Source organism: Columba livia, chromosome Z (genome assembly GCF_036013475.1).
Source record: "Columba livia isolate bColLiv1 breed racing homer chromosome Z, bColLiv1.pat.W.v2, whole genome shotgun sequence".
In the NCBI taxonomy this organism is placed as follows: Eukaryota; Metazoa; Chordata; class Aves; order Columbiformes; family Columbidae; genus Columba; species Columba livia.
Window position 1 is genome coordinate 33,702,064 of NC_088642.1, and position 517,318 is coordinate 34,219,381.

Here is a 517,318-nt window from a genome sequence, read left to right on the forward strand (position 1 = left end):
TATATACTATACTAATACTGCTGCTCTGTGAGATGGAGTCATCTAGGAAGTCACCCACAGGTCTCCTCTCTGTTCCTTCAACACCATCATGAAGGGGAGAGACATTGGCATTTTCAAGCTGTTTTCTTTGTTCGAATGTTTTTTCTCCCATGAAAAAGACACAGGCCTAATCTCAGGAGTTTCATAAGCTGAGTTCAACACATAGACTGCGAGGCCATGTTAGAACGGTTTAATCAAATGTCAGAGACATTCTTTATAAAGTCCAAACCTAACTGAAGAAAGGGGTTTCATAGAATTTTTTAAATTAAAGTATTATTAAATATTAAAACATAATTTGTCCAAATATTTCAATAAAAACATTAATGCTTTAGATACTTTCAGATTTTCTTTGTTGCTGAATAATGAAATGAAATGAAATGAAATGAAATGAAATGAAATGAAATGAAATGAAATGAAATGAAATGAAATGACAAAACATGTTTCTTGCATTGGTTATGAATGTCACAATAAATGAAATAGTTTGACAGATACTATTCAGGTTTCATTGAGTGTGAGATTATCAGTCATTTAATAAAAGACATAATTTTAAGTATTGTAGGTGGAAAAACTATAGTCTTAGTACAAATTAACAATAAAACTTGCATAAAAGCAATCAGCATTTGTCTTGAGGGAGACCTGAAAAAAACTGAAACAATGCTGCAAAGTAAATACATAGGTATCAGTAAGACTTGTATTAATACATTTTTGTAACAATATTTTCATTGCACACACATATATTTCATTTTTGTTTAGACCAATTATATTATCTTAAAATATGTCTGACAGTGCAGTCAGGAAATTGAAATCAATTCCAAATGTCAAACAAAACTGGGACAAATAAAACCAAAAAAAGACATAGTCTGATACAGAAAGATAAAGATTACTGAACGAATAGTACCTCAGAGTTCTGGTATGTAACTTTCACACATTAAATTAATATATATTTCAGAGACTATCAACATTTAGTATTAACAGCTGAAATAATAATGAAAATTCTCAACATACTACCAGTCTTAAGTATTTTTACCCCAAGAAAGAGAGATTACATCATTGATGTTACACTTCAGGTTCAGTTTCCAGTGCCCAGTCTTTAATTATTTTCCCAAATTAAAATCCATTTTATTGTGGAATGTATTTCCCATACCTAAGGTGCTGGGGCGGAGGGAAGTTACTTGTTTTAAAGACAAGCCAGTAATTTTAGTCACTGTACCACCACAGTGAAATAATATCATACTGCTTTCAGTGGGGGCTCTCCTATCTTTCCATTAAAACTGTTTCACCTTGTGTGGACAAAACATGTTTGAAATTCAAATACAAGGTAAGAACCCTAATCAACTTTCTTATTATTCTCCAAGTCCAACTTTCAAAGCAAAGCCATATTTCAAAATGCTAGGGGAAGGAAGGGGAAAAAGAAAAATAGGTAGACAGACAGATAGGTAGATAAGTGAAGGAACATCCACAATGGAATTTATTATTTTTCCCCAATACCTGTTGTACAGACCTATCCTGAGAGCTAGAAGAACAGAACTGTCCTCAGACTGAAAAGAAAATTTGACTCAGGTCTCCTTCATCTTCTGTGAGTACCTTAATTCAATGCTTAAAAAATCAACACCTTTTTCAGAGTTTTGTAATTCCAGGTTTACCCATATTTTAATGACAGTTATTTTTTATGACCAGTTTCTATTCAAATAAAGTACAGGAATCAAGACCGCAAGTTTGGAAATGTTAATGTTTTTTTGCAAATTCACTTGGTTGAATCAGAACCCAGAATCAGATTGCACAACACAAAAAAAAAAGAGTGCTCATTCTGATAAGACTTCATCATGCTAATTTGTAAATGCCATAGTGAAACTGTGTCCTGCAGGCAATAACAATGAGAAAACGGTTGGGTTTTTATTTGTTTGGGGTTTTGTTTGGTTGGTTGGTTTTCGGGTTTTTTGTTTGTTTTAAAGAACTATGAATGCTTTGAGGATGCCTGTAACAAGATAGCCCACATATAAAAATAGCTAGTAAAAAAACACAGGTGTCCAGCACAGCAAAAGTCCTTCAAACAAGGCAGAGCCAGACAGAACACATCTACAGATCTGGCAGAATCCTGCCCTCACTGTTATTATGCCAGTATATGTAATGTTGTGTTGTGTCATATTATTATAACCTTGTGTGCTGGTGCGACTGAAAATGGGTTAATTTTCTTCATGCAGTTAGAAACCTTCCTTTTTCACAGTTAGCATGGTCATTATTTGGACTTAGTCTAAGAAACAAGAGATAACACCCCAGCACAGAGTTAATGTTTTTAATTGCTCTGGTCTGAGAGCCAAGGACATTCTGAGTGCTCTGCCCACAGGTGTGGGGCATCAAGTAATAGGGGCATGGATGGGGCAGAGCTTGACTGACACCCAGACTAATCAATAAAAGTATTCCATCCCATTAGCGTAATGCTATTTAAGGAGACAGGGCCTCCCAGCCCCCTCTCTTGCTCACTTTCTTGGGTGCAGCCATAAGAGTTCTGTGCAGGACATTTAGTTTAGCTTTTTGCCTTTTTGCAGAGGCCTCTAAGGCTTTCTGCCTTTTTCCTCTCTTTTCCGTCTCTGGGATTGACTTAGAGACCAGATGCTGTTTTCCTGGGACTGCTCAGTGTGTCTGTGAGGAATTGTCTTGAGTATCTTTTTTTCTATTTTATATATATATTTACTAGTAGTGTACAAACAAGGCCTTAGAAGTTCTGGAACCCTACCAGGAGTCATCACTGTGGAGGCTGCCATTGCCTTCTGAAGATCAGCAGCAGACAGGTAACAATGCACAATTTCCGTGGTCAAAATTGTCCTGATGTAACTGTTGCTTTCCAACAGATGGGAGAACCACAACCCACCAGAATGCTCGAAGTGGCAACAAAAGCAGCAGCGTCCAGCGGGGTTACATAATGGGTCAGGCCACTGCCTCTGCAATGTCTTTTCTCCAGAAATAGCCCACATGCTTGTGCTGAGATGTGCTCCAAAGTTGCAGCAGTAGTGTATCCATGATGTACCAATTTCAGCAGCAGCATGCTTGATCTCCATTAGCATGCAGGTCTACCAAACCAACCCAGGTGGGCAGCCTAAAGGCCACTGTCATGGTGTGGCCTGTGGTATATCTTTGGGGCAGGGGACGGACATACTGGAAGTACGTGGCAAAAGGACTCAAGGATTTTGATCTTCAGATTGCTCCTGCGCACAGTACAACAGCAGCACAGCTACCTGAACAATAATGCACCTTAAAGCTGAATATACATACTTTGCATTCATCTTTGCCTGAAAAAGCAGCAATCTACATCAGACAGGACTTTGTAAATCTCTCTTTAAAACAACAGAATTATAACTCCAAATCTATGTTATGAATGTTTAAAATACTACAAAACTGTAGTAGAATTCATATACCATTTTTAAAGGAGGTTGAATAGACTAAAGAATTCATTTTTAAGAGTCTTACAAAACTTCACTAAAACATAAAATCTGCACTCATATAATCCACACAGTTTTTCAATATTCCTCTTTTCCCAGTGGCATTTTGCATGTATCATATTACAGAATGTTTTAGCACAAAAGAGAGGCAGGGGTCAGATACACATAAAGCATCAAATATTAACCATTATCTTATTATTTTCACTTGGTAACATTAATTTCAAGTCCACTAAATTCCACGTGGAAAATAAAAAACCTCATAGATCACTTAGATTGTTGATCCATGTTACTTTAGACACTTTTTACTGTTGCTACTCTGTAATGTGAAACCCCTCAGGAGCAGAAAAAACTGATAAACACAATGAAAAAGACTATTCAGTCAACCACATCATATTATTAAGTAGCAGGAAAATTTAGCATGTACAGTTTAATCTTTTCCAGTGTTTTAAAATTCAGACTCATTTCAAGACAAACTAAGCTAGAAAGCTGTACTCTGTACACCAAACTTCTTCACTGTGGTGGGAAGATGGAGAAAAGTGGACAGAAAAAAAAGCAATTGATACTCCAGACCTAATAAGTACATAAAAGCTCAGAAAGGAGTCTATTACATACTGACACGACAAGTGATTTTTTCAGTTACAAGTTCATCACTTCTAACTGCTGAATCTGGATTTCTGTGGAGGCATAAATAGAATTTAGTTGTAGAAACTTGCAAAGGGAAACATAATATTATTTCTGAAAGCAGAGACATCTGAGTTTCACTGATCTATGCTAATTTTGAAAATTTCCGCTCTGTATCCTTCTGTGCTTTTAAATCTACAGCTATTACCCAGAGAGAGCAAGCACTGGTAGAAGATAATGAAATACAGAGAGAAGAAAGAAAAAAAAATAGAGAAATACAATAGTGGTGCCATCAAACTTAGTAACTAAACCCTCATCAGAGCATCACAGCCAGCCCTTGCATTCATAAAGCCCCTTCTGCTATTGTACAAAATTCTATCTTACAGACACAGTGCTTGCTATTATTTACCATACATTAGGAGCTGATATACTGCAGTCAGTTCTTATTCAAAATAATATAAAAATAAAAGAACCTAGATACAAGTTTATGTGAATAACAAATACCAAGTCTCGGGGTGCTCCCACCATGCTTTTTAAGCATGTTTGTTTTCACATATGGTTGAATGATTATTTGCAGCATAAACTGTTCTTTCCCATTATCAAGGATTTTGTTCTCCCAAACTGCTTCTGGTCATTATCGGAATAAATTTTGTGGCCTATGAGAGCTAACACAGCAGCCTTCAGATCCACAATGAGAACAGCTTGTCTTCCTTTTTCTGTGTAGTGGCACTGCTCAAAAAGCAGGGCAACTATCAGCAGCCTGAGACATCCTTATATTGTTCTTCTTTTGAGTAACTATGAACTTGCTAACCCAATTTTACATGTGCAAAGCTTTACATCCTTTTTGATCCCTTCTGTCTGTGTTCCCCACTTCCCTGTCTACTCTTCTACAACAGTAATAGGCGATTACAGGATATGGACTACAGAGGTTTGCAGATGGTATTAGACTGTGTCAAGTGGAGATCTGAGGGAACCTCCAGCACACAAAAAGCCTCCTGGGACTAAGCCATGAAACTTTTTTACTGGAGAAGCTACATTACAAACCTTCAGAGATACAGGAAGATTAATAGTTTAATTACATTATTAGAATGGTACATTTTTTAATCTTGCTTACGTACATGGACTTACACAGAAATAAGTCAGGGAAGAAAAATAAGACACAATCATTAAAACCAGAGCGGTCTGGTGTATCAGCTCAAGCATAAAAACCTCTAAAGAACCTGAGAACAGGACACAATGAAGTCATTCCATTTGCAGCTGTTTAAGTTTAATGAAAAAAATATAATTAAATTCTTGAATTAATAACATGTTCCTCAAGATTTCTTTATTACATTCACAGTGTCTCAGAAGTGGTCCAGATTATTTCATGAATGTCAAATACGAATTGTACAGAAACATGCTCCACCTTAAACACAACAGCCAGTGGGGAAAGTGGCACAGGAAAAAAAAAAAAAAAAAAATTGCTACTTGTGATTTTTAGACATTAGATCTCCTAATAAAAAAAGAATTAACAAACCCACATATTCTGGGTAATTATCTTCTAAATATAAATACAGTGTACTGTTAGGGCATATTTCACAAAATTAATCCATGTACAGATCAGCAGTGATACCTTATGACAAAGAAAAAGTAATAAGTACTATAAACACCATATTTATATGGTCAGAATTAATTTGGATCAGAAATCCACATATATATAGAAAAAATTGCCAGCCTCAAAGACAACTAATTTTCTACTTTTTCTACTTGCCAAATATTACACAATTGTTCTTTAATATTAAAAAATATGTACTATTAACATTTAAAACTACTCTACAAAATAACTAACACTATTCGTTTGTGCTATGGTTTGTCATTTGACGGTGCCTACTTAACATAATATAGTCATGGAAATATTAAGAATATTAACTTCAATCTGTGTACGTGTGTGCGTGTTTCAAAACTCTGAAAAGTTTGCTCCTTAGCTACTGGTTTTCCGCATTAGGTATAAATGGTTTTGCTTTTGATGAACGGTTGATTTCTAAAACTGGATTTTTTCTAGGAAAGCATATTTACAAAGATAATAATCTCATTAATATCTGAATGAGTTCTATTTTCAGAAAGGTGACATACTCTCAGAAGGAATGATATGACAGATTATGCAAATAAAACAATAGTTCTATCTTCCAACATATTGACATTAGAGAATTAGTTCTATGTCATAGCAGTTTCACCTACAACAATACAGAAGACATTTAATACAATCACATCCATATGTGTGCTGTGATGTAATTCCAATTTTTCAGCTGGTGGTGCTATTTGTGCTTGTCAGATGTGGTCAGCAATTGCCTTACATTTTTTAAATGGTTGAAATGGCGATATATCTCTGGAGTGTGATTCGGATTTCAAATACAAATGCTAATAAACATTGGAACTAAAATCACCTGAGCATTGTGCCCTGGAGTTCACCTACAACAAATTAATTGAGATCAGAACTCCATCCAGGTCTGGAGATTGCAACCCATTGTTCTTAACCTTGGGAACAGGGAAACACTGAACAACTTGGCTTCACATTCTGCTTTATCTTTCTTTTAATACACATAAAATACCATAGATTCAAACTGACTTTTAAATTCTCGAGGTCAACTTAGTCCAAATTACTCACTGGCATTTCCCAATTGTCAGAGATAATTGCAGGTATAAATACATAGCGACAATCATTTTGGGTTTGATTTTTTTTTAAATCACTATCTCAGAACTGAACAGTTTCCAAGGGAGAACTCAAAGTATTTGCTGAACATGTTGTTTACAGAGACAAAAAAAATTGTCCACTGATATATCACGTGCTAGCATTAGTAACCAAATAAGAATAGTTGTAAAATTGTCAACATAACTCTGACAGCAGCTACTGATAATTTATCAAATGTTGTTGCTGTTAGATATTCAAAGCAAGGAAGCAGGTTCCACCAAACATGATAATACATGAATGTGAAAAACAGTAAAATTTAACAGGTATTGTGAAATACATAGTAAATCCCTGCAGGCCACAACTTGCAGTCAAATTAAGGTAAGAGCAATAGAGCCATTTCTGAAGTACAGCACATTTATGTATGTCAGTCTGAATAATGATAACAGATTCTTGGTCTGATATACTTACTAAGATTGTGTAATGGCTGATGAACATCATCAACAGACCCACCAGCTTGTCTACAGGCATATATGTGAGACGGCACTAGGAGCAGGCAGAGGTTACAACACTGCAGTGGTAATTACACTGTGACAGACAGCAAAGGTTCAAAATAAATTGAGGAGAAACTGACAGATACTTGACTGGAGTGGCTAGCCTTCACTATCGACATCCCTATCTTGGTGTCTACACCCAGATTTACAAAGTCTAATTCATTTCATGCATGAAAGCTGCTCAGAAGAGTTGGTAATCTACTGTATTTCTCATCTGCTCAACCTGATCTTTCAGGGTCTGCTGTTGTTATACTTCACTGCACACAGTTAATATGGCACCCTTGTGCCGCAACATAAATTTGAAGACCTCCTTGGCCTGCCCCATGATTCCTACATTTGGGGACATGCAAACAATATTTCTGGAGGTGCTAACCAACAGCAGTGTTATAAATACTGATTTAGTCTCTTGCTTTAATTTAAGGGCTAAAGAGTTAGCTTTGAAGAAATATCTCCTTTTTTCTCACTTTGTCAGCTTTGTAGCTGTCGCCTTCCCCAAGTGCAGATCTGATCCTTGAGGCTGTAGCTGCATGGCCACAGCAAAACAGAACAGTAAATCTCTAAACCCTTTACTTGTAGAGAAAGAATGAGGGAAGAAATTGCTTTGAATTATGTTACTGGCTTGAGTTCAGCTGCCAAGAACAAACTGGGAAGGTGTTCATTTTACAGAGAGTAAAAGAAATTAAAGCAGAAAACAGCAGACCTCTAAAGCTGGGAAGAAAATAATATATATGCTCTACTAATCTGAATTGAAGAGCTGTCCACAGGTGTATATAGGCACACCAGCTGAAAAGAAATCACATTAATATTTAGTCACTCAAATTGAAGCCCAAGTAGTAAACAGGGACAAAAGATGATACCTGAAGAGAGATATTAATGGCCCAGCCTGTCTCAGTCACTGTTTGACAAGTTTTTTTCTTTTACTTACAGCTTCCTGTAGAACTTTCCCCTTTAAACTCAGTGTTTAACAAGTAGACGTGTCAGAAAAATTGATTAACACTTCTGAAAATATTGAGTTAACCTGCTACTTTAAATCTACAGCAATATTGATGACAAACATGGAAATTTTCTCAGGTATACACATGATTGGCAAAATTTGACTTAGTGTAAACTAGTGAAACTCTACTGAAGCTGTTGAAACTAAACTGACTCAAGACCAGACAGAAAGCTGGTCTTCCATCCCTCCTGTGATGCTTGCAACCAGACCTGGACAACAGGTATACTGTGTTGCCTTCACAGGGTATAATCCTGTCTCCTGACAGAACTGGACAGAAAATGTAAGGTTTACAAATGGGTTTTCAGCATATTCTCAGGTTCTGAATGTCAGAAAACACTAATACACAGTCACAAAATCTGGCTATTAGTAGACAATATTTTCTCTCCCTCTGCAAAGTACCTTATGTATTCCAGCATTACAGAACACTATGTTGGTCCCCCACTATATAATTTTTTAAACGTAAGAAGTCCTGCTGCTAGTACAGATATACCACTAGTTTATTCCAGTAGCATGTTTGAGATGTCAGACTCTAGCGCGTCTGATTTGCAGGCAGTGATCTAGTTGTTTTTCTCCCTCTACCTTTTCTGATGACATACACAGATTGCAGTGAATAACTTACCTTATATACCTTGTTCTAGCAAGGGTTTCACATTTTCCAGTAACTAGAGGCTGCAAACATACAACTACTCTTTTAAACAAACAGCAATATTGCTTCTGACTAAAATTGAAAAGGTACATGTGCAAATGTGCACAGCTCTTACTTCAGGCAATACCAAAGCTAGGCTTATTTTTCTTTTCCCATGAAAAACAAAAATATAAATAATGCAGTACCACAGTTTTGATCAGAATAGCTTTAAATAATGTCAAATGACAAAGACGAATATATATCTCATTGCATATATTATCATGACAAGGTAAACCATGTATCACCTTGGCTAAAATCAGTGATTGGCTGTTTCATTTCAACCTTGGGGCAGAGGAGATTTTCCTGCTCATTTTTAAAGCTTTTGCTCCTGAAATTAAAAAATGGACATTTAACAATTGTTATCAATTGCATAGAAGAGCAATGTCTAAGCTCTCAGGCCATCAGAGGCAACCACATTTTCTGACTTAGAATATTGCCAAGGTCATCAAACAGTAGGACACCTATTGATAAAGCATTAATTTAAAATAAAGGTGAGAATACTTATTGTATTTAGTATCTAGAATTATTGGTATTTAGAGGCTGTATTTTCTTTGTATCTGTGTAAATACATACATACATAAGATATATGTATATATGCATATATATACATATAATACATAAATATATCTATGTATGTGTCACTAGACACCTGATTTTAAGAGAAAACTCATCTTTTTTCCAGCACAGATATAATTCAGTTCAACACTTGGCTATAAATTCTCTCTTATCTCAAAGTTATCAGAGGATGGTAATATTCTCCATCTCAAAATAAATCTGATGAATGAACTTCTGGTTTTGAATTTCACAACTTTCGTACTTCCAGAGCAGTTATTACAGCTTTGCACTAATAATGAATATTCCAGGCAAAAAAAGATGTAATTTCACTGAAGACTTCCGGTGACATAACAAAATGCAAGGCAGCCATTTCATCAGAGAACATCTCTGCAATTCCATCCACTCAAGGTGTCAATTAAAACCTTGTTTTACTGCATAACTGACACCAAATTCATAGCAAAAGAGCTGTCTGACTTCAGAGTCATAGAATCATAGAATACTAGGGATTGGAAGGGACCTCGAAAGATCATCTAATCCAATCCCCCTGTCATCGTATTAAAATACTGGGTGACACCTTAACAAAAGAAACATTCTAGTACATGGATATTATCATCTTCAGTATGAAATTACATAATACTGCCACAAAGATTCTGACAAGATCTTGATCACAATAATAAAAACCCAAGAGCTGCTGGCTGCTTAGTTTAGATGTGATTCTAGCGCTTGATAGACGTGATTCTAGTACTTGATAAACACTATGGTGTTTAAATATAACTTGAAAACCCACATTCAACATCTGACTTCCTCACAAGAAACAACCAAGCTGGGAAATTATTAGACAAATCCTGCCCTAAATTATACAAACCTCTTGTGTGACATCTCTCTGGATGAGGAATGCCTTGATAAGCAACAGCTTTGCTCTTGGTTTAACACTTGAGTTGAATGTGCAGTGAGCTGTTGCCAGTTTTGTGAGGTTAAAAATCTCTCCAGACACCTTGTCATGAATGTCAATTATTTTGTCCCTTCAGATTTGTCTTTCCAGACAATTTCAGAAGAGTGTTGACCAGGAATAAGGAATTAGTCAAGTGTATCTAATTTTTACCTGTTTTATCTTATACAAATACACAGCAAGTATTCTTTTCCTCCCCCAAAAAAAATCAGATATTAATTAAATTATTACAAAGTAAACCACAAAAACAAGTGTAGATTTTAAAACATCAGTTTAAACTTATCTCCCACATAACTTCATTTTTTTTTTTTTTTACATAAGAATTTGTATAATATTTAGAAAAAAATGTGGGACTTTGTCTCTTAAAAATTATTAAAGTAATCTTAGCTTAAAGTATAGGGTATTAATATATGGACGCTTTTCATTTTCTGGCCAATTTTTGTAATTAAATACCAAATTTTTCCAGATAGATCTAACCCTACATCACAGAAATAGACTGTAAAAGGTCATGTTGTAGAATGCAGTTATACAGTAGTGTTTTGGCCAAAAGAATAATTTACAGTCTATATATTACCAATACATCCAACTCTATTGAGTCACATATCCCAGAGTTGCAAAGGAAGCAAACTTATATGAGCATGTATTCCATTTTTAATCTGTCCACCTTAACATTTTTGAAAACTTATTGTCTTTGCAAAAACAACCAGCTTAGTACTTTCCTAAATAAGCTACCTTTCTTATTGAATAAAAGGAAACCAATAATGTTGCATATGTTTTCAAAAATGCACTTAAAAGTCTGAAAAATTACACATCCCAAAAAAATTATTTTCATTGAGACCCTAATTAAAGAGTCTTTAACAGGTTTTATGAAAGTTTGCTACATCTTATTATAGCTCGTTAGTAAGATTTTGTGCAAGTAACTTAAACTCATTAACGATCAGTGACGAAGACATAAATACACATGAAAAATCAGTGTTTTAGAGTGTGCATCTACACCAAACTGAGAGTATGCTGCAAAAATACACTTCCGAAAATTTACTCTTGAGGAAGTGGAGGAAATCTAAAATTAACCTAATACATGAAAATACAAAGGAGACAATTTGGCAAATTTGTCATTGTGCTAGTCTGGTGAAAGTGCTCTGGTAAAAGCCCAGTCAGAGAAAAATATTCACTAAAACAGTAAGATTTTCATCTAAATTACGACGAGGAACATCCGGATTCATTATTCATTTCAGCTCCTATGCTAAAGGTTTTACTTTAAAATATAAACACCATACAGTCACAGAAGGATGATAACTATGAAATTATCCTGAGGAAACAGAAAAATTACTTTCATTACAAGTCAATAAATTTATTATGCAAGATGGATTTTACATGTGCCTAATAGTAGAAATTATAACACTAAACTAAATACATATGAACAAGGAAGTCTTTCAGAATGCAAAGTCAGGAGAAAATCCAGTTGATCCAACCTCTATTTTAAAAAGGATAAAGCGTTTCTGGAACATAATCCAATGGTGTTTCCTAACAAGGAGCCCAAATCAGTGCAAAAGGCGCCTTTAAAATGTACGAACATCTGGACCTTGCTAATTGAAAACAATGTTACATAAACAAGAAATAAAGCTTTTCATTTTCTGTCTCATATGTCTTTACTGAAGAGAAATCAATTTTCTTGACACAAGTACATTGATGTAATTAATAAAAGGTTTAGCTGGCATATTTCTCCATATGTGTAACTTGGAACTGATACAGTTTCACAACAATTAAACAATGAAAACTACTTTCTGCCAGGATTGTAGTGTGTTGGCAAGCTCTACGGTACTCTGTAGAGTCCCTTTACTTAGTCTCTGTATAATTATGAGCCAAGAATTCACATTTCTTGGTATGTCTTCCAAGCTATGCCAGCAGAGCTCAGAATATCCAGCAAAGAACTAGGCAGTATCTTGATCTCACTATCTCACTTCTGAGGCATTAAAGCCTATGGGTAGGAACAGAAATCATCCTACAGTGATTTTCTCATATGATTTAGAAAAAAATTAAAGCTAGTTTATGAACTGCAACAAAACACTACAATTGCTGCAGGTAGATTCAAAGTCCACTACATACACACTATGGTTATATCAAGATAGCAGGCTGTCCTCTACAGAGAGACCAGTTCCTCACTCTCCCTACCCAATTGCAGAAATTCATGCCTTTTCAGCAATCAGTTCTCCATTTACCTTCTTGACAACAAGCAGTTACTACTTGACCATCCCCACCTGCAGCTTGTGCGGCCACTATGCCCTCATCATCCCATAAACTCAGTTAATTATGGAATGTTATTGTGATGATCATTACCAAAGGTAGGAAAACAAATATAAACTTGAACAGTAGAATAGATGAAACAGACACTGGGCAAGGCATTATCAGTGAGTATTCCATGACTGAATTCTGTACAGACTCTAACAAATACCAATCAGCCTACCACCTACTCATCATCAAAAGAGTTCTGAAAAAAAAAAAAAAATCCGGTACTCTTGACTTCCTTGAAAACACTGTCTCGTGCCCTTAGGTTGCTATGTAACTGTGAAAACTCCATACATTTTTCCATCATCTCCCTTTCTTTTTTCCTTCAGATTGACACATGACTCGGTATCTTGCTTCAAGTGTAGCTCCCCAGAGTTGGGCCCTACCATGTTCCAGGCATCTAGGCACAAGCCACAGGGAGACCTCAGTTTTGGGGATAGTGGATTTTGAGTAAATCCATAACATGAATAGTGAGAACCCACTTCTGAAACTTGCAACTCCACTAGTTCCTGTCAGTCATGAAATGAGCCAATAGCAAAAATGCTGCTGTATTATTAAAAACAATGATCAGCTCTTAGCTTTAGGAATCCTAACAAGGTGTTAACAGCACTGTAGTCATGGAAACAGTGTTGTTATTACTTGAAGACATTAATCTGCCTTAAAGAAGAGAACGAATATCTATTTCAAGGAATTTATATAACTTCTCAAGAACAACAAATAACTCAGGTCCAACAGAACATGTCAACAAGGCAGTCAGCTAAGCATCAGTCAAATATCTACTAGTCTCATTTGTATTGTGTGACATTCCTGACAACATATCAGCTGCCAAAAATGTATTGTAATTTGCACCATCCACATTTCCACATGTAGACAATCATGATGCAATCAGAAGCTAACATCATGCTGAAGACAAGGTCAAATGCAATAAATGTCTAGAGGTTTTCTCTGACAAGCAAATTAAGCAAACCTGCACCAGCTTTGTAAATTCTCAAATACTGAAAAGCACTCTCACAGTTAGGAAAAGTTTTCTCTAATATGAATCAAAAAACAGAATAACATCTAACAACAAAATTAAACCTGGTGCCTCAATGAAGTTGATAAAATTCTGTTTAAGCACACTCACATTGATTTTGATACTGTTATTTATGTGGAATTAATACAAATCATAGAGAAATATGTTTCAGAAAATAGGACTTTAAAGTAAAGGGTATCTTCTTCTGGATCATGATTCAGACAGAACTTGATAATAAACTTTTCTTAAGTAATGGAAGCTGAAACATATTTTAATTTCCTTTATATCCTAAGAATTTGAGTATCATTTTTACTGAGATACTTACACAAGGGCTACAGTGTGTAGGAAGATGCAGTTTCATAGTTGTCACTCAAAAGAAAATGCTGTGCAATTGGCATCTCAGCATGTATTCCGGATCATCTCTTGGCACCCAAAGGAGCACTTTGTAGCCTCAACAGCATCTCCCTACCCCTCCCTCCACTACAGCTTAACTCTGCTTCACTGTCAATGGCTGGAAGAGGGAGAGGACAGGAAAGAAGAGCTGCATTGTCCAATCTCAGCCCCTTTACTCCACGACATTGCCAAGGGTTGGCTCAGTAGCTGCAGGACCTTCCTAAATGCAAGTGCTGAGACTCTGGACAGACTGTCTTGCAGACTAGAGAGGTAAATAACCTCCTTCATCTGGAGAGGGGCAATGAAACAAATAATTCCACTGCACATTGTTTTTCTAGCGCCCAGGCTAACTTCCAGAGAAACAGAGAAAAAAAATTGCTAAAAAAGCATTAGAATGGTAGAAAATGGGGGGAAAATATATTTGCCTGAGACTTCATACTTTTCTTCTTTGGTTCTGTTTTGTTTGATCAAGCATATTCTAATTTTGTTTTCCTTATCTAATACTGTTACTGTAAAGGTGGGCCCACAGTAAAGTAAATTACCTCTAGTGCTTTCTTGTATTAGGTAAGAAAGTTAGAATAACAGTACTTCATCAGAACAAATACCAATGTGAACGGCTAAAGAAGATTACTAAAACAGAATAAGCTTATTTCTCCCAGGCTCTAGTCCTTTGAAGTTTACAGACTTCCCAAGCTGAAACTCATGTAGCAGCTCTCGATGGACTGATCTTCCAATCAATAAAAGGGTTTGCTTGTTTTGTAAATCAGCATAACAAAGCATCCCCAACTTGCAAAATACCTGGAAAACTTATATTCACACACCATCCTGATTATTTTTTTTAAAACTTACATTTCCTTTTTCTTCTTTTTTTTTTTCATAATTTCTGCTGAACAGTTTAATTTTACATCTGTATAAACAGTGAGCCACCAACAACAAATTACAAAAAAAGAAGAGCTGCAAGTTCAATGCCAGCCTATAACATTGTGGTAGGCTGGGCCCAGCTAGCAGCAATGCACCCACACAGCCACTTAGTCACTCTCCACAAGGAGAAAGTAGGAAGAACAGGAGCAAAAAAACCTCATGGGTTTTACCATCACAGGCAAAACAGACTCAACATTGGAAATTTAATTTAATTTAAAACATTTAATTACTGAATTGGGTATTCAGAAACAAAAACATAAGTGTTTAAAAACCTATGGAAGACACCCTTCCTCCACCTTTACCAGACTCAGCTACACTCGAGACACCTTCCTCCCCCATTCCCAGTCTCTACAACCCTGGTTGTGATCAGTCCCTTCAGCAGGGTGATGGACAGTGCTGCTCCTTGTTTCTCAGTCTTTTCTCATGCTACTCCTTCCTTCGTACTTGTTTCCTCTTCTCCAACATGAGTACTCCACAGGTTGCAGCCCCTTTGGGTGTGCCTGCTCCACCAAGGTGTGTCTTCCTCTCTTCTAGCCTTGCTGTTCCTTTCTCTCAGTATTTATCACCATTTTTTCAATGTGTTTTCACAGAGGCACCACATACCTGGCTGATAGGCTCAGCTGTGTCCTGTGGTGGTTCTGCTGAGGGGCCAGATAGAATCATCTGTGTCAGAAACACGATGTCCTTGAGGAAGGACAAAAATAAGCACCAAACTTTTTCAATTAGTAAATCAACTGGCCGCACAGGAATATAGGTGGCATTATAGTCACAATGAACTGTAAGTCTATTTGATTTATAAAAAAAGGAACTGTATTTTCAGTGATTTCTCTTCATATTCTATAGCAACTTTTAATGACATACTTGAAAACACAGAATGGTTGAAGTTGGAAAACACCTCGGGTGAACATGTAGTCCAACTCACCTGCTCAAGCAGGTTCACCTAAGCAGGTTGTCCAGGACTGTGTTCAGACAAGGATGGAGACTCCACAGTCTCTCTGGGCAATATGCAACAGGGCTCAATCTTCCAGACTATTCAGAGATATTGGGTTTTTTTGTTCTCCATGAAAACCCTAGAATTTTACTTCTTCCAAAAATTCTAGAATGTGTTAATTAAGCACTCATGATAGATTTCTACTTGTCATATCTGCAGTAGCAACAAATTCCAGCTCCACAGTTCAGAGCATGCAGTTCCACAAGCCAACAATAAGCCTGTATTTCTACTCACTTGTTTTTCCCCTCACTTCTCATTCCAGCAACTGATCTGAAAGGACGCACTTCTGTTTGGCACTTTATACAGCACATCTGTTCATCAAGTCTATTTGAAGTGCCCTGACCTCCACAAAGAATGCACTAGTCTTTCTAAGAACTGTATTTTGTGTTTTAACGTTCAACAGACCGTTACATAACAAAACAAAAACATGGATGAACAATAAATTTTCTAACATTTGTAAGATTGTGAAGAGGGTTAGGTGCAATGACACATCCTGTGTTCCTGCATGGCATATAACACTTTGACTGGCATCAGAACGATGAAATTTTTCTATGAATCTTTCATTTGTGTCAATATCTGCACATTATCAGCACTGATTCTTTTTGACCTTCACATTTGCCTCTTCATGGCTGGCTCCCTAGAAACTATGTATTTTTAATTTAAGTAGTCCAAGAGATTTTTCAGATACTCAGTTAACATGATACACTTTATTACCCTAAAGATTCTCAGTTATATTAGGAATGCCAGAGAAATACTTTCTTACTTTCTATATTATAAACTTTTCATTATCCAGAATATTGGATATTAAGAAAAAATTCTTCACAAAAAGGGTTACCAGGCATTGGAACATGCTTCCCAGGGAGGTGGTGGAGTCTCCATCTCTGGAGGGGTTTAAAAAGCATTTAGACAAGGTTCTTAGGAACATGGTTTAGTACTATGATTGGTTATGATTTAGGTTATGATTGGACTCGATGATCCTGAGGGTCTCTTCCAATCAAAATGATTATATTATTCTATTTATGTTGATTTAGCAATGTTAGCTAGTAAAATTAGACAGCAGGCAATGTAATTTACTGTTGCTGACATTAACAAAAAAAAGAAAGTCCTCTGAACAAAGCATATATTAATTTTATACAATAGGCAATGTTTATCTCATGTAGTCACTGAAAGAAACATATTGAAACACATTGGTGCCTTGATACTATTGCAAACAAATTTGAGTATCTTTCACAGTCTCTGAAATTAGTATAAAAATTAATATTTCCTAAAATCATGTCTTTGTTTAGGCAATTCCTTGAGAGAAAATCATACTCAGCTTACTCGACCCTGAACAAGAAATTTTTCCAGTATTTTTTCATTTTAGCTAATACTCTTTACATAAAAAATTCTGAGCCATGACAGTAACTTCGTCTTTCTGTGTCAGGCTTACAATTATAGATAATCCTCACTACAATTATGAAAACATTCTAATTAATACAATCATTTTCTTTTCCCTGTAGACATGTATTGTAAACTATGCAAATGAACAAAAATAAAACAGCAGTGGAAATAATGATATACCCATCACAACGATCATCCATATGATAGTTTAACTTTTTAGGCATGCAAAATGAGAACATACAAAAACCAGTGATGAAGGAAAATAAAACAAAATTACATAAACACATGCTTCATCAAAATATTTCAGCAAATGCTGGCTTTTTCTGATGCATATGTATAATGCCAGTTATATTGGATTGACTGTGAGAATCCCAACATACATAGATTTCACTCTGTATATATGAAGATGGGAAGCAAAAAAACACTTTTTACTACTTTATATTTCTTTAATCTTCCAAATTCATTTCATCAAACTAGCACTCACTTAAATCAATTCAGATTATTGAACAGATAACATTTCAGTATTTAATGCATCATTAACACCTGACCTGTTAATAGCTTATCTTAAATGGACGCAGTCTTCATCTCAGGACATATGAAACAAATTACTGAAGGACAATTTTGTAGACTGAAGTTGGAGAAGCATAGTTTGAAGCATAGTTTGATTCTCTTCGACAAGTTTAACTTGCTCCTCAGATGCTTTTGAAGGAACTGCATGGTTTTCACCGAAAGATTACTACAGTCCAGTGTTGGTTTACATCATGACATTGTTATTTGTCATGATAATCAGTAAGTAACTGGTATTTGCATGAATCAGTATGGAATCTGTAGATAATAACACACACTCCTTATCTCCTAAGGGAAATGCAGCTCGTTGTGTGCCTCCTCTTCTCAAAGACGACTCATCATTTAAAGTAAAGAGCAGAATAGAATGTTATCAACTTCTAGCACATATTCTAGAATATTTTTATACCCTGGAATATTTATTGGACTATTCAAATACTTTCTTACCTTGTGCAGCTCAAAGCTGAAGGCAAATTGACTACATTGTTATAGTATAAGGCAGCTTTGTCATAAGACAAAGAGTCCTTGTATCTTCTGAAGAATGCAATGTAATGTATTACCTGTTTTAAATGAAATAATTACTGTCCCAGAAATAAGTATTAATCCTAGTGTCATCAAAATTTTACACCAGCAGATAACATTATTGTAAGAAAATTACAAGTACATATGGTAAAGACAGGTTACTACTCATGTCTTTTACAATTTTTAAATTAAAATACTATGGTTAAATAGTCTATATGGCTTTTAATTGTATAGGGGCATTTGAATACTGGTATGAGAGGGTTTTTGCATATTTTAGCAGCACTAGAAATACCAAGCCAAAATGTATTTATGCCATGTAAGATGTCCAGAATCAAAAATAAATCAATCCAAAATAATTATTTAAAAATTACCTACTCATCATCAGCAAACTCCTTAACATTGACCAGTATGCAAAATCTCATATCTTGGAGCGACTGGTTTTGGAAATGATGGCAAATGCATGCATCCTGTTTAATCACTGCAGGCATTATTCAAGTAACAGAACATATGCAATTTTGAATCATGCAGTTGTCACCATAGTAACATGCCTATCTTTGTAACAAACAAAGTTCTTACAGTGTTTAGATTTATCAGAAGCTGAGCTCTATGAACCTGATCTTACATTGAAACATCTTCCATCTCCATCTTCCATATTTTGGATTCAATTTGTTTTTATAAGATTAAACCAAAGATTAATTTGGTTACATATATCTTTGCTTACAACAAGCCTTATTTGTTTTTTAGAATATAAAATTGATTAAAAATTATGCTAGATACTTGCAGACTATCAAGTTGTGTCATCATTTTCCACAGTTTAAAGATTGCTCTGAAGGAAAATAACTATTCTTCTCCCCTCCTACAACAAGTCATAACAGGAATGTCTTAAGCATGCACATAAATTTCAAACCAGGATTTTAATCTTCCATCTGGTATCTTCATGAGCCTTTTTTCATCATGTTCTGTTTTCAAACAAAGCCGGAGCTCTTTAAATAAAGCCTTGCTCAGTGAGCCCACCAAATATGTGCACACAAAACACCTAAATCCACATGCCTGAGGAAGTAATTGTAGAGTAAATCTAAGCAACTTGGGACAATCCATCGAAAATGAGCTTATTTAGTTTTTAAATCAAGATCTTTCCAACATACTATGTAGTTTTCACTTTTTAGTTGTTTTTTGAAGTATATAACTTGGTGTTCAGAAACTTAGTCTCTCAAAGCCAAAATTACCCTTCCATCTTCTGCTTCAGCCTCTCCCGTAAGTTAAAATATACTTCAGCCTTTCAGATTCTTTTTATTTGCATCACATTCCTTCAAAAGGCCATCCAGTGAAAGGGGACATGAAAGTTCAATCTCACACTGTGCATTTAAAGAACCAGTGTGTATTCTGGGTTGGGTTATTTTTGCTCTGGTTTAAACATTTTTGCTATTTTGATCAAATAAAATGTAAAATGTATATATATACACATATTCTTGCCAAGGTAAACATTATAATTTAGCTTGTAAAACAAAGCTGAAATGCAAAATGAAAAGCAAGGACAAGGGGAACAAAACAGAATATTTGGGAAAAAAAAAACATTTTGAAAGTACTAGAATTTTCTTTTTAAGGTAAAAAAACGATATAAAGATGTATAGATACAGATATTTCTATGTGTAATCTAAACAATGTAGTTACTCCCTGCTTTTTTAGTCAGTTCTTGTCATTTTATCGAAGATGTTAGCCGTCCTATCTTCATTGTCCTGTTTCCATTTCAACAACCATTTTAATTTTAAATGGGTGAAAATTCTTTCACAATGATGTCTTTTACATCAACTGCTTAAATATTTAATTAGAACACATAAAAAAGCAAGTCTTAAATAGGCTGAACAGTTACTTCCTTTTTTCTCTGTTACAAGGTCAGTCATGTCAAACTATCAAGGTCCTATAATCCAACATCAGCCAGATAACTCTCAAATACATTTCCAGTTATAACACATTTTGCATATTTCTGAAGATATGCTTACAGTTCATAACATCTTCTTGTAGGAAGTTGGTCAAGCTACCAAATACTATCAACAATAAGGTATCTGGGAATCTAAAATAAGCAAAACTTATCTATTTTCCTGTTCCTTTAAGTTATCTGCCCTGACATCCTAAAGTTTTACTAAAGTTTTAAGAAACCAAACTTAACACTTGAAATTCAGATTTTGCTGACATATCATAAGAAACAAAGTCATAAATGTGCACTAGTGGGTGAAATGACAAAGAGGAAACAAACCAAATAAATTCATAGCCCATTTCATCTTCTCACAGAAAACTGAATTGTTCTGAAAAACATGAAACATGTCAAGAAAACACATGAATTATTGCTTTAACACAGTTCATCAAGATCTGGCCTTTAGAGGACATTACAAGAAGTGCGATAGAAAGTGAAGATAATTTTCTAGAATTAAATCCTCTTTTGCAAAATATGAACAAATATGTATCAGTGATTTACATATGTTTAATTTCACAGGCTACAAATCTCAAATTAAATTGCTCTGCATAGCTCTTGACACAAGGACTGGGAAAATATACAACATTGAGTTTTATTGTTTGATTACTGATGACGAACTATCTTTAGACCATAAGCAACATTTCATTTGCAGCAGTTACATTAAAAGCTTAAATCCACATCAGAAATTGGATGCAAGAGGTGCTCTGATTTCATAAGTGTCATTAAATTACAAATACATGGTAGAAATTCATATAGAAGTTTTTAAATCATTACAGCACCCATACAAATAAGATGCTGTAACATACAGGTGGACCTAACATCTAAAGCATTAAGCTGATAGATGTTTGACTCACTGCAAACCAGAGCAGTCCAAACTTCCGGATGGTCAGTAACGAAGACAAGAGTGGCCCCGTGCAGAAGTGGATGGGGGAGGGGGAATGCCTCTCACAACTGGGACCCCTACCGGCTACTCCGGGTCATGACAGATCCATAAAATGGCCAAGAAAACTTCACAGCTATTCATGCTGTCTTCGTGTTGTACAAATTTGCTGAATGTAGCAGACGCTTACAAAGTAAGACCTCAGAAATCTGAGAGAAACCTTCCACAGTTATTCCACTGTCTCCTCAGTCCGTGCACTTTGCTTAAACAAATTATACTTTCAGGGAGTAAAACCATTTCTGATGACTACTAAGTCACACTTGCAAGATCTCTTTTTCTTTTATTATGTTTGCACAGAGAACCTCATGCATGTGTTTTCTGTTGGCTTTTCTGCCAATGCTTTAACATACATGCAAAGATTGTATTTTACCATGTTTTTGTTAATCTCTACAAGTCAACCTATTACAAGCCTTGCTTTGGTAGATGAACATTTTCAAAGCAATACTGACACATCCATTGGTTCTAGAAGTTCCACCAAAAAAAGTGACTTAAGATGCTGAGGTTCAATGAGAGGCAAGAAACAGAGGATCTTTAAAGGAAGAGAGATGTTGAACTCTACAGAAGGTGATTTCTCCATGTTTTTGCCTTAGAGCTCAATGTTAGACTGTAAGGCTCTGCTACACAGCAAAAGGTGAGAGCAAGACCCTAAAACTGAGATGAACAAATGTGTTGACAGGTTGCCTTTGGTGTTGAGTATGCTAGAAATGTCAAGAATCTTATGACTACTGTGTATTCACTGTTCCAAGCCTTTCCATGAAGATAGGCAAGGAATTGTATTGCAAGTGTCCTAAAGTGTTTTCAAAATTCCTTTTACTTGTCTTAATAGTTCATCATGTTTTTTCATCATGTTGCATTCAGACTACTTGGGAAATTTGACCTGAACTCCCACAATTTTTCAACACTTCTGAAACATCACTTTTCAAGGTGTAAGTGACCAACCAATAGTATTAATGCATTACAAACTCCATGTGGGGAAAAGTTAGCCACACAAGCCAGAACAGTAATAGATGCTTTTTTATTTCAGAACATGATTAGCCATAGAGGAGTGCTAAGTGAGTCTGAGGTGCTTCTTTCCGAGTGATGTGGTGAATGATAATACCGAGAACAGGGAGAAGAATCATTAGCAGTGTACATAAAACCTCCTTTTGTTTTGCACTGTGCTTCTTTCTGAGTGATGTAGTGAATGATACTACCGAGAACAGGGAGAAGAATCATTAGCAGTGTACATAAAACCTCCTTTTGTTTTGCACTGAAAGAAGTCTCTATCTCTTCCAACCCATGCCAGACTTAAAAGTCCTAAATCTATTCCCAAATGTTTGTCTTTGAACATACGTAACCCAAACACAAATAACCCTGAGTATGTACCACACAGTAGCCACAAAAAATTTATGTGATAGACAGATTATATCATATACATATATAATAAAATTTTTATTATTTGCTTTTATATCAGTCTATATGCCCATTAAGGAGCAATGACTTTCAGATGGAAAGAGGATGCTTTAATTAAAAAAAATATTGTATTATCCAAAGACTGAGATTTCAAGTAATCAAGACCAAAGAGTACATTTTTCAGATTTTTCACCAAATTTCGTATCCTATCTACATCTTATTTTTAGACACAGACTATGTTTGAGATTAGAGAATAAATTGAATATTAAGGGACTTGGAAGGTTTCCGAATAAGTGGAAAATATGCTTTGAAATTGTTCGTAGTGTGTCTAAGCAAAAAGAACTTGTGTGCACTGAGCAATACAACTTTGTAAATTTATATCATCTATAGGAACTTAACCTTTTAGGAAAATAAAATATTGTGCTCAATAGAACAAAGTTGGGAGTCAGATATTAAGAATAAAATAACAGAAAATATGTTTGCGTTCAATCTTTTAGGTCTTTTAGAAGAGAACAGACCTTGTAGTGGTCAGAGAAATTAATCTCTTTTGGAAAAGCTAAGCACCCATGTTGATTTCAATCCCATTTCCATTTACAGAAAGATGTCATTTCCAAATTCACATCAGTCAGATTTAATTAGCCTATCAAAACTACTCTGTATTAGATTATATAAGACTTACATATGCTAAAGAGCTTTGAAGTATCTATGTTTTACCAATCTAAGTATCCTAAAAATATAGAATGCTCCCCCAGACCATGAAGAAGAGCATAAATGGAAAATGTGACAGTTGTCAATCAAGACAAGAGTGTTTTTACCTTGGATTACTTGAACGCCAAGGACTTTTCTAGTATTAGTGCTTTAAAAGTGCATAAAAAGCAACACACATCTGTATGGGTATACAATACAGGGTAGCTCCATAGTAAAGATAAGTAGACATTAGACAAAATACTGAAAGCTTAACTGACTACTGCTGAATTTGAGTTATTGCCTATATTTACTTGTCTGTGACACATACTGAGTTTCAGCTTCCGTCAATATGCTACAGATGGTTCTTTGTTGCAGGTTTTCTTTTTTTGTTAACATCTCAGATATACACTAAATTATAATTCAAATTAACTTCTAGAAACTCCTTTAATATATTATATCCTATACACATAACTTGAGTCAATTTAATTTTTAGAAGATTTTGGTTACTGGACTGTTGAAAAATAATATGCTGAGAAATGTCTAAGCACATACTAGAGTCGATGCACACAAGGACCTTGATATTTTTCAAATATTTCTATATTTTGAGTATTCATTTATTGAGTTTATTTCACTGAATCCCACATTCACATAAGATCCTTTAGAATTTTAGCAAAAAATCTGTAAATAAAACTACCAAGGGCTCTATATTCTGCCTTATTACTAGTTAATACTATGCTATCATATACAAAATACTGAATTAAAATATCAGTTCTTCCAAAAACTGCATGCATTAAGCATGAATATGACGTGAGGATGTTTTTCAATAGGGCATACATGTGCTTTTCTATTTTTTTACTTGCACATCAAGTGCTATTTTTGACATTCTTTATCTTTCTATCTAGCATGGTCTATCGAGACAACTAAAATCCTGTCCAACACTTGCAACATTAAGGTTAGTAAATTATGATGTCTCACGCTGGTTCTAGATCATAGATTAGCCTGGGTTACAGGTAAACCTACATTATATGACAAAGATCTTCATTTAACTGAATTCTTTTATTGTCAAGTACTGTGACCATAGAAAGCAAAATAAAAAAGGCTGAAATCTGAACAGGAACCTACTTGTCCTGCATAAAAGAAATTATTGTTTTCTTTGACTTAGTGGAAAAATCCAAACAATTTTTTCTTAGGTTTCAAGTATATACAGCAAAATGAGAATATACTCCTGTGTGAGTTCCTGGTAAATCAGCCTATGTTCACAGAGAGCAATAGTATAAGTGAATAAATATTTTTCTTCTTAACAGCTGAATAAACTCAGTTTTCAACAATATAATACATTAATACATATATTGTATACTAGTATATTAATATACATTAATATATTATATATTAATTGTATATTATATGTTAGTTATGTAATGTATATTAACATTGATATAGTAATATATGTTATATTACTTAGTTATACTTATTATAGATTACTTATATGTATATATTATACAGAGCAGAGTAATCAGACTCCAAAAGGGGGACAAAACATCCCAGAGGGGGGACAAACCAAACTGACCCCAGAAGTGTGTCCAGAGTGGGGCAAATCAATAACAAATTCTCACTTCAAGGTGTTCTGTGCTGCCAAGTTTGAAGTCAGTCACGCATCCCTTAGAAAAGGTCCAAAATCTCATAGAAAGTCACACAGAAACTCAGCCTGTTTAGGAGAAGTAAAAGTATGTGCCATATGGGAAGTTCTCAGCAACAGAACCTCAATTTTGGATAAAAATGAAGTCATTTTTATATCATGGAGACATAAAAGGGTGTAAGATACCACCATTGAAAGCATTCAATAGATGTTGTTAATTTCACCTTGGGATAGCCAACAGATAATAATATTTTCTATCTTCTCAGACCAGTATTTAATTTTCCAGGCTGTTTTTGTGTTCTTGCAGTTAGAACAGCCAGTGACAGCTATGGATTCTTATTTTCTCAGGATATTTCTACTTTTTCAGGTGACAAGTAGCCATATGTTTCCTTAGTTTTGTGCTTATCAGTGGTGTCTCAGGATGTGTCCAGCCTCCAAGTGCCCAGATGCACCTCAAAACTGATAGCTGCACTTCTCATGGATACTTCACAAGTCTGGATCCCAAGCTAGTGGTACCCAAGCTAGCAGGCATTTTCTCTGTTAGTTTCTCTGTCAGTATTTTAGAAGACATTTTCTTCCATTCAGTGATTTTCCCTTCTCACCAGGTCTCCCTTGTGGCTGCTCATATCACCTACTTGCAGGACAGACTAAGTTCCCAGCCATACTATGAGTGTGTGCAGGCAATGACCTTGCTGACATATGAGCAACATCTTTGTCTTTAGAGCATAGGGATAACTGATGGAAACACTCAAACAGCACCAAATTGTTTGTGGTGTGCAAGATGGGCTGGAATCCAGCTTATTTTTCTCCTGTTTCTGCTCACTCTGCCTTGTTAGGTAATGTAGCATATCTTACTTTTATCTCTGAAGTCAGCAGATATGTCATTGAATACACGAAAGGACACATTTGTTGAATAATGAAGTCTCTCTTATAATCACTTTCCACAGTAGAGCCACACATTATGCACAGGCGCAGAACTTAAAGGGGTTTCTAGTGAAAGTCAGCCATGAAGGGCACTGAACTTGTGGTTACAAATTCAAAGTCAGGACATACAGGACTCAGGAAACAGTCTGGGGCTTTAGATCTGAACCCAAAGCAGAACCTGGCTTTTCATATTTCCCTTTCATCTATACCTCTTATTTGTGGTTTCTCATAAATGAGTGCCACTAACAGCATGTTAACCCTCAGTAGGGAAATCTTCTGGATAAGCCATGAAGTATAATTCTGTTTCTCCACGGTAAGTTCCCATTACAGAAATTCGACAGCAAAAACTGAAAAAAATGCCTTCTGGAAAAGGACTAATACATAAAGGAATGACCAGTATAACTAGAAAAGGTCAGCTGTGCTGAAAGAATGAGGTGGTATCAGTAAAATGACCAGCAATAAATCACTGGCAGGTGCTGTGAACGGATTAAAAATCCAGCTCTTTTTGCAATCTGTCAACAACCAGGCAGCCAAAGTTGACAGCTGTGACATGAGGGAATCTCATAAATGAGCCAGTTCCATACCAAGGTACCAAATCTTATATGTCAAACAAACTATAAGAGAAATGTTTCCTACTGTGAAGGTCCTGTTTAGTGTTTCCTCCTCTTAACTAGTACAATCTGCTGTCTGAATGTAGTTCTGGTTGTGAAGATTTCTAGATTTCATATTTTATTGTTCATAATAATGAAAAGATTCTGCTATTGTACAAGAAAAGTAATGAGCAAACCAGCTGTGTTCAGTTAGAGTCAGATAATCTCTTTTTGAAAACTACAGACAACAATATGTAGTGACTAGAAAATTCCACACAATACTGATCAGTTTGCTTTCTGCAATACAGGACACAGTGGCCAGCATGAAGGATAATTTAAAGACGATTATCTAATTCCTATTCACTGCTATCTTAATTACATTCTGTGGGAAACATAATCCTCCAGAGAGATTACAGTAAATGTGCAGGTACTCTCTGGAAGGGAGAAAATAAAAAAAAAAATTGAATAAGTAACACTCTACCTCTTCTGACCCCCAACATTTTAAACATGGCATTGGCTGCCAGAGCAGACCACTCTCACAGTATAAATAGAAAAGTGGGAAAGGAAGTCCACATGTAGTCCAAGATGTCACAGCTCCTCTGTCCTCATTTCTTCCATTTCATTTGCATCTCATGTAAGAAGGCAATAAGGTAAAAAAGACAATGAAGTGACCTTATGATTTACCAACTCTCATCTACCAAAGTCATAAGATTTAATTGGAGCTGCTTTAGACTATTTTTACAGTCTGAGGAGAACTGACTCCAAGATTCAGGAATTACTAAGATTCTTCTTCCAAATGAGAAAAACCACACTTGGTTTTAGTCCAAAAGAGGTACTCCAGGTGTAGTGGACAAACAAAAATAAATTACTGCATAAGATGGGAAAAGTTAATTATCATCCTCCATTTATATTGCGGAGAGAGAAGCAAAACATCTGTTATCAGATACCCTATCAGTAGCTTTTTCTTCTTGTAATATATTCCTCCCCCCCCCACAAAAAAAAAACAACAACAACAAAAACAACAACCACAACAGCCACAACCACCACAACCACAACAGTTAAGCATTTGAAACCATCAAAATGTCTGCAGCTGGTAGAAGCAGAGCTATCCAACTTGCTGATAAATGTCATTTGTTATTGTCATACAAAGGAGGAAGCATTATTAACTGCCTCTTGAACATCTCTGGAGTACCTTGCAGGGCTTCATGGCTGACAGCTAACCTCAGCAGCTGGTAGCAACATGTGGCAATCAGCAGCAATACATAAAAGCACCTCACAAAATGGCCAGTTGTCATGTCAAGAGGCACACAGGAGTGTGTGGTCAGTGCTTTGATCCTTTCAATGTCCCCAGCATCACCGACCAAAGGATTTCAGGTGAGCTTAGTGCAACATCATTCCCACCAAACACATGTCTACTGGCAAGGCAGTCTCCATTTTTAGCAGAAGCTGATGGCCAAGCCCCAAGAAGAATTTAAAAACAAAGGCGATCACTCAGTGTCTGGCCTTCAGGTTAGTGCAAATAATTTGAATATCATGCAAAAGTAGTGTATGCTCTTTCTTTAATCTTTTGTGATTTACCCAGTATTTAATTGAAAAAAAAAAAATAAAAAACACAAGAATCAACTGAGATTTAAATATATTCAGATTAATTCCCTTAATGGCAAAGTTCCTTTAACTGCTTCAGGGGAAGTAGAGTTTAAACAAGAAAAACAATACTTACCACAGATGAAATGGGGTTAGAATCTCTAAAAAAATTCTAACAAAATGCTGTAGAGAATGCTCTTCCTCTGCAAATCTGCCAGGCATAAAATCAATGGAGAAATACAATGACAGTGCAGCTCCCCTCCTGTAATTACATATCTTGAGAATATTTTCACTGTTATAAAATAGCTATTCCTATTTCTCCTAGCTGAATATTCTTAGGTCATAAGATCTGATCAATTTTTCTTGCAGTTTAAAAGAAAACTACTTCCATAACCTTAGTTTTTCCTGTAAGATGCTCTTTTACAATTCTTAGTATGTATCTGAGATATACAGCGTGCATATACATGTATCAAGAGCCATACTAAATGAACCTGACTATTACATCTATAATGTGAAATAAAAAACTTGTAAGTTCAAATTCAATGCTTATAATCCATAAGAATTGTGTTTTCAGGCTGTTTATGTAAGAAACATAATTTTATTACAAATGAAACGTCTTTCTTTCTCTGTGAAGACAGTCAAAACACTTGACATTGCATCTGATTTTCAACATTTGAATGAAAGTATTTAAACAATTTAAACTCAGTTCCTGTAGAGACTTTTTTTCTGCCAGCAGATTTAAAGACTTTTTCCATGTGCAACAAAGGATGAACTTTTTTTGCAGCTAAGCTTTGGTATTAAAATCCTAGCAAGAACCTGGGATTTTTTTGCATTCCTATGTTCTTGAGGATCCTTATTCAGGGAGAGGGGGCCAGAGGAGGAGAGACATGGGGGAAATTTATTTTTTGGTAGTAATTCAATTCAAATAGCAAAAGTCAAGGATTACAAAGTTCTTGAATTTATTACAACAAAATCCTCCACAAAATTTTATTTACCTATTTTACTACTTATTTGCATTCCTGCCGAATTTGAAACAAGGTGATGTCAGCCTTGTTACAATCGCAGCTGACTGGCAAAACATTGTCTAGTTGCTAATCTGCTATTAATATTTATTTTGAAAATTCATAAAGTTCTTACTTCCAAGAGCCTTCCATTTTAAAAAACAAACAAAACAAAATAAAACAAACCACCAATGAAACAAAAAAACTTTCCTATTTTTTGCTGCAATTTACCATTTTCCATTATGACAACTTGGGAAACTGTTGTCATTAACTTCCTTTTTCAATAAGCATACTAAATTAAATAACAACTACATTTTTATGTGTGAATGGCTATGGATAAAACTAGCAAACTAGAATTTAAACAGAGACTATGAGAATATTAGACAGTTGTTAAAGGAAACTGGCAGTCATTTAAGTAGAAATTCTATGTCTCTAAAATAGTTGATCTGTTTCTCACAGCAGCGAAGCAAAGCAATCCCTATCAGTAAGACTTTTTTAGCCTCTTGGGGAGGAAAAGAGAAAAAATTATTTTCCAACACAATAAACTTTACTCATGCTGCATATTCAGGGTCCACCCCTACAGACTTTGATTTTCCTTTTCCATTTAGTTACATACAAAACTGAAATAAAATTGTTTGACTTCTATATCTTTATCAAATTTGTATACCACACCAGAATTTCAGTGATGTCAGCTATAATTTAAAGGAAGTTCATCTTCCTATTGTTTAGTAAGGCTATAAACCCTTTAAATCACTGTCCAGCAACACACCTCAAATTAAATAAAATCAGCCATTGTCATAGAATGTCATTTTGGTGATTTTGGTCAAAACCATCACCTTTCACATGAGGGAAAAAAAAAATATATCAAAGAGATTATGTATGGAAAAATTGAAAGAAAAATTCAGAAAGCTAAAGATTAAAGAAACAAATTTGAAGAAAAGTATACTTTAATATAACAAAAACAAATACTAAAGAAATTGCACTGGTTAAAGGTTTTGGTTAAAGATTTTTGTCAGTATCAATAAGGAATATTATTATTGGATTTTTAATGATGAATTTTATTTAAAAGGATCAGCTAGTGAGGACACAGTGATTGCTTCTATAAGTTTTTAATATGTCATCAGCTACTATCCATAGTTTTCCAAGGAAGAAGTTACTGTGTCATGGATGCAGATGGATTAACAGCAACGTCAATGATTCCATGTCACCAACATACAGTCATTCTTATGACCAATAAGGTACTTTGTCCCCACACAGAAAAGTTTCTGACAGTGCGTGTAGATTCAGAGATTCACGCAATAGACCATCTTCAGATGTCATTGTGCTTCCAAATGGTGGACTGAAGATGACAGCATGACTGTGATTGTTTCTGTGTTGCTTTCAATATTCAGTGTGCAAGCAAACTATGTCAAAACCTGCAACAGAAACATGCAACTTCCAAAGACATAACTGAATTGCTGAAGCAAGGAACCTTCTGTAGACTTGACTACAATGAAGACATGTCTAGGTAAACAGGCAAAGCTTAAAAACATGGATATGCATAGCCACCACATATTAAGTATTTCAGAAACATGAGCAAGCAAACAAGTGTCTGAGTGCTGACGTATTTTCCTATTTCCTATTTCCTAAGGATTAAAATACTTCTGTTTGACACAGTTATCAAGTCAACACAGATCTCACAGTCAGAAAAAGCTGTTTGCTCTGTCTGCAGAAGCTTCAGAGGTCTAAAAGCATTTTGCTCTCTACCTGTCTCTGGGATATCACCTGGGATAACAGGAGCTTCTTTTACGCTTTTGTGCGTCTTTATGAGCACTGGCTGAGCCAGTTGCATTATATAAATCATCACCTGACAGTATCCTTCCACTCTTCATCCTGCACTAACAAAAATGTGCTTGAGCATTTTCCAGGATGTAGCAATTTTCTAATCCAACAGCAACAAAGACGTGGTTAGCTGCAGTCAGGTCCACACTGGGGAGAACTGCTGCAAACTACTTCCCAAATGAAAGTGGAAGAAACACACTTGACTGCTTTAAATAAGTTTCAGCAGACAAACCAAAGACAAGGAAAGGTTACTAAGGAGCACCCTTCGGGATGATGCAGAGATTTAAGTGTATTTGTTATAGAATCACAGCTAATTGAGGGTGCTTTTCCAAAGACAGTTTGGAATTAATGAAAGGTCTCAGAGACAGGGCAGCCAAAATGTCTGTCTGCCCTATGAAAAGCAGTATGTTCTCAGCTTAGCTTGAACTCCCTCAAAATTACAGAAACAAAGAATAAATATTAGAGCGTGACATGGCTTTTCCTGGAACTGGGAGAAAGAGAGAGAGGCAAAGAAATAAATAGACACATACTAATGTAAAAATAACAATACTAAGCTATAATGAGAGATTAACTTGTCTATAGTCCTCAAAAGCCAAAATGTTTTGTTTATTTGTTTGCTTCTGGGCTTGTTTGTTCTTTAGCAATGATAAAATTCAGATCTACAAAGAAACTGTCTTTTACAGAATTGTCAGATCAGGATGAACAAAAAGAAAATGTCAAATAAAATTCTAGAGTCCTCAGTGTTTTCTTTGCATGGAACAACTGTCTGATTTAAATTAAATTTCTACTGAAGGAAAAGGGGAAGAAGAGTACAAACATGCCATGAAGAGACTGAGTGGTCAGTACTGACTAATTTGCACAATTCAGATGTGAATTCTCTCTTAATATAATCATCGTGTTATCAAACCGCAGAACACCAGAGAATTCATTTACTTCAGAACGTTAACAGTACAGCAGCTGTAAACTAATGTAGGCTGCCTTGAGGACAGCAACAAAGCAACCCAGCTCAGCCTCTTGTGCAAAAGAAAGAGTAGAGTTTAATAGAGGGCTGATGCTCTGAGGGCACAAAGCAAGCTAATAAATGACCTGCAGAGAGTGTGGGCTGCATTACCCTGCAGTCTTACTGAGCTCAGAGTGGACATCCATTAGGGTCATATCCAGAGCTGCCATATGTTTTTCAGACACTGATGACAGCTAGGATTTTATCTCTTAGTTTATGCACATAATTTCTGTTTCCTGTCACAGTAATGGGGACTTTCTTAGTAAGCCTGCTTACTGCTTAGAGTATATGGATCATTTATAGAAGTTACAGTGCAAGATGTTGTTCTATTTAAATTGCCTATTTCCTCATAGTTTGCTTTCAAAATATAATACCTTAGTAGAATGGGGAAAAGATAGTACCATATACAAGTGATGAATGAAAAAGTGAACAGATTTAAATTTAAGAGCATGCTAAAAAAAGAAAAAAGAAAGAAAGAAAGAAAAAAAAAAAAAGGCAAAACCTGCATGGTATTCAAAGGCCAGACAGTGAGAAATTGGTAGCTCTACCTATCTATATCTACCCTTGACAACACTAGTAAAGAAGAGAAAATTATATGTCACAGTTATGAACTGGAAGGAGAGAGTTCTCAATACCTGTGATATCTTCTCTTTATGACAGGAGTGTGACTCAGATGCAATGACAATAGAACTAGATTGTGCCCTCTGTAGCCTTCACATATTTCACTGTGTTATAGAAAGCATATAATCTCCTCACCAGTTAGCCAAGGAAATAGTCCATCTGAGGAACACACAATCAATCAGTATTAAGAAACAAGAGAGAATCATTTGCCATTTTTGTGTCCTGGAAGGTGGTAAAGAGGGGGAAAAAAAATGTTGTTTTAATAGCAACTGTTTTATTTGACCCCAAACCAATCACAGTCTTACCATGTATCTGACTCGTTTGTTTTAATTTCTTTAAAAAAAAAAAAAATCTTATTTCAGATAATTTTCCCTCCTTTTTTCAGTTTCACCAGCAAGGAAAATCTTCACTTTTACACTTCACGGATAAGTCAAATCTTTAGGTTTCCCTTTAAGATCAATTTGATTGATGGATAGCATGCATTTGCAAAGTTGCTTCTGCCCTTCTTGGGTCCACTCTCTTGAAGTCTGTCATATGTTCACATTCTCAGACAGGTTAATGAAGAACCTACAATTATCACCTCATACAGAGATAACTCCTGCCACAGAAATTCAAAGTATATCTGTCATTCATTTTTAGAGACCATAAACTCAGTCATATAACTGTCAAACTATGCCTCTCTTAGGTTCACGCTTTTTGTGAATCTCTCATGTATTTTAAAAAGCAACAAAAGTTGCGGTTTTAATTACTATTATTCAAAAACACACGTTATATCTATTGCTAAAATTCACAATAATCTTAAAATCAGACTGGTAGTATCCAATACAGTGTTTTTCCAAAAAAATTACAAGCTTTATATTTATATATATATATGTATATATATATATACATACATATATACGTATGTATATGTATACATACGTATATATGTATGTATATATATATATATACATATAGATATGTATAAACCTTTTATATTCAGTGTAGCTTAAGAATGACAGGCAATGGAAGAAAATACCTAGCCTTACTTTCATCTTCCTAAAACCTAAATGCTTAAGAAATTGTCTGGTGCGGGTTTTATTCATTCTTTGTCAATATAAAATAAAAAAACATTGTGGAAGATATCAAAATAATTTCTTAACGCTAAAAATAAGAATGCCACAAGAATGACAGCAAGCAATTGTTAGAAATTAAAATTAACACAAGTATAAATGTGATTAACAGATTATTTGCTTAGACTGGTTCCTATTTTATGTTTTGATTGTGTGCCACTTTCTTTATATAGCAAGTTTTTCACTGATGTTTGTAACTCGAAGTAGCAAAATCTTAAGCAAAAGCTTCTCTTTGGAAAGAGGAAAAATTTGACAACTTTTTTGTTTGTTTGTTTCTAAATAGCTAGAGGGGGAAATTTGTGAAGAAACAGTGTGATAAAGACTTCTGCAAAGACACGACAAAGTCAAGAAAAGCTGTATGTCCATCCTTTTCATATAGTACATACAGGTAAATATCGCTAAGCTCTTGACATGAATAAAAGTTAATGAGCATGACAATTATTTTCTCAGGCTGTACAGGACAGAGTAAAGATCTGCTGCTGGTTTTAGATGTGATAAAGATGATCTGAATGGCCCAGAATATTCATACTCAAGTTGTCTTCTTGAATCCAGTCTTCTCTGCCAGAATAAATCCAATTTCAGCAGAAAAATGCTGTGTAATCACAGGTGAGAAATTCTAGACCACATCTCAGAGCATATCTATCACATTCTCATTTCAGCTGAGGAGTAGCAGAGTGAAATCAAACTACATATAGATTGCATAGCATGTTAAGTACCTTTGCCATAATAACAAAACTTTTAATTGCATGATAGTTTTATATTTGATCCTTGCTTACAAAACCATAAACTATTTCAGATCCAAGTAATGGATATTAAATCCTTAGATTCACATAAAGCCATTCTCAGCTGAGTTGCCATAAACTGAATCAGATGCCAGTGCCTGGATATTAATGTGTTCCTTGTTTTTCTGGGCTAGTTTTTAAACTCATAAATAGTAAATAAAAATGGTTTCTCGTAAGTACCATGTTAGCTAGACTCTTCAGTGCTTCAAAAATACATGCTAGCATGTTGCGGCACATTGATTTTTCAGCCTAGGCACTTCTGACACAAAATAATAGAATATAATTACTTAATTCTATCAATTAAGCATAAGTAGCTGTATCTATTAGCATAATAAGGTTATGAGGCTTTTTACAATGCAAATGAGTGAGCTCCTTTGAAACACAGCACTAAATTTTGATTGGAAGATGTGACAGTGACCCAACATAAGGTCTCTGGTTTCTGCAGATCCATACAAGGAAATGTTAGGACTAGATAACTGGGCATTGACAGGTTGGCTTCAACAGATTCTTTCACTAGGTTGAAACTTCTTACTGATACAAGGATGCACTTTCTCTGGGATCAAATATTTCTTCAAAAGGCATAGTAGCAGATGGGTATAGAAAACTTTAAATAGGTTTTGACTGAGTGGATAATCAAACAGGGTGACTCTAGTCAAACAAAAGTTTCTTTTCTTGATTTTTCTGGCTTTAGTGAATTACGAAGTTTTAGGCTATGCAGGTTCTGGATTGTGGGGTTTATCTTGTCTGGGCAGTGGTCAAAGGAATGAAAATGCTGTAAACAAAATCTGCAGATGACTACAACAACAACTACAACAACAGAGTAAATTTCCATTTCACTTTTCAGTCTGACAGAAAGTTTTTGTATGATGTGACTTTGTCAGGACAGCTCACATGCATAATTACCACTGAGTCACTACCAGGAATAAGATGTTGAAGAAAAAAACTTTATTCTTCTATTAACTAGTTCTATCTGATGTCCTGAAAAACAGGATGACAGACTGACATTTCTCCAAGACTTAGAGTCAGGATATTAACAAATTATTTTGCTTAACAGCTATTCTAAAATATATTTAGATCTTTGAAAAAGAACAGGACAGGAGCAGAGTACAGCTCCTTCAGCAGTGATCAACTCACGACATGTGAAACACTGTATCAGGTGAATTTCAAGTGGTTACTAACAGCATATCCAAAAGCATCTTGGTCAGAGAATGGGAACCTAATTATCGAAGCAAATAGACAGGAATTTAAGTGGTTTCAAAATACAATCTAGTTCCTTCAGCACATAGCTTCCTCAGTCTGGCAAGCATTGTAGCATTTCTGGTGCAAATATTGAATATAACCAATAAATATGAGTTCTAACAGCTAAGCAAAAATTTATATTAAAAAAAAATACAGCTCATTTGTTCTTTTCAACAATTTTCAATATGTGGCCTGCCCTTTCCTCTAGATGACCATATTACACACTTGAATTATCCATTACTGAATTCTTTTTGTCCTTCCACTAATGGTTCTTTTTTCCAAACCATCACCCTTTTTCAGACATCACAGATATTGTTAGCATGCTTCTGTCTGCCAACAGACTGTAGGAGTGTCACAAGCAAGTCTTATCCTGATTTTTCCATTATTTTTCACCCAGAATGTTAAAAAAAATGATAGTTTTCAAAGACATTCAGTGACCATGTAGAGCAGAAGATGAAATATAAGTAACACTACATGATTACATTTTCAATAGGCTGCAGTGTTAGGGGATAAGGAACAGACCTGTCTTAATCAACATTCTGCCTAACCCTGAAGAAGTGTGTGACAACATGCAAGAGTGCTCAGCACACCAGCTATGGTAGATGCTTTCAAGTATTAAATGAATGACAACACACAGTAATGATGTTGGTACAGATATTTAGCTCCTGCAAGTCATCGTAACAGCGAGAAAATAAAGTCGTCTCTGTCAGTGCTAAGGTGCCAGCTCTGCCTTTAAACTGTACCTTTTTGTTTCTCCTCCAGCCCTTCTATCTACTAGAAAAAACAATTGTAACTGGTCTTCTAAATAACCTAAAACTTGTTCGGAGATAATCTGGCTATAAATGAGAAATTTTCTAGTCCCAGAAATTTCCTGGTGCTTCATCTCAGGAAGCAAAATATTTTTGGTGACGACAATAACATAAGAGGAAAAGAAATTCCTCCATTAATCATTTTCCTTTCCAAATTTCATTTTTTATACCAGTCTATTGAGAGTTTTTCCCATATTCTGTGCATACAGCAGAAAATCTGTAATCTGCATCATAAAATTTGACTTATCTCCATTACTGACTACAAAAAAATAGGAATAAAATAGTAATAAAATAGATTTTTAAATGTTTTGGTTTTGATAAGCACCAAAGCAAATATAAAAGAAAATGAGGCACCAGATTAATGCAGCACATTATCTTGACTCCTTTAGTTCTTAGACAATAATGAAAATTAATGGCAGCTTGACATTTTAGTAATTTTTTTAAAGTAATTTCATTAGGGTTTTAAAGGACAGTAAAATGATTGCTTTAGTAGCATCCTTATTAGAATAAGAGAAGTTAAGAAATATTGCTAACAGTAAACACACTATTTACAAGGTTTTCAAAAATTATGACAGCCCCCCAAAACACTGTTCTTCATAACACACACCCATGTCTTTTAAAAATAAAGGAATTAGTGTTTGTGGGGTTATCCTGGTTGCATTTTTCTATTAATCAGGATAAAGTGTTGTGGCTAGTGTACAGTCTTTGCTAATCCTGCTTAAGCACAGCACAGTTTGTAATGGATGCATTATCCAAGGGCTGTACTAAGTAACTTACAGTTACCCAGTTTCTTTTCAGAAATATTTTCAGTATGCAATTAATTACTAAGACAAGCTCCTATCAAGAGAAAAGACGAGAGAAGTAATAAACTTTACATAAACTCTTCTAGGATGAAGTAAAAATTATTTCTCACATGTACTGTTATGACTGCTGTTTGAATGCTCAGTAAACAAATAAAATACTAGATGTTATTCAAAGAACCTGATTTAGGATACATAAGATTTCCAACATAATATGTAGAAGAAGCCTATCCTATAATTGTTGTGCAGAACTATCATGTAGCAGCAGTAATATTGAGTGCATATATGGAGTTACAGAAAATTTTTAGCAAGGACTGTGGTAGTTGAGCTCATCTGAGAGCTAAACTTCTTTTTGTAGTTTAAATTTCTTTTTACTTATGCAGAACATTCATTCTAATCCATCAAATTTTACTCTTGAATTAGCAGCAAAGGCTTCATTGTCTTCCAACTAAATAAAATATTTTTTCTCTTTGATTTACTGGTCTGAGGCTTGGGAAAGCAAAAAGGACTACAGAATTGCTTTCCCCAGTAATTCCTTTCTCATTTTTAAAACCCACATTTTTAAAAATTTTTAAAAAGCACATACATTTCCCTACTTCATTCTACCCATAACATCGGTATGATTAGGACTGACAGTTCAATTCTGAACCTTCAATTTTATGAAGTATTGAAAATAACAATGTTATAGCTTGGGAGAAATCAGACTGGAACTGGTACATAGAAACACCTTTTATCTGAAGGCCAAGGGAACAGTGAAATGTCCTTTGATTAGAGATGATGAAAAAATAAAAGCCATCACACAAACAGTGTGCCACAGTGGGAGCCCTTGAGGAATCTGAATTATCTGGGCTGATATTAAATGGCAAAGTGGGAGGACTGACTTGATTACAACTTTCACATCTGTACACATGTGCAGAGAAACTAAAAGAGACGTAGTAAGAAAATAATAAGACACAAGACATGTCAGAAAAGACAGGTGGAGTAACTCTGAGGAAACTGAGAAAACACTTCTGGTGCTGGGTACTAGTTGACTTACACATTGAACTACAAGAAAAATTGAACTATTAATTTACTGTTTCCTAACATTTGATCCCTATGTGTTTAGAAGCAATCAACTGTATTTATTTTTTCAAATTAATAGGATTGCATCTAATACCTGAGTAGATGAGCAATTCCTCTTGGGCAAGAAAGTATTTGAGCACATCTTCTAGGCTGTGAGAGATTTTTAAAAGCCTCCTCTCCTCATCACTTTTAAGATCCTCTCTGGAACAATGTGAAGGTCAAGTCACATAAAGCAACAGCTGCCAGGCATTTTCCTGACTCTTTGATGTCCATGAGCCAGAAGTAATGGTGTGAAAAACACAGAAGAAAGTGCCAACACAAAAAGGAGACCCTCTCCAGAGAGCAGAGTGCTGGTCTGCAAGAGATGACTGGAATTAACAAATTCAAAATCACAGGATGCGAGTTTTTTTCCCATTTGCACAAATCCAAAGTATGAAATTATCCCATTACAAAAACAGTGCAATGTAACCCAAGCAAAGCGATAATCAAACAAATCCATTTTGGGTATCAGAGGGAATGACACTGTAACTTTGAAATGTTACACAGAATCTTTTAGGAATTTGAAATACCATTTGGGATATCAAATCTTTGAACTAGAAACATATTGCAAGTTTTCAAGTGTCCACAACAATTCAAGATATAAGTCAGGTTTTTCTTACATAAGCACAATGCAGTACAAACCAGTACATCAGTGGATCACATTTTGCCATTAGGTATCTCCGAACTCTCTGAAAAGTGCATTCTGTTATGATGAAAGTAACTATTGACAAGTAAGTAAAGGGGTTCACATACTCAATCCTCATATTTTTTTTATTCTGCAAAGTCCATTATATTTTACTCTCTCAAAAAAAGGGAAAGGCTGTCTTGTGTACAGTCTCCTTCCTCACAGTGACTTTCTGTACCCAGCACTTTGAACAGGGAACAGAGCATGGGCATTAACAGGCTCCACAACTTGGTCTGAACTCTGTAAACTGCATGCAGGCATCACTTCAGTGTGCCCCAAAACACCTCCTTTACTTTTTGTTTTCCCTGCCTGTTTCTTTCCCCTATCAGGAACTCCTACACCCGGCTGCTAATTTCCAACAATCTCTCTCCCACAACACAGCATATACTTTTCCAGAAAATGACAGTGATATGATACAAATAGCTGTCTCCTGGTCAACGCTTCCTCTTCAAAAAAACCTGCTGAATAATCTTGTTGAAAAGTCCAAAGAAGCCTAAGCAGTTAGCTCTTAACTCGCGTAAAAAAAATATATATGTATATTCGTAGAAACATCAGCTTGATTTTCTACAAGCTGTGATGACCATGTTAAAGACTAATAGAAGCTGATCACTTATTATCATTTTGGCATATTTAACAAGGCCATTATTTCACAAAGGGCTTAAACCACTGACCTAAGTAGCCCAAATTAAGCACTCAATCAGTATGATCTCAATCTATCCAAATGTTCAAAACATTTTGAAAGAGTTTTGACAAAATGGTTGCTTAACAAGAACTTTCTTCCAGCATGTTTCCTATTCTCCCACAAGCATCATGGTGTTGCTTGCGTTTTTGCATAACTTACAGGACTTCAGTCATAGGCTTATGGCTGATATAAATCTAATTGTGCAGTCAAGTGACCCAGTGATGCACAGACCTGGTACTAATAAGCGTGGAATCATAGCCAATATTATCACCCTTACACCAAAATGCAATGGCAAATCATTGCACACTATTGTGCATTGCCACACAACCAACACCAAATTAAATTAGTGAAAGGAACTGTCTGTTTATGCCATTGAACTAAACTCAGAACAGTTTTACAATAAGTCAGTGTCACTGCTTTTCTAATTTACAGCTGGAAAGGAAAAGGCCTTAAAAACGGAACGAGAGAAAAAAATATTTGAAGGTCAATGTGGAAACACCAGTAAGAAGAAAGCCATAAATGTTTCTTGAAACTGTACGTTGTTTTTATTAGTGCATTTGCATAGAACACATATTTCTAACGTTTTCCCATGTCATCATACAATAAACATTATACAACAAACATCACACAATCATTAAAGTCTGCCAGAAACAAGATCCAACACAGAGAAATGCACAATGGCTAATGATGAGATTCAACTTCAGTTTTGCACACTATATATAACAAACAAATATTTCCTGAAAGAAGGTTAGAAAAATATGCTGATAGTAAAAGAATACCTGGAAAATGGAAACAGATTCAAGAATGAAACCAACAAATGACTGAAGGAATTCACAGTATAGTGCTAACAGGAAGCCAAAGGAACAAATTGTTCTACTAGTGAAACAAATGCAAATAGTATACCATTAGCTGCTAGCCCTATTATAAATATTACAGCTTTCTGTGCCCTTGGTACAAATTGATCCTAGTAGTCTGAGCATCCTTCACAGAGCTCAGATAAAATAGTGTGGAAAATGGAGGGCTGTAAAAATGATAATGTGATAATTCAAAGCATCTGTGACTGAAGATGCATAAACAACAGTAAAATGGCTAAGAATCATGGGAAGAAGAACTGGGAGTGAGGTTGAGCCCAGAAAGAAGGGAGGGGTGGGGGGAATGTGGTTTTTAGATTTGTTCTTATTTCTCACTATCCTACTCTTGATTTTCACTGGCAATAAATTCCATTAGTGTCACAGTTTAAAGCACAGTGCCAATAAATGGAGTGACAGATACTCTCTACTAATCCCAACCCTCCCCGCTAAGGAAAGGGAAAAGGAGAAGGGAGAGTTACAAGTTAGAAAATTAAAACAGCTTTACTAATGATACTAATAATAAGAAAAATCATGCAAAATATACAAACCAAATACTGAATCTCCCAGGCGATCACAGAATTTTATGTCAGGGGGCTGGCAGGGCAGACATCAGGAAGTCCTGGACTGGACTCTGCAGTAGATGGGAAACGAATTCAGGAATGCATGGTTTGGATTGCAGGCAGGACAGCAACAAGCATGATCCTCTTCAGATGCCAGCCATTAATGAAGAGAGCGAGACTCTTGAAATTTCCCAGCTTTGAACTGTGTGTGATGTGTGTGGCATGTAACACCTCACTGGTCAATCTGTGTCACCTGTTCTGTCTGCCCCTCCCTGCGAGTATGACACTTTTACAACCCCTCTCTTGTGGAACACAAGAGATCTATCAGTGACCTTGGCTGCTATAGCAATAAGCATAATCATCGGCCTTTCCTGCACACCATCCCTACCATAGGCTCAGCAAAATTTTAACCATTGGGTGTTACCAGTTCTGAATTGGACACTGTCTGAAAAACATACAGCCGATTTCTGAAAATTGTAGTTACTTAGGAGAACTTAGCTGAAAGGAAAATCCACTAAAAGAGAATTGGTCCTGCTTTAGCTGAAACTAGGACAATTAATTTCCCCAGATCAAGCCCATTTTGCCAATGATGGCAAATGGTGATTGATCTCCTTGTAGTTTTCTCTACCCATGAGCTTTTAGACATGTTTTTCTCCCCTGTGTTGTTGGCAGAGGGGGAGTAATAGAGTGGCTTGGTGGTCACCAGCCAAGGTCAACCCATCACAACGTAAGATCTGTGCAGTATAATTAGGCCTTCATACAACACCTGACATAACACCACAAAAATTCCAAATGAAGAAACTAGAAGGCTATAAAATACCGTGACAGAAATTACACAGATACAAAACTGAATAACAGCCCATGACATCACAAAGAAAAACATCGTCACACAGGAATACCTCATCTTGGATTGCATGGTATTATGGAGAGTTTGTCTGCTCCCACAGAGACACTAACACAGCCTGTGTTTTATGTTAGCTCAAACTGAAGTAATATGAGAACACAGCAAATGTCTACACAAGGGAGCATCACTGTGGGAAGCTACAACTCCAAATAGGACTTACGAATCATGGTAGGTAAAAAGCCAAACATCAGTTCCTAGGCCAAGAGAACAAGTGCTCTTCCCGATTGGATTAACAGAGAAATCCCAAGGACTTCAGTCGTCCCCTGCAAACAATCTAAAATTGCATTCAAATTTGATGTCAAGATGAAAGTTCATAAGTCAGAGACCTTTGAAAAGCCACCAAAAATTATAAAGTTGTAAAGCAAGCTTTACAAGAAACTGCAGAATTTCAGTTTCCATTGTTTCTCAAACAGAAGGATAAAAGGTGATATGTACTTGCAAAAACTTCCATCATTTCTGTAAAGCATAAGTGACATGGACATCATAACACAATCAAGTGGATGGAAGGTGAAGCTGTTTGAAGTCAGATCACACAGTACACAGCTATGTTACAAATCATAACAGAGTCTCCCTGACTGGCCATTTTAACTCAGATTCAGGTCTTTTCCCCTAATATTTAAAATCTAATTCAGAAAATTGCTTTAGTCTACACCAACAACTGTTCAGACTAAATTACTGAATTTAACAAGGTCTTACCGACTGTAAATCTACAAAATTAACCATGTGTCAGCATTGGCAGCTTTGCATTTTCAATATGCTGACATTTAAGATCCCATGAAAAGTGAAAGAATGTGCTAAGAAAATAGTTATTTATTTGAAGACATTTTCATTTAACCTTTTCTCAAGGATGTCACATACAAGTCTGACAAAATGTATCTTCCCCCTTGGCTTTCTTATAGGCAAACTTAACAACATAGGCTTTCACAATACTAGTGTTGTTTTGTTTCATTTCATTTGTGATCCTTGCTCATAATAAAGTATAAAAAACTCCAAATATTTTGTCTCTACAAAAAGGCTCACTAAAATTTCAGTGTGGAATATTGTACTATCTTTTTTTTTTTTGCTTTGCTTTGCTTTGTTTTTTCCCCCTCCTATAGTTATTGACCCTTGAAAAGAGAACGAATGGTCACAGTGAGCACTTCAAGCTAATGGCTTCTGTACTGGCAAGAGGTGTTGAGCAAGAATTTGGAAATGAGGAGGAACTGTGCCAGCTGCAAGTTTCTCTGTTAGGAAATAAGAAAGAGCAGAGAACAATGAAACTCCTTCTGGGACTGCTCAGATGCTGCCTGACACATCCTGCTGCTGCTCTGGATGGACAGAATCTGGCATCAGCAAATTTACTAGAATACTGTGAGCAGATAAAATGCATGCAGTCCAAATTAAAAGTTCAAATCAAATCAATTTAACAATATTAACCTGTAGATTCAGCCAAGGTATGAATGAGTCTTTTCTACAAGGAAAGTATCTTAGTTGTTCCTTAAAGAAAGCTTGACATACTAATGGTTACTTTAATCTGCTTTTAAATGTGCTTAAATTTACCTCATGAGCCTGGAATTTTCTTTTTAAAATTATAAAATGAAGAATAAAGCAGAAAACATCCCCATTTTAGTACAAGAGAATTATTATAGGAACCTGGTGTTGGTCAATCAGTTAAGTAAAAGCCAAGCTTATAATAGCTCTCCCACTGTGAAAGTTAGCATACCAAATAAACCAGGCTCTGTTTGGTCTCAGGAGTCGAAAAGAGAAATCTGACAGAGATAAAAGCAGCTGTAGGTCAGATCTGTTCTGTTCAACCTCAACCCCCTCCTAGGTTCTTGCAGTTTCTTAGGTAGATAAACCTCAAGGTTCTGCTAGGATTTTAGACGACAATATCTTGCTGGGTAGTACAGCTTAAACAGAGTTTTTCCTGCCTGGTTATACTGATGGGGTCTATCATCTGGTGGAAATACCATCCCATTAAAACTAATTAATCAGCTCTAATGAAGCTGTTTACATATTCAGAAGTACTACTTGCATGATGAGGCAAAGAATCAACAGATACAGAGAAGGCAGCTCAAGCTGGTCAAGGATGTAATTTTTATAGACAAGCTAGAAGATGGCAGAGATTGCAGAGAGAGAAGACTAATACCTACTGAACAGAAGGAGAAGGTGGAAGCTAAAGAAAACTTAAAGTCTTAGTAAGAAACTGATTGCAATAAATTTTTAAGTCCCTCAAGAGTCAATAAACACACACACACAAATATTTGGAAGCAGATAAGTTTCATGTATAAGTCAATGAAGCCAAAACAAAAAAAGGCAAAAGGATGAGGGCTTTAGACTCCTAAAATACTTCCCATCGTTCAGAAAGTTTATCCTTCCTGAAGCACGCTGCCACTGATCAAAAGCTATACACACATCCGCTGGTAAACTTGAGGAGTAAAGGATCATGAAGCTACAGTGGATAGATATTCTTCACTCTCTCCTGCAAAAATGCAGTCTCTTCAGAAAAATATGGCCAACATTTAGCATATACATATACTGTGGTACTTGCTGAGATTTTCAACAGCTATGAGTCAAATTTCTTTTCTTAACACCTGATTAGCAGAGCGAGGAAAAGCCGTATTCTGAAAATTTCTGGACACAACATATTTCAGGCCTCACCTGTCATGCAAAGGAAAACTGATTGCTGCAGCGTTCAAGTTCAGAGCTGCATCCTTCCCCCTTTGCACAGCAGTCTAGAAGGGCAGATGTTGAGAAGCAGTTCTCACCCTGCGACTTGACTGTCAAATCTAAGACTTGGAAAGGTGCCAGAGGAAGAGACTGCTTAGCTTCTCTTTAAGTTTTAGGAATTTCATCCTTTCTTTCATGTGGCTTTGGATAGCTTCCCTGACAGAGGCAGGCAGTAGAAAGGTCAAGTCTTTTGCTACAGCACTGACATTCAAAAAGTAATAGTAAGACACTTAGCTTCACTTTTCTTCAGCGTAAAGCTATTTTACGTAGCATAGGAAGTATTTTCAATCTATTTAAAGAAAGCTTTCACTAGGATCACTTGAACTTTGCAAATTGTTACACAGTTTTCTTGGACTGAGCCTCATGAGGCTAAAGCTGTTAAACTGTAAATCTGTGACGTCCAGAGCAGGAATACCAGTCAGCCTGAAACGGGCAAGGATGCAAAGTTGGCTTCCCTAAGTAGAGAAGGAAAAAAGAGAGAGGAAACAGTTGCATACTGTGGTCATTAATTTTAAGGCTTTGGTATCAGAAAGAGATACAGTTCATGTTATAGGATAACTAAATGCAATCACGCTTTTTCTCCAAACTGCTCCTCAGAACCTGATCGTGCACCACATCACTTTCCCCTCCTTTGTCCCATTGGTTTTTACTGTTCCTTTTAGAGATTTTTTGTCTCTGATGCCTTCAGTTTTGTTTCCTCTTTACTTATTTGAATTGTTTTATTTCATTTTATTTAAACAAAAGATTGTCATTGCACAACAGATCTAGAAATCGCCATTATAAAAGCACAAACAAAAACCAATCTACAATCTTCTGCTTTTAAATCTAATGAGATATTACGTTTAAGTTTCCCAGATAGTTATATAATAATGTCAGGCAGTAACACACCGTATAGAGGAACATCCTGCTGATTTGTAGCTCAAAGCTGATCAAGAGGTAATTAAAACCTAAAGACTGCTTACGTTCTACAACATCTTTTAAGTTCCACCAAATTTCTTGTCTTACAGATGTAACTTCACAACATAGCATGTTTATAGGGAATGCAAGGACAGAGACATCTTGTGGCAATAACAAGAAGCATGCAAACAAACGCACTTTTATGTACTGAAAATGCCCTTTACATAGATTAAATAAGATGGGTTTACTAAAACTTTTCCAAGTAATTTAAAAAAAAACCCAAAAGCTTTCAAATTAAAATATCAAAATGCTTCACTCATAAAAGCACTTATTATTTTAAAGTATTTTTTGGAGGTTTTATTGACCAAAGCAACATTATTGAAACTGTATGTATGATATAAAGAAAAGTGTTAAAAAAGATTCAGTTCTAACTGCAGTAAACACAAGCAAGTTCTATTTCAACTTACTTAGAAATTTAACAAAAAAAATATAAATGAAATCACTGTCCCTTACAGCAGAATACTTTATAAAATCTGTGGTAGAGGAGAAATGAAATGGTGCATCTAAATTACAGCAAGGAAAAGTCAGGACAGATGTTGTTTCTCCCCGTGGTGGTCTCTGAAAAATACTAGATGAACATTAAATGTGATGGTTAGAAGTGACAGAGATAAATCAAGCAAGTGTGGACTCCACTCATGTGGTTGGTCTCTGTGCTGGTTTTCTGTCATTCAGTTTCTTCATCCTAAAAAGAAAGGTGCTTCTTATCACCTTTGTGAAACATTTGGACTTCCTGCTGGCTGCTGGCTGCCTTATCCTCTATTTTCAACATAAATGGATCCAGAGCACTGTGAAAAATATCTTTTCACTGTTGAGAGGCTCCAGTGAGGCTTATCAGGTAAAAGTGGATAAATTAAGAATGGCATTATTCCTACCGATCCATGACAACATTAAATATCCTAGAAATGGGAATGATTACACCATTTGTAAATCTCCAGGAATGTAGATGAACCTACCTGGTTGGTAAGTAAATTATGTTAACCAATATTATTTTAAGTGAAAGGAAAAACCAAAAATATTTAATCTGGAGGATTACAGAAAAATATTTCAGTGTTAGAAAACATCGCTCAGTGCTGAATGAGGGATCATGATACTCAGAGAGGTTAAACATTTCAGCTGTGATCACAGATCAAGGTCAGGCATCAGATTTGGATAAACTTCTCATACTTCAAGCTGTAGCTTTTAACAGCAGCTGACATAGACTTATATAGATATCCCTTAGTTTACTGCCATAAAAACATCCATGCATGAAATGCTAATTGTTACATATTACCATAAAAGTAAAAAGAACTATCTCCAAAAGTATTTGAGACAGATGATGTGAGCAATGCAAGACATAGGACCATATTGCCCTCTGGGATGTGAGAAAAATATTCTACTCTTTTCAAATAGAGCACGAAATTCCTGTGAGTGGATTTTCCACACCTTATCAAAACACCTTATCTCTTGCATGATACCAGATTAAAGAACAATACTGGGTCTGAAATACTGAATGAGGTCGCAGAGTGACAGTGGAGGAGATTTCTATTAACTGTCTTGGAAGACATCAGAGGCTGTTTTGCCAGCTGTCTAGAAAGTCAGACATTTATGGAAGAGGAAAGAGGAAGTGTGCTGCTCCTATCGACATTTTTTATTATTTCCTCTCTTCTGAAGACCAAAAAGTCTTGGCCTAGTGCAGCTTTCCAAAAATTGCAGAAGAGGGAGAAAACAAATACAGTCAAGATCACTCATTTCTGCTCTCATGAAGTTTTACCACAGCTATTTATATTTTTTAAAATGCTGTTAAAGGAAATGTTTTGTTTCACCTCTAACCAGGAAACAATCATTTTTCATATCAACAGCTTGATAGCTCGGTATTTTTAACCCAGTTGCCAACTGTGAGTACAGCTTCAAGTCAGGAGACACATATTGATTTTTTAAAATCAAATATAACACCTTTTAAAAAGATAAAACCTTCTAAAGGGAAAGCAATCATCCTGTCACCTATGTCAGGCTGTGAACTATGATAACAAGAATGAAATATAACAAAAGTTCTGAGATCCACCATCAAAGAGATAATTAGTAGGGAAACAAAACCAAAATAAACACTGCGCTTGTGACACAAACAGTTTTTCATGCTCTCTTTCTCTCTCAAAATTGTTTTCAGCTAAAGCACAGCTTTTACTTTAATCATAAACGAGAAGAATACTGCCTAGGAAACATAATGGATACAGAATAAGGAGGAAAATAACTGGTTAATGAAGGGGTTAGGGAAGTCAAAAGTTCCTGAGGAGCTCTGACTGCCAGTGCTGTCCATGGCCAAGGAAGCTAGAAGGAGTCAAAGGTTTTGCCAGGAAGCACTGCAGGGATGGCTGGTGATAATGAGCTTCTCACCTGGCATGAGTTCAAATAAATGCAAAGTTTCAACTAAATGGGGTAAGAATAATGATGCTACTGTTAGGGATGGAAACGTTACATGCCTGTGAGTTTAAAAACTCAGAATACAGAATATATATGCCCTGCAAGGAAGTTAAGACAGTGACTAGTAACTCAGCCATGTTGAAGTGCTGTAAAAATCATGGAATTGGGATATTCTGGCTTTCTGCTGCAGAGATAATGAAGGAAAGGAAACTCACCACTCCCCCAAGGTGATAGAGCTGTTTGTGAAATGGAAAGACAGTACACAAAGCACGCATAGTGGAAGACAGCAGAACTCGTATCACCAATGTGATCCAGATGTGCACACCCGCACACAGAGGTACACACCCAGCCAGTCACCCTTCTGCCATCAGGTGGTGGTGACCTGTAAGCAGTACCCTGAGGGCATGCAATGTATGAAACAGTCTCTCTCATCCCAGCTCACTCATCAAAGTAACCCTGTTCTTTGCCATCAACAGACAAAACAGACCCAGGCCGTCCACAGTGTGCATGCATGTGGCTTCACCCAGAACAATGCCGGAGCCGTCCCTGAGTCCCGGAGGAATACACACTTGCCTAAACACTGTGCAGGGTTATTTTTAAAGAGATACACGCACTCATAGTGAGTACGGAAAGCGTACACTCACGATTGTGCGAGGGTAAATTTATAATACACCCGCAATCCTGCAAGAGTTAATTTACTTACACCTGCAAGTGTGCATGGAATCCTACACGTGCTTATGTGGAAGCACGGGAGGAAAATACACCCGCGATTGTGCGAGGGGCTCTCGGCGGCCACTCGCTATTGTGCGAAGAAATAATTTATACACGTGCTCGTATTGGTCACGGAAAGTTACGCGTGCAAGTGTGCACAGAAGGAAAATACACTCGCGATTGTGCGAGGAAATAAAGTACTCATGCAAATGTGCACGAAGAGTTACACGTGCATATGTGCACGGGAGGAAAATACACCCGCAATTCTGGGAGGATTAATTTTGCACGCACTCATATGGAGCATGGAAAGTTATACGTGCATATGTGCACAAAAAGTATAAATATACTTGCAATCCTGCGAGAAGTTTTACTCACACACGTGGCGGCGAGGCAAGCGGAGTCCCCATCCCGGGGAGGGGGGCTCTCGGTGGCAGCATCTTGCTCGTGCTCCGAGAGACCCGCGACAAAATGGGCGGAGTCTCGACGACAATCCAGTTTTTATCTGATCAGATCTGACTGTAGGCACTCTAGAAGCTTCTCTGCACCCCCACACTGAGTGTGGGTGCCCCTGAAGCCTCCAAACATCCCCCACGCTGGGAGCGGCTCAGTGTGCCTTGGCACTCCCTTCTCCTAATGGCCCTGGCCAGGGTGCTCTGGGGCCAAACAAAAGAAGCTGTTAGCCTCAACTAACAGAGAAAGAGGGAGATGTGCCCACTCCTTCCATACTGAAGGAGGGAGGGGGAGAGAGGGGGGTTGCATTCTGCCACAACAACAAATAACCAGGTGTGCTCAGAAAAAAATAAACCTGCTAGCATTTTAACAGATGTGTACGCAGATCAACATAGTAGCACTGTCAAGGCTGGAGGCAGTAAGAAAAAATTGAGGAAGAAATATAGTTCACACAAGAGAGCAAAGCAGAAGACATGAAAAGCAGAAGACATGAAGACAAATAAAATAGAGGTTGAAGGAAAAAAAAAAAAAAGAGAAAGAAAAAAGAAAAAAAATGAAAAAGATAATAAACTGTTAAGAAAAAGTACCTCCCCCCCTGAATGTACTCATTGATATTGGCCTTCAGGTAATGTGTCAATATTATAAGTAAATTCTACCAATAACTTTTTCTTCTCAAAGCTGTATTTTATCACTAGTGCACCTGCTGCAAATATTGTTTTATATATAATCACTTTTCTAAGATTTTGAATAAAATACAGTTAATTCTGGATGGAGTTTATTGTTAACAAATTTTACTTCACGGCTGTCACAGTGATTCAGTGATTCTACAACCAGCAAAACCCTACACATCACTGAGGCCTTACAAGGGTCGACGTAAAACAGCTGCATGTGCCTAACAGTCCTGCTTGCCCATCCCAGGCTGCTAGTCACCTTTCTACAGCAGCATCACCTCATTGGCCAATATTTGGTTAATGGTCTATTATATCTAACTCCTTTTCTGCCACATGGTTCTCTGATGCTGAGTTTAGAGACAAGCGAGGCAGAGGACCACTGGCTGTGTCTCTACACCAGGGATGGCGAAACAGGCCCTCTCACCTTAAGTTGCCTGGGTCATTTAGCAAAGGAGAGGGTGACTGGATGTTCCAATGCTCCCAAGTAACACAGGCATTTAAGATTACTGTATTTGCATATGAGATAAACCCTAAGCATCCACAAGTATTTTAGAGGGTTAGTAGTGAAAAGGCAGCAAAAGTAAGAATGGCTTTCAGCTGCAGCGGCTGTGCAACTGTAAACAGCAGTGAACGTAGCAGCTGGCCCAGTTACCATCCACTGCAGAATGACTTCTACAGCCTTTGTATCTGTGTAAGATTGCTCAGAGAAAGGTGTTTAACCACCAAATTTTGCAGAAGCTACATCTTCTGAACCTTGTAGGAGTCATTCCAAATATCAGAAATGGTAACATGATAGATCAGAAAGACATCTGGTACCCAGCTCTGCACCCAGAACCTTCCTCCAGGCTGAACATTCTGCTTCACTACTGGCTGGACAAAGTGAGCAAGATTTGGCACAGAACTGAACTAGCACCACCACCTCTCTGCTGTGAATAAAGTGAAATATGGACTACACAGGCTGTAGGTAGACTTTCTTCAACTAGTAAAGTACCTGCATGTTTCTCCTCTCACTAGACACTGAGTCACATTCTATGTAAATGATTGACTACTGAGGTACCACTCATTTAAAAAAAAAAAAAAAAGCCTGGATAAAAAATACAACCGTAAAAACTGCTAATCTCATTGTAAGAACCACATTTTTAAGACATTTAAAGAATCTCAACTGAATTATTTTCCCAAGCATTGAAGTTGTTGCTGAGCAATCCACATAAAGCACTTCAATACTAGTTTATCGTACATATCACACGAAATTCCTTTCTAAAGTGTTTTGAAACATTCAAGTGCTTAACATGTGCTTTTGTTTTGTTAACAATTACCACAGTCTGGGTAGTTCTTAAGTATGTTTGACAGGCAGAGCAGCTAAATGTCTGTAACAATCTATGTGCTTTTACAAGCCCTTTATAATAAATAACCTGTGTTTAACTGCTGTTTAAAACTTAGGTGTCAAAAAGCATGAGGTCATTGTGGTAGGCTTGGGGTAGATATATAATAAATTACAATCCCTGTATAAATGCACTGAATTTTAACTCAGTCAAATATCTTGGATAAGTGACTTGATTCCTCTCATTTCCTTTCTCAGAAACTATTTATATTATTCTACATATACCACAGACATAACTGCTACATAATGCTATAGTTAATTTCATTAGGTAAATAGTTGCACAGGACTACTCAAGTAATTCACAAGACTTGAATTTTCATTAATTATTCTAAACAATTTTTATGTTCATTTGATCTCAGGCACAAAGGTCGATGCTCTAATGTATACACAATTTCTGCCCTTCAATAAACAAAAAAGTGACATTTTTGGAGGAAATAGTTTTGGAGGAGAGAAAAAGAAAGCCAACAACTGTATCAAAAAATCCAATATGGAGCTGGAGATGTCATTAATTTCTTTCATTTTGGGTTATGTTGGGCTTCACACAATCAGTGGGCATGGGTAGCTGTTGCGATATGCAGGGATGTTCAGGCAGCTCTGTGCCACAAGCCTGAGACCAAAAGCAACAGGAGACACTCAGGAAAAACCTGAGACTATAACCACACCTCATATTTTGTTATGAGGTTCAGCAGGGCTAACCAAGAAGAAAGGTAGCAAACAAATCCAAGAAAGGCAAGTGAAGAGGAGCTGTCAGTCTTCAGTCTTAGGCAGCAGTCTGCCCATATTTGCTACTTAGACTGTAAGTTTGCTCTTTGGTTATCTGAGCAAGTACAGTGTAGCTCAGTTCACTGACAGTGCATACCGATTAACAACTGGAAAATACACTGTGTATTATTGCTGGTGCTGTATGAAATATTTCTAATTGTTTCTAAATGAAAAGACATTGTCTAGATTTGCAACAAAGCAACAGTAATACATGCTATTTGTTATTACTAAGTACCTCCAACCTACAATTACACTGAACTCAACATGCTATCATTTATTTAATTTAGAGGAAAAAAATTGCCAACATACTTTTCACTGAACTGCATTAATCTGAGTAATATTCAAGGTCCAACATTCACAATGTGAACAATACTGACCTAGTCATTTTGTCTGCTGGGCATGCCCCAAATGTTTTGACAATTATATCAATATCTCCCAGGGTACAATGCCATAGTTAACCACTTCTCTTCTTGACACTGCTCAAGGTTTGTACAACTTAACAGCAGAGCTGCTGGAACGTTTTAAACCTACTGCTCTTTAAGAACTGATATTTTTATCTCCATTGTTTAAAGACCAGAAGACAAAAAGAGAGCTTTATGTCCACCTGGTCAGCAGAATGCAGGCATGGAATTCAACACAGTAAAATGGTCCTACCAAAGGTTTTCTCCTTAATGGTTAATGTCAGGAAAATAATAACAAAATTTGAGAGTTAAAATTTTATAACAAATAATAAAATTAGTATCATGAAAAACAACCCGTTCTTGCCATTGTCAGGTCTCTGGACAAACCCCTGCCTGTCAGATGACACACTGACTGTTCTGTCCTCCAAGCAGCAAGCAGGAAGTTTAGCACAGTTGTTGGGTTAAAGCTCTGTGTTACTTCACAGATATAGAGGTAGTACCTCAGACACACATGCATTAATGCTGAAAGGATGAAACTGCAGTTTCCATAGCCAAGCAGAAGAACAGAGCCAAAGCACACAGCATGTGAATCTCATCATGTCTACACAGAAAAGCTTCTTTGTGTTTTCAGAACAAGCCTCCACTGAAGCCATTATAGTGATGGCAGTTTGGCAAAAAGACACCGGGCTAGCTTTAACTGAACTGCCACAGGTGCTTGCAGAAGTACAGAGGTCAGCATGAGCTTCATGGCCCATTTTGAGCTCTGCTTCCCACCAGCCTCCATGCACTGGGAAGTCCCTCTGCCAGGCAGATCTGTGGCTGCGGGAACGAGTGCAGAGCTTCATCCTCTGAAACTGAACCTGGTCTTCCTGCAAACCTATGAATTCAAACAGAAAATGCAGAAGAAAAGGTTGCTCTGAATGAAAGACACTATACCACAAGATGTAAGGAAGTCTGGAGCCACCAACACCAATCTTACTGAGGCCCCCTCACAGTATCAATTTACATTAAAATTTCAAGGAAGTTTTTCTACAAATGCTTAAGTCAAATTCCACAGTTTCCTCTTACCTAGTGAGCTAGGCAAGCCCAAATAATTAATCTTTGTCATCTGAGTAACCTCTGAGGTAAACATGAACAACCAAACCCTGGCAGTGTGGTACAACTGCAGAAATCAGCATCACAGAAAAATTAACTTTACAGGCAGAGTTGTGTCTTCAGATTTAGACTAAAGAACCAGAGTCATGGACACATAAAAGCTATGCTGTACACACAACACTAGTTATACATACCCAGCTACAATGTTGTGACTTGCTGAAAAGGCAGATTAGGAAGACAGCACCAGGTAAGCAGAAGAGGGTAGGCACAAATAAATCCTGTATGTACACAACTAAATTGAAGGAGAACCTCGAAACTCAAGAGGTTTGCACTAGATCCTGAAATGAGTGTCTTGGAAAGCAAGACCATCACAAATTGTTAGCAAATGCTATTGGATATCAGACCTCATTGCCATGTAGATGTCACTATGTACAAGTTCGGCACTGAGGGCATTTTTTGCCTCTCAGTCAACTTACAGAATTTCACTTCAATGTTGAGATCATATGGATGTGTGTAAGAAACATGTTTTAAAATCAGCTCTGAGCTGATTTAAATTACACTTTTTCCACATCCAGAAAATATAACAAGGAGGAAAGAAAGATTGTTGATGAGAGAAAGACTTTCTCTTTGTTGGCTTACATATTTGTGAACTTCTGACTTCCAATAGCATTTTTAAAAGTTAATTTCAACACAGTCAGTAAGAAGATTAATATGCCCATATGCTTGTATCAGAAATCCAGTGGCTAGCAGAACTAAGGACATGGCCATGCCCCTCTACTCAGCACTGGTGAGGCTGCACCTCGAATCCTGTGTTCAGTTTTGGGCCCCTCACAATAAGAAAGACATTGAGGTGCTGGAGTAAGCTTATAGGAGGTGATGAAGCTGGTGAAGGGTCTGGAGAGCAAGTCCGATGAGGAGCTGCTGAGGGAACTGGGGCTGTTTACCCTGGAGAAAAGGAGGCTGAGGGGAGACCTGATCACTGTCTACAACTACCTGAACGGAGGTTGTAGCATGGAGGGTGTTGGTCTCTTCTCCCAGGTAGCAACTGATAGGATGAGAGGAAATGGCCTCAAGTTGCACCAGGGAAGGTTTAGATTGGATACGAAGAACAATTTCTTCACGGAAAGGGTTATGAGGCATTGGAATGGGCTGCTCAGGGAAGTGGTGGCGTCACGATCCCTGGAGGTGTTTAAAAGACATGCAAATGAGGTCCTTAGGGACATGGTTCAGAGGTGGATTTGGCAGTGTTACATCTATGGTTGGACTCGATGATCTTAAAGGTCTTTTCCAAGATAAATGATTCTATGATTCTGATTCTGTTCCTATAAAGAATGCAAACAAATTCATAAAATGCTGAAAAATATTGACTATAAATTGATTGACAATCCAGATCAGAATATTAAAAAAACATTTCTAATGGCTTCCAAAATTGTCACCAAACTAGTGCAGAGATGCTGGAAATACCTGTTTGCATTTGAAAATGATAAATGATTCATTCATAAAGATCATCTTTTTATATGACCTAATGTTTTTTAAAAAATCCTGCACTGAATATTGAAGATCTATTACACAGAAGTTTGGGGAAAAATTGAGTAAAAAAGATGCATAATACTGAAATAAAAATATGTTTATCACCTAAAGACTCTAAGGTCTTCTTGATGGCTCCTTGGGTTTTTACAGCAGTGATGAACCGTACCCATCCTCTGTTAGGATCTTGGAAAGGTATATTTTAATCGTACCTGCTATAATACTACCAAGTCTGTGACACACAGTAGAACAAATCTTACCTTGTCCAGTAGAGAAATGTTTATTATGACCAGCCAGGGTGCAGGTTCAGTAATGCTTCTCATGAGGAATACAGTTCCTTAATGGAAGTATTTAAAATATGAAGTGGAAGGGCATTAAAACAGAGCATATAATTTTCGTGGTTTCTTACTCCTTCAGGTAAGCACCTTTTCTTTCAGGCAATGATGACTCAAGTAATTTAACAGTTAACATGAAAGCAATGTTCTATACATAATTCTGAATCAAATATGGCAAAATATAACCATTCCTCTATTTGATATGGTTAGCTGTAGGAACTGTAGTGCCTTTAGTAAATGTGATTATAGCTAAACAGAGGATGATAACAGCACAGATACTGTTATGCCAAAGCCACACAGCAGTTTTACTTTGATCGTTTCCTTTGCTCAGTACATATATAAACTAAATGGATGTTACCGGAGTAAGGGAATATTAGTACTTGTCATGTCAGAAGAATAGCTCTGTAGAGATAAAATCAATGTAACATGGCTCCATGCAGCAACTAAACACCATCTCACGACATATTGTTATACCCTTGTCTAGGTTATTTTTGGGCTTTCTTAATTTGATACAAATTGGGATTTCCCTCTGTTTCTCATTTTGAAGTGCTGTCTCATGACGGAACTTTGGAAGCCACGAACTTTCAATGACTTTAAAGTCATCAACATATTTCTTAATCCTTGGCTTTTATCATGGTGAGAGAAATCTCCTATCAAGATACATCAATGAGAAAAGTAATTATACAAAAGGTTACTTGCAGCTTCATAAGTCTGACAATTACCAACATAGAGTTTGCTCTGAAAACACCTCAGCAGGTCAAAAAAGTGCATCATTATCTCCCTTATCAGAAAGAACAAATATCACTTCAAAAGGGCAGTGTTAAATGTTGGCAAGATACCTTCAGGTCTTATTGGCACAGCATTCTCAGGACAGGCAAAGTACCAGATCGCATGATTTACAGTGTTTACTCTCGGAATAACAGGGGCACATCTCAGGTTCTCTCAGTCAGGAGATAAAAGGGAAGAGAAAACCTGATTGCTCTCAGGACATGAAGACACCGTGGGGTTTATTACAGTATGTCTTCAGGAAGACATTCACAATTCTGCAACAGAAAAGGAATGTTGTTATTAGTGGATAGTGTTTGGAAAAGCATAAGGTCGCATGTTTGTTTATTTTCATGGCAAGATTATTCATTCCCCAGGGCAGCTTCTACCTTGTTCAGTTTAGTGCAATAAAATTATAGGCTGGTTATCAGCAGATTTCTCTTGCACAGGCACTGAATCTTAAACAGACAAAATCGGATGCCTAAGAAAAGACAGAAAAGCCACAGACTCTATAAAAGATGCTATAAATGTGAAAATCTTCCCTCTGACTCACAAAGCATGTAAGCTGAAGCTGTCTAAATTTTACCAAGATCTAACAGGGAACTCTTTTGAGCTCAGCAACATGCCAGCTCCAGTTTGATCTGATCATCTAAATTTTATTTGCCTCATGTGAATGAAGATGGAAGTGCACTACTATTGTTCACCAAGTCTGGAGAAGAGTGAGAAATGTCTAATTTCCTGCTGATATGCAGGTGAGCATGACAAGACCCAGATATTACTTAATGTGCATATATCAGTGCACCATTTTAACACTCTGGGTTCGGTTGTTAAGTGGAAAAAGAAAATAATAATTAATTTCTCCTTCAGTGAGAAACTGACAAAATGGAACAAGTTGTCATTATGGCCTACCTATGGGCACCTATGATACTGGCTGAGAGAGGAGAATCCAACAATTATATATGCAGCACGAAGACTTCCTGGAGCACTCTAGCACCAAGAAAAACCAGTCGTCTTGACTAACACATGTAGATTTTTGCAAATTGATCTATCATTTAAATTACTCTTAAATTTTTAACAAATTAGTCTTTCCAACAATGTAGTTATCATCTTTGCCTTTGCTAAATAAACATTACATTTATGTCTAACAAGGGAATTTCCATTTTGGCTCTTAGAGGAGATTTAATATATTCACATTATTAATGATTTATGACACTTCCCTCAGATTTCACTCATTCTGCTGCTGAAGATTTTTTTAAATTAGTTCTTCTGTGACAGATGTCTGTGCATAACTTTAAAAAGACATCCATGCAGGGGACTGCCATCAGCATGTTGGGGAAATATTTTTAAATATTTAAGAGACTATTATTAATGCAACAACTAAGATCAGAGTAACACAAAAACACAGCATTGAAAAAAAAATCTGTTTTTTCATTCTTCGAAAGAAATTCTAGTCCAAGCATTCCTGATCTTTTCAGATATTCTAGACCCAGTTTTGTAGAACTATTAGATACCTTCAACCTTATAAAAGACTGGAATTCTCACATAGTTCCAGTTTGCATATCTTTAGACTACAGCTCTCCCAAGGAAATGAGAAACGAAAAGAGAGAATAACCTCTCAGTTATTTGCACATCAGAACTTTGGAGATTTAATTTAAGAAATGGCTCTACTCATCTATTATGTGGTCATGAGCAAGCCAGGTAGCATCTGTGTGCCAAATTCGTCCATTATGCTGATGAGTTTCAAAGTTATGAAAAACAAGAGGCTACATAAACAATACCATCAGGAAGATAAGTATGGAGCAAGTGTTGTCTAAGGAACATATCAGTACCAAATCAGAATCTCCATGAAAGAGCTTTTTAAAAAAACGCACCAAAAAAACCTAGACACCATTCATTTTAAGATTTTCTGGCACCAAATACTATAGAAAGCTTACAATGCAAAATAACTGCTCTAAGTTTAGCCTAGAAAAACAACTCTTCAAGTTAAGAGAGATGTATCTTCAACCTTTTTTTTCCTCTTGAACTTTTTCTTGCTGTCTTTGAATTAAAATGAAATTTAGCATAATCACTTTAAGAAGTACTGGAGAAAGACACTGATGTTTGAGCCTCTCAATGAAAGCATTCCATCTGACTGTATTGCCAGAGCTGAGTTAATATTCACCTACAAATCTGTAAGAAGTACTCTACAGCACTGTTGATGATTTCATTCTCCTTCCTGTCTGGCTGGGTTTTTAATTAAACAAAAATCTCAAGGAACTTACCATCAGAGTGTATTCTTCTGGTTTTCTGAAATGATTGATTACCATCACTCCACTTATTTTGTAACAGTTCTAGCAATCAATGAAAGCAATTACACTTATAATAGAGTACACAGAGAAACACAAGATTTTATGACCCTTTAAAACTTCAATTATCCTTGTAGCTAAATAATATTGTTAAAACACTCCATCTGTATTAATGATTTATACTGCCAAGCAGTCCTACTGTGCTTAACCACTTGCTGTGCTAATTAGGCTACCTGGAGTTTCTGGCTTTTCCTTCCTTTTGGATTACAGAGCACTGCCTCCACAGAACACGTTTTTTGGTGGGTAACAACAGGTAGTAAGGTGCCTGTAATTTTGGTTTTATCAGAACATCATTTTTCATTATCTGGCCAGAAAGAATATCAAGAAAACAATATTTATACTCAAATTGCACAAGATATTAATAATATTCCTCAACAAGCAACATGTTTTCCGTCTTCATTTCAATGTAAAGAAGTGGTTACACAGAAGGCAGCATTGAGATGTATATTCGTCTAAAAGATCTATGTCTTAGAATACCTTTGTGGTGGTTTTACCACATGGATCTTGAAAGTTTAAGCAATTTATTTGTTGCTTTCCACACATCATGAACTGGTAGCAGGACCATAGTAGAGGCACTGAATTTCCCATAGACAGCGAATCTGTGAATGAAACAACTGGAACTCTGGCCTCATTTGTTGGAAGAGCACAGCCTGCTTCTTGCGAGCTCCTTCCCTTGCCTCATCTGCCCAGAGCAGCTCCGAGATCACTGAACAGATGAACCAGAATGGGTTTTAACTGGCAGCCTAAATTGGAGATCACCATTTGAGATTATCAAAACTCTTTATATGTATTTGAATGCCACTTCTTCATATTATAAGCGTCAAAGGAGAAATCAGCTATTTCAAGATGCAGGGTGTGCAGAAAGTTAATGTAGTGTTTAATTAATTCCAGTTTACATAACAATGCTTGTTAATCAAATCAGAATTTCAAACTGTGTATATATTTGCATATTCATGACCACAAAAAAGCAAAACAATAGATTGTTTAAACGTGCATTGTTGCTTGGAGTTAAAGCATGATGATTCAGTATTTGTGATGAGCAAACTGAGCATGACTTATAGCACAGAATTTATTAATTACTGATAATATCCATGCCCATCTTTGTATCAGCAGAATTTCACTAAATATTAATTATCTTACAGAATTATTTGCCAACTGAGAAGTTTTAAATTGGTAAGCATTTCTCAAAGTGAAGTTTGTACTGTCATGGTGACTTCAGCTACTTGACACAATGTTTGTCTTGCTCCAAAAGAACCATAAAAACCAGATAAATGCTAAAAATCCAAACAAGAAGCATTAGAAGTTTCAAACTACTATTATGAATGAGAAGCTGAACAGACTCACTTCTATGTCTGGTAAAAATCACTGATTACAGGCAGGAATCAGTGGCAGAGCAAGGCTGCTCTCAGGAAGATGCAGGTACTGACAGTAACACCAAGGAGGCTGAAAACACAGTATGGGCTCCAAACACCAGTTCACAGCCAAGAACAGAAGGGATCAGTGAAACAACCACATTGATGCAGCGTACAGATAGCCGGATAGCTTTTTTTTCCTTTTTCTCCTCCATGAGAGCTTTTAATTTTTTAAAAGGCATGTGCTAAGTTCTGGTGCAAAATGTAATTAGAGCTGCTAAAATTCACAGATGAGTTTTCCCTAACAATAAGATTGTTATTTGTTGTACGTAACAGAGGACAAATAATCCTTGTGAAAAGGGACATCGATAAGCAGCATCGTGCAATAATTCCACAAATCCATCTATGTTGAAACAAATAAGCCTCAATAAATCAAAATAGGAAATTAACCATCAATTAACAGCTGAGGTTCGTAGAAACCCTGCATTAGCCAACCAGTATCTGTAGTAAAAGCCAGAAAAGCGTCCAAGCACATTTTGCTTCTTCATGTACGAACCAGGAGTCATTTTGAGCTAAACGCAGAACATGAATAATTATTCTGAATTAATGCAACCATGATAATTACAGTACCTGGAACACAATGGTGACGGGCACTACCAGAGCATAAAGAGATGCTAGTAACAAACATGGCAAGTCTTTACCACTGGTTAGAGGGAAAGACACAAGTAATTACTACCTGCAGATCACTGTGGAGTTGCTTGAGACATATTGTAAGGGAAATGGCAATGCATTACAAAACCACTGTCTTCATTAAACCTACCATTTCAGTATACTCTGTCCTGCTGGAGTCAGGTTCTCTGCTCCTGAGTGTGCCTGTGGGACGTGTGGCCAGCGCAGGGTCCTCTTGGGGGGCAGGACTGAGAGGCCAGAAACAGCACAGCTGGTTTCAAGAGAAATGTTTCTTCAAACCATTATCAGTTGTGTGCAAATTGACCAGAGTCATTATGATCTTTTGTGGTCTGCTTTTCTTTTTCTGTCATAAAACAACTCTACGGTGATCAAACCAGTGACTACACAGTTGAAGTACAGCCTAGCTCCTTCAGGAACTACTTAAAAATAAGAGAAAAAGCCATAATGTAGTATGTCTTTTAGCTGGCTCTGTCAATCACCTAGCAACAGAGTGAGAGAGTGCTCCATTAAATATACATGTTAAAACTCTTGGAGTACAGAGAACAGTCAAGATGTTTACAGACAGACTCTGTTTTCATGGTGGTTAAATTTATATGTAAAGAACAGACTCTGCATCTACCACCCGGCAGCATTTCCATCACCCAGACCCCACTGCCCCTTTCATTTGTGGCCTCTTCCAAGGTGGAATGGTTTGGTGAGAGCGAACTGTGTGGGAGTATTGCTCTCCACAGCTCAGTATGGGTTATAGTCTCCATTTTGGTCTACTTACAAACAGTATTTTGTCAGCCCAAGAAAAATATGGTCTACGTAAATTTTTCACCAAGCTACAAAATCTTGCTAACCATGAAAACTCCTTAAAGACTTATGACATGGAGAAGGCACTTAAAAAAACACTTTGGCTGTAGCAACACACTTACTTGTGGAGCTTTGCAAACAGCTCTGAAGAATTGAAACACACCTATATATATTTTATTTCAAACTATTGAGTCCAAAGCTACCTAATGGCTCTGTTTTAATATTTTAATGGCTCTAAGTATCAGAAACATTACAGCCTCTGGCATCTAAGCCACTGGAGACAAAAAAGTTAACTTTTCTTAGGTCTCCTTGACCTTCATTAGAAAGTTTCCTCAAATACCTCTGTGCTGCAGACTCTGAAAAGTCTAGTTTAGTAAGGCTGGGTACTATGCTTACAGGAACTGCAACAAATAACCATGAACATGCCTTTGCTAATCACAATCCTGATAGGATTCTGAAGAGTGACTTCACCAATCCTTTTGGAATAGTGAAAAGTTAAATAAACGCATGCCATTCTGACTGTAAATTGTTATTTCCTTTCAAAATAAGATACTTTGATAATAGACAACATTGGTCTCAGATTTCATGAAAACTACTGAAATTGCAGGCTCATTAAGTGGCTTGTAATTAATCACCGAGCTTGAAGCTGCAAAATGCACCGAGATAAACACATCTCTCTTGAAAACGAACAAAACCCTCAAAAACCTTATGCTTAGAATGACAGCAAGTGATCAGACATTTGGTTTTACTTCAGATGTGAGTAACATCATCTATCAGAAGAATTTCCTAAAGCCAAACTGGAGCTCAGTCAGTGTTGACTGTTACCAGCCTCACCTACGCATGTATTCTGGGCATTTGCTTAACCCAACTGAATTGGTGATGTGGGTTCACAGACCATAAAAAGAACATATTTCCTCATTTAAATTTTTTATTTTTTCCTCACAAAATGAAATATAAGAGACAAGTTTGTTGAGGTCTTTCATTTGGTTGGCTGGGTTTGCTTATTTTTTCTTCTTCTTCTCTTCTATGTTTATAGTTTTCCCTGCTGTGCTTGGTCGTGTATGTGAAAAACAGCACTGAAGAATCAAATAATGAAAAATTCATTTAAAATATGTTTTGAGCTAGGAAGGTTACATTTTCCCTGATATAGTACTCAAGTGGCCTCACTTTATCTTTATGAAAAAAGAAACACCTGAAAAACCACATGTATTACATTCCATCAGAAACTCTGCTAGCTTTTATCATCGTTTTCTAACAGGATTACAATGCTCTCAGCACCACAGCTATTACGAGCTCTGATAAGGTTACAGCAGATATCCAAAACTGCATTGCCCATTGTTCATGAAAATCAGGCTGAGCTCCACACATCAGAAGGCTGAACTGTGCAGAGCACAGACCAGTTTTGACGAGAAAAGAAACAGACATAGGGGAGCAGAGAACAGGAGCATCAGGGAGATTCATGGCAAGGTCAGGCAGCTTCATGAGTCTCCTGCACTTCCTCACAATGGAGAGACTAGCACAAGTAAAGAACAGTACACAAAAAAGCAACAGAAGAGATAAATACTTGTAAAGTGCTATGAGATTTAAGCTAGGCACATTGATTGATGCAAGCAGCAATTCAATCACTATTTTGTGTGGGAAGCTGCTGTCCTAATAACATTGGAAACACTAACCAAACTGCAGACTCTTAGACTCAAGTCTGAAATTAATGCATTATTTTCTTTTTTTTTTTTTTTCCTTTCTTTATCCTGCAGGAACAAGAAATTGCTTTGGTAAAGTAAAAAGATGCAACCAAACCTCAGCAATTCAATGTGATCATTTTTTTAACATTTATAGTAATATAGGCTTTTTTTTGAGTGGGCTGCAGATAGAAACATGAACCTGGATAGAAACATAAACTTATACCTACTCATTCAATTTTTTACTTAGTCAACAGAAGTCTTGGAATCCCAACTGCAAGAGTTTTCTGGCAGCTTCATTTCTGTCCTGACTCAAAGTTGAGTGAGACCCAGATGAAACGTAGGTGCCACAAGAACCTGTTCCTTCCCATTCCAAATCCAAGTCTTCATAAACTACTGACACCGCTACACTAACCTACGTTTGTGGTCCTTCTGACGTTCCTTCACAAGAGAACTGGCAAAACATAAGAGGGCATAGGCAGGGGAGGGGAAGAGGAAGTATTGGTTAAAAAAGATGACATTCAGAACAGCGAGTTGCAGAAACCTTTAAAAAATGTTTTAATATTGTATGAGATCATACACTTCTGTATTAGAAATTTTAAAAAGTTTAACCTTAACCTAAATATTTGTTTAAATTTGCATATTTATGATTGTTCTTTCAGCTTATATTATGCCAATTTTTTATTTAAATAGTATTAATCCTAATGAAAAAAAGGCACTTAACACCAACAAGGTAAAGGTAATATATGGGAAGGAGGAGGAATAACATTCTAAAACAGCTCTTAGCAAGACGCATACACCTGACACTATATAATTTGGACAACTTTACATATCATTGTACCTTGCTTCATTCTGTCTTTGAGACACAATGACCTTAGTACATGTGATTGAACTTAGAAGACTATGGGAACTTTGATAGTACTCAGAGAAAGATACAAAGAGATTCATCTCTTACAGACCTCAGCCTATGAACTGATCTAAGATCCTGTCATGCCAGTTTCGCACACTGATTTTTAGACACATGAAACATTTTAATTGTATCATGAGGGTGATCTAGAAGTCACAGATATGCAACTGCATCCATAGTTTACTATATTTTTCCTAATTGACTTCAGGTCTGCTGATGTCCGATGCTGTTGTAGTCAGCCTGCTGGAGATACAGCCGATGGCCTAAAGGACAGAATTTCTTATTGGAGATGGATGAGCATGGAGAACTCACTCTCACAGGAGCAGAAAAATATCTGCACCAACTGAAGTAGAATAAAAAAACATTGCAGGAAGGGGCAGATATTAGTATTGCCTTTCTCCCTTTATGCTTTCAAAGATTATGATCAGAAAGAAAACACTGCAGTGAGACATCCTTTCTTTACACATATCTTCATCCATGCTAGGAGGACACAATATTATGTAAAGACAAAGTCATCACCTTCCAAATGCTGCTCTGCCTCTAAGGCTTGTGGAGGGTAATGGAAGATACCATTTCAGTGACACTGACCTCTGTCAGGGTATATTGCATTATATTAAAGAGCCTTACCTAAAAACAAAACGAAGGGCAGTCCTCTTTACAAGAAGCACAGCCCATCAGAATACAAATAACCCTTAGGAGTGTGGTGCTTGTGGGAATAAGCCTGAGAGGAGATAGCATGTAAGTTTCTCTCTCTGAAGTTGTTCAAGTTTACCTCTTTCTCATGCCTGTTTCTCCCCCATTTTACTTGTTTTAATATTCCCTGATTATGAATGCACTTGATTTAAAGAGCTGTTATCTGTAATTACTGACAACAGCTTGAAGGTACATTGAACTCCTCTGACATAAACTAATGAAGAACAATGCCGGCGACCAGAAAGCACGAAATTCAGCACAGACTTCTCTGAAGCCACTACTAATAGTCAAAAAACTTTCCCTATCTGTTATTACTGCTCTCCTGCTTTAATTAGAGGACCCGTAAGTGACTGAAGAGGCCATATGTCAGTGGAGCTGCAATTTACTTTTTGGAGAACGGACATAATTGCAAGCCAGCAGGAAGACTGTAATGAATGTAAGGAGAAGGAAGAAGAGAAAAACAATACTGTGCCATGATTAAAAATCACACTAATTTACACTAGCAGGTTTAGCACTAACTCAATTATCCCAGAAAGACAAACAACTGAATTCTTACCTTCAACTGCTACAAAGTCTGACATCCAGACTTTACACTGATGTCCAGACAGCACCTTATTTGCACATATGCAGAATTAATCAAAACACTATAAAGCACACATTGCAATAAACAGCAGATAATCTTGCTCTCCTCTATATTAAATATAGTACATGCACCATTAAGAATTTTACTGCTAAGGTGCTTGTAAAAGCCTCCTTATCTGCTAGAGAATTTAGCAATATTGCTATAGAGTGATATCTGAGATGTGTGGCAAAAAAGTGAGACACTGGAATCCAAGGCAATGGCACCTGTCCCTACCAAAGGAAAAACATTCAAAGCAGCAGCTGCCCTGAAAATAAAGAGAAAATGTGGTGTGTTGGTGTTGCATGTCTCTAAGTCCTGTGTGGAAACGGATGCAATACCACTCCGGTACTGCTGCTACTGAGTGACACGAAATTGCCCAAAATGCTCCAGATATGGAAAGGATTGAAACATGAGCCTCAAAGACAATGATGATGTTCAGTTAATAGATGAAAGCAGCTGAGAATCATTCAGACTGAAACAACCACCTGCCAAACTGGCTAACATTCCCTCACATGCATTCTCTTAAAGATACTTGGTTTTACTACTTGTTTGTGAGAATACTACTCTTAGAAGCTAGCAACCATGAACAGAATGTTTCCACACAGTGGGAAAACAAAACCCAAAACCTCCAAATCACTTTGGGTATATATTCAACATCGCAAAGTGACCTCACCTTCAACAATAACAGGTTACATTATTAGTGTGAGCTCACTAGAACATTCTGAAGATAAATACTTAGGTGTAGAGATGAAACCTATGAGCCAAGATCATTCATAATGGCTAGTCAGGCCATAAAACAGATTAAAGAACTTAACACCTGAACTGTGCTTCAAGAAAACAAGAGTCTATCGCTTTAGACATGTGCTCTGTAGCCTCTGTAAGGAGAGCAAAAGGAAGAGCCTTTCACAGCAAAGTAGGGAGGACTTTCTGTTCCACCCAAGATTAACACCTATGAACAAGTCATGGTGCAAGAAAAAGCTGAAGTCAGGCTAAAGTCTAAGATGTATATGTCAAACACTAGTGTAAATTTGGGGTGTGTCTTCTCTAATTCTAATTAAGACCGGTATTAGGGATAGAACTGAAGCATGTTTATTTTGTGTCCAATTGAAACTATGCAGGATAGAAATCATCACAAGAGTACCTATAATTGATATGATTCCTGGGTTATCCTTTCATCCTCACCCAATACATTTAGCAGACAGATGTTCTTTAGTACATTGAACTCTAATATGCTAAATGGTAACAGGTTTCAATAGAACCAACTTCCCTTTCCTAAACATTTTTGCTTCCCAGTTCCAAGGGGGAGCAAGCTTATTAGCAGTCAGTTCCCAGCTTCTAGAGCAGTGCTTTAAGTCTTCAGACAATCTATGGGGCTGAGAAAAACAATCACGTGTTATGAATTTTCAAGACCATGTGACCTAAGTAAATATAATATGAATGTATTGATAATTGCTTTCCTAGACTCAAAGTTAGTTCCTCACAGTTTCTTTTTCTTAATACACATATTCTTATGTCATTATATATAGATTTACAGACGGGAAATATACATGTAGAAAATTGATTTTTTTGGGCCTACTATGTGCATGCATAAAGATATAAAGCTGCAATCAATTTGCCTTTCTGATACAAATTCTTAAGAGAAAGTAAGAGAAGGCACCTTTATGTATTTGTCACAAAGTTGCTCGGTAAATAGAAGCTGGGCAGCATAGGCAATGATTAGGTCCCACATATACAGAAATGACTGCTGTGAAAAAGGTAAATGCTAAGTGGCTAAATGACATTTCTTCAATCATTTCTGTTGGATGGCTTCTCTGAGGTGGTGAACATCACATTTTTTCTGTCTCACATCTATTCACAATGTAATTTATGTGAGATACTTGACATGCTTCAGATTCATATTTCTCTGCCTGAATGAAAGCATGGCTGACAGGACAGCTGTGAAGAAATAAATTTGTGGAGAATTTGACTCAGTATTACAGCATGTAGAATTTGTCCTCAAACCGTCAAATTTATCTGTAGCCCCAAAAGGCTCTTTAATGGCTACAGTCTACTTACACAGTCAGGGCAGTGATGTACCTTCCAGTTTTGCAATATTAAAAAAAAAACACCCTTAGATAAAGCAAATTATTTTGTCATTCTGAGGAAGGAGACAAGTCTTACATGGCCTGAATTCTTCAAAAGGTACCAACGTAGAACAAATATGAATGAGAAAAAAATTACTGAGCACATAAAATGTTGGTTACTTTGGTGAAATCAAACTTCCAGGTGTTCATATGACACTCAGAGATTAAGAGCATACTTTCTTTAGGAAAACATATGGCCACAGCTGCTACCTTAGTTTTGGCCATAGGTACAAAATTAGGAATTTACTCATTCTTCTCCTGTTGCCATGATGCTGGCCCTGACAAGAATGAATCTACATGAAGAACAATTTGGCTACAGTGACAGGTTTTGGCACAGTGCAATACCTTTCAGATTAAAACGTTTCCCCTAAAGAATAATGCTTACCATTTCCCACGTAATTTATAAGAGTAACTTACATAAAAAGGACTGTTTAAATAAGGCAGGCAGACCTAAAGTTCAAGAGACTCTTCCCGTACAGGAAAAAACACATAATTACAACATGTAAATAAACAGCACTGACTTCCACCTTCAGGTGTTTTAATGGGATCATGAGAGCTTAAGACAAAATATAGTGCTCATTTTAATAATAAACCAGCTACATTCATTGAAATTAGACAGTGTACCTAAGGCAATATAAATGAAGACTGACAGACACATAAAAGGAGATATCAAAGAAGTGTGTTGGTTTAATTTTCTTCAGAATTAATATAGATATATATTCATCTTTGTAAGAACTACATACATTTTATTTAGATAAAAGTGTGCAATGAGAGAAGTATGATTCTCCACCACTGCTGAGAAACACAAAAAGGGGCAATATTAATGTTCATTTCATAATTATCTGTCTACAGCAATTAAAACAGCTTGTATACTGGCAGCATAGTAAATCAGTACATTCATGTTAAGTAGCCTGTAAATGTTTCTATCATTGAAGCTGAACTAATAGAAGTTTCTATCTTCTGTTGTTCTTCATTGCTGTGGTACATGATCAAGCAGCTCAGAGTTTGGCATAATCTTTCAGGATCATTTCCAGTTTCTGGCTCAGCATGATGTTCCCCTTCACTTTTAGCTTACCAGCAAAGAATGCCTACAAAAAGCAGATGGGAGAAGAATATATTCAACTGTTCAACCACTATCAAAAGAGCTGCTAGAACCAAACAAGACGCCAAAGATAAATGTGGTTGTTTAGTGCTCAGGAGAAAACCTTCAGTGCACAATACCCATTGGTCATCAACAAAAAAACACACAAGTTCAATTTTAATATCATCCCGAATCACAGTTTTCTATCTAGAGTGCAGGCAAGGCCAAGTCTATCACTTAGCGGGGGGGTGGAAATAAATACAAAACAACTTCAGTGGTCTCCATTTCTTTTCTACACGTAGGGTATGACACTAACTTCTTCACAGAAGCTAACAGTGAAACTTTGCCAGGGCACAAAATTAAAGCTCCCCGTCCTCCCCCTCTACATTATAGATACCTATAGATCCTTATATGAATTAAGGAAATGGGATAAAAAGGCCATTTAATGAAAATCCAAGGCCTAATATAAAGGTCAGCTACTCACTCAAATTCATAAGAAATCCAAATAGGAACTTGCATAATGTTCATACACACATATTCAAAAGAAATGCACTGGCTGTATACTCAGCATATTAAAACAAACAGGAATGAAACATGATTTCATTGCATTTCACAGATCAATCAGTATTTTCACTGAAATGCTGGTATATTACATTTTTATTGTCCCTACTTCAAAGAACTGTATACCCTCTTTCAACCTAATTCAATATTTTTTTAGTAGTTTTGCCTCACTGTGGCTTTGCAATTTGAAAGCCCTTTGCAAGTTCTGAAACAATGTGCTTTTGCACAGTTCCATTAACTTGAAATACATTCAAATAAGGAACAGAGAAAGCCAGCAAAAAAGAATTTTAATAGATGCTTTGAGCTCCTTTAGATTAAAAACTTCAGAGAAACTCAAAGAAAATACTAATACCTAAGAAAAGATAATGTTCTGGAATTGCAATCACTGTTCTTTAGCACTCTGAAGATTATACATCAACATCTTGTTTGTTTATGCTTTATGCCTGCACTATATAGAGGGTCATGTGGTATGCAAGACTTAGAACAAATATTTGGCATCATCGTCTCCAATTTTACAATCAAAGTCTCCAACAACTTCTGCTTGGGATCAAAGAAAATGAACTGTTTGATATATGATGAGCTTAATTAAAGTTTTCATTTGCTCAAGCTTTAATCTGTAAGCTTACATATTAAATTTGTGACAGTTTAATTTCCATTTATACAAGGCATTTTTGTTAGTACCATTACTAGTTTTAAGCAGTTGACTACTCTAAGAAGCTAAAAGTGCAGATCCAGGTTACACATCTTTCTTAAATATTGTTTTCCCTTAAAAATCTACCTAGTTTGGGCAAATTTTGACCAGTTTCAATGGATCTACATGCATGTACTGTTCCCAGATTTCTCTTTGCTGCAGTAGTAGCAGTAAATGAGGATATTGCAACAAATACCAACTTCCTGCAATGTGGCCAATCAAAACAGCCTGAGCAATCAAACTGACAAACCCTAACATTGCAAATCATGGATGGAACAAATTCCATATCTTCTGATTAATTCAGTATAGGGCAATGATGTGCTTATACCTCATCTGAATCTGGTTTGCACTATCAAAATATCCAGTGTTGCAATTTCAGAATGCAGTCATCAACCAGAGCTTGATTTAAGGCAAGTAATATTTCCTCATGCAAGTATGTCTGTGACACCCAGGTTTTACCTGCTGGGGGTTGGTCTTCCGCTGTACCACATCCATGAAATCCTCATCAGAGAGAGTGAAGGTGGTATCAGCAGAACTTCTTGCAGGTCCTTGATACACTGCTCCAGAGCCATTCTTCAAGTCAATTGCTGAGAAGAAGCAGCAAGGATAATTTTATTTCAAAATTAAAATAAAACCTTCAGTCTGAAGAACACAACTTTCCTTACCTATTACTATGAACAACCATATCAATGACTCTGAAGCAACCAATATAAACATAAATCTTGAACTAACAGCCACTTAGAAAATGAAAACCTTTCAATTCTTCATCTTTAATGAAATAAAATAATTGAGATTACAATAAAATAAAAAAATATTCCTGTACTAAGGAGAAGGGGATTTACAGCGAGGACTGTCATTTGGTTGTTCTTGTATAGATGGCAAAAATCATTTTTAAACAACACTTAAGATTCAGAAGATACTGATCTATGCAATTGCTGCAAAATGCTTAAGTCAGTAATAAGTCTCTAATGTTTTAAAACAGTATCTCATATTCAGAGAAGGCAAATATGGTGGTGTTCAAACATGCAGCATTTTCCCTGTTCTGCCCCACAGGCAATATAGCCTGCTGTTCTTCTTCATGCAAAGAATATTTAAAACCTTGCCAATTATCTGTCTTTTCCTTCTGGAAAGCCAAAAATTCCTCAAAGTGTCTGGAGCTTCAGAGTGTTCTTTTCCCACACCAAATGACTTGCCAAAATAATCTATTAAAAGGCTAACACTATCAGGTATTGTGTCATTTGTTTAGAAGAATATTAGAAGATTATTTTGACAGGATGTGCCCTGCTGAATAATTCTCAGGGTCTGCAAATTCCCAGTCTTTCCATTTACACCTTTTCCTCTCGGTGACCCTGTTTTAACCATAAAACAAAATTATTCGAGTGGACATTCCCGTAAGGACATGACATCTCTAATCACAGAAGTATGGCTGCCTAGCCAATACTAAAACTGTCAGTTTCTCTTAGTTGCCAAGTTTTAAGACACTGGCCTAACTATGGAGACTTATTTCTGCATAAGTTATCTGAAGGATTTTTTTCCAAATAATTTTTCTGAAAGGGTAACGTAAACTAAACTCAAAGAGACAAAAACTATTCCTGGTCTGTACAGCCTTTCATTTTCTGAAATCTGTTCTAAGTAATATCTCTCCAGTTAGAACTAGAAGGGGAATTAAGTGTACAATGACATGCTGGATCATTATTATTATCCACTTGATTTTCAGGTAATTTAGATCTTCAGGAACAGGTTTAATGAACGTCACTAACTTAATGCAATAAGAGGAAAAGAAAAAAAAAAATTAGTGAGCACCAGCTGTAACAATCTACGCCTTCCGTGTTTGTGGGTAGAAGCTGTGTAACACTCTATTGATCCAAAACAGTTACTATTATCTGTAATCTAACATTGTATGTGAGCCTTTAGACATTGCTACTGCAAGTTACACAGGCACAGTCTAATACTTAAAAAAAAACCCAACCAAACAAACAAGTCTCACAGTGGATACCAGCTCCTAAGATTAAGTTAACCAAGCTTAACTATCAATGTGCTTTTAAAATACACCTCTACTCAAATGTTAGCAATGTAACAAACCACACCAATGTAGCCAAACCGAGCTCTCTTTGAGCCAAACAGCATGGGTCAGCAAGCCCCAGGTATAAGTTTACAAAACACACATGTGGTTTTCCAGGATGCCTATAGTTCCTAATTATTTATTTTTAATTACTTCCGGACCTCACAAAACAAAAGAGCATGAGTTCCTTCTTGTGTTTCATTTTGCATGCATTTTATCTTTGGCTGTCCCTGCCCTTCTCAGACTGTTCCAGAAGGGAACCAGGATGCTGAAAACCTGACATAACATCTCCCAGGACCAAGCAGACCCTCTTCTTCTCTACTAAACACTGGCTGGTAAAACAGTTTTGATATATCTCATTGACAATACTCATCCATCAGTCTCAGCAGTGTAAAATTTAGATAACAAAAAGTTAGAATTACAAAGGTGTAATGACTCATGCAAGTTCTAGCAGCTCCTAGATTTTAATCTGAATATAGTAAACCCTAACATATTTACAATCCCTGTTCTTCTCCATTTCCTATCCAAGTCTCAAGAGCACCGCTTATCAATCCACATCTATAATTAATTGTAAACTCTCAAAGCACAAATATGCCTGTAAACATTGAATAATCATGGTACCACGGGTAAAACTGTCTTATGTTTAGTCACATCAAAGCCTTAACCCATTTCAAATTATAACTTATTAGAAATTCTAAAAAAAAGCTCACAAAGATAAATCTAATAGTATGTTATTACTGTAAAACTGCCTTTGTTTTCAATGGTTATAAAATATTTATCGTTTTTTTAGAGTTAAGCTACTTCATTTCAACATCTCCTTCCGTAGAGAAAAGACATTGCCATTGAGGTTTGTTAGCTGATAGTTAACGGCTCTCTAGAGCAGTACTCAGAAGATTTTACCAATCTGTTGTTTTTCATCATTCTTTCAAAAGCACTGCTGAAGGCAGAAGATACTTCTTTTCCAGTTCTTGAAAGAATAAAACTTTGGTAGGACAACTGGAAAGAAATCATTATGTGTAGTTGACTGGGAACATCTGACAAATTATGACAAAACTGCTTAATAATTTATGATGCAGTATGACTTCAGGCAACGAACAGTGGGTGACACGTTGTTCCATTTGTTTTGAAGGAAGAATCTTGTACTGCAGTTACTTAGTCTCTGTAAAGCAGAATAAAAACCACAACCAACCAACCAATAATCTGACTGCTTAGTATTTCTCTCCTAGAAATGGTAAGGCACTCTTTGAAGGCAAAACAAAACTACTGCCCCAAATCTTAGGGTTTCGGGCTCACTGGCTACCTGCTATATAATTTAAATGTCTAGTGTTTTAGCCTAGATAAATAAATAGATAGATAGATAGATAGATAAACAAAAAAAATATATAAATATATATATACATATATATAAATTTTTTGACCTATTTATTATGTCTCTGACAATAGCATCTTATGAACAATAAAAATTCATAGATATTTAATTACTATAATGTAACATTTAATGTATACAAGTAAAAACAAAAAATTGAGGAATAACTACTGTTCCACTGAAACTTTTTGATTCTGTTTTTCTGCCAGGTGGGCAGAATGTGCATGGCCGGAAGAGCTGTATGTGCAGCAGCTATGGAGGGCTACATGTTTGCTGGAACAAAGAACACCAGAGACACCTTTAGGCTGCTCATCTGTTACTGCTAGCAGTGGATCTGCACTAGCTGTGCACAAGGTCGTTACCGGGAAGCTGCCCAGGTCACCAGCTACCTGAGCAGTGACACAGCTATGCCAGTACCAAGTTATTATCAAGCTGGCTGCTGCTGTCATAGTGCAGCATGCAAGCTGCAGTGACGAGATATGTAGAAGACACAGATGAGGGACTTGCATCAAGACTGCTCCCTGCTACAGCAGCCCACTGTTATACAGCTTTATCTCATAAAGTTATACTTTACAAGAAGGCACCCCCGCTGGTCATTTTGGAAAGCTAGAATTTTTCTGCTCTGATGGTTGGAATCTGTTCTGGTATTTAGCTCATTTCTTTCATTGCTAGTTTATAACCATTTGTTCCTGTACCACTGCCATAGTTTAGTCTCAGTTGTCATCTGAATACTCTGGGCTAGGTGTCTATCAGGAAGCAAGAAGAATTAGGAACATACATGATAATTATTTTTTTATTTTTCTCCTGGAGCAGGGGAAACAAAAAAGAGCAAGTTTTGGGGGTTGTTTTCCATCCGCTGTAAGGAGGAAACTTCATAGAATCATAGAATGGTTTGGGTTGGAAGGGACCTTAAAGATCACGTAGTTCCAAACCCCCTTCCATGTGCAGGGCCATGTTCTACTACACCATTTTGCTCAAAGCCCCAGCCAACCTGGCCTTCAACACTTGAAGGGATGGAGCATCCACAACTTATCTAGACAACCTGCTCCAGTGCCTCATTGCCCTCATGGCAAAGAATTTCTTCCTTATACCTAATCTAAATCTACCCTCTTCTGCTTTGAAGCTACCAAGTCTTGACCTATCACGACATGCCCTTACAAGTCCCTCTCTAGCTTTCTTTGAGGTCCCCTTTAGGTACTGAAAGGCTGCAATGAAGTCTCAGGAGAGAACAAAGCACACTTTAGGTAGTAAAGCCAACTGAAAGAGTCGAAGTTGGGGAATCTCAATTAAGAATTTTGTTAAAATGTAGGAAAAGATAGCTCCAGTACCACTTATCTTATTCCTTAGGTTTTGATACTGCCAAAATCGTATTGCTTTATCTTCTTAAGAGGATTTTCAGCATCCTGCTAAATTAGAACAGCTTGCTTCTATAAAGAAATACCACTAATTAAGACCAGTTGTCAGTGGCTACAGTTCAACATCGTTTAGATAGCAAATGAGCTAAATTTCACATCCTGTGTGCAACATCAATGGTTCTACACCTCCCCATGGCTTCACACCATCCACAGAGAACTGCATAAAAGTAGAAGTCATAGCTAATTAAACAAACTGATGTTACTAATATTAACAATACCATCAAGAAGTGTCTCTGTAACAACAAATACCACCAGAACAACTGTGCATGTGAGAACAAATTTCACAGCAGTCCTTCATATTGCTCCTTTCTCTTATTTGCTTCCCTCCCAGCCTCTTCTCAGATCTTAAGAGGCTCAAGGACATTAGCAGAAGATGCTGTAGCTACAATCATTGAGTAAGACAGTAATGAGCTGCGGGGCCCAGATTGTTTCTAGTGCTGTCAATTGCTGCAGTTTTCACAACAGCATAAAGCTGTGCAAAAGTGACAAGTAAAAAAATTAAAAGTCAAACCTGCACAACTATGAAAAAAAAAAATCAATAAAGAGGCCTAGCAGGTAGCCCAAAAGAACAACAAACACTGCCTGTAAAGGCCTGGGAGGCCCTTATAAGAGAGATCTAAAAAGAAGACAGATAATGAAACAATTAGCATCAACTCAAGGCCTAAAGCAATCTACCTCCTGACATTTCAGTTTCAATAAAAGCATCAAGAATTTTGACCATACACTGAAGGAATACACAATATTTATCCACTTGAACAAAATTCTAAAGTAATTTTCATATTTTCCTCTTTGCTTAATGGTAGCTAGGTACATTACGGCTCTCAAAACTGCAATTTGACTTTAAGAAAAGATAATTTAAAATCATTATAATCTAACTTAGCATAGCATTTAGAAAACAGATTTAAAATTAGTATACACAGAAGATGAACTAATAATCAGTTGGCCAAATTTAAATGTAGTGTAAAGAAGTGCAGTTCTAATGACTAACATTAAAATCTCAAGCAGGTTTGAAACTGGTCAAAATAGTGACACGATTAAATTCAAGCTAGAGGAAAGGTAACAGCTTACTATCATCTTCAATTTCAAAAGTAAAAAATTAATTTGTCAAAGGCTAAAATTTATAATTATGTACAGAAACTTCCATTCCATTAACAACAGAAAAAGTCAAGCATTCAAGCCACATAATGGCATTGTCAATGTTACATATTCTAAATTGGCTGTCATTTTTCATGTGCATTACAGAAGTCTTGGTGATGACCATACAAAGCTCTGTCAGAAATCTTCAGGGTTATCAAGAATATCTCAACTGCAAGAAAGCTGTCCTTCTTTGAATGCAAAGCCACATTCACCCAGCAAATTGAATTATGCTGGCATCTTGTAGAAGAGACAGTACATTATGATACTCTTGAAGGGTGAATAATAACATATGCAGACAAGCAAAAAGCATTAAGCTTAATAATCTTAAATGCTTGTCTCTGGAAGGTCTTTTTCTGCTTTGTGTTTGTTTGGGTTTTCTTAAATTACTAGAGTAGTGTTTAAAAACATACCCAATCATGTAGATATACCTTGCCATTAGAAATCTACTACTAAGCAGACAGCAATAGCAGTATGCTATTAATCCACTTAAGGACAAAATGCAAGAGTTGACACTACAGTTATCACAACTGCTAACACACTGCCAATGAGTTTACACAAGTATTTTAATATTTTGACATTAAAATTTAATATTTAAAATATTAATATTTAATTTTAACCAACTTTTGCTTTCTCATTCCTTTGTTGGGAAAGACTGGCTTTGTTTAACTACTTGAAATCTCAAAAGACATACAAAAGTATTCAGCAAACCATGGGATGACACAGAACATTATTTGAAAAAGTAATATACAAAGGCAGTACTTGCATGCCAATATTCCTGATGAGAAATATCACCTAAATTTGCTAAACACACCCTTCTTGTCATCTAGATATTTACATTCAGCCTTACATTTTTGCGACACCACAGAGGCTACAGTCATTCGTAAACACTAGTCACTGTTTTGACATCTAAGCTTGAAAGAATTGCCTCATGCTGCATTAAAATTTGCAGTAACTTTTCCGAGATTTTGGAAATGTTTGGTTTAAGTTCCTAACAGTTGTAAACTGCAGGAAATGTTTAAAATATTAGATTTCTTCGTCCACCCATCATCCCACAAGGAGCATTAAGTAGTTCCAAATTCATACGTAAGTACAGAAATTGTGTATTGCAACAGAAGCATAGGGAATGGGGCAAAGAAAAATTATGCCTATTTAATCCCTTTTAGCTAGGGAAACAAGCGTTGGAAGAAGACAGTACTTCCCTCCCACTGCTTCAGCAAGAAACAGAAGAGAGGACAAGCTTCATTTGAAAAACAGAAAAGGCTGACTCTTGAGTTACTCAAAGCAGGATTAAAATCTCTCTCAATACAATGGCAGAAACAGCCACCTGTTGCCCCACTAATAAAACCCTGTCTCATGAAGCAGGTCAGGCCTCTGCTCAGGCCCAAGTCTTCAAAAGTGTGCCTGTTCTGCATTCAGCTTAAGGTCTTCCTGAGTCAGAAATTTAATTCGTCTCTTGAACACTCATCATCAGATTTTTTCTTCCATTGATCTGCCCCTTCACTCTTCAAACATACATAACACTGAGTTTAGGTGACAAACATAAATGATCTTGAAGATAAAGTAGTTTCCTGGTTGTCACTATAAACATGACCATCACTTAAATTACATTTACTTACACATGTAACAACAGACAAGACTGATTGATCACAGAATCACTACAAACACAAGTATCCACTTCAAGAGTTTATGTGTTTCTAACATAACTTCTAAAAATATAAGCAAGAACACTAAAAAGACTTCAAAACCTTCTGTCCAGTTTCTACACAGGACTATCATTAAAATTACTGAGTATAAAAGTGAAAAACGGTAGAGACCATAAGAATAATTAAGAGCAATAATGAGTTTTAAGACAGACATTGTGAGTTGAATTATACAGTATTTACCACCCTCTCATATTGATGTATAGGTACTCAGCCTACACAGGTATATCCAATATATTGATTAACTGCTATCTGAGTGGAAATCACCCTTTATCTCTCAAAAAAAAAGTCTTAATAGGAAAGAGACATAGAACAAATCTATCATGATCAATCTATGTACGACATTTTTCCTGAACCTTTTAAAGCAGTCTTGCTGCTCAGAATCTCTGCTGGTTACTGTCTGGAAAAAAAAAAAAGAAAATGAAATCACAGGTTTCTACACCGCTTCGTAAAAGGAAGAGTTGTTTCTTAAACACAGTAACCATTTGTTCAGAACAGATATTGCAAAGATTTAACAGTAGTTTTAAAAAAGTGACAGTCCACGAGACAAAACACAATGCAGACCAAATCTGACTTACCAACATGCCACTCACTCCCCTCGGCCTGTCAATGGGCAGCCCACCTCGGCTCTATCTCCCCAAAACCACTGAGACCAACCAAAATGAAGCAGTCTAAGTGACAGACTTGACCCCATGACTTGCATTTCTCCACAAAAAAGCATATGCCTCCAAGTTACAACCTGACTATGGTTTATCCCTTTCGAAAATTTTGCATTCTATTAATACACCGTTTAGGACACCTCAAGACAAAAAGAAAAAAAAAAAACAACACACACAAACAAACAACAAACAAAAAACCCCCACAAACAACAACAACCAAATAATAATTCCAAAGATTATGAAACATATGCAATTACAAAAATTAGACTGTTAGAAACTGAGTGGAAGAGAATTTAAGTAAAGATAATTTAAGAAAAGTTTTTTGAGGTAGTAGTTTTGCCCCCATCAGAAAGTTTCACATACTTGTGGAATCCACCTTACCAGGAAACACCTCCCCTCTGACATACTGCTGTCACAAGCTTTAGCTTCTCTTCATCAACCCAGTCCCATGTTTCAAGGATGGCTAAGCATCATCACACCTTAATTAAACCTCAGTCTCAGAAAACTTAAATGGAAACAAATTGGGCTATATTTTCACTAAAGTAACAAGAACAATGCAATAGAAATAAATACTTCAGATTAGTTAGCTTGTACATCACAGACTAATTACTGTAGCACAGAACTCCTAGTTGGTTAATTTAACTTGCAGCTCTAAGTGCAGTCATGATCCATTTTAAAAATGTAAATGGAGTTGCACTCTTGTTCCAGAGGAAGGTTTGCATACAACTACATCTGAATGTGCAAGTTAGAGAAGTGTATTCCTAGAAAGGTTAGTAACTGCCATTACATAAGATTATCTGACCTTGTCACTTGTGCATTCAGTATGCATTTAAATTTTTAGGTCCCAGTGAATATGCATCTACTATCTTACACTTATTTTCAAGAAATCCATTTAATTAGAATGAGTATAATTAATCTCACTTAATTAAAAAAAATGCATCAAGGCATTATATAAAAGCCACAACTTACTCCACTGCATTGCTGTTTTTCCATCTTTAGTGATGTCCCATTGGAATACAGCATTTACTTTCTTTACCAATTCATTTCCCATCTCTTTTATGCGACAACCAATTTCTTCAAACACAAGGTCACTCTGCAGCCCTACAGTCTTAAAAAAAAAGAGAGTGAGTGTAAAGAATTTAAAATTGAAACTGTTTAAAAGTACTAAATACATCTATTAGTTCAAGCACTGTGTGCAGGAAAGTCTCTCTTGCAGAATTATTAAATGCAATTGAGATTTCTTCCACCACAAATAATCACCTCTAGCAATTGTCACAGCATTAAATAGTATATTCAAGCAGAAAATACTTCATGGACTCTTCCTTGAGAATTATTTCAAATCTTGCTTTTACAGTTTTTGTCATTTATCACTACAGTTTGAGATATGCTTTATAATTAGAGCTCTTTATGGGCTTCTAAATTGCCCTCTATTCGCTTTCGAGGATAACCATTGCCACTTTTTCCAGTGCAAATGACATGTTACTCTTTAGAATACGTAAATGCTTTAACCAATATATTACTTTAACTTGACACAGAAGACACTCAAAACATACTGCACTACGAACATTGTCAGAACTCCAGTGCAGCCACAAGGTGTCTACCACTTAAGTCAGGGGTGTCCAGCTCATTTCACTGTGGGCCACATCAGCCTCACGGTTACCTTCAAAAGGCTGAATGTAATTTTAGGACTGTATAAATGTAACTAGGATTAGTTACATTTACATTTTCAACTTTTCCAGTATTATTTTGCACACCTTTCTTTGTCTTTCTTCAACAAATATTTGTACTGGATAAAATGTTACTCTTCAAACAGCTGCTTCGGTGACATTTCTCACCTAGGTGGAACTGGAGCAAAGAAGTTCCCACGGCTTTTGCTGTTCTGCTGTACCTATCTGTACACCAGGCTGCAACACCCCTCATGCTGTCACCTTATCACCTCTTTCATTAAGAATAAAATCCTTCACTATATAACAGAGTTTCTGACAACATCTAAATTTGCCAATCTTCACTCACTCAGTCTAATTTCCCTGCTGAATGCCTGCCTCTGTCAGCAAACTTCTGTCAAAGCACCTTAATTTCTCAGAGTAAGCTTAAACAAAACAAAACACCCAGGAAAGCAAAGAAAATAAAATATAAAACAAAACCACACCACGTTCTGTAATTATTTCAATGAAAAGTTCAAATGTGTATATGTTTGAACTTCAAATGCAGATTTGGCAACAGTTCAGAATTTCAGAGTAATGAACACAATCAGCAAAAAGAAACAGATTCCAGGAATATCCCACAAGTTTTATGTGACTGATACTATCTCAGTATTTAATAAAATTCAATGCATTAAAATTTTATCCTTTGCAGCCTGGAATCTATAGGAAAAAAAAATGTAGTTTATTAAAGCAATGCATTGTTCACCTGTGTCTTTTAGACCACATTAAGAACCCAGGACATTCTCAGCACTGTATGTACAGTTCCAACTTTTGTGGCAAGTGACCACTACTTAAACCCAGGATTAATGCATGCACACATGAGATTTTTTTAAAATATAAAATGTATATCACATGTTAGTCCAAACCACAAGAAGCAGTCAGACCCTTCTTTCGAAATAATTCAATGCCAAAACTGCTCTTTTCTATGAGCACACTACGTCATTTTCAGTAATTCTTTTATTCTAACACTTACTTGCCACCCTCTCCATGTCTCTCTGAAAAAATTGAGATCACACACTTCTACAACTCACATTGAGTTGGATCTTCAACACACATGAAATTAAAAAAAAAAAAAGTTCATTTAACAGGTACAGCCCCAAGTTATACAGACTAATTTCAATCTGAAGTTATGCAAGTTCAAAACTTGTGGCCCTCAGTGGTGTTTTGTAACAGGTGAACTGGTATCAAGCTCTTCAAACTTCATCAGCCATCTTGCATATCCTAAAACACCTTTTTTTTCCCCTCAAACAGATCCACAAACTTCTGTATATTACATATTGTGTGTATTCACATCTCAGAACTCATCTAATTACTGCAAATAATACTGATGATATAAACATTTTGCCCACATTTTTTTTCACAAAAATAAAGCCTAACTATGCTGCTTTGAAAGTTAAACTTTCTATTGTTTCCTGCTACCTTCAGAGGCTCCTGAGCAGTTGGCTTATCCAAGGCTGGTATTATATCCACATAGCCCCCTGCAATAGCAATTTCTCCAGTCTCTTTGACCTGTAATGGTAGAAAAAAAATTACATTAAACGGTTCCCATATTCACAAACAGTCACAACAGAAGGGCAATCAAGAAGTCTTCCTTACATTTTAAAATCAGAGATGAAGAAAAGAGAAAAAAAAAAAAAAGTTCCAGATGGGAAAAAGAACGCCCCATGCATGCACTGTAGTCTTGAGGCAAGTTAGTATACTGTAGTTCGTAAACAGCTCCTCAAACTACATAATAATTTGCTTCTTGAGAAATTATATAAAAATATATTGTTGTTTTTTCTGTTCACAAAATTGTATATATACCTCATTTATCTGAAAATTAACCTCCAATCTTATAAGTCACTATTAATGTTAATTCATAAACAGTTCTGAGAAAAACATTGTTCTAAAATGTTCTTCCTGGAAGGGGAGACACAGCTACCAAGAGTTTGCCTAGAGGGTTCTGTTATCTCCAGGTGTCTTATACTGCAACTTGGACTGCAAACATTTTTTTAAACATTGTAAAATCAGAAATACTAGAAGAATAAAGGGGAAAAACACCTCAATTCCTTTCAGTTCTATTTCTTAAAAATAGTTAAGTTAGAAGAGCAGCTGGGTTTCATTTTGGCACTGTCTCTTTAAGGAGTCTGATAAACTGTTCTGACTTAGGACATCAAACAGAAGGTCGCAAAATTATTCACTAAAAATGCATATAGAGAATTACATTATCAATAGCCAAAGAGGAAGAATATCCAATATCACAGCCTAGCTTCTTGCACAGAAAGACTAGATATTAAAGATTACTCAAATCATGCCTAGTTGCTTGTCACCACTGCCACTGCACTTCAGACAATGCTGGGAATTTATTTAATCCATCATATCGCTGTTACATGTCTGCTTTCAGTATGATTTAACCTCATTTTATCAAAAGTACAAAGATGGCTTTCTTTCAGACAAAGCCACCAGGCCATTAAGAAATCTCCATAATTCCTAACTGCTGGAACAACATAGTTTTCTATAATCCTGTTAAACACTATAATTTCTCTCCAAAATAAGTTAATTCCACACTTGTGGAAAAACAAGAAGAAAACAAGTACAAATTATGCTGAGCTAAGGAGAACGACTACTTCTTGCTCGTCCAGAATAGACAAACACAGATAATGCAACATGATGAAATGAGTTCTGATTCTACTTACTATCAGGAGTGTATCGAATCTGATGAAAATAATGGTATTTTTACTGGAATCACACAGAAAATCACCATAATATAAGTATGACTATTTAATTCTATTCATTTATTTACAAAACCTTTTTCAATGCTGTTCTTGACGAGCTGCTTTTTTCACTTCCCCTCGTATCCCCAGTCTTTTAACCAACATATTCTTCTTTAAAGCCCACAATGGTGAGTGTGTTCTGACCTTGGTCTGAAAATGGATTCTGTTTCCTTCCTTCCACATTTCTGTTTGTAAAGTTTGACCCGGAAAGACTGGCTTCGCAAAGCGAACCTAAAAAGGTGGGGAAAAAAAAAAGGGTGGGGTTGTGAACAGATCTGTCATACATACATGCAAAGCTTAAAAGCATAGCCTCCACCAAAATGAGAAAAAACAACAAAGAGAAAAATCAGTCAACTAGCAATGCAGAAAGGCTAAATATTTAAGCAAACATGCTAGATAGAAGCAATAAGTAAAAGCAATTGTGGCAACTGACACAGTGCAAAAGCCTTTTCTCATCCCAAAGGATTTTTTTTTTTTTGCATTAAAACCAGAAAATCAAGAAAATTAACTGCAAAGAAGGAAGACACACACCTTGATTGCCTTGAATCTGTTCACATCATTATTTGCAAACTGCTTCAAAACATTTCTAGCAGCAAACCCAAAGGAGCATAGTCCATGAAGTATAGGCTTCTTAAATCCTGTTTCAAAAAGTAACATTTTAGCATTTGTAATATTAGGAGTACATATGTTGCTTCTACAAATATGTATATTTAATCATAGTATTTTCCTCCAATAATGCTCTTAAATTAGATTTTAAAAAAAGGAAAAGGATTATCTCACTGAAAAAATGTCTGCTACCATTCACTGCTTCCTCTACTTCAAGGCAAAGGAAAGTGCTCAATGAGAACTGGCACTCCAACACTACCTATGCTATTTAAGACTCACAAGTAGGTTTAGTTTCTGTTCGCAGAGGTGATAAAACTAAAAATAAGGAGATTGACTGTTTTCGTATACATGCATTGGCACATCAGAAACACAGTTACACAGAAGTAAGCATATTAAGGGTAACAGGTTTTGTACCGATTAAAAAGAGTTGATACCAATATTATTTGAGGTTTCCCACTTTTAATTCCTATTCATAATTGGCAAAAATCTTCACACGTACTACACACTTCAGGATTTACTTTACTTAGAAGTAGAAGAAGCCCTGAAAAGATTTCATGCATTTTGAACACACCTGACCAAAAAAGAAAAATAAAATCACAGTGTTTTGTTTATATTGACTTTTTTGCTCAGGTTGCTTCACACTTCTGTCCTTTGGAACAGGAACTGAACCTTGGCAGAGGATAATCTCTGTATTAAAGCTAAATATTTTTCCAGTTCCATCAAAGCCCAACTAAATAATCCTTTGAAAACTGGCTTGAGTCTTGCTAAAATGCAACAGTTAAGTTTTAAAGATGCTGCTTGTACTGACTATGTTCTAATCCCTTAGCAGGTTGCTCTGACCTGACAGGGAATGATAACAATAAATAATTGATCACGCTTGCAACAGCACATGAATTGCAGACCCCATGAATTGCAGATGTCCAGCTTTGGCTCTGAAACCAGTTGCTTTGCTTGGAACTCATCTGTCACTTTCAGCTGCCAGTCTGCTTTTCCTGAGCTCTAAGCAACTCCTTGTAGCATCTACACGGTACAAAAAGTTGGCACAACAAACAACAGCTGGGATAGAAAGGAAAAAGCAAAACCAAAGCCAAACAAAAAAAAAAAGGGGGGGGGGGCGGAATTAGGAAAAAAAGAAAAAGGAGGAGATAGGATAAAGTCTGGCCCAAAGAGAATTAGAAGACATAGAAGAAGAAACGACCTTTAAGACAAAGACAAATAAGCCACTAGAATTCGATGTTGGAAAAGATGGGAATTCTGAGACATGTTCCAAAGGGATGACAAGACTAGCAGAAGCCAGGACGAGAAACAGAAATTTTGACTTTTTCAGTTAGGAGAGGAGACATGACAGAAATATAGGCTAAAAGGAACAGGAGTCTATTTTGTCACTGTTAGTTCTTTCCTGTAAAGTATTTGAATATGCACACTTAAATAGCACTTTTTTTTTTTTTGTACACTATGCACGGAGTATTTCTGAAAGTACAAGATACTGTGCAGTCAATTTTAAAACAGATTACTGGCTTTACTGTAAAAATATCAGTATTCAACATCTCTCATACAGAATGTTACCATGACAGTTGGCTCTTTAAAACCGTAGCTCAATTCACTATGCAAGAACTGAAAACAACCACTATTTTCAGAACTCCGCAACAGACAAATATATTCAGTCCTATTCTCCCCATTATTTTCTTCAAAAAATGAATGCATAACCAAATAAAATCTATAAGGTAATCGAGTTACTTTTTTGTCTAGACTAAAATGAAAACAAAGTAAATGTTGCTTTTACTTTCCAATATCTTGGAAATACTCACAAGTTACAGGAACAAAAGCACAAGAATACACTACATGAAAACGCATGTTTATACCTCCCCTGAAACATTACCCACAGGAAAGCTTAACAATAACCTTGGAATGACGGGAGCACATTACACTGAATGCTTTCTTCCAGCACACACTGGTGAGAGCCAGCCAAAGAGAACATTTACAAGGACTGAAGTGAAAAAGGGGTGTGAATAAGTGCAAAGAAAAAATGTTTTGTAGAACTACAAAAAATACTTGTGAAAGAGCTCTACAGTCATTTTCTTCTTTGCTTAAACCTACATTTAGTATGGGTATATGAACAGGAGACTGCCACAGTTCCAGAACCCAGTGTGGCAGTTTTCAATTCAGACACAGAGATTGCCTTATCTATAGAGTTAATTTCATTTTCTACAGTGTTTAATGCCAGTGCTCTCTGTGTGAGCAGGTAGAAAACTTGTACTCGTCTTCATTAGTAAGGTTTTTAAAGCATTATCATCATTATACTAAACACTGGGGTTTCAATTATAAACCTGTATTTTTCTCCTCCAGCATCTTCAAGAGTAATTGAGTGATTCCATCTAAATATTTATCCTAAATTATCAGCTGAACAAACAAACACACTGATTTAATAACCATGGAAACCTCTTTATGGACTCTGGTATTTGGTTACTTATTACCATCAATTTACATAGAATCATACCAAACAGAGCTAACCAGGCAATTAGTATGTATTTATTGAAAGGAGATGATTTGTGGAAGTATTTTAAGCGTGATCTGAACAAAGAAGCATAGCTGTGCTTTATTTCTCTTGGTAAGAACACCATATTATGATACTTCCACATTAAAAGAATAACTGAAAAACTGCAGACCAATTATTACAGACCAGTGTCTTCATGACTGCATAAATATTTAGGAAAATTTCTAAAGCAAATCAAATTGCTGTCTGACTGGAGTAATCACACTATACTACTAGCAAAGCCTGAAAAGGACTACTAAAACACTTTTAAAACAGAAATTTAAGAAAACAGACCCTTCTTTAGTAACTACATCTCTGCAAGAATCAGTTCATTTATCCCAGGGTTTATCACTTCGGCATGTACTATTACATAAATGACCAAACTATTGTGCTATCAAGAAGTGCAGTTAAACAATCTAACTGGAAAGAAGTGCTATGAAACTTGCTGTCTCCTGCCCTCCTGAGATTTATTGGGATTGAGAAAACTACACGTAAGTACATAAAGTTCCACTGAGACAATACAATCTCAAAATTATTCAGATGGAAATAACTATATTTCAAAGAATTTACAGAATTTCTTCTGAAGCCTTTCATAGTCAATTACTTTTGCTTATGAAAAAGAGATTGTACATAGGGGATAGTGCCAACCAATAAGCTCTGAAATGACAACAGTGCAGTAGACAGGTTTCCATTGTAGGTAAAATCCAAGCATCATTCCACATTTCCAGCTACAAGAAGCAATGCTTTAAGGTGAAGTGTCACACAGAACTTTGAAAACATCTAATGGTGACTCTAAAAACAGCTATAAAAAAGCACCTTCGTCCAGGTTGTTGAACACTCATAGCCTAAGTGGAAAAAAAAAAAAACAAACCCAAAACATTTACATCATCCTTCATCTAAATGTTAATACAATGGTATCCTTCAGCTCACCTCCAAGAGCAGCAAAACTTGGATCAACATGTAAAGGATTCCAATCCCCACTCAGCCGATACAAGGCAGCCTGTAGAAACAGAAAAATAAAAGTGGGAGGCTAGCCGTGCCTGATAGAGATAAGCAGGAGCCGCTCAAAACATATGACAGATTAACAAACTGATCACAATCTATTTTACTAGTCCTCCGATACCATACTGTAAAATAAAGCAGTTAACATAGAATCAAAAGTTACTGTGCAGACAAACCGTCAAAGCTCCAGTGAAATGTGTCAAGAACTGTGTGTGGTTTTGGTAAATAAGAAAACAATACAACTGCTTAATGGGAGGAAAAAACAACCTGCTGTGTTGACATACAGAACCAGCTCCACTAAAATTTGGCAAAAGTGAAGTAATACATTTTCCAGAATTTGTCCATAGGTTCTTTTGCTTTAGGAGAGCCGTCTCCCATGACAGATTAATCCACAAATTAAAAATAATTACATACTATTTTTTTTTAAACACACACAGTACCATGCTTTTTCAAGATATGATTCATCTTACAGAGATCAGAAAAACCTTTATTCTTCCATTTTAAGAGTAAAATAATTGACTGATTGTGATACACTTCTCCCTTAGCAGCTTCATGGGTAGCTGGTCCCAATATTAAAAACGGTGGACTGCGAACTGGCTGAAGGAAAGAAGCCAGAGAATCGTGGTCAATGGGGCGGAGTCTAGTTGGAGGCCTGTATCTAGTGGAGTGCCACAAGCGCCAGTACTGGGGCCGGTATTATTCAATATATTCATCAATGACTTGGATGAGGGAATAGAGTGCACTGTCAGCAAGTTTGCTGATGACACTAAGCTGGGAGGAGTGGCTGACACGCCAGAAGGCTGTGCTGCCATCCAGCGAGACCTGGACAGGCTGGAGAGTTGGGTGGGGAAAAATTTAATGAAATATAAACAAGGGCAAGTGTAGAATCCTGCATCTGGGTAGGAACAACCCTAGCTTCCATTATAAAGTGGGGAAAGACCTACTAGAGAGCAGCATAGGGGACCATGAGCTAGCACTGTGTCCTTGTGGCCAGGAAGGCCAATGGCATCCTGGGGTGTATTATAAGGGGGGTGGTTACGTAGGTCCAGAGAGGTTCTCCTTCCCCTCTACTCTGCCCTGGTGAGACCACATCTGGAATATTGTGTCCGGTTCTGGGCCCCTCAGTTCAAGAAGGACAGGGAACTGCTGGAGAGAGTCCAGCGCAGGGCAACAAAGATGATTAAGGGAGTGGAGCATCTCCCTTATGAAGAAAGGCTGAGGGAGCTGGGTCTCTATAGCTTGGAGGAGACTGCGGGGTGATCTTATTAATGTTTACAGATATATAAAGGGTGAGTTGTCACGAGACTGGAGCCAGGCTCTTACCAGTGACAACCAACAGTAGGACAAGGGGTAATGGGTTCAAACTGGAACACAAGAGGTTCCACTTAATTTTGAGAAGAAACTTCTCAGTGAGGGTGACAGAACACCAGGACAAGGCTGCCCAGGGAGGTTGTGAAGTCTCCTACTCTGGAGACATTCAAAACCCGCCTGGACACATTCCTGTGTAACCTCATCTAGGTGTTCCTCCTCCAGCAGGGGGATTGGACTAGATGATCTTTTCAGGTCCCTTCCAATCCCTAACATTCTGTGATTCTGTGAAACAGCAAAACTCCAAAGTAATACAACAAGCTTTCTAGAAGACTTTTTCTTCATGTTAAATACTCTCTTTCACTAGTAAAAGGTAGAGAAATACAGATTTAGTGTATTGTATACACTATGAATATGTTGATAAATTATGAAGAATATGGCTACTGTACTTCAGTTTTCTGGGTGTGGCTGTAGCTTTTTCATTACTGAATCCTGTATGTGCTGTACATGTACAGTGGCCAGCAGTCCGTAACATGAGAGGCACAACAAGCCAACCTGTGCATCTTTCCGAACTTATTCCTTGGTCATTGCATTCAAGTGAAATCCAGTGACTAAATGATTGTGGAGTACCCCCTAGCATGACATTCACAAAGGTACAGAGAAAACCATTAACTAACACTAGTGAATAGTTCAAGAATTTAGTAGTTTTATATGATGGCATACAAAAATTGAACACAAATTTAATTCAAAACTGCTTTTAAACTGAAAACAGATTGTATTTCCATTGAACCCATTACTGGCCTTGGAAATCCCTTATGACTACACATCTTCTCCCAGAATTTTGGACTGGGATCATAAAAAAATGCTGTTTATCCAAATGAGGGTAAACTGCACTAAATCCTGTTTGGAGGAAAGAAGTTAACAGATCTCTCAGAGTGATAAACAAAGATTCCCCAAAGGAAGTATGTTTGGCTCTTCTCCGTGACAACCAACGGTAGGACAAGGGGTAATGGGTTCAAATTGGAACACAAGATGTTCCACTTAAATTTGAGAAGAAACTTCTCAGTGAGGAAGGATGACAGAGCACTGGAACAGGCTGCCCAGGGGGGTTGTGGAGTCTCCTACTCTGGAGACATTCAAAACCCACCTGGACAAATTCCTGTGTAGCCTCATCTAGGTGTTCCTCCTCCAGCAGGGGGATTGGACTGGATGATCTTTTCAGGTCCCTTCCAATCCCTAACATTCTGTGATTCTGTGATGTATGTCCAACATCACTTCTTCTATCAAATCTGAAGCAAATTACAGTGTAACTAAAGAAGTTCTGAATTCATATTATCATTTTAGTCCATAATCCATTTTTAATCTGTTAATATTCAGGTCTGTTTCTTCAAGTATGTACAGCTTTCAAAATAAACTCTAATGTTCTCTTATTTACCCTGGTAGCCCCCATCAATACAGCAAATGTTCTGAGTCTCGGTTACAGTGGAATGTAGAAGAGCTTGTTACTGCTTTTGTGTGTGGGAGCTGGATATGTGCAACCATGGCTACTTACATTGTTTACTATTTTTGAAACGTTTTTCCTTTTGAAAACAAAGACATACAAGTAAGATGGCATCACTGGATCTGAAGTTTCTAACTGTAATTCTACTTTTGCTCAAATCACACATTTATTTAAACCTTTTTTATTATCATCATTATCTTCTAATTTATCCCATAAATTCTTAGGGAAATAGTAAATACTAGAAATCCCATATTAATCTAAGACTAGTGCAGATGATTCCGAGTTTGACTTCCCAAAAGAGATAAAGAAGAGGTCAAGTACTTTGCTGAAGGAAACTTACAGCATCACCAAGAAATAGCAATAGCTAAGATATCTCACCTAGTGAGAAGAATAAAGTCAAGATCTGCTGAAGGCAGTATACTCTGGTGCCAGGATTCTTAGCTAGCAATCAGGCTACAAAGATGATTAGGGGCCTGAAGCATCTTTCTTATGTGGAGAGACTGAGAGAGCTGGGCCTGTTCAGCCTGGAGAAGAGAAGGCTGAGAGGGGATCTCATCAGTGTTTATAAGTATCTCAAGGGTGAGTGTCAAGAAGAAGGGACCAGACTCCTTTCAGTGGTGCCCAGTGATAGGATGGTGGGCAACGGGCACAGACTGAAGCACAGGAGGTTCCACCTAAACATGAGGAGAAACTTCTTCACTTTGAGCATGACAGAACACTGGAATGGGCTGCCCAGAGAGGTTGTGGAGTCTCCTTCTCTGGAGACATTCAAAACACACCTGGACACATCTCTGTGTGATCTGCTCTATGTGAACCTACTTTAGGAGATGGGTTGGACTAGATGATCTCCAGAGATCCCTTCCAACCCCAACCATTCTGTGATTCTGCGATTCTGTAATCTACAAGCCAAATCAAATCCAATAGAGCAAGCCAAATGGACAGCCAAGTGATGCTGTGCCACAGAGGCCATTCCACAGAGGACATCCAAGGAGTGTGTGGTGAAACACATGGTCCTGGTTGAGGGTGAAACAGGAAAGCAAACTGAGATAATGTGAATACTTACACTCTACTACAACATGTCTAAGGCAGCTGGAGTGAAGTGATGAGTGGGAAGAGACAGCTGGAAATGGGCTAACTATTATCATCCGCGGAGAGCACCTGCTCCCTTCACTTACTGTTCTCTCTTACCTCAGTTCTCAAACAAATGAAAGAAAAATGGGAAACTAAGAGTGGCATCACACTGCTACTCACACACATAAAAACCCACAGCAGCAAGGGTTCACAGAACATGCAGATGTTGCTCTTCAAACTTGCTATGTCTCTACTCGTCTCCATGCTTTCCCTGAGTACTTGTTCAAAGATAGAGATGAGCAGCTCTGATGTATCACTAGCTTCTTTGCTAAGAGCTAAGGCCTTAATGCCACTAATATCAAAGCTGTAACATTATGAAAGAGACTCTTAGAGAGGAATAGACCTTAGTTCCTTTTAAAAAAAATAAAAAAGACAACTTAAAGAAAGTTGCTTTTGACAGAATTCTACAAAGCAAGCAGAGTATTACTCTTCATTACTGAAGTTTTTTTCAATAAAGTCTGACATCTAACAGCAAACTGCTACTCTTGAGAACTACCATATACATATTGCCAGATGTTAAATAATTTAATTAAATAATTAAATAACTTTTAAACTACATTAAAATTCTAAGGTCTCACTTTCATTCTTCCATTAATTTTAATTTTTACAAATGCTTTCAGGAGGCTACTTTCATGAAGGAGCTTTTGTAATAAATTTTAATTCCAACTAAATAACATATAGCTGTGTTACTGGGAAATGTTATTTATGTATGACAAAAGACAACAAATTCCTGGTTTAAGCTCAAATCTCAGCTTTAATCTAGGTATGCAGCTGTTGATTACTAAAGTTGTAATAAGATTCAGATATTTTGGGGGATGATAATAAGCACTACCTGGGAGACAACACTTCTACCAAATGCCTTTTTTTTTTACTGTAGTAAAAAAATATGTGTGCTTCACTAACAAAATAAACATAGCATTTAGGAAATAATTAGGTTCAGAGAATTAAATGTGATCACTATATTTAACTGAAAGTCTGACACATTAATATAGGAGATGATATTAGTCTTTTTTTGTGCTTTCAACAACTGGAGTGGCACTGGTCACAGTTAGAAAACACATAAATTGAACTGAATAAAAGAGTTACACAGCAGGTTATTTCAGATTCAGCACAGCCAAGTCATGTCTGCCAATAAACTTTGTTTCATTTACCACAGTCTTTGGTATTGCTTCATTATATAAATTACATTCCACATGAGAAAAGAACTGGTTTAAAGCCTTGTTGGCTCTACTTTCTATATTCCTAGAATAATGACATTTCCTGAAGTCTTGAGTGATAGCATTCAAAAAAAAAAAAAGTGATGCATCCTTGGAGGATGACAGGAGTCAACTGATGTGGGACATTAGATTGAAGTCAGTCATAATATGGTTAGATTGTTCTCCAATTAATAACACAAGCTGTCAAGTCTCATTTCCTAACAATTTAGGAGTTCTGCCAGACCACAAAAGGAAAGGCGATATCCAACATGTCTGTGCCAATTTTTCAGTCTTGCCTGCAGACTGCAATGAAGGTCAGTGGTAAAGCTAACAGAAAAGGAAGCCAACTATCCATGTATTTTCCCTTCTAACTAGGAAGAAAAAGAGCTCTGCCCAAGAGTTCATCTTACCAAGTATATGTGTGTATACATACACACATACGTATGTGTATGTGCGTGTATGTAGGTATACTTTACCTAACAGCTTCTTTAAGTAAGAGCAAGCAGACAAGCAATCAGATGAAGGAAAAACAGCCACAAATCTCACCTACACATTCCAATGAGCTCTGACTTACATGAGGAACAACAAATGTTTCCAGTTAACTTGCAGTGCTGATACTTCAAGGGGTCAAATTCAGCATAGCACTTAAATAATTAATTGTACTTAAAATTAAGGAACTACCCTTTGACTATCTGAGATTCCCATTTGCCATATCTTCTTTTAAAATTAATCGTCTCTTCAAGGGTAAGGAAAGATCAATTGGTAGAAACCAACATACAGAAAGATAAAGGGGCTTATTTGTTCCTCCGGAGAACCATCTATTTTTCTCAAAGTAGGCGCATACAGAAAATAAACAAAACAGATAGTTTAAGTTGCTCATAATAGTTTCCAATGCCTAAATATATTTTGTGGAAACCTGGATCACAAAGGATTCTACTTTTTAACAAGATTGTTACTACAAATATAAGCGTATGGTTTCTGGACTACCTCAGGTCTGTAATTATGTGTTCTTAGTGGTCTGGACTTATCCAAACACTACCTTATTCCCTGCATACCTTTGACTCCCTCAAGAATAAGAATTACTAAAATGTTCAATTAAAACACCTTCACATGTACAGCTATAAACCAGGATAGGTAAAACACATAAAACGGCACTACATTTTTTCTCCTTCCTCACTCCATATTATTCATGTCTTTATTGTTTATCCCTGCCACAAGTTTCTCAAATTTAAAACCAATGTATATCTCCTGGCACAGGCTTCACAGAACATTAGCTGGTTTTCAGTAGCACGGCAAATGTACAAGACTTTCCTTTACCAGTGCGCCTCTTTTAAACCACAAGAACAAAGCACTTTAGGTTTGGGAACTTCAAACAGGAGAATAATTTTTATATCCTTTACTAAGAGAAGCATAGATAGGCTGAAGAAACAAACTCTTCATAAGGAAGCGCATCTTGTTTAAATTAAATGACTGCCAGCCCAGCACCTTTTCTTCTTTTATCATCTTACCACACAAAATTCTAGTATTATCCAAGTCCTTAACTATTTTTCAAAATTGTCATGATTAAAAACTACATTCTGATCCTCACAACAGGAATAAACATGGGAATGGTATGGTAAGTGTCGTGTACAAGTCTTGAAATTACCATCATAACATGTAAAATCTTTTAAAGTAACTACTTTAAAGTAACTACAAATACTCACTCACTATACCATTTCAAGGGTTCTAACAGTATCATCTCTGCATACTGAAATCTCCAGACAAATTAGGAAAACATTATCAAATTCTTGCAATGGCTTCACATCCCTTTGTTTTGCTTTTGTTGTTAAGCACTGTTTTTCTAGTGTGCTTTGCATATCTGTGAACCAACTGCAGCACTTCATTTTCTCTATCATGAAACAAATTATTTATGCTACAAACAGGGAAAAAAGAAAAAAAATCACCTGAGGCGCTCAGGAGGCTCTCTTGTGCTATTCTCTGAAGTTAATTTAAATTTATGTGTTTTCAGGCAATGTTGTACTACAATCTTTAGAGACGAGGACATCAAAAAAACATTTGTTCTGTAACAATATTTTCCCCATCCATCTCTCTTACATGACTTTATTGCACTCATTCAAAAAATGACCTTAACTCAAAACACTCCCCTTTCTATAATTTTTTTCTTCTAATCTGTTTAAAATAAGCATAACATCTCTCCAAGGAAACAAACATAAGCTGGAAATAAACAACTTTTTTCTCATAGAATAAGTAGTCATTGATATTGTATCTACACATGTGTTCTCTAAAAACACACACAAATATTTAAATATGCTTAAAATGAAAACACAAATCTGTGTAGAATAAAAGATGACTTTCCACATGTAAATATCCACATCTCAATTATGCAGAGGCTTCTATGGGTCTTAGCACACCACCCTCAAAATAAAGCATGACTCAGGAAGGGAAGGACACTGCTGCAGTCTTAGTCACAGGATGGTGATGACACTACTTGAAACATGGCAGGTGCCAATTATTTTCTGCATTATTTTCTGAAAATAACTGTATTTTAGGGACCAAAAATCAAACCCACAACTCTAAAACGCAGCATTTGCTTCTCAGCCCGTCAGTAAATGCTTGATCTATACCTGGAACAGAGGGGTTTACATAGCTTGTATATTTTAAATCTTATCAGATTAATTCAGGTGCGAATGTACTGACTCTCTCTAAAAATCTCTGAATAAGTAAAGAATCATTATATTCCCTAAATTAGCTTTTTCTTATGCTGCCCACTATATCGCATTCTCAAAAATCACCATCAGATGCTATTTGTAACTCTAAAAACTCTCCGAACAAATTTTAATTGTCTCAAATATTCTTAAATATCCTTTCTTTATAGACTGGAAACTATCAGACAGCAGAAAAGATCATAATTGCTAGCACCACAAACCAGTTATAGTTCTCCAAATTTCACATTTGAAGATGCAATTCTTCAGAGTGCATCACGTTCTTGAAGTATGCTGCACAGAGCTCCTATGAATTTCAGTTTCATTCAGTGATCGTGATTCAGTGATTCAGTTTCATTCAGTAGAGCACTTCCCTTATGAAGAAAGGCTGAGGGAGCTGGGTCTCTTTAGTTTGGAGAAGAGGAGACTGAGGGGTGACCTTATTAATGTTTATAAATATATAAAGGGTGAGTGCCATGAGGATGGAGCCAGGCTGTTCTCGGTGGCAAACAATGATAGGACAAGGGGTAATGGGTACAAACTGGAACACAAGAGGTTCCACTTAAATTTGAGAAAAAACTTCTTCTCAGTGAGGGTGCCAGAACACTGGAACAGGCTGCCCAGGGAGGTTGTGGAGTCTCCTTCTCTGGAGACATTCAAAACCCGCCTGGACATGTTCCTGTGCGACCTCACCTAGGCATTCCTGCACCAGCAGGGGGATTGGACTAGATGATCTTTTGAGGTCCCTTCCAATCCCAAACATACTGTGATACTGTGATTGCCCAGCTCCCAATTTCACATTCCAAATTCCATCATCTTATCCTCTCCTACCAGCCACTGACTAAGGAGCACCTGTGTCTGAGTACTTTGGGATATTTGGGTAGCAGCTGCCCTGCCCACAGGCCAAAAGAATTCTACAGAAAAAGCAAAGAAAATCCATTGTTGAAGAACTGCAGCTCCAACCAGTCACTAACCATGATATCATTTTCCTCTCATTAATCCTTCTTAGAACACAACTTGCAGCAAATACCATAGGAAAACTGACTTCCTGACCCTGGAAACCACAGAGCAGAAGCACTATGTGGTTGAGATACCCAAGTTGCACATAAGACTAGCTCTGGAAGAAAGTCACATGTGATAGCTCACATGACACTGCTTTGGAGAGATTAATAGAGAGCACACTTGCATGTACACAGCTGGTCCCAAAGCGTGGTAGACTGAGACACCATGTTTTTCCAGGTCTATCTAAAAGGGGTTTTTTATATTTTGTCATGTCTATTTCTCCCTATAAATGTGAGTAAAAAATATACAAGAGTCAGAACTCAAAATGAGAGCATGCTTTGGTAAAATATTTGATACTGTTGCAAGCAAAGAGAATTTTTCAACTTGCAACCATTTCTTAAAATTATTAGACATTTTACTGAAATGAGCTGACATTAACAAAAACTTGGAAGTCCTGCAAACTCCACATGATACAGCTTTAGTTTTTCCATACAGGCAAACAGAACAGGTAGCTTTCAGAAGAAAACAGGAGGACACAGAACAGTAAAACTGAAACAACTTCTCAAAAACTTCCATTTTATGGGCTACTGTTATACTGTTTATTTATTGTCACAAAATTGTGTACTGTAAATATTAATTCTGCTATTTGAAGACAGAATAGTTTATTTCCTGGGAGGCAAACTGCACAATATCACAATGCTGTGAGCTTTTCCACAAGCAAACAAAAAAACAAAACAACAAACACATAAAACCAACCAACCAAAAAACACAGAAAGCTCCCAACAAATTAAAGAGTCTACATTATTTTCCTTCCTCAAAAGTGACCTGCATCACTTTAACATTATTCACTTTAAATACCTACTGCAACTTATTTTGTGCACCATCAGAAAAGGAAATTCCAAGAAATCAACACATTTGGGAAAAAAGTGAAAAGAAAACTCTACAGACAAAACATTTTCCAGAGATACAGGTGATTCACTGCTTCAGATTCACTGCTTTTGACTAGGAACCATTCAGCAAAATCTGTTTGATTGATTAATTTATAGCCCTGGTTTGAAAACCAGCAGGACAACAGTAGCTAGATTATATTGAAGCTCTGTAACTACATTAAACATTCCCTACAGGGTTGAAATTGAATGATTCATTTCTTGCTAAACGGCTAATAGTCAAACACCGTCTAGACTTCTTGATCTTCTGTCAAAAGGTCTATTTTATTCAAAAGATTTACGGCAGTATATCTAGTAAAGCATAGCCCAGGTTACAGAGAGAGAACAAGCTAGAAAAATACCACAGCACACGCTCGTCTCTACAGGGCAACACAGACAAAATGTCAACTAGTTCTTTGCAGAAAAATTCATGGACACACAGAAGAAATATTTTATGTTCTTCAGCAAGATGCAAATTTTAAGCCTCAAAGCCTTTTAGAAGGTCAAATACTTCTGTTAAACTTACCTTAACCATTTTTCATCTTTAAGCAGCCTACACCACAGTACTGCAACTCATTCATAAGGACTAGTTGCTCTTTAAAGAAGTTCTCAGGAATGGGTCCAGATTTAAATGGGATAAACGTTTATTATACTACTTGCTATTAGTCTTTGATACCACTAAGCAAAAGGATTGGCTTGTTCTGTCAATGGTGACTGACATAACACAACCGTTTTTCAAGGAACTGTAGGTGGCTGTACCCTCCATTCTACTGAACACATGGTGAGAGGAAAAATGGCTATTAGCCCTTTGTTCCCAGTATCCTCTTCCCTAGGCAGCACTCACTCCTGTCTGAAAACATGAAAAAACACTCTTCCTCTTGAAAAAATCTTAACCCAGTATAGCTGAGTTAGAACCGAATATAACTTTCAAAATAACCACAGTCATTTACTTCAGTGAAAGATTGGAGTCATCACTGTAAAATACTTGTGATGATCTAATTATCAGCAAGTTTACTACGTGATCATGCTATGAAATATTAAGGGGGGAAAATGCTAATTATGAAGACTGGTTTAGCTATCTAATTGTGGTAATACAAAAACTTGAGTGGTGAACACCACAAATATCATCGGAAATTAATACAGCTCAAGTTAACTCAAACGTAATCTACAAAATGACTCTTTCAGTCTGTCTCATACTCAGTGCTAAATCAACAGCTGAATGGCAACAGACAGTTCTGCCAACACTTTTTCATTTAAACACTAAAAAAAGAAAATTCAGAAATTCTATGCAATTCATGTGCCAGTTTCCATTTTCAAAATGGATTTTAGGCAGTTACATGTCATTCCACAGACACATAAATGTAAAATCTTGATAACATTTCTGCAAGCTGTCCTTCACATTAAAGTCTATCTTCCTGCCCATAAAGTTCCCAAGTTCTATACACTTCCTCTCCTGTGCACAGGAATCATGACTTAAGCACAGATGCTACTGAATAATTTGGCAGATAAGCCTTCTTGCCATCTTCAAAGTCCACTGGCTCCTGCGAGATCTAATTGGAGAGATATTCTCTTTATGTACCTGTCAGAGTAGATCTTAAAATAAAACAAGTGTGGTGGCTATTCTGTGCCACTTTGTTTCCAAAAATCAATTTTGCAGTCGCAAGGTTTTCCAGCTTCTGATTATAAGGTCAATACTATCTTTTATCTCATTAACTTAGCATTTTATACACAGTAACAATTCTAGATATAAGAGCTTAAGGCTCAGAAACTAAGATTACCATATGAACAAGGTGATCATAAATGTAATTTGAAAATCGAGGGACCTGGAATCAATTCTGGTATAACCACTCAGAGGAGAATCTGAACTAAATACTTCTAGTTACCAAGCCAGTAGGGTTGCTGGATCTTACCCAATAAAGTGCCAGATGCTAGAGAGTACCTTCCACTGCATTTAACCACCTCCCAAGAACAATTTTCAATTAAGCCTATTCATAAAAATTAGACATCTGTACCTCCTAGACCAACGGTGTGTATTTGAGGATGCAGCCAGTACATTAGTGACAGAAAGAGAAATGTTGATTTAAGCTCTCTTTCTTCATCTAAGTGGGCAGGACTAACTTGGCCTTAAAGCACACAAATCAGCTGGAGGAGCAGTAAGTTTAATTATTCCATATAGCATTAGAGGCTAGCAGACATAACAGTTACCATACCTCATCTGATACCTACCATTTTAATTGCATTTCCAAAACCTACAGCCTCCTGCCATGACTATGTCTCTTTTGAAAATACTAGGCAGTATCTTAGTACAGGCAGCTCCAGACTGTCCTGTCTTATTTGTCTGACACCTGCCTATGTTCAGCTTCAGAGGAAGGTATATTTATTTATTCACATTTTTGCCTATGGGAAGTAGATGCCTATAAACCAGTGGGACTGCAGACAGACGGAAATACACCTGGACAGACATCTGTCAGAATTTCAGGTTTCCCTGACAACTACTACTACAGAAATTTAACTTTTACAAAATTGCGAACTTTAAGAGCTGGTGGTTGTTTTTTTTTTTTTTTCCAGTCACAATGTGTTTGCTTCCACCATTTTTTGTAAATGTCATAGATTTTGAACTTCTTTTTTTACACTACAACAGAATGCAAATGTTCATTTACTCCTATGTAGAATTTTGTAATAAATTATTTTAAAATTGCATTAGCCTTATGAAAAGAATGGTTTAGATAGCACACTGAACACACTGCCGTAACTCAACCTAGCTTAATATTATACCTAAATATATAAGCACACCCCTACATACATTCAAATATTAGTGGACATCATATAAGACTCCTTTCTTCAAACAAAACAAACATTCCCACACTGCGAGCATGCAAAACTTTACCTGATCAGCTGTTGTGACATCAGAAACTACAGCATCAGGGAATCTTCTGGGTGGATTCACTGTTACCTAAAGCAAAAGTAGTAGTATAAATATTTCACCGCAAAAATCTGTTATCCATGACCATGCCAGAATATGCCAGGAATGTATAAAAAGAAACAGCATTTACAAAGCTGCTAGGGCTCCCCCTACTCCTTCTACCTTTACAGACAAATAGAAAAAAAATATTTGGGCCAGAAAAAGCCTTTTATCAAGGTTTACTTGACAAAGACATCAATCCTAAGGCATCGGACCTGGCTAACAGTTACAATTTATAGCTCATCAGTTTGATTATAGTTCTTCCAAACTATCGGAAAAAGCTCAATCAAGAATCACTCACTCGGAAAAACATTGTCTGATAGAACATTAGTGTTTTGGAACACAAAAATGAAGCTTTAAAAATAATACTCTAAAAAGTGCAACAGATTACAAAATTATTTACTACCTCACTTGTGGACTACATCACTTTTTCCCTTGGAAGAGCTTTCAGCTCTTTTTATTTGTTTTCAACTTTTTTCTTTAGTTTTTGCAATTACATGGTGCATATTAAGCCCCACATTGTTGTAAAACAACCTGTTCCTTGTGCAATCTACAGCTTCACTGTTCAGTTTTGAAGACATAAGCTTTACCAACAGATGGAGAGAGAACATCCTAGATGATGATAAACAGAAAGAACACGATAACCAATTCAAAACTACTGAAGTAGCTGAAATATTTTTCCCCTCTCCTTGTTCAGTTTTCAAAACAAACAAATAAAAAATCCCCAAAGTAGTGCAAGCTCTAAAATGAAAGAAAGCAACTTGACTCTTTGCTGTAATAATTCTACTTAGTTTCTGTAAGATCTTTACCAAAAAAAAGAGAAATCAAAAGAAACTGAGTGTTATGTAGTTTCACATCTACTAACAGCAAAGGCTCTTTCCTGTTTATTAACAGCATAGCAAAGCCACTTCTTGGATGGAAGGCTTCATAACATCACTCCTGTTTTTGTCACTTTAGAGAACCACAATGGACCTAAAGATTAATCAGCTTGATAACAAGAACACATGCTCTCAAAACAAGAATGGCTTGTCAATCCATTTCCAGTTGGTTTAAAGAAACTCAACCTGACCTCGTGAGCCATTAAGATGTTAAAACTAAGCAATGTATGAATAAGTAAAAAAACCCCTTTTCCACTAGGGCAAGAAAACCCCAACTCAAGAGGAGAGATGTGACTTGCACAACCTATAGTTCATCATAGACCCCACCTTGGAAATTTGTTCTCCTTAGTTTGCAGATACCATAAATGTGTAAAATAACAAAAAGACACATTATAAAATATGTTTCATCAGCTTGGGTTTCTTTTTGGCACTCAGGGACATGAAAGCCTTTTTAATCAGGAAGGTTTGCAAAGACAAAACAAGAAAATATATCATTTGAAACTGGGCTACTGAATGCAGAGGCCTCTGTTAAATTTGCTATCACTGTGCTGTCATAACTAGACTACATTTTGTTTTCTTCTACCACAAGAAGGACTGCTGCCTGAAACAGCAAATTTTAAAAGAATAGTTTAACGTGTAAAGTCATTTATATAACATTCTCATATTTCACAAGAGAGAGTGAAGAAGTTGCAGTTGCCTGAAGTGCAACGTTTAACTAAAAAGCATCAAGGCACCACACTGGACTCACTGATGCCACCGCTATAGATAGGCAATATTTCCTTCGAACCACTATTTTCTTTACATGCACCATTATAAAATCTGATAAGAGAAGAATTAAGGGTTCCATTGAAGACTTTTACACACTACCTGCAATAATATTCTGTGAATTTGTTATACTACACAGAGGTTTTTCTCATTTCTCAATCAAGTAGCAGGCATTTCAATATTTGATTTATAAAGTTACATGTGGGAAAACTTGTATATAACTCATATTGATTTATGTAAAAAACCTTGTAACTTTATATCAAAAAATCCCAAAGAATATTACCTATAGTATTACAGATGTAAAAAAACTAGGTATTTCATTATAAATTTTTAAAAATACAGAGCTTAAAATGGCCTCTATTTAACTGACTTTTAATTACTGTAGTGCCTTAAGATTCTAGTTCACAGTAACAACATTTGGTTATAGCTGGCATTACCCTTAAACATCGTATTGAGGGAGAAAATAATTATGCATCAGGTACCTGAATAGCTGCCTCATGCACGTGACACTATCATTTGCTAACTCTCTCACAAAATGCAGGAGTTCCATGACAGCAGAAGTGAGAAACTAAATTGCTGCTTCTCTCCCTTCCTCTCCTCTTTATGCTTTCCAAACCTCTTTCATTTAAACACATAGATTTATGAAGAGCTACATCTAGAGATCTCTTCTAGAAACTGCAAGTTCAAACCTAACACCACACATTTGAGTACTTTTCAGCTTCTTAGTAAGCTAGTCTTTTTACTAGAGCAAGAACTTGCAATTTTAAGGTATCACCATACCTATTAGGACAAATCTAACACATGAAAACCAAGCTACTAAAACTAAACATGAATATTCTCTGTATACATAAACACAGAATTATCACTAGGTTTCAATTTATTTTTAAGTATAAATAGCAGTCCCCAACTCCTTTAAGGACAAGCAAAAAAAATATCTGAGGTAGAGCAGCAGAACACACTGTAATGCCACACTGATGACACACAGATCACATATTCCCAACTGGAGGTGTAAGCACTGAGGCAGAAATTGAAATGTTTTCACGACAGCAGAGCTGAGACAGGTTTAAACTGGGACTCTTGAGTCTAGCTGATACAATTAACAGTTCAGTAGCAGGGCCCTAGACCAAGTATTCAACATCTCAACTTCTTTGTCACCCTCCTTGCTGCCTATGCTAAAATAAGAGCAGCCAAAAAGTCTCCTCTTAAAGCTACCTATGAGAGAGGTAAAGCTCTCCAAATCTGCTTGAGAAAACAAACACTTAAAATTAAAAGCCACTTCTTGTTCTGATGTAAGAGGTATCTACAATTTTTCAGATCAAAAGTAGACTGAGAAAATAAAACCTGTCGCAAACTATGTTTTAACAAGAAATTAGTAACTTTCGTCATCTGTTCATTTATGGAGAGCATGACTGAGAGTAACTAGATACATAAAATCAAAACACACAAAGTTTTAACTGTTTGCAAAGCTTATATTTGGGTTTCATAAAACCAACAGTCAATAAGGCAGCTGAACTGATACAATCTTCCATCTGACCTATAGAAGTATGATTTAAATGAAATTAGCAAAGCCCAAACTACAACCATGTAGTAGATTTTATCACTTCTGTGGAATTAATTGGGTCAAATTTGGTGAGATTACAGCCTGCTACACTGTCGGTTTCAAAAAACATCCTTCTAAAAGATCTAATAGGAATCTTCTACAAGTGTGTTCTGTCCACACCATCATGCATTTTACATGAATTTCCATTTTTTTTAACTTTGGACATGATTTTATAATTCCAAATACACAGGATTTAGATTCTAAACATTTTCCAGAATCTCCTATTCTGTTTTCCACTAGGATTTCCATAACTGTAATTTCAAATATTTGAATGCAGGAATATCTCATCAGTTGCATGTTCAGCAATTCCCTTTTCTCCCTGATTGTCAGAACAAAACCATTGGTTTCCCAGACCCTGAACAGTACCTTTTCGGTCAGGCTCTTCAGTGAACAGAAGCATTTAAATTCTGCTTGTGTTTGTACCACCACACTGCTGAAGTGCTACTTGATACAGCAAATATTTTTCTTGCAGTGCTGACAGAAGTTTTTGTGTGGCTTTTTTTTAAAATATGAATATACATGAATTTACCTTGGCCTTTTCTGATGTTCGTTTTCCACCAAATCCTCCAGCTCCAACAAAAAACAAAGAGAACTGATTATAACACACTAGGTCCTTTCCACAATAGGTATTCACTGAAAGACAACAAAAAAGAAAGGTCATATATTGTCTTCTATCTCCTGTACATATATCTACTCTGTTACAAGAGAAAAGCGCAGCTTCAAACATGACAAAGCTCATTTTAACAACTGAAAGGACAATGGCCACACTTCCATGTTTCATTACTGCAAGTCACTTCCTGACCAGGGAGGACTAATGATCTGATTCAAATAATAGTAACATGAATTTTGTCTATATGAAAGCATTAAAATTTTAAAAAATGAGCCATCAAAATTCTGATTACATTCAAGGTGCTAAAAATGTTTGAAAAGAGTCCTGAGCTTAAGGTCACCTGTTCATTTTTTTGAAGAAATTAAACTTCTTACACTGAATCAAGATTCAGCTTCCTATTTCCAGTTCATGCTTATTCCACTCCCTTAAGCCCCAGCCTAAAATTTACAGTATTGTTAATGATGTTCATTTCCAGTTCAGGAAGAAATTTCAAAACCACTACAATTATGCTCTCTAAAATAACTTTTGCAAGTTACAGAAACAGACAAGCTTAATGTTAGCCCAGAATGGAAGCAAAACACAGCTAGGAGAAACAAAGGGACAGTAAAGATCTTTTCACAATTTTATCTGTACATTAGAAGAGTAAAAACTCAAGAGTGTTTAGAGACTGGCTGCCTATAACCTCCTCTTACAGCCTTATTTCCCAAGGGACCTTGGTATAACCACACCTAGAGATATCAAAACTGTGAAAATCACAATTTATTGACTTTAAAAGACATTCCCTGTAACTTGGATACAAGATGAAGGAAATGGTCTTTTGTTCTGTTTAGAAAAGAATAACATAAACATCAAAAAAAGAAAGCAGGACATGCTTTTAAAGATGGCTGCTTTGCAGATGAGTCTACACAACAGACACATGATTAATTTTTGCAAAAGCACCCCACAAAACACACAAGTGCACACACACCCTCTTGCTGAATGGTGGCCGAATCTAAAACAGCTTCCTTCAGATAGGACTAAGTATTATTATTAAAGAACCTTTTTCAGTTTGGATAGTGTACTATTCCTCCTACACAGGAAAAAAAACAAACCCCCTCTGAAATCTTTGCCCGAAGAGAGCGCTCTTATTTCAGTACATTAGCTGCCCAAGAACACTTACATGTATTACACACCTATTGCTACAGAGCTCATTTCTCAGCTCTCATTGAGATTTATTAAGCTAATAGTCTTTACTGTGGAAAGGCTGGCAGTTATTGGTACAGCCAGTTACAAACTGACCTGTCATTTCACTGCATCCCCTCCAAAATTATGAAACTTCTTACCATCTATAAGCAAGACTGCTCCTGATCCTTTGTCAAGAATATCAGCAATGGTTGAAACTGAAGTCAATTCCCCTGTGAAAAAAAGAAGAACATACACACATTGTAAGGTTTTGCTTCAGGAAAGAAGTCAATAGACCACTCTTCACATTTCCTTACTAACAATAATGATAATGGTCACAATAATCATAGTAACAGTCACAGTAATCACAATCATCACTATTATAATAGTGTCTAGGAATCCTTGCAAATCTGGATATGCAGATGTAAAGAATTTTTCTTTATTAATAGAATCTTAGTATACATAATTTAAATCTTACCCTCTTATAGGCACACAAACGCAACCAATGTTGAAGAATTTTCAGGTGAACATCCCAAAATTTCTATGATACAGCCTTACAGAATGAATTAATAGTTCTGCTTGGTAATATCATATTATACCAGTAAAATCCAGTTTGTAGTGTATTTGCTTATTATATCAAAGATTAGGCATGAATTTACCAAGGATACTACAGCAAGGCAACACTTGATACCAAGAACAGTGTTTCAGAAGCCATTCAATAATGCAACAAGTTGCCTCTCCTCTACCTCACCTCTTGTAAAAAGAATATGCAAAAAATCCAGTTGGAAACAGAGCTTCCCTATTTCCATTTATACTATGGCTACAGGAATTGTCATAGTGAAAAGCAAATCAGCATCACAAAAGAACTGACCTGAGGTTGGTAATGGTTTATACAGTTCCAGATATTGCTCACCATGCAGCATCTGTGTGAAGAAAGGCAGCACTATAACAACAATCAATACATGCTATTCCTTTCACAATCACAACTGCAAGGCAATATACAGTTATTTTAGAAACTGTTCAGAACAAACAAATTAATAAAAAGGATTTTTTTTCCTTTTCTAGAATAAATGGAATATTACAAATATACTAATTAAAGTCACCTTATAGTTATATAAAGCACAAATAAAATTAGATGCTTAAATCTTCCATACCTTTGCAAGATCAATATTTAGTCCTTGAATAGAAGGAACACCATCAAACATCGAAGTCTGAGCAGGAATTACCCCAAAGCTAGGCAAACAGCAGAAATCTTCACTTCCTTCAAAGAGGAATTTTAGGTGATCTGGATCCTTAGTTGACATTCCCACACCAAGAGCATAAAGAATAGGCTCCAAATGAGTATATTTATACACGCTGGTAGCCAATTTCCGGCCAACAACGCTTGTCTGGAAATTAAAAGTCAGTATAAAATAAAACTTCGTAATAGTCAATATTGCACTTGTATTTTTTCTATAATTCTCATATCAAACAGAAGTCACATTTGAGCATTTTCTTTACAGTCATATGTAAACATAAGGTATGAGTCATAAATATACCATATAATATTACTGAATTTGTTGCAGTATAAGCAACCCTAAAGTAATGCATTATACCTTGCTGCAAGCAATTTTTTTCAAAAATAAGTAATATAACTTCATACAGATCCACTCCCAGCAATGCATAATAACTTTTCTAACACAAAACATGAATGAAATAACTAGCACTGTAGTAATATTGAAATGAGGAAAAATGACCTACCTATACAGAAAGAGCCAGAGGAAAATCATATTGCCCAGCAAGACTCATTCTGTGCCCCTTTTCTGAACAATGCCCTAAATAAAGAGACTTGCAGAACTTACAAGCACTTGCATTCTGCATTATTCAGTCTATTTAGCCTCAAGTTTTCCCATCATCAATAAGAAAAATAAAGAGTGGAGTCCGGAGATGTTTCTTATTCTGCTTGCTCACTTTACAGTTTAAAATTCACCTTTCTTTTGACAGACAGCAAGCCAGAGTAGAAGGTGATCAGAAACACAAGTCTCTGCTCAAGGTTTTCACCTGAGTGCATGTGGTACACAGAGCTACTTACCGTGTCAACAGATGAAGAGGCCACTGATCCAGAGCTTGTTGAATTCATAGAAACATCCCCTTGAGACTCTATCTGACTTAGAGCATCATTCAATACACTTATGGACTCTAGAAAATGTTATTGAAAAAAATCACATATAAAAAGCCATAAATGAGACAATTCGGCTAGACACACAACAAATGTGCCAGCAAATGAGATATAGCCTGGTACTTCTCAATGTATTTTTAAACAAAATAAATACATACTTGAAAATTAAGCATAGTGCTGCATTTCACAGGCATCTACACAACAATTGATGATACCTGAGCTCTATGCCATCTCCACCAGTTCTGCATCCAGCAGTCAACCATGTCTCCTATATAATTCAAGTGCTTGAAACACAACTGGTGCTATACACCACCAGCTAAGCCAAGAGGAATATGTCAAGAAACACTTTGTTTATTCCCTGAACCACAGTGTTAAACATAAGATAATGGGCATTCTGTTTCAACTGTCTCAGAAGTAAACATCTGAAAATTAGTATCCCTTTTCTTGTCTTGAAAAATATTTGCAATATAAGTAACAGATCTTATCTCCTGACAGTTACCTTTTTTCCCCAAGTCACATATATACACACATACATATATACATAAATAGATAAATAAATCAGTCTGAGGCTTGAACAATGACAAGATTACAAGTGAGATGACGTACGGCTGAGATACAGAACTCAGCTATGGCAAAGGCAAGCCATCAAGAACAGCTTGCTCCTTGAAGCACAATAGGGATAAAAATCAGCATTAAACATTTGTGTATGTTAGAATCAAACAAAAAGTGGTGAGAATCATGCACAGAAAAATAAAAATTGTTTAAATCAGAGGATCACCAAATCTTTATGTAACTACATTTACCTTGGAGCTCCTCCCTTCCACTTCAAGACCCCTATGCCCATACTGATTGGCACTGCTGCTGCGACTCACACTGTGCTGCTCTACTGCACAGCACAAATTAGCTGAATACCCTCCTGCAGAATCTTGATTTCCTAAACTATTTCTTGCTTCCCAGTCTCGCTGGCAGAATCATCATAGTATTTTATTTGTGGTCTGAATCTCACCTCTTCTTTATCTTTGGGTACAAGCAATGTCGTAAGATGACATGGGGTTATGATATTTACATAATGTGAAAATGCATAAAACAAGTGAGCTGTAACTGATAAGAACCTTTTAAAAGGTAATCCATTTTATTATTTTTCATTCATGAAATGAATGAAGGAAAAGCAATACTGAGCTGCTGGTAGAAGTAACAGACAGTTTCTACCTTTCTTGCACAAACCATAGAAACACTTTCACGTTGCTTTAAAATCTTCAAGAGAAAATACAGCTTTGAACTACAGGTAAACCTGAATGTTTCCTCAACTTTTCATGTCCATAACTGATTTCTGTGCAGGAACGTAACTATCATTCTTAATGGTAAAATCTGAAAAGAAGATTACCAACATGTATTTTACATGCAATTACATCATTTAAAAAAATAGTATAATGGCAACATGTAATTTAATAATGGTGCAGAATACTACAATCTCCTTTTCAAGGAGTCTTTCTTCCAGAATGTATGATATGACCGGACTCTCAAATTGGTGAGCTGGCTACGGTCTGGCTGAACACTAAGATCACAGAATCACAGAATGGTTTGTGTTGGAAGGGACCTTCAAAGATCATCCAGTCCAACACCCCTGCAATGAGCAGGGACATCTCCAACTAGATCAGGTTGCTCAGAGCCCCATCCAGTCCGACCTTGACTGTCTCCAGGGATGGGGCATCTACCACCTCTCTGGGCAACCTGGGCCAGTGTTTCACCACCCTCATTGTAAAAAATTTCTTCATATAACTAGTCAACTACAACAAGCCCTGCTAAAAAGTCTGTCCCCATCTTTCTTACAAGCTCCCTTTAAGTACTGAAAGGCTGCAACAAGGTCTCCCCAGAGCTTTCTCCAGGCTGAACAACCCCAACTCTCTCAGCCTGTCCTCACAGGAGAGGTGTTCCAGCCCCCGATCATTTTTGTGGCCTCCTCTGGACCTGCTCCAATAGCTCCATGCTCTTCTTATGTTGGGGACCTCAGAGCTGGATGCAGTATTCCAGGTGGGCTCTCACCAGAGCAGAGTAGAGAGACAGAATCACCTCCCTCAACCTGCTGGCCATGCTACTTGTGATGTAGCCCAGGATGCAGCTGACTTCCTGGACTGCAAGCTCACATTGCTGGCTCATGTCCAACCTTTCATCCTACCAGTACTCCCACATCCTTCTTTGCAGAGCTGCTCTCAATCCCTTCATCCCACAGCCTGTATTGATACCAGGGACCTGCCCCGACTCAGGTGCAGGACCTTGCACTTGGCTTTGTTGAACCTCATGAGGTTCGCATGGACCCACTTCTCAAGCTGGTCCAGGTTCCTCTGGATGGCATCCTGTCCCTCAGGCATGTCGAATGCACCACTCAGCTTGGTGTCATCTGCAAACTTGCTGAGGCTGCACTCAATGCCACTATGTCATTGATGAAGATATTAAACAGTACTGGTCCCAGTGGACACCAGTTGTCACTTGTCTCCATCTGGACACTGAGCCACTGACCGCCACTCTCCAGATGTGACTACCCAGCCAGTTCCTCATTCACCAAACAGTCCACCCATCAAATCCACACCTCTCCAATTTAGAGAAAAGGATGTTGTGGGGGACCATGTCAAAGGCTTTACAGAAGTCCAGATGGATGACATCGGTAGTCCTTCCTATGTCCATTGATACAGTTACTCCATCATAGAAGGTCACTAGGTTGGTCAGGTAGGACTTGGCCTTGGTGGAGCCATACTGGGTGTCACAAATAACCTCCCTGTCCTCCATATGCCTTAGCACAGCTTCTAGAAGGATCTGTTCCACGATCTTATCAAGCACAAGGGTGACACTGACAGGTCAGTATTTCCCAGGGTCTTCCTTTCCCCACTTTTTCAAATGTGATGTGTTGCTCTTAAAACTTAATGTCAAAGGCCTCACCAAAATTGTTTTTTTAAACTTTGGCCTTCTGTTATACTTGTGATCAGCAACAGCACTTGACCTGGATCAAACCAGGATCATTTCATAACAGTTTTATTGATTTTCAAAGCATATGTATGCAGAAAAAGCTGTTTTTAAGGATGGAATGTTCTTTCAAGGACTCCTGAGTTTATTTCTTTACCTCTATGACAGACATCAACCACAAGAGATATTTTTGTGGTTCTGAGTCCTAATATTGAGAGGTATGTGCAGAAAGTGTGTGTAATACTCTACATTTCAAGGTGATTTGCATGCTTTTAATATCAAAGCTACTTTTACGATGCTACCCCTTTGGAGTGCCTGAAAAGCTTAAGCAAGCTATTAGAATATCATCACATATAGAGAGCAAAGCTTTTTTTTTTTTTTTTTGTTTTTGTTTTGTTTTGTGTTTTTTTTTTTGTTTTTTAATTTTTTGTTTGTTTGTTTGTTTTTAATGACAGAGAAAAACAAAATATTAAATTTCTTTTTTTCTGTTGAATTAGTATGTTAGAGAACTTCTTCCAGTTAAGAATCCCAGTGCTGACATATTCTTTTATTTTCCAGGGACTGCTACAGCAGCATGCAGCTGAAATGCCTGAATGTATTAATTTATTTCAGTCTTCACTGCTCTTCTGCTGCCTGGCACAAGAAAAGAGACTAGCTAGCTACCCAAAAAAGAAAGATGAAACATTACAAAGTCACTGGTAAGTGAGGTTTGGACACTGATAAGGATGCTTTCAACAGTCTTTATTTTGTACTCATTTTGAGTACTGAAAGTAAAAGAGATGGGGAGGGAAGCACAGAGTGGTACATGAGTTTTCAGTCATGTAAACCCACAAAGATGTCTGAAATTAATGTTTCAGCAGTAGATTTATCTATTAGAGCTTGTACTTTTTTAATATATTACTCTACAAGTTGCATAAGGTTCTTCTAAGATCCAAGAAATATTAATAGCTCAAAGAGTATCATTTTGGCAGAAACAAACTCAATAGGAAACCTTTCAACTAATACAATTATTTTTAATATTGGTTTGAGAGTATTTTTTAACTTGTTACGTTGTCAGTGAACTCTAAAACCTTACATGTCCACTACTCCAGTAGAGTCTGCTATTATAGAGCAAATGATTAGATGACAGCAGGGAAAGATTAACCTGAAGAGTAAGGTTGAAAACAGTCATGGCAAAGCTTGTCTCTTTCCGAAAGTATTCCTCTCACTTTCCAATTAGGGAACATATCATGTGAACCATGCTCCTTAACTACAGAGGAAACAGCAACAGTGTTTAAACCCTTTTTAAACATATATGAAGAAAGCTGAAATTGAAGCCTGAACAGTTTTCTTCTTATGCAATTTTTTTTTTTATAAACACACAAAGTATACATGCATACACACCTATGCACTTTGCATTAATTTGCTCTACAGCAGAAAGAAGCTTTTGAGATGTGCCAGAAATCATCTAGTGGGAATACAGGAGTTGGTTTCTGTACCTAGACAGCTTCTAAGCCAATTAAAAATGCATGTGACCATAACAGCACACTAGATTTAGGTGAAGCTGTCTAACATCGTCACAGCCAAGGAAATAGAGACAGACTGCCTCATATGGGTAACAGACGAAATTAATTCTGGGATTAATTCAGGGATGGTTGTTTTCCACCTATCTCTCAACTCAATTTGATTTCTTCCTTTGCATAACAGGAAGAATCAGGTTAGGACTCAAGAGCAGGCAGTGCACTGTGGAGGCAAAGGCTACTGAGAAGGAATGCAAGGAGGCAAGATGCCAACATGCAGTGAAACATGCAACTGTGACCTACTGCACACACACCACACATTTAGAAGCTTCTGTGTCACATTCAGTTTGGACTTTCTGCTTACGCACAGGAGCCCAGGACCTATCAGTATCTCAAAACACAGAATCACGTTACCATGACAAATATGTCAGCTCCTAGATCCAGCTGCAAATGAGAACCTGACCAATTCTTTCCTAGAACTAGTTAAACCAAATCACATTATTATGTAATTGGTACTGTCTAAGGGCATCCAGGGAGCCAGTTACAGTGACTCACTGATGTATGCTGTAAATTGATTCTGTGTCTTAAACCTTAAGTGTCTGATTATGCCCTGATTATCTTCTTGAAAGACTTCTAGCTTGTTCTGAAGTGGTATAAAGTAAGCTGAAACTATTATTTCAGTTTAATCATTAGTAAGAAAATAACATCATCATGTAAATTCACAAAAAACTTTAACACATAAATCACTGCAGATTCACTGCTGCCCCAGAAGCAGTGACATTTTCATGCTGCATTAAGTAGATGGTTACCTTTCATGTCTGATAAAGGGAATGTAGGAGAATATATGCCAGCAAAACTACATCTTCCACTTCTTCAACTTCCTACAGCCTAAATTCTCACACAGCTTCTTAAAAAAAAAAAAAAAAGTAATCTGTTCTCAGATTGTTCTTTTGTTTAAAAGATACTTTGTAGTGAATGCACAAGTAACCATACGTTTTGCTAATTAACAGGACTATACCTGAAACTGTGTGGTAGTACTTAGGAACTGCCAGAACCTCTCCAAGTACATCAAGGACTAAGCATGTAAAGATTAGGGAATAACTGCAGAGAACATTCAAAGACACCTGGGGCATTAAAAGGACAGTGAAAGGCAGACATAGTCAGTTACACCAACCATGTCAGATCACTTTTGGGGTAAGATGTTGCGCAAAATACTGTACTGCACAATCAGCAGCCGCTCGTCTAGAAAGATCCAGAGTAATGACCAAGAAAGATTGCTTTACTGAGCACATTACCGTAGTATCTGAGAAACTTCAGTGAGTTACTGAATTAACATCAACGTCCAAATCAAGTGACAATTAGTTATTTCCTATTAATTAAAATTACACAAACCCTATAAAATCATATTCTGGCACACACAAAAAAAAGATGGAAAGAAAAATTCATATCTTTTTACTTAAACTGGATTGAAGAAAAATAATTAAATGTTTTCATTTCTTAAAAGGCCACCACTAAAACATAAGACAATACTTCCATCTAGTCCTTAAGAGTTCAGCATCTCGAGTAGAATGACCTTGGCTAAAATACACAATTCTGAACCTGCTCTAGTTAAACACCAAATGAGTGCTCTACTAGGCAGGGCTCTAAATGCGTGATTATTCAGACATTAGATGTGGAGCACTGTATTTAGGAGAATTACTTTCTCCTATGCTTGCAAAAAAGTGAATTATAAAAAAAATGTAAAACATGAATCCAAGTATTAAGTTCCATATAAATGTTACACATGTAAGAAAAATTACCTTTAAAAAAACAAACAAACAAACAACAGATGATGCTTCTGCTTTTTTGTAACCTAAAATGAATAAAGTCAAACTTCTCTTCTCAGTATGTCCAAATTATGAAAAAAGATTAATATCTCTGTTTATGGGATTTTCTACTACATTACAAGCAAATACTTTATTTAATTGTTTTTTTTTTTTAATAACTATACATAATAGTTAATACATGACTGCTCTTCACACTATCAAATTACTTACATTAATGAAACCTTTTGCAAGAGGTTTAACTTGCAGGTATTAGGTACTGTAGCTTTTCATTTTTAATGCAAGTACTATGATTAGTTTCCTTTATTTAATAGTTGAATACCTTCAAGCAATAGAGACTCTGACAGTAGGAAAAAGCTTTTAATATAGAACAGAAAATTCTATTCAGCTAACTCCTTCAGAATTTTCCTCACCCCTGCTGCTAATTCTCACATACAAAAAATTAATTTGAGGATTTTCATTCAGCCTGGCAGTACCTATGGCATGATGTCACTGAAAGGACAGTGCTGTATTTTGGCTAAGTTCATAACAGAACAGAAGTTAAGGTATGCACACTGCATGGAAGACTCATGCTAATGTAGTATTTACAATTTCCCAACTGTAGCAACCTGATATGTCATATTGCAAGCTTACTACAAAAGTCAAAAATCTTTTCTCCTGATAGCATCAAGAGGCAGATGTGGAATACCACTTGTAATGCTGAAGCAACTTCCAAAAGAAATTCCCATCTGCAACTTTTTTTCTACATCTTTCTGCTAGCAAAGCATAAAAATAACATAATACACGTGACAGGTTGGAGAACAGATCAGAAACTATAAAGCCAGAACTATACTGGTACAACTATGGTTTCTTAGCGGGACAGAGAACATTTTTAGATGCACACACATGTGGAAATGGGACATCTGTAAGCCAACGATCAGTGAAAATTGTCAGTAAGGTGATACAAAGCTGCGGTATGGCACTTATATTCTTCTAACAATACCTGAGGGAAAGGACATACTGTGTCCTACTCTGGTTTTGGTTTAGGCATCTAAAAACACATCCCCGAGGTTTAAGAAAAATGCCCTAATGGATTCCAGGACCAAGAGCTTAAATATCTACTATGTATCTAAGTATATTGAAAATTCAACTGGCACTATACATAAGAATGCCTCTTTCTCTCCTGCCCCAGACACTTAAATGCTGGCTTTTCCTAACTTGACAAATGTCCAATCTTTAACCTAAATAAAGGCATGCATAATAAGAAAACCTCGAGTGATACTATGCACATATAACTCACATTAACAAACTAAAGGTAATGTATTGAGAAATCTTGGAAAGCAGTCATGAAAACCAGTTTGTATTGTGCATTTATGAACTATGACAACTATGGATCTAAATGAAGAGAGACATAAGCCTACAAAGAGAAAGCTTGGAAGGTGAAAGAGAAGCGAGTATGGCAGCAGGAAAGATCAGAGTCATTTTGGTTAAAAAAACAAACTGAAACAAAGTAAACAAAGCACTGAAAGAGACAGTCGTCTCAGTCACCAGTCAAGGGGCTTACATTACCGAGGAACACAAGGCATCAAGGAAGAACTTATTGTGTTGTACCGAACAACTTAACCAAAATGCTTTTTGATATGGAAATGTCTACCAGAAAACAAGATGCCAGGGCTGAGAAGAAATGCAATCTTTCTGTTACACTGCTACTACCTGTATGTAGGTGCAATCAAGTAAAACACTACCATTAGTCTGGCTGTAATACACAAAATGATGGTGATGTCACTTCCCTAGAAACTCTTAAGAAAACCTGTCTTAATTCCACAGGTAAGAACACAAAATTTTCCTTAAGAAGGTCTGACCATGCTGAAACACTAAATGACTGATGTTACCTGTTTGCACTGTGGACTTTTGAAGTACAGTTTCAGCAAATGTCTGACAAGAAAGGATCTTCTTGTAATCTTTGCTTATCCAAACTATCCACATTATCAAAATCACCTTTACCTTGGATACTTCCAGGTTTGCTGGCATTTTCGAAGTCACAGACCTTCTCCCACTTGTCTCTCACTGCTTCAGGAGTCATTGGCTGATTCTTTCCTCTGACAATAGCACCCAAGGATCGCTCCCAGCGCACTAAGGAGACACATCAGCAAGAGAGTACAAGTAACAAAGAAACATTTAGTTTCTTTAGATCGTTTTCGTTTAGGCCACTAAGTGCAAGAAAAGAAAGGTTCTAAGTACTCCAACTTAACTCAGCAGTATAACTTGGACTAAAAGGGCTCACTGTTTTTAACTAACATTTAGAGAAGGAACAGCAATGGTTTTAAATTTCAGTAAAGTCACAACAGACTGGTTGCTCTCTGAAAATATTAAACCAGTTTTAGGATTCTGTCTAGTGAAAAATTGTAGCTAGAATGTATCTACTGACATTCTCTTCTGATATGATTTTGGCTACTAATGGTTAGGAATCTTCTGAAAGCCTAGGAAAACTATAGGAAAAATGTGAAAATCACTATGAAAAATGTCAACACCAGTAGCCAGCATCTCCAAATGGTCCCTGAAGTTGTATTTCAATACTGTAACTTGAAAGAAATGGGTAATGCCAATGCAAAATCAGTTCTGGAAGGATAAGGACTTCCTAGATCACAACTAATCCTTAATCTCTCATGTTCAGTTTACTCTTAATCAGCCATAGACAATGAAAAAGGCCATACTGGTACCTCATTAACAACCTGTTTCATTTTGAGGACCTCAACAGTAGCCATTATCATGACAAAAAATGGTATTTTCTTCTGATGAGAGAAGAGAAGCCACAGGTCTTCAGATGTAGTAAAACTCAACTCCCTTTGGAGAGCAGCAAGAGGTTTTACACTGCTGCCCCAATTTGCTTAATCTCTGCAATATACTACCTGGGAAAAGCCATTCCAGTGCCACTAGAACACTTACAGTTAGTCTGAAATGCACAAAATCTTTATCAAGTGGGAAACAAACAAACAAACAAAAAACAACAACCAAACATTTTGGAAGAAGGAGGAACTACTTCTTGAATTAATGGCCCTACTTCCAACCCACTTGTGATACTCCTGTAGGCTGAAAAGTCCTTGAACAGTTCAGGGAAATAATGCTGATATTAGGTTCAACATATTTAGGAAAAAAGCTAAGACATTTCACACACTGAATTAAATTTTTCATCCCATAAACTCTCAGTATTGTCTGCAAATTTTCTTTACATTTATATTTAAGCCGGTCACTGGAGTTACTTGAAGAAAATACTTAGCAAGCATAGCTACTGGTTATTAAGGCAGCTGATGGCCCCAACATGTTAATGCATACCACTACTGTTTTTATAGAAGTATTTATAAAGGTGAAAAGCAATTAAAAAGTAGCTTGTTTACCAGTATGTGCTACTTTTATACCATGAAAAACTGAATTCTCAAGAAAAGGCAGCAATGTATACTCAGCACCAAAAATGAAGATTCCTCTAGAGTTCAATTATGCCCTTGGGATAAAAGGGTTAAGGTCACTTAGGCAGATTTTCAGTGACTGTTAATCAGGTCAAAGGCATAACAAAGCATGTACTTAATTTACAAGTTTCCCCCATGCACAGTGAAATCTGTGACTTTTACTTAAAATAAGCAGTCTCCTCAGAACCTTAGACTAATCTCTCCCTACATAAAAATGTCTTGAGCAGAAGTTAACTGCAAAGATGATTTGCATGTTTTTGTTGTCAACTAAAAAAAAAAACAACAACAATGCAACATAAAGTACTTACATTTTCCAATCCATCCAGCTCCCACCTGGCAAGAAAAAAAATTATCAGCTTACTCATGTAACAAAGCAAAGTTTTGGTAATCTAGGGAAACAAAACTGTATTTCAGAACAAACTCAATGTAATAAAAATTTCTGAACTACTGCTGACTGTATTTAACAGTTTAATGAAGCACTGGAACATAAGCAACATAAAACTCCAAGAACACGAGAACAGCTTCCATGCAATTTGTAAGATAGCAGTTTGATGACACTACCTATAATGTACTTCACAACTAAGTAATTCATCCTTCCTGCAAGCTGCTTTTGTCATTTGAATGACTTAGAAAACAAAAGCTTCTTCTGAAGTAGTTGCTTTGGTACCTATTAAAACTTACGAAGGGTACAACAATAAAAATGGTAACAATCAGATCAGTAGTATTTTGAGGACACACCAGAATACGACAAGGTTGTTACTGCCTGATGGATACAGCACAACAGGGTCAACATGTCTTCTGTTTGTGCTGAGTATGTAGTATCTCACATAACCTTTTTGCTGAAACTGAATGGTTAAAGCTGGGCAGGCTACAGCAAATGATTGATTTCAGGGAAAAGTAAAGGGAGGGAAGAAGGGGGAAGACAGAGAAAATAAAAAAGTTACCTCAAACAGACTGCCGTTCTCCGCACAGCTCTCATGGCAAAGCCAAACAACTAGGGGAGCAACATACTCTGGTTTGAAAGCATCAACCAGATCTAGAGTAAATTGGAGGGAGGTATCATGAAATAGAAATACTGTAAGATTTCACAAAGTCATTCTAATTCTAACACTTTCTGATGATCAGCAGAGCCCAGGAGAATATAACCAACAGTGTTCTGGCATGAAAAGAAAGGACAAATGAAATGAAACATTTGAAGGTTCATTAAATACAGACAACTCATGAGACACGTGTATGCCTCCAAACCCAGTGACATTGGTTCTCAGCCAGATAGATGAAAGACTGTCTAAATACTGGGAACAACATAACAGGTAGACTGCAAAGGCAGGTACCTTCCTAAATTTCCTCCTGACAGATAGCCTGAAACTAGGACGAGCCAGCTAGCCATAATCATTACATAGATGTACCTGAGCAATTTCCCTTTTAATTTGCTAGTCAGTTATAAAGAAAAGACAGTATGAAAAGAATTACAGCTGCTGAATATTTTAGAAACATCACATTTGGAGATGCTTATGTTTCCAAATGAGATATGGGGAATTACCAGCCCTGCTAAATTTATATATCAATTGTATTTTGGGATTTTCATTGTCATCTGGCAAAAAGATGTAAACTGCATTTAGAGTTCTAGCAAGAACAAAACCAAGTGAGACAAGCTGAACATAGACAACTGTGGCAATGCTAAAGCATAGTTGCTTGCAGACACCTAAAGACGAACAGGAAAGTAATGACTAGGACAAAAAAATTATTTGATAAGACATACAACAATGTTTTTAAAGTTCTGGTGTCCATAGCTTCTAAGAGTATATGAAAACCTGGACAAGAGGGAGTTGAGGTAAGAAATAAATGATCAGAACTTTTACTATCTCACGGGGAGACCAAAGGACCTCACCCATTTTAAAATTACTCAGAAAAAAATATCAGGGGGTGGTTTTATCACTCTGCGTAAATATCTTCAGGAAATTTCAGCTACTGAACACCACTTTACACTTCAGGAACTGACAGATGCAAGCTTAATGCATCTTACTCTCCTGTGAGCAATAAATCCCTGGAACCTAGAACATACAGAGGTGCTAGATTTCCTGATCACTTGGACTACTTAAGACCTAAGGCACAGTACTTTACACAGAACTTATTAATCAAACAAAATCATGCATTCAATCCATGCATAACTGTATAAAATATATTACTCTTCAATATCTTGTATATCAGTTTGAAAATGTAATGATTCCCCTGGCTTTGAATTCTGTTATCACTAGGGAAAAGAGGAGCAGGAGAGAAATTAAATAGGCTGATTCTATAAGGCTTTCCTTTCACAGACTTTTTTTTTCCCCCAATTCTTTTTGCTTTATCTGGTCATTTGCCAAAGTAATTAGTCACTCTGTTTATCCTAAATTTACACTTTACACACAGCTGTCTCCTACACTGCTCTTTATACTGACCTCCCAATACAGTGCTCTGTCAAAACCTGTTTAAGAATTTCAAGACTAATTACTGTGCAATAACGAAAAGCACAACGTATTAGGCAGTTCAGTTCATTATAATCTTCCACTGATCTTCCACTGATCTTCCACTGATCATGGGACGAAGTACAAATAGTGTGATGCGCAAAAAAAATGGTATTTTGCAATTAGATAGTATTATAACAAGTGTGAACACCTTGTGCACATACTTGACTCCACATCTGATGAAACAAACAAGCTTTTCCACTACCCTAGGAAGATCTTGGAAGAGACTACAATCAAAGAGCTTTGCCACATAAAATGGCTTCTGTGAATTACAAAAATTGCTTCTTATTCTTGCTGCAGAATTTCTTACAACAAAACAAGTTGACAGTTCAGAGACAAAAAGACAGTAGGAGTAATGAATGAGCAGTGTCTGAAGTGTAAAGGATACGCATTTTCTAAGAGATAAGAAAGTTCACTAGAAAATATCAGTACATGTGGACCTTAAAAGAGTCACCTTGTGGCATGACAGTCTGGGTCAGTCTGGATCCAGCAGTGGGTGCAATTGTGTTGCAGTGGATGTTATACTTCCGGCCTTCAATTGCAATTGTGTTTGAAAGACCCAAAAGGCCAAGTTTTGCAGCACTGTAGTTTGCCTGACCAAAGTTTCCATATATTCCAGCAGCTGAGGAAGTCATAATTATTCTTAGGGGAGAGAAAAAACAAACAAACAAACCCAACAAATTTTATTATTTCTTCAAGTTGTTTATTTCTACCCAACAGCATCTTCCAGCTTTGGCATTATTATTCTCCATATTGCACAAAACTCTAGTGTGCAAGTAAGAAAACATTATTTGTTGTTTTTGCTAAAAAGCAGATGCCTTTTTTGTGTTTGACTGATAGAAAACATCTGACAAATCATGAAGCATTGTCATAGTTGCAGAAGACTAACAAAAGTTGTAAGCCTTTTTGATTTTACTACAAAACTAGAACTGACATTTTGTAATAACAGTGTACAGTATAGAGAAAAGTGTGTGCATGTTCTAATGGCACTTTAAGTAGCGTTATTCTTATAACTAACGGCTTCAGTGGTCAGAAGAAAATTATTTTATTCAAAATTACTTTACCTTAATACCTATCTGGTAATACGTGAAAACGCACTCCTACAGAGTTCACTTTCAAAGAATCCTAATGCATGTTAGGCACATAAAGGAAGAAGATATCAAAGTCTTTCCCTTTGCTGTCCCTTAACATTACTGCTGTGAGATGACTGCTCACAAGAAAGTTCTAAAACCACTGCAGTTCATAGCTGGTTTGATGAAAGAAAACATTGTGCTGCGTGTCTTCTTATAAACTGGAATTCAAAAAGAAAGGGTCTACACCCTCACTTTTAGAAGATGACTTACCAGGATCTGTTCCAATCTACTGTAAACACATTGCATAGCTGGGATCAAAATCTATTTCATTTTTGTTATTATTTGCCTCACAGACAATAATCCACAGTTTTTAATCTAAATAAAGAGATGTGTTAAAAGTACTGACTCAACATGATCAAGATGAAAAAAGCTGCAAAACCTACGCAAAGCAGGTATTTTGCAGATGGCACAAACCTATACATAAACTGCAGAAGCACTCATTACCATTGTTACCTGAGCAATTACGGAAAAGGAGCCAAGGAAAGCATTTTCCTAAATGGATGTAACTCCTAGACTTTAGCCATGTATTCTGTTTGCTGATCTCTTCCCTTATCCTTACAGTTTAGTTACTTGGATGAGAATGAATGTCAGTTTAGTCACAGAAAGACAAAGCAGCTCACATAGATTTCAACATGTGGGTATGGTTGTAAGGAAAAAACAACAAAAGACAAGAAATGTAAAGGCTTGAATTCACTGCACTCTTTTAGTTAACAGTAACACATACCAAAATAGATTAGAACACTCCGATGGCTTCTGAGACAAGTACATTTGTCCAAAGTGGGAAATAAATAAATAAATATAGTAAAAATATATTAAAAAAAACCACACAAAACCAAACCAAACAAACAAAAAAAAAATGCAAAAAACCTCAAACAAAATCAACAACCAAAACAAAAAAAAACAAGACCCACAAGCAGAACTGCATGTACTTGTCCTTTCAATAAGAAAGAGCAGGAGAATAAGCCTTTGGACTTGCAGAAACATACATGTAGCAAACATTTCTGAATAGTCCTCATGAAAAGATATGGTATTTCTACAACTCTACAGCACCTGTCTCAGACACTTGCATTGACATGGAAAAGTCCTTTAAACATTTGGCTGGAGAGGCACAGAGTGGGACAGAACTGAAATAATAAGGGCTTACACATTTAGACTGTTTTGTTTTGTTTTTTTTGCTCATTGCAGGGATAGTTAAAGAAAAGGACACAAAACTCCTCCTTCACTGTCAGGGCATGCATCAGTCTGCTATACCCTACTAAAAAAAAGCACCAACAAAAAAAAAAAAATTAAAAAAAAAGATAAATTTTTACCTGCCAAATTTCTGATTTTTCATATGATTCCATGCAGCTCGAGTGACCAGGAATGACCCCCTCAAATGAATTTTATGAATTATATCTAGGAACAAATTAATGGCAGTTTAATAATTCCAGGATTTCATCTCCCAACTTGAAATACAACATCTTTTCTTCAAGACAAAAACTCCACTCCCTGCACACTCTCAAACTGTTACTAAAAATGTGGTGGGCATTTTATTTTCTTCTTTATTTTCATTTTTAAATGCCTGCCTGAACATACACTGATCATTTTTTCTGCCTTTTCGATAAGGCTCTCCTCTATAGAACTCACAAGCATTCAAACTTCCTGTGCTCAAGCACAGTCAAAGAAGGACTACAGAAGCCAGATTTTCTTTGCAGAAGTCTGCTCAACTGACCTATCACCACCTACCATCTCACTGAAGGCTTCCCCTGTTCTTCTGTCCCTTGGCACATCAGCTTTCTTCCCTCTGTTAGTTCTGGGTCTTTTTTTATCCTGTTTAGCATTCAGCCAGGCAGTACTGGCACTAGGAACATGTTCTGATGACAAAATCTATTGTGTGTGTTTCATACACCTCTTTTTTTGTATTCCACTCAGCAAGGAGGAGTTGCAGCTAGAGGCTTCCTTCTCCTCTGGAACTACATACACCTACCATGCATTAAAGCACAGATCTGGTTTGCAAGCTGAACCCAAGGCAGCTGAACACAAGCAGCTTACCACTAAGCTTTCAGGGCAAAAGGTAATTCTTTGATCTGGCATAGACAGCCTTCCTCACCTCTTCTTCTCTGTACCAATGGAAGGGATGTACCTTTCATCTTTCACACAGAAAGTACATTTTAAAGTTTATCTACTCACCCCAATCTTCATCACTTATCCGAACAAATGAACGGTCTCTTAGGATCCTAAAATGTGTCATCAGAACAAAACAAAAGAAACAAAAAAAAAGATGAACAGTTGTTTACACAAAGTGACAGCCCCCAATCAAACATGAAAAAACCTTCAGGTGTACTCACCCAGCATTGTTTATAACAATATCTGCAAAAAAACAGAAAATAAACTAAGTGAATACACTGACAAAATAAAAGTTTTTTCCTATTTTTCTCCCATTTCTAAAAGTATATATGGACAACCAGAACACTGCACACATACATCATGTTACTATATTATAGCACCTTGTCCTGAATAGTGGAACTCTATTATTGGACAATAATTAAGACAAGACAAAATACTTTGGTACAGGCAAGTCTCAGGCTGCCAATGAAAAGCAAAAAGCCTGGCAGAGACAGACAGCTGAGAAGCACTGGCTACCTGGGAACACAACACCTGCAGGACGCAGCCATCCTGCACAGTTTTGCAGTTTGCTTTGAATTCCAGAGTGCTCCCAATTATGCCACTAACTTTGTTGCAGTAAGACCAAATGAACCGCAGAGTCATAGAGGCATTGAAGCAACCTGAATCAACAATTTTGTTGTGAAATATTTTACTCCTGTGGGCTTTGATCATGTGTACTTTTAGCCATTTAACCCTGAGTTAAAATCACATAAACTTCACAACCAACAGCGGCAATCATATAGCGAAAAGGAACATTATTTGTTGGATAGAATACCTCAAGCTTTTTTATTTGATTTGTGTTAAAGCATTTTGATCTTCACATAGGCAAAAGAGCTTCCAAAACATGACAGAGCATCTCTGACTCCTCAGCAACATTACTTATCCTAATTTTATGCAGCTAGTTATAAACCTTTATGAACTCTGCACTTTGAGACAGAAATTGTCAACCATTACTGAAGTACCAAAATTCTGAAGGGCAGGAAAACAAGAATACTGAACTTTAAATTTATACTAAAAGGTACCAAGAAGGCAGAAAAGTTGCCCATTCAGACTTCTGGAAAGCCCATGATCTAGGTTTCACTGACTAAATGCATGACGGGTTGGTGAGTTCTACTGTTGCCACACTGTGCTTCATGTACTTGTTGACTGCTCTGTTTTTAACGGCTCTGCACTTGTAACAAAGGTACAACAATTAAGCAACTGTACCTATCCTCCCAAAAGCCTCAAGTGCTGTCTTCACAAGTTTTTCGCCATCTTCCACTGAATCTATAAGAAAAAAGTACAAAATTTGAATTAAAATTAACTGGATACACTGCACTTCCAGGATATTGAATGAAAATTTAATGGAGATAACAAAAATTAATTGCATACAATCCCAACACAGATTCAGCCACTAGTTGCATGTGGCCTAAAGCAAAACCCACACAGTAAGTCTAAATGGCATGTTTGCCAGTGCAAGAAAAACGAGAAGCAAAACAAGTAAGAATCATCCATTCCCATTTTGTCTCTGACAACTTGATAGATGGACAGTTTCTCTGTATTTCGATATTAGGAAAGCATATGAAAGAAAAGCACATTACTATATAAGTATTAATTAAAAATATTTTATGTACTTGTTTTCAGCATCTCTGCCTCCATATTCCACATTATATTCCACCTATTACATTTATATGGTAGTGGCAAGCTGGCAGTAGTCCTTTATTAAGCATTGTCAACTTCTCATTCCACAGGTCCACTATTCCTACAGATAAAGCATTAAACTAGTCTGGAAAAAGAACATACCATAATTGGGTACTGCTTTCCCTCCTTTTGCTCTGATTTCATTGACAACTTTGTCAGCAGCTGAGGAGCTCTTGCCATATCCCTTGAAATCACCTCCAAGATCATTCACTGTGCATCAAAAAGAAATGGATTTTTCATTGTTAACACTCAGACTTCATGGTCTCTCCTTTTCTCATTATCACACTGGAAGTTGTAAGGAGTATTAATAAAATCTGCTGCATCTGACTTCTGCTGAGTATCTCACATAATTAGAGAACAGTAGGTCACATTATTATTTTTTCAAAGAGTAGCATAACAAAGTATCAATTTTTAAAACAACATAGGAATCAACTTTTTTTTCTCTCTCCACTATGCATTCGATTTGCTTGCCCTTCCCAGGCTACCTCTCTAACCATGTTATTGTAGTTCAGAGATTAAGAACAAGATTACATAGCAGTCACAGGTGACTGATTCTAGTCTGTTGTCAAACTGCTATAGCTACTGCATGAACACTGAAGAAGACTGGGAATACTTTGTTCCTGTTTAACAGAGTAGCTAAAATCTTACTAGTAACCTTAACCATGGAACAGAGGAAGTGGTCTCAACAGTGGGAGAAGAGTTGCTCTGGAGCTTCAGATCCTGCTCCTGCAGGATAAGAGGCCCACCTGACAGAGCTGCTTTGTTTACAGGCTGCTTTCTGTACTGGGACATGCATCATTAATGGTAGCTCCAGTGTGTCATCACCACAGTTTGCCGCATTGCTGTATTTGCATGTCCCACAGTTTCATAAAATTCATCACAAGAACATCCCCCACCCCGCCCCGCCAAAAGAAAAAAAAAAAAAAAAGGCATACACACATTACATTTGGACAAAGAATTTTTAAAAACTGTAAGATGTTTAAATGGGTGCAAAATGAAATTGTAAGAAAATCCGAGTTTACTGTGGATTTACATGAAATATTGGTATTTGCTAAACAGTCTTCTGCTAAGTTGAACTCCAGCTTTGTGCCTTCTAACTTTCATAAAGTCCTCAAGAAGCCAGCCATAGAGAAATCCACAAAATACTCAAGATATTCTTGCTGGTCTTGATGCTAAACAGTATGCTGAACAGTATGCCATATCACCACATAAGGAAATAAACACATATTGTGCTCCCCCTCCCCCCCCCTTTTTTTTAACTCTCCATGTAAAGAGGAACATAGCTCCCCCTCTCCCCCCCCCCCCCTTTTTTTTTTAACTCTTCATGTAAAGAGGAACATAGCTTGCAGAACACATGACAACACCATTCTCTATTACTCAGATCAAGAAAATCTCATCTGGAATCCTCTATTCAACTTTGTGTGCAGCACTTCAAGAGAAATGTGGGAACACTGCAGAAAATTCAAATGAGTAAATGAAAATGCCAAAGCCTAGATAAAGTGAGCCATGTAAATAATAGGCAAAGAAAAGCCAATAACAAATCAAATCAGACCCAAAAACTGCCTAGCCTAAAGCAGGAAGGAATACAACAGAACATTATGATACGCTCAAGTACATTAACACACTGATGCAAAAAACAGAAGAAACAAAATCTCCAGGTTAAATAGATCAATATCTAAAAGTTCAAACATACAGCTAGAACAATTCAGGTGAGGCATCAGGGAAAATTGCCAAGTGCAGTGAAGCATTAGAACAAGTAACAAGGGCAGACTGCTCAGTCTGCAACATCAAAGGTCTTTAACAGGACATTAAAAGAAAACAAGTCAGGAACAGCACTAGGATTTCTAGTCTGTCCTGGAAAAGAAGAGTGGACTATTTTGTGGTAAACATTTTAACAAGATTAACTGAATGTTTTTGTATAGACATTACAACTCTTTGCCGAAGACATGCTTGTATATGTTTATCCTTCACTTCAACAGTAATTTGCTGACAAAAGCTTAATTAAGCATTTGGGAAAATTTCCAGAGGCAGCAAAGTACCTTAGGCTGAGAGCAGGCACTAACATGGTTGAAGCAAGAATGAGTACACAAGAACAGAGTTACCCTAGGCTTCGGAAATTATAAAATAACTCCAAAAGTGCGATAGTTAAACAAGCAAAAACTGATAAGCAATGTTATTTTAACCTCAAGCTTTACACCATATAATTTCCAGTTGAAAACGTTCAATGTGCTCAATAGAAAAGAGCCAGAAAAAATCTGTAGCAGTTGCAACAGAGTACAGTTACAGTCTGAACCATAGAGAAGAATTCCTCGAAGACTATGAACGCATTATAAGCAGAAGTGCAGAGCAGCAGAAGCAAATATGTAGAATGAAATGGTGCTGACAACATGACAACTACAGTAGGTTTTGTTTGTTTGTTTATATAAACGAGCTCATTTCTTGCTTTAGTTTGGTACCACAAATGAAACACTCATTTGGAACAACTTAGGTGCACTGGTAAATTGCATCTTCCAGTTTGGTTTTCAAAGGAATTCCACTCATGCACTTCAATACCATCCCACAATGCAAACAAAAATACAAACAGATACAAATCAGGAGAGATGCTTCAAAAGCATGACTCTAATCTAAACTGAAACAGCAACACAGAAGAGCCCCCCCTCAGGTAGGCTAAAAAGGAAGAAACAGTAAGGTCTGGACATAATACAGGCTGCAAGACAAAAACAATCCATTCCCTTCCTCCTGCTTTTAACTTTTCCTGATGTGAAGCACACAAGAGATGAAGGGCGACAAAAAGGTGGCAGCAGGCAGCCTTCGGGTGACAAGGGAGATTTCCACTTAGGTCAAACTGGTCAGGTCTAACCACACCGACAGCAACTCAACTCACTAGAAGGCTGTACATTGAGATGAGGGTGTGGACAGAAAAAGCTCCTATGCTGGGACTCACTGGTATTCCTCCAAGTAGAACATTGGATCACTGTTATTACACAATATGCCTTCATTTCCATAACTTAAAAAAAAAAAAAAAAAGGAAATTGTTTTAAGTAAACAAGATATGAGTCTCATATCTGCTTTAGTTTAAAAAATTCAAATCTTTACACCAGTAAGTTCTCAATTCTTTGAAGTCAGAATCATAAGAGAATAAGAGTAAGGAAAATAAATACAAGCATATAGAGGTAAATGCAAAGCACTACTATAGGAAGTGGTGAAGTGAGGTGCAGTTACCTAAAGAAAACAAGAAGTTTCCCTTATGGACAGGTAATTCTAAACTTATTGATTTAGCTATTGTGTAATACAGCCATGAGTTAAAGGAGTATTAGCTGTGATCAGGCAACGTAATATATTTTCTTTCAGATTGTTCTGGAAAGTCAGAACATCACTAGCTACACAGAATCAATACAATTTGGGCTGCTTTAGTAACACAACTTTTGCTAAATAAGAACTTGAGATGAAGTATTAATGTTCCTAGTAAATAAGGTAAATACCAAAGGTGGCAACTACCAGAAAAAAAAAAAACTAGTTTTTTTTTTTTTTAAGTTGTCTATACACAGACATCTCACATTTAGTCAATAAAGTAAAGCCAAACAATTTTAATTAAATTTTGCAGACTAAGATTGGGGTTTTTATAGGAAAAAAAGCTATTAAAAAATAAATCAGTGAGCAAGTTATGGTCCATCATCTGTTTAAACCTTTAACCTTGAACTCATCAGTTTGCAGAAATTAATTCAGAGGAGGACAAATGTGACAACAACTGCCAGAGAGTGCCCAAGAATATAACAACCTTCGGAATCAGCTTGTGATACAGCATTTTGCACAACTACATATTTCCTGAAGAAGGCTCAACCAAATGATTACAAAACTACCACAAATCCTTTACTAAGCGCTATTTGGCACTGTCATTGAGATCAGATGGCTCTTCTGTGTGATGTGCTGCAGAAAGCAGTAATGCACGTTCAGCACATTCTGTGTTTTCTGAGCACTACTTCTACCGTGTTATATTCCAATAATTAGTTTCCTGGTAGAATGTACTAGAAGATACATATTCACATTTTCAAACAGTCATATTAGAAGTTTCTGAACAGTATTCACCCGAGACAACAACCTCTCTGGCCACAATTCACAGTAAAGACTGGTGTGCATGGATCAAAGTCAAGTCCATGAAACAATCTGATTCAAACTGGCTTTTCAGCAAAGATAAGGCTTTGGACAAAGGTGGCAACTTGCTTCATAAGAAAATAAAGCTTAGAAGCAAAATTTAAATAGCAAAAGATAAGACAGAAAACCACTAAATAACAAAGGTTACTGTCAAAAAGGGCATGGACTGTTGAATAGGAGCCACATGAAAAGGCAAAGGTTATTTTCTAGATTAAGTTAGTTAGCATTAAACTTACCAACTACTGAAGCTCCTCTTTCCGCAAAAGCCAGAGCATATGCTCTGCCCAAACCTAGTTAAAAAAAATAAAAGTAAAAAAAAAAAAAGAGTCAATTTATCTCCTGGATCACAATTCAGAGAAAAAGCTACACAAAAATCAAATCAACAGAAACATCTCTAAGTTTCAAAGTAAAACTCTATTTCCCCCAGCAGTTAAAAACTTCATATAAGTTCAAAATGTAAAAGTAAACATAAATTGTAGACAAGCCTCCAGTCATGAGGGAAAAAATAATATCCACACACTTACTCTTTGGTATTGCACTCAACAGAACCATCATAGAAAGCTGTCTGCTGCTGAGTTTGTGCTTGTGATAGAAAAACACATTTGCAAGGCAAAAAGTTTAATGTCTTGATGTCTTTCAAGTTAATTAATTACATTCTAAGTGAATAAGATACTTCCCTGGTTAAAGTCAGTTTTCAAGCTTTAAAGAAGAAACTGAACAAGATTTAACTGTAACTGAAGATGTACTGACAAAATCCCTCCTATTATTTGCATATAAAAGAACCACTTAATATCACAGCTAACCAGATGCACTCATAGTTTACCTATCATAACAAGACTGTCACTTTTGCCTCACATAAAAATGCTAGAACTTCATAAAGGATTTGCCCAACCTGATAAAGAAAATGCTGTATTTTTAGATGCCTGTGTATGTGAGAACAGGTCTCAGTTTAAAACAAATTAGGGATCCAGATGTTTAAGATAAATTCTCAGCTCTGATCCAATTAAAAAAATCAAAGCTGACAAACAATGCTATTAGCAGTACAGTCTAACTACAGTGCTGTAAACTAAAAAAAATAAAAACAAGAATTACTCTGAAGTTAACAGGGCTTCCCTTTATTCGGGCTTAAATTTAATCAACCACTTATAAAAAAATCATGAAAGAACACACCCAATGACAGTTTTCATTGTTAACAAACCATTTTCAAGCAGCCTAATTCCAGAAGTACAAAGGACACTGTACTTTTGTCCATGCAGTGCTTTTTAGGAGTTTTGCTATTGCTAAAGTGTCTTTATTGTGTTCAGTGACATTTGTTATATAGAGAGAAGCACATAAATGTAGGTCTGGTAAAAGCTGAAAAGCACCATACAAAGATCTGGCCCCAGTTACTCTCAGGTTTGTTGCCTTCAGCTGATATGAGTGGACTGTTCAGTGCTTTCCACAAAATCCCATATACTTGGCCCCTCTCTGCAAGACATTACATAATCTAGGCCCCCAAAATGCCTCCTCTGACTACACGCAGCCCCACAAAAAAGAGCAAAACTTTACTGCAGAGAGGTAGCATCTTGGAAGATGGCAGAACAAGCTGCTTTATCAGCTCATCACAACAAACTTCGCCTCTCTCTTGTCCACACGCACAGCTCACATCTTCACTAGAAGTACGCAAGTAGGCAAAGGTCAACGCATGCATTCAGAGGAAAAAACAAACAAAAGAAGTAGGCCCACCACCCCGGCCAAAGGAAAAAAAGAAAGAAAAAAGCAAACACCAACACCCCACAACAAACAATCAATCCCACATCACAACAACAAATACAAAAACATTTCCTGGCACAACCAAGCATTCCACTGCAGAACCACTTCCCCTGGGGAGGCCAGGCCCGTGGCCCAGCAAGAGCACAGGCCAACCCTTTTGCTGAAGAATTTCTCCCCACCCGTCCACCTCCCTGCTGCCCTCTCCCCTGTGACTTCAGGCTGCCTCCCAGAAGGGGGTCAGGGAAGGCAGCAGCGGGTCAGAGGCTGCTTGCTGCAGCATCGCTAGCACACGTCAAGCCACGGATGGAGCAAGACTGTGCCAGACCACACAGGTTACAAGCGTCCGTTCCTAGGTCCAAGGCAAAACTGGAAGGAATTAGCACAACAAAACAGTACACGGTGCAGGACACGCATTACTGTCTGGTGTGAAGTGGTGTGACCCTTCCGCTGTATTTAAAGCGAAGAAAACAGGCATCTGGAGGCTGTACTAACGTGCTAACTTTCAGGGGCACCCGGGCTCAAATCAAACTGCAGTGGCTCCACGGCCCTGCAAGAAACACAGCAACAACCCCTGCGCAACCTCGGCGCTGTCGCGGTGGCCGTGACGGGCGGAGCCGGCACCTGACAGGGCCGCCCCGGGCCCGGCCTCCGCCGGCGTGCTGACCCCTCTACCCGCCGCAACACCTCTCTGTGCTGCGGGAGAAAAGGAAAAAAAAAAAAAAAAAGGGAAGAAAAGTTTTTAACGAAATAAGCCCTCACGGATGTCCTCGGCTGCCACCGGAGGGCACTGGGGCACCTGTCAGGGCCGCGGGCAGCGGCGGCTGCCAAGTGCCCGCCTCGCCCGGTCTCCCGCGGGAAGCCCCGCCACGGGCGCAGCCGCCTCCTGCGCAGAAGTAAATCCCCGCCACACCGTACCCGGGACGGGGCTGCTCACCTCCTCCGGCGCCGGTCACCAGCACTACCCGCCCGTCAAACCTCAGCTCCCCCGCCATAGCACTCCGCTGTCCTGCGCCCGACTGCGCGACCGCGACCGCCCCAGCTGGCAGGAAGGGGCAGGAAGGGGGGCACACCGCGCATGCGCGGCCGGAGCCCGCCGCCCTGTGGGAAATGTAGTCCCGCCCGCATTGCTGGAGCCCGCGGCGCTGAGCTGACGGGAGGAGGGCGCCGCGGGGCGGGGGGAGGCGGCTGTTTTGGGGCTTCAGCCCCGCCTCCCCATTGTGTTTCTGTACCTTTACAGGCACGGTGAGCTGCTTGTGAAATAACAGGGATTTGAACAGGCGAGCTTGTCGGTCCTGCTGTGCGGCAGGCACATCTTCACAGGTGCCAACAGAAGCCGCAGCAGGGCAGGGTGGACTTCAAGATCAGGTTGCCTGAATGTGGACATCGTGCCTCTATTTAAAGTTAATCATTATGTGGTGAGGGAGTGATTTAGGGTTCTGTTTACTGCAGAACAATGTTTAGATTTCTCAAAGAAAAGTGTGACTTAAAAGAGTTTGGTGTCAGGTTCACTCTGTTATTTCCTGCATGGGGGAAATCAGCCAAGCCGAATGCTGCTGACCTTTTCTCCAGGAGCCTCTACCTGTTCACAGAGCTAAGTTTCAGGAGTCTTCTCTCCTGACAACCATTCACTCCCAAGTCTGTATTCCAGAACTCTAGAAGCAAACTTTCAGGCGAGTCCTGATAACCAGAGAGCAAACTTACAGGCAACAGAATTCACAGAACTAAAAGAAAAAAGTAATTAATGGAGTAGAATAGCAGGAGGGCTGGCTCGAGCTGGGTAGCTGCACAGGGGTCCAGATAAGCAGAAAAAAACCATAGATTTCTATCTCTTACAGACCTTTAATACTGTGATTCAGTCCAAAAGCAATATTTTGGTTTGGGGTCTTCTTGCTTCTCATTGGATCTTTTCACTAATTGCATATGTGCCTTTGTTTTGTTTAGCTGTAGATATTGTTTATGGTCCACAGCCTTGCTGGTGCTGTTTTGTCTGAATAAATCTTTTTCTTCTCAGTGAAGTGCAAAACAGGCCCCATTTTGCAGATGTCTGTAATGTCTTCATGTTAGCACTGAAGTTGTTATTTATTCCCCAGTCAATTCTGTTCTTCCCAGCAAAGTGCAAACTGGACCTTATCTTGCAGGTGTTCAGTGTAGTTTGCAGATAAGCATAACTTTACAGCTTAAGATTTTGCGAAATCCAGCTTACTAAGTAACATGAAGCAGAGAATATATTAAAAATCACACTACTTTATACTTCTAGATGATTCATTATCTTTAGTATGCTTTTATGTAAGCTAAATGATTGACATAAAACTTAAACTGGGTTCATCCAGTGACCTGTGAGTAATAAAACCATTGCCATACAGTCAGCGTATTTAGCAGAGAGAGCTCAAAGTGGGCTCACCCAGGCTGTCATATTTATAGAATAAAGTGGTTGACTTGTAGTCAAATTGCATACAGTGGGAAAGGTCTGCACGAGGCTCCCTACGCCCACAACTTATTGGTGTTTGGTTGCCATTCTACTTCCTTGTGGGTTTCCAAAAAGGAGCTCTTGGTGTGGCCGCAGCTCAGGCCTTTACCTTCTCTGGAGCCTGGACCAAATTGCTGCTGTTTGGCTGAGGGGGGTCGAGTGCATCCACCACATTTTTATTTCTGTTGTGTTATTTTTTGCCTTGGTTACTATTTCCAAATCACTGCTTTCAGCTGTTCCTTCAGTGGTCATGGGAGTTCATTAGATCAAACAACTGATGCGAAATATACCACCTTTCCTTCCACTCCATATTTTATCTCTGCCTGTCTGTAAAGCTGTAGTGGGTGTCCATGTCCAGATGCTGGCAGGGGGCTGCAGGACACCCCTGTGAAGAGAGGCTGAGGCTGCCCCGTGTGAGACACAGCCATTCCAGTCAGCCCTTTCTGACCCACTGCAGGATGCAGCTGAGCCCAGCAGCTGAAATGGTGCCTCTGCATGAATGTATTTAAGAAAGTGTAAAAAACATGGTGTGTGTCCTGTATGCAAGAGTGAAAAAACTGTAACAAAACCAGCAGACACCCAGGTCAGTGAAGAAGAATGACCAGAGGATGCTCCAGGAACCAGAGCAGAGATACCCCTGCAGCCCATGATGCAGACTGTGGTGAGACCAGCTGTCCCTCTGCAGCCCATGGAGATCCACAGTGGAGCAGGTTTTCTGACAGGAGCTACAACCTCATGGGGGACCCACACTGGAGCAGTCTGTTCCTGGAGGTCAGTACCCCGTGGAGAGGACCCACACTGGAGCAGTTCATGAAGAATTGCAACCTGTGGGAGTGACTCCACAGTGAACCAGGGAACAGCGTGAGGAGGAAATAGTAGTAGAGATTATTATATTTTGTGGAACCAGCTGGTGGGTTATGTAGGAATGAACATGCCTGTTATTTCATTGCAGGGATGGTGTAGTATGAGATGGTGTCATTCAGAGTGCAATTGTATTGGAGTTTCATAGGGCCACTGCTCTAGATCTCAGCAGTAGATTAGGAGTTTCCAGTATTAACCGCTCGGTTCAAGTGATGGCAGACTTTATCTGAACTGTGCAAAAGGATCTCATGGAGCTATTCCTTCCTACTTGCTCACTCTCAGGACTGACTAAAAGCACCATAAGCCTGAGCCTCTGGGAGCTATGAACTCCCTGCTGCTTTGGATTAAATCTAGGAGGTGCTCAGGGAACAGAGGGTGGTATTAAGAGCACCCAGAATTCAGAACAGAATTCAGAATTCAGAACAGATGACTAGCTTGTTTTGTTGAGGAAGTCATCTACATACTTCTTCTGTACAGGTAGTAGAAAGAAAAATTCGGTTTGCTGCAAATTATGGCCTTGGCTGTTAGTGCTTTACCTTGTACAGTAAAGAGAGGTGATAGTTAACCAAGCTATAGCTATTTGAAGACTTCCAAACTCGAAGAAATTGGAATTTCTGACCTCAAGGAATCTGTAACATTCACTGCTTTAGTAGTATGAGGAACAGAAATGTATTGCCAGTAATTTTATTACATGTAGTTCAGTCTAAACAGAAATATTGCATTGAATACTATAATTGCAATTTACAGTTTGGACACTAGAGGGAGAATTGTGCTACCGTAAAACTGACTGAAATATCTACATTTACAGATACCACACCAAAAGTAATGTAATTATTATATGACGAACCTAAAAAAGGGCTATGCATAAATGTAGTCAAAGGGACACTGCTTTTAATATACACTGGTTTTAGTTAGCCAACAGATTCACTGGCATGGTGGCATTCTTCTGGCAGTATATCTGCATCGTTTTATCTGTATGCACTGGAAACTACAAAAAGTTGTTCTGGAGACAGGTAAAAGAACACTGGACAGATAAATAGTCTACAAAATATAACGAGTTTTAAGTATGGGAAATATTGTTGAATGTGTGCAGAAACAACCCCTCACACTGGATGTGTGTTATTCTGAAAGTGCACTAAGGAGCAGAAAATACCCTCACAACTAATTACACTTCCAAAGTTTCCATATTTCATTTGAACAGCTTAACACAATAGCCAGTTTCCCAGCAGTGAGAGGCCCGGTGCAGCTGAGTGTGTACTGCAAAGAGACCATCACTGATTACGACTTGTCTGCACCTGGGAGCAGGAGGAAGCCGCTTTCCAGGAGGGCAGAGATATGAGTCCATTTGCAATGTTACTGAGAAAGTTAACAGATTGAGCTCAGAACTGTCCATGGGCTTTCTTTCAGCCTCAACACTCAGTATTTTGTTTATTGTTGACACACTTTGGGACTGGGGTCCCAACAGGCAGAAGAGGGAAGTCTCCAGGACAAGAACAGTGCTGGCTGCTGCAAGACCCACCTGGCTTGGCTCTGTAAGATGACCATGACACATGGTGTGCCGATACAGTGCACAGAAGAGAGCCTTGTGCTGATGCAGTGTGTAGCCAGTGTGCTATCTGCTGAGCATTAAGTAACCTTATTTGCTCCCACGCATTTATTAGGGGGGTTAGAGGCTTGTTTCTACACTCTTCAGTAAGTTTGGTTTGTAATTTTTTTGGGTAGGGAAGTGCTAACAGTGCAAGTACCTAACTTAGTCAAGTGCACATACGCTTCTGGAAACATCCAGTTCAGAATGGAAATACTCATATGAGCTAATGTGGTCATCCTTACACCACCAAATTTATTTGCATAATGCCATATACAATCATATCTGTCTAAAGCAGTATAGTTCTGTGCGCATGGCTATAAATGAGTCCCAGGAGAACTTCTTTCATTTTCAGTGCTGGTTCTGGCCTCTTACATGATCTTGAACAGGCCATTTAAGCTCTAGCCTTTCAGGTTGCATAGTCTTTCATGTTCTGTTTTAGATAATGGACTATTCAAGGAAAGGACTCTACTTATTAATTTGCCTGGAAGCTAGTGGTTACATGCCCCAAGTAATATTAGAACCTAAGATACTTCTATAGCATAATTTGTTCTTTAGGTAGCTAACAAACAGGCCTTGTCAACAAGTCAGGATCTTCTATAGCTTACTCATTTTGGTGTGTAGACTGGGATTAGAATTGGCAAAGAACTCACACTAGAAAAGCAATACATAAATTTGAGTTTCCTCAAGAGATTATTTTTTTCTGGAAAACACAACAGAAAGTGCACTTGAGTGAAGGTAAGTCACTTTTACATTTTATGTTTTTAAAGTGAAAACTGTCTGTATTAAAAAGATCCTAAATACAAAGAACCACTCAGAATAGAAAGGGGGTTTGATGGGTTCCCTTAGCAGTCAGAAGTTATTTGTTCTGACAGTCATACAGCTATCAGAAAACATTGCATCAGTGTGACACAAGGTATGAGGGCAAAACACTACCACTGTTAACCAGAGTGGGGTGATGTTAGGTAGAAGCTTGAATGGAGTAGGTGTCAAGCCACAAATCAATAGCAGGTGTCAAACTGAGTTTTGAATGAGTGAGCCATAGAGGGAGATTAATAGCAGGATATCCAGATTCCAAACTCAGCCAGACAGAGTTTAAAGTGGTTGAAACTGGTAAGAAAATAAGTGAGTCAAAACGGAAGACCAAATCTACTTTGTCTCTTAGGGACCAGTATGAACAAGCATATACTTATCATTAACTCTTTTACTGACATAGCAGCCTTTTTATACCAGAAAAAAAATGCCCAGAACCCCACGCAGTACCCTTTAATACTGAGTATGATTTTGTTGTTGGTTTTTTTTTTTTTTCTGTTACACTTCAATGCCTAGAGCGGGTCAGTTCTTTTATAAACAGTGAATTTTCGTGTTGTGCACTGAAACAAATTCGGTGTGTGTTCTAAAGTCATTATTTCAAATAACATGTTAGATAATTGGGGGTTTTAGGCTTTTTGTCTTTTATAAACTTGGGGTTGATATGTGTTGTGGATACTGTAGAAGTTTTAATCCCATTGAAAATGTTTTCTACTGTTTGGTGCTGTAGATGGTGAGCAGTCCTGAACTTATTCTTGAACTTATTCAGGGGGAATAAAATAATTTATAGACTTGCTTTTTCTCCATATGTTTTAATATTGATGAAAGATCTGTTTGGATCACAAGGTTCAAGTGCTTCTTTTGCTTTCTAAATGGTTTTGTTCATGGAGATTGGTAGAGGGAGAACTATTCACTGAGAATAAAGATTTCTCCACAAACATGAGTGAAGGAGGCAACCAGATGTTTCTTGCCATGACCAGCAACTGGATATTGAATCCGTGTTCAAAGCTGTGGCACCCTTCACTGAGCACTACAAAAGCGTGGCCTACAACGAGTGTTATCTCCCCAGAGCCTTAGTGCTCCAGAATTCCCCTGAGTTTTGAAGATAAGCATTTTCTGCTGTGACCAAAGAGGCCTCACTTGCAGCCAGGTCATCATCTCCATTTCCTGTCACTCTGCAGCCACCCTCTGGCTGCCAGTCCAGAGGAGTCACGGAGAGGTCTCAGGCCTGTGCTGGTCACAAATGTTCATCTCATACAAACAACCTGTATAGCCCAGATCACCCTACTATTTACTCTCTCGGTAGAAGTTGTTAAAGAAAACTATTTATTTCGATCAGGTATACAATCTTACATGACAGAAACCCCCACTGAAGAATTCTTCATAGCTAGTATAAAGTGTTTCTATTCATTATTTTCTCCTGCAAGAACAGCAAACAGTTGTTTTTTCAATTCTGACTTGCATCCTTTTGTGTTCTTTCATTTTTCTGTGAGCCTACAGCAGTTAGTGAGTGGGTTTTTTCTTGCCATTAAATGCAGTTTGTCACCCTCAGACCTTGAAAAGCAGCTTTCCTGATGTGATGCTGAGGAGCAACCTACTGTGTAGTTAACAGTGGATATGTTCTTAGAAGCCAACTGCAAATGTAAATGAAAACATTTTTGTAGCTCTTGTCAACAGCCCACATCACAGGAGGTTCCATGTCCCTGTTTTGGCAAGAAACATTAATTTTGGCATTTGTTGCACATACCACTCAATTAAGTGGAAAATCCATGCTGGGGGCACATGCAGAGTGCTGTGGAAGCTCTCCCTTTGATTCCATCAGAGACTCACGGTTTAAGGGACACCGAAGCCCTGGCTCAGTCAGGGCTTGGTAGACTGCTGAGCTGGTATGTAACAACACGTTAGCAGAACTAATCAAGCATCAAGAAGAAACTAGGTGCACATGTACAGCTTTGAAAATACATCCTGTGGAGAGAAGTTAGGGAGGTGCCAGCAAAAGGTTGTGGCATTGCTCCCGTAACACAACCACTCCATTTCATCCTAAATGATTATTCGTGAAAAATCCATTAAGTTGGTCTCCTTGAAGGTAAAAAAAGGAGAATGAAAACCATGTGGACTACACTAACAGGTGAAAAGACTGGCAAATGACGATATGTCACATTCTGTGGAAATCAGATGCATATTGGCACTACTAACAAGTTATGCATACATAGATTCTACAGATGAGCTGAATCTTTACTGAATAGATGGAAGACTTAAAATACCTCCTGAGAAATCTGATTCAGTGCAGTTGCTTCCTGAGTTAATGGCCATATTGAGCTTTAGTTAATGGCCATATTTAGCCTCCTAAAATGGCCTCTTCTCTCAACCTGCCACCATTTACATTCTAGAGTTCTTACTCCCAGTTTTACAGGAGTGCACAACAGGACACAAATGTTCATTCTGACCATGACTTCCAGCTGTCTCTCAGAAATACCCACTCCAGCACCCTAAAAATGCAGATGAATGCCAAACACCACAGGCTCCGATTGACTATATTCTCTGGTGATGGTTCTTCTCCATTCTGCAGTAAAGAGCAATTTTACTCAAGAATACATGAAGTATGGAATAGACCACTAACTGAGAAGCAAGATGGATAGAGAACAGCCAGTCAACTAAGTAACATAAATCCTTTTTTCCTGTAGGAGCCTGTACTCTTCGTCAGCGTTTGCTTTGCTCATCAGGAATGAGGTGGGAAGTCTGAGTTCCCCAGTTCTAGCTTTGGGGTAAACTGTAGATTGCCATGTCATAGGATACTGGAACTGTAAGTTTAAATGTATTGTCTTACTTAGCCAAAGCCAAATGTCTGTGCTTATGGTAGGTAGCAGACCTTATCACAGGGAAGATGGCAAAGCAAACTTAATGAGATCTTTGTCTGATCATAGCCCTTTCTCCCAGAAAAGTGCTGAGCTTTCCTTTCCACTTTTCCATAATAGTTTCTCATATGATGGCACAGCAAATATATCTTTGGGAGTGCCCATACCATTGAAATCAAGTTAGGCGGCTGGTACCTGAGATAGCTTTGCAGTTCGGCACAGAGACTCACCTTAGCTCCAAGGATGAGATCATTTTTGTGTTGCTTAATTATCAAGATTCTTGAGATACAGAACCAGCTTTCTTGAAATTAACAGCTGATCTCATGTCATGTCCCAGGACCAAAGAACTTATTCTCCCTTTGGCTCAGCACACTACTTCAGTCTGGTTTATTTCTGAATGTCTTAGCAAGCCTAGTAGATGATACACAGTTGTAGGTCTTGGATCTTCACAAAATAAAACCAAAACCCAAACAAGCAAAGCAAAATCCACAGTATCTCAAGTCAAATCAGTGAAGTAAACTGAAAGTACCAGCTAAGTGCTTCTGGAATCAAGAAAGGCTGTCCCTTCATGTCACAGGAACCTTTAATTAACAGTAGTCTATCAACAGCCAGGGGGTTTCTCAGGACCCAAGTCAAGTCCAGCTACTGAAATAGATTCCTTACATGAAAGGAGACTAAATTCTGCTTAAGGAAGCAAAAAAAAAAATTCAACACTGTTCCATAATCGAGTAGAACTGGTGCATTGCCATTACCACACAAGAAAATAAGGGTTGTTGATATAATGTGGGAGCTGCTTGGGCTGATTTATTCCATCTACACTATCATACTCTCTGAATTAAAAAAAAAAAAAAAAATCTCACACAACTTAAATCCAGCTATTTTTCATCCACTATTAGCTGTGGCTTGGCGAGAACAACCAACAATAAGTGAGTTCTGAAAAACGTAACTCAAAATGTCCCACAAATATGTCACAAATGAAGTGCTTTAGGCTGCCATATTTACAGACCAGTGGGGTGATACTCTGATACTCTGAAAAAGTGCCAGCAGGAAGTGGAGAACAATTTTCTCTGGAACAACATGCATTTACCAAAACTTTCAGAATTATATTCACCAAGAAGTTTCTGTATAGCACACAAGACAAGGTATCTAGGAAGAATTATATGATGCACAAGGCTGACTCCTATTTTGTTTCAACTCATATTTATATGCATAATAAAAACACATTTAAACCCCAAATATTTAATACAAACTGAAATAGTAATTAACTTGTCATGAAGCCAATGCAAAGTACGATTTTAAAACCCAGTGTTAAAATTTTTAGAGTAGACAGTGGAAGGTCTTACATGCAGTGGTAACACTAATTTATATCTAAATCACAGTAACTATAGGAAGCTCCACCTTTGTCCTCCACCTACCACACCAAGACTTTCCCACAGGGGAGAACAACAAATAGCAAACAGGTTTTGGTTGCTTGGGAAAGCTGGGCAAGTAACATACTTCCTTAATTCCATTATTCGTAATAGTTATAGTCTGCTTCTTTGCTTGATACTGTGTAATTATGGGACAACCGAAAGCTATGAGCTGCCTCTTTTCAATTTGCTCCCTAATAGAACGAAATGCCGTAAGGGATGTTTCTCCAGAAACTGGTGGTGTGATTCCAAGTAGAAATTTATAGATTGTTAGAAGACACACATCAGTTCCTGTATTTCCCAAGCTCACACGAAAAAGTGGGTATTGATTCAGGAATGGCAGCTTTAGCAATGGAAAACAGAACTCTAAATATTAAAACTGAGTACTAAGAAAGGAGAGGTCACTTCACCCATTTGTGATTTAAATATTCAGAAATCTTGATGTGATAGAGACCAAGTATTATTTTAACAGAGAGAGCTCTGTAAGGAGGTATTACTCCTTTATTTTCATAGAGGGAAAATACATCACATGCCAACTTAAAATATTTAAGACTAGATATATGAATGCCCAAGTTGCAATGTAATTTCAGCTGCAGCATGCAAACATCAGCACAAATAGATTCGTAATTTAGCATGGATTAGTTTTTTAGACCTTATTTCTCTGTAAGAACAAATGGAAGGGTTTTTTTATTTGTTTTTTTTAACAAATTGAAAAGAACAATTACATTGCTTAATCTAAACTTTCTGAGTAGTATCCACAGTGTAGTTTTGGGTAGGTTTATGGTTTTGTTTTATACGATGGATAGGAAACCTTCCTCTCCTAAAGTAAGTTCAATTTATGTGCAAAATATAAAAATAAGATATTACAGAACTTTTCTGGACAACTGTAATATCTTTCGACAGTTGTTTTATCCAGAGCACAGATGTTTGCCACTTAAGCATGAATGTTGGCTGACCTGCCCAAATCTCAATGAAAACCAGTTGTAACAAGAAGGTTTCCCTACAAACGGTTATACAAACAGGAATCTGCATTTCATGTTCATGCTAAAGTATCCTCTGTGTAATGCACACAAACCACTACTTTTTTAAAGGCTCAGAAATCTCAAAGCACAGCTAAATGCTTACTATACTGATGAGGGTATAGATTATAACCAAAACAGTATTCACAACAAAGTGAAGATGTAGATTGTTCTTTCAGATTTCAAATTACATTGCAAAAAAACCCCAGGAAACTGGTACTGTGCTCTGCTTTTTTATTCCGTTTCCTCCTTAGAGGCATCCACAATGTAATATGACAGTGGAGAAGGAATAGACCTGTCTGAAGAGTCGGTCTGGTACTGGGAAGGGCAGGAAAAGCATGTAGGGCCAAAGGAAAGCTCTGGTAGCAGGTCACCAGATGAACACTCGTCGTATAAATGTATAGAGCTCACGTAAATGTGCAGCTTACCCATCGTCTTCATGACACTGTCATCTTTGACAATGATGGACTTAGAAGTAGCGTGGGTTCCTCTCTGCTAGACCAGGAAAATAAGCACATTTTGTTTCCTCAAAGAGTTACATGCAGAATTCCAGTTTATCTTTAAAAAGCCATATTATAGCTGTTACAGCTACAACAAAAAGCAACTGAAGCCAACTGCCATCAAAATCTGTTCGCCTCTTCCTTGGGACAATACAATCTTTTCAGGGAGAGATGTGAGAAAGCAATTGGCAATCTCCTCACTGATTTATTTTACAGGAATTTGCTTTATGGGTGGGGCTGAATCTTTTTTTAGAAGAGACATGATTTAGTATTTTCTTAAGGACAAAAAAAAAACCCAAACCACACCAGTTGCTGAAAACTTCCAGATTCCTGCTCATCTCTGTAGCTTCTAAATGGACATAAATCTCAAGAGGGCTTAAGGACAAGAATAAGGCTTGTAACTTACCCAACTGTTTCTTTTTGTTTGTCTATGCATATATGCAAATACATACAAACATAATTAAAGGGTAGCCAAAAGTTCTAGGGAGCCCCTTTTAAGGAGGCACACACAAAACGGCCATGATAACCTCCCTACATCTTGTTTTCTTTGTATGGCTGAGATCACAGTTGTTGGACGTGTCTTGGAAAAGGTATTCAAGGTCTGACTTACCACTTTTTCCAACACCTTTTGAAGGCTATAACATTAGTTTTAACTTTCACAGCTTCACCAACATATGTTTTGATGGCATTAAGTACTGCATATTAACTAAACACTGAAACAATGATACAAATAAGAAAAGCCTAAGGTACTGAGAATAAAAACCTAATGTGAAATTAATCCATGATGAATGGATTTCAATATATTAATAATTTTTACGCTGTTAAAACATAGTGTTGCATCAGTTTTACAGCACAGAGTAATGGCACTATCCTACCCATAATTAAACAGTAGTACTGTCACCTTTATTAAACTCTTGACTATGTCAAGTTTCTGCTAGAGGGCTGATATTATCAATTTATTTCTGGATTTTGATAATTGAAGCCACTATTTATGTATGCTGCAGGAAAAATAAATTGACTGCAAAAGTATAGAGCTTGAGTGCTATGTTGTGTTATTTATAAAGGTAGGTCTTTGGAAATCCAGCACAATTTTTTACTTTCATAATTACAGAATTCACTTCTTTGTAACTGAAAATGAATGTCAAATAATAACTATTGTTATGGCATCTCAGAAGAATGTAACTCTATTGTGAGCTAAATACAACTTCTCCTAGTAGACAGGTTTTTGTGCATATCTCCATGAGCATTTTTATCTTTTTCTAAAACCTAAATGGCCAGACAATTCAACTAAGAAGTTACTGTGTTACTGAAAAATATACAATATGAAAATGTTACAATATGACTCAAATACATGTAAGTAGGTGTTTGCTAACAATGTGCGAAGACCATGTTAAGCAATTTTTCTCCCAGAGGAAATTTGAATTCGAGCAGTCAATATACTCTGTGTCATGGCTGAAGAAAATCTTTCATGGTTCACACAGCATACACCTGGTTCTAGGCAAGGTACTGTCCCGTCCTCCTTTCAGTAACTGTTACCGTTCATTATAAACTATGCTACTTTGGAGAATCAGAACATTACTTAGAAACGGGGTTTGTTACGAAAACTGTTTCCAGTTACATAAGTCAAGCTCCTTTTTATTCTCACTTCAGAGAGAAAAACTGGGAAAGAAAACAAACAGCTTTCTCTTTCTAGGTGGGAAAAGGAAAGAAATAAGTGGAGCAAACACAACAGAAACTATGCCCTTTACCATTTCTGGGGGTTTCCTCATGATATTGGGTTCCTATGCATGATTTCTGATGGACGAAAGTACAATGTATTTACTGTTTCAGTAAAATGTGGGATCTTAAATGATATTCCTTCAGATGTCAACCTAATAACCTATTTCCTGGAAAATTCTGATGTACTATCCTTACATCAGTTCCTAGGTGTTCCAGCCTGGTACTACATTGATCTTTTCTCTCTGCTGGACACCAGTGAATTGTATACAATAAGTTCACATTTTGAAGACATTTCTCTGGCACCTTTCTGGGAATATTCAGAGCCTACTGACCAAAAAAAACATTAATAAAAGTTAATTTTCTCTATTAAAAAAATCACAAATAATACTGAAGCCATATGTCAGAGGCTGCAATGCTTTTGTTGCTGGTACAGGCCAAGTTTTTTCTTCATAATTTAAACTGCAACAAGAGAAAAAAAAAAGGCACGAAAAGTTCGGAGTGCAAATACTCTTTGGTTTACTCATTAAAACAAAAGGACACAGCAAACAGCAAAAACATTGGCAATTAAATAAACAGCAAAATCTTTATATGCTTCCTGACAAAAAATCTTCAGTTGTTTGAAATGTATTAACTTCATACTTTTAAGTACATTACAGTGTCTAGAAAGTCACGTTTTTTATCCCCAAAGGGCAAGGCAGGAAGAAGATGAAGGAGAAAGAGAAGGGTGAAAGACAGGAGGGGAGAAACGAAGAAAAAAAATATTTGAGATTCCATTTTTCCATTAGTTAAATAGTATATAACACAATTATAAAACCAATTTCTGTTTTCATTGCACACAAAGAAAACTGGCTTGGAATTTCTTTTCTGATATTTCTGAATTCACATCACCATCCAGATCAGCCTAGTGTATAAGATACACTGCCTTGCACCTTTCCAAAAAGAACTGTGACCTATTAGCAGGATTCTAAGTATCTACAGGAATTGCACAGATAAGTCACTGTGTTTTACCCTATCATAGACAAAGTTAAAAGTACATACCGCAGGTGGTTTCTAGGGAATACTTTCCCAGTTAGGCTATTTTACTGTAGCTTATTCCTCAAATAATCCCCATATAATCAAAGGAAGCAAACATCTGTGCAGGTCTATAATGACATATACTTGTTAGCCTTGCAAATAGGAAGTTTTCAGCACTGAACAAGCCTGTTAAGACTCTACGTGACAGCATCACTGACGTCATTTAAAACTGAATACTTCACGAGGGCAACACTAGGAAGCTGTGATCTGTGCAGAGAGCATAGAAGGCTATAAAGGAATCAAATATATATATATTACAAATAAATCAAAGAAATTATAGAGTGTACCATCACCATGATAATCTGTTACCAACATTACAGGACTCTGATTGTTTAGAAATAACTCTGTAAATCTATGAAAAATATGGATTGTCTGACAGCACATTGTTTTGGTTTGTGTATTTGTCTTGCAAGACTCTTACTGTACTTGGACTGTTCCATTTTATTGTCTTTATCCAGCTGTTTCTGTAGGCAAAGCACAGTAAAAGAAGTCATGTGGAGTCTTTCTTCTAGATGTACAGTGAAAAGCAACATGATAGCTCATAGTAAGAAATCAATTTAATAAAGATATTTTAGAAATATTTGTTATAATGTAAAAAAAAAAAAAAACAAACAAACAACAAACCCAAAACTTTTTGCATGCTCCCTTATTCCTTCATAAATCAACAGCGTTCCATCTACAATAATGCATAGGCAGTCAACTTTAATACAAGTATTTATATATTCCCCTCATCTAGCATTTTGTTGACACCCTCACAAAGTTTCTGCAAATGGAGTTTATAAGGTCCAAAGGGATTGTACAAGGCAGCCAAAAATTCACAATCAGAGAAGTGATCAAACACGTTGTTGACACGTCCATGTGACTTTGCAGTTAGGTGACGCTGAATAATTTCATGCAGTAGCTCTCTACAATCATTTAACAGTTTGGACAAAAAATTCCTGTCAAAGGTATAATCCACCTGATGGAAACTGACCACGGTCTTAGCCAGCTGATGAACCTTCTTCTTGAATTTCTCCATCAACGCTATTTCATCCTGATTGAATTGGTTGTTCCTGTAGAGAATTGCCAATTTAAGAACTATTTTAATGAGGTTTTTGATGATTTTCTCTGCTTCCTTTTTATTTTGTGTATACTCCTTTGTCACTCTGTAGAGCTCATCTAGAACATCACTGCTTGTATCATCAATCAAAGTAGTTGCTATTGATTTGGACACCATTTTTCCAAGGATCTTCTTCTGGGCCTGAATGGCCAGACTTTTGGAGTTGAAGACATCTGTGGCCACTGGGGAAAAAAGAAACAAATAAAAAGAATGCAGTCAATACTTCATAACAGACATACTAAGGGCAGTAAGCGAAGGAGTATTTCCACGTCTATCCATTCATACTAGTCCTACTAACTGCCACAAAAAATAATGCAAACTTATGTATGTAGTTAGAGAGAACCCCACCTTTTCAATCCCCAAAACTCTGCTGGTTTTAGGTTTACTTTCTATTAGACTGGTTTACTTTTGAAAAGGGACAAAATGAGACAGAACTTGCTCAAAAATGGTATAAAATACATACATACATATATATATATATATTTACAGATGAGATTTCAAATTGAGGCAATAAACCTGCCATATTTGATGAGTCATAAGTCTGATCAGCTTCTCATATTCATAATGAAATCTGAAACCACGACTATCGCAATGTCATGACAATTACCGCTACTACTCAGTTAGAGATAGTAATTCAGTGAATCAACTACTGTAAAACTTTTTCCTGCTTCGCATTTTACCTGATCAATTAATTCAGATCCCACACATCTATTTTTTGTATATATTTTTTTATATATAAGAAAATTTAACACAAACATAAAAATCCTTTGTCAACAAACAGTACTGAGACTCTATGCATACAATCTGAAGAAGCTAGTTTTCAAAAAGCAAGCAAGTACAGGTTAACACTGCTATGTCCTATACTTAATGCAGAAACAGCCAAAACTGAAGAGTGTAGGGATTGCCATAACACTTGCTAGCATAACCTTATAAAGGAAACCTTCTGTGACCAACAAAGTAGATCCTAGCACAGATTTCCACCGCTAAAAATATGATTGCTTGCACCAATATATCCAATGACTGGTTTGCAACTTCTTCAAATACTTAAAAGATCCCAAACAATCTTTCAGAAAGGTGTTTTGTGAAATGCTGCTGCTCATGTTCTGTTGCCAACAACAACTATTTACAGCACATTCCCTTTGCAGCACCTTCTACCCTAAGGCACGCATGAGTTCCTATGTCCAGTTTGAACAGTGTGGGAGACGGCTGCCTTTAACTGCCGCTTTCATGGAGTCCCAGGCTGAAGGAAAGCTTCATTGGTTTACTTCATGTATAAAAGGTTCGCTTTGCAAACCCAGGGCCTGGAAACGTGTTTGTTTTGGTTTTGTGTGGGGGGGTTTGTTTTGTTTTGTTTTTGTGGTTTTTTTTCTTTTAATGAAAACACAAAGTCTGCAGATGCTGAACAGTAAGTCTCTGATTTTGGAAAAGGTTTCCTCTTAACTGTTTGTATTTGGGCAGCTGGGTGTGTTCAGATGCAGGGTGCCTCTGGGGTTCCAGCAAATAGAAGAAACTTGTACTTCAGGACATGTGAGACATAAATCTGTATTTTTTTCTTCAACAATACCTTTGCAAAACTTAGTAACAAGTTCCTTTTTTGATATCTGGGAAACCTTTGAACATGTTTGTTTGTTTTTTTTTTATTATTATTATTTTTTATTAAGACTTTCAGTGCATACTTGTATTTTGTTTTGAAGAATGAAGTGTTTGAGTGCATTTTAAAAAATCGTTACAACATAAGGACACCCAAAAACCAAAGAATCCATTGTTAGCTTTCTTGGGCAAAGCACTAAAGATCACAAGACAGACATGTTTCTCAACCGCAAAGATACAGGAAGATGTTAAAGACGCTAAGAAGTCAATCTGAAACGAAAATATCTGACTCACTTCTTGTGGTTTTAAATATAAAACTGGAACTGTTACTCTTCAAATAAAACTAATCAAAGTATTTCAAAGGGTGGTCAAGTATTAGAACTCAACAGCCAATGCTTTACAAAGATCTAAAGATGAAAGATAGCTTTTTTTCCTCCTAAACAGGAATACTGATAGTTCTTTCATTACCCGTATTTCTTAAAGCCTTCCAATTTACTAATTGCTCATGGTGTCTTCTTCCTGACATTCCCCAAAGACATATAGATGTTCATACTGCAGCAGTCGCCATTTCAAAGTCTGTTTCACAAATTTGAGGATAATCCCCCCACAATAAAATATGTATGTATTCTAAAATGTTCTTTCCCAGGATGCTGTAAGTATTCCTATGAAATGCTATGATCACACAGAATGCTCCACGGTAATTGAACTGTAATCTGTACAACCTGCTTCCAGCAAGTCACTCAAACACTCAGATATGGTTCTAACAAGCTACACGTAACAACCTGTGAAGTATCAATTTCAAGAAACTGAAAACATGGCAGCTTTCTAAAATTTTTACAGTTTTTCAACACAGAAACTCCTTACATTATGTAATTTAACATCTGACAAAGTGAAGCTCAACATGTAATTACCACTAAGCAAAACAGGAATTGCTCACTTACAAGAGGTGTTAAACTCTTGATGTCATTTCTCAAAAACTGCCGAAGTCCTGGGCCTTCCCAGCACGGCCTGTTTTCTACTTGGCAATACACCAGAAGTCAGCTTCATTTGCCCTGTGCTATTACATGGGTTCTAATTTAATTATTCGATATGTAAAATTTCATACTTCAGTATTTCAATGAATCCAAAAAGGAACTTGCAAACTGTTAGCATTTTATAACCACAACTTTTCCTCATTACTGATGGCAGAAAGACTTACACAGTATTTCACAGTCAACTGCTTAACTAAAACTGTGTTTAAGCAGTAAGAATATAGAGCTCCTTCAGACTGAACATACCATAGTGCTTTAACAAAAACCAATAAAACTATTACTTACTTGTTCATCAAATGGAGTTGCAATTGTTAATGCTGACACCAGGAAAAGAGTCAAAATAGCCACAGTGAATCCTGGCCTAAGGCTTGTTTACTCCACTCAATCCAGCACACGCTTTATTACTCTCTGAAACGCAGTCAGAAGCTCTCACAGAGTGAAGGTGGGTTTCTCCCCCTCACCAAAACAGCAGCTCCTCCCAGTTACCTTCCTCTCCTGCCTACAGCTCTTCATTTTGCTTTGGCACCTCAGCATGCAAAAATACATCGCAGTGGTTTCACTTCCTCGAAAAGCGAGCGGAAAGGAAGTTGCGCTGCTGAGCCAGCACCACCGAGAGCCGTTACTGCCAACGGACAGCGGGGACCACGCGTGACCCTGGCGCGCAGGGGACACGTCAAGAAGAGGTTAAAATGCTAACCCAGTGTCTGCAAATGCCGACAACTTCGTGTGTGGGAGACGCCTGATGGACAGGCCACAGGGGGTGACGGGGAGCCACTGGCCGCACGCCCCAGCAGCCCCTGCTTCCCAAAGTGAGGACAGCCCAGCATCCCCTTCCAAGCCTCTGGTGAGCACCTAAAAATAGGCCTGTAAACCCACAGTCAGACAACTACTTACATCTGCATCAGTTTCTTAGGGTTGATTGTGTTTAGCCTCCTTTTAAGAGTGAGTACAGTAGCTGGCCAGGATGTATAAATCTCTGACCACACTTATGGCATTGACAGGTCCTACCATGGCACTTTGACCTGAGATAGTGCCATTTCTCTGGTGGCCTGCAGTAGACCCACAGCTTGGGCAGGTAATCCCACTGATTTTAAGCATCTCAGAGAGTTTTTCCTCCCAACTGCTCTTCATAGCTCCTACTGCTTTCCTGAACAGTTTTACATTTCACTTTGAAAAAGCACATAATAAAAAAATATGCCTTTGAAATCAATGGGATGTAATTTTCTGTACAATCTATACAAATAAACATTTATATCTTCAGTAGAGATGCCCCTTCATAGAGTGGAGCAGACCAAGGGGAAAGGCTCTCAGAGGAAATCCTGCCTCCATTACTTCAAAATTCACAGGATCTTAGGCATAACAGAGACATCTACAAGCTCTTCTAAATTTATGATTTAAAGGAGCAAACAAGTTGCTAGGAGCTTATTGATTATGAAACTTCTTAATTTTCGCAACCAACAGTAACTGTGTTTAACATTAGTATTTTTTGTGTTAAGAGTCAGAAAATACTGGATACGTAGCATTCTGGATGTGTTTTCCCAAAAATATTTTACCTTACACAGGTTTTCTTTAAAATTGTGGTGTAAGTATAAACTTCCAGTGAAAATTTAGAATTGTGGGTTAACGAGCTCTCAGGAGACTGGTATAGAAGCACAAGAAAGCTACTACTTATGGCTGTGATCCTGACATTTCCCTGACATGGATACCAGTACACCTCACTCTGTACTGTGGCAAATGCCTATTACCAAATACCCTGTTTCTCAATGCCATTTAAAGTAAAAAAAAAAAAGAAAAAAAAAAATCGGGGAAAAAAAAGTTCTATAGTTCTAATGGATGATATCAGTGCCTTAAATTGAGGCTGATATTTTTTTTCCCACAAGATAACATTTGATGGGTTGATGGTAGATGCAACATCATTTGCAGTTGAGTGTCTTCAATACTTGAGTCACTGAGTGTTTTTAAGCTTGTAATTAAGAAGGACCAAGAAACAAGCATCCAGCAAAAACTTCCAGTGAACCACATTAAATTTCATGGGCAAGTCAAGAGTTTAGCTTTCTCTTTTTTTTTCAGCATACTATTTGGTAAGTTGATGCAACAGTCTGTACGGAGGAGAAAATGTGACTGTGGAGCCATTAATAACAACGCTGCTGTGAGAAAGCCAGCTCTCATTTTAGTGATTGCCATACCATGTCCTGCACTAGTAACTGGTGAGCGCAACATCCAAAAGTGACCGGGGTCTTGGGCAAGGCACAAAGGACAATTACAAGGGATCAGGAGGACGGAGGCGGCACCAACCAAGCGCTTCAGGCAGCATTTAAAAGACGTTTATCACACAGCTCTGAGAAATGCAGCAGCCAGTTTCCTGCCAGGCGTCCTGTGTGGAGGAGCATGTCTGCCTCTCTGCAGACTGCAGGCAAGAGCTGCAGCTACAAGCCTGTGCACACCGTATGAACTGCATGTTCAGTCAGCATGTTCAGTGGGAGAGCATCATTCCCCTTGAGGGAGGCAACTTGAAATCAAGTGGGATTGGCGGTGCTACGCTGAGTGTCTGTGACCATGAGCCATGCACCTCCAAAATCATGAGATCGCCTAGGTATTAAGGGATTTAAAAATTACTAAATTTTTACTTTTTCTTGTGCCTTCTGCTTTCTGGATCTTTACAGGGCAACCATTGTTTTCAGGAATGATGAAGGCCAGAAACATTAAAAAAATACACAGTGGAATATAAATACATGACTTCATGTATAAACGAGTGTCCTCAGTAAAGCTGACAGACTGCAAGAGTAGCATCAGTGAATTAACAAGTCCTGAAGTACAGACCAGGCAGAAATAGAATCATAAACCTGTTAGAAGGGCTGCAACAATTTCTCAATGTATGTGATGGTAAGATTAAAAAAAAAAAAAAAACTAGTGGTAAGACCCAGTCTATGAATTCTTCAGATATGAATAAGGCAAGCTGATTTTCTACCTGCCAGCATGATTTACAGCTTCTTCTTAATAACCACCTGAGTGAGTCACAGCTTCAAAGAACATTTTTTGGTATTATATATATATATTTTTTAAACAGAACAGTCAGTTTTTTCATTCTTATCTAAGTGCTTCAAAGTTTCTTGGGTGAAAGGTGTGTTAAATTTAAACTTTTAAAAAGCACAGATAAAGTCTGTGCAATGTAAAAATAATTCAAAAAATGCAGCAGTCCCCAGATGGCCACTTCAGCATTTTGGCCAGTCTCTGCGTTCGCAAGAACGTGTTCACCTGCTGGCTTTTAAAAAGCTGATAAAAACAGAAGCTTGTACCAGACACGCAAGACCAGACAGTGCTCTGACCTCAGACACTGGGATTGCAATTTCTAAGGTGGCTGATGGCAGGGGTGAGAAAACAACAGCCACAGAGTTTATTGAGAAAAGGACTGCAACAGGGCACAGAGCTGGGGCAAGCACCATCAGGCAGTGGAAAACCCAGAAGGCAAGCAGGTAGGTGCAGAAGGAGAAAAAAAATCACAAGGGCTCTATACAGTTCTAATTTCTTCCACATACGTCTCTATTTTTTTGATTCAGGTACACAAGGTCCTTATTTGAAGAGAAAATATTTTATTTGGCACCTTGTTTTTAAAACCTGAGATTTATATATGAATATCAATTTTAGCTAGAAAACCGTTTAAACAAAAAATTTTCAATGCATACAAAGCATTGATTCAAAAAGGTAAGTAACCTTTGCCCACAGTTCTCTTAAAAGGTGCAGTAAATAGTACTAAATTCTCACTCCCCATAATCCTTGCCAACTGAGCATACTATGAGAATGTTAATTAGTCAAGCAATGTGTGCTAATTTTAACATTTACTCTGGAAGACCATCAAAAGAAAAAACAGTGAACTCGAAGCCTAGCCTAACGCTTTGCAAATATTGCATGAGCAGGCTTACTGGATTTGGAAGGCAGCTCAGAGGCTGCTAGTCACTCTGAAGCAACAGTTAATCAAGCAATTTTGGAAAAAAGCTGGCTAATCCTGCATTTTTTGAAATATACAGTATGTCTAATCTCCATACTTGCACTGAAAGGATGCATACATTCAGCAGCATGAACGTGGGAAAGATAAAAGCAAACACCACTGGAACACATTTTTTTACTCAATAAAGTGCCGCAGAAGTCATTGACAATGGGTTTGCAAAACTAACAGTATATTGTTATGTGCTTCCTGATTTTGCTACTTAATTCTAGCCTTAGTATATTAAAATATTCAAAATCTGACCAAGAGCAAAAGATGACCTACTCTATAGCTGCAAAAGGAAAAACAAATAATGAAAAAAATGAAAAAAAAAACCAACTTTTTTGATCAAGAAATGAGAAGAATTGCCAAAAAAAAGTACCTGGAGGTTAAAGCTGAGTAGTGTGGCAAGTAAAGATGCTATTTCCAACAAGAATGTATGTGCAGAGTTTTGCAGTCCCATGAGAGCAGTCTATGCCAACAAGTTATTCTGGTTTTACATGCCTGTGCTTCCCACAGCCACCCTGTGCATCACATGACACATACACTGTAGCTGATTTAGAAACTTAAAAACCCTTCTTAAAAACCCTTTTTCCTAGAGCCTCTGTATGTATTTTAATTAACACTGCAGCTTTAATAAGAAAAAAACCCACTTCAGACTAACTTCTGGTGACTGCTCTTGGAAAAGCGTATTTTGAAATATCTTGGATTTAAACAAAGAAAATGACAGACACACAGAGGAGGGTCGTGAACTTAATTTGGTATTTCACTCCTTTGCCACCATTTGTTATCCTTGCTGGAATGTAACAGGTGCCGTGCTATTAAATATGCAGCCTGTATATTTCAGCTGTTGGCCATTGCAGGGCTACACCAAGTTCGTCTGCATCTACCAGGTATCCATGCACACTCAACAGTAATACTGCATTAATCTTTTCACAGGAAATACAGAGTATCTTAGGCCATTCCTTCTGATCAAGTAAATGCAATGCAGATATTGGGTTTTTTTTTGTCCAGCCTTAGAAACACATAACAAACTGCAGAAAGGCAACAGTGCCAAGCTCCATAACCCATGGCACTTCCAATAACACTACCTGGCCATTACAACTGAATGTTTTACCAAAAGTTAAAGTTTACAAAGACATATCTAATTGCCTCAAAAAAAAAAAAAAAAGCTGCAGCACAGGACCTAGATAGAGTATAACAGAAGAGCTTCCAGCTTGAATGCAGAACAAAAAGCACTGAGACCAGCAGCCCTGGGGCACTTGGAATCCATCAGAGAGACTTAAATTTGAGATGGGGCTGGGGGAAGAAGTTAAGAGGAAGTTTAAGATATATGTGGCAAAAATACAATGAACTGAAAGATAGAGACAAGATGGCAATCTTGCATGAGAGGAAAAGGGAACTCAATTACAAAGACCAGGTGGCAACCTGGCTGTCAAAATGCGAAGGGCGTATATTTTGAATAGCATGTAAAGAAAGCCACAGCAGAGGCTTCAGAGAGTTCAGATGACAAAAAGGTTTGTAAGTGATCTTACAGTAGGCTTTGAAAATAGTTAATAACATTTTTTCCTGTATTTCTAGTTCTGGCTCTCTTCTCAATGTTGATCTGTACACTACCCTGTTCGTTTCCCTCAGATAGGACAGGAGTCCCTCGGTATCTTTCAGTGTGACGTTGAATAAAGGCCGAACTGCTAGCTTGCACTTTGTTCACATATATTTGTCTTGTATCTTCCACTGGTTGCCCTAAGAAAATAGATGATATCTGCCCCTTACACACATAATGTGATTTCAGTCTTCTTTCTAAAGAAAATTCTGAGGCCCCAAAGATGAACGCAACTGTAGGTCAGATACAGAAAAAAACCAGTAGTGATTCCCAGGGCACTCACTCCTCAGATGTCTGGTTAATATATTCTTTTTTTCAATATCAGCAGTGAAATGCAGATTATAAAACACAAGAAAATATACCATCTAAGTATTTTACTTATCAGATACTGGCTGCTCTCTAGGCCTGGGACACTAGTGACATCCTTCAACTATATTGCAGTTTTTAATTTTTCACTACCTCTTTTCATGTTTTATAGCATGAAGGATAAGTTTTCTGGCATTACATGCATAGCTGTACATAGAATATATGCTCTGTCTACTCTTCCTCACCAATCATTCGTGGTATCTGTGATCATGAAAGACTATGCTTGGTGGCCATAGTGGTATTTTCCATTGTCCCTGCTAACACGCAGTTGTCTTATTTTCCTCTTCCACAAGAAGCAAAATAAATCAACCCCAAGCTGTAAGTTTTTCTCCCAATATTTAGTAGCCACAGCCAGTTCCCTCTGTATCCATAGTACAACTACTAGGACTTGACTCCAAACTTCCAGCCATTAAATCAATGGTTGGGAGCATTTTATCTTCTTCATTCCCTTACCCCCATTACCAATTGAGAACACACTCCCCAAGACCCAAATGCACCATCTATCTTTTGGAGGCTTTTCTTTGACTCCTGTTTGTTTCCACTTGGTTAGCTTTATTCCTGGCATCTCTGATTCAAAACCAATGCTCAAAACAGCTGAAAAAGTATGCAAAGTATTTCTATATATAACACTTACTGGAAAAACAAAACAAACCCCCCACCTTAAAAATGTTTAACTTAACAGCATGTAAACTCTCCAGCATAAATGAAGTCTGTCAAAACAGGTCCACATCCCCATGTAACTTGAGAGTTTGATTTTACTTTCATTAATATCATTAAATCTGAGAACATAAAGCATAAGTAAAAAATTAGATCTTTAATACTGTCAGTAACTTGTTCCTCTGTAAAATTAAATCTTCCATTTAAATATCATGTGTGTGACACTGTCATCTTCTTTTATGTCAGGAAGCAGTATTATTCGGATACAGAACTTTGACACCTTGCAAAGCACTAGATGTTGCAAATAGATTTACTCACTAAAACCAGACAGCTTCCAGAGGTCCCTTTCAGCCTCAACTGTTCTGTGATTCTGTAAAACCTGCATCTGTTTTGCGTTACAGTCCACTCCTCAGGGCAAGGCGTAGGAGACTGGGGTTTTTTTACAGATGTTGACTACTGCAGAATTTAAATGTGCAGCTTCTTTACTTTGCACCGGTATCAGATGGCACAGCAGTGAACTATTAAGGGATAGCCACTACTAGGAAAGGCTGTTGTAGCTTGAGATTTTCAGGATTATTACCCCAAAGGAAGAAGGAGAGAATGCAAATTTGAACCCAGAGAAGGAGAGGCCTCAAGTGGTAAAAATGAACACCATCAATCTGCATTTAAAATTATTTAGATTACATTTTTGTACTGAAATAAAAATGTCCATAGTTTCTGTCCTCCTCACTATGACAGTGCTACCATCTCCATCATATTGCATGGCATTACGTGACAAACCACAATAATCTGATCAACATCTAAATCCACCACAATTTACATCTCTTTCAGTTGATTATAACACCAATTACTTGTTGAAAAGAAAGGTTAGTTTAAACATACATCCAGGACAGTGATGTCTTGCATCACAGACTTCTAAAGCTCTGATCTCCAGCATTGTGTACAAGGCTGTGAGCTTCATGAAGACATCACAAATGTAAACACCAGAGCCCCTTCCTGAAATATCTGATATTTCTGTTCACAGCTGCTCAAATACACAATTCCTTGTTTCAAGTTCTTTTCAGTTTCTGAAGTCTAAGTCACTATTTCTTAGTAAATATTTTTAATACATATGTTTTTAAGTGAACAGAAACGTTCATTCATTTTCTCTTTTGCAAGTAGGAAAAAATAGCTCTTGGAATCAGTGGCTGAAGTATTCACCAGTGTCATTTGCTTGCTTCTCCTAATATTAAACGAAAATTTTCTTCTTTCTTAAAGTAAAACTATCTTTGTAGAAGAGTTTGGTAAAGTGGACATAGTAAAAGCTAAAACAGATCTCATAAAAGATTTAAGTTTTAAAACAATGACATTTCTGCACTTTTCAAAGTCAAATTTCCTACACACTTCAATGAAGTTAATTAGGTGGAAGCTTGTCTGTGCATGCACTGATTCAGTGGTTTATTAATTCCTATATGAAGTGAAATGTAAACATTTTATGATTAAGACCTGAGGGCATCGCATTCTTAGAGGTCCACTGAAATCACAGGTCAACTACCAATGCCTCAGAGAAACCAGCAAGTACTGACCTTTTGAGATACATAAAATACATCTCAGAACATGTCCCTGGATTTCAAATTATAAACCTTTTAAGGAGAAACACTCTCAAACAAATGAACTGCTTACTCCCACTTTACTGCAATTTATTCTCATTACTGTTAACTGCCAGCAGGAGTAGGACTCTCTGCAGACACCCCAACATTTGCCTATTGTATGTCAAATTCAAATGTAATTTTCCCCTATTGCTATGCAAAACAGACTCTTTGATCTTTCATTACTAATCTATATAGTTACAAATATCTATACCGAATTCAGCAAAATGTAGGGGAAAATAAATACATTTATACAGCGTGTATTCAATCCTCTACATTGCTTCTGCTGAAACACATCTGTGGTGAAAACTTTGGATCCCAAGCACCCAGCATCCACCTTGCCATGCAAAGGCACAGGCTCTGTACTTCTCATTGCTAGCCAGTCAAGTACGAGAAGTCAGCCATGAAATAGAATTGTGACAGGGAATCCACTAATGAAACTGAATCAAACCACACCCCAGCCCAGGTGGGGAATCTCCAGAAGAAAAACAAAACTTATGAGAAAACGTCCCCAAAGGATCAATGTAGAACGAAGCTCTCAACAGACAGGTTTCCCAGATTCTCTTCTCCTCAGTCAAAACAAGACCGTGCCCAAGTGACAACAGGTTTAAGGCTTGTGCTTTTGCTGACTCTGTGGTTACAATTACGGAGTTGCTCGCAGTTGCATTTGCATCACTGATCCCACACTATATCCTGTTCAGTAATTGTGATGAAGATGTGTCCACAAAACTGTACACATACCACTAAAAACCACAAGTAAATCAGCAAATCTACTGATGCAAACAGAGAAAACATGAAAATCTGTAACTTCTCACAGTACTAAAAAGATATTCATGTCAATATGTATAAGACTAACTTTCAGGTTGGTGCTATTTATTAATACAGAAAGAGTCAGTTTAAGCACTCATATTTATTACATTTACAGCAACTGTTACTACTAACAGTACCACTGCTGGGTACTGCTGGATCTATGAAGTGTCTACCCAATAAGCAAACATGAAAAATTAATCCTAAAACATGAAAAAAAGTCATTTTCGGCTTTAAAGCCATTACGAAATACATGAAACTTTTTTTAGCCTACTACTTCTTCTATTGAATGTGATGTATGGAAAAAGAAAAACAGAAGTTGTTTCATGAAGTAGCATAAAAATTAGTAGCTCTTTCAAGCCTCCTTATGAAATGCTCTCCTCTTATGGCATTTTGTAACCTAATTGTAACAAAAAATCAGTCCAGAAAGTTGAAAAAAACACCGGCAATATAGTTTACATTGCTTTATTTATTATGCAAATGTGTTTATAGAGACTTTCAATGCATAAGGTGGGAAAGGCGGGAGGGGAAGCAATATGCTTCTCAAAAAGCGGTATTTAAGAATCCTTGTGAAACTGTTCAATTTAATAGAAGATTTGACCAAATAATGAATTGTTACTGGTGAAAGAAAGGATGTGTGCTTTTGAATAAAAATTACAAATTACAATTAATATTTGATATCCCTGGCACATGTATCACAAAATACCCATCACTGTTAGGAGCCATTAATTTAGCCTGTTGCTATATTTGGAAACAATACTGACAAAGAATACAGCCTTTCTGAATGTAGGTGCAAGGCCCTCCCCTTACCCAGATACTTCTTTTGATTCTCCAAAGACTGACTGACTTTTGTTCCCTGATCTCTAACCTCGGGCTCATTTATGACCGTGCACAGTTTGCAAATTCCTCAAATAAAGTAACCTGAGGGCCTAAGAAGTACTACAATATAGCAAATGCTGTCATCAACAGATAAATGGAAGGAAGACTGGGAAACTTAAGTCTCCAGTACAACAATTAATTCTGTGAAACCGAAAACACTGGTAGAATTGGGGGGGGAAAAAAAAAAATAAAAAACCCCCACACTACTATTTTCCAATATGTGGAGTACTGTGTCCAGTTTTGGGCTTCCCAGTATTTCCAACAAAGGAGCTGACAGACTGAAGCAAGACCAGCGGCCACCCACTGAGATGTCTGGGGGAGCAGTAGTGTGCGATACAGGGGACAGGCTGAGAGCGCTGGGTTTGCTGAAGACTAAGGGTGGATGTCACCCATACATCTAACTTGTTACTGAAGAGTTGCAGAGGAGACAGAACTACGCTCTTTTTGAGGATATACAGCAAAAGATCAAGGGGCTACAGACACCAGCAGCAGCAAGGGGAATTCTCATTGGGAATGACCACCTTAATAGCAAGTCAAATGTCAGACTATGATGCTAGAGAAGTTGTGGCACCACTACTCTTGAAGACACTATAAACTTGACTGGAAAAGGCCTAAACAACCTCATCTAACTTCAAATTTGGATCCAGCTTCAAAGCTAACTCTGCCTCAATTGCAAGCTTGTGCCCAATGACCTCCAGAAGTTACCCGAAGCCTCACTTAATCTGTGATTCTCTCTGTTGACCATATGGCTGAAGGGACTGTATCTTATTTGACACTAAACACGAGTCTTGCAGTTTGCTACAGATTAAAAGATTTGATTGCATAACTATAATTATATTAATGGAATTTTATCAAAGCAACATAATATTCAGTCCAACAATTGCAGATACATGATTAACCTGTTAAGAGTCTCAGTGATTCTCTAAAGTAACCTACCAGCTACAGCTACTGCTTGTCCCATGGCCTCTGCTCAAATTACCACCTAGCTTCCTCATCTGCTCCAACTGCACAAGGGACTGCTAAATACATGCGGTATGAGGTGTTCTGCAGTAGACAACTCCATATGGACTTCCAAACACGGTATACAAAAAACCTCACCAGTTCAACCCATTCAATTCTGAGCAGTAGAAGAAGCAATTAGAGTAGCCACCTAATCCATTTACAGGGGGGTTATCTTAAAGTTTATGCTGATTTCGCCTGGAAAATAAAACCACCCATTCTTTTGATTTTTAACAGGAGAGAGGCAGACTCCTTCCAGAGTCTTATTGTTTAAGAACCTTAAATCAGTGCTCTTACTGAGAGATTAAAGTGCCCACATCCAGATGGAGGTGCAGCAGCTGTACTACAAACCATGGCAGTCATATTCCTGTCCTCAAAGCTATTTATCTATTTGCTGTATCATACTTCATTGAACATAAAATCCTCCAAACTATCTTAAAAAAAATATCTAGCAGTTCTGACTAGCATGTGTACCATGGTCTTATGTCCTCTGAATTTCCCATTGCTACTTCTTCATTAAGGTGTTAGCTTCTTGTTTTTCCTTCCACCTCTACTATTTTGACCTCTGGCAATGCTTTCCACACGCATATGTGATACAGTATTAGAGCATCCTGTCAGTAATAATTCTAATTTCTCATGAACTTACTTATTTTTTCCTTCTTTCCTGTACTGAAGTGATACATTTTGCCTTTAGCTTGTCCTATTAATCCTGAATTCTAATAATCTGCAGAATGGATAACACAAAATGCCAAATTGTTAAGCATCGCTCTGATTTATAGAGCTGCATATATGATGCATATGACCCCAGTAATCTTTTAATTTTCTTTATCAGCAGTAGGCAAGTTATCTGGGAAATTAAAAAAAATCCTCAGTTTGACTAATCCACACATTCCACTGATCTGACACAACCACTGGGGCCAGATCATTCTTCCCGCTTCAGAACTGAACTTTTCAGACTACTCTCAACAAAAAGCCCCTGTTTCACCGGCCTTAATGTTTTATGGAGATGGTTGTTTTGACAAGGGAGTGCGGGCAAAGAGCCAGTGAAACAAAGGAAGCCCACATTTTGCAGACTTCAAGGTGAGAGAAGAAGGGGGGTCTGAATGTGGGGTACATACTCATTGTCTGTGCAGCTTCACTGTGGCTCCATATGGAAAAGTGAGCTCCACGAAAGAGAAGGGGACAATCTCTAACTTTGGCAGCTCTCAGGGCTGTCACACAAAACGATTCAGATTTGCATACAAAAGCGGACACTGAGATATCCTATTTCTTTTTAATCATATGGTTTTCATGCAGTTCATTCTAATTATGCCTGACAATAGTTTCTAACTTCAAAAGTTAACATGCAACGGGACTATCATCACCCAGTACATGTTGCATTTGTATTTGGATAACGGTTTACTTGCACAGTTTGGATCTTCCTGTTTACTGCCATAAAAGCATAAAAGGTTCTAACAAACGTTAGTTTTGGATACAGTCAGATGGAAAATCATACATTACAGATTCCCATTGATGTTCTGGATGGAATAAATGGCTGGTAGGAGCATAAAAGCAGACAATTAATTACCTAAATGAGCAGGGCTCTACCATGGAAATTTTTCACACAACAAGAGGTGACTGCAAAACGTGAAAGCAAGTCTATGACTACTTACAGGAGGGAGTACTGACTTCTCAAAACAGTGAGTGTTTTGTGATTTTATAACCCCTGTGTCTCTGTTCTGAGCTCTAAAAGGAACAAAACAGGTGAGCTCATTCCTCAGTAATTGCATTTGGATTAAAAAATGTTAATTGTGTCTAAAAAAGCTCTGAGAAGTTGTAGGAATGCAGAGATCTCTCCCACGCAATGCAGTACTTAAAACTACGATAAAAGTACAATGCGGGCTCTCACTGCTTCCAAGTTTGTAATACAATATCCATAGTTTCATAGGCTATGTGTTACATTAGTTCTGATACCTGTTATTATTTTACTTTTTCTTTGAGACCTTAGTGTTATCTCCTGATGTTTCCTAAATGCACAACATAGAACCTGTAGAATGAAGCTGAAGTTTTCTGAAGATTTACATAAATTACTATTTCCATCTTTTGAAGAAATACTACGTAAGGAATCCATTAACATCACAATAATTTTAACTGGTATTGGCATGTGTTTTAAAAGGTATGTTTGAAATATGTATTTTTTATATGACAGCAACAAGACCATTTCCTTCAGATCACGGAAAGGAGTTAAGTCAAACGAGCCTGAAACCATTTGTAACCTTTCTTGGTACAACATGCCACCATGCAACACCACATTGGAATTATGCTATGCAGTTAAATGCTATAGTATTTTCTTGAATTTACCATGCTCTTTGTTTCATCCAGTGCAAAAGTAACTACAAGAAAATGTGCCAGGGTTATTTATATCATGACAGTTGTCGGAATCTCTAAGTGCAATAAAGATTGATGCCATACACACGCTAACACACACACACACATACTTACCACAGCATTGTGGCATACAGATGAATACAAAGCTTGTTCTAGTGTTACCAAGCAGCATGATGGGAGAAAATAAACTGTTTCATGTTAACATTCTAACACAGAGCAAGAGATCAAAGGCAGAAGCTGAAAATCCCAGATGCACTGCTGCATATCCCACATCCAGCAATTAGTACAAAATACAGTGAAGTAATGATTGTCTTCTAGCAATGTCTTTTTACTCACAGTTCCTGCTAAAAAATGTGATTTGATTGAAGTCACAGACTTCACCTTTATTCAATTAATTATGAAAAAGAAATGCTTCAGGAATTCACCTTTCAAAATCAACCTGGATTTTGGGTTCCACTGTAACAATGGGTATAGTTCATTTTTACCATAGTTAAACATTGATTTTTTTAATGCAGATTTTAAAAACAATATACATTAACCCATTAAAGCCTCTCTTATAGACACCCCAGTGTTCTCCAAGTACCGCAATTACTTGCATAAAGTAACTGGAAGTTAAGTATTGCTCACTTCAGCATCAGGTAACTATCCGAACAGATATGATGTTTGATGCTGTTACTGCCCTCAACCCTCATTTTCTTCCAGGCTCATCTTCCAACAGGTGATCCGAGAGTCATGCTTAGAAGCTACAGCTGAATTTCGGAGGTCCTCACATATCCCTTCACTAGCTCCTGGCCAGTGATGCTCCCCTGGGCACCTGAGCATCTCTGCTTTGAGGAAAACAGAAAATTCTGCCTTTGCTTACAAACAACAATAAAAGAACCTTTTTCCTGTAGTTTTCTCCTTCTCTCACTTTATACTTTCATTGCTAGCTTTGGCCTTGAAATGTACAGAATTTGGTACAACAACTGTTTTATAATTGTCCAAATGTGCCCTCTGCCCCTTCGATAATTAGTCACAGACCTATTAGTTCCCTGTCTGGGCGTCATAATTTTTGGGTAAGTCAGAGAGTGACATTCAGTTTTGTGCCTAAAGGAAAAATCAACCACTTAAAAGGTTATATATCCCCAGCGTCAAAAGCCTGAGCCCCAAATTCAGTTTAAATTTGTGAAGCATCAATTTTCCTTATGCAAAAAGCACAGTTTCTTGATGAAACAGAGCCAGTAAGCTGAAAGACTATGAATGCCTGTTTTATGCCACATACATTGAACCACTACAAATACACAGGTATTTGCTTGTATTTTTCAGTATTTTGATCAGCGATCTTTCATACCATGTTCAATCAGACTAGGCAAAGTAGTATAAATGCTGCAGCTCTCTGTATTCACCTGTTAATCCCAGTCTTTATCCACATATACACTAAACTCCCTTTTCTCATGTATCTTCTAAATTATTCTTTTACGGATGAGAGTATATGACCAGGAATACATTTACAGACTGACTGAAAAACCTTCTCAGTGATATCTGTAAGTAGTAACAATGGCTACTGTTATTTATTTTCCAGTCTAACCTATCAAAATCATAGGATGGCAAAACTCAAATATTTTCGCAGCTAAAAATAACTAAGCCAAAAGCTACTCTTCCTTTTCTGTCTCAGCCACCTGCTCCAAATGCTTTCTTCAGCATGAAGATCCTGGCATCTCAAACTGTTTCAATAGAAATGCACAGAAAGGCAAAAATATTTCCAGAGGATTTTAAAAATCTGAGTCATCTAAGGAGGCAAGAGGTTTCTTTACACAAGGAAATTTACATTTCAAGTATAGCCAACTTGGTAAAACTGTCTAGAGCTTCCTGTATACAAACCAGAGGATCTTTCATGCTCTGGCATGCATGCTGATCAGTCCTGCTATAAAACTCAGGGAGCCTGCTCACATTGACATATTCTTATTCACATATTCTGTTTTTCAAACAGTTTCTGTACAGAATTTTTTTTCAGTTCTGTTTTTCAATAAATCTATCCTACAGAGTCTTTTCGGGAAAACAAACAAACAAACAAACAAACCAAAAGCTGTCTTTTCTTCATCTGTTCATTCAAGGAGAAGATGAAAAAGAAAACATAGAGTATCCTTGTAAATCTTCTCAAAACAATCCATCATGCTTCATTACTAACCAGGTTCTATCAGCATTATTGGCATGAAGTTTGATTCAGTCCAAGCTGACTTTTCTGCAAATCAGCAAAACACTTTTTATGCAAGTAAGCAGGCAGTGGTCCCTAGTAATGTTATTCTTCAAGTGAGTAAGTTGTACAGAGTATGAGTGAAAAAAAACATTAAAATCTTCTGAAAATTTCTTGTTTTCACCAAATATAAAATGCTTAGGCTGCCTTACTGCTTGCTTACCTGTTATGCTTGTTTTTTTCTTTTCAATTATTTTTTTCTGAGGCAGACTAGATCTCTGTAAGTTTGAATCTCCCTAAGGGCTATTTGTAAGCATGAAACATCAATTCTAAGAAATCCAGTGTATAACCCCACGACTGCCCTGTTCCCTCTTCTGTATAAATGCTCTTTTGTGTATAGGCACTTTCAGGAAATTGCCCTCCTCCTCCCCCACTTGCTCCCTACTGTCCTACTCTGGCTCGCACCCCCCCCCAATCAACACTAGGGAATGATTGTATTTTTGTTGGAGCACTTCCAGCTCCTCCACACGTTCCACTCCTGAAGCAGTAAATGAAACCCTGTAGCTTTGGCACACTCCTCTCAGCTTTAACACACACACACACACACACACACACGCCTGCACAATCGTTCAGAGAGGGAAGTGAGCGGCATCAGGCTTACTCCCAAAATAATGACCTTTCACTTCTCCCCATGCAACTTCCTCTTCTGCTGAAAAATACAGTGCTTCCAAACTAAACCAAAATTCTTCCTCTTTCAATATTCTTCCACCAGTGTTTTGAAACACTGTTTTTTCTTTCACTTATCAACATTCCAGGTGTGAGACAGACCAACATCCCCAGGTGCCAACACTTCAGTAATTTCATATCCCGAGAAATCAGCAAGGCTTTGGACGGCTTTGCCAAGGCAGTTTTCCCTCCCCTTTGAAGAGTCAAACACAAAAGCAAGCAGAAACTCTCCTCCAGGCTCACAAACGCGGTGCTGGAGACGCAAGCACGGACGTTTCCTGTGAAAACAGTTAAAAACCATACCTTCCTTGGGTTCATCAGCCTCCGAACTCATGGTGTCGGCACAAGGCACGGGGGACCCGATTACAGCTGACGCGCTTGCAGACAAGCGGCCACAAGTCAACTTCTCAGAAACCAAAAAAAAAAAAAGAGGGGGCTGGGATTTTAAGGGGAAAAGTCTATGAATTCAGCAAATCACAACTAAGCTACTTGAAAAGGATCCCGCCCCTTTCTAAGCTGCACACCAGAGACTGTCTGGAAAACCAGCACCTTCAGAGAAACTCTAATTTCACTTGCCAGCAGTCGCCGTTTATGAATTTTATTCTCCCCCGTCTGTCGGAAGGGTGGAGTTTCACTTGTTGCAGCTTGCCAACGTGGTATGAGAAAGCGAGCAGGGAGACCAAAAAAGCCCTGCGTGCAGAGCAGCGTCTGATTGTGGTAAATGACAATCAGATTGGGGCTCTCTCAACTTGCAGGAAAATCTTATTTAAATCAACTATTTTTTTAAGCCTAAATTGTAGATTTCAACACTGGTTACTATCTGGAATTAGTTCTGTAGCCTCCATAATTACACTGACTAATACAGGATGACTAAATACATGCTTAAATCATGAGAAGCAGCAGCTTTCTTTCAAGTAGCTTAAGCTAAATAATTATTTTTTTTTTTTTTCTTTCTCTTATGCTCAGTGCACGGTGCCATATACCCTGAAAGGAGCAATTCACTTTTCTGTCTTGGAAAAACTATTTGATTTCTTTTTGTTACAGACCCCCTTGTGTCCTAGGGAAAATAAACAAACAAAACAACAACAAAAACCCCAACAAACCAACATGATTTTTAACTATTACATGACGTTGTTTTACAGCACCATAAGAGAACAGGGATCTTTTTCAGCCACCCTCCAACTTCCATGTATCATACACACCATCACAGAAAAATCAGGGGGAATTATTTGCAAGCCTTTCTTCTGACTGGCACAGCCTCCAGTAAAATCACTGTCAAAAGGAATAATCTTTTCCAACTTATTCATTTAATATATTTTTAGCACAGCGGACAAAACCTCAGTGGAAACGTGAGTGTCAGAGAAAAGCAGAGGCGTGATCTCTCAGGAGAAGTCCTGATGGCACTGCCAGCTTGGACATACAACCAAATTCCTACCTGCCTCCCCCTCACGGGGTTAAATGCACGTGCCTCAAGGGCTGTCAGGGTCTTCATGGAACTAACACTATTAACAGCTATTAACAGTTATGAAGTCTATTACTGGAGTCAAGTAGAAATAAGTGTATTTCAAGATGAAGTCAGAAAGAGCCAAAGATGTCAGCTGCACAAAATTGGGTCACATAGGGGAAAAAAAATTAAGCATTTCAGATTTTAACATTCAGCCGTATTCATTAAAGCTTATGGGAACACCGTAAGCAGGTAGGCTGGTCTCATCAGTAAAAGGTACAAAGTCAGGAAGGGCGGTATGAATTCTTCAGCCATGGCAAAGTTGCACTGGGGACTGGGATAGATAATACTTCAGAATCTGAGCAACTTTTGTCCTATTTTGAGTGACTGTCCTTTGCCGTGTACTTCTCTCATACCTCTGACAGACAGATCTCATTTTAGCTAAAGGCTCTTGGTGACACTGGCAAATTTTTATCTTGCAATATGCACAACATCATGAGTCCCTTAAGGACATTCTTTGAGAAGCTGTCTGTCTTCTACAGGCCTCATCATCTCCTGTGGTGTGGCAAAGCACAGCAGCTACGTTTTTCAAAGCACAGAGGATAGAAGTGAGTATTACCCTAAGCAGTATCACAGAAGAAAAAGTAATTACAACACCAGACTAGCTAAAGAAGCCACATTTTCACTTTAAAAACAAAATGAACACTAAAACCCAACAAAACAAACAAACAAACAAATAACCCCCCCAAAACAAACAAACAAACAAACAAACCCACAACAACCAAAAAAAATACACACAAAAAAAGAACCCAACCAACCAACCAAAAATAAAAACCAAACTGGTTTGGGGGTAATTTGGGGTAATTACTGTTTAGTAGATTGAGACCTCTCAAAACCCACACACAAAATAGAGGAGGAACAGGAAGAAACATAGTGTTAGTCAGGATGAACTGCAATGGCCTTTGGGGTCCTTCAATCAAAGCGCATGTTGGTAGAGACAGAAAATAGCCAGAATATAAAACAGTATTAAGAGCCCTGCATGGACAGATTTACACAGTAGATGGATGCCTTTTGTTATTTTAAGACGACAGACACAGTGAGATAATGAGCCCTGTGGTTAAACATCAGCAAGTTCTGCAAATTAAGATTTCTCAAATCTCTCAGAAACTTGAGGCATCTCTGGACAGATACCAAAAACCTAATGATTTTGATATAATTGTTCCCTACAGGTTCAAGATCACATCTCCTCACTCAGCCCTGTTCCTCCTGCTTACAGTGTCTCAATGTACATTTGAGACATAATTTTTTAATGTTTCATTTTGGTTGTTATGCTTCTTAAAAACATATGCATTGGCTGTAGAGACCCTAACCAGGCCAAAGCATGTTTAGGTAGGTAATTTTCTGATCCTAGGTTAAGCAGCGACTTGTAATGGCTTTCAGTCATGAGGACATAATGACATTCTTCAGAGTCTGCACCCTATGAACTGCAATACTTTTATTTAGAAGGCCAGTAAAAGTAGCAGAATAAAGCACGTAAAAATTAAACAGAGTCCATGGACAACACATGAGCCCAGGTAAGGGATGATATTACCTCACCTGTGGGAAAGAGCCAGTTATTGAAGCATGCAGACTGACTTTTCATCCCCTGACAAGTAAACAGCCTGGAAGCTTAAGAAGACCCTCTTTCTTTGTAAACTGTGCATGCGATATGTAGCAGGAAGGACGAAACAAAGAATGACAAAAACTCTGAAAGTAAAATCAGTAGATACAGTTTAATTTCACAGGGTAGATTCTCTTAGGGAAAAGTAACTTCCTAAAACGAAGGGCTTAAAACCCACCACACATTTGGACAGATGCTGTCACAGAGGGAAGGCCAGAATTCCCAGATGAAAAATAAAGTCTTTTGTGTGGCACACACACAAAAACGGGTTTACATACTAAGTTTTAGTGGCTAAAAGTCTAAAAGCCATGGAGCTGGATAAGACATGGGGGTACAGTGAAGTAGCACCCTTTATACCCTTCTCTGCTGAGACAAAAATCTTCTGGTTTTACTGAACAAAAAACTTGGGTTTGTTTTGTTTGCTCATCATTTGTAAATGGTCCTCATTTCTGCTAACACTAAGGCAGGGTTGCCACAAAAAGAACAGGCTGTAGCCAGGCCTTGGCTTGCTACAGCAACACACGGGGCATTGTGAAAGGACAGGTAGCTGTGTCAGCACGTCCCCAGCCCAGCGCAAAACCTGGCCCATGTTTTGTGTCTCGGTGCACGCTAGGACAGCTCTGTTTACAGAAGCATTTTCTTACTAGATACAGAGGTGGCAAACCCTATTACATCTTTTATAAATATTTAAAATAAATAATAAAAATCATAGCAGCCCAAAAAAGGTGCTAAAATTACTGCCAAGAAGATTCTGAAGGTCAGTGGTAAAATGTCAAAAAAGGCTGTAATGTTTTGGTTCACAAAAAGGAGGAACCAGCATGACTACATTAAAAGTATGCTTCAAAGAGAAGGCAGCTGCCACAGACACAAGAATAAATCTCCTACGGAAAACAAGAACAACAAGAAAACAAAAAACCAAAACAACGAAAAAAAACCCAAAACCCAAACCAACCAACAAACAAGCAAAAACTACAACGACAGAAACCTGCGTAGCCCTAGAACAGTTCCAGAGAAGGAAGTGGTAATGTAACACTTCAGACATTACATATTCATGGGTTTTTTTTTAAAAAACACCTCCCCGTGTTTGGTTAACATAACTAAAGTCGTCTGGTAATAACTTCTGCTCTTCCAGAATGTCACATTGAATGGACTGCAAATCTTTAAACGATTAAAATAAGGTCCAACCTCAGCTTCAACTCCTCGCTGACTTTCACAGTACTGCTACAAACAGAGCTCTTCAATAAGCTGTTTTCATGGAATAAACTCAAACATACCATACTTAAATGTATAACCTAGGGATTATGTAAACTTTGTCATTCAGCAACAGTGCAGTAATATAAGGAAAGCTCATGCCATCTCTCTTCTGTAGCTCTAACAAGTTGTACCTATTTCTGATAAAAGGGGTTTTGGTTCACAAATTTTAAACTGATAATCTTCAATAGCTGAGAATTACAGGTATATAATGCAAGATTTCACACAGGACAAAGAGACTTTGCATATTGTCCTGAAGCACTGACAAGTGTTATTTCTTCATATGTACCATTTGCAAAATGTAATGAGAAATGATGTGATACAGCCGTCACTATAAATGGATTTCACCAATTCTCAAATACTTGAGTTTTTCTCAAGCTAATGTCCTGAAAGGGAACAAGACGTAAGATTGTTATATTTCAATCTAAGATCTCCTGAGCAGAAACAAGTACAACGTGTATTGTTTGCACGCACTTGCAGAATCTCCAAACATGCTGCCATATCAGAAGGGCAACAAGATGCTTTAAGAGTCCCTCAGAAAAAAGGTACAGGATAACAGTTCATGGAAAACACAGGACAAACTGTTAAATTCAAAAGCCTGGAAGCCACACTGCAATAGCATGAAGAAATTAACTGTACCTACCTCTTCTGCACGGGGTGCCTTGTTAGCTTGTAGGTTTTACCAGAAAGATCTTTTCTATGGAAGTTCCTGATTGAGTAAGCAGTCAAAGACAACATAGAAGCATGCCCTTGACTTGCTCCATTGTTCCTATTCTGCATCTCAGCCAGTACCACTACAACCTTTTTTTCAGGCAAGCAAATCATAACTGCTCTGAGTTTCAAGATGCACATGTTTATGAAACAAGAGATGTTGTTTTCTAGCCCTTCCCTATTAATTTAGACTAGTGGATGAGCTCTTTGGCATACCTACAGAGCACTGAGATCTTGCAGCACAAAGCAAGGAGCTCCTGCCTCCTCCAGCACTGTCCATCTCCTGGGATGCAGAAATCCACCTGCCAGGCATCCTCCCAGGTGCCAAACCTGCTGTTTGTGCTGCTGCCACATGCAGACATCACATGTGCATGATGGAGCACACAGAGAGGAGAGCTGTGCAGGGAGGGGCACAGAGTCACAGAAAAAGAAGAAATATTACAGGTTTTCTGGTGTTAAACAGTTACACACAGACATTCAAATTAGCAAATGAAGAGACTATTTTAATGTTATTTCCTAACTCAGAAGTAGAGCAACACCATCTGTAGTTGTGTTACTTCCATTATTGCAAAAGAGAGTGCAACAGGCGCTGTGTAGTGTGAGTGCAGCAAAACCAAATCCCAACTCTGAGGCAATTTTGTTAATTTGGGGTTTAATATTATTTTACAGTAAAAGAGGACTATTGATTAGCTGTGTGATTTTAATGGCAGTATTTATACAGTTCTGTAACTAAAAGGATTAGGTACAACAGTTTACCTGTTGTTGCTGTAGCCAGACTTTACTCAGGATTTCTGTTTGTTTTATTATCTTTATTACTGTATCACACACATGTATCAAGATAATCTAGACTGTGCTTAGCTTTTGACTGATGCCAGAAATACTGTTTTCAGACTTCAGTGTTTTCATTTACGAGCACAACCCTAACATCTCAGTTATCTACGGTGCAGAATTTTCAATTTATCTTTACATGCGTAAACCACGTACCAGGTACTGTTTTCATCTTAGGAAAATTCAGTCCATTGAAAGCTAGAGAGATAAAACAAGCCAAAACATGAGCAGGTTTATCTATAAGCCAGATCTGAAAAACATGGGTACTCCTGGTTTTGTCCTGATCATCGCTGCTTGCTGTTCCTTATTGTTAATTCATTTTGTCCCCTTTGTACAACAGACTTCAGACCAATTCAGATGGTTCTTGTGGTACTTGTTGAAGCACTCACAATGCTTCCACCTATTGGGCAGACCCACAAATGATACTCTGGAGTATGTTTCTACCATGCGACTAAGGAATTATAAAAGGTCCATCCCCGGAGGATCAAGTGATCCTTCAACAGCTTCTACACCATGCTTGGCATCCAGCACTTCATCCCATTCTCCCTCCTCCCCTGTGCTGTCCCTATCACCTGTTTCTATACACTCCTGTTCAGCATCCATTCTCCACCCTGCTAGTGATTTATTGTGACCTGTTCATTCTTTCATCTCTAAATGGCAAGAGCAATTTAGGGCAAACCTAGTATCATACAAACCCACACCACACTGCTGGTGCGGCCTTCAGACTCAGTAAGTAACACATAAGGCTTCACCACAGGGCAAGCTGTAATGTCTGAATACCTTCTTTCTGATCACAAACTGGCAGAATAAGCAGCAGAATAAGACAAACAGGTTCACAATGAGCCCACCAGGTTAGGGATAGGAAGAAGCAGCATGTATGGGACAGATCCTGGTTTCCATACAGATGCAGTAAAACGTGCCTTACTGAGGCTCCTCACCTCAGCTCTTCTCCCCGAGACAGAAAATAGAGAGAGGGTAGGAAGATACTTGCACAAAAGGCTTCATAAAGTTGAACCTGCTTAATACTGAAAATAATTTTGCTATGAAATTTTTAAGTCCCTTCAGTCTCATCTGTACGGTTCACAATGTTCATCCCTGCAACACCCACAATCACGTCTACGTATTTTCAGAGCTGACAGCTCGAGAAGACAACAAAACAGTAACCACCTTGCCAACCGTTAAGACTGCTGTGAAGTTTGCATCTTTCAAACCCATGTCTGTTACGAACATGCTGAGATTATTGGTTTCCAAATAGCAGCAAGAGTTGTTTCTAAGTTGTTGTTGCCTCCACTCAAATGCTGTGTGGTTAAGAGATGAGGAAACATCTTAATGTAGCCTCAAAACACAGTTTTCATTATAAGCTTTATCTGAATCTGCCACTAGTTGTCGGACGTTTCAGCCACAGCACAGGCTCAGCACAGGACTGGGATGCAGCCTTAGACTGATCCTGACCTTTGGCCTCAAGATGAACATATTTGTCACAAAACAGCACACTGCTTGGGCTGCTCGCAGCTCAGACTGGGTTTTACTGGCTCACCTTTTTTCTTTCAAAATGACTCTGCAAATTCACACACAGAGCAATACAATGAATTCTGATTTAATTCTGTTCCCTTGAGCATAGATGTCATATTGTACAAGACCACTAATAATAACTTCAACTTACAATAGCTTATTTATCCAGCAGTTACCAGTTACTGAGGACAAGTTTCAGTGCAGGAGCAAGTAAAAAACAATTTCTCAAGAGCAAACATGCCCAAATAACATTCCATGACTTAGCTGCTGTCCACAAATAGGCGATAATCAATGGTGGTTGCTGAACGTTCAGGAGTTCATAAAGGATATGACAGCAGTTAAAGACAGTCAAGGTCAGCTGTCTTTTGAGGGCTTTGCACCAAGGACTGCAACAGGTACTGATACAGGCTTATAGCACTGTTCATCCAGATACCAAAAATTTCACTAATTATTTTAGTTTTTCCTTTAAAAGGAGCACACACAGACTTCCACTGCCAACATAGCTATGCCAAGCAAAAGGCCACATTGAAGCGAAGGAGACTGTGACAAAGAGACTTGCATGAAGAGAGGTAGGAAGGTGTAATCCTCCAGTCTGGTAAAGAGTACGGCAGATCTGAGCTAGTGTTGTCACATAGAAAAATAAGTTCCCCAGCGATAGTTTATGATAGAACTCTTATGAAATGGTTGTGTTATTATATGACATTGCAGCCTTTACAAAAACAAAAGAAAGGTCTGAGAAGAAATCTGAAGGGCAGAATGCCAGAAACACGAAGGTGAAAAGAACATGCCTCAGAAACAGAAATTACACAAAAGCATCACAGATTCGCCAGATAAGTGTGAAGTCAACGTGCCACACAGAGACTGACAGTGTTACCACAGGCCATAAGAAGAGATACTTACACCAGATCCACTCACACCAACATGTAGGAAACAAGGTATTACCAGATGCTTATGCACCAAAATACAGTACTGAAACAATTTTAATTTAAAAGGGTATTTTAATTCAAACCATAAAATTTAATATCACATAGCTAAAAATCAAAAAGAACTTGAAAACAAAGTGCCTGAACCAGTGTTAAATACAGTATGTTTTAAACAGTGCTACTGGAGTGTATGGCTAATAAGGTACATTTTTCTTCTTTTTTAAGAAAGGGTACGGCAGTCATGCTGACAGAACAGAAAACAGAATATTACCTTAAAAAAGGAAGGTTTTTGTTCGTATAAAAGCAGTGTCCATATGGGAAAACACATGTGTCTTGGTTTGCGAGGGCTGTGTTCCAGTCCCAAGCAAACAATCCAAGTATTTTGCTAATGCGTAACAATCAAACTATGCTCGTTTTCTTTTAGATGCCAAAGCCATTCATCATGCAAACAGTCAAAACACCACTTGCATATCAAATGCAATCTTAGCTAGATAAAATTTCAAATCAAACGAAACTAAAAAATACCAAACTATGAGAATAATCTCCTTTTAGCTCAAGTTTAATTAAGAGATTAAAAGACAGATTTAAATGGATATTAAACCTAAGCAGACTTTGCTCTTTAAAAATTCAGTTTAGCTATAGTTTACATTCACAAGCCAGATGTACCTAATTATGTGGTGTTCATTCAAAGAACCATATTGATTTCTCCATGTTCCAAATTGGTTTAAAATCAGTTTATTATTTGCCTAAGGCTCAGAATGAAGCCACATTAAGAATCTGGAAAAGTACTTGCAAGAACAGGATGTGTTTTGGGAAAATATTAACTAAGACTGTACTGAACAAGTGCTGAGAAATCAGTTCTGAATATCCAAACAAACGTAAGAGCTCATCGTTTACGGCAGCCTTAGAGGGAAGGTTTTCAGCACTTGTTTCCCCCACCTATGGTGACATTTTCATAACTGAAGCACACGTGGGAGATCAGCACTTTAGGCTGCTCCAGATGAGACTGGCTGTCTTAACAGAGGAGCAACATCTTCCTCCTTTTCTTTTCCACCTAGCCTGACAGCATCAGCATGTGGTGTTCACTTCAGGAAGATCCCAGTTAGAGCTAACTTTTAATATTTAATATTTTATTTTTGGCTAGGAGAATTTAAACCTAAACCAGCTTTCTCATATTTATTTTTAAAATATAATTATCTTGTAAATTAATTGAAGCTAAAGGTATTTCTCTCACAAACCAAGGGCTTGGATTATTTTAATCTAGTTATGACAACAGAAAATACATACAAAATACATACCTTGCTTATTTTTCCCTAAATTAAGCAGGCTTAATTGTGAGCAATGTAGGCAAATTCCAAGTGTGAACTTCTTAGCATTTTAGCATTACATAAAAAACTCGGTGTTGGATTTTTATGGATTGCTCTGAGTTCCAATAAAAATAAACAAACAACCAACCCTCAGAATTTTAACTGGAGTCCAAAAGAGTTTGCTTAGTAGAACTATATCTAACCTTTCAAGCATTCTGTCTACGTTACAGGATATTCATACTTCAGCTTTTAGAATGCTTTAGCAACAATAATACCAGGTTTGCACTCTGGGGCTAGGACAAACTGAATACCACTTCACAGGGTTATTGCACTACTTTCATGAACTATTTCAAGTATTTAGTTTCGAGAAAAAAGAAACATGGATAACAAGATCTGAACAAGACTTCCTAGTCTTTTTGCTCAAAATCTTGTTTGTTGAAAGCTGCATTGTGGCACGTACTTAGGCTGATTTACTGTTTAGGTGGCTGGTCTGTCAGGGTTGTGCTACTGCAGATCTTCCTAAAGGCTGAGGACTTTACAGTGTGTTTTCAAAATCTGGGTCTCAGCATGGACAGCAGTTAGGATGTTCGCCCACTTTAGAAAATAAACACAGCAAGAAAGAGAACAAAGACTACCACCAACTCTGTCGTTGGTGGTGTGCGCACGGGATGGGGCGCTTTTATCAGAAATCCCACGTTAACAAACTTTCGAGTGTTGCATAGAGGTGAAGCATCGAACAAGACCCACGCACTCCCCCATGTGCATCCCACGTCCACCTCACTCGTGACATCTCCCAGCGGCTGAGGCAGGTCACACAGCATTTCTTGCTGGCTTTGGCCACTGCCACAAGGTGGCGACAGCGCCCTGAGGAAAAAAACAGCAAAACCGAAGCCCACAAACGACAAACAAAACCGTGTTCAGGATTGGTATTTTTGCTCCAGCCCGGGGAAGAGAAGGACGAGCAACAGAGGGCAGGTAAAAAAGACTTCATGTACAGCCTCGCATTAACATTTCATATTGCCACTCTCACAGAAGGGTTGAAATTGCATTTCATCTGTACATGCTGGAATGGAAGATCTGGAGAACTAAGCACTTCAGATGCAGTGGCCGTCACCTGAAATCGGTTGTCAACACACCAAACTGCAGCAGAAAATGTTGATCGTTTTTTCCAACCCAAACCCCAGGTATGTTTGAAAAATACTCAAATTTATCTAGAGGAGGCTTATGTTAAGACAGCAATAACAGATGATATAACAACTTGGTAACAACTTGGCTCTGTGAATTTAAAAACATACTAAAATTTCAAGTATCACTTCAAGGTGTGGATACAACTGTGCTACTCATGATACTCATCCCTTGCACCCAGTTTCTGCCTGCAACAACTCGGTTCAACCCTGCTCTGCCTGTCTGTTTTTCCCTTCCCTATCCTGCCATTGCCTTTCCAGAAATGGGATAATGCAACCTTATTTTTTTCCTCCCAGAGGGAAGGTCTTGAGACACCAGCAACTCAGCTTTCCAGATCGAAAGTCAGCGGTAGCCTTTGCTCTCACCAGACATGCAGGATGGTTTCATGTGTGGAGACAGTGGATAAATCAGGGGGATAATGGATAATTCAGGGGGACAGTGGATGAAAAAGGGGTCTGACCGGAGTAGGTTTCCCCTGTTTCAGAAATTCAAATAGGAGAAGGGGGACTTTTCATGATGTAGTCACCTCTGTGAAGAAGAGGTCACACCAAAACAGGTCCCAGGTCCCCAGCAACGTACAGACGGTGTGAAAGAGCTGCAGGCAAGCCTGTGCTGGAACGGAGAAGTGAGCCCCAGCCCTCATCTAATCATTGGGAATACTGACAGCCTCTCACCTGATGTGTGGCAGCGATACAAGGTCCAATTCCAAAAAGTCACAAATATTGCTACTATCTGAATTAAAATACCCATCATAGCTGAGGTATGCCATGGATAAAGATTGCACATACGACCTTCACTAAGCCTGCAAAATATCCTGAAGTGTTACATTTTTCTGTGTCACTTCCAGGAAAAGACAAAGACTCAGTAATTCTATGAAAATTCAAAAATTCAAAAGAACTCAAATAGTGGAGGCAGGATCGTTTACATAACATTATATACAAGTAGTCATTTCTGTGTACACTATAAAACTGCAATTATCTGGAGACCACTCACCTGTAATATTTTTTTCCAAGTATTTGTCACTTTTATTTTTTCTGCATGTCAATTAAAACTCTAGCAGACTTGTTTTCAAAAATACATTTAATTTATAGTAACAGAGATGCAGTAAGACAAATTAGGATATTCTAATTTAATCAGGGTTGAGTAGAGACACCTGCCTATCATGTTTTCAGAAGTCTAAGAAAATGAAACAAATAGTAAGTCTATGTTTTCTACTTCCTGGTTGACTTAAAGCATTTCATCCTAAATGTATGTACAAACACATTCACATTCCCCATGAAAAAAAGATGAAACAGGACTTGCCACCACTTGAATTATTCCCATTACTCTAAACAATGCTATCTAAGCAGGTAAGATTTTTCCCAACATCTTGATCCATATTTTAAACCAATGTAGATTTATCAAGTTTTTCACCTCTGTAAGTGAAATTAAAAAAATAAATCTCCGTTCTTTATTGGATACCAGACATGCTTGTCTTAACTCTGAAACTAAAAGAACAGTACTAAACAACACATTAATTGAAAGCAGTAAAACAACATCTATTCAGCAGAATGCTTATATGTTCATTTGGCTATACAGCTGTTCTATTCAAACTGGATTTTTAACAGCCTTACTTGATCTCAGCGCAGTTGACTGCGGGTGGAAAACAGTAGAAAGTCTAGTTGATGAACAGAAAGGCAGAGGTGAAATGTAACATTCTGAGGCCAGGCTGCAAATATATTTGACTCAAGGCTAATACAATGCTGTCCCAAAACAGATTATTCCAACACCTAATAACACAATGCATTTTTAGCATCAGGAAAAAGCCAGCACAAGCTTACCTGACAGTAAATAGTGAAGGTGTTTAGGCAACATGATAATAAGCCACCATGTTTCTACATTTCCTGAGAGTTTGGTTTCACAATCCTCTGTGGTTTTTACCCCACAGTTTATACTGTAAATGCAGACTGACCTTCAAGCTAGTGACAATTCAAGATAGCTGTTCAACATTTGCTGGACAAATAATCTAGTTTATTTTCAAAATTCTTCAGGAATTTAAACACAACAGTCTCCACGTGTAGGTACCCGAAGTCTTTTTATCAAATAAAATTAATCAGGGTTAAAGAACAGAAAATTTCACTGCAAAAATCACAGGCAAGACAAAAAACACATGGGTAGCCATCTCATCAATAGTTACAGGGTTTTGACCCTGCTGACTGCAAGGAAGTGACAGAAACTCCAATTTGTTATACTAGGTTTCTGACCTTTATTCCACTACTAATCAGAAACAGGTGAAATACAAACATTTAATAGTGAATGAACCTACTGCACTAAAATATGAAATATCTATCACCAATAAGAAATCTGTCTTAATATAATGACCTGGATAAAAACATTGTCAACAAGTTTTTAAATAACTGCTATTCAAAACTGCTATTTTTTGATGATTGGTTGCTGACAAACACTGCTGCTTTGTCTTACAGTTGTGAACAGTTGCATTTTCTTATTTATGTAGTTTTTAAGAAGCATGCAAGTAGACTCAGCGTGAAAAAGTTGCATTTTTAAATCATAAGGTATAGCAAATGCCTGTGTTCCCTGCATGAATCTGGGCAACACAAGTTTCTATGGAGCCTTCACTTATTAGGCACACGTACCCACAGAAACAGAGCACCTCTGGGGTACCTATTGTTTATCTGTTTTTCCACATAATTTGAAATTTGGTATCTACAAACACTTACTTTTCAAAAAGTGTTACACATCGATGCTACCTCCTTTCTTTAAATACAGCTTAAAAATTATTTGCAGAACTATTGATGTACCTATGCCAATATGTGTAACAAAAAACAAACCACTCTTATTCAATAGTGTTGGTGCAACAAAGATCTGAAAGAAAGTAACGTATTTGATGACCACAGAGATTTATGCTCATTTTATCTGATTGCTGGCTTGGAGCTACTTATGGCTTTTCACCAAATGGTTTCTAAAATAAATCAGAACTGAAGTGGGTTTGAGATGCTCAGTCTTGACTGAGACTTGAAATAAGAATTTATCATCTTAAAGCTGTTCCTAACCTCAGTATATAAAGAAGAAAAACAAACTCCACAACTGATATTCTGACTGAATTCATGTATTAGCAACTCCCATGCATTGAAGGGCCTTGTTTCAGAGGTGAAAGCTCTCGGATACTTTTTTGGTGACCAAACAGGCGCTGCCTTTCCTTTTGAATTAGAGTGTCTTTCTCTAGAAAGGTGACCTCACGCATTTCAGCTTCTCCTACTGATGCTGAGGCAAGCCCTTACCTAACCCACTGGTGGCTGTGAATCCCACATAAACTGGCAAGCTCTCTTCATGGATCCTGACACCTGACTGTGTGCTAAAATCCCACAGTAAATAAGACAGCAGCTCTTTCCTCCTCAAACCTCTTATGGCAAAACCTTCAAGTATATAGCAACAAATTTCTGATTTGACATAGTACTGGTTTCACAGGGTAAAAACACTGAAACTACGAATACCTACTCTAAAATTGGCTGTACAGGGAAGTTAATGATTCACAGGTGTTTTATACTGAAACTCAAACTAGGCATAAATGTTATTTTGACTAAATAAGACGAATGAAACTGTATCTTCTGTACCCCGGGAGAACTGCCAACCCCCAACAAATAAATAGTATCAGTTTCCGCACTGAACCAGAGACTAGATATTGATCAAAGTGTCTGATATGCCTCCATCAAACACAAGGTTAGCAGCATTATGAAAGATAAAGTCTAGGTAGTGACAAAAAACATCAACAGCATCTTTGAAGGCACTTCCAAGGCTCTTGTTTAACTGTGTTTGTGATGCATTATATTCATTCAAAATTAAATATCTATTTCTATTTTCACATGCATGTTAGTGATTACAAAGTTTTGGGGACCACCTTCATTACAAAAATTAAAGAATTTACTGTTAGGTCAAATGCTGTTTTGACTGTTAACACTCCGTGAACTTATTCAGCATCCTACCCCAAATGTGTGCTGTCATTCTGGTCTGTAAAAATCTTCATGTATTATAAAATGAGACAGTAATATTAAACAACTGGCTACCTGGTATACAGTCCAGAAACACTCCTAAAACATGCACACTTCACCCACACACCATGCTGCTTTCCAAATCCAGCTGCTGTATTCCTAAACGTGTGTGTTACCAGTCACCAACACCTTTAGAGATGCTGTCCAGCCACATCATGACTAAGCATGACTGGAGCTGCTGGGACAGGAGGTGTGTTCACATCGCCTCCTTCCAGGAGGACACATTCTCAGTTGCTTTATAATCTTCGAATCTCAAAATCAGTTGACAACACTTGAGGCAATAAGACAGAGGACAATGAATGTGAATACACAATATATCTGGAATAACCTCTAGCGATTAATAAACAACCTTCACTTCTCCTTCAGGTGAATGCTCCTTCATGTTCACCTTCTGCTTCCTGCAGAAGAAAGAGCTTAAAATGTACAATCTGTGTCCAAATGCAGAAGAGAGGAAGAAGAAAAACGCACCACTTATGGCAGGCATTCTAAGATGTGGTGGTGAGATACAGTTGGAGGCAAAGCAGAAAGACAGTCTCTGTCAGTAACAGCACTGCTTCCTTTTCTGAATGTATGGATAGGCATGAGTGGTCGTAATGTTAAATAACAGAGTTCGCAGAGTTTGCAGTCCTAAAGAAGGTTAAATTCTGTTTAAACTTCTTTAAGAGACACTTAAGAAAGATTAACTCCTCAATGACAGAGCTCTGTTTGCTGTTGTAACACCAGCATCTCTTGCAGAGAAAATTCAAAGCAAGATGATCTTCTGGAAGAGTAATAAAGTCAGATTACTTCTTAGAGAAAAGGAAATTATTTTAAGTGTTTAAATCTAGTGAATATGGACTGTTAATGCTGACAGAAATAATTTCAATTTACTGTACTAATCTGTAGAGTAGCCTGGAAATGCAAGTTCTATCACAAGCACCAGGACTTACATGGATTTTTGCCAAAAAAAACAAAACAAAACAAAATAAAGCTGTCAGTCAATTTTCATAGTGAACGGCAATGAGGAGAATCAGTTCAAGATGTATAAAGAAGAAGCCCTCAAATTAAGCAGTAAAACCGTGTGAAATTTGTGTTATCCAAGAATTTCATATAAGTAGAACATGGTGAATATTTATTGCTTCTGACACCTGGCAGCAGCCTACCCCAGTCTCCACAGCAATCAGCTACCAGGAGAAAGACGTCATCAGATCCAACAGACTTGTCACCATATATTTCACCAACTTTGGGAAAGGCCGTGAGATCTTTCATGGTAGCAGCAGGTACTGGAGGAATATGCCAGCCTTGACTGAGACAGCAGGGAGGACACTCTGCTGAAAGTGCACTCTGTCCCAACATCCAGGTCATTAATGAAGATGCTAAACAGTATTGGCCCTGGTATCAACCTTTATGGTAGGCCACTAGTGTCTTGCCTTCAACTGGACGTTGTGCCACTGACCACAAATCTATAGGCCTGGCTGTTCAACCAGTTTTCACACCTCCTCATTATGCATCATCTAAGCAGTACTTCATCATTTTTACTTAGAGAATGCTATGGGAGACTGAGACAGTGTCAAAAGCCTTACTAAAGTTGAGGTAAATGACATCCACTGCTTTCCCCTCATCTACCAAGTCACTTCACTGCAGAAGGCCATCTAGTTCAGCAAGCTTGACTTCCCCTCTGTAAATCCATGCTGACTGCTCCCAGTTCCCTTGATGTCCTTCATGTGCTTAGAAGTGCTTTCCTGGAGGATTTTCCCCATCATCTTCCTAGGAACTAAGGTGATGCTGACCTGTCTCTGTTTCTACAGATCTTCCTTCTTGCACACAGCAGTAACATTTGCTTTCTTCCAGTTTTCAGGAACCTCTTTCAGTTACCATGAAAGATGTTAGTTGAGATTGGCCTCACAGCAGCATCAGCTATCTCCCTTGCCACACATGTGTGCAACTTGCCAGACCTTACGGACTTCTGTACATTCCAGTTTAAGTGCTCCCCAACTCTTGTACAAGCCTTTCTTGTTACCCTTCCCATCCTTTGACAGACTAAACTTCAGGTCAGCCTCGGCTTTCTTAATGCTACCCCTGCATGCTCTGGCAGCAGTTCTGTATTCCTCCTGGGTCACCCGTCCCTGCTTCTGTCTCTTGTCCACTTCTTTGTTCATGTCTGAGTTCAGTCAGGAGCTCATGCCTCATCCATGCAGGCCTCCTGCTGTCTCTTCTAATTTTCTGTTTGTTGGGACAGACCTTTCTTGAGCTTAGAGGAGGTGATTCTTGATTACTGGCCAGCCCTCCTGGACCCTTTGTCTCTCTGCAGGCACATGCCATGGGATTCTTCCAAGCAGATCCCTGAAGAGTCGAAGTCTGCTCTCCAGAAATACAGGGCAATGGTCCTACTTTTTGCTCTGCTCTGCTCTCTCTTCTTGGTATCCTGAACTTCACCACCCTAAGGTCACTGCAGCCAAAGCTTTTCCTGACTGTGAAGGGGGAATGCCAAATACACTGACCTCAGAGACCTTTGGCTGCACACATTTTTTCTATTTCTTAGGTAGTTCTTTTTTACCACCACCATCTGTGGGACTGCCAGGATTTGTAAGGAGATACTATAACACAGTCTGTGAGATGGGACAAGATAGGGTACTCTTCTATCTGAGTTAATCTTACCTGCTCTTGAAGGAGTTGGAGTATCTTGTCATAAGGCACCTTTTTTGTCTTTTCCTCCTCATTATAGTTAAAGATCCAGTGGTATGTGTCAGTCAGTATCTGTCTGACACTGGAGAAAAAACCTGCCAGGACGCAGGCTTTGCACTCTTTCCTTACCCTGCCTTTAAACCTCAGAACACATTAGGCTCTTCGTCAGAAAAAAAACACACATTGCTTATAGCACCAGAAACCTCCCAGTTCATGCGTTGTGTCAAACTTGAAGATCTGGCTGGGTGATTGAAAAGACTACCAGTGAGGCATATGGATTTGTGGCTTTTGCCAATGTGAATTTACACTTTAAAACGTAGCTAGAAGTTTTCCTTGCTTTAAGTAATCACCTTTGAACATAAAGACAAGCTGCACCAGACCAGACCAGTTATCTGTTTGTCTCAGAACTCTACCTCCAACAATGGCCAAAAGCAGGAAGAGCACAAGGCATGTGCAACCATACTGCCACCAACCACCCTCGCCACCATTCGAAGCTCAGGATCCATTGGAGGCAGCGACGGCTTGTAGATAATCATGTACAATACAAAAGAATTTGAGAAAGCATTGGATTTAATAAACAAAAATAGGGAAAAATATAAACAGGAAGGATCAAGAACACATTTAAGAGTTCGTAAACCTGTAACTTTGGAAATACATTTCATAACTCAATAGGCTAAAGCTCTTAGCTTGTATAACTACTGTGTAAATAACAGAGAACAACATCATATGGGTCACTAAGTATTATGACAACATGCACTTAAAGGATTTACATGGCAACATGTACTCAAACATCTGGGCAACTTTTTTATGTTTTAAATTTATAAATGCTTTATTTATTATTTGCTGGATCCAGTCCCAGTATCAGCCTATCTACATTTCTTAAATATTACTCCTCTGTGTAATTAAGCGGAAGTACCTATTATACCTATTAGAGTACCAGACCAAATTTATTCTTAGTCTGTAAGGACTAGCACTTAATAATTTTGTTTAATTTGCAGTGACTAAGGGTTCTAAAATAATAGGCCTTATCTGTTGATATTGTAAAAGTAAACCTGAAATTAGAAGAAAAGCTATATTAATTTGTAAAGCATTCAAAAGATCTAGTTTTGTTCATTTATGTTAACCAAAAAAAAAAAAAAAAAACCCAACCAACCAACCAACAAAAAATACTACGCTTTAAGAAGAAAACTGCTCCAGATACTACCTTGATGTTATATATTAAGGCAGTTGTCTTAGGGCTGTGCTGCAGTTATCACATGTACCTATATCTTCTAACTGCTGATTAAGTACTGCCAACTTCCACAGCCTCACCGCACTTATCTTGGAAATGCTTCTGAATGTCTCCAGCTATTTACTGTCATGAGTTATTTACTCATAAAAACATGAGTAAATTTTTGAGATATGAAATGTACTGAACAGTTTAAAGAATAATTTTAACCAAAGAAAGAGTTAAGCTTCTTGGCAATTAAAAAAAAAAAAAAAAAGTAGCAGCTAGCATTTCCAAAACTTATTCTCAAGAACTAATGAGCAAGAAAACGGAAAGTCTAGTTGTTAGAAAGAGGATTCAGTTACTTCATTCATCGAAGCTACCATTATTTTAATTTAATGAGGCTTCAGGTGTGATTCTTGAGCTTATGGGGAATTAACTGACAACTGACAATAAGCTCTAGAGAAGTCTACTTTGGGCACTAGAACTTAAAATGTTTGTTAGAGAAAGACAGAGTGCTGCCTTTACCATGAATTTGTAGAATATTTGGATTTTCCGAGCAAAATTAGTAAACCTATTAAAGTTTACTGTACTTGCTTCCCTACAGGTGAGTCAATAGAGATGTACATGGTCTGGCTGGGATGGAGTTAACTTTCTTCATAGCAGCCCTGAGGGTGTTTTGGATTTGTGACCAAAACAGTGTTGATAACACCAGTGTTTTGGCTATTGCTGAGCAGCTCAAGGCCTCCTCTGTTTCTCACTCTGCCCTCCTCGTCATGCGTAGGTCAGGGATGGGCAAGAGATTAGGACACAGCTGACAGAGGTGACCCCAGCTGATCAAAGGTATTTTCCATACCATGTAGTGGTGATCAGCATTAAAACTGAAAAGTGGGGGGGCGGGGCGTGGTGTTTTTCCGAAGCAGCCATTGTTCTGGGACTGGCTGAGCACTGGTCTGCTGCTAGTAAATTATTGCTTTTGCATTGCTACTTTCTTCCCTCCCCCCTTCACCTACCAAACTGCTTTTATCTTGACCCATGGGGGTTTTTCTTTTCCTCACTTTTGTCCTTCTGATCCTCTCCCCTATCACCGGGGGAGAGTGAGCAAGTGACAAGATGGTGACTTACCTGCTGGCCAGGATCACCTCACTCCAAGCAGGAAAGACCAAGAGGTTCCATTAGCAGGAATTCATTTTATTACTACTACCTCCATCCACTTCATCTGCTACAGATCAGCTCTGCTGCTTTCTAAGCCAAAATTCATCCAGACATCTCCTTCACTTTCTAGCACATGCTCTCTCCTTCTAAGGCATTTGTTCCCCTTAATATTTTTGACAAGGTTGGGGTAGGGCAGAACAGGATTGTCACAAGAATTACATTCATGTAAAAAAGGGATAAATTTGTCAGCACAATATTGTATACTACCAGACAATTGTAGTAAAATGTTAGGAAGAAAATATCCTAAGGAATACTGCTCAAAAACCAGACTGTTTTAATCACTCAAATAATTCCTGTTATTGCATTTATCTTTTTATTTTACCTGAATGGTGATAGATGAGGAAACTAGCAGTGTGAGTCTATGCAGCAGCATGAAAAAGTATGTATGGCAATCCAGCTTCTTGTTCTGTATTTCACCAACTACTTTCTCTTCCACTCAAGGATATCTGGTCAGAAAACATTAACTTTTGAGCTTGATTACAGATTACATGATCTAGATATTCACTGCTGGCTACAACTGCGTGTCCGGTCTTCTTTTTATTTTTAAACTATCATCAGTAAATACCTTAGTCTGCTTGATAAAGATATTACAAATGCTTAAACAAGGTACTCTTCAGCTGTCTGCTGAAGAAGTTGGAAAAAATCCTGAACAGTAAAATGAGACATCTATGTCTACCAAACCTCCAACACTCTACTTCAGCAGATAACAAAACACAACTGTAACAGGGAAGCAAGTCACAGCACCTTGGCTTCTGTGTATTGTCTCGATTTGCTTGTCTGTCACAACTACTGCTATTTTAAGTGATCTGTATTACGGCTTTTAGAGAAGCAGAAAAATAAGAACTGCAGCAAATAACTGAGGATTCAGTCCTACCAGTTTAAGTAATAATATAATTTAAACTTTTTCATTTATTTTGAAAAAGAGACTGCAGATCAGGTTTAAGCACTACCAGTTTTCCTCCCTTAGTTATTTTTAAAAATATTTTCTAAAATCCCAGTGCTTCCTTCACATGGACTGACTTGCCATTTGCATTGAGAAGCTGTACAGAAACAATTAAACAACTGCTAAAGAAGAATATTTTTAAAATTCTGCATGGCCACGAGTATAAACATAAGAATATTTTGACATGGATATGTAGGTCAGCTACACATTTATTTACTGAGATGTTTATACATCAAAGGTTTTATCTGAAACACAATACACACACATGGATTACAGATGCTGCTTTGGCCCTTCTCATATACATCCTGGAATGCAACCCTGCCACTGCTGACACTGAGAAGACAGATACTCATAGGAGCTCACTACAGAATTACGTCACTGGACATAAGTTAGGAAAATGGTAAAACTGCAAACAACAAAGCAGAATGTAAAAAGGAAAAAAGCGACCCAACCAACTACAAGACTGTTAGTTTATAGCAGCATTTCAGGTTATAGAAACATTTTTAAAGAAAGAGAGGTTAATTAAACTGAAACATAATTCAGAAACGGTTATCTCAAAAGTCACATGAAAAATGACCTGCTATCTTTCCCAGTCTAGACTTACTATATGGAAAGCTATTGTTGGACAGTGGACTTGCTAAAGGAAAAATGGTAACAGGAAATGCTGGAAAGGTAAATATCAGGATAAAAGGAGGTTTATTCTAGAGTTTAGGTAAGGCTAAACCTTGCAACATATTTAACCAATACTTCAGTAATAAAAGTTGCCTCAAAAGAATGTGAGAGTTTGTGTGATGCCTCCCACAAAGCTGAGAGACAACCTTAACACTGAAAGACAAACCATGCAGGAAAAAGCAAACAAAGCTGAGCAGGATTAGTTTCAGTGAAAAGGGATACATCACAGTATTTCTAAGTGCAAGAAAAATTAGAGATGTTTATGAAAGAAAACTTTTAAGCAACACCTCCAAATGATGTGGTTGCACCATGCCCAAACCTCAGACATCTTGCACCAACTCTGTCTTCTCCTCCCACCCTGGCCTGAGTGCTCCCTGTGGTAGCATAAATGTCTGTTTAGCTGTATGGCACACCAGATTGTAGCACTGATTCATGGAAAAAAATTGCTGGGGAATAAAAAGAAAAAAAGGCTAACCAATCTCCTGATCAGGTTCCTCAGTCTGATGAACATGAATGTTTCTGCTGACACAAGGAGGGAAATAATACAAGCACGGGAGCAGGGCTGAACGACATTTTTTGGCAGACAAAGATGTGTGTGAAATTAGTGCTTACTCACTTGAATCCCTCAGCAAAGAGAGGCTATCAACAACTGGAAACAAAAGGAAAAGGTCCTGTGCCACAAGATCATGACAAATCCACAAATCTGTTACTACTCTGAAACAGATAAGGCAACAATGGTGGGATGAACACACTTTTATCTGCATACAAAGGATGACACAGACACTTGGTATGCAATTAAACAATAAACCACAACTTCAGTTCTTCTACAGAAACCCACAAAAAGCTTGAATAGTATGAGGTTAAGGATGCCTTGTTTCTTATCCCATACCCATTGGTAAGTGAATATCATAATCTCTTTAACCAATTAGAGACCACAGAGGTCAAAAAATGGTTCCAGTCACCTCTCATTTTTGTTCTGAGGTTGAAACTTTATTAACTCACATTACAGTATTTCCTTCAATTATTCAGCCCTTGACCACAGCTACCAGTCCAGTGTTTTAGCTGTGTCTGTCATGGCTAATCCTTCACTGCTTGATTACACAGGCACCCCTGCATTTGAAGTAACACGTCATCTTTTCCAAAAATGCTACTCTTGGGTAGCTTATTTCTCAGTCCAAATTTCCATTACATTCACTCAGGCATTAAGGGTGCTTAATAAATAGTGGTCACTACTGGCCCTCAACAGCTTTTTCTAGCTACATTGCATTTCTTTCTATCTGCTCACCCTGCATCCAACCTGCCAGCATTCTGAACATCTCAAGACCCAAATTCAGGCCTGCCATGACAAAGTCTCTAGTTTGGCTGTCATTGCATCATACACACCTTGTCAGCATCAATGACTGACCCCGTTAAATTCAGCAATCATCCATTCCACTGCATGGTACTCAGTTCTGCTGGGGGAGGTGGACAAGAATACAACACAAGAACCCCTTCCCACAACAGCCTTGGATCGCACCAGTGCAATGCTCACATCACAGACTTTCTTTGAGGCTCACATACTCACAATCTCATCACCTATTGGTGCTTGAAATGTATTTTTCCATATAAACAAATATCCCTGAGCTTCCCTCCGGGTGTCTGGGTATTTAGATTATTAAACTGGGTCTTCTGCACCCGCAAGCCAACTCTAGATGAGCAGCTGCCTTGGCAGTGTGTGCTCAGAACAAATACTATTTGACTTTATTTGCTTGAAACAAGGATAACTTCACTCCTCCACAGATTTTCCACCATTCTTGCAATTAGCTCAGCTGAATGAATCTTGCCGTTTGATAATGAAGCAGTCTGTACTGTTTCTCACACGCAGAAAGTGAAAGGGCCAAACATGCTGCATCTCTTTTTGCTTTGTTCAGGCTTCACAGCCTTGAGCATGTCTTATACCAGAGCTGAATCCACCCAGGACCTCACAGCCCAATAGGCCCTTGAGCTCCAAGAACATCTGCTACACCATCACATACTCTCCTTGGACCAGCTTTCACACCTAAGCATGAAGAAAAACATGTCCTGTCGTATGTTTGCTAACAACGTGCATAACAATCCAACGGTAACACAGCCAGATGAGCCTGCATGTTGATGATCATTCTTCCAAGATGTACCAGAAATGCTGCCACAATATGACAGTTAATGCCCATGTGTATGTTAATGCCAATGTGTATACCTGTGGCACCATGTCACCCTTAGAAGAGGAACCCACCGGTCTCTCTCCAGTAAGAAAAGAAAAAAGTCCTGAGAAGGAATTCCAGCAGAGTCAGAACTCTACCTAGAGATGCTATTTACGACACACACATATATGTATGTATGTAAATCAAAGTATGTATGTACCTGCACTGTTCAGAATTCAAACCAGAGGAAATGCAAAGGAAGAGCGCAGCAGTCAAGGGGAAGGAGTGCTCATCCTGAAGCAGAAGGTAGAAGAATTTGCCTTATTTATTCTCCCGACAAGCAAGCTCATTACGGAAGACCTCAGCATAAAAAACATCCAGAGGCTGAACAGCAGGTAATGGAAATAATTACTTCAGCTTACAAGCTGATATGAAAACATGTGAGAACAGACCAGCCAGAAAAAAAAACAAGTGCAACTTTAAACTTCAGAAACCTCCAGTACAAGAGTAATCCTCCACTGTGTACAGAGAGTGCAAGTGCCTACGTAGAACTAAAATAAAGTTTGACCATAATATGAGACACAGAAGACAGGCTTCTTCCAGTTACCTCTTCCTAAAACACTCCACCACCAGCCTAATGAAACTGGCAGGAGTATGTACAGGATCATAAAAACAAGAAGGCCTCTTTCTTATAAACCATATATTACAAAAAAGAATTAGAGCATGCCGTAATAATCAATGCAAAAATTCTGTCGGGTGTCACCTCATTAGAACTTAACAGCACAAACAGCAGCAAAAAAATATTTAGCATGCATCGCAAGATAATTAGTGATAAAACACTAGAAAATATTCTCTATGAATTGAATTGGATAGTATTCAATACTACTGAAAGAACAGCAATGACACTTACGTCCAGAGACATAACATTATTTTTAAAAATTGCACAGCCAGTGGCACTAACAAAATTGCCCATCATTAGTTTTATTCTGATTTACTTCAAATTATGAATATCACTTTTAAATTTAAAATTTATTTAAATGTATCTTCCTACTAAAGAAGATAAAATTATCAACATTTAATAAAGTCATAGACACTTTTCTTTTTCTGCCATGTCAAAAATTATTTTAACAGGCTTCAAAGATTTTACCTTTAGTTTCTTCTTTTAGGAAAGAAGCTTGAGAATTTATTTTTTGAAGTTTCTATTTGAAAAACAATGGAAGAGAAGAATCTGAGTAAAAGTGGCAGATGACTGCAGCAGGACAGTTCAGTCTATGACTGGGAAAGCTTGTGCTGGTTTTAACATGCATTGGCTGAAGCAGTTTCTTAACAGTTCAGATTTCCTGACTTCAAGCTCTCCAGTAAAGAAAATAGCATTAGTTAGTACGGGATTAATTTCCTTGCATAGTCTCTACAACAAATATATTCATTATTTTGCAAGAGGACAAACAGCTGCATTTCCTGGAATGTGCTCTAACTAGTCATTTTTACCACCAGATAGTGTTAGCAAAGCTCAATGCATTCAAGACCAAAACTGACATTACCTGAAGGACACTCTGTAAAATTTCTTTATTACATAGCTTTTGACAAAGTACGCTTCCTCACAGCTACCCTGTGCCAGACGTTGTAGTTAACACAAGGAGGTGCTTTAATTGCTACTCTGAGTTACTGTTAGAATTTCATTCCAGGCTACGCAAATAACTTGTCTGCAGGGTTACAAATTTCCATATTTTTTTTTCTGAAAAACAGGTTGCCAATCTACATATGCTACCCAAGCAAGCATAAAAGGGCTGAAAGTGCTCACTTCCCATGGCTGACAAACAAAAAAGGTGTTCTTGCAAGACAGGAGAGGCACATTCCCTGAAGCAGCACCTTCTATAAAGTGGAACCTGTAAATGTCAAACACCAGGAATCACTGCCTGCATTTCTGCAGTCAAGCTCTGCTTTACATGTGAACAGGTATCATAGGAAAAAAGCCACCAAAACACGTAATACTTATAAAAATAGACAGAACCAATGAAAAAATGCAGTTTGTGTATATAAATTTTAAAAACAATTCTGTGTGGTACTGTGCACAGAATTGTTTGTTTCTTCTAAATTATCCCAATAGACTACACTCTTCTGTTTGAAGCTTCCAGAAGCCATACATAGATTTGAAAATTTTTCAGAAGAAAATATGCAATTCTTAAACACATACATGATGCCACAAGTCAAAACCCATACAGTAACAACAGGATCTGGAAGTTTTGTAGCTAAATGTTATATGATTCAAGCCTTATGCAACCTGCATTTTTTTTTGCACTATCTAGGAAGGTCTCCTTTTGGAAATGGGACTCTCTTCCATGTGCAGGTACGTCATTTTAAAAAGGAGAAAACCATAAATACAATCAAAACTTCCTTGAAAACTCTGACTATGTCCCAGTGCTGTAAAAAGTCATCGAGGGTGTCACCTGCCAGAGTTAAATGACCACTTTCACTGTTCTCACCTTGCTTTTCCCTTCTGGATGATTAAGGCTGTGCATTGCTTTTCACAAAACTAAGTGTACTTTCCCTGAAAATAATACAGACTGGCAGGTTTTAAAGCAGAATAACTTGTGACTTTCATTACAGGGCCTTTCTTTTTGGAATCAGCTATTGCCTACCTGTAACACTTTAGCTGCACAGGTTAAGGACTGAGGTGGGAAATATAAATATATTCATATGCATGACAAGGAATCTAAAAGAAAAACAGGGAAAAATTAGAAAACTTAAGGTGTTTTGTACCTTCTTTCTTATGATACAGTAGCTATGAAAACAGCTTAAACAATCAGACATCTCCTGTGTATTTTCAGCTCCTGAATAAATAAACCACCTATAATGTGTCGCTTAACACTGTCCCTGAAAATAAACAATTTAAAGTTAACATTCTGTACTTACAAGTATTAGACATATGCAAAAATGGTATTTGGGTTTCTAAATACTAAATAAGAACACCTAAGAGTACTAAATACGATTAAGGGAATTCCCACCAAAACTACATTAGGATAAAAGAGAAGGACTTGGATGATGAAACAGCTGATGAAGCGTTGGATGCGTGCCAGCAGCAGGCACTCACAGCCTGGAAGGCCAACCATATCCTAGTCTGCATCAAAAGGAACGTGGCCAGCAGGTCAAGGGAGGTGATTCTGCCCCTCTGCTCTGCTCTGGTGAGACCCCATCTGGAGTTCTTCATCCAGCTCTGGAGCCCCCAGTATAGGAAAGACATGGACCTGCTGGAGAGCGGCCAGAGGAGGCCACAGAAATGATCAGAGGGCTGGAACAGCTCTGCCATGAGGACAGGCTGAGAGAGCTGGGGTTGTTCAGTTGAGAAAAGAGAAAGCTCTGAGGAGACCTTTTTGCAGTCTTTCAATACTTAAATAGGGCTTATAACAAAGATGGAGAGACACTTTTTACCATAGCCCATAGTGACAGGACAAGGGGCAAGAGTTTTAAACTAAAAGAGGGTAATTTTAGATTAGATATAAGGAAGAAATGTTTTACAATGAGGGTGGTGAGACATTGGAACAGGCTGCCCAGAGAAGTTGTGGATGCCCCATGATGCCTCCAAATGTTCAAGGCCAGGCTGGATGGGGCTATGAAAGCGACCTAGTCTAGTGGAAGATATCCTGGCCCATGACAGGGTGTTGGACCTAGATGAACTTTGAAGGTCCCTTCCAACCCAAACCACGGTTCTATGATTCTGATAAAAATAGGAGGACACTGTCTAGGAAGAAAAAGAATGATAGTATGCTGTGACTATTGCTATACTAGGCATTTTCTCAAGAAAATTCAAAGTTAATGTTTTGACTAAAAAATATTCAAAGAGTTAAGAATGGCAATGCAGAGTCTGAATACCTTGAGCAAATTTCTTCAGTCCTATAGTGATACATTAAGAGAACAGGAAGAAAAAAAAAAAAAAAAAAGGTTTTGAGAAGCAATTTACCTTGTGGTCCCAAGCACTGAAAAGCTTTAATCACGGTAATTTCTGTATCTTATTAATGCAGCAAAGAACACCATTCAGACACACTACACTTACTTGGTGCACGTGTAACTATACGCAGCTGTTACAAAGAAATTCAGAGGATTTGGCACACTGCAAAAAGTCAAGAGAATAGATGTGAATCATAGGGAGAAAGAAAAATTTTGAAGCTCTTTACATTTAATTAATCAATTCAATAAACAAACATCAAAACCAAGTGTCTGAGAGACTTCCCTGCTTATAACAATGTTTAGCTTCGTGTCCATTACCAACCAATTACTTGTTAAACGGTGCATAAAAATAGATGTAAGAAAACTACCTCAAATTATACTCAAGATCAAATATTACCACTTACTGAAAACTCCTCATCTGAGTGATTGCAGAACACAATAGAAATCAAATACATCTATTTGGCAATATTGAAGTTTATCCAAAAAATAAAAGTCTGAACTCTTGCAGTCATGTTAAATAAAAGAACCTTAAAATTTCCCAGATAATGCTTTCTTCCACCAGGCTCTTTCAGCTTGGTTTAGATTTGTTCAAAACAGCCAACACTTCAACATCTGTAAACATTTACGCTGGATCAAACACCCAGCTCTATTGCCACCAGGAATAATTCACTTACACACCTCTACTGTCAAGAAAATAATTTATGTACTCCAAAAGGAACCCGTTTTCCTTTGTGATGATTATTTCTTACTGGGTCATCTTGGGCTGCTTTCATCTTACACTATTTAAATATCTCCAGGTGTTTTCTGGAGAAGAAAAGCACAGGAAAGAAGGATTTAGTATGAGTCCTGTATGGAAGGATTACACAAACAAGAGGAACTGTAGAACTTGTTAGTCAGACTAAACATTTGCATGTACATATACATGCACATGTACAGTGCCAAAGGTACTACAAGAATAGATGAGTATAAAACTATTATACTTCCTTTACAGCACTTAAAAACAAACAAACAAACAAACAAAGGGGGTATTAAGGGAACAGGCCTGAAGTCTTTCCACAGTTTCTGAATTTCATCTTGTTATTTCAGTAGCTTATGTCAGAATAACTTCATTAATTTATCTTCCCATTTTCTTTTGGTTGTTAAGGTGGGCTGCCAAAAGATCATTGTTTTAACTTTTTTCCTAAACTACAGGGATTTGTGAATAGCCTTCCCATTTTAACTATCAGAACTACTCTGTCAATGCCTGTTTACAGCTAAAAATTAAATTATGCATAAATACCACACTCTGAAGTATTTTTAAAGAAAAAAAAAAAAAAGTCATGTTTTTGAAGCACTTGACTTTTATTCTCTCACAACAATCCTGCATTGAAAGCTTCATTTCAAAATTAAGATCCAAAACAAGAGTTAGTTTTGCTATAAGCTGCCACACATTAAGTATTATAGAATAACTGCTGCCCAATAATCATGTTTGCACAGACTGATTTCCTATTTCAATCCTTACTGTATTCAGCTGAAATTTTCAGATAGAGGAGCATAATTTTTGGGATGTGATCATCTGGTGCTGTGCTCTGCTGCAGGCTCAGCACACACCGGGAATCCCAGGAGTCAGCAGTAACGGGAGCTGCGGGAGCCCATCACGCTCAGACGTACCCCACTGTCCTCTGCCATCACCCACCATATGTCTCCATCATCTTTCACATGGGTGCGTTCAACAGTACATCTCCTAAAACTGCCATCAGACAAAGCGGATGCTGCAGCTCTCGAATTAGCTATACTTAGATACAACTTTGCTATGTCGAGTTCTGACAGCTAGTTACTTGACCACCGTGCTGTTTGAACAGACATAGAGACAGATACACATGCCAGGGAAATACCATTAAACTATTGTTTGAGAGCTGTTTGTTTCTCAGGTAGATCTGTTTAGGTGATCTGGTCTTCAGCTGCTCAAAAAGGACTGCAATGCCAAACTGAGGTGACCAGCACTGGTGACTGGAACAAGAGGTCAAAAATGCTCTGTGGCCATATGTGGAGAATAGAGTAGATAACGTCACAATTTCCTTTTTAAATGAAAACTCTAGCAGGGTCTAACAGATCTTTGTATGTTTAATTTTGGAGAAAGTTATTGTTTTCCTAGTACTTTCTTTCAACAAAAGAGGTTGATATTGGGAGGGGTGTTGTTCAGAGTACAGGATTTCCCCAGCTCTGACTGCGAAAGGTTTCTGTTAGTCACATAGCTTTCAGCAAGCAGCACTCACTCCATAGCTTGAAAATCATCATTACAATACGGTCTTGTTGAAGGTATAAACAAGCTTAAGGCATACTATTTTCAGGGTTACCCTGCAGCTACACTAAGCATCTGAACAAACTGCCTCCAAATTAGTCAGGCACAGTAGCGCTGCCCTTGAGGGAACTTCAGGTGAATTTACCTGAGTGGATGAAATTAAGCAATGGTCACCGCTCTTCATGCCGTCTGTGTAGCAGCCTCAGCCAAAATGTTCATTTCCCCCAACGGTGCAGCATAACCTCAGATTTGTACTTGGTTATGCTCCTGAATGCAGGAGACACAAATACCCCTGTTTGATACTGGAGGGCTACAGATGGTTGCTCTGGATAGATAACCACAATCTCATGACATGTGTGACAGCTTTGCAAGGCACTGTACATGGTGCACCTGCCCCTGTGCAGGCCACCTCTCAATGATGCGGGCTCCTCACAGCAGTCCCAGCACATCAGGTGCTTCTGCTCCACACGCCCAAGGCCCCACGTGGCTACTGACCCTCACACAGTTGTGTCCCAGTCATGAGGTTCAATTAATGCTACAGATGGGGTCTGCCTGTTTTCTTGAGGCACACGTGTACTCTGCAGCCAATGTACCTTCAACACATTTGTACTGCAGTGAAACTCCCTGAACTGTTTTCAACTCATATCCACCCAAACCAGAAGTAATATCCAGGAAAGCTTTAGTTCACTGATTGTACCGCTTTCACATAGCAAGCCCTGAGCTGACTGAGCACAGAAAAAAATGCACTGTCAGATAGTTTCAGACTGTCAAACTGGATATCTAAACCACTTCTTCTGTAGCATGATGAGGCTTTGGGAATGACCTCTTTTCTGCCTGGCACAGTAGTCAAACGTTTTTGGTTACCTTCACGTTACATTGCTACTGTGTTATTGAGCTCTTCACATTAAGGAAAAAAAAAACCCTTGAATGTACATGAAGGTTTATTTTCAGTCTTTTTTTAGTCTCAAGAAGTTCATTTAAGGTCCTCAAGACTTTTTTTTATCCCTGTCCCAGTATTGGATCAAGTTGTGAATTTAGTCCTCCTAGCTAATTATTTAATTATCACTTCGCCTGTTAACTGCCATTTTTTTCCATCAATGTATTTATTGCCATAAAGACACAGAACAACAATTTTCAGGCTTGTGCTGTAACTATTCACTTTCTAAACAATGTGGTTGTAAGGCAAATAAAGGTGAAATTGGTCCCAACAGCATTTTTTAGCTGTGGACTCCTGTGCTGCTTTTCTCACATGTAAAACTAACAGCTTCTTAAATGGTGCATGCTTCATTTAAACTTGGCTAGTATGGAGGTCTGCTTTCCTATCATTTTAAAACTGAATTTCAAAGTCCACGGTAGCAACACACTCTCCTTCCCCAAACACAGTCACCTACATACAACCTCCCATAGTTGATCAGAAAATAGGGCTGGTTTTGTGACATGGTTTCCTGTGTACATAAGAGCAGCACATGCACTGGTTTTAGGCCCTTGCAGGTTTTATAGGTTTCAATTGCTGACTCCTCATCAGCTGGACCCAAAAACTCTGAAAACGTTTTCATGTTCTGTGATCACCAAAACCAATTACCTGGCTTGATACATAGAACTGGGTACTTCTTGTAAAGCAGAACCCATACACAAATATGGGGTTTATTTTTTTAAATGTCTTAAATTTTAAAGCAAGTCATTAAAAATGAGTATGCTGAAGTAGCGAGAAACTTCTAAAAATCTACAGGTAACTAAAAATAACTTATACAAAGCTTAATGGAAACCATGGGCAAACAACCAGTTTTTAGAGATGTGAGATCAGGCAGACAGCACTGCACAAACTGTAGGTAATACTAAGGACCACATCCTGTGCTCTTCATCTTCTGATGTCACCTAGAACATGCTTTCAAAGATGGCTCTTCTTGTAATAATCTCTCCTAACCAGCCTAGTATCTGAAGCAGAAGAAATGTATGAACTGCCTATCATCTGAGATTGTATTTGAACATGTTACAGGAATAAAGAAAAATGTACACAGTATTTTATTGCCTATCACTGACTTCACATTCAGGACTCCTCCTCACCTATTCCCCCACTTATCTTCCTGGTATTAACAACAAAGCTCACATTTCAAATGACTTTAAAGCATCCACCTGCATATACCACTTGTACAGTAAATAGTGCTAGCAAAGCTGCACAAAAGCATTCTGTTGCAGTCAGCATACTTTCTGCATCACCAGCCAGTGTGGTGTTTTGCAATACAACACAAATTCACAGTGTGGATTACACAGATTTCTCTACAATTTGAAGATTAATCCAATTTCACCTATTATTTAATGCTAAATGTAACTTCAAATAAGTTTTGCAAAACTCGATTTGCAGAGCTCTTTTTCAATAACATGATGCTAATCTAGTACACTGAAGTACTACAATGAACATTTTAACTGATAATAAATTAAGTGAATGTGCCTGGAAATAATCAATTGAATTCACATAAAGCAGCAAATAAGATCTTGATGTGAAATTTGTGGAAATACAGAAGTATCATATAAACAGTTTCTAGAATGACATCTTCAAAGGAGAAACAATTCCATCTATCAATATGTTGTCAGCTACTGGGGAAAAAGAAAGGCTGGCAACTAAAAAAAAGTATGAAGATTCTCATTACACTGTTTGTAGTAACAGATCTGTATTGTCTTATTTCATTATTTCATCTGACAAGAGACTAAAGCATTCTATTATTTATCCACATTATTTTTTATATTAAATATTACTTAGTGATAAAAGAAAAGAATACAGAAAAAAAAGCCATTAGTTTCCCCCTCAGTGTGTTTAAATTTTTCTGAAAATCTGGGAAACCACAGGAAAGTGTTAAAAAAAACTTTGCTATGATCATCTTGAATCTATTTAAGACTTCAGCAGCAGATATCCCTACACACGAGCTTCACATATTTTATAGAATTGCTTATATTAACTTCTAAGAAAAGTAAGGGAGGGGGGAAATATGAAGTATTAGATGTGTTATCCCACCAATGCAAATATGTCCTTCAACTCAAATTCAAGAGAGTCAGTTTGCACCACAAAGTTAATATTAAGATAAAACAAAACAGCTTCTTGATATTGTTACACAAAAGTGCTGTGCTGATTTTTGTTACAGAAAACTTTCTAAGAATAGCACAGATACAAAAAAAGCTCTTGAGATGTATTATTCCATATTTCACTGTAATAATAGCCATAATTAAACAACTAAATATAAACGTTATCAACTGACTCTTCAAACTTGACTTACAAAGTTTTGGACAGCTAAGTAAAGTGCAAAGCCCCTAAAATGAACTCAGCTTTTTCTCCCTTGATCTTCCCTCTATTTACATTTTTCTTCTCTTCCCTGTATCTTATCCAAAAGGCTTCTACTTTTTAATCTCATAAAAAGCATAATTAAGCTCCACATGCCACTTGACCCCCCCCCAGCTGTTTACAAAATCATTCCAATCATACCAAAAAGATAAAACATCTTAAAGTGTTTGCAATACCATAAATAAGCCCAAGTCTAGACTACTTGAGAGACAGGGTTTATGTCTGGAGCCCCAAACACTGCAAGTTAAAGATCCAAAGGTAGAAAATTATTTTCTTCTATATAAACTCAACAATTAAAATATATCAAGGATCATGAAGCTCTAAGTAGGTTGGAAAGATATCCTTGAAAGCGGATTTATTTTTAAATAAAACAATTCTGCAGTTAGTGGCCACAAAGACAGTACTACACACAGTAGGATCAGATAAAAAATCTTGATATCAACATTTATTGACTATAAAACATGAAGATGAGCTGGAATTAGAAAAAAAAAATCAAAACACAATATATTTGCCGAACAATCTTTGTTCACTATTGCTTCACTGTGCAAAGAAGCATGAAATAAAAAATTCAGCTGAAGTCCAGCTGACAAAATACATCATTTATGCTCCTGATTGAGGAGAAAAAATGTGGGATGAGCTGAAGGTGGGCAAAGGTTCATCCACAGTACTTGAAAATTACTTTAATACATTAAAGAAAATAGCCTAAGCAAATATACAAAACAAATACTCCTCCACCAAAAAAGTGTAAGGATATAATAAATAAATGCGTATCTAATTATGCCTATTCTAACTTGGCTCAACAATAAGGGCTTAATTACAGGATATTTAACTACACCTTTGTTCTAGGCTTTTTATGCCTGGGCATACTCACCACTTGGAGAGTACCTTCTGCAGCAGCTGAGTCACAAAGTCACAGGTACACTCCAGTAACAACTGGTACCTCTCTACAACATTCTGAAACCACACTAAGTAATCCAAAATTCTGCAGAGTGTTTGGGGAGAGATGGAGGTAAAATTTTGCTACATATTTCATATTAGTTAATCACAGTGCAGCAGAGAGAGCTCTAAAAACTGGCTGCTTCATTTTAAACTGCAATGCTTTCTTGATAGTAATTAACGCAGCAGCAACTTCCTCTTCATTACTCAAAGCAAGGCAGCACCCAAAACCCCTTCATAACTATTTGTCTAAAAATAACACTAGAATGTTTCCAGTAAGTCAAGAGGCAGTTATTTACTTCAGACACTGTAACAAAAAAGTTGAATCGTATTTCAGGAGCATTTCAGTATTTATGTCTGGTGGGGATAGGATAAGGCCTCTCCTACACAGTGGATCATTTATGGATAAAAATTATCTGCTGCATAACACAAGTTTTGAAATCAGAATAGCACAGTGGAAGATTTATGAGCCCAGACAAACCTTCTATTTTAGTGGCCACCTCCAATATAAAGGTAGACATTTTCAATGCCCATGTTGATAAGAAAACAGTACAGATTATTTCCCCCCTGCTCCTGTCATCAGTATTACAGTGACACCAACAACTTCACTGTGTCTTAGATTTCTGCAGAACTGGCAACAGCAGGAAGTGAAGATTTTGTTTCTTTTAGGACTGAGTCACAGCAGCAATATATTTATGGCTGGAGTGCTAGCCAGCACACCCAACCAACTGACTGCTGACAGAGAACACTCCTCATCACTTTAAACCTACTTTTTAACATCTCTTTTTAAGGATTTCCAGATTAGCTTCCAGAACTTCAGTTGCACGTGTAGCTAAAGTAAGTTATTCAGGCAAGTATAATATTCTGCATTAATGCGAACTTACCTTTGATAATTCAGTACTACCCATCAAAGTGGAAGTGGTTGACACTGCAGTACGGGCATTGGGTCCAAAACAACTTCAGCTAGAAACTAAAGGAAAACTCATTTTCCCGGAGAATCAGGGTGGTTACAGGCAGCATGTTTTCCAATCAATCACTGAAATGTGGTAGCATTTGGTTTGATAAACTCCACTTTGGTATGTCTTCAAATCAAATTACTGTCTCCTTTTTAAGCACTTTTTTCCCCTAACAGATGAAAGGCTGTCTTTGCCTTACTGGATCACTTATTACTTTATTAGTTAAAGTGCCTTTCAACACAGCCAGTTTTCTGACCTTAATCTGTATGTTGTACGGATGCTGGAAAGGACAGAGGGCTTGAAAAATCAGTTACTGATAACTAGAGGTTTTTTATTTCCTTCACAAATTAGACATTCAACTTCAAAGCTCAAGAGACAAAGCTGTTAGAAGATAACCACGTGCAGGTACACATTCTCAGTTTAGTGCTTATTTTCCCCACTTCTCAGTACCTTGCAGTTTAATATATTCTTTCCTTTTACACATACTCGCTACACAGAGGGACACCATGGGCTACAGTTACAGATTTTTCTTCAGTTCAGCTACTTGGGACAGTCAATCCTGGATATTTTTGAGCCCCACTAACTTTTAAAGACAAAACACCAAACAAGAAAAAACACATTGTCTCTATAAAAATATTTTGTTAGCAGCAAGTTAGATTTTAAATATCTGATGAAATCATTAAAAGAAAGCAAGCACAGAAAATCTTCAACTATTCAACACCAGCCACTTTTGTTTAAAACAGCACGCGTTGCCCTTCCATTTCCTGAATTGCCCTCCAGACCAGCTCCTTAGCAAGGACACCGCATTCAGACACGCTCCCATTAAGCTGTGATACTAAAGCAAAAATTAAGCCATTAATTGAGGAAGACTTAACACCACACAATAGAGATGTGGCTATTGATCCAGATAATAAATATCAAATTCGTATGCCAGACATTATTTCCACCAGTTCATTTTGTATTCTGAGGCCTCCAGACACGGACATGAAACGGGCCACATACTCTGGTGCGGTTGTAAAGAGCCCAGCCCTTTGCTCACACGTTCTCCAGAGCATTTAACAACTATCACTCATGGTCAGACATGTAACCAAACTACTACTGTTAGCAACAACTGCACTCAACCCAATTTCCATAGGATTACACTACTGTATTCTCCACTGCATTATTCCATAAATTGGAAGAAAATGCTGGGTTTGTATCTGTCTAGTTTTGTTGATCTGATAGTACAAATTGAACTTCAAAACTAGATATTTAAATATACCTAACCCTGTTTCTGCCAGAAAAATGAGATCTTGGATTAAGCCAGGCATATTTAACACTTTAATACTAAAATTTACCTCTTAGGAGATATGCTTTTAGTTAATGAGAAAGCATTGAAAGAAATACAGATTTTGGTACTGATATCTTCTGGACTTAATCCCAGACATACATCTTATTAATTTACCAATGACAACTAATGGTTTTATCATCTAAGAGGCATGTAACACCTCTGAAGTCCCTGTAAGGTTTCCTCAAGAGCTGAGACTCTTACTTTTCGCCATCTGCATTACTAAACAGAAACAAAATTGAAACTGAGGAATACCTGTAACTTGCATAATTTAAAGGGTATGTATTTGGTCTGATACTCCATTACAAACACCTGCCTTATTAAATTCAAGGCTGCTGCAGAGATGCTAGGAACCATCACAGTAAAATAAAGAAAAAGAAGCAATGTTCTGTCTCCAGGTGAGAGCATCAGTGATCAGTTCAGAAAACGGCACCTGGAGCACAAGATTATCAGCTTCTGATTTAAATCCTGCATTCTGTACTTTTCTTTGAGACTTGTTAGAAATGCTAATGAAACGGGCATGTGCTACTGCTCTGCAAATTATACATACCTCAGCCTCTGGGCACAAAGCTAACGGGTTGCGGTCAGTCTTTCTTTAAGTTAAAAAAGGGAAATTCTGTTTTGAGAAAAGCATTGCTCAAGAAAGAGTGTAAAAATGCCAACTGAAACTTCTTGCTTGCTTGCCTAACTGACGAAAAGCCGTCTTGACGTCTACTTGACCACACATAGTGTTTATTCTGGGTCTTGTGATCTGAAATACTGGAGGCAAAGGAAAAAATACAACCCGTAACTAATTTCAAGCCATACTCACTTTCTTTGATAACAAACCCAGTCTCAAGGAAAGAAGGCTAGATTTTCCACTACATCAGAGTCTAAATATGTTGCAAACATTTCTATTACAGATCAAATAGACAACATGGCTGCTCATGGCTTTGAGCACTGAGACAGTAAAAAACTCCAAACCAACCCTAAGAAGCCCCTAAGTTACTTTGTCATTAAATCATCAGCTCCTAGAGCACCACATGCTGTGTATCGATACTTCAAACAACAGACAAGAGTACTAGAATTTGTTAAATTGAGATACATGTCACTGCAACGTCTTGACGCTTTTTCAAGATATACTGTATGCAAGGTGTACTTTCCCTGTGAGCAACTTCTTCCCATATATTTAATTTTCAGTTAAATTGTGTTTTGTTTCTCTGATCCACCAAACCTAACTTAAACAAAGCATATGGAATTTGTCAGTGGGAGGAAGATGAAAGAAGATTGAATGATCTACCTGAAGGTGGGAAATACAAGGAACTGAAAGAAGTGCACCTATAAAGGAAAAACCAAAACAAAAGAACAAGAGGAAGAGAGAGAAAGGAAAAAAGAAAGGAAATAAAAAAGAGGAAAGGGAGGGAAGGGAGGCAGAGAAAGGAAAAAAAGTCCACAAAGTAAGCAAAATACAGTCCAAATGTGTTGTATTATATCTCAGTGGTGTAAGAAGCTATAAACCAAATTTACCCAGACAACAGACAAAGCTGCTAGAAGGTAGTCAATACAGTAAAAACTATAGAAAACACTCTACCATCCATTTAGATTAAGCAGGTAATTTACATGGATATATCCAAGGTTAAGGTCATGACGAATATCACTTGGTAACTTTTTTCCCCCTTTTTAACTTTTCACTGTTTCATGTATAGGAATTAATAAAATTTAAAACAAACAAAAAATGCTAGGTCAAAACCCATATTAAGAGGTAAAATAAAGAGTGACCATCTGCAACCTGACATATAATTCATCATGAACACGTAACTTCTCTCAGATCAGCTACTGCTGACATACCATACTTTGTTATTCAGTAGTTTTGTTATTCATATAAAAATAATCTGTAGGAACACATTATCTGCTTTAAAGATTATTAGGCATTTTATTGTCCAACACTTGGAGGACTTGTCTTGACATAGTGAAATAAGAAGCTGACCAAGGCTGAGATTTCTCAACCATTTGATTATTTCCCCAGCCATTTGAAGCAACAATTATTATTCTTTGCATAGCAGAAGGTATCTAAAGAAAACTCAAAATAGGCAAATTAACCTACACAGTACACTGAAATCTAGGTTTAGTGAGATTAGGCTAGTTACTATTTAACGGAAATGCGCAGCTTCCTGCTGTCAGGGCGAACAGCGAGCGACTTCCATTTCAAGCCCCAGTGTTTTGTGCCCCTGCAAGTATCTGCACCTCAACTTTTATTTTTATAATATTCCATGTGAAATTCCCTTCCAGACTTAAAAAAAAGGTATGTAAATGTAATAGAACATTTTAGTTCCTCCTTCCTGCTTCTAAGCATGTTCCAAGTTCGCCAAATTTTGTTTTCCAAATAAAAGGCTTGGGCCTCCTCCCACCGCAAAACTCTTTCTCTCTGGATTTCTTTCCCTACCAATTCGTGTTTAGAGCCAACTTTCACATGGTTTATTTGACAGACAGCAGATGATTCCCACCACTTAGAAAACAGACTTATGGGACGAAGCAGCAAGGAACATGTGAGCACCTCCTAATGCCTGAGCAGGTGATTCCCTTGAGGAGGTTCTCCCCCCTCCTCATTACCAGCTTTTAAATGTAGACAAGGTAAAAATGTATCCTGTTCATGTAACATGCAGTACATGCATCATGTGCTTGCTTAATTAAGTTAAAACTTTGAGGGGAGCAAACACGTATGTTACATTTTTGCACTATTAACACATAGCAACAATATAAGTACCATGATGAGGAAGGGAATGCATTCAGCCTAATTTCAAGTTATAATAGCTCAGACTTGCACAATCTCAAAAGTTTAGTAAAATGCTAATAACCATGAGAAACTTCCGCCACAAAGAAATACAGATTCCCACCAAAGCCTTTAAATTGAAGAGTTATAAGCAATACACAGTGTCAGTGGCTTTTCACTGTGTTTTTAAACAACATACATCTAATCTATCATGCTTCCCACCATGGGAACAGGAAGGGTGTGCACCATCAGGACCCGTCCAGGCACAGTGCCTTTCCAGATACGGCACAGCCTGTGCTGCCCATACAACACCCGCCCCGGGTCTGCTGATGAGGAACAGTGACTCCGGATCGCGCAGTGATGCCCACAGGCGATGAGGTTCAGACCAGCAATGCTTTTCAGACCAGACCTGTGGTCTGTGGCAGCCAAAAGGCTAGCGTGCTCTCGCAAGGGCTGCAAGCGCTTGGCTATGCTAACAGTGCTCTTCCAAAGAAAATTTCTTATTCAGAGCTGGCAAGAGACAAGCAGAGCTGGCAGCAGTTAACCCAGCCAGCGAGTGCAACCGACAGCTCCTCACCTGGTGAATCTGACTGCCCCGAGAAGTTTCGACCAGGCAGTTTGTAACGTGAGTAGTTTCACTAGTCAGTTACGTGAAATAACCTGCAAAGGAGCATAACTGAAACAAGACATGTGCGGAGCGAAGCACGGTTTAGACTGCATTTTGCTTTACGGGTGCATATGTGTGCTCAAGATTGTGAACATGCACCTCTAGGGACACAGAGACCTCCAGCATGGGAAGTCTGACCATCCAGGCTTCTAAGGAGGTAAAGTCTCTCATTTAACTAGTAGTATGTAATTAAAATAGAAACTAATTTTACTAGCAGAATTTTGGCACCAGTATTTGAGAAACAAACTCTCATATCTCAGAAAAGTTTGTCTTCCACCAGCACTATGCAGAACCCAGCCACCTTACCACGCCTGCTGCCTCTGCTCCAAGACCTACGGATCTGTTCAGAGCGTGCTCAAGCACACCCAGAGGAGCAGGACGGCTCCCTTCTGGCGAAAGCCTAAAGATTGCTGGAGAAAAGCAGAAAGCTGCCCCGCAAGAGCGACATAGGGAACACGGGCAGTTAGGGTTCCTTGCACAGAAACCCACGCACAGCTTTCACCCAAATACATTTTTTGCGTGACGAAACTCCCAACGAGTGTTCTGGGCAGCTCCCACCTGGAGAGCCGCTCCGAGGCGCTGCTCGGGCTCCGCAGCGCCGGGAGCCGCCGGGGCAGGAGGCGGCAGCGACGCGCCCCGGCCCCGCGGGGGGTCCCGCAGTTCCGTCCGGGCCACCGCATTTCGGACCCACGCTGAAAGCGGAGTAACTCCGGGGCGCCGCTGGAAGCCCAGATCCGCTCTCCAGCGCCGGCCCGGGACACACCGCCCGCGGCCGCCGGGCAGCCAGGCCCCCACAGCCGCCCCCTCGGGGAGCGGGGAGGCTCCCGGGGCGCCACCGGGCTGCCAGGCCCCAGCCCCCCCGGACGCGGAGACTCCGCTGGCGCGGGCCCACCCTGCGGCGGAGCAGCTGCTGCCGCCCCCCGCTCCTTCCCCCGGCGCGCAGGGGAGGGGGCTGCCCAGCGCGGAGCGGCGGCACTTACTGTGTGGGCGCGGGCGGGGGCGGCGGCGCCTCCTCGGGGCTGGCGGCGGGAGCGGCGGGAGCGGCGCTGCCGAAGCGGTGCGGGCGCGGCAGAGACAGCCCCGGCTCCTCACGCCGCGGGGCGGGGCGCGACCCTGGCGGGCGGGAGGGGGCGGCTCTGCCCGCCCTGCGCCGCCGCCCGCCCCGGAGAGGAAGAGCGGGGGGAAGGCCGGGCCGCCCCCCGCGGCCCTAGTCCCACTCACAACTCCATCGCCGGCTCTCACCTGGGGCAGCGGCCCAGCACGGCCACGGGAAACCCGGGCGGCAGCAGAGGCGCAGCGGGAGGCAGCGCGGCCGGACCGCCTCCCCTCGGGGCGCAACTGGGGGAAGCACCAGGTGGAGAAAAGGAGGTTCAAGCCGCCCGCAAAGGAAATCAGTCTCGGTGCTAGATCTTGGGTACACATTTTCTTCGCTTCTTTCCTTGCTTTGTGACCAAAGGAGGAGTTACAATCTTTGCAAGGGCAAACCCCAGATAAAATTCTTTCGTTCTACTGAGCTGTATGTCGAAGTCTTTTTAATTTTGGCAGCAGCTTGCCCCCTTGTATTAACTACAGCATGGACACTCATCTTTGGACCTCTTCTAGAGGTCACAAAATTAAAAATGTGGAGCTCTGCAAAACGTTCACAGGCTTTCCAGTGCAAATGAAACAGACAAGGCGGTAAAGTTACTATAGTTGTGGAAGAAAATGACATCAGCCTCATTCCACTGATAAATGACTTAGAGCGTATTACAACTGATAGTTATGCACTGAATTAATGGGAAAGGGGGTGCAAAACAACGAAACAAAAAAGCTAAGCCAAAAATAAAAAAGAGCCAGGAGAGAGATCAAAACTACACAGAATTTACACCTCAAAATACAGAGGAATAAGAAACACTAAGAAACTTGGTAAATCAGTATCTTTATTTTACATAAAGTAGTTTGATCAGTGTGCTGAACCTGCCATTGCTATTTTTAGTAAAAATAAACATTTGAAAAAAAACTACCTCGGAGAACATATTGTCTCCAAGCTTACTTCTGTTGCTTGTTTCACACCTCTTGCAACTCATGTAACACCAGGTGCTCTTTAAGAGGAAGGAATTGCTACCTCTCAACAGCTTATTTCCTGTAACGGGTCACAAGGTTCCTAAAAGGCAGTAGAACATGTGCTTGTGCCACAGCAGTGTGGTACAAAATCTGCATCTATTCCACTCTTCATCTTTCTCCATAAACATCCTCCAACATGATCTGTCAGACGACAATGCTGTTCTGGTTAAAAGTCACACAGCAAGCCAGCTTAAGTACCCAGATGGCCAGAGTTTTAACTCCCACAAGTTACTGAAGTACTAGTAAAGAACTTGGATCTGTTTGAGGTAACTGAATCAATTAGCAACACAAGAATGACACACTTTGATTGCATTACGTATTGCTACATAGACAAACATGTCACAACTGCTAGTCTATTATATTTAAAAGGGACATTATCAACTACAAGCTGAGTTTTGTCTGGGCATGGAACTACTGTCGATTAAGCACTTGTAAATGCATATTTTAAGTCCAGTTTGTGCACAAGGCTACTTCAAGCACAGAACTCTGGGTATCCACTATTCTGTTGAATAACTTGCATAGCAACAGGGAGAAAGCTTTAACTACGGGAGGACAAGAGTCAGTGAAAGTCTTAAGGGCAACAGCTGGAAGAGTTTTGAGTTCAGTTCTTCCTCAATGACTAGATTAAAAGTTGAGAGTGTCCCTTTAGAAGATTCAGATACAACAGAAGTTAACTGATTTTGACTCCATCATTACAAGAAAACTACTGATAATGTCACTTAGAATAATTGTTAGACATCAGCAAACATTACACAAGCAAACAACTGATTTGTAAATGAAGTAGCAGCAACATGGAATTCCAGAAGGTTCATTTTCTGCAGGATTTATTGGGAAGATTATGAAGGTGTGGCAAATACACTGTGATTTTACATAATTTAGTTTTGAGAGTAGCTTATGGTAACTATAAACATTATTGAAAATGCCTGCTCACAGTCAGTACTTTTCTGGTATAAGCATAAATTTGCCAGGATTATTCAAAGTGCAGCACTACTCAGAAAAATGATAACATTTTATGTCTTGGCAAATAACATATAAAATCTGCTCAGTTCACAGACGGTAAGACAGCTCTTTGTGATTGCCGGTACAATAAACTGAGCTTGAAATATTAAAGCTAATGAGATATCAATATTTAAGGACAAAACATTAAGGACATAATTATATAATGTTGCCATGATTTCTGCCCATTTTCCTTTTCTGAATGCAATTTTGTTAGTTCAGTGGGTGCATAAAACTGATACATGTACATAAGCAGCTACAAAGTCAGGTTTCAGTTGGTTCTCAATGAGTGTGGTACTATTAACTCAATTGTTTTCCTTCTTTCATAAGGAATATTATAAACTCAGCCACTGAGCAGATATGACATACGCAAGTCAGTTTTATAAGGTGCTGTCACTTTTAGTCACTGTTCTGGTCCATCACAGTACTTAAACTGTTTTGATATAAATTTTGATTTCAACCTATAAGTGTTGTGGAAGAGCAATTACAATTGAATCACTGAACAGCTGTACCGGTTTGAAATGCTGTCACGTGTTTTCTTCATGGCAAAATATTCACATTCTTTTTATTGCACAATTTGAAAATTCAGGTTATGTGCATAAAAACCTCCATAGTGTTTGCACTGCAACTTGTGAAACACACATTTAAAATGACCTTAATACATTTTACAAAATCTTTTTAAACTATTTTATATTCGTAAGATAAAAGCATCCTGAGAATGTTACAAAGTTCGTTTTAAAAGCCCTTCAGCTCTGCTATGCTTTATTTATCCCCATAAGTTCCTAATTTGACAAGTTTATTTTACAGTTAATATCTTGGTGCTATATTTCACAAAATATCTTTTAGCAAAAAGTACACCATTGGCATTCAAGTAATCCAGCCTCACAACTAATTTACAAATTAAACCTCTGTCAAGCTCTCAAGTCAGAAAGAGTAAACCAAAATACTTACAGAAACAGTTTTTAGCTGACAAAAAAAAAAAAGTCAAGGCTCTGTGCATTAATAATTTGGTCAAACATTGAAGTTATGCAGTTTAATATTTTGGCAAAAAAAATATCCATCTATCCTTTCCCATCTTTTTTTTTCTTTCACTTTAGACTAGATGTAAACATACAGTACAAAGGCCGACAGTATTTAAGTACTTTGCTGTTGAACTTTTTTTCTTTTTCCTTTTTTAAAGTCCTTAGTAAAAGCAGACAAACAAGAATGTAAGTGCTAAGAAGGAACAGAGTATCTTTGGGCTAAATAAGAGTCTTGCTGGAAAAAAATGTAAAAATAAATTAGTTTTTTTTTTTCCTCTACAGACATGTAAATAAATATTCTTTGAAGAAATTCTAGTGCCATATCCTAAAGCAGTATCTTCCTCTATCTTTTGGATCAAGACTAAAGCTTCACACAATCTCTACTATTTTACTAGGAAGATATCCATTAATATTTACATATTTTTGTAAAGGGAGTGTTCAGGCTTAAAAATATATTTATTTTTTAAAGGTAAGCCTGCCATCCTGATGGCAGTGATTCAAGCTATAGAACATAAGTTACAGAACATCCTTCAGTTTCTTATACCCTAGATCAGAGGAAGGACATCATGCAAGTTAGAGAGGTAAACAGCCTGGATTCCAGGAATGGAGACAGATAGTGGCTCATTATATGAAAGCTTGCATTGCCAGGAGTACTTACTCATACAGGTTTTGTTTCTCTTCTACACATAGGTATAAATTTTTACTTCTACAGTTATGGCTGCCACAACGAAAGAGTAACATTATCTAAGGTTTCCATCTGGACAGACCTGCTTTTAGAAGGCGGCCAGGTGTTGAATACAAGCAGAGGCCAGGCCCAGATGGTACACTCCAGGTGGGAGTGTAACTACCTCAAAAGGAAAAGTAAACAACTTCACCAACATCTTAATAATACAACAAGTACATAATTTGGAGTCACGTATAGCTTTTTTTTTAGGCAACGATCAAAATTGGAAGGACTTTGTTAATCTTTAAGGCATCACTGCATCATGAACTAAAAGCTCCAGGTAATAAATATGGGAGGGAAGAACATCTCTGTAGCACGAGCTATCATTGTGTATCTGCTTTGTTGGCTAGTTCCAGGAAAAAAACAAAAATATTTTCAGGGATGGTAGCAGGGGAATGTTATACATGGTTCTGAGAAAAATATTAGATCATAAATTTCACATCATTTTTTAACATATCGTTTAAAGGGCTGAATCTATCAGGCAAGATTCTCATCTTCACTGTTCCATCAGCACCACAGGAGAATATGTGATTTGCTGGTCCTGTCTCAATTTGCATGACTCCTGTCCCAATGTTTCTGAAGAGAGACTGTCGAGCATGCTCATTGATGAAAGTGTGGAGAAGATTAAATGTTGACAGACTCCATACCTGAAAAAGCATCAAAACATCAATCCTCCAAAAGGATAGTTAGCATGACCTTAAAATTCACCAGCAGTGAGTCGTGGAGAAATTGGTCTACATTTTGCATTCATTTTTCTGATATTAACTGTAAAAGAAATGTAGAAATCTAATGACACAGTTATAGAATATTTATTTTCTATAATAAGGAAATATACAGGGACTAAGGTAGGACTAACTAAATAGAAGACTGCAAGGTAAGATTAATGTTTCATAATTACATTAGTAAATGTGAAAGAGTATTGAACAAATGCAGAACTTATAACATATCTGATTATTTCACACCTATGCAAGATTCTTTTTGAATTTACACATCTTGATCTCTCTGCTCCCTCCCGCTCCTTAATACCTTTATGTTGCCTTCAGCAGATCCTGTGACAAAATACTCTTCTGTAGGATCAACAGCAATTGCTTTGACTGGAGAATCATGACTCTGGAGTAACTGTTGTTGCTGTTTTTGGCGAAGATCAATTATACAGGTAAAGCCTTTTCTGCCTCCAGATATTAACAGCTGATGTTTCGGAGCATATGCTAGCACAGTTGCTCCACTATCATGACAGATAAAAGCTGAAAGACAAAGTAATTTAAATAAACACACAGTACTAACTTTTATTTTCCATCAACCTCTAATGGTTCAAGACTGTAGCAACAGTGACTTTGATGCTGTAATCCAACTGACCACAACCACTTCATTTATTGTAGTATCATATATATGCAAGCGTGGGTTCACATCAGACATCTTAAAGTTGCAGTATTTTCAAATAAGCAGCTACAATCTGTATGAAAAACAATGTATATCCTTTTTCTACCCTGTGTAATCATGAACTATTAAGCCTTGACCAGAAATAGATCCTTTTCAAATGCTCTAATGCTTGTTATTTTAAGGCATATGTTTCCCATAAGAAGTGTCTTCCTAAATTCCTTGCCCAAATATCTTGTAAATTTCCAGTGATCATTTCACTTCTAATTTGCTGATTTCTATGTTTATTTGGATATGTCTGCTCCCCAAAATGACTGAAGGAAGTGAATGAAGATGACAATTATCAGGACAAAGCTCAGTATGTTTGAGACTAGACTCTATGAATCCTAATACATGGCATGTAGTTTATTGTACTTGTAGTTCAAAGGGTTCTCTAAATTTACATTTAGAAACTCTACACATCTCACACATACAATTAAGCATTCACCGTACTTCAATTACAAGTTCACAGCTCTCCCTTTGAGCCTAATTCTGGATCCCAAACATTTAAATGTATTTCTTTACCACTGCCACAAAATATTAGTAACAAAGTTAATGAAACCCTGTTAATTTATCACAGCTCAGAACTCATACTTAAAGGAATAATTCTTCTAAAGCACTTTTGTAATACTGTATGTAGGTATCTACACATGCACACACAGAAAGCATTTAAAACATTACACAGCATTTGGCATAAGACATTGGCATAAGCTATTGTCTTCTCAACATTACAGTCACTACAAGCAGGAGTTGCTCAGAATCTTTTAAAAATGAACAGAAATTACAAATGTCTGCCTGTCAGTGTTTGCACTTGCAGTGCGAAGAGACAAGGTATGCAAAGGAAGGTGCTCATGTCCGTGAAACCAGTCATTAACATGTAACACTAATTAATTTCTCAAGAATCTTTTTATTTTCCTGCTGGTACACTCAAACAGGATAGGGAAAGATGCTTTACAGCTAATATTAAAATCACTTCCCACATAACTATTTCATAAAGATAGACATACACATTTTTTTACTGTGATTAAATACTTCGCTGGTTGTTTTTTACTTACCATGCACCAAGCTATTTGTAGGTGAAACCAAAGTATCCCAAAGGCAAATATTTCTGTAGAAAAAAAGTTTTAATTTAGTGAGAAGTGTTCTAAAATATTTTGCACACTTGAAAAGTCATGTGAACCTTAAAAAGATTGTTTCAGGCATAAAGGCACTGTAAACAGATTTCCAATTACTACTTTTGAGCAGACCCCAAGCTACTTCCATAACTATACATATAATGCAAGGACACGCCATGTACAATTATTCTATGACTGGTTATTCTCACAAACAATTAATATTGAGATTACAATCTTTTGTAGTTGAATTCACCTGAATGTTAGCAGGCTTTGCTCCTTCTTGATCAAAACTTGCTTAAGAAAATACACGTGAAATGAAGAACTACACACAACTCCCTGTGTCCATAAAAATAATTTAAGACAGGCTCATATGAATAGAACAGAACAGTTCACTTGGAAAAGACCTATCAGTCCAATGGCCTGAACACTTCAAGGCTGACACAAAGGTTAAATAGTTATTAAAGGCACTGTCCAAATGCCTCTTTAAACACTGACAGGCTTAGGGCATTGATCACCTCTCCAGGAAGCCTATTTCAGTGTTTGACCACCCTCTTCGTAAAGAAATGCTTCCTGATGTTTAGTCTAAACCTCTCCTGATACAGCTCTGAACCATTCCCACATGTCCTGTCACAGGATCCCAGGGAGAAGAGCTCAGCACATCCGTCTCCACTTCCCCTCCTCATGCAAAGCATTAACAGAGGATCTGTATTTCCCTGTAGGACCTCCTTTAACAGGCATATGGAATTTAGCTGCCTACATTGCTTCTTTCCCCATCCCACAACGAAAGAAAGAGCATGAGTACTCCCATTGCTCTTAAGCTGCTTAAGGAAAATAACCAAAAAAAAAAAGGTGGGGGTGTAGCCAAGGAAGGAGAGAAAACACAGCAACACTTCATTTTTATGCATTATCACACCAGTTCTTACTTGTTGTCAGAAGACAATCCTGCTGTGGCTATCAAAGATGATGAACTGATGAAAACAAAGTCATTGGCTGTTTTGTTATGACACTGCCAGGTCTGAAAAATTGCAGTTTAGAAATTATTATTTAAAAAAGAAATGGATTTTACATAAGCATGAAATCTTAAACACCCTCAAGAAGGCAAGCTGTTTCAAAAACAATTTAAAGAACAGATGATGTAAAAAAGAGTATGCGTATGCCTTCTGATAGTCTTTATATTTCATAGAAGTATACTTTCTAGTCCTGTGTTATTGACAATTAATTAACAATTGACAATTATTGACAAGTCTCAAAGAACATTAAAAGTTATTTCAGATCTAACATCGCATTTTCTACTCTCTACGTTAGTAAGTATGATTTGGATTTAAGAATTTGTCACAGAGATCACACGATGGCAACAATATATTATTAAATCTTGATTAACACTGGTTAGCAGCACAATCCCTGCCCTATCCTAACTACTCCAAAGGGGGAAGGAAATAAGAGAGCATAACAAACATTCATGAAAGCAAATTTAGTTTTCAGCTTACCAAATATGGTTTAGGTGAACTTCCGGTAAGTGGGCAACATTTCCAGTTTGTTTGATATAAACTTATATATCCATCAGCATCAACAATTCCAAACTGAAAAAAGTTATATTAATTGTAAATACACATGTATTACAGAAAAATTATCCACAGTTCAGTGAAACTACCTTAGATTTGAAGAATGTGATGTTTATGCTAATTTACAATCATTTGCGGAGGGAGCAAGGGGACAGAGAGAAGGGGGCAAGTACAGAAGCATTCTGTCAGTTACCTTATTTCCTTGGTAATTGAATCTCATTCGAGTTACCCTTGAGTTGCCACCAGACCGAAAACATGTGATTTGCTGTGCATGACCCCATTCAAACATTCTTACACTACCGTCCTGAGCACCTGTCAGGTCTGCAACAGAAAATATTTACATGACATCTTTTGTGGGTTGGACTAGATGATCTCCAGAGGTCCCTTCCAACCCCAAACATTCTGTGATGCACAGGTCCTGTAGCAGTTGAGGAATGTTGCTTTCCAAAATTTTAAGAAATCTCACACCAGCTCACAACATCCTCAAAATAACTGGTGCCACAATATGCACCATAGTACCTGGCATGGAGTAGTGGGTACCACTAAAACTTAATCCCATGGTATGCAAACCTTATTGAACTCTACTAAGTCATTATTTAATAATTGTGTTTAGGTGATACTGAAATACGAAGCTGTTTACTTGGAGATAATAACGTATCTTTTTCTTACCATCTTTCATCCAAGTCACAAATAAAACAGAAATACAGAGCTTTTTGTATCACTGTTTCTAAAGACTATTTTATATCACCCAGTATTTTTTAAAATGAAAAATAGTTTCAGTAAAATAGAGCTTATAAACAACTTTTCAAACATATAATAAATTGCTGTGATAGTACAGAATAGCAGCATACTAAGAAACAGAGGCAATAAGTAGATATATTCTTTAGATAACTTCCTTTTTTTAATAAAGTGAACTTACAATATGGCAATGTTGGATGAGAAGCCATTCTTCTGACATTATTAATAGCCTTCTTGAGCATCTGTTCAATATACAAAATAATAGGAAAGAATTAAACAATACAACTCAACAAAAAACTTGTTAAACTAGAATAATTAGTGACCGCAGAGAGTCCTTTCCTATCAAAATTCCTACTGAAAGCAATTACTAGGTTTAGAAATTCACATAGAGGTCAGTTTCTTCCAAGACTAGTGTAGATGTTAATACTTTTGCAGCTTTATACATGTAGGTAATTAACAACTTTTTGCTTCAGAGTTTTATGGATCCAAATATAAACATTCCTTAGACTGCAGTCTTACCTCTTTTCTTGCCAATTCCTTTCTGATTCCATTAAATTTATTGGAAAATTCCTGAATATAGTAAGATAAGCAAGAGAGAGGCAGAAGCATGTAAAGAAAGAGGTAAACAGACTTTAACAGAAGTAAAAAATAGGAAGGAATATATTTATTTTCAAGTCTAGTTAATTTATTGTCATTGATTGAGAAGTGATTATTTGTGGCCATCCAGAATAAGCAATATACCTAGCAATGGGTAAATAATAATAATAAAAAATATCTTCAAATGCATTTATAATTTTGCAAATACAGATCCAATCGATTTTCAGTAGCGCTTTTGTTCCAGATTTTGCTTGGAATAAGTTACAGTATCAAAAATGCTTTTTCTTAGTTGACTAATTCCTTCATTGACATGAAAAAGACTGGAGACATCACACAATTAAGATAAAGCCCCAATCTAACTGAATCCTAAATCCAACCCACAATAACACAATTGCAAAGAAACGGCAGGGATTTTTCAACAAAGTGCAGCTGCATTTTTCTTTCATGTCTCTTCCCTTCTCTTTCAATTAATATATGTGAAAGTTAAGTTTTCCTTCTTTTACTTCCTGTTAGTTCTCCTGAAAACTATCTGGCTGCTTTGAAGACACTCTTTGCTCAGAAATTTTTTTTTATTAGGTTTGTTCATCCACAGAGCACTCGCTTTCAATGCTTACCACTTACTATACATCAGTAGCAAGCTGGCACAGAACTACTTTCATACAATCCTTTAGATTGGAAGAGAACTTTTGGACCACCAAAAATCCAGCTGTGACTTTCAACTGCTTTAATTTTGATCAGCATTTTGCCACTGCTTTGTCACCAAAACAGCAGATAGCGAATCCAGTATTTTAAGCACACTATTCTCACCTGGCCTCCAATCATATCAAGGTGTCAACTGGAAGAACATATGAAGCAAGTAAAATTTGTAATTCATATTACTAAAAATGATCCAAAGAGTTGAAACAAAATGTTATTCAAATTTTCAGTTTGCAAACAAAAAGGAGGAAAAACAGTTGGATGGGAAATTATTTTCTCGCTAAAATTCCCTGGGGTTTGGATTAGGGGAGTAATTGACTACATTTTGGAAGCAGATTTAGATCTCTCAATTCTCAAAACTTTACTGTTTGTTAAAGAGAAAGCCTTATGCCCCTTGGTTACCCAAGTGGATTTCAAAATACTTTACTGAAGATAAAAAATAAGATTTTCTCAAATACGTCTTTTCCTTTTTTTCCTGTAAGTATTTTAAATTACAAGGAAAAAAAAACACAAAACCTGAATGTTTTAGTAAAATATTTGTGAAAAAACAATTTATACACTATAAGATTTAAGACAACACGGAAGAATATTCTTCAAACATCAGTGCATACATCGATCAGTAAATAATTGCAGTACTTTGCTCTCTAAAGTTACCATTTCTCTATGTGTAAGTTAAAGAAAAATTATTCATGGTCATTCTATTTCTTCACCAAAATAAAGGGTTGCGTTGAGTTTTATAACCACTAACTTTCAGCCAGAAGTCAATGGAAATCATAGGCTTTCATTCAACAGATAAGCATGCATCATGATCTTCTGACACCTACTGGCTTACACTTTGGAAAAATGCATGCTTAGAGAAATGAAATAACTTTGAAATAACTGATGGGTAGAACACTGATTGCTTTGTTGGAGAGCTGGGTGCTTTAGGCCTAATGTACAGTAAGAATGAAGAATTAAAATGCTTAAAATCTGCCCCACCAGTTATTAAACTGGTGAATATTGGTATCACTAATACTGGTTTGAAAGACAAGCTGTTGAACATTACCTGAGTTTCAAAGCTGACAGTATGTACTATCTAACTCAGAGCTCTCTTAGAAACACCTCCTGTAAGAACTGTGTAAACACACAGTATGAAGGACCTGGTGGTGAGCCTCACTACTTACCTTTCAGGAACTGCATATCAGGGAACAGTGAAGAAAATTAACAACAAAAAACCAAACTTTGAGCTGACAAAATGTTGTCAACTGACCAAGTATCATACATCCAATAGCTTCCCGTACTGATGGAAGTGAATCAAAGACAACAAAACTGAAAAGCCAGTAATAGTAAAGAACAGTGGACTATATCTATCAAATGGGCTGCAAATGATGGAAAAGCAAAGATGGGAGCAAGGATCAAAAGTAGTATCCAAAGGAAAAAAGTGACAAACAGTACCAACAGGAAAGCTTTGGGTGAAGCTGAGTCTCCTCCAGTAACACTATATTCTCTCAAGAATCCCTATATCTTCCTTCATTTACTTTGTCCTTCATTCAATACCTTTTTCCCCCCTACCTCATGGGCTAGTGTCATTGCGTGCTGTGGCTGGTTCTTAACCACAGTTAAACAATATGCCAAACAAAATCTAGGTCCAAAGTTTAACAGCTAATGCATTCAACACAAGCACAGCCTTATATCTTAAGGTAAGAAAGTTTTACTACATATAAAATAGAAAGTAATGTAAAAACAGTCTACATTAATAGATTATGTAATTGTTGAGAAAGACACAAAACACACAAATTCTAGACATAGATAGTGAGAAGAGAAAGTGGCAAAGTCATTCGAACTATACTTGAAGAGACCTGATTGTGATATCAGATCTGCAATACTGACAACTAGAATCGGTAGTTCCTAAATAGAAGGGAGAAGTATAGGTACTGGCACCATAGCCACTTCTACGTGTGGATAACATTTTCATTCTTATAACACTCATCCCTCATCTGCTTCTCCTAATCATCAAATATTTTAAGAAATCAACTACAATATAAATTAACATACAATATTCTCATTCTGCTGCCACTTATGGACTTGATCTCGTCTGTTAAATGCCACCAAGTGCAGCCAAGTCGCAAGACGTAACGTATTCTGTTATCCATGAAAACTCCATACCTATGTGCCGACAGGCTGAGACACAGGTATCTTGTATGACAATTTCAGCCCCGATAAGTCACTCCAAATAAGCATCTCCCACCTAACAAATCAGCTTTATTAGAGAGGATATATGCCGCATAGGAACTAAAGTAAGTATGTCAATGGCAGGTGTCACCTGTATGATCAGAAGGACCAATTTGCTCATGTGGACATAGTCGCACTTTACGAGGTGTCCCTCACTCTAGTGTATTTCAGAAATGCCGCACAGCAAAATTGATTATCTCCTCTAAAACATGATCATCCGAAGTGAGATATTTAATAATGCTACTAAGCAGAGCTATGGCAAACTGTGCAGCACTTCAAAGAAGACAGAGCTGACAAAAGCTTTTGGAGATAAACAGTTATACATCCGTGTGATGTGTAGTTCCAACTATGCATGATATTTGTTGCTGGTTGTATTCCTGCAGTATTGCTTTCCTCATTTTTCTTATGAAACCAAGAATCTCTTTTTTCCCCACATTTAAGTTGCTCTTTTTCTAGAGTTTCATTTGAAGCCTCTGTCCTGTCAGTAAAATTCATTTGCTGTCTTTTCTATAATAAAGGCTCATACTAATATGCAGTGCACTACAATAGTATTATACATTGTACTAGAGCAAAGTTGGTATTTACTTTTAAATAAAAGCTGGAATGGTCTGGAACTCAAAACAAAACTTAAGATTATACTTCAAATAAAAGATAGCTCTGTATTTCACACAAATATTTCTACCCAATCTTTATGAATTTCTATCCTGAAATCTCTTGAATATATCCTATTTAGATACAACATTTGTCTTTAAGTAACTCAAGAACAATTTAAGCTGCAACTCCTTACCTGAACCCTGATTTGTTATTTTTCAACAATGTATCTGAACTATAGAAAGCATATAGGGTTTGAACAAAACTTTGTTTGCTTAGCTGGTCTATCTTAAGTTCTGTGCAGTATTTTTACCTGTTAATTGAACGATAATTAAAAAAACCCAGCTTGCCTTGATTGCAAAGAAAAACTACATTTACTTATACAGTAATTGTAAAATATAAGTAGTAATATTGAACAGACAGAAGAAGAGAAGTAGAAAGAGTACATACGGCTAATCTTTTACAAGTGACTTACCACAGATGCACCCCTGCCAGTCTGTGTACTACCAAGCCAAGGCATATTGATAGGTGTGCCGGGATTACTATGAGTATAAGGAGTGGTTCCCTGAACATTTACCAGATCATCACGAGCATGTATAACTAAGAAATCATCGGCCCTATAAATGAAACAACATTATAAGTTAGACTCCGAACAAAAAACATTAAATACTGTGCTTTGTTACACTGATTTATATAGACAGTCAAGCTGTGATATTGGAAACATAGCAAGTATACCCTTTATTTTCTATTTCCACATCATCATCAACCCAGGTATAGATTTGTGTAGCTAAAATCGCAGAAACATCTAATTCTTGAATGTCATGACTTGATGCTATTGCAATGCAGTTCCGATTTGCCTGAAAAAAAAAATAACACACACAAAGGCAGATATAAAAGAAATACTCAAAAAGGTCCTTTTAAAAACTTTATCTGGTTATAGTACAGTTGTTCACAAACCCATGCACTTAATTTACAAAACCCAAATATTAATGTCCACAAATCTAGATACTTAAACTGTCTAAACTTGATGTTTCCCTTTTAAAAGTTTATTTGCACCTGGGACAGCATCACTCTCTCAAGCAGCTCTAGGTTCTCCTTGCTTTCCTCAGAGGCTTAACAGGAGATAACTACACTACCACTGCTTGCAACCAAGCTTCCCCGCCTCCACTTCTTAAGGATTAAGTAGTTAAATAAGAGAAAAGATTACTTCCTGGTTGTCTTCAACAGAGAAGGAAAAATACACCTACACAAAAGCTTAAAGTGGAAGGCAACTCTCCCTTCCCTCAATCTACTGCACTACAGGAAAAAAAAGACCATTTGTAGGACAACTGTCTAATTACAAAAAGATAATTATGAAGTGCTTTACAGAATGGAGCGCTAAGAGTTTACGCTGTAGCAGGATCACTGACAAAGGATATCTCACCCACTCACTATGGGACTACCACCTTTGATCAGGTGGAAGTACAACACCTCCTTTATACTCACCTTATTGACTGCAAAAGCAGTAATGATGTCAGACTCTTTATGGATTATTCTTGCCTTGCCTCCTGGGTATCCCAAATCTGTTTCTACCTGTATGTAGAAAGTAAAGCATATTTGAATGCAAACTTCTACGCAGCAGCACTTTTTACTGGAAGTAGAGACCAGACACTAGATCATAGGAATTTCATATATTTTTTCACAATTTTAATTCTAAAAAAACATGAAAAATAAAACCTGCAAGAATTATGGTAAATGTGTGTCAGGTCTAATACTCTAGCTTCCCACTGCCACGATGGGATTACCACAGCACTACAGAAAGCATAATTTGGCACAGAAGTCACAGTACTGTGTTCATTCTCCAGTTTTTCAGGGAGACTGAAAAACAGCAAGGTTACATCCACACTTGGGGGTATGGATAATAAAAAACTGAGTCTTGATTTTTTTTTTTTTCTTAAAAAAAATTACTAAGTCATTTCATGCTTTTAGCAAACACTTTTCGCCACTGAAACTAACGAAATAATCCAAAAAAGACCTCTGTTAGGAAGACAAATCGGAATTTAGCAGCTTATCTATTAACCATTCTCCACTACTAAATAAATCTGGAATCCTGCACATGCCAGTACCACAAACAATTCACTATCACTTTTCCCCCCTGCGCTCTCTTAATATGATGTAATTATGTATTTGAATCTTGTCTACCTTTTTGCGTTTTAGAAATGCATGCAGGTATATGCCAGCACACAATAAAATTCTAAACTGCATCTCTACCAACACTGTACTATGCTTGTTCAAAAATAAAGAGCTCAGCATTGCAAGTATTAAACTGAAAGATTACAGACTCCAGTCTGTTGTACTTACAAAATAATTCTACAGTGGAAAAAAAGGCATTGCCAAACAAATGGTGACATAAAAATTCAAACCTGAATTACAAATGTAAAATCATGTATTTTCTTCAAAACAAAGAATTATTCCAGAACTACCATTTCCTAGCCCATCCCTTCAATTTCTTACTTCTCTGCTCTTCAAAAGATCAAAGGATATTTGAGCCAAAAACCAGTAACATGGTGCTGTACAAGAACTGCAAACAGTATGTTTCAGAGTCTGAAAAAACAAGCCTGTAGCCGTTATACACCACAAAGTAGAATACCTTTAAGATGAAAACAAAATTAATCCTTCAGGACTCTGATGTATGTAAACCTGCACAAAACTGCAGTGAAAACAGATACAAAAACAATCTGTGTTGTGTAGTGAGCAAACTAAGACAATTTTCCCCAGTCTGTTCCAGTTACCTACTTAATAATACTGTTTTATCACAAAATTAATAACAACAAAGTAGCCCAAGGACATCACAGAGTGTTCTCATTTCTGTCTTCCCACTAATTTTGTAAAACAAAGCCTGAAGAATGCACTATTTGTTTGCATTTCTAGGAACAGTATTAACTTTTCAGTCTCTCATACTAATCTTTAAAGTGAGTTCCTATAAAGTTGTTACGTGGGCTCATTGTAGGAAACTAGATCATGCTAACAAACTGCTGTAACTTCAGTTAACCACCTTCACTTGTAGGTGACTATTCTAGCCACCTCATTCTGCCAAAAGCTCATGTTCTCATAGTACTGTTGAACTTTTGTCATTTGGGCAAATGTGAACCTCAGCTCTTCACTTGGCATAGCTCTGAACTTTCATAATACGTATTGTTTTTACCTACTTGTTTAATCCAGCTTTCTAACATATGTTTACTTTCAGATAGGCTCTAGTTTAACTAGTTTAACTCAAATTCCTGCAAACCTGAATTTAAGTTTACATTCTTATGTCAAAGATTTCTTTTAAGGGAGATCAGCATGATTTCAAAAAGTATATTATTCATAATAATGCAAGGTCTGATTAACTTGAGCATTACTAGTATGTACCTTATTGACGATGGGCTCCTCCACCACAGAATTTTTCATGGTTTCATTGTGCTCCTCTAATGACTTCACCAAGCAAAGAACCACCACAGAAAAAAAGAATAGAGATAAGACATAACACACAAGGTTTCAAGGGAATCCTTAATTTCTTGTTTACCCCAACACAGAACAACTGAAACACAACAGTGTGTTTACACACACACACGTATTTTATGTAGCAACCATAATTATTAAATTTTAAAGTCTATATGGAGTACCGAAGACACTGAGGTTCCTGTTTCGTACTGCAACAGCATCTTGTCCATCCCAAAAGTAAATTTTCTTGGAAAAAAACAAAAAACACGCTATCTCCACTCACGTTTTACCAGTAACAAGAGGATACAAACTGAAGACAACAGACCCATGCTGTGCAAGGCTGTCAATGATCCTACTTGGAAACACGTGAAGCAGGTCTAAAATATTCCAAAATACCTTCCACACAGCATACCAATATGGCTGCATTAACATAACACATCAGAGATCACATATCTTCCAAGGACATCACAAAAGAAAAAAAAATCCTTTTGACTGCAGTCTGTAGTGAACACAATTAGCCACAAATACTCAAGCTAATATTCTAGTCGTGACAGGACAAAGATTAGCTCATACAGAACTCTTCGCTACCATCGTTTTTTACTAGTTATGAATACTCTTCTCCACTTGTCCTGATAGGCTTCTTTCTCCTATGTTTCTGCTACTCTTCAATTTTTTTTATCATGCAAGTAATTCTTTTGAATTATTTGGAATAGGGTAAGAAACAAAAGGAACAGCTAAAGAGGAAGAAAAAACAAAACTCCACCACAGAACCACAACTTTTAACTATATCCAGAACCTGGAATCCAGCTAGCCACTGGGCTAAGTTATCAGGGTCAGAAATGTTAAGTGTTCTATGGCCATTTGTCTTATAACATGAAAGAAAACAGTGCATAAACCCAGGATGGCTACAGTATCGAAAAACTTGAACTTTTAGCATTTCAATTAGGTTACTGGTTTTAATTTTTGAAATTTTAAAGTTTGTAATTCTTCTGAGGCAGCTCTTACACTGATCTTAAAGAATAGGCTGACTGTAGCTAAGTGGTGTTAGATGTCAGCTTGCAAAGACTGACTACTTTTGTTTTGAATGACAAAATTGTCAAAGATTTTTAATATTAAATACTGTAGATATTGAGTCATATCCACCCATGCTCTAGAAAGTAAACAAGCCAGACAAATAAGTTAAGTAAAAGCTCACAGATTGACCTGCAACATTTTATGCATTTTATATACCACACCAACCTCATTTAGGCATCGCTTCTTTGTAAAAATATTTCTGATAAAGGTTTCCTGGACTTCTTCCTGTTTAACCAAGTACTGCCAGAGCCTCTTCACAGATAGTGCAATATGACTGTTAGATCTACAGAATAAAGTTAAAACAAATATCTACATCATGCTCACTCTTATAAGAGACTAGAATACCTTACATTCTAAGAAAACTACAGTCAGAAAAAACACAGAAGCAAAACTACAGCTCTATAAACACTGTACTAGATTTATTTGGAAGCATCCTGATATCATCTTCCTGACAAACCTACATGTGAGAGAAGGTGCAAAAGGAAGAAGGAATAGAACATAAGGCATTTTCACTTCAGATCTTGGGACATCTGAGAAAAATTTCTTTAAGAGATTACACAACAATAAGGTCATCATACAGATTATTTATTTGTCCACCTCATTCCTTACAACATGGATAATTTCTGTTTATTGCTATGAGTGCTTCTATCACATGGACAATGAATGAGTAACACTTCCTGCTAGGAACACATCATCAACTGTGTAACATCTCTGAAACAACCATGACTTTTCAGTAATAAAATTGGAAGGATCGTAGAAATGGATCAGACTTCAACTATTTATGCTTATCCCTAAAAACCATATGCTCATGAAAAACTTGTAAATACAAACATAGCTGCTTATGGCAGGCCAAAAACCATTAAACACTGAATCGCTTTAAAACATGATTTGGAAGTAATGCCAGACAGCAGATACATGTTAATCTCTTCATTTTTAATAAACTCAAGTTACCGAAATTAAGTGTAACAAACATGAGGTATTTTACAAAAAAAAAAGACAGGTTCTCTTGATTCTGCAACCACAGATGATAGACTAAAAAAGCAGAAATCTATTTAAAAAGTGACAATTCAAGAAACCGAGCACACTTTTCTGGCTGAACATGCAATTATGTGGAATCACAACCATGCAATTATCATAAATATTAAATATTTCTTCTCTGATTTTAGGAAAAGATGCTGATAAGAAAGTGGGGCAATTATTTAATTCATTGTCACTCATCCTTAATTATTTCTCAGGGAAAATTTGTTATTGTTTATTTTAATGTCAACCATAGTTTTTCTACAGACACACTCAAAATTAGTATGTTAAGCTTCTAATAAAAGAGCTTAAAAAAAAAGAGAAATTTTTGATTTTGTTTCCTGATCTTGCTTTGGACCAGAGATGCATGAATTCTGACGTAAACTTGCAATTTCACAGTGGATTCAAGCAAATCTAGAAACTTGCATTAAATAGTTATCGAAATTATGGTGTATCATATGCACTAACAACATAATGCTTAATGTGTATCAAAGATATGACAGTAGGTGCTTATAGAAATCAGACTCACCTGAACGGAGTGTTTGTAGGCTCAAGTAAAGTTTTATGGCGAAGCAATGCTGGACCAGCAGCTAGAGCATCTTCAGAAGCATGAACTGAAATATAATGCTGAGGTGGACCCCCATATAGCACAAGACGTCGGAGGAGAACTTGCTCCCAGCGCTGTAGTGTTTTCAGAACTGCATGGCATATTGGGGAGCTAACTGGAAGCTCTAGAAAGACAAGTGAACGATAATTAAAAAACCTTACTTCTCCATTATAATATTGGCAAAGATAATTCCACAGCTGAAGGTTGAATTATATTTCAAGTATCTCCAGAAGTAAGTTTTATTTGAACCTCACCTTGATATTTACGAGTATAAAAAGGTGAACTGCTTTGTGCTATCACTACAGGAACAGACCTCTCCAACACTGACAGAAATTAAGTATCATGGAACAGATCCTACCAGAAGCTATGTCAAGGCATTTGAATGACAGGCAGGTGACAAGGGAAAGCCAACACACCTTCACAAAAGGCAGACGTTGACTGACTGATGTGGTGGCATTCTATAACAGACTGAGTGCTGTGGTGAGCAAGGGAAGAGCAACTGCTGTCCTCTACTTCTGACATCTGTAAGGCCTTTGACATGGTCTCAGATAACATCTTTACCTCTAAATTGGAGAGATACGGATCTGATGGATGGAATGTTCAGCGGATAAGGAACTGCAGGAAATGACTTCATTCAAAGAGTTGCAGTCAAAAGCTCCATGTCCAGATGGAGATCACTAATAAGTAGTGTCTCTCAAGGGTCCGTATTGGGATGGGTACTGTTCGTTATCTTTGATAATGACACAGACAGCGGCAGTGAGCACATTCTCAGCAAGTCTGCAGATCACACCAAGCTCAGTGGTGCAGCTGATTCGCTAGAGGGATGGAATGCCACCCAGAGGGACCTTGACCGGCTTGAGGACCAGGCCCATTCAAATGTCATGCAGTTCAGCAAGGGTGAGTACAAGGTCCTGCACCTGGGTTGGGGCAATCACCAGGATGCAGGACAAAGGGATTGAGAGCAGCCCTGTGGAGGAGGCCTTGAGGGTACCAGTGGACGAAAAATTGGAGATGATGTGGCAATGTGCACATGCACATGATGCTGGCTGCATCAAAAGGAGTGTTGCCAGCAGGTTAAGGGAGGTGACTCTGCTCTAGTAAGACCCCATCTGGAGTACGGTGTTCAGCTCTGGGGTGACCAGTACAAGACAGACACAGACCTGTTACAGCAGGTCCAGATGAGGCCACAAAAAATGATCAGAGGGCTGGAACACCTCTTCCACAAGGACAGGCTGAGAGAGAGCTGGGGTTGTTCAGTCTGGAGAAGAAGAACTCCAAGGGGAGCTTATTCCAGCCCTTAAATACTTAAAGGGAACTTACAAAAGAGATGGAGAAAATCTTTCTACCAGAGTCTGCTGTGACGGGACAAGAAATAATGGTTTTAAAGAGAGTAGAACAGGTTTCCCAGAGAGGTTGTAGATGCTTCATGCCTGGAAGCGTTCACGGTCAGACTGGATGGGGCTTTGAGCAACCTGGTCTAGTGAAACATACCCCTGTCCATGACAGGGGGTTGAACTATATAATCTTTAAAGGTCCCTTGCAACTCAAACCATTCTATGATTTCTATGAAACAAGGAGTAGGAATGAATTAACTTAAATTACAAAACAACTATGGGGTTTCCACCAAGGAATTAGTATTGTAAACATTCTTCTACAACTAAGAGTCAAAGAAAAAACTAAGTATGCAGACTTCTGCTAGCTACTGAGCACTCCTCCTCACACACTCAATCTTACCCACCCACCATGTTATTTCATAAATATACTAGTATGATCAACTGTATCGAACAATTATTGCTAGATCATGGAAAAATTATAACTTTTCAACAAAAAAAAATAAAGCTACAACATACATACTATTCAACACGTTGATTTTAAGTATGGTTGTTAAGAATGAAAAGACGACTCTGCTGCTTATTACCTGAAAGATCATGTCCAGCCAATGGGTAGAAAATCTTCAAATTGTGAAGTACCAGCTGAACCATTGCCAATCTCATCAGTGACCAACTAATAAGAAAGCACTAATAAGTTATTTACTAATAAGAAAACAAAATTCTAATTTTTTCACAATTAGTATTTAAATTTAGAGCTTTAAGTTGTCATCAACTGCTGATAACTATAAACAATATTTTAGAATATTATATATACTTTGAATTCCAAAGTCACTATACCATTACTAAAATAATCATTGTGAAAAATTAACTATTAAGTCTAGATAATACACTGTCATGAAGTGTCAAGTAATTGGTGTATTTTATCAAAATGAGAGAAATGCAAGTGTAGCAACTGTAGAACATCTCACATTCTGAAGAGTTACATACCTGTATGAATTTGAATTAGAATGCTCTTGATTGTGTGAATTTGATGCAAACACATTTCCATCAATATCTTCATCATCATCTTCACTTTCCTGACTCTCCTCTGAATCATATTCCACTCTACTTTGCGATGGAAGAAGAGGCTAAAAATTTACACAATATTCCTTAAGTTATCTTCAAGCCAACATCTACTTTTAAATAGTCTTTTAAAAATGCAACATTATAGTATTTAATGCTTTTTATTAAAAAGCAGGCATAGCATCCTACACAATTTAGTAACATCTAGAGTTTGTACCTTAGGAAAAGGATAACTGTCCATAAGCCTTGCATACTTTAACACCTTCATGGTCTTTCAAGGGCTCAGAGGACTAAAGAACAAGAAAATCCTAACCTCTGCCAACAGCGCTCAGTGACAAGCCCACCGTCAGTGCCCCACTGTATTATTCAGTATTCGCACTTTCTTGTTTGTGCTCTTGTCTTGTTGCTCCCAAAATACCGTTTACATTTATTTTGCTGATAGAGTTAATATTTGTTATAGAAATGTACCACACAAATCCACCTTGTTGTATAATTATGTAACTTTCTACAAAGAAAGATCTACAGCAAATTTGACACAAGACAACCTAATTTGACTTCTAGTAAGCATACAAGCTCATTTCCCTCATTTGAAATAGAAGATAAAAAGCTTCTCAAGTTTCCTTTTTCATCTAAATAGCTGATCCATAATTACCTATATATTTGTACTCTGCAACTGTAAAAAGCAATGTTTGTTCACACCATTACCTGAAAACTAACTAATTTCAGAACAACAGTACTTAAGAAAGCTGTTTCAAAAATATCTATAGGTAGCATTTTAGAAAAAGCTCATATGAGTAATAAAAACAGGCAAGTTTTATCACACATCTAAATTTATACCTGTAATAAAGGCTAAGAAGAAAAAAATTACCATTCCAGAACTGAGAGAAGATAGTTAACTGTCATAATAGCAAAAAATTACCTTTGCAATAAAATAATCCCAGATGCTAAGCTCAGGGGGAATAAATCTTTCTTTGGAAGATGGAGATTCTTGATCTACCAAAAGCAATGCAGGTGACTGAGAACTCTCTTTTGAAGAGGTTTTTGATGAAAGCCTATAACGTTTTTGCTGTTTCTCTCCATCATCTAAGGAGGAAGAAAACATAGTACGTTGCTTTAAATTATCTGCTCCACCTCCCTACTGCTTTTAATAAAGGGGCTTGCAATAGGATGTATCTTCCTCATTGTAAGTTTTCAGAATTTTATCTTAATATTTCTGTGGCAAATAAACAGAGAATGTTAATGGTCCAATATGTAAAAATAACACATAACTAGAATTCCAGATGGGGAACCCCCCCCCCCTTACAAATAACTTAAAATAGTAGAGTACACCCCTAACTGTATCAGAAGCTTTCTTCCTACAATAAAGATGACAAATATTGTTGCTCAAGCAACAGCACTGCAAAACTTAAATAAGTACTAAGGAATACTGACTATGCTTGTTTTTTAAGATAATCCAAGAGTCATGTCTTTCACAATATATAGTGTAAATACCTAAGCTTGCATTCATACTCCAAGTTTCAACTCCGCCTTTCCTTCCAGACGTGGTCTATACTTTCTTCTAAACAGAACAATTCTGATAAATCCATTTGTCCTGACTATATATTTCTTCAGCAAATATATCCAATTTTAATTAATACAATCCAATATATCAATTACCAAACAGCAAAGGACTGATTATTTGTAATAATATTCTATTTTAAGTCCTAGGACTTGGGGGGCTCCCTCACTTCTCCCAACATTATTTTTTTCAGAATAAGAAGTGTCTACAAGAGATTTATTTAAATTATATTCTTGATGATTACAGTACTCTAGGAAACAGCTTATCCAAAGTATCAGAAATATCTTAATACAGTTACATCAAAATGAACGAACAAGCTAGCCTTGTTTCAGATCCCTTATTTCTTGTTGAGAAGTATCAACTTCACAAACACGGAAAAGTAATGGCTTACTTAAAAAGAGGTTCATATCACCATCTGATAACATGAAATCATTCTGGTTCTTGGTAGATGAATTCTATTCCAATGCAGCCTGTTAGTAGAGGAGCAATGACATCAACTGTCACTGTCCCTGACCAACAAGTTAATGTTCTGTCTCTCCAGAACACTTCTGAAGTGGTGAGGATGAGGAAATGATGTTTGGAGATTTAACACAACATGGTGGCCTTCACTGTCCTTCCATTAAGCGACAAAATAGATTTGAATCTATTTCCTACTTGATTGTAAAATTCATTTTTATTGCCAAGTAAATAGATGTAATACATGAAGATTAGTTTTTAGGGAGCAGATTTTTTTTAACTGCCTTCTGAAGTCCCCAGAACTTTCAACATCTATTTAACTAAATACTGAAAAAAACCCACTTTTTTCTTAAGCAATTCAAAATCTCCCTTTTCCAGTTCATGTTTGAAGACTATGACATCACCCAAAAGAATCACAGAATACACTTCAGTTCCACCCCACCCCACAGCAGTCTTTTTTTTTTTAGTAAAAAAAAAAAAAAAAAAACAAACAAAAAAGAAAAGCCAAACAGTTGGGGGAGAAGAATATAGAAAAACTTCTCAGTTTTTTTATTCAGTTAAGTGGGTGCTTTTCTGTATATTTTTCATCGAGCAATAATGAAACCAGGTAGCTAGTCATAAAAGATCTCATGCAAATACCTCTTAACTAAGGGGAATACACTTTGCCTCATTATTTGAGTCTTTGGCTACAGCAGTAGCAAACAGTCTCCAAGAAAGCAAATTTACAGGCTAAAACAGCTTATCTGCAGATTAGACATCTCTGTCAATGAGTTCATGCATCAGCCTCTTGGGCTGGAGATGGTACAAAAAGCGCCAGCAGTCTGATGAATGCCTGGACTAAACTACTAGAAAGAAGTACTTCCTATACCCTTTTTTTTTTTGGTTTATATGTTTTAGCCACAGGAGACTTTTGAGTCTTGACAGATCCTTGAAAGACTATTTCCTTCAAAACTCCTATGGGTACTCCAATCACTTGAAAACAGAAGGCCCAGCACTCTGGGCAAAACAAAACCAGTGCCTATTAAGAACAGTTATATTCCACATATGAGCTTTACATGCTCGTAACACAAACTGAGCCAACTGTAAACCCTAAGGGAGGTTAACATGGAAGTTGATTTAAAAAAACAAACCAACCAAAACACAACTTTGGGGTTTTTTTACACCTCACAACTAATTTTTTTTTTTTTTTAAAAGAGCAAATTATCTGTATTCACAGTGCCTGACGGAATTATTTCACAATTTCTGGCTATTTCTGGACCAAAAAAAAAAAACAAAACGTTTTCCCAAGCATTTTCAAAAATATTTTTGACCACAAATGAAGACAAGCATTACCATTACAAGGAGCTGAACTATAAAATAATTAACATATACAATCTAATAAAAGCTGAAGACAGCATCTTATCTTTCATCTTGAAACCAGGATATTTTAACAATCTGTATTACACTACTATACTGTAACATCTCTTCTATTTTCCTGTTGGGGATATTATTGGAAATCCACTTACCTGTAATTAAAAGTCGCAAATATAAAAACTGCAGTACAATGCATTTTCATCTTATTATTTAAAGCTCATCAGCTAAGAAAGAGCATGCACATGCATCACTCTGAACGAATTTTTAGCAATTGCTTAAAAAAAAACTTCACTAGGCGTAAAAATAAGGAGCAAGTGTTGCATGATACAGAAATAAGCAAGTATATGCTTGCAGGTTGTTTTTCTAAGCAGAATTTTAAAAGCAAATGCTTTACTTTAAAATAGTATTTCTTTTGCTTTATGTCGGATCATTCTTTGCATTTTTAAGAGTACTGAAGGCTAGTCATTGGAAAAAAATAATCAATATTTAAGACAAATGAAAGTACAACCATATAAGTAGTTTGAAATACATATTACTAATGCCATTTTTTTAAATTTTAAAAATCTTTAAATAAATTAATGAATTCTTTAAAAATCTGACTTTGTCAATTGGGATTTCAGATCACCAATTATACTAACTTTCAAATTTTTCATGTATTTCTAGTTAAAATTCTTTTTTTTTTTTTTTACATTCAAATAATTTATATTCAGTCTAATTATAAGACAAACGTAAAAATGTTATTTTTCAAGAATACTGGAGTATTTCAGACAAGGAAAATGCTTCTGTTTCTACCAAGATCTAACATGCATAATGACAGTCAAATGTGTTGCCCACGTCATCTCCCTTCTGCCTTCCCAGAAAGAGCTAAAGGAAGATCTCTCAGTTTCCTAAAGAACCTAAAATGTGCAGAGTTACTGTGTCTCATTGAATACGGGGTACAGGCATGAAGCATCAACACTCCAACACCCTAAGACAAATGCAAGTCTTCCCTAAAAACTGTAAAATTATGAAGTCTTCCTCCTAGGAACACATCATCCTTGACTTTAAACATCAAAAACTATCAGCACTGCTGAAGCCCAGAAGAATGGAATGACAGAGAGGTGACAAAGAAATGCTGATTTTGAATCACACCTCAAATCATTTCTGTAAGTGTAAAGCCATGCACACATTCCTATAACCTTTGGGAAACTGTGAAAGCCAACTAGAACAGCAGGCTGGTGTCAGTCTACACTGCTGTACATTTCAACTTCAAACGTTAAAAAAAATCTGCATTTTGCAAGGTTACAAATCCTGAAGTTTTCAACACGATATTCTGCTTATTCATGGGCAATAGCCCATGTGGCCAAGGTGATGAATTTAATGAATTAGGGCTCTACCACAGCAATAGCACTTGAGTTCTGTAAGCTGTAGTTTGATTCCCGTTTGTACACAAGACTGTAAATTCTTTGGTGTATTTATGCACCATTTAATGAGTAGTGATTCACTGAAAAGCTCAAAGCATTTATATATTAAACACTCAGATGTTTCTGAAGACATTTTATACACTGGGGGCATTTCAATAATCAGTGAATGGAAACCTTTAAAAAAATTAGATAAGCACAATTAAATACTTGGTGACATACACGAAGTTTGTTGGCATTTCCTGTTCTGACTGTTTAAGGCTTCTTCTACTGACTCAAAATAACTACATCATGCACAGTGCAAACACTTCAAGTCAAACTTCTGATCTGTTTTAATGCCAAGAATGAGACAGTAAGAGTGAAAATACAAAGACTTCAATACAGAATAGAAAGGCCACACAAGTAATGAAGTAGTCAGTACTCCAAAGTACCATAAGAAAACAAGCCTAACATTCCAGTTTCTAATTCTGAGCTGAAATTCAAGGCAATTATTCTCAAATTGATGCCAATGTTTCCATTACTAACAATACTGCATGGAATTCTGCATTAAAAAGGTACAGCTTGGCATGGCTGTTAAAGGTTCTTGCACAAGCTGAAGGCTCCAGAACTTGAGTAATCTACATCCTTTCATCTGTTCTGAGATTAAGCGATTTCTGGAAATAAAGTCTAGAAATGAAGAGTTTTTACTGCTGTTTCTGATTTGCTGGTGCAACTGAGTAGCAGATACATAGCACTGTTGGATCCAGTCTGAAGCAGAAAGTTTCTAGTCTAGACAAATTCAGTTTTTGTTATTTTGTTTTATATCCTACACAAAACCTACCTCACAGTAGGAATAGCAGATAAAGAGTTCTAAGTGTTTGGGGTTTTTTTACAATTGCCTAAGGAAAACTTGGCCAAACACTAAATTCATCTTCTGCTTAGATACTGTGTTAGTCTAAGACAGGTATTTATAAAATCAGTAATGGCAGTATGTTTTCTAGGTCATGAACAATGGTTTGTGAAGAGCAAGTGAATCCCACAAACTAATCCAGAGGATCTACCAAGGAAAACACATGCATGAGACCGACAGCAGAACTGCAGATAAATTTTATATGCATATCCTCATCATAAGGACATCTGTTTCTCAAAATCTCTGGCATGTTACGTGAAACTCATCACAGTAAGAGCTGACAGTTTATCATTTCTCCCTACCAAACTACAACAATGACAATAATATATGTGTCAAAACTTTTAAAATTACTTCTCAAGTTAGGACAATCAGCAGAGAAAAATAACTCATCTTAATAGCAAAGTATAATCAGCTTTCTGATTTTCTACATCTGAAACCCAAAATTACATTTTAAGCCTATAAACTGTACTTGTAAAATACTCAAATTTTGGAAGTAGCCTTGCATTTAATTTACTCTTGTAGCATGGAATAACTGAATATGAAATGAAATTACGGATTTCTAATTTTTAAAGTAAAATTCAAGGTCTTCCTTAAGAACCCTCTGGATTATAGAAAATGTACCATGTCTATAAAGACTTAAGTTACAAAATAGTTTTCTGAGGCAGTATTGAAAATAAAGTATATGGTAAATATTATTCTGAAAAGATTTACTATAATCAACAATAGGGTTATACTTCAAATGCCAATTGCCTCTTTGAAAACAAAACCTACCCACAATTTTAAGATATAATCTAAGTTCTCAAACACTGGCCCAGTTTGTCAAAATCTTTTTCTGCAACTGCAAAAACAAGAAACACATCTGGAACATATAACATGTCAGGCATGTCTAAAAGCATCCAAACTGCTACACTTTGACTGATCTTTACTGTGAGAGAGGCAAAAAAAAACCTCACTCATGCAAACTAATTCCTAACAGGCATCAGGATTTTACAAGACTACCATGAACTAACTTTTATTTCTAAGTTCGTCTCTAAACGAAAGATTGTATTTATTTAAAAGAAATTCTATATCCAAAGCTATTGTATGCCTAAGTCACCTAAAGTACAGAACAGAAGGGGAAATAACATAATTTTATTGGCCTAAAAGGAGCTTCAAACTTGGAGATCAACATCCACATTCAGGAAAAGTGTTCAAGGATTGGGGGGTTGTGGGAGGAGCAAGAAGATGACAATGTGCAGGACATATAGCAGTACTATATTAGAATCTTTACTGTCAAGAAATTTTGGGTTTGATAATTTGAGAGTGAAAACATTTAACAAAAATCTAAAAACAAACTTTGGAAATAAAAGAGCGCAGTTATGCATAACAAAATGGGAAGCTATACATAGTCTAAATCATATTGTGGAAGAACATGCTATAGGTGTCTGGAACAAGCATTCCAGTCACTTCTCAGTATTTTTTTCTGAATATCAGAAGAGAAAGCAAGATATGACAGTAAAGGCACAAAAAAATAGCCGATTTTAATCCGACTACTCTGCTTTGTTGCAGGTCTAATGCTTTAATTTTTTTTTTTTTCTTTTTAGTTTAAAGTGACAGAGAAAGTTGTTTCTCCAAAATTCTTTCCCCTAAAGTTGTTGTAGATAAACACATATTAAAACCAAATAATACATCAACATAATCTTAGAATTATGTTGGTTGGAAGTGACCCGGTCCAACCCCTTGCTTAGAACCAGGCTGACGTAGGCGATGGGCCTAGTTTGTTCAGGTTTTGAATAACTCCAAAGACGGAGACTCCACAACCCCTTTAGGTCCCTTTTCTGGTGTTTGATTAATCCCTACAGAATAGTATTTGGAAAGGTCCCTTCTTCTCTTAAATTTTCATTTTCAGCTTATTGATTCTTCCAGCAACAGTTTTACTAATTCTGCCATCAGCCAGCCAGCATTCATTTTTAGGACAAACATGCAGTAGATGGGCATTTAGTGTACATTTCAGAATACATTTCTATGTAAAAACAATTTTAAAACAGTAGTAACAGCAGCATTAACACACCTCAGTATAGAATTACCAACACCTAGGAAACCTGGATAAAAGCCAAGTTGTACCTTCCAACATTTCCAATATGGCAGACCAAAACCGAGCAATATTTATTCAATACCACAGAGAAAACTGATCAGATCTAGAAGAACAACTTGCTTTGGATTAAAATGTCTACTCTGAAAATACTCTAAGTGTCTGACAAGGTCTGTATTTGAACTATATTTTCAGCTTTCCATATACACAAGGTAAGACATTTTTATGTGTAACACATATCTAATAACAATAACAAAATACTTACATTTTTATATATATTCAGATGTGATATACAAAGTGACCAAAGCTTAACTAACTTTATCTTTAAAAAAATCTTCCTTTTAAAAAAAAAAAATCAAATAATCTTTACTACTGTTAATCTCGTTGAAGTCCAATTACATTACAAAGCACAAATCTGTACCAAAAAGAAAAGCATTACAGAATTCATTCTGGACCTCAGGATAATTTATAATAATCTGAATTTAAAATGTGAAGGTTGTTTGCTTTTCTAAAGGCTTCTCATACTACAAAAATTTAATATCAAAAAGACACCTTTTCGTTGTAATGTCTAGAATGAACACTTAAAAATCCACATGCATAACAATGCTTATATTCAAAAAGCAAAACAAGCAGCTCTCCAAAGATATGAAACACTTCTGATCCTTTCAAACCATGGTCAGAGTAATTTTGTATTAACATTAATTTCAAATTAAGTGTAATAAGAATACAACAGCACTGCCAATTTTTTTTTTTTTTTTAAATGGCCCAATTTAACTGCTGCTTTAATTACAAAACTTCACTTTGAATTTTGATGTCATGGCTTGCAAACAGAAGTTTTTCTTTCTACATATGCAAAAAAAAAAAAAAAAAAAATCATCACACATAGCAAACTGCATGTAGAAGCCTATTACTAAATCTAGTATCTTGCCTGAAGATATGGTAGGACTATGAGTACTGAAGGCAGTAAGGGATTTGGAAAACCCCACGCATTCCATGGAGAACACTACTACCTGCTGTGGGCTAGGCATTGGGAAGTGCCTACCTGCCAAAGAGAGAAAACATACTGTATTTGTAAAATGGGAATATATTCCTGTTATGAGAGAACTGGAAAGCTTTAAGATTAACATTAAATACTAAGCTCTAATAACATGAACATTTTCTCTTTAAGATAAGCTTACCCCCCTCACATTACAGTTGTACTACTTGGAAAGCTTATTTCAATAACATTAATTTCTGCTTCCTACTTTCTTCTACATAATATTTATGCCAATAGTTTTAGATCCTCATTTTTCTTTACAGACCTAAACGCATAACGAATTCTTACCAAACATGTACTGTTTCAATCACTCTTAAGCTTTCAGCAGTCACAGCATTTTCTTAAAAAAACCAGAAGACAAATACAACAACAGAACTAACCAGTTTTTGTCTTTAACTGCAGTTGTCCTCTGCTGGGTGTATGAGCTCCTCCTCCAAAAACAGCAGACCACATTTTGTTGTTAAGTGGATGAGCCATAATTCTATACAACTCATTGCTAGAATGTGTTGCTAGGCCATGGATGAACAGACTCAGATAGACTGCAGTTAGAATTTCACAAAGTAAAACTGTGAGACCTGGCTGGGCTTCCTCACCAGCAGAATTCAAGAGACGTATTAGTGCGGTTATTCCTGTTTGCAAAAAGAAAAAAAAGCGCATATGTGTGTGTGAACATACTCTGGATTATCACTAGCAACCTCTGTTACCCAGTACCTTCTAGTGTATAAAAATACTAAGTTTTAGAGGAAATGGAAAACTCCACAAGACAGTGACATGCTATTTATTTTTAACAGTTTATTACACCTTTTCAGTTTCCTGTTTCGGACTACTAAAGAAATACATGGCAACTTTTCAAGAAAAATAGAAAAATCACAAAATGTGCTCACATTTTTGGATATATCTTAAATAACAGACTGTCAGCTCCCTTGTACTGAAACTCTAAGTTACAACATTTAGTTACATTACTTACATGAATCTATCTCCCCACCCCCATGTCTCAATCTCTCTTTCCTGGTTCCTCAATTCTTTCAGTAAAGGGCGAACTTCTTATTTTCTACTTTAAATCCAGTGCATCGCAGTATATTCAATGCGCAGCATACAAATGTTAAGATTAAAATACAAATCTGCTCATTGACTTTCTTATGATGCCTGTTTCACCAGCTGGGTTTATAACTCCAGCATAACACTAAGTTAAAATTATGTATTCTCAATTTACAGTGGTAAAAGCAACCAACAACGATGGGTATTAGCTTGAACTATATATTGAGTGAAAGAACACTTGTCGGACAAGTACTGAACATCTTGTGGTGTTTTTATGCTCGAACAAAAAGTTGTGAAGAGTTTCATATGTGACTCCAACTTGTGTCACTTCGTTCACGTAAGTGAAAATACAAATAGCAGTGGCTTAAGAATTCTGCTTTGTGTCATTCTCTCCTATTTGCATAGAAAGTGTATGAAGCTACCACAAAACCTCAGAGAAATCAGTTCAAGGTAATACTGCTTAAGCACACAACTGCTAACAATCTCATCTCATTCACTAGAAATTTAACACTGCAGCTAATGAAACAAAGGGAAAACAGATGACAATCTGATTTCTCACTAAAATCTGTAGATTCAGTGACAGAACATTCAATAGAAAAGAAAAACAGTATAGGATCAAATACAAAGACTGCTTGAAGTTCTCCAGAAGATTTTTTAAATGTGAATTTTTCTTATTGAAAATAATCCCATAATATGAAAGCATATTTCTTGGTTACGCTGATGTTAAAATTAGTGGTGTAAACTGAAACTCCTACAGACATACTTTTCATAGCTTAGACACCCTCTAATGTGACCCACGTAGCTTCATTAGCACACTAAGAGTTACCTGAAGTCCGACATGGGTTTTAGAACTACAGCTAAACATAATTAATTATAAACCTCTCACTGTCAACAGTTTCCAGTTAGTTCAAAAGTTGTAATCACTCTGAGATGGAGCACAAACTATAACAGCCTTTAAAGTCCTTTTCAAGAATAAGGACATAGAATAATAGTAAAACCGATCTGTTGCCTGCAGAGGGAGCAAGTAGAGCACAGGACAACACCCTACTTTCTGTTTACTTTCCCTTTACTAGAGCCTCCATTAACATTGTTTTAGCAAAAGAAAGCATGATAAATCAACTTGTGTTAGTGAATAAACAGAACTCCTATCTTACAGCTTTTGAAAATTGAAGATTTTATTATACAAAATTATTTTCTCCACACAGTTGTTACAAACAATACTAGAAAGTCCAGAGCATAGCTACATGCTCTTACAGTGGATCCAGACAATTAAGTTTTCCTTAAGAGGAAAGAAACAAATCAACTCTAGATACCTGGCCACTGAGCAGGTGATGTATTGGGAGTCACTGTTTCTTCTAAACTTGCTGTTCTTAGAGAATGGCGCTGAGTTAATAGCACTGTCTGATACACTGTTCCAGTGAACTGATTTGCTTGAAATGAGCTGTGAAACAGAAAAGTGGGATGTTGTTTTTATTAAAAAAAAAAAAAAAGTTATGTTTAAAACTATTCAAGTGATGGCCCTTTCTAAATGTAGGCAGATGTGAGCACCGCTTTCTGGTGCATCATCTATTATACCCTCACTACCAGTGAGACAGTGTGTTGACTGTTCCCTAGAAAGTACTTTTTGTAGACCTTTACCTGTAGCTGTGGCCATCGCAAAGACATTGGTAGATGCAAGCAGAGAGTGATGCTGCTAAGGTATGCATGACATATATCTGTAAGACAAAGTTTTATAGAACATATTATACTCCAGATGAACAGCGCTTTGTACCATAGCTTTCATGCATACAGATTTGTAACAGTAGAACAAGCACTGCATATGGCAGGTATAAGCACTTATGGCAAAAATCACTTAAAAAGCCACCTTCTCTTCCGAATTCATTTCAGATAAACAATCCACTTTGAAATTAAAGGCATGGGGAAGCACTCACTTCAACACATAAGAGCAGATCAGCTCTAACTGCAATATTTTCAATTAAAAACCAGCAATATATTAAACCTCTATACAATAGTTATAAGTGATTACACCCTAAGACAGTAGTAATATGCTGGCTCAGAATACAAAGACTTCCTTTAGAATGAAAATTATAATGCAGCTTCGCTTTTGACCAATTCTTGTGCAGCCCTCACACACACACGATTTACTCAGTATCAGAGTGATCACTATTTTTAGCATAAGTGTGTTTTGTGATAGAATCACCTATGTAAAGAGCTAGAGAATATGTTGATCCAAAAGGTGCAGTTAAAAAAATCAGTTATAGTTATTTGTCTGTTTCCTCTGAAATGAAGCACAGACTAGGAACTGAGCAATCTCTTGAGTGTTCTCTAGAAATTCCTACTAAAAGTAAACATGATTTGGAAGCTAACATGAACAAAACTTCAGGAAAGATTCAGCCTAAAACTCTAAGTTTGATTTCCAGTCCAAGGTTCAATACAGAAGAAACCTTACAAAAACATAACTTAAACAGACTACCTTTTACTGTATGAACACATATATATTGTTTCACAAAAAAAAGTCTGATTTACTGCACTTTGCTGACAGTTTTTATACTTCAAAGCTTAATTTTACTTAGGTTTAGGACTAAAATGTGGAGTTTACCTTTAAAAAAACAGATATACTGATCATACTCTCATAAAGACAAATGTGATACTGATACTGTAGTACAACATGTTTTCCATAACAGATGTCACCTTGGACTAATACCCAATCGTGAGAGAGGTCAACCTACTTCAGCTTGTTGAACCAGATGCTGAGCATCAACAATAAGTTATAATCAGTGGACATTATTTTAGCCCGAAGTAAGTACTAAAGAAAATATTTATGTTCCACAGTCTCATTACTTGTCACAGGTAGGCACATCAGAAAGTTTTCATTACATCAGAAAAAGATTCATCACTACAGCAAGCTGGACAATGACAACAACAAACCAAATCAACCATAAGAAAATACACACCTTGTTGTTCTGAATATCTGGATGAGGTGGCGAATCCAGGTTTATTATGGCATGTAATATATCATGAGTTAAGTTACCAAGATGTAGCAACGGATTAGCCACCACTGTTTTGGCACTAGCTGTGCAAGCAAATAGGAGAGGTATGGAGCTTTGCTCTGGCAGGGAGATGGAAGGTATCTGTATTGACTGCTCCTAATAAAAAAATAAAATAAAAAAAAAAAAGCAAGAAACACAAAGTGATAGAACAGCTTCCTAAAGGGAACATAAGAACTTTTAAAAGAGGGGAAGGAGATTCTAAACAACAAAAAAACATAACCTGCAGAAAACGTGTTAAAAACAGTGTTACATTTAAGAAATGTACAATAGGTGCACGCTATAATAGGAAAATGTCAACAATAATAAGAAACACATAAAGAAAAAACTCTACAACAAACCTGAAGCAGAATAAACACAAACTAAGCTCCTCCACATACCTGCTGAGATTCCTGCAACAGTAGAATTAATTCCATTCTGACAGATGCCAAACCTCCACCATGAGAGCCATGAAGTATACAGTAACTAAGGAACATTCTTAGGAGAGATTGGTATTTCAGAAGCCATTGACGTCTTTTCTGAAAGTAGTCTTTGTGTAGCATGTTTTTTTGCTGGTCACCTAAGTCTTCAGTGTCTTCATGTAATGTAGCTTCCTCCGGCACCACACTAATTCCTGACTGCACGTCTTCAACACTATAATCACAGGTCTTTTGAAGAGCTATCACTTCTCTTTCAAGCCACTGATAAAGCTGATACCTCAACTTCCCACCGTCTACCTCATAACCAGTGGACAGCGTACGAAGCTCTACAGTAAGAATTTTCAGGCATGCTCTAAACTTCAGCTGTGCTGATATTATATCTTCTGATGGACTTAGAATATCTTTGTCATCAACTACACTTAAAGATTCTGTGTAGCTAGAATTTGTTTCAGGTAATTCTTCAGTTTTCTTCAAAGGTTTTAGCTTTTTCATTACCAGGGAAGAATCTTCACTCCCATCACTTTCATCACTGTCTGACTGTAGTTTCAAGTGTTCATCTTGGACTACCACACCTGCCTGGCTCCAGTCAAAGGAAAGAGATGAACTTGAATGTTTTCCTGATGAACAATCTGAAGATGAACCTAGACCATTGAATACTGGCTGTGACCAATCAACACTGGAAGACAGGTCTTTTGTTTCCAACTCTTTAAGTGGAGAAGATGGTGAGAAATCTTTACTAGTATCCATTAAACTAGAGGATCTACAGAATGAATTTGACCTCTTGACAACTTTGGGCATCTTTGATAACACTTCCAAGGCCAACATGGGACATCCAGCTTTTAGATGAGCATATGCAGTGGTGAAAAATAGCCGTCTTTCACCTAGATTTATTTTGTCAGCTAGTCCATTTTCTACTGTTAGGCAAATGTGTGTGGAAGACGTATCAGAAGAGCCAAAATGACGTCTCAGCAAGAGTGGATGCGTTCTTAAGTAGTTATAGAAGTTAAACACTGCAGGGTTACAACTTGATGAGCCATCTTCTTCACCTGAAAAGATATTGCATCATGAGAAAAATCTACCATTCTGTATGAAATAATTCATCTGCAAAGTTCTAAGTTCATTAGAAGGCTATTAGGTCTTAACATTCATTCTGTTGTTTACTTCACTGCATGCCCCTTTTCAGCTTGCTTTTCACTGTTATAAACAGAATACCTTGGGACAGAGGATATTGCCAAACATAATCACTACTAAAAAGAGAATCTCAAGTGGGAGAGCAGGTAAGACCTTTAATTTAGGACAGCTGCCATTTCTTTTCCTTGCAGCCAGGTCAGTTCTACTGCAGTCAAACAAGACCACATTCCTCTTCAGTTTAGATTTCTGAAGTCTCCATCGCTAAATGACAGTAAGATGTTACATCTCAGTAAAGATTTTTTTCTTTAAGAGTATTTTTGAAAATTTTGGATTAATATTTATTTTGTGTACACCTTAACAAAAATAAAACTTACAATAAAATTAGGAAATTCATAACATTTATACATGCTGATATCAGTATTACATATGAATTAATGAGTTATAGAGTAGTGCATATTTCATTTTCATATCTGAACTACAGCATGAAAAACCATGAAGAAATGAGCATCAGCACGGGGTGGTTCACAGAGCTTTCAAAGAGTCCAGGTTAGCTGAGATAATACCCTTACTTAACTACACATAATAGGAAAAGGTACAAGAAAGAGTACCTTTTAAGTACGGAAATAAGGCAAAACACCACAAACGTGCCACTGAACTGATTGAAGAATGATCATATAATCTAAATACGATTTTACACAGGATGTGACCAAGATACAAACAACCGAACACTATACCCCTCATTTGCTCAAAACTACACTGAGGCACGTAAACTCTACTGAAAAAAAATTAATTACACAACTCTAGGGATTTGATTCTTCATTTTTTCCCATCAAGTTTCTCTCAGTAGCCAGGACTGAAACCAGTTGGCATGCTAATTACTAGGAACCCGAAACATTTAACTTCCTTGGGAACATTAACTTCAGGAAATAATACAACTGATTCTTAGGTCTACAAATCTAGCAAGAGAACAGGGAAAAGAATCACTTTAGGAGACTTACATGATATTTCAGGCACCATGTGGGCATCCTTGTATCAGTAAATATCAAAACCTTTTCTATGGCTGTTTATCACTGCAGTCAAGCATTCTTCCCAAGGACTAAAGGCTACACAACAGCATGTCTTCCAGACTCTGCTATCTAACTCTGCACATAGAAATTTTTTCCTAGGTTGTGATGGAGTCAAATAAACTAATGAAGTTAATTTGTCTCATGATCTTTAAGCTGCTACTAGAAAAAAGTTACATCACTGAAGGGTCATGCTCATCATCCTGATACATATTCAAAGGATAAATTAAGTACCCATCCATGTGATATAGGACAGTAACAACACAATCACCACACATTGCTACAGCAAGCTATTTATTAGCAATGGTGAGCAACTATGCAGCAGTGGTCTTGTCTGGGCTATGCTTTAAGAAACTGCTACTTAAATAAGCAAATAGTTAAAATCAACCTAACAGGCAAAATACTCATATTCTTACCTCCATTTTCAACAGAATGTTTAATCAAAGTGTCAAGAGCCTTGCTATAGTCTTCCAAAATCCAGTAAGCCATGCTTCGCAGAAAAGGGTCACAGTACATGTTTCCTGAGCCCTCCTTTCCAGGAAACACACTTCCCAAAATTCTCTTCTGTAGTACAGATTTATAAGTACTAGATACTTCAAACTCCGACTCATAAAGTCGTGATATGACAAGAGCTAACTGAATGTCATTCAATTTTTCCAGGCAGACCTAATTGAAAATAAATATATTCACAAGATCAAACATAATAATTTCTCCTCTTGTTAAAATGATCACAAGACAGAAAGTGACAATCTGTTAAGACTGATAAATAAGTCTATCAGTTCCATAAAAAATTAGCAGGAACTATACAGAATAGGTGTGGCCAACTATCCTACGCAAGGTCTGACCTGCACTTTGTTTGGTTTAAGACTAAAATGACAATAGCTCTTTAAAATCAATTGGCTTCAATAAATCGTTGTCAGTGTGCATATGCCACGTCTTGAGGCTGGATGTTTTGATTACAAAGCTTTATAGAACAAATCTTTTGTTATCAAAGAGATTAATTCCCTCCCAACTTTTCAATTCAAACAGACTCAGGGAATAACTTTTTTTCTTGAAGGGATTCTAGAAGTTAATCCACACTGCTGTCAAAAAGCCTTCATTTTCAGATCTGGAACTTTCTAAGGAAAAATTATGTTGTCTTCACATATGACAAGGTAGACAGTTCGAAAGCAAATTAATGGTAAGTACATCTCTTAATGCTATTATTATGGAGAAATTAACCATGGGACTTCTTAGTATCACTGATATGAGAGATAAAACAGAATGAAAATGTAAAGATCAAGGACTTGTATTTGTCATTAATATGGAGGGGAGGAAGGTGGGAAGGAAAAGAGACCAAACCAACCAGAATCTTCAGGGGTCATACTAATGCAAAATGAAAGTCACATTTGATATATTTTTAAGTTTGCAACAACAGGACACTCTTAAACATAAGAAGTTCATTATTTTATTACCTCCACTGCATCTTTTAAGTGTCCTGCCAACAAGAAAAACGCTGCAGAATGTTCAAAACGCTGTTTGCCAAGCAAAGAGAAAGCATTTTTTAATGCTGCTTTACGCCATCTGTCTTCAGCAAAGTTGTTTCCAAAAAACTGTGTCATTTTAGTGTCTTTTTTAGACCTGCATATTGAACAGAATTAATAACAATATTATATTTTACTAGATGCATTAATGGTTCTTCATTTCCTCATACACCAGCAGAATTTTACACAGACCTTTTCATTATGGAATGCAGAGGCTCTCATCACAGTGGGAGCACAGGAAGCTTCATATTTAAGAATAAGAAACTTCAGTAAATACAAAAACTAAGATTATTTTCAATTAACCTGATACAAATACAGAACAGCTCATTTTCCCCTGATGAGCTTGTAAGAGTAAGTGACAATGAAAACTACACTTTAAAAAGTTTGCAACGTTGTATGTTATACTGTGAAACGCCAGCTTGAAAGACAGACTTAATTCAGTCCTCTGACCTTGAGGTAAAGATCTGTAAACAAATACTTTTCCAAGAGACAGACATGTCATTCCACACATTACAAGTAATTCAGGAGGGTGAAAAAAAAAAGAGTGATTTAAATTTCAGTACATTTGAGACTAAAACTTGAAGCATCCAACTTTCAAAAAGCAACTAAATCACCTCAGTAAATACAAGAAGCTTAAAAACTACCCATTCAATGTAGTGACTAGTTTAGAAATCAAATCTCAGCTTTCAATGGTAATATTTGTGCTTCTTTTGGATTACCATCACACTCAACTTTTTCCCCAATTATACCAGAGAGTATGAAACCCCTTGTAACAGCTTGCATGTCTCCTACCTGTATAATCCCCAGATCACAGCCTTCTTTTTCATTGCAAGGTAAAAAATTGCTGCATCAAGTGGATCATTATTCCTCTGAAAGGCTGCTTTAGCCACCTGTGAAGACAGTTCAACAGCAAAAAAAACACCCAAAATTTAAATGAAACTTCGATGGGATTCCTGTTGCTTCTGGTATCCCACGCCCCATAGTGCTTGGAAGTTCTCTTTAATATAGGATCCCGCCTCTTCACGACTGAAACACGAAGATATCACAGCTTCAGCCCTTTGATATAATTTAGCTTATGCTTTTTCAGTTCTAGAAGCTTTTTGGCAGGTCAAATAGGAATGCCTACACCTGAAATCATAATAAAACTAATTTATTAGTTGCTCTGGTAATCAAAGGGCAGATGGAGGCTTGAAGAATGGGCTGGGACCAATCACAATGGAAGAAAAGTTGTTTACGGGAGATTACTTTTGGAAGTTAGAAAGGAAAATTGGGTAAGTGGCAGCAAGAATAGTCCCAAGACTCATGTAAGGTAACCTTAAATGCAGGCCTAGGATACTTGGAAGTTTTTAAATGCAAGGCAGGTAAGTTTCATCACATGATGATTAATTACTGAAGATTAAAAAGTAGAAGTAGAGACATGCATTTTACCACTTTGTGCTTTGTAGTCAAAGTATCTTGTGCATGTCACTTTCTAGCTCAACATACTTGGCTTTTCCAAGAGCTTAAAATAAGTGATAATAAGGTTAGGCTTATTGCCACTTCTGTGATGATTACAATACATTAAAAAAACACAACAACAACACACCACCACAAAAAACACCAAGTCAAAACAAAAGCAGGGTTTTCTACTATGGGAACATATCAACTTGCAAGACAGATGTACAATATCTTAGTTGACCGCACTTCTGATACGTTTCTAAGAAGAATCTATTTCTATAACTTGTTTCCTAGTTCTGCTATAAAATACTGTATGTTCGATGTGTATCTTGAGCATCCACGATAAGCACTGTACACCACAACCTTCAAAATGGAATATCTAAAAGCCCAACCTGTAATTCACACTAGAACCTGAAACCTGAAGGAGTAAAAAAAAAAACCCAACACCAAAAAAACCCAAAATGAAAATTCACACAATAAACTATCTGCACAAAAAACATACAGCAGGATGAAACATTCTGAAACACTGAACATATGTAAAAATATAAAACCACATAAAAAGAAGGTAAACACCAGAAGACAGCTGTTTTAAAAAAAATCCGGCAATTTTGTTTTGGAATACTATGCTTACCTTTTCTATGCATTTCCGCAGGCTATGGATATTTCGAACCCACCATCCTATACCCATAGCTCTGAGTTCTGACCATGTTGGATCTCCTTTCTGCACTGCAGGAAGCATGCTCAGTAGTTCTTCTTCTGCTACTGAATGAAAAGCCCAGGCAAAATGACTAGTAGATAAACCTACACAATAAGACATAAAAAGACCAAAATGCACTAATAAAAATCATGCAGAATCTGAAGTCAAAGGGGTGAAGAAAGGGAAAAGGGAAGAAGGTTGAATAGTTGATTTTTGGATTTCTAAGTGCATTACTGATGAAAGAACAGAAATTTAAGAATATTTGTAAGCACTGCATACCAAATATTAATGAAAGCTCATATGGATGAGACCACGTTTTCACCTGCAAACTCTTTATTTCAGTTTGCAAAGACAGAGTTACCGACTGAAGCTTAAAATATACTTCTAGTGGGTGGCGTTAAGTTCAGTCATGATACAAAATGCAATACACTGATAAATCTTTTCATAGTTTTGAAATGTAGGATCGGTATTTTGACTTGGACTGGAAAATGAAAAATTTCAGATAATCACAGTAGAAAACAAGTTTGAGGATAGAGATACAAAAAGAACTGGAAGGAAAAAAGAAATCAATCACATGAGGAAGACCACAATTACTAAGCAGCAGCATAGCTTGCTATGGATTAGTGCAACTCCAGCGAGGGCCAGGAGACTCTTCTTTGCACAGAAGCACACTCAACTACACCTCTGCAAATGCCCCGGTGGTGCTTCCTACTCTCACCAACTTCTGTGCTCAGCAGCAGCAGAGAGGTATGTCAACTAAAAGCATTCCAGAGAGTTTACTTAGCAATACTCTGTTGTGGCAGTACTGGCAAATTCCAGTTTCTGATGCAGCTGAGAGGTGATAAACCATGAGATTGGAAATGCAGTGAATTGTCATGACTACTAATGAAAAGGTAAAGAAGCTATCACAGCTAGTCTTTAGATTTGACTAGGCCTAATGAAATCCATCTCAACCTGCTATCTGCAATATCAGGTTGGAACTACTTAAAACTATACCAAAGAAAACTAGTTTAAATAGTCCATTGAATAATTGCAGTATGTATATTAAGAGCAACACTTAAAGTCTGAGTAGACTGTAAGAGAATTTTTTCAAATATGTATTAAAAAACTAAGGAAATATATACTCTATTTTCTACAGCATTATTCCTGCAGAAGGTTATTGGAACAACATGGTACTGGAAGTATAGAAAAAGCACTTGATTTGGGAAAAACAAAAACAAAACAAAACAAAAAAAATCACACAAAAAACCCAAAACATGAAAAAATTGTTAGAAAAAAAATCACTTCCATTCCAAGACCTCTATCTAAAATAAAGCAGACATGTTCTGCAGAGTCATGTCAACTGAACAACAGTTGTATGTACAGCAACATCACAGAGTAAGGTTCACCTCATCTAAGTAAAAACATCAGTTACCTTGGTGAAGCAGTTGAGCTCGATGTACAGGAGGAAGTGAAGTTGTTAAAAATGTATGAAGACGGACAGCCAATAAAAATTTTAGACCACACTCGTCAAGAGTTTCTCCACCTAGAAATAAACATTTTTATATGTACTTTAGAGAAACTACACAAAGTGGCTAAAGATGTTTAACAACAGAAATACTTTACAATTCTGTGACAACTAATGCTTTACATTAATAAATATAATGACTTGTTTCATAATTCTTCCCCTCAAGGAAAAGGAAAGAGGAAAATTTCAAGTATAAAAAGTTTCAAAGTTATTTGTTCTTAATGAAAAAAAAGTGTTATCACATGAGAAAATCTATAAACCTATCTGTCTACATAGTGCAAACACTAGTCATTAAGGAAGCTGTCTTTTCAAAAGTGAATTATAAACAATTACAGTATGTGGACTGATGAACTAACACTGGCATTAACAGTTAACAAGACAAAATTCGATTTTATGGAAGTCTGAAGTCTTGAAACTTGCATTAAACAGTAAATACTGTTACGGCACAGTAAATACTGCAGGCTACATTATGAAACAAAACCATGATGTGCTTTCATAAGCCACAAAAATATCCTAAAACAGGAAAAGCTGCCAAAAAAGGTTGTGAAGGATAGGAGTACTATTAACTTGGAAGAGACAGCTTACCCTGATTCCTGTCTCTGCTTTCTCCAATGTCAGTACTGGTAGTAGCAATTGTATCTGCCAAGGCCATCAACGACATTTGCTCCATCCTAGTCAGACCTGGCAAGCTTGAATGAAGCAAGTGACGAGAAAGAACCTGAGCATGCTCTGGTCCAAAGTAAGTTGGGCTATATTGAGAAAGATCGATGACTTTTGGCTTTGAACTGTCTTCATCTGCATCAAATGTAACAATTTCATTCGTACTTACAACAGAATTTTGAAAGAGTTCCTCATAATTGTCACTGGGCATATCTTTTTTATTTTGACTGTTTTGATTAGACTTCTCTGAACAGGAATGAGACGAATCGTCATCCGCAGCAAGCAGAGCATACAAAGGCAATGGTGGAACAGAGTCTATTTCGATATAGTCTGTAGTCTCAGTTTTGCTGAATGTTTTGGGATCTCTTGCAGTACTTCCACTAGCACTGATGGTCAGAGATCTGAGCCTCTTATCATGATTAGGTTCAGATTCATTAATAGCAACAACTTCTCCAGCAATGCACTTCACCAGATGGGACAGAATGGCTTTTGCTCTTCGTACTTTACCAAGATCCATGAGTTCCAATAGCTGATATGGATGGTATTGAGGTAAAGTGGGAGATAACGTATGAGCTGCTTCAAAAAGACCAGAATCTTCCATTTCTGAAGACAGATCAGAGGCAGATTTTTTCCCGCTAAGTTTCTGTGCAAGGCTGGTCATAGATCTGGTCAAGTTTCGCTTTGGTGGATGCAAACCTGAGGCGGCTGACTGGCTTTGTTTCATTAAGCTAGGCATGCATAGCGTACTTCCACTGTAGGAATCTGTACTAACTAGTTCCTGCTTGGAAGGAGATTGCCACTGGGAATAAACATGCATTTCACAATCCATTCCAACTACAAGAATGCCATCACGCACCCAAGACAAAGAGACTGGAAACGGAGGGGACCCCTCTACAGATGAAATCAAGTCAACACAACGCAGCAGAACAAACCTAGAAACAGCTGCAGCCTTTGTACTGCCACTGTGGGAGATGGCTACAATCTCCTTACCATTTTGGTCTTGCATTTTCCCAGACAGCTGACCAAACATGTAAAGTTTTGATCCAATTCCCACTGTTAGAATATGAGAACCATCTTCTCTAGACATCCAATCTAAGTGTACCAAGCGCTTAGTGCTGGGCACAACATTCCCACCATGGGACAGAGACATATCTTGTCGGTTATGTGCTGCTAAATTACTATCAATACTAACACCAGAGTCTAACATGGTGCCTATCTCATCTAAATGTAGAGTCTGTTCTAGAATCCAAGAAGAACCCCCTGTAGATTCACATTCAAAAATACTAACATGCATTATAAAGTCTTGAGGAAGATGACTGTTCACAGATGTTACCTGCTTGTATGCTACTGCTAATCTGTTTGTGTGCGCACAGCTAACTTCAGTTGGCCTTCCTGGAACCTGAATAGCGCTACTACTAAGAAGTCCATCCTCAATCAGTAACGGCCATTCTTCCCATATATATGTAACATCAGTATGGGCACTACTCTCTTGTATGGAAGAAGGTGATGAAGAAGGTGATGATTCAGTGGTAACTCTGCATCTCCAGAATCGAACCTTTCCATCAGAGCATGAAGTTGCCAGCAGATATGGTGCCCGACAAACAGGATATATGGAAGAAGAACTCAGATGCCCTAAAATTAAATAGAATATACTTTTGCTGAGGGAAATTTTTAAAACTTATGAAAAATTCAACTGGTTTTTATTTAGTTATCATTTTATTGTTCTGAAAAAAATAGTAACATGATTGTTTGCAGAGTCTCACAAAGGAGACAACGTGACAGAAGGTAAAATGGTTTCATAGTATTTTTGTTTCCACTTCATGCTCTAGAGAGAGGTCAAATTGTATGATTTAAACCCAAATACTAATATCTATCTTCTCTCCCATCAAACAAATGTTTCCCATTCAGAAATCTAAAAATCTTTATAAAGTCTTTTTGGAAAGACTACTGATGGAAGCCTTAAAATTTAAGTATGAATCCTACAAAAATTTAATGAATTACTTTAAAACTAAATCCATGTTTCTGTAATTCCTTTTATTGCAAGAATCTAAATTCAATAAATATTACAGGTTAAATAAAAGCTTTATTTTAGTATTAGTTCCAGTATCAAGATATAAAGTCAGAGAAGCAAGTTTTAGCAAACCTTCTGGATCCACCTACAGGTGTTTTAATTTTAACCAGTAACAAACTTACTATCATTTTATTTCCCTTTTAAGACCAGCATCACAAATGCAAGGATTCCTTATTTCACTCTTAAAAAAAAAAAATTACAAACCTGCTGATGGCTTTACACTTATTATCTCTACTCCTTCCGGCAAACTCAGCTCTTGACTATACACCATTTTGGAAGACAGAGTAAGCCAGCTGGTGCTCTGAAGGTTTGCTCTACAGGCCCGATACTTTTGAGTGAAAGGTGATTGGATCTTCTCTGGATCTGGTGAAGCATAGAATTCTTCTGTTTGTGTTGCTGCTTCAGGTGTATTTGAATCTATCTTGTCATCTAAAAAAGTTTGCATTGTTAAAGTCAATTATGTCTTTTAACTTAAGAAGTAATTATATTCACCTTTAAAGTTCCAAAAAGACAAATATAGTATAACTTAAAATTTTACTTTCATTTAAAAAAATGTATTCTGAAATTCAGATTTAAAGAAAAATGCTACACACCTCAGATTAAGTACTTCTGAAATTCTAGAACTGTTGAGAAGTTATAGCTTTAAACTCGTTAGACTGAAATCAGACTGTAACCAGAAAAAACAAAACTGCAGACGAAAAGGTATGTATGTGGCTATCCACAGAAATCAGCGCTTCATGAAGCACAAAATATCTGCAGCTAGAGAAAACTAAGACCTCTCTTATAAACTGGGGAAAGGTATTTTTCAGAAAAGCTTTGTTAATATTTGCTTAAAATGAGGGGTCTTGGAGATTATGTGATACTAATACTTTTTTTTTTTTAATTAAAATCAGCAGTTGAAGTATGAATTTGATAGATTTGAAATATGGAAACTGCCAACAGGTTAGTTGAAAAGCCTTATCAGTAATGTCCTCATCATGTAAATAGATCAGAAAATTCGAATCTTAATTTAAAGGTCTTAAATGTAAGTCTTCTATCTTAAAAGTCTTCTTACCACTTATAAACTAACCGTAATAATAGTTAAAACTGAAGAAATTCTGCCTTTGAAAGCAACAGCAAGACAACTTCATTTAAAAGACAGAAACATGCGTTATAACAGATTCCTCTGTTATGTGCTGAACACCAGATTTGTGTGTTCTTAAAACCTTTACATGTTAACAGAAAACTACTGAAGTATATCTTATGTTACTTGAAGTCTGAAAGAGAACCAGCAGATTTCAGAATTTCAAAATTGTTCATAATTGTAATTTTACCTTTGATGTTTAAGTGTTTCACACTACAGCCCAATTTAGAACTTCCATGTAAACTCAAAAAACTGAAGAAAATAAACTTCTGAGAAGTACAATATCTGGTTTTAATACAGCTTAACACTTCAGATAAAGATATTTGTGGGTAGAACGCACAAAAAAATACCAAACTCTGTGCTGAGGCTGAACTCAAAAGCTTCAGTATTCTCAAGATTAAGAAGTATTGAGAAAGAATGTGTTGTGATGAAAACTGGTAATAGAAGAATTGCGAATTCTTTTCAAAAAGCTGAAATATAATTTACAACATGTTGAATAGCAGATATATTCACAAGATAGTGACTTTAAAAAAAAAAAAAAAAAAAAAAAACAAACAAAACAGAAACTCCAAGAAAGATGGCTTACCTACTGAGACAGGAATTGACTTCAAATGTAAATGCCACATATGTAGTAAAGAATGGCTTTGAGTATACTCTACAACTATTAAGTAGAATTTTTCAGAGAATCCATTCTGCTGGTTTCCTGATAAAATTCAGAACAGGAAAATCTTAGGGCTTATTCATCTGAAATCAGAACTAAATTTTGCTGGCTAGTAAATAATCACACCGAGCTACTGTGAACTAATATTCAAACGCAATTGTCTGACTACATCAAATTCTTGTATTATTTTTTTTTCAGTACTTTATCACAAGCAATAACCACTACAAATACAGGCACACACAGGAAGAACTGACAACATTTTTTTTTTGAGAAGACAAAAGATTTGCCTGGATTTGTGTTAAAAGTTAAAGCTCAGAACGTACCGTCGGCACTACAAACCTGTCTTTCTATATATATCATACTAAAGATTCAATCATACAATTATTTTATCCTGTAGAGTAACACTTTTTTGTCCCATTTTGTTCCTAATTTTGAACACCCCATTTGCATTTTTTTGAACTCTACTGAGAATTGGGTTGGCATTTTCATGGATTATTTCCATTACCCCAAGTCTCTTTCTCAACTAGAAATAGCTAATTCAGAATTGATCACTATGTTCAGGTACCCCCCCTTTTTTTCTAACAACAATAAATTTTGTATACCAAGTTATTATGCAACATTTTGACACTGTTCCACAATTTTGCTGTCTTTTATTCAGCATTCCCTCTACTACTGTAGATTACTTGGTATCACAAACTTCACTCTGACCCTTGTTTTCCACATAATTACATTTGAACAAAACAAAAGAAAATTGAGATGCCTATGTAACACAACCACTGACTCAGTCCACCAAGAAAAGCTGATCATTTATTCCAGAGCAATTCAGATCTGCCCTAAAACTTACAAATCCACACACTAATCATAGCATTGTATTTTATAGTTGTGGTTTGGGGGATTTGTTTGGCCTGCCTTTTATTATGTAACTCAAGTCTTGAGGAGCAGGATTTAGCTGATACAAAGGATGAATATCCCTCATGAAAGGATGCAAGTAAGCTTTGTCTATGTCCTGCTCTACAGATACAGACTCTACACTTAAAACCCCTTCCTGCTCATGTAATAAAGGCATCAGCAATTGAATGTTTCATACAATACATGATGCGTACCTCATGACTTAAGCTACTATATCTAAAATTTGGTTGTGTGCTACTCTTAAAGGAAGTAAAACACCCACAATTTTCATTAGACCAGATTTTCTTCTTTGTTATGTAGAGATATGAAATAAAGTAAGGTATTTGACCTTAACATTGTAAAAGCTATATAAGAAGTTCTTTTTCCTCTGTGTAATGAAAAAGATAACATTCTGTCTTCAATGTTCTATCAAAAAGAATTCTTTACCGGAGTCTGATAAGTTGTTCCTCTTTTCAGGTACTTTCTTCTCATGGTTATTTAAAATGAAGTCTTCTTGAAAAACATGGAATAACTGTGTTTTCCTTCCATGCTAAAAAAGTAAAAACACACAAAAGAATTTAACATTATGAAGCACACTGTTTAAGATTGCTCTCTAATACGGGAACTTTTAACTTGATTGTTAAGTTAAACACATCAATGAAAGATTTCTCAAGAAAATGCAACTTCATTACTCACATTCTTGTCATTTACAGGTACTATGAGACAAAAAGCAAGTATGTTAGAATCAATCTTAAATACCTCATCTTTACCTGATGGAGAGCTACAGGTACAGGCTTTAATATTAACACTTTTTAAACAAGTTAATTATGGTATTAAATGAATACAGGAAAAATTCTTACAAGCTCTGTGATAGCATCCAGTTCGATGATACATCCTGGGCGAGCTGTAGATTGCTGACTTATGATGTTAAAAACCTCACCAACATATTTCTGTTTAAAAAGAATGGAGGTGATGATCTTGTTAACCCAGTTTTGTGCATTTCTGTGGCACAGCTTGCTAGGTAAGTGCAATCACTAAGTAAATGTTAACTACATAATTAAATATACAGTGGTCACAATCTGCTGAGAACACAGGTAACATTCCCAGTTTTATCAAGAGCCACACGGTTTTCAATGGCTGAAAGGTGAAGAGAACATCTACAAAATCTCACATTCAGCAGTTTATTGCCCTTTCCCCAAGCCATGATGTCATCTGAAATTTCCCTTAGGATGGACAATGCACACACACAGTTTGTTGCTCTGTTATTATTCCTTGTAGTACAAGCATTTCAGAGGTGTTTCCCAACCAAACACTGACCTGCCTCAATAGGCACAGTTTGAGGTTAAATGGAATGCAGTGCTATTAATACAATGCTAATAATAAAATATAATGCTAAAAAGCTTTACCATATCTGTTTTTATAAGCAGAGCTAAACTACCATAATCTATTAAATCCTCAGCAACAGACTTAGTTACAAATAAGTCTGAAACTAGTGCTAATGAATGAAGTTCCGAACTGCAAAATTGTGAGACAGCTTTTCACTTACAGAAATTTCTGGATTTGAGAGCTCACACAGAAGTTTCTTCGCATCTATTACAGCTTGATATAATCTCAAATGCTGTCCATCACTGGCCACAAAGCAGGCACTTGGAGAATTACAGTATGCACCTAAACAATATGAATGCACAAACCAGTCAAATATTCAAACACCAAATTGCTCCTTTTTTTATGCAAAGGGCAATTTTAAAATTATGAAAGAAAGCAATATAGCATAAGAAAAAGTCTTTCTTGTTAACTTCTGTTCACAAGCAAGAACTACACATTTTAATGCTGCTCTCAGCAATCAAATCTAAGTACAGGGTGTTTCAAAAAGATGGGCCCAATTTGAAATCACTATAGCTCTGCAACCACAAACCTCTCATTGATGAAACTCATCCTGTCTCTACAGCAGCCAGAGGGAACACAGGGCATTTATAGAAGTCGATAATTCACTAAACAGTTTGGAAATTTTTCTGTAGTTATAACAAGTTGGGTCCATCTTTTCGAAACACTCTGTATATGAAAATAAATGAGAATCCCATTTGCAAATCAGAGCAAAATCTACCTCTTTCGAACAGTGCACTATCGTCTAAGAACTTTACTGCATTAGCTCCTAAAATATCGTATACATAAATGAAGGCAGAAGAACACAGCAATTCTTCACAGAGAAATAACTGATTTCCAAGGATCAGCAGCTCAGAAACTTTTGAAATAAATGTCTCACGCTTAACACTTCTCCAATACATTCAAGTATATCTGCATTATTTATTTAATAGCTTTATTAGGTTATATTACTTTTATTCTATAATACTTCAGAAATCAGGAAACCAAACTCACCAAGGCAGTAGCTGGGTATAAGTGTGGGTAGCCATGCAACATTAGAAAAAGCTGAAACATGGAGAGAATTGATTCGAGCAAGTTCAGAAACTCCACCAGAAAAGGACAAAGGTCCAACAGGGTCAACTCTCCAAAGAATAAGTTCACTGTAAACTGCATTGGGATCCTGGGATGTCACATCTGCATTGCCTCTACTCTGAAGTCGTACTGGTGACTCCTGAGACTTTAAAGAACCATTTGCCTGTTTTGCACTCTCAACATCTGGTGAAATTAGAGCATTGTGATGTGAGGTTGTAAGCAGCAGTGGTAATACTGAGTGGCAAGCCAAGTCATTAAGATGAAAACGGTGACCACAATATCGAGATTTATGTGAAATACTGAGTACAGTCGAAAAAGCAGATTCCTCAGCAAAACTCACTAGCCACTGGTTCAATGATCCATCTGCATGTTTGGAAATCATCATAACATTGGGCGTGAAGATACTTAATTTTAAACTGTTCATTGATTTACTGTGTCCAGAAGAGATAAGCATAGATGAAGAACAGGTAAGGCCAGGAGGCTTTTGTTTGCCTTGCTGAATAGCTAAGTCAACATTTTTGGTACAAGCATACATCACTATACTTCTGCAAAGAGAGTTTGCATCACCCGTTGGAAATGCAACAGGAATTCTTGAGACAAATGACACCTGGAATTTTAAAGAAATGGAGGGAAAAAAAAAAAAAAAAAGTTATTTTTCTCACCATACTTCTCACTGAATAACAATGAATAATCCAGAAAAAAATAAAGTACCTGCACTTGGCGAAACATGCCAGGCTGGTATTCATCTATCCAGTCCACATGCCATACCAGCAGTGAACCATCCATAGGATGTATGCTGAACAGCATGTCAGCATTTTTATTCCATTCAGAAAGTAGTACTTCAATTTCATGATCAATAATAGCAGAGGATAAAGGAACAAGGCTTGAATTTGTAGTAGTTTTATCATCACCCAGCTCTTTCTTTTCTTGATTTCCCTTTTGTTCACTTCCATTTTCATCAACTTCTAGAACACACAGATATATATGCACTGTATTCAAAAGCAGAAGTACAGCAAGCAGTGATATTCAGGCACTGGAGCACCCTTCAGGTCTTTTATAAGCCACCCATTTAACCAAAAATTTAAAATAGTTAACATTTTAACCAGAAATTCTCTAGTGGACCTCGGTCAATGACTAACAAAGCAAAACGGCTTATATCGCACCTTAATTTGAAATACTTTTATTTTTCCAATTTGATAAAAAATTTTGGATGCACAGGCAGAACAAATACAGTGGTATCCAAACTGTATATATTTAAATTAATTGACTATGTTATAAAACAAAGCTATTTAAATTAGGTGTACATTAATATATATTAAAAGAAGTGAATTCTAAGTTTGCATCTGTTTCCTTAAAAGTGGTAAAATAACACACTTTCATATAAAGGCATCCAGGTCAGCCTAAGTAAATACTACATTTTTCAGCATAAATAACTCAAAATTTCTGGATCATAAGCAAATTCAGAATTTCTAGATACAGATTTTTAAGAGTCACTTAGGTACTGCCAGCATAAGGTAGGGAAAAAACGCACAGAAATACTACTGTATTCTGTCTGTATCCTTACAAGTTCCCCACCTCTTTATTTCACATGAAAGAACATTACAAATTACTTTGTAAAATGAAAGACATTTGTCTATGATAAGTCTTTTACCTTCTTCTAATCTGCCATCCATTTGATTAGATTCCTCAGTGTTAGTCTCAGGAGAATGATGTTCAAAACTCTTTTTAAGTTGTTGCAAAAATACTTCCATGGATAAGGTAAAATGAAGTTCCTTATTGTTTAGCCAGTGCACAACAAAAGGTCCACTTTTTTCTTCATTTTCACCAAGACTCAGCGACGTGATAGAAGGGAGCAGAGGAATATCTATCAGAAAAACATGTTAACATTTTTGAAAATGAAGTAGTTTGGTTAAAAAATAATTTTAGATAAATTGCTTTCAAGCAGAAACCCTACCATGAAAAAAGAATACACTAAGTGTATTGCCACTTCCTTTTCCTTTCAACATCACCTACTTTCAGTATGAAATCATGTGACTGCTACCACAAGACATTGCACAGGGAGGCTCTTTGGTAAAGTGACATTAGGATTATAGTATGGACCTGCGCTGTTACATCTTCATGTAACACTGTTCAAACAGGTTCGTTTACCTTGTCTTGGGCTACTTCAGTGCAGTATGAACCAAATGATTTAAACATAATTCCCAACATTCAGTTCACAATGGAGGCTGCAGTAGGCATACACTGTAATCAAGGACCACATATGACAGGGCTTACAATAGCAAAAACTAGCGCAGCAACCAGATGATGTCCTGTGTGATGCCACCACACACATCCAGAATTTCTGACTCCTACAGATTCTATTGCCCTACTATGTTACCTTGTGTCCCAGGTGGCTGTGAAAAACAAAGTAGTAATCATAGTGCAAGTGACAGAACGAAATATCAGACTGCCGCAGAGCAACATCTAAATTAAGTGTGGCTAAAAAGCACTTAGGTGATTTACTGCAATTTCCTCAAATGGGCCATACAGCCAACTTACAAAAAGCTCAACCTGCATTTAATTCCCACCTAGAAGTTTCCATATATATTCCCGTCTCTCTCCTGCTCCCTGGGAGACAAAATACTTTTAACTCCTATTCTTGTTTTGTTTGTTTGTTTTTCCAAAGCCAGTTAACTGCTTACCCTGCAGTCTAGCCCAAGCAAATGATAACTGAGAGCACACAGATAAAAGAAAGGACCACCATGACTACCAGAAAATTTTTTCGGGGGGGAGAGGAGACGCAGCAAGGGAGAGGGACAAGAGGAACACAGAGCACTTAAGAAATACAGTCTGTCTTCCTAGAAAGGCAAATTAATGCCAGTCTCAAAAATATCATAGTATATGTGGCAAAAACAGAACCTGGAAGGAAGAATTCTGTTGACCTCTCTTTGGAAGATGAAGCTACAGTAAATATGAATAAGACGAACCCAGAAGATAACATAGAAGGTATACACAACTAAAAAGGCCAAAGACAGGTGTGAGACACCTAGGAAAATCTTCTACCATTCTTTTCCAAAACCATTTTTATACCCATTCTGTGAATTTGTTGTTGGGTACATTTAAATTGTAAAGACTACTAAAAGCAAAATTAAATTTTACTTACTTATTATATATAAATAAACAAGGAAAGAAGTGCATTCTGAGTAGATATAAAAAAAGATGAAAGATTATGTGCTAACCACATGAAAAGGATAGCTAGCTCCTTGTGCAATTTGAAGATGCAGCAGTGCAGAGAGAAGAACTATGATACAAGTCTCCAAAAAGCTTTGGAAAAATTTTCCTTTATAACATTGAGTAGTAACATACGTAATGACTGGAGACATTTCTTGTAGAAAAAATACAGCACTGATGTTACAGCAGAAAACTGCAAAGTTTTCTTTTGGTAGGCTGGATGTGATTCCAGTCATGTGTTAAAATAACCATGAACCAACACTAATAAGGTGAATATTAACAGTAATCTTACAGGATAAACTGTTCACAGTTTGCTTAACCCAGCAACGGTAATGGAAACCAATAGTTCTTTATAATCGTACCAAAGACTGTACAGCTACAAATAGGAACTAATAAATGCCTTTAGGAAAAAAACTGGTCTTTCAAACAAGTGCTGGTAGGAACAAAAAAAGCAATTAAAAATAATATTTATAGGACAGATCTTAACTAGTTTAAGAAAAGGAATACATGTTTGCTCATTAACTCTAGACACAGAAAAATCACATCACAGCAATAAAACCTTAATGAGAGGCCATTCGACATTGCATTTCTATTCGGTTTTCCAATGAGCAGACATTCACTTCATTTTCAGGATACACAAATGATTAAGAAGATGGAAATATTAGTGACTACAGGGGATTTTCCTTAATATCTATCAACATATTGCTTGAATGCAAGAGAAATTTAAAGTCTATGGAACACAGAATGAGGGTGTGTTTCGCTTGGTTCACAGACGGACCAGAAGTGCAGGAATCTGTGATTATTTCATATACTTAGTGTCAGGTGCTCACTTTAAGCAGCTTAGAAATCTTTCATTTCTCAGTATGCTCCCAATATCATACATAATTCCCAGCAGATTTGTAACTCCAGTTACAAATATTTAGCCTTCTGCATCTCAGACCGCTGTGAATCTCAGTTAAAAGATGACTAAAAAGGAAAGATGGGATTACGGTAAAGGAAATTTATTCAAATAATTTCATTACAGTAGAAGGTTCTTCCCCGCATTGAATGAAACCAACATACTACCAATTTTGCATGGCCACGTAAATACCGTACACACACATCTGAGCCAGTTAAAGATAACACAGACATAACAGAAACTGTAGCTCACCACGTAGCAAGGATTTGCCACCTTTCTTACCTGTGGCTGGATTGATACTGGCAGCAATATGGAAGTGACAAAGTGCATTTGCATGAGGAGGGACATTCCTGTGAACTTCGTGGGGATCTTGCTGATGTGGAGCATATCCAGTATGAGCTACAACAGCACTCGACCTCCTCCGTCCTCGTCGAAAGTGCCTCAGGTTTAACTGCATGAAGAATAAGGTGTCATTTTAAATTCCTTTCAAAACAAGGAAGCAGATTTCATCTGTGTTTATTTAGATACTCATTAAATATTTTTTCTGTTTAAAACCTACTTTGAAGCATCAGAATAGTTTCTTACAAAAATCAGTGTTCACATTGTGTCTGCAGTAGAGAGATACCAGTGTGTTCAGATGAATTTGTGAAGGCCCATACAGTACCTTGACATAGTAACTGCTTCGTATTTCAGCACGCAAACATTGTTCATAGAGTTTTTATACTTAAACAGAAAATACTATTGTGTTTCATAAATGTATACCATGCTTATTCAAGACTCGGAACAAAAAAAAAGCAGCAAATCTGAATAATCTCATTTCAGAGACTGAAAAACTGGATCAGTACTTTCACTCCGATTGGATCAGTACTTCCACTCCCATCGTAACAGTCCAATGAGTATTAAGGTATTAACTCTTTACGCAAATTGACTGTTTTTCCCTTGGAAACATCTATTTTTAAGACTGACTACACCAGTATTAAAAAGTCTCACTCCATGTACTGCACAGTTTAAGGCCATTGTGCTGTAGATACCTATACAGGCACCAAAAGGTACAAGAAGGTACACTGTTTTTATTAAGGATGGTATTACACTCCTGGCACTCTTCCTCATTTGCTATCCTTTGCATCTTACCACAGCATCCTCATGTAAAATAGTTTTCTCCCAATTTTTACATAACCACTATTTCTGATCTCTAACGCTGCTTCTTATTTTCAAGAAGAACCCAGAACTGTCTCCAACTTCCCTTCCCATCAAGATCAGAGCACAATGTTTACATACTCTCCACATAACTTTGTAGGAGAGCACTAATGCTTCCGTTTCCCTCTGCTTCCCAGTGGTTAGAAAACACTATCCATGAAAATCCTTTGCCTTAGAGACACAGCTCACTAGCAGTCTGCTCTACTTGAGGATTACAACAGAAAGGCAACAAAGGTTATATTTCTTCCCTCCATACTACTACGGTTTTTCCAGTTGCAGAAACCAGAGAACATCCCACAACTTCAGAGGTAACAAACAAGCCCCTACTATACATTTTAAGGCAGCATCATTAGTGGGTTTCACATAACCTATATAATATGCGTTCAATACACTGTTCCAGGCCCTTTGAACTAGATACTGCAAAGCACTTCGCTTCAGTCACCAAAGCAAAATATGCAGAAGTGACAGTGACATAAGGACTGTAAGTCTTCTAAAGGAAGATCTAAAGTAAATTGACTCTTTCATAACATTTTACACACATCTATGGCACAAAGGACTTCAGTTTATGATACGTGTTTAAGTTACTAATCACAATCTCGTCTAAAATTACATGTGCATATATGTGTTTATTCTCACTGTTCAATTTCATTTCTTACCTCTAACGCATTTTGCACTTTTTCCTTACTTGAAGTATTTCTCTTAAAGTTGTTTGTGGAATTCACTGCTTCACTCCAATTGTTGTATCCTCCACCATACAACAGACTGTCACTGGGTAATAAAGTCTCTGCCCAGAGACGACAAACGTTATCCTTACAGCAAGTCAGGAGTACATTGCAGACAGCACCGCTAAAGAACGAAAATTTAAGGTGTGAAGAAAATGCTTACTATCACATAGCACCAAAATAAGCCAACAGTACCAAAGAGTTTTCCACTGTAAGTTTTCAGAACTGCACCAAGTTAACTTCAACACACCAAAAAAAAAATTCAACAATACATTCTTAGGAAAACAAATGATGTATGAAAGGCTTTAATATCAATTAAAATATATGAACATAAATTACCTCAAAGTTCATTACACAACTATGCAACACCAAATCATGGATTTCAATTTACAGAATGACATAGCCGGAACAGCAAAATTTAAGTTTTTCTTTTCAAAGAAAAATTATATGTTCAAAACAAAGACACCAAGCAAATTTTTCTTAATTACTATTTTTCCAAATGCAGTTTGTATTACTTATATAGTTTTCAAGTCCCAGCTAACACTAAGTTGCGCACTTATATGAACTGGGCACCTGAGGATCTGCTTAGTTTTTTTCAGTGCAACTTAGTGTTAGCTGGGACTTGAAAACTATATGGATCATCTAACTCAAATGTCCAGCAGCAAACTCCCTTCGGCATCATGGAGTAGGGAGACTTTCAAAACTGAACTAAGGACTACAGTAATGGTCTTATGAAGAGTGTTCTACTTAAAAGCTGGTATAAAAGACAGCATAAACTTGTTTGTCATGCATATAAAAGGTATGCTAATTCAAATGTCTGCTATTTTGAAAAACATGGCAAAAAATGGTTGCAGGGCACAAAATTGCTAATGCTACTTCAGTTTGAGACTGCAATTACTTGTGTAAACTAGGAACAGGCCACTTTCGAATAGTCAGAACACCCCCCAAAAAAATAAATAAATAAAACAAACAAACCCAAAATATCAATTCCAAATTATCATTTGAATTCAATTTCCAGATACAGAGGTCTTGTTTCGTACTAGTTAAATAAATATATGAAAAGACATGGAACTATTAAAATGTTTGAGAAGGGGCCAAACTAAAAGGACTCTTGAATTGCTCTGATCCATTAGAGCAGAAAGAGAGAAACAAGCTAGGACCAAGTGCATGAATGGTCATTTAAGACAGTGCAATGAAAAAGATTGCAAGAGAGGTAATTTTGCAAGAGCTGGTTTCATATTTAGTCCAATCTCTAACCCAGCCTGTGGGACTCCCTTTCTATCTTGGCAGTTCCTTCTCAGTTAAGAGGATCCTCACCATCCTCTCAAGAACTCCAGTGTGAAGGCATTATAGGAACACACACAAGCAATAAACAACCTGTGCAAATTCAATTATTAACTGAAGTCAACTGTACAACTTGGGTAACAGTTGACTGTACAGCTGGGAAGACTGCACAGTTTGAGGATTTTTTTGGGTAATTTACAGAACTCAGGTTATTAGGACTACTGACCGTGGCATGAATTTGCTGGTCTTCCTCCATGAAAATGCATTTACTGATCGAGGATGAGCCAAATAAACAAATGAAAAATCAACTTTTCCTTGTTTTTCTGGACATGGGCCAGGTGGTGTTATCGTTGATCGCCAGCTGTCTGTGTTGTACCATACTTTCACAAGACAATCATCCTGGAGAAAGAAAAAAAGACAGTAAATAAAACTACCTTGCGTAAGAATATGATGCACTTGTTGTACTTCTGATATGTCTCCTGGGCTTTCATTTTTCTTCAAAGTAAAATACTTCTCCAATGACACAAAGTCAGTTCAGTCAATAGAACTTCAAAACCCAATCATAAAGAAAACATGGTAGCAGGGTTTCATTTTAAACTCTCCTGCCATTAACTTGGATGTAATTTGACCTCTCCTAATTAGCTGCCAGTTTCTAACCACGAAGGCACAAGCAGTACCAGCCTGAGTGTTACTACAACTTATTGTACTTACTGTACTTACTGTACTACAACTTCAAGTGTTAATACAACTTATTGTACTTTGACAGAAATCCCCCAAAACCTACACACAGAGATTTAAATGTTAGGAATACAAACAAAGGTCAAAGATGATACCTCAAAAAATCAAGCTCAGTACTGCACATTCTGTTTTCCTTAGATACAGACATACAAACTGAAAAAAACATGTTCCTAGTGTCCTTGTCCTCATGACTTTAAGGGTCAGATAAATTAATCTGGATCTAGATTCACAAGCTGTTGATCAATTCTTAAATATGAATGGTACCGAAATATTGTATTAACCTGAGTATGCTTAACATGACCCTACTGGGGAGAGGTTGTTTTGCTGACCAGCATCTTCCCTCATAAAAAAAGTAAACAAAGAAAGAAGACACAGAAACAAAGATGCATTTTAAATATTCTAAAGGCAAGTAATTAACTTAGTAATTTATGGTAAAAAATACATTATTAGTTTTCCTACTTAGTAATTTTTCCTACTTATTTAGTAATTGTGCTTTGCATGAGTTTATAATGTAAATTAATGCAACAGGACAAAAGACATTCCAGTGAAAAACTCTGCAAGCATATTACCCCACAGGAGCTATTTTCAGATTAATTTATTTTTTCAAAATTCAGTCACACTATAACACTAGAATCCATTAAAACGTGACTTTTAAAATAAATATTAACTCCTACCCATTAAAAATCAGTGAAATACATCTATAGTTCATGTTGACAACAATGACAAACCACTTGTTTTTAATATGAAACCTGTACAACTCAACCAATTTGGTAAGTAATAGTTATCTTAAGTATCACTGGAACAACTCTTCTTTCAGACCGTAAATGGGCTAAAGACATCACAGGACATACAGCAAGCAATATGACATGCCACATAAGCAAAACAGGAGTGGAGCATGAAAACTTGTTGCTTTGCTACTATAAGGAGTATAATTTTTTTTTTTTTTTTAATCAAGAAAGTCTAGTAGTTTGCTTCACATGTTGGAAATGATAGCCAACTAGAATAAAGTTTAACTAGAAATTCAGATTATTTTACAGATTGGTTACATCTTTTTCTCTTCCTTAAAGATAGCAAATGCCTAACTTAATCTTCTAAGCAAGCATAATGATCTAAAATTGCACACTTCAGAGGAAAACCAAAACAACTACGCCAAATGTGTATTACTCATCTGTTTTTGATGTATATAACTGAATTGCAGAAATATGCATGCCATCTAACTTTTAAAAGCAAGACTTATTTGCAGACTGAACAACTCTCAAATCTTTGTGCTTTAAGCATGTATTAAGGGACATCATGATCCAAACAACAACAGCAAAGTTCCACATACTACTAATACATCTAACACTGTTCTAAGCAATCTTTATATGTACATACTAATTTTTCATTCACACTCATGAGATGGACTAGACCAAACTGCAGAACCATCTTTCATTCTTAAGTCTGAAAGGTTAATTCTGTCAGGTTAATTCTGCTCTGGATTCTGTGATATTTAAACTAGGTTTTCAATAATCTCAGTAACTGTCCTAATTAACCCTACATACTAGCATTTATTTTGCATTTTAATAATTCTGCAGTGTCTGCTAGTTTCTTTAGTCAGTAGCACAGACTTGATGCCTACATGCATCTGTTTTCTGTTTCTTTTTTAAAAACAGTAACCTGAAAACTTTATTTTTTCCCCCACAATCCATAAATTCTAACAAGATGGGTATGTACATTCTTACCAGAACTTTTGGACCAATGTCAATGTGACTCTACTCTCTAATAAAGACAACAGTATTATTTACAGAAAAAAACTACTTGTTTCGTATCTCTTAACAAGTACTATACATTCTTATATGGGCTTGTCACACTTTTTCATTTTCTTCTCCTTTGACTCATTAGGATACTATTCTCTTAAGAAACCTTAAAAAGAAGTTTTGTAGTACAAACAAAAGATGAGTCTTATTATTTTGGGAAGTGCAAAGATATGACAGTGACATTTTGCTTTAACTTTTTAACTTATTTTACTAAAGGGTTTTATTGCTTTTGTAACAAACAACTAAATGCTGAGCATACAGAAATAATCTGTAAGATTAGCCACAATCACTGACATGAACTATGTGAGAATATACCTACGGAACGTGAATTCTCTTCTATGTTCATAAATAGGCATACAGATATGTTTACCAAATAGGATAGAGAATATTTATTGGGTTCCCCCCAAACCACCTTTCTCGCAAATTCTTATTTACCAAAATTTAAAGATGCATAGGAGATTACTAGAAATATTATGCAAAAAATATATATATTTTAAAAATCCATTATAAAGCCTTTAAAACAAACAAACAAAACTGTGGTTTTGTTTCATTTGTTTGCTTTAATAGCTTATCTGAATTAGTAAAAAACAATTAGAAAAAAAATACTTACCTTTCCAGCAGTAGCAAAAAACTCCCCATCTGGCGAGAATTTCATTAAACAAACCTGAGAAGCAGTTCTATGAAATAAAGACAAAACCAGGAAATAAGTTTTTAAGAACTTTTTCAGAACTATGAACAGTTTCTTCCCCTTGTACTCATAAAGTGATTTAACTCCTCCATGGAAGTGCTCATTGTATGGTGTGAAACAATTCAGGGTTTAGCAAAGTCCGAAAGAACTAGGAGTGTGTGTAACACATACTTGTGTTCACACAGAAAAAACAGAAAACCAAAAAGCTGCAGCTGAAGATGCTACAATATCCAGTATTCCAAAATATAAGAGGAGAACGGCTGCTAACAGATTAAACTATGCAGATATGCTCTACTTCCACCTCACAATCATTTGTATTTCAGACTGAATTCTGCAGTCTTCCAACTTATCCGAGTAACATCTCAATTTCTCATACTTCCTACAGCTGTAACTCAATAAAACAAAAAGGCACAAAAAGAAAAATGGAGTTAGGAAGCAAGTTAAAGTAGTTTCTACATTAACATTCACATCAGTTATAAGATGCCGCAGCAAAATAATCTAAACCTAAGTATGTGGTTAATTTCTGCTGCGTTTTACTTTCATGGGAAGTACTAATAAATGCGCTTCTTCCACAGGTTTTGAAGCGCTGAGCTATTGCCTAAGCGATAGCCCTATTAATAGCAACAAGAACATAGAAGAATTTAATTGTGCAGCACAAATACAGTGTACATTTTCATCCTGAATTTATTAGACACATATAACAAGTTGCAACACCTCACTTTCAAGAAGTATTAAGTTAGCCATGAGGCAAACAAAAGCATGATGCATTTAGTGTACGCAGTAACAGCAGTAAGTAAATTACAAAAGCCGTGCATCAAAGGAAGTCAATTTTCACTGAAGTTTCAGCAACATTCTCCTAGCAGAGCTGATATAAAAACATTTTGGAATGCTTTGTTTGGACATTATCAATTATTCTGTCAAAGGACAGTACTGCAAAATGCATCTCTTTCAAACTTCTCCTTAAGGAAAGCCTATTCTAAATCTAACTGAAGTACAAATGCCAGAAGACATACAAGCATACAAGGTGAACTGACACAGCAAGCTCTGTGGACCCTTTTTAGGGTGTACTAGTTCAAAATACCTAACACTCAGATCTCCTCCATGAAAGAGTTTAAAAGAGGGAAACAGCTGGAGAGCTATGAAGCCTTCTTTAACATTTAGAATACAAATGTAGAACATGTTATCGAAGGGAGAGAGGAAAAGCAGTATGATCTCGACTACAGATACCACAACTCCAGACTCTGAAACCATGCCCATGGCATTCTATCTATAGGCTAGCTCCACCTCTCAGTAGGCTGAGAAGGTCTTGCAGGTGTCTCAATAAATGGAGTAAGTCTTCAACTTCTTTTATTTAGAAGTCCATCATATTCAAAGGAAATTTTTTCAGTTGTCCTTTGGATGATGTTGGGATTTTGAAGACATCGTTGATAAAAGTTAGAGAGTACACAGAAAAAGGAACAACTGAAGAATTAGAAAAGGATTTTTTTCAGGTATATCCAGTGAACTACCCAACTAACATTTAATGCCTCAAAGAATAATTTCAGGTGGGTTCCTCCAGCCCGACACTTCTTCAAAGAGAGTGCCACATGGTATGCTGGACCCAAGCGAACAGTGCACCTGATACATTAGTAAAATCTTGTGGCAGGACAGACAGTGATTTAAATTGTCTTATGAACTAAAGTACTAAACTGAAGCTCTTCTGAACGTACCAATACACAGACACAAAGATTAAAATGGTTAATCAACATGAATACAAGAAGAGAATTCAGAGAAGCAGTAAACCAGAATGCACCTATCTTTGCATGACTGTTCCAAATATACAGAATAAGCATGGAAAAAGATATAAAAGGGGGGCAATGTGCAAGGAGGAAAGAGAGGCGTGATACATTGAACAGAAAAGGAAGTTTATTTTAGCAGTGCTACAAGCACAATGCTTTTCAAATATGCAGCTTTCATCTTACTTCTTGCACAAGGAACAAAGTCTGCTGGAACAGACTCTAGAGCAGGCTTCCCTCAGTATTTCACCAGTGTTCAGTATAATTGAAGAACGGCCTAAGAACATAAACTACCCCAAAACACGTTACAATTGATCTTATACAAAGAAAGAAATGTCACGTATTCAAAGGGAATATTATTCAAATTTATTATCAATAATGTTTATCAAATAACAGTATAGAATAAACTGGCATTGAAATACACTAAGTATATAATCTGAAAGGTAAGAATCAGCAAGGAAAAGGAATTACTTGTCTTTAAATTAGTTTCTTACTTGCACTGCCAGATACACCTCCACTCTCCAAGTCCAACATCTGTTCTTTCAGTATTATCACTGTCAGAAGGGTTTTCCAAAGGAACATTGGACCAAAGCTGAAGACAACTGGAACCAGTCAAAAGACGAGTGCCTAAAACAAATACTTTTAACAATATAACTACAGAACAACTAGCAAAATATGGACTTCCATAAACACAGAGAAAGAAAACATTTTGCAAGGCCAAAACTGCAGAACAAAGTTAGCCAGATATCATCTTAACACCTTCTCTACAGCAAAGTTACCATAATAGCAGTGTGCCTTTTATGCATTCCCCTTTATGGATATAGACTGGGCCAATCTTGCAAGAAGATATCTCAGGGATTATAAGACAGTTTGATTTGAGTATCTACAGTCCAAATAGTGAAAATTAATCAAAGTAGTTATTATCTAAAAGAAACACCTAGAGCTACTGTAGACATTCCTTTTTCACAACAAATACCTACAATTTAAGTTGTGTTTTTAAACATTAGATACTACTGAGATTAGGATAATCAAGTAAGACCGTACAGATGCACCTAATACTTTGGCTCTGCTATAACAAGAGACAAAGTTAGATTTTACTCCCCTTGGGTGTTCCCTACTCTTGCCCTCAAAGAATGGCACAATTCAAATAAAAAAATTAGTTGCAGTACCAAACAATTAGTTGTTTCTTCTTACCTGTGGGATCCCATGTTAGATTATGTGCTATGGCTTCCAGTAAGATTTGCGCATTCTTTTGCCACTGATAATGTAATGTCTGAAATTTTAAGTGTTCACAAACATTAGCATGAAAATGTTTCCTTCTCCTCCCTTCCCCTTTTGTAACAGAAATAGTCCACCTCCACTGCACTCTCCAACTTCTACGAAGGATGTTTTTAAAAATAAATGACTACTTACCTAATAAAAACAGATACATTCTGATTTAAAAAAAAAATAGCTTTCTATTAATCTGATCATGCAAGCAGAAGTTTCTAACTCTCTATTTTAAAAATAGAGCTTGAAAAATATTCAGTACATAAAATCATCATTGCAATCTAACATTTTTTAAAGGGAAGTCTGATTTTATTTTTGAAAAATATGTATGAAAAAAGAAACACTATATGCATCTAGTATTTTATATTAGTAGTATTGTTGAATTAGAGGATTTCAATAAGGTCAAGATAACATACATGATACTTCTGTCATTTTTAAATGTACAACCGGACAGTCAACTATCTTTAGATTTTGGATCACCACTTCATTCACTGGAACAAGCTGAGGATTAAATTCACAAAATATTTATCTGGTCTGTTTTCATAATAGGTTGCAAACCTTTGATGCTTTAAGTTATAAAAGAAACTGAAATCATTACTCAAATAATACAGAGAGTCAACACTATTTTCTTAATTCACAAAGACAAACATTTTTAAAGTATCATCCCCAACTCAAAAATATATCAAATCAATACATGTGAAAGTTAAAATGTAACAACAATCTTTCAGCAGTTTGGTAGAAAACAGTAAAGTACCTGCAGACGAGGATCTAAACGAAGTATTTCTAAAACTGCACATTTTAGTAAACGGAAGACAGAGACGATCCTACAACAACTTAATTTTGCTGGAAATAATTGCCTAGAGGTTAACTGTAAGAATGAAGTAACTGTTTCTTCAATTATAAATATATGAAAGCCAATCATGGGTGGAGAATGCTTCCTCTATTGCTTACAGTTACTACACTGAATTCAAAGTCTCAAGGTAAGCGTAGTGATTATTAGTATAGAAAAACTTTCAGGATGAATTCAATGGCTCCAACGATAAAAAAAACAAAACAGTACTTCTAACAAATTCATATGAGCATTAGAAGTCACATTTTACCATAATATTTTTCAACTGCCTTCCAGTGGTATAAAATATTTTAGATAGATAGATACACACACACACACACGTATATACACACACAATATAGCAGCTATTTAATGAATGACCAAGTGCTAAATGACTGAGTTGGTTAGTGTAAAGGAGTCCACTATATGGCCATCTAAATTAATTAATAGAAATGGAGAGACCAGAGCTCTCAAGAGGGAGACAGAAGCTCCTTGAGCAATCGCCAAAGCTCTCAAACTGACTTCATTTAGACTCTAATTATAAAAGTAATCCACTTCACTTAAGAAGCATAGTTGAATAACTTGCTCTATATTTTATTACTAGACAGATACTAAGATTCTGGCCACCAATTCACTAAACCACTGCCACTGAAACTAAGCCATGATATCAAAAGAACAGATATTATTCTTATTCACCATTATAATATTGAAATATAAGCATTCAGCCAAATTTAACTAAGAAAGCCATACACTTTCTGAAACTACTACAGATTTGACCAAGAGCACGCAACTTCATAAACCAAAGTTAAAAAAAGGATTGTAAACCACACCAGAACGTAACGGCTACACAGGATGGTTCAAAAAGGAATTCCTTTTGTCATGGTTCTACCCTTTGGAAAATGGGGCATGCACATCTTTTATGGTTCTGGAATGTTTCAGTTATGAATCGCAGGGTTAGGTAAATCAGTAATATGAAGTACTACAGCAAAACCTGTTTCTTTTAGAACTATTTCATATAACATGTCTCTGTCTTCCATCTACCACTTTCACTTCCAAAGGACCATCTTACACCTCAATTTTATCCCAGCATTAAAGCTGAAAATTTCTTTGTCTTATTTCAAAGTAAGCGAGAAAAACGAGTCAGGTTTTATAACTGAGTAAATTAAGGAGTGACAAATTACTTACATTATGATGACTGCTGTTGTGCTTCAAGAGGCTAACTGGCTCGAAGATACAAATCACATTTCCATAAGAAGCTGCAATCTAAAACAATTTATATGTACATAAGCACACACAGAAAAAACAAGCTGTAGAACAAACAAGAATGAAATGTAAATTGTTGCTTCTAAATTTAACCGTCCTTGTAGATGAATTTGAAGCTCACACCCATATTTCCTTTGATAACAGAAAAAATAGTATCTAGCAAAAATCACGAAGCAAGTGCTCACAATACCAAAAGCACCATTCTTCATTTACACATTAGTCCTGAAGATCTATTGAGAGTACAGGTGGACAGGAGCATATTTAAAAAAAAAAAAAAGTCAGATCTATTATCAATATTCCTTCCACATCAAATTAAGTGAACACTCAAAGAAGTCTGCCGAGTTCACATTCTCAGAAATGGAACCAACATGAGTTCAGGGTACTTTTGTGGACTTCTTAGCCTGAGAACACGCTACACTACTAACAGTTAATTCAGACAACTCAAGCTATGCAAGTTAAACACCCAGTGCAGAGAACTGAAAAACAGAAGAACTACTAAATACTAACACAAAATACTCCAAAAAACTGTCTGCTTTAATCAGCATTTGAAAGACTTATTTCATTGGTGATATCAGCCGCCCCAACCTTGCATTAAGACAAAATTACAGTAATTTTATCTCAAGATATCTATATAAAAAGAAGCTTGAAAAACTTGCTAAGAGCCAAAACAAGCCAAATCTATGTTAAAGACCTCAGGCAGACAGCCTGAGAGAGCCATCACAAAGCAGTGTTACCTAAAACTTCACTGAAATACAGATTTACAGAATGAAGGAGTTTGCATAGGTCATGCATAATGGCCATCCTGCATTCTGAAGTGATGCTTGATGTTAAAAGGAACACATCTACAGCTCTGATAGGCTGTAACAGTCAACTTCCTATTTCTGTGAAATTCTGGCAGAGAAAGTATTCACAATTTTCCTTTAAAACATTAAAGAAAAAGTTACTTTATAAAATACATTTTGATTTTAGTATCAGCCACAACAACTTTAAGAAAAAAGTCACTGAACTGTCATACCTAAGCTGTTAATATTATTGTAAGATTCATTAATTACAAATATACTTGACCTGTACAAATGTACAGATCTGCAAAGATTCTAAAAATCCACAGATCTGTAGCTTCAATAGAAACAGACTGTATTTAAAAGAACAGATAAATAAATTTCTATCACACTGAAAACCTAAACATGAGCCTGACCCAAAAATGACAAAAATAATTTTGTCACAGTTGCAAAATGCCTGAAAAAACCTCTTCCTTACATCTCAGATCAAAAATTGCCCTAAGTCTCTTTAACTACCTCACAATTCCATTCCACACCCCAACAGCGAGTTTTTAAAAACTTATATTGAGTAGATTTTCCTTTTTCCTTTTCTCCAAGTGTGGAGAGTTCTTCAATATTTTATTGGTTAGTGTGTTTTTAAGATAAACTAACATTAGCATGCTGTCCTGGTTTTGTTAAAAACAAGACCAGATCTCTTTCAGTGATTTTTCTTTCAGCTAAGTTCTTCTAGGTGGCTGTAATTTTCTGAGTTTTAGCCTGCATATTTTTCCTCAGATGCTGTACTCGGTGCTGATAAGAGACCAACGGAATGCTGAAGAAGCTCATGTTTAGATTTATTACTATGGTAGCCAAGAAAGACTGATAAGTTTTCCCACGGTACGTCTTGAGAGCAGCGTGTTTGAAGAGGTGTGGATGGGACAGGTGACTTAAATTGACCAATTAAGTATTCCATCCCATAATCATCATACCCCCTATATAAGAGGGTGATCATGAGGGTCATGCTCTCTTTGACCATGGCCGGCATTTAGAGAGGACCGTGCCTGTCTGCCTGTGACCTACAGGCCTCAGGCCCCGCATCCCTGAAATCCAGTTTCCGGTTTGCTGTGCAGTCCCGCCCGTGACTTCCGGGGCCTGAGCTGCAGCTGCTGGAGCCGCCAGCTCCGCACACCCAGCTCTGCTGCTGAGTGGCGCCAGCTCCACATCCAGCACTCCAGACTGGTTTTGTGTATTTTGTATATATTCTCTATTTATTAGTAGCATTAGTAAACCCTTTAAAACCTTCCAACTTGAAGTCTAAGTCTCTCTTCCTTCCTCCTTATCTTTCCTATCATCTTTCCAATCTAAAGGAAAGTGGTGGGAGGAACTGAGGGGGTAACAGGGAGTGTCTGCCACAGCTTATTGCTGCCTTGCCTTAAACCATAACACATGCAAAAATGCTAAACAAATAGTGTTCAGAGCAACTACTACCTCCTAAAAGTTTCTGCAGGCTTCCACAATAACACAGCCATGCAATTCTAGTCCCCAGAGAGCAACATGCCACCAAAAAGAATAAAGAAAAGCTGTGCATGGACTGGTTTCCCAAACTACTGCAATAATCACCCAGACATCAACCAAATGTCTATTGTTGACCCAAGCCCTGTTATTTGAAATAAGATGTGCAGAGAAGTCTTATTGAGTTGTAAGAGAGAGGAGTTACAGTAATTTCTAATGATAGACAGCAGTAGTGAGTGCACCCTCAGCAAGTTTGTAGATGACACCAAGATGAGTGATGCAGTTCATTTGCTAAAGGGAAGGGATGCCACCCAGAGGGACCTTGATAAGCTTAGGGAATGAGCCCATGTGAACCTCATGAAGTTCAGCAAGGCTAAGAACAAGGTCCTGCATCTGGGTTAGGGCAACAATCAGTATCAGTAGACATGAGGAATGAATGGATTGAGAGCAGCCCTGCTGAGAAGGACTTGGAGATACTGGTGGACAAAAAAACTGAACACCTTGCAGCCCAGAAAACCAACTGTACCCCGGACTGCATAAAAAGAAGGATGGTCAGCAAGTTAGAGAAGTGATTCCCTTGCTCCAGTGAGGCCCCTGACCTGGAGAACTGGGTTCAGCTCTGATGTCCATAGCACAAGAAACACATGGACCTGTGGGACTGGTTCCAGAGGAGGCCACAAAAATGATCAGAGGGCTGGAACACCTCTCCTGTGAGGGCAGGCTGAGAGAGTTGGGATTGTTCAGCCTGGAGAACAGAAAGCTCCAGGGACACTTAAAGAGGGCTTATAAGAAAGAAGGAGACTTTTTACTAGGGCCTGTAGCAACAGCAAAAGGTGTAACAGTTTTAAACTAAAAGAAAGTAGATTTAGATCAGATGTAATGAAGACATATTGTACAATGAGGATGGTGAGATACTGGAAAAGATTTCCCAGGCATGTTGTGGATGCCTCATCGTTGGAAATACTCAAAGTCAGGCTGGACAGGGCTGAGCAATGCAATCTAGTGACAAATGACCCTGCTCACAATAGGGGGCAGGGCTGGACTAGACTATCTTTAAAGGTCCCTTCCACCCCAAACCATTTTATGACTCCATAATTCTTGCACCATCATACAAGAAAAAAGCATCAGTCCTTGGGGCAACAACTTCATCCACCCTCACCACTTTGTCCAAAGTAGGAATTTAACTGACAGCATCAGGTTCTCATTTTATGAAGTTTTAGTATAATCCAAATAGTTTATTGATACATTTTTCCCTACCAGGCCTGCATATTGCATAGAAGCCCCTAAATTTAGTGTTCACTAACGGAAGTGGAAAGAGGCTTGTAGCTTACATTGTGTCGGAGAAGATCAAGAACAGTACCCACCTACAAATAAATCGTTGACTACCAAATTGCCTACAACCAGAGGCAATACACTGGATTCAGTGGCCTAAGATTAAATTGTCCTATTTGTGAAACTAGACCTTGTAAATCTATGGCAGATTTTTTTAAAAGTTCATATACTTATACATATAAACACATGTAAAAATAAACATATACATATATGCTTTCTTGGGATGATTAAAAATTCTTATCCATGTTTTCCTCTCACGTCATTCTTGGACATAGAGATTTAAGTTTACCTCCAAAACTCTTCCAAAACTTGGAAAAGATGGTGCCATGTTCCCTCCGCCTTTCAAAGCCAAGGGTGAGGTGGGTCATATATGAACTTCTAAACCATTGCTACTTCGAAGTAGCTTCACAAGGCACTGATTTCCCAAGAAACTAGAACTAGATTTAGATTTAGGATGCAAGAATGAGGAAAGATTTCAATTCATTACTTTCATAACTAGAAAATAACTAATTTACAAGCCAATTCTGTCATCCAAAGCGATGATGATGGACATCTTTCAAAGTGAGTTAAGCCAGTTATTACGGAGAAAATGTTTCATAGCAGGTGTCCGTAAAGTAAAATATTAAAAAGCTACGTAATTTGTAATATACAAATTATAACAGGATGCTTTGTAGAAGGGTTCAAAACTGCAACTTAAATAACCTCCATTATTTGCACTCTGCTTGTTCCTGTAGATTTTAAACAGCAGAGAATCTGCAGGTAAACTGAAGAGAAATCTGTATGTCAATACTGATGAAGAAGCTGTAAGAAGAAATTCCATCCCTGCAACAGTGAAATGGAAATGTATTGATCAGTCTGGTCAATAAGTAGATTCCTAGCCATTCACTGCCTGGTATTTCAGCACTCTGCAAACAGATCTAGTGTAATTGCTAATAGCAAACAATATCAACTTGCAGAATCAAAATGACCAGACAGGTCTACTAAAGAAATGAAAACACTCAAAAGCTTAGTAAGCTTGATTGTTTGATATATTCATACATGTTGATTTACAATTTAAGGAGAGTTTTTCATTTAAATGGAAACAGAACTATTATTGTGCAGTCAAGATTACCTTGCAAATTTGCAGAAAAAAATTATAAGATTAACTGTGATATATAATCTGCATGTATACTTCACCATCTGTTAATATGTGGCCAGTGAACTCAAAAACAAGTTAATAGCAGCTAATGAAAAAACATATGCAGTCTTTATGGCTATGAGGTACCAAACACACAGAGGTAAACATTTGCTCATTTTCATTTATGTTCCTTCAGTATCACTGCAAGAGTTGACGACTCAAACATTAAAGAACACAAACATAAGAGTGGCTGGGGATCACCATCATCGTGGACTTCCCTTGTAAACATGAACTGGTTTCCATGCAGAGATCCCATCTCAAGATGAACACCAAAATCTAACTAAAGCTCTCATCAAGTCATAAGGCTAGTAGTGATGTGCAGAAGGCTGAGTTATCTCCTCACTAGGACAGGTTCACAGAAAGCAACAAAAAATTAAAAAAAAAAAAAAAAAAAAAAAAAAAAAAAAAAAAATTCTCTTATATGAACCAACATGTGCCAAGACAAAATTCCTACTGAATTGGTGAATAGTTTAACTGCACTTTGATATTCCAATGGCTGGTTACCTGGTTATTTCTTTTTTACTGTGACAGAACAATTAAGAAAGACCTCTGTAAAAAAAGACTTGAAACCTAATAGTCTCTAAAATACAATTCTCATCCAATTTACCTACATTAGAAACAGAAAAGTTGAGAATTCAAGACAATAAAAAGCCGTCCAGGAGTAATTTTAAGCATTTATGAATTGCTTGAAAGGAGTGGCATTTTTCTTGATTTCCTAAAAGTGGTTTTTGTGGAAGCATTTGTCTGCTGCCAGCCACTAATGTGTCAAAGTACGTCGATGACATGCCCAGTAGTGTGAAGCCATAGTGAATAAATTACCTTTGCTTCCACCTTACTTATCTAGATTTTAGTCAAATTCTTGCTGCCTCCTCTATGCAGCCCTGTGTGTATTAGTATCTTCCTGTGCAGCCCAACTTATCTTCTACAATATCACATCTATGGTTACTATTTCACATTCACTGTGCTTCTTACCTCAAACTAAGACATGAAGCAATTAGCCATTTTACAATTCACTTTTGTGTATTTGCCTTAACTTGCAAGTATCCACACACTTGAAAAGATGCTTAACATGACAGTGCTAGAACATTATTAGGAACAATGCTCTACATACCTTTCCCTGTTGCATTGAACAGTCTACACATCCTACTTGAATATTTCCATGTTTTGCTCCAGGGATTATCTGCAATCTCTCAAAGTCAGTCCCCAGTACCACAATATCACATCCTGATGCATATGCCTAAAAAAGAAATAAGAATTAAGCAAAGCTTTAGCTACTTACAGCATATCAGTGAAGTATGGAACAGTATAGTCCATATATTCTGTCCACGTAGAACACTTAAGACAGAAGTGCATATGTATTTGAAGAGATCAAATAGATGCCTACAATTTCAAAATCAAGCAACAGACGTGGCAAATTACTCTTCCTCCATGCTTAGTCCAACACAACACTTGTGGAACAAGCATATAGTGGTTCAGTAGAGGCAAAAATGACGGAGTTACAAAATATGTAAAAGAAAATACATGAAAAAACAAGTTCATGGAAAGTAGGAAGAAGTAACGTATTTCTTAGACTGTACATAGAGGCATCTAAAAATAAATTTTTAAAAAGGAGGAACAGAACTGAGGAGCTAAATATCATACAAAGAATTTAGTAAGGAACTTGGCAAAGGAGATTTTCAAAAGGGTCCTGCTACTTGCAATCCATGGATTAATTTTACATTGTCTTAAATTCATATTGTCAGTAAGCAACTTGATATATCTAACACATTCACAGATCCAGCTGATTGAGTAGTGCAATGGCCGAGACAAAATCCTTCCTCTTTTCATGCAAGTTTTGCTAAAAACTGAGCACAGATTAAAAATGAGAGAAAGATTAACCCTGGAGAAACTTGTGGAAACAATCATGAGCAGAATCATCCAATAAGCATAAGAATACAGCATTCAAGGCTGAAAGTCCTAGAACAAGGAATGCACACTCATTAAATTTAGAGCCAGAAAGCCAGCAACAAAGTAAAGAGCACAAACAATAGTATTCTGTTAGAGAGCCAGAGAATGACAGAAGGGCCAAACATGCCATTTTAGTTGGTCAAATGACTCAAGAGCAGATGACAGATGGAATACTTCTGTATGATGACATAAATGATTGTGTCTTACAACCAACTCTACTAATTTCTAGCATATTCACTAAAACCACTTTTGACCTAAAAAAAAGCAGAAAAAAATGAACGCTATATTTACAACTGTGAATTCTGATTATCATGTCTTCAGGTATTTCACATTAAAAGAGTATTTTACCAAGACTGACCTGGACTATCATATCATTACACATATTGAAACAAACAAACAAACAACAACAAAAAGATATTTCAGTCCAGAGACAATTTTCCCCACAAAGAGTTCAGTGATATTCCAGAAAACAATCTTGCCCAGAAGACTCTGATCACCATTTTCAGTCAATATTCAGTTATTACTTTCCAACCAGCAGACCAGTAGCCACCCTTTACCTGATATTGAAAATGCTGTCTGTAGTGCTTTTGCAGACTAAATATAACCATATATTTCTTTACGATCATTTATTATTGGTCAGGGTTTGAGCCTCTTCCTGTCCTGTCCCCTCTTCATCTTGAAGAAGAGGCTCAAGCAGTAGAATTTCTCCTGCTGAAAGGAAAGCATTTATGGCAAAATGACGTATTAAACTGCAAGCTCCAAAGTACTTTAATTTAAAGCTCATTCCAAAAGAGGAGATTAAGTACTACTTTCTGTTCAAATGTTAAAGTGATTTTGATATCACAATGACATGAACATTGGATTTATTCCTCACAGAATATTTTTTTCTTTGGTTAAAAACCATCTCACCTGGTGTCTCACTGATTAAGTACATAGTCCACCAGACAAAAGTTATGCAGGAGTACCATACATACAACTTTTCCCAAAGCCATTTTGTTGAATTTTGTAGTGTTTTGTATGGAAGCAATTTTAAGGAAAAAAAGTGTTTCACTTTAAAGAGAACACGGCTTTACTATAAAAGTTTTTAAAAGACAGAAGTGCCAAAGACTGTATGAAGCTCACCTGCTCTTATGTATGCCTCTCTAGGCCTCATCAGCATTTTATAGATTTACTAGATTTCTCCCATCTGGTTCTCTCCATTTCTAGTTTCACATACAAGTCTGAGATCACAACACTACAATATTTCCACCACGGTGAGCAAGAACTAGCATATACAGGAACTCATACCATCAGCAGTGATCCTGAAGACCTCATTTTAATGGGATCAAGAACTTGACCAGTTTTAACATACACAAAAAATCATGAGTACACTTGGCATTTTGCACTGGAAGAACTCTAAAGTAACTTTCAAACAACGCACTGGAGTCTTTAGGAACTGGTATATTCATCAAGGTATCAGGAACAAGGACTTAAAACCGTATCTAAACTCAGGCTATCTCCTGCTAACCTGGGCTTGCACAGTACCTCAAAGAGGTATGCAAACATCCTAGACTTGCCATTTCATGATAATGTCTCCTTTATGAATATAAACTCTCCCATTTTTACTGTTTAAACATAGCTCTTCTTTTGTTTTTAATAATCTTTTTTTGCCCGACTTCATATGCTGTGTGTTTTAAAAAAAAAAAAAGTTTCTCTAATTGGGGATGAATTTTCTGATGAGAAGCTGGGGAACATCTTCTCATCCTGGTGGTACTCAGTTAAAACAATTAATTAAAAGTGCACTTGTAAGAATACAGACCAGAGGGAGACGAGAGGAATGCTCTTTTAAAATCTTATTCTTGGAAGAAAAACATAATAATTCTGTCCTTGCATTCTGGTAATTCTCCACATCACCTGAAAAGAACTGACATTTGGGAAAAAAAGAATCACTTCTGACATCAGGCTATTCAGACGGATTAGATCATCCTTGGTCATGCTGACTTCCTCATCTCCAATAAGCTGCAGAACCCCTGACTAGCTCTTAAGCCTGTATAGCTGATCAGGCCCCAAAGAGGTAGAAGGGAAAAAAAAACATTTGAAAGAGCTTCCAAATATAACTACAGCCAAGAAGAAGGATAATGACTTGGAGGCTATTTTTGACATGCAGTCAATGTTTGCCTGCAGGAGAACCACAATTTCAAAGACGAAAGGCAAGGGATGCAGAGGAGAAGGGAGCTATGTATTTCAAAGAAAAATAGCGTCTGCACAGAAGGTAACTAAGCTGCCCGGCAAAGGAAACTTGCAAGAGTTTCCCTTTTCTACTGATGCCTGCCATGCCAGTCCCATTACACTTCACACTGACCAGACACTTTGGGAGTGTTCCCTTCCCTACTAAGGTGTCCTTCCTCTGGTTCTTTGTTGTCCCCACTGTAAATCATCCATTAGACTGTCTCTGTGCAGAGAAGTCACATCCTCGTACACACTCACTGGAATCCAGACTCTAGTTCTGAATGCAGTTTCTAAGCAGCAGTGTCCTACAGAAAGTTCTCTAAAATAAGCACAAAAATAACTGCTAAATTAAAATTATTTCTGCCAACCGGTCAACTTTATCTTCTGTTTACTGCAAGACTTGTCCACAATAAGTCACGTCATTCATTTTCACTTTGTCAGAAGCTACTGAGATTGCATTTGTATAAGCTATGGAAGCTAAGAAAAAGAGATAATTCAAGTGTTCTACTACATGTAGGGCAAGAAGCAATTTCAGAGTATAAGCATTTCTCATATGTGCACTCTTGTCTACATTACCTGTGCCTCCCCATCCTATACCCACCCTGAAGGGACAAAATTCTGCCATACAGCTCAACTTGGAAAGAATTCCTACATATAACTTTATTTAAAAATAAACAAGTAAATAGGCCTCTTAAAGCAAGGAGAGCCTCTAAGTCTGATTTTGGCAAGCCATAAATGCCTTTCACCTTAAGAATGTCCTAGAATATTTACAAGAAGTTTGTCTTTGTACAATGGGATAAGCAGATAATGTTGATATTACCATGTTCTTGGAATGTTTATTAAACAATGTTTTGTTCTTCTGTTACACAAATAAACAAGATAGAACTAGTTCAAGCTGCATGAACACGGATTTCACTAGCTGTTGACATAGCAAAACAAAGTTGAAATTAGGAAGTGAAAGCTGTTTCAGGCCTGTGAAAATAAAGGTGATTTTGCACGCAGTACTGCCTTTCCTCACAATCTCTACCTCTTATTTTAATTGGATGTCAGCTCTTATCTCTAAAATCATATTTCTTTGGAGAAGATTAACCAGTATTTTGACAATATCAGTGCTTCAAAAGTATTTTAGTTTTAACAGAAAATAGTATAGACAATTACATGAACTATTCTAATTTATTTCTAAAGTGAAAGTTTCACACACACAACTCTTGCAAATTAGATACTATCTCAATAGAAGTAAATGAGCAAGGGTCTTGACCTCTTACGTAGCTCAGCACCTCTAAAGCAAATATTTCCCTTATACTTGACCCTGTTCATGTATTTCTTCTCTGTACTGACATACAAAATTTTTGCTGTAGTTTCTACTACAGTTACATAAGGATTGACACATTATCTTCCACAAACTTTATTTAAACTGCATCTCTTACATGAAGGGCATGAGTACACCTACCATAAATTGCCAGCTACTATCCACAAGTGAATGCAGTAGTATGTGTGTGCATGCATATGTATTTATAGAGTAATATACATAGAAAAACATGCAAATACACATGGGATGAACATACAGACTAGAAAGATAATGCATAACTCTGTGCTGGGCCCAAGCTCATAGAGAACCACCTAGCCAGAGCACACCAAGGGACCACATTTAACAATTCTTATTTGGAAACATTCCCTCCCTGCTATAGCTAAGCTTACCACTCCAACCGCTTACATTACCTTTCACTTCTTTCGTTTTGTAACTTAACAGTTACTGATTCAGAGATAATTCTCAAGCCACATCAAGACCAATTTAATCACTGATGTGTCTCAGGGGTCATACTTCATTTTTTTCCACGGGACATAAGTCCTAAAGGTCAAGATGCAAGAGCTCACAAACTGAGCGACTAAAAATCTTTTATGGGAAGTCTATAATAGTTGAATAATATTTCTATCGCATTTGAAAGTGGAAGTTTACAATAGGTATTTTACAACCTTTGCAACCGTTATGCTTTAAGGAAGGTTCATTTCCCAGTTAAAAAAAAAAAAAAGTATTCCAAGGAAAACCACTGTATATTAGGAATATAAACTTATTACCAAAAAAAATGCAAAAAAAAGTCTTTATTAATTACATCAGGTACCCATTTCTTCTGCTGGATTGGGCACATAAACATAATACATTCTCAGTCTGCAAGGGCTAAATACTGCTCATATGCACCATAAGCAGGTACAGGTGGGAGAGGAATGTTTCCTTCTTTCTTCTCTATTTTTCCCCTTCCTCACTGGTTCCTTTTCCAAGAAAAATCTAGAAAAAAGGTTACTCTTATGCAAAATAAAGATAAAAATTAGGCAAATAAATCTATTAAGCAGGTGATACTGCAATAATGTCTATATTTTTGTCCTCTGCACAGAATGGTCAAAATCAAAATCAGAGCCACCATGAACCACAAGGCACCTCACTGATTTACTCTCTTAAAAAAAAAAAAAAAAAAAACCACACATGTGAAGACATAAATTTGCATTACTTTTCTAGCATGGTCTCTTGCCATCCCCATTACTGTACCAAAACTTACACTAGTCTAAGTATTACAGTTAAATATCTTATTTTTAAAACACTATTTCTTAAATTTAATTGTTCTTCTAAATGAAAGAGATACTCTTTGATCATACTTGGGAAAAAAAATATAAACCAAAATGTTTCTAATCTATCAAAAGTACTTGAACTAACATACTTCTTTAAGTGGCAAATTGATTGGCAATGCACTCAGAACCAAGTTTCACTGAAACCGCAGTTTTCATTGCAGTGTAAAGAGGTTTTATCCTGTTTTGTTTTGTATTTTAGATTAATTTAGTTAAAAAACCCAACTCATTTCCTAGGTTCAGAATAGCTTAACTGGAACATGGGAGGGGAAAAAAAAAGAACAAAAATATTTCCTTCCTAAATTACAGTCAAGAAGCAGGTGTAAATGCAGTAGCATCTTGAGCTACAGTTACAACCAGTCCATTAACTTTCTTGACTATGGATACACGTGGAGTTCTAAATACAAAGAAAATGTAAAGTATTTTCTACACAGATAAGCAACAACTTTATTAAGCCACAAAATCTACTTTTAAAAAAATTTTACAGGTCTGGAAACCTTTATACCACAACCCAATATCTTCGGAAAAATGCAGAGTCAGCTTGACCAACCTATCCAAACTCCACATTTTCCAAGAGCTTTTCAACTTAGCATTTGAAGTTCACAGTTTTATCAATCATACAAAGCAAGTCCTAAGTCCAAGATAGGTTAAATCACACATAGAAAGGAAATCTGCCCAGAAAAATATTCTGGTTGCACTGAAATAAACCATGCAATTCATCATTCTTTCCCAAATTTCCAACCCTAGAAACAATTGTTGTTCTGTGACCTCTATTACCAGTCTTGGGACTTGTGCTTGTAAACTTGCTATTATTCACAGTGTTTCATTTTGACTCTTTTTCTCTTCCTCTGATACTTGGAAAGTAACAAAAGGAAGAAAGTATTACAGAAGCAGATGCACAGCACAATGCCAACTAATCACAAAAGTAGTATCAGTTCTGGTCACCAAATAACTTAAATATAACTTCAGTAATAACTAGTACATGAGTACCCTATGTGATAAACTCCATGAACTTATTAAACAAAGAGTTTTTCACTCAAATATTTCAGATCTGAAAACAACAAAATAAAGCCAAGGATGTTTTTCATTGTGCACAAGTACACCAAAAGTAAAACAAATGGATTTCAGGAGAAGCACACAGAGAATAAACAGTTAAATTTTGACTTCTGATGGCTGAGTTCTCATTCATATATTGTACCATTCATTATTACCACCTGCTCTCAACAGATAAATAACTGAGCCTTTTTCCATATACAAATAAAAGGCGTGTCAAAAACACTTAATCAGTGTTCTCTCCAAGGAGACTCATGCTCCACTGGATCTTAAAAAAAGAATGCCAGCACAACAAACCTGCACATCATTAGGACAAGTATCTGAAATACCATCTTTCAAAAAGGTGCATGCAGTGGGGATAGCCACTTTTTACTAGTTTCTCTTCCAACTTTTCAGAGTTTAGGAAAAGAATTCCTTATTCTTATCTTAAAACTGTAATATTCTAAAACTTTTCACCCTAAATATCCAGTTCAATATGCTGAACCATACTGTAGAAAAAAAAAAAAAAAAAAATACAAAAAACCAAGAAAGTATTGTAGACAAAGCTCTCTTGTCAGACCATGGTCACACACCCCACCTGTACAGTACATAACCCTGAAATATCAACTCCTGCAAGTTCTCAGCCACGAAAACTGGAAGCAATTAAGTTTGCCAAGACATATCTTTTTCCATTTCTAACATATCACTTAACAGTATTTATACTTACTAATGCTTATATCATTAGTTCAGATATAGGAAAACAACTAACCGTTTTTTCTTGTTGGATTTTCTTAAGGTTAAGTCCTCCATTTCTTTCCAAAAAGGCAGAAATTCACCTCAATATCTTCCATGTCTTAATCTTTCTAAGCAATCTTGTAAACTTAACATGGCATTATCAAATGAGTAACAGAAACAACAACAAACTTTAGTCAAGCATATTTCTGTTAGCAGGAAAAGAAATTAATTAATAACCTTCTGGGGAAAAGGACAAAACAAAGGAAGATGAATGTGTCTATAGTAAACACTGTTACTATATTTGTTTCAAAATAGTTCTTGTAAGAAAAAGACCACAGACACAGTTACTGAAAACTGCACTTCCAATCATTCCTTTCAACCCAAAGCGAGATTTTTACTCCTCTCATCTATTGGGGAGCTCTAACACTTCTGGTAAGTTAGGCCATAACAGGTAGAGAGCCCTTCAGTGACAAGAGTAACTCAAACTATTTCCCTCAAAACAAAGAATTATATGAAAATGGGAAACTTAGGAAAACATAGTTTGAAAGTTTACTAGCATTTCACGGTAAAGCAAACTCCCTTGTCTCTTACCAAACAGTTCCGCACCACTGGTGAGTCTTTAACATTCCTGGATATGCTAAATCAGAAAGTTTGGCACAGCTGGAATTTGAAGTCCCAATGCTGCAATCTTTGAACATGAACTTATTTACAGGACTAATTTTTTTTGGAAGCACGCACATCGCCAGACAAGGCTGTAGATAAGCAGACTTTGAGAAACCAGCCTAATTGGGGAAGCATATCCAGACGATGACTCTACCCAACCTTTCCAGCACTGACAACGCACTGCTGCCACAGCGTGAAGCCTCCAGTATCCAGCTGAATTTAACTGTATACACCAGACAAGACAAAAAATTTAAGTTTCTTAATTCTTGCATGCCTACCTATCATTCCCCTATCAAACTCAAAACCACACTATGCTGTAATGAGGGCAACCAGACAATGTAAGGTTAAAAATACTCAGTCGTGGTGCCCTGAGAAACTTTGCTATGTCTTATTTTTATTATTCTGCAGCCCAAAACAGAAGGCATGAAGGTTATATTTCGGGGGGAAGGTGGAAGGACAAACACAACAGACGTCTGTTTACACAACTAGAGTGAAAGGCAGCAAAACGAACACTAATATAAGGCTTTAGCATTTACTAAATACGTCAAGTGTTTTCTCTACTCTCTAATTATAAGCATCGACAGGGAGCTCAAAAATGGTTTTAAAATCTTAACACTAAGGCACAGCGTTTCAAGATCATCTTCAGCTACGACCAGTAAGGATTTGAGTTGCATATTTGACTGAAAGCGAGTGCTGAAATTACCTTCTACAGAAAGTCGCGTGTACCGGCTGCCGTTTATGTAACCTTTTGTCAAAGCCACCATATTCCCGCGTTAGCTAACCCGGCTCGGAGCGGCAGCTGCGTTCCCGGCTCCGCCGGGCGCCGCGCTCGCCCTGCGCCCCTTCCAGCCCTGCCCCGCTGGAGAGGCCGCCTTTCCCGAGCGCCGCCCGCAGCTCCGTGCTGGGGACCGCCGCTGCTCCGGGCAAGTCTGGCACGCCGTCCCCGAGCGCGGGCAGGCTCCGGGCAGGTGTGCCGCAGGCCCTTCGGTGAAGCCCTCCCCCGGCAGCGCCGCTACCGGCCGACGACGATACTGGGGGCGAGCCGTCCCCCCGCTCCAAGGGCCGGCTGCCGCGCCTGACGCAGCCGCTTTCAGCGCCGCGGAACGCGGCGCAGGGACGCGGGCCCGGCGGAGGCGCCCGGGCCCCGGCCGAGCACTCACCGTGAAGGGCTGGTCGTGCAGGCTCCCCACGGAGAAGCAGTTGTCCCCGGGGTTCACGGCCCCCGTCAGCACCTGGTGCAGGTTCATGCCGAGAGAGCGCCACGGGCCCACCGGCCCCCGCCGCTCGGCCGCCCCTCACTCCCCGGGCGGCGGAGTGGGCAGCGACACATCCCCGGGGCGGAGCCTCCCCGGGAGGGCGGGGCGCCGACCGCACCGCCCCCTGCCCGCCCGCTCGCTGCGTCGGCGCCAGATCTCGCGAGAGCCCGCCCCGGCCGCCCCAGCGGCACCGCCCCACTCCTCTCGGCCAGCCCACCGCACAGCCGGCCCCCCCATGCGCATGCGCGCCTGCCGCCACGGGGAAACCGAGGGGCGAGGGGGCGGGTCCTCTCTGCGCATGTGCGGCCGACCCGGGCCAGGGGGCGGAGCCTCTCGTTAGGGCGGGGCGGGCGGTGCTCTGCCCGGCTGGGGGCGGGGCGGCATCGCCTGAGGTACTGGAGGACACTGGAGCAGGCTTCGGGTTTAGCGTTCTAATTGAGATAGCGTTGGAAAATGCTGCTTCGGCCGAGTGGCAAGGGCATCAACGTGACTGACGCAAGGAGTGGGCTGAAGGAGGGGGACTCAGAACCTGTCACGCTTGCTCCTGCACCTTCCACCTTGCTAGAGGGGGCACGGGGACTGGTAACCCTTGAGTCAGTGACCCCAAATGGACGCCCTTCCAGCCCACATAATTTCACGAGTGGAAGGACTTGGCCACAGGCCTTCCACAGGCTGTTCCAAGAGGAAGCACCTGGCGCTGGAAGATGTGGTTCCCTGAGACTCACGGAACAAAGACATTGTCTTGGGACACCAGATTAGCTGTAGGCAACCAAGTTTTTCATCTTCCTCATAATGTGAGGAAAAAAGAAAATGGGAGCCATGTGGGATGAGTATTGCTTTACACACAAGCAAGGTCAATCTCATATCCTTCTGGGCATGGAGTCTTGCACATTATTTTAGTAAATATAAGCCTTGCATCCTTTGAAAAGCAAATTGAAAAGTGTCTTACCATAACACTGGTTGCTGCAATAATTCATGCGAATGAAAGATATCTCCTATTTTCTAAAGCCTTCTGAGTTGAGGAAAACCCGTCAGATCTTAACCTTCTGTCAGCTGCAGCATCTCATAAATCAATCTTAGTGGATTTTTAAGTTAACAAAAATTATTTTTGTTGGGTTCTACGCAAGAAAGTGAATAATGACTTGAAAACAGCAAAAGGACCTTATTTGTGATTTTCAGCACAGCCGTCTACTTCTGGGCTCAGACTGTGAGCCACTTTGGCTGCAGCCAGCTGATACTTCTTCCCACAAGGACTACTCCAGAATACGCTGCACAGAAAAGGTCAGAGATCCTGCAGAACCATATTGGTTCTTTAAGCCTTATTCACTCCACAAGTGTAAAGGACATAGAATTTTCAGTATGACAAGATAGCAGGGTAACCGTAGACAGCAATCCAGACCCCAGCCTGAGGAAGGTGAAGAATTCAGGAAGAAGGGGAAACTCAAGACACGAAGTAAAAGAATGAAAGGAAGAGTTTTACTGATAACTGCTTTTTAATCTCTATCAAATGACAATGCAATAGGATATGTTTACAACTGACACAGCCTAACTGCTGATATGGTAAGATAATACGGAGCTTCTCATTTCCTTCCTAACTAGATTTCATCTTTGTGACTATCCAGATTAATCCATTTGGCTTACTTCATAACAGAAGGACATCAACTTTTATCCTCTCCTCTGTGGACAGAGAGCCTACTTGATGACATGTCAGGCACATGCATCCCTATCCTAAGTCCCATCCCCACAGGGATGGGGCACTACTTCCCTACTCCCACATGTGCTGTCAGCAGTGAGCGGTAGTGCAGGATTCTTGCTCCTTGCTGCTGGTTCCTGACACTTCTACTCTGCCCCTTCCAGTTCTCAGCCTGGGGGATGGCAAGGGCAGCCACTACAAGAGGGACTTGGGCACACGTCCTTTGGTTTGAGGCCCCTGTGAACCAACACAGGCACATCCAAAAGAGCCAGAGGCCATGAATGCATTTGCAAAGAGCAATTTTTATTTCGGTTACCTCTCTACTGGGGGATCTCCAAAGTAGCACCTAAGCTCCCATGCAGAGGGGACACAAGTGGGGACACAGGCACTGGTAAGTTCAACCCCGGTAGAAGATCACTGGGCCTGCTGAACTGCCGTGTATTTCAAGTCTTCAAGAAGGTGCAGCCTTCTGCTCCTTCTCACAACAAAGCAGAAATCTTAGACACAGGCCTGTGTTATCTAGCACAGAGGTTCTACTCAAGCATACAAGGTCAGTAAAACAATTAGTGTGATGCATGTGCTTTTTCTACAGACAGCTGCAAGTCACTTGAGCGTATTTACATTTAAACAACCTCCTTGCCATTCTTCCACTATATTCCCATACAGGGCCCCTTCTCACTTCTCTTGCAACATCTATGAATTCAGCTACAGACAAATTACATACTGCACAGTTTATTACGATATCAAAGTGAATGCACTATTGGACACTGACAAATTTCAACTCTGGCCTGTGCAATTTTATATTGCAGGCATTAAAAATGAAACAAAACGAAACAGCTTAAAAATATTCACTACAATTAAAAGTGTATTTATACACTGTTTTGTTGACAAAAACACAGAGGTTGGTTTTGCTCAGAATGTCAAAACTTGACAGTTCTTGGAAGGCAAAATATTATCTCAGCTAATAAACGCAAAAAAAAGTGTTTGCTGTGCTTTTTGTTCATTTTTGCATATTTTTCTCACCTTCTCAGAACAGTTTTTTTCCAAAAATTGCTTGGTTTTGCCTTTCATTCAAAAGTATCTAGAAAACAGCAAAGGCATTGAGTTTGCCCTACAGGATTACAAAATACCATCACAAGATTATTTCCATTGTTTTGCCCCCTAGCCTCAGTAAATCTTTGAGTCTTTCAGATGTAATTCTTCTCACAAGCTGCTGAATCCTGTCATTCACAACTGCTGCTGAACATAATCACTCAGTCCTTGTCTTTGGGTTTTTAAAGAGGCACTATACAAAATATTCTCAGTATCAGAATAGAAGAAGACAAGAAAGAGTATAACTTCCCAATATTTTAACATACAGTGGCCATGGCTGTTCTGAAAGTCTGACAGAATTTCAGCATTTGTGCATAAATAGAAGAGCTTGGAAGTGAATTATTTACTGCTTTTGGTTATTGACCAAAGCACTGCTTTTTCAACAACAGCATCACATTTGAATGCTCCAAAAAGCAATACCAGGTATATATATATATATATATATATATATATATATACATGTATACATTTTTCATTAGAAATCCTGCTTGTATTTCCCTAATAATGTCTGAGGAAAGTCCAAATGAGAATTTTAAATCATCTTCCCACAAGTGTCTTCTAAACTCAAAATTGCACCTCTGCAAAGAAAATCCGTATTAATAATACTCTTCATTGTAATGCAGTAGGAAATTGATGTATATTTGTAAATTATTTCACTTGCACAACTACAATGACATACTTTGTGTTCTTTCTGTACAGTAAACATCCATGAGTCACTCATTAACAGCAGTGAGCTTGCTTATGTCAATGATACACAGGCAGCTTTGGAAGAAGGTGACATTTTAAGTGGCATGTTTACAGTTTGTCTACAACACTAGAAAATATTGTTTTCTTCCCTGGTTTCTTAACAATAATCTACAGGCAGGTAGCATTATTTTTTTTTCTTCTGTTTTTTCTCTTTTCCTTTTTTCCTGCTCTGGAATAATTTATCATATGAAATTCATTATATGTTAACCTGATTCTTAAAAAAAAAACAATGCACTGCTGCTGGGAAAAACTGTTTTGCCTTATATACTCTTTGTCATTGTCTTTGTTGCTCTGGATCTTCTGCAGGATTTCTTTGGTTTGTGAATACCCGAGGCAGAAGTCTTATCACAATGAGTTCAAGAGAAAAAAACCCCTTACTGATCTCCCCAAGATCTGGAGTTCCCCCTCTGTACCCACGCTGGTAATCACTTGAAGAAGTACTTGATTCTGTTCTTGAGCTTTTATAACTTTTAGCAGTGTAAAAAGAGTCAAAACACAGCGTGGCATCTTGGGAGAACATGAAATACATAAATACATAAATGCTGACATTTAGTAGTACAGTCCTAAAGAGCTGACAACTTTTGAAACCTTTCTTTGCAGAACACTTGTTTTGTTATGTCTTCAGTATCCTGTGTTTTATATCCATAGCCTGCAGGTTATAGTGATATTTGCTTCTTTTATTTTTTTGTACCTTTTTCATTTGTTGAAAGAAATTTTGTAACAGCTCATGTTGCTGTTACATTTCCTCATATGAACAGTGCATGCAATACATTCACTTCAGCAATCTGATATGACCTTTTATTTGGTGAAGGAGATAAATGCTCACGGTTATCCTTTCTTACAACATATTAGTAAAATGTTTTCATTTATTCAATTCATCTTTTATTTGGCTTTTGGTGATAAGCTCAGATTATCTTCTCAGGGATCCCCCATGGCCCCCCTGCTGCCTGGTCTCAGGGCTGCACCGCAGCAGGGCTGTGAGAGCCTGCTGGGCAGCTTTGGCACGGTGCTGGTAGACTCTGCCACACATGGTTGACAGTGGTCTTGCATGGCACATAGGAGTCCTCTCTTACTGCAAATGCTGAACAGTGACAACTTCCAGATGTGTCAGTCAATTTCCAAATGTCATCAGTGTCGTTGTGCACAGGGTACTTTTTGTGCCACGGTGCAATAGTCAGTATCCTGGAAATGACTGAGCCAGGCTGTCTCCACCCATACAAAGATGCCTTTTTAGTTGGTCGATTCTTTGTGTAGACCTGGGAGACTCCATCTGGCCTTGAAGAAGTTCCTCTGACAGCTCACCTGCTGGCACTGAACTCTGATTAGGCTGCTTATGTATACTCTGTTACTTGAAATTCACATGAAAGGCTATTGAAATATGCATTATTCAGTACTATTTACCAGAACATATTTGTCCTTTCTATGTAAACCCTAAATTATTCAGCAAGTCTATTCTAAGAGACTATTGATTTCAAGTTGGGTATAATAGCAAGTATTTATTTTTTAATTTGCTAAAAATGATGTTAAATGGTATGTAAATAAGTATTTAGACTCCACATTCATGTAATGAATATTCTGTTCGTACTGCCAGTCTATTCTAATAAAGAATACTCCATGATATGTTTTGAACTTTCATATATATTTTCCATATCGTTTTTTAAAGGGTGACACCCTTTATAGGTGTCCCTAGCAAACTTATCTGGGGTATAATGCATTTACTTTACTGTTAGTTTCATGTTTATATCAAGTGTTTGAATATATTTGCTTCCAAATTCAGTATCAGCATATTTCCACAAATTTATTGCATACAGATATTTATATTTAGGTCTTTAACATGGCTTAAAAGCCTCAAGGGCTAGACTGAAAATATAGTTATTATATTTTTCGACCTTTACCTGTTTAAGAGACTTTATGGTTAGGTTTTAACCTCATAGGATGGTGGTGTGATTATTACTGTACACCTATACACAGATGTGAATAGATTGCCATTCAAGTGTTGGGAAAGAAAAATATGAAATACACAAGCCTGTTGTTCACTGCTGTTGCAGTGTAACTCAAACATAAGCTGTTTTCTCCTCAAATGCATACACCCCCTTTTATCTCAGAGCCACTTTGTGAGGTAGTCTCACTTTTTGGATTTTTTTGCCAGCAGTTTCAGTGGTATACAGTGAAAGCTCACGAGTTGTTTATTTTTCTGCTTGCTACACTGCAGTTATGGAGCCTTGTTGCTCTCTTCAGGCATTCATATACACATATGTATGGTGCCTGACCAGTTAGGCATACTTGCTTTTTTAATGCTAATATAACCTTCCTTATATTGCTTTTATCCTTCAAAGTAGAGAAGAGAAAGCAAGAGCAACCAAATGAAGGAGAACTCATCTTTGTGTTACTGCAAATTCCTTCCATCGTTTGGTGGTATATTCATAGCTCTGTAGAAACATAAAAAACAAAGGCGCTCAAGACTAGTAAAACACTAACATTTCAGCCTGGCAGTAGTTTCGTAGTTGGCTGCCATATGCTGAGTAGAAAATGGCATTGCAGTTACTGATTTTGAGCAGAACTAACCATACTTAATGAGCCTTGAAAAAAACTATTAAATTTGCTGTCTTTGTCATGATTTGATCACCTGTATGTCTTCTGTTTTTCTTTAACTGGTAATAAAATATTTGTTTGTTTGTTTGTTTTTTCATAGGAGAGAATGGTATTGAAACATCCTCCATTTTATAAATAACAAATTGTAAGATTTTTTAAATAGAGTTCTTTACAGGATCTAAAATTTATACATGCACATTTTAAGACATATTAAAGGATGGTGGGCTGGCTGTTAGTACCAGACTTAAACTGTTTCGCAACTAAAGAAAATAACTTTTTCAATAGATTTTTTTTAAAAAAAGAATATGCAATTTCCTTGTTTAAATTTAGCTGTGAGTGTAAAGTGTCACTGTGTTTCATGAAGACTGTGACCTTCCTGAAACAGCATGTGGTTTTGTGATGTAAACTGTTTAATGCGCCCAAGAGCGATAATGCTTTCTCGTGACTCTTCCTCCATCACATATTGTACACTCCACCTCAATGGACTGATTTTATTTACTGCTGAGTCAATATTTACCACTTTGCTACTGCCTGCAGTAGTTTTAATCCCTGTCTGAGCAACTGAATTGTACCAGGAGCTTTTTAAAGTGTTTAGGTCTTAATCCTGTCAAATTAAATGAGTTTCTAATGAAAGTTAAGGGTGCTGAACACCCCAAAGCACCCAAAGCACTAGAAAGAAAGGCTGATTGCAGAAACAGCTCTAAGAAATACCATATACTTCCCATTTAAAGTTTGATTCTTCTTGTAGCATAACATGATATGTATGTGAATTTTAATATTTCATTGCAGAGACTCATCAGGAAATATTTTTGCTGTATAAAACACTTGATTTTACAGATAAGAGTTGGCACAGGCAACAGCAGGATTTCTTCTCTGTCCTAGCCTCTGTTAGTAGGTAGAATTGCAAAAGTGCATCTATATGTAATGTGTAGGGGGTAAAAAAACACTACACAGAGTAACCATGGCAGAGAGGTATCTCAGGTGTCTTGATTAGATAATGGGCCATTTGATGTTGCTGATATCACAGCTGTTTGGTGGAGTGGGCAGCAGCATCATGGAAAGGGGGAAAATCCACTGTCATGTTTCCTGGGGCAGGCGCCAGAGGCAGCTGCCTTTGTGGCAGCTTCCGTGTGGATGACAGCAGGGAAGGTTTTCCTGTCGTATACAGATGGTGGGTGAGAAGGATGCTGGTGATGCTTTATTTGCCTAGGCCTTGGTTATTACTGTTTATTGCTTCTCTCGCAATAGCCCTGTAGGAACTGATAGAGCAATAGGGAAATTCTGTGTGAGGAAGGGCATGTATAAAACCTGGAAGGTGCATTTTCCATAGTGTTGTTCTACCCCTACGTAGTGCGTGTGTCAACAGAAGGGATCCTATTGAGCAGAAAGATACACCTGAAAAGGAATGACATCTATGAGAAAGTAAAAGAGAAATTAAATACAACAGCCATCAACAAGTTGATGTCCTACCTGCTTTGATACACACCATCACTTTGTAAATACAGACTCAGATCTCGGCAAGCCAGTTTCAGTCTTTTCTTCCAGGTTAGGTATATTTTTTTTGGTAAGCAGTTTACTCTGCCAGGTCTTCAGGCAATGATTTAAAAACACAAAATGTGCTTGAACTGTCCAGATATTAAAATGCCAACAGGGTAAATAAAAAAACAGCTGTGCAAAGCTTTATTAAATAAAAACAGTTAGCTCACATGTAAAAAATTGTAACTGGTTGGGGGTAGACTATCAGCTATATTGTAGAGAACATGCCCTTAAACACATTTTGGAGGAAGATAAATAAATTTATCTTCTGCAATTCCAGTGTCTTATTCTGTATTTTAACTGCTGAACTTCCATTGCAAAGGCCACTGTGGTTTGGTGGCACTGGAGAATAAACTGTAATTCTTTTAATCAATACCACTGTCTGTAAGGAATTTTTGTTTGAACTTTACATCAAGTATATTATCTTTATTTTTTTTTCTGGAAGATTTTGAAAAAAAACAGGTAGCAAATACAGTCACAAGGCAGAAGAGAAGCATAATATGCATGCTGTGTTTACTTCTACAGTTTATCTTCTTCCTAAATAAAAATAGAAAGACCCAGCCTCACCCCAGGAGAAATAACATTGATAGTAATGAGATATAATCTATAATTAGATTCTGTGTTTAAATATACCAGTAAAGAGAGGAAAATAACTAACTAACTAATCAGCAATCCAAAGCCTAAAACTAGCAATTCAGTCTGAGAAATTGTTTCCTGTTCTTGAGTTCCATGTAAAATTTACAGTCCTGCTTAACTTTTTGGGAGTCTGTATGTGCATATGTGTGTGTTTTTGTGTAAGAGAAAGAAAGAGACTATGAATCATCACAATGCATGCTACTTGGCATGCTTTCAAAATGCATAGCAATAAGCAACAATTACTTGAAATATGAGGACATATGAATTTTTAATTATTTCATTGCCATATGATTCAACTAAAAGCTCATCACCCTTTGGTTTACAAGATTTTTACCATTATAAGAACTCACAGTGTTTTCATATTATATAAGAAGTACTGTCTAATATAAAGTGGATTTCTTTTCCAGATGAGCGCTACAGCTTTTGCATTAACACCAAATGACAGATCAATATTTCATTATTTGAATGTGCTATATAATAAGCAACAACAACAACAAAAAAAAGAAACAATATATCAAAACCATTAAAATAGCCAGTTTGTTTTTTATCATAGCTAGATAAATTTACTGTGACAAATATAATTTTCCATTGACTTGTTGATAAACATGTAATTAAAAATAACAGTCCTGAGGAAAGTTTTGGTGAAGTATTAAAGCCTGGTTTCAGTACTGCTTGCACAGTTTAAAAACTGTCATCTTCAACTTACAAAACCAGAAGCAGAAGAGGGCTCAAAAAAACCCCTCCAAACCAAAGACAAAATCGAACTCCTAGAACTTTTTAACAAAGCAATGTGTCCGTTTTACCAAAGGACATAGATATTTCTGGGGGGGGAAAGGAAGTATGAAGACTTTACATTCTGTAATTTACACGTTAATTCTAAACTGGTTTTAGTTATGAAAGCTTTGAATTTACGGGCTTCTGACTTAAATACCATCACTGCATTCTTTTTTATGAAGATACATTGCATAAAGAACACAAACACATTATAGGTTTGGAAAATAGTAATGGTTATACGGCCATTTGCATAATATTATATTAAATAAAATAATTGAATTGAAAGAAATTTAAAGTTTCTTAGAAGAAGGAAAATGAGCACAACTGTATATGGCCCACTGGTCAGATGACTGGAAGAAGAATGGAAATTAAACACAATGCAAATCATGCACTAAATGTATCCACTTCTAATTTTATCGGTTTTGGAGAAATCTAATGAGAAGAATGTGAACACATAATTTAATTCCTTCCCAAGGCAAGTGCTCTAAGTTTCAGTCAAGTGTGTATTTATTCACGAGAGGAATGAACTGAGAGACAGACCTGGGAATTTTCCAAATTATTTCATGAATACTAAATACATACTAAATAAGAATATGATCCTTTTCTATGTAAATCAGATAAGTGACATCTGACTTGGTGTGTGGAGTTGATGAATATTGAAGTATTTAAACATTGGTGAAATACTTTTTCGGGCAATATGCCTGGGAACCTGCCACTGGAGCGGGGTGAGAGTCTCTTGCCAGTGCCCTCTAAAGATGGTCTTTGTTGTCTACTTGTTGCAAATATTTGGCAATAGCCCCAGTAGGAGATGATCACAAGGCACAGTGGACAGGAATAGATAACTGAGTAAAGAGTGGAGTGTGCCCCTTCTCTTCTATTACCAACGTCAAGTAAAATGTGTGAGCTCTTGGCCTAAGAAGGCTGGGACCATTATTAAGGTGCCATTATTAAGATAAGCTTTTTTTAACCTATCTTCCAGTGCTTTGCTGACAGGCCCCACTGTGGCAGCCGTCAGCAGCATAAACGTGCCTGTCACGTCTCTTCAGGCTCATTCACAGCTCCCTTTGTTGCTGCTTTCGATCTTGCAAATGGGCCGTGAACACAGGACAAATTAGGTGATGTATGGATTGGTACAAACTAGATTATTTTACAGTTTGCTGCTCTCCATTAAAAACTGCCTGCACTTCCCTACCTCTACATACAGGAGTTTACTCAGTATAGTGCACACGCTGAGTAGATCAAGGTGGTATAAATGTATGCTTCCAATGATTTAAGGTATTCATTGATACACCATTCTGATTTTGCAGTGCACACTTCACACCAACAAAATTTCTGTCGCACTCAAGTCAATGAACTGTGTGCAAATCCAGATAATCTGAAGATAAACCAGTTACAAATGTTACCTATAAGTTTGTCACATTTGTTCCTTTCAGCACAGGCCTTTTAATATAGAGGCTTTTTTATTAATTTTTACACCTGAGAAGGGCGTGCAAAATTGACAGACTACAACTGTTTTCGCTTTCTCTGTTTCATAAATTTAGGTGGCAGCACCATAACAAAGACCTTTGCTGCACATGATTGCACAGATACACAACAGCAAAATCTGTGTCAGATGCAGCTCAAACTACAGGAAACTCCAAAATGTCCAGCTTTGCATAATATTGTGCAAATACAAGATGCAGTAATTGCAATACTTGTTGTTTGGCTGTTGAGTGGCTTTTTTTTTCAGCATTGCAGAGACACAGTGCTCTTGCTTTTGTGATTTTTTTTTGCATGTGGATGTCAACTTAGCTGGCCTTGAACATGCAGGAGATTTATTCCTTCCAGCCTATTTCCCACTCTTCACTCAAGTGCATCCTGATTTTTCTTACTGATCTCAGTGGAAGAGCGCTAAGCCATCTTTTCCTATTATCGCACAGCAGTTCTCATTGATCTGTGGATCACAGTGTTGTAGCAGGGGACTTTGAATTCCTCTGTGCTTCAGATCATACTTGTCACAGGAAAAAATAGGGTATGATTATTCTGGGTTTGTTCACCAACATGCTTCCAAGTCCTCAGATATAAATCTATATGTGCACAGAATTAATACCATGAAAAAAAAATACAGCTTTCTACATTACTTTTATCCTTGGATTTTCTTTTTTCCACAAAATTTTCAGTTCTCACAAGGGGAACATGGGGATGTTTCAAGCTTCTTGAGGAAGCAGAGCCATAGCCAGACTCACAGTTCAAATGTGACTGAGCACGCTACAGCAGATGGGAGAGACCCCGTGGATGTGACCTGAGGAGGACACTCTGTTGGGTTCCCAGCCTGCTCTGGTGCTGTGTGCCAGGACTGGAGCACCAGGGCTGGTTCAGCCTGGACAAGGGGGTGCTTGGGGACACCCAACAGCAGCTGCCAGTGTCTAGGAGGGGCTGCCAGGGTGCCGGGGTTTTATCAGCAGGGGATGGCAGGAGGGTGAAGGACAGGAGACGCTGCAACCAGCTGCAAGGAAACCTTTCACCAGGAGGAAAGGTGAGTGAGGGCACAGGCTGGCCAAGGGCTGTGCAGGCTCCCTCTCCCCCTGAGGAGCCTGGTCTGACCCCACGGCTGACCCTGCTGGGAACAACATCTTGTACCACGTACCTCCAGAACTCCTGCTTCACAGGGATTATCCCATGGCACCATGGTCCTTTGATCCTAGTCCCTGCTCACTATTAATGATGGTGAGCTTGTCCTTGACATTAGCAGAAAAGTATTTAACCTTGCAATTTTATGTTACAATCTTTCATATTAAACATACTTTCAATATTAAACATCTTGAAAGTGCTTCGAACATTTTCAAGACTGTTGGATGAAGCAGACCCATAAGAGGCAGATCTTTCTCCCTCCTGCTCACTGCAGCTCCTGACTCCTTTTTCCATGTGAGAGCTGGTAGAAAAAGATGTCTACACTTGTTCCGTTTCATGTTTACTTCGCTGCTACATGTTCCTCATTCATATTTCCCAGTAAAGATAAAGGGGAAATGGCAGTTTTTTCCTGAAAGATGGTAATTCAAAACCTTGCATTTCACAGGAATATGAACAGTTTGCTCAGTAACGATTGCCCTTTGAGCCTACCACATGCTTCTGTGCATGTAAAAATCAACTTGAGGCTTCAGCATCCTGGAATTCCAGCCATTTTACTTTTCTTCGTATCTTTATGATGTTTTTCATTAATTGTGGTGAACTGTGGATTTTGCTGTCTTGGTTAAATAAAGATTTCTGGCTACTATTTCATGTTAATTAACAGTTCTCCTGGTGATTTTCTGTATTTTAAGCCACTGTTCTGAAGTTCAGCTGAGCAAACCTTGGATTCTTTGTCAAAGGCTAAACTTTGGAAAATTTGTTTTTTATTGCACTTCCCAGTAAACAGTTCAGTAGATAATATCTGGGAATGTATGTTTCTAAATTGAATCTTTAATCTTCCACTATTTCTTTAAAATCCCGACCACTTATGGTGAACTATTAGCAGATACATCAATTTTAATGTTTTATGTTTGACAAATATTGCTGAAGGATGTTTCTAAAGTGACTGGAAAAAGGGCGCCTGACATCCCAGTGTGCCCTGTAAAAGTACAGCTGAACAGAACATTGGCTTCCAGAGGCCTTTGATTAAAGCTCTCAGTTAAAGATTTCAGTCAGTATCCTTAACCAGTGCACTCACAATCTTTTCTCTCCTTGAGACATGCCACCTCTGCATCAGGAGTACAAGCTGATACAGGTGAATTATATGTCAACACTTGTCAGCTTCCTAGGGACATTTAACATGCAGGAGTCTCCAGTCTGCAGTCCTGAAAACAAAAGCTGTCTACTAGGTGCTATAAAGCTATAAAGCTGCGGAGGACACATTGACCCTTACCTACAGTATTTTAGCATATACCACTTCAAACACTGCCCGCTGCTTATTTTAATTTTTAATCACTGAATTTCACGTTTTCTTTTGCATTTGTGTTCTTCATTTTCACTTCCATTTTACAGATACCAAATGACATCCACAGCATACCAAGATTATGTGACCAGCCATGCTTGTTTCTATATAGTGCACAGATTTTGAATTTTGAATCTGATTTTAGGTAAGGATTTTCAAATTAGCCTGAAGTTCTCAGCTACGTATTACTGTCATGTGCTCCAGGTCATCAGAGTTGCAATCACAGGTTTTGTGATTAGAATTACCTCTGTTATTAACCCAGTACTATGAGTGAGGCCATGGTGCAATCAAAAGCCTTGTTACCAAACTTCCAGATCGGAGCTGGAAAGACTGTGTTTGGAAATGCGTTTACATTTTACAAATGTTTACTTTTTTCTTTTATAAAAGAAATGAATGAGAATGAATGATCTGTCACATTATGTATTTCATTTACCTCGGCTGTTTACTCTAAGCTGTTTCAAAAAAGGAGATTACACTTGCGCATGACCTCATAAAATACCTTTATGAAATTCCATGTGAGTTTCTTATGCAAAATGTGAGATCTATTTGCAACAGATAAAACCAAAAGCAATGGAGAAGACGGTTTTTACAAACATAAAACCAAACAGACTCATGAGCCAACTTTGGCAACTGAAATAGCACTTTAATGTATTTTTCCAGATTACGGCCTCTTCCACATCTTTTGCAACTAACCACGAACAGCAAAATGAGGAATTGAGCACACAGAGATTTGCTGAATCACAGAAACATAGCACTGTGCAATGGGCATGCTGGCACGGAAGGCAGCCCGAGCAGCAGGCTGGTGCGCTGCTTCACAGCGCAGCGTCGCAGGGACAAGACAAATGATGTGGCGGCAGCAGCAGAGAAATAGGAATAGAAAAATGGTGGCTCACAAAAGGAAGAGTGAGAGAAAAACTAAACAAAAAATACCATGAGGACTAACTTTTAGCTGGCAATACTTGGATATATTCGCCCTTCCAGCAGATGATGATTTGGCTCTGTACAGGGCTGGCCCGCATTGAGACAGCGACCATGGACCAATGCCAGCCTCAGCAGGCACCAGCGCACACCCACAGTATTTACATTTTTTATGAATCTTTTACATATTTACTGACAACAGAGATCTGAATGGAAAGATGGACTTTTTTTAACTCCTCATTCCTTCTTCCGGCACATTTATGTCAACACTTATGGCTGGCTAGCCACAGAGTAAACTGAGCTGTCTATCTGAGAATTAACAAGAGAAAGAAACTTGCAGGGTGGTTGTGTGGGCCCTTGATGACTCGAGTTAGGACCAGGGGAGATGGATGGATGGGGGAGGGGGGAAGAAAGGTAAGATCATCACCTTCAGCTGCAGTGACAATTTATGTACAGCTTCAAATTATGTGTCACATTTAGAAATATGCTGTGACTTTTAAAGTTTGCTAAATATACGTAGGCTTGAACAACATGCTTATTTGGGCTTGATGGAAATTGGTTGGAGGCAGCCTGCAGCAGCATTGTCTAACACCTGCTACACTGCCAGCACTCACCAGTTTCCAAGCTGGAACAAGCAAACATTATTTTATGGGAACTCAGTATGCACATGTCTGTTAACAGTTCTTGATAGGAGAAAGGATTACTAATCCACTATTAAAAGTGACTGCTTTACCAGGCACAAATGCCTGCAAAGCCATTGGTATCTGTCCACCCAATGCAGAATGCTGAATTCCAAGAGCAGGTAGACTGCAGACAGCCATACAAGCATTGAAGTATTTATTAAATTCATTTGGAGTAGCAATCTTTCTGTCTAATTAGTAACATTTTTTCGTAATAAATGCAACCAAAATGCTTAAAAGCTGCCTCTTAATAATATCTGCTGGCATAATTGTATTTATGCCAGAGGCTTTGAGTTCTGCTAGTATACCTGTGTTAGGTAAAACATATTTGCAAGTGATGAATGATGTCTCCAAAAGTACGTAGTTGCAGACCAATCTTCACGCTCCTAAGGGATCATCTCTTCAAAATGGGACTATCTAAGCCACTTAGACTAACCTGTAGTATCTGCCTATATCATTATTTGTCCTGACCCAGGATGTTCCATCTTCTAGGAAGAAAAATACTACCATGTAAGTATCTTTATATAACTTAATTGAAATTAGTTCCAATGCAGTTTCCCAAAAAGGTTTCAGTGTTGTAAGACTGAGTATAGAAATATGGTTCTACTCATAGCATGTATCATTCTGTACACTACTACTTTTTCTAAATGGCAGGTTATTGTCCCTAGGTGACCAGGAGAAAGAGGAAGAACACTTCCTTGTATTAACAGCATGTGAAAACATGCACACCAGCAGTTTTGTGATGTAGTAGTTACTGTACAAAGCCACACCCTCATTATTTTACAGTTACTCATTTCTATAGTTATAAAAAAGTATTTTTAAAAGCATATTAAAAAAGTTACAAAAGTGTGTATGCAGGAGTTAGCATGAGACATTGGGGATGGAATATTTTGAGCTATTTCCTCACATGGAAATAGTTCTTAACAGCACTTCCTTACAGGGTATCTCCAGGCTGTGGAGTGAAAGAGAGTTTTAATAGATGAACATAATTATGCCCCACACCCTGTGATTCTGATAAGGAAATGACGTTACAGAAAGTATCTCTGTTTCACCAAACACTGTAGAACGGCTGCAAAGAACAGTGAGCTCTGCAGAAGAATTTTCATCAGACAGAACAACGGCAGAATCACTGCTGCAAAGCATTTTGGACATGACTTTAATTGGACACCAATTTTAATTCTTATGTCAACATAAAAAAATGCAGATGAAGGTTAAGCAACAAACAAGATGTTTCTGTTGCTACTGCTGTTTCTCTAATTTGCATAAAGGACATGTCCAACCACCCAGCAGTGTCTAAAATATCTGAAACTAGTTCTGCGTTTTTTGAGTCACTTGTCAGTTTTTACACAGCAGGGAGTTATCATGAATGACAGACAAATCCAAAGACCTTAAATAGAACAGGTAATGTCTGAAGCCCACAGGTTAAACAGATTAGGAGACAACATTATGCACTGCACATCATTGGTACAATGTTCTTACCATGCAATCAGTTCTTCAGTACTGAATGGCTAAATCCTTCTGTGCTTTTTTGGTTTTGTTGTTGTTGTTTTTTTCTTTTTCCTTTTGTGCCATCCTTAACTGATAGGTAAACAAAAGTAAACAAGAAAGGATATTCTATTCCCAGCTTTTGTGTTGTAAATCAATTATAGTATGGCACCTTCTAGAACACAGACAGTCACTGGCAGCTTTTGCCCTTGAGCCTCACAGCACATCTGTGCATGTGAAAAAATAACAGCGCCCCCAGCAGTAGTCACCAAGTCCTTGGCTGGAGGTCAGAACTGTATTATTCGGACCATCTACTTTGTCTCACTAAACCATTGTTTTTGCTTCAAAACAGGCATGCCTCGGGAAACAAGTGGGCTGGCCAACCAGGTCAGGGCATGCTTGTGTCAAACAGAAAGCAAGGTCTTCCCCAAAGCTCACCAGTTCCTGGTTTTGAGTTTAGACACCCCCAGACATGTCCTGCACAGAACTCTATTGCCACCCACAGTGGTATTTACCAACATTGCTCAGAAACCCACTTTATCCAATATAATGGCTTCTATATGGGCACGTTGGCTTGTTGCCAGATGTACAAATAGCAAGGTGTCTGTCTTCCGTTGTGAGGAATTAAGCTAGAAATACAGGAGAACAAACAAAAATATATTGTCTTCTTTTTCATTGCGGCCTTCGTACAAGCATTTCGCGGCTCAGCAGTGTCCAACCTTGTTTACAGGTGGCACAGAGTCCTCGGAGCCAGTCAGTTCTCCATGATCACTTGTGGTGGGCTGAGACAGCCACTTGGCCTGTCACGGCTTCCCAGCTTCGACTCCACGTCTCAGCCTACACCTAATGCTGACATCCACGACTGTGCAGTGAGCCTGTTGAGGCAGTTCATCCAGCTTACCTTCTGGCTTTTGGGTCAATCCCCTGAGTGTATGGCAGAATATGGAGGTGAACAGGAAAGAAGAACCACAACTGACCCAAATTCAAGATTTGAGCTGCCATGAAAGCACATTCTGTAGGAGGCTATAGCTTTTGCAAGATATAAATCCAGCAGATTTCAAATTCCTTATGTTGGTATTTGGAACCACAAGTCAAGGCAGGGAGTAGAAACATGGCACTTCGAATTAAACTGGCTAAAGCTGCTGAGGAACTACACCTGCTGTTTGAATATGCTTGTTCAGGAACTGCTATTCCGACATGTTCTTCACATCTCTTAAATATATGTATTAAATTTGAACTTCTTGGAGTGGGGGATATACACACTTTTCTGCGTACACCACTTGTAACAGCAAGAAATGTAATTTGTTCTTATTTAGCAAGGGCTAATCCTAGAATAAAAGGGAAATGATTTCTGGAATGATGCATAAGAGATTAGACATTCAGAGGAACGGTACTTTCCATAGAACGGACTTTTCAAACCACAGTGAGCCTACAGCTAGTCACTAAACATGTGATCATTCACGATGCCAAAAAGGGAACAGTGCATTACATCAGAGTACTAAATGTAAACTGGAAGCTCCCAGTTACACCATTACTTTGGTCTGTAAGTTTACAAATTGCGAACACTGGTCCAAAGAGATGCTGTGAGTTCCTCAGGTTTCTAATATGGTGATGGAGGTGTTAATTTGGATTTACGTATGCACAACAAATATTCAAGGTAGTCATGCATTAAATAAGTAGTGTGGGCATATCCACCTATTAGCCTGCAAAAGATAACCAATATCTATCATAAGAACTATTGTATTTTTTTGGCCTAGAAATCATGCTTTAAAAAAAAAAAAAAAATTCAAACAAGTATTTAATATCAGCTTGTAGTGAGAGAAGTTGCTGGTCTGTTAAGCTCTGGAACAACATCCATATAGCAAACACTAGCTCTGTTCCAAAAAACACTAGGGGTGAGCTGCTTTTTAATCCCTTCTGCTTTTGTTGGTAGTCCAGAATAGTAATGTTCTGATAACAGGAATCCTCTATTTTCAGGCCTACATTTAGTCACAGTTTATCCTATCCTGATCTTGTGCCAACATTTTCCTTCAGTTTAAACCACTCTGCTCTTTAGCTCTATATACTCAGATAAAAGATATAGTGCTTTCTGTTTAGCCTCTAGCTATTCCCTGCTACATTTGCCTATTCCCTCAGCAATAACATTGCTTCATATCATTATTAATTTATTTTAGGCATCTATCTGCAGATTAATTTTCTTCTGTGTAGTCAGACCAGAACAGTTTACAATGGTTTACTTTTAAGCCTATGACTGAAGCCTTTTATTCTTATCAGACCAGACAAAACCTCATTCTTTGAGGATTCTCGTGGGAAGCTGTGAAGGCACATCCAGGCTGCCCTCAGTAGCACTGCATGGGGGTTCTCTTCAGTAAGGCTGAAGCAGGAAGGGCTAAACCATCGACACTCCTCCTACCCACTACAACTGCATTACTTCTAATAATCAGCCTAAATAAGCTGTTTGTAATTTATACCAACTCATCTTGTGACGATGCTTTCAACTTAATAGAAAAGTCACCCCTTTGGTGACGCTATCACCCCATTGGTCACGCTATCCTAAATTAGGTGACCTCTAATAAATAACTTCATATAAATAATATGAATATTCACATAAATAATATGAATAATATGAATAATATGAATATTTATATATTCATATAAATAATAAACAAATAACAATAAATAACTTCACAATTTAAAACTTGCATAGTGGTATTTTCCTTTTCCTTTTTTTTTTCTTTGATTTGCAGAGTGTAATTTTACAGCTAGTATCAGAATTGCTGATCTCTGATTAATTTTCTGAGTAAAACGCATTCTAGCGGCTACACAGGAAAATGAATTCATTTGTAGCTTGAGCTACAAACATGGAGTACAAAAATACAAAATTAAAAAAAGAAAAATCTTAAAATTGTGCATGTAATCAGTACCAGCATGCCTAAATTCTATCAAATGGCTCTGAAGATTGTAATATGTAAACACAATGCATTTTATTTTGGACAAAACAGGAAATAACACAACCGGCCAACTCATCTGCAGTTGATAACTTCAGGAGAGTGGAGATTCAGTAGTTACTAAACTTCAGCTGATTTCTAAGGTAAACTGCAACAACCCTAGAGTAGAACTTCATTTAATTGTATAATAGACTACAGTATATTTCATTTATTATTGTATCTGACTTAAGGAACAGAGTATGACTTTGATCTTAATCCTGGTCTGTATCTGCAATTTCTTTTATTTCTTAAGACCGGGTACTATTGGGGTTGGCAAGGACAGTCACAGATTACTTGTTACATTACCACCCTCACACTAGCATAGCTTGTGCTGCAGCCTCTCCTAGAGCTGTGTGAACTCAAGAAGGAGTGTAAAGGATACCTATAGACATGGGAATGCCCAAATATCTACTCTGAAGCACTTCAAATAAAATATTGATTTAAATGGTCAGATATGCATTTAACGACCTTTTTTTATTATTATTAATAGTACCAATTTCAATCTCCAGTGCACCTGTCAGTAGCACCAGAAGACCATTCCCTACACATGTATGCTCTGAGCAGGAGACCTGAACCTCCAAGCCCGTGGCTCGGTTTCCTCGCCCCTCGCCATTTGGAGAGCAGCTCCCACGGGCCCTGAGCCCTGCTCCGGCCAGGCCCGCCGTCCCCCACTCCCCACTCCACCCCGGCGCGGCTCGGACGGGCCGACAAGCACAGGCTAAACGGCAAACGGCGCCGAAGGACAGGTGGCGGGTGGCTGCGCCTGCCAGCGGACCCGGGCGGTCCTGGGGGCGAGGCCGAGGCCTGCCGGGAGGTGCTAGGCCTGGCCCTGCCGTATCCGTCGCCATGACAGGCGGGCTGCTAGCGCCGCTCTCGCCGCCTGCAGGCGCCGACACCCTTTCGGGTAGGGGCAGGGGCAGCGCTCCGCTCCCGGGACCTGAGGACCCAGCGGCTCCGGGCGCCTCGCCCTGGGGAGGCGGGGGGAGCGGGAAGACGCACCCCAGCAGCGACGCGCGCCGACGGCGCCCCCTGCCGGCCGCGCCACTCGCGACGCTCCGGGAGAAACGCTCCCCGCGCCGCATTGGATGAGTCCCCGCGAAGGGGTGGGGGCGCCCCACGTGAACCGGCATAGTGGCCCTTCCTGCCCCCCGGCGCCCCTTGGCGGCTGCTAGCGCCTCCCGCCGCGCCGGCATGGAGCGGGGCAGCGCGGCGGCCCCGGCGCAGGCCGAGGAGGGCGAGGAGCGCGAAGGCTGCGCGGGCCTGTGGGAGCTGCCGGTGGAGCGCTGCGAGAGGCGGCCGGAGTGCGGGCGCTGCAGGTGACCTGCGGGGCAGGGCTGGGGCAGAACCGCGGGGTCGCCGGGCCTGGCCGGCCCTCGCTCCGCCCCGGAGGCTGCGCTGAGCTCCGGCGCATCGTGCCGGCAGCGGGGCGGGCGGCGCAAAGCTCCGGGCAAACGGGGGTTGGTTACTTAGCAACGGGGCAGGCGGGCGGCTGCTCGGCGGGGAACTTGCCCTCACCCGCCGGCAGCGGCTCGAGTTTAACCCAGTCTCGCGTGTCCGCGCGCGGAGCTGCCGCCGGATCCGAGTTCCAGTTCCGGGCCGCCCCGTGGCCTTTTCACTCGGGAAAGCGCCGTCCGTGCGGCGGGGCGGCCACAGGGGCTGAAGAGAGGCTGGCCGCCATCTGGTGTGTTTTTATTTGTTTATTGATTTATTTAAGACGTTTCTGGTTCTCACCAGTCATGTAATTCTGGCTGTACTAGGTTAGGCCCCCGGCCACTGCTTCCAAGCACAGACAGCCCCTGTGACACCTGGACAAGGTGGAAAATGTTCACTGGAGACTCTGGGACTGCTTCGTAACCTGCTTATATGTCTGTGTACATGTGGCCTTTTAATGGAGCGAGTTGGCAGTATGTCAGTTCCTGAACTGAAAAGTTTGTTCAAAACCACCAAAGAAAAACGTTTCCAGTATTGGTTTTATATGTTTCTGTTGATTGATAAAACAAGTACAAAGGCATGTGATTTTGCTAACAATGTCGTTGTAGTCTCTTTAAGACTTAAGAGTTAAGGAGCTTTTTTTTGTGTGTGTGTGATGTTCCTGTAAATAAGTCTTTTAAATACTCTTCTTGACAGTTGATGAGTTTATTACAAGAATTGTTATCTGATAACTAAGTTTGACTTCAACATAAAAAACATGTATAAGTCGTAACATCTGTAAATGCTAACTATAAAAAAATAAACATAGGGAATAGTTAATGCCCAAAGATGAAAATGGAGCAGATGCATGACACTTAACTTTTGCTACTCTCTGTTTTTCTAGTGAGTGTTAGCTCTGGGGACTTCTTGAGCCAGATATGGTTTTGTGTTTACTTAGTATGCCCCAGTAGATATTTTTTTTGTGTCGTTTTCCTTCTGTGAATTTCTCCAGTCCTTGAGCACACATACAACTGTCCTATCCACAGCATCTGGCTGGCAAGAAGAAACCTCAGGCCTACAAACCCTGGGTGGGAATAATTACCTTTTAATTTATTTTGAATCTGGCTTCTACCTTCCTCTTTTGCACACATTATTGAAGGTGTGAGCAAGCCAGTGATCTATACCTTGGGTAATGTGTTTCTGCTTATTCTCAAAAGAACCCTCCCTCGTGCTATGACTGCTTAGTTTCCTAGTAACCTTTTTGGTAAGGGACTTTGTTAAAAGCCCTTTGGAAAGCCAAAGTTAATTTTTGATACAGCACCCTCACCCACATGTTTATTGAATTTTTGAAAGCTCTAAATAGTTTGAAAAGTAAGATTTCCTTTTGCAAAAGCCATGCCAAGTCTTCTCATGTAAATAATATATTTTTGGTAACTGTTCACTAATTCTATTTTCAAATCTAATTTTGGCTTACATTAACAGTTTTGTTACAGATTTTTATTGTTGCTTTATGTTTGCATTTTCTAGTCCTGAGGTGCCAAGGACTGTTAAATGAGGGTTAACCCACTGTCGTTGATTATTCCGCTATTTAACTTCGAGTTCTTTTAGAATGCCTGTGGGGTGCTGCTGATTATTTTTGTTTATTTTGTCACTGTGTTTCATAATCTCCGCTCTAATTTCTTCCATTTGGGACAGATTCTGTTGCGGGGGAGTAATTTAGGGTTCTGCTTACTGCAGAACAATGTTTAGATTTCTTAAAGAGAAGTGTGACTTAAAAGAGTTTGGTGGCTGGTTCACTCTATTATTTGCTGCACGGGGGAAATACGCCAACCCAAATGCTGCTGACCTTCTCTCCAGATGCTTGTACCCGTTCACGAAGCAAACTTCCAGGTGCCTTCCCTCCCTGATAACTGTTTGCTCTGGGAGCTGTGTCCTGGAGCTCTGGAGACAATATTTGAGGTCTTCCTGCTTTTCATTGGATCTTTTTCTCTTATTCCACATGGGCCATTGCTTTGTTCAGCTGTAGACGTTTATGGTCCATAGCCTTGCAATACTGTTTTGTCTGAATAAATCCTTTCTTCTCAGCGAAGTCCAAAACAGGCCTTACCTGACAAGTGTTAAGCGTAGTTTGTAGTTGCTTTTGGTAAATATGAGCAGAACTTTATAGATTAAAATTTTAGCAAATCCAGCTTACCAAGTAACATGAAGCAAAGAGTATATTGAAGATCATACAATCTTATATCTCTAAATAATTAATTACACTTAGTCTGCATCTACTTCAGCTAAATGATTAATATTGAACTTGAATTGGGCTCATCCACTGACCACTGAGTAGTAAAACCATTGCCATACAGCTCACTTATTTAGCAGGGAGAGCTCGAAGTGAGCTCATCCAGGCTGTCGTATTTATAGAATGAAGTGGTTGACTCACAGTCAAATTGCATACAGTAGGAGAAGTGTGCACAAGACTCCTTGAGCCCACAAGTTGCCGGCGTTCAGTGTGCCGTTCTGCTTCCTTGTGCGTCTCCTGGAAGCTCTTGGTGTGGCTGCAGCTCAGGCCTTTACCTCCTCTGGAGCCTGGACCAAACTGCTGATGTTTGGCTGGGGGGATTCTCTGACGAGTCACCTGCAAAAATGGTTTCCAGAATAGGCATCTCCCTCTTTCTTTCATGGTAAAACCTGATGGAAAGTATTTACTCAATTAATCATCACCATGTAGTGTTAAACCTCAGCTTCCTAAAGAGTTCTAAATGAATTACACTTGCTGTGAAGAGCATGGGTGCAGTGAGGACAGACACTGAAAGAAATGTAAAGGGAGAGAAATGAGGAGGACAAAAAGACCACAAAGCTGCTTGCTTTTCAGGAAACAAAGAAAATAATGTTTGTTTGTTTGTTTTTTTTTAAAGTAAAGTTTTGATGGAGATTGTGATGCAAAACTGAATTGTGCACTCAGTCTATTTTTGCAGTGCATCTTCATCTTCTTCCTCGGGAATATAACTAAACTATGCTTGTCACTGAGCACAGCATTATGTGGTGTGAGTTAGAGTAAAAGTGAATAAGCCAGTGACTTAGGATACGTCGTGGGAAGGAATATCATGAAACTTAGTTACTACCCTCACCAGTATCATGATGGTTTGGGGCAGATATTTTTAACTCAATCCCTCCATTTCCTAAACTATAGAGTAAGTTTTTCCTCTAAAGCACCTTAATGACAGTGGTTTAAGAGTATCAGTGTTTAAGAGTATCAGTGTTCATAGTGGTGGTGGTCTGACTTCACTACAAAGCACGGAAGAATGTGTTTCCTTTAGCATCATCTGATGATTCCACATGCAGACCCACCTTAAGGTCTTGGTGGTTTTCGATAAGGCATGACAGCTGATTGACAGCTTTCTAACAAGTACTCAGTCAAGATGTGAAATGGAAATGTAGGTGTAAGGTAGATAAGTTTTTATTTTGGGTAATGTAAATGATGTGAGTGTCCTGAAGGAGCAGAATGTTTCTAAGTATGATGGGTTTGAGGCTTCCTTTTGCCTATGGTGGCTCTATGGTGGCTGTGGAGAAGATGCTAGCATTCACATTTGATTTTTTTTTGTTTTTTAAGTGTGTGTTTAAGTGCTAGTTTAAGGAAAAAAAAAAAAAAGGATCGTGGGAAATGATCCTACTCATAGTTGGTGTTTGAGATGGCAAATGGCTGGTGCAAATGAAGTGTGTGCAGTTGACTTCATGCTATTTTATTTTTTGAGGCTACAATGTAATACATATTCTGCCAAAACCAAAAGGTGAATGGTGATAAACCATTGATGGTTATTTGATCACTTCTTAAGGCTTTCTCGGCCAACATAAATGTTCAACTTGCTATCAGAAGTTGAGGCCACACACCCAAACATTTAAATTGGAGAATCAGCTAAATATGGTTTCTGAGTTGCTGTTAGCATAGAAAAAAATGACCAAGCTCCGCAATTGAAGCCATATAGGACAAGAATTTGACTTCATGGTGTGACACTCAGGGAGTGGTCTGAGATTTTGAATTTGTGTCCTTATGCGGGTGAGAATGCAATCTTTTCCGGATGCATGGTGTGCTATTAGGGAAAAAGCCTTCTTCTAGTACAAAAGCAATAAACACACAATGACTTGTTACCACAGATCTTGACTATGCAGGTGCAGAATTGTATTGTAGTAGAAGAATTTCTGAAGAACGTTTTGAGGAAAAATTGAAAGATTTAAAACTGTGAGTATAATTTGCGAGTTGTGGGTATTGCTGGGTCTTTGTAGGTGATCACAAGTCCTCAGTGGAAACAGTCTTCTATGTTGGCAGGACTAATTTATGTGCTAGACTTAGGATAACACGCATTGGTGTTTTCTTAAGTTCTGCTATGATACTGAAATTAAAATAGAATTCTCAAAGGAGGCAAAAACCTCTAGAAATAGATACCTTTTCTAAACGTGGAACTGCCTTTCGGCTTCTTAGTCAGAGTCAAAGGTTGCATTATGAAGATGCTACATATTGTAGTTTATATGACAGTACCTAGAGTGTGTCTGCAGCATCAGCATTTGATGAGGAAGATATTTTGGTAGGTAGAATTCAGTATTTTTCAGATATGTCTGTCAGAGCATATGTGAAGCCTATATGTTGAAGAAATTAAATCTTAGGTCTGCCCTTGGATTTGTGTTGAAGTGTTTGGGCAGTGACACAACTCCAGTTTTAGGCTGGGGAGGAGGGGAGGGCCTAGCATGGGAACACTGGGCAGAGAAATTATGTCTTTCAAGAGTTGTCTTTGGCTATTGCTAGTAATAGTGAACTGAGTAAATTGTTCTGTGTGTTGCAGCATAGCTGAAGGAATCAGAAGTCATGGATTTTTGGCACATGGAACTGAACTTTATTTCTTATGGCTTTTTTCATGTATTACTTTTGACAAACATGGTGCATTTGCAGTTGTGTTGTACCCTTGTGTTTGCCTAGTAACTGCATACGTAGGTTTTTTCAAAGTGTCATCCAAACTTGGAGACAAAATTTGCTGAACTGCTGAACTTTTGTAAACTAGTTTCAACATACATTAGCCTGATAAAACAGTTACAGACCTTATCACCTGTAGGCTGTATTTCTTAAAAAATAAATGGAAGTATTGGCAAAGATTTCTTATTTCCTTGCTGTGAATATAAAATAAGAGCGTATTCTTGACATTTAGTGATTTTTATATAATAATTACAAATATATAAGTAGTTTGATATGGAAGGGTAGAGATGTAAAAGTATTAAGTACATAGGCAACTACGAAGGGAAAAGAGACCTTGGTGTAAATCAGGTGCCTGACCATGCTTTGGAGTTTTTTCAACCCAACAAGTGGCATGAAGAAGAGCTCTTTTGCCATGGCTGAAATCTTTTTGATACTTGATTTATGCATTCATAGCCAGCTTAGATGTCTGAATATTTGCATGCAGAGGTCTGAAGCAGTGCTCTTAGAAAGCTAGAAGGTGAATTAAGTTCCTAAGCAAGGAATTGGCTTCCCTGTGCTCTGACTTTGAGTTGATTGTTCTGGCCAGCAGAAACTCCAGCCACAAGACCGCAGAACAAATGATTGTGGTGAGTTTTAACACATGTGCAACAAGGGGATAACATTCCTCAAAGGTTTTATAGCCTAATGCAGAATTATTTACCAGTAAGTGCTGCAACTGCAAAAAGTTATTTTATAAACTCTGAAAGTTTATTTCAGCATTAAGTGGTTCTGTAGATTCTCCTGTCATTGAAGTGGCAGAGATATTTATGTAGTAATATGTTAGCTTTGCTGAAGAGGCTATGAAATTTTAGTAGGGCTTTCCACACGGAAAGCAAGAGTACACAAGCCTGAAAGTCTCTACTGTTTGAGAATTACCTGTTTCCTTCATAGGTATGTATGTCTTTTGAGTTTTTAATTTATTTTCAGTAGAAGATTCTCAGGGAGTTTTGTTGTGATTTAGCCCCAGCTGGCAACTAAGTACCACACAGCTGCTTTCTCATTCCATGCCCACCTACCCCCATGGTGGGATGGGAAGGAGAATTGGGGAAAAAAAAGAAGGTAAAACTCATGGGTTGGGATAAAAACGGTTTAACAGGATGACAAAGGAAGCAATAAACACAATAACAATAAAAGATTATATATAGTGAGGAATACACAGTTCAGTTGCTTGCCACTCGCTGCTGCCCAACCCGCTCATGAGCAGCAATTTCGTTCCCCAGCCAGCTCCCCTAGTTATATGCTAAGCATGATGACATATGGTGTTGAATATCCCTTTGGCTAGTTTGGGTCAGCTGTCCTGGTTGGGCCCCCTCCCAGCTTCCTGTGAAAATTAACTATCCCAGCAGAACCCAGGACAAGTTTTAAAGAATGTTAGGGGGGGTCTCTTGAAATTATTTACTTAATAGTAAAATAGGTGTAGAATTTACCAAGTAAAGATGAAGCTGTAACTTGTTTGAAATTGATTAACTAAGATATATGTAATCCGTACCACATTTTAGGAAGAGAAGCTAATGGTGAGTGGAAAAATTAGCAAACATTAGAAGGTTCAGTGCCTCATATAATCTTAACACTCTTTTATTAATGTTGCTTTAGATTATTGTAAGTTAAAATTGTAAGTATCAAGCTAAGCATTGGTCAGTGGGTTTCAGTTTAATTTTGCTCTGCATTTGCTACTTACTATATCCAGAGTAATTTCTCATGCTGTTGTTTCTTTGGCCTGTGTAAGCAGTAATGAGTGGTGCCAGAACTGTTAATGAATTAAAAATTTTAGTGACTTGAATGTTACTGCTTTCTGCTGGGCTAAATTTCCATGGCATTTATTCACTTCCTATTATATTGTGATCAGATTAATGAGTAGTGACCTTTTTAGGCCACTTATTTTGTGCTTGGCTGACTTGGTTAGCATCCATTCTGATATGCTGGCATTAAAAAAAAAAAACCACAAAAAATAAACAACAATAAAAAACACCCATCAGGCTGGCCTCATCCTTTTGACTGTGGATAGCTATGGGCTAGTAGGAGCCCAACCAGAGATGAGAACTTCAGCAGAGAGTAATCTTGTTAATTAAAACGGCTCTAGGACCTTTGATCTGCTTTTTTGTAATTATGCTGAGTGCAATGTTGCCTTGGGGATGGTAGCGTTTTGTAAGAGAAGCTAAAGATGTTCCAACATTGATCAGACCATTAATCATGAGTACTAAAAATACCAACTGCTCCTTTACAAGAATTGTTACTGATTTTTTAAATAAACATAACACAAAAGAAAAGCTTAAAAAAAAATTCTACTTTTCATGCTGTGATGATTATGAAAAGTAGGTGAGAGCTGAAGACTGTTATCCATAAACCCAGATTCAAGTTGGTTTAAGTGCAGCCAATTCTGTGATTTTTCTTGTAATTTGTTAGGATGGAATCTGAGACTGGCATAGATGAGTTTTACCTGGAATGTTGTGCTATGAAACAGAAGATTATTTCCTTTTGAGGTAAGCCAGTCCTGACATATCCCAGAGTTGCTTATGACATTTAAGCACTGTAGATTTTGTCTGAACGTCTTGTGACTGATGTAGTCTTACTTCACTCAGATTCTTCTTCCGTTACCCCATCTTGTTTTTTCTTCTTTTGTTTCCCCTCAGCCCAATTGAGTTTCATTTTTACAAAACCAAGCTCTGCTATCACTTCAGAGGTACCACTTAAGCCTCTTTCTCTCCTTGAATCTGTATACCTCCTTGATATTTTCTTTTTTCCCTTTTTTCCCTTTTTTCCCTTTTTTCCCTTTTTTCCCTTTTTTCCCTTTTTTCCCTTTTTTCCCTTTTTTCCCTTTTTTCCCTTTTTTCCCTTTTTTCCCTTTTTTCCCTTTTTTCCCTTTTTTTCCCTTTTTTCCCTTTTTTTCCCTTTTTTCCCTTTTTTCCCTTTTTTCCCTTTTTTCCCTTTTTTCCCTTTTTTCCCTTTTTTCCCTTTTTTCCCTTTTTTCTTTTTTTCAACCTGCCTTCCCTGAGAATGAATTATCAGGTTGTTCTGACTTTTTCCACCTGTAGTTTTTTGGCTGCCTTCCGTTTACAAATATTTTGTGTTTGTCTTCCATTTCATTTGTAGACAGTGGTTATTTCAGTCTCCTCCTTTTAGTGACTGTATTTCATACCATCTGATCTCCCATCCAGAGTTACCCCTTGCAATGCACTTGTGTGTCACTTTCTCATTTTCTAAGTCAAATGCTGTCTTCTGAGCTTGGGATTCAGTTTTCTCTTGGCTCTTTTGTTGCTTTACCAGAATTGTACTTCTGTTCCACAAGCTCTTCTGAAATGTTTTTTTGTCAAAGTTTGTAATACTTTGGGCTTGGACCAAGTAATCCAGCTTCAGACTCCTGGATATGTCAGGCTGATAGCCGCCTGTTTTGTTACTGGAAGCACAGCTCTCCTTTGGCTTCTGAGACATAGTCCTTGGTATTTTTACCTCTGTATTGCTACATACCATTTCTGAATTATATCACCTACATCTATGAGTTTTAGCCAGAGTTTATTTTTAAATTCTTGTTCTCAGTTCCTAAAGCTATTAAAATTCTATGTCAATACTGAAGACCTGCAAACTGTCTGTAACAGATGGCTTTTGTTTGATTTCAAGTTTGTCTTCTGAATGTCCAGCTGTATCAGCTTAGTCACATAAAGGAGAATATATCCTTTCGGCATTTAATTTTTGGGCACTGTGTGAAGAAAGCAGATAAAATGAGTCCTGGAGGACTTGTACTGTGGCTCTTCCAGCACAACAGTAGAAAACTAATTGTTTATGTTGTAAATTTAAGTGTAGTTTTTTTCTTGCCCAGTAAGTAGCCAAACACTTGCTATGGCTGATCTTTATTTTTGTATATTTTTTCTTAGTTTTGTCTATAATAATGATGGATAATGCAGTTTTTCTGAGTATGCTGTTTGTTTTCTTAAGCAGCCAACCAACTGTTATCCAAAAGGCTAGAGATTTTAAATACAATTTAGTGTGCATGCTCCTTGGGTTTTGGAAGGAGCACCTTAAAAGCCACGCTTTTAGTATGAATGGACAATATCTGCTTATATGACCTTACAATGTTTGTTATAAAATATTTTCATTTTCTTATGATGTCATGGAATAAGTGTTCTTCCTTATACTTCTGTTTGCTACTAGCAGTTCAACATTTCTATTTATTATGAAAGTCCAGTTTTATGAAATTGAATATAGGTGAATCATACACTAGGGAGAGAAGAAATGGAGCAAATTGGAATGAATATGAAATGTTCAGGAATTACATATTTTGATGCTCATCTGAGATAGTGCAGAGAAAATGCTCCTTACCTTAAATAAAACTTCTACAGTTTTGGCTTTATTAAGGAAGCCTTCCAGTCTGGAGAAATCCACTGCCAGAAAAGTTAATCAGAGATAAGGTCAGACTGTTGTGAGGAGACCATGGCTAACAGTAACTAGTTTTGTTAACATTGGGTTATATTCTTAACTGCTAGAAAACAGTAAATCAAGAGAGTGGCATTCTATAAAGAAGGATGCTCAAAAAGGTTGATTTGAGGATTCTTATGATTTCCTACTTGTATGAGACAACAGTAGTGGTCCACTTCAGTTTTATAATGTATGGAACTTTCTTTTCCTCATAGTTCTGAAATCAGTATTATACTTAATGCCCTTTAATTTTTTCCTCAGTGTCTATTAGGATTTGATTTGGGAACTCGAACTTGTCTCTTTTTAGTGGAGCTTTAATCAAATAGAGTTTTACATCTGCAAAATCATCAGGGTTTAAACGTGTTTGCTGTTTTTAATAGAAGGGCTTGTTAACTGTAGCCTCTAATAGGGAATTTCTTCATTAAAATACCAAAGAGATGAGCAATTAAATCCAGATGGGCTGTTTCTATTGGAGGCCTACGTTTAGTTCACTCTGAACATCTAAGTTCTTTTAAAACCCTAATGTATGACAAAGCAAGTAGCCAATGCAGTGCATTAAGTTGATTTTAAGTGCATTTAGAACGTATCATCTCCAAGCAGATTAAAAAAAACCTTATTGAATACAACAAACTCTTGTGTGTATAGCCTCTTCATGCCTTATGAAACTGAAGCAGAGACTCTGACGGATAGGTGTGTGTTTTAAACTGAAGTAGTTTCAAAGGGATCTAGACACCTAAATATCTTAGAGGTTAAGTCCCTAAAACTACTTTGACATTTGTAATAGTACAGTGGATATAATCTGTCAAACCTTATTAAGTTAGTTATCCTTTAATGTCATTCTGTTAGGAACCACTGCTTTGGTTTCATTTTCTATTAATGTGTGAAAATACAGATTATGTAGCAATTTTAAGGAGGAGAAGTTTAATAACTGCACTGTCAGAGGATTAATGAAATAATGTACCACAAAAACATGCGGAGGTAGGAGAATGAAAGAAGATCAGCATGCCCACCTTCTGGTTAATGGATTAAATAGCATCTAACCGTGACGGCATGTTTTGAAATAGTGGTAGTTATATTCATCCAAGTGGATAAAAATATTAGGAAGGCATTTGATGATTTTCTGCGGTATCAGAGTAGTCAAGCTGAGAAGATACAGACTAGGTGAACAGGGCTACAAAATGAACAAAGAGCATGCTGGGTTCTTGAGCTCAAGTGATCAACGGTTCAAAGTCTGTGAGACAGTTACTTAGGAGATTTTCTAGTGACGAGGTTTGTGGGGTGTAAGGCATGCACAACAATCTTGCAGGTAGCACTGACATGGGAGGAGCAGTTGCTGTACTGCAGGAGAATAGAGCTGCCATTCAGAGAGACATTGACAAATTGTAGTTAGGAACTTAAAAATTCAGCAAATTCAGGGCCCTGAGCCCAGGGCTGAACAAGCCCTGGCAGCATTGGGAGCCTGCGCACTGTCTGATGAGGGAACCACTGCAGCAAAGAACCAGAGAACTGAGTTGGGCTGAAGGCTGAGTAGGGGCCGGTAGCATGTCCTGGTGGCACGAGAGGTCCAGATCATCCTGGCTGTTTCAATGAGAGTGTAGCTGCATTTCAAATTAAAAAAAAAAAACCAAATTACTCTTTGTGAGAGTGATTAAATGTTACAGCTGATTGTCTGGTGAGACTGTGGAATCTCCATCCTTGGAAGTGCTCAGATCAGGTTGCTCAAGGCCTTTGAAGTTATTCCTTCTTTGAGTGGGAAGCTGGCCTAGATGACCTCCAGAGGTCTCTTCTTCAAATTATTTTACAAGTCTGTTTCTAGCTTTGTCCTGTTGTGCTCTGAGTTAGTACCAGTGGCCTCTCAGACCACGCAGTGCTGATTTTCTTAGCAAAATCTTACTGTTGTGATCCATCTCATTCCCATCAGTCTCTTAATGATGTATTCAGGTGCAGTCTAACCTTGTTTTTATTCACTATAATAAGCATGTTTACCAAATAGACATTATTTATAATATTATATATTTGGTATGTATATTTGTTATAGTGTTTCCAAGTTATACAAGAAAGGTTCATCTGTGCGAAAGACTTCAAGCTTTCTTATTCAAAGGGAAGTACTATTTTAAGATATTTTCCATAAGAAATGCTGCCTGCAAAGCACCTTGAGTGGTCATTAGGTGTAAATAAATATGGTTCTGGGGTGCGATATGGTGACTGCTATATTCAGCATTTAGAAGCAGTTGTGCTTAATTGGTTGTATATTTTAAAAGCAGTATCTTACAGAGTTCTCCAAAAGCTGTAGAATAACTTAATGAAATTGATGCCTGGTTAAATAGATAAAATATTATGTATTCAGTAAAAATCAACACATTGTAATGAAACATAATAACTGCTTATTGTTTAATAACAGATAAAATACTTTAAAATACATTATTTTGTTGCATTATGCCAGGAAACCGTTGGTCTGCTTTTTAATAAGTTTGATGCTAGATCAAAATCAAAGTATGTTTGACAGAAGTACCTGCTATTCAGAAAAAGGACACTAGAGTGTACTGTAGCATTAGTAATACTCTTACAGCTAAGGGCTATCAGGAGGTCTTATGAACAGAATATTGCTTGCACACTGTCTTTTTTCGTGTGATGTTATAATTTTGAGTTATACTGAAGTTCACTGAACGTATAAACACAACTCCATTCTTCTACCATCTATGGCAGAAGAAGTGAATAGTAGACTAGAATACTTTAATTGAAGATTCTATTTAATATTTAACCATTTTCCTAACGTTAGGTATTCGTCATATGAAGCTCTGTTAACTGTGTTTTTTGCTTATATTCAGTTGAAGATAAATTGCAGAGAATGGTAAATTTTCCTTTCAACAGAAGTATGCACTCTTTAAACAAGTCTTGTCTGATGGAAAGCATCCACTTTTATGTTAATGCTGAATATAGATTAGAATGGGCTTTCTATTGTATGTGAATCTGTTTTACGAAAATAAAGTATAGAAGTGTAGCAATACCATCCTTTCATTGGCTTTTTTTTTTTTTTTTTTTGTGTGTGTGTTATTTGTGAAAAGAAGAAAGAAATTCATACCTCTAAGTGACAGGATACGGCATTGTTGCAAGGACTGAGACATATAAAAGCTTAGCTCTTTTAACTTCTGAAAGATGTGTGGGTACTGAGCCTGCTTTCATTAAAAATCAATGGCAGAATTCACTTCTAACTTCATTTGGTGCAGAACTGAACTTTTAATTTCACTCTTCTCTCTTGTCTGCTTGTTTCAAAATAGATTCAGACTTTGTTTGCTATTAGCAAATGAAGTATACATGCCAATAAGCTCTGTCTTTAAAATAATACTATATTAAGTATTAGCTGACCAGTGCCAGCAATGGATGCCCAGAGTCTGGAGAAGGCTCACAGGTCATCGGGAGAGCAGCTGAAGAGCAGCACAAAGGAATTTCAGCCACTGCAGCCAGTAAGTCAGCTTCATTGCTGGCCCAACTTCAATGCCTCTATGCAAACACACGTAACATGGGGAAGGAACCAGAGGAGTGAGAGATGTGTGCACGCCTGCAGGGCTGTGTTCTTATTGGCATCATGGAGACATGGTGGGATGGCTCCTGTGACTGGGGTGTTGGAATGGAAGGACACAGGCTCTTTAGGGAGGGCAGGCAGGGGAGACGAGGAGGGAGTGTCACCTTCTATGTCAATGACTATCTGGAGTGCATGGAGCTCTGCCTGGGTATGGATGAGGAGCTGACCAAGAGCTTACAGGTCAGGAGGACAGGGACAGGTGACATTATAGTGGGGGTCTGCTACAGGCCACCCAACCAGGAAGACCAAGTAGATGAGGCCCTCTATGGACAGATGGGAGCAGCCTCACATTCACAAGCCATGGTCCTCACTGGGGACTTCAACCACCCCAATATCTGTTGGAGGGACAGCAGAGCAGGGTATAAACATTCTAGGAGATTCCTGGAATGTGTTGGTGGTAGCTTCCTTCTCCAAGTGATAGAGAAGCCAATGAGGAGAGGAGCTGTACAGGACCTTATTCTGACCAACAAGAAGGGACCAGTGGGGAATGTGAAGCTCAAGGGCTGCCTTGTCTGCAGTGACCATGAAATGATGGAGTTCAAGATGCTTAGAACAGTGAGGAGGGTGCACAACAAGCTCACTGCTTTGGACTTCAGGAGAGCAGACTTTGTCCTCTTCAGGGATCTGGTTGGTAGAGTACCATGGGACAAAGCCCTGGAGGGAAGAGGGGCCCAAGAAAGCTGGTTAATATTCAAGTTTCACCTCCTCCAAGCTCAGGAGCAATGCATCCCAAGAGAGAGGAAGTCAGGCAAAAAAGTCAGGAGGCCTTCATGGGTGAGCAAGGAGCTCCTGGACAAACTGAAACGCAAAAAGGAAGGTTACAGAGGGTGGGAGCAATGACAGGTAGCCTGGGAAGAATACAGAGAAATTGTCTGAGGGATCAGGTTAGGAAAGCTAAAGCCCTGATGGAATTGAACCTGGCCAGGGACATCAAAGTCAACTTGAAAAGCTTCTCTAGGTATGTCAGTGATAAAAGCAAGACTAGGGAAAATGTGGGCCCTCTCCAGAAGGAAGTAGGAGACTTGCTTACCCAGGAGGCTGAGGTACTGAAAGACATTTTGGCTTCAGTCTTCACTGGCAAGTGCTCTAGCCACACCGCCCGAGTTGCAGAAGGCAAAAGGCAGGGGCTGGGAGAATGAAGAGCTACCCACTGTAGGGGATGATTAGGTTCAAGACAATCTAAGGAACCTGAAGCTGCCCAAGTTCATGGCACCTGATGAGATGCATCCGTGGGACCTGAGGGAACTGGTGGATGAAGTTGCTTAGCCACTATCCATCTTATCTGAGAAGTCATGGCAATCTGGTGAAGATCCCTCTGACTGGAAAGGGGAAACGTAACCCCCCTTTTTAAAAAAGGAAGACCCAGTGAACTATAGGCTAGTCAGTCTCACCTCTGTGCCCAGCCACATCATGGAGCAGATCCTCCTGGTAATATGCCTGTGCAGATCTCATGAAATTCATGGAACAGGCCTGTGCAAACCTCCTGAAGTTCAACAAGGCCAAGTGCAAGGTCCTACACGTGGGTCAGGACAATGCTAAGCACAGATACAGACTGTGCAGAGAATGGATTGAGAGCAGCCCTGAGGAGGAGGACTTGGGGATGCTGATTGTTGAGAAGCTCAACATGACCTGGTGGTGTGCACTTGCAGCCCAGAAAGCCAGCCATATCCTTAGCTACATCAAAAGGAGTGTGGTCAAGGGAGGTAATTGTCTCCCTCTACTCCACTCTGGTGCAGCCCCACCTGCAGTACTGCATCCGGTTCTGGGACCCCAGCATAAGAAGGACACGGACCTGATGGAGTGAGTCCATAGGAGGCCCACAAAGGTGATCAGAGGGATGGAACACCTCCTCTGTGAAGACACACTGGGAGAGTTGCACTTGTTTGGCCTGCAGAAGGGAAGGCTCCAGGCAGACCTTACATCAGCCTTCCAATACCTAAGGGGGACCTACAAAAAAGCTGGAGAGGTACTTTTACAAGGCTATGTAGAGACAGGACAAGGGGTAGTGGCTTTAAACTGAAAGAGGGTAAATTTAGATTAGATATAAGGAGGAAACTGCACCATGAGGGTGGTGAGGCACTGGAACAAGCTGCCCAGAGAAGTGGATGCCTTGTGCCTCAAGTGTTCAAGGGCAGGTTGGATGGGGCTTTCAGCAAGCTGGTCTGGTGGAAGGTGTCCCTGCTATCGTCTTTAATGTCCCTTCCAAATCAAACTATTGTGTGATTTGAAATAAGGTGAAGTTGCATAGGTAGACCTAAATTTCAAATAGTAAAAGACCTATTGCTTGTGTGGAGATAGAAAAGTCAGTTTTGTTGATACTTGGTCTGTGTTGCTGGAAAAAGAAAATCCTGTGGATATAACTTCGTCTTCAGAGCAAAACTGAAAAACTTTGTTAACTTGTGAAGTAACCCTTAATGACAAGTTATAATTATCCTTTTAATCAAGAAACCAACAACAAGAATGAAATGACAATGCATGAAGCATTTAGTTAATTTAATGTCAGTTTTGTAGATTGCATTTACAGAGCTTCAGTTGCTGTTTGAACCACTGAATGCAGCGAACTGTACTGTTACTAGCACCAGTCCATCAGCTTCTCGAGCTGCCTTTCCCCTGGCTCCCTGCCACGTTGACTATGACTGTATTCCACATGACTTGCAAAAGAGCCTGTGTTGCCTCACGCCAAGGTACCAGCCTGAGAGGAGAGGGTAGGAAGGGCTGGTTAGCCCCCATTTTCTGAGAGTCCTGTGCAGGAGGCTCCTTGGGCAAGCATGCAGGGGGCTAGTAATCCTACCAGAGCCAAGGCTAAAGAGAGGACCCTGCCCACTAGTCCTGGCACATCAGAAGAGGTTTTTTCTGTACAGAAGTCGAAGTTCTATGTATAATATAGTTTTTGTCCTTTTCTGGATTATAATGAAAGCTTGGAGCCAGCCAAGAATCAGTGCTCTGTGTCTGGTGGCTTTTATTGTTTTGGAAGAACGCTATCATTCTGATGAAAAGAGGCTGTGTAGGATGCGGAAGCAAACTTCCTTTAGGCTGTGCTGATGCTTCTCTAATTTATCAGTTACGTATGTTCTTGTGTGTGGAGATACAGATGTTAGCAATGTGCTGGACTGATTTGTTTTGCAAATTGTATAAAATTATAATAAAATTTGTGAGTAGTTGTGTACATATACAATTAAGACTTTAGTAGTTGTCACTAACATAAACAGAAGCCGAAATGCTGGTAAAAGTACTAGTTGTTGGTGAGTATATTAATGCTTGCTGAAACACCCTTCCACAATGTTAAATTAAATTTAATATTGAATGGAGTTTTTTGTTTTGAAGCTTGCTGACGTTGGAGTGGCTGGAGCAGCGGGGTGCCAAGGGCCATGGGCATGGTGCAGCCAGCAGTGGTGGTCAGATGGGTGCTGCTCAGGTAGGGCACTCGTGGCCTGGCAGGAGCAGCACAGGTTGGGTTTTGGCTTAGTGACCCTTCCTAGGGAAGCCACGTAGCAGGTACTTTCTATGTTATAACCATTTTTGCTTCTCTGGACTGTTTTATAGCTTAGTGGTCTCTGTGCTGTTCTAGTCCATGCCTTTAAGATAGTTTTCACCTTTTTATTTAAAGTTCCAGTGAAGAAAAGAAGATAATGGAAATATTTTCAGCCAGGTTAGGACAGACTTTTCTAATACATGATGTTGCAGGTAAATAAGTAACAACTGTAATTCTAGGCAAGTAACTGCTCACAGCTTTTCTTCTTTTTCATGTATGAACCTTTAGTAAGGGGAATAGGTCAGATTGTATACCTGGAGCTCATAAAATCCTGCCTACGCAAAGTTGAGATTCTGTCTCCAGTTAAAACCAATGAAGAGATAAATTAAGGAAGGGTTAGGAATGAAAACTTCAAGCAAGTCTCTTTGACAGCCTTTACTTTTCTAAGTATTTAGTACTTCTATGTTTGAAATGTTTTGGTGCAGCATTTTCAGATGTAGGCACTTCTTAACCGTCTTTTAAATAAGCTGCTTTAAATAGACCATAGCTGGATGGAGCTTTATCACATAAACCCTATGGCACAGTTTCTTATTTTGTAATTATTATTTCAAAGGCTAAAACAGTAAGAAGATTTTGAGGAAATGCAAGTCTTTGACAAACAGTCAAACAAATGTTTGTCTGTAGTGTTGCAAAAAATATTTTCAGGCAATAACATCCACAAACCTCATTTAACTGAATAAGGAACTTAAGAACATTAATTTAGGAACTTCATATGTTTTTAAAATATAATTCTGTTTTCACTTTGTGCTGTTAACTGGAGTATTCTCTGCATATATACAAATGGATGAAAGAATCAAGTTGCTCATTTGGATTTTATTTTTTTTTATTGGATCTGTGGGTTCCTCTGTTTTACAAGAAATTCTGAGCTTTACCACGAGATGTTTTGGTTGCAGAATTTTTCTGGTTTGTCTTTTCTTGTGACAGCCTCTAAACTTCTGAGATGGATTGGGAATTATAAAGCTGACAATGTAAAACTTCAGTTTAACTTCTTAATCTTGAATGTTACAATGGCTTGTTTTAAATGCCATTGCCACTTCACCTCTTCAACAGATTTAAAGCTCTGCTGACTGTCTGGCATCAGGCTTGTCAGAGTGCCAGCTATTTTGCCAGACTGTAGAGCCAATATGCATGAAAATGTCAACAATCTCAGGCTCATTAGTTTTTGGCTTTCCTGGCCTCTCTGTAATGACTGCAGTGTTGCATAAGTTTTTAAAAATTTACTCATATTAGTTACAGTCATAACCACAGCCAACTTTAATGTAAACAGTTAAAAGAGCGTTTTTCTGCTGATTTGTTAATTTCAATTATTTGCAAGGAAAGCTGCCTGACAAGGTCTGCTTCCATGTAAGAAGTTAGGAAAATATACAGGGTGCATATTTTGTTCTTTTCTTTTTCATAGCTTTTGTCTTTTATAGCATTGGAAGATGTTTGTTGTTTTTAATATGTTCTGATTAGCCTTGTAAAGCTGCCATGAACATGACAGGCTGAAAAAACCCCAAAACTTACTTGTTTGTCCTTTATTTGTGATTTAACTGGGCAGGCAGAAAGGTTATTTGCCTTGGGAAATGGTCACATAAGAACACTGCACAGCATACAGCCTTTAATAAAGGCGGCATGGACCTTGTTCACATTTCTGAAGTATATTGATTTTTGTCTATATACCTTCAGCATGAAAATATGTAAGAGAACACTCCTTGAAGACAGCTTACACTCAACATATAGTATTTCATACAGCTCTGTACTAATGAATCTATTAATTTTGTTGGGTAAGTTGTTATCTTCTATTGTGATGTCAAAGTCTAAAGGAAATGTCCAAATTAATTTAAACTACTTCTAAATGTAACTGCCTGTCAGTGAACTGTTATAAGCTTCTCTGTAAAAGCTTCACCCTCAAGTGATAATTCTCTAAGTAAAACTATCTCTTCACTGTGTAATACTAATACTAAAAACCTATTGTACTATTTACTTAGTGTTCAAAACCACTATGAAAAATATGGTAATGCAAAATAGAAGGGAAGTTTGGAAAGATACATAAACTACCAAATGCTTGAAAGGGAAGACTTTTTCATTACCAATCTTAGATATTTTTACAAATAAACATTTTCTGGAGAGAAATATATATATACACACAAATATATGTATGTATGTTTACATTTTTGTGTAATTTTTCTAGAAATGCAATAGCTGATGCAATTTTCCAAGACAGGAACGTTGTCCTTATTGAGACTTATGAGCTTGTCATGAGTTAAATGACTGCCTCCATCCCTGACCTCCAGAGAGTTGCCTTTTTGGTCCAATTTTAGTCTTAAATCCAGTAAGAATGACATCTTGTAATCTCTGTAAGAAGGCTTTTAAGATGTTTTGCTTCTGTTGTTCAAATCCAGATCAGTTGAGCTTTGACTGAAAATCGTTGCAAACTGATAGCTGTTTGGCACTGAACAGAAAATGAATCAGTGATGTAAATCCCATTTTCCTTGGCTGAGTTTCAACAACAGAAAACTCCAAGCTCAGGATCAGCACAAACACCACAGCTTCTTTAAGACTTGCATTGAGGATAGTATTTATGATTTCACTTTTTGAGATACATTTTGTTGATATTTTTCAGCAAGAGCTCAGGACGGAGGTACTGAAGTTATTCTGAAAGTAAATGTTAAATGGGACTACTTATAGTCTGTACTCTTGTTCTGAACACTTATTTTGCTCAACTTTTTCTTCTGTTGGGTGTAGAAGCTGAATATTGTCTATTGCTTTGGGGTTTTTTTTGAGCTCTGTGGCTCAACAACTTGCTTGTATTGTTCTTCAGCAGTAAAATGTGCTGATGTTTAGCATGCCAGTGAAGACTGGAAGACATGAGAGCTGCTTGTTCATGACCTTACAGCTGCATTCTTTTAAATACTGGCTTATATGAGTAAACTTGGAACAAATGGGGCAGACCCAAGGTTTGTGTGGTGCAGAGTGGTGAATGGTGGTGAACAACAGGTGCCTAGGGATGAGCGTAAATACAGTACAACCATAGAATGGTATTTCGTGGCTCATATGAATCGTGGTCCTGGGGTTTTCTGAATCTGAATGCCAATCTCCCTGTTTTAGTGGCTCTTGATGATGGATACCTGTGTCTTGCTGTGCATTTTTGTTCCCGTCATCATGCGATAAGATGTACAATGTAGCTATTCATGAAACAGATGCAAATAGGTGTTTCCTTTTGAACTTCAATCTCTGCTGGTGTTGCCTGGTTCCTCTGAGAATTAACTGCCTTATTCTTTGGGTTTTCTGAAGTGCGTTGCTCTGGGCAAAGACCCAGAATTGTTTTAAATTTGCAAGAGAGCAGTAATTTTTCAAAGTGATGGGGAAATCTTGATTGAATATGGTGCAAAACATAAGTTTTTTTTGTCAGGAGGATTGTAGCCCATATTTGCTGAGGGTGGAAAGTGGAAAGAAGGGAAAGGGTTGTATCTTCTCACATAGCATGTAGGAACTGCTGAGAGCTGATGCCAAGGGAATCTGAATGTGAGGAAACAGTGCTGTGATCTCTTAACTGCTCACTAGTAGTGCATGCCTTGCTGAGGGGTGGGGAGATGGCTCTGTGTCCCTGTCCTCCTTTCTGAGCCTCTTTCCTGATGAATCTCTGACCCTATCACATTGCCTTCTTCCGTTTCTGCATCCTTGCCTCTGATAGTTCCAGTGGTGGAATACTACATTGGTTCAGAAGTAATTTTTATCTAAAAGTATTGTATTGGTTTTTGAGTGCCTGTGTTTTGTATCATACTTCTCTGTACTGTGACCAAGCTTGCTAGTGTCTTCTGGCAAGAACAGATCGTGCATTGTGTCAACTGTACAGTTGTCAGAAAAGTTCTCTGGAAACTAACTTGTTAAATACAATGGTAACCTGTATTTAGTCTGTCACTTATGTTCATGTTGGTTTGGAAATTCGTGGTACTTCCTTGAACCTTCTCTTGTACAAAATGCTTAACATAGTCTGATATATTTGAGTGAATTTAAAATGTAGGCTGCAGTGCCTTTTACGGGAAATAGATGGAAAAGTTTTGAAACTTGTTATAGAATACATTGCAGGTCCAAATTGATCCAGTCTGATAATGCCCTAAACGCTTGTTTCTAGGACGATGCTTCTCTATTTCTGCCTGGCACTCTGGAGCAATGAAAGGACGCAGCTGACATTTGTAGACATTTATATGGAGTCCTGACATTCAAACTCAGTGCCTCTAGCTCATTAGCACAGTTCACATTCTCTGTGCATTGGAAAATGATCTTCCACAAAATGTAAAGACTCCAAGTGACTTCACAGCTCACTCGTGGTATAGTGGTAGAGCTTTTCTATGAATTAGAACAAGTATTCCAGATTTCTTATAAACTGAGTTAGTTTATTCCTGTGGCACATTGCTTGAATTTGCTGTCCCTAATTATGTTGGAAAGGGTACAAAAGCCTCTGTGCAGGGTAGCTGTAAAATTTCTTTAAATAGTTATATCTTTACACCTAAAGGCAGTTTGTTTGCAAAGTAGTTGATGCATGTGGGCAGGCAACATGGAAATAAGCTTTTTCGTGTTATGTGTGATCTTTTATTTGGATAGAGTATCTTCTCTGTGCACATTTTTACAGGGGAGGTTAACAGAATAATTAGTCTTGTGCTCTTTAAATGTATTTAGAGCTGATGAAGAGGTTGAGGAGCTGGGGCTGACATGGTGTACTTGTGTGATTTGTCAAGGAATGCTGGTTGACCTGTCAGTAGATATGATAATAAGTTTTGAAAGTTGTATTTTATTATTTAATGTGCATGTATAATTAATTACCCTTTAAGTTTACAAATTTGAAGCTCAAAAGGCACAACTTCCGGCTTGTATCAGGAGTAGTGTGTCTGTCAGGACTAGGAAAGCGATTGTGCCACTGTAGTCGGTGCTTGTGAGGCCCCACCTTGAATACTGTGTTCAGTTTTGGGCCCCTCATTGTAAGAAGGACATTGAGGTACTAGAGAGAGTGCAGAGGTGACAAAGCTGGTGAGGGGCCTGGAGCACAAGTCTGATGAGAAGCGACTGAGGGAGCTGAGGCTGTTTAGCCTGAGGAAAAGGAGGCTGAGGGGAGACCTTATTTCTGTCTACAACTACCTGAAAGGTTGTAGCATGGAGGGTGTTGGTCTTTTCTCCCAAGTAGCAAATGATAGGACAAGAGGAAATGGCCTCAGGTTGTACCAGGGGAGGTTTAGATTGGATATTAGGAAACATTTCTTCATTAAAAGGGTTGTCAGGCATTGGAAGAGGCTGCCAAGGACAGTGGTGGAGTCACCATCCCTGGAGGTGTTTAAAAGGTGTTTAGACGAGGTTCTTAGGGACATGGTTTGTTGCTACAGTTAGGTTAGGTTATAGTTGGACTTGATGATCCTGAGGGTCTCTTTCAACTGAAATGATTCTATGATTCTGTGATTGTAAGTAATTGTCACGTATTAGATGTTTCTCTTTTAAAATGTATCATTTTACTAAGAAAACTGGGATATAAATTCATTGTCTGCACCATTTCAAAAGCAAACAAAATCACTACAAATGCCAAACGAAAACCATACACCTGTTTTATTTATTTTTAACTTCTCATGGGAAGCAAAACCTCAGCAATATTCTGCTTTTTTTTCCTTTTCCCTTTTTTATTTTCAGGAAGCTGGTGCTATGCAGGTTACCAAGTGAAACAGGAAGTGCTTTCTTGATTGCGCTTAATACTCTCTCCACCTGAGTTTTTGATACTATACCTTTAATTTATGTGACTGTTGGCTCTTAATGAAGTTGGTAAGAATTTAATTTTAAATTTTTATGCCTTATGGCCAGTGAGTTCCAAAGTCTTTGAAAGAGACTGGAAGAAAGGATGGAAGCTGGAATGCGATAGAGTTAGAATAATCATTTATGACTGATTTTACTCAGAAAAGACCATTAAGTTAAAGCTTGGAAATTTTACTTGAGTAAAGAATGCTCCAAGTAAGCCTAGAGGAAACCTGAACAGTGTTGATGGCTCCTTCAGTTTCTCTGCATTTTGTGACAGCTGTGGTACTCTCAGAAAGATGGCTTTCCAAAACTTTAAAGAGAAATTGAAGAGCTGTTAGGCATGTAATTAGCAAACTGAATATAAAAGAGGATGAGCTTCTTTTGCATTTTACTTCTGATAAGTTTTTTTTTCCTGATCATGTCTGTGGGAGTCAGTCTTCTGTAGGCTAATTGATTTGAAAGGTTGTGAGGATAGTATTAATAGTATGCGCCTTAAAAGTACAATAATGACAGCAGGAGAGCTAAACCAGCAAAATATGATGGCCATGAATTTTATTATTAAATCTAAAGCATGGCAGATATTATATTTTGTTATTTCTTTGTTCCAGGGTAACTGAGCATGAGACTGAAGTACTACTAGCACTGCAACCATGAGTGATATTTACCTGGTAACGTTACACAGCCATCTCGTAGTGCCTGAAAGTAGCACAGCCACATTATCTGCAACCTGCCTGCTACTGAGAACATGAGGGCAACTCATAATAATTGAAGCAGTAGTAATGATTGAATTGGCTCATCCTGTTCCATTTTAAAACAAAAGAAGAGAACACCGAGGTATTCCTTCATTTATTATTTCAGTATTATAGTTCACAGTTTCCCTCTTATGCAGTAGTTTAAAAGCATGTTTAAAAGCATGTGTGAGCTTCAGTTATCAGAGCAGATCAGCAGAGCTTGTGTATTTGGGACATCAGTTATGGAGTTTCTAGTTAAAATTGGACTCATATTTATTAGCATCAGAGGATGGGCAAGTTTTCAGAAATCTCAAGTCTACTGTGTAGATTTACCTAGAGAGAACTTTAGGCCTGTCTTAGATTCTTAGATGTACAGTTCAGCTGGTGACCATGGCCATTTGGCTCTTCTGGCAGGATATATGCTTACTATCAACAGAGCTTCAGCAAATACCAAATGCTTCTCCTAGGGGTACTGGCCCTGCATTTTCCAGATGGGCTTCCGCTGTGTAGAGGATGAGGTAATCCATTATTTCACTTCCATTCAGCACAAGAGAGAGGTTTTCATTTAACAGGGATGGCTTCTTCCATGAAAGTTGTGGCAATTGCATCAGGTTGCATACTGTGTAGCTGTAGGGTGAGGGAAAGCAGAAACATAATATATTCAGCAAATACTTTTAAAGATTGTAGTAAGTCCTGTCAATTACAGAAGACTAAAGTAGCTAGAAGATTTTACCCAGAGAAATACAGAAGTATATACAGAAACATTTTAGAGCTAAGATACAAAAGTAAAAAGTTACAGCTAGGTAATCTCAAACCACTGGAGAATGACTGAGAATGGAAGAATGGCCATACTAGAATGTATCACAGGTCCATTTGCACAGCATGCCACCATCAGCCATGAACAGATGTAGAGTGTATATGTATATCTAAAGAAAGGGTAAGCATATGCTGATACATCTGTTCTTTCTTCAACTGCCTTTAGGTCAGGGCACTTTCTGAGTTGGCTGTGGCTTTGTCCCTTCAGTGGCAGTGCTTCCATATCATATTTTTTTTCTTTTCTCTCTTGGAGTACAAGATGGGGCTAAGCCAGAGGTTTATGTAGTGGCATAATAATGTTGCCTGTTTAATTCTTTAATCCTTTCTTAGTAACACTTAACATCTGATCTGCATTTTTCAGAACTGCCAGGCATTAAACTATCATTTTCACAGAATTGTTTATTGTAAAGATCTCACTCCTGAATGTCACAGCATATTAACCTCAGACCCTGGGATTTTTCTCTATGTTCTGTATGGTTGTTTCTTCCTGAATGCATAATTTTATGTTTATCTATGTTTAACTTAATCCACTCATTCTTTTAAGGTCCTTCTGTAGTTGTAGTGGTTAAGATGGAGGATGCCAAAAGTAATCTTAACTCCATTTTTAATTTGTGTTTGTCCTCTAACATAAAACTAGCAAAAATAACATTTCTTCTCTAATTGTATAAGATGTATGGGCTTGTGCCTTTAAACTTCCAACACAGCTGTATGGAACTCTTGAATGTCGTTTTAATGCATGTGTGTAATGGACTTCTGTTAGTAGGAAACTCGTATTCAAACATTACTATAAAACAAACGTATGGTAACTTTATGGCTTTTCTCCAGACTTCTCAGGTGGTTTTTGACCTTGAAACCCTTGGTGTTTTCGCCTAAAAGGCAGAGAAATCTAATTTACTTGAATCAGCCATTTCTGTTCGGACAGGCATGTTTCTTTGAAAACAGGGAGTCTGGGACCTGACCTTGGCAATATGTCATGGAACGTGAAAATGTTGCCACAAGTGGTAGTAGTTTAAAAACATCAGTTTCCTCTTTATTTTAATATTTCAGGCGTCGTTTCTAGAACATATGTTTGGCATACGTTTATTTCTTTCTTTATATCTTTCCATCGAAATTGGTATAAATGCTGGATATAAAATTGTAACATTGTAACATTGTTATTCTTTACTTGCTCTGCGTTCTGCCTGTTTTCAGAAGCCGTTTGGATATGTTGTAACAAGCTAGAAGTCTTGAAGCAAATGGGGACATTTAGCATTATAGGAAAATCATACAGAGACTTGGAAAGAGTTTCAGAATTAGCTCACTGTTTTCCAGGCTGCTGCATATTCACTTTTCGAGTCTGACACCGCAGCATGCCACAGTCCACTGTCCACATTCAGTTTTGCAGACTAAATGTTTTTCTGAATCAGTACATTATTAATTTAGATGTGAATAATGGAAGGAAAGCTATGAGAAGTCTGTGTATGTGCACAGTTGTCTTTTGTAGGTGGAACACTTTTGCAAGACACAGGATTTTTTTTTTTCCTTAGTCCCACCACATTACTTTGTCATAAATTTTTAAATTATTGTTGTATTGAAAAACAGGTAATAGCACGCCAAATAGCTTTGACATGTAGTGAAATTGCATACAGGTGAATAATAGTGTAAAAATTATCCTCATTCAAATCCTAATCCCTGTCTGCAAACCTTTTCCTCAGTATCACAGAATCACACAGAGTCACAGTATGTTTGGGATTGGAAGGGACCTCAAAAGATCATCTAGTCCAATCCCCCTGCTGGAGCAGGAACACCTAGATGAGGTTACACAGGAATGTGTCCAGGTGGGTTTTGAATGTCTCCAGAGAAGGAGACTCCACAACCTCCCTGGGCAGCCTGTTCCAGTGCTCTGGCACCCTCACTGAGAAGAAGTTTCTTCTCAAATTTAAGTGGAACCTCTTGTGTTCCAGTTTGAACCCATTACCCCTTGTCCTACCATTGGTTGTCCCCAAGAAGAGCCTGGCTCCATCCTCATGACACTCACCCTTTATATATCCTGAATACTACTGTTCCTGCCTGGAGCATGTTGCTAATTTTGTTTCCAGAAATGGAAGAAAACTGGTGTTCATCATTAAATAAGTTCCGTGGTGCTGCCCCTACTCCTCTATAATATCAGCTGCGTATGTAGGCCAAGACTGCAGCAGAATCTTTAAATAAATGCCAAGAAGTTTACCTGTTTAGGTGGCCTTTCTCTGAGCAAATAGTCTTCTCTGCAGTGCCTCCCATCCAGCTGATGTGGGCTGGTAATGTCAGTTTCATGTACGAATAATGTGTTTGGTTTTTGTGGGTTTTTTTGGTAGATTTTTGGTTGTTGTTTTGGTTGGTTTTTTGTTGTTGTTGTTGTTTTTGTTTTTGTTTTTGTTTTGTTTTGTTTTGTTTTTGTGGTTTATTGTTGTTGTTGTTGTTGTTGTTTTTGTTTCAGTATGATAACTGTTATGTACCAAAGTGGAAGTACAGAAATGAATATTTTATCCCCAGGATGAGGTTGTAAAAGTACGTATTCAACATATTTAGGTAACTAATTGGGTGATTAAAGTTGAGTACTGTATATACATGTGTAAGTAATTAAATTATATTGGAAAGTATTTTATTTGTTGTGGTTCACTCTCTGCTCCCAACAAATCGAATTATAGGTAGATTTAATTCTGCAACTTTTTGAAAATGCCTGCTTTCTCGGTAATTTACTATTTTTGATTTGGAGTTTGAGGATTTTTGGTGAGGTTAACAAAGTTTAAGACACTACTCATGAAAAATCCAGGCCATTGTGGAAAATACAAACAGGATATGTAAAAGGACACTTGAAAATAAGTAAGTCATATCTAGCCAACTTTGTTAAACACCCCGAGGTCGGAAATCACCGGAAACTGTTTCCATCTGCTTGTAAAAGCTAGTGAACAATGCAGCTCTTTGGACTGAATTCACCAGCTAACTGTTTTGAAATAGCTTTGTGTAGTAGATTTTCATGCCTTAATTTATCCTTAGTAGAAACTGCCATAATGGGGAAAACTTTAACAACTTCTTTTGTTAATGGAAAAAAACATGTAATAATGGGGAGAAACTAAGGAATCACACTTAGTCCCAAATTGAATTTCCTCTAAAACTGACAATCAAAGAGAGGATGAGCTTCTCTTTAACACAAGCAACAGTCTCTGGGGGTACTTGCTGCTTCCATGTTATTAACAAAACTGGTTTCGTAGATTTCTGTTTAAATCAGTTACACCTGAGAAAAATTTGAAAAAAAAAAAAAAAAGCCAGTGGTACAGCACTGTAGAACTTCTGAAATTAGATCCAGACCTGGAAGTGAGATTGGTTTTGGTTCATTCATGGTGAAGGTCCTTAGAATAGGCCACTGAACAGTGAAATTAAAGGGTACTTAATTTTAGGCTCAAGGCCTGTTCATTGAGACAGCAGAATATGCCCAGTTTATGAAGGGTTAGCAACTGGAAAATGCCAGCACTAGAAGTGTGGCGGAAAGACAGACAGCAGGCCCATGGAACAGTGTACTGATAGGGCGTATGAGAATAATTTCCATTTTGTCTTTAATCTGATTTCTAGGCCATAATCTTTTTAGTCTGAATATTTAAAAATATTTTTTCCAGTGCTTATTTTGATCGGTACGAATTCCTTCCCTTGCATCAACACTCCCCCTACTGCTTTAGATTTAGACTGTTGTTGGGTAACCTCTAGCTATAATTTGTTTAGAAGAGAATCTCTGTCTGAGTAGCTGGGGCTACAAGTAGGAGCTTTAAATTAACACAACCCGTCAACTGTTAAAGAGGAGTTTATCTATTGTTATTGCCTTTTTATAATGCCACCATTTACTGGTAAGGGCTAATGTTTGACTAGGGAACAGTTATACTGTCTTGGATTACTGTAACATTACTTAGTACACTTACACTTACGGATGGGCAAGTGCAGCATGAGTTGGGCTAACCATGAACTTAATCTGGACCTGTCTTCAGAACTCACTTCTGTAAATCTCGTCTACTGCAGTGATTGCTTACTGTCTCTCATGGGTGACCAACATATTAACTGTTACCAATAAGGATTACAAGGAGGAGGCAGGTTGAGTTGTACTCCAAGTCCCTAGCATTCTGCTGAGGATCCTGACTATATTTTTTAATCTTGGAGAGCTTTGTTTGCAGGAATGATATGACTTTAAGCGGTTAATACTGGTAATATCTTCACTGTTAAGGAAATCCCTAATTTTTCTGAGTTATAGAATAATGTATGTGAGTAGCTATAGTGACTTCAGTTACTCCATGTATAACTTTGAGCTTGATTCTTTGCTTCTGTTCATGCTTGATCATTCAGCATATTAGTTTCATGCCAAGCACTATTTGAGTTAAATTCTTTGGAGACAGTTTTTCTGTTACTTGTTTTAACAGATACATACAGTGCACTGAAGAATTTTAAATAATTTTAATTTAGATTTTTTTTTTTCAGACTTAAATTAGAAGTTCCTGATAAGGATTTTTTGGGGCTTTTTTTTTTTTTTTTTTTTGTGTGTCTATTACATATTTCATTATATATGAAACTATAGAAAACAAATCCAATCATAAATATAGCATGTCTGGGATTTCTTGTGTGTATACTTATATTTTTTTTGTAATTAATCTATTATAAATATTGTCTAAATCATAAATATTATATATTCCATTATAATATTTTATCAAATTGTTGAAACCCACTAACTTGACAGGAAAAGCAGTAACAGACTTCTCTGACTGGAGTGTGTATGCTAGTGAATTGCTCCTCTTGAAAGCGATGAAAGGATTTTTAGAGTGTTTTAATCCAGGAGGGATCTGAACACTGTTCTTGAATCTGTAGCTTGCTTCTTTATTTTTAGAAACAGAGGGAGTTTTAAACAGAAAATTATGTCAGGTTTAATACACTGTGTCACAAGGGGAAGTTCTTAGTGTGCCTCTTGGGGTGCCTCCTGTGTTTGTGCAATGTATTTGTACAGTCTTTCGTAAATTGATGCATACTTTTGTCGTTCTCTCACTCTCTTCTGTCATGTAGCCGTCCTCAGAAGGTGTGTTTATGTCCATTCCTGCCAATACACCCGCTAAAGGTCTCCACCTGCTTGTATATAATTCAGCATCCAGCAGAGGTGAGTAAAGCTGTGGTAATTTTTTGAGTTCAGCTAAGAATCTTAATGCGGTAAATAGTATGCAAGATGAAACAGCTATGCTATTAACATCATGTAATGATTTTTCCTTTTAAACTAGATGACTCAAATACCACTTCATCTGAGTTATTGTATCTTATATGCAGTTCTTCCGAAGGTGCGAAATCACACCCTATTTCTGCAACTTTCATTCATGAACGATGTTTTATCTGAATAGTCCTGCTTGAATCTGAAGTCTTCTTGGCTTTGTACAAATTGCAAGAAGTAATCTTGACGTGGTGACCCACAGAGGCACTCAGACTTGATCCAAGGAGGAATGTGTTTTGATTATAGCAGTTTTCTTTTATTGATATTAGTATTCTGTTATAAATATTAATTAAGCAATTCACCATAGTGATGACCTTAGCTGTTTAGCCCATGAAGAACAACAGTTAGGCTTCAGAACAGTATGCTTTCATTTGCCTCATAGGAGAATTAATATTGATGTTTTCTTCTTTGTTAACAAGGTAGTGTGGTGGTGGATCATAAGAGTTTTAGAAGTTGGACTACAGCTACACAGATCTGGATAGATGGTGGGTCTAGAAATTAGACTACGAAGCTCAGAAACCTGTAGTCTTCTGGTGTGGCTGTTTACTTAGCATTATACATTAGCTCAGTCAGTACACAGAGAGTCTTTGCCTGAAGGAGCTTAAGCAGAATGTAAAAGAGCAAGTTAGAGAAAAGTTTTCTCTCACAGAGAAACAAAACAGAAACTGTGACGTATTTGGTTCATTAAATGGGAAAGCTGTGATTTTTAATTGGCTACTTATAATAAAAATGCAGGTTTGTGTTACTTCTTATTTCAAAAGTAGTTAAGTATATGTTTAAGTCACTTTCTGGATAAAAAGTTTAAAAATGTGCCAGAGAACTTTGAACTGGCATTTGAATTGTGCTGAATTTCTTATTCATGGTGGAAGGTACTAGAAGAAGTTTTCAGATTCTTTTCAGATTTCAAACACCATTCCATGATCCTTCTGAAAGGCTATATACACTTTTTATTAATTCAGAATCACAACAGTTGTCTGTTAAAATGGGATGAAACTTTTCTGTTAGCCTGTGTCATGTAATGATAATTCACACAATAACATAGTTTTGTAAGACCACTGTTATTTGAAGGCATTCCATCTGAGAGGAAAAATTTAACTATATGGCTTATGAGGGCACTTGCTTTATCAGAGATAAATCCAAACAGGTAGTGGGAAGCAAAGAATATCTTATAATAATCTTTGAAAGTATTTGTCTTAGATTATCACATGTGATGCTTTTGATTCCAGAACAGTGGAGACATAGCTGACAAAAGATAGATTCCCTTTGCCATAGCTGCTCATAGTCAAAATACAATCAATCTTGAAGGCAGATAAGCCTTCTGGACTCTGTCTCATCCTTCAGTCTGCCATGTCATTACAGATACACGCTAAGAGTCCATTTCAAAAGTATCTCATTAAACTAACCAGGTAGTAGATGTCTTTCCTTTGCTGCACCTCAGTGCAGACTATCATCTTCTACGTGCTTCATTATTTACTGGCTTTGGCAGTTCACAGTGCAGTGAAATAAGCCACCAGCTGTGGTCAAATGATGCTATTGAGACTTGTATTCAGACGAGATAGTAATGTAGAAAGTTAGGAGCAACATTTCCTGTGCTCTGATTAATGTGACTGTGTCTCCACATGCTTACTATCCAGAGTCCATGCTGTCAGACAGACCTATGCAGGTATCAGATACTGTGAAAGAGAGAGGAATCACTTATTGCAGGGCAGTGGATTCCAGGTGAGGAATCCTCCCATCCAGCTTCCATTCTGCATAATAGGTCCATGAATGAATTAGATTTTTATTTGTGAAGGTATCTGAAGAGAATTCAGCATTCCATGTCAAGGGGGTGCTGGTTTTCTGAATAGTGTTAGTGTACCATTGTTTGTAAAGAGTGATTTAAAAATTAAGTATAGACAAACCCAGCATCCCAAACCCAGAATCAGAACTAGTGGAATGGTGAAGTAGTTATATGCCTAACATAATATCTTATTTTTCTTTGTGTGTAGATATGTGTATAAAAGTAAATAAAATAATTTTGTTATTTCTCCCTTCTCATGCCTGCTGTTATGATTCTTATGTCAGGTCAGTAGCATAACTAGGTGTACAAACCCCTGTGCACATTTGTCTTACCTTTGCATTTTATCATGCTTGGAGTTCTCCAGCAGAGAACTCCAGCAGGCCATTATGTACTTTTCAAACCCTGAGTTATAGGTATAACTCAGGACAGAACCCTTAAAGCATAGCAGAGGGTATCTGTTTAGATATAAGTGTAAGAATTTTCAATGTTCAGCATCTGAGAAGAACAATTAGATGGTGTGTATTTTATTATTTTTTTATTTTGATCTAATGCCAGTAATTAACTTTGACTTACTCATTGTAATACTTCCTATGTATACTGTTCCTTATTGAAAAAAAAGAATCGAATGTAAGGGGAAATTTTTTGTTAATTGTCCTAATAATTCATAAATAAAATGGAGGAAACATATATCCACTGGCTTTAATAAATATTTTTGTTAGTTAGAACCATCCTGTTCATTGTAGATGTGTAATGCTATGCTAAATAAAAGTACCACTCATTCCATTCCTCCCACCATTCCCCCCAAAAAAGTGAAAGTAAAGTAAATTGCATTGGGTCTGGGGCAGAGATAGCCATAGCAGCCCTCATAGTGCTGTGCTTTGTGGCTAGAACAGTGCTGATAACAGACCAGTGCTGAGCAGTGCTTGCACAGCGTCAGGACTGTCCCTCCAAACCCCACCTCCAAAGGCCAGTAGCCTGGGGGTGGGCAGGAGATTGGGAGGGGACGTAGCCAGGAAAGCTGGCCCAAACTGATCAGAGGGATAATCCATACCATACTACACAGTAAAAGCTGGAGAGCAGAGCGCAGCATTTGTTGCTAGCGCATTTGTCTACTGGAGCAACTTCTACAGGTGCTTAGTCCCTGCTTCCTGGGAAGTGTCTGGACGTTGCCTTCTGGTGGGAAGTAGAGAGTAAAATCTTTTTCCTTTGCTTCCACACGTGGCCTTTACTGTTCTGTGTTAAACTGCCTTTATCTTGACCCACGTGTTCATTTTAATCTTATTTTCTCACCACTATCCTGTTGAGGAGGGGACTGATAGAGAAGTTTGGTGGGCAACTAGAGGTCAGCCAAGGTCAACCCACCGCATAAATGCTCCAGTCCTATTCCTATTTACATACTTCAATGGTCAAATAATGAATAAACAGAGAGTTTAAAATTATACTAGAACACTGAGATGAAGAAAGGTGAGAGTAACTGCTTGCTTTCAAACCACTAAATGGAAAATAGTCAATATGATAATAAATAGATTATCTATATTCTAGTTAAATACAAATGTTTTTTAATGAAGACCAATATAAACAAATGAAATAATTTTTTATATTAGTTTGACTTAGCTGTTCTTAAAGATCTGCTCTCAAACAATTCCTTTCAGCTTTAAATTTTATACTTTATTTTCCTGTAAACATGGATTGTTTATTAGATTGGAAAATTCTAACTTTTTCCCTGTTGCTAAGAGGCTGCATTTGACATGAAAGGCAATTCTGAACTAATGGTATAAGATTAGAGGAAACAGTTGAGTGACTTGCTCTTGATCAATGATAGCTCCTTTGGATTTATTTATCAGCGATAAAGAGCTGATTTTCTTCCAGTTCCTTTATTGCCACTTCTTACATTCTTATGAAGAAGGGAGTCTTCTGACTAGCGGATTGGAGTGGTATTTAATTATGATGAGATAAAGACAAATAAACCCACGCCACCAATGATTCCTTATTCTGGTTTGTGGAGACAGAAGAAATCAATGGTAGTTTGATTTATATTTCTCCCTCCCCTTGCTAGCACTTAATTTCCTGGGAGCTTACATCTTCATCTATCCCTGAGAGACATTGTACTGCTACTGCTGCCCTGCAAAGTGGTGGTGGGTGTGTGGCAGGACAACTTACTCCTTCAACTCCATGGTGTTTTATTTATAGACCATCAGTAGATATGGATCACAAAAAGCAAAATTAATAAAGGTTTTAGGCAACAGTGATAAAAATCTTCACATAACTAATTTAACAGACAAGTATTGCAAATTCATCAGCAGCTTGGTGGTGAGACAAGGTGAAAGCCAGACGCAGTGACACTTTGATACTTGTGGAAGGCAACAGCCGCCCAGAGAGAACTGAGAGAGCTAGTCAAGGCCTTATGTGTTCACCAATACTGAATTGTTGATATACAGCTTATAAATCAAAAGATGGACCAAAATGCCACAAGGTTTTCTTTAATTAATCCTGTGGTTTAGGGACGGATCTTTGGATTTTCATTGTTTGAATCGTGAGACATTCAGGTTGAGAAGAAGAACTCATTTCTTACTGAGTTTGGGGCTTTTGTAATCCTCACCTGACCTCTAGTGTCTTGCCTCATGCTAGGTTCAGCTAATTACCTTCTTTTCTTCCTCTTGTGGTAAATAAACTGAAATTTTCACTTGGTTTTTGGTGTTGATTTCTTGTCTTCATTAAATGCAAGATAAACCTATGCTCCCTCTTCCGTGATCAGAATACAAAAATTGCCATCCTAAATATTCAAGCTCAGTTTGCAATTCTTCTCGTCTAGACAAAAAATAGTGGTTTTCCAGCTGTGTTAAATAAAGCATGGAACAAGCAATTGCTCTGTTTGATAAGTAGATGGTTTGTTTCAGCTGGGAGTACTTCCCTCATCCTCTGCTTTCTGAAGCCCTGGTCCAATACAGCTCTGTTCCCCACCCAGGCATGGCAGTCACCTTCCTCACCTGTGGCACAAAGATGTAGGCAGACACCTGGTCAGCACAGCCTGAATGGCATGAGGTGGAGTACTTGTGGCTGTGCTGGCACCATTGTCCTGGTTACTGTGAAGTGATGGTGGTGTGGGGTTGTTTGTATTTCTTACTGTTCTGATACACCCAGTGCTTTCATTTTTAGCACCTGTTTGTGGAAATTGAGCCCGCCCCTCATTTTCCAATATGGAGAAATTATATCCCCAACCTTTTACATTAATGCAAATGCTGTTTTTTGCCCATTGTTTATTATTCTGTGAAGTTTTGTAGTTGCTTTTGTAGCCTGGTCCAAACTTATGCTGATGATCAGAGGTTAGTTAAAACTAAGTGTAATGGTGTCGATCAAAACAGTACAATTTGAATGCATCAAAATCGGGTATTTTTTCTTGTAGTTTTTTTTTTCTGTTATTTTTTTAAGTTTTTTTTCTGTATGTATACTCAGAAGAACTTGAAAGTAACTGGAAACATTAAGAATTCATAGAGGCCCTCTTTGATTTTATTCAAAAGTAACCTTTCTTTTTACAGGAAAGTCGAGTGTTAAGGACGGTACCTTTGCTAGCAGCTTGTCTTCCTCCAGACAAATGTAAAATTTTGGTTGGTCGACGTTTCAGTGAAGAGAGGTGAGCAGGATTGTCTATGCATTTTCTGGTCCTCTGTAAATTATGGAGATATTTCTTTCAGTGTCTTTGTTAATAGCTAACAGTATTCTCAATTTTTATATCAGGTGTGTACTTTCAATTTTGGTATAAGCTTCTGATTTCCAGTGAAGATAAATTACGTATAACATTCAGAAACATTTGATATCTCTTCCTCTAGATCGTAGCTTTAACTATCGCAGTTTTGTGCTCTTGGAAAGTTCAGGTGGTTACTGTGCAACTCTTAGAAAGCTTTTTGCAGTTCTTTTCTTATCTGTTACTAAGTTTGTCTTGCTGTTCTCTATCATTCTTTTTGTATTTGCTTTGTTTGATAAACCATTTTGTGTTACTGAAACTTAAGTCATAGTTTTCACTTGAGTGTGGGAGAAGCTGAGAAGAGAATCCAGTGCTGAAAACTCTTAGATAATGTATTTTTTCAAATCCTTTCTTCCTTATCTTAAAATTAATTATAAGAAAGCATAGCTTTTCGATTTTTAATGATTTTTTATTATTCTGATACCTTGGACAACACTGGTCTCACACCTCACGTGTTTAATCTTTATTAGATGAAGCTAAGTCTTGGAAACGAGTTCTTGGTAAAAATGCCAATGAAATTTTACTACATACATTTTCAGTAAAATCAAATAAAATAATGGGTGCTTATAAAGGAAATTAATTCTAAAATTGAGTTTAATCTTTAGAGAAAACTTTTGGTAGATCTCAATGAACAGAATTGTTGGAAGGTGACTCAGAATGTTGCTCCCCCAAGTTTTTGCTGCCTGTATGGTAGCTAGAGCACTTTAGAAATACATTGCTTTTCTATTAGTCTTCTATGATAATAACTATAATAATCTAAACTGTTCCAAGCTAAAGGGAAGTCGTACTATCTTCCCATTAAACCTGGAAGTGAATCAGCTTTTCATACTGATGTGCACAGCGTGGAACACTGTCAATACAGTCTGCTTCTATTAAATCTTTTTAGAGTGTTTTTTTAGAAGTGATGATTACAGTATTAAAGCTTTTACAAGTCCGAATCCAGAGATAGTTCTTTAACCTAAAGGATCCTTTCTAGGTCAAAACAAGTTGTAGAACATCTCAGCACTGAAATAGTTTAAACAGGTTCTTAAATACCTATTTCCTCTAAGTTTTTTTGCCACAAAACATACTGGAAGTGGTGAAAGAAATCAAAGTTTTCCTTAGGTTAATATGAGTTTGGTGATCTAACTAACTGGATGCAGGACTAAAAGTAATTAGGTAGTAATCCTGACTTTACTTCAAAGTATCTGCAATGTGCCTGCGTTGTACTGTAGATATAAGCAAAACTGCATAAATTGGGAGTGCTCAGTCATGGAGTTCATTCCCACCTTCCTGGGAGGAGGAGGGATGAGAAGGTGAGAAAAGTTATTTTCCAGCTGTGCAATGTGTTACTTTTTTTTTCTTAGTTATGTATGCATCCTGCCAGTGTTCTAATCCATACTCCTTATTTTTAACTAGCAGTACTTGAACAACTAGTTAGAGGATCATGTCGGTGCTATTTTGGATTTCTAGCATCCTATCAGGCCATAAACTTGGTAGGTATGTTCAGAGAGTTCAGAGTAATCATCTAGAATGACTTAAATGCCTTCTGTGTTGTGATATGTTCTAGGAGCAGACGTGCAGACAGGGGTAGAAACATCTCTGTGTTTACCGTGAATGGCAGGGGTGAGGGCTGTACTGGTCCCTGCCCTCCTCTTAGGGTGAAAATCTCTGCCAATGGGACTTTTAAAGCCTCATAAATTGCAGTGGTGCAGCTCATGTTTCATGGCATATTGAACAGGGCTTGAGGTTTTTCTCATGTTCTTAAAAGCCATGCTGTCTGTAAGCAATTTGGTAGCTGCTGTACAAGCAACTTAATTAACCTTGCCCCATGTTGGGAGAAGACTTCTGTCTTTCTTGGAAGAAAAACATCATTAAAGAGTGCCTGCTGATACACTTTTTAACTGTCATTGTTTTGCAGCACATTAAGGCCACACCTTTGTTTTGTTGAAGTTGTGTGATGTTATTTACATCCTTTGCAGCTTGAACTGGAAGTGCATGGGTTGAAAAGGAACAGAAACAGTATCACTTTAAATGTGTGTTCACACTAATCTTACATGTGAACAGTGGCTGCTGTAGGGGTAGTGTGTCGTGCCTGTTCTTTTTCTTCATACATATAGAAGCCCCACCATGCAGTAGACCTGTGAAAGTGATATTTCGGATGGTTACCCATACATTTGTAAATTTTCAGAATAGAATGGTAGTGGGCATATTTGTATTTTCACAGAATCCAGTAGCTCTTGGCAACAGCTTTGAAAACTTAAAACACTTCAGGGTAGCCGTAAAGATGAGGAGTGATTAATCCAATTGTTTCTAAGTGTTAATCTGTGATTTTTTTTTTTCCTGTTCTATCAATTTTTCCTGCAATCTGGCATTTTGCTTCCTCTGGGAGTATGTAATGTTTGCGTGGTGACTGGACTTACCAGATAGCATTACTGAATTAAAAGACTGGTTCTGTTGTTTGTATCTGAGGATTTTTTCCAAGTGTTCAAAGACCTTAACTTCTGAAGATTTTGTATCAGTTATATTATTGATAGACATTAGGGTTAATCTTTATACTGAAATGATTAAGCTAAAAGTTAACAGTTTGGCATGAGTACTTATCAAGTGATTTTTTTAAATAGCACCTTTGCAAGTTGTTAATATTTTCCACTCATTTTTATAGATTTACAATGAACCCAGTATCATAGTACCATGGCAGACAAGAATATGGGAGGGTTGAGATAGCATCACAGCCAGACAAGAGACTGAATTTTATGTAAAAGTGTAAACCACTTCTTTTTGTATCTGACGTACCTGATCAGTTTATATGGTAAGTCTGTTAAATATAGACACCTTTCAGACATTGACTAGAAGGATACCATAAGCAAGTAGAAGGCTCATGTCACTTTTACTGAAATTTTCCAAACTTTAACACAAAGCAGACTTCCTTACTTGTACAAGGTCAGGCTGATTCCATGGTAACTGGAGGTTTGACTTCTGACTTTGTGAAGTGACCAAGTAAGACACAGCAGACACTGAAAAATTGGATAGTAAGGATCAGCCAGACCTACCGAAACAATGTTGTAGGACTCAGGTTAATTTCTAGTTTGCCAGTAGTTTCAGTTATTTATATTAATTTCTGTTATAAGGCTGTTGTTTTTGTGGTGTTGGTGCTGCAAAACATAGGAGTGTATAGAATGTTTATAACCTTGACAAAATATGTTTTATAAGTAAATTTTCTCTAGAGACTCTTTTAACAGCCCATACCTTAGATATTTTGAACCTTCTAGAAAGGAAAATGGGAAAATTAGTTTATATTAATATCTCAGAATATTTTTATCCTGTATTTGTAAAAAAAAAAAAAAAAAGGGATTTTTAATTATTTGTAATAATTGTAATGCTAGTTACTTAATTGCCTTCATTGGGAATGGTAGGAAGATGTATATGCATTTTTAAACTGTTGTATCCTTTTTATTTTGTCTCTCACTTAGAAACACTGCTTTTCTTGTGACTATAGTTTCTGTTTGCTTTGTCTTTTTTTTTTTTTTTAGTAGTGTTTTTTGTACTGACAACTTGTGCCATTCATGTTCCTCCTTTTCTGCCTGGCAGCATCCAAATGTGCATAACATGCATAATTTCCTTTCCCTTTTCCCCTGCCTTCTTTTGTATGTTCACATGCTACAAATTACAGATGCCTTGTATCTTTTTGCCATTCTTTCCTTATGTCTTCTAGCAGCACAAAACCAGATAGCATTTCCTGTTTTTTTCCCTCTTACAGAGTTATTGCCTCTGATAAATTTGCAAATTCCTTACTGTTTTTGTTAGCTACCACCTATTCAAGCCCTTCATGTTTGACTTAAGTTTTCTACGTCTTCCTTAGTCGATGACATCTCAAATTTACTAGCACTAGTTAGAATAGCTTCTCGTTCATAGTTCTTAATAAAAAACTATTTTTATTAGATCACTACCTCTGGTTCACAGTGCTTCTGCTTGTCAAAGGTATATGTAATTCTTCAAATGTAACGTTCTCTTATGTTTCTGAAGACTCTCACCTCCAAGTGTTGTTCAGCAGTTTCCTCCTTTCTGCTCTTTCACAGCTCTCAAGAGGTTTGCAGTTTATCAATGTTCATTGCCAAGATTATCAGCCCCAAAACTGCTTCCTGTTCTCCATTGGTATGACTGACCTTCTTGTCCATGACAGAACTTACTTTCTCTGCTCTCCTTATTCTCTCCTTCCTAAGTTCTGCTATCTTTGCAGCTAAGTAATTATAATTTTTCAGTTTAAGTTAATGCAGCTTATTTTGCAACCTACACTGCCACCATCTTTGACTTAAATTCTTGAAACATGCAGATTTTTCTCTACCTCTTTTGATGTCTTTCCTCAATACTGATGATTTTTATAGAATAATAGACAGAGGTAGTAGCATGGTTTTTGTTCTTGCTTTGTTGTCTTTTCTTCATTCTGCTCTGCACTGGCAAAAGATTATATTTTTCACATCTCCTCCTTTCCTCTAGCTTAAACATTTTCATCCAGTGATGCTGTATATTCAGATTTCTTTTGGCCTAGTCTCATCTCTATTACCTATTTTTCAAAACTTTGTTTTAATCTTCAGATACCTTCTATATTTTGACATTCCTGCACTGTTTAGTTTCTGTCCCTCTGTCATCATTTTGGCTTCAGAATGTTGTTCGTCTCTGGTTCAGTTTTGTTTATCTGTTTCATAGAAGCCTACTTCTTTTATCTACATTTGTTTTTTACTGATTATCTACAGACATTTGGTCATATTTTACCAAAATGCTGAAAACTTGCCAAGCTGTGCTCTTTTGGAATAGGAGAGGTCCTAATTCTCTGATACGTTCTGGTGACTGTTAAGCTTGAGTGTACAATTTGTTTCTTTCACCTGTTTCAAATATTACCGTGTGCTTTCCTTTGGTCTTGACAAACATAAATCTTTTCCCATGAAAGTCCATCTGAAATCCTGCTGAACAACTTTTCTCAGCTTATTGAACTGCATTATCCTGTTTGACAAGTCAGGATGTTATCTCTTGTCAGACTGAAAAGAAGCATGTTGTTTTCAGAGAAGTTATTTGCCTGATTTCCTGTTATCCCATTCACTCTTGAAATGTGTATTTTTATCTCCTGTTTCTTTTTGATTATTGATTGAATTTGTTCCATGGGTCTGTTTAGGCTTGATTGATTGTGCTGGAAACATTTGTAGATGTAATTAGTCTCTTTTTTTCTGTTATAAAAAAAACCTCCATTTGCCCTAGATTTTAATATGTGCCTACAGAATCATAAGTCAGGTCCCCAATATACTGAAATACTTGAGGCTTGTGCTCTCCATTGCTACTGTTACAGGTTTTTTATTCCTTTACTTAGTCTGTTTTACATCTGGTTTGTTAATTCCTTGATAGGGATTAGATGATCAATTTCATTTTGTTTTTACAATTTCTCAGTGAACTGATGTTTGGTTGCAAAGGATGATCGTCTGCAGTGCTTGAATAATGCAAATTAATGCATTAGAATTTGTACCTGCAACTTGCATAGGCTGTTGCAGAATTATGTACATAGTTGTTATGCTAATGTAGCAGGTAGTATTTTTAGCATATCACATGCCTGAGGCTTTCTTAGGACATTAGTGTGTGATTACATATGCAGGAGCAGATATAACCCAAATCAAATTTGGTCATGATCTTGTTGGCACAGGAACACTAAATGTCTATCCTTTTCTTCCTCCTCCTGCTCCACCAGATAAATATGTTCTTTTACATATAACTATATAATAATGAATTATAGTCAAGAGTAGACACTTCAAAAATATTTCACTTCACTTTTTGTTAAATACCCTGTAAGAAAGAGCTGACTTTAGCATTAGATGTTTCTTCTTTGGGCATTGCCAGCTGTGAATTTAGTTCTATGTAACGCCTTTTGACAGAGTCCATTTCTTGTGTGTTGCATTTTCACTGAGAGTACTCCAGGAGAAAAAGATTGCTGAACTCCCAGTGGCTTGTGAAGGTGGCATGGTAGCAGCGATTAAGGTGGTAAAGGAGAACCAAGATACCCATTTGGTCAAGATACGGGCATGCTTGAAAAGAAGAGCAAATCCAAAAGTCTACTCCATGAAATATTTACATTCAACAATAAGTTTGCTTTACATGATCTGAATTTCAAGCCTGTACTGAAAATGCGATGTTATTGATAGTACACGTGATACAGTGTGCAGGGGCAATTAAAAAATGCAGGGGATGACAGAGGGTTAGCTAGGGCATCTGTTGTCTCAGAATATCTAGGTAACTATTCTTTCTTGAATACATAGTTAGAGTGTAACTTATCTTGCTGAATGTAAAGTGTGTACCATGGTTTTCTGAAACTGCATTTACATTTGCAGGATGTCTATTAAGGTACTTTTATAGAGATGACACTTCAGAAAATGGGGAAAAAATTAAAAAAAAAAAAGTGCTGATGTCTTTTCCCAGTCTTTTACTTGCTCATAGGATGTACCTAACAACTGCAGTGCATTCTTTGACTGAGCAGTAGGTTTGTTATGCACTATGGAAATATTAGGGGGAAATGAACTATTTTCTCATATTGATGAACAGAATACAACTTAAGGGATTCATGTTCTTTTTGAGCTACTAATAAACTTTTTGCACGCAGTAGTTTTTGAATAATAATATTGTTCATTCCACTCAACAGGAATTTCTGGCATATATTTAACAGAGATAGCAACTATATCTAATGTCTAATGTCAAAAATTTGAATTATTTTAATTTGATATCATAGTTCTTTAAACAGCCTTGTCACTACTGCTTTTAAGTTTCGTTTTATACTTTGTGACTGTTTGGGAGGGGTTTTTTTGACTTTTCTTTCCCCCTCCCCCTCCTGAAAATGCAGTCTTATTCTCAAACCTTCCCTCTGCAAGTCTTCAGCCTTCTGTAGTTTGGCAATTCTGTGAACTATCATAAAATTATATACTCTAATGAATGATCAGTAACAGGAGAACTCGTGCACATATCTCTGCATCTACCACCCTGTTATTTAGGACAGTGAGGCGGCAATTGCAAGTTTATTTGCATTGCTTTCTGAAATCAAGCTACACAAACCTCCAGTACTTCCAGTACAGTATAGTTATCAGCTCTGCTAGATCAGAAATTAATTTGGTACTTGGGAAAATCTGTAACTTCAAACAGTTTTGAAATAATAAAATGTGACTTATTTCTCTTAATTTTATAAAGCTGTTCTTGCTAATTACATACTATAGGTATGGCACTCTTCTAGTGATCACAAAAAAATAAATCTTACAGTATCAAATATCAACTATTTGAATCTTAGCACTTACCAAATATTTTGAAGTTATCTACAAGATATGGTTTTTCATTCAAGTGACTTTCTTGTAGGTATTTTTCATGTGCTTCAGTGTCATTATGTTTCTTAAACTTCATTTGTGCCTCTGTGCTCTTTATCTCAATCAACAATGAGCAGATGCAGTCAGCGATTGGTGTGTCACAGTTTTTCTTGTTACAAAAGTAATTAATGCTTACTAACTGAACATATGCTCATTTACATCTGAAACTGTACGTTACCGTATCAAATTTAGATTCCTCAGTTGTTGTGGTTTAACCCCAGCTGGCAACTAAACCCCACACAGCCACTCGCTCATTCTCCGTGGTGGGATGGGCGAAGAATCAGAAGGGTGAAAGTGAGAAAACTTGTAGGTTGGTACAGAGAGTTTGATAACTAAAGCAGAAACAGTGCATACGCAGAGCAGAACTAGGAATTAATTCTCTACATCCCATTGCCAGGCAGATGTTCAGCCATCTCCAGGAAGGCCAGACCCCATCATGTGCAATGGTTACCTGGGAAGACAAATGCTGTAACTCCAAAGGTTCCCCCCGTTCCTCCTTCTTCCCCTAACTTTGTGTACTGACGATGATGCCGTCCGGTATGGAATATCCCTTTGGTCAGTTGGGATCAGCTGTCCTGGCTGTGTCTCCTCCAACCTTTTGTGAAGTCCCTGCCTTCTTGTTGGCAGGACAGTATGAAAAGCGGAAAAGTCCTTGACTGCTCAGCAACAACCAAAACATCAGTGTGTTATTAATATTATTCTCATCCTAAATCCAAAACACAGCACTATATCAGCTACTAGGAAGAAAACTAACTCTATCCCAGCTGAAACCAGGTTATTAATATAATTTGGGTTAACATTTTCTCTGGTTATTTTATCTTTGAATATTACAGCCTTTAGCTTTGCTGTCAGTCAGTAGCAGTTCCTCTCTGCAGCTTCTTCCTCCTCACTCTTTGCCCCTGTTCCATGTGGTTCTTTTCCAGGGGCTGCAGTTCCCTTCAGGGCATATCCATAGGGACCAGCCCTGCAGCTCCCTCTCTACTGAAACCTTGCCACATGCCACAGTGTGTGATCCTTTTGCTAATGTTTCTGTTCTTAAGGATTATGCTTCAAAGTAGTAGAAGAGAAAGATTTGATATATGGGCTTTTTCAAGTATGTTCTATTTCTTTGTGAATGGAAAAGAACTGTTAAAGTGAATGTAGTGATGCAGTGATCAGCACCCGTGGTTCACCAGCTGTGGGAGAATAATGTGGTGGTCTGGATTTGTCTCGACAGGATGGTGCCTCTGGGCCTATCCCAGCAGTGGCTTTGTGAATTAATGCCAAGATTTGTGCTGATTTTTTTTTTTTTTTTTTTACATTGAGTAGAAAGTAGAAGTTATCTGGTGTTAGTAATTTATTATCTTTTTTTTTTCATTTGGAAATAATTAATTGTGACTGCTTCGCATTAATTGTGAAATTACTTGCATTAGCTCAGCATACAAAGCAAGTCAGGTGCATTACTTCCTTGAAGCAAAACTTGCAGCTTTTTTAGAGAAACAGTTATGGATGTCATTGAGAATGCTGTGGCATTTCTAGATATACTAATATCTGCCTCTGTTTCTAATATGTACTTTAGTTCCTGGGCTTCGGTTTCTATTTTGCTTGGATATTTTTACTAAATTTAGAAATTTTATTCTGAATTCTTTTCTCTGTGTAGTTCTCTGCTTTATTTTCTTGTAACACCTTAAGCTAAAATTAAGGTGTGGTGTGAACTTCTACTCTTCAGGGACTGTAGCTTTAGAAATTCCTTCCTTCTCTGGCCTGCTTGGGTATGTTTGAAAAACTGTTTCTCTACTAGAACGAGTGGAAAATTATTTTTGTCTCTCATGATGACACTTCATGAATTCTTCATCGGTTTCCTGGCTTCTATTCCAATTGTGTCCTACTTCCCTCCAAAACAAGCACTTTTAAGATGTACTGGATTTTAGAATATATGTGATTAACATACTAAATTATAGCAAACACTTTATATATAATGCAACACAGTTACTACAGAAACCAAATGTTTAATTGTTTAATTGAAGTTTAGCGGGGGGGAAGGAATCTTGTTATTGAAATGTAGGTTTTAAGATTTTAGAAATGCTAATGGTGACATAAAAGGCACTCATAAGGCTCAGTAAAAGATGTATAAAAGTCTGTTAGAATTATTGCAGTTTCTTTGGCTGCCCTTCTGTAAGAGACCTACATGCTGCTTGAAATATGATAGACCTCTTGGGACATATTTGTTACGTAGAGAAGTGGTTTAGCCTATAGTTATGGCTTCTAGGTGTTGCTAAGTATTGCAGTTTAGGTTCTCTGCAGTTAATTCTTAAAGAAGCTGAATGTAACTTAACAAAGTGATTTCTGCTGCTCTTCTGTAGAAAGAATATTTATTTTCTTTGTAAGTAAACTGTGTATTGGTGTTCTTACTCCCCGCCCACCCCCTCCCCCCCATTGTATTAGATAAGCCACAAAATGCGTTGGTAAGTTTTACATTGCATGAGTAGTAGATAGGAAGAGAGTACTACCGAATGCAGTGTAATGGAAAAAGGTGTCCTTGAGTAGATTGTGGAGACCTGTGTTTCAGTGCGTAAGAATCTCGTGGTCATTGTCTGTCTGGTGTGGGTTGTTTTGTTTGTTTGTTGTTGTTGTTGGGTTGTTTTGTTGTTGTGGTTTGGTTTGGGTTTTTTTGAGGGTCTGGAGGAGAGAGGTTTGCAATCAACCCTTTTCATTGAGAAAGATGTTAAATGTAGGAGGGAATTGGTATTGAGGTCCACTAATAAAGCAAAAACTTGCTCTGCTGTTAATTTCTTGACAGCACTGTACTTTTGGCTGCATTAATTGCATTAATTTTGAAAACTAATCTGCCCATGTTACCAAGTATGGTTCTTGGCATATTAGTTAGGAGAATCAGGTTTTTAGATGTTGAAGCTGATTGAAAACCATTTTTTTTTCTAGAAAAACCTGTAATAGTACAGACAGAAGGCAGTTTTCTGTTTATTCTTAGCTTATGCTCTATTTTTGTTTAAATTTAACACAGAACATGAGCATGGATAAGTAAATGGAAATTGGAATAATAGAAGACTCAACAAAAACAACCCATTATTACCCATTATTCCTTTTTATTCCTTATTATTCCTTATTATTTTATTAAATGTTGCAGGCTACCTTCACTTGTGTCAATAATAAGAAACTTGGTATCACTAGCTGCCAAATCTACAAAGGTCTCTGTACAGACAGACTCACCTCTGTTTTATTTGTGTGTTTATGGTGTAAATGCTGATGTTGGGAGGCATTAGTGGTAATGGTTTTTCATTGTGGAACTTATCGGAGATTTTGCTAACAGTACTTTTACCGTAAAGTATTTTATATACATGTTTTCTTAGACTATAGTGTTTTTTCGTAAGCTATATTGATGACCTTTTTCCCTAGTAAATTGGGAAATACTTAGTTGTGAAATTACAGATTCTAAACCTTAAAATATTTCTCATTGTTTGATTGTATGTTGAAAGATAATTTGTTTATATGATTGCTGATTAAAAGGGAAGAAAAAACAGATTGTATTTGAGACTAAATGTCATTTATCTACAAAAAAGTAGAGTATCTAATATGAAAACATTTTTTTCTCTTGCTGGGTATGTATTTTGTTTCAGTCCTGATCCCAGGTGACTACTTCTGAATGTGGAGATGATAGAGGGTTGTTGCCTTTATTTTTATTCATTTTATCACCTTATGGGAATTATGGGAATCAGTATTCCCACAGTCTTCCAAATGCAGGGGTCTAGAGAGAGGTGAACACACTTGCTTGTGACCAAGGTGAAACAGTAACACCGATGAGAAAAAATGAGGAGTTTTCATTAACCTCATGGTTTTCCACAGAGAATGAATTAGCATCTGTTTCATAATATTAGTACTGTTTGCTACTAAATGGCAGTGTTGAATTTTTAAAATTTGAAAGTTTGCCTTTGAGACTGGCAAAGTTTAATAGATCCCTGTTGAATTAAAACCACTTGCAGAGTTTGAAAGAAACTGAGTATACATGTGTAATAGAAATGTTTATGATAGAAAAACTGGATTATAATGAGATAAAGCAGTGTTTAAATTACACACCCCAAGAGCATACATCCCAGAAATAATGAAATGCTACTTGGCTTAAGTAGGATCATAAGAACATATAAATCCTCTATGACAAAGTGTTTGGATGCAATTCAGGCACAAATGAAAGATCTGAGTAGTTCTGCTTAGTGTAGGTTGTTGTCAGACTAAACAGATTATATAGGCCTGCAATGCCGGCTGCATACCAAAACTCAGGCTGAACAGTGGTTTGTACGAGAAGCAAGTATTGCAAGTATTCCTCTTACAAAGTTGAAGGCCATAGTTGCACCTTAAAACACATCTTTTAAATTGCTTCATCTTTTTGAGCTTTACATTCGCTCTTGGTCATGGAAAAATAGGTAACAGATAAGAAATTTTACGTATTTATAGGAAGAAAATAATTGTTTTCAGGTTGGTCTTATTTTTAATTATTGCAATGAAATGTTACCTGTCTTGAAGTGGAATACTGCAGCCATAAATGGTACACGTTAGTTGTTTTAGGATCCCAGCATTTTCTAAACTCCACAAACCATTGATGAAAACTCAGAAACTAGTAATATGTACAAATACAGCAGGTAAAGGACCAGGAATGAATGTCCATAGGAAAATCATGTGTTACTAAGTACACATGTCAGAACACTGGAAACTTCTTCATCTGTATGTGGAAGATATTAATTCAGCATAGTTCCATTACTTGAAATAATTACGTTTAAGAAAAAGACCAGCGTTAGCATTTGATAGTCATTACTTATATATATAGCAGCATAGCTGGAGAAGTAGGGATGGGAAGATGCTCAGGATGCCACTGTTACTCCCCTAAAAAAGTGAGGTCAGCTGCCTGTAGACGTGGTATTAATACCACGTACAGCAGTGTCTACGGAATTCTCAGTGGGTCTATTTTAACATGTAGACTCAACTTATGACCATTGGGAAGCTTGTGAGGTTTTACCTCTGTTTAGTGTGAATCTTTATTGCTGCAGCTGTACTTATCAGTTTTCTTGTCTTCTAAGGGAATGGAGAATAGGTTATTTCCTCTCTCTTGTGGCTTCAGAGACTGTTAAAAGGGTTTCTCTTTAGCCTTCTTTTCTCTAAAACTTACAACCTCCATTTGTTCAGTTTCTGCGATGACTTTTATCCTTTTTGCTGTTCTTGTCCGTAGGCCTCCAGCTAGTTCACTTTTTTCTCTGGGTTGTAGACCAATGTGGTCGTTCATGGGGTTTTTCCCTATGGCTTTAATTAATGGGTTTATTTTGTATCTAGTTTTCATGATACTCACTTAGACTTATGCTATCATTTTAAAACCATCCTTAGTGTAAGTGAGTATTTATTGTCTCTGTATTCATGTTTACTTGTACTTTTTAGAGTTCAAACATGTTTTGAGATCAGTGAAGTATTCAAAATTTAGCAAAAGTTCTTGTTGGCGTTTCTTTTTCATCCATTGCATTTTTTCTCTTAATTTGTGCTGCTTTCTTCTGTGGAAATAGTAACATCTTTAATATTTTATTTTATTTTTTTTAATCCTTTCATACTTACTCTTAGTACTTCCCACCAATTCTGTGAACAATTTTTTAAAAATTCTGTTGTCTTTGTTTGGAAAATTTGTTGGAGAGCCTCTGCTAGTATTTAGCAACCTACAAATGGTTAGAAAACAAAATTCCAAGCCCACTGATCCTTCATATGTCTCCACTCTATTCTTTTCCTCTAGTTATTACTTAGAGTCCCACAGAGAAAGAGTAGATCTTGCTTTCCCTTGCAGACTTCAGAGAAAGTAACACCTCTTCTTACGTGAGTGTATTTTCTGAACAATCTCTTTTTCTATTAAAGTTCAACATATGTGTCACTTCTATCACTTTAATCACATTTTTATTATTAAATTGCTTAATATGCACTTTATAGTAATTTACAAATCTAAATCATGCCTTAGAGGCAACCAAGCCATGTTCATTATCAGACCCTTTCAGGTAACACCAACTAAAAACTGTTATAAACTGTTACAGTTGTATTATTTCTGAAAGCAAAAATTAAGCTATATTCTTTCCCTCCCCATCTCCCTGCTCACCTAATGACAATTAAGAACTCAGTTAAACAATTGCCTTGGCTGGAGTGGAACGTTACAGATTTGCATATCCTTGGTATGCATGTACGAGTGAATCATGTAAATTCGTAGCTTCATCACAGTTTCACTATAATGGATTCTTTTGAGACTTTTTTTTTAAGGATTGAAATTCATGGTTTCAAAGTCCTAATTGTAACAAATCTCCAGGAAGCTTTTGATAACTGCTGTTGTATGAATAGATGTGACATAAAAAAAAGCAAATTGCTTGCCTAGTTGATTGTCTTTATGGCTATTAACATAGAACAATTTTGTATGTGAAATTCTTTACTTGGTTCACCTCTTTAATGAGAAGATGTTTGTGAAATAGCATGCAGAACAAAGTAATTCTAAAGGCTGCTAAGTTTGGTAATACACTGAAGTACAGTACCTAAATTAGGAAGTAAGTTGTAATTGTCACTCAGTTTATACCATTCATTTGCAGTATCTTTGAGAAAGTCTGAAGAGGAACACACTACTTAAGAATAACATTTTCATGTGCAGCAATGTTATCTTTCTTTTTTCCCCTGACTGATGCAGAGTTGTGAATTCTTTAAAAGCCAACCTCTGATCTCTAGGAAGAAAAGTACTTCTATTTTAGAAATTCAGCTTCTCCGTCTCCTTTTGAGATTTGGAAGCTTCAAAGAGTCTGCCATCAGCACGTTGGTTCTGACTGAAATGGGATGTAAAATTAAAGTCCCCATTAATTCTCTGAAGTTAGTCATGCTTCACACTAAGAAAGGCTTCTACAAAAGCACTGTGTAAAGATCTAGGACAATGATGTGGAATAAGATGTAACTTAAAGCAGACTGTAACGCTGACCAACGACCACATTCTTCTTTGTCATTTTCCCCTCCCAGTCTGACCTCCTGGGTTAGCTGGTATGCCCCTTACCATGCCCAGCCTTGCCGTTGTCTTTGACGTGTCTCTGGTATTGGCCCACAGTCGTGTTCAAGCATTTGCAGATGAGATTTCCAAGATCCTGCATGCAGATGAATGAATGATGAATGAATATCAATGTCCTGCATACTGGTGAGATGGGATACGATAAAAGGAGTAGCTTCTTTCACTGAATTGTTTCTGGGTCCAGGTTATTATAACTAGTGAGCAAACTAATTTGCAGACATGTTTCATAAAGAAAGCTTTATTGTGAGCCATGCAGCCCAGCTATCTTGCCTACAGCTGCTGCTGCCCCTAGGACAAACATTCCTCCTCATTCTCCATCTGTGCCTCCAAAGCTACATATTTTGATGATTGGCATGTTGTATTATGCCATGTTGGAAGTCACAAGTGTTGTGAAATATATATCTTGCCATCATAAGATGGCAAGAGAAGCAAGGAGGCCACCTTGGGCACTGTGGGCAGCCTTGTGTAAAATTGTTCCATCATAATAATCAACTGTTCCTTCAGTAGCTTTGACTAGCTTATTCTGGCATTACAACAAACAAAAATCATCCCAAAGGGTAAAGAATACACAGAATAGTGGCTACAAACCTGGTGAGGCTTACCCAATTCGTCTGTCAGCTTTTAGCAATTTGGAGGACTTGGAATCAGAGATGTCTTGAGAAGAAGATGCTTATCTACATCGCAGTACACTGATCTAGTGTGTGGCCTGAAATTTCTGTCCAGTTATTTTTAACAAGGCAGTCTGGACTGGCAAGTGACCTGGTATTGAATTTTTGACTCCATTCTTATTTTACAGGGGAAAATTAGGCAGGGGTAAAAAACAAAAATACATTTTCCTGGGTAGCACAGGACTGAGTAAGGAGCTGCTGCTATGGCTCTGAGGAGAATTTAAAAGCTGGCATATATCCTTTAATATTTCATGAGTTGTCATGAATGCAAACATCAACCTTAATGAAATTGTTTCCTGTATTTTTAATAAGCCATACTATTTGTCTCAAATCACTCTTGTACTTAAACTATGGAATAAAATATTGGTATTTAAAAAATCAATATTAACATTGTTTAAATATGTTTTTATAGTAGAATTAGATGCACTTACTCTTAGAAGTTAAGCTCTGTGAATATTAAATCTAATTCTTAGTCTTTTTACTTCATGCTGGAGTAAGCTTAAGCATACAAGTCAAAGCTTGTGTGGAAAAACAGCTGTGTGGATCAGGTTTTTTAAATACCTCAGCAGGTAACAGCTGTATTTCAGCAATATAGTGAAATGGCTAATTTTTCACAAGTGTTTCCTTTAAGTTTTCTTGTAGAGAAGCTTCTGCCCTTTAGCAATATTTCAGAAGTAGTGTGTGATTAAATACACTGTACTACAGTGTTTACCCAAAGCAAACACATCAGAAGCATATTCTTGTTAAGTGTCTGTGAAAAGTAATATTGTACATATGTATTTGCCTATTGAATGCTATATCAATTTGTTCAATTTAACAGATTCATTTTTACTTACCAGATACAAATTCAGTCTTTTACTGGGGCTTTTCATTCCTTTCACAAACCTAATTAAATTCTGCTGAAGGATGTATATAAAAACTGTTTTGGGGGACAAATTCTGAATGGTGGTGGTATGTGAACAGAAAAAGCATAATTGTACTACGTGTCAGCAACAAGCTAATAGGAAGCAAAGCCTTAAAACCCAGCAAATACAAAATCTGCAATGCTGTTAACATGATGCACATGTATAGAAATACATTAAAAATATTTTTGAACTTGTTTTATACACACTGTATCCCTTTAATAAGGCTACTAAAGTGGACTGACTGTCAGTCTGAACCATAGCCTTGAAGGGTTGCACAGCATATATTTCTGAGAACCTCTTCTATGAAAGGGAAGAGTGCTAAATAGCTGTCTGCATGTGGTCCAAGTCAGTGCAGGGTTGACTCTATGGACAGTAAACTCTTTCAGGACAGCAGCAATTTCTACTAGTCTGTAAAGCATTAGCAGTTTGAATAGCAGTGTGTGCATAATCAGCCTTCAAGTACTAGGTTAAATTTATGGGACCTACATTTTGTACCACCCCGTCCCCCACTTTACTTTTGCATATAAGCTGTTGTAAACTCGAATGACTGGAATTCTTGGAAGAATATGAATTGAAAACCATTGTTTTTAACTAAATTGTATTTTGAAGACTTAAGACTTTAAAGGTAGTGTTCATATTCCTAATGTGTTCTTTTAGGCACAACTTTTAACTGGATATTAATTTTTCGTCCTTGAAATCGTCTTGGCTATAACTTCTGGTCTTTTACTGAATTTTCATCCTTACTGTGATGGGACTATTTGTACTTTTTTACATTTGTACTAAACTATTTGTACACGTGGTCTTTAAGTTAATTTTTTTTAGAAAAAATAGGAAGTCTTCAAGTTAGAAATGAGTAATTCAAAAATGTGTGACTTATGCAGCCCCTATAAACCAAACGGGTGTAAATTTAGCCATGAATTAAGTTGTAACATAAGTTTTGTGTATGTGTACAAAAGATCAGAATCATCTTTCTGACACTTGTGTAATCCCTAAAAAAGCAAAATATTAACTTGTAGTGCTTCAGAATTGTTATGGTTTTGGATCAGTTTTAAGAATTTTTTTTTTTTTAATCATTTAAGAGGTATTAATCATTTGAAAGCTCTGCTATCCTAAAATTAGGATACTTTGCTTTTTGAGGAGTTGGGCTCTTGAGACAAACATCTGGAAATAATGGCTGATTTTCTAAATCAAAACCTTGAGTCTTAGCCTTTAGTGAGATACCCTCTTATCTTTGATTTTGTGTAGCAGGTGATTTGGTTAAACTAAAGTGGTACCAAATTACCATAAGGTAAGTAAGGTTTAAAACAATAGTAGGCAGATAAGTTTCCAGACACTTGTATTTGCCAGAAACTTCCCTTGCATATTTCCCATCTCTGTTTGCACTCCTTTTAGTGCTCTTTTCAGAACGAAAGTTCATTACTCTTTATTTAGTAAATAATGTTGACAGTAATGAACCAGGTGGCATTAAATTAGTCTGTACTGTTTGCTTGGGGGGCAAGGATTGTCAAGTATTAGAATACTAGCTCTGGGCCTATTGGTACACTGAATTAAATTTATTTTTCTTTTCAGATGCTTCCCATATAGTCCTATATAAATTTTAAGCTCAGGATCTCAATGTCTTAGGCACTTCAGTTCTGCCTGAACCTAACACTGATGAAATTGTGTTTTCACACGTGTCCCCAGAGAGTGATAATGGAATGCACAGATTTGAATTACACCCTGTATGTGTCAACTCAAAAATGTTATTAACCATTTCTTTCTTCCCTAATATTTTTTTAAAATTGTTTTCCCTGTTAAGAAACATTCTTCCTTGATTTTTGGAGTAGTGGTACAGGTGCTCAACTCCTGGGGCTTAAAAACTGTGAGGTCACAGTAGCATTAATAATTCCTCTGTATGCACTTATATATATATATATAGATATATATAGAGATAGATAGATATATCTATCTCTATATATATCTATATATATATATGCCTCTGTCTGTGTCCAGGAATATGCGGTCACAATTACTGGTTCATGATGGGTAGCATGGAAAGCCCACTTTGTGTGTTGACTATTGTTAACCTCATTCTGATACACCTGTTTTCTCTGATAAGCAATACTGGCTCCCCTTTCCACTTCAGAACATGAATAATCACATGCTATTTTAACTACATACTGCTCTTCTACTAACACATCAGTTACTCTTTAGAACCTCTGAAGTACTATGCAGAATTGATTTCATATTCTTTGTTATATGCTTCAGACAAACAGTCCTTGCTTTGTATTTCTTCCTGATTTCTGATTGATGTGATTCTGAAGACTGCACAGTGATAGTGCTGAAAATGATTCAAGACAAGTAATGCAGTCTTTGTTACAAGGCCAGCTCTTTATCAAATTCTTCCTTACCTGCCTGCTTGACTAGGTGATTTTTGAGGCTTCCAATACTAATTAAACACATGGGGTTTGTAAACTTACTCAGGGTGGTTTTGTAGTCATTACCACATAAAAGAATGAATCCTATCAGTAATTGCTAATCTAAAAATATGTAAATCCTCTCAATTTTAGGTCAGTCTGCTCTTCTAACAAATATAAGAGTGTCTTGCAAAACACCTAATCAGAAACTACAGGGACTACTGACCTCACAGCTTTAGACATGTTGAAGTACATACAGTTAGTTGAATCTTGTTTTAACACATAACTCAAGATGGTTGGATGAAGTGTCCTTTAGCTGAACATTGCTCATTATATGCTGAAATATTTATGTAACCAATAGGCAAATGTGTAACCAATTGGCACTTTAGAACTGCCCTGAGTATTGATAAGATTTTGTATGTAATGGCTGTTACTTTTCTTGCTGGCATGCTGGATTTATTCCAGCATCCAGACTTGTGCAACTCTGTAATAGCATTTTGTCTCTGTGTGCTAAATTTGACTCATTTGCAGGCACACTGGGTAAAGAGCCATGGTTTTGGGATGACCATGTCCAGCAAAACCTCCAGGAATTTACATGTACATTAAGTGAACATTTAATAAAGAGTAGTTTTTCCTCTGATCTGTTGCTAAATACAGAGGCCAACAGGAAGGAAGAAGAGAATGTACAAGTTTTGGAACTGGAACTGTAGAAGTAATAATGAAAAGAAAAGTATAATAAAATTTTCAAAAATGTCTCCTAGATGTGGACCATGAATTACTGATGTTCTTTATATAGACAAAATTCAAAATGGCGTGATTATAGTATTTTTGTGCTTAGTGCCTGAAGAAATTTTGCAAGAATATATGTATTAAATTTTGGTAAATAATTCAAAGCATCTTTAGTTGATATAGACGTTAGAGACTTAATAATTAAAGCATTGGAAAAATATTCCTGATATACTGCTTCATCAAGCTTTCATTAATTACTTTTGTGGATGGTTTTCTCCTCCCTCTTTAGGAGCTGGGAGGCAACCAACAACGTCTCTTGAGGTGTTGGAAAGAGAAATTGGTAGCTGAGTGGTGGACTTTTTTTGAAACTTAATTAACAGTTGAAGGACATAAGTTGGAGTTAGTAACTTGCAATATAGGGAAGTACGTATTTGTCATAAAAACCTTTAATTATTATTGTCATTTTATGTGTCTCTGCATTGAAGGTATCCTGAATTAGCAACTGTGTGCAGAAATCCCGATACTATAATTTTGTATCCTGGAGCTGATGCAACAAATTTGGAAGAATTTGCTGTGACGTCTTCTGGTCCATCTGTTATGATCATCATTGATGGAACATGGAGTCAGGCTAAAGATATATTTTACAAAAATTCTCTCTTTCGGCTTCCCAAGCAGGTGAGTTTTAATATGTAAATTAAAAATTTCAAATGTGTTTAATAGATGCTTGCCTTTTTGTTAAAAAGAAAATAATGGAAATATTTTTTTCTTGTCAACTGTAACCAGCTGACAAGATAAGGAAAACTTGAACAATTAAAAAACCCAATCTGTTAGATTGTCAGAAATACTGTAAATATTGAGGCATTTCCCTTTGTCACTTGAAATTTGTTTGTGTTTTGTTGTTTTGAGTTAATGCATCTAACTTCATAGTGGATTGGTGTTTAACACTAGTTTGCAGTTTCTTGTTTATTTTGCTTTTTTGAAACTTCTAGGAACTGCAAACTTTTAGTGTGAATTCACAGATATGTAAGTATTCTCAAGTATTTGTTTCTGTCAGCTAGCTCAGTTTTGGTCTCCAAAATCACGTATAAGAGCAGTTTTGCTACAGATTGAAGTGAGGCAGACTTGATCTCTTGGGTTCTTGTAGATGGCATGATGACTGTAAGATATTTCTACCCATATATTGTTAAAATAATGTGTCTTAGAGGGAACATTTTTAACATGAATAAAAATATTGCTTACTGGGTGGTATAGACAAGGATTTTGTTTCTGTTTCTTAAGTATTTCCATGAGATTAGGATTATTTGTCCAGGAGTAGTTTATTGACAAAGCTGCCATTTTTATTCAAGGGCACGACTGAAAGTACTTTGCAGATAATATATTAATACTGACGGTTTTACTAATGGAAAATATTCTCTTCATTGTTAGATCATCTTTTAATCAGTTAAGAGATTACTCTGTCCCTTCAGGAGGTGAAAAGTAGTGGCTACTTGCAAACTTCAAAAACCCAAACCATTATGGCAATGGTGTGAGAATAATTTAAATGGAATACTGTTAGTCAACATGCTGCTAATTCAAATAAATAGCTTCTCTAATTCTAAGTATAAATAATTTGCTTTACGGTTACTGACATCTGTTCTATATAAAATCTGGGAATTGCTTTTAGGCTCTTACTATAGTGTGGCAAATAGATTATATTGGTGTAAATAAAATGGAAAAGTAGATTCTAGGTTTTAGTCTAATTACTTTTGCCTTCAGAGTAAGATGGTGAAACAGGTGGAATTTACAGCTAGGAACTTATGGCATTCATTTCAGTGTATTTCAGTTTAATTGCAACTTTAAGAATGAATTTTATGGAATTTATTCCACTGCAATCAATTTCAAATTATGCAGAACATCTGTCATACACTGAGACACCTAACCATGGATACATGACTTGCCTTTAAGTGAGAAAGTGTTTCCATTCATAATCTCTTTAGTTGGGCCCTGCTGAATTTGCCAGCAAAAGTAAAAAATCATGAATGCTGTAAACTGGCTATTCTCAAATGTAGAGTGTATTCCTGAGTAAGAAAAAGCAGAAGAAAACACTTTTTCCTAGTCTGTTCACTTGGAGTAAGGGATACAAAAAAGAAGTGGAGCCAGCACTGTACCCTTATGGCCAAGAAGGCCAATGGCATCCTGGGTGTATTAGAAGGGGAGTGGTTAGTAGGTCGAGGGAGGTTCTCCTGGTGAGACCACATCTGGAATATTGTGTCCGGTTCTGGGCCCCTCAGTTCAAGAAGGACAGGGAACTGCTGGAGAGAGTCCAGTGCAGGGCAACGATGATGATGAAGGGAGTGGAGCATCTCCCTTATGAGGAAAGGCTGAGGGAGCTGGGTCTCTTTAGTTTGGAGGAGACTGAGGGGTGACCTCATTAATGTTTATAAATATGTAAAGGGTGAGTGTCAGGAGGATGGAGTCAGGCTCTTCTTGGTGACAACCAATGGTAGGACAAGGGGCAATGGGTTCAAACTGGAACACAGGCGGTTCCACTCAAATATGAGAAGAAACTTCTTCACGGTGAGGGTGACAGAACATTGGAACAGGCTGCCCAGGGAGGTTGTGGAGTCTGCTACTCTGGAGACATCCAAAACCTGCCTGGACACATTCCTGTGTAACCTCATCTGGGTGTTCCTGATCTGGCAGGGGGATTGGACTAGATCTTTCGAGGTCCCTTCCAATCCCTAACATTCTGTGAAAAATACGTCATTCTTCTTGAACATAAGACCTATGGGGAGGTCCAAAAATAGTTTTAGCTTTGTTTTCCAAAGCCACTAACTAATTATTCCTCTTCTTTTGAAGCATACTTTTTTTTTTTTCCCCCCCTAGGAGAGATAGATTCATATCTCCAAAGACAAGATCCAGTGTTTACAGCTGGACTCCAGCCCACTGTTCCACAACAGCCCTTTTCTAATATTTTAAACTGTGTTTAGTGCCCCTTTCTTGAAAATAACTTGGGGGAGGTAACTTGTTCTAGGTAACCTGCCTTTTTGCTTCCCTTCCTATACGTAACTGCTGTGACAGAACTTCCTCTCAGCAGCTACATGTACAAAACATAATCTCTGCAAAACCTGGATCAAGCAGAAGTGTACTGCATATATTCTAAAGGTATTTTTTTCCAGTCATTTAAAAACTGGATTATTTACTTCTGTTGTGTGTAATTCAACTTTGAAGAGCTGAAGTTCATGCCAGCTGAAACTTGATAATTGTTTTAGCTTTTTTTTCAGCTGACAGATTGTCTTTAGTAGTGGATTTGATTTATTGGAGGAGCAGTAATTGGAGCATATTCTAGGTGATTACTGCTTCATGGTAGTTAAGTGCTGTCTCTTGTCTGCATATAGTCAGTGCTTTTGGCAGATCAGGTCACTAAGAGTGTTATAAGAGAGGACTGAGTAGATAATACATTTTTTTTTCTGTCTCTCTTTGAGGTACCATTGTCTTCAATTTCTCTTTCATTATGATAGTGAGAGTAGGTGTTGGACTTTTACTTATTTAGTTTAGATTACTTCCGTTTCTTAATTTTTCTAAACTGCTTTCACTGAGGAGCATGACTAGAAGAAACAATCTTGGTTTTAAAATTCTGTTCTTAAATGTCTAAAAATTTACTATTCAATAATATGGCTCTAATAGAACCAATTTCTTATTTTACATTGTAAGCTGTCAATTTGATTTCTCTCCAGTTATTAACATGTAAGATAAATTTAGGTTCTAAATGACTTGTTGATAGTATTTCTTTGTTTAGAAAAAGTCTAATATTTTGCATATGATTTTTGATCTATTGTACCTGGATTTTTTTATTTTTTTTTGGTAGTCATGCTTGTCTTGTTTCACTTTATTCCTCTTAACACTTATTTCTCACTGCTTCATTTTCACATATTATTGTGGAGAAAATAAATCAGGAGCTAACCAACTAGTGAAACATGCTTAATTACGATACATAACTCTTGAGAATAATCAAGCAAATTAATTAACATGGGGTGAAGTCCTATTTCCATATGTGAGAGATATTGGAAATTAAGTGTTTTCCAGATACCTTCCTTAAATAACTTTATAGTGGATTTTATTCCCTGTGTTATAGTTTAATTTTGTCTGTGAACCATACTTGTATTTAAATTAGTGTAAAGAAGATAGCCTGTCATGCATAAACCAGCAGAATCCATTGAGCATTAATAAAAAAACAAAACAGAGATGGCCAAGCCAGTTTTGTCTAAGAGTTGAAAAAGTTCTTTACGTTCAAAACAGCACCATTCAAAAGAGCAAGATTTAATATAGTCATAATGTAAATGCAGGGACATAAAAATAATATGTGTTATGCATAGAACTGAAGTATTTTTTTCAACCTACAAAGCACAGCATTGAGTAAATAAGGTTCAGAAAATTAATGATACTTCAGGATAAGTTCTTATCTTACTTAACCTTCTGTACTGCACATAAATTAATTTGATCACACTGATATAACTAAAACATCACCTGAGGTGCCTGTCAGAAACACCTTACAGGAAGCATATCTATTAAAAAGAAATGCACCATGCTGACTTACTAGTCATCCAAATTCTGCCTCACATATTTCTGATTCCAACAAGTGTCTGAAAGGACAGAAGTGAAGTTTTAAATCTGGCCTGTATTATCATTGTGGAAAAACTCAGTGTTAAAAATAAATTCCTTAAAATTTTGAAAACCAAGTGCTTTAAACTCATGGATTTTTTTTTTCTTCCCCACAAGTACATAATGTTCTACTAGGCCTTTCAGGTATCCGAGTGATTTGATCTCATGGCGCGCATGTGTTCTTTTCAGACTTTTTCTTATGTTCTATAATTAAAATTTGTTCTCCATGTGGAGAAATTTCTTCAGGCTGGGTTTGTTCTTTTTGTTTCACACGGGAACTCCTGCAAAAGTCTGCTGGACCAGAATCATAGAACAGCTCAGGCTGGAAAGGACCTCAAGAGATCTGGTCCACCCTTTTGTGGGAAAGGGAGCCTGTATGAGATTATCTAGCATCCTGTCCAGTCGCATCTTGAAAACTTCTAGAGATGGGGACTCCACCACAAACCTGAGGATGTTCCAGTAATAGTTTTTACTGTAAATGTTTTTATTATATTGAGATGAAACCTCTCCTAGTGCGACTTGTACTCTTTGGCTCTTCTCCATGTGGCTCCTTGTGAAGAGAGAGCCTCTTTTGTCTTTGTAACTGCCCTTTAAGTACTGGAATACTTTAATGAAGTCTTCCTTGAGCTTTCTCTTCTCCAGGGAGGAAAGACGATAGTAGAATTATGAAGAAGATGCAACCTTCAAGTCTGTAGAGACATTGGTGTTTAATTCAATTTTTAAATGTTCACACTTTGAGTCTTAAAATTATAGCTGCATTACACTTGAGAGTCTTGCTTTCCTGGTGTGCATATGTCCTTGAGATAGCTTTGAGGCAATCAGTTTGACCTAGTCTGTCCTATATGTATCTCAGTAGCAATCTTACCGCAGTGGTGTGTGTTCACAGCATGTGCTATTCAAGTGTGGTTATGATCCTGGTAAACAGCAGCTTAAGCCAGTGGTGTTAAGTAGTAACTGGATTGAACCTAGCTATATAAATGCTCCTGTGATTTAAGCATTTACTAAAAGTCAAAGGGATGTGGACTAAGTGCATCTGCATTTGGCATTTTACCTGCCTAAATTTTTTTAGGCCTTGTAGTAGAGCATCAAATGTAATTAGTATCCCTGAGACTGTTAAAACGTTTCCTTTATTAAAATGATGGCCAGAAAAGTTATGGATCATTTAACATACAAATGATTATTTTAATATTCTGAAATCCTGCCTAATGCAAAATGGAACTGAAAAAGTCTTTGAGGTGGTTAAGACAAGTAAAAACAATGTAATGAAAGTGAAGTAAGATACTATGTCAAGAAACTCTTGCAAAAGTGGTCAGTAGTATTGACTATCCTGCAGGAAACATTTTTCACTTGAGATAGTACCACTAAATGGTGGTAGAAATAAGCTTTGGTATACAAAACTGAAATATTAAACATTTGCTGGATATTTTCATCATTTCCACTGCAGCTGGTATTTATACTTGTCCCTGCACATCTGTCTGGATCCATATTTTCTGAAATAATGCTAGAACATACTAGTATTTCTTTGTTAAAGACTATAAATGGCTTTTTAAGGGTGGAGTGATGTTAATGGTAAAATAGCTGGCAGAGAGAGACTGTTAGTGTTCTACATGCTTAGGAATAGTATTCTGAGAAAGTCCAAATTAATATTCTCTGTCAGCGCTTTATTTGGTTCTGTGATTTTGATTGAAGTGTGTTTTTCCCAAAACTTACATAATTTCATAAGAACTACTGATATTTAATAAGTTACGGTATTTTAAAAATTCAATTAAAACAGTTTAGTACTTTACTTTAGATTTGCTTTACTATTACTTTATATTTCAGTAAGATGTTAAGATGTATTTGTGAACTACAGGAAATGAAAAAAACATTTGGTGTTTACAAACAAATGTAGTCTTTCTGTAGGAGCCTGTTACACCAGAAAGATTAGGTATAAATCACATCTACAAGTGATTTTGTAGAAACTTTATTTGCTCATAACAGTCTTCTGGATTTTAAAATGTTTTGTTTTGTACAAAACTTTACAGATGTAGAAGCAAAAGTAAGTGTGGTGATTTTAATCTGGAACACCCTGTATATGAACATGGATAAAAACATGCAAGTACATGATAGCCCTGAAAGCTCAGGGATCAGTCTTTCAGGCACTAATTGTTAACAGGCTGCCGTGTACCTTCACTCCCTTGCAGTGTGCGCCTATATAGCAGGTTTAAGACTTTGCAAAAGTGAACTGTTGGATATGTTTTCCCTTTGGGGTGAATCACAGAATTACTTTCTGAGACATTTCTGAGGCTTTGGGTTATGAAGCAAATGATCATCTCTAAGCTCTTAGTGAAAAGTATGAGCAGACAGCAGGAATATAAAAACATTAATAGCGGGTTTGCTTCTATGTGCGTACTTGAATTCTGCATTGCATGGTTCACAGCCTTAAACATTTGCAGTTACAACCTGTCTAAATTATCACTCTGTACTTTTTATCTGATCTTTTTTTAAAGGAGAAGAGTATTCTGCTATCCATACAGTACTTTTATGGGAATTGCATTGCAACTCCTATGTTAAAGTGTTTAAATTCTTAGTGAAACTGAAAAATACAGTGACTCTTGGAGTATTAAGTGTATTAAAGTATGTTTTTTAAACTGTGATGGGTAGTTAGTTTGTTACTAAGTATACCAAAGCTAAAGTCAATATTTTGTTTGATTTTTATTTTATATGCTAGTTGAAACTTGCTGTTATTCAAATAATGTGGAGCAGTTTTCATGACATTGGAGTTCTCAAACACTGCTTCTGCCTTCAGCAGAGTAGACAGAGACAAAGAAGGCATTCAGTAACTGCCTTCTCTGTATCTTCTGTCACCAGGGCACCCACCTCATTCACCAGTGGGCCTACATTGCCTCTGGTGTAAACAGTTGAAATTAGCAATCATGTGGTAAAAGATTATACTGAAGCTGTCTTCAGTCTTACAGATTGAATTTTGTTCACCCTGTGACTGTTGGGTGTTTCATCTTTCTCATTGAGCTAGACACTTTGCCCAATGCTGTAGGGTTTTTCTAGATTTTTCCAATTTATACATAATTTCCTATTTTCCTACTTTATAGTTCATATTTAAATACTCTGTGAATGGTTCTTCATCTGAATAAGGAGTTTTTGTTTTGTGTTTTGAAACTTCGGGCTAGTAATGGAGTTTTGCAAGATCAAAATGAGTAGAACATAATTGTATTTGGAATTTAAGGAGGTAGATTTTTGTTCCAGGAAGAGAATGAAGTAGATACGACTATATCTAAAGAAGGAGGTATGAAAGGAAAAGAAGTTACAATTCCAACAGACAATATCTATAAATGAAAAAGGAACTGTTATAACTAAAATTTTTCAACAAATGGTGATCTGAGCTTTTAATCAGTATTCTGTAGCTAGAGAATAACTATTTTAGTGATTAAGGCAGTAACAATTCTTAATTGCAAGATATGCTACAAAGACAATACATTGGAGGCGTGAGAAGATAATATTTTATTGTGTTCCTTCACGGCTTCACTGATTTTGTGCAATACAAATTGCTATATAGAATTATTTTAAAGATACTGTAGGATATTTTAATACACTTTGTTGTTTTAAATTAGTATTGAAATATGAATATCTTCAATAAAAAGTTTTTCTAATCAGCAGCTCAGCTGAGCTTTTTTCTTTGAGAAGAATCTTTGAAGAAATTTCAATTGAGCTCTTCTAGAAAGTCCTGGAGGAAATATATTTATGGATATAATAAATTTAACTTTAAAGAAAATATTTAAATTTATGTCCTGATCTGGAATCATTGTTACCTTCTGGAATTTTTACAAATGACACAAGAGCTTGGAAAAACTTGATAGCGGAAACTTATGAGACATATGGTTTAGGTGACTTTTATAGTTTTTTAATATGATTACATTGATCATGCCTTGTACTCCATGAGTGACACCCTTTATATAAGCGTGTTCTCTCAGGAAGTTTTGCTTAGCCACAACTGAGGAAGAAGCCACAAGCATTAGAGTATGCGCTGCAGACTGTATTGCAACAGCTGTTGTGGTTTGCAAAGGTAATGCAGAAAAAGCATTGCATTAACTTGGAGCAGGGGACGCAATTAGTTCAGAGGGAAGAATTAGCTGGTTTGCACAGCAGGCTGCTGTGCAGCACCATTAGGCTGGTGGTACATTGAACAAAGCAATCACAGAGCTCTGTGGGTGAAGCTGCTTCTGTTTATGAGGAGATAAACATAGCGTAGTGGGAACAGATGGCTAAAAAAAACATTTGACCTTCTACTACTTCAGTGCCAAAAAAGGTTGAAAAAATTAACTAGTAACAAGCACACATGTAAAAATGTAGGCAAGATATCCCAAGTACTTATTATCTTATCAGAAGTAAGTAATAAGTGAATCAGTTTTATTTGTTTGTGTTGTAGATGCAAGCATGTGCTATCCAATACCTGAATGCGCTCTTTCTGTCACCTGATACCTCTTTTTCCTTTTTCAAACAAACAGCTGATGAACATGTCCTTTGGGTAATTATGCTTATGCTGTATAGTTGCAGAAGGAAAAAAATTATCCATCCCTTAGAAATGCTGAACTTCAAAAGTGCTACACAGTTGATTTTGCGACTTGGGGTGAGGGAGGAATTCGTATACTGGTATTCCGGTATCAAAAAATAATTTAAACTGGAAATTCAGGTATGTATGAAAACTGTGAGTGTTTCCCTGTAAGATGACATCAATCTAACCAACAGTCAAGAGAAATGTGATTCCAGACAGTCAGGAATGAGGTCTGAAGTGTAATTCACTTGTAATTATTTTGATTTTTCTTCCTCTGTTGTTATGCATAATATTTACACCTAGTAATGTGTAATACCTTGACATTTTGTAGTCATAAAATAATTTCTGAACATTTCAGAAGAGCACAGTGTATTTTCATTAAGTTAAAATATTCTAGTTGTAAGTTTACCATTTGCACAGGTTGTGTAATTTTTGCTTCTGGCTTATGAAATTCACTGTAAGCTTGAATGGTGTGTCAGCTCATGCATGAGTGGTTGTGGTTTGAAACTGGGGGTTACTTCATATTCACTTCCACTCTCTAGTTCTTTGTTTCTGCACTCTTCTGCTGGTTAATGACAATAATAATGCCAACAAATCATCCTGTCTGTTTATACATTCATCACAGCTTTGCTGTTTTTCAAATATTCAACAACTCATTTTATTTTTCCATTATGCTTTCACAATTTCTGACACATCTCTTTTGTGTTCCTTGTACTTCTTTTGTTATATGAAAATTGATATAATCAGCTAAAATCTAGTTTCTCCCAGCTGATTTTTAACCCTTGAGGTTTACCATTCAGCTCAGCTTGCACTATATGCTTAAATGTGCTTGACTAGCAGTGAGCATTAGTGGGCATGTTTGTTCTGACCCAAGCACTAGTCATCAGGTGAGCCGCTTTTTTGATATCCAAGTCTGCCCACAGACTTGCTTGTGCTTTTAAAAACTGAGAGGTAGCTTTGAGATCACGGAATCATCAGTACATCTGGATTATTTTAAATTGTATTTTAATAGTTGAAAATTATTTGTGTATTTGTTCTTTCGCAAGAGAAGTGAGAATACCAAACGCCACCTTGAGAACATATGGCAGAAGTAGCCAGAAATTACAAGAATATTTGTGTACAGAGGTTTCGGCCAACACTGTCTATAGTAATTTTAATGAATATTTAGAGACTTTGGAGGCTAGAGTTTTTGATCAGCCTTGAGAGCATCTGCAGTAGCCCTTGGAGAAGAACAACCTTTAATAGTCAGAATGTATTTCCACTCACACAAAACAGGCTCTATATGAGCATTTTTAATGAGGACCAATGCAATTTAAAATCTTAATTATAATTTCATTTATCTAAATACCTGTCAATATTTGGCACACAAATAAAATACCTATGTCAGAAGAGGTGCTAATCTCCCGGGTGTCAGGCATCATGATGTCAGTATAAGGATGTGCACCCCCTTCTAAGGAAGCAAAGTCATTCCAACTGATGCTTTAAACTTCTAGGATGCTTCTGGTGCAATTGAAGTTATTGAAAGAAGCATAAAGTATCTCAGAATTATCTTTCAGCCACAAAATTTATGTTCAGCTCTATAATTGGCAGTTTTCTGAGGACAATCATTCCTGATTGCTGTCTCACCCAGTCAAGACTGAAGACTTGGAGGGTGTAGGAATCAGGAAGTCTGGACATCTCCACAGTTCAAGATTATCACCGTCTGTGATTGTTCCTCTAGTACTGCGTGTTACTGGCTGTGTTTTTCTTATCCTTCAACACATCCAGGGAGGCTGCAGTAATGCCTGTACCAAAAAAATAATGGAAAAGATAACAGAGAATAGAATTAAAAATCCGTGCATAAATATGCAGTATTGGGCTAGCCCAATGCAGCCCTTTAAAAGAGTTGACATATCTCACAAAGTTACTGGAGCTCTTTACCCACCTGCTCCATGACTCTTTCAGAAGCAATCTGACTAAAGTAATGTGCAAAGGTAACTTTGGCAAGTGCCCTCACCAAATACCCTCTGTGTCATAGGAACAATAAGTGTCTCATGCAGAAATTATTAAGCAAGGTAGTAGTAACTTGTCTGTTTTCTTAACTATTGTAATTTTATTTTACAGTTTGTAGAGGTCATCTGTGAAGCCCCCAATGAATCCATGCTGTTCAGCATATTCTGAAGTAATATAAAGGAGGGTTGACTAGTTGATAAAATTTGGTCATGGTAGTAATTTAGAGTGGTAATGGGAAGGACCATCTGTGAAGAGTTGTAGAAAGAGTACGAAGCTCAATAAGTGGACATTAACATAGCACAGGAGATTTGCTATACATAAATGGTAATGAAAGCATACACCAAAGATAATCTGATTTTTATTTAAAACAAAATAAAAACCAAACAAATCAATAATACAAAAACCCCCAAAACTCCTAACTGAGCAATTCCCTCATTGGGAATGAGATTTTGGGATCATAATAACAAGTTTGAAGAAAAAACCCTGTTCAGTGGCGAAAGTGAAAAAATAAGTTTAATATTGCATGCACATCTCCTTTTTTGCATGTGTGTGGTCTCTTTCAGACCCACAGCCCTCCTATTTAAAAAACAAAACAAGACAACAACAAAATCACAAATACCTAGAAGAGGTTCAAAGAAAGTGAATAAATAAGGAAAATATGGGATGTGTTGCATATAAGAAACAGCAAAGTGGGCTATTCTTTAACTGGAAAGACAACTGGTCTGGCTTGATAAAGATTTACAAATGCATGAGTGACACACAACGGGTAAATATGGACCAATTGTTGACCATCCTTGCCAATAGATTAAGCCATCAAGGAAATAAGTGATGAGATCAAATGGAAAAACAGTAGTTCTTCACACATATATCAAAGCAGTGGAATTCTTCACAGTTGGAATTTGTATATTTTTGAAGTTCAGAAAGTAACTGGACAAAGTAATGGAAAAAAACTCCATCAAGAATTAAATTATTGTTAAATGCCAGAGTTTCACTTCCATCCTTTGAGATCCCCAAGTTGTTGGAGGCTAGAAAAACATTCAGAGGAAGTATTTCTATGTGTATTTTACTACAGGCTTCTGCTTCCTATGTTAATTTTTCAACTCTTAGGGATAGATGTAAACCCGTACTTGGTAAATTAAATTTTCTTTTGCCCTGTCCCTCCTTCAAAAGAGGAAGTAGAAAAAAATGCATTGAAAAGATCAAATAATGTGGGGCACAGTAACCCAGGAGGAGATGACACGGAGGCCCTGAAACAAACTCAGTGAGGCCTCAGGTGCGTGGTGACAGTGTAAATAAGAAGTAGCAACTGGTGGTGAGTTTGGGAGAGACAAGAAGCCATTTTTCCAGGAGCCTACAGTTGCATCATTTTGCTATGCTAATACACCTGCTGTTGGCTACTTCACATGTTAAAACTGAAAGTCTGTTTTCTTGTTTTTGTTTATTTCAGTTATTCTCTGAACAGCAATGCTCGCTTCTTCAGATTCACTCATTTACTTGCAGCTTCTGTCTTGCTTCTTTCTGCTTTATTGTTGTCTTTGTATATGTTTGGTTTAAACTTCTTCTGAGAAGACAGAAAACGGACAATGTTTTGCTCTTTTTTGTTTTCCATCTATACTTCTGCCTTTTCTTAATTGGGTTGTTTTGTTTTGTTTGACTACTGGACTAACTTAACAAGTCACTTCTGTGATTTCCCACATTCTTTTCTTGGATCACATTCCTCCTCTTAAGTTTAGATTTCCAATACAGTGCAAGCTATGATTCACCAGCTCTGCCCATATCACTTTATTTTTGAAATAACTATTTCTTTTATTAAAGTCCTATATCTTCAGCATATGAGAAAGCTGAAGCAAACTTTTTTGACCTCGCCACCTGGAAGTTTGTAAGGCCAATATTTTTTATAGAAACTTCTTTTTTCCCCCCCCCAGATTTTGTCTTGAAAGTTCCTGCTATTAATCAAGACACTTTGCAGCCATTCTGGAAGAGTGGTCACTTTGTCGGATTAGTTCTAAATCGAAGGGACAACTAGATGCGATATATTTTTACAAGTAAAATTTATTCATATGACAAACTAGTTACATTTATTTAAAGTTGAGTTTACTTAGTGTTTTAGTGTGCAAATAAAGAATAGCAGAGTTTTGTCCTTAGTTTTCAGATTTCATTCCAGTCTTTCTCATGCCACTGAGCAATTACTAGATATTAATGTAATGAACAGCTCAATAGTCCAAGTAGTGGTTTTCTTGTTGTCCTTGAGCCTCAGCACTTGAGCGTTTGATAGTAATTTTTGCATTTACTTAATAATATATTCTCATTTAAGAGCAGAACCCAAGTATCTAACTTCATTACTTGTAGACATTTTGCACTTTACATACACACAAGACAACATTTCAAATTCAGGACGAGTTTTAGAATTGTTAAATCGTCATATCCCTAGGTGATACTGTTCTGGATGAGATACTTTTTGCCTTGAAATCTCTTCCATTAATAAAAAAGAATGTTAACTTCAGCTGGTTATTGAGACTTATATTCACTTAAGATACTTGGGATACTTTTTTACTACAAATTAAAAAAAAAATAAATAAACAACCTTGTAAGTCTGGTTCAGAAATCCTACATTTTATCCCTTAGGAAGTTAATTAGAAATGGGATCTCAGTTGACATTGTTAAGTAGTAGTAATCAAATGTGGTGATAGGTGAACTTCACACAAGACTCTCAATATGCAGTCCTTTGTACACTTACTTCCATGACATGTAACTTAATACCTTGTTGAGCTATTGTTTGTTCTTGAGTCCGTTCCAGCTGAATGGTCTCTTTGTCTTGCTTAGTTCCTACTCTTCCTGTTTTTCAGCCTTGGCAACTGGCTTGAGGTTTTCTATGATGTGTACAGAAGTTTCTCATGCAAATCCTGAAATATATATATATATATATTTGTATGTATGTATGTATTTTTGGGGGATGAGGCATGAATGCAGCGGCACCTTCTTCCACTGAGATCTGTACTGCTGTCCCCTGCTATCAAAACCCTGGCAATTAATGCACAATGCACAAGTTTTGTGTCTTTTGTGTCTTCATCTTTATGCTGGGACCTCACCTTGTGAGGATTTTCAGACAGACTCAGAAATGTGCAGGGCGCAGTGCAAGGGTGAGGCGCTGTCCCATTGGCAAAGTGGGAAGGTGCCTTCCTGACTTCTCCGGACTGCTGCAGGCAACCAGTGTGCGAATGACTGAGGAGACATGTGTAATAGGTGGCAAGCTGTGGGGCATAAGGCTTTCCCTTTGGGATAGGTTATTCCAAATGGCTGGTACTGTGTGCACAAAGCAGTCAGCAGAATTCTCTCTTTTTAGTTCCATGCGCATATTCTCACTTCTGTACCAGGGAGGATGAGTTCAGGGAGCTCCTGTTGGTGGAGATGCTGTTTTGCTACAGTGCTTTCAACTAATTTAAACAAAACAAAACAAAACCAGAGGTTTTTCTGATGTTATCCCATAAGTGATGGGCTTCTAGCTCAGGCATCCTGGCCAAATTCTTCACAGAGTAATTAAACATTCTCTTAAATTCAATTTCCCCCATTTTTTTCCAACTGAATTAAATGGTCTTTGCAACACAGCTTTATGGGCTTGAATGAACTGTTAAATGAACTAGAAAAAAAAGTGACCTACTATTAGGTGAGGTAAATGCTACCATATGTTTTCTTTTTTTAAACCTTGATTTACAGCCAGCTACTCATATTTATATGACGTCTTAGGAATGCTGTGATAAAAGGTGCTTTATAAATGCATGTCATAAAGCTATTAAAATAGGTTGCACATTTCAGGTAAGCAAGATGTTTTTGAGCCAAACCTTCAGGATGATTTGTTTCTGAACTTGTTTGTGTCTATAATCTGCAAAGTTTCAAGATACCACACAAATACTCTTACTCAGCACTGCATTTATAAAAGGATGATCCCTGCTGAGTTTATTTACTGCCTCCTGTTTGGCCTTTGTGTAGCATTCTCACTCCATGCATAAGATGGCCACAGTCTGCTAAACATGCTTCAGTTTCCAAACAATAAAATCAGGTTGTTAAGAATGCTTATGGGTAATTTAAAATACCATAGCACTCCAGAAAACTTTCAAAATACTTCACTGACCTCAATATAAAGGAAAGGTTTACAAAAGCTGTCACTGATGACTGGAAGCTATGATCCTTGACCTCATAAACTGGTTAATTAGAAGAATTACTACCAGTTTATAGTTGATGTGCTTTCTTCTGAAAAGTGCCTAGAATTTTGCAATGTCAGGATTATATGCTATCTTGAACTCCAGTCAATGAAAGAAAATTTTGGCAATGTATTGGGCAGGGAGAACTTTTCCTTGTTCTCAGCGTCTGATAAACATGGCCTGAATTTGTATGTTACAGTTTGGAAGACAATGTGATGAAATATTTATGAAAAACTTGTGCATTTCTGTTTCTTCCCCGTTGTTCACTGGGCAGTTGTCAACACAAACTGCTGCCTGAGTTTCCAGAGTTTTGATCTTCTACCAGGTCAGTCACATCAGCATCTGCTTCGAGAAGTCTTCGCTAATATACCCTCTTGCTTCATGCTGAATGCCAGTGAATAGCACTTAATCGTTTGACTTAATGGTTTCTGTGCTGCCTCTGTGGGGTGAGCATGGGTTCACAGATAGAACCTGAGTAAATGGGCAGTGCCCAGTTTGATTCTGCAAGGGAAAAAGGAACAGTGATGAATAATGGGTGGAGATGGGTCGAAGGCAAATCAGAACCCAAGACAACAAAGGCCATCCAACAATGGTTGCAATGAGGAAAATTGTAGTAATGTAGGTCCCAGAAAGTAGTATGCTTTCAACCATGCATCCTCATACTAACGGAAAGAAAATACATTGTTTTCACTGATCTGTTCTGTAAACATTTTTTATCTATATGTGTCTGACACTGGTGATTTTACTAATAATTCTGTAGGAGAACCCAGTTATCTGTACACTGTACAGCTAGGTATGTGAGTTTTTATAGTAAACTTTTCTTTCTGAGTTATGTTGGTGTTTTTAAATTGTGTAATCTTTAATGCAGCAGAGAAACTTCTTTTCATTACGTCAGTAGCTCACGTCTTCTATGTAATGACTGAAAAAATAGCGATAATTGTTAAAATTTTTACAAATACTGAAATGTTTGATGTATTCTGGTTTTAGCTGTTGTCTCATTGGAACAGAAACAATCAAGAAAACATTTTGAACCCTAAAGAACAAAGTGTTTTAAGCTAGGACTGTCAGAAATCGCTGTTTCAGAAGTCTGAGACCAGGGGGAGAGAACTGGGAATTAGCTTAGTCAAGACTTCCCACAGTGTTGAGATATGATGGTGAGCAATCAACAGGAGTCCGTCCATCTGACATTTGGGTTAATTTGACTGACATTGGTTCACTTTGACGTTTTTCTGGTCATAAGTATGTATTTATTACCTCTCAATAAAGTGACGTTTTCTTTAAGACTGAAATGCCTTGGGTAATTTGCCAGATGTCAGAAGTGTATGCTATTTTCACTCTTGGGCAGAAACTTTGCTTATAATTTATTTTTTTCAATTTCTTTTGTAATTATTGTCAAACTCTTTGCTGAATATCTTAAGATCTTGCTGCTAGAACAGTTTAGGTTGTTTTGTACCTTTGTGCCCATGCTGTAGTTCTCATGGGACATGAACACTTTGTCAAAAGGAAACTAGAAATATTTTTCATTTTGATTGAGCTTGCTTTCAAATAACTACATTAATTGAAGGCTTTTTCCTTCTTTTAGTCTTCTTTTTACATGTTCTCTTCTGCCTTTGCCAAAGTTCTTCTCAGGAGCTTCTTTCACATTTTTTTCTTTCCACAGAAGAGCTTACTACTACTGACATACAATAAGAAAAAAAAAAAGAAAACAGAGGAAACAGAAGTAATTAGTAGATTCCAAAGGACAATTTCATTGCACTGATGCTACTTTTTGACACTCAGATGTTTAATTTTCCTTTTCAATTTTGTGATATTTGCTGTAATTAAAGTTAAATGGCTGTGACAATACACGTAATTAAATTTTCTTCCTTCATTGCATGACCCTATTCTCTAGATCTGTACTCTGCTTACTGACTGAATTGCAGCACTTTCCTGTTGTATTAATTATTAAAAGAATAGTGCTACATAAAATATTGATCTGTTGCGTGACATTCATTTCTGAAACGCAAGCAGAGCAAGAGAGATATTACTAGAAGTAATTTCTGGATCTTTCTTTCTCTAAATACAAAAAAAATAAAATGCATGGAAATTAACTAGAAATGCATAGTCATTTTATGAAGTGCCAGAAATGCCCTGTATGACTCACACTTAAATATAATTATTTTTAGGTAGCATAATGGCAGCATTAAGTGATGTCATTCCCCAATTATAGGTAAAAACCTGCAGTTTCAGAGTGTAAGACCATAACCAGATGGTATTTCAATTATATGTGCAACATATATAGTCCAAATATTACCAGGCCTATCTTCTTTCCTAGCTGTGAGGACTTTCCTTTCCTTACAGTTTCACTGTCTGTTAGCTCTTAGTTTTATGTAAGCTGCTTAGGTCAGCCTCAAGCTGCCTTCTTTTACAGGAATTTGAACTTTTACTTTTAGATTAGAGCTACAGCTTGTCTGCACTTCAGCTTTATTGTAGTTATCTATATTAACTGAAGACCATACTATTTTGCTTTTTTAAGGATATTGAGGCCTTCTGGTTTTGTTTGTCTGTTTTTGTTTCATTTGTAGTTCTTGTGTTTGTAAATACTCCATAAGAAACACAGGGGAAGTAGTGAAGGGAACCTTGATTTTCTTTTGTTTCTGTATGTAAGAAAGATTGGCATTATTCTTATTTGCCTTTTTTTTTTTCCTCCTTACTATTCCCATAGCTTTTTAGAAATATATCCTGCAAAAATATTGGAAGGAAGATGTTCTTCTTCTTATCCTCAGCATCAGAACTTACTGTTTCTCATTTGTCTCCTGTTTCTTCATCATCCCTTCACTCAGCCTTCACAGTGATTTACAGGCATAAATGTCATCTTACATATAGAGGCTTTGGAGCTCGGAGAACGAAGGTGGCTTGCCTAAACTTGCACTGTGAGTTAGTGAGCTTAGATTATTTTCTGACATAAGTCCAACGTCTTGTCTTCCATGAAAGCAGGATTAGAGCATACAGACTTCAGCCTCATTCCAGCACTGGAGGCTGATACTTCTCTGTCGCTGTCAGCAGCCTGGTCTTGACACCTTAGAAAGTGCCATTTTAGATAACTTCAACTGATGGAGATATTCATTAATTTGAAAGTTCGTGTTACTTATCTAGTAAGTTACTTTCTGCAAAGCAGCAGTACTGAAGAGATTAACTTTTTCTTTTTTGTATGTACTTACTGTTTACGTCTTATCTATTAAATGTGGACCAGAATATCCTGTTTTCTTATTTGAAAAAAGAGGTTCTCATGTAGGCATATGTTTATTTTCCAAACTTATTTTGGGGTGGACACTTATTTCATGGTATATATTTTCCATGACTGGTGTAAGTGATGACAAACATCATGGGAAAAGCTTTGAAACATTATGAGTTTGTGATTTTACCCATTCCATATTGTATGTAACCTTAAGATTCAAAATATGCAGAGGGCATAAGCAACTTTTGGATATAACTTTCAAAAATATTGTTTATTTTGGTGATACTTCTAAACTATTATAGTTTGGAGGTGTTTCTACTACCTTATTTGGCAATCTAATGAGGACACAATTTTATTTGACTTTGCAAAATGTAACAAGTGCTAAACTGTTGAATTCTCTTAGCATCTCTGAGAAGACACTCAAAATTTGACTTCTTATGAAAACTCTTAATGATAGATTCCTGGTAAAAACACTTCAGAAGTTATTGCATAGGCAGAAGAAGGGCCTGTTGTACATAGTTTTATAAAAAAAAAAAAAAAAAAGAAATTATAAGGAAGCAACTGCAAACTATTCCATGTTTTTGTGTAGATCTTAGTGCATAAAGAGAGAAATATGTAGCCTAATGAATTATTAGGCACTTGTTGGACTTTCTTAAAACGGCATACGTGTTACTAAGTATTTTGAATTACCAGGTTCTCCTGAAAGGAAAAAAATGTTATTTGGAACCTGAATTTTATCTTCATTTCATACAGAGTAATACGTAAAGATTATCAGTGTAGACATATAGATTAGGTTACAGATACATATGGAAAAGTGAGGTATGTATTTTGCTTGCTGTTTTTTAACTTTAGTAGGTATTTAGCTTCCACTTCTCTCAACTGTTTCATGTTTGTGTATCAAATACTCCAGTCTCTACACAAACTAAATTAAAAAGTGGGAATCTTGCTGTGTGAGAAACTTGCCTTCTGCCTATAGGAAATGAATTTTTACAGTATTTTTTTCGCCCCTCGTTGACTTACCACATTTTTTTTACATGTAGGGATTGTAATATTATCTTTTATGATCATAAGACATTTGTGCTTTTTCTGATTTACTTTTTAAAGGCCATATTTCCTTTGTTATTGCTTCCTTGCCCATCTCTTGGGAAAGAATCTCTATTGAATAATTTTGATTAGAGCACTCTAAAAGTTCGGCAGGGTTAGAGGAAGTCCATATACTTGTTTGGTTTTTGTCGTTGTTTGTTTTTGTGTGTTTTGTTGTTTTTGTTTGGTTTGTTTGTCTTCCCCCCCCACCCCCCCTTTTTTTTCCTACCCCAAAAATTTTCTGTGGGATGTGATTTAAGAATCTTTATCTATGAATTGCATGTTCCTTTTGGAGTTTAGTTTCTTATCCCATCAGTCAACTATGTCTAAAAATGAAAGCATAGAACACAGTAGAGAAATACGTCATACAACCTGATTTATCCTCATTAAAAAGATATTTTAAAAGAAAGGTCAGAATGTTGTGAAACTCTAAAAAACATCCTTTTAACCAGAATGTACTTATGGCATTCTCCAGCATTTCTTTCTATATATCAAATTACAGGATGTTTATTTTCTTTGAAACTTGTTTATATAGTATCAGGAAAGTGACATAATGAAATACAGAGGTGATGTTTTTAAAATAGGTGTTATTTGACATAGTCATGGAACAAAGAGGCATCATGTAGGCTTGTATTCAGCTGATGATGTCATTCAGTGAGTAGCTCTTATGATTTCTTCTGGAGCATTTGTTTTTAGTGTGTAATACCCTACAGCATTAAAATCTGGTTCTTAAATTGAAACAAAGAAACGGCATTCCTGAAAGTGCATAGAAATTTAATGTATTTTCATACATTTATGACATATTTGATGAAAAAAATTCTGAGCACTGCTCTCATACCGGTGATTTTTATAAGCGTGTAGGAAGGCTTCTGGTTTTGATCTGTGAAAGGGCTAATCTGAATTGCAACTTTGAATTTAGGTTCTTCTGAACAGACTTTCAAGGAGCGTAAGTAGGTAGAGGCTACATACAATCACATTGTGCTGTTCAGCACAAGCAATTATGTTTATCTTGGAAAGACAGAATATTACATATTTACTACAGTTCCCATGACAACAGCAGTGAGGTATCCCAAGGCTTGCTGTGGTAAGAGACTGGAATCTAAGCTGATACCATCAATTGCCTGAGAGGAAGCGTTTGCAGGATACCCAAAGAGAAGGGTTTCAGGTTTCATTGGAAGTTGTTGAAGACAATATGCAAAATATCTTGTCACTTTGTAGAAATGGAAGAAATTGCTGTTTTTCAGGTTTACCCAAAAGTCACAGTGTCATCTATGACTTCGTTCAGCAATTTACATGGAAAATACATGAGAATGCCATGGATATATGTACATATTCAAACAAAAGATGTGCAAAGTGGGCAGAGGTTTTTGTGACATCCATGTACTTTTTCAGCCTATCCATTTGTGACAGCTGCATGGCAGTTAGTCCCTCCAGTATTTAGAAACAAAGTGCCTTTAAGATGTCAGATTAAATTAAAGCCAAGGTTTTGAACAAAATAATTTATTTATACTCTTGATTTAATTTTCAGTAGCATGCTGAGACTAAATTTACTCAGGCTATCTTCTCTGTCACAACGGTAATTTTATTTAAACTGCATGAGATTTGTGTAACATATAGAAAATATTTTGTTTTGGCTTACAGGTAAAAGGTGCTTGTTCCTGGTACACTGGGTAGCGAGTGAAAGATCTTTTCCATGGCTGACTCTCTTTTCTGTCTGAGGTTGGTTGTGCAGTAGCAAACAGAGAATGTTCTCTTCAGCAGCTTAGAAGCATTTTTTGCTTAGCTTCTGGAATGATGGGGAAAGCGTCAGGATATGGTTGCACTCCTTCTGTGCTTTTTGTGCTTTTTGAGTTCCTTTAAAAATAGTTTATGGTATTTTTTCTAGAAGATACTTATTAAAGTAACAGTACTTATAAACAATAACAACTGCTTCTGTTAAGCAGGATGACTGATGGCACTTTCTTACTTCATTCTCTGAGAATTGAGCAAATTAATTCCCAAACAGAAATTCAGATTTTGTATGGACATTGTAAACATAAGTAAAAGAGGAGGGGATATTAGAATAAGTGCCAGAATTTTCATAGAAGCCACAGAAGGATGTGTTGTTCCTCTGTCTGTGTTGAGGTGCCTGTAGTCTAATTGCAGAAAACAGGACAAACAAAACAAAGAATTGTTGAAAGTGTGCACTGTGAGGAAGGTATACTAACTTCATAGACTGTTCTTGCAGATGCATAATGCTGGATTCTGTTTGGAGAGTAAAGCTAGTTAAAGTCATGATGCAGAAATTGGCATAGAAAAGGTAAAAATAAAAGGATACTAAGAGGAGGGCTGAGGATAGCACTCAGAGCTTTCTGCAAGAGCTCCAGTCCTAATATATAAAATAAAAGCAGAAATCAGTTGCTTGACTTAACTGACTTAAATTTTGAAAATTTAAAACAGCAGGTCTTTCGTGGAATGAAGGCAACATTTTTGCTTCCCTGAGTTCTGCACAGCTGAACAAGATCAGCTGGGTTGGTTCTTGCCTGGGGCATCTCCAAAGATGGCCCTGGAAGAAGAACTCAGACCTGAGAAATTTTGAAGGGTCACTGTTTTTACTGTGGTTGAAATCCTTTGTAAATGCTCAAGGGCTGTAGCATTTGCTAAGAGGGTGGCAGAGGAGCCAGTGTTTATTAAGTTAACATAACAGTTTGTGAGAATTGCTGACTTTCAGGCTTTTGGAAACTCTGGGTCTTCAGTTACACATAGAAACAAAACTTGATTCTGTGTGTTGCTTCAAGCTCCTGAGAACTTTCAAACTAAGCTACCCAACTCCCTTGCACTTAGAGAAAGAATAGATACAGTAATTTCAGTGTCTTGGCTGAATTCCAGTGAGTAATTGCATTCGGCTTATCTAAATTTCCCTCTCCAGTTTGAATTGGTTGAGATAGTTCCCATCTTCTGTTTTCTGCTACTGTTTATTTTGGTGAGTGGTGTTAAATAGGCTGTTTTTTCAACCTGACATTGCTGTGTTTTGTTAGTAACTAAAATTATTCCAAAGTGTGCATATGATTTGTAAATCACTTTAACTACCTAAAAATAAAAAAATATTGTATCATGGTATCTTTATGATTTTATGGAGAAACAGTTGTGAAGTATAATTATTTTTGTTTGGAAATGTACTTTAATAGGTTGCGTATACACATTATGTGTTTTCGAAATTCAGAAACTACTAACTCAGCTCCACAAAAGGCAAGGCAAGTTTTAGACCTGTTTGCCGAAAATGAGAGAAGTCATCCTCCTACCCAGTCACATTCGAAAACAGCAAATATTTCAAATATAAAGGCAACTTTTTTTTTCCAAGGAGATATTCTTCCCATATCTGAAAAATATTTTAACTGTATTAATTAATTTTGGTTTAAACGTTGTGTGGGCTTCGTATTACCATTCAGTTTATGCTGTAGGTTGGTAGAGCTCCTCATGGTGTGTTTTATTCATTCAATGAGTATACCTGGTTTCTGATAGTCAGTCAGTCATGCAGTGAGTGTCTCGAATGTGCGTTAGACAAAGGCCGTTCTTGACTGTGTCTCAGATGACTAAGGATCTCATATTTACATACTGTGCCTCTCTGGGGCAGAGTAGTGTAAAATGCACGTTTGTTGAAAGAAGACTAATAGACTAGTAGGGAGTTGTCCTGGTCAGATATTATGCCTCTGATCTCCACCACTGTGCTGTCTGTCGTATTTTCATTTTGTCCCAGTGAGTACATAATTTTTGGAAAAATGGACTTGGACCACTTTTTTCCATTCTCTCTCACTCTTCCCAGCAAAGAAGAAGAAAATCATTTGCTGTTGCTGTTAGGAATAGAAAGTTATTTTGTATGATGTCAGCTGTTAGCTACACTTACAGACCTTCTGGCTCCGCAGTGTAAGGTGGAGTGCAGGTAGCCTTTCTTCTGTAGAACATATCTTGGAATTGTGAATAATTTTCCTTTCTCTGGAATACTGATGATATTAAAAGTTTTTCGGCATGAGCCCTGAGAAATGAAGTACAGAAAACAGCAGACAGAATTTTTCCAAGCTCTTACAAAAAAAGAAAGCCTTAAGGCATTGTTGTCTGTGTCCAAGGAGGGGGAAGCCAGTGTGCCCTTCAGGTAGTCTGTGAGCTGGTTTCTCCAAGTCTCTGTAGAGATCTTCTCTGAAGAATGTGGTTGTTGAGAAGAAGTGAGGATATGTGCCTGCTCTGCTGCTCAGGCTACATCCTGGAGAAACAAGGGACTGAGCTTGCCCTGGTTTTTAATACTCATTTAGGAACCTCTAAGTAGGGACTAAAAGCTCCCTCCAGTATAGAACTCTGTATACTTAAAAAACAACTAGCCTTCCTGTTCTGTCATGATGGACAAGCATACATGGTCACAGTAAAAGGAATGTAAAAACAAAGCAAACCTTGAGGAACAGCAAATGAAAATATTAATTTCATTTTAATTTTCTTTTGCATTTCATTATATACACTAAAGTCTAAATTCTATATTTTTTCTCCTAAGTCAATTCATTATCTTTTGATTTTTCAATACCAAATTGAACAAAGTAGTTGATAAGGGCTAGTATATATCCACTAGCTTCATCCTTGAATCTGCTCTGGATCTGTTCCTCAGCATGTGGACTGAATTTGTGCTTGAATATCCAGGAAACTGTAAACATCTTTCATTCAGTAGATATTTCTACAGTATGGCTATGAAATAAAGATTGTATGAGAGGCTTCTGGTACAGTGTAACAGTAAGCATAATGGTATAAATTCTTTTCTTTCCGAGTACAGAGCTAGAGACTAAAGACCCTGAGTTTTCAGATATGGTATAATCAACTATTTCAACTAGCTTGGCTTTAAATACAAAATAATCAGAGTCGGCTTTACAGTAACTCATAGGAATGTATTGGATAATTTGTCATATATTGTGCCAAATCATTTGGAGAAATACGCTGAATAGCTGCAGGAAAGGAAAATGAGTTTTAAGTGAATATGACTGTTGAATTTTCAGGAAATAACTCTGTATATCATCACCAGTGACCCTTCCTTTCAAATATTTAAGTATGTTCAAGACAGACACATTTATATGTGCTTTGAGACCAGTGGTGCATTTGAAGTTTAATTAACAGTTGGTAATTATATAACCTGATTAAAAATATGCATTTCTGGTAATTACTATTATAAACAACCTTAAAATACCAAAGGCATTAGTCTTCACTAAAAGGGCCAAAATGGATTTTGGAAGATGTGATCTTAAAATTATTTAATTAGAATGACACCTCCAGTATTACACTTGTAAAAAGAATACAAATGTATTTTTACATAATGCAAAAAATCATAATGTTAGTATATGGTATTATTTACATTACTACTGTGCATTCATCATCTGAATATCTCAGCCCAAGTGTGTATTCTTTGGCTGTTGAAAGTGATCTATCTCTCCAAACTATCTAAACAATCCTTGCTAGAAACTTTTAATGCATTCTGATATGTGCATGTTTTTTGTCCTTCAAGCCTACCCAATAACAAGACTAGCATTAAAAAAAATAAAAAAGTTTCCTTTGATGAGCAAGTTCTTCTGTTACAAAGGTACATTTTTCTGTCTTGTCCTGGAATACTGCATTCAGCTCTCAGGCCCCCATAGTAAGAAAGACATGGACCTGTTGGAATGAGTCCAGATGAGGGACATTAAAATGATCAGAGGGATGGAACACCTCTCCTGTGAGGACAGGCTGAGTCAGGGTTGTTCAGCATGGAGAAGGGAAGGATCTGTGGAGACTTTATTTCAACCTTTCAGTACCTAAAGGGGACCTACAAAAAAGCTGGAGAGGGACTTTTTACAAGGGGATGCAGTGATAGGACAAAGGGAAATGGCTTTAAACTGAAAGAGAGAGTAGATTTAGATATAAGGAAGAATTTCTTCACCGTGAGGGTGTTGAGGGAGTGGAACAGGCTGCCCAGAGAAGCTGTGGAAGCTGCATCCTTGGGCAACCTGGTCTAGAGGAAGGTGTCCCTGCCCATGGCAGTGGGGTTGGAACTGCATGATCCCTTCCAATACAAACCATTCCATGATTATACGAATCCTATATTTGAGCATATTGAGCTTTGACGGCTAACTTATTTGTTCTTTCCAGAACGGCTTTTCTCTTTTCACCTTTTTATTCATTTATTTTTAATTCCTATTAAGTTTGGGTCAGGTAAAGTGTTAGAATTTGATCTTATACATTCAAGTTTCTTCAGCAGTTTGGAGTTACCCTTTTTTAAATGAGGTATCTTGAACTTTAAAGAATGGATGACTGCATGTTAAACAAATGAAGGAAAATGATGCACTACAATTGAAAGCAAAAATGGGAAAAGTGAAGAGGAGAAACACTGGATGAAGTGACAAGTGCTGAAAAATCTCTGGTATACAGAATGGGAGCACTGTTATGATGGCCATGGGGAACAGCCCCTAATTTTTTGAAAAGGTGGAAAAATAAAAGAGAATTGTTGTGAGAGAGTATAGCGTGGTTATCACTTGAGGCAGAGCCAATAAATTATTTTCAAGCATGATTTAGGTAAGCAAAAAGTTCTGATCAGTGACCTAGAAAATTATATGAATAAATGTAGTTTGTCAAGTTCTGAATGAAAGACTTTTAAAATGTGGATCTAGAGTGTTCAATAAAACAAGCATAGAGAACTAGTTTTATTTTTGTTATATGGTATCTGTGGCAAGTGAAATTGGTTCCTAAAATTTCCCTCAGTCGTTCTCTAACAGACAATTGTAATTTCTTTGTGTGTTTGTACACCAACAAATATGCAGTTCTTGTCTCCAGTGGCAACTCACAGGTATTATAGTATATTTAACAGTAGCATAAGGTCATTGGCTACTGGGAGACAAAAGAGCAAAAGGGAAAGACGGCAGTTGACCAAAGAGGGGAAGGGACTGTGTTTTGCTTAGTGTAAAGAAGAAGTATCCTTTTTTGCTATACGGACCTGTTTATTTTAGTAGAGTTTGCTTTTTTTTCAGGTGCAGGTAAAAAACAACATTTCAAGTCAATACGTAATTCGTACACAACCAACAAACACATGTCTCTCCACACTGGAGTGTGCAGCTGTTGCTCTTACTATCATGGAAAAAAATAAGAGTATACAAGAGGTATGTAACTGATTTTAAACATTTGAGTTTTTCTGTTATGAGTAGTAGAGGGGCAGCAAAGATACTTAGCTGTTAATGTCATATTTGACTGTCGAAGTCTTAACAGCATTGTAATAGTTGTTTTGCATAGCAAACTAAAACAGGAATGTACCAATAGAAATTATTTTTCTTCAGATATTTATTAACTCTTATTTGGTTCAGATTACTGTGACTCTTTCTTGTTGTGTTCCAAAAGCCTCTATAATCTTCCTATTCTGTATTCAACATTGCTGTCAGATTGCTGAGGGAATTTGTTAGATACAAAGGCCTTGAATGTTTGTTTTGCTATTCCTCTTTTCAGTGTGTTAATTTGTGGTACAGCATTTTCTGTTCTACCCTATAATGGAATTAGATTGGCTCTTTTGCCACAAAGAGTTGTCTGAAGATAAACCTTGGCAAGACTCAGGGCTAAAAATCTTGCATTGATGATGTTTAAAGTACTAGTTAGGGCCAGATCATGTCCTGTAACAGGCTGTATTTGGTCCTGCAATGTCCACCAAGGCTGAATGAAGACCACTTGTCTTATAGACCAGTTTTACCCTGGCAGCCCATTTTGTGTGTGGAGTAATAGATTGGTTACTGAAAACAACTGCTGCATTCCTAACCCATTTCTTAAATTCCTCCTTTTTTTTTTTTCTTTTCTTTCTTATTTTTTCTTCATTTTCTTTAGTTGTCTAGTACTTTCCCCAGGTACTTCCCCTTTTACAAGTTTTCACTGTGCAATCTTCGGGTTCATTTGTCTCAGGATTTGAGTTGCCTTTTTCCTGTACTTGTTACTCAGTCTCCATTTTCTTCTCCCCCATTTTTCCATTTGTCTTTTCTGTTCACTGTTTTGCTCTTGTAAGTTTTATGCATTTTTAACTCAGCAATCCTAGTATTTTCCAGTTACTTCTGTCCTTCTACCTCATTATTCTTTCCCATCACATCCTCTCATCTTATACTACTTTCTTACTCATTTCTTCCTGTAATTCTAAATATGATGAGAAGAGTGACTCAGATTCTCTTCACCTCTACATTACTTTTTTTTCCTTTTCTTTTTTTTTTTTTTTTAAGTTGATTTATGGGGCATATCGTATATGCTGTGCTTGCCACAATACAGAATGAAAATCTGTAGAGATGACAGTTGGAGACTTGGGCCAAGACAAATAGAAGTACTACTGTGTATATTGCACAGCAAATAGTGAAGAGATGTGCTGTTGTAGTTACCTCTTCCTGTGGTGTTTTTCTAAGTTCCCTTGACATTTTTTGTTGTAAAACTTCAAAATATAGACTGTGTACCAGACATGTAATATACTAAGTTGCACAAATTTAACATGCTAGTTTGATTTTAAAAAACAAAACAAAGTTTTCCTTTACTTGTATTAAACTGTTTTTTTTTTTTCTACTATGTTAATTAACTATAATCAACAACTGCTAACAACTGTTCAGTTGCTATAATGTATGGAATTTACATGTTGCACTCATATTACTGAAGTTATATTCAGTCTAAAGTATTATTAGTACTTTGTAGCAAAGGAAGATATTAATAAATTTGACAGAACTTATAGCCTGTAATCACTCTGATGTCTAATTTTCATGAAGCCAGGAAGGCATGACTATTATTTAGTTGATTAGTAGTTCATTGTTACTGAATAATGTGGCAAACAGTGCTTGGAATTAGATTTTTGTGCTGGCTCTTGAAGGCTTTGTGCCATTGACTTTCTTGTGCTTTTTCCTAATGGTAGGTAAAACCTGAAGCCACTTAAAGTCAGGAGAATTTGTTCATTTTAAGTTGTACATCCTGTAATAGATGTTAGGAGGTAATGTATATGTATGCATACCTTAAAATGATTGTTTACTTCATTTGAGAACAAAATTGTCATAGAAACATTCAGATATTTTCACCATTGTCTTCATAGTCTGATCGTGGGGAACAGTATTCCTTCAGTTGAGGCTGTTGGGAATTTGTAAAATATTTTTGGATATAACTTTAAAAAGAAAAGTATTTCAACATGTGAGAAACTTAAGAAAATTGGGAAATTAGTATCAGTAAAGTTTCTGTCTCTCTTACATTGGATATTCAGGTATTTAACTATCTTTCAATTTATGGTTAACTTGTTTAGTTAATATCTGAATTTAAAATTACTGAACTGACAAATGTCATTGAGAATAACAGATGCTAGACTCTAAAAAGTTTAATTTAGTTAGCAGACAGGTAGGATTAATTTCCTTTATAGTATGTATTGGTCTTGGAATATTTACTGGAGTCAAATAAAGGTTATATTTTTAAATAGATCAGTATTTCTAAATGGTTCTCTGAAGTCAGTGCACAGCAAGATAATATTTAACTCTCAAAAACCCAAAAGCTGATCACTTTGAGACAGGCAATTGAATATATCACTGCATGCAAAGCTGCAAGGGGGTATCTCAAAGATAAAGTGCTTTTGTTAGCCTCTCCCACTGACCTCCCTTTCTCCTGCAGCTGCGGAACACGAGCCACTGGGTTATGTCTTCCTGCCAGCCAGCTCACAACTCTTACATGTCACTGGAGGAATTTGGAACTTAAGAGTTCTAGAGTTTTAAGTTTAACCCAGGTCAAAGAATACTAATTGAACATTAGCCTTTTCCTTGCAAGTTGTGATCCCACTAGTCTGTGATGGAAGAGATTATTAAGATAATGTCCTATTTAATCTTTTGTGGCTGACATTAGTAATGTCAATTCAATAAGCCTTTTTCAAAAGACCTAAGAGTAGTTTTGCAACAGTAGACCCAGATCTGCAATCTGATTGTGTGCCTGGAATGTAGTACAGAAGGGTCTGTGAAAAGAGATTTAAAACTCATCCACGTATTCACTGCATTCTAGTGTCCACCCTGGGGTATTCCTATCCCTCTCAATCAGATAATGAATGTTTTGGTACTTGACCTCCACCTACTAAAAAAGGTTCCCAGGTCAAAAATTGGTTCTGTAGTTGGTGTAGAGTATGCTACCCCTGTGTCATCCTCTGTGACACTAGAGAATCACCTCAACATTAAATCAATTGCCTTTAGAACCAGACTGGAACAAAGTGTATGGCCACACAAGAAAATGTGGGTCATGAATTGGAACTCTGTGTAAATAAACTTTTCTAGATACTTGTGTATATTCTATGACAGTGTTGTTATCATATGCTTTTATGTTATAATTAAAGGAGGTAATTTTTTTACTGTAGCAGTTAAAAGTGAGAAATTCTGAAATTAAAGTGGGTTTTGTATATTTACTTTTTGCTTTGGCTTGCTAGGACAATGTTGGCATATTTTTCCTTCTTTGGCTCTTCTGTCTTATTCAGGCTGAGGGTCAATGTTTTCTTGGTGACTACAATTCCCAGTCCTATATTCTATTTTATCCCCACCTCTCAGAATTGGCCCAACCTACTTTTCCATGACAAAACTGTCAGTTTCTCAAAGATGCTTCTACGAATGTTGCAATAGCAACCAACTTCAGAAACATTTGTGCACTTTTTTATAACCCCTCTGAATTAAGTAGTGCTATTCCCAGCATATGAGATGGCAAATTGAAGTTGAAAACCATGGAAGGTGAAAAAGGGCATTTAATTGGATGCTCAGTATTAGTCACTTGATTTTTTGGTGTACTTGGATGATTCACATTTTACTTGGTAGAAAGCTCCTGCTTACTGCAGTTACTTTTGTGATTGCTTTATACAGCTGCATATGAGACCCTGTGATACTGAGTCAGAGAACCAGAAAATTAAGAAGCCACAATTAGGAGCCACTTGAGAGAAATTTGTTTTTTGTGACTTCATTAGACCTACATAATATCACTGGCCAGCAGCAGGGATACAGTCTGGTCTCTGGGACAGCAGTCCAGCTGCCTTTATCATGAGAATCCTCCTCAAAACCCTGCCTCAAGGTATTTTCCCACAAACACAAACAGCTTAGTTATTGTTACTTATTTTATTACAGCCTGTTGACTGAGCCACAGTAATTGATTGTAATATGTTACTAGAGTCAAGTTAAAGCCATAACATACAGTAATATAGCTAGGGCTGAAGTCAGGATTGAGTAGGTCAAAGGAAGTAATAAGGAATGACATCAAGTAGGTGGATGTATGTCTGCTATGTGGCTTCTTTTAAGTTCAAAGGTTGTATTTTATCAGCATTTATTATCCACGTTATATTTTGTTAGCGTTTTAAAGTACTGCTTGAATACAAAACCTGGAGTAATTGATACCTCTAAAATAGCTTACTAAAAGGTTTGCATTTTTGTTCCCCCCCACTCCTTTCTCTTTCTGCAGACTATACTCCGTCCACTTCAAGCTTTATGTTCTTTCCAGCTTCAACATGGTGCCCAGATCCATCACAGCAAGGAGCATCTTCTCAAAAATGGCTTGTATGACAAGCCAATGCCAAAGAATAAGCGCAAACTCAGAAGAATGGAGCTTTTGGTGAATAATGTTAAAATATAAGAAAACGGTACTGACAGTATGGTGGGATTTATTTGCAACTACCAAATGAATATGAATCTGGATTTGATCCAAATGGTTGACTGTACTACAATAAAGCAACTTTTAGGCCCTTCATAGGCATCAGTTTATCTGCTAATATGACAAACAGTAATGGACAAGCTTTTTCATTTTTGCAGTAGGCCAGGTGCCTTTATTCATATGATAGAAGATCATGCTGTTTCCTATAGAAAAGAAGAAACAACTTCTGAGCATAACTTAGAATTGTGTTATCTTTTGTGTGACAAGTATGATCCAGAGTGTGACTAGATAAATTTACTTTGGGGGAGCTTTTATCAGAATGAAAAGACAAGGAACATGAATGTAATGGAAAGGTAAGGCTTCAACATTTAAGTATAAAGTATAAGTATAAGTATATGGCATTTCTACAGAGCATTTTAGCTTCAGTATCTAATTACAGTAGGTTTTCAAACTGTAATTCATTATATTACTTAGTCCAGCTGAGCATAAGGCATGCTATTTGTATAGTTCTTTTTAACTTCGAGATTTTTATTTCTTATATTATTAGAATTCCCTTTTGTAAATTTATATACATTTTACAATGCAGTTTCATGCGGGTTTCATTTGTCTGTCAGACTTAATTTTTAAATTAAGCCTGCGTATGTTTTTACCAGAATCTGAATATTTCTGACTTACAAAAAGAAGGAATGTAGATAAATGATTTTTTTTAATTATAACTCAGGTGCTTCACTTTTACTTGAGAAAATGTCCTCTTCCACAGGAGAGGACATTTTATGGATATGGTTATGTCATAATTATACCCTGGTATGCAATGGCTATGATCCTAAAGGAATTAAAGAAGCCCAGTGTAAACAGTCCTGTAAGAAATATGATGTAATGACAAATGCTTATGTCTGGATACAGCCTACTAACATGATTGCAGATCCATTAGATTTATGTGTTCTTTATTAGTTCTAACATTGATATGACTATACTTCTTTCTAGTGGAAATTGCTAGAAGCAAAAGAATTGAGTATTTTTACTAACTTTGTGAAGCAATACTTTATGATCTGGAGGGAAAAAAAAAAGTGAAATAAATGTTTTGGTGTTCCTTTCTTCATGTTCATCTATGTCTCCTTCATGAAACAGCTTAAAATGCTTAATGTTTGTCTTTACTATCAGTTTCACTCTAGGAAACAACATGGAGCTAATTGGGTACTAATTAGTCTTAGAAATAGTTATTTCGTCCTTAATTTATGAGCTGCAAGGAAAGAAACTACAGAAGTGGGGGGTGTAAGCACAGCTAACCTATTTATTAACTGAAAGCATTTCTGCAATTAACAAGAGAGGTCAAAATGAGGTCAGAGATTAGCTAAGAAGTTTTAGTTAACCCTGAGCTAATAGTGACCTTTTGTTTAGGCCTGGATTAACAATTTAATTCGCCTGGCTGTGTTAGGAAAGTTTATGTAACCTTTTTCTCCTCTCTGGGTCTAGATAAATCCTGTATCTGTCACTAAATTCAGCAAACCTAAATTGGTTTTGACAAATCTGAAGCAAAACAGTCTCATGTGATTAATGATAACGCAGATGTACCCTTGCTCACGCTGGAACAGAGAGAAGGCATGTTTGTTCCTGTAGTGAAGCGCAGTGAGTCTGAAGTTGTGTCTTGTGCAGCTCGTGTGTGCAGACTCGTACATGACGCCTCCTCCAGCTCCTCTGGGGCTGGTTTGTCTTGTGCTGGGCTGGGAAGCTGTTTCCCTGTGCTCTGGGACATGGTCCAGCATTCGTAAGGGAACAAGACTATCAGGCTTTGTTGCTAATGCTGTATTTACATACACAGAAGATACTCACATTTAATGTTGTATATGCTAATTTAGGTCACCTTATTTTAGACTCGATCTAGAACGATAGTGTGTCTTTTAACCTACATTATGAGGATTATTTTCCTAGACAGAAGGCTAAATGTATCTTTTCATAAAATGTGAGAACAGAATGAAATTTGTATTACAGCCTGGGATTCACAGACATCTGCAAAATGCCTTAGAATTACTGGATCAGAGAAATAGTTGTCTTAATTGAGTTATAATCTTACATTAAATATTCTTGTGTGTGCAGTCTGTGCAGAGTTTTCATGTTTTTTTTCTTCAGTAAAGGACAAATTTCACACAGTTTACAATAAAGCGCTATTTAGTTTTGTTGATTCCTCTTGTTCTTTTAATTTTGCTCCTGTGGTTAATGGAATTTGTAGGATCTAATGCTGGATGCATGGAAGCCTTTAATTGCTAATTTCCTGTGTTGTACAGTACTAGATCAATCACTATGCAGCAGTTGATGAAGGAATGAAAAACATTTCATTGCAAACCTCCAGGCATTATATTTTTTGAGTTTTTTGTATGTCCCTTCTCAGCTGTAATATAGAGATCATTTAGATGCAACACAGCAGTCATATGAAGTTCAGTTTCACATTCGTTAGAAGCTATTAAGCACAAAATAAAATACTTCTTTTTTACTTTTTTTGGTGGAACTTTCATAGCTTTGGAAATACAGACAATAGAAAAATGTAAGAAGAGTTTAGAAAGTTAGTTTTGAGGTCTTTTAGATTCAGAATTTATTTCTAAATACCTCACCTCAAAGCAGTGGGTACTCTGACATCCCAAACTCTTTCGATGGAAGTTGTGCATGATGAAGTAGCACTCTTCGCAAGTAATTTCATTAGAATGAGTTTAATTTACAGTTTTAATTTTTACTGTAATGGTCAATCTGTTTGATTTTTTACTTACCAAAAGATTAATGAGTTAAACCAAACAGTCTAACTAGATATTGATTTAAAAAAAAAAAGGAATATGTTTGCTTCGAGTGTTTTGTTCTTTGTCCTTGTCCACCTTATACATCTAAATATTGCTGCCAGAATGAAATCTGCTTACCATGTACCTTTTTGTCATGCTTTGGGGAACTGGTTACATGGAGAGCAGGCTTTTGAACACATGAATACATATGAAAATTTTACAAAGGTGGGCACTGTTAAGTCTCCATATTTTCATAATTTGTAAAACAGAATTTAAGAAAAAAGACAAAGCTAGAAATCTTTCAAAATAAGAACACAATCCTCACGCCCCCCTTTTGTTTAGAAAGCCTTCAAATTTGTTTTTCTTCAAGATTTTACTTTCATTGTCTCATGACCCTATTGAAATCCCAGCTGCAATATGGTGTTACCATATTACAAAAAAAATTACTCTTTTATTAATTTTCTTTCAAATAAAAAGAGAACTTTTCAACTGACCTCAAAAGGGGCAAAAATTATTTTAAGACCAAAGGTTTTCTTCTCAGCTGTTACATTAGATAAAAAATTGCTTATGCTGCATTATTTTCTACAACTTTCCTGCTTATTTTGAAATTTAATTAAAAACTGAACTTTTTAAAAGGGGTATTGCTTCATGTTTTTCTCTTGAGGTTTGTGTTTATTGTGCCTACATACATGAATGCACATAAATTATATATTTTTTTCTGCTTCAAAGCAATAAAAGATCTAATTTACTGTGATCATGTGCCACTGCTGCTCTACAGAATTGAATTTGTTTGCATGTGCTGGTAACATAAAAAGGAAAGCCTAGTCCTTTTTAGTGCCTTTTTAACACCATTCACTCAATTAATGAAGAGATGTGGGTTTTCCTATGCCATTTGAAGAAAAAGGTCCTTTGTTACCCATTGAAACCTGCATGAAGAGTAAATTGCTGTGGCAGTTTCTCAAGCATTTCAGAGTTCTCTTCTTGCTTTATGAAGGAGTGTCTGACTTCTGTTTGCTACCCCACAAACGTGCACATCTTCCCATGCTCTCGCATTCCCAACTGCTGCATTTCCAGCTCAGTGCCCTACTAGGACTCATGACCTGAACATCCAATATCTCTCATGCTTTTTCCTCTCCCCATATGGTTGTAGTCATGTTAAAAAAACAACAAAACAACAAAAAGCTGGTTCTGTTCTCATGCAGCCATTCCTCATCTCCCTGCTACAAAACCTGCACTTCAGGGACTTCCATGCACTCTTAGTTGCCAGGTTTGTTCCCTGTGTCCCTTGTCACAATCTCTCCAAAGCCCTAGCGCTTCATGCCCTGAGAGCCACTTCTTTTGTGGTCGGGGACAGGTGGCAGAGGGAAGTAAAGAGAGAAGGAGAGAAAGGTCTTTGTTTTAAGAAGTTGATCAAGAAGCTTAGATAAAAATTGTCTCTCTTACCAGGGTAAGGCTGGTATAAAGCTTCATACTCATCACTATGTCTTGGTGTTCACTTAATACCAGGATTTGATTTGTTAATGGAGTATATCCTAGGGCAGCTGCTTTGTTTTGCGGGCTTAAGATCCACTACAGATTTCTTTGGATCCCTTTTTATTTCCTAAAAGATGCAAGCTAGTTTTCTATGTGAGAAGGTATGTTTACCAGTAAGCAAGAGAAAAATTGCCATGCCTGCGGGGCAGCAGTGCTCTCAGCACAGTTGTGGCTTAGTTTGGCCTATATATACCAATTGCTCTACGTGGATATGCATACTGCACATCTTCTGTCATGGGTGTGAGAGGCAGCAGGTGCTCAGTTGGAAGCAGCTTTGAACTGTTCTCTCTGCCCCTGTAAGTAATAATTAAAACCCTCAGCAGCTGTAACAGACCATTTGCTATCCTGTGACCTACTGTGTCTGTTAATACAGGTAACATATTTTAGCTTTTATAGCTGAACTGAAACTGGGACTGTATCTGGCATATGAAAGATTTTTTGGGGTCTGAACATTAGGTTTTACTCTCAATGCAGAGCTATATCAGAGAGCATTTAGAAATGGTTTAGAGCGCATTAAGACATACCTGCTCCTTTATGTGTTAGTGAAACAGCAATAGAGAGTTTTTGGCAAATTTATGATATCTAAACCATTTGCATATGTACATTCCTGTTAATATAAATCATGTGTTTACAGAACACAAGTAATTATTATAGTTATCATTTTAAAGTAGATTTCAAAAGTAAAATTAAATTTCTATGAAAAGAGGTCAGTGGCTCAAGTTCCTCAGTTTACTTTGTTGCTGAAAGGATCATATATATAGAGCAGGTGAAAGTAATGATAAATTTCTGATATTTTGTTTGGTTTTGATTTGGTTTTGTATGTGTGTGTGTTGTTTGTTGGGTTTTTTTCATACTTTATACATTTTTAAATGAACGTGTTGAAAAATGGGTCTTATACTGGTTGTGATTAAGTATTTGCAGAACTGAGGTCATTTACATTACATTTGAATCTTTTTCATAGTTATTAGCAGAATGAGGAAAAAGTGATACACAAGTATATTAATTTATCAACTTATGGTAGTTTATTTTACTTGAAGTAGTCCTCTGAGGGAGTTTAACTTTACACAACATCAAGTTCCATGTTCTTTTAAGTGCTAGGATTACATAGGATGTTTTGAGTCAGTGCTAGAAATGCTGGTGTATGCCAGGTGTCCAATCAGTATTGCGAAGAATACTGAGTTTAGATTAAAAGATCACTTATATTGTTTTCCCTAGAATGGTTCTGTGGATTTTCTTTTTCACTAAAAGCATCCATGGAATAAGGACTTTTACATCTGTTTTTTTCTTTAATTTCAGCATAATAGAGTTATACAGAACAGAACTAGAATCTTACTGGTCATTGTTTCACTCTTGATCATATCAATAATGGATTTGTTAATGGAAAGTGCTGGTAGTCAGGTGCTAGACAAAAAAAAAAATGGAACACCTAGGATTTGTGACTCTTGCCTTATTCAAATATGTTTTTCTTCTCTTTTTCTTTGAACAGGCATTTGTAGTAGACAAAATAAGTACTTCAGTTGATCTTGAAACAGTTGTGAGATTCTCATTCTACTTGGGTTTGTTCACCTGTATCCCCCCAAACAGACAGCAGTTCTCCCCTTGGGTTCGTGCCACTCATCTCATTGTGTTCGGCAAGAGTTTGGCAATTCTTTAGCCATGTAGGCTGAACTTCCATCTCTGCCTGCAAAACTAAATCATCCCTGTTTCTCTGTTCAGACAGCAGTCATGATTCCTTTTTGACCCCATCAGCACTGTGGAGTCACAGGTGATGTTTTGCAGAGCTATTCTGGCACTGTTGGGGCATTACGTTCTTTTGATATAAGGAGGAAAAACAAAGTGTGAACATCAATTTTTTTTGCAGTTACTGTTCACCAGGGTTTTATCTGAAATGGAAAGATAAAAAGTCAAGATTTGTCCAGTGATAAAGGACTAAATATGAAAACAAACTTTTAAAGACTAGATTTTACACCTTGCCTAGGAGCAGGTAACGGGAGGTCCTCGCTTATCTGCCCTTCCCAAGATGCAAGGAAAATCACAGCCCTTCTGTTCAAGGGAATAGAAGAACAGTTCTTCTTTCTCTAGAGGCACGTGTCACTTCAAGGACAGAAGAAAGGGGCATGACTATTGTGTAGCTCAAAATTGCTGTAACACTGTATGTTAGCGCTATGAGAGTGAGTCTGTCGATGGATGCAGCCTCTTCTTTAGGGTCTGTCCTCTTTTAAATTTTTAAGGGCATTTCATCAAGAGGAAGTTAAGCATAATTAAAAATCAAATGAGAAGCATTCACTTACCTGGCAGCATTGTTGACCTCAGACGTAAATTGATCCTAATTGCTGCTGTTGTTTCCACAGTGTGTGTATGAGAAAATGATACCTAATTCAAAGTGATGAAGTTCGGGGACAGGGAACTGGCTGTCTGGTTTGGTTTGGTTTTCTAAGTTGGCTTTGAAATGAAGAGGCAGAGGAGAAATTGTTGGAGGAATTGGATTGGATGTGGAGAGAGGTATGAGTTACAGTGTCAGAGAATTTAGGCCGTGAAATTTGCATCTGCTCTGACTTCCTAGCACTTTCTAGTCAGAAAAATTGTAATGTGAATGCTATAACCTTTCAGAGAACTAACTGAGTCTTCATCTTTATTTTCTATTGAAATAAAAAAAGGTCCTGTGCTGCCCTTTGCAGAGGTGTGACCTTCACCTTTGTGAACCTTTGGATTAAATTTTGGTGATTTGGATTGATTTCACTGTATTACAGTTAGCTTTGATTTTTTTGCATATAAAATACTGAGTATATTCTGCCTCCAAAAATGCTGAATTTTTATTAACATTGGAACTTAATAAAGGGAAAAAAATAAAATATGACAGGAGTGTTCTGTTGAGTGATTCTCCCAGTGAAGCTGATGATTTCTACAGGGTAATGCCTCATGGATAATTCAGGTAAGATGGAAGCAAGTGCCTTGCTGGCCAGTTACTCAATGAAGAAATCGTGTTGAACCAAAGCATTCTATGTAAAATGCATGATAGTCTTAATGCTGATGTTTAAATATTAATAAGTTTTGTCCTGTAGGATAGCCAGAGGTGCCGTAGAGTTGAACCCCAAACAAGATTTGTGAATATAACTTCTGAAGCTGTCACAAATGCTCTGTTTTAAAATGGAACCAAGTGGATGGTCACTGTTGCCTAAAGTAGCACCAGGCTCCAGTACTTAGGCAACCTCAGCTGGCTTTTAAAATAGATTGTTGTGCCACAATTTTACAGATGGGTGTGAAATTACTATAGGGAAGAAGCAGGTACCTCACTCTATGTTTCTCTGTGTCCTGAAGAGTTGAAATTTTTTGTGTAAATAATCTAAGCAGGAACAGAAGCAAGCTTTAAAAGAAATCCAGTATCTTTGAAAAATGAACTATGGTGGCTTGTGCAAGAGATGCATAGTAAACACAAACTGTTGTGCTTTAATTTCCGTGTTTATTAAACAAATATATTTGTTGTGCGAATATTCCCCAGTTGTGAATGCAGCCTGTAGATGCTTGAGTTATACAGAGGATAATGACTGTTACCTGAGAATCTTTGAGGAGTTTAAAAAGGTTGCTTGATTTCTGCATTTTCATTGTGGTGCCAAAATTCAGATAACATGCTTGCTTTATCCTTGAAAGGAGTTTTTCAAAAGTTAATGGGTTGATTATGCCATTCCTATTTATCTGTCTCATTACTGCTGCTTGGTAAGGCTAGGTTCATTCTGCAGTGATTGTAGCTATTGAAGACCTCTCTTAGGTCAGGCTGGAGACTGCTCCTTTTGCGTCATGATTTTGTACACTGGCATAAGGGCTTCACTGCAGTATGTAAAATATGTTTCAACATCCCAGAGCTGAAAACCTGTTGTGATGTGCAGTGACATCCAGAAGTCCAATGCAATACCTGGAGAGCTACTGCAGCAGTTTTTTCCCCTTCTTAAATATGTTGTTACAGGGGTGCTACCAGCATTGCTGATGGGCTCAGCTTTGGCCAGCTGAACTAGGAACTGGCTAGGTGGAACTGGCTTTATGGGGCTTGGGGGAAGCTTTTGGTGTCTTGTCCCACAAGCCGCTCCTGCTGCCCCTCCCTCCATCCCCAGCTTGCCTCATAAACCCAATACTGTGTGCATGCTGTTGCTGACAGCTCAGCTGCAGGACAGGGTTCCCAGGGCAAGACCAGCACACACACGACATGAACACAGATCAAGGACAAAGCAGCACTTTTACCAAATACAGAGACAGCTGAAACGTGGCAGCTCCAGGGGATCCAGGGCACCTGTGGTGTCCTGGTGCTGCAAGAACAGTGGGCAGGGACTTAGGCTAAATGGCCCAGAGAGGCCCTGGCAAGGGCCCTTCTCAGTGCAGCTGAGGAAGATGAAAAACCTCTGGTGACCAGTGCCAGTCATCCTGGAGGAAAAAATTCCTTCCTGACTGCAGACCCAGGCCACCAGTGGTGTCTTCAGTCTGAAAAAGAAACATCTATTTGCTGCAAGAGCAGCATGCAGGAACCTAGCAGAAATGGCTCAGACAAGCCCTGGCAATGGACTTTGCTCTGGGGATCAGGGTCAATCTGCCCTGGGGGGCTGGAAAAAATCCCTCCTGATCCTGGACCCATGGGCACCAGTGGTGTTTTGGTGCTGCAAGAGCGTCAAGCAGTCACGGACCCAAAATGGCCCAGAGGAGCCCTGGCAACGGGCTGAACTCCGTGCTGCAGAGGAAGGTGAAAAAACCCCAGGAATCAGTTCCCTGAAGGGAAAAATTCCTTCTTGACCCCAGAGCTGGTGATCAGCTTTCCCCTGAGCATGTGAGCAAGACCTATCTCCTGACTGCACAGGGTGGTCACACCTACTAGGAAGTCACCAGTGCCCAACCCCTTCCCTCCCGGATCCATCTCAGGGGCTTCTGGAAGTGGCAAAGAGTGTCCAGCCAGACTGACTTTGGGGATGAGAATCCTTCCTTTGCCCAGCAGGACACCAGTGGGTGTTCCAAAGCACTGGGGGGAAGGTGCTGGCTCTGATATCCCTTGCAAAGTCTTCGCAGCCCATTCATAGAATCACAGAATCATAAGATAGTTTGTGTTGGAAGGATCCTTCAAAGCTCATCTAGTCCAAACTCCCTGCAATGAGCAGGGGCATCTTCAGCTAGATCAGATTGTTTAGAGCTCCGTCCTGCCTGGCCTTGAGTGTCTCCAGGGATGGTGTATCTACCACTTCTTTGGGCAAGCTGGTTCCAGTATCTTACCAGTATCTTATTTTATCATTTTTTAAAATGTCTTCCTCATGTCTAACCTGAATCTCCCCTCCTTTAGTTTAAAACCATCACCCCCTGCCCTATCGCATCAGGCCCTGCTGAAAAGTCTGTCTCCATCTTTCTTATAAGCCCCTTTTAAGTACGGAAAAGCCCCGGAGCCTTTTCCAGACTGAAAAACCCCAGCTCTCTCAGCTTGCCCTCATAGTAGAGGTGTTCCAGCCCTCTGGTCCTTTCTGTGGCCTCCTCTGGCCCCTCTCCAACAGGTCTCTGCCTCTTCTGTACTGAGGGCTCCAGAGCTGGACACAGGACTCTAAGTGGGGTCTCACCAGAGCAGAGCAGAGGGGCAGAATCACCTCCCTGGACTTGCTGGCCATGCTCCTTTTGATGCAGCACAGGATACAATTGGTCTTCTGGGCTGCAAACTCACATTGCTGGCACATGTCCAACCTTTCATCCCCCAGTACCCCAAAGTCCTCCTCTGCAGGGTTGATCTCAATCCCTTCATCCCACAGGGGTTGCCCCAGCCCAGGTGCAGGACTTTGCACTTGTTAAACCTCATGAGGTTTGCATGGCCCCACTTCTGAACCTTGTCCAAGTCCCTCTGGATGTCATCTTGTCCCTCAGGCCTGCCAACTGCACCACTCAACTTGGTGTCATCCACAGACGTGCTGAGGGTGCACTTGATGCCACTGTCTGTGTCACTGATGAAGTGACATAGTACTGGTTCACATATGGACCCCTGAGGGACACCATTTGTCACTGATGTCCATCCAGACATTGAGCCATTGACCACTTTGGATATGACCATCCAGCCAGTTCCTCATCCACCAAACAGTCCACCCAACAAATCCATATGTCTCCAATTTAGAGAGGAGGTTATTGTGGGGGACCATATCAAAAGCTTTACAGAAGTCCAGATAGATGACATCTGTAGCCCTTCCTATGTCCACTGGTGTAGTTACTCCATCGCAGAAGGCCACTGCATTGCTGAGGTAGGACTTGCCCTTGGCGAAGTCATACTGGCTGTCTCAAATCACCTCCCTGTCCTCCATGTGCCTTAACATAGCTTCCAGAAGAATCTGTTTCATGATCTTCCCAGACACAGATGTGAGGCTGACAGGTCTGTAGTTCCCAGGATCCGCCTTTCTACCCTTTTTAAAAATGGGTGTGATGTTTCCATTTTTCCAGTCACCAGGGACTTCACCTGACTGCCATGACTTCTCAAATACCATGGAGAGTGGCTTAACAACTACATCAGCCAATACCCAGGACTTTGGGATGTATCTCGTCAGGTCCAAAAGATTTATATATGTCCAGGTTCCTCAAGTGGTCACAAACTTGATCTTCACTTACAGTCAGAGGGACTTTGCTCCCCAAGTCCCCGTCTTGCAGTTCTACTTGAGAAGTGGGGAAAGAGAGCTTGAAGTGAAGTGAAGACTGAGGCAAAGAAGTTGCTGAGTACCTCAGCATTCTTCTCGTCTGCTGTTACCTGTTTGCCAGTCTTGCTCATCAGAGGGGTTACACTTTCTTTGACCTTCCTTTTCTGGCTGACAGACCTGTAGAAGCCCTTCTTGTTATTCTTTGCATCTCTTGCCAAGTTCAGCTCCAGCTGTGCCTGGTCCTTGCTGACTATCTGTGCACGACTGGGCAGTGTGCCTATACTCTTTCCTGTGATACCTGTCCCTGCTTCTACTGCCTTTGCTTTTCTTTCTTGCCTTTTAGTTTGAGCAGCAGGTCTCGACTCAGCCATGCCAGTCTTTTCCTTAGCCAGTTTCTTACATCTGGGGATTGGGAGCCCTTGTGCTGTATGGAAAGCATCCTTAAAGATCTGCCAGCTCTGTTCTGCTCCCTTGTTCCTGGGGACAGTTTCCCAGGTGGTTCTGTTGATTAACTTCCTGAAGAGCTGGAATTTTGCTTTAATAAAATTCAGGTTCCTGACTTGACTCTTTGCCTGTCCCACATTCCTGAGGACTGTGAACTCCATGAGCACATGATCACTGCAGCAGGCTGCTTACGTTGCTGATTAGCTCACTTGCGTTGGTTCAGCATTGCATCCCCCCTGGTAGTGCCACTGCCACCAGCTTTGCAGGGGATGAGGACAGCAATCTCTGCAGTGCTCCTCAAGCACTAAGAACTCATTTCCATGGTCTTGTCAGGCCACCAAGCCAGCCTTTGCCACTGCAATCCAGCTGAAAGGGCCTGACAGCTGTGAGCACTTCCAGGTGTGTGTGGTGCTTCTTGTCTCCCCAGGAGCTTGTCTTCATTCCCCAAAGGATTGATGAAGTAGGATTTGTGTCCAGCAGATGCAGCTTTGAACATGGCCCTGCCAGGAGCTGGGAGCGTGGCAGGGAACCTCCAGCAGCCTCATCCAGCCTTAAGTCTTCCTCCCACAGCCCCTCCAATGCTGGGGTGGCCAGCTCTGTCATGAAGGCACAGTCTGGTAGGCTGGTTGTGGGGCACAGGAGGATGGTCTTTTTATCCTGCCCAGGGATGGTGATGCTACACAGAGGAAGGCCTCTGGGATGCTGGCTCCAAGGTGGCCCCTGTGCCCAGGGTCAGGGGCTTTCTCTGCCCTTGGTGGCCATGCACAGGGCACTGCTGGGACTGCCTGCAGGGCTCCCTCCCTGTGACCCTGTGCAGAAAGCTCCTGCTGTCACCATGGCAGGGCCAAGAGCCAGGTCACAGCCACGCTCTGGCCAGGGCCTTCTCCTGCTGCACCACAAGTAACCAGTAGCTTGTTAGCTGTGGGCAGCATTGCCTGTGCTCTCAGCCTGGAGGAGTCCAGCAGAGCCCTTCCCTGCCAGGACCCAGGGAGGTGCCCTTCAGCACAGAGCTGGGCACTCCTGCATGTCATGCTCCCTCCCAGGCTCCTGTCCACAGACAATGTCATCCCAAGTCTTGCTGTGACGTGAAGTCCTTGCAGTCATCTCCTGCTTTGCTCTTCTGGTTCATAAAGATCAGTGGCTGGCCCAGGGACCATGGGAAAGACCTTGTCCACCCTTGCACCTGTGCAGAGTCACCTTCCCAAGCAATGGCCATGGCATGGGCTTCTGCAGGAGAGGGCAGCCAGTGCCTCTAGCAAATGGAGGGCTGCTACACTTTGGTGCAACTCTTTGGGCAACAGACCACAGCACATACCACTGCTTCATGCTGTGGACCCAGCTGAGACCTCGGTCCAAAGGAAGAAAAGCCCCCCTGAGAACACTTTCCCAAATGTCACCTTTCACTGAGTGGCAAAGATGCTGTCAGGCTTATTTTTATTAGGGCTTTGCCTTGTACCCATTGCACAAACACTGTTTTGAGTGCTCCAAGATGTGGGGATGTCACCTCTTCTTTCCCTTGCTATTCACCTGTAAGGTATGAGTGGCACAGGAGTGGAGACGCTCAGGACAGAGCTGGCAGGGTGGAGCAGAAAGGGAAGTGAGTATGAGATGTGCAGCTGTACTTTGCCTAAACCCCTGTGTGCACCATCCAAGTACCTAAGCAGACCTGAATGGGAAGAAGCACGGGCATGTGGAGCACCAGCTGCTGGAAGCAGCTCTTAGCGCATCTCAGGCCCAGAGCACAAATTGCATCTTGTTGCCGCAAGAGCAACAAGCAATAACTTGGAAAATCCACTCTGAGAAGGTGGGCCAGCCCCTTGGCTGACTTCTGCCTTGCACTGGACTTCAAAGCTGGTATGACAGGCCAAGTTGTTCCTTCTGGGGTTAGACCCTCTCATCCACTGAAGCTAGAAAACATGTTTTGTGCCTGCAGTAGTTTCCTCTAAGCTTTTTAAGTTCACAACTGTCCTTCTTCTCTGGGGACAAGTCTTTCTGGGACTGGAGCATCTCTCATTTGAAGAAAGGCTGAGAGAGCTGGGATTGTTTCACCTAGAGAAGAGAAGGCTTGGGGGAGATCTCATCAATGCTTATAACTTTGGCAAGTTGAATATGAGTGAACAGTGTGCCCTGGCAGCCAAAGGCACCAACCATGTCCTGGGATGCATAAAGCACAGCACAGCTGGTTGTTTGAGGGGTGTGATTGCCCCACTCTATACTTGTGCTGGTCTGTTCCCACCTTGTGTCCTGTGTGCAGTTATATAAGTGCCTCAGTATAAGAAGGACATCAAACTATTAGAGTGTGTCCAGAGGAGAGTGACCAAGATGGTTAAAAGTCTTGAGGGTGAGACTTACGTGGAGTGGCCGAGGTCACTTGATGTGTTCAGCTTGGAGAAGGCGGAAGGGTGACCTCATCACAGTCTATGGCTTCCTCAAGGAGGACAGCGGAGCGGGAGGTACTTTTCTCTCTCTGATGACCAGCAGCAGTATATACAAGGAAACTGAACAAAGCCGCATCAGGGGAAGTTAAGATTGGACATTAGGAAAAGGTTTTCCACTGAGATGGTGGTCACTGGAACAGGCTCCCCCTGGAAGTAAGTGGTCACAGCACCAAGCCTGCCAGAGTCTGAGTGACTAGACAACACTCTTAGTCATCTGGTTTAGTGTCATGTAGTCCTGCAAGGAGCAGGGAGTTAGACTCAATGGTCCTTATGGGCCCCTTCCAACTTGAGATATTCTATCATTTAACTACAGATCTAAGGTAACTGGTTGCAATACCACTGTACACTATTTCCCCATTACGGCAAGTCTTAACAGATTGTTATTTTTAAACAAGCTGATAATTTCTTCTTGGCAACTTCTGTTAGGAGTAGAAAAAATGGTGTATAGCTCTTGCATGCTATCCTTGTCTTTTGTAGTGTGCCTTCCAGGATATAATAGGTTTTAATTAAACCTACTCAATTTGACAAAAAAATATTTCAATGATGCTCTGTAAAGCTAGACATTTTACATTTAATGGCACTTAGAGCACATTGACACATGGAGCTGTTGTGACATGTTTATATTTTAGTGTTCCTTGGATTAAAAGTCTGTTTTTAAAAAAAAATAACTTAGTCTTTATCATTCTGTGATCCGCAGGTCATCAATTCTTAACGCTGCAGGGAAGAGTATGGCATGATTTCAGGAAAGCAGATGTGATCCCACTGAAATTTAATGAGCGTTTTAGCAAGAGTATCAGTAATTCAGGCTCTCTTTAGCTTTTGATTTTCAGGAAATTAACTTTAAAAATATTAATTCTAGATAACAGGTCAGATTCAACTTCAGCAAATAAAACCTAGGAAATACGGGCTAAACCAAAATATGTCAATATCTTTTAGTCCTTAAATATCAAACTGTATTTGGTTGAGCATGACTTTTAGTTAATGATATGAGGAAAAATATTTCAGGTAAAATAGACTAATAATATTTCTTGATGGGTGAGATATGGTAGCAGGTGATGTTTGTACTTTGGACAAACTGCAATGTAGTTAACTTCAAACATGGCTATGATGTTACCATCTTGTGATTGCATTTTTCAAGTTCGTGAGCTATCCAGTCAGCCACAAATGCTCAGTGGAGCAGTATAGGTCATACCACTCTTTAAGCTTTTCCTTGCAAAAGCGCTGAGGGAATACAAAAAGTCAACAAACTAAATTCAGCATCAAAAAATGTGACTTTTGTCATTACCTTTTCCTGTTCTTTTAGTAGACTTTTGTCTCTCTGTGAAACAGAAATCAGATCTGTAGTCTTGTGAGAGGTTTCTCACACAAGGCGCAATTTATCCATAGTAAAATTGTAATTCTCCTAAATTGTAAATATAATTTATACTTTACAAAAGTATGAGATAGTGCAGATACTCCTTTGGCACTGCTTGGGTTTCCTGAGCCTTTTGAATTCCTCTGTTGTAATTTCCTTGATTTTCAATATCTCCTTTATGGCATGAATTACATTCCAACCTCCTTGGTGTCTCTCTTGACATGCTCTCTTCCCAAATTAGGGCATATGCTCACGCACCTCTCTGAAAGGTTGCGTTTAAATATCTTTCCTTTGGCTTTTGTCTGACAAGTTGCTAAAAACCAGAGTACCGGCTTTCCCAACTAATAAATTATCAGGTTTTTCCTTATTTTTATATGCCTAGTTTTTGCTTGGACAGGCTGGAGAATTACTTCTCTGAGTCTCTGGAGTTTAATTGCATGCAAATTAATTCTTTCCTCTGCCTTACTGTGCTAACCACTTTCTATTAACATTGCCTTCAAAGATCCATTTTCTTTGCTCCAAAGACCTCAATCTCAATATGAGATTACAAAATTTTATGGTTCATAAGGTTGTTTCTTAAACTAAAACTGCTACTTGCAATTGTGTGCTGCCATGGTATCTGTTTTCTATATGCTGTTATGTTTTAAATTTGCTCTTCAGGAAGATCTCACTAATTTTCCCATTTGGGACCTCTTTGGCCTTCAGGTATATTAACTGACGTTTTATCAGGTCATAACTTTCTATAGAGTACTCACTGTGCAGTAAATCACAAGAGCCTGCTCAAGATTTGTTAACTGTGTTATAGGAGACGTGTGTGGGCGAGTTTATAAAGCCATGTTGGTGACCTTTTGTCTTTCCTCTTAAACCCTGTCCCTCGGTCATCTGTATATTGGTGCACATCGGGTCTTGGCTTTAGTTTGTGTCTACTTTCATTTGCGAGAAAACTCTAGTGCTGGACACAAGCTCCAGACAAACCAGAAAAAAACTGTCCCTTTTCCAGTATGGGCACAATTGGTGTGCTCCGAAGGGGCCCAATTCCACCGTGGTGGAAATACAACTGGTATGCACAGTGGTCAGTGAATTTAGACATAGAGGTGTAGGTATTTGCCAAAGTCTTTCAGAGGCAGTTTTTGTGTCTGATCAGTGCTGTCGGTGAAAACCTCAGACCTCCTGGTGTCACCTCTCTGGAGTCTGCCAGTTCCACATTCAAAACATACCCAGTGCCGTAGGAAGTACTTGATTCTGCTCATGTGCGCAACAGATCCCAGGTGTCCCGGGTGCACCAAGGCACAGATGATGTGTGAAAACGCTTGTTTCTCCTCTTCCCTGACTTTCCCCCTGTATGTCTATCATCCCTCTTTGGACAGTGAGACAAAGATGGCGATGGCTGAAGGAAAGATATGTTAAAGCATTCTCTTGAAAATGATTTTATTTGACATAAAATTTTACTGCATCAGAAGTGACTGTAGTGTCACAAAACCAATGTTATTCTTCCTTAGGAAGGAGATAAAATACAATGTTTAGTAATTAATAAAGCCATATTTTTTTTTAAGCTTTCAGAATTTTGCCTTAGTGCTTGTAATACTCTGTCTAGTACAAAAGTACAACCTTTCATGAAAAGGAAACTTTGGGCTCTGATTTCTCAAAGAGAATCTCATACTTTTGAGCAATAATCCTGCTAAAAGTAATTTATACTAGTAGTTTGTTTTAATTTGTGGCTATGGATAATAGGCGCATAGACTTCTAATATTTACTTAGTTTTTGTTGATGTTATTGTATAAACACTATGTCAGTGGAATGGAAATATTTATGTAGAAGTTGACTGTGCATGACAATGCTAATGTTGTCAGACCGGTACCTGTTGCGAGTTCCTTTGAAGTACATGGGAGTTAGTTCAAAAAAAGCTTTAAAATTTGCTAAAGTTTTCTAAGACTTGTCAATGGAACTGGCTGGAACTCAATGGACCTGTACAACGTACTAAACTGATCAACAAGAGGTGTGAAGACAATTTATTTTCCCTTTTTCTCTATATGCTTCTAAAATGTTTCTATCTGTGACAGTTCACGAATGTAGCTGGCTCATGTCAGTGATTAAAGGGTTTCCATTTTCCTTGGTCTTTTATTGTAGATCTAGATAGCCTTATGTGGCAATGTGAAGTATTGTTTTAATACTTGTTGGAAGCATTGAATGCTTGTTTCTGAAATTATGTGAGCGTTGAACCTGTTGTTTAGAAAACTTGAGTTTCATGATGTGCATTTTAAGAGTGCTATTTTTAAGAATGCTGAAAACAAATTTTGATTTTTCAACTAAGTAGCCCCTTGGTAAATGAAATGAGTAATAGATTTGCCTCTTAGAGAATGACTTTTGTGTGGCAATAGAATGCATTGTTTAGTCCAGAAATAGCAGTTTGACACTGGGGAACATAAAGATGGCTGAAAAGCAATACCAGTTCAAGGGAAATGTGTTAATGAGGCATCAGTAACTGTGCAGCTGGGAGAGAAAGAAAATAACCAGGAAATTTCCCAGCCAAAAGGGAGGGATTGTTGAAAAATGTGGTCAGAGATTTAGTGGAGCAGAGAAAGTACTGGTATAAAATGGGAAACTGAATGGGTTTGAGAGTTGAGTTTCCAAGTTGTGTATTTTCTTTATATGTGTAACAATTTGTAAACATACTTGTAAAATATTCTGTGTGTTTAGAGAGAGAGTATATGTATACTTCGCCACCAAATTGTGCAAATTAAGGCTATAATTTTGCTTTGAGTTTTTGCGAATGTGCTTTTCAGTCTCTTGGTCTACAGTTTCTGGTGTCAGAAGAGTCCCTTTGTGGGGGCTGTGCTCTGTGGTGCGCTGTTGGAGGAAATTTATTTATAATGTGATTTCAAGCAGAATTTATTAGCCGTAACCCTAGGCAATTGATTTGTCCAAAGCAGAAACTACATGATATTCTTTAGAGTGCATACAGAATTGCACACAGAATGTACATTAAGTTTGTCCCAATTTTATATATATATTTAATTACTATTTTTAATGATATCTTTCTTATCATACTGCAAATGATATAGTAGTGAAATTTTACAGCTACTTTTCAATTTCTGACTTCAGTGACTATAGTTTGAGGTGAAGAGGGCCATAGACCCTTGAGTAAAAATGAATGTGGTGAGCTTCCCATGTCCAACTACATTTTTTCTCAGAGACATGGTGAAAGAACAGTAAAGTATCCTCTGTTTTGGGTTGAGATTTTGTTAGGCACCAAGTCTTGCAATAATATTTGGGTGTCCTTGGGTTCCTTTAAGAATCTGAGTGCCAAATTTTACTTGATACCAATGTCCAATTTTATTTCAGTTAAAGTTCAGCAATGGTGTTTGAGTTCAACTACACATACAAATATCTTGGCTAAAAGTGGAGCCACAAAGCAGGAACGGCAGTTGTGTCCACTTATCACTAGGGAGCAAGCTTTGAGACATTTCATGTGAAGGCCATTTTAAGTTAAGCTCAAAATATATAGGCAATGTGTGGGAAAAAAAAAAAAAAACGTGAAAATCTTGAAGTTGTATTATAGCTTTCTAAAGGACTTGAATAGTTATGTAGGTGACCCACAGAGCTAAGGGGAAGAAACAGATATGTAAGGCTATGTAGGACTTTGAATGACTCGTTCTAAGGAATGAATCCACAAAATTATTATGCCTTGCTATTTCAAGAAAACTAACTTCATTATTTTCTTGATTTCTCTGCCAGAAAGAACACATCTCATCTGAGGAAAGTGTTTTTATTTTTTTGCTTTTGTTTATAATTCAATCCTTGCTCTTCACACAAGAACTGTTTTGCTATAGCAACTTTACTAGCACCCGGTAGAGTTCATATATAGCTTGTAAACAATTTTTTTTGTCTTTGTAAACACCTTCAAAGCAAAGATTTTGTCATGGTTGGATGGAACTGCACATCGCAGAAGCAGCTATTAGACCTGAAGACAGACTAATTAGATGTCTGCCTTTTGCTACATGATATTAAGACTTAAATTCTAGCACACCTAAAGTTCACGCAATTCCAGGCATCAGTCAATTAGACAAAGGAAAAACAGGTCAATTTTATTAGACTTCATGACTCAGACAGTTGATTATACTGAGAAAACACAGGACTTGGTGCTTTAGCAGAGGGTTTGCTTTTGTAATTGACTAACTGCTGCCTCCTGCTCTATTGACCTTCACTAATTTGTAGTGTTGTCTATCGTTCCTTATCTGCAGCTGAGTGGGGAGGTTCATATGTAAACATCAACATCGTTAAGGTCAGGGGGGACTGCATCTGTCTCTGTTGCCTGGTCGTTTTAATTGTGTGTACAGCCAGGCTGCAGGCTTTCTGCCATTTCGTTCCACAGATCTATCTGAAAATCTGCAGTCTTTGTCACTCTGTCACTGTATTAATACTAACAGAATGCCTAATGAAAACAGTGATGGATCATTTTAAAACCTTGAGAGTCTTTTTTTTGGTACGGTCCCCGTGCTGCCGCAGTGCTGCAGGAGGTTTGCATTGCCTGGGAAGCGGCTGTTTCAGCATATGGGGTACACTGGTTTGCCCTGGGTGGCATGGTGGTGTATCCCCAAAGGTATATATATTCTGTTGTGGTTGCTGTGGGACTCTCTCTTTGGTGTATCAGTGGGAAGGATGAAATAGAGAAAACTGCCTGAAACTTTTACTCTGAAAGGTTGCATAGATACCCTTAAGTTGTATTTCTCAGTGTTTTGGATATGTCAACATGAAGTGGAAAAATGTGTCAATGTGTACAATGGCCTGCCAAGGTTCCAACTTTTTGAGAAAATGGTTAGCATTATTAGCAATGCAGCATTTAAATGTTTGAAGGTTTTGGATGCATTGACAGTCCTATTAGCTAGAAACATTGTGACAAAAGCACTGTAGGGTCACTGTTGTTTGGTAGTTTCTGTATCATCTCATTTCTGCAGCAAAACGATTACATACAAAAATATTGCTTTTTTTCTTCCTCCAAGCAATTTCAGTTCTGTTTGTGTTATTTCCCATAGCCTGATGGGATAGCACAAACTATTTTTGGTAAAAACCATATTAAATATCCTTATTTTAATTTCATCTTTTTGTTCAACATAGCAAGCTTTCTTTTTCAGCAAACCTTTCTTCTTCCCGTGATGTTTCTTCCCTTTGGATATTTGCATTCACTTACTTTATTTTCCCTTTACCTTGGCTAGCATACATGATAGTCTTTTAAGAGTTTTTCCAAAATTCTTCTTTAGCTTCTTGTGCTAATATTGGTTAGTCTCAAGCTTTTCAGTAAGTTGTCTACATAAATACCCAGAAGTCTTAGCACTATCACTTTGCTAGCAAATGGCAGCTCCTTCTCTCTCCTGTGATGAGGTGAAGGACCCAAATATAACTCTTTACTTCCCTGCTCTATACCCTAGTGAGCCATCCCAGTTGATTTGCTTTTTTTTTTTTTTTTTTGTATTCCAAATCTTCCTTGTTTTTGAAACAATCCATGCATGCATTCATAACCCCTATTGACCTGGCATCAATCAGGAATAAAATTGACACGTTTTCTTCTTACTAAAGATTGTGAATGAGAATACTAAATAAATGTCTTTTCTCTTATGATAATTTGAGCAAGAAGTGCAAAACCAAGGGGAATAGATGCTTCAAGGTCTGGTTGTGAAGCATCTTGAATGTATGGAAAGATGGTTAGTACATCAACAGACAATCAGCAGTTTTGCTTTGGCAAAAGTCAGTGCGAACCTGTACAGAGTGCTGAGAAGCACTCAAACTCATTCTATATGTCCTGATGACTAATTGAAAGAAAGAACTTGATAAATTTCTAGTTCAGTAGTCTGACTATTGCAGAGAAATGGCATTTCTGAGACACGGCGACCTGAGACCAAAAAGTTATTGCCTCTAGCAGTGGATCTTTGATCTGGCTCTGGCTGATTTTGCGTAGCTGTGAATTCCTCAAGGTGACAGAGCACCAATTCTGAGCTGTATTTCTTGCAGATCTGGATTAAGAAATAGAAAAATAACCTGTATACATATTTAACCCCGCGGCTGTGTTACATTGCAATTTTTTGGGCTCAAGCTCATGTTTATTGCACAGCTTATTTGGGAACTGTGCTGTTTATGTTTTTGAGAGCCTTGATGGTGATATCTCTTCTTCAGTGTGACCAAGCGTCACTGTTGCCTACTAGGAAAGTGTAGATGAAAGAAAGGAAACTAATTGATGCCCTTGAGAAACAGCAGTAAAATACCATCCTCCTGTGTTGAATTTGCACATTATAAGCGTGCTAAAAGCAAGCAAGCATATCCCACTGTTCTTTGTGAGCAGGGGAGATGGGGGTAAGATCAATCACAAAGGTTGTCGGAAATTCCTCATGCACCTAGTGGGAAGAAAGAAAATCTTCAAAAAGTTTGTGTCCTAACAGTTGCACATAAATTGCATGTACTTTCTTGGATGTTATTTTCCCACAGCAGCCAGATGACATCGCTCTCCCTGCCTTATTAACATCGCTGTAGTGATGTGCAGATGAAGAGTGAAGGGAAACAAAGGCAAGGTCAGCCCGAAAATGAAAAAGCATTCTGTTTCAACGAGCCCTTTATTCTGAGACAGAAGGGAAAACTTATTTTTTCCTCTAAACCACGCTTCATCTTAGTCACAAGTGACTGAAACAGAGTGGAGCAAAGAGAGAGGGGTAATAGGGTTAGTTCAATTTGGCCTGTAGTTCCAACATTTGGTCAAAGACTGACTAAATAATTTGAGGGGATTTGGCTTGTTGCTTCGTTTCATTTCTATAAGAGATTAATTACAGTTTGTAAGAAAATTGTCACAGCCCCTGAAACTTAAGAAATATTGTGTGAGATCTGGGTACAACACTAATACAGATTGTAAATAAATAATACATTATTTATGTAGTGCATTTCATCAAGAATAATTTCAAAGTGCTTTGCAAATGACTGTGAGTTATAGGCAAATCTATATAGTGGATGGCAGAGGCTAGAAGGGTGTAGTGCCCACCTTAGAAAATGACATAGAGATTGCTGATAAGCAGAATTGCCTTTATTAGATTGTGGGGCAAAGGTGGCAGTGGCTGCGGGAAGAGCTCAGCTGGAAGTGAACAGTCAGGAGGTTCCTGAGAGACTGACATCAGGACTGGGAAGAATACTGAATGTGGACTTGTGGAGAAGAAATACTGGACAGGAATTAATGGCTGATATTTATAGTTAGAAACCACAGAGAATATAATGTTAGTGTGCATAAGTGACTGAGCTCTTCTCATGTAAACAAGTCTGTTTAATACTAGGAGAGAATTTGCTGTCCGGCATTATAGAATCAAAAAAAGAAGTGGGGAACTGTGTTAATGGTTCATGGAGAACCACTCTGAGATTTAGAGGTAAAAGGGCAGAAACTGTCTTATGTGAAGAACCTGATAATTAGGCCTCTAGATCCCATTAGAGAAGAATCACAAACTAGATAAACCTCCTGAACCTGCTTTTCTGTTTTTTGTTTTTTGTTTTTGTTTTTGTTTTCCAGGAGATTATGTTAGTGCTTTTGTAATCTTCATGCTTCTAGGCCAGAGGTCCCCAGCCTCTCTTATGTGGAGATAAGCACTGATCCAGAGCACTGGATCAGTCAATACCATACTTCAGAAAAGAAAAGAACCCGTCAACTGAAAATATGCAGGGAGATTGTGAGAGTAAAAGCAAAATTTCAAATGTACAAGCAGTTTTTCTTGTAGCTTTATTGATTGATTGATTGATTGATTGATTGATTTGATGTGAGAGTTGTCTTGCTTGCCTGAAAGTAAATGTGATATGTTATGATACAATGAAATAGTGCTGCTTCTTTATAAGCCCAGGGATTAAATCTACTGCTCTGCTTCTCTGGCCTTCTCATCCATGAATGGCGGCTTTGAACAGAGCAGGAAGCCACGGCCTTCCCCGAAGAACTCACATTTCCTGAGAATATGATACTTTTTTTCAAAGGGTCCAAATATTCTGAGTGGCTGAAGACGTGTACTAAGGAGATAAAGCCAACAGGGAGTGTGGAGCACCACTGGAAGTGAGTTCGTCTGTGATGAAGCTGAATGAATGCTACTGATGGCTGTGATTATAGGTATAGTTGTCTCTGTGACATTCCACCCTCTCTGGGCCTGTTTTTAACTAAGCATGACACTTTGTTTATGTCAAATTTTCAACTATGACCTGTGCCTTGCCCAGCAGAGTCAAATGGGGTTGATGAGTAGGGAGATATATTGTCATGTTCTCACAGCTTCTGTTGACTTACAGAACAAGGGTGCTTGTTCTATAAGCATTCTACAAGACAAAGTGTAGGAGGTCTAGGATTTTTTTTTTCCTTCCTTATTTCATTTTTCTGAGTAAAATCCTACAATTCTTAGTCTTAACCTTAGCCACCAGCATGAAATACTTGTATTTATCATAAGCATGTGATGTTGCAGCAGATAGATACGTAGATGCAGCGACCTTAAAAATTCCCATTCAAAGAGGTGCCAATTAATCTTCTTCTATATCTCCTTTAGGGTGATAGCCCCATTTGAACAAGAAGCAGAATTTCAAATGTTGCAACTGCTGTGCTGTAATGCATTGGTCACTCGGAGACATTCACTTCATTCTTTCTGCTGCTCAGATATCAGCCGTGACCAAGTTACATTGGCTTGCATGGTAGCTGATGTCATGATAGTAATCAAATGAAGAAACACATGTGTGAATATATTTCTCTTCCTCACTACAAGCTTTTATTTGATCCATATTATTTAATTACCAGTTTTACCCTATCATATTGGTAAAATCTCTGATGCACTGCTACCAATCATCAAAGATTTCTCGTTTTAGTTTCTTGATGTTCTCCATGAAGGCTAGACTTGACAGGACTTGGCAGATCTTGTCAGAACAGAGATCCTCCTAGCTCAGTACTGCTATCTTATTGGGTATGTGGGTCTGTGGTCCTTATCCCATCCTTAACTAGACCCATCACTTCCCATCTGTGTTGCACCCAAGTTCATAGTCTTTTCTGGTCTCCTGCATGCAGACTTAGGATCAAGCCTGAAAATACAGTATTGTTTGTCACTCTTTACTGCTGATGAAAAATAGTTAGTAAAGAACCTGTTTGGATTAGGATAAGAATACATTTAAAGGAAAAACTATTTTGTCTATATTTACAGGACTTAGGAAGGCAGGTGGGAAACGAGGCTGGTGAAGTGCAGTGGGGTCGATTATCCAGGAGGTGGCAGCTGAAGTATTCCCTTGCAGTGAGCGCAAAACCCAGCCTGTAACTAATGCAGCTTCTGCCTCTTTGCAAGAAAGAAGGCTGTACTTCATTAAAACTGTGCTAAAAAGTAATAATGGATGTGTGCTTTTATCCTACCACCTCAAGCATCTGTTCCAGCCTTTGAATTAACTTTGGGTGTTATTGTGCAGTGGTACTCAGAATTAATTAATAGCTTGGAAAAAATTGCTTGTTTGCTATTTCATGCCGGTGCCTTTTCTTTTTTGACTGGTTTGAAAATTGCTAGGTAAATTTTGGGCTTGGCATGGGGGTGGGGTGGGGGTGGTAGGGGAGTGGACAGGATGGGGAGAGAGCGTGGTTTTGATTTCTTTGGTACATTTTGTTTTGTGTTCTTTACAGAGGCTAATGTCCAAACTTGTTGCGCTTAGAGTGCCATAGGCATTTAGAATAACATTTTCATGATGGCAATGATTGTAATCTTGCCAGTTGGATTTAAGTGGTGTCAACACAGCTTCCACCTGACTAACAGTGTAGTCTATACATAAATAGACCTGAAATGTGTATTAATCTACAGGGTAACATGAATAAGGAGATATCAAAGCACAGCTCCATGGGTCACTCCTGACTATGTTATTCCTTACTGTGCAGAAGCTTTAGAGTAGAGGGCATTGTCAACTGTCCTGTTAATGTCATGGAGAAGATGGCTTTTTCAGCCACTTGCCTTAAGTGGTTAGAAAACAACAAGCTACATCTGGCCTGACTTCTTTCTATGAAAACAAATCACACAGACAGCTGGAATCATAGATGTTTAAAACATTTGCAGCCTTAATAAGCTGGAACAGGTAGCTGGAGATTCCTAGCTTTTGATTAAATGTTTGGAACAGACAGCCTTTCAACTGTACAACTTCCAAAATGGCAGGTGTTGACTCTTTTCCCCCAGGCAGCAAGTGAAAATACACCTATATTCCTTACTAGATTCAAACTGGCAAAAAAAATGAAACTAAACCAAAACCAAACAAACACAAATCATGCTGTCTGAAATAGACTCCACTTCTTCACTGGTCTGAAAGATATCACACAGCTTCTAGGGAAAAGGGCTTCTGTTTTGTAAGGTCCTGAGAACTTGAATCTTCAAGGCCTGGCCTTGAACACAGGCCTAAGGATGTGTTTAAATATTTTCTACAGTGGAGTAAGACCTCTTCCTGGTGTACTTTCACATCAGGAATATATCCATACTGCCTCATTGTACAGGATGTTAACTCCACTGCAATGGATGCAATGACAGCAACGCACACTTGGAGAGCTGTAGTACTCAATTAGGCATCTCTTAATAGTAAAGTCTTAATGGTAACAACAGTATTGTTTTAGCTCTTGAAGGGAATCAATTTCAAATACCCTACTCACTCCACCCCAGGTTTCCCAGTCTGTTGTGAATGGGGTATGCTTGTATTGACCTCAGTTATTTGCAAGTGTTCTTAGAGAAACCTGTATAAGTTAATGGGGAATGATCCATGGCCCAGAACTGGAGGTTTGACGGACAAACTTTTATGAAGTTTCAGAGTTATTTATAGCTAATTTTTAAAGAACAGTATCTACCTTTGGGAGATAAAATCATAGGTTCATTTTGGTTAGAAAAGACCCTCAGGATCGTCAAGTGTAACTGTTAACCTAACTCAGGCACTAAAACATGTCCCTAAGGACCTCATCCATGTGCCTTTTAAACACCTCCAGGGATGGTGACTCAACCACTTCCCTGGGCAGCCTGTTCCACTGCTTCACAATCCTTTCTGTGAAGAAATGTTTTGTAATGTCCAATCTAAAACTCCTGTCATGCAATTTGAGTTCTTGCACTATCCCTTGCTACTTGGGAGAAGTAACTGACACCTGTCTTTCTACCTCCTTTCAGGTAGTTGTAGACAGCAATAAGGTCTCCCCTCAGCCTTCTTTTTCTGGGTTAAACAACCCAGATCCCGCAGCCACTCCTCATCAGACTTTTTCTCCAATCTCCACACCAGTTTCATTGCCCTTAACGTCCCTCTTGGGGATGTGCCATTTGTCTTACAGTGAGAGATGTACACTGGTTATACCTGGGCCTTCAGCAGTGTAAATGGGCTTTGAGTGAGACTCCTGAGACCAGTTCAGGAGAGACAGCATGGATGCAAGACATGCATGTTGACCTCCATAGGCTTTAGATATGTAGTTAGGTCAGATTTGGGAGACCACTGGTGGACAGATACCAGAAATTGGTGGAGTATGCTCCTGTATACTATGTGAATTCAAAGCCAACGCCTCAAGGGTAGATTTATAGGGAAGCTGAAAGATTAAATCTTCTGCAGTTTATCCTTCGTAGCACTGTCCAAGAATGGACACATTTGGCTGTAAATGATGGATGCAGAAATATTGCATATGCCTCCAGTCCTGGATTAAACCTTTATTTAGGCCAAAAGAGAGGTCTAGCTCTTCTCCAGGAAATACAGGAGCTCAGAATAAAGGCTGAGAAATGCCTGCTCAATCACTGAACATTTCTTCAGCCTAATTGCATGGTTTATCTTGCTCGCTTACAAATTCCCATTTGCTTCCCAGCATAATTTTTTTTTTAAAGTATTTTTCTACTTGTCAAATATCGGTAGCAGAATAAATGCTTTATGTGAAATGTCTGTTGAAGATGTACAGAATAGCACCTGTGCAATACTGTAGCAAATTTGTGAAAATTACAGTAAGACTTTATTTGAAGTGTCCTCCTCTCCACTAAACTCATCCCTTGTTTCCCCCACTCACCTGACAGTAAAACAAGCAAAAAAGCCTCCTTGGAAAACATCTCCCTTGCCCCTTATCCTAGCTGCTGAGACTGTCCTGATGCCCCTGGAGCATGAGGCTTAGTGCACTTTGCATGGAAGCTGATTTCTTTCCCATCAAGGCTGTTGGAGTGGGTAAGAGATGAATCTAGGCTGATCCTCACATCCTCTGTAGTCTGCTCTTTCCTGGTGCTGAAGTGGAATTTGTATGTGTGTCACGGACCTTCTGGGGGATCAGCTGTAGCTCCAAACCACTGGAAATGAAGGTCCTAAACAGTTCAACAAGAGTACCTTTCAGTGCAGTTACAGCCTTAGCACACAGAAATAACTGACAGAAACAGGCAGGTCACTTGGGGGCACTATTGTAGCCAGATACTCAGATTTCATGTCATTTGCATTTGAAAGTTTATAGCAGTTGAATAGATTTCTGGTGAAGTTTCCTGCCCTCCTAAAACTGCTCTTTATCAGGAGCTTTCTTTTAGCTCAACTGCTGATTATCGTTTTAAATGATCTGTGCCACTGAGTGGAAAAACAACAACAAAAACTGGCTAATAAAGAAACTTAGTTTCCTGCGTTGCTTGCTGTTGAAATTTAGTTTACTTTTTTGATGAGCCAAGCCTTATTTTATCTTTAAAAATTTCCTACAAAACAGTAACCATTCCCCTGTGGGTTCTGCCAAAACAAATATTCCCATCATTTTATCTTGTGAGGTAAGCTAATGTTCCGTATACTTTGTTTCTAAATACGCTTTCTATTGTAAAAAGAGTCTGTATCCAAGATGAGTTTCCAATATCCATGCCTTGCTGCAATAGACAACAAATCCTTTAAGAGTGTTTATTGCACTCATTTTTGGAGTTAACCCTTACAGATTATACTCTGTTCGGTTTTATTTTGTACTACATAACGGGAAATACAAAGAAGAAAAACAGTTCGGGTTCTCTTTGTGGCGTTAGATGTGCTGTGATAGGGTTGCAATAAAATACTAAACGAATGAATTAAAACTGTTGAGAAAGCAAAAGCCATGTTATTTGTGACATTCCATATGCTGAGAAGTTTGTCAGTTGCTGCAAATTGTGTGTCTGATACCTTATGGACACTGTATATTTGGAAAATAAAACCAGGTAATTACCATGTCCTCTTTTGTAGTTGTAAAAGCCCTAACCTAACAATGAAAACGTACCCCATGGTATGTCCCGGTGGAAGACTTTAAAAAGGAATATACTGAAGGTGTCAGCTAGGTAGGAACATCTTCTGTTCCAGCAGGTAATTTTGCCTTTCTGCAAAGGACTGTAAGAGTGTTAAGATTAGCGAGTAAATTTTTCCTGCATGACTTATTAGTTGTGGCCTTTTGTAGTATCCTTTTAGCAACTGCTAAATGACGTGACCTTTTCAGCATATTTATCAGTCAGTCTTATGGATGATGCAGAGTTATAAATGTGGTTGCTGGCGGAATGACCAATTCTGTAGCAAAATAAAATTTTGATTGGGGGTGCTTTGAAATACTCATGTCTGGGTGCACGTGCTTGATCTCTGATCTGAAGCTCTGACATCCAAGTGTAAGGCACAACTCGTATTCCACAGCAAGAATTGTGAAAAGGAACTCAAAATTATACTAAATAGCAAATAGGTTGCATCTGATGAAGCATGAGTGTTAGTTTCAACAAGAGATGCAGAACATCCTACTTTGTTTTTTAGTAATATATATCTACCTGCATTTACGTGTCTTGTTCCCAGAACGAATGTAGTGCAAAATTAGTAAAGAAAATGATCTAGTTTCTGAGTAGCAACATGAATCTGCTGTTTTAGAGGCTAAAGTAGATATTTATGATGCAATACATGGTCCTCCAACAAAATGGCTTTTGATTTTGATTTTGTTGAAAGTTCCTTTTTTTTTTTTCTCCACAAGTATGATTGTTCTGTGGTTCCTGTTGTAGGGGGTCTTATCTTTCAAAGAGAGAGGATTTGATATTTGAACAGTTTATTATACCTGAGGGATATGCTGACTTCTAAAATTGTTTTCCTAATATTCCTCTGTGGAATTTCTTGCGTGCATCTATGAAGCTTCAGATATTACGAGGGTATACATTTATACCATTGAAGTCAGGAGCAAAACTTCTGTTAATTTCAAAGGTGTAGGGTCAAGACCTGGTGAACTGCTGTACCGACTCAGTGGCTCTGCTCTTTACTCTTGATAGATGATGCCCTCTGTCCCATTTGTGCACACACACACAAATATTTCTACCTGCATTAATCCATTTACAGAAAGACTAGTAATGTATCCATATGAGTTCATGTGTTACATTTCTGGCACTGTTTGGCAGATTTTACACTCCCTCCCAAAACTTTCAAATCTTTCTCTGGCAGATATGAATAAGCAAAGAAAGATTGTAACCTGAAGGCGGATGGAGACGAGACAGGAGAATGCCATGATCTGCTGTTTGTGATACTGGATGAAGGAAGAATACAATACTTAATAAATCACCTAATTTTAGCCTGTAATTTCTAATAGGGTAAGATTTACTTATGGAGCCAGTAACTTAATTGTTGCTATTTGAGCCTATTATAAGCAGTTATTTCTAACAAAGTTGATACATTTCTGTTCAATTATACAGTTTCTCAGCTTTTTTTTTTTTTCCCCTCATCTTCTCTTTTATGGCTACCCTGTAGGACTTGGGTTTCCCACTGTGGCTCAGATACTGACAGTTAGTTCCTGTTTTAGAGCCTGGAGCCTTTCCAGGGCAGGAGCTTATTTCATAGCAGGTGCTGCATCATACGGCTGCAAAATTGGGGATGTGAACAGTGAAGAAATTATCATTGTGTGCCTTCCTAAAGCTTTAATTCTGCCATTTATGTAGATAAATAATGCTCCTCTTTGCCCATTGGCTTCATATCACTGAACTAGTCTCACAGGTCTATTTAGGCTCCTGCTGACCATAAAAATGAGCTGAGGCCTGTTCCTGCTTCCTGCTGGGACTTGCTATTTTGGGAAATAAAACACTTTAAAATATGAAATTGGGTGCATTTGAGATGCACAGTTTAGGGAATCCAATGACTTCCAATTCTATCCTAGCTCTAGCATCTGCTCATGTTGATCATTGCTGACTCTGATGTCACCTTGACTGACTCCTTGCTCACAGAAAGGAGTTGCCCAGTTGTTGTTAGTCACTTCTGCCTTATGCTGCACAAATTAATTTTAAAATGAGCAAACCTATTCCATTTTTTTTCTTTTTTGGCTTATGTACTCTGTCAGCAATGTGAAAAAGGAGCAGATCTTTAATGAGTTTGTGTTCTGCTGTCCAAAATACTCAAGATTCTCCAGTCATGGTTTACAACAGGAAATGAAGTAGGAAAAAAACCATGAAAACCTGATAAATTTCTGGCTTCATGAGGTGAGGCCCGTGCATTAGTGAAAATGTACAAAAATGATCAAGTGCAGCACAGGATATGTTTAAAGAATGACCTCTTGTAAACTTTTATAGATCATTCGTCTCCTTGTCCAGAACTGTTCCCTGAAGTATCCTTCAAAAGTCTTGCCAGAAGAAACAGATTTGAACAGCAGACTTGTGATTCAAAACATTTTGCAGCTCATAAACAGAGCTTCCCCCAGAAGAAGCAAATAATTTCCATAGAGACCTGCTGTAGCTGGTGATGTTATTTGAATCGTGGCAATGCTGAGATGCTTGATAGTCTGTGGCTGCATCGTGTTTAAGCCGTACATTTGGAGCAATTCATCCTACAGTAATCAACACTTTCAATATCACATGAAGTGGCAGTGATAGACACATGCCAGAATTCTAGGAGGCTACATCCAGTTGGAATTCCCAAATTACAAACTTTCTGAGAACCTTCACTCCAGTTTATCTTATGGCATGGTTGTTTTCTGCCCCTTTTCACCACCTTTCATTATGCTAAAATGAATTCTCACCGTTCTGGTAGATGCTGATCTGGATTGCAGACAGAGACACTGATGGAGTCCAGCAAAGAGAGGTGGAGATGCTGGGGAAGGAGTAGAGGAAAAGTGGGAGGAGGCTGTGGTACTGTATTACAGTATAGAGAATACTTTAAGGAGAAAGCCTGGATATTTAGGTTCAAGACAAAAAAAAAACAGGTAAAGCAAGTTGATCTTTGAACTTCTGACATAGTGGCAAGACCAGATTCAAACAAGCCTATTAAGAACCAAAACAACAAAAAACCCACAGCAAACAAGTCTGCATACTTCCTGTTTGCCTTTTTCTTCTTTTTTTCCTTTTTTTTTTTTTTTTTCCTCCCCTTCACTTCTGGTCAGAACCGTGTGAATATATCCTCAAGATTTGGATTTTAAGGTTCTAATGCTGCATATTTATGCATCTCCAAAGCTTTAAGTACACATGTTGAGCCCAATAGCTTATATTTAAGGAAGTCCACAAAGGTAGGTAGCACTGCAAAAAAGAATGTCTAGAAGAAAAATATTGCCATGGGATAAAATGTTCTCCTCTCTAGATCATGTTATGTAGGAAAGAAAATGAATCACTTGGATAAACTTCAGAAATTATATTTGTGTATTTTCAAACAATATAGGTATTTTAAGTTCACGCTTTTTTTCTCTTTTTTTTAAATATGTCATGCATTTTCAGGCCTTTAAAATAAAGCGTGGCATTTCCTTAAGGAATGTGAAAAGTAACATTATACTTATTAAATAACTATAAAAAATTGTAGTCCATGTTAGATGGGAAAACCTTTCTGAGACCAGCTGTCAGAGTGGTCAGATGTAGATTTTTTTTGTCCCTCCCATGAAACTGGGAAAGGGGAAGGAAAATGCATATAAATTGTAACATGTTCAGTTGAGAACAAATGGCTTAACTGTGGTAAGAATACCAGTCAAAAGACCTCATGCTTTCTCCATACCCTAAAGCTTCAAAGAAAAAGGTACATCTTGGACCTCTGTAGATGTGAATAAAGCTGAAAATGTGATATGGAAGTAATCTAATTGATCTCTCATAACCTTGTATTTCTATTATCTATATGGCCATTGGGAGTAATGCTTTTTATTAAAAAGGTTTTGTCTTTTTCTGGTTTTAGCCAATTCAATGTTAACAAATACATTTTATGACATATACTTACATATGATAGGTACCATACGAAGGGTAGAAAAGAGGAGGAATGTCAACTGAGTTTGAGATAGTTGTCGATATGGCTGCTAGATGCTTCAAATGGGCAGAGAAGATTACATGCTCTTCTTTAAAAACATGGAGAAGCCGTAGCATAAAGACTTCATTGGTCTTATGCAGATATTTTGATGAGTGTAAGAAAATTTATAGCTTTCAGTGCTGACTTTGCAGTCTGCTCCAGTGGAGCTCCAGTCCAACTTCAGGAATGAGGCAAGAGAGCTAGATTTGATTGAGCAGTTGAGTGACTTTCTATTTGAAAAAAGGGTTTTTCCAGCATTGGCCCTTGTGATCTAAGACAACATCCAATCCAAACAGTTTCCAAATACCTAAGAATTCCCTTTTATGTAAAAAGAGTACTGATAGCTGCACTACTGGATACCTCTGGCTGCTTGCTAGTAATATCTTCACTTAAAATAAAGGAACTCAGGGCAATCCAGTGTACTTCATAAACACTAGATGAAGAAGGTCTGCATTTCCCTGGTAACTGATTCTTTGGGAAGGAGTTCTCTATACACCAATAGAAAGCATCTAGTCTTTTCCCACCGAGAAATTAAATCAGACATGAAGGGTCTTGGCCAAAGTCCATGGTGCCAAATCTGTGGCACAAAATTCTAAATTTTGTGTCTCCTTGTTATTACTCAGTATTTTCATTGTGGTTGTGCTGGGGATGTCACCTTGTGAGCTCTGAAAGACCGATGTTCAGTGTTACTTACACCCAGTGTGTGTTGCAGAATGCCTGTGTGTGTTGCAGAATGCCTGCAGGCTTCTACACCTCAGTTGTGACTGAGCACAGACAGCAAAGCTTAGCACAAACCAGTGAATACTGCTTTCTCATGCAGACCCTTGGCAGACAGAGTCTTGTCATAGTAGAACTAATTCAGAGAATTATTTGCTGACCTTGAACCAAGCTCTGTCCTGTGGATACCTGTGCTTCTTAGTAGTGTTAGTACCTGAAATTAGTCCTAAAATTTTCACAGGGCCTGGCTTTTAGAGTGGTAATATTTAAAATACTGTATCAGAGGAGTTTATCAGAGGAAAGTTTTGTTTGTTTCATTCCCTGTCATGTACTTGGGAGAATTACTATGGATGCAGCTCATTACACTAAACTATTGCCTGCTGAGTTTCTTTGGTAAGCTGTGTCAAATTTGCATTGTGAATACTACTTGTACTCACCTTTCTTCTTAGGTTTTCTCTTTACATCACATTTTTTCTCTATCGTCTTGTTAGGCTTGCTAACCTTTTTCATTCTTACAGCAACTTGGATAGAAAGAATGATTTTTGGCCCTGAGTCCCTTAGAAAGCAATTTCTGATCTTTTCAGTTTGCATGTGAAGAAGTGGAACAGCAGCATATGAAACCCTTTATGGGATAGATCTTGACAGATAGTATTATATTTTAGAAAAAAACGAGTATGCTTGCTGCCAGAATGTGCTGCTGTCTCTGCCCCAAATTCTATTTTTATTTCTGTTCTCCTTAGCAGAACAGAACAATAATAACACATTTATTTTTTTTTCTATTGTTTTTTGAATTATTTTCTAGCCTAACTCCAAAAAAGAACCCTGCAAGTAGAGATGAGGTCTTTGTAGAATGGCACCTGCTGATCCTCCGTGAGGCAGCCTTATCTGGCCCAACCCTGCCAGATCTCTTGGCAGTGCTGCATTATTCCTGCCAGGTGAGAAGTGGGCTGTTTGCAGTGACCCATAACCATGAATTTTACTGTCCAGAGCTTTGAAGGGGTCACCCCTGTCCGGGCTGTGGCCACAGAGGGGAGGAGCAGGGGTGGGAGCAGAGTGCCCGTGACACTCTTGCTTCTTTCAGAGTACGGGGAAAGCAGTAGATGCTACTCTGCACACACTGACTACTCATTGTATTGGTGCCCTGCAGCCAGCCCACTGCAGCTGTCCACTTTGCTTTTGCAGGATAGCTGGCTCTATCCTGAATATGTCAAATGGCAATTACCATTAACTCTTTTTATTCATTTCACAGATCTGAAAATGTTAGGAGTTATAAAAGATACCTTTCTGTAGGAGTGAACAAGTACACATCTACACTCATACCCTTAAACTGTTTGTTAAGGTTCTGAGCACTCATGTGCCAAATTGCACAAAGCTCCTGCTCAGTTAAGCAAAGTCCGCATCCTTACACAAATGGTTTAAGCTTCTTGGCATACCTACATTACAGAAACCACAATAATGTTGAAAACTATTATGCAAGAGAAAAAGCTTGAGGACAAGAAGTGGGAAAAAGGAGAAGTGGTTTCTATACAAAAGTAGAAATGTAGCAACAATTTTGAGTTAGAAGCTGTTCCACTTTTTATCTAAAGGAAGTGAACATGAAAAATTGCATCTATAATTTTTCTTATAAGGATAGTAATTGAATTTTAGTGTCAGATAACACCATATTATATGCACTAAAGAAAACTTTTCTTCCAGTACAAAAATAATTATTTTATTAGAATTACATTCTAATCAAGAATGCATTAGTTCATTATGAGGTACTTTCATTCCTGGTTTGTGTATCCTGAATGCACTGTTGCTCTAGAGACTTTCTTTCTAGATTCAAACAAACATTCCAGAAAGCTTTGTGCTAAAGATGACCTCTGTACTATCCTAATCTGTGTCATCCCGGTAGCAGTCTTTACCGAGAAGGCCACAATCTGCATTGGCATCTCCCATATTCAAATACTTGGAGTATGGTATTGCTAAAAATAGAAAAAGAAGAGAAAGTGATTTTTCTGAAGCTGGTAAATGGCAAGTAATTGCTCTAGCTGTAGTAATGCAAGGCACTACAAATAGGAATGTTCTTAGTAATGGAAAAAGACGTAACAATCCTTGGGATGTTTCTGTGAGCAGTGGATACCATTGCATTGAGGAAGGACTTAGTAAGTTTGCAGATGACACCAAATTGAGTGGGACAGTTGATCTGCTGAAGGGTAGGAAGACCATACAGAGGGATCTGGACCAGCTGGATCATTGGGCTGAGGCCAATTGTATGAGGTTCAACAAGGCCAAGTGCCGGCTCCTGCACTTGAGTCACAACAACCCCAGGCAGCGCTACAGGCTTGGGGAAGAGTGGCTGGAAATCTGCCTGGGGAAAAGGATCTGGGAATGTTGTTTGACAGCTGGCTGTACATGACTCAGCAGTGTGCCCAGGTGGCCAAAAAGGCCAACAGCATCTTGGCTTGTATCAGGAATAGTGTGGCCAGCAGGACTATAAAAGTGATTGTACCACTGTACTTGGCACTGGTGAGACCCCCGCCTTGAATACTGTGTTCAGTTTTGGGCCCCTCATCATAAGAAAGACATTGAGGTACTCGAGAGAGTGCAGAGGAGGTGACAAAGCTGGTGAGAGGCCTGGAGCACAAGTCTGATGAGCAGTATCTGAGGGAACTGGGATTGTTTACCCTGGAGAAAAGGAGGCTGAGGGGAGACCTTATTGCTGTCTACAACTACCTGAAAGGATTTTGTAGAATGGAGGGTGTTGGTCTCTTCTTCAAGTAGCAAGAGATAGGACAAGAGGAAATGGCCTCAAGTTGCGCTGAAGCAGGTTCAGATTGGATACTAGGAAAAAAATCTTTACAGAAAGGCTTATCAGGCATTGGAACAGGCTGCCCAGCGCAGCGGTGAAGTCACCATCCCTGGAGGTGTTTAAAAGGTATTTAGACGAGATTCTTAGGGACATGAAGACCATAATGCGGAGATAAAATGGATGGTTATGTGAGAACAAGCAGAGCTAAAGAGACCTGTAATACACTAAAATTCATGTTGGACTGAAAATGGGATCTGGATGCTTCATAACCAAGATTGTTATAATATGATATTTGTCAGTTTTGCATCTTTAATACATCTGTACAAATTTCAGATGTTCTACTTGACTTCATACTATTTGGACTGAAAATTACAGTCTGAATTCATTGATTTGCCCATACGTTTGTCCATCACTTGCTTTTTCTCATTGAAATTTCGCATGTCAAGGTAGTGACTGCAGGATTTCTACAAGTGAATAGAAAAATAATACGATGCACCAGCTATTAAGGATCTTGGACATCTAGGTAGGTGAAGTGTGATCACAAAAGATAACAGACTTAGTTTTACATTTAAGTGTAGTGAAGCAGGCAGAACATAAGTGTTTTGCCTGAATTATGTAGCAACACTTGCAAAGATATTCCCAGCCCAGTATATTGAACTGAGTAATGAATGCTCTACCATTTAGTCATCCTTTCAATAAAGCACTGGTTGCATTTGATCAGGAACAATGCTCCTCATCCAAAAAAATGTTAGAAGATATTCTAGGACCCAATATGCTGCATTTACATAGTGCCTAATCTCTTTCATTGAGTTAACGTTAAGAGTTGTTGATTAGCTGATGTCTTTTTATTGTAGTTTTATCTCCTTCTTATTTAGGCAGCTTTTGCCAAGGTCATTTGACTAGAAGGCCTCTGGAAAAAGATTTCTTTCGCCTTGGTCTGTGAAGATTAAGAAAACTACAAACAACAACAACAAAACAAACAAACAAAAACAAAACCAAAAAACAACCACAAAAGAGGAGGAAGAAAGAGAACCTTTCATTGTCATGGACTTCCCAGCTTTACAGAAAACAGTACGTATTACCTACAGTAATAGAAAAAGAGCTCTCTTATACAAATCCTATGAATGTCAAGAAGGAACCTGTGGTGGGGTGAGTATGGCTGCTTTTTTGGACAGAAACACACCCCTTGGACAGTCACTCTGCTGCCTGCTTGAGAATGGGTCAGTTGCACCAACAGTATGCATGGAAAATCACATTAATCTGTTTGATGTGATGGATGAGCATTCTGAATTTAAAATGGAATAAAATTGTTTGAAGAGAAAGTGAAAACTAGAATATTAGCTTTGTTGGAGAGTCTAAATGAACACTGGGACACTTTCTTCTTTTGTTTACAAAGAAAGAGAGGGTAGTGTTGTCTGGAGAGCTCTGCTATTCACCTCTGAAGGATCTGGTCTCATGATCTGGAGGATGAAAGTCCTGTGGTTTGCTTGGCCCTTAAGACTCTTGCTTCCTGCCTCAGACTTTCTGGCAGCTGAAGGTACAGGGGAGTAAAGCTTTTTTCTGTGGAGTTCTGTTCTCCTCTTCAAGAGAGAAACTTCTAATTGTGTTTAATGAAAAGATCTTAAGAGTTTATTTCATTCTGGGACTGTATAGTGGATCTGAGTTTTAAGGTAGATGTTATTCTCTGGTGTTTTCCTTTTCACATTTTTTCTGATGTCAAGCTGTTTCTTTACACTCTTTTGATTATGTGGTGGTTTTTGTGTTTTTTTTTTTTTAGTATTTGGCTTATTTAGAAAACTTCAAATAGTGTGGCCTCTCTGAGGGGAAAGGGGAAAGGTGAATATTTATTCTCTTTGATCACAGGCCAGCACTTTCTTTTGAAATCGTATTGTTGTGTATAAATACAGCAGAAGAACTTCAAGAACTTCTGCCTACAGACATGGGTGAGGACAGAGGAATGATCTTTCCTCAGACAAAGATTGCTGAGGAGTAATTATTGGCAGCATGCCCATACAGTTGAGCCTGATGCTAGGCTTCCATGTCTAGTATATAACTTCTGTTGCTTCCTAGTTAGAGCAGAACAGGTACATCTAACAAAATGTTGGTGTTTAATTCCTGTTGGAGAAAAATTTGCAGCCAGACATGTTCCCTTTGAGAAGAAGATGAGTTAAAATTTACTGAGCAGTTAAAAGAAATATCTGCATCTATAGAAAGAGTAGATGGTGCCTTTTCCTGTTGTTAAGTGCTGTAGAGCAACCTGAAAGAAGTATAGCACAGATCAGCTTGCACACAAAAAGAAAGTAGGCTGTGGGGACTTTAAAAAAAAAAACCAAACAAACCCAAATGCTTTTAGGAAAGAAATAAGATATTGCAAAAGTTTAGCACTAGCCAAAACTGATTTGCAATAGCCATCTTTTAAATGAATAACAAAAATAACAAAAATATTCTCATAACTTTCCGACCTGACTGTTTTGTAATATAAGGATATTTCTTGGGAGTGACCGACTGGTTGCACAGTGATACTCATAATATTGTCCAGTATTCAGATTCTGCCTGGGAAAATAAAATACTTTGACCTGAATAGTTTTAGAAGCATGTCACAGTAATGATGTGATAATTTTGGATCAGTGCAGAAGTAAATAAATTAAAGAGCAGGTACTAGAAAGGAGATCAAGATGGCTTATTCTACAGCACCCCATTTTTGAAGTTACTCTAACTAAAATAATAGAAACGTTAAACATGTCAGGGGAAATCCTTATCTTGGATACTATCTGCTTAACCATGTCAAAGCAAGAGAAGTTTCTTTAGATTTAAATCAATGTCTCTGAAAGTGGATCTTCACTTTGATTGAGCCTTCTTGTTTGTCAAGATTCGTTACTTCCTGGTGAAGAGATGAACGAAGATGGGTGTTTCATTCTGATGACAGAAGAGTACTTTTACCCTTGTCACAAAGTTCCCTGCAAACTTCATGATGCTTTATGAGTGGGAATGGAACTTCAAATTCTTGGTAATCAGCAATTGTGTATGTGGGATCCAGGGCCCTCAAAGACTCCCAGTTTTGTTATCTCTGGCAGCAAATTCTGTTGTCCAAATAGAAGATACAATGTTCATGCATACAAAGTAAGTCATCTAAGAAAGAAAGAAAGAAAACCAATACAAACCCACAAAGAAATAATAAATTAGAAAGGAAAATAAATAAGAATTTGTTTTTCTTCGGTACAGTCTTGCATCTAATGGTGAAATCATGGGCAATAATTCAAATAAATCATCTGCTTCACAACAGTTTAACAAAATAAGCTAGGCTTTTTTATTTGTTAGTTTTTAAAAAATAAGGTTTTTTCCCCCAACTCGAAAAATTAAGCCTAGATTAACCGTCTTGTACAACACCTGTATTAACAGTAAGTATAGCTTTTTGTTTGAAATAATATAAAATTCTTGAGATAAATTAAGCAGGTTATTTCCTTCATTGTTCTCTGAAGTATCTTTCACATCCACGAAGCTTGTTATGAACCAGAAGACTTTTTTTTTTTTCATTACTGCACCCATGAGACAAAATGTCATAGCAACAAGGGAAATTGCAGTAAGGTCATATGCTCGTGCCATGCTACAGTGATGCTTGGCTGTGGGCTGCTGCAGTATACCAGTGTTTGTGATTGGAGCTTACTCTTATTTATCTCTGACATGTGCATTTCCCTGAGGCCTTGAAACTGAAAAAACCTGCTTTTGGCAAGTGCTACCTTAGTCACTTCACACTTAAGATATGGTGTTAATAAAGAACTAACAATTCTTTTTAAAACTTTATGCAAATCGTTCAAATTAGATTTATTAAAAATTATGAAGGAGAACAGGGAAGTTTTAATGAGTATCTATGCTGTGCATTATCTGTGCACAAAGCAGATGTAATGATGCATTATAAATGCTGAGAAAATTTAATCAGTGTAGAAAAAATATAATGAAATGGTTGTTTAAACACTGCAAAGCTAATGTTATACTAATTACTTCCCATTGAGCAAGACATGATGCACATTATCTAGGCTGTATTTGATTAGTTATCCTGCCTGTGACATCTTGCCTTTTCCTAATTTTACTTCAATATCATTTAAAAAAATCTTCAATTCAAGCCCCAGCTTAAAAAAAAAACAACCCGAAAACAACAACAGAAAAAGAAAGCATGATGTCAAATTCAGTTCTTCTTTCTTTTCCTTTCTAACCCAGTCTGCATAAAAGTCTGCTTTGATTTACTATGGCTATATGCAAGGAGGCTGAACATTTGCACTTACAAAATCATGGTTCTGTGGAGTTTGTGGTTTTATTCCCCTGCAAAGTGATAGCAGCAGTATTACTTGCAATGATACTCCCATTTTTCAAAATGTCCTTTTGAGGATGGATTTGAATATATTGAAATTTTGCTATGTGTTTTTTCTAGGATTTCTTTTAAATGAACAAGACGTGGATTTCACCACTGCTCTTTCTCATTTCTTCAGAGCCTGTAAAGATATTCTTTACTACTAGCTGCATACCTGTCCCTGAAATGAAGGGTATGGAAAAATTCTACACATAGCTCTTCTTACACCTATAACACTTAGATATGAATAAATGAGGAATTCTTATTTGTCTTCTCTACTGATAATTATTTACAGGAACTGATTAAGGCTTTTGCTTTTGGAACGGTATTAAAGTAATAGCAATTCTGCATTGTGGCTGGTAGTCTTTTAGTCATGTTGGATCATAAATGATGAAAATGGAATTGTTTTGTAACCTCCAGTCAATGAGATTTGTTCCAGGTTTTAAGATGCATTCAGCTCTCACTGAACACGGTAAGTGTTCCACTGCTTTTTATTAGAGATGAATTAGAAGGTTTTGAAACCTCCATCTTGCATTACTGAAGATGAGAAAATGAGGGAATTGTTTTGCAAATGTGGAATAACAACCTTTTATAGAGAAACCAGACCTAGTCATGAAAGTACATATTTAAAGAAAAGAAATTATACTCTCAAAGTAAATATAATTGAAAATAGAAAAATGTCTTCACAAATATTAGAAGAGTAAATGTATAAAAGGTTGTTTTTCTTGCTTTCAGGTTGAAGCTTGCATGTTTCTACATTCTTTCTCTTATTGAACAAAAGAATTTATTTGTTATAAACATGAACTTTAACTGTAATTTTAAATAATAATTCATGTGGAAACCCTAAGCTGAGATTGTCAAAGTAAAGTTCATTGGTGATTTTAAAGTCAGTAAGAGCTTAACAAAAAAAAGTATAAGAAGGATAAAAGGTCTTCAGTGCAATATTCCAATTTTGTATGTGGACTTGAAAACTTTAGCAACTCTGTAACAGTCTGGGTGATGATTTTGGAATCAGACCATTTCTAATTAATATAATCACAGGCTGCTTAACAAAAACAGTTTCCTGGGGCCAACATTTTGTTTCTGAGATATGTGATAGTATCTGTATATTGCAGGTATATTGCTCAGGAATAATTTCCTTATTTTTAAATAATTGGGCTAATTTTGTAAACCTTTGATTCCATTCAAAGACATTACAAACACATTGTTTCAGAAGTGAATGGCCCACTGATCCCAGGACTAGGTACCAGTTGGCACAGTTGCTACTGTTGGCATAAGCCTAGAAATGAAAAACAGTTTGGGGATAATTTGAGAAAGGAACAGGTGAAGCTAAAATAATTTAGGAGCAAGGGGAAAAAGAACAAGTGGCAGCTGCTGCAAGAAACATTGGCCTTGTATCAGTGCAGCATATGGAAGGGCAAATCATAAGCCCATGATTTCATCATCCCTGTACTGAAGGCTTCACCTTCAGATCACCAGTACACAAAATTTGTTGTTTCTTTGGTTGATGAAGAAGATTGGATTATGGCTCCTCAAGGAGAATCCTGCAGAGTCACAAAAGAAGCCAAGACATGGCTTCCCTCCAGAAACGCTCTTTGTGTCATAAAGGCAGTCTTAAATCAACAGCCTCAATGCTGAACTGAGCTGACAGTGCACCTAATTTGTGTTCACTTAAATAGAAAAAAACACCAAAAAAAATCTGTATGCACTTACCCACTTAGTGTATTTAGTTTTCCTTCACTCTGTTTAAAGGTTTTTCTAAAATCTTCAAGTTGCACGATGCCTGCAATCTTTACAAAAGTAAACAGTGTGTCACTGTGATGCATTCTGCTTTGTCCAGAGGCTGCACTTTGGGCACATATCAGTAATTGCAGTCATGACATGAAGATACAGTTAACCTTACAGCCTGATTTATCTTTGTCAGAGGGACAGCAATGCTCAGCACTGAAATCTGGGATATATGTGACTCTAAATAGAGCAATTTGTCAAGTATTTCATTGACACAAATTGAAATGAAACTAGTTCTCAGACTCTAGAGGTCACTTTGCAACAGGAAGAATTCATTATTTAAGTATACACAGAGGAAAACTATTTCACAATTGAAGCTGATTTGTGAGAGATGGATGTGCACAAATAAAACTAAAAACTCGTAGGTACACTTGCAAAGTAAACTCCAAGAACCTACAGGCTCTGGTATTCCCTGGCTAATAGCCCATCAATTCCTCTGAAAAAAACAGAGCAGCCACTGTCATATTGAGGTCTATAAAGTGTTTCAGACTCTTTTTGCGTAAAGAAACACACAAATTACCTGCTTCAAACCTTATGTGAGGCAAATGTCTTTTTCATCATGTGTGTAGATTACAATACCAGAGACATAAATACCTGGCATCCCCTGTTAAGAAGAAAGATCTTTTTAGAACTTTGTGTATATTATTTTACTTAGAGAAATTATCTTGAGTGTATTCACTTTCAGCCTTACTGCTTCAGAAGCATGATAAAAATCTTTCCTGAGTTAAATCTCAAGTCTGTCATTGAAGAGGAAGTCTGCTATGCAGAAACAAACTCCACTTCTCTCATTTGCTCAGAGATTGCTGGGAGGTGAAAAAGAAGTGAGAAAAGACAAGGAAAAAGAAGAAATAATGATAAAGGTATGAGAGGTGAAATACAAGTTTACAGTTGCAGTGAACTTTATTTTATGTGTGCCAGGGTTTTACGGCATGGGACTGTAACCACTGATGGCAGACTAAAATCATCAGAAGGAGCATCCCTGATCAGCACTGACAGCAGCACGGTCCCAGTGGAGTAGGTCTTCTAGAGAGGAGGAATATTGCTTTCTGCTGCAGAGCTCCAGCAGTACCTAGGCTCTGTTTTTTCAAGTGCTTCAAGCTTGTTTTCACTTGTGTGGCCACTCTGGTTGAGAGTGACAGCACTTCACATCCACTTTGCACATATGTGAAAGATCCCAGGCTGCAGAAAAGCAGGCCCAATATGCAGGATTTTATTTCATGTGGTGGCATCTTTTGAGGGTATGTGTTTCCACTGAAATGAATGTCGAGTTCTGAGTATGTCTTATGTAATGAAAAAGAAACAGATTAGGAAAGGGGTGATTTGAAAACAACAAAAATAAAAGGAAGCCCCAAATTGACCTGGAAATACATTTTCTGTGCCTCCATTCATAAAACATCTGGCTGAGGCATCTAGATGAGGCGTCTCTATGATCCTAAGGGTCTCTTCCAGCTGAAATGATTCTGTGATTCCATTTTATGGTTCTGTAACAGATGTCTACAGAGTCAGAAGAGGACAAGAGGATTCAAAAGGAGGTCTTCTTCCCAGCAAAAACATCAATCAGAAAGCATGTTTCTACTAGAAAAGGCTTCAGTTAAACAGATGTGTGGTCCTCAGATGTTTTAGAGCAATTGAAAAACCTTAAAATATTGCAACCACCATGTATCCTTTTTTTTTGTACTTTTATTTTAAGTATTTTATTCACAGATTTTTATGTTATGGTTATTTTATGTTATTTTCAGATCATACCTTGAGAAATTTTAGTCTAATCTATTTGGGAAACCGACAATCAGTGCAGAATAACAATTTACTGCTTCAGGTTGGAGTGTTTGAAGGAAAAAGAGCCGAATTGTCCAATCTAGTACTTTTCTAGTCAGAACTTCACTGGCTTCGGAGATGCTACTCCTGCAACTCTACTATCCATCCAGAGTAAAGGTGCCCTGCTCTGGACACCATGCTACCCTGAAAAACAAAGGCAGGTCTGACTGATAAGTTCTTTCTTTCGTACAAGTACTCGTGGTAGTTTAAGTGATCTACTAAATAGCAGCTGTCGGTTGGTATTATTTCTTAATGCTTAGTATCTGTATAGCATATAAATTGATATGTAATAATTTATCTCAAAATTATTTTCCTACTAATTTTTGGGTTGCAGAGAATCTGTTTAACTGAAGCCTTTTCTAGTAGAAACATGCTTTCTGATTGACGTTTGCGCTGGGAAGAAGACCTCCTTTTGAATACTCTTGTCCTTTCCTGACTCTGTAGACATCTGTTACAGAATCATAAAATGGAATCATAGAATCATTTCAGCTGGAAGAGACCCTTAGGATCATCGAGTCCAACCATAACTTTACTCCAGCACTAAACCATGTCCCTAAGAACCTCATCTTAACAACTTTTAAACACCTCCAGGGGTGGTGACTCCAACACTTCCTTGGGCAGCCTGTTCCAACACCTGACAACCCTTTCTGTGAAGAATTTTTTCCTAATATCCAATCTGAACCTCCCCTGGTGCAACTTGAAGCCATTTCCTTTTGTCCTATCACTTGCTACTTTGGAGAAGTAGCATGTTCATGCTACAATCTCCTTTCAGGTAGCTGTAGAGAGTGATGAGGTTTCCCCTCAGCCTCTTTTTCCCCAGGGTAAACAGCCCCAGTTCCCTCAGCAGCTCCTCGTCAGACTCATGCTCCAGGCACCTCACCAGCTTCGTCACCCTCCTCTGCACTCTCTCGAGCACCTCAATATCTTTCTTATGATGAGAGGCCCAAAACTGAACACAGTATTCAAGGTGGGGCCTCACCAGTGCGGAATACAGTGACATAATCACTTCTCTAGTTCTGCTGGTCACACTATTTGTGATACAAGCCAGGATGCTGTTGGCCTTTTTGGCCACCTGGTCATGCTGCTGGCTCATATTCAGCCGGCTGTGAAACACCATCCTCAGATCCCTTTTTGCCAGGCAGGTTTCCAGCCACTCTTCCTCTGTTAATATGTTTGTGCTGGTTCTCCTAAAATTCTGTGGTCTTTGTTCTGAAACACAGACAGACCAGATTTCTGGCTTGTAAAAAACAAGTTGCGGCATAAACTCTAGCAGAAAATGTATAACTCAGAAATGCAAATTTGAGTGTTTTGCCATACTGAAGAAAACAAATGTTAAAAAGCATTGCCATGGGTACGTGGGAAAAAATATTTTTACTAACGTGACTGTTAAGAGTTATAATTAAATTAATAGGCTAGAAATTTCTGACTTGTGAAAAATGGCAACGAGGAGTTACTCAAATTGGCTAGAAGTATTTATTCTGGTAAATGCACTGTGTCTCAACATCTGAAGAAAATAAATGCCTGATGAAACAACAAAGAGGGCAAAGACGATTTGACAATACTGAGATACCTGATGATTGTAATTGAAAATACTGAAAATTCAGAACAGGACTTTAATGCAGTAGGAATATGAGTTTCTTTTCAGGGCAAAGGTTTAAGTTATACAGTTACAATTAGCCCAGGTTATTGAAACTTCAGAAAATTTCATCAAATTGACTATATAAGTGGGAGAAAATTATTAATAGATGACAGCATGTTGCACAATGCAGTCTGTAGAAAGTTTTGAAATTACAAAGGGTAGCAGAGAAGAAAATGGTCAACTTTCCTCTCTGAGAAAGAGAGAAGATAGGAAATACTGACAGTTCAAATATTCAATCTGAGAAGTATCTTTGAAGATTTGGGATTTTGGTCTGCATCTTATAGATAGAGAAGGGCTTTGTATCTGGTAACTTCTTAGAGCAGTCTGGTTGATCTCATTGCAATGAAGAGCAGTAGGAAGGCAAGTGTGACTAGAAGACAAACCAATGTGATAAAAAAATTTTCAATTATTTGAAATTATTGTCCATTTATTTTTAATCAATTTTGACTAATTGTAATTAATGGAAAAACATGAGTAGCAAAAAAATACAAACAAAAATACAATAACTACTAACAACAAGCAAGAGGAGGTTGTAAATCCAGCTGGTGAGAAAATTATTTTGTAACAGGTATTTCTAATACCTGAATGGAACTATTTGTCAGTACTGGAACATTACAAGCCAATCAAGTTCATTGGCTCTACCAAGGACATTTACAGTAGTTTAGAGATATACTTAGTGGAACATGGCATTAAAATGAAATACCATCCCTTGATTTCAAGTAATCAATAACTAATAAAACATAATCTAGAGCTGTAATAATTATGGTTGAATATTCTGGAATGCTGGAGATACAGTTGTTGAATCAGAACAAAAGATAAGGAAAGTTAGTCTTTTAGCACTGTTTTGAATACATAAAATTGAGACCTTTTGTTACTGTGAAATTTCGATTTGGAAGAGATGTGCAAGAGGTCACGATATAATGTCCTTGAACTTGCTGACAATTACTGATGATGATTTTTTTTCTCTAACAATATTACATGAATTTGTTTGTCACATTGAGAACCTTACATTTATCAATGAAGGTGAGATTATGACTGGATGGGAAGCTGGTTAGTGGCTTATAAATGAGTAGTTATGATCTTTTTAATATAAGAAAAAAGGAAGACATCAAACACTCAAATATTTATTTTAAGTTATAAAAAGCCTTATTTTGCAGAAATAAGGACAACTATAAATAAAACTCTAATGGAAAAAAACATGAATAGAAGAAATTTGAATCATGCATTTTATGGACAAGTGAAAAAGCTGCAATAATGTGGCTGAGAAAGATGACAGTTTTAATTAAGGCCTTCTGTTTCAGTAGGGAAATATAGTTTTCAATCAAAACAATAAAAGCAATATCTAAATAAAGGAGGAGATATGAATTACTATAAAACTTAAAAGCTAGGGATGTATAAAACACTCTTAAAGGAATCTAGAATCATTGTCCTAAGAAGGAAAAGAGAGGAAAAATATTTAAAATTTCATGTATATAGGAGACAAAGAATTGTAAAATTCATTTGTAGATGGAGGTGGTAAAATGATGATGCAGGGAATAGACAAGTATTCATAACCATTTCTCTTCTGTGTCCGAAAATAAATTGGATGATGTGTCAGTATCACTTGAGGATGACATACTGCCTTCTCATCCGCTAAGGAGAATAGTAATTAACAATGTTTAAAGATAAACACTTTAGACAGAAGGTCTGGACAATTTGTACACATTCTAATACCACTGGGTAAGATGTCTTTCTTGCTAGCATTAATACTTAATAAATATGGAAGATGATAACACTTCAGAGAGCTATTTGAAGCAGACAAGCATAGCACGGGTAACTTGTTAAACTGAGTTCAGCCTTAGGCACTGTAATAGAAAAGCCTGATATTATATTTGATTAAATAAAACAGTAATGTAGCAAGTTCCACATTTTTCTATGGGAAACAAGTCTTGTTCAATCAGGTTATAACTTTGATTCCTCAAGGTAACTGCATAATAAATGTTTGAATGGCATTCATCCAATGATACTCCAATTTTAAAATTGCACACTAAAATAATATCAGTAAATCAAGTGTACGTTAAATACATTCAAGACTGAATAACGGATGTCTCAGTGAAAATCATCTTGAATAGTGGTATTTCTAGTGGGTTTGTTGGATCATGTACTAGATTGTTAGAAGCATTGAGCAGGGTTTTATTACCTGAAAATAAAGTTATGGTTGTTAAAAAAATTGTTGAGTATAAGATTACAAAGATTATAAGAAGAGTAAATAAGTGTAAAGAGCTGGATTTAAGGACCTTGCTTTCAACATATTTTAAAACAGACAATTTCTGTATTCTAAAGGAAAAAAAGGAATGAAAAAAAAACATGCTGAACTTGTTTTGGAAAAAATCTGGATGTCACAGCTGACAAAACCTCAGAAGAAACTATCAGTGAGTAAATCCATGACTAAACCAAACCAGCTGCAGATGCTTTTCCTGAACAAATAAACTTGAGTAATCCATAGAAGAAAATGGAAAGTGTAAATTTGGTTGCAGAATTCTGTATACGGTTCTGTAGTTGTCTTTTGAAAAAAGGAATTAAGGAATAAGGAACGATAGAACAAATATCCACCAGAATGTGATGAAGTGTGTAATATAAATATGTTGATGTAGGAGGCCTTTACCTCAATACATGTAGATCATCAAGGAAAGTAATTCAATTAGAGAGAATGACAGCTTCCTGCGAGGGAAAGGCAGAGTACTCGACCCAGTTGAGATGGACCGAAAGGAAGAATCATTGTGTAGAACCTAAAATCAGACAAATTCAGGTAGGAAGTCAGTGGAATTTTTGTGTTCTTTGGTGGAGGGTGATGAGTCATTGGGGAAAGCCATCAAAGGCAGCCATGGTTTTTCCCAGTACTCCCTGTCCTGCTGTTTTTGGCTTTAGAGTGCAAGATTGTTTGGAAAATACGCTTTAGTCAGACATGGTTTAGATTTCAATACCCCTAATTATTAGACTCCATACAATGTCAGCAAGGCTAAATTTAATGGTTCTTCATGTAAAGGGAGTGAACTGTATGTTGAAATGTTCTTTATCTAAATCAATACATGAAACAGAAGGATCACCTCATGCTATTAACTCTTGTCTGCTTCTACAACAATGATAGAGGACAGTATATCAATTGTTTGAAAATGAGAACTGAGTGTAATAGTTTCTTGGGGTTCTCACAAAATGTAGTCTTCTTCCACTGTTACCTAGTGTTTGAAATTTTCTTGTCTGGAGTCAGGAGCACACAAGTTACAAGCCAGTCTGAAGGACATGCTGTAAAATATATGTACTTGTCTCTGACCATTGCTGTCAACTCCTTCTCCTTGATTGTAGTTTAATGTCTTGCACATAATAAAAGTTAAAGGTATTTTGGGCAATTTCTTCTTTCTGTTCTGCTTGAAGTAAAGCATTAGAAGCATAGAAAAATTCTATAGTGGTGAGTGACTCATCCTTTAGCCAGAGTTAACTTAATCGAAGTTTAAATAGTGAGGATGCTGCACACTAATTTCAGTAAAAGCAGAGCTTTCAAAATTGCCTTCCCATTCCCTATTAAAAAAAAAGAAAGAAAGGAAATAGGTTTCCTGCTTTTTCTAAAATGGTGAAATGCTAAACAATAATTTGGTCCAGATTTGCATTTATTGTGTTGAAATGTAAGAAAAAGCAGTTGTAATTTTCCCGAATGATCTCATTTATTTGTATGCTAGCTACAGCTTATTCAGTACTACTAATGGTAGGAAAGCAAATTAAATGCTTCTGTAAATTTTAAGTCATCGAAAATTCAAGGTTCAAAGGGTCAACATACTACATGTTTTAGATCTGTAAACATAGCTAATCTGCTAATGCAAATTTCTTCATGTTAACAATAAACATAATCTTCTTGTAGGCCTACTCTTGCAAACACCTTTACACAATCACTTCAGGGATGAAAGTAATTGTTTTTATAAGCTAGAGGAGATATATGTTGAGAAATGCACAGGAAATAGTGGGAGGCCCATGTTACCAGTTTAGCTACAGCAGTTTTGGAGTAACTTAGCGAGTGTATTGAATGACATTTGTGTCAAGTGGTACAATGTGCTTATTGTTCGTGTTCAGTATGTCTGCACTTAGCGTGGCATGTGCTCTTCAGAGTCTCTAAAATGTGTGTTTGCGTAATTAAAATGGTAGAAATCAAAACACGGCAATGAGATTTAGACAGCTGGAAAGCAACTGATCTATGTAAAGTGAGCAGGGCTTCACACTGTTTTGATAATTCTACTTTTATAATTTTATTAAATTTCTGTAGGTCTTGAGGGAGGGTTCAGTTTAGTAGGTGAGTGGTAGAAGAGCTAGATTCATTGAGGCTGAGTTACTAGAGGGAAAGAAGGTACATATCACCTAGTTCTGTAACTGCAGACTCGTCAAGAAAACAAGAAAAGCAGAAGTAGTTCATAAAGAGCTCTGAATGCCATAGTGCTCAGAGAGCAGATTTCTTACTGTTTATTAACTGGTTTGTGTTTTCCAGGCATTTCTTTTGCATCACAGTCATAAACTGATCCCATCTGAGAATCTAGATTTTTATCTTGGACACATTTACTCCATGGATATTGAGGGGGTACTACTGATTTGTGTCTATTGTCTGTATCACTGTTCAATATACTACTTGCCACAAAGATCACAAGGCAATGCTTTCATTAACAAATGGCTAATTTCCCTGGAATGAAATTGTAAACTTGTTTGAAATCAGACAAAAAAAAAAGGTGTAGATTCTCAGAAGGAAAAACACTGGGAGAATCTTTGTGGCTCTTTTGATACAAACAAAAATATTTCTCCAATAACACTAAGAAGGCTTGAACTCAAAATATGGTGAGGGACATTCAGAGACTTGCTAAATAAATTGGAGGCCAGTTTTATCTTTTATAACTTGGAAATAATAATTTTACACAGCTGTGCTTCCAGCATCCATTTCCAATCTGTGGAATGATTGATTTGCTATTGTTTCACTCCCAATGAGATTGTTTCTGTTGGATACGTATTTCCCAGTAGTAAACACAGCTTTAGGCATATATGAAATGAAGCACCTATCCCTGAGGAAAGTGAGAGAACTCCCATCAGTACTGTAGACTATAAAGAAAACAATTGGCCTAAATAAAAAGCCTGTGTTACAAGTCTCCAGAAAAACACTGAGTATTCTTATTTGAGTACCACTGAAGCACCCCCCCATACCACACCAATGAGGGCAAAGGAAGTAAAATGGCAGCATGTGTAGTAGATGCCACTTGTAGAATAAAATCCTGCAGGAATATTGAATTCTTCTTTGAAAGGCTATTAATCCAACAGCTGGTTGCAACTATGGTTATAATGTTGGGTATTGCAGAGCTGTGATTCACCAAAGTGGCCCACTGCTTACTGACATTTTGGATGCCTGTTCTTTCAGATGCCCTGTTTCCTTACAGTAACATAAAGCAAGATAATGCATTCAGGCTCTATTTTCTGTTTTAGGATGGAAAATTCTATGTTGAATATGGGAACAATAAAAGTAGTTCCTTCTTTTTCTGGTCTTTCTTGTAATGTCTGGTATGAATATTTTTACTTTCTTCTTTGTGGGTGAAGAAAGGCTGTACTAAGGAGGTGTGGAGTTTTTCCTCATACCATTGCTTCTAGTTCAACCCAAATAGTCTTTAAGAATTTGGAAAAAAAAATTGCTTTAAGATTGATGTGTTCTTACACCTTGCTTTTGGTAGTGGATATTAAAATGTCAGGATAATGTGTGAAATGGAAACTCGCATTTCTTCCAAAGGCTTTAGGGTAGGGAGGTGACCTAGCGGCACTGTGGAGCCAAGTGGTACCATGATAGGAGGAGGGGGAGGCTCTTTGTAACAGAAGGGTGAGAGGAACCATGGAGAATATTAGCTGTTGATGCAGTTACTAATGTGTGTCTATTAAAGTTATGTTTTCTTCAGGTGTGTGCTTTTGATACTCCAGAAAGTACTGGGGTTAGAATCAGGCTGCCAGGATGCATAGCAGTGAGCGCTGGCATGTGATGTGAATAACCGATATTAAAGCTGCACCCTTGTTCAGACCACATCAGAAGTTGAAAAGCTGAAAAATTATGAGCTGCGTGTGGGACTTTAAATTGCTGCTTTAATTAAAAAGAACCCATGGACAGAGGGTAAGTAGCTAAAAATTTGTTTCGTAGAAGAGCTGAATGTCCTTTGCTGCAGAGGCTGGACAGGCTGTACAGACAGTGGGGTAAGCTTAGGGAGGGGAAAGGAGCCCATTGTAGGAAACACTGCAGTAGGGATTTTGCTATTTCAGCCTTTGCCACAGGGCCCTAGATCAGATTTTGCACAGATGATTGGCACCTGTTCTCTGTGCTTGACAGAGACCTCTAAATTGCAGGAGGACCCCTGGGCTGTGCTTTCAACACGAAGCTTTATAGAACACTAAGTACTTTCTGAAATAAGGTTTCAGTTATCTTATACTGAGCATCCACATAAAATGGAACATTCTGACCTTGTTGTTTCAGTAACAGGAGAAATGCAGTATTAGTCACTTCATTGTGCTTGGAGTTCTTCAAAGATGTACTGGTTACTGTTTGCAAACCTTTTTTGCAAACCTGAAAAATCTGGACAATAAATGCAAACATATTGAACTGTGTTTTGTTGTATATATATATATATATATATAATTGTTATATAGTTTCTGTGACTACTTGAGTATTCAGGATGCACACACAGAATACTCTAAAAGTAATCTTCTCTTTCAAAATACTTATTTTATAAACACATAGATCTGGACTTTGCTGTGAAAGATTTTACTTTAAATAGACTATAAAATCAGCTATTCCCAGAGGCTGCTGACTCTTCTTATTACCTTGCTTAAATCAAATATTCTTTTGCAACTAGAATCTTTATTTGTTTGAAGGAGAGATTCACAGAGGTGGTGGTAACAAGGAGTAGTTCAAATAGGAATATACAATACAGCTTAATTAATGTATAAAGCTCAAAGAGATAATCACTCCTCCTGACTGCTGTATCATTAAGATTAGAGGCTGAAAAATCTTCCTTCCTGAAGGTTCTCAAGACAAAAATAAATCTGTGAGCTTTACATATTTCATTTTTCATTTTTATTTCCATTCAGTTTAACTAATTGAACACAAACTGTAGGAACCCTGAGTATGTGCACACAAATGAAAATATGAAGTACCTTTTTTATAAGCCTCAGAAGCCTCAGAGGAACTGTATTACTTTCAGTCAGCAAAAACTACTTTAAAAAAAAAGAAAGATAAAACCATATTTGATAGCTGCTGAAAGAGAGTATAATCCAGATACAGACATTATGGCACAACATGCCATGCAGTTTCAATCTGCTACACTTTAGTAGCACATCAGTCACAATGAGCCCATTGTGAAAAGTTCTCTTCTCTTTGTATATTTTTTTAGGAGACCCCCGGAGGCAGTGGGAAACATATTTTTGTATGAGAGCAAACACACGGTCTTTGGGATAATCTGAACCATTCTTGATTGATAATTCTTATATGGATCCTAAAATGGAGGTTTCCCAGCTGTGCTTGATGAGACTCATAATCTCATCTAATGCTGATAGCTCCTGAAAGACTGTTCCAGATCTCATGAGTCCTGAAACATGAGATGGGTGGAGCAGGCCATAGCAAGTGCCCACTTCACAGAGACCCCATTCAAGCATTGGGTGTCAGCATTTGCCAGCAGACAGCAGTTGGAGTCAAGTCAGAGACAGGCAATGACAAATTTAGCATCTTCCTCCAGTTGTAGAGGCAGCCTAGTGCACATGCACAGACTTGTAGTATGAGGAACATGCCAAGGAGCTTCCAGCACCTCCCTGCTATAAACAGCACCTGTGCTGCCAAATGGTGGTGCTGCTGCATGGTCAAACCCTTCCACAGTGCCTCCAATTTATGAAGATGATTCCCAGGGCCTGGCCTAACTTTCTTTGGAACCAAGAGAGTGATGGAATTAAAAATCAAGATCCTTGTTCCCCTTCTCATGTGAGCAATTCACCTGACCACATGATGTTGAATGCTTTCTCAAGTTAAGCTCTCTGCTCAGTAAATAAAAGCCATTTGATTAAAGGAGTGTGACTAAGAGCACACTCTTTTGTGTGGATCAGCCTCCAGAGGCTGATTTACCTAAAGATTCAGATTAAAGTTTTCTCTAGCCTTATCTGTCTGCTACTCTGAATTGCTTTCAATGAAATCTTGCAAGTGATGCAGGAGTGAGAAGTTGCTCATATCCTTCAAATGAGAAGACCTGTGTTTTTCTCATGTGGCTTTTTTTTTTTTTTTTCCCATGAGATCATGTCAAACTCATTTGCAAACAACAGACTATTTTTTTCCCATCTTGCTAAAACTAATTTTTTTGGCAGTATTCTACAGAGATGTTAGAATAATTTCCATGGCTTGCAGGAGATGTTCTGTGCTGTATCCTTAGAGGTAATGAACAAGAAACAGCAAAGGCAACTTCTCCTACTCCCTTCCCATACTGCTGTGGGAACAAATACCCATCAGAAAAAAAGCCTACCAAAGCTGCCTTTATGCCAGCTGAAGCAATTGATGATATAGCCTGCCCAAGACACTGTATACGTTACCTTCCTGAGCCAAAGTGTAACTATGAATTTAAAATTGGCCTTCACACATGGATTTACAGTGCACTAGAAGTATATTAAGACTTCAAATCCAGATATAGGCCTCCAGCAGTGAGTTAACTAAGCCCCCAAACCTCCAATCACTTACAAATAAACTACTGCTTCAAGAAAACTGTAAGAAGAAATACCCTATGCTGAATACTCTGTATGTGTTCTGTACTTTACAGCCTCATAGTGGCATTAAGGGAAAAGTAAGTGGGAAACAAGGTTAGAAAACGCCAAAGTAGTGGTTGCCTGGGGAACTTGAATTCAGCTTTTTTATAGGTCAGTCTTTGAGCATACTATTGGATACTGTTGTGAATTTTATTTATTTATTTTTATATATATATATTTTTTTTTTCTTTTTTTTTCTTTTTTCCTTTCAGCATGGACAAAACAATTGATCTTCTTTTGTTATTCTCCACTCAGAAAAATGACTGTTGTTCTGGAACTGAAACTGAAGCTTAGAAATTGCATGGGAAATTTCAGCCTAAGCAGTGAAAAACAAAGTGTTAAGCAATTAGAAAGAGTGTCTTATAATGCAAAGAGCTGGGTAAATTTAATGAATTGGAGTACTGTGAATTATTTTACTTAAAATAATGAGAAAATTACAGAGATTTTTATATTTCATCTGCTTTTTTTCTTTAGTGACTCATATGCTTATTTTGGTCTTGATGATAATATAGAAAAAACTGTTAATATTGAAATACAAGGAATCAGTATTTCATGGTTTTAAAAAGCCAGCATATGAAACAGTTATCACAATGTTATCTGAAATATTATAGTATTCCCCAGATGTCTCAGGGAAGGTGTGCCTGGAGCCCCTGGTGAAGTCAGTAATAACTTCCTCTGCAGGAAGGCTACTGCTTGTAACATAAATGCAACACCCTTCTGCAGCCTGAGGACTTCTCTTGGAGGTGTACAGGGGGAAAACCCGACTATTTACTTTATAACAGTGACCTTTGTGAGCCTTAAACAAAGTTTTTGCAGGAGCTGTAGTCTTGCAGTTTGATCTTTACTTTTGGTGCCATTTTCTGTCTTTACACCCTGAGTGCCAGTAGTAGTGCCCTGGGTAGTATTGATGAATCAGTGACCATTTTCCTAAGGCTTTTTTTTTTTTCCCCTCTCTACCCATCTTTCCACAGGGACTGTTGAACCGCACTGTTCTATTTCCATCACCAAGCAGAAATAGCTGTGTAGCAACGTGTAGCATCTTTGCAAGAACAATCTCCCAGAGAGCCCGTGTGAGTAGGTGAAATATTTTTTGAGATATTCTTAAGTTTCTACTGGTTGTGTTACTGCCAGCTGGATTCCCTCTAAGAATACTTTCAACATATTTTCCAATTCAAGGTTCATTATTTTTAAGTGTCAAAGAAGGTTATGTGTGTTGTATGACAGGATCATTTTTACTGGTGTAAAGAGAAAAAAGGGGTCTTTTTATTAAGAATCCTGGTAAAGACTTGTTAGACATATTTTTTTAAAGAAAATAAAGGAGACATTTTACAAAGAGTGGTACCTCTGCCATCCAGAACACATCTGTGATCAGCTGCCTAAAGACTGCCTCTCCAAGTAGACAGGGTCCTTGTTTATGGCATCTCCTGTTCAAACATCTGGTGTTTTCAAGATATTTCTGGAGGCAAGTGGTTCTCTTATTCTCTGCCCAGAAACCAGAGGACTTTGTCTCCCAGTGAAAGCTGTCATCCAGGTTGTTCTGGGCAAACGGAAAAGCTTTTGCCTGTGTGGCATGCAGTGCAGCAAAATATGGTACTGCAACCCATGAAGGAACCACAGAATTGCTCTTCCCTTCCTCTGAAGCTCAGTTGTTGAAATTTCGTATAAACTTTCACTGATTCCTCTGCCTTCACTCTTCCTGCGGCAGAGTTTCATATTTTAAAAAACCTGTGAGTACAGCTTTCTGGGAGGTCATCTCACAGGTGCAGATGTTTAGTATCCCTTGTGTGGCATCTGAATGCCCTTTATTAAATAGAATCATGCTTTAACACCTTATCTAACCAGGCAGCAAATAGCATTTGCTCCCAAGGGGCTGTTACATTCCGGCAGCTTGTATGTAATGAGCAAGGTGGCCATTAGCTTAGGATTCTGCTCGTTGCTCTGCATTGATGAATACAAACTACCTGTGTTCCTCAGGAATATGAAAATTATTTGGGAATTGAATATTGTTTATATAAGGAACTGTTATGAGACCTGAAGGGGACAATATATGGAGTGATTTTTTTACCAGTTAGGCCAGCTAGCTGGGGAAATGAATGGGAAAAAATAAAATGAGGAAAAGGAGAGGACAAACTGGAGCAATAACGACACCTTCTCTTGGAGCAAATGATTTTATGAGGACTGCTGTCCAAACTCCATTTCTGCCCAGCTTTATTTCTGTATTGCTTTTACAGTAGTGAAAGACAAAAGCTAAATCCTAAATCAAGAAAACATCCTAAGTCAGAATATTTTGTAATACTAGGTTTATGTGTGACTTATTCAAAAGGACTGAAGCGTATTCTTATATATAAATAAATATCTAAGTGGTGCTGTCAACTGGAATGCTGAACTGTTTTCACTAATAGTGTAGTCAGACATTGGCTCAGTCTATGCAGCAGAATCATTAAAGTTATCTAGAGTGTATGGTTGATCATGCTCATCCTTTTCAAGGAGCAACCCAGTATTATATGTGAAGAGAGGTAGAAACAAATTTGACAGGAAGAAAGAATTCCACCCTTTGCTTGTGAAATTATACAGATATAAATCCGTAACCTCATATTCCACAAGCCAGAAGACCATTCTCTATTTTGTTAATTTTGGTCACTTCCAGCATGCAAAGTGACTTACAAACCATGACTGATATAGAGCAGCTTCATGTCATTATTGTACAGAAACTGCTGTTTACTTATCTAAGCTGAGGTAGGCAAAATTAGTGTGGCCTGCCTCACCTTTGGATGCTGCCTGTATGAGAGAGAAGACATCATCACTATTTTCAAAGTTTAAAAGTAAGGTTTATTGTGGTTACATTAAGAAGTTGTTTAGAACCTGGATTTGCTTTCCTTTTAACTGAGGCCAAATCACAGATCTCTTAGAACAGATGTATATGTTTGTGTGCATACATGCAGAGAAGGGATAAAATACTTCATTTGTTAGTGTTCTGTGCTTGTTGATTCTGTCTACGATTTTTTTTTTTAGGAAGAAACTCAAAAAGCAACAAAAAATTGGTAAAGTTTCACTATTTGGCCTCAAGATGGCTGTGAAGACTTTACAGTTATGCCTTGTTTTATTTGTAAATTGATGCCAAGTAACCCAAACTAATAGACTTCCAGGGTCATTTTGACATAAATCCCAAAGAGGTCGCCTACTTGCCTGCTGCATAATCTCAGGGTCTGAATCTGCAGCTGTCATAGACATAAACAATTACTGAGAGACTAACACAAGTGCTGTATGGTGGGCATGGTTCACTCTGGGCAGGCTGTGAGGGAAGTCTGGGCAATGCCACCTACTGTGGAGTGCCTCCCCACCCTGCTCCACCTGATGGGGTTTCCAGCCTTGCGGCTAGTCATATTTGCAGATCACAATTAGTATTTCAGAAAGGTAATTTTAAAAAATCTGACACATAATCAAGAATCAAATTGAATTTTGGACTGCATCCAGCCACCCTCACTAGGTCAGCGATGAGTGACGAGCACAGCAGCGGCTACAGAGCAACCATGGGAGATTTAAATGCGGTGAACCAACATGCAGAGCAGTGGCTACGGTAAGAGCTGAGATTGGGCATGGATTGAGGAGACGAGGAGGAGATCCTAGAGCCATAGTCCTGCCAAGAGGATTGGTGTGAAAGCAGCTGAACTTGCGAGAGGAGCTGACATGAAGGGTCATTGCCAGGAGCAACCAGGGAAGATTTAAAACCCTCCTAGGGAGCGCAGGCAACCAGGAGTGCAGCAAACAGGGTCAGCAAGTGGGTGAAGCAGTTAGCACAGCAGTTTGAGCAAGCAGGCAGGGCAAGGAAGCTCAACAAATTCAAGTGATTTACCTCACTTGTTTGTTGCCACCCTCACAGAAGGAGCTGACAATGGTATCCACTCTGGGCAAAGGTAATTACTCTGCACTTGGAAGGAGACAGCAACTTAGACAGAGCTGCCATGGAACATTCAACCACCCAGACCTCAGGCTGCCGAGAATGCCAGAGCCTTTCACTGATATGGAGTGGTAATACAGAAAACAGTTGTGTGTGGTGTGAGCATGTGGATGACCTGCTCAGCTTGGTAGTAGAGCTGAGAGGGGAAGTGGAGAGGTTGAAAAGTGTCAGGGAGCTGGAAAAGGAAATCAACTTGTGGGATCAAGCTCTGACTTCCCAGGGGCACGTAAGACCAGCAGCAAGAAACCAAGATCCAGGGATTCCTGTATCTTCCCCTTGTCTGACTGAGGAGGGCAGGTCAAGGGAAAGGGATGAATGGAAAAAAGTCCACACTCAGGGTGGCAGCAGAAAGATCCCCCTACCCACCCCACCTTCCCAGGTGCCTCTGTCCAACAGGCATGAGGCACTGGATGTGGAAAGCAGTGACATGAGGAATGGGGGAAAATGAAACCCCAATAATCCAAGGGGAAATGATTAGTGACCTGCTACACCACTTAGATATTGGTCCAGATAGGATCCACCCAAGGGTTGTGAGGGAGCTAGCGGACATGCACACCAAGCCACTTTCCATCATTTCTGAACACCCATGGTGAACCAAGGAGGTTCCTGTTGACTGGAGGTTAGCAAACGTGATGCCTATCTACAAGAAGGGCCAGAAGGAGGATCTGGGGAACTACAAACCTGTCAGTCTAACCTCGGTAACATGGAACATCATGGAAGAGATCTTTCTGAGTGCCATCACATGACACATACAAGAAAACCATGCAATTAGGCCCAATCAACGTGGGTTTATGAAAGGTGGGTCCTATTTGACCAAGCTGCTCTCCTCTACGACAGCATGACCCACCTAGTAGATGAGGGAAAGGCTGTGGATGTTCTGTACCTAGAATTCAATAAAGCCTTTGACACTGTATCCCACAGCAGTCTCCTGGAGAAACTGGCAGCTCATGGCCTGGATGGGCGCACTCTGCAATGGATAAAGAACTGGCTTGATGGCCAGGCCCAAAGAGTTGTGGTGAACGGAGTCAAATCCAGTCGGTGGCCGGTCATGAGTAGTGTTCCCCAGGGCTCAGTATTGGGATCATTTCTGTTTAGCCTCTTTATCTGGATGAGGGGATTGAGTGTGCCCTTAGTTTGCATACGACACCAAATTGGATGGGAGTGTTGATCTGCTGGAGGTTGTGAAGGCCATACAGAGGGATCTGGACTGGCTGGGTCGTTGGGCTGAGGCCAATTGTGTGAGGTTCAACGAGGCCAAGTGCCAAGTCTGACACTTGGGTCACAACAACCCCAGGCAGCGCTACAGCCTCAGGGAAGAGTGACTGGAAATCTACCCACCAGAAAAGGATCTGGGGATGCTGGTCAACAGCCATATGAGCCAGCAGTGTGCCCAGGTGGCCTGGCTTGTGTCACGAATAGTGTGACCAGCAGGACTAGAGAAGTGATTGTGCCACTGTACTTGGCACTGGTGAGGCTGCACCTCAGATACTGTGTTCAGTTTTGGGCCCTTCATCATAAGAAGGACATTGAAATACTACAGAGAGTGCAGAGGAGGTGACAAAGCTGGTGAGAGGCCTGGAGCATGAGTCTGATGAGGAGCTGCTGAGGGAACTGGGGCTGTTTACTCTGGAGAAAAGGAGACTGAGGGGAGACCTTATAGCTTGCTACAACTACCTGAAAGGAGATTGTAGCATGGAGGGTGTTTGTCTCTTCTCCCAAGTAGCAAGTGATAGGACAAGAGGAAGTGACCTCAAGTTGTGCCAGAGGAGGTTTAGATTGGATATTAGGAAAAAATTCTTCACAGAATGGGCTGTCAGGCATTGGAACAGGCTGCCCTGGGCAGTGGTGGAGTCACCATCCCTGGAGGTGTTTATAAAGTGTTTAGATGATGTTCTTAGGGACATGGTTTGGTGCTGGAGTAAAGTTATGCTTGGTCTCGATGATCCTGAGGGTCTCTTCCAACTGGAATGATTCTGTGATTCTATGAGCCTCCACAGATAAGATGCATTTTAAGCAAAAACCCTTTAAAGAGAACCCTGAAGAGAACAGTCTTTTTATATCTATATCTCTCTCTATATGGAGCATATGTGGTGGCATCTATACAAATGTATATGTGTGTATATATGTTCATATATGCTGTTTATATCTATATAAGTATGTATGTCTGTATCTCCATGAGAAAATTAGAGAGCAAACGAATCAGGGTATGGTGGAAAGAAGGCAAAAAGCAGTCAAAGACCAAGCATCTCTGTTCAGCGGTTGTTTGTATTTTTCCATTTTGGCAATTTGTTATTAGCTTTGCTAATTAGTTTATGCCTCTCAGCTTTTAGATGATGCCTCAGTGATTGACATGGGAGAAACTACTAAAGAACTGAATATGGAGTCACTAGGACCCAGATTTAGGTTGATCCATGTAGGTTAAAAGATTATGCAACAAAATACTCCTTTTAAGAAGTGTGTTTACTCTCATGAGTTGAGGGGACATACCCTCACTCCAATCCAGTTTTTATTTCTGAGAAAAAACAGAGTTTTAAAATGCAAAGTAGAAGGAAACATTTGAAGAAAAGGAAAGAGAAAGAAACAGTACAAAGCAGCCTGCATGAGTGCTTTCTTAATTTTTCTTATCTACTCTGAGCATTTGTGAACATATTGGTTTGTTATTAAGTACCACTTTACAGCATATTAACACCATTTCAGATATTGGCATTGCTGATTAAGGACTTGGTTGCTGCAGAGCCTGTCCAGCACAGCCTGTGTAGTGGTTGCTTTTTGTCTTAGTGTTTCTCATAACATTTACATTTCTCAAACCGCAGTGCAGCTTCAGCTGGAAGAGTGATCAATACTTATGAGGCAAGAGCCCAAGAGGTGGTTAATCAGCATCTTGACCATTAAATATTTTAGCTCCATGTTTGATGATAGTGAAAAACCTGTTCACGAGCAATTTCTTAAATGAAAAACTTGTTCCCAGAGGCAACTGGTAGTCACACTTGTTCAGTGATATCCGTATGAGTGCTAGTTATAGAGAAGGTAAATCACATGAAGATCCACACTTTCTCTTTGTTCTGCTCTAGACTGAATGAACCTCTCAGTGCTGTTGATTAATTAGCTCTGTTAGCTTATTTATGGTAAGCTATGGGTGCTGTCGATGGAGTCATCATTGGTAAGGTAAAATAGCCCTTGATATAGAAAAAGCAAATTCAAACTGGTAATATTGATTTACTATTGTTAGCTCTCACATATGAATGGATGTACTCAAGTTTGAATCTTTGTGTGGCTGGCTGAGTTTTTGCTGTGTGGGTAATTCTGAAAATTCCTTCATGTAATAGTTTAAAACCACTTTAAACAGCCATGAAAATATGAGTGCTTTCATGAAACTACACTCCAAAAAGGTAACCATATGAATTACAGCTCAAGCAGCATCAAAGTCTTCTAATCCTGATGCTATTTTTATTCACAATTAGTGTAACTTGTTCTGTGAATGTGACTGAAAGTATTGCTTCAGTCAGGAAACTGAGAAATCTAATTAAACATATTTTCAAGTAGTCTTTTGCAAACATTCTTAATATTGCAGAGAGCAATACAAAGCAATCAGGAGAACATTGGGGAGCAATTTTAGGTGACTTGCAGACTGATAAAGTGCTAAAATTTTCTTCCTTAATGTGCCCCAGGGTTAAGACAACAGGCCAAACAGTCAGTTTGCACTCATTCTGGACATAAAGGAGGAAAAAGAATGAGGAGATCAAACTGCAGAAAGAGCTATAAGGTACTGTCAAAAGTCTTGTTAATTTAGGTTTCTCTGAGGTGACTTACCATCTTCTTGAAAATTATTTTTGAGGAGGAAACAAAGGACAATGCAATGTCTTTTGAAGTCAGAGTGCCTTTTTTCCTCTTGTAATGAAGTCTGACAATCTGTCTTTGATCTTTGAAACAATCTACAATCTTGTATAGCTTTGATCGCTAACATAATGGATGTGGTGTTATTTTCTGTGTATGTTGAAAGTGAGTCTTAACTGGTCTAGTTCCTATGGATGCTAACTGACTTACAAAGAAGCATAACCTTGCATGGAAGTAAGGACTTACCAGCAGGAGACACACCTGCATTTATGTCCTGTCCCTTCAGGAGTTAAAAACTGCAGCAGAAAACCACAGACCACAGTGCTGTATGGTGCTGCCTCCTCTTGTCACAGACATGTGCTTTTACAGGATTAACACAAGGAGGCTGTGTTTATGCTTCTCAGTTTGTATAAGCTTTATCTTGCTGTGTCATGTTTCTGGAGAGCCTACTGGTGTTTTCCAGCAAACACTTCATCAGTGCAGCAGCACAAATGACAGAATCCCCTTTCTCTCTGTGGAGCACGACAGCAAGTGCTGGCAAACAGAGCAGCCTTGCTGGGCTACCTTAAGAAAACCAATGTTTTGTTAGAGATACACAGCCCAAACTTAGGCCTGACATTGCAATTTGATAAACATTGTTTCTGAAATAAAGGAGTGGAAGTATGTAGATAGCTTTATGGCATGTACTGAAAGGAATGGGCTTACAAAAGCCCTGCGATGGGTTCATTTAGAGAGAGCCATTGTAATTATGGAAATTAGCCATTATCAGTTGTTTCAGTTAGAAGGCTTTTTTTTTTTTTCTTTTCTGTCCTACTTATGAGAGCATTTTAAATGCTTGGCTCTTCTCTGGAAGCACAAAGTAGGGGAAGGCTGGGGAAGGAAGTCGAATACAGCTCAGCTGCCCTTGGCAGCAGCCATCTTACCTGCCTGCATGTGCAAATACAACACTCTTCTTGGTGGTGGGTGGTGTCATTATACAGTGACAAAAATATGGCAAGACCAAATGGAACAGCAAAACGTTTATGGTATTAAAGATGTATGAAGTGTTTCATGAAACTTTGTTTTTGAACCACCTTTTTCTGAGAGGGATAACTGACGTCATCACACTAATTATTAGATTGAGAGTATATCAGGCTCAATCTGAGAGAAACCACACATGGAAGTCAAGATTTATCAAAGGAGTTAGTTTCCAGAAGAATAGATTTACAGTGTGACTAGTCTAAGGACAAATAAATCTATCTTTAAATTACAGAAAACAGAAACTCCAGGAAGAATCATGACCCTATCTGCTAGGATGTAAAGGCCTGGTCTGTTTTTCTATGAAATCCCTCTATTTTTGGAGAATGTCATAGCGTAGGGTTATTTTGAACTCTGCTGGTACTATAGAAACAACACCTTTGGGGGACAGCCTGCAGCAGGACACCCAACAAAGGTCTGCTGTGAACCACCCAATTACCATTAAGTCCAGTTTTGGCAATTATAAGCAGCCCTGCAACTGTAGACCTTCAGTTTAGCCATCAATACTGAAGAAAGAGAACATGTTTTTATGAGCTACTGGGTGTTATGTGCTACCAAAGCTATTGGTGTAGCTGAAGTATTTCAGAAGACTGTCCTCTGGAAACTATCTGTTTTCGTACTTAGGTGGGCTCAGGTGTCCACAAAGCCTAAACTGAAAGCCTTTGTGTTGGTCTTTGCTGTTGTACTTATCTTCACCACCAAAGGGATTCCATGTCCAGCCCTAAGCAGCAGAAACCTGGGCTTGAGTCATCATCCTTGGAGGTGTTTAAAAGATACGTAAATAAGGTTCTTAGGGACATGATTTAGAGGTGGACTTGATAGTGTTAGGTTGACAGTTGGACTCAATGATCTTAAATATCTTTTCCAAACAAAATGGTTCTATGATTCCATTATTCTAACCAGTGTAATCACAGATGCTGGGGAGCAGCAAGCACAAGCCCATATTGAGAAATGGCTTTAGCAAGGTCTTGTTTGCCTTTTTGGACAGCAATGAGGACTGGCTTGCCTTAAGTTGACTTTGGTTCATTTCAGTTCTGAACACCACTTTTCATATGCTGTTTTTTTTTTTTTTTTCTCTGGTTACTCCTACATGAAGGCTTATGTTTTTATGTTTTCAACATTATACAGTTGGTTTGTAAGGCCATTGCAAGCCTGAGGTATTTAGCAGTGAGAAATAAAAATGATCAATATTATGGTCATCATTTACATTTATTATTCATTAAAATGTCAGTATTCTTAAAATTTTCAGGAAGTTGAATATCAGCTGAGAGGAGTACATTTACTTTTTTAGCACTCAGGCAGCTATTAAGTTGGTTACGTTTGATCCTGAATCATTGGGCATGCCTCACCTATTGTACAAGCAGAAATAATGACAGAGCTTTGAAGGACAATTCATGTAGGTGCTATAGATCTCAAAATCAATGGAGTGCTGCAAAAAATAATGGAAACCATAAATGTCATCATAAGGGAGGGCATTAATGTCAGCTTACGGGCAGAAGACATGACTGGCTGAAATCATGTCAAACTGAGGTGACTTGTACAGTGAGTGAGCAGTGATACTTCATTTATCTTGGAGTAACAGTCTTGGTATACTATGGTGCGTTGAAAAAGGGATACATCCAAAATCATACATGCTTTTCTTTTTTTGTGTGTTCATATAAAATGGGTGAATTTATGAAACAGTGCAGGGTATAGTCTTTTTCAATGTTAGAACAGACTGAATAGTTATGTGGTCAATGACAAAATATGGTCTTTTGTGTATAGCAGGTTCTTGCTGTGAAAGAAGGTTTCAGTCTTTCTGCTCTGACCACTCCTGCTACCTTCTTGGCTTGCCCAGGATGCTGTAGGTTCAGGAGCCATAGCCTGTCCATAGTCCTTGCTGGGGCAGAGTTTGGAGGAGGATCTGCCTGTATTGGCATGGCTGTTACTGCAGGACAGCAGAGCTCCAGAGCAGTTACGTGGAGCCAGACTGGCAGCTTGGGATGCAGTCCTCCGAGGAGGGAGCCCTGGATATTAAAATATTCTCTAGTAGGAAGCAAACCCCCCTTTTCAGGACCATATTTACAATGATGGGGTGCTTAATTGAAACAGTGGTCTCCTGCCTCATTTTATGTTGGCATTTCCAACTGTAACAGCCATCATCTGATACCCTTAAAATGGATGGTCTGTCTACTGGGTTCATATTGAAATTGTAATTCCATTCTACCCCACAAAATTCTGTATCTTGGACATCAGCCAGATTCTTGTTTTGTTCTTTGGGATTTTGAGATGTGTCTGAATTCTGTTAAGGACTGTCCTATTGGACCGTATCTTTATATCAGAACATTTTCTGTTTTTTCCTTGCTATAAAACAACATTAGACAAAGTTACAGTAAAAAAAACCAAACAAATAAACAAAAAAAAAACCCAACAAAAAACCTACATACAGACATGCACACAAAATCAACTCAGGAAGGAAATAAATAGGGAATTTTTTTTTCGTTACAGGAACTCTATTCTCTAAGAAGTATAACTGATTGCTTATTAAAAAGGTATGTGGGTTTTACTTAAAGATTTGCTAGGAAGTTCTCCTTGCTCTCCTGTTGGGTGGTATGAGGTCAAGTGGCTTCAGCTGAGTATTTAAGATAAAAAAAGAAAAAGAGAGAAAAAGCACCAGAGGGAAGATTTTCTGTTATAATGTAAGCTTCAAATCAGCACCATCAGAGACAAAACTGTATTAATATAAATCCTTCAAGGGATAAAACACATTTGCAGATTAACCCTGACCTCTGCTTAAAAACTCCCAAACTCTCTTTTCTGTATTGATTTATGTAAACAGGGCTGCTTGGCTGCACACAATGAAATGCTTCCTCTGCGGGTCAATTAGCTGGCACCTGGATAGGATTCAGGCTTCTGTTAGGCACAGAAAATCCCATTAGGTGTTTCTACAGGTGGTTGTTACTTGTTTGCTACCAGTATGAATATTGCATTTAGAAGCTTGGAGTAGATGCTATGAAAAACCTGACAGCTATAAATCTTGTATTTGAAGTGGACAGCTTTATTGACTGCTGCTATCTTTGAGACAGAGAAAAGGGGGAATCTCTCCTAGCCTCTTGATTTAATATGAGGGAGCACTATTTAGGGATGATTGATGATTGAAAAGTGATTTACCAAGTACTCCACATGATTGTATTACCCGAGATAATAGGTTAAACAGGAGAGAGGAACTTTTGAATTTAGAGTCACTAAACACCATTTTATTGCAAATGAGAAAAAACAGTGCAAGTATGACATGGGTGTGTTCATTTATATTCTGGACAAAACTAAAAGAGCATCCTATAAATTATTAATTTTCAGGCAAGTTGTGTGCCACCCTGAACCATTGTCTGAGTCTTGCTAAATGTCATACTTTTTTACATCCTGAAAAGATGTCTTATGAGTGAATTCTGAGGCTGTTCGATGTCCACCCACCCCAAAAATCTAGCATTGCAGTAGAAAAAAATGAGATTGTATCAACCTGCTCACTACCATAAGTTGGGTTGCACCTGTCTTTCGCCCAGTGGAATTGTGATTAGGAAGGCCACTAGACTTTTTTTTTTTTCTTAATATCAGGAAATTTCTTACAAATCGAGAATAAGATTTTGTTGCCACTAAAACAAAGACCAAAAAATCTCTTGCTTTTTGTGGAACTAGCATTTTACTTGAACTTTTCCACATGTCCACATTTAGGTTATGCTCCAAAGGACATAGAGAACAGATGGAGAAATTATTTAACCTGCCTGTATCCCAAGTTTCTGATCTATACAACTGTGTGGATAATATACACACCAGGCATATTAAGAGGATGAGTTAAACATACAGCGGTATTTTATTACTGACCATAAACTTGTATTTTAACTCAGAGTTTATCAAGTAAACATTGTTAAGGGATGATTCCTGGTGCTCAGATAGTAAAAGGTCCTGTTATAGGAATATATTGAGGATTCAAATCACTGCAGTAGTTGACTACATAGCTGAAAGGCCCAACTACTTCTTAAAATCTTATATCTGAGCATGAGCTAGGATTAGAAGAAACCCAGTGTGTCAAGTAGTTTCCAATAAGCATCAAAATCTTCAAACACCCTTTTATTATTGTTAAGATTTCAATGTTATTTCTTGAGAACTTTTGAGAAGATACCATTTCTATGCATCTATCACACCCACAGTATTTTCATAGTTTTAATTTTCTATTGACATTGAACAACCAAAGACTCACATTTATTAAAAGAAAAATCTGTAAAATTCCCGAACCTGCAGACAGCTTAAATTGCCTCAAAAAATGACAGTTAAATGTAGGAAAGGCGTATTAGATCATGCCTCTGTCTTGTAAGCCATATGATCTTGAAAGAGGATAGACATGAAACTGAAGTGACACTTGCTGGTAGACTGTAGGCAATTTATCTGGGAAAAACTAAAAAGCTAATATGTGAACACCAACCTGTATGTTGTGGTCAATACACTGGAGTGAGAGCACACCATGCAGTGGGACCTTGACAGGCTGAAGAGCTTGGCCCATAAAAACCTTATGAAGTTCAACAAGGCCAAGTGCAAGGCCCTGCGCATAGGTCAGGGCAATCCTAAGCACAAATACAGACTGGGTGGAGAATGACTTGAGAGCAGCCCTGAGGAGAAAGACTTGTGGCTGCTGGTTGATGAGAAGCTCAACTTGACCTGGCAAGGTGCATGAGCAGCCCAGAAAGCCAGCTGTATCTTGGGCTGCATCAAAAGCAGCATGACCAGCAGGTTGAGGGAAGTGATTCTTCCTTTGCTCTTGTGACCTTCACCTGGAGTCCTGTGTCCAACTCTAGGCCTGAAGCAAGAGGGGAGTGGACGAAGATGATCAGAGGGCTGGAGCACCTCTCCTATGAGGACAGGCTGAGAGAGCTGGGGTTATTAAGCCTGGAGAAGGCTCTGGGAGACCTTATGGCAATCTTCCAGTACCTAAAGGGGGCCTACAGAAAGCTGGAGAGGAACTTTTTACAAGGGTGTGCAGTGATAGGACAAGGGGTAATGTCTTTAAACTGAAAGAGGGTAGATTTAGATTAGATATAAGGAAGTAATTCTTTACTGTGAGGGTGATGAGACACAGGAACAGGGTGCCCAGAGAAGTTGTGGATGCTCCATCCCTGGAAGTGTTCAAGGCTAGGTTGGATGGGGCTTTGAGCAACCTGATATAGTGGAAGGTGTCCCTGCCCATGGAGTTGGAACTAGATAATCTTTAAGGTCCCTTACACAATCACGGAGTTACAGAATAGTTAGGGTTAGAAGTGACCTCTGGAGGTCATCTAGTCCAACCTCTCTGCTAAAGCAGGTACACCTGGAATATATTGCACAGGAATGTGTCCAGACAGATTTTGAATGTCTCCAGGATGAGAAGGAGACTCCACAGCCTATCTGGTTCCAACCCAAACCATTCTATGATTCTATTTGGTTTTGATGTATTTAGGTGCAGTACTAAGATGTCTATGAAAATCAAAGTACTTTATTGCTTTTAAAAACATTACAGTTTTACAGATGTTGAAATATATACTAGGTGTTTAAATTAAAAAAGTATAATAAATGTTTTACCATAAATTATATACACAATATGGAGTCTTTCTTTTCTGAGTTAGCTTTACAGTTGAGGAAGTATAGCTTAATAAAATATTTGTTGGTATAACATACTGTTCATGGATTATTTGGAGCAGTGCTGGGATATACTTTCTGTCTGAGACTTGTATGGTAAGGAGGATGTAACACTATTTACATGGGATGTAAGTATGCACAAAATGTGCATAGATGTTTTAAATATGAGAAGGAAGAATCCACTTTCTGGCAATAAGACATGTTCAACAGTGCATTTTAAAGAAGTATTGGATGCCTTGGGTGTTTGCTAAGGCATAGGGCCAGTAAAGACAGTAATCCCTTCAGAACAAAGGCTGTTGTATGTTAAAAGCAGTAAGCTACAGTTATTACAGCATAGGAATTATGTCAGTGTTACTGACTAATAAAAGCCTTGAGGCCTGTCTCCACAGAGGTTGGATGAAGTGTAAGCTCACGACACCTGTCTTCTACCCTAGATCTATATAAAAACGTTAACAGGAAAAATGATGCTATATACTATGTCATTTAGATTTACAGGGTTCTTGCTCTGTGCAGTATATTAAGTTTGGTTGTGGTTTTGACATTGAAAAAATTATGAAGGATACTTTATTAATCTTGAATTGACAGAGAAAAGGCATGAAATGTCAAATAAAAATTGCAGCCTGAGACAAGATTTTTTGAATCGGGTACAAAGGTATTGTGGACATATTGTAGAGAGAGTTTCTTATTTTATATTATCAAGACTATTTCTCTAGCAATTAGAGATAGTGTTTCCTTTTGGCAGTTTGTCTCATCCATAAAAGACTGAACAGTCTTTTTGAAACATTTATACTAGAAGTACTGTTGGGAAAGCTTGGAAATTTATGGCTTCTTCTAAAATAATGAAAACTACTAATTTAAACTACTGAATATAAAAAAGAATTATTTTGGCTGAAAGTTGGAAAAGGATTAGTTTTCTAGGGAAAGTCAAACTTCTGGAAAAAAGAAGGATAAATCTTTGTTTTTCACTAACCCCCTCTATTTACCAGACTTGCAGTCATCCATAACATCTCTGAGGCAGAATACATCTGTAACTGTGTATCTTCTTGGCAAGTTACAAAAACAATAGACTTCTAAATGGATATTGGCAAGTAAATTTTATTTCTTCTCCATTTTCATGGATTTAATGAATACTTTATGCTTCTTATCACACACTAATATGTATGTCAACAGATATCTAACATTCGTACATGTAATTGCAACCAAGCATAGTAGGAGGCCATAAATAAAATAATAACCACAATTCATTTTAGCTTTTTTTTTTTGTTAATGCTTACTTGGCTAACATCTCCCTCTGAAGAATACGCACTGAAATAATATTTATTAATTCCTAATGTAAAAATCTTATTTTCACCAAAATGTTTGAAAAACTGTGATACTACAGTACCTGAACTATTTTGTATCTCTGTGAGTAAAAATGAAGTATTTTTTTATGAATCTAATGTAAACTATGTAACATAAGCAATTTATTAGATACATTTACCTACCAATGTTATAGAGATCTTTGAAGTTGTTTTCAAACACATGCTTACATTTATATATTTTCATGTGATTATGTGTATATTCTTTCAGCATTATGAAAAATCTTCCTGAAACAGCTGGTTCTAGTTACAGTGCTGCAGTTGGCTTGACATTTGGGAAACCCAAGCACTTCATTGTAGCCTTGTTCTGCTGGTGCCCAGGACTGCACTCAGGGGCAGTACAGTAAATATATTTTTCAAGGAGATAGGAAGGCTCTCACATTTAAGTATGCTAATATTTCAGTAGAAGCTTCTTTTTTTTTTTTCTTCAGTTATGTAATCATGCCTGGGAATATAATGCACTGTTTTAGACCTCTTTTTATTTAGTTACCATGTAACTTGAATGACATGGCTATGAGCAGATGTTTGTCTTAGTCTTGGATATTCATGCATAGTGGTGTTGGCTGACAGCCAGACACTGTAGTCTCCAGTGTTGAATAGCTGACATACGTAGACGACACAAGATAGTCCATAGAAAAAAATTGTTCTTGTGTTTGAAATGTCTAAGTTCTCCTTGCTTAGCTGTGGTGATGCAAACAACCACAAGTGTTTGTACTAGTAGGGCTTCATCACTTTATACCAATTCAGGATTCTGAGAGAGGTCTAAAAAAAAGGTGAATTAAACATTCGTTTAAATTCCAAAATAGGTTTTCCTGGCTGTGTTTGGTCATCACAAGGTTCATTATAGGTTCCTGTAGTGAACGTTCATTACTGAATGTCAGCACTTGTGTGTCTGTTGTATTTGCTTTCTGTAAATATTCACATGAGCAGGTGAATAAAAGCTTATTTCAAGTGGAGTTTAGGTTTACCGCAGACTGTGAAGATTAAATGTGCTATCAGTAAGAAACTCTGTAACAGAAATTTGAACTTGTAAGTGTTTGATTGTTTCAGTCAGTGATCAAACCTAATAACATTTGGTGCTTTGATCAAGAAGAATATCAGAGCCTAAATTTCAGATTTTAAATAGGCAGCCGCAGGGAATATGAAGTATGTGGAATGTTTCAATGAATATTTTTGAAAAAGCAGGTATTTGGAGAAAATGGTGAGGCCTCTCTAAGAAAGAAAAGGCAACATTAATAAAAAAAATTATAAAGTGTTATCTTAAAATATTGGTGACATCATTCTGTAACAGTCAAGCCAAGGAAATTACATTTGTAGGAGCTGTCTCCATATCAAAAATATTTTGTCTTACTGTTCTTCTAGTTGCTCAGCAACTATATGTTGGCTGCCATTAAGATTCTACTGCCTGGCAGTTATTAGTATTGGTCTCCAAAAATATGGTACATATATACAAATGTTTAGATGACCTCACTATTACTTAGATTTACCTTTTTACTTTAACCCTGAAATTGGCAGGTACAAGGCAATTTATGTTGTGTAATTTATAAAGCATTTAAGTGGTCCTAATTCTTTTTTTCAGCAAAAGTGAATTTTAGTAAGACCTAAAGGAATGTGAATATTACATAGCATACTTTTGAAAAATAACTTCAAAAATGCAATACAAGCTCTCAGGTATTCAAGGAAATTCTATAAGTTTTACTCATTGTAAGTAATTCCTCAACTGATAAATGCCAATGGTGTTTCCAGCTGTTTAACCCCAAAGGTATTTGGCTAAATTATGGTATTGAAAAATTTAATAGATTTCTAATTCTAATCAAAGGCACATTTAACCTATAGTCCTGTCTGCAACACTGACCAGCACTGGATGCTTATGAAGAGAGGACAAAATCACACAGTTGAATATGGAGCATAAGAACAAGACAGGGATCAGTGGGAGATGTTTTCTAATCCAAAGGAATGTCGTTCTCCATTTAATGTTTATTAGAATACATGCATAACTACCTGTTTAATCTGGTGTACATTAAGTCTTTCAAATCCACAATGGTTTCATTGGTGACACAATTTTACTTCCATCAACACTGCAAGGTTTGTTTAGGTGGCATTTGTGTGCTTCAGAACACAACTGGCACTAAAAAGAAAATGTCATCAAAATAATTGTGTGCCATTATTGGAAAAATCCTTCACTTAATGTGAAAGCCCAAAATAATTATGCTCAATTTGTCTCTGTTTCAGCATCATCAAACCTTGTAGTGCCATGCTTAGTCATATTGCATAACGCTGACATCATCCTGCATACCATGTTCATACATGAATTTTCATCAGCCAGTATGTATCTCCCATCTAAGGCCATGTGAGTTTGAGCTGTAAAATATTTCTACTGATGCTTCTCATTTGGTGAGGAAGGGCAACAGTTAGACCATCAGAAAACTGGACTGCATAGTCTCTTTTACTTTTCAGGTTTCTTTTTTGACACCCATTTTTTTCTACTGGTCATTAACAACTTTTCTGGCTAACAGCCATCCACTCTGGTGTTGAGTTCCAGGAAATGTTAATCTCTTGCTGTACTTCTTTTCATTGGTAGTTCCTTTATAGGCACACCTCTTCTTAATGGATCAACTAGTTCATTGGGTTTTGATCTTTTCTACATAATCCTTCTGTGAAGATGCTGTCTAAGAAAACAGGTCACTGAGTTTTGTAACTAATCCACAAATTCAACTTCCTAAATCTAATCCCAGAAAGTGGAAGTAGGTGCTGAAATGTGAAGTAATCCAGGTCATATTTTTCCACTGACAACAGCATACCTGTAATAGCCTTTCACCAGAAGACAATGCTGACCAACGAGTGTCAAGAATACAGCAGAAATATGGAGATTTGCGTACTAAAATTTTTGTTTCTGAAACTGATTTAACAAAATGCATAACAGACTTGCTGCTGGAAAAGCATCTCTTTACACTATACTCTTTTTTTAATTTCCAGTGGAGATAAAAGGACGTGTTCCTCAAAGGTGTGTATCTTTTTCCTTAGAGCCAAGTGACAGCAATAGCTTTTTCCTTCTAAGTACACTTATGCCTTGAGCATTTGGATACATTTTGCCTGGCTGGTGGATGAATGCTGAAAATATATGCTGTGCCCAAAAGGATTCTTCGTAGCACACTTAATATGGAAAGACATGAGTTGGAAGAATGTGTTGGGCTGTGACATTGAGGGGAAAGCAGGCAAAGACTTGCAGTTTGCGTTTATTTCTTTCTGTATAATTCCACTGAGCTCTGTTTTCAGATAGAAAAAAGTACCTGTTGATCCCATGACCTCTAAGGAAACTGAATTTTGAGAAACTTCAGAAACCTGAGTTTCATGAGAAGGTCCTACTTATGTTCTTGGGCAATTTCCAGAAACCCTTAGCTGTTAAGAAAGAAGGATCAAACTACTCCAAAGGGTATTTTTTTTTTTAATCTTCTTTCTCCTCCCTTTAAATGCAAACTGGGAGATTGTGAGGGAAGCTGTTCATCCACAGGTCATGCGAGCATTTTGTGTTTTTATTTAAGTGCCAGCTCTGGTGACCAGACACCTCTGTTGATGATAATGAGGGGCATTATAGCCACCAGCTTTTGTCCAGAAACGTGTAAAAGTCAGTTTATGTTTGTGTGACTGCAAAGGCAGCAGAAATGGCCATCAGGTTCCAGGAAACATGAGTGTACCAGCTAAGGCTCTTATCTGCTGACCAGAAAGGATATCTCTGTCCAGATGCAAGTGGGAAAAATGTACATAAATGCAGAGTTAATTAGTGTTAATGTATTTCCCAGATTTTCCAAAAATATTTGAGGAGTATAGCTTTTAGGTAACAAACATATCTACTAGCTTCAGGGAGGATCAGATGAGAGTAAAAGGGGAAGCTTAAGGAGAATGGAGCCATGCTAATAACATTATTAGGTACTAAGGCTGTGTTGGCATTATAAGAAAAATCAAACAAGTTTCAAAGTTTGTTTTAATAAACCCCTAAGAGGTATGTAAATTATAGTTCTTTCCAGTTCTGTGGAGGAAAAGCTTCTAGTTGTGTCCAACAAAGAAGTAAACTTTCAATGTGGGAACTGAATGACTGTTAGCAATACCTGGAAGCTGTTTGCCCATCCTAGGGCCTCCCTGCAATGTCATTGATAAATATATTTATATTGAACTTAAATTATGTGCTAGACTGGCTTTACAGCAACCTAAAGAACTTCATTTAGTTTTGGATACATGAAAAATCCTTCATCTTTACCTAAAATGAATTGTCACAAAGCTGGTTGAATAATTCCCCAACCAAGTGTACAACTCATTCTCTTCTACAGCAGGTATCTTGCTGAGACATCCTTTGATTTAGCTACCTGTTATGTTTCTTAGTATCGTTCCATGAAGCATTGTCTCTGGAAGCATTGTACTCTTGGTTATTGCAATCAGCGTTGGGAATGCTGATTTATAGATGACTCTCATCCCTTCTCAGGAGTCTGTGCCTCAGAATATAATATCACAATACTTATTCTAAGAAAGCCACATTTGTCATGTGACTGCCCGACTTGGTAGAACATCCGTACAAGTGCTTTGTTACTTACCTGGGTCTCGGGAGAGAAAATATGGTGTAACTCTATGACTTGCCCAATCTAGCTGCTCTTAACATTATATAACCCTAGAAGTTTTTACCTTTTTTTTTTTTTTTTTTTTTCCCCTTGCTGATGCTTTCTTGATCAGTAATGCTTTTAAGAAAGAAAAGTACAAAATTTTTGCTTATCATGAAAGATATTGGTGGAATATGTGAGTACATTGACTCTGGGTAACCACAACATATATTTAGTGTAAAAAATGAAAATAAATATGATGTTTTTCTGGTAACTGCACTTTCTTTAGATTGCCCTTTAGATATCTTTTATGTGTGTGTGTGTAAGGTAAACAGGTGAAAACTGGGAGAGTGGACAAATTGGACCATGAGCAACCAATAGCCTTTTGCAGAAGTTGCTCTAATGAAATTCTTGTCTATAGATCTATGTATTTTTGATAGCCAGCAGTTGAGTGTTCAGCAAATGTACACCAGCATGGCTTGCATTTGACTTGTGTCATCAGCAGCAATACTCACACCTTTAAACCTGCATTTTAAAATGAAAATGGAGCCTATTATATATAAAGCATAGGAAATGCCAAAAATCAGACCTCACAAATCTTCTATTCATCACTTTTCAGCTAGTGGAATACAAGAGAAAAGGAAAGTGTAGCTGAACTATCAGTGTGCCTCTGAATTGAAGGATTTTTATTGTATTACTTGGCGGGGCGACACCCTCTTCCCCAAAGAATAATGAATCTTTTAGGGCCATTATACCCTTCCAGTTCAATGGCATTTTCTTTAATTTAATACCTATTACCACTTAACTGCTTTAAAGTTGCCAACCAAATTAATGCACTGTCCTCAACTGCTGCTTTGGGATTTATGTTGGTTAAATCCCTCAAATGTCATGCATTTTTTGTTTTCTAGTTCAAAAACAGATTTTAGAAAACCTTTGGAGTACAACTTGTCTTGTCTGTCTCATATTCTTGTGGTTTTATTTTGCCGAGACAGAAAGGCATTACCCAAGAGTTTTGCTGTAAATGTGTGTGGAATGTGCAGTGTGTGGGGAAGCATGAAGGAAATGTTTGTTCTAACTGCTGGGAAACAGTACAGCAATTATGGGTTTTGTGTTTTATGGGGTTTATTTTGTTTTGTTCATATAATTTAGGTAACAATTGTGATTTTATTAATGAGTAAGACCTTTTGTCAGATACTCAGTTAATGTAGGTGATGAACTCCTGACCCATTTTTTCTTAGATAATTATTCAATGGAGAGTAATTACAAGAGAGGTAAGGAGAAGATGCGTGTTTCAAAATGCTCTTCTGAACCTGCTCTGGCCTCTTCTGTATAAAATGGAAATTGGAAAAATCCTGTATCTGAAGCTTTCTTTAAGTGCTCTGAAAACTTGAGATCTGAAAATTGTTTTAGACTGAAATTTCTTAGACTTGTTCAAAACCTCCATGGCAGTGTGTCCTCAGACTTACTTTGCACTGAACCTATATTTTCTTTTTTCTTCTCACTGCTACATGATATTAAAAGTATCTCATGGCAAATTTACAGCTGGCCAGTTTGAATTAATTTCAAGAGTTGATGCCTGAAAATTATGGAAGCCATCAAACATTGTCAAATGCAACTATGCTGGGTCTCATAGCTAAACTAGAATACATGTGATCTTTGTCCTTGAAATGTATGACATGATAATTTTATGTCTACAGATTTCAGAGTGGAAAAGTGTCACCAGGAGCTACCCACTGCTACTTTGGTTATCAGCTCCAGAGACAACAGCAACAAGGATTTCAGAAATAGTAGCCTAGGACTTTTGCTATAGACTTAATGGTGATGGTCAAAAGAGATGTAAAGTATCTTCTGAATCAGGTTTTCACAGCCATCCTCAAGCAAAAAAAGATGTAAGGAAGTCGACCAACACTTGGTTCAGGAACTTGGACCATTTCAGAACACTGAGACCTCTGCTTTTAGCACAAAAAGGATGTTAATCATCCATTCTGTTTCATATTAATAATTTCTGTTATTTGCTCTTGGAATTACAGTTATATAGATCTTACAGTTCTCAGGGGTATTTCTTTTCAGCATTTTTTTCAAAAAAGAAGAATAAAACTAGCAAAAACCAAGCAAAACTCAAGAATGTTCCCTCCTTCAACCATTTAACATAATCTTATATTCATAATTTAAAATTTCTGGATGCAGCTGCTCTTTTATATTAGCTGTATGTGTCTGAAATCAACAGTTTCTACAAAAAGGTAAGTATAGAGTTACTTGACAGGATTGTAAAGATATTGTGTCTTTTAATCAGAGGATGGTAAAACAACAGTATGGAATAACACGTTTATTTCATCCTGCTCTGGCTGTGATGGACTCAGTGCAGACTGCAAAGACAGAGATGGATGTAGCTTCAACATGTTTTTTGTGGCCCTGCCTCATGGAGCTACTGCAGTGCCATTAGATGAGTGAAATAATTACTTCTTCCTACACACCATGTTGTATCCAAGTAATGTGGAGAAGACATAGCAGACCCTTTGAGAAAATTTCCTCACACAAGGAAAAGTCTTTTTCATGGATGTTTCCACAGCAATATGGAGATGGCCAATCTTATATTTTGGATTTTCACCCCAAACCTCTTTCCCTAAGGGAAGATCATTCTTTGGAACAGAGCAGATTTGTTTGAAACTCTCTCTTTATTGAGTCAGTGCCTTTAATCTGAGATGTGTTGTGAAAATTGAAAACTAAATGGTTGAGGCAATACTCCTGGTGGTTGCATGGAACATAAGCTTTGGCCAGGCATGATTTTTTTAGGTGCACTACTGTAGCTGGATTGTTAATAAAGTGCTGAGACAGCTCTCTCTCTCTTTTTTTTCCTTTTTTTTTTCCAGATAGTTTTATAGGAAAATGCAGATGTGATTTAAATAAAGGCTTATGGCTTATATATTCCTTGGACTTTTTGTGCTCTCTGTTCAAAAACGTCTGCCCTTTTTGGGCTTCACTCTGACATTTTAGTGGGTTCAGCTCAGCTTACTTCAAAAGAAAAAAGGATTAATAGGAAACTTAGTGTAGGGCCTTTCAGATGAGACCTTTCAAAAGGATCATTGTTGCTCTGCTAGCCTACTGAAGTTCTCGTCACACTCTGTAATGCTGATGTCTTCACGGCCCTAGTAAAGCATACAGACTCCGGAATGAAAAAATTAATTACGTTGAGAGTTTGCCTCTGCAAAGTATTGGCTGTTCTATACTATAAGTACATGCTAATTTTTAAGCTGATTGATATACTGTCTACACTGGAATTAGAGTTGTGGGTATGTGGTTGAGGGGAAAAACATAGTTTTCTGCTTCAATAAAGGTATGATTCTTATACCCAGTATAAATTTCAGGATCCACATGCTTGCATGAAGTGTTGCCTGCACGCCACAGATCATTGCAAAAAAACCAAAACCCAAAGTGAAAAAACATCTTCTATGACTCTCTTTTTCCTTGGTCTCTTGTCAGGTGTGATATACTGTCTTAATATAGAAAGGGTTACAGTGGGTTGCTTCTGGACACTTCAGCAATTTCCTTCAGGGCTACTGCCAAGATTTTATCTTCTTTTATTATACTTTGCATTCTTGTTAATGTGTACTTAAACAAACATTGATGTTGATATTTCTGCTCCATTTATTTCATATCATTGGATACATTGGATAAAAGCACAGGTTACCATTACTATTTTGTAAAGTTTCCTCACTTGCTTTGTGCTCCCTGTAGTGGCTTTATAGTTTTCTTTTGTTTGCTGTTTTTGTTGTTGTTATTGTTGTTTTTTGTTTTGTTTTGTTTTGTTTTGATTTTTCTTTCCTGTCATGGAAGAGACTGTTACTACTGCTTACATTTAGAAAATAAACAACAATTGACTGTTGTTTCTGCAGACTTTTAATGAATATTTAGAAAACCTCATATTTTTTAAGTCAGAGGTGTGATGGATGTGGAGAACTGGTATTTCTAAGATGTGTTAGTCATGATGCAAATCTCATGTTGACCTCAGAGGAACTGCTAAGGGTTAGTAGGGACTGCAGGATTATTCTCAGTGTACTTTCTCCCCTTCACATTATTTGCCTGGCAGTATAGCAGTCATGCAATAGATGAAGATGAGATGTTTTTCCTATCAATCTGTCTATAGAGAAGTATTATGACAAATGGAGAACCCCTGTAGATGTATAATCTTAATTATGATTCACAAAATATTCAATACTGGGAAGCAGGATTACTGTGAGTGATAGTGATTAAAGATGGCATCACTCCACCTTACTTTGTAAGCCTTGCTAATGCTTCCAGCTTCCTTTGAGCCAGACAGAGAAAACACATGGGGAGATATCTTGATATTTAGCAAAATGCCTGCTTGGGATTAACTGACCTTTGCTATAAATCAGAAGCAAAGTTGCCAGCTGGGCACTTTCATATGCAGACAGCAAGAAAATGAGTAGAAGAGCTCTCTGAAGCAAAACACTACACATGTATTCTGCTCCCCATCCCCCCTCCATATTCTGCCTCTTATACTATAATAATGCAGCTATTACCGAGGGTAAACTAGAAGAGGTGTTTCAGCTCCAGTGTCTCTTCATCCTTTCACAGCAAGCATGACAATTCTGCACGAGTTCATATTGACTATTTATTTTCAAAGGAAGCTGTTTGGCTGGCATGAAGGGGGAAAGTATGAACTGACACAGCATACAAAATACTGTTATTTTATGTTTTTACCTACATTACTAACCCAGCAAAAACACAGAAAAACTATTTTAACAGTTTATATCGATAAGATATATGCAAGTAAGTCTTTCTGATTCAAAACATCTCACATGCAAGTTGATCTGATTTAGGACAGTTCAAGAGCTGACCTGTCTGGCTGCTGTGTATAGCAATGATCCCTCTTTAATGTGTCAGAAAAAACCCACTATGTTTACTAGGATTGTTCATGTGCAAAACAGAGATAAATGACAACAGAATAAGTTCCAAGTTTCTGGAATAGTGCTTTTTGTGTGAGACCAACCACATCTAAGCTTGTGGCAAAGAAGCACCAATAAGGGCTATCATGCTGCCACATGCGGAGACTTCACATTTAACTGAGGGATGAACTTGATCTCTTTGCTGCACAGCATTACATTTCCCTGGAGCTGCACCTATAAGGAGCTCTGCATGATTCAATTTTAATGAATGTCTTCACAAACAGTACCCATATGCAGAAGAGATTTATTTTTTTGCAGGCTCAACAAAGTCTGAGTGGTTAGATCTACGCAAAACAAAAAATAAAAACTAACATTGAGAAAATGTGCTATATTTTCCACTAACTATATTCGTTTAGGAAACAGAAGCTCTTGTTCTAATCTCAAAGGGGTTACTCATGTTCTGCACAGTGTATGTTCAGACTCAGACAACAGTTTCGTTCTGGGCTACACTTCAAAGAAATGATAAAACACGCATTCTCTTCTGTTTTGTCACAGATAAAGAGTGCAGGAAAGGCTCCTTCTTGAGCTTTATGAGGAAAGTGTTATTCAATAAGCTGGTCACTGAAATCCAGTACAATGCAGTTTTATCTTGATATGAATCAACTTTTATTTGCATCTGTATGTAGCAGTTATGTGTTATCATCATGTCTGTCTTCTTCTTGGAAGATTTTAAGTGTCTGTGAACACATGGACATCCCAGACTCCCTTCCACAGTGTCTCCACCTTACTTTGCTGTGCTTAGTATGTGGAGGCAGGTTCCAGTCCCAGTTCTTCTGGAGACTGGCCAGTTCATGTTGCCAGTACATCTGTTGTTTTTCTCCAGCTTCCCATGGCACTGTCTCAGTAGAGTCACACTTCTCCAGGTCTTCAGTATATCTGTGCTATGTAATCTGGGTGGGTAGAGCATGATGGACAGCAGGATGCGACATGTTCCCCCAGAATGGGAGTGTATCTAGGTCCTTTCCTGTGGCTGGCTGGGAACATGGAACACTTGATCTGAACCACGTTGTTGGCTTTATTACTTGAACTACAATTTTTGATATAAAGGGTTCCACACAGTCTGCAAATGTTTGACCCAGTATAATGTATAAATCCTCAGTTAAAAATCTGTCATGTAATTTCAGCTTTTCTGATTTGGTTCTAAGTGCTAGCTTCATCCTCAGCTCTAACAGCAGACATTAATGAATTTACCTGAGCTATTCCACCTTTCTCTGGGCTTTGTCATACTCCCCGGTAATAGGAAGGGGCTGTAGAGATGGTTAGGTGGTGGAAGTGGACCGGGTCCCAAGCATCTTTCAGCCCATTGGAAGATTTTCTACAACAGGGAACTTCTCTGCTAGACCTTGTGCTCTGCTATACATGTGTATTGCAAGATCAGCACAAGTCTCTAATGTGCTTTTCTGATCAACTTGTCCATGAAGTAAGACTCACTAATGTTTGTCATCTTTGGCTGGGGCAATGGTCCAGTATTCAGATTTACTCATCAAGGAAATACAGTTAAAATACCATAGTTTGTAGCTTTAGAATTTGTTTGCAACCCTTAGCCCAGCATTTTATTGAATGTTTCATTTAGTTGAGAGCAATGAACAGTGATGGTATTTTTCCAAATTGCAAACAAACTCAAAATTACCCATCTGGATTACCAGCTGAGTAGACCTCTGCAAGTCTGCGTCTCACTTACTGTCACACTAATGATCATAATGACAGCTCTGTGTGAATATCCTCTTGCTTCACCCTTTTTATTGCTCTGGAACCTACTCAAGAATAATTAGATCAACGTCAGATATTCTGATCCAGAGCATTGAGCAGAGTGATAGTATGGTATCAAAATGATGTAGAAGGCTCTTTTCCTGATAAGATAAACAAATGTGGTGATTTAACTTATAATAGGAGATCGTATAAGGAGCTAGACAAAATACCTTCGGGTGTGCTAGGACAAGAACCAGAGAACTAGAAATATACTTTCCTGAAAATGGAATGAGGGGCAAAAGACTCTTAATACAAGATTCTGTAAGTTACTGGAAGACAGAGTTGTGCAGACACTCTCACAGTGTTGTGGATGCAGGGGGTGAATAATCTGACTCTTTGTAGCTCAGTGACCTGATACTGCTCATGGCTGCACTCTGGGCTTCAGGACATAAATTTTCTGGTTTAAAAAAGTATTTGATTGATTATCTCTGTCTTTTGTGAAGATAATCTGAAAAGTATAAATCATATATCCAAACTGAAAGTTGCTCAAGACTGCAAACAGCTTGACATGTTGTCTGGAAAAGAAATGTGAGACTATTTGCTGTTTCTCCACTGCTCTGCTCTGCTGGCCTGGAGGGCTGCCCTTTGTCTGCAGTGTATTAGTTGAGTACACATCTCTGTTTCATCTGTCCTGGTATTTCAGTGTATGGGGTGGAAAGTGTGGGTCATAAAGAAGGAAACCGCTGGGAACTTTGTGCAAGGAAAGTAGAGAGTAAACAAGGGAGTTTTGTCTTTGTGTAGCTTAGCGATGTTTCTTCGGGTTCATAGCACTACGTAACTCAAATACGACTATAAGACACTGCAAATTTTCTTTAGTATATGCAATTTCAATTTATTACAAAATGCTATTTTAGATATTTAGCCCATAGTGGAAATTCTACACCATTCCCCATCCCCCAGCCACTTTTCTAGATAAATACTTTGAAATAACATTGTTTCAGATTTACAGCATGTAAAATAATAAACCAGCAAGACAGGATAATGGTGCATTAATGGACTATAAATACATACTTGGGGTACACTGTATATGTAAGGCTGAAGACCAAGGGCCTTCAACCACCTGAAATTACTATTAATGATCCATTAGCATGTAATGAAGTATACATAATGTCTCTATTAACAAGAATACATATCATCTTTGGGAAAAGAAAAATGTATTTTGTTGTAGTGATAAAGGCTGACCTATTAATTAAAAGAAAGAATAAAGAAGCAATACCTCTGGAAAGTTTTAAAATGTTTTCTAAATGTTCTTGCTATTTGTAAGAGGTGTAATCATAGAATCATAGAAACATTTTGGTTGGAAGAGAACCTTAAGATCACCAAATCCAACCATACCTTAACTCTAGCACTAAACCATGTCCCTAGGAACCTCATCACATCTTTTAAACAACTCTGGGCATGGTGACTCCACTACTTCCTTGGGCAGCCTGTTCCAACACCTGACAACCTTTCTGTGAAGAAATTTTTCCTAATATTTAATCTGAACCTTCCCTGGCCCAACTTGAGGCCATTTCCTCTCATCCTTTCACTTGTTACTTGAGAGAAGAGACTGAGGCCCCCTTGTTTCAACCTCCTTTCAGGTAGTTGTATAAAGCGATAAGGTCTCCCCTCAGCCTTCTTCTCTCCAGCCTAAACAACCCCAGTTCCCTCAGCTGGTCCTCACAGGACTTGTTCTCTAGACCCTTCGCCAACTTCATTGCCCTTCTCTGGACTTGCTCCAGCACCTTAATGTCTTTCCTGTGGTGAGGGGCCCAAAATGGAACACAGTATTCAAGGCGGGACCTCACCAGCACTGAGTACAGTGGCAAGATCACTTCTCTAGTCCTGCTGGTCACACTTTTCCTGATACAAGCCAGGATGCTGTTGGCCTTTTTGGCCACCTGGGCACACTGCTGGCTCATATTCAGGCACTGTTGAGCAACATCTCCACATCCCTTTCCAGCCACTCTTCCCCAAACCTGTAGTGCTGCCTGGGGTTGTTGTGACCCATGTGCAGGACCCAGCACTTGGCCTTGTTGAACCTCATGCAATTGGCCTCAGCCCAACTAGCCTCTATTCTTTCACCTTCTGTGAAGATTTATTCTGCAAAGTCCTGTGTGTGTTTCTATTCTTCCACAGGAAGTGCCTGGAGATGCAGCTAAGTGCTCTTGTCTACCATGTGATCAGATTCATGAGGAGTGGAAAACGTCATTGAATTTCAATGGAGTAGTTAAAACCACTCATGCCAATTTAGTATGATTTGGCATTCAGAAGGTGAACATACCGCTGTTGTGGATGGGATTCTTATCTGGATGTACTTTGAGTGAATAGATACAAATTTACACCTACCTTGGTTAATTCCTCTGGGACACAGATGAGATTAGTGTTCATCATCTAAATCATTATTCCCATGGTAGTTGTTTACCATTTGTTTAGACTGAAAAGGTATAACATAAAGACACTGAACTCAAAAGATGATTTTTAACATTCTTTCTGAATAAAAATGCATCTATAAATCCAGAAGCAAAAAGAAAAATGAAATGCAGTCTTGCAGAACTGAAATCTATTTCCATTGTCTCAAGTCTCTAAAAAAGTTATTGCAAAGAATAAAAGAATAAGGTGAAATCAGAACAGAAATGTAAGGGATGTCTACAAGAATATGCAACCCAAATGTCAGTTACAGGCTTTCTTTATCCTGCATTTTCTCAGTGTCCTGTATAAGGAAAATGTGCTAGTTACTAGTACACTGGTGATATGATGGAATTGCATACCATTGAATACATCCTACAGAAATTAAAAACAGAAGCTGGGAGTAGTAGGAAAGTCTCTGAGTCTGCTTGGCATGGATCACATGGGAACAATGCAGTTAGAGGTAAATTCATCCTGTTGAAAAAGTAAAAAGTCACACAATTGCCCAAACTTGAATGGAATGCCAACCTTAGATTTATTTTTCATGTTTGTGCTTTGTTATTTTTATGGTTCAGGCGAAGGTCTGAAGAAGAATGGCCAGAACAGCATATGAAAAACTGTTCTTGAACAGCTATTTTTTATAGTTTGAGCACAAGCAAAAGGAATGGAAAATCTTACGAGAAAACTTTTTTTTTTTTTTACAGGATGTTCTGTCTAATCTGTAGGTTCAGAGAGTCTGAGTAGTTTGGAAAACATAAATTTTTCATCTTTCCCTGACCAAATGCTAGTTGCTTTTTACTTCTATAGCTGACACAAATAGAAGACAAAGATAAATGGGATAATCAATAGCAATTTGATTGCTTTTAAGTGAAGAGCATGGAAAACTGTAACGAAAAAGAAAGGAACTCTCTGGAAATCTTGTGTCAACTATAGCTTTATTTTCTCTTTTGTCTTTTTCTTCTATGATTATCTAACACAAGGGACTAGAATAAATGGACCCAGATTCTTCTGAGAGGTATGGAATGATGTGACAAGAGGTAACAGACACAGGTTAGAACACGGAAAATTCTGACTCGACATGAGAAAGAATGTCAGCATGGAAAATTTTTGGAACAGGTTGCCCAGAGAGGTTGCAGAGTCTTCACCCTTGGAGATACTCAAAGCACAACTGGACGTGACCCTGAGCAACCTGATCGTTATTAGCCCTGCTTTGAGCAGGGGGTTGGACTAGGGCCCTCCAGAGGTTCCTTCACCCAAGATTAATCTATAAATCTGTGCATTTAATGATATTACCTAAGCTGCTTTTGTGGTCTGTGAAATGTTTCTGAATGTAAAAACACACATGAATGTGGCAACTGTAGACAAGAAAACATTAATTTATGAAATCCAGTGGTATGTTGAATCTAGTTTAGCATGATGATGTGTGAAATTAACACATCAGTGTGGACTAAGTAGAATAATTAATCCTTTCAAAGAAGTGATTGTTCCTACATGGATGCTGAAATGGAAATGAAGACCTGATTTGGTCAATGTTTAACAGTTAAATTGATTTGACAGTGGTTCACCCATATCCTAATTGATATAGGATTATAAATGCGTATATTTATGTCGGTTTCAAAGATGTAGCATTTGAAAGGATACATGTCAGTGATGGGAGAAACCTTTCACATTATACTAGCAATTTAAAAGAGAGAAAAATATTTAATAATTGTTCAGTTAGGAGGCAATAATTAGGCCTGCTGTGCAAACGTGTCCTATCATCAATGTATATGTTATGGTAGAAAATGGAATTACTCTGTCAAACTCTCTAGGCCGCTACCTAGATAGTGGATCTAGACTGGAATGCATGGAGAGCAGAGTTGTTCAGACTGCAGCTAAGGAAAAGAGTAACAAATTCATAATTTGAAATAAACACTTTGTTCAGATGAACTGAATGTGATTTAGGCAAGGAAGTTATGAACCAGGATAACATTTCATTGGACTTTTGCTTAAATACATTATCCCTTCCTGTGACCCCCAGCTCTGCACTTTCTAGGCACGTGTTTTTTTGTGCAGATTAAATGTTTTTGTAAGGTCTTTTGCAACACCAAGGGAGCTGCACTTCTGATGTGCAAGGGTGAGGTACAAGCAGGCAGAGACACACAGCTGAAGGTGAGGTCTTGGTACATTTTAAAAGCCTTTGCAATCTGTGATAAATTGATCTCAGTGATGTGGCTAAATGGACTTTCAGGTTAGGGACAGAAAACCCCTTCCCCAATCCCTGCCACTTGTGGAGATGCACTATTGTTCACATTGGCTAGAACAGTCTTCACTGCCAGTTGTATTTCTGCATGAGTAGCAATTTTGTTGTTGGTAAGAAAGGCACAAGCACATTTTCGTCTTTGACCTGAACAACATCTTGTCTATTTATCTGTTTAATTTAGGAGGAAAATGTGTGTTGTCTCAGGTAAATAGTTATTTTTGCTTTGCTTTTATACTAGCTTTCTAAAAATGCTTTGCCCAGGCTTGACTTGACTTCATATTGCAGCATCTGTATAAGTATGTGTCCTGGTTTTGTTAAAAACAAGACCAGTTTCTCTTATAGTGAATTTTCCCTTCAGCTAAGCCCTTCTTAGTAATTGCACTTTTTTGAAGGTGGATACATGTTCTGGTAGACATAGCAATAGAATGCAAGGTCGCAGATAAGGATGCACGTCCCGTAAATGAGAGGGACAAAGAGGAGCGAACTGAACAGGTGACTAAAACCGATCAATTAAGTATTCCATCCCATCCACATCATAACACCATATAAAAGTGGGAGATCACGAGTGTCTTGTCCCTTTTTTCCTTCTTCGACTATGGCTGACATCTGGGGAGGACCCTGTCTGCCATCCCTGCAAATCTGAGGGACAGACCCTGCATCCTTGAATCCAGTTCCGGTTTGCTGCAGCGTCCAACCCAGGACTTCTGGGTGCCTGCTGTGCTGCTGCTGGAGCAGTGTGGAGCTTTGCCGGGAATGTCAAGATTAGTTTTGTATATTTTGTATTATTTTCTCTATTTTATTAGTAGCGTTAGTAAAACATTTAAAACTTTTTCCGACTCTCTCTCTCTTTGTCTCTTTTTGTCCTCCTATCGCCTCTACTTAGTGGGAAGCGGGGCTGAAGGGGCTGGGGGGAGGGGGAGTTAACAAAGCATCTGCCACCATTTATTGTCATCCTGCAATCAAACCTTGACAGTATGGCATTTTGTTATATTGGTAGTCTTTGTGTTACCTATTGAGAAGTAAGTCCTTGAAAGATAACTGTATTACAGCTTCATATTTGGGACACATAGAAATTTATTTGTGAGTATGGGTTTTTCATATGTTACAGTGATTTTATTTACATAATCCTCAGGAAAAATATGTCTGGGAGACACATTACAGAAGACCATAACTCATTTTGTAGAAGGGAAGGCTTGGCATAAACAGTCTGTGTCTGCTTCAGCCATTCTCTAGAAGTTAAAATAGCATCAGTCATGGTAGAAAATTAAGATGTGCTTGCTGCATTTCAGCCAACCAAAACTCTGTGTATAATGTGCTTGAATGACTCTTGAAACAGCTGAACATTGTGTGTCTGACAAGGTCTAGCAGACAATGTTGTCCTAGCCCTCTCCCCTCCTATCTGATAACCAGCTAGCTTATTTTTTTTTCCCATTTGACACTATCATTTGGGAAATCCCTTTTTATCTATGACATGTTTTTAATCTAGTATACTCCTGTTAAAGATCTAGTGAAAATACCTTTCCAATATTAAGATAGCAAGAAGAATGTTGTTGTAATCTTGACCTAAGTTATGTCTCTTAAGCTGTCTGTGCACTGAAAAGTAGAAGAAATGTTTTGACAGAGAAAAACATTTGTTGTCAGCTTTGTTTTATCCATGGCTGAGAAGGGAAATGGAAACTATACTTCAGCAGGGTGCAGACACTGATGGCTAAAATGATCTTCTGCTAAAACAAATTAGAAGAGAGCTGTTCTGCTTTATGCCTCATTCTTTTTCCAGTGAAAAGTGCAACTAAAGGAATGGCTTGTGTGTTGGAAAGAAATGTAGAAATCTTTAAAATAATGTAAATAGTGACCATGAAAGAAGCACTACTTATATAATAAAATGGAAAAAAAAAAGTATGGATGGTACAGCGTGAAGGGTTTCTCTGAGTGTTGGTATCAGTAATTTAAAGATGCATAAGTATAGTCTCTTTAAGTTGTCATTAATTTCCATGTTTTGTGTAAACATGGCAGTGACAGAAAGAGTTCCACAGCTGGAGGCAACCTTAAGTGGAAGAAGGCTCTCATGGCCACAACTCCTTGAGACCTTGTCAATAAGAAACAGAGTGACTGCAGTGTGGCCTGTATTTATCGAACTTGCTCTTTCTTTGCTTTTCTCCCTTCTGACTTATTAGCTTCAAGAGCTGGCTCCACCTGTCAAGTCTCCCTACACTGTTCTTCCTGTTACCTGGAAAATCTGTTTAGCTTGGAGGTAGCTGAAAAGACTGTAAGAAAATTCTGTAAGAAAAGACTGTAAGAAAAATGTTGACAGTCTTAGCTTGGAGTCTCTTTCTGACACTTCTGCTGTTGGTTTCTTCATGTGACACTCAGCTCCAAACACAGCACAGAGCAATTCTCAGGGCTGAAGTTGTACACTTAAAAATCTATACCTGGGAAGCTACAAAGCATTTGTTAGATCACATATGAGGTAAGCCCAGCTCCGTCAACCTCTTCCTAGCTAATGACAACATTAGTAGTCCTTTGCTGAGCCTCTTCTGGTTTCTCACCACCCTTCTGGATCAGGCTCAAGGGATCTGAAACTTGATGTAGCATGTTGCAGCCTCACCAGTGCCGGGCACAGGGAAGTAACTTCCCTCTATCTGCTGGCCATGATCACATGTAAAACAACAGCCCATGGTTCACCTTGCATAGAAAACAAAGAGAACAATTAGCCATACAAGTATGACTTGAGGCATGAAGTTCATATTCTGAGTTCAGATACTTAAATGGCAGAAATATACTTTAAGACAATGTTACATAATGAACAGATGCAAATTCATGTACATTTTGTTATCTAAGCCCAGGCACCTTTGTAACTAAATTGTTTGCACCTATTACCCGCCAGACTCTGTTTGCAATTCTGATTATTTCACATGGGTAAGTTATAGGGTTGTGTATATTTTCTTTAATTTTTTCCCTTGTTTGTAGTAAAAAAATATAAATACAAATGGGAAATGTCTCTAAACACTCAGTGTATGTTTGAATCTAATTTATGAATATTAATTTGTTTTTCTGTGTAACTGAACTAGTATGCACAGTAGTTTCTCATTCTTTTCAGTCTGACATGCATTTTAGGTCGTCTTTATATATCCTTTAATCCTTGCTCATCATTGATTTGCTTTTGCTGAATTTCTTCAGAAAAGAAAAGCACTAGCTTTTCACTCTGAGTAAATGATGAATTTTACCTCAAATGCACACAGTAGTTGCTACATTTCAGAAGGTTAACAAAGCTGAAGTTCAATTACCGTCCCGCTGCCCCCCAAATATTGAGAACCTCAGTACTCTCAGGGTTGAGAATACTCTCATCAAGGGGGTCTCAGGTTTTTTATCTGTTACTGATGTATCTTTTTCTGATGCCAGCTCTCCATCTATGACAACTTTCAGGTTCAATTGTTATTTCCAATTTCTTTCAAACTTTTTTTTTTTTTTTGAGTTGTATACTTTTTCATTATACAGTGCGTTTCAAAAAGATGGACCCAAATTCATACAGCCTGTATTTCAAATCAGGTCTATCAATTTGCAACACTCCATAACCCTGTAGTTCACATAATCATTATACCTTTAGGAAAAAATAAAATAAAAATCTCCAACAATTTCCCCCCACTACTCCCCCAACTTGATCAGCATTCTTGTTCTTTCCAAAAATCATTTTTAGCTTTCTTTTTCCTGTGAAAGATGAAAACCTGTATTTATTGGTTTTCCTGGAATTCTTTGAGGTCGATGAAAATAAGATAATTATTAACTTCACAGTATCAGAAATTTTCCCTGTAACAATAATATCCTGTAACTTAAGACTGCAGGCAAAAAATAAGTTTTGTTCGACAAATACCTAACTTTACATAGTTCATCATAATCTCCTTTTTCTGTAGCTCCAAAGAAACGGCATGTTTCTTTCATAGACTTGCTGTCCCTAAATTTAGGCGGTACAACGTGAAATGAAGTGTTTCTTTGTCAAACCTTGTTTCAGTTACAGTGAAATTGTCAAATGTAAGTGGCAGGCAGGGAAATCCTGTCATTCAAGTGGAGATGGACTGGTGGTGAGACACTGGAACATGCTGCACAGAGAAGTTGCGGATGTTGCATCTCTGCAAGTGTTCAAGGGCAGGTTGGATGGGGCTTTGAGCAACCTGGTCTAGTGGAAGGTGTCCCTGACCATGGCAGTGGGGTTGGAACTAGGTGGTCTTTAAGGTCCCTTCCAACCCAAACCATTCTATGATTTTATTATTGTATGCTGTAGTTCACATGAATCTCTGCCTGATTACGGTCACTCTCTAAGTAATACTAAAGTCAAGCTAACCTTTGGTATCAAAAATACACCCTGAGAGTCTTATTTGTTGCTGTCATAATGTGAATAGTAGTCATACCCAGACTGTTTGCAGTGGAGCTGTTATTTTTTCCTGAATGTTAAGTATGTCTTTTTTGTTTGTTTGTTTGTTTGTTTGTTTGTTTGTTTTTGTTGTATCGTGATATATTAGAAACAGAAAGCTATGGCAGAAAAAAAATCTGACTACAAGTAGAATTTTAAACCATTATTTTGCATCTATGGATGCTAATTCCACTTCTGAACTGGAGGTTCTTGTGGCCAAGGTATGTGGACTGCACCTAGGAGAACTGTTGCATGGATGTTTCTTGTCCTACCTTTCCTTTGCTCTGGATGTAATATTTTGTAAAAGACTATTGGAGGAGCTGCTGAAACTACTACTAATCTTTGCTTGTAACCTCCCTCTTCCCCTTCCTCCCTGCAGTCCAAGGACTTCCCTGCCACTTGCCTATACCTTGGCTATTTCCTCAATTATTTAGGAGTATTTTGCTTCCTTTAGTTGGATAAAATTCTTCTCATTAACAATACTTTGCCTTGCCTACATACCCAATGTCTTAGGAAGACTGCAAATGTTTGTCTCATGTTTTTCCTATCTTTTTCCATAGAAATATCTGATAGCTTTTGATCTGAAGATCTCACTACAGTCGGAAGAAAAATGAAACAGTAAAATACAGCATGATTATCTCATTTTGTAATCTGGTGGCCTAAATGGCCTATGGCCATGGAAGTGTGAAGTAACATTGACAAATCAACATTTGCATTCTAGTTTCTCTGAAAAAATGACAACTCTATTGTGCCATACACATAGAAACAAAGACTTGAAATATTGACGCTAATAAAATACTTCAAAGAATGCCCTGCAGTCTCTGTATCTAAGATCAGAACCATACTGGGAGAAGGCAGCAGCTTTAATGACAAAACAGGTGATGAAAATTGCTTTATCTTAATGTCATCATGGATATGAATAACCTTTGGAAGCTAAACTAGAATAAACTGTAGATACAGAATTGCCCTCCATTCAGAAATAGTGCATGGATGGTTATATTAATATAATTCTTTGTGATTGTTTTTCAGTAGTGATGTACGGACATACCTTTGAATATAAGTGATTTAGGCATGAAAATCAAATGAGGGCCACATTCTCACATTCTTTCAAACTGAGATTGTTTACTGCATAAACTCTCTATTGAGGAATATTTTGTACATGATACCATGCTTGATAATATGAAGGTTTTCTAGACATTGACTCATTCAGCTGTAACCTGCCTAACACTAATAGTGAATAGCTCTACTCATGTTTTAAAAAGACAGGCTGGTAGACAGCAGTATATAAAAAAAATTGTTTGGACTAAATCCAGTCTGTTAACTCAAGCATTTCTTTTAAATGTGAAGACTGAGTGTAATGGAAGAGTTGCAGAAAATGGAAAGCACAGTTATGTCTTGTAACATAGATTTTTTTTTTTTTTTTGAACGTAGGTGTCATAAGAGAAATGCAGAAGAGCATGCAAATTTTTTGCAGTCACGTCTTGAAGAACTTTTAGTTTTCTCAAGAAAATCTGAGGAAAAACTAAGGGATTTCAGTAGTATAACTATATTTGTACCAAGGTTTTTTGCACTGTATAAGCAAGTATTGCTAGCTTTATAATGGCAAACTGCAATATAATGAACAAACAGATAGGTAAATTTGCATCTGAATACCACTGTAAAAATATTATAGAATCTAATATCATCAAATGCATCAGTTGAGTGACATTATGTATAAATATTTTAAATCTAAAATATTATAGATTATTTGAGACTAATTGACCTTACATGCTGGAAATTTTCAGTATTTTATTGAAGTTGTTCAAGTCTTTCAAAACTTTCAATGCTTTATTATTGGCTAATAGCTATATATAATCATTACTTACCTGAGTCTGAATTTTAATATCTGCATTATTGATTAGCTGTTCCATTAAGAACTGAATTTTGTGAGGTATGGGGGCATTGCACTCAATACTCAGTATTACGACCTTTCATACCAGAAAAAATCCATAAATGCAGTAACATAAAAAAAAAAATTAGAACATTCTGTTGAAATATGTTATGATGTTTTAGTTATTTTCCTCAGCATTTATCAGCTGAAATATCTATTATTACTGTCCAGAATGTGAGTAAAAGGAATATTAGAGAAATAGGTAAGAATACAGAAAATTTAATATTCTAGATGTTAGGCCTCCCACAATCAGTCTCATTATAGGTAACTACTGAGTGTTTCTATTGGGGACACAAAATGTACTACAACTACTACATTACTACACCTTTCATGTTGAAACAGAGTATAAAATGTGAAGAATGAAAGCACAATCTAATTAATTCATGCAAACCATCCATGTTTTGTAGTAGATTATTTAAGATGCCTGAGTTTGATTCAAGAAATGGCACTGCATCCCATGTGTTCCAGGTCTTATTTTTTCTAGTAGACTAACTGACAATACTCAAAGGGTGTGAAAATAGTTTTAATGATATAATCTGTCTCACAGTGAAAAATACATGATATCTGCAGTTGACACCTGGAAAGAGTTACCTTGGACTGTCAAACAGAATTAAAATATCTTATAATAAGATTAGTTGGAAAATCTAGCACTTGGCAAAGCCAGGCTATCCAAATGAAGTATTGCTGTTATCATGAAGTGTATTGACAGAATATCACAGACATTTTGAAAGTTGGGACAAGCTTAAGGACATAAGCGATGTGAATAGCTGTTGCCCAATGTTATGTTCACATGTTTTTCTGGTTCAAAGCAGTACAGTTATGAAGCTGTTCCTGGCAGTATGAGGGTCCAGTTCTAATATGAAATCAGTATCTAACACAGACCTTTGAGGTATAATTTTTTTTTCTGGAAGCAGTACTATATGGATTGCTTAATCTAGTAATTTAGTCGTGTACTTTTTACGCTGGGTTGTTTAACATTTGCTTTGTACAGAAAACAGTAGGAAATGCAAAGCTTATACAAAAGACAAAGCCAAATTTAAGTAGATTTGTTATGACTGTACAGGTATAACAACCTTTCCAGGAGGAAGGTTTTGTGGTTTAATCCACCAGGCAGCTGAACACTAGACAGCCATCCCAGTTGGATGGTGGGGAGAATTGGGAAAAAAGGTAAATTTTGGTACTCTTTATGGATTGAGATAGAGAAAGTTTAATAGGACAGAAAAGGAGGGGAAAATAACAGTAATAATAACAATAAAAGAATATACAAGGCAAGTGATGCATGATGCAAGTGCTCACCACCTGCCAATCAATGCCCAGCCTGTCCCTGAGCAGTGGACTCCTAGCCAGCTTTCACCCTAGTTTATATACTGAGCATGATGCCATATAGTATGAAATATCCCTTCGGTCATTTGGGGTCAGCTGTAACACTGTGTGTCCCCCCAACATCTTGTGCACTCCCTGGTGGGGTGGTGTGAGAAACAGAAAGGGCTTTGACTCTGTATAACCACTGTTCAGCAGTAACTAAAACATCACTGTGTTATCACAGAATCACGGAATGTGTCCAGGCAGGTTTTGAATGTCTCCAGAGAAGGAGAAGGCATTATTCTCATCCTTAATCCAAAACACATGACTATACCAGCTACTAGGAAGAAAACTAACTCTATCCCAGGCAAAACCAGGACATAAAGCCATTTTACCGAGGTATGGTGTGGTCTCCAGTAGTAGCAAATGGCCTGAATCTATGGTTAATCCTGAGTTAAAAGAAAAATAACTACAATTTTTGGTACTCTAACCTCTGGAAACCATCCCCATGTGAGGTTGGTAATCCTTTATTTATTTGTTTTGAACAGGTTTGAACAATTGACTGATTTTATCCATTCTAAGATTCAGTAATGTTACAAAATCATGAAAAATGTCAAGCCTAGTTACTGTGTCTCTGTAACTGGTATGATGTGAAGCTTCAGAATGAAGCTGGTTAGCAGCTAGATAGCAGACTAATTAGTAGGGCTGTTGTAGTCCATCAGATGCTAAGAGATGTTTACTGGAGACACTCATGATATTTGCAGGGAAAGGTAAGCAGACAGAGAGATGCAGAAACCCAACATTTATATTATATTGCAAGGGTTAAATACATTGCACTGCTATAACATATGGACATCCACAATGAGGGTAAAGTTATTAACTAATCTGTGGCAGATGTGTGACAGAAGTTGACAATCAGAAGTGAAATGCATTATATGTTTTAGAAAGGACAGACCAAATCTGTATCTGAAAAGCTGAAGCACGGAAAGGTTTAAAGCAGAACTCATGATAAGTTTTGGGATGTGAAAATCAAGTGGTCAGCACTGTTAGTCACCCTCCTGGTGGGGCTGCTCTGCCACTGGGTGCAGAGGCCTGGGAGAGGATGTCACATTCCCAAGGATGTGGCAGTTTGCTCCTCCATCCTTTTGAAAAAGAAACACTGTAACACTGAAGGCCAGTAACAAAAACCTCTGCCGTGGAATTTAATTTTCTTTCCTACACCTCTGTATAACTGGGTATGTGCAGTCTCAGTTCTCTCCAACACTTTTAGCCAGAGTTAATTTTTAGAATTGTTTTTTGATATGGGAGTTAACACTGGGTAGGTGTATATTTGCAAGGATGCTATCTAAAGTATGGTAACTGGAGGAGGTTTATGCCTGTGTTTTATTGAGCATTACCTTCTGTATACCTGAAGATTTCATCAGGCAAATGGAGAACATTCTGGAAGATTCAGCCTTATTTCCAAATTAGCATTCTGATGTAGCCTGCTGTACGTACTGGTAAGCAATGTAACTGAGATCTGCTCTGTGCTAATGGCATTAATCAGAATAATTTCCCTGAAATTTTGATGTATTATTATGTTTGCCACCTATTATTGCTTATTGCTAGCTTTCTTTTAATACAAGAATAGATACTTTTAAAATTAATCTTTGTCCCTTTGATAACGGTATTAAATGCTAGTAGACAATCATTCTCCAGTGAAAAAACATATGCTTAATACGCTGTATTAGACAGGTTAATACGTTTTTGCATTATACAACATGAAAGTTTATTACTATGGTGACATTAATGCATGTAGAGTAATGTTCTCCAAACCAGTCGTTACCAACAGATAAAGGCTGATTTGGTAATTGCAACCCTAAGGCAGAATCAAGGGGTGTTATTGCACTAAAACTGTTAACTGTAGGATGGATGGTGGAGACCATAATATTCTGCTACTAAAGGGGGGCATCACACTGCCCAAATTTCATGTGAGGCCCTGTTGATGACGAACTGTGCAAACACCTGCTTTGTTGGTTCCTTGGATATCTAAAGGCAGCAGATTATTGCCAGGCCTCTAGCTAAGGGTCTGTCAAGCTACCTCTTATAGACCTTGCCTTGGATGTTGACTGGAGAAACAACTTTTTGATTAATAAAAGACTAATGTAGTCAGAAGGAGCAGTCAACAATAATATTGGGCCTCAAACCTGGTTGGCTACTGAGCTCAGAGACAGCCATTGTGAAGCACACTGGAGGACCTTTCTAGGCTCCTTTTCTTTGAGATGACAGACTGGACATCAGTGACGTTGATCAAGACACAGCTCTTTTAACACCAGAATGTGTTCCGTGGTGAGACAGGCAGGAGGTGCAGCTAGCACAGAACATGGGAATGCACCACAGATTTACTTTTCCCTCCATATTTTTTCCTGTGTGACATTGCCAACTCAACACGCAATAAATGCCCCTGTCACAGAAGGTACATGTTTTTACGTCAGTTCAGCTGGCAACTGTATTCTGAAGCATCTGAGGAGCATTTTAAGTTCATAATGGACATATTACCAAAATGCTGCTATAAATGGTAGTTGCTTGTGGCAGATGCACTTCCTTTCTCTGCCTCCCCACAAAGTACCAGAAGCTTCTAGGGCAATGAACCACTAGGATAATGCACAGGGCCATTGGTCAGTAGACAGGGCCCTTGACCAAAGAGACGCCTTGGTTGAGTGAAGTTTCTGGACCACCACCATAAATGACCACAGCTCAGATTCAACTAGGGTATAAATGGAGCTCACTTGGACACATCCATTGAGTTGGTCTTTCTTGGAGCAGTGGGTCTGCAGTGGAAGACTTTCCTTCTTAGACTGGGATGTCATCTAAGGAACATTCCTCAAGGACTGAGACAGCTTGCCTTATTGGTAAGCGATCTTCTGCATACCCTTGAGACTTTTCACTTTGCATGAGTGTGAAGACAAGCATTTTGAATCATTCTTCTGGAGTTTTGGGATCTCTTGTGTCTGAATTGGCTGTGTAGTGACTGAACACCTAACTGGTCTCCAAATCTGTGTTTTATAATGCTGCACTGCTGAATAAGTTTGGATAAATCCCATTTCTAGTTTGTTCTCTCCTAAATAGTTCTGGTTAGAATAAAGACTGTTTGGAGCTCATCACCTGCCTAAATTGATTTCTGAGGTGCCTGCATGACATTGTGTTACTAAATCTCTTTAGATTAAAAATTCCAAGGTGAAGTGAGTTTTACAAGTCACTCACTGCAAACAAAGTTTCTACTACAATTTGTATAATTATCTGAAAGCACTTTCTGGAATGCTGTGATTAAAGAGTGATTAAACACCAAACCAAACCAAAAACAATGATAAAAAAATTCTGTAGTTTAAGACTTGCAAAAATGCTTATCAAGATATGGTCTGATTTACTTTCTTTGTTTTTGCCAATGGAAGGTCTACAAATCCACCTGTAGTCACTGCACCTGCCTCCTTCAAACCATGACCAGCTTAGTGCTGAAACCCTCCTATGGAGGTGGTCTGGTTTTAGATTCTTTCTTCTAGGGAGAGGAAAGCTGATGGTGGTGACAGATGAGGGTATTGTTGCCTGTGGGATTATGAACAAGGCAAGAACACCCCACTGCCTACCTACAACAACCCAGCTTTGGATGAAATCTATGGCTTGGAGTTGGGGTTGGACTTGCTTCCCAGCTGCACTGTCCAGCTTCTCTTGTTGCCTTTCATTGAATGCTGTGTTTTTTTCAACATGAGAAAAATGCATGAGGTTTGGGCTGGAACTCAGAAGGACTGAGCCCTGTGCTGTGCCAGTTAATCACAGCTGCCTGGCAGTGGGTGGTCTCTGAACTGCTGTCATGAATTTCTGCAGGTTGAAACTGCTCCTAGAGGGTGGATTTACACTAAGGGTTTCATGATTGCTGTTCTTGGTACCATTCATGCTGGTGAAATAAAAGCATGTCTTTAAAAGGTGATAGCAGAGCTGAAATGAACTAATTACAGCTTCAAAATGAATATTTGTGGAAAATGGACTCCACTATTCACCTAACAGTTCTTCTCACCCATCTCTCTACTGACGCCTAGACATTCAGTCCTACTTTGGTCATCATGTGCAGTTTTTTATCCAGGAATGCACTTTTCTTTCCACTTTTATTCACTGAATCTACTGTGTTGTACTTCGAGAAGAACTTGTCCCTTTTATAGGAGATCAAATGAGGCTCATATATAATAGGTAGGTGAAAAGAACAAGGTATGGCCTTGGAGGGTCCTAACCCTCAATCTATACACCGATAATGTCCAGGGATCCTTAACCTGAGCCTGAATGTTCAGAAGTTCCTGCAGAGCTCTGGCATCATGCCCAAGTAATTTATGTTAATACTATTTCTGGAGTTATTCTATCTTATTCTTTTATGTCTCTGTGTTTGAGAGTGCTTCACCTTCATTATCTTTAGAGATCAACACTAAACTAGACATTTCCTCCCTGTTCTCTCTGTGAAACCAAAACAAATAAATCACTTAGCTTCTTTGCTGTGTCTTTAGTGTCCTTACTGTGTTATTTTTAATCATTTTGACCTTGTAAACCCAATGACTTTTACAAGGGTCTTGATATATACTTAAGCAATTCCTCTGTAACAGCAATATATTTAAGTAAAGTTATATTATTTTATTGCACACTGTCTTTTTTGCACATCTTTTGAAGTGTTTTCACAGCCTTACCAGTATTTCAGCTAAGTGACTTTGTATTATGTCTGTCAAGGATAGAATTCAAGTGCTATGTCTATATATTAAGTGTTATCTCTGAACTTGAAGATAATATGCTTTATCATTTTTGAGTATTCATTAGGTAATAAATAAAAATTGATAATTACAAATTTGAAGAATCTGTTTATTTCCACTGAGTCTACTGCACAGATATGTTTTGGAATTATTTCCATATGTTTATGACATCAATTTAGTGTGAGATCTTTCAGAGACTCATTGTCTTTATAGTTCATTTTATCTAAAGGACTTTTGTTCTTCTACAGTTTTACTAGTTCAAAATAAAACTGTTATGCTTTTGTATTTCCCTATCACAAGCAATAAGCACAAATACAGCATATTATATTTCAATATGGGGCAAAAGATTAAATTCCAGCCAGTTTACATCCAAAAAAATGTTGAAGGATCCAAGCTTTGTCTGAAATGATGGCTGTAGTATTTTTAAACCAAAATATATTGCATAGATTTTCACATTTGAGAAATTTTACTCTGAAAACTGTAAGCCATATAAATTCAAAGCCTGAGAATTTACGGTCAAGAATTTTCAATTGAGTTTCATTTTCCAAAGGGTACAATCCAATATTGTTGAAATATTTCCATTTCTGTGGGGGGAAAAAAAAAAAAAAGTTTTCATTTAATCTTCTGTGAAGCTTTCAAATAATTACATTTCAGGAGATTCGGGGTTTATTTTCCATAGCACTCTCCAAAGGAGATATGTGTATTGTCACACATTTATCTCCTTTCATCTTTGGGAGAATGGCAATCTCTTGCAGGCTTTTCTAACCTCTGGTGCATCTATGAGACAGCAGCAGTGGTACCCAATGTTACATGGCTTTGGTGAATGCCCAGGAGTTTTAGGAAGACAAGAATGTAAAGCACCTTTACATAATAAACAAGCCTCTGTACCTCCTCCCTGTGTCTGGTGGAGCTATTTGTATGGTTGTTGTGAAGCAAACTATCAGTGTGTTGGGAACAAAAATAACACATCAACTCAACATGCAATCTTTCTTGTCTTATGCCACTGCCCTTTCTTTATTGCATCGGATTACTGCACATTACAAACCTACCTGGCTTTCAGACAGTTATTTCCTGGCAGAAGTCAATTTATTCTGTCACAAAGGAGATGCGGTGGTACCAATCTCAGTATATTTTCCTTGTAGTACTGATATGTTTTCATGGTAGTGGACTGCAGTCAGCAACATGTGCAAGATCCAGATACACTTAAAAAAAAAATACTAAAGCTTAAGACCTTTCTGAAGCAGAAGTGGCAGTAGAGTTTGAGTAATAAAATAGTGCCCTGAATCATCTCTAATTAAGAGTGCAATTTATGAAAGGATTAATGTTTGACAAGTGGGAATAGAAAGGAAGCAGCAGCTATAACTTTAAAAAATAGCGTATTACTAACCATCTAGAGTAAATTGCACCCTACTCAGTCAAATCTCTAACATGCTGGACAATACTTAAAGTAATTATCTAGAGAAATTATTGTCTTTATAAAATGTATCCACTACTTTACAACACTGAAAATACCTGTTTTTTTATACAGTATGCTTTTAATTTCTTCAAGCAAGCTTTCACTGACTAAAAAGTGCTTGTTCAATAACATGACACAAAGCAATAGATAAATAACATCAATGACAATGTAAAATGCAAAGCAAATGTTAAAAAGGTTTCATTTATTAGTATTTCTTATCAGCCAATAATTAATTATTTTTAATTAATTAATTTACTGGTCTTGTGAGATGGTTAAAAATTAATCATTAATGAGAAGCAAATGGGAGCCCACAACAACACAGATGTTTTTTATTAAAGTAATTAAGGCTGTCTGCATTCATGATCACATAGTTGATACAAATTTTGAGCAGTAATTCAGACATTGTTTCTAATGGTATTGAGTTATAGTTGTGTTTACAAGTTTTAGTGCCATACTACCCTGCTTCCCTGAAAACAAGACAGAATTTATATTAAGTTTTGCTCAAAAAGATGCTTTCTTTTTTACATGTATAGCTGCCTGAACACTATTTAAATTGATCTTTTTAAAATGAACTATAACTAAAGCTTATTTTTGGACTAAGGCTTGTATTTCGAGCATTCTCAAAAATCCTGAAAAATCATACTAGGGCTTATTTTCAGGGTAGGCCTTAGTTTTGGGGAAACAGGGTACAGAGACAATGTAGGGAAAGAGTTCTGTATTAATTTCTCACAAAACTCAGAAGTGATGATGAAGATATTTCTCCTGGTATGCCCATCAACGTTTCAGAGAAAAACTGGCCATTTTGTTTCCCTGCTTCAGCATACTTTGTTTAATAAAAGGCAAAATATTTTTGATATTTTGGTAGGAAGAGGAGAAGGTTGTGTTTCTCTTAAATACATGTTTTCTAATTTTCTTTGAATGTTTGTGTGGAAAATATCTACTTTGGCTTTGACTAGAGTTAGCCTCAGATAGCACACAGGCACTGTGCTTATATGCAAGTAAATTGTAAACCTTCACTGTGCATTTGGGAAAACATGGAATTAAGCTTACCCATAGTTACTAACTGACTAATGTTTGTACAGTTGCTGGCTTGGCTGTACAAAGGGAAGCCTGAGTGTGTTTAGATTTAGGTTAGTGACTGCATGGTACAATTTTCAAGTGGAACTGAATTGGCAGCCATTAAATGGATAGGCTCAAAAGTCAGCACTGCATAGTACACGCAACTGTTATTTTTAAGTTTCTGCCCGAGTTTCCCTTGGAAACAGTCCTCTGTAAGAATTTAACAGTTGATGTGTGATAGCAGCAGGTGCAGAGCTCACAGCAACCATACTGTGAGTCAATACAAATTAAGGGTCTAAGAAACTGAAAGCAAGAGGAAGCTTAGAGAGAGGACATTCAGCCCAACACAGAGTCAAATATAGGGCAAGAGGCAATATAACAAGGAGTTTGAAGTAGGGTAATGTCTTCACCTGCTACTGAGAAAGAAAAGGTAGGCATTCAGAGGAAAAAAAAAGCTGGAAAAATAGAGATGAGACAAAGTGAAGGGTACCACAATTGCTTTCATAGACATGGAAGTGATTAACAACAGCGCAATGGTTGAGACCATACTCATTTCCACGAAATAATAATTGTTGGTATTTTTGAAAATATTGCAAATCAGAGCAATTTTAATCTTTCAACAGAAGTACCATTCTTGCTGTTAACGTTGATGAAAAGATCTCCATCAAAGCCCTCTATTTTTGGAGGGATGATGGTGTAGTGTGCATGTGATGCACCACGTCTCTTAAAATAAAGACATAAATAAGGCATATACGATATAAAATACAACTGAAGTTAATGAGCTGTTTTTTCACCTGTTAGAAAACTTAAGGACTTTCCTGCTTTGCATGGGAAGTCATAATAGCCTCAGAGGATTTGATTTTCCTTTCTCTTGAAAAATAAAAGACATGAAAACCTTCCATTCTTTCAGTTTCAGATCAGTCTTTGTCTCCTTTGTCCTTGCAACAAAATTCCTGCCAAGTTTGCATGGTATTGGGTGTTTGAAAGGCCAAGTCATTTTAATACATCTAAGGCCATTCCTGAAAATCCTTTTCAATTGGAAAGGAAGTTCCAATTCCTTTGAAGGAATTGGGTGAGTAGATTGGGACCCTTTTCCCAAGTGTTTTCAAATGTGTGCTTGTTTTCTGAAGTGCCGTATTCATAATGGTATAATTCACTTACAGCTCTACTTTCAGCCTATGTATTGAAACATTGACTTATGAGCTGCTCTCCCTCTGCAACTATCTGTCTCTTGCTGTGAAATTCACTGACAGATTAAGCTCAGAAATCAGCGTGAGAAGACCAGAGTGTTACTGGTGGAAAAAGACCTGGAGGCTCTTTTGATCACATTACTTTTAGGTCTCGCACATCCTGAAAATTCTAGCATGTGTCTGATGAAACAATGACAGAAATTGAAAATGCCTCAGGACATAACTTTTTATGCAAGAGAAGTAAGCAGAACTTCTTCCAACACTGAATGCCTTCCTTTTGAAGGACTATAAGACACTAGTTACACTATTTACTTTTTATCCTTACACCCAGAACTTGTCTAACCCTTTCTATCCTTTGGTCTTCTTTCTTTCACGTTTTTCCCCCCTTTTTTTCTCCTGTCTCTTTTGGAAGAGTGCTGACTCCATTTAATCTGTGCAGAAAAAACTGGTTTAACATTAAAATTATTTTCAACATGAGAAAATAGGCACAGTAATGGGTAGAGTCAACTGAAAGTGTAGCATTGTTGTGATACACGTGCTGTCAAGAGCCGCTTTATCTTTGTTAAAATGCTGATGCCAAATACTAGGCTATTACAATGTCCACAACATATACTGTCTGATTTTGGCAGTTAAATCCTGAGACTTTAGCAGGAGTATCACAAATCTGTGATTTATACTGCCAAAAGACTCTTTTTAAAACAGTCTATAATTGAGTTGTCAGACTTGTCAGGAAACATGTCTGTTCCACCTACCACTGGCATTTTTTCCATTCTAACTGGCTGCTCTTCAACCATGCAAACATTCAAATTCAAGAAAAGGTTGTTGCTTGAATGCTTGACCAAAGAACTTGATTAGATTCATTTGGTTTCATTCACTTAATATGATCTTCAAGAAGCATGGCAATTATTACACACTGGTTGTTTGTTTGAATACAACCAAGTGCTATGTTCCGTGTCATCTTTTGCAGCAGCTTGCTTGCTTTGATGGAGGTATTGAGCCTCTCACTACCTTTGAAGATCACTTCTGAGAGTGCTTTTCTTCACACGATGTAGTCACTGAATACTAATCCTGGTACTTTATGCATCCTGTGAGTACTGAATGTAGTTTATTGTTGGTATTGTGTTATGTAACCCGATAATATTTTTATTGCAGTGGTCTGGCGCTGCCACAAGGAGCAAACCATAATGTATAGCAGACGTGGCACTTCAGCTTTGGAGAATGAGTAAAATAAATCCTTTCCTTTCAGAAGAAAGCTAAGAGTAGTGGCATGAAATAGTTTTATCTTGGAGGGTTGTTTGTCTCTTGGCATAGAATGGCCAAATGAAATGATGCATGACAGCCATACATACATCCCACGGTACATTTCTGGGACACAGTCAGCCATGGACAACAGGGCAAGTTTTTGTTACGAGTCAAAGCCAGTTCTGCAAGCCATCACATCCTCACAGAGGACAGCTGGAGCAGCATAATGGAGATCACAGGGTCTGCTTCCCTGCAGTGCCCATTAACTTTTCTGTAAAGGTCAAGAAGAGCAAGAATAAGCATTTCTCTCCATAAGTGTGCAAGCAGGGTCTGTGCATAGTAGGCCTCCCTGCCAAAAATCCAAGCCCCCTTGTCCCCCCCACTTCTCAAGCAAAGGAAAAGCAGAGGAATCTGGTTCAAACACATTGGGGAGTACTCTAGCATTCTCCTGCTCCCTCTACTTGCTCAATTAAGCCTTAATTAGCTCATAAGCTACTTTGAGGCAGGAACCATATTATTTTTAATCAAGCCAATATTTAGCCCAATAGAATAACAAGTTTTTTGTTTTCTTTTTTTTTTTTTCCTATTTATAATGTCTGCACCAAATAAATAATACAGTTATTTGTCTGTCAGATTGGTATACAGTGTTCAATGTCATATGTAGTAGTCTGTATAGAGAAGCAGAAGTACAGAATTGTGGGCATGCATACAAACGTAGCCTACAGTTACAGAAAGATGCACCTCCTTTCATCTTAAGTTGGCGATCTCCCCGTGTTCCCACTTTTGGGGACGGTGAGAGTTGCTGGATCATGTCAGGGGTTACATACTTCCTCCTATGACTGAGAAAGGGAAATAGGAACAAAATTCAGGACTCCTGACCATCTAGTTTTCCTACCAGGAATTCAGTTATTTTTATGGTAACATAAATGAAATAGAAATTAGTTAGTTGTTCTATGTAAAAATTTCTACTACGTTTGTCTTAGGCCTTTAGGTGCTTATCCTTGAAACCTACAGAATGTGTGTTCATTTAGGTTTAGTGCTCTAAATCTATGCTGACAGCTGTAAATTTAGGCTAATAAATGAATTACACAGGTAAGGAAAACAAATGCTGTCTCCTCAGAGGTTGTATAAGCCACATAGCTAATGCTATCAAGAAAACACTGATCAGACACTAGCTGATTGATTTTCCCCCTAGGTAGATAGTAAGCTTTGCAGCTGATGAAATTGTAACTACTCATGTTTCTCTGTTCTTTATTTTTCATTTTATTAGATTTAGTCCATTTGCTATACAGGATCTTTCCTGCAAAATGAAGCCTCCTAGGTGAGAGCAGAAACAACTTTTCATTTCTATCTGTGCTTTTTAGGGACAAGCAGTAAAATTCCTTAAAAACCTTGCAAGCTTTTACTTTCGGACAGGAAGGCCAGTCCTGGCAAGGCTATGGTGCAAAGCAGAGATAACTCTGTATCTCAGTTTGTCCTCCCATGTCCTGCCTCAGCAGTCCAGCATCCATGTCAATGCTGGGGTAGGTGAGGCTGTAGTGTCTGGTAGGGACAAAATTCTGTGCATAGCAGTAGCCATAAGTCATCCTACTAGGAAGCTGTAATTAAGGAGGACCGTCAAAGTGGTACTGGACTGCATGGAAAAACAACACAAAACAAAAGGCAAGCCTGAGAGCAGCAGAGGGCACTGGTGATTTAAAGTCATCCTGCTAAATCTCCAAGGCTGCTGAATGCTCTGCAGAGTTTCTTTCCTGTACCACTGTATTGCACTGGGTTTCACTGAAATCCTATCTGCTAATGTGAATGTATATATAATGGACCTAATTTTCCTCTTATATTCTCCAGTGAAAATTAAGAGCTACTCCAATAAGGACAAGGCATTAGAGAGTGGAAAGTGAGAGCGGATTAAAAGGTATTATCTGGGAATGAGAATGGGGAAACAGAAGCACAAGATAATTTTATGCCTGTTTAGAGAAGCTTAAGAGTTTGGCAAAATAAACTACCATAGGGAAACGGTTTCTTATGTTCTTAGATAAAAATATCAGATGCTGCAATCAAAGATCTTTTTTTCAAAGCATAACATAACATTGTGTGTGTGTGTGAGGGAAAAGTCCTGGTAGATTGTAACATTCTTTACAGTCCCATAGCTGGTATATCTGGATTCACTGAGGGCAGAAAAAAACTTACGTTTCACAAAGTAGTGTATACTTTACTGATGCTAAATTGGTGCCTTAAAATTGACATATACAACTAATTTTGTATGTTTTATAATGAAATACGTGATTCTCAAAGATTGTGAAGCTCTGCACCTTTCAGAGTCACATTTAGGCTGGTGTTTTTGACATGTCTTCCTTTATGCATAGTTCAACTGTACAGCTGAGGGACCACTCACTGAGTTCAGCAGAGCTAGCAATAACTGTATATTTCTACCCCGTAGTTACTATTATCCACACTTGTTTTCTCCCACTAGTCTTATTTTCTTCTTTTTTTTCTCCCCTGTGTATTGTTTCCAGGTCTGCCCAAGAGTTCTGCTTGAGTCACCTGCTGATCCAGTGCTCTGCCTAAATAAATTATAATATACACTATGTTTGAGATTATAGGCACCAGCAGACGCAGCTATGAAATGACTACTAGTAATGCGATGTCAAAACTCACCATCAAGGTGAGAATCTCTGCACCACTTTGTTGGCACTGAACACTTTAAAAATGCTGGCAGCTTCATAGAAAGCTTTCATTTTAATTGCCATCTGCCAAACAAAGGCATTAGCCTGCTTCTGGCAGCTTTATGGTTCCAGATGTCCAGATCTCTCGTGTTATCCTAAAACTGAGGCGTCAGTGTTTTACACCTCTATTACTGAGTTGTGCTGCTGACTCCACAGAAAAAGAACAAGTTACTGAGCTGATCTGTAGCTATCTGAAGTAATTATTCTCCATACTATTTACTTGCAACTTATTACCAGAAGAAAACATAAGTCCTTTGGAGAGATACTAGATAAGAGCATCTCCAGGTGACACCACAAAATTTCTAAGTGCTATGTACCATTTGATGCTATTCTGTCTCTGTAAGATGAACATAAGGGAAGTAAACTTCAAAGATTCAGAATTTTACTTCTTAAAAGTATCCTGTTTACTCAATTGGAATGCATAATATTCTATAAATCACCAGAACTGATGTCTCAGAAAATCAGCCTTCCTTATTTTTAACATTACAAAAAGATCTGGCAGTCTAAAGTTATATTTAAGTACAGAAGTGTAACAGAAGCATTCCAAAACGACTCCAAGCAAACAACAATCTTAAACCAACTTCAATTTGGAACCAAAAGGGAAACCTAATGACAGACTGAAACAAAATGACAGAAACCAATGCAAGCAAGGAGGCTGATAATCCAAAATCAATCAGCACTCCAAGAACAATTAACCGACTGTAGGTTCAATATACCAGTTGATGACTTTATTTCTATATGACCACACAAGAATGATGATCCACAGAGTGCACACTCTCACTCAAAAGAGAAGCCTCTCTTGCTCAAGGGTACCCAGAAGAAATAATCTCTTGTCCCATGGTGAGGCAAGAGCTCACTCAAAGATATATCCAGAGGAAATGATCACTTACCAGGGAGAAGGTGAGGGCTCTCAGTCTTGGGAAGTCTTCTGAAATGGTGAGCCTGTTTTAGGGGAGGGCTCACAGTCCCACTGCTCCAAGAAGATCACTCCAAGGGGGTCTTTGGCAGGGGTCTCATTTTATAGATTGGTTGGATCTGGCTGTGGTCTTTACGAGCATGGTCCAGAAGCTTCTCTGGGCCTGGCACTTTGTTGGCTGAGGACCCTCTCTGTTGACTGAGGATCTCACCCCTCCTGCTCTCTCAGCTGCAGGGAGGTATATGTGAGGAGTCACCATGCCTCAGGGTCAGGGGGGGCATGATGGTTGGCATTAACCAAGGTGCATATATGAGCACAGCCACAGTGGGGCACAAGAAGTACTAAAGACCCACCAACTACTGTATTGAATGCTCTGGAACTCATTGGAGTGTGTGCAGCTGCCATAAGCTGTTTATGCTTAGTATAGTTCCTGTTAGTGATGCTGTCTTCTCAAATGGCAACAGCAGTCCAAGACTGAGAAAAAAGTTCAATGGTGCTGAAGGGTGCTGTGCTTAAGCTCTGCCATTTTGCATGCCCAAGATCCCTTTTTTGTCTTTACATGATCCAGGAGAGATTTTACAGACTTTGGAGCTGTTGACTTCTTTTTGCAGAATATTAAATCAGGCCTGTTATTTGTTACAGAGTAGAACTAATGATGTAGACATACATGTAGACAGTGCTATGTTTATGGTTGGACTTGATGATGTTAAAGGTCTTTTCCAAACAAAAAGATTCATTATTCTATGCAAATAAAAGGAAGATGGATTATACAGTAAGTGGACACAGTAGATATAATGTCAGTTATGGTACAGTCAGATTTCCAAGACACCAGGACTTCTTTCCAGTACCACACTTCCTCAGACACTTTATATTTTGTATTTTTTCCATTATAACCACAATTCCTTATATCTTTCTTCTGGTTAAAAATGTCCCCTCAAACCTCTGTGTCTTACAGCATTTCAACAATAAACTCATTCAGAAAGAACTGGGATTAATGCTTAATCATCCTCTGGGATGATGCAAGATTTAATTCTTAGTAGAGTTTCATTCTTTTAGATATTAGATAAGTGACGTGGAAATGTCCATTATTTTATACAGTCACACATAAATTCTGCATAATAACAGACATATATAGGATCAAACAGAAAAAAAATAGATATAGGATTCACATTTGATAAAAAGTGTTCTGACACGTTTTGAAGAACGAGTTGTATTTCTGTAACTTAGATTCTCTCTTTCAAAAAAATAATTACAGAATTAACCAGTTTATTTACTGGTGGATTTTTTTGGTGTTAATTCATTATTTTATGTTTTAAAAGTGTTCATAAACAGATAATATTTTTTCTCAGTTATATTTCTCTTTCATTGCACTCATAGCAGAGTTCCTAGCTTATATCTTGTTTGTAAATTGTAAATATCCAGATCTGTATATACACAACACTCTTCTTTTAGTCTCCATTTATATGAACACTGTTGAAATAACCATTCTGTAAATAATGTAATTTATAAGAAAATGAAAACAACAAAAAAGAACAAAATCCCAACATCTAATGAGGTACAGCTACTTACTTTGAGGTTAACTAATTGCATTCATTTGCTTTTGCCCTTTATGTTTCTAAAGCACCTCTGTCCCCTCACAACTAATTTTTTAATGAGTTATTATTAATTTGTTTTCTTGCTCGTTTTAAGGTTTGCTGTAAATAATTGTTGGTGCGCATGGGCATTGGATTTGGCTGTGAGAAACAACCTTAACTCCCTGGAGTTCTAAGTGTCTCCTGATGGAAGCTTGATAGGTGATTTAAAGAGTTTTTAATTCCAGTAGAAGCCAAAGTGACATAATCTGATATATAAGCAGTGAATATGTATTTTTTTTTAATCTGTCAATTTGATGATATAAAAGCTCAGAAGCTTGCTAGACACTGACAGTTTTTTGCAGGTTTTTGTAGTTTTTTTGTAGTTTTGTAGTTTTGTAGTTTTTGTAGTTTTTGTAGTTTTTGTAGGTTTTAGCTGGTCTGAACCAGCTTGTTTTCATATTGATAGGGTTTACTTTGGTTTAAGAGAAATTTGAATAATTCCAGGATAGACCCAGCTTGTTTATTGTGTCGTGTGAATGAATAATATTCACAACATTGGGAATTAGATTTTTTTTTTCTCAGTTGGTTTCTAGGGGTTAGGAGAATAAATAAAAGCCTTGCTATCTCTTGTTCGTGACTTAACAGAATTTGAAAGTTTTGCTATTGCGTTTGCTTGGCTGCAAATACTAAGTAATTAACACATTTGTGATAGTCCTGTAGCTTCAACAGAGGGGTTATTGGCTTTTTTTTTTTTTTTTTTTTGGTCAGTCTGGAAGTATAGATGTCTATCACTTGATATAATCCTGTAAAGCCATATAAATAACCATTGGTAATGTGGCTTTGGCTCATAGGTCTTAATTATCAAGTAATTCCTTGTTGTTATTAAGAACGTTAACAATAATTTTTATCATGGACTGGCCTGAAAGATATTATGTGAAATGTTCTTTTAGCTGCCAAAACCAAAATCTATGTCATCCGTGTATGCTGCAGCTTATGTTGTCCCTTTTGGTCATGAGAGGTGTATTGAATCTGATATGGTTTGGAATGGCTAAATATGATGTAAGCTGAGACTGGAGGCAAAATTCCTTATAATGGGAAAATTAATGGCTTATTGATTTAGATTATTCTCTTTATTTTTGCATTACTGGTAACAGTGCACAATAGTTTCAGTGACAGCTGTACACCGTTGTAATTTCTTTTGTCTCCTGCCAGTTCTGTTTTTAACCTCCTTTTATGAAAGTGTTTTCTTTGAAAATGTGTAAAAGTGATATAGCCTGTTCAATACATTTGACTGTGGTTTATGTTTATCTGATAAGCCAGCTTTAGATCTCTAAGGTTTTGTTAACTCCAGCTCTTCCTAATCCTGCTGTTTCACACATCTAGAAAGGAATAAAATGGATTCTCTTACTTTCTTTGTATTTTCAGCAGTTTTGCTTACATTAGTTTTCCTGCTTTGTAGGACACCATACAGGTTTAACACTCAGAGACCTGTTTTTATTTGCAGAAATGAATGTTACTTTTATTTCTGAGTGACTACATGTGATATAAAGTTGATAAGAACACTATAGGTCTTCGAAGTGACAACCTTAGTCACTTTCAAAAAGTGACAGAATAAGTGCAATTTAATATATATTTTGTCAACTCCTTAATATTTCCTCTCTTGAATTACTTTTTTTTGTAATTGATTACTTAAGATTTTAGAGAATCTTCTGAAATCCACAGAAGCACATTAGATGCAGAATTGCTTAACAGGAACCTAGTAATATTTTGAAGCTGTGTTTGCAGATACTGTGATTTTAAACACTAATTGGGTTGAGAGAAGACTGGATATTTGAAAAATTTGGTGTACTGAGCTGACAGCAATTGTTGTTTTCTAAAAAAACATTACACTCCACTTGGTACTAGAAGTGTTGATGCAAAAGTTCAATTTCAGTTACTGATTCACTTCAGGTCATAATTTTTGACTTGAATTTACCGACTTAGACACACCTGCCCAGTACCAATTGGTTTTTACACCTTTACAACTGTAAGCCGAACACATGAACAGTGTGAGAATGTTGACTAAATACTATGAAACATATAAAGCCCTTCTGTGTATCTGTTCATGTGCCCTATCCTTCCCCTTGTTTCCACAACATCTAGTTCTTTTAATTTTGTGGAGGCTGTTTTGGCTACAGTAATTTAGCATGTAGAGACTAAATACATTTAAACACTCTGAAAAATGAAGGCCTTTGGTATACTGCATTATGTGTGTTGGGCTTTATTTTGTTTTACACGTTGGGCTTCTCATCCATTACTGTGACTCGGAGGTTTTCCCTCCCATTCTTTCTTCCCTTTGTGAACAACAGTCCCTCCAAATTTTCTTTATCCTCTGAAGTGGTATCTCAGTCCCACCTCATTTTTACCCTGACACCTAGAGAACACTCTCTTTTCTCATTGTATCTCTCCATCCCTCACATGATCTCTTGCATTTGCCATTTCTCACTCCAGTTTTCATACAAACTTTACAGCCAGCACACTGGTTATGTATTTCTTTACTTCCACTACTTCATCTGGCCTTGATTTGAGGTGTTAGACAGATCCTTTTCTTTGCTTCTCTGTCCCCATCTTCTCTTTCTTTGTATCAGTCCTTGTTACCTACTAAATCCCAATTTACTTATTTTCAAACAGAGGTCATAGCTGAAGCTCTCATCCTTTACTCAGAGTAGAAACTGACCTGTTTCTGTCTGGCTCAGCCTTCATCATTACTTATTAAACATGAAGTTATTTTTTTCAAGAATGACATGTATAAGTCTCTAACTCCTCTCTGAAACTCTCACTTTTGTGTAATGTCTGTATAAAAAACCCTTGAAAAAAGTTCAGCTGTTGCTGTACTGTTACAGTTTCAGAAACTCAGCCTTCGTCTCCCTTGGTTTTCTCTTGCTTCAAATTTCCATTTTAATCTGGTTGAAGGGAGAGATCAGTCATTTTCTGTCTTTGTATAACATCAAACAGTCCATAATTAGGGCTGCTAGATAGAATGATAGCGTAAATAATATACCCATGTGTATCTCTCATATTAAAACATTTAAGACATTGGTAAAGATACCAAGATGAGAGTAGTGGGATAAGAGATCTATTGAAATAAGTTTTTTATTTACTGTATTTGCTGAAGTTCTGTTTAATCAATAGAAAAGAAAAACCTTGGGGATCTTCTGAAGTCTTTAAGCAATTTTACTCTGAATTAATGGCCTTTAAGATGGATTTTTTTTTTTTTTTTTTTAATAATGAAGATTTTCATTATCTAGGATTTGGCAGATATTTAACATAAACAAAATACCTGAAGTGCCAGTGTGATATATCACAGAGGCTATTTTAGAAAACAAACGCGTACCCTCATTTCATAATTCTAATGTCTATCAGTCTAGAAATCACAGTCTTCTTGATTTGGATTATATCACATAAAGAAGTGATTTGAACTGACAAGATTCTTTAATATTTTTCAAGCTTACAAAGAGTGTAACTGGATTAATCATTACTCCTAGCTTTACACTGAGGCCTACTGATATAACATGTGTTTCTGTTAGCTTTGTTAGACTTACAAATGTTAGTACATTTTAAAGACGTATTCTTTAAATAGTAGTAGGCTGTTCTATATTTTTTCAGTCTGTTTGAAATATGAAAATGTATTTTGGTGTGAATATAAAGTACATAGATTATTATTCAGAAGTTTTGGGTTCCCTCGAATTCAATGAAAAACATAACACAAATGAAAATCCATCAAACTAGTAAAATTCTGTGAGTTAGGTTTGGAAAGATTATTTTGGTGATTAACATCAAGACTCTTTTCTATATAATACTGAGGAATAATATATTTTGTATTCTTGATTTTAGAATGATAGGAAAAGGGCTGCATTGCAGAGCATATATCATCTATAGAGTGAAGTACAATGTTAGATTTGTTTTTTCCCAATTATAACTTTAATGTACTTATTGGATTATGGGTAAGATTATATAGTTAGACTCTATCCATATGAAAATATCTTCTGATGTCTAAATTGCATAGAACTTTTCCTTAAGCTAAAATGTTTAACATTTCCTTTTATCTCCATTTAAACTGCCTTTTTTTTTTTACATTTAGTTTGCCTTTTAAAAGAGTAAATTTTTTAAACATTTGTACTTTATATAAAATTGATTTATACACCTTTCCTGCCACCTTTAAATACTGTTTTGAGGTCATGAAAGACTAGCATTCTGTCTTTCTTACGTTTCATTAAGAGTTATAATACTGCTGTCAGAAGAATGCAGTAGCTATAGAAAAAGCTTGCTACCAAGAGTCCCTTCCATAACACTTTCTTTACAACATGTAAATATTAGTCAGTGGAATGAGGACATGATTAATGTTACTGAATTTATAGATATCTGTAACTTAGCATACAGCAAATGAGAAGAAAGTAAAGGAGTTTTACCTCATTTCTTTCTCGCATTTAAGTTGTATCACTAGATCTATGAAGGCTTGGAAAACAAATTTTTAAAATGCTGAAAGCTCCATGAATTACAGGTCTGGTGTAATTAATGTTGACATACATAGTGGCACTTTAGTGCTTCTCAGCAAGAAAAAAGGAGACAGAGAGTGTAGAGGAACAATTGTGATCTGCAAAACAACAGGAGTGAATTTATCTAAACTGAATAAACTACAAAAGTTAACTTTAAGAGCTGGAGATGTTACTGAATTTTAAAAAAGGCAAAAACCCACTTTTAAATTAATGGACATTTTGCATTTGTGGTGCTAAATGAAAATAATAGTATTTGAATAATAACATGGATTATAGAACATCGTGGAGATGCTAGTGCCACTTGGTGAAAGATCTGGTGCATAGGTGTATTGAGTGAGGTGACATGGGTAAATATTCAACGCATCTCTGTAAGATCTAGGGAGAACAGGTACACACATTTTTGTTGAATTATGCACATCAACGAAGTGCATTCAGGCTAAAAGGAGCCTGGAGAGGAACTGCTATAACCACTGAAATATGTATATGTAAAGAAGAATAGAGGACCTTGGCCTGGGTTGTGTGAAAGAAAAGCTCAAGCTGGTTGCTGTGTATATTGAGAAGCAAGATATAATTTTTTTTTTTTTAAAAAAAAGGCAGCTTAATTGATATAAAAATAAACAAGAAAAACTAGCAGTAAACAATGCATGATAGGATTTATTAACAGAAGAACGTTTCTGACCTTCAGACCTAGGGTGGAATAATAGTAGAAATAGTAACATGAGAAAATATTCAGGTAATGCCAGTTAGTTTGTAAAAGTGATTATATATGACTCCTTTCCTTTTGATAGCTTCCCTGTGAATCCAGACATTTACCTTTCATCCTGCTCTCACGTTTCTGAGTACTTTGGGGATGTGGAAAGCAATGATAATATGGGAGACAAAGCACATGTTTTTTCCTAGGCTGTATTTTCTGGAGACAGAAGCAGGTTCCCTAGGCTGCACCTACATTTTCAGGCTGAAGAAGGCACATTTGTGATGAGAAAAAGTTTTGTTTGTTTATTTATTATTAATATTGCTAAGGCTGGAAGCTGCAATTTGGAACAAATGTCATCTTTAACCCACACAGTTACTGGAAAAGAGGGCAGGTAGGATCAGGAGGAAGACGAAGTGGGAGAGGCCTCGCTGAGTTTCTATTTTGAGGAAAGTAAAAAGAAGCAGAGAGGTCCTCATGTTGGGTCAGATGATGCTGGCAGGCACACCTTTCAAAATATGGGTCTGGGCTGGATGGTATCTGGAAGCATTTCTTCAGTTTGTGTTAGCAAGGCTGTGACATGCTTATTTTGAATGAAGTTTGGCACAAACAGAGCTCTGGGAATAAAATAACTGCTTCAGGAGACAAGAAACACTTCCCTTGTGGACAAAACTAAAGCAATTGCTGAGAAGCAGTATTTGTTTCCTAGTTTGCTTCTAAATTACTGAATACTGGCTGTTGCTGGAGGCAAGACATTGGACTTGACATATAAATGGTGCAATTTAGTACAGAAAATCTTATTAGTCAGTTTAACTTCATATTGAAGTACTACAAAAACACATAAGAACAAGTTATTTCACAGAAAAACTGGGAGAAAGTCTGCTGCTGTAGTGGTTCCTCTATAATAAGTAGAAAATAAAATACTGCATAATGATCTGGATTTATGTATTTCAAAGCAAGAAGTAGTTGAGGAAACATAAATAAATTGGATGTACCCTTCCATTACCACTGAAAAATTGCTTAGTAGCTCTGAGAGACTGGTTTATAAAGGCATCAAAATAGCAAAGCACACTGGTGCAGCCATTAAACCTTGCTTACCTAAATCTAAAATTATATTGTCCATTGAGTGAACTGGATATATGTTGCCTTTTTGTAGCATTTCTAAGTGCGATTAGATTGTGGGGGGTTGGTAGCCCATACAGGGTGTAAAGCTTTTTAAAGATCCATTACCTACTAGTTACTACTATGCAAAGTGTGCTTTTAAAATATTATCTTGTACACTAATTACACCGAATGGGCTAGTGTAACACATTCATGTTATTAAAGTTAATCACCCATTGCATTAATAGTGATAATGAAGAAAATATAAAGGCAAATTTTCTGTTTTAATTGGAGGACTGTATGGTTGGAGAGAGATTAGTATCATTATGCTGGAACTGGTGATATTTACAGGCCTAAGAAGACAGAAACCATCTATGCTTTGCACATTAGGAAATACTTACTCATGTGCCTGTTATGTTTTCAAAAATTGCTTGGAATTGGTACTTCAAATGCAGTATTCTCTGTATTCAATCACTTTTGAATAAAAAGCTGATCTTACTATTTATTTAGAGCTAAATAGTTGCTTCTGTTCAAAGGAGGAATAGCAACTCTTCCCTGAGGTTTAGGATACAGTAAAAACTGGATGGGCAATCATCTGGACATAGAATTTCCTTTCTTTCCCATGAAATCCTGTTTTGCACTTATATTTACGGTGTCTCTAGGCCGCACCTCTCTCCAAAGCCCAGTGGTATAGGATTACATAGGAGCACAACCCCAGAGTTGTGAGTTATGGCAGGACTTCATCTCCTGTTAGTAACTCGTGAATGGTTTCTTTTCATGGCCTGAAAAGCTGATTTTATCCAATCCCAGACTATTTACCTTTTGCATACATACCATGTGAGAATTATAATGTGTGGATTTAGTGATAAAATGAGTATGTGAGACATGGCAACACGCATTATCTGAGAGCATTAGCAGTCTGCAAATTCCTATTCATGGCAGCCTGACTCCTATCCAGACCAAAATTTGCTTTTCCCTATTTCATTTGAGTTCAGGCAGTTTCTGCTGTTTTGTGGCATGGCCCTTATGCTCTTGCATCTTGGCTTCAGGCTTTTCAGACCAAACTCTGCTCCATCCTATTCTTCCTTATAAACCACTAAGCTTCCTTAGTGAATTATGAGAGGGGAGGGCAAGGAGGAGGGGACGTAGCACATGTTTCTGTGTTCCCAATGCTTTCTCTGTCCCATTGGAGAAACACTCAAGAAGTGCATTGTGCTATCTTGGCATGAAGTGCAGATTGATGCCTTCCTGTGAATGCTGCATTTTGTAACAGCTCCTTGATTGCTAGTTAAAGGTGTCTCTTTCTATAGTGACCCTGTTTAATTTGAAGCCAGCAGCGGCATGGGAGGCTCCATCGCTCACCACCTTTTTATTTACAGGCTGGGACAAGACCCAGTTCCCATGACTCTGTAGCCTGAGTCAGTTGGAGAGGGCTGGGTGTGCATGTGAGGCTTTCCCTGAATGAATTCAAACCCTCTCCTCTGCCAAAAGGGTCTTGCAAGTTTGCTAAGACATTTGTTAACAATGGGAGGCAGGGAGTTTCACTGATTTTTTTAGGACCACTGTTGTATAAACTTTTTCTTCTGGTGGTAGTGTGGTAGCTGCTTAGAGTTTTAGCTAATCTGCTGTGTGAAGATATCTCTGGATGGGTTAGACATATTCTAAATGTTAATGACTAAGATATGCATTTTCTTTTCCAATGTGTTACTTTCAGTGTCAGTTTAACACATAAGTTGTGCTGCATTTCTATGACATAATAATTCCTCATGAATGTAATCTTTTAAACACTCTGATAGTTCAAGTCTACAATTATATGTGTTCTTTAACCTCCCTTCCTTTAATTTTTAATTTATACACAGCCATTTTCAACAGTCAAGTGACATGGCATCTCTTGTGTTCTGCTTCCTCCAAGCAATCTGCAAGCAAAGAATCTCTGAGCATTCATGATCAAATAATGGTTTTATGCAAAAAAAAAAGAATGCTAATAAAGCAAGTGTGATAAATTGTAATCTCACCATGTGTTATAAAATATGTGAAATCAAGCTATATATATTTGCAGTATTTTTTTCCTATTATTTTATCATGTGTCATGCATTTTTTCTCTTCCTGAAAAAAGAGCACTATAAATAGGGCATTTTATATAATAAACATAAAGAAAACCAGTTTATTTCAATATTACTTTTTGAATTGTGCTTTTCAGCAGTTATCAGTGCAAGGAGTAGAAGTTTTATGGACTATGTCTTAAATCTACTGCCATATTGACGTATTTCCTCACAGATTAACTCTAGTAATTGGAGCTGTGCTTAATGAAAAGGTACTTAATCTCTCTGTAGGTTATCACACAGGCTTGTAGAATGATTACTCATCAATTCTACCTGAATGGCAGATCTTAAATCAGTACCTACTGTTATGGACTGTGTGATTTCTAGAAATCCTTGATACAGTTTTCTAAGATGCACTGTGTGTTGTGTCCCGCACAGCTTGCTTAGGAGACAATGTTAGATTTCCTATTTAGTCATAGTACAGAATCCAGACGGGTTAGTGACAGTACCAAGCAACAATACATGCTTTGCTTCAATATGCTGCTCTGTGTATGAGGAGAAGTCACTAGTGTCTTTCATTCAAATTGCCTAGCAGAGGGTGTGGGTAAAAATATAAAATGAATTTAAATGTAGTATGCAGAAGCTCTAGCATTTTTTACGTTCTTCAGATAACACATTGCTGATAGAGGAAAAAATGGAGATTAGGGACATGTAGTCCAAAATTTTATATAGGCAGGGAAAACATTATGGTTTTTGTCCTTGAAAGGCAATTACAAAAAAATACATGAAGAAGCAGATGAGGGATTTGCAACTTCTTTTTCTCTGCTACATGACAGGGAAGGGGAAATATCTCAGTTCCTCGGATCAGCTGACTGAAGCCAGCTCGGCCGGAGCCGGGAGCGAAATCTCGAAGCTACAGAGGCAAGAGAGGGTAAAGAGAGGGGTTTCTGGTCGCGTTTTCGATTCCGCTACCCGGGAGTCCCCGGCAGCCCTTGCGGAACCGGCTGACGTGGTGCGGCCGTTACCACGGTGACGGGGGTCACACCCCTCCCCCTTGCTTTGAAAAAGCCTCCGGGGGCCCACCAGGCGCTGGAAGGTGAACGTGCTTGTGAGGCAGGTGAGCACCACCCACACGGTGCTGCAGCAGCGACTGGGGCTGCTGGTGCAGTAGGGCTCAGAGGTTCTGTCACTCCTCGCTGTTAGACCTCTCACTTGTTGCTGGTGACACAGACTGGGGTGTGGCAGGGCAAGTAGACTGGGCACAACTAGCTCTTGTAGGTGAGTTTGTGCAGAGTTTCATTTTGTTTTCTTGTCCCCAATTTAACTAAGGGTAGCAATGGTTTCTAGAAAAAGGAAAGCTGTTGCTGCCGTTAATACAAAGAGTGTGTCTACACAGACACTACCTGCCAAGAAGGATGCAGCCACCCAGGCTTCTGGCTGCGCAGAGTGTCTGTGCCTGGCATTAGTATCAGAGAATGGTATGGGAGGCACCTGTGTACGATGTGACCAGGTCAATGACTTACTGTGCCTAGTGGTGGAGCTTAAGGAAGAGGTGGAGAGACTAAGAAGCCTTAGGGAGAGTGAAGAAGAAATAGACTGGTGGGGTCAGGCTCTTTTGACTCCTAAGGGTGTGCAACAGGAGATGGCAAAGCCTTGTCCCTCCTGCCATAAGGCGGATACAGCAGATCTAATTGATGGGGGGAATGGAAACAGGTCCCTGATCAGAGAGGTAAAAGAACCCTCTCTCAAACCCCATCACCACCCTTGGTGCCCCTAACAAATAGATATGAGGCCCTGGACCCTGAAAATCAGGCAGAGGACAGCCAAGAAGATCCACCTGGAGAGCCCTCTGGATGGACCTCATCTATAAAAAGAATCACAACTGCAGCTGTAAGAAGAAGAAAAAAAAGAAGAGTGGTAGTAGTCGGCAACTCTCTTCTGAGGGGAACAGAGGGCCCTATATGTCGCCCAGACCCTTCCCACAGGGAGGTCTGCTGCGTTCCTGGGGCCAGGGTGAGGGACATTAATAGAAGACTTCCAGAGCTAATTCAGCCCTCAGACTACTATCCCCTGTTAGTAGTCCAAGCTGGCAGCGAGGACATCAACAGAAGAAGTACCAAGATGATTAAAAAAGACTTTAAAGCCCTGGGTCGGTCAGTTTATGGGACGGGAGCACAAGTGATATTTGCCTCAGTTCCTGTGCTAGCTGGGATGGATGAGGAACTAAATAAAGAGAGGAGCAGAAAAGCCCATCTCATCAACAGGTGGCTTAAGGATTGGTGTCACCGTCAAAATTTTGGGTTTTTTGACCATGGGGCAAGCTCCGTGGTACCTAGTCTCCTCAAATCAGATGGGCTTCATCCTTCTAGGGAGAGCAAGAGGACTATAGCCCGTAAGTTGGCAGGGCTGATCAGGAGGGCTTTAAACTAGGTTTGAAGGGGGAAGGGATTGAAACTGGGCTCTCCAAAGATCAGCCTAAGGATGGAAAGCCCGAATTAAGAGGGAAATCAGCAGCCCACTTGAAGTGCATGTACACTAATGCACGCAGAATGGGCAACAAACAAGAGGAGCTGGAAGCCATCGTGCAGCAGGAAAGCTATGACATAGTTGCCATCACAGAAACATGGTGGGATGACTCATATGACTGGAGTGCTGCTATGTGTGGCTACAAGCTCTTCAGAAAAGATAGGCAGGGTAGGAGAGGTGGAGGGGTGGCTTTATATGTTAGAGAGTCACTCGACTCTGTTAAACTTGAGGTCAGCAGTGACAAGGTTGAGAGCCTGTGGACCAGAATCAGGGGGAAGTCCAACAAGGCTGACATCCTCGTGGGTGTTATAGACCGCCAAACCAGGACGATGAAGGAGATGAATTATTCTACAAGCAGCTGGCACATGTCTCAAAATTGACGGCCCTTGTTCTTGTAGGTGACTTTAACCTGTCGGATATCTGCTGGGAGCTCAATACTGCACAGAAGAGGCAGTCTAGGAAGTTCCTAGAGTGTATAGAGGACAATTTCCTTCATCAGCTGGTAAATGAGCCCACCAGGGGCAAGACCCCGCTAGACCTACTGTTTACAAACAGAGAAGGGCTGGTGGGAGATGTAGTGGTTGGAGGCCACCTGGGGTGTAGCGACCATGAAATAATAGAATTTTCAATACTCAGAGATGCAGGGAGAACCATTAACAAAACCTCTATGCTGGACTTCCGGAGGGCAGATTTTTGCCTATTCAGAAGTCTAGTTCAGAGCATACCCTGGGAAACAAAGCTTAAAAACAAGGGGGCCCAGGAGGGTTGGACATGCTTCAAGCAGGTGGTTTTGAGTGCACAGGAACAGGCTATACCAGTGTACCGAAAGGCTAGCCGGCGGGGAAGACAACCGGCTTGGCTAAACAGGGAGATTCTGAATGAAATCAGAAATAAAAAGAGACTTTACCGACTGTGGAAAAAAGGGCTGGCTACTTATGAAGAATTTATGGAAATAGCTAGATCATGCAGAAAAAAAATCAGGGAAACAAAAGTGCAATTTGAAGTTAATTTGGCCAATTCTGTCAGGGGTAATAAAAAGTCCTTCTTCAAATATGTTAATAACAAAAGGAGGGGCAAGGAAAACCTCCATTCTCTGTTGGACTTCGAGGGAAATATAGTTAACAAAGATGAGGAGAAAGCTGAGGTACTTAATACCTACTTTACCTCAGTTTTTACCAGTAAGACAGGTGGCCCTCAGGACAACTCACCTCTGGAGGTGGTTGACAGAGATAGGAAGCCAAATAGGCCCCTTGTATTCCAGGAGGAAATAGTTGGTGATTTACTGAGCCATCTGGATCCTCACAAGTCTATGGGACCAGATGAGATCCATCCTAGGGTGATGAGGGAGCTAGCAGAAGAACTTGCCAAGCTGCTCTCCATCATCTTCCAACAGTCCTGACTCACTGGGGAGGTCCCATATGATTGGAAATTGGCCAATGTTACCCCAGTCCACAAAAAGGGCTGCAGAGCTGACCCTGGGAACTACAGGCCTGTCAGCCTGACCTCGGTGCCTGGCAGGGTTATGGAGCAGATCATCCTGAATGGAATCACACAGCACCTTCAGGATGGACAAGGGATCAGACCCAGCCATCATGGGTTTAGGAGGGGCAGGTCCTGTCTGACCAACTTGATCTCCTTTTATGATCAGGTGACTCACCTGGTGGATGAGGGGAAAGCCGTGGATGTGGTCTATCTGGACTTCAGCAAGGCCTTTGACACTGTCTCCCGTAATATACTCCTGCAAAAGCTGGTAGCCCATGGCTTGGACAAGTGTACTCTAGGCTGGGTTAAGAACTGGCTGGAGGGCCGGGCCCAGAGAGTGCTGGTGAATGGGGCTGCATCCAGCTGGCGGCAGTCACTAGTGGTGTTCCCCAGGGGTCAGTGTTGGGTCCAGTCCTGTTTAACATCTTTATTGATGATTTAGATGAGGGGATTGAGACCATCATCAGCAAATTGGCTGATGACACCAAGTTGGGAGGGAGTGTTGACCTGCTGGAGGGCAGGAGGGCTCTGCAGAGGGATCTGGATAGACTGGAAAAATGGGCTGATTCCAATGGGATGAAGTTCAATAAGGCCAAGTGCCGGGTGCTGCACTTTGGTCACAACAACCCCCTGCAGCGCTACAGGCTGGGCGCAGAGTGGCTGGAGAGCAGTCAGACAGAAAGGGACCTGGGGGTACTAATTGACAGGAAGCTCAACATGAGCCAACAGTGTGCCCAGGTGGCCAAGAAGGCCAACGGTATCCTGTCCTGTATCAAAAATAGCGTGGTCAGCAGGACAAGGGAAGTGATCCTTCCCCTGTACTCTGCATTGGTGAGGCCACACCTGGAGTATTGTGTTCAGTTCTGGGCCCCTCAGTTCAGGAAAGACATTGAAGTGCTGGAGCGGGTCCAGAGAAGAGCAACACGACTGGTGAAGGGACTTGAACATAAGACCTATGAGGAGAGGCTGAGGGAGCTGGGGTTGTTTAGTCTAGAGAAGAGGAGGCTTAGAGGTGACCTCATCACTCTCTATAACTACCTGAAGGGAAGTTATAGCCAGGTGGGGATTGGTCTCTTCTCCCAGGCAGTTAGCAATAGGACAAGGGGGCATGGGCTTAAACTCTGCCAGAGGAAATTTAGGCTGGATATTAGAAAGAAATTCTTTACAGAGAGAGTGGTCAGGCATTGGAATGGCCTGCCCAGGGAGGTGGTGGACTCGCCGTCCCTAGAGGTTTTTAAACTGAGATTGGACATGGCACTTAGTGCCATGATCTAGTAAACGGACTAGAGTTGGACCAAGGGTTGGACTCGATGATCTCTGAGGTCTTTTCCAACCCAGTTGATTCTGTGATTCTGTGTGATTCTGTGATCTGAATAAATAAAGGAAATATATCTGAATATCTGAATAAATAAAGGAAAAATCGGGAGACTTTATAGTGATAGAAACAATTCTTATGTTACACAGTCTGTACGTAAGCTGTTAAGTGGCAGATCCTTAATGAGACAGATGTAATAAGCAATTCCTCTTAAATAAATAAATTTGAAGACCTATTCAAGCATATTTTTTAGGACTTCATCAGATGTCAATTATAGGCCAGATTAAGACATGGAGAGTTAGCAGTGCTGACATACACATCCTTTGATGGATTCCTATGCCCTCCTATGGAATATCTGATTAGCAGCAGAGACAACTTATTGGAGTTCAGTGTACATGTTTTCTGATTTAATGAAAGTTCTCCTATTCCTAAGGGAAAAATACTCACAGATACATTGCTGTTTATGAGTTTCATAGAGGAAATGAATTTGGGCTGTGCTCTGCAAAGGAGCTTTCTGTGGCAGCTGCCCACATCATTCTGAAGTTGTCTTTCAAGCTGTTTCTCCCACTGTCTGGATCCCCCTTTTACCTGTGTGCCAGCAGGTATAGCTCTGCAGAAGCACTTCACAGAAATTACTTGCACTTTAAAGACTGATAGTCTTTTTGTTCTGAAGTTGGAGATGCTCAAATCTGTAATCTAATACTGAGCCCTTCATTTTCTTATATTTCTTTTCTGCTTTTCCCTTTTTCTCCTTTTCCTGGTGCTTTTCTCAGGTATTTCAGTTCAATCACATAATCTTTTCTGCTTAAGGAATTGAAGCCAGTTGGCTTTCAGGGCTTTTTCATTAGTTAAAAGCCATTCTCTTTCTCTCACTACTCTGTATAAAGAAAATGCACTGGCTTTAGAAGTTGTTGTCAAACTTATTAGAAAACTTTCACTGCAGTGCAAGAGCAAGGCACTGAAAGATAATTGGTTTTGTGTCCACTCATATTCAAGAAAAAAAACAAGGAGAAAAATTTAATTGCACTCATACAGAATATTTCACTGAAACTCTATGTCTAATTACAGTGGTGAACACACAGCAGGGACACTGGAAAGAGAAGATATCTTTAAAACCTTCATCTTTGAAAAGGCCTTTTGACACTAGTTATGATTCAAGTTAAGAAAGCAGTGTCCTGACAAGTTATACCCCAATAAATATGTCATTGATGAGTAGACTGTGTACAGAGCATTTGTCACAACACACATATTCTGCCTAATTATTAATAGAAAGTGTATTTTCTCTTGATTGTTTTCTATACTAATTAACTTCTTCTGTGTTTTAAGACTGCTTGACAATTTGGACGCTGAATGTAATCACAGTGACTTAACATGCTCTATTCTGCATTGAAAAGCCCAGATGAACCATCCAGTTAATGCAAACTATGTTGGATTTCTATACTGTGTGCGCCATGTTAGCCACAGGATATTATTCTTCCCTTTTTCACATTTGTTAGGGGATTCTGTGACTGTGCAACAAATGTGTTGCTATAAAGGTGGCAGCATATATGTTTCTTCTTCTGGAAAGTGTAACTCAAAATGGTTGCATGGAGCACTAGAGCAAAATATTCTTTATAGCAACCAGCATAAAAAAACTCATTTGTCTCTCAGAAATCTGTATCTCAGGAACCATCATTTTGCATCTAACACAAAGACTTGCAGCAATAGTAGCTAATAAGTGAATATATATTAGCAGTTACATTTTTCACAACAAGCCGTATTTGCTGACTTTCTCCGTTTGAAACATTTGGAATGTTTTTCAGGCTTTCATGAAATAGACCACGTCAGTATTCTGGGCATTTGTGATCCAAATGCAAGATATCCGTGCATTCAAATAATTGTCTGCATCATCTCCTTCCTAAATGTGAACATTATGTTGATAAGAACGTTTATTCTGTTTCCAGTGTTCTTTAGACGTTACAATTCTATCTGTTCAGCCAGGAACTAACTGATAATCTAACTAAGAGCCTTCTGGGAAGCCTGGAATTTTACATGAAATGTTCAGAAAAACTGAGGATACTAATCAAAACTTCTGAGATTTGGTTTCTGGAACTATCACTGAAGTGTCTTATTATTAGCAAACCTTTACATGAACCGACTTCCCAGAATTCATAAATATGAAAGGCATTTGGAGATCTACTGCTTATACTTGGGAAGGAGAAATACATTTAGATTTTAATAGCATATGCTAAAATATCTGTACCATGGTATTCCTTTGATCGTTTGGAACACATTGTGTTGGAGGAAAGGGTTTCAACAAATCCTGGGACTTGATTTGTGGTTGGAAATAACTGCAAGCGTGTTGGCTAGGTACTGGCTTTTCATGATGGACAGCGTGAACTGCCACATACGTCGTCTTGATGAACTTAGAGCAGAGGCATTATTTAATGTCCTGCTCAGTTTATGGACCACCCTGTTTATGTCATACATTCAGATTTTTTGTATTTTGCTTTCAAACTTCTTCCAATGCCTGAAAGATCCAGTGATTTTAACCTTGCTTACGAAGTATCCATTCAAGACATTGTTGTATGTATATAGATGCATATATACATACAGACACACAAACATATATATAATGTATGCATACATATATACATATACTATCTGTATGAACACCAAGGGAGGCAATTAGATACTAACGAATTTGTGCTTATATTTTAACTTGTGATTTTAAATACATGTATGCCTTTGAGAGTTTTGTCTCAAGATTACTTAAGTCATTCTGTCTCTGACAGTTTCCAAAAGAAGACCAAAAAATCCATGTACCATTGAAGACAATCATGCCCTTAAAGAGGACAAAAAGGAGATTACTTACATTTCAGGTAGCATTGGACAGTCTTTCTCTGACTCATTCAGTTTTTGAAATGTCAGACTGTATTGTTACTCTAGAATGATAAATCAGTACTTGTATAAACAAGTGTTTTAATATTAAATTAGTATAGTGTAGAAATGTAGACAAATGACTGCAGTCTTCTTTGGAAAGCTGATCCTGAAAAAAGGTTATATCTTTTAAATTTCCACCACAAATGTGAAGTAACCTGAGGGAGTCTATTCTCAGTTTGGTATGTAGAAATTTTAACATTGTCTTTACAGAAGAACTTTTCCTTCGATTAACTTTTTCTTAGGAGAATGAGGATTGTTCTTGAAGATCACAGTTACTTTTCTTTATGTTGTTTCCTATTTATCAGGCTTATTTTGTTTTTTTAATAAAAAGCTTCTAAGTTTTCCATTGTGTGAAAACTAGTCTGTAAAGAATTGTTTGATGCATAGGAAAACAAGAACAGTAGAGAGAGCTGAAACAGTGATGTAGTTGGACAAAACTCAATGACTTTTAAAATATGTTTTCATTGTATCATGCTGCCATCTGGATTACATACATAGTAGTTGGCCTTTTTCAGAATCTCCAGTAGTTATTTTTCTAGTGCAGTCATTTCAACCAAATGAATCTCATAATCATTACGTAGTGGGCAGACAGAGACTTTATTCAAAAGTGGAGCAACACAAGAATAATGAGAATTTGCTAATATTAATATGATTTTATTTGTACTTTTGCTAATTGAGAGAGTGGTTTAGTGATCAGACAAATGAGAACTATCCTCCTGGACATGGATGACCCTTTTAGAGCTGGTGAGAATATGCTTGTAATGTTTTTGAGCTAGCTGTGTGCATCCTGATGAAATTTAACAAGGGAAAGTGTAGAGTCCTGCATCTGGGCAGGAAC

The 517,318-nt window shown here is 37.8% G+C and overlaps 4 protein-coding genes and 2 long non-coding RNA genes across 28 annotated transcripts; 2 read left to right on the plus strand and 4 right to left on the minus strand.

Moving 5' to 3' along the window:
• Window positions 1-68,290: 68,290 nt before the first annotated feature.
• Window positions 68,291-130,969, minus strand: HSD17B4 (hydroxysteroid 17-beta dehydrogenase 4). Of its 2 annotated transcripts, none has more exons than XM_005506223.3 (24): window positions 130,821-130,969; window positions 128,371-128,424; window positions 124,085-124,192; window positions 123,509-123,568; window positions 122,485-122,506; window positions 122,327-122,373; window positions 121,468-121,552; window positions 119,479-119,666; window positions 117,465-117,556; window positions 116,829-116,853; window positions 115,061-115,189; window positions 106,711-106,817; window positions 105,794-106,027; window positions 105,511-105,562; window positions 104,801-104,872; window positions 103,398-103,501; window positions 99,551-99,616; window positions 86,826-86,895; window positions 83,288-83,394; window positions 82,901-82,987; window positions 81,423-81,512; window positions 79,270-79,408; window positions 70,421-70,548; window positions 68,291-68,716 (listed from the first exon to the last, which is right to left on the minus strand). In XM_005506223.3, the coding sequence occupies exons 1-24, from the start codon at window positions 130,876-130,878 to the stop codon at window positions 68,627-68,629; spliced, it is 2,214 nt and encodes a 737-aa protein (XP_005506280.1). In that variant the 5' UTR covers window positions 130,879-130,969; the 3' UTR covers window positions 68,291-68,626. The 2 variants fall into 2 exon arrangements, with proteins under 2 accessions (XP_005506280.1, XP_064901404.1); XM_065045332.1 differs by lacking the exon at window positions 130,821-130,969 and adding an exon at window positions 128,659-128,681.
• A 12,634-nt stretch (window positions 130,970-143,603) lies between these two features.
• TNFAIP8 (TNF alpha induced protein 8) lies at window positions 143,604-205,189 on the minus strand. 4 transcript variants are annotated; one of them, XM_065045345.1, is made up of 2 exons: window positions 204,995-205,189; window positions 143,604-145,466 (listed from the first exon to the last, which is right to left on the minus strand). In XM_065045345.1, coding segments are annotated over exons 1-2 (567 nt in total). In that variant the 5' UTR covers window positions 204,996-205,189; the 3' UTR covers window positions 143,604-144,900. The 4 variants fall into 4 exon arrangements, with proteins under 4 accessions (XP_064901417.1, XP_005506278.1, XP_064901418.1 ...); XM_005506221.3 differs by lacking the exon at window positions 204,995-205,189 and adding an exon at window positions 164,396-164,706; XM_065045346.1 differs by lacking the exon at window positions 204,995-205,189 and adding an exon at window positions 152,270-152,292.
• Window positions 205,190-205,915: 726 nt separating this feature from the next.
• On the minus strand, window positions 205,916-285,838 carry DMXL1 (Dmx like 1). Of its 11 annotated transcripts, none has more exons than XM_065045337.1 (46): window positions 285,634-285,836; window positions 276,381-276,506; window positions 270,413-270,490; window positions 268,324-268,402; window positions 267,624-267,756; window positions 265,277-265,343; window positions 262,359-262,531; window positions 260,783-260,972; window positions 259,212-259,380; window positions 256,473-256,685; window positions 255,533-255,786; window positions 254,744-255,428; window positions 253,914-254,035; window positions 253,228-253,317; window positions 252,815-252,917; window positions 251,405-251,521; window positions 249,900-250,124; window positions 247,550-249,256; window positions 246,872-246,982; window positions 245,392-245,561; window positions 244,116-244,213; window positions 243,255-243,420; window positions 242,217-242,466; window positions 239,567-240,651; window positions 239,094-239,285; window positions 237,778-237,854; window positions 237,453-237,580; window positions 235,482-235,730; window positions 234,994-235,107; window positions 227,258-227,421; window positions 226,264-226,403; window positions 225,864-225,949; window positions 223,868-224,069; window positions 222,487-222,604; window positions 221,176-221,238; window positions 219,271-219,357; window positions 218,521-218,642; window positions 218,261-218,402; window positions 214,210-214,260; window positions 213,872-213,932; window positions 213,146-213,273; window positions 212,878-212,970; window positions 212,314-212,405; window positions 211,331-211,383; window positions 209,886-210,103; window positions 205,916-209,506 (listed from the first exon to the last, which is right to left on the minus strand). In XM_065045337.1, the coding sequence occupies exons 1-46, from the start codon at window positions 285,718-285,720 to the stop codon at window positions 209,282-209,284; spliced, it is 9,303 nt and encodes a 3,100-aa protein (XP_064901409.1). In that variant the 5' UTR covers window positions 285,721-285,836; the 3' UTR covers window positions 205,916-209,281. The 11 variants fall into 11 exon arrangements, 10 of the variants coding, with proteins under 10 accessions (XP_064901409.1, XP_064901407.1, XP_064901408.1 ...); XM_065045335.1 differs by having other exon boundaries at window positions 255,533-255,810; XM_065045336.1 differs by having other exon boundaries at window positions 267,624-267,768.
• A 20,020-nt stretch (window positions 285,839-305,858) lies between these two features.
• On the plus strand, window positions 305,859-393,442 carry DTWD2 (DTW domain containing 2). Of its 3 annotated transcripts, XM_065045349.1 has the most exons (7): window positions 306,438-306,499; window positions 313,625-313,701; window positions 335,109-335,199; window positions 340,621-340,715; window positions 360,431-360,620; window positions 386,619-386,765; window positions 391,075-393,442. In XM_065045349.1, the coding sequence occupies exons 2-7, from the start codon at window positions 313,664-313,666 to the stop codon at window positions 391,243-391,245; spliced, it is 732 nt and encodes a 243-aa protein (XP_064901421.1). In that variant the 5' UTR covers window positions 306,438-306,499; window positions 313,625-313,663; the 3' UTR covers window positions 391,246-393,442. The 3 variants fall into 3 exon arrangements, with proteins under 3 accessions (XP_064901419.1, XP_064901420.1, XP_064901421.1); XM_065045347.1 differs by lacking the exons at window positions 306,438-306,499; window positions 313,625-313,701 and adding an exon at window positions 305,859-306,134; XM_065045348.1 differs by lacking the exons at window positions 306,438-306,499; window positions 313,625-313,701 and adding an exon at window positions 305,875-306,134 and having other exon boundaries at window positions 386,637-386,765.
• Window positions 329,727-348,271, minus strand: LOC135577251 (uncharacterized). 2 transcript variants are annotated; one of them, XR_010468826.1, is made up of 4 exons: window positions 348,128-348,271; window positions 343,740-343,822; window positions 340,646-340,748; window positions 329,727-329,864 (listed from the first exon to the last, which is right to left on the minus strand). It is a non-coding gene; the product is annotated as an uncharacterized LOC135577251 (long non-coding RNA). The 2 variants fall into 2 exon arrangements; XR_010468827.1 differs by lacking the exon at window positions 343,740-343,822.
• Window positions 393,443-424,743: 31,301 nt separating the features above from the next.
• Window positions 424,744-490,598, plus strand: LOC110361464 (uncharacterized). 6 transcript variants are annotated; one of them, XR_010468833.1, is made up of 10 exons: window positions 424,744-425,295; window positions 428,027-428,222; window positions 431,578-431,689; window positions 431,792-431,968; window positions 433,970-434,144; window positions 442,687-445,937; window positions 446,530-446,628; window positions 453,185-453,279; window positions 467,655-482,586; window positions 483,140-490,598. It is a non-coding gene; the product is annotated as an uncharacterized LOC110361464 (long non-coding RNA). The 6 variants fall into 6 exon arrangements; XR_010468830.1 differs by having other exon boundaries at window positions 442,687-442,895; XR_010468829.1 differs by lacking the exon at window positions 453,185-453,279 and having other exon boundaries at window positions 442,687-442,895; window positions 467,655-481,929; window positions 482,269-482,586.
• Window positions 490,599-517,318: the final 26,720 nt, after the last annotated feature.

Excerpts from the sequence above, each read along its gene's own strand:
- DMXL1 (XM_065045333.1), bottom strand. The coding sequence starts at position 285,720 with ATGAACCTGCACCAGGTGCTGACGGGGGCCGTGAACCCCGGGGACAAC. Across the intron at positions 245,562-246,871 it reads AGCTCAACTGCTTCACCAAG|GTTTATCTACTAGTCATTTT; the intron begins GTAACTGATGTT and ends CTTATTGTGTAG. Across the intron at positions 237,855-239,093 it reads CAGATATTCAGAACAACAAG|ATATATGTCATGCATACCTT; the intron begins GTGTGTATTTTC and ends TTTGTCTTACAG.
- TNFAIP8 (XM_005506221.3), bottom strand. The coding sequence starts at position 164,426 with ATGAGTTCGGAGGCTGATGAACCCAAGGAAG. Across the intron at positions 145,467-164,395 it reads GGCTGATGAACCCAAGGAAG|TGGCCACAGATGTCTTCAAC; the intron begins GTATGGTTTTTA and ends TTTTTTCCCCAG.
- DTWD2 (XM_065045347.1), top strand. The coding sequence starts at position 306,010 with ATGGAGCGGGGCAGCGCGGCGGCCCCGGCGCAGGCCGAGGAGGGCGAG. Across the intron at positions 340,716-360,430 it reads CGACGTTTCAGTGAAGAGAG|GTATCCTGAATTAGCAACTG; the intron begins GTGAGCAGGATT and ends TCTGCATTGAAG. Across the intron at positions 360,621-386,618 it reads TCTTTCGGCTTCCCAAGCAG|AGTTTGCTTTTTTTTCAGGT; the intron begins GTGAGTTTTAAT and ends TTATTTTAGTAG.
- HSD17B4 (XM_005506223.3), bottom strand. The coding sequence starts at position 130,878 with ATGGCGGGGGAGCTGAGGTTTGACGGGCGGGTAGTGCTGGTGACCGGC. Across the intron at positions 123,569-124,084 it reads GAAAGCAGTACCCAATTATG|ATTCAGTGGAAGATGGCGAA; the intron begins GTATGTTCTTTT and ends TTTTTCTTATAG. Across the intron at positions 122,374-122,484 it reads ATTGTTATAAACAATGCTGG|GATCCTAAGAGACCGTTCAT; the intron begins GTGAGTACACCT and ends GACACATTTTAG.